Raw genomic sequence first — 505,629 nt, 5'->3', positions numbered from 1 at the left:
AGTTTGTACGTGGGCTGGACGCTTATCCTAAGCGTCCAGAATTCGAAAATTCAAATTCGGTTCCCGAATTTGAAAATTGCGATAACTTTTTTGGTAGATGATATTTCGAAAAACGGATTACGGCACGTGAAAGAGCGTAAAAAATCAAGGGGTCAGGGTACTGCAACGATTCGTTGGGGTACTGCAAGATCCATCCATATAGGTCAGTCATTGCGCAGATTTCCCCGCTCGGGGTAAGCCCATTTCCATTGGCTCGTGACGTCAGCATTACTGCCGCGAAAACCAGAAAAGTCGGAAACAATGCTTTTCTTATGGGAGAGAGCAAATTTTTCTTAATGAATCATTTAAATTTCTTACTTTTAAATCCTTTGAAGCTTTCTGTGTGTCGAAAAGAACGTTTAGACATTAGCATTCAGGGTTTCGATTTTGCCGAATTTGTGTTCTTTCATTTTTACAGTTTACTCTGCATCAGCCATTTTTACACGCGAATCTATACCACTAGATGGCTTGTTACATCGCTGACTTCAAAAATCATTTAAAAATATAAAAACGCAAATTCAGCTGAATTGAAACCCTTGGCGCTAATTTCTAAACGTTCCTTTCGACACTCAGAAAGCTTCAAAGAATTTAAAAGTAAGAAATTTAAATGATTCATTAAGAAAAATTTGTTCTCTCTCATAAGAAAAGCATTGTTTCCGACATTTCTGGTTTTCGCGGCAGTAATGCTGACGTCATGCGCAGAAGATTCTCATTTGGGTTTCGGGAATGACTGACCTATATGGATGGATCTTGGGGTACTGCACAAAATTTTCCAGAAACGCGTTATTTCGACACAAAACAAAGATTACTAAGGACTCCAGATACCGCACACCGTATACTTGCCGTAGGAAAGAAACGGCCCCCCAGTCGCCTGCAGCGCCAGGGTAAAAAAGGGGGGGACCTGTGTAGCGGTATGCCATACTTTAGCCCACTTGTAATGGAAGTGCATGGGAAATTGGGAAATTGCACTTCGAATGTGCAGATTATGAACGGCAAATTGCGAAAATTGTTCATTTTAGTCACTAGTGGACTTAAATGGACTCAGAAAATTGAGCAGAGTTATTTGCATTATTTTTTTTTTCTTTCTTTTTTTTTTTGGTTTTTTCGTCATTTTTTAACGATTTAAAACATAAGAAAATTTAATAAAGTGAATCTTCAACCAAACTTAGCACAGCACGGCGAAACCGGTCAACGGCAAGCAGTATTATTCGTTAGCTCGAAGTATGGCATACCGCTAAACAGGTTGCCTACCCTGGAGCTGCAGGGGACTGAGGGGACTGGGGAGCCGTTTTTTATTTCAATGCGGTATCTGGAGTCCTTAGTAATCTTTGACGCAAAAGAACTTTGAAAAATTTTAAGACTTTCGAAGCTCCTTGCTGTGTAGGCAATTTTTACTACAAGGATTGAAAAATTGCCTACAGAGCAAGGGGTTTCAAAAACCTCGAAGCTATTGAGACGGCTCTTGACCTACTCTTGACCTTTCCCTCACACTTTTTCCAGGCTTGGGACTGGCCCGAGCATCATCCTACGAAAATTGCGGTTAGGCGGCGATATTTTTGGTATCAAATATCCACCGAAAAATCATACTCAGAGGCTTATCGAAAACATGGTTTCAAAGTGTGGAAGTAATTCGGTTTTCACATCCGAAGTACTTCGGTTCTCACATCTGAAATACTTTAGATGTAAGAACTGAAGTTTCAGATGTGTGATCCAAACCTCAGCAGCTGGACCTTAAGTGTTCGGATGCTCAATCCGAAAACTTTTGAGATCCATATGACCTAAACTTTGGGTCCCACGCACGAAGTTTATTCCTCCGTGCAGTATCTCATGCAATCCATAGTGCGTGCTTTTCTCCATGAAAGGAAATAATTTGACAAAGACGAAATTCGATGAGGATATTCAAATAGTGAAACAATGATAAGACAGAAGATATTGATTGCAACTGCAAGATTATTGATGTGCTGAGGAAAAAACCATCAGAATTCAATTTTTAATCTGATCGAGAGCTCATAACGCTGCCACGTGCTATGGGAGGTTGTGAGAAACCATGATGCACATTTGTGGAGTGCAAATGAAGAATTTCTACCCACTGAAAAAATTATTTAAAAAATTCGGCTGATGCGACCTCTGAAAGTTGATCAATTGGCCTGAAATTTTGTACGAGGCAGTTATCTTTTACTAATGCAAAACACCCCCTCCCCCCCTCACTGGAGGTAATTTATCCGCATTTTTGGGGTTTGTTTTCTGTTCTTTGTTATTTCTTTTTTTTAATACGAAAAAATCCGCTTCTTACAATTAGCTATTCTCCCGCTACTGTGTAATCATTTCGAGCGACAGTAGGTACACACATATTGGCAAGCATCAACATATACGTAAATGAATTATATTTAATCTCCGAACCTTTCACTGCACACAAAGTACTTACAAGATCTGCCATTGAAAATGAAATAAGAAATTCGATGAATAAGTGCAGAGCAGATATCACGAATCTCGACTGCATTGAGAGGAGCGGCGCACTATGGTCCACAGACCCTATTTAACGGAACTTTAGTCAAATTTTGAGGGTGGAAAAAATTAAAGTTTGGCACTACAGTTTTATCATACATACTCTCATGGATCGTCACCTAAGTTTTCATCGACTAATAATGATTTATAAGATTGTGACGGACCCTAACAACAGAGCGCGCGGTAGGTCTTCATTAGCTGATTGTGAGCCGCATTCGGTGGTGCGTTACAGGGTGTTTATTTTACCGAGTTACGCCTCATCTATGTAAATTTTTGGGCAACATGGATCCACCTGATAGCAAGTGACTTCCTTTTCACCCCGTTTCATTAATTTTGAACCGAAATTTGTATGCTTTTGAACGCTCCAAACATACGCCAAAAAATGCTAGAAATCAGTGAAATTCGTAATTTTTAGGAAGCTCTAACTTTTTTTTAATTCTAGTTAATGCTTTGCGGATTGAAAAATCTTGTTCAACATATCCTTGACTTTAAAATGACGCCAATTTAAATTGCGCCTTTTTGCGCCTAACGGTCGAAATTAATTTTTTTCGGAGTGCACCTCCGTACATCAAAATGTGGAATATTCCATGCACTGAAAAAAATGTTTCCTAAATACAAGGCGGAGCCGTCTTAGACCAAGTAAACTGGATACTTAAAAAGTATCGACAAGAAACGGAGGTTTGAACTAAGACAACGGAGTTACCTTGGATCAAGAAATAGCGTTTTCTCAATCCAACGCTCCACGTCCCCTTAAAAGAAGAAAGCGTTTACTTAAAAAAAGGAAACATTCCATGCCGTGAAAATATTTCCTAAATTTAAGAAATTATCGTTGGTTTGAAGTGAGTATCCGTCGTATTGATCTAGGTAAACTGTTTACTTAGAAATAGGAAACAGTTGCGTAACTCCCACGTGCATTTACTGGCTTCAAGTTAATGGTTTGTTTAAAATTAGTAAACGGCGTGTTGGACCGGAATGCGCGTTTATTGTATTGAAACCAACTGTTGTCTTAGAATTAGTAAACGGGGACGCCCGGCATGAATAGATGTTGCCTAACTCTCAGGCGTGTTTACTTATTTCTAGCCAGTTGTTGTTTTAAATTTAGTAAATAGTCACTGCAGGTATGCACACTGCACCCATATCATATGTATTATTATTCATCAATAATAGCAAAAAATGGTTTAATTTATCGAATTTTTGATGAAAAAAAAATTCAATTGTATATCTGCAAGTATCGAAGACTCGACATGGCAAGTATCGACTTGCAAATTTTGGCCTACCTATCGGGATTTGAACATGGGACCTACAGTTTACGAACCTAACACCCTACCTACTTAGCCATCGGGGCTTATGTCTACGCCGGCCGAATTTACACTATATAAGTCATTGACTTAGGCTCTCACCATTATTGTGATAGTGAATATGCGTGAGACCTGATGGGTTAAGATTTTTTGAACCCGAAAAGATGAATTTGGAGCAAAAAAGAAATACGCGTGTTACTGTTGTCACTTTTTTTACGTTTATTTTTGTTTCTTTCCCATCTTATATTAATTTTTAATCTCTCTAAAAAGAATTTAAAGCAATGCGCCTTTTTTAAAATTTTCTCTCTTCATTTTTTCTTAAAGAATCGCTGACTTTAAAAAAATAAGAATAAAGAATGAAACTCTTCGAAAATGTTTGTAACACAATAACTTTTTGTTTTTGATGACTGAGGTTGTTACATTTTTTAAATATTACTAGTTCTATTCAATTCGATTATAATATTCAAGACTATTCTGGACCATTTATTAGACTTTTCTATTTCAATTAGAATATTAATAGTTCTATTCAATAGTTCTAATTAATTCACATCGGGCGGAAAAGGAAGAATGTGAGCACTATAAAAGAAACATTAATAGTTCTAATTCCTTACTTTAAAAAATGAGATTTGAAAAATAAGCTTTGAGATTTTCTGGATTAAGGCATCTTTTTCCGTGGACAGTCACAATTTATTCATAAAAAAAGTTCAATCTTCGATTACTCTTATATTTTACTCAGTTTACATAATCACACGCGTGACGTTGTAATATTTTATTGTATAGCTGCACTTCATTTTCGTTACACTCTCTAAAGTTGATAGGAAGGTGGTAAAGAAGTGCTGGATCCACCCTATTTTGCAGGGAAACAAGGTAAACAGGGTCAAATGCTTCAATTACGGTAAAAAATGTTGAGCTCTTATGAGTATCCGTACAAGACTGTGGAGGGAGGGGGGGCGGAAAGATCGGTCCCGACAGGCCCTTCGACCCAAAATTTCCCCCGACACAAATGAATCAAAGTTTTAAATATCAACAGTTTTGCACTCGCAAATTCCTTTCGAAAATACAGAAAAAACTGTATTTTGTTTTCGATCCACTCCATCGTTGCGTTCATAAATCAAAGGGACCCGGAAAATCGATATTGAACAGTGTAAACACTACGTAGCAGCAGAGTTATTCGATTATCTTCATCTGTCAACTTGGTGGGTGACATGCTGAAAAGTATGATTCTCTCCACATTTTTTAATTTCTTCCTCGGCCCTTAGCATGAGCATGCATTTTATTTGACCCTTTTTAACCCATTGACTTATGATTTAATTTGACCCTGCCGGGCCAGGAATTACGATTTAATTTGGCGAAAATCAGCAACTTTGAACCCTTCAAAATAATCCAAAAATTATTTCTCAAAGGGTGAAAATTGACAAAATAAGCATTCACAATACAACGTTTGAGAAAAATGGTGAAAACTTTGAACACAATGATTTTTTTATGAGGTTTATAGCTGTCAAAATCGCAAAAATCGCAAGATCAGCGAAAATCAGAAAATTTTGAGGTTATTTCATTTGCAAACGCACAGTAATATGAAAATACCGTATCAAAACAAGAAATTACCGTACTCAATAAGTCATAGGGTGGCCACACTACTCATTTAAACATTGATGAGAACGCAATCTACCGGAGAATTGCCGAAATAACGCAAACAATCAGCGGACGGCTCTGAGCCGTCATTTCAGAGCTGGCCCAGCGCTGCGATGACGGCTGGGAGCCGTCATTGTAAGTCAATGGGTTAATTCTATCTGCGAGGGATCTTTCATTCATCAGGACAGGAAAAGTAAGGAAGAAAATAAGTAAAAAAAATTGCGATTTTTTAGTGTGAGGAAATACATTGTCCGATGAAACTGAGCTGAGGCAATGCAAAAAACTCCCAGCTTCAATCTACTTAAGTATTTAAGTCCTCTTTATGATGCCCCCTTCATTTAAAAATAAAAATTAAAACTTCAAATGCACAGTGCCGATCTATTTAAAACAACGCAAATATTTCCTCTTCCTCTCCTTCTTTACTTCTTTATTTATTTAATTTTTTGTCGACGCCGAGCATATGAGTGATTTCTCAAAGGACACATTAAATGAATTTCTCCCTAAAGAACAATTATTTTGTAGACAAATATGATGGGCATCTTGATTTTTTAACTTCCGTCTCCTTTTATTCCGTCATAAATGGTGTTGGTTTAAGCAGATGCTAACGGCATCTGGCAGCAATTGCATGTATCATTCTCATAGGAGGCGTCACCATCCGGTTTACTAATTTTAAGGAAACTGGTTTCTTCTTCGAAGCAAAATGTTATATTGAAAGTAGGCAACCGCACATGCCCCATTAGGGTGGCCCTTATTTTGGACTTTTTGGAATTTAATGAGCAGCACCCCCTAGATTGGTTCTATTTGATGTAAAAACACTGTAAAAAAAATTTGAGGCCTTTACGTCAAGGGTAAATGGTGCCGAAAACAGGGGAAAGATGCAGCGCGTAAAACTGAAGAAGCGCATTTTTACGCTTTTCGCCGATTTGACTGCCGTTTTTAAGGGAGTTGTAGATGCTCAACACCCATTATTGATGCTGTTTCTAACACAACTTTTTGCGTAGATTTAGGATATTTTAACAGATTTGTCCTCAGATAATTACCTACCCCCCTTACGGTAGGCTAAAGTGGCCCCAAAACGTCATTTAAACTCCCGAAATCGTTTTTTTTCCGAAGTTCGGCGCTTGTTACAGGCAAATGCAAAGGCTTCAAGAACTATAATTTTCTTGTATGTGGTACAACTTATTCCGTAGATTAAGTATATTTTAACAGATTTGGCCTCATGTAATTACCTACCCCCCTTACGGTAGGCTAAAGTGGCCCCAAAACGTCATTTAAGCTCCCGAAATCGTTTTTTTCCGAAGTTCGGCGCTTGTTACAGGCAAATGCAAAGGCTTCAAGAACTATAATTTTCTTGTATGTGGTACAACTTATTCCGTAGATTAAGTATATTTTAACAGATTTGGCCTCATGTAATTACCTACCCCCCTTACGGTAGGCTAAAGTGGCCCCAAAACGTCATTTAAGCTCCCGAAATCGTTTTTTTTCCGAAGTTCGGCGCTTGTTACGGGCAAATGCAAAGGCTTCAAGAACTATAATTTTCTTGTATGTGGTACAACTTATTCCATAGATTAAGTATATTTTAACATGTTTGACCTCAGGCAATTACCCTCCCCCTCCCCCGCCCTGCGCACAGTAGGTTGAGGGGGCACTGAAACGCGATTCAAGCTTTTGGAATCAGATTATTTCAAAGTTAGGCGCTCGTTACTTGCAATTTAAAAGACTGGAAGAAGCATAATGTTCCTTCACGTATAAAATAACTTTCAAATGCACAAATTTTAAGAAAAATACTGAGGAAGGGTGTAAAAAAAACTTACAATGACTTTGGTTAGTCCGCTCTACAGTTTCTTCCGTAAAGTTGATTTTTTAACATTGGGAAAAGCTTTCCGATAATCGCTAACATCCTGAAGAATCTGTTGCGTCTCTTCGTCCGATTTCGTGTGTTTCTGGCTGTACTCTTCAAACAATTTAACGCCGCGTTCGGCTGTGTCGTTGACAACCTTGATTTTTTTCACAATTTCGCGATTTTTGAGGTACTGAGGATTTTCTAGCCATGTTGATGGATCTTCTATAAGAAAGTTTGACGAGAGATGGAATCGCTCAAACAATTTATAAGACGAACAAGAAATAAAATTGGAAACATCTTTTCCTGAAATGTCTTCTGCTGATTGTAGTTTTGTTTTCTTCTCGCCATCTTCGAGAGGGTTTTCTTTAGATAAAGCAGTTACCATTTTCCGTTTGCACTCAACAGAAATATCTCTGTCAAAGAAAGAAAACGCTGCTGCTTCAGGGATCAGGTACCACAAATGGCTCATGAGATTTCATACCGTAGCTACAGAGATTACCGAATCGATTTTTCTATAATTTGATAGAATTTGCAAGAACTCGATGTCATGTTGGGGAGCTTTCACTGAGCGCGTTGAGGTAAACCAAGCTTTGATGTAAACTTTCACAATAAAAAACACAGACATCAGAGATATACCCTTGAGCTCTGATTCGCTAAGCTCAAATTGTCCTCTAAAGAGGTAAATTTTGAGTGAATAAATCGCTTTCATCATCCAGCGCGCGTGGTGAAAAGCATCTGCTGCGTATATTACCGGATTGGAGCCAAATTCTCCTAGGAAATATTTTGCTGAAATTGATTGAATTTTGATAACGTATGTAGCTACAGAAGCTACGGTATCAAATCTCATGAGCCATCTGTGGTACCTGATCCCTGAAGCTGCAGCGCTTTCTTTCTTTGATAGAGATATTTCTGTTGAGTGCAAACGGAAAATGGTAACTTCTTTATCTAAAGAAAACCCTCTCGAAGATGGAGAGAAGAAAACAAAACTACAATCAGCAGAAGACATTTCAGGAAAAGATGTTTCCAATTTTATTTCTTGTTCGTCTTATAAATTGTTTGAGCGATTCCATCTCTCGTCAAACTTTCTTAAAGAAGATCCATCAACATGGCTAGAAAATTAGCGATTATCGGAAAGCTTTTCCCAATGTTAAAAAATCAACTTTACGGAAGAAACTGTAGAGCGGACTAACCAAAGTCATTGTAAGTTTTTTTTACACCCTTCCTCAGTATTTTTCTTAAAATTTGTGCATTTGAAAATTATTTTATACGTGAAGGAACATTATGCTTCTTCCAGTCTTTTAAATTGCAAGTAACGAGCGCCTAACTTTGAAATAATCTGATTCCAAAAGCTTGAATCGCGTTTCAGTGCCCCCTCAACCTACTGTGCGCAGGGCGGGGGAGGGGGAGGGTAATTGCCTGAGGTCAAACATGTTAAAATATACTTAATCTATGGAATAAGTTGTACCACATACAAGAAAATTATAGTTCTTGAAGCCTTTGCATTTGCCCGTAACAAGCGCCGAACTTCGGAAAAAAAACGATTTCGGGAGCTTAAATGACGTTTTGGGGCCACTTTAGCCTACCGTAAGGGGGGTAGGTAATTACATGAGGCCAAATCTGTTAAAATATACTTAATCTACGGAATAAGTTGTACCACATACAAGAAAATTATAGTTCTTGAAGCCTTTGCATTTGCCTGTAACAAGCGCCGAACTTCGGAAAAAAAACGATTTCGGGAGCTTAAATGACGTTTTGGGGCCACTTTAGCCTACCGTAAGGGGGGTAGGTAATTACATGAGGCCAAATCTGTTAAAATATACTTAATCTACGGAATAAGTTGTACCACATACAAGAAAATTATAGTTCTTGAAGCCTTTGCATTTGCCTGTAACAAGCGCCGAACTTCGGAAAAAAACGATTTCGGGAGTTTAAATGACGTTTTGGGGCCACTTTAGCCTACCGTAAGGGGGGTAGGTAATTATCTGAGGACAAATCTGTTAAAATATCCTAAATCTACGCAAAAAGTTGTGTTAGAAACAGCATCAATAATGGGTGTTGAGCATCTACAACTCCCTTAAAAACGGCAGTCAAATCGGCGAAAAGCGTAAAAATGCGCTTCTTCAGTTTTACGCGCTGCATCTTTCCCCTGTTTTCGGCACCATTTACCCTTGACGTAAAGGCCTCAAATTTTTTTTACAGTGTTTTTACATCAAATAGAACCAATCTAGGGGGTGCTGCTCATTAAATTCCAAAAAGTCCAAAATAAGGGCTACCCTAATGCCCCATGCCGCATCCGTTCCCCGCGGAAGGGACTCACTCCGTTTACTACTTTTAAGGTAACTGGTTTCTTCTTCTGACGTACCGTGTTTTCTTTCATCAAACAAGCTGTTGGGTTATTAAAAGGCAACAGCGTCCGGCTTATTGCATCCTCCCCCGCTGAGGGCGTTCGCCCCGTTTACTAATTCTAAGGAAACCGTTTTCTTCTTTCGACACAACGTGTTTTCTTCTACCAAGCAAGCTGTTGGGTTAAAAGAAGGCAACAGCGTCTGGCTTATTGCATCCTCCCCCGCTGAGGGCGTTCGCCCCGTCTACTAATTCTGAGGAAACCGTTTTCTTCTTTCGACACAACGTGTTTTCTTCTACCAAGCAAGCTGTTGGGTTAAAAGAAGGCAACAGCGTCTGGCTTATTGCATCCTCCCCCGCTGAGGGCGTTCGCCCCGTTTACTAATTTTGAGGAAACCGGTTTCTTCTTTAAACGCAACTTGTTTCACTGTACCAAGCAAACAGTTGAATTGTAAAAAATCAACGGGCGTATTGCTAATTGCATCCGGTCGCCTCGAAAGGAGTTAGCCCCGTTTACTAACTTTGAGGAAACCGGTTTCTTCTTTCGACACAACGTATTTTCTTCTACCAAGCATGCTGTTGACTTAAAAAGAGGCAACGGCCGGACTCAGAAGGCGTTCACCCCGTTTACTAATTTTAAAGAGACTGGTTTCTTCATTCAAGCAAAAGTTGGCTTATTTTAAAACAACGTTTATTTTATTTAAGAAAACACGATTCGCTTGTCTCAAGCGAATCATGTTGTCTTACATGAAGAAAACCGTTGGTTTCTTCCAAGTCAAACCCGCTTTGACATAAGTAAAAAATCCAAGTAGACGCGTTTACTTAAATTCAGGAAATCTTTTTTTTCCGTGTGCATTTTTGGCGTTTTTGCGACTGTTAAATTTTTTCTAGGTACAAAATAAAAGTATTCCGATGTATTTTGCTCTACTGAGTCCGAAAATGACCTTTGTTTTTTCTTATCACCTCTCACTTTTCCGAAAAAGCAACTTTTTCCCGGGAAAATGAGCAATTTTGACGTATTTTTGTCATAATTGCAATTCATGTTGATAAATTATACTGGACCCGTGATAAAGAGATTCTGTCATGTATATTAAGCTGCTAAATCCGAATATGACATAGGTTTTGGTTTATCACCCTCCAGTTCTCCGATAATGCCGATTTTTCCGCGCCTTTTGGGTAAAACCTTTCCCGGACTCTAAGTGTGTTAAAAATACGGTTTAAAATTGATTTCCATGTTTCATACATCGATTCTTATGTATTTTGACTTGCTAAACCCGAATATGACCTTAGATTTTTCCTATCACCCCTCATTATCCCGGAAAATTCAATTTTCCTCGGAGAACGAGCTTTTTTGGTATTTTTGGGACGATTTTCCGTATTTTGAGGAAAACGGGGGGTTGTAAGAGGCTATTTGAGGTCGAACTCCGGTTGAATGTTTCTTAAGACGTCAGAGAAGACCTAAAGAGGAACTTGGAAAATCGCTACAACTCCATAGAATAGGAAAATTGGCGCAAAAATACCGAAAAAGCTCGTTCTCCGAGGAAAATTGAATTTTCCGGGATAATGAGGGGTGATAGGAAAAATCTAAGGTCATATTTGGGTTTAGCAAGTCAAAATACATAAGAATCGATATATCAAACATCGAAATCAATTTAAACCGTATTTTTAACACAAGAGTCCGGGAAAGGTTTTACTCAAAAGGCGCGGAAAAATCGGCATTATCGGAGAACTGGAGGGTGATAAACCAAAACCTATGTCATATTCGGATTTAGCAGCTTAATATACATGACAGAATCGCTTTATCACGGGTCCAGTATAATTTATCAACATGAATTGCAATTATGACAAAAATACGTCAAAATTGCTCATTTTCCCGGGAAAAAGTCGCTTTTTCGGAAAAAAGAGAGGTGATAAGAAAAAACAAAGGTCATTTTCGGACTCAGTAGATCAAAATACATCGAACTAGTACTATTTAGTACCTGGAAAAAATTTTACCTACATGTTGCAGAGGTCAACAGTCGCAAAAACACCAAAAATGTCCATTTTTCCGGGTAAAATCGGCTTTTCCGGAAAATTTAAGGGCGATGGACCAAAACGGAGGTCATATTCGGATTTACCGCCTAAAAATAAATGAGAATTGTCTGATCTCGACAGAGAGACACTTTTGTTATTATTTTTATACATGTCAAAATAGGGTGGAAAAAATCTTCAGTCTTAAAAGCGCCAGAAATCACATATGAGGTTAAGTTTCTCGGTCAGGATGTTAATATTTTGTTAAACTAAGATGTAAAATGAAATCAGCGACCCAAAAAACATAAGATCCAACACCCTTAATAACGGTGCAGTGCATTTTCGAATAAAGTTCCGTTAAATCCAGTCTGTGGACCATAGTGCGGCGTTGAGGTTGAACAGCCCCGATCATTCACAAGTAATTATTAAGGCAGGACTTGTTAAACTTATGCTAAGAAACTACCACACTGTGAAACCATGTTTTCGATAAGGTTCGACGAAAAACTCGAGAAAAGCGACGACAACGTCTCTCTTGAAAAGATACAACGCATGCGTCGCTATAAACGGCTCCCATTTTGAACAAAACCTGTGATTGAACTGTTTCATTGAATTTTACTGTTGATATCGTCCATTTATTATGCAAAGAACAAAACAAAAAAACTCAATAATAAACCAAAAAAAAAAAAACCTTTTAAACCGCGCCCCGAGCATTCACAAGTAATTATTAAGCATGACTTATTCAACTTATGCTACGAAACTACCACACTTTGAAACCATGTTTTCGATAAGCCTCTGAGTATGATTTTTCGGTGGATATTTGATTCCAAAAATATCGCCGCCTAACCGCAATTTTCGTAGGATGATGCCATAGAGTACAATGCTCGGGCCAGTCCCAAGCCTGGAAAAAGTGTGAGGGAAAGGTCAAGAGTAGGTCAAGAGCCGTCTCAATAGCTTCGAGGTTTTTGAAACCCCTTGCTCTGTAGGCAATTTTTCAATCCTTGTAGTAAAAATTGCCTACACAGCAAGGAGCTTCGAAAATCTTAAAATTTTTCAAAGTTCTTTTGCGTCGAGATAACGCATTTCTGGAAAATTTTGTGCACTACCCTGACCCCTTGATTTTTTACGCTCTTTCACGTGCCGTAATCCGTTTTTCGAAATATCATCTACCAAAAAAGTTATCGCAATTTTCAAATTCGGGAACGCTTTCAAAGACGTACGTCTTTGAACACACAAAAAATGAATAGAGCGCTAAAAAATATCCCCCAAAACAAAGTTTCAGCCACCTATGAAAAAATGACGAGGAGCTATATTAATTTGAAAGAAAAAAAATGGCAACTTTGGAAGCGCATAGCTCACGTATGAAGCGTTTTCGGGCATATGTGTATGGGAAAAAAAGTCTTATTTTGAGCCGAAAAAGCGATCCTGAAAGTTAAGTACGTTAATTTCCGGACACCCTGTATAATAACAACTTTTATCTCGACTCGTCCCGTTTTAAAGGTATAACCATGTCTAATTACGTTCTGTACGTCAAAAGAGCAGAAATCGGAAAGTCATGGTAACTAATGTTCAATTTTTGACTTTCGTTGTTAGTTTGAGCGGTGATGTAGGTCTTTATACAGGTTCCATCCATCATGAAGTACTTTTTTTGAACAGCGCGCCAGTCCGTGTACTTCATTACGTCACAGCAAATCTTCAAAATGGCTGCCTTGCCACCACCCTTCACCCTTCTGTATTTCCCTCATGCTCTGTTTTTGTGTTCATTCAATATTTTCATTTCGTTTTCATGGTTCATTTCATTTGTAGATCGGAAACCCCCTGACTTTACCTTTCTACACTATTATTTCCGTCAGTCAGTTTTCTTTACAGAAATGACAACTGCCGCAAGACCAACTTTTGATCCTGCCAGAGGTGGACAAGGTCGAGGTGAAAAGGACCTCAGTGCCATATCAAAACAATATTCTAGTCGAGATTTACCGAGTCACACCAAACTCAAGTTCAGGTTAGTACCTGACCAAACGTATTTTATAAAACGCTTCCCTATATATAATAATCTGTATACCTGCGGACCTATTATTGAAACCATGTCAGCCCGACACGACAAGACAAAGCCCTATCTTAACCATGCAATATATCGCAATTCGATGTCTTATCGGGCTGGTTTAAATTTCAATAATCGGCCCGCTGATGTCACAGAATGACAAAGCAGCCAATAATAGCATTGATACTGGCAGTGTGTGCAGACCCTGTACAGGGGACACCGGGGATCACTGTTTAGAAGCCCTTATTACCTTCAGTAAGCCGCCTGCAGCCAGACCCCGGACTACTCACTTTCATTGACCGAAATAGAAAGGTGAGTGCAAGATAGACAACATGCCTCATCGGAAAGTACTTGCTGAGAGCGTCGCGAGTTTGATGATCGTTCTTGAACCTTTGTTGAAGCATTGCATTTTACCGGGTGACTGTAATGGCAGTTCAATGCTCGCTGCAACAGATTTTGCGGCTGGGAAATATAGCAGTGAGCCTTGAGGATCTAAATTATGTCACATGACAGTAGTTAGGCCTCAGTTTGACAATGGGTAATTCACCAAAATAAACTTTGCTTTCTAGCACGAACGCACCTGAACTAGGTTCATTGTAATGCATTACCTATCGAGGGTGATCACGGACCTCATTCTATAGAAATACCCTTTGGAAAGCTGTTTCATTGCTCAGCTTGACAACGGGTAACTCCGCGGGTAATTCACCATGGGTTGATGGAACTGCTTGATTCTGCTTTAAAAGCGGCCTCTCGCGCTCTGCGACGCGTAACCGCCATAGTGCCTTGTCCTTCCACATCCTCAGGGAGCAGTAGCTCCCCTGTTCCTTTTGAAGCCCCTGATCACCCTCTCTGGGGCGTCTTCTTCACTTAGGCATTGTTTACGCAGGTTTCTTTTATAGAATGTTTCACTCTCTGCTCTTTTTGACCGAAGTTAAATCTTAGTGTAAGCAATTTTACAGCAACCAAGTACTTCTGCCACAAACGGTTTTTCGATATGGACCACTGAAAGCTGAAGGCAGTTTCTGAAAGAAAGCTATGTTTTCACAGGCGCAAGACTACCAAAGGTGATAGAGGTGTACCAGTAGGTTTTTTTTTTTTCAATTTGGTTTTCCGTTTTTTTTTTTTTTTTTTGCCAAAAAAAGGAAAATCTTAACATCGCTTATGTTAAATACATAAATGATTAAAAAACAATAGGTGACAACGTAATAAACAAAACACCGGGATGTTTGCGGACAAGTGACAGAGACGACAGACAGATAAGTCTGGCTCAGAAGTTCAAGAAGATACGAAAGGCGGACTTGGACCTGAAAGATGGACGTAGGTACCACTTTTGTGGTTACTGCAGCAAGGTGACCTCCTGACAGAAGCAGAGAATATAGGGACCCTCCGTACTCTCTGGACGGAAGCAGAACTTATGAAAGATACTTGTGTCAGATTCATTAGTAATTACATAATCCATGAGGAATGCCAAATGATGCTCCGGCGACAGGGCATGATGCCTTTGTCAGTGTCGGACGCTGCGCAACCTGCCCGATTGGGGTTGAGGGTTGGGAAATTCGCGGTGTTGTCATTTGGGTGCCCTAAATATCCATTGGCAACCAGCCGTCGCTCTGCAAGTTTCTGCGTCGGGGAAACTTGCCCACAGCGTTTATTTCTAGCGGCAAGCGGTGGCCGAATTTTGCTCTCTTTCTGAGCAGCAACTTAGTCCCTCGGCCTTGCTTGCTCTTCAATTTGCATGCATCGAAGATGAGCACTTTTCGTTTCGCCTGTGGCTGGCCGTAAGGGGGGCGTCCTTAAATTAACTTGCTCTCGCACTGGACCTTAGCGTTGATTTGAGAAAGTTTCAATAAACTCAGGGTCCCTGGTCTGTGGTCGCTAAAATTTTGGCGATCTATCCACTATGGAACTAACTTGTGCTTCCATCGCCGGTATCCATGCAAGTCTGTGGGCGAGCTGCTGAGCTATCCTTAAGCAAGTCCTGATGGATGTCTCTGCCCTATGACATAAGGGACCTTTCGCACAACATCTTATAATAGACGGAATTGATAGAAATAAAGCTCCACACGTGACAGGAATTTTTAGGAATCATGTGAGTAGGGGAAAGAGCCAAAAAATCAGCCGTAAGAAAGTCCAAAATTTAAAATTTAGAAACGCTTGCTGTTGGAGAAGAGCAACTTCCGGGCACGTAACAGCGCTAGGCTTGTCCAACCTGGTTTCTTCACCCTGCGCATTTAACTCAAACATACTTGCTCCCTTGGCCGGATTTATACATAGGCCCTTGAGGCGGCAGCAAATTTTTAGGGAGTGGAAAAAAAAGAGAGAGAAAAATGAAGATTGGGCGCCGACGTTGAGGCACAGTCTTCGTGGCCATCAAATCCAAAAGAAATTGGAGCATTGTGGTGACTAATATGGACAGACACATGGATTATGAAGGAATTCGAAAATTTTCGTGAACAAGTGTGTTTGCTGCGTCATCTACAAACGGTATGACATTCCTGCCTCCCTTGCCCCCCGCTTTGGCAAGTCGTAGGGGCGGCCAAATCGTGACAGCCTGAAAAGCGGCAATGGAAATGCTGCAGGTGTGAGGAATTTGCGATTTGACTATTGAATCTTTCGTAAAAGTTGGCGAGAAACACGATGGTGCCACTGGTTTCCTCTGAAATCAACTCCCAAGCCCAAAAAAAGCTCTCAAGTTGAGGCTAAAATGGAGAGGTTATCCCACGCTATCCTGAGAGTCCACCTCTACATCAAGACAAACTCTCGATGCAAAGATAGGGAGCAAATACATTAGCAGAGTTGCCGTTTTTTCAGTTTTCGAGTCCCCGCAATTAAAGTGGCAACCCTGTCAAATGTATTTGCTCCCTATCTTTGCATGGAGAGTTTGTCTTGATGTAGAGGTGGACTCTCAGGATAGCGTGGGATAACCTCTCCATTTTAGCCTCAACTTGAGAGCTTTTTTTGGGCTTGAGAGTTGATTTCAGAGAAAACCAGTGGCATCATCGAGTTTCTCACGAACTTTTACAGAAGAAGCAACTGTCAAATCGCAAATTCCTCACACATGCAACATCTCCATTACGTAAATCTGGCTATGCCAACTCCAACTCCATTATGATTTCGTAGCTGATTTTCAGATAATAATATTGAGGCATCAAAAAGCCACCGATCTAAATAGATGGCGGACATGAAATCCTCAAGTTAGGTTAGGCGCATTCCTGCGAGTGGATTTAGTCAAATTTTTTAACCAGATCGGCATGCTCGCAAACGTAAGGAGTAATACTTAATATCCCCGCTGAAGTAAAAATTTAATCTTAGTTGCTTGACAAATTTTGGCCAATATGTGAATGCATCCACTTTTCGACCCACCTCTGGAGATGAAAGAATTTTTGGTGTGTTAGTAATTGCTGCCAACATAAAAACCCAATGTTGTAGGCAGAATGTCGCCCGAAGGTAATTCAGCTCTGTTGTACCGGAGATTGTCAGTAGTTGAAAATTCCTTCCTGATCCACTCTTTGAAACGGTATCACTCGACTCAAATGGTAATTTCACTTTAAAGTTAGTCGAAAATCAATGGAATAAACTCCATTTTTAAGTAAAGTGGCAGTTGATGAGTAATCGTATGCATCCTTCTCTTTGATATGACCAATTGAAGCGACATCTTGTTTGCCTTTTTCAGGTAGCCATTATTACTATGCAAAAAGAAGCTTATAATTTTTTTTTTTTTTCGATATTTCAAGGTAAGTCATTTTTGTGGATTAATTCTTCAGTACTGTCAATCTCAAGATATTGATTCATTCTTGTTCTTAAATTTCACTCTTTTGGCTATGTTCTATAGGGAACAGGGCCAAGGAACCAATGCAGAATTGAAAGCTCGCGATTTTCGGAAGGAATTAGAGGAAAAAGAAAAAGACAAAGATGCCAAAGGTCTGAAGAGGATTGTGGACGCCTCATCAAGTAATAGGTAAGTGTCTCCCTGTTCTCTCATTTTCTACAAATTGGTGACTAACCTGGAACAATTTTTTTACTTTACTGAGAATCAAACAGTATTATGACTATTGGCTTTATTCAGGAAGAAGACCAGGTTTATCAAAAGGTTTGTTTTTATTCTATAATTACAAATTTTAGGTATACAAATTTCAGTAGGTGACTTAACTAACTGTGATCATGAGTGTGCTAGTACTTGTTGCTGATAAAAGATAAATGACAGATGAGATTCGGCACACAGATTGCTCAATGATTGGTGGGAAATTACAGTTCAATATGCCTCCTTAATTTAGTAATGGAGAAAAATCGAAGCTACTACATTACAATACATGACAGTCACTTAAAAAAAATAATTCACACAACTTATTTTTTTTTTATTTAGCAAACGACCAAGAGTTGAACAGCTGCCTGCATCAAGCCTTGACGTTGATGATCCAATTGATGATGATGATTCAGATGACCCAGACAGTGAGGATGACACTGCAGTGCTTCTTGCAGAACTCTCCAGAATAAAAAAAGAACGATCTATAGAGCAAGCCAAGAAGGTATTTTTCTTGTGTGACAAGAATGTGTTTCGTATTCGTAGATCAAGTTTATTATTCCATTCTATTATTATTTAACTGAATTATTATACTAATTGTGTGTGTCCTAAGGTTCATTTCGAAAAGTTTAAGAAATGATCCTGATAGCTGAAATGAAACCAATCTCCTTTGAATATGATTCTGCAAAAGAGATAAAGGTTAAATATTTTCTATGCAGAAAAAGAACATGGAAAAAAAGAAGGAGATAAAAGAAATGGAACTTGATTTAAAGAAAAAAGAAATTTGAAAAATTAATTCAGTATAGGTAGGTTCAGTAGGTAGTAAACTAGTTCAGTGTAGTAACAATGCATACCGAACATAAGTGACAAAGACGAATTCTTCACCTTTCAGAAAAGCAGTAACTTTGTTGACTGTGGTTTGAAAGGGTCTAATGGTGAAAATGAGGCACTTTCTTGCAGAAATTAGCTGAAGCGACTTTTTGATTTGCTGTTAGGGTTGCATTTTAAGTTGAGAGATGTTACTAAAAGACAGGGTTTTTAATTCATTCTGAGCCCGGAGTCAAACCCAACTTTCTCCCCACTGCCAACCAGTTTTCAAAATTCCGCAATTTTTCAGAACTTTCCAGTTTTTCTGAGCCTGTTGACAATCTGTCCATGCAGTTTGGTAAGCCTTTGTTTGAAGGGGTGTATAATAAAAGGGCACATGCGCATTTTTTTTTTATTGCCAAACTGCATTTCTGCTGCATGGCCTGTTTTACTATAATTTTACATTTGTAATTTTTTTAAGAAAAAATGGTGCTATCAAGAAGGGTGGTTACAAGAATCGTCGACACAACTCGATGGAAAAATGAAAACACGATGTGCACACGATTGAACACATGTAAATGAACTCTATGGCTTGCACATGCCTCCTGCGAGATTAAAAGATGCAATTTGCGATTGAAAAAGAGTCGACGAAATGGTGGTTCTTTATCACTAAGCATTTTTCGAGCAAAAAAGTGTCGCTCTAAACATTGTCGATCGAAAATATGTCAATCAAACCACATCAATGAAAATTATGTCGATCGAATGAGTGCTGATCAAATCTATGTCGATTTAATTGCATTCCTATATTTTGATTGAATTGTGTCAAGTGAACTGGCGTCGAACATAACGATGTTGACGTGAAAATGTTTTTTTTTTCAAGGATTTTAAATTGATATTTTCGAGCGAAAAAGTACATCTCGTTATTCGTCGATAAAAACTGTGTCTATGAAAAATTTTTCAATGGAAAAAAAGTCGATCGAAAGAGTGTAGATTGGATTGCGTTTCTATTTTTCGATTGATCTGTGTCAAGTGAACCGATGTGGAACAAAGCAACGTCGCCGTAAAAATAGTTTTTTTTCGTTCAAGGTTTTTAAATTGAAATTTTTGAACGAATCGATGTCAATTGAATTGTGTTTTCGTTTTTCGATCCACTTGTGTCGACGATTCTTGTACCCACCATCAAGTAGCATCAAGGTCAATGATGGGACTTTCTAACTTCACATACATCCTTAAAGGACCCAACGGAATGGAAAAAAGGAGCAAGGGGATTTGGCAGTTGCTCAGTAATAAGCCACCTGAACAGCCATGATTCATTCGTACTCATAATGCTCTTCAATCACATTATGGGGCAGAGTCCATGGGCAACATTTACTTGGCTGTCACTCATAACATATCCTGATTTTCCGGTGGGCATCCCTGCCTCTGATTTCAAACCAGTTTTTTAAATTTGACAAACTATCTGTTTTCAACAGGCAGCAGAAAAAGCACAAGAAGAAGAAAATATTCGCATGGAGAATATCTTAAGTGGAAATCCATTATTGAATTATTCCGCCCAAGCGCAGAAAGTGGACTTGAAGGTAATTACAGTTAATTTTTCAGTGAGTGAAGACTATGAAAGTGTTCCAGAAACTACAGAATTTTTTTCAGAACTACCCCCCGAATTTTTAAGCGCAAAATCGGTTTTAATTTTGTAGCGCCGTCAATTTCGCTCGTATACAGATGAAAATTGGGTGTGGGGGGTAAAATTTTGCGTTCTTTCCATTTCCGCCGTCAAAATTGACACTGGGGCAAAATGAAGGGGGGTTTTGGGGGGTTTTTCGCGTTTTTTCGCGTTTTTTACCAATTTTCTGCGGTTTTCATGCTTTAAGTCAGAGATTTTGAGCCAAACGACCACAGATTTGATTTCTACGCAAAAAATTACATAGGAACATAATGACCAACTAACACTCAACAGCGGATTTCTCTAGGAAAAACTGACCCATAAGTATGTGTTCACTCAGAAATTTTGAAAATAGCCATGTTTCGGGTACAGCCCAAGCTTGTAGCACTACCATATTCGCATATGATACGCTCTAGGTCGACCCTGTTGATATTATCGGGAACTTGAAATGCTACCCGCTTGGGCGGAGGGTCGAATTCTCCTCAGAAACGAATAAAAAAGGCGATAAAATTACGTTTCACGTGAATTGTTGCGAGCGGAATGTTATTATATCGGCAACTTTCACCTCCAACTTATGTAATTTTTTGCGTGCTTTCCATTTCTGCCCTGAAAATTGGCATCAAAGCAATTTTAAACGGGTTTTTGGGGTTTTTAATCATTTTTTACCAGTTTTTTCCGGTCTTTTGCGGTTTTCATGTTTGAAACCTCACCAAATGAGCCAAACGACCACAAATTTTAATTTTCCTCAAAATACGTTTACTATCACATCCATAAAATACGTCACGGATGAATCGTATAGCAGAAGAAATGTTGTGTAAAATCCTTATCTCTCATTCTGAATCCTCGTCAGACCATAAGTAAGCAGCATCCTCTAGGCAGTCTCCATAAGAGGATGACAATCTTCGGGGCTCTCTTTCTTGATGTCGGTAAAAACCAAGAAACCACAGAACTGATATGCCACATGAGGTTTCAAACACGAAAACCGCAAAAGACCGGAAAAAACTGGTAAAAAATGATTAAAAAATGATAAAAAACCCCAAAAAACCCGTTTAAAATTGCTTTGATGCCAATTTTCATGGCAGAAATGGAAAGCACGCAAAAAATTACATAAGTTGGAGGTGAAAGTTGCCGATATAATAACATTCCGCTCGCAACAATTCACGTGAAACGTAATTTTATCGCCTTTTTTATTCGTTTCTGAGGTTGAATTCGACCCTCCGCCCAAGCGGGTAGCATTTCAAGTTCCCGATAATATCAACAGGGTCGACCTAGAGCGTATCATATGCGAATATGGTAGTGCTACAAGCTTGGGCTGTACCCGAAACATGGCTATTTTCAAAATTTCTGAGTGAACACATACTTATGGGTCAGTTTTTCCTAGAGAAATCCGCTGTTGAGTGTTAGTTGGTCATTATGTTCCTATGTAATTTTTTGCGTAGAAATCAAATCTGTGGTCGTTTGGCTCAAAATCTCTGACTTAAAGCATGAAAACCGCAGAAAATTGGTAAAAAACGCGAAAAAACGCGAAAAACCCCCCAAAACCCCCCTTCATTTTGCCCCAGTGTCAATTTTGACGGCGGAAATGGAAAGAACGCAAAATTTTACCCCCCACACCCAATTTTCATCTGTATACGAGCGAAATTGACGGCGCTACAAAATTAAAACCGATTTTGCGCTTAAAAATTCGGGGGGCCCCTGCCCCCCGAATATTGGGCCGATGGGCCTGAAACTTGGCATGCTTTCTCTTGACACTTATACGTAACGAATCACAGCAAAAAAAGTCCCGGATTAGGTGGGGCCGGAAATGGCCCAAATCGCCACCCCTCCTTTCTCGTCAAATTTTACCACTAAATCACGATATACAGATAGAAACTTTCGCTAAATAAACAAACCGGGCAGCATCCATATTGTTCAAACTAACTCGGAATAAACCAAGGGTCGTCATCTAAAGTGTGACATCACAAATCGGCGTTTGCGCCAACGGCCCGGATTCAAATAACGTTTTTGAGACCTTCAATTTTTGGTGTTTTTAAAGTAAAATTTCTCAGGCCAGGGAGCTCAAAAAAATCTGAAAAAAATTCTGTATTCCCATTTCACCAAGGACTTTCATATTATGTAATAAAAAAATTCAGCCGAACTGGCTCATTATGAAATTGATAGGATGGAAAGAAAAGACCATGAACAGAGTAGGATGGAGACGCGTCACCTTGGAGGCCACCACCCCGGGCTGTAGCGCCATTGGTAAGTAAGCTAGTAATATACAGGGTGACCCCAAAGTCTTAGGACACCCCTGTAACTTTTGAACGAATTGAGATAGAGACTTGAAATTTTGACAGTGCTCCTGTGTCGAAATAAACAACTTTTTTCACTCCCCAAAAATTTTTGGGCCCGCCTTTGAGAGGGGGCCACTGACTTTTTTTTTGTACCTAACTTTTTTTTTTCAAATGGGAACCCCTATCATGTGACACATCGTTGGATAGGCAATCAAAAAATAAAATGTTTGGCGCTAAGTTCAGGTGAATATCTCAATTTTGGACAAGATGGCGGCGAAAAATTGGCGGAAAACCAGTTATAAGGTTTTTCAGAGGTTCTCACCAAAGAAATTACGGAAAACCTGTTATTCGAGGGTTACTTGACACGGCAAAGACGAAGTTTACATCAGGTTGTCAAAATCCAAGAGCTTTTCCTAGATGGCGGCCTATCAAAATGGCGGTATCCCTGTCCGAAAGGGTTTCCAAGGGTTTTTGCTGTTAAAAATGTGCAGAAGTCTGCATTCGAGGGTTATTTGACACGGGATAAACGAATTTGACATCAGGTTGTCAAAATCCCGCAGCCTTTCCAAGATGGTGGTTCGTTAAAATGGCGGGAACTCAGTGATTAAGGGTGTTCAGGGGTTTTTGCTGTTAAATATGCGCGGAAGTCCGCATTCAAGGGTTATTTGACACGAGGAAGACAAATTTGACATCAGGTGCTTCAAAAGCTCAAAGCTCTTCCAGGATGGCGGCCGATCAAAGTGGCGGAGAATCTACATTTCGGGTTTTAACAGATAATTTTCCTATGAGCTGGATAAACAGGGGTTCTTTAACCTGTAATAAACTAGTTTGACATTAGGTGTCAAAAATGTTGGAGCCCTTACGAAATTGCGGCCAAACAGTCATAACGAGAAGCAAACAATGCGCTTAGTGATCGCTGAATCGTAGAATTCAGAGCGTAGCTCTCAGCCAGTTGAAAAACAAATTTTCTGCTTTGTAATTTCAACTGCCGAGGACACATCACCAGGAGGTGGCATATTGAGAAAATTCGTCCATAAGAAATTGAATTAATTCCACCTGTTGAAAACGTCTAATTCTTGTTTGTAACCGCGAGAAAAAATCGGGACATTCCTGCGAGAATATGGTTATTGACGTCCAGCAACATGGAATCGGCGAGTAGGATTGGCTCTCTTGCTTCATCCAGGACTCCAGCCAGAGCATATCATAGCAGAACTTAAACGATCATACATCGGGGAAAATCTTTAAACGAAAGGAGAACTTATCAGGAATTAATAAACAAAAATTGAAACTGTAATGAAATAATACACTTCCGCCAAAGTAACACAAATGCACTTCTTGGTAAGAATAGATAAAATGAAAACTGTGAGGAAATGAAACACTGCCATACCATAGTAACACATATCATCAATCAAGAATAAAAAATTCCACTTCAATGGCTGCATCAGCCTCGCTATCGAGCACTGCATCAGCCATCGTCACCTCTTCATTTTTTATTGTCGAAACGGAGACCGTTTACCTCAACTCTTGCTCAAACTTATGTCCATTTTTTTCTTGACAGTGGTACAGTCGATTCTCAAATTCCTTGCAAACGTTAGCCAACATTTCAGGGGTGATTTTCGCACATTCATCGACGATCCCTTGCTTCAAGTCCTCCAAATCGCGTGGCGGTGTTTCAAAGACCTCACTTTTAAGATGACCCCAAAGGAGAAAATCGAGAGGGGTGAGATCCGGGGATCTTGCTGGGCATTCAATAGTCCCTCGACGTCCAATCCAATGATTTGGAAAATTTTGATTTAGATAATTGCGAACTTGTAAGGCGAAATATGGAGGAGCGTCATCCTGTTAGAACCATGGGTCATAGTCCTCATCAGAATCTTCAATTGTCTCAATTATTTTTGGCACATTTACCTTTTCAAGCATAGTCAGATAGGTATCAGCAAATCACCGGGAATGAAAAACGAACCGATGAGACGGACGAAGAACGGACGATTCTTAATTAAACGTCAATAATCATATTCTCGCAGGAATTTCCCGATTTTTTCTCGCGGTTACAAACAAGAATTAGACATTTTCTACAGGTGGAATTAATTTAATTTTTTAAGGACGGTTTTTCTTAATATGCCTCTAATGGTTGGATGGCGGAGAGGCTCAGGAGGGACTCGAAGCGAACCCTCGAATTCCAGGTTTTCCGTAATTTCTTTGGTGAGAACCTCTGAAAAACCTCATAAACTGGTTTTCCGCCAATTTTTCGCCGCCATCTTGTCAAAAATTGAGATATCGACCTGAACTTTGCGCCAAACATTTTCTTTTTTGATTGCCTATCCAACGATGTGTCACATGATAGGGGTTCCTATTCGAACAAAAAAATTAGGGTCCTTAGCGCCCCCTCCTCAGAGGGGATCAAAAAAGTTGTTTATCTTGATACAGGAGCACTGTCAAAATTTCAAGTCTCCATCTCAATTCGTTCAAAAGTTATAGGGGTGTCCTAAGACTTTTGGGTCATCATGTATCTACAAAAAGCTTACATAAATGCTTGTCTAAATCATTGCCATTGATTAACTTACCAAGACCCCACTTACTTTATCGTTAATATCTCTAAAATTATTTAAAGTGCTTTGACAATTTGTCGAAAATCTTTTGAGCTTGTACTTATTCTAAAGTTGACAACATTTTTTCTTGAGTCCCACCCGTTGGCTGCATTAACTCATAATTTTCTGCAAAGGTAAATCTATCTCCTGCTGTGCTGAATTTTTTAGCCTCCACAAGCTGAAAGTGGTAGAATAGAGTAAATGGGGCACTTTTACAGAGCTGCCAAGTAGCCTCTCATTGCCAGTGTGATTTTACGGTGCTGTAGGCCAATTACTGAAAGCTGAAAGCAGTCCCATAAAACATCGGAATGTGATATGGACTGCATTTTGCAATTTGGAACTATAAATTTTGGCTCTCCTGGAGAACCACTTATGTGTATAGGGAAACTAATGGCACATACGTTGTTTTTAAACCGGGGTAGAATTTATAGTTCCAAATTGCAAAATGTAGTTTATATATGTATTATACAGGGTGGCCCATACCTGTGTCCTTTTTTCCGAAGAAAAGGTGGTTTTGAAGCTTTGAAAGGAGGTTAGTAGGATTGGGAGTCGACCCCATAGAATTCGAATTACATATCTGTGGAAACCCTGCCCCTTTTCAGGGGTTTTTTTTTGGGGGGGGGGGGGGTCGGTTCGAGAAACCCTTTTTTTAAAATCGCTTGACGGCTACATCAGAAAAGTTGCTTCTCATATTGTAAACGGACCCAGGTGTTTTCTTTTTCCGAAATTCGAACTCCCTGATTCGAACACCCCTGATTTAGATTTCTATATGTGTTTTTTCTTTCCTTTTTCTTTTTACAGGTAAAAAGACGTTGGGATGATGATGTAGTATTTAAAAACTGTGCTCGATCAGAACCTGAAAAAAAAACGAATCATTTTATCAATGACTCCCTACGTTCTGAGTTTCATAGGAAGTTCATGGAAAAATATGTGAAATAGAAATTAAATTGTTTACTTCTGTTACAGCATGTACATATTCATTTTGTACACTCTAATATTACCTATTATTTTTGGAGAGCTTGGAAACTTGACAGGCGGACTTTCTGTACAGAACTTAATTATTTTCAGAAATTATACCATTGAGAGAGCTCGCAATGGAGAAAAGTACATGGATTGATTCATGCCTCAAAAGGTCCAACTCGTTTGCCCCAGAGACACTTTTTTAATAAAATTATGTCATTTTTCCACCATATTACTTTCCTTCAATGGACCACTAGACAAGCTACGAATTCCAGCGTTCTGATAAATGTATCTTAACCAAAATTTCACGTAAAACATGGCACGTACAACGAAAATTACCGATATCAACTCCTTACGAAGATATTTAATGCTTCTTGATGCGTAAGTTCTAACCACCCGCTCACGAAAACTCAATGCTCTACGTAATTCACATCGCGCGCTAAACGTTATCATGGTAGTATCTACGATTTAAAAATCTTGCAACCTCAATTTTGACGCTTTGGCTCAGCTATAGCAAATTGCTTATAGTTTGAACAACACATGGTGGGAAATGAACATTGCTCGATTGAGAAGCTTGCTGAAACCGTTGTAGTGCACGATTTGACTCACGTAGAGCTTTGTGTTTCTTGTGAGCGGGCAGTTCAAATTCCTCGTAACCACTGTGAAATAAAAACGTTAATATCTTCGTTAGGAATTGGTTTCAGTAATTTTCGTTGTGTGAATCGTTTTCTACGTGAAATTCTGCTTAAGAAACATGTATCAGATTGCTTAAATTCGTACCTTGTCTAGTGGTCCATTCTTATCCAAAAGTTCTTCTTATTTCTCTGTATTATAATTAGTGTATTGTAATTATTTATCATGATTATAATTTGATTTGTTTTCTAATATTATCTCAAATAATTAACCATTGTGCTTTCTCACCATTTGCTCAGTATCTATTATTTTTTATTCAGTAAAGTTCCCCGTTTCTTGTCGGCACGGTAGTGTCAACCAGAGATGGAAAGTGAAATTTCATAAGGCTCGAATAAATTTCATAAAAGTTGAAATTTATTAATTTTTCTTAAAATTATTGATTAAACCTTTGGAGATCTGAAAGCGTTTCAGATGGTCTCTCTGTTGATGCTGTGGTATTATGCCACTCGTCTGAAGGTGCCAGACACAAAGAGGGGGCCAAAAGGGGAGTTTAGAGAGAAAAACCCCAACCCAACCTCTTAATTAAACGAAAACATTTGCAGAGCACGAATGTTTTAGGCTTGAGGTAAAACATTTCAAAATTTAGAATCACTGTTTCTAGGCGTTTCTTAGCCTCCTGAATGCATCCCCAAAAGTTTCAATAAATTTCATGAAATTTCACTCAAATAAATTTCATGAAATTTTCCATCTCTGGTGTCAACACTGACAAAATCACAGACCTTGCAAGTTTAGGACACAAGATGCAGGATGCATCACTGTGACCCTCATCCAGCCTCCTTTCATATGCGCTAGTCTCTTTATCTTTTCCCCTCTAGCCTCTCACCCAGCTATTTTTACGATCAAGACTGGTTTGGCTGTAGCTCTCTGCTGTGTGCACGTTTCTTTTTTGCTCAGCCCATTACGCATTTCCCCAATTTTGTCACCTCACATATTTAACTTTGCACGGTGCTCCTGAACTCACTTTAAATGCGACTTTGTTGTACATCAAAAATTGAGGTTGGAGGTTGTAGTGGGGTACTCCCTGATGGGTTTTTGGGCAATTTCGAAATAGGTTGTCGGAGCTCCTGGAAAAATAATCGCATTTTTGTGGTTTTTTAGGGGTAAAATAGGAAAATTGGCCTCGGGGCGACAAATTAAACCCCCTCTCCCTCATCCTTGCCCTGACCGATCTGAATTTTTAGTATGTTTTCACCTTGTATAAGATGTGACTTTTCTGAAATTTTCATGCCCATACACAATTTTCTGCCCCTGCGGAGCATGTTTTTATTTTTCATGTTTTTGGGGGAAAATTCGGGGGCAAAATTTCCGATAAGATGTTCAAAGGATTGACTGCAACAGGGATATGGTTTTGGGGGTGGGAGAAAGTTCTCAAATTCTACTTTCTGGTGATGGAGTAGATTTAAGAACTTTCTGTCAACCCGAACCGCTCGTTTTCCCCCGACTCATCGCTTTATCCGGCCTCTCTTTTTGAGTTAGCTGCACCCATCAAGTAAGTAATGGCATAATTTTCATGGTACCTAAATGCATAGAGTACAGAAGAACCGTAATAACCAATTCTGAACGAAATAAAAATCCAGCGCTTGAGGTTGCAACGCGATTTGGGTCATTTTGACGAATTTTAAATCGAAAGCTGGCAACACTGCAACTCTAAATTGATCAAATATGTCTTTTCTAATCGAAAGCTCTCAGCTTGCACATTCCTAGTGAAATTTTGAATGGAAATCACACTTCGAGACCTTCATTTTATCATGAAATTCGATATTTTGGCGTTCGCAACTTGGCAACGCTGCCGCGGGGGGCAAAAAATTTTGTATGAGCGTGAAAATTTCAGAGAAGTCACATCTTATACCAGGTTAATACATACTAAAAGTTCAGATCGGTCACGGCAAGGATGAGGGAGAAGAGGTTTAATTTGTCGCCCCATGCCCAGTGTGCTATTTTACCCTTAAAAAACCACAAAAATTCGATTATTTTCCAAACAACTCAAACACTCTACTTCGATATTGGCCAAAACCCCATCAGGCAGTACCCTGCTACAACTTACAATGTGAATTTTTGATTTTGAATGGAAATCACACTCCGAAACCTTCATTTTATCATTAAATTCGATATTTTGGAGTTCGCAACTTGGCAACGCTGCCGCGGGGGCAGAAAATTGTGTATGGGCATGAAAATTTCAGAAAAGTCACATCTTATACTAGGTGAAAACATACTAAAAATTCAGATCGGTCAGGGCAAGGATGAGGGAGAGGGAGTTTAATTTGTCGCCCCGAGGCCAATTTTCCTATTTTACCCCTAAAAAACCACAAAAATGCGATTATTTTTCCAGGAGCTCCGACAACCTATTTCGAAATTGCCCAAAAACCCATCAGGGAGTACCCCACTACAACCTCCAACCTCAATTTTTGATGTACAACAAAGTCGCATTTAAAGTGAGTTCAGGAGCACCGTGTTTGGGGATGCAAATGACTCGCATCTTGTGTCCATGAGATGTGGAAGCAGAAGTGTGAGAGACAACGGGAATCATCGTGAAAGTTTAGGAAATATCGCAGATTGGGATTTGAAAACTAAAATAACTGGTTTCTAATTCATGTGAGACTTAACTGTGTATCTTACTCCCTGGAACAGAAATATTTGTGAGTGCCGTATAATTTCAACTTATCTCCAAGCTTCCTTCTTACTTGGGTGCGTTTTAACTCCCCTCCCCTTTCTTCTGCCCTGTCTCTCCCATATGGAAGCAACTTTCTAAAGAAACTTCAACCCCAATCAATCATTTATTCGCTTCCCTGAATTCTATGAAGACTTCAGATTACGATTTTCGTGTCAAAGGAGTTATCTTTGATAGTGATTACTCTATCACTTCGTTCTCTAATGCTAGTTACACTGAATTATTTTTTTTTTTTGGAGCCCTCAATAAATAGACCAGTTTGTAATCCGTCGAGGCATGGATTATGAGTGGATAAAATATTCAGATGTGTAAGTACCTACTTGGGTTCTTGATTATGCTTGCATTGTACATCCTTACATTTTGGTGAGGATTTTTGTAAGTCATCTAATCTTTCATCTTCATTCAGAAGAATGGAGCTCCTGTATGGATCAAGCATAGAGTACATAGAGTCGTAATGTAAATGGGAGAGCTGGCGCCATGTTCTGCTCGACGAGTTCCGAGCCCGGTGTGCGCCGAGTTCGGGTCACTTTTTCGATACATTTTCGATCCAAAATGGCGGTGTGGAATACATGGTGATTCCTATTCTAATTCCTGATTTTCGTTGTTGTTGTTGTTGTCATCGGATTGCCGGGTACCCGTGTATCGCAAACAATCGATTATGTATCGAAAAAGTGACCCGGCGTCACACAGGAGTCTCGGAATTCGGGACATGGAAAATGCTTAAAAGTGGCGCCAGCTCTCCCAATTACATTACGACTCTATGTACTCTATGGGATCAAGGATGTGGAAAGCAAAAGGGAAGAGAACAAAGGAGAAAGAAAAAAGAGAAGAAAGTAAGAAAACATACGATCCGAGAGGCGACTGCCCAATACGATGGAAAATAAACAGACGGTCAATAAAAATGGAAGAAAGTTTCGAGGAAATCCTAAGGTGCAGGCAAGCCATAGGGAAGGGAGTATAGGGGTATGGAAAAGTTCGTGATGGAGCTATACAGAGGGATGGAAAATCAGGTGCTACCGAGGAGAGACACGGTGATGCTGCTGTGACCAGTGCGACACGATTCAACCTCTTCAGCGCAGTGATAGTGAAGAACCTCCTATCTACCATGCATTAGTACAGGGAGAAACAACGTTTCTCTTCTTTGGGCCTCAGAGACAGCTTTTATGAAATCTGATTTTTTGGACACGCTTGAATGGTTCTTAGCTTCATTCTTGCCACATTTGAAGGAAATCGCTTCTACAGTTTTTTGTAATGCGCGGGTAATGAATCGGTGCAGTAGCTTCACATTTTTAACTAGCTGTGATTAGCTCGCTTTGCGTGCTGTCACGCCTAGCCGGGGAGTGCCCCTAGATCCCTCCTTCGCTTCGCGATGAACTTCCGACTCGCTCCGTTCCGCGAGCTGCATCACATAGCTTTTAACTTCAATGAGAGGACAATATTTTCGTCCTCTTTTTCACCGAATTGCACAAAAATCGACAAATCAGGAGCAGAGAAAGAATTTTAGGCCAAATCCGCCATCTTAGATGTTGGAATTTTTAAAAAGCTGAATGAAAATTTGAGTTTCCTGTCAATAAATACCCCAAACACCAAATTCCACCAAAACTGACGGAGCATGAGCTGAGACAGCATTTTAGACCACGTCCGCCATCTTCCATTTTAGAGTGTTGAAAATCTGACCGAATATACGAGTTTCCCGTCGAAAACTACCTCCTGATACCGAGTCGCACAACAATCGATGGAACTGGAGGCGATATAGCACTTTAGGCCACGGTCGCCATCTTGGGTTTTGGAGTTTTGAAAATCTGACTCAAAATTAGAGTTTCCCATTGAGAAATACTCCCCCCCCCCCCCTATACCGACACCGATACAGATTAGAGTTTATCAAAAATAAAGGAGAAAGAAAAAGGAGAGGAAGTTAAAGAAAGATACGATTAGTGAGAGGAATGACCTATAGGATAGAACATGAACATACGGTTAAAAATATTCTTAGGCTCGGACTAAATAAGTATTCTGAAGGAAGCACCGACTAACCCTCTTCAAACACCAAAAATAAAATATAGGTACTAGATATCCTTATGGTTAGTTGAAAAACTAGTTGAATAAACTTTACGTACCAAATTCTTACTATTCACTTGAAAAATGAGGAAAAATCTCTAATTGGGAGCCAGGTATTTTGGAGGGGAGAATGTGAATTAAAAAAATTATCTACGCAAGGGCTTACAGCGCACATTCAATGTGAAATATTTGGGGATGACACTCTGAAGCTGTGTTTAATTTATCCAAAAATGAACCTATGAAGATCGGTTTTTAACCAAACTGAGAAAAATTGCTGTCAATATTTAATGATGGACACCCAATTTTTCTCCATCACTGGAAAGTCGGTGAACATGCTGAAAAATCCTTAAAAAAACCTGTAAAAGGTATGAAACCCATACATTTGCGGAAACTAGAGACTTTCCTGAATTGGAAAATACAGGACACAATTACTAAGGATAAATTAAAATTTAATATTGGACCTGACTTTCTCTTACTTTATGGGACGACCAAGCTCCCAATTTTGGCTACACCGTGAAATAAGCTTCCCTGTTTAGGGGTGTTCAAACGAATTCTTGCTGGAACGCTAGCTGTATTGTCTTTTACCGAAACTGGTGGCAGTACCAACACACAGTGAGAAAAACAGCCAATCTAGCGCCGGAAAAGTCTTATCGCTCGGTTCGTTCACTTACCCATTGGTTTTTCACACTTAATCACACTTAATTTTATTTTTATTCATACACTAAAAACAACATTTTACGCCGATTTTTCATAAATTCAAGAGTTATGGAGCCAAATCTAGTCAAGAGATCATCTGTAATTTACTACCCTTGAGACTGAGTTTCGGTTTGTGGTCTTTGATTGACCAGGAGAGTTAAAATAAAGTATTTCTCATCGTTTATGCTAACATCGGTTACTTTATTCAATTATACTATTCACGTCTGTTATTTGTCACTTTTTTTTGGAAAAATTTGTGTGGTTATGTATATGTGTTTCAAGGTAAGGTTATGAGTGAGAATGAGTGTAATTCGCAACGTATTACTAAAGATGTTAATGGATTAGATTGACATATTAATTGGCATGTATTCAATATTAAGAGCAAATGAGAAGGAAAAACACGCTTGAAATTTTAAATTTCCTAATAAACCGTTGCACAATGGAACAGCTTTTACTAATTAATAGATAATCTTATGTCCTAACTTTTTTTCCAATTCCTGTTAGGATAACAGTTAAGTTCCGAACATTTAATTTATCATTAAGTGTTCTCAAACAGGAACTTTAATAGTATCCATATTATCGTTTTACCAATACACTTTATTTTCATAAAGGTAAAATGAAGTATGTCATTCCTCGGAAAGAGGTTGTTCCCAAAACGCCGATTTTGGCCCCCCCCCTGGATTTGGCCCGAACTTTGCTCAGATGTTGTTCTAAAAGTCCCCGATGCTTGGGCAAAATTTCAGCCCCCTCGGATAATTAGGGGGAGGGGGCAGGGGGGCAAAGTTGCAATTTTTTCAAAACTTTGAAAATCGATATCTCGCGAACGGTTTGAGTGTAAGTGTTGCGGTTTGCGCTAAAAAACGTTAAAAAATATTCTCTACACAAATATTGATGCTGTTTGCATGGTTGCGTAATTTATCGTAGTTATAAATCAATTTTTCCGATTTTGAAGGTTCGACTTTTTTTCGTTCTTCGTCTCTCCTCTCCAGGCGATTGTTGCTATGTGAATAAAAACCAGTTGAGGTGATTCTCCATGAAATTCTGCATCTACTACACTTTGTTTGACCTTGGGGAAACGATTCATTCTTGAGTTATAGCGATTTTTCTGCGCGTTCCCGGTTACGCGCGGGCGGCATATCGGCGGCGCTCTATCCCCCCCGGGCGAGGCAGAGGTTGTTTCACTGCTAGGGCCTTATATTCATGCTGTAGGCTGTAATTATTGATATTTTCTCCTTCCCCCACCCTTCCCCACCTATAGATATGTTATTTATACTTCGTTATACAGGGTGTCCCGGACCACCCGTACCAGATCTTTTTCTCGGTTGGTTTAGGTAGTACGAAGTGGGGGACCGCGGGGTTAAACAGGGAATTGACCCCAAGGTATCCGAATTTCATGGTCCCGAAACTTTCCATGCCACCCTTGGGGAGTAAAGAGGGGGTCACGATCCCTAAAGTCGGGAGACATTGTGCCTCCCTCTTTTACCCCCCAAGGGAGGGTAGGGGGCTACGGGACCATGAAATTCGGATACCTTGGGGTCAATTCCCTGTTTAACCCCGCGGTCCCCCACTTCGTACTACCTAAACCAACCGAGAAAAAGATCTGGTACGGGTGGTCCGGGACACCCTGTATAACGAAGTATAAATAACATATCTATAGGTGGGGAAGGGTGGGGGAAGGAGAAAATATCAATAATTACAGCCTACAGCATGAATATAAGACCCTAGCAGTGAAACAACCTCTGCCTCGCCCGGGGGGGATGGAGCGCCGCCGATATGCCGCCCGCGCGTAACCGGGAACGCGCAGAAAAATCGCTATAACTTAAGAATGAATCGTTTCCCCAAGGTCAAACAAAGTGTGGTAGATGCAGAATTTCATGGAGAATCACCTCAACTGGTTTTTATTTACATAGCAACAATCGCCTGGAGAGGAGAGACGAAAAACGAAAAAAAGTCGAACCTTCAAAATCGGAAAAATCGATTTATAACTACGATAAATTACGCAACCATGCAAACAGCATCAATATTTGTGTAGAGAATATTTTTTAACGTTTTTTAGCGCAAACCGCAACACTTACACTCAAACCGTTCGCGAGATATCGATTTTCAAAGTTTTGAAAAAATTGCAACTTTGCCCCCCTGCCCCCTCCCCCTAATTATCCAAGGGGGCTGAAATTTTGCCCAAGCATCGGGGACTTTTAGAACAACATCTGAGCAAAGTTTGGGCCAAATCCAGGGGGGGGCCAAAATCGGCGTTTTTGGAACAACCTCTTTTAGCAATTAATTTCTTTCGCTCAATGCACCTGACGTTTTTCCTCTCAAGACTTAGTGTGAAATGAAACCATTTTTAAAGGGCAGCACTTTTGAAGTAAAACATGAAAATTCTCAAGGAATTATTTAAATTTTCATACCACCGGTCAGAACCGATCTCACATCCTCCGTTTTCGAAGCGAGAGACTCTACCAACTAGGCTACTGCTTCGAGTAGGTAGGCGCACTGAAACAGTTGCTCTTAAACACAAGTTACCTGAGTTGCGCGCGCAGCGCACTGCGCACGCACTCTCCCCATGCGACTCTGTAATCTGACGCCAAACCCAATGGTACACATTCATTCTCAGCACATTTCCACTTTCTTTTTGTCAAATATCTCCTAATGGCGCGAGGATGCGCACCCAAACTAGGAATTATCTTATTCTTAATAGTGTGACAAGTAACTGGATATAAAAATCTCGGTGAATCCGAGTGAATTTGGAAAGATACAGCCAATGGAAGTTTTGATTTGGCACTATTTTGGAGGCTAACTTCAAAAATTGCTGTAAGTTAAAAAAGAGGATTTTAGAAAAAAAAAATGGTATCCATACTTTTAGAAAGGTCAGCCATTGCCAAAACAAATTAAAAGTAACTACATGAAACGCTTTTTAATAAACACAGGAGGCCATTGAATGTAAACATTCAAAGGCAGTCTTTTGTCAGCGCCGCGTTACCCGGAGCGTTGCTGATGATTATCGTTGATAGGGTCGACCTAATGAAGTAAAACATGACTGATTTCTTGATCAGTAAATCCTCAGGAACACATACATACCAATTTTTGCCATTTTCATTGATGCCGGTTTCCCGACTTTTTTGGCTCTAGATCGGCTGTTTTCCCCACTGTGCGACAGTGGCGATTACATCGTTAACAGCCCGCCTCATCGGAGTTTTGAGAGCTCGCACTCAATGCATTGTTGCCCTGTGTGTCTGTTTGTCAGACTGCCTGGCGCGGCGGCGCGTATAATAGATGTACAAAATGGCAACAGCTTATTTTCGTCAGCTCCGAAAACTTAGATCGCTATCGGTAAGAGCGCTCTCATTGTAACTTTTTCTTGACGGAACTGTTTCGGTAGCTTACGAACAACCAATAAAACAGCCCGATCCCTGTTTATGTCAGCTTGATTCAGTTGACTTCATCCCAGTAGATTAAATGTAGAGATTTAAATGAAAACGACTCAAAAAGTGTTATCTCCTGAAAGAGCATGAAATACGTTTTTTGAATGATTACGTTATTCATTTCAGAGCGGAAGAGAGAAAAAACATGGTGCATCTAAAAGTGGTACAAAAGGTTCAATTCAGATTATACAGACTTCAGTTGCTGAACCACTGAAATTTGTGAGACTACCAAAAAATAAGAAAAATGGATGCAAGCTAAACTAGGTGGAAAAGAAAAAGGCCTGATTTGGGCATCTTTTTTTTAATTCCCTCAACAAATTTTTTTGGCTTTTTTAAAACTGTGAGTAGAAAAAGACAATAAGAGCGAATAGCAGGAATACAAAAGTAGAAACAAAAGAGTTGAATGAGCGTATCATAGTACTGAAAACCAGAAAGTCTTAACCTGATCCTGCTAAGCAGGCCCGCCACATCCCATCTCGGGCCCTAGTACCAATTTTAAGGCTCGGGCCCCCAGCACAGGGGGGGGGGGGGGGGGTCCGAGGGGCCTCCCTTGGGTAATTTTTTAAATTTTAAACCTATTTGAATGCACTTTGAAGCTCCCATGATGGAGATTTTCCATCAATTTCTGCAGAATAATTACGCCTTTTTTTTATTTACTTTCAGCCCAAAATACTTCCGAATTGTTGCATTCGAAACATCTGAAATTTTTTTTTTGGGGGGGGGGGGGCAGATGATACTATTTTCAATTCTAGGAGGAGAGGGGGCCAGGTCCCCCAGGACTCTCCTTTCGTACATCTATGGCAAGGGAGTGGAGCCATTGAAGTCTAGGATGCCCAGACTGGAGACTCTCAGCATCCGACGACGGAAGAAAATGATAGATAGATAGATAGAATACTTTATTTTTTATCCTGGGAAGGATTTAACAAAGGGGGTTAGGTTGGGAGATCATTTACAAACATGAGATTACTTTATAATGCTACACCTATCTCTAAGATTTGCTGGGTTTACGGTTATGTACATGAAATAGTAGCGTTCATGATAGGCAAACTTTGTTTCTTAGTTTAACTATTCATTTATTATGAACGATCTTATACCTACTCAGAATTGTCGCAAAATAATTATAAATATCTGTAAGCTGTTGCTCGTTTGAGTCTTTACTGAGAAGTAGGTTTATGTCTTTGTTGAAGTAGCAGTGTAAATAATAATTTCGAGTGTTATGGTAAATGGGGCAAATAAAGAATAAGTGGTGCGCATCTTCAGGCTGTTGAGTATTACAGATTGTGCAAATTTCGTTAGGGTTAATTCTATGGTTCATCTGATTGATAGTGAGGTTAAGGGAGTTAGCAGACGGAAGAAAATGAAACGCATTTATACTAAAAATATCATTCTATACTAAAAATCTTGAAAATAGATAGAAATCTTACTAAATTATAAATCTTAAAAGAAATGAGAAAAATTCGAAAGTATGTCCCAGCGTGTTTTTGAAAAGTTATTCACCTTTTACGAAATTTTTAGGGTAAATTCTTCACTTTCTCTTACGAGACAAGGGTAATACGTGAATTCGTAGTGGTTTGTCACCGGCGGCACGGGCCCCGGTACCAGAGACCCAGTATCCCCCCCCCCCTTGTGGCGGGCCTGCTGCTAAGTGTTCCATACCATCTGTTACCTTTCCATGAAAGCATGGGAATCCATCCATGACATCCTATGAAGATCCACCCATTCATGGGAATGGAGTTACGGATGACATGGAACCCTTTCATTGGAGGATGAGCTCCCCTCCAAATGGAGTAATGACTAAAAATAGGGTAAAATATAATTTAAATGAAAATGTTTCAAATGATTAAGATAAAACGAATAAAATATGGAAACATTAACTCAAAGAAAATAACAATAAAGTAAATTAACAAATATGATTGATTGAAGCTGGCTACTGCTGATTGAACTCTGGTTTTAATTTACTAACAGGCTGACAAAGTGGAGTAGGATAGGGCGTGGAGACAGGTGTCATTTGAGCTGGCATCCCTGAACTGGGGGACAAGGGCTGTTGCTGATTTAAATGCTGTGAGAGTGCATAGTTAAAATGTGGAGGTTGATATCCACCAATGTAATTTGGCAAGCTGAAAAACAAACAATGCAAAAAAGCAATATTAGATATAGATACTGCTCAAATCCACAAGTGAAAGAGTTCAGAGAGGTAGGATAATAACAATATAATATCTGAAAAATCGAAGAGAATGAACTTTAAATGCAGACTCTTCCTGTCAATTCTTAGTAGTTCCAAGCATTCCGTTGTCAGCCCTTGCTACTAATTTTTCATAAGCCTGAATCTTACTATCAAAATACTCCATCAAAATGTCAAGGTCAAGTGCTATGATTGGTCCAAATCATCGAATAAGCTTATCACAACACCTGACCTTGATATTTTGATGGCTAGCTTTGACAGTAAGACACAGGCTTTAGTATAGAACTATGCTGCCGTGATCGCGAAGAGAGCGGTGAATGCTAAAATAAAGGTTTCAGATAACGGGCTTAGAAGCTTCTGACCGGAAAATTTTATCAAAAGAACCCTCCGTTCTGTTTTAAATTGCCACAAATCGTCCAAAAGACTCCTAGAAGTAGTTTGGATGATTAAAAATAGACTGATTTTATTTCAATTACATAAAAAGGGTATTTTCCATTTTCATGCTAGGTTATTGTCAGGCAAGATAGCCGTAAGCGCCAAGCGTGGTTGTGTTTTGGACACACAACAAACACATTTTCAGGTTAGAGATTGGCAGAAGACAGCGGCACTTTACTTAAAAGTACTATTTTCATTGGCTCTCTGCAGGAATATTGTCACTTACTGCTGTCTTGCCTGAACCTACGTCATTTTTTGCGCACTTACGGCTTTCTCATATGTCTCGTTTGTAAACAATGGAGATGATTTTTGCTGTTTCAACTATTTCAGTGATTTCATCTAAAAGAGATCAGACGAATTTTGAAGGAAACTCGATTTCGAAAATTTGACATTAACTGCTCTCTTCGCTATCACGGCAGTTATGGGGTAAAAGTAATTTAAGTTTTCGTAGGAGGCAAAAAGTTCTCTAAAACCAAATTTTAGGCCAGTTATGTACACACATTGAGCCTCAAGGAACTTCAAAATGACGGTCAGAGGAGGCCCACCAAAAGCTCACCCTAACAGGAGATCTACTGTAATGATCCGCTAGGCTAAAAGTCTGAGTACTCAAGAAACATAACCTCGAAAAATTTTTCCTGGCACCTAAGAATTGAGTTAGAGACATAAAGATAATCCTTAAAAGCTGTACTGCATACATATTGTTTCTCCGAAAGTGGTGTTGTTCAACAAGAAAGAAATCAAAAATTCTGCAAAAAGTTACTTTTGCAGGCCAAAATCATCGAACTCACATATTTGCCTCGTGAGGCTAGTAAAACTGAAGTGCAAATACAGAAAAGGCTCCTGGTGGACAGTTTTGAAACTACAGCACAGTGTCCCTAAATCGACTTTTAATCAACTTTGAATGTACTTAAAAAATTCAAGTTGGAGGTAGTAATGGGGTACTCCTTGATGGGTTTTGGAGCAATTTCGAAATAGGTTATTGGTTTCCTGGAAAAATAATCGCATTTTTGTGGTTTCGTAGGGGTAAAATGGCCAACAGGGCTTAGGGGCTGCAAATTATACCCCCCTCTCTCATCCTATCCTTAACCAATCTAAATTTTTAGTATGTTGTTACCTGGTATAAGATGCAACTTTCCTAAATTTATTATACCCAAGTAAGTTTTTTTGCCCCCCCGTGGCAGCGTTGCCATGTTGCGGACTCCAAATTATCGAATTCGATGATAAAATGCAGGTTCCAGGGTGGGATTTCCTCCAAAACTTTTGTAGAAATGTGCAATCTGAGAGTTTCTGATTAGAAAGGACTTATTTATACAATTTCAAATTGCAATTTTGCCAGTTTTAGGATTTAAAAATCGTCAAAAAAAGCGAAGTGACGTTGCAACTTCAGATGCTGGGTTTTTATTTCATTCAGAATCGGTTATTATGATTCTTTTACCATACTCTTTACATTACAGTACCATGGATATACAGGGTGTAACAAAAGTCCGTCCCACCCCTGCTAACTTTTGAACAAATTGAGCTAGGAAAATGAAACTTTGGGAATGTTCCTATCTCAAACTCATCGTCTTTGGGGGGGGGGGGGAGGGATCAAAATTTTGGTCCTCTCCTCAGGGGGGGACGGGGGCCCCGAACTTTTTTTTTTGAAATGACAACCCCTATCTTGTGATACCTCATTCGAGAGAGCATAAAAAACTAAGAATTTTGGCGCAAACCGCAGATCAATATCTTAATTTTTGACCGAGTTATGATAAGTCAAAGGTCAAATCTGACCTATTTTCAAAAAATCTTAACTCCTGTTCAAATTATCGTAAAGAAAAAAATAAAACGGGAAAATTTACCAAATTGTGTCTGCTTTTCAATAAAATTGCAAAAATCACTTCGATTTAATTTTAAGGGGGGGGGGGGGCTCGGACCCCCAAATACGTCAATTCATAGGTCATTCAATTTTCCCGCGAAATAAGCCTATTTCCCCTAGATTTGCCTCCACATTATCTCAGTAAGGTCAAAATCAATTCAACAATACGTTGGCAAGTCTCCAAATTTTGTTTAAAAAAAAAACCCAAAAAGGTGATTAAATCTGACCGTTTACATTTCGTTTTTTTTAACTTTTTCCGAAATTTGGAGACTTGCCAACGTAATATTGAACTGTTTTTGACCTTACTGAGATAATGTGGAGTCAAATCTAGGGGAAATTTTCTTATTTCGCTGGAAAATTGAATGACCTTTGAATTGACGTATTTGGGGGTCCGGAACCCCCTTAAAATTCATTCAGAGTGATTTCTGCAATTTTTACTTAAAAGCGAACACAATTTGGAAAACTTTCCCGTCTTATTTTTTTCTTTACTATAATTTGAACCAAAGTTATCATTTGTTGAAAATAGGTCAAATTTGACCTTCGACCTATCATAACTCGGTCAAAAATTAAGATGTTGATCTACGGTTTGCGCCAAAATTCTTTGTTTTTTATGCTCTTTCGAATGAGGTATCACAAGATAGGAGTTGCCATTTGAAAAAAAAAGTTGGGGGCTCCCGACCCCCTGAGGGGGGGACGAAAATTTTGACCCCCCCTCCAGAAGATGGTCCCCTTGGAGATAGGAACATTCCCAAAGTATCATTTTCCTAGCTCAATTCGTTCAAAAGTTAGCAGGGGTGGGACGGACTTTTGTTACACCCTGTATAGTCGAGGCAAGAAAGCCAATAAAAGGGCCAAGGCCTAAAAAAAATCCCGCGTAGCAATGTTTTCATTGACATCGATGTAATTTTTGACGCTGAATCCGAATTTTAACTTTGCACCAAAAAATTCGGTCCGGAAAGTTGCCAAATGTGGCAAAAATTGCCTAAAATGGGCCTTTTTCCGGATTATGACCTGTGACTTGCCAAAAATTGATCCGACGATAAAATTAGTTATTTTCAAAAATAAAGCTTTATAAATTTACTATAAAAAAGTTCCTATACACTTTTTTGCTCGAGGAAAAATCAAGCGCGCTGGCAAGCTCCGAACTTTGAAAAATGAGCGAAAATTGCACACACTGTAATGTGTTGGGTTCCATATTACTTACATCAGTTCATTTTACTTGGTGTAAATTTTATCATCTTCACTTAATTTGTCCAGAAATTACTCGCCGGACGATTAAAAAAAGAGACATCGGACAAAAACCTCGAAAATCACAATTTTCTCTCATTTGTCAAAGCTCGGTGCCTGCCAGCGCGCTTGATTTTGTTCTGAGCAAAAAAGTGTAAAGGAATTTTTTACAGGAACTTTAACCAGCTTTATTATCAAAACAACTAAATTGTCGTCAGATCAATTTTGGACGAGTAACAGGCCATAATCCAGAAAGAAGGCCGATTTCAGGCCATTTTTGCCAAATTTGGCAACTTTCCGGTCTGACTTTTTTAGTGCAAAGTTGAATTTCGAATTCAGCGTCAAAAATTACATAGGAATCAATTAAAACATTGCTCCCCGGGATTTTTGCAGGCTCTTTACCTTATTTGCCTGGACTAATAATGTCATTACTCACTTGATGGGTGCAGCTGACTCGACAGAAAAGGCCAAATGAAGCTCAGAGTCAGGGAAAAATGAGCAGTTCAGGTTGACAGAAAGTTCTTAAATCTACTCCATCAACAGAAAGTAGAATTTGAGAACTTTCTTTCACCCCAAAAACCCTAATTCCGTTACAACCAATACCTTGAAACTCAAATCTAAAATTTTCCTCTCAAATTTTGCCCATAAACATTAAAAATTAAAACATCAATAAAATGAGTGTAAAACAACGATTCAATTAACGTTTGAAAGTCCCCTAATTCGTCCCCAAGAAGTTGATTTTCTATATTACTCAAAATCATTGCAATTTTTTATATTCTTTAAACTGTCGGATGTAACTGTCTTTACATTAAGATGTCCTCTGGATTTGACCTATCCAATTCGCTGTGAAAGGAGGACGACTTTGAGGCTTATTTTTCCAAAAGCTCCGATAACCTATTTCGAAATTGCCCAGAAACCCATCAAGGAGTACCCCACTACAACCTTCAACTTGAATTTTTGATGTGCATTATAAGTCCACCCGCGGCCACCGTGACAGTTTTTCACTTCCATTGATGCTCGCTAGGGAGCCCTCTAATCATATTGTGTTCTAAGTAAACTAGGTTTAAAGTGTGACTGCCTCCCCTATTTTTAGGTCGTACAATGATTATATGTATATTTCCTCCGGATTAGACTTTTTTGCTTCATATTTTTAAATTTAAGTTTATTAAACAAGAATAATTGAGAAATGAAATTATTCCAATAGATTCATAATGTGAGTTTGAGAATCATCTTGATATCACAGCTCTTGTTAAAACTAACGAAAGAAAACATCATTTTTGATCCCTCATCATAAGAATACACTTCAATCAAAGGGGAGGAATCAATAATAGCTCACCTCCGAGGTGGAAACGGGCCGTTATATTGTTGAGGAGGGCGGGATTGAGGGCCTTGCGGAGGGCCTGGCATTAGGGGGAAATGGGGTTGTAGGTGAGCATTAGGAGGATGCAAGTGGGGAGGCGGATGGGAATGAGGATGCGTGTGCAGATGTGGGAGAGAAAGACGATGCAGAGGCTGAGAATGCTGTTGCGGATGTTGATGTGAGAGGGACAAGAACTGTGCATTTGAAGGCATGTTAGGCATTCTATTGAAATAAGGTGGTGCAAGGCCCTCAACAGGTTTTGATACTGAAGGCATCATCGGATCACGCATCATCATGTGATACAGGTTCAAAGCATCAACCAACTGTTGACTCAGCTTTGTCAGTTCCGCATGCTTCCGATCAACTTTTTCAAGCTCAGCATCTATTAGTGGCCCCATTGCATTTACTTCCTCTACATGACAAAAATGAGATAAATTAGGAAAAAAATAAACCTAATGTTGTGTCAATTTATTTAAGCTGAAAAGTCCTGGTGACAACTTCTGTTGCGAAATCTAGCTGGTTTTGTCCATTACACAGTACAAAAAACAGCATAAATGAGTGCACACAACTCAAAAATTGATCAGAAATTCATATATACCGATGAAATTCCTAGTTTCTATAATTCAAATACACGAACCTCAAAGATTATGTCCGAATGTTTACGGAATGACTACAGGTACAAATTTTCTGGCCTGCAAACATGGGGCCAAATAGCATGCCTCTCAAAGCCGAAGGGGACAGAAGTAGCAAAAACATTTCTAATCTTCTTTGAATTTTGAGTCACCCATTTGGCAAAGAGCAAAACCAATTTCTGTATCACCCTTCATCATTAGAAGAGTACATGAAATTATTTGAAGTCGAGATGGGAGCCGTAACAGACAGCACAACGCCATCTTCCGTAGAAATATGAGAGGTTAGGAAACACACTCAGTCAGCATTATACCTGTTAAGTATCTATAGAAAGACAATTACGTCCAAACTGTGTAGGTGTCATGGTACATCTAGGACTACCACTGCGCACGCCTATGTTTGACTTTTCTCGTGAATATACATACGAGTTACTCTTCATGACCTTTTCATGGTACTCCAGCTGAACTAAATGGCTATCAATCATAACACAACTTCAATTGAGATGTTTGGAGTAGATGGCACACAAGAGCAATGTAATGTTTCAAAATTTCCAAAAAGTCATAAAGGACCCCACACACTCCTTATGGGAAAATGCACCACGATCGATTTCTAATATTTTTTATTGCATTCAATTCATTTCCAGATGCTGATCAAAAGTCATCATTGCGCCAACTTTCTACGATGCACTGTCTGCCCACAATATGCCCGGAACGTTTCAATTATTCGGCGATAAAGATTTAAAAAGAACAAGGCATTCGAGAATAGGTCTGATAGGAATAAAGAAAAACATAATGAGTGTCTGTCTTCTTATCTATTCCTGCTTACTCTGGGGCTATCTCCCTCCCGCTCTCGTCCGTTTGACTTTCCTGTTCTTCTCGGGAAGCAAGATTTGGATGGTCGAGCAAAACAGCGTGCAGAATCCGGAATAAGACTGCAGCTCGGTGCTGGAGTTCCCCTGATTTCCTTGTTGACACACAGCCGAACTTTCACTCGCGTGCTGAAATGAGGAATCTTTCCGACTCTTTATTGCCAAATAGTTGAAGCGTTCCGTACATATTGTGCAAAAACAGTGCATCGTAGAAAGTTGGCGTAATGATTTTTGATCAGCATTTGAGATGAATTGAATGCAATAAAAAAATTAAAAATCGATCGTGGTGCACTTTCGCATAAGGAGTGTGCGGGGTCCTTTATGAAGTCATATCTGTAATAGTGTCTGGTGTCGAAAACGGCTTTTTTAATAGACGACTCTTTTTTTTTCAATTCTTGAACCTTGAGGAATGTTCGTGCAAAGTTCCTCAGATAACACAACTATCTATGCTGTTTAGGAATCTGCTGGGCAGATAGTACAGTCTGGAAGAAAATAACAAACTTCCTGAATGCCAGCGCTTCACTCTCAAACATGGTGTGAGTAAATGTATCAGAATACATTGCATATTGAAAAAGTATGTGTATGCAAGAAAAGCTAGGAAAAATTCGTATTAACACAAAAATCCTTGTCAAAAATCTATGAAAAATATACTTTGGATCAAGAGGTTTCAAGAACAGAAAGCTCATAGTATGTTTATAATAGGCAGGAATTTCACTCAGAGAACGGATCTCCTCTTCACAATGAACAGAAATCTACAGAAAAAGCAACGTACCTTCTAAACAAAGGATTTCTTCCGAATCAGACGTCTCACTACAGGGATCAGCTTCATGTAAAATGTGAAGTAACCTAGAAAGGTGAGGTAAGGATATTTAGTAGAAGGTGTAATTGTAAAAAAAAAATCTTGGACAAATGTTCAAGAGTGAGATACAATCATTAAACAGTGTATGGTGTACATATTTCATGCACATTGTGGAAGCAAATTCCCTTTCTTAGATTTTTTAACATTTTGACTGAGCGCGTCAAACGTGCAAGAAAAGAACCAGGTGAAACGAATTATTTTACATGAGCGCAGCACAAGGGCTGATACATGTGAGCAAAGGAATATTCTTGTTTTTTTATGATGATGTAATAAAGCCGCACTATAATTAGTCCACAGACTGGACTTAACAGAACTTTAGTCGGAAATACAATGTACCATTTTAACAGTTGATGTATCTTAGGAATTTTGGGTCGCCGATTTCATTTTACATCTTAGTTGAACAAAATATTAACATTCTGACCGAGAAACTTGACTTTAAATGTGATTTTTGGCGCTTTTAAAACTGGAGGTTTTTTATTTCTATTCTGACAATTAAGAACCAGTATAAAAAAAATAGCTAAAATGTCTCCCGGACGAGATAACGTAATTCTTGTGTATTTTGAGGCGCTGAATCCAAATAGGACCTCTGTTTTGGTCCATCACCCTTCAATTTTCCGGAATAACCGATATTGACCAGAAAAATAGACTTTTCTAGTGTAGGTAAAATGTTTTTGGGTACAAAATAAAACAATTCTGATGAATTTTAAGCCGCTGAGTCCGAAAATGGCCTTTGTTTATCTGCATCACCACTCAGTTTTCCAGAAAAGCCACTTTATCTCGGGAAAATGAGCAAATTTGACATAATTTTGTCATGCATCCAATCTTTTGATTTTCTTTACCTTTAAACCATTTCTGACTTCTACAAAGCATCTGAAAATCAGTTTTATCGTATTTTACAATCTGGAGCTAGAGTCTATCGGCTCATTGTGATGTGTATTCAGAGTATTCTGAAACAGAAAGTCAGTTGTCATAAGTTCACACCCAGACATTCTTTTCTTGGATCATTCGCTTTTCATTTTCGCCTCAAATCAAGTGTTTTGTAGTTTCCTTATCTGAAGTATGTGGTTTTGAATTCATACAAGAGTTTGAAGTTCATCTGTTTTAGCATTAAAGCCTATTGAGCCCTCAAACTTTACCGATATGATTACAGTTCAAGGTTCCTCTGGTCCGTACCAAGTGATTAGGTACACATCAAAGATGTGTCCTATGGTTCTTCAAATTAACAGTTCAGAAGTAAATTAGAGACTACAGTAACTTAATCCACTCCTGCCCTTTCCTTCAGTGTTTGTTCGTGTCTGTTCTTTATGCGTTACCACTCTAGTGCATACACCGGTAATGTAGGTTAGATAGGTATTATCGCATATTTTCTACTAGCAGTACCTTCTCTTAAGCGTTCTAATTTAGCAAAGAAATTCCACCAGTTGCAGAAAATTGTGTGCGTAATGAATAAGTGAATATGAATACCTCCTTTTGGTGACTCAAAGTTTCTCAGATCCGTCTTAAGGAGGTTTCGCATGTAGGTGCATGATCAGTTTTGCCAGATGAAATTACTGCCCTAGCAGCTTCAAATTTATACTTTGATCTCTGATTCACTAATAAATGACACTTTATGGTGTCATTTATATTTAATCAGTTCAAAGCTAATGCGACAATAAATCATCAAAGGTCCGATTGAGGAAGAAATTTTCCGGTGAGTGCCACGGCTGAATCAACATTCCAACTAGACTTGCGAAGGTATCAACCAGGAAATGATCATCTGTCTGGAAGTGAAATTTTTTTCATTGCATCATACAGTTTAACAGGTAAGATAATTATAATTACTGAGGTACTATCAGGTTAAATACACAAGTTTAGTGTAACATTTAGATTTAAGTATGTTTAACTTTGTGGATAATGATTAATGAAAAAGCGTGGAAAAGTAGTGGCATGGCTAATCTGAGAAAGTACTTACCTAGATTCACTAAGTTTTAGTCTGATTGCTTCTCTTGATGTCCTAATGGAAAAATTATTCGACAAAATTTCTGAAATGTGTGCGATATTTATATCTTCTACATGCCGAAAATTTTGTGAATATGTAGAGCGTTAAGTCAACTTGTTTTCCATTTAAAATCTAAACTGAAAGTAGAAGTTTTGAACACCGTAGTCAATACGTAATTGAGGCACTGGATGCAAAAAGGCCCTTTCTCGGTTGCAGTGTTTGAGAGTCACCTCTAATATTTCATTCTTTGAAAGGAAAGTGAATGCATCAAGTGAACTAGTTGACTCTCAATCAGAAATACCATGAATAGTAGGATAATCATCTCATAATTGTCTCTTATATATGAAAATAAAAACTCTGAAAGTTATCTGAGAAAGCACTTGAGATCGATTTCCATATTCTTAGATGAAGCCTGCGTTTAAAATCACAATATTTCAAATTTTCCATAGTGCTTAAGGCCTGCAGCACAACCTTATCTTTCAAGGCAGGAAAAACACCATGGAACCTCCATCATTGCCAACTTCCAGCTTAAGGCTTTCAGATTACTTCATCCGTGTCTCAGTGGAGAGAAGCTGTAGGATTAACTCATTCCCACGATTTCGTTACTTCACCTACATTTCATGTTGTACTCCTCTTCAAGTATATGACTGCAGATGAGCAGATTTAGAAATTTTTAATGCACTCCGCATCTAAGAAATGAAAGAGCCTTAATAGAATTATCACTTACCATATAGGTATCACTTCCTCATGAGTCTGTTTGGGTTGATACCTTCGCAAGTCTAGTTGGAATGTTGATTCAGCCGTGGCACTCACCGGAAAATTTCTTCCTCAATCGGACCTTTGATGATTTATTGTCGCATTAGCTTTGAACTGATTAAATATAAATGACACCATAAAGTGTCATTTATTAGTGAATCAGAGATCAAAGTATAAATTTGAAGCTGCTAGGGCAGTAATTTCATCTGGCAAAACTGATCATGCACCTACATGCGAAACCTCCTTAAGACGGATCTGAGAAACTTTGAGTCACCAAAAGGAGGTATTCATATTCACTTATTCATTACGCACACAATTTTCTGCAACTGGTGGAATTTCTTTGCTAAATTAGAACGCTTAAGAGAAGGTACTGCTAGTAGAAAATATGCGATAATACCTATCTAACCTACATTACCGGTGTATGCACTAGAGTGGTAACGCATAAAGAACAGACACGAACAAACACTGAAGGAAAGGGCAGGAGTGGATTAAGTTACTGTAGTCTCTAATTTACTTCTGAACTGTTAATTTGAAGAACCATAGGACACATCTTTGATGTGTACCTAATCACTTGGTACGGACCAGAGGAACCTTGAACTGTAATCATATCGGTAAAGTTTGAGGGCTCAATAGGCTTTAATGCTAAAACAGATGAACTTCAAACTCTTGTATGAATTCAAAACCACATACTTCAGATAAGGAAACTACAAAACACTTGATTTGAGGCGAAAATGAAAAGCGAATGATCCAAGAAAAGAATGTCTGGGTGTGAACTTATGACAACTGACTTTCTGTTTCAGAATACTCTGAATACACATCACAATGAGCCGATAGACTCTAGCTCCAGATTGTAAAATACGATAAAACTGATTTTCAGATGCTTTGTAGAAGTCAGAAATGGTTTAAAGGTAAAGAAAATCAAAAGATTCCGAGTTGTTTGGATCCTTCCTGTTATCAATCTTCGTTTGTTTACGAGCCCGTCGTTTCCGATAGCCGATGCTCACTCGCGGACGCCCGGTGAATAAATTTCGCGAACTTTAACGCCTTTTTTCATCAAGAAAGAGTTAATTTCGGACGAAACCAAATGTTTCAACAAATTTCTCGTCAAATTTTACCACTAAATCACAATATACAGCTAGAAACTTTCGCTAAATAAACAAACCGGGCAGCAGCCATATTGTTCGGACTAACTCGGAATAAACCAAGGGTCGTCACCACCTGAGGTGTGACGTCAGTTCTCAGCCCGCGCGATTCAAACAGCGTTATTCATTTTGATAAATTTTCCTGGACCCTTAAAAAAGTGACTCTTGTGTATTTTAAGCTGCTAGATCGGAATTTGACCTCGGTTTTTTTTTATTATACCCTCCAGTTCTCCGGTAAAGCCAATTTTTCTGCGCCTTTTTTGTAAAGACTTTCCTGGAATCAAAGTGTTTTAATAATACATTTTAAGAATTTCCTTGATGTGTCATACATCAACTCCTGTGTATTGTGACTTGTTAAACCCGTATATGACCTTGTTTTTCTTCTATCACCCCTCATGTTCCCGGAAAAGTCGAGTTTCCCCCTAAAATAAGCTTTTTTGGTATATTTGCGACGATGTGCTGAGATGCACTCCGAAAAAAATTAATTTCAACCGCTGGGCGACAAAAGGCGACATTTAAATTGGCATCACTTTAAACTTGAGAACATACGGAACAAGATTTTTCAATTCCCAAAGCATGAACTAGAATTTAAAAAAATGTAGAGCTTCCTGTGGATGATAATTTTCACTGATTTCTATCATTTTTCGGCGTATACTTGTAGCGTTCAAAAGCATACAAATTTTCGCTCAAAATTAATGAAACTGGGGAAAAAGGACATCACATACCATCCGGAGGATCCATGTTGCCCGAAAATTCACATAGGTGAGGCGTAACTTTGTAAAATAAACACTTTGTGACATACTACTGAATACGGCCCTCCATCAGCTAAAGAAAACCTGTAGCCACTCTGTTACTAAGGCCTGTCCCAGCCTTATCAATCATCATTAGTCGATGAAAACTCAGGTGAAAATCCCTGAGAGTATGTATAAAACTGTGATGCCAAACTTTCATTTTTGGGACCTTCGAAATTTGAAGAAAGTTCCATTCCATGGTCTGTGGACCATAATGCGCTGTCATTCAAGTCCCTTGAAAAACTTAAAGAGAAAACATATTCTGGAGATTCATAAGTCGCTCCTTCGTTTGCCATTTTGTTGATTACTGAAAAGAGCCTTACCTGGTTCCTTCCCTATGGTCTTTGAATGACATTATTTAAATGACTCAAATTCTATTACAGTGCGATTGTAATGTACTTAGCTGATTCTGATTACTACATAACTAAATATTTGACACTATTTCATGTTTCAATTCATGTTGAAATTATAAATGAAGAGATTATGATTGTTATTATGATTAATATAATTATAATCATTATTCAGTTGACTACTGTGCACCCGCAAGTGCTGGGTTGCTTTAGGCTTTCACACAGGGGCCAACAATGCTCCTGGGTGTGAGGACTGTTTTTAGTTTGGATGACCGGTTAGTGGTAGTTTCACTCCCACTGGGGAAGTGGCTCGTCACAGCCTAGGATACCTATTTTGAGGAACCAGGGCAGGGAGGTTGTCTGAAAGACGCCTGCCTAGGAGGTTCCTATCCTTCGATGACCAGGGATGGGGGTGCTTATGGTGTGGGGGAGCATTATAGGTGTACTTGTGCTGTTCCACTTTGTCGAGGACCTTCCGGAGGATTCTGGCAGTGCCTAACACAGCAGACTTCTGGGCTAATACTAGCAAATGCTTCCCAGGAATTTCGTTCTTCAGTTTACTCCAGTCTTTGGAAACTGCTCCAGTGGCTCCGATCACAAACGGAATGACTCTGGTTTTGGTCTTCCACATTCTGTTGATTTCGATTTCTACATCTTTGTATTGTAGTTTCTTCTCAGCTTTCTTTTTTGCAATGTTCCTGTCTGCTGGAATAGAAACGTCAATCAGTAGACATGTTTGCCCCTTCCTACGTAGAATGATGTCCGGTCTGTTTGCATCAACAGCTCTATCGGTTCTAATAGGGAAGTTCCACAGGATCGTTGTCTCTCCATTTCTGGTTGTTGCAGTGTTTTTCGGTTTGTGTTCATACCAATTACCTGCGTCGACTTCGATTCCATATTCTTTGCAGAGGGAGTAGTGAAGTTGGGTGCATACTCTGCCGTGTCTCTCGATATAGTCCTTTTGAGCTAGAATTGGGCAACCTGATACAATGTGCTCAATAGTTTCTTTCGAACTGATGGCACATTCTACATTTACTGTTCACAAGTTTCTTGTGGCTTTTCCCCTCCCGGTACCTGGTGTGATCTTGATCGGCTTGATCTTGTGCCGTTACAATCAGGCTCTCTATTTCTGCTTTCAGTACACCTTTACTGAGCCACACGGTTGGGAGGTTACTCTCCATAGAGGCATTTTCTAGCATCAGCAAATACTGTCCATACATGATCTGCCCTTTCCAGTTGGTTCTGATGCATTCAGAGATTTGCTTTTTGATTTTTTGCCTCCTCCTGTTCTTAAAGGCTAATTCAAAGTTTCCCCCAAGCTTGGTTTCAAATTTGTTTGCTTCTTTCGCTATATGATGTTTCTGTAGGGTAAGATTGACGGCATACATGGCTTTAAGAAAAGGGTCTTCGTTTTTTTATTCTTGGAGGTAGTACTTTGCGTTGATGATCAAAGATTTGTACGTTGATGCTATTTGCCGAAGTCCTCGGCCTCCTAATTATCTGCTAACACATAGCATGTCGACATCTGCGGATGGATGAGGCATTTTATGCATTGTCAAGTACTTTCTCGTTTTTATGTCTAAAGCTTTTATTTCGTTTATAAAGAAGAATAATAAATAATTTCTGTTTTTTATCGTTTTTTTCTTTCAAATTTTTATAGTTTCCGACTGAAACAAGTTTGACTCAGTTTTGAGTCGAAACATCTCGGATTTTGTTAATTGTGTAATTTTAGCCTTGTTTCCCGTTTTTTCCTCCTTGTTTTTCCTCTTAGTTGGATGACTGTCGACCAATGCTCCATCATGTTCTTACAGGCGTTTACTATATTTAGGTGCACTCCCATGAGTTCCAGTGCACGGGTGATCTAGCTGTGGGGCATACTGTCGAAGGCTTTTTGGTAGTCAAGTCATGCAATCGATAGGTTCTTCTTGTTCTTCCTGCAATCATCGATGATGGTTTTCGATATTAAGAGTTGATCTAGGCAGCCTTTAGCTCTCTTGCAGCATCCTTTCTGCTCTAGTGGGATTAGTTTTGCACTTTCTAAACATCTGTAAGTTTTTCGGTTATAAGCGCTGTGTAGGTTTTGTACATTATGATGAGGCAAGTTATGGGCCTATAGTTTTTAGGATTTGCAGTATCTCTATTATTTGCTATCAAGTATGTAGTCCCTTTGGCTAACCAAGGTGGGAATTCTTTCCCGTTAAGTAGTTTCTTATACTCGACTGTTAGGTACTCATAGATGCTAGGAATTTTTTTGAATCAAAAGCTTTGTATCTTATCTGGACCAGGAGCTTTTCAGTTTGCAAGGTTTTTAATGGTAGTTGTTAGTTCACCTGCTTTGAGATCTGTCCATTCCATTGTGTTGTTCGTGACCTCTGAGTCTTTAATCCATCCAGCTTCCGAGTTGTGCCGAGTAGGTACTTGATCGTATATTCCTTTCCAGAACTCTTCCACCTCTTTTTTCTGCGGGGTTCCACCGATGTCAGAGAAGTCACCTTTGATGTTCCTGCAGAATCTTTTGCAGTTGCTTTCGAAGCTTCTGTTGTGAAAGAACTGATTTGATCTTTTCTGGTATCTTCTTACCCTTTGGTTAAAAACAGCTAGGTGTTGCCTTAAGTGCTCCATTACTCTGTCTATACTGTTTTCTTCTCCTTCCGTGGTGTATTTGTCCAAGGTTAATTGGACTTTGTTGACTTGAGTCGTCTGCTGTTCTTTTCCTTTGCTCGTTATTTTGAAATTAGCTAGCACTGAGGGGTTCCTCCTCAGATCTTGGATTCTGAACTCGATTATTTTTTGCCATAGGAGCTTATTTTCTTTCTTGTTCATTTTAGTTCCTTTAGGGCCGTTCGCCTCATCGCTGATTGTGAGTGCTGCAGCGTAAAGCAAGCAGTTGATTTTCCACAAGTCAAGATTTTCTTCGCTCTTGAGCATATTTTGTAGGTTTTTAAAGGTTGGTTCGCATGATGATTTCTTCCTCTTTTTTCGCCCGTTTATTTTCCTCATCGGCTCTCTGTCTTCCAGACTCATCTTAAGAACTCTTTGATACACACTCCTTAACCTTGATATCTCTCGCGTGCTCACCTTGTTCTGTTCTTGAAAAGTTATTACGTGTTCCGGTTCTGGGGTTGGTATTCTTGGCTGCATACTCCTTGGGGTTTCGTTGGGTCGAGATGTGGTTGGCGTTGGTTCCGCTTTTCTTAGATTTATTGAATCATTTCGCCTCGGCGGGTGATGCTCATCGTTTGTGGTATCACCTGATGTGCTTTCAGTAGTGTGTTAGTGAGTTAGTGCTCCTACAGTGGCACGAACATAGTCTTTAATTTTCTGGAGCTGTTGTTCGGTTAGTTTTTTCTTGTTCTTGATGTATCTCTGCTGCTTGGCTAACTTCTTAGCGTTGAGATGTAGGCGGGCATTAGGGTTTTGTTCCCTCCATAGCTTGTAGGTGGTTTTAATGTTGTGGATGCCTGTGCTTTCTTTAATAAACTAGTGGCACCATTTGACTTTTTTGTATTCCTCTTCGCTTCATTATACTCTCCGGATAAGGTTGGCTGCATTATTTCTAGTGGTACGGGAGTTTTCGTTGTTAATGTTGTTCTGGGTGTGTATCATCCTTTTGGTGTGGTTCAAAGTGTATTGCTAGGTCTGCAGCCACATCGGCTTTGATTTCTTCCATTTGTACCTCACTTAGTTTTTGATGTTTCTCGATAAATCGTCTTTGTGTGGCGATTTGTGTGTTATTTAATAGCTGCTAAGCTTTCTTCTCTGTTTTTTGAAGAATTTTTTGATTTTCAAAGTTCGTCTTCTATAACAAAGGTCCCAAATTATCTTTCCACCCATATACTGCCCGATCCCCCCTCTAAATCTTCCCCTCCTCTCTCTGGTCCCCTCTGATGTAGGTGTCATTATAAACGCATTTTTAATTCTTTTTTGAGAATTTGATGAAGTTAAATTGAAGGAACATGATCTCTAGAAGTATACTTGAATTTGTGAGGGAGGGGGGGGGCAACCTTACCCACCCCTCCTCCTTCTGGTAGCAAATTTTGGATATTGCAGTGAATTATAAGAAAAACGCGGAACAAAATTTCTTGTGCAGTTTCTGATGGTTATTCTGAGGTTTAGCTGTAATTGTTGTAGCTGAGAAGTGGTCATGGAGGTAATATACTGTCTCAGAACTGTCAAAGCACCTTGCAATGTTTACTTACAACTAAAAGGTAACGCTACCACTTCACAGCTATAACAATTACAGCAAAACCTCAGAATAACCACCAGAAACTTCACAAGAAATTTTATCCCGTGTTTTTCTTAGAATTCACTGCAATATCCAAAATTTACTCTAAATTGTCAAAAAATTTGAAGTAATGTAGAAGTCTTCGATAAATGACAAAAATAAATTTTAGACTTTTATTTGCCTTTCACAAAATTAAAAAAAATAAACCTTCAAAGTGCAAAACTTTAAGAGAAACAAATCGGGAAGTACTAATTTTTTCGGCTACCGGAAGGAGGAGGGGGAGGAGGGGTGGGTAAGGTTGCCCCCCCCCCCTCCCTCACAAATTCGGGTATACTTCTAGGGATCATGTTTCTTCAATTTAACTTCATCAAATTTTCAAAAAAGAATTAAAAATGTGTTTAAAGTGTGATTAAAATGTGTGAACACCCCCCAAAATGCCTCAAATTCAAAATGGCGCCTAAAATAAGGCCTCCCAAATATCGGTATTTTCACTTGTGCGTATCCTGTCATGTGAGGTATCATTTTCCATGTAAGAGGTTGTCCCATTTTCCATAAAAAATGGCCGCAAGAGCTTTTCCATCCATACTTTCAGGAATCATAACGCATCATCGAAGAGGCCTAAATCCGGTGTCATTTCTCGTCTAGCCCCCCCTCCCCCCGGGGGGCCTCTTTTAGGCGCAGATTTTATTTTTGAAGCCAAAACCACAAAAGCCACTTTGAATAAACCCTTAGACAACTATTTCAAAATAGCAGCAAATGCTCATCAGATGTGTATATCAAAACCTCAGGTTTAAAGACCCAAAAAATGAAGCACAAAAAAAAAAAAAATAACTGTATGCCCGGAATCTCAGTTAATTTTACCAGGCGCCTGAACTGTCAAGTGACTCCAGTAGAAAAAGGAGGGGCTAGGGGCTTTGGGGTGATAAAATTCAAATTTCTTGGGATCAATACTCAATTCAACTTCACAATTCCCAGGTTTTATCTGACCTAAAATGAACAAGAAAAAAGCTTCCTACAGTTCGTCTGAGACACCTAGTATTTGGGAACACCTGGTATTTGGGAACACCTGCAAGTGTTCCTTCCCAAGTTGAAAAGGGATAAAAAAAAAATTCATCCAAATAAATATATTATGAATTATCGGAGATGTTCTATCAATTTTTCATTCTGAATTTATATCTTCAGGATTTCACCAACACATTCATAAAAAGAGAAAATGAATAGTTTATTTAATAGTATTTAAATAGCTTAAAATATGCACAGAAAAAGGAGGAATAAGAGTATAGAGTGTATAGATAATACCTGTCAATTTTAGCTTCATTAATTTCGACAAGTGCTCGTAGTTTCACAACTCTTACAGTTTCATCAAATGAGACTTTTTGTTTTGATGACTCCATTTCTAGAAGAGAAATAAAATTTCAAAGTTCACTGATACAGCAGGAAACAACAGTTTAATGGATTCATACATTCATTTAAACACAGCAGTGCAGGGTAGTGTTGGGTTCTAACACAGTTACAACCAACTCTTAAGCCAACATTAAAACTCTTGGATTTAAATCCGTCGCAGTTGGGTACCTTTTCGTACCAACAGTGTTGCGAACGTTAACAACGGCGAAAAAAACGATATTTTCCTGTACTCAGTTCTTGGAAAATTCCTCCTGGTTGATGCGAAAGATAAACCCTGTCAAAATACACGAATTTTAAGAATGGATATGATTTCTTAGATATTCGATACCTCATGGTCATAGTTGACGTCGTCAAATTCAAGGCAAGAAACAACAAATAGGTTCCAGTCTTTGGTGTTCGTGAGAGAACAGTGTCCGACAAGAAAAAATATACAGTTTACCCCATTAAACTTGCTGTGGAGAGGGAGGAGCACACCGATCTATACATTTCCACAGCAACACCTTTTACATACCACCATTGTTACATCCTAAACTTGGAGAAACTGGTCTGGAAGCCATTGACAAATCATCGCGGTTGAATCTTATCTGCAATAAATGCTTTACGCATAGACAAACGATAGAAGATTTAAACAATCACAAGATACAACGCTTGGCGGTGACCAATGAAGCGTTCCTGAGTTCCTTCCCAGACAAACAATATCCATGTTTCAAGAATCACCACAAAGAAATCAGACACAACTGTGTAATTTCTGCCGACTGTTGTGGTTAACTGCTCCCAGCTAGAGTTAAAGTTTCTAAACAAGCTCTTAAAAACGTCCATAATAGGGAGATCAGCCTTTACCTTATTCCGTCAAAACTGTTTACCTAGAAAAACTAATCGAAATCTTATACATACTATACAAGTCCAAAAATATTGCAGCCTTTTTAGTTCTTTCCGGTGCAGAGACTGGTAGCGGCCATCTGGTTGCAAGTATCATGCCCAGATATGGGCAATGCAGATGATGCCCAGATATGCAAATGACTCAGAAGAGGCCAATGAAAGTTTTAAAAGTTTTCAAAGAAAATACTTGACATTATTACAAAGAAAAAAATCGGAGCATATTCAAAAAGCAATCAACAATAGTAAAAATCCGTCAAAAACTCTGTGGGATCAAGTGAAGAGAAACTCAAATTTTAAAGAAAAAAGTAAAAATAATTTTATTTTAAATAGGAATGAAATACCACCGCATGAAATAATGAATGAATACAATAAATTTTCAACGACGATAAAAGAAAGGGTTACTCTCATCAAAAGCAATCTAGATCCACTAGCAGTAGTACCTAGAATAGAAAATACATGTGTACTACATCCGACGGATATCTATGAAGTGGAGACCATTATAAATGAACTGAAAAATAAAAGTTCAGTGGGTGAAGATCAAATTCCCATCCAGATAATAAAAAAATCAGTCAAACATACACGTGAAATAATAGCGAGAGTTTTCAATCTCATGATAGAATGTGGGCAGTACCCATCTGCCTTAAAAATTGCAAAAATTATTCCAATCTACAAGAAAGGAGAACCCTCAGAGTACAGTAACTACAGGCCACTAGCACTGCTGCCTAATTTCTCCAAAATATTTGAAAAATTAATTTATAAAAGGGTATATAAGTTCCTAGAAAAACATAGGATCTTTTGCAGGAAGCAGTTTGGTTACAGGAAACACTGCTCGACGACGGAAGCTTTGTTTGAGATATTAGACGAAATTACACAGGATGATTTACAACACCCAAATCTAGCAGTGTTTTGTGATCTAACAAAAGCGTTTGACTTAGTTGATAGAGACTTGCTGTTAAAAATTTTGGAGAAAGTAGGCATAAGAGGAAGAGCGGGCAGTGTCTTACGGTCATATTTACATCAGTGGCTTCAATATGCTGAAGTTAAAGTAGAAGGAAAAACGTACATCTCAATGAAATTATTAAACGAATATGGAGTCCCCCAGGGTAGTATCTTAGGGCCGCTTTTATTTATAATCTATGTAATGTATGTAAATAATGTACTAATGAGTGGCTCGGCTGTGGATTATGTAGATGACAAAACAGTGGTTTTCAAACAACTAAAAAACGAGGAAGACTGGAAATCAGTAAAAAAGGATGTAATTAATCTAAGAGAACTATATTCAGCCATGTCGCAGTCATTCAGCACGGAAAAATCAGTATACATGCTATTCGGCAAAAACGGAAAGCACGAAGTGAACTTGATTCAATGGAAAGACAGCCAACCACTGGGTGAAATCGAAAGGGTGAATAAACACAAAGTACTAGGACTAATAATACAGGAAAATATTGAATGGAATGAGCATATAGACGCGATAGTAAAAAAACTAGGATCCTACAGCTATGCAATAAATAGACTAAGACATTTACTAAACAGAGCTGATTTGATTAAGCTTTATTATGCCTTCATCTACTCGACGATAAGATATGGGATAATGTTCTGGGGAAACTCGAAAGGAGTTGATAGAGTATTTAAACTTCAGAAAAGAGTACTTCGTAACATTTTTGGACTTAAAAAAAGAGAAACATGTAAAGTGATATTCAAAGAAAATGAATTAATGACTGTATACAATATTTATATAAGGGAGTCAGTTTTGTTTGTAAATAGAAATAAGCACTACTTCGAATTTAATAGAGAAAAAGAGAACTATAGAGGTAGAAATGAGGTAGACATAAGCATATCAGAGATACCAAAAGGAATGATTTCCAAAGGGCCCAAATACAATTGCTCAAAGATATACAACAAACTCCCTAGATATATTAAAGAAATTGAAGAGAGAAGCACCTTCAAAAGAAAAGTAGATACATTTTGTAAGGAGAATGTATTCTATAGTATTGATGAATATTTAGAGTAAATTATGTATATTAGATTTATAACAATTTTTACTTTGACTTTGTAATCTTTTGTTTTGTTTTAAATCAAAAGAAACAATAAATTATTATTATTATTATTATTATTATGGGATCACGGCTACTAAGCTATGCTCGAGGCTCCTGGATCTTGGGGCATGGGCATAGTATGCTATGCTGGTAGGTCAAAGGCTCCGATCCTCAGCATATCATTTTCAGCATACGGATCCCGAGATACTCAGGTAGCTGGATAAACGGAGACCCTACAGATCTTGGCATCTGCGAAGTAACTGGATCCTGAAGCAGCCCTCGACAGCTGGGTACATCGAATTTTGGCCCGACGTTCACCCTAGGAATCCCGTGCGACGGACAATAGAGACAATGCTATCAATGCAAGCGTTTCAATGAAAATGCTGCAAATAGTGGTGGCAAATCTTGCCCTCAGTAGCCGACTAGTATCTGATACCTGGTGGATATTAGCATCTCAGCATATCAATGTAGCAATCCACCATCATTTGCTCGGATTCTTCATATCGAGGGATACCAGCATACCTCTAGATCCAGCTATCAACGTATGCTGGCAGATCCGGCTACTTGGGCATCCGGCATCCTGGTGTATGCGGCATCTCGACATATGCCAAGGGTCAACCTATGCTACCATACCCTGTTCTAGTGCCACATACTGTTTGAGCATTTTAACACTCTCAAATTCTTAATGACTAAACTAAAATTACCAACATTCAATCTTCAAAGATCAGAAGTTATAAAATGATTCCATGTATGACTTGTCAAACTAGCTACGTCAACCAGACAGAACAACAGCTGAAAAAGGAGACTCAACGTCCATAGAAACAACTCAGAAGGCAATGGAACACGAAAAATTTTCAACACCTAATGGGTATTGTTTTTTATTTTGATACTGTTAATGTGCTGAGTCATAAAAGTAGGTATTTTCCTAGGTTGCTATTGGTAATGATGGAAATTTTGCGACATGAAGAGGAAATCCTAGTCTCTGTTTGTTTGTTTTCCCTCCGATCACTGCAAAAGGAAGGTGTATTCATTCTCCTGGCTCTTTTTTTCTTTCTTTTTTTTTGCGGTTTTGTTTTTTGCTTTATTGCAGCCTTGTGGATCTATTTCAATGTTTTATTTCATGTGACTTTTACCATTAAAATATAACTAAGTAATGAATGAAGCTTTCAATTTTGGGCACACTTACTGGATGGTTCAGATTCAGCAGCGGTTTCAGTAGAAACAAAATTAGATGGAAAAAGACCTTCTCCATTCTGGTTGTACCCTTTCCACCAATTCGGATCCGAATCATCAAGAACAAAAACTGAAAAAATAAGAGACAAAACTTTGAGAATACATAATCTACTCGAATTGATAATGAAAAATGTAACGTTGTTCTACCATTTTGAACAGAGCTAATTTTCCCTGATAATGGGCGTCAACCATAGAAACAGCATGACCTGACTGAAATTCGCAGAGGGGGAAAGAACAGGAATGAAATGAAAGCTGCATTTAGATATTTCACTACATCCGACTCCTAAAAAGGCTAAGAGTTTAGCTGTCATGTCTGACAGCATTACTTACTAGTATTGCCACTATGGTCGTGTGTATTTTTGCCAAGACCAATCCATACAGGTCAGTCATTCCCGAGGACGAGTTTTGGTACTTTACTGCGCAGTGACGTAGTATTGAGTGCCTGCAATGTATTTCTTATGGGAGCACTCAATGCTACGTCACAATGGGTGCTGCGAGTTAGGGCCGGGCGGGGAAGTGGATTTCAAAAAAGCTGCGCAATGACTGACCTGTGTGGATTGGTCTTGATTTTTGCCTCTGTGTTCTTAGAAACTGACAGACAACTGGACTTAACTTCAGATTTTATGAGTACAGGCCAGTGGCACCCATTTATTTGAATTCATCCTCTGAGAGTGTGGAGGGAACTGTTCAAAGGAATTTTGGCAGAGTTTTTTAAACCCAAAATGGCAGAGATACCCCGTTTTGATAATGCCAAAAATGAGACCTGTTTGAAAGAGTATTTTTTGCAGGCCCTGATGGCGTATCAAGCAAGGGAGACAGCATTTGCTGATTGGCTGAAGTTATATTCAGTAGGGTGTCCCGAATTCGAACCATCCAAAAAATTTACTCGGATCCTCGATGTTCGATGGTTCTATTGTGTTATTATGAAAGTCCCCAAATTTGAGCGAAATCGGATGAGCCGCAACACGTTTTTAGTCGCGGCAAAAATGTTTGAGACTTGCCTTTTTAGCGTTTTGGATGCAACTTTCGAGGGCAGTTAGCAGCAATTACAGGCATCAAATTGTTTTTTATTGTGACTTTGCATAGTATACTTACAAGTAATAATCTTTGTTTTGACGTTGCAAACCTAAAAATTTTACTTCGAACCCCTTTAAATCGAAAAAAAAATTCCATTTTTCCCTCTTAAGTAACTAGTCCAGGACTTGTATGAAAATTAATGGAAAAAATTAATAACAAGCTGATATTTGGCACAAAGAATCCTTACGACCCCCTGAGTCCCCCCAGAAAAGTCCTCAATGATAGTGTCGAGGATTTGGAATTTAGGGGGGGGGGGGGTGGAGTGCCAAAAAATCGGTTTTGCCGACCAAAACACAGGAACAGTTGCTCGTATCACTACGAACAGCACCATTTTCTGAATCTTTGTAAAATTTTGGAGCGATATGCCTCTTTACCAGTTTCCTGCAGCCCCTTGTGCCTCCCAAAATTACAAAATCACTATTTTGAGGCATATTTTTGAAAATAATGGAGAATTTGCACGCAAATTGTTTATTGCTGCATCTGAAAGTGCCTTTAGAGCTGACTTTGCAGTTTTTTTCATTATTTTTTTCTGATATGGGGAATAGTATAAAAATGGATTCAAAAGCGCGAAAATGCACCGCCTAGTGATGTCATCTGGCGGCATTTGCCATTTAAACGCATGTACTTTAGCAGATTAGATCATTTTGTCATATCTTCTCCAATAATTGTTCAACATATGAATTGAGGGTATCCTCGTGTTCAGCTCACTTAGTACCGTCCACTTAAACACGGGATTCATCAAATTTCAGACACCTGCAAATTCTACATTCTGCAGGGAAAGTTTGACCAGGGCCTGTTCAACGATATATCCTGCTTTATATTGCACTCTGAGCTGTTGGTAAGAATTAATGTCAGCTCATCAGAGCCGGCCTGGAGCCGTGAGGGGCGAGGAGAACCCCCGAACATCGGTAGAAAATTTAATCGTGTAGAAGGGGTGTTCAACCTTGTTTCTCAAATCTGATCTTGCAGACTTGAATCTCTAAGAAATTGATTTAGGATTTAAGGCATAGGCTAAGTGAAAAAATAAACCAAGGGCGGGGGGGGATTGCCACCTTCAAAGTGAAGAGCCCCCCCACCCCCCACCCGTCGAGAATGCCCAAGGCCTAAGCAATACGCAAGGCCAGGAAAACAGGGAGCGTAGATTATGATCGAAGGATATAATGGAGTATAATCTTGATCTTAAATATTTTGACTTGGGCTTGTTCCTACATCATTTGAAGGAGCTGTCCAAAGGGTTGATTGACTTACAAAAAATGATGCCTTAACTTAAGTCTTCATGTCCATGTCCAGGTCAAAATATTTAAGACCATGATTATTTTCCATTATATCCTTTGATCATAATCTCCACTCCCTGTTTTCCTGGCCTTACGTATTGCTAAGGCCTTGGGCATTCTCGATGTGTGGGGGGGGGGGGGGGGGGGCTCTTCACTTTGAAGGTGGCAATCCCCCCCCCGCCGCCCTTGGTTTATTTTTTCACTTAGCCTATGCTTTAAATCCTATATCAATTTCTTAGAGATTCAAGTCTGCATAATCAGTTTTGAGAAACAGGGTTGAACACCCTTGCTACACGATTAAATTTTACAACAATACAACCACGGATCATGAACTAATGGCACATTTTGTTCTTCCTAAAATGAGCCAGAAATAGCAGTTCTTCATTGAAAATTGTAGTCAACTTAGCGTCTTCAATTTCAAAATAGTGTTGTTTCAGTTTGTGATATTTATTTGTGATAAATGTAATTTTAAGTAAATGCCCTCAGCATTTTGCTGAAAACATAGAATGAGAGCTGTGTTTTTTTAATTTTATAGAGGAAAGCAAGGGCATGATAAAAAATCATTTCATATAATCCACTGCACTGCAATGTGCAGAAAAATTGAGGCACCGGGTGCAAGAATGGCACTTCTTGGTTGCGGTGGTTCAAAATATCTACTAATATTTCATCAGTGAAGGAAATTCATGGATTTTGTTGTTTCTACTGAGTTATTTTTCATGATTCTGCAAATTTCTGTGAAAAAAATCCTTGAAATTTACCATTAGAAACTACTCTTCTAAACAAATATGAGCGACATAGATTCTGGAACATCATTAAAAAGAGCTGCCCTTCTCGAGCGCAGCGACTTAATCACAGAGCCGCCTAAAAATGCAAAGGAATTAAGAGCAATTACTTACCCATACTTTTTGAAAATGAACAGTATCCACGATCGCCAGTCATAAACAAGTGACTGAAGTATTGATTTTGAAATTTTTGAGCAGATTAAATAACACTAAGTTGCGACTCGCAAATTAGTTTGATAATGATGCTTGAACATTATCTTTTTCAGTGGAATAATCTTACATCTCGGTACTTTGAAACTGCCGAAATCGTTGCCCCTCTTTTTTAGCTTTTCATCAAATCTTTCTCTTAGATCAAGATGGACAATCAGTCGCGTAATCGGCGTGATCCGTGACGGTCGTTCCTGCGCTCGTCTGCTCTCTCTAATCTCAACTCCTATCTAATCTAGTACTGAGTGTATCCTAAAATCATTGTGCCAAATCGTGCTCCAAGCAACTTTAGGACATGTGATAAGTGTATTGTGACCAACTCCCTGGTGCCCACGTCGGTGTGGCACCATGGACAAACACGTGATAAGGCTACAATCAGGTGAAATTCCTCAGCCTCACCTTGAAAACATCACAAGTGAACAAACTTTAAATCAAATTCCATCTACTAACTCTAATTGTATAAACTATAATGAGGTACTTTTAGAAGCAAACAAAGCTATTGCTACCCTTATACCTACAGATAACTTAGGAAATGACACTGTAAAAGCACTTCTTGATTATAAAAATCTCACAAACAAACTATCTAATGCTCTTCAGAAATCAATTGATGAGACAAATAATTTTAGACACGAACTTATATCAGTTAAAGCTGATCAAGCTAAAAAAGATGAAGAAACAGATGCTAAATTTAGAATTCTGGAAGAAAAAATTAACCTACTTCAAACTAATCTCAACTCAAATATTAATGCTAATAATTCCAATAATAGCAATCCTATGAACAGTGAATCAACCTTAAAACCTACGTTAAATGATGAGGAGAATATGGACACAACTACATTTGCATTACCCGATTCGGATGAGGAAGAACGCATAGTTGACATTGAAACTCTGGCCTGGAAAACCAAGGTGAAAAGGAACAAAGGCGCCTCCAACCAGTCCAGGAAGGACAAACGTAAGAGGGAAGATTCCGCATCCCCTAACTCTAAACCTATCACCAACAATAATTCTACCCCTGGTAAGAAAGTCAAAATTATTACCCAGCATGATTCAGAACCGAACAAGAAGAAACAGTCAACTTTAATTCCTGGCTCAACACCTAAGGACGCACAAGCAGCTTTAAAGGAAAACCCGCCTCCGCCCATTAAAATCTGTAATGTCGAGGATGTCAACAATTTACGTACTTTAATTCAAAATGTAATTAAGGATGACTCACAGTTTTCGCTGAAGGCGATTACAACTGTGGGTACTAAAGCTGTATGGAAAGTGAATGTTATGAAAGAAGAACATTATCGTGTATTAACTAAAGAATTAAATAATAACAAAGAAATTTATTGGTATACTCACGAAAATAAAAATACACGTGACTTTAGAGTTATGTGCAAAGGCATGTCTCCTCAGACTTCGGAGGAGGATATTTTAGATTCACTTAAGGGAAAAAATTTCAATGTTATCAGTGTAGTCAATATTTTTAAGAAAATCCAACCCGAAAATGGCAAGGGAGGTCCCGTAAAAAAAGAACCTTTATTTTTACATCAAATCACCTTTGCTCAAGGGGAAGACCCCGAAAGAGTATTTAACTTAAAAACTATATGTAATCAAGTGGTTAAAATTGAAGCTTGTAAATCCAAACCTAAGTTAATTATGCAGTGCTACAGATGTCAGGGATTTTCGCATTCGAAAAGCTACTGTCATAAGCCCTGGGCTTGCGTCAAATGCGCAGGTAATCATCCATCCTCTCAATGCACTATTCCTGGATATAACTCGAACCCAAAATGCGCTAACTGCAACGCTGGCCACGTAGCCAGTTTTAGGGATTGCCCTGCTAGGAAAGCTGCTCTTGAGGAGAGATTCCAGAAAAAAACTGAAATAACTTCACAAGAGAATGCTAAACCTATTAATAAACCCACTGGCGCCAATAACGCCAACAATTCTTATAAATCTCCAAAGAATTGTAACTTAAAATCCTATGCATCAGTTGCTTCCACCCCTCAAAATGACTTAACACAGGTCATGGACTTATTAAATCAAATTTTTAGTCGTATGACCACTCTTGAAACCAAATTAAATGCTCATGATATTGCTTTGGGCGGATCCTCAACTTCGCACACAAGATGACAAATCCGACTCAGATTTCCTGTAAAGCCAGTAAAAATTTCTTTTTAGATGTTTCAAATGTATCTTTATTAAATAATGCATCTACACTCCGAATAGTTGCGTGGAATGCTAATGGCATTATAAATCATAGAGCACAGATCATACAATTTCTTAATGATTATAATATTGACGTCATGCTTATCTCTGAAACAAGGCTCACAAAAGAATCGTATTTCTCTATTCCTAATTACATTTTTTATCATGCATTGCACCCTGACAACACAGCGCACGCTGGCGCAGGCGTGCTGATAAAACGTAGAATTAAGCATTTCTTAAACGACTCAATTGTAAAGGAAATGTTTCAGTCCGTATCAATCACCATTAGTTTACAACAACAGGATCTAACAATCGCAGTTATATATTCTCCACCTCATCATAATCCCCAAGAGATAGATTACGCTAATCTTATTGATCGACTAGGCACGCGTTTCCTGATAGCCGGAGACTGGAATGCGAAGCACTTTGCCTGGGGATCAAAATCTGTGTATACCAAAGGCAGACATTTATTGAAAGCAATTGACTCGCTTCACGCGAGCATTGCATCACAAGGACGCCCTACGCATTACCCTACAGACCCACTTAAGAACCCCGATGTATTAGATTTTGGAATTTATAAAGGCTTTTCCAAGCAAAATATACATACGTCATTAATAGAAGATGAACTTTCGTCTGACCACATCCCCGTCCACTTTCATTTAGCAGCCTCTCCAATTTTTACAACACCTCCTACTGGACTTATAAATAAAGCCACTGATTGGGAATGTTTTAAGGATTACATTAATGAAAGAATTAAACTTTATGCAGACCCTAAATTAGACACTCCGCAAAAAATCGACTCTGAACTAGAAAATCTTGTTAAAATCATACAGGATGCGGCGAAAAATGCCACCCCTCCCCCTATTCAACACATTAAAGCCGGATATAAAACCCCCCCCTACATCCTCAAAATCATAAAGGAAAAAAGAAAAGCTAGGAAAAGATGGCTGCGCTCCAGAGACCCCGAAGATAAAGCCTATTTTAACTCCATCTCAAGAGAACTAACAAATGAGCTTTGGACTATTAGAAATAATCAACTTGAAAAATTTATTAAAACATTAGATGCCTCACCTGCAACCGACTACTCCCTTTGGAGAGCGATCAGTTACATAAAACGTCCACCACTACATAATGCCCCTTTATTTAATGATAATACAAGGAAATGGGCCAAAACTGACCTCCATAAAGCAAATTTACACGCAACCCACCTCGAAAAAGTATTTAAACCCAATTCACTACCCAATGCTACGAAACGCGATATTCTCCTGCATCTAAATGAAACAGATCTGATAGAAACAGAGCACGAAATACCCCATTTCTCTTTTGGGGAAGTTACCAAATTAATAAGCAAATGCAAAACAAAAAAAGCCCCAGGAAAAGACCAACTTACTGGCCTCATCCTTAAAAAATTACCTGATAAAGCAATTCATAAATTAGTCCAAATTTTTAATGCAATAATCAATCTACAATATGTCCCTAGCAAATTTAAAGAAGCAATAATAATAGTTTTTCATAAAAAAGGCAAACCCGAAAGAAATCCCTCTTCTTATCGTCCAATATCTTTGCTCTCATCCATAGCAAAACTATGGGAAAGACTTTATCTTCCTAGACTATTAAAAGTAATCAATATTAAAAACATACTGCCAGATATTCAATTCGGTTTTAGAGCTAAACACTCTACCATTGAACAAATACATAGAGTAACCAATTTTATTGAAAAAGCCCTTGAAAAAGGAGAATATTGCGTCTCTGCATTCTTAGACGTTGCACAAGCATTTGATAAAGTCTCTCATAAACTCCTTATTAAAATGTTAGCAAATCTTCTCCCTGCTTGTCATGTTAGATTAATCCAATCGTATCTCTCTGACAGAACTTTCCGAGTTAGAGTAGGTGAGGCACTGTCGGACGAAAAACCAATTCTGGCAGGAGTCCCGCAAGGCTCAGTTCTAGGCCCATTGCTATATTTACTGTTTACCTCAGATATTCCCGCTCCAACCAGAAAATCCCTCTTAGGAAAGTATGCTGATGATACTACGTATTTGTCTAGCAATAAAAGTCAGGAATTAGCTACACTTGAACTTGAAGATAACCTTCAAAATTTCTATAACTGGACGAGTGAAAAAGACATCAAACTTAATTGTGCAAAAACTATTTATAAGATATTCTCTAACCGTAGTATCAAGGACATTAACATTATATTCAATAAAGTCCTATTAAAACCTTCAGAAGTGGCCAAGTATTTAGGTATACACCTAGATACTAAGTTAAAGTGGAAGGAACACATAAAAATCAAAAGAGAAGAATGCTTGTTCAAACTTAAAAAATTGTATTGGTTAATAGGTAAAAAATCTAAGTTAAGTATTAGTAATAAGCTTCTATTATATAAACAAATTGTACGACCCACATGGGCATATGGAGCTCAAATCTGGGGGTGTGCAGCACGGTCCAATATAGAAATTTTACAAAGAGTCCAAAATCGTGCTCTGAGACAGATAGTCGGAGCACGATGGTATGAACGTAACTCTGATATCCATAGAGACCTGGGGATGGAGACCGTCTCGCAATTTATAACTAAAGTTGCAACCAACTATGAGAGACGGCTCCATCACCATCCTAACACCGAGGCTTTACTATTACTTGACAACTCAAATGAGTTTAGACGCCTCAAACGGGTGAAACCGTGGGAACTGGCCAGCCCCTTGGTTTGAACCATTAATTTTAATAACCAATTATTTCTAACCATTTAGATAAGTTACAGACTACCCGGTCGTTTGTACTCACACATTTATTTTGAATTTAGAAACAAAGTGTATAATTTCATTGTGAAAGTTCGCTTAACACTAATAAATAAAAAAAAAAAAAAAAGATGGACAATAGCTTTAAGTAACTCTCTCGTAACTTTTATATGCCTTTTTGTGTACAATACATAACACTATTCCTCGTTTTTACCCTTGATTTATATGATTGACCTCATTTTAAATCCTTTTTGTACCTTTTACAAAATTACTTCTTATCCACGCCGTCATCTTTACAAGCTGCACGCATTATAAGAACATCCGTCTGATACGCAGGTCACTTTCCTCATATTTTCAATTATGAAGCGTTTTTTCCAGTCAGCAATGACTGTAGAGAAACGAAAATTGTTCAGAATGATAGTAAATTTCATGCTATTAACATGTGGTCCTTGTAAATTTTGCCAAAAAATGAAGTGGGAACGAGTAAATTGCGAAAATCCGAGCGCGCAACTGATTTTTCTATGTACGCGCAATGCCGGCTCACGCTGCGTGGGGCTCACTCGCGAGCCCTCACCCCGCCCGCCCATCACGGAGCTCCGCCGAAACGGGCCACGCTCAGCTGACACGGCGGAGATAGGGAGCGCACGGTCTACTCTATTCAATGTCTTTGGTTTTATTATGTATCAATCTATTTTTACAATTCATTTGTTGTACTTACGATTTTATTTTATGGTAAATTAGTTATCAATGATTTGTTTCTCTTTTACTAGGGGAGGGGGGGGGGGAGTGGTGTCATTTTCTCTTCCATTTTTAAGTAAGAATGTTTGTAATCTTCCTTGGCTGCCATTTGTAAAAAAGAATAGGAGGCATTGCAACGTTACTGAGATTTTGCAACTCTCCCTACTAAAAAGCTAAAACAAGACAAGAAAATGAGATTTTTAGGGCAATTTTGACATTTTACGAGGTCTGTTAGATTAGAAACCGGATTTTGGTCATAACTAGCCCACAATGCGTCCAAATAACGTTTTCTTGAGCTTACCTAGTAGCTGAAAATATATTTAAGAACGCTACGTTCACAAATTTGAAAAATCTTCATTAGCTTTGTTGGTATGGGGCTTGAAGTAAAGCAACCTCATGGGTGTTTTGCGATTTTTATGTTTGACCGAACTTGTCTCTCTTTTCTCGGTCTTGCACTACATTTTTCAACCCACAAGGATGATTGGAGTTTCGTCTCCAAACCGTACACTCAAGTATTGTCACCGAAAATTATCTTATCCAAAAATGCAGGATCATTGTTAGAACGTTCAAGCAGCTAAAGGGAAATTGACATTTGGTTGGATTTTTGTTCAGCAGACAACAATCAAGGGGCAAGTGTACCTGAAACTCGATGCATGTCTACATATTCTATCTAAATTGTATGTACAGAGCCCTCAGAAATATTACAGTGTTCAGCGAACTCGAAACGACCATTTTCGAGCACTTTTGCCCGCACTTCTTCCACGTGACAAATGTCAGTTGCCGTTGATAGTCGATTCCCATGCTCCTTATCTTCGACAGACTCCTGACCAGTTTTGAATCGTTTGACCCACTCAAAACAGTGGAAACAACTCATACAATGATCTTGGTAAACTTTAGTTAGCATACCAAAAGTTTCGGTACAAAGCATACTGAGTTTAAAACAAAATTTGATGTTGAATCTTTGCTCTATCAGTGATCGCATGATGAAAATCGCAAAACGCACCTGACTCACTCGTATTCAAGATGACACAGAATAGACACTGATCAAAATAAATAAAATCTGTAAACGTAGCGTTCTTAAGTATATTTCCAGCTATTAGGAAAACTCAAGAAAACCTAATTCGGACGCACACTGGGCTATTTATCACCAAAATCCGGTTTCTAATCTAACAGACCTCGTATAGCACCTTTCTGGGATGTGAAGGTGTCAGAATATCGTTTAAGGAAAAAAATGGTCAAGTTTTCTTGTTGGTCAAAAACTTCTTTTATCGTAGCAATGATTTTTGTACGCATTGTCAATGAGGATGTGGAATGATAAATACCAGGGACAAAAATTGAAAATTGAGGATGTGGAATGATGAATACCAGGGACAAAAATTGAAAATTGACTTCCAAATTTTCCAAATATTGCTAAAAATTGTCGGTATTGACTGCTATCGAAAATAATTAATTTTAAAAATTGCTTAAAATAAAATGAAACTTCGCATATTCAGTCGCAATATTGAGTTCTATTACTCCTAGTTACATACAGGGTGTCCCAAAAGTCCGTACCCCCCTAACAATGACGATCCGCGCGCACCGACAAAAATCCGGGCGCCGCACAGTGCGGCACTTCCATAAGCGGCGTGGACAAAAATCAAGGGCACCGTCAAAATGGACTTATGGAACCATAAACGGCATGAAATTATCAATTTAGCCCCCCTAGACCTTTGTGTAACGGATTTTGACTTTTCCAGCATCTGAGAGCTGGCCCTGGCACAATAGGTCAAACGTGGCTATACACTGTATATGCAGGGTGTCCCAAAAGTCCGTACCCCCCCCCCCTCCTCGTAACTTTTGAACGGTTAGAGATAGAAAAACGAAACTTTGGGAATGTTTCTATCTTAAAGGGGACCATCTTCTAGGGGGGTCAAAATTTTTGTCCCCCCCTCAGGGGGGGCGCGGGGGCCCCCAACTTTTTTTTTCAAATGGTAACCCCTATCTTGTGATACATCATTAGAAAGAGCATAAAAAACTAAGACTTTTGGCGCAAACCGCAAATCAATATCTTAATTTTTGACCGAGTTATGATAGGTCAAAGGTCAAATTTGACCTATTTTCAAAAAATCATATCTCCGGTTCAAATTATCGTAAAGACAAAAACAAAACGGGAAACTTTACCAAATTGTAAGCACTTTTAAGTAAAAATCACAGCAATTACTTCAAACTAATTTTATGGGGGGTTTCCGACCCCCAAATACGTCATTTTAAAGGTCACACGATATTCTCGCGAAATGAGCCAATTTCCCCTTACTTTTCCTCAACATTATCATAGTGAGTTAAAAATTAGTTCAACATTGCGTTTTCAAGTCCCCAAATTTCGGGCAAAGTTCAAAAAACAAAATTTAAGGTGATTCAATTCAACCATTGAAATTTCATTTTTTTTAAAACTTTGCCCGAAATTTGGGGACTTGAAAACGCAATGTTGAACTAATTTTTAACTCACTATGATAATGTTGAGGAAAAGTAAGGGAAAATTGGCTCATTTCGCGAGAATATCGTGTGACCTTTAAAATGACGTATTTGGGGGTCGGAAACCCCCCATAAAATTAGTTTGAAGTAATTGCTGTGATTTTTACTTAAAAGTGCTTACAATTTGGTAAAGTTTCCCGTTTTGTTTTTGTCTTTACGATAATTTGAACCGGAGATATGATTTTTTGAAAATAGGTCAAATTTGACCTTTGACCTATCATAACTCGGTCAAAAATTAAGATATTGATTTGCGGTTTGCGCCAAAAGTCTTTGTTTTTTATGCTCTTTCTAATGATATATCACAAGATAGGGGTTACCATTTGAAAAAAAAGTTGGGGGCTCCCACGCCCCCCCTGAGGGGGGGACAAAAATTTTGACCCCCCTAGAAGATGGTCCCCTTTAAGATAGAAACATTCCCAAAGTTTCGTTTTTCTATCTCTAACCGTTCAAAAGTTACGAGGAGGGGGGGGGGGTACGGACTTTTGGGACACCCTGCATATACAGTGTATAGCCACGTTTGACCTATTGTGCCAGGGCCAGCTCTCAGATGCTGGAAAAGTCAAAATCCGTTACACAAAGGTCTAGGGGGGCTAAATTGATAATTTCATGCCGTTTATGGTTCCATAAGTCCATTTTGACGGTGCCCTTGATTTTTGTCCACGCCGCTTATGGAAGTGCCGCACTGTGCGGCGCCCGGATTTTTGTCGGTGCGCGCGGATCGTCATTGTTAAATTGCTCGTAACTTCCTTCTCCGTCGTTTCCCTGAGAGGTATAATATATCAAAATGGAAAAGTACGAATAATACAATCAACAGTGTTTTGTTTGATTTGGAAAAGAGGCATTTGACATTGTACCCTAATTTAAAAAATATTGATCACGGAAAAAAATGAAACATGGAAACATTGTAAGTTTAAATTAATGAAATCTCCAATTTAATGACGCACTCGGAATGGACTTTAAGTTTTACACTTGCGACACTGCTGTCCGGAAACAAATTCGTTTTAGGCTTTGATTTTGCAGAAAGGCTTATCCAATGTAGTAGAATAACATACTAGAAATTGGTTCAAATCCAAGGGGGGGGGGGGGTGGTTCCGTTTTTGAATGAACCCCTTTCCCTGCATAATTACTCTCAGAAATATGCCTCGAAATGATGTTTTTGTAATTTTGGGGAGCACCAGGGGCTGCGGGAAACCGGTAAAGAGGCATATCGCTCCAAAATTTTACAAAGATTCAGAAAATGGTGCTGTTCGTATTGATACGAGCAACCATTCCTGTGTTTTGGCCGGCAAAACCGATTTTTTGGCACTCCCCCCGCCTCAAATTCCAAATCCTCGATACTATCAATGAGGACTTTTCTGGGGGGACTCAGGGGGTCGTAAAGATTCCCTGTGCCAAATATCAGCTTGTTAAAAATTTTTTCCATTAACTTTCATGCAAGTCCTGGACTAGTTACTTAAGAGGGAAAAATAGAATTTTTTGTAAAACTTTAAGGGGTTTGAAGTAAAATTTTTAGGTTTACAATGAGAAAACAAACATAATTACTTGCACGTCCTACTATGCAAAGTCACGATAAAAAACAATTTGATGCCTGTAATTGCTGCTAACTGCCCTCGAAAGTTGCATCCAAAACGCTAAAAAGGCAAGTCTCAAACATTTTTGCCGCGACTAAAAACGTGTTGCGGCATAACTACAAATCATTAGTTTTCACTCAAATTCGGAGATAAATGTTTAACATAAAGACACAACAGAACCATCTAACATCGATGATCTGAGAAAATGTTTTGGATGGTTCAAATATGGGACACCCTATGATTCAGGCTTCATATTGCTACATCAACTGGATTGCATGCAAAAAGGAACCACTAGCGTTGCAATGATGCTAAGATTGTGCAACTTCATCTTTTGCAATAAAATTGCGGAAATCGTGAAAAACTATACAATTTAGATGGTAATTTTTGTCTTAAATTTACAGTTTTTAGCGAGTAAAATAGAAACAATTAATGGATAATCGGGTTTTTCCTCCAAGACAAAAGAAGTTGCACAATCTTAGCAACATTGCAATGCTAGTGGTTCCTTTTTGCAAAATGCAATCCAACTCATCTGTTGGCTTTTGATTGGTCAGATTTTGATAAGCTTTTCCTCCTCTTAGAAATGACTTTTTTAACGTTTTGGAACATTTTGGTTTTTCTACATAAATTTACACATGACAATTTATTTTAAAAATTCCTGGGCACTGACCCATTGAAGATCTTTGTTTCAGGATGTACCTAAAGCTTCAGATTTTTTGGCAACACTGTAGAAACAGACCACAACGCCGTTTAAGAGACTCTAAATAGGCAAGTTCTCTGGGGCACCCCATCCTCCGATTATACAGGAAAATCTTTTTTTGGCCCATGTAAAGTACAGGTATAAAGATAACGACTTATAATTTCACAAACCGGCGACACTGCTTTTCAAATCAAAAGATCGCCAACAATATTCTTAGACATTTATTCTATTAATGATTTTAAAAGGAAAAACTTTAAGTAGTGATGAAGGGAGGCAAAAATCCATAGAATATATTTAAACATTATGGGGAAGTAAACAAAATATCCAGACAAAATCTCAAAATCTTCCCCTCATTTCTTCCTGATCATGACTCAAGGTCATTTCAAGCTTGGCCCCTATTGTCTCGCGGTTAGCACTTTGTCAAGTTGACAAAAAGAATGTCAAAAGACCGTGGCTACCCTGGTTTGAGGGCCATTTTTTAAACTCACTTTAGTGCATTAAAAGATAACTACTTCAATGATGAGAAACAATTGACTCTTTTTCAGTTGTAATTTTCGACAATTGTTTTATTGTATCCTATTTTACTTGTGAAAAACGTGTTTATACTACAGTGCACCAATTTCCTTTTAGCTTTCTGGTCAACTTTGTGCTTACAACACTGCTCAACGCGATTTTTTTGGAGAGCAAAAAAGAGTCTCCATAAAAGCCATGTATAAATAAACTTGCAGCTTTCTATACTGTAAAGTGCAAAGTATGTTTTAAATGTTTTCCTTTTGGCCGATCGATCAAGAAAAGTATTCCCTTCAATATTGCTTTGAAATTTTAGGAATTCATCAATTTTTGTCAAAACTTCATGCATTAGAATATTTCATTTGCTATACATAGCTATTGAAAACAATTTCTTAATTACAACTATAAAAATGAATGACATAAGAGAGTGAAAACTTACTAATTTCACCAGCCTTAAAAGTTAGTTCATTATCTTCTGCCGCCTCAAAGTCATACAGAGCTCTCACTTTCCGACAGTCTTGTGAAGTTGAGTGTAATTTTGTTGAAGGATACAAGGAATTGCTATTGGCACCAGTTGATTTTGACGGGCTGGTGCTCTCTAACAAACTCAATTCAATGGCTAAAAAAGAGGTAGGGAGCACTCATAAATGACAAAGATGTGCGTGAGTTTTGTTACATTAACTGTTAATTTTAATTGAAACTGTTACAATTTTTAAATGAAACATGTGAATTTGTTTTTAATTCTCTGAGGAGAGGTTGGAACTGATTCCAGCACTTTCTATTGCAGGAGTTTGAAACAGTGATAATACAGAGAAATAATAATTTTTGCTTTTTCAGGTAATGCAGAGGTAAAAATAAATACTCACTCACCAAAATTGGAATTTACTCCAAAATTAGGTAATTCAGACCCGTAGAGTACAATAGAGTCACAATATACTAGATAAAGTCACGTTTCGAGACTGTTTTGTCCAGTGCTCCTGAGACTAGTGTGCGGTGACTAGCAATGCCATATGTGCAGTCCCAGCTCCGGGCTTTGCTCAGAAAATCTTACTTTTCATTGTAAAGAGTCAATAGCCCTCCCGCCAGAATTTTGAAACTTGTGTTTTCGGTTTCCTCCGCCAACAGCGCGCAGGCCGGGGAACCCGAAAACACATGTCAGGCCTTCAGCCATTCCGTTCCTAGACCTGTGTGGATTGGTCTTGCGTGATGTAAGTTGTTTTTGAAATCAGCCCTTCGAGGCTGAATCCTCGTTTTCTCTTTAGTTTTAGTGTTCATGACTTGTGCGATCCATCGTGGAGGTTGGGCATAGGAGGGTTCCTCCTAACTCCGTGTTCTTTTCCTTTTTTTTTTTTTGATGTCCCATCCGTCATCCCTTCAGGACTCCGGTCCACCAAGGCGGCTTTTCCCCTAGCGGGAAAAGTCGACCTTTACATCATAAAAAGGTAAGCTCAGGTGGCTGTAACACAACAAACCTGACCGGAAAAACCAAGGAAAAACCTAACCCTGGGCATGTCCACTACCCCTTCCAAACCCTTCCTTCTTTTTCCCTTCTATTGCATCACCTCTACCTGCACTTTCTGCGCCCACTCAATCCCCTATCCCTTCTCTTACTCCGCCTCCATTTTCCCTTCCGGTTTTTGGCGATTTCCACTCCAGTTTTTGGCGATTTCCATTCCACCTTTATGCCTTTTCTCTTTCAACTATGCAGGTCATTTGTCTTTGTATTACATAAAATGCCTGAAAAGAGATATGAAGTGAGAAATTTTATCTCTGATGTTGATCCACCAGTTGGAGGACCATTTTAGAAAATTATTGACCAAAGGGCAACCAGAGTTTCAGGGAGGCACGTAGATAAACACCGATGAGGCATCTGCTTTATCAGTCCAGCGGTCTGATTATTGAAAATTATAGACAAAGCTATAGACAAAGCAGTTGAAAGATATATGGAGAGATCCTATTGGTGGAAGCGGATGGTTTTAATGGACAAAGGAGGAAGGTAATAGACTAGCTAACGGCAAGCCCTGTGAGACCCGACAGTTAGTCTATCATTCTCTCCGTTTGTCTATGGGAGCCACCCTTTTCAATCAATAGGATCGCTCCATATTCCCTATGTCTTTGTTGTCTATAGCTTTGCCCATCAATTTCAATAATCAGTCCGCAGCTCTCTGATGTGGTTGAAGCCGTCAGGGAGTTGAGGAATGCAAAAGCTTGGAGACCAACCGAAGGGTGCGCCAGAAAGAGCTATATAGCAAATTATGTATGCAACTTGTGTACCATGACATCCAAACTATTTCCAAAAAGTAGATTATAGTTCTGACAGTTTTGAAAATAAATTATGATCTTCAGGTTTGTCTCTCGCTCTGTAATGAATTTTTTGTAAACAGTTCCATTTTTTTATTTTTTTAAAATCAACTCTTTAGGAATAGCTGGTGGTTTCCAGTTAACTAAAATTGGAAAGGTAACAAAAGTTAAATGTACCTTTACTGAGATCATTGATTTCCTCTATCTCTTCTCGACTCTCTCCTTTGGACTGCTGAAACAGAATGAAAGACAGGGATACTAAGTAAAAAGGAGATATAAATGATAATTAATGAGAATTTAAAAGGTACCTAGCACTTCTCAGCCTGAGCACCATAAAATTGTAACCCTGTCCCAGTATTCAAAAGAATCAAGCAAATTTTCACCACAGATGGAAGACACAGGATTGTTCAATATTATGAGCAAAGCTGCAATAAGTTTGAGAAAAGTACATTGCACCAGTTATTAGGTTGAAACTGAATTTCTGTTTCAAGTAATAGCATCTCACGTTTTACATAATACAAGGTGATTTACAAAGTCCCTATAACTTTTTCGCTGATGCGGTCTTTGGGTCAACACTTCAGGAATTTCTCAGGTCAAAGTAAAGTACTCTTCGGCCCCCCAAGAATCTTAGGGAACAAAAGCAAACCCGAACGTCACCTTCCAAATGAAAAAGTCCTACTTTGTGATACATCTTTGAAAAGGACACAAGATAAGAAATTTTTGGGCGCCAAGTTAAGGTCTTCATCTATATCTCAGTTTTAAAATGACCGCCGGTTACAGTTCAAAATGGCAGAAAAAGTATCTCAGTAATCAATGAACGGATTTGCTCCACACTTTTTATCAAGGTATTTTTGGGAACACTGCACACAATTTAATGTTGGTTTTTCAAGGTACCCAGTCCTATGTAAAATTATGGCCTTGCGATCACGGGAAAGAGATATTTTCCCAGTATTCCAATGAAATTGTTTCACACTTAGTATTCAATACTGTGATGGGATGCTGAAACCGGTTATAACCGGAAATAAAGCCGGTTTATAAAATACTTCATCCTGGTCATAACGGCAGAGTTATCAAGAACTACCGATTTTCGGCTGGTCTAAGGATGCCATCTTGAAAAAACCTGTGAATTTAGAACTAACTTCACATTTTTGTTTTAAGTACTTAAAGAAACATCAAAATAAAAATTAACAACAAAAAAAAATACATTGGAGAACCAAAAAAATACAAGAATATTGCCATTCTAAGGCCGCCATCATGTAAATTGAATTTTTCGAAAAAAGAGTGTCAAATTCAGGTTTGGCACTCCAACGTTTGAAGAATTTTTACTCGTAGATCCAGCCCTGAACGTTTCCCCATAAGAGTATGGGAATTAACCTAATCTCTGCATCTTGATGTCTAGAAGCAGAATTTTGATGTTTCTATTCTCAATTTTCATGCCCATGATAGTTGAAAGCTCGGATCGGCTGTAAGGAAGTCTCTCTTTTGTGAGTGATCCGTGATAATAGTGAAAAACTAGAAATTCGAAACAATTATGTATCTTACAAACTATGAGCCCAAGGTTTGATTTCACCTATAATTGTCAAAAGTGAATCTGATAATTCTGATTGACATCCTCAAAGGAGTTATTGCTGCTTTAACACGTGCTAGATGTACCATCTAATTCCTGCTTGGCAGGAATTGCTACTTACAACGTTTGGCAGGAAAACCGCATTGGATGCTAAAAGACCCACGTTTTTTTCCAAAATCGTCCTTCAAACTAAGGCTTAGGCCACTTTAAAACCTGAATACAGCCTGAAAAGGACCAATATCCAATCCCTTCTGTTAAATAGATATAGAAAATTAGAAAAGAGTTATGAGAATTCGGGGTTGGCCCAGAAACGGCCCATATTGATTCCTTTCTTTTGATAAAACTCGACTAACTGGCTTCTGTTGGTTGAAAAAAAAAAAATCCATATTAGCGTCAACTGCACTGTATGTGCACATGTTGAGGATGGCCAGGTAAAGTGAGCATAGCCACAGCCACACTTGGTAAAGAAAAGCAGTTGCCCGTTCACTGCAGATTTGTAAGGTTACCTAGTGTTTAGTGTGGGTTATATTTGAATAAGCGAACACTTGGTTAAAACGATATTCATATTTATTATAGAATAAAAAGGGAATGAACACGACACGGTAACACTAGTATCACGACATGATGATCGGCTGACGCCATGACGAATGTGGTCACCTGACCCTCTGAGGGCAGTGTTGCCAACCTGTGCTGGGTAACCAACCCAGGCTATCCAACACCTCCCCGTTTTCAATTTCTATTTTTTTTTCTTACACTTTACTCCCTTTTGCAAACACAAACGAAGAAATTGAGGGAGTAGAGTCCAAGTCAAAAATATTTCAGAGGTGTATGATTTTTATCAGTAAAATTTAAAATTATACATGAAGAATAGTTTTTTAAACGATTTAACAGTTACAATTGAGGAATTAGAACTTGTACACTGACAGAAAACTGACACAGTATCTATTCGATTAATTTGCATTTATGAGACCAATCAATTTGAACTCAGAATTTAGTTGAAGTTATAATGCTTAGAGTTCACATCGATTTGAACGATTTGCAGTTTTGAAATCGACAAATATTACTGAAATTAACTGTATTTAGTCATAGGCTGTAGTTAACATGTATTAGCCAGGACATTAAACAACTTTCCAATTGATTTGCAATTCCGAAATCAAAAGAGATATGAGAGATCTGAAGCATTTTTGTTCAGAATCCCATTGAAGTACTTAAATCGCAGTTATGTAGTGAAATTGAAATTATACAACTTTTCAAATGATTTGCAATTTCGAAATCAAGAGAGAAATGAGAGATTTGAAGCATTTTTGTTCAGAATCCCATTGAAATACTTAAATCGCAGTTATGTAGAGAAATTGAAATTATACAACTTTTCAAATGATTTGCAATTCCGAAATCAAGAGACATACATATGAGAGATTTGAAGCACTTTGTTCAGACTCCATTGAAATTATTAAATCGCAATTATGTAGAGAAATTGAAATTTACAGCCATTGAGCTTAAATGGATTAACAATGGTTATTTAGAAATTAATTTGGTGACACGCTTTATGTAGAATTGAACAATATAACATGACTTAGATTGAGTAAAATAATTGTTGGAGTCACATATAAATATGACATTACTTAGAATGAATAAGAGCACTTAAAATTAACATGAAATTTCTTTGAAATTTATTGCAGAATGAATCAGAGAGATACTACAATTTACTTTGACAAGTGAGCAGCTTTTCTCGGTTGATCATAAACAAAATTTGGGTCTTTGCGAATTGGAACACCTCTTCCTAGGTGTCTTAATTTATTCACAGTTTGAGGAGACATTTTAATTGCAGTTTCTTTAGCTCCTCCAATATTTGTTTCAGTTTTGGAACAACTAGGTGATGATTCATTATTAGAACGTTTAGAGGCAGAGGCAATTGATTGAATTGGAGATGGTAATGTCTCTGTATTAAACCCAAGGAAGTCTGATGTGGTTGAGTCGTTTGGACTCTGTAATGGCTCAGTGTTGAACCCTAAAAATTCAGAGCTATCGGAGCTGGAGGATGACAATGTTATCTCTTTATCAGCATTTAATTTATCCAAATTATGTTCGATGACGGTAACATCCATCTCGCTTCCTTCAGAGGTATTGTCATCTTCCAACTCAGCGCTAGTTTCTGAATTGTTAGTGATGATATGACTATTCGGCAAAACAAGATCATGAGCTTCAATGTCCCCATCAAAGAACAACAACAAAGAGGGATCTACCCTCACCTCACTTGTCCTTTTCTTTAAGAATCTGGAGTTCCTTCTTAAAATATTGCCCTGACTATTCTTAACTAAGTATGATCGTGGGAATTTGTGAAATTTTTCAACGATAACTGCTGGGTGCCATTGCCCGTTTTGTTGCAGTAACCAAACTTTTTCGTCCGCATGGAATTCCTGTGCAAGTTTACAACTCTGATTGTAATGATTCTCAACTTTTTCTGAGTGAATTTTACGCTTTTCTTCAACACTAATTAATTTTGGTTGCAATTGTTCAGGACTGATAGGAATTTGTGTTCTAAGCACTCGACCCATTAGCATTTGAGAGGGTGAGGCTCCTAGATGTACAATGGGTGTTGAATTGTATTCTAGAACTGCGAGATCAATGTCACTTTTGGTTTCAAGAGTTTTCTTTAGTAAACTTTTTGCTCGTTTGACGGCTGATTCCGCCATTCCTTTGGACTGGGGATAATGCGGACTGGATGTAATGATGGTAAAATTGTAAGATTTTGCAAAAGTTTTAAATTCTAACGAATTGAAAGGCTGATTATCTGCGACCAACTGCGCAGGAATTTCATGCGTACGAAAAATGTTTTTGAGTTCCCTCACTACATCACCAGTTTTTTTGTTTTTAATTTCTCTGATTTCAAGCCATTTGGAGAAATAATCAGTGAGAATTAAGTAATTTTTATTTTGTAATTGTGCAATATCAGCTCCTAATTTGTGAAATGGAATTTCAGGGATTTGGTGAGGTAGTAAAGGTTCTTTTACATTTTTTCTTTGAAATTTGTTACAGACAGCACAAGACTTAACATAGTTTTCTATATCAGATACAAATTTAGGCCAATAACAGATTAATTTCGCTCGCTCAATTACCTTACTGATACCAAGGTGAGCTTCGCCGTGGAGTAGTTTAACATAAGTAGCTTGTAATTTAGAAGGTATAATCAATCGATTTTTATAAAATAATACACCATCGTTGATGGCTAGCTCGTCTCTAACATTGAAATATGGCAGTAAAAATTCATCATTACACTTGTCCCATCCTTCTGTGTGCATTTTGGTTACTTGGATTAAAATCGGATCACTAAGAGTTGCATTTTTCAATTCCTGATATCTTTCATTGGAAATTTGGAAATTTATATCAAGGCAGTGGACAATTTCCTCTAAGTTTATTTCATCTTCTGGGCGGGAAGTTTTGATGAAATTTCGAGACAGCATGTCTGCTACATACATTTTCTTACCCGGTAGATATTTGACCTTGAGGTCATATGCAATTATTTTTAACAGCATATTTTGCAGTCTGTTCGACATGACTCTAGAAATATTTTTGGTGAAAATGGCTTCTACTGGCTTATGGTCATTTTCTACTTTGATTTTGTAGCCATAAACTAAATTGTGAAATTTCTTTAGAGCGAAGACAATACTGAGCATTTCTTTCTCTATCTGTGCGTACCTGGTTTCGGTGTCAGTGAGACTACGAGAGGCGAAAGCAACTGGGCAGCCTTCCTGTAACAGACAGGCGCCTAACCCAAATTTTGACGCATCACTTTGCACTGTTATTTTTTTGGATGGATCAAAACTATGCAACCTTGTAACGTTGCAGATAGCTTCCTTGACTTTATCAAAATGCTCTGTATGTCCTGGCGTCCGAAGGAATTTTGTATTTTTCTTCAAGAGATTCCGAAATGGTTCGATTAGATCCGCAAGATTAGGAATAAAATCTCGAATGTAATTAATGGTACCTAAGACACTTTGCAATTGTTTTCGATTTTTAGGAATTTGTAATTCTTGTATCGCCCGAAGGTAATCATCATCGGGCTTGACACCGTCACCACTGATTAGGTGGCCCATATACCGAACTTCGGGTTGTTTGAACTGGAATTTGCTAGCATTAAATTTGATGTTGTATTTGCGTGCTCTACTAAGTACTCTAGCTAAAGCAATGTCATGCTCCTGTTCGGTTTCCCCGCAAATTAAAATATCATCAAAGTAGATGACTATGTTGGGAATGTCCCCAAAGTATTTTGTTAAATATTTTTGAAAAACTTCGGGTGCATTTATTAAACCGAAGGGCATTCGCAGGAATTTGAAACTCCCGAAGGGGGTATGAAAACCACACAAATCAGAGGCCTCAGGTGGCAACTGGCAGTGCCAGAAACCATCTTTAATGTCTAGAACAGAGACAATTTTTTTTCCTTTCAATTTCGGTTTTATCTCTTCAAAAGATGGAATCAGGAAAAAATCTCGTGTAACGACTTTATTTAGATTTTTGGGGTCCAGGCATAATCTAATTTTGCCATTCTTTTCTACAATGACCAGATTACTGAACCACTTGACGGACGTTGTATCCGGTGAGATAATATCAAACATAACCAGTTCAGCAATTTTACGTTTGAGCTTCTCTAATAATCTAACAGGCAGTCGCCTTGGTGGGTCTGAAATTGGCATAGCATTTGGATCAACTTTGATTTCGCATTTATCGGGAAATGTTCCTAGACCCTTAAAATCGGATTCATTATCATTTACAACCTGATCTTTGGTTTTGAATAGAGCATGCACATGATTCCTGGTGATAAAACCTAAATCTACGCAGGACTTTAGACCTAGAAGAGGAGTAGTGCCAGTATTGACAACGGTGAAGAACAGTTTATGAATTTGATTTTGATTAGGAATTTTGCAATCCAGCACCACATGCCCACATGAATCAATCTGGGCACCTCCGTAGCCTAGAACAACTGAACGATTGGGTAACAGCACATTTGCTGAATTTTTGATTGGGTCGAAAATTTGACGTGGTAAAACATTAACTTCTGCTCCCGAATCTAACTTAAAGCTGACCGTGTTATTGTTAATGATTAAATTTTCCATCCAGCACTTATCTGTGGATTTGGAAATATTTGACACATTATGAATTTTAACAGACTGCTTTACTGACTCATCAGAATTAGATTGATTAAGCTGATGATCGATGATTGAATGATCCTCAAGCTGACTGAATTTAGACTGATTAGTGAAATGCTCCAATTTAAATGTTGGTTGGACGGAGATTTCTAAAATGTAAACATAATCACTAGCATGAATATCTGAAATTTCAGTCGGATTAGAGATACTGTTTGGAGAACATGAGCACTGACAATGGACATTGACTAGATCAGCCGCTTTGGTATTAGCTGTAGAAGGTGCAATTTTATCATTGGAATTAGGTAACACAGAATTATGCCGAGATCTACACATAGAGGAAAAATGATTAAAACGCTTACAGTAATTAAATTGCTTCTTGTATGCTGGACATTGGTTGATAGGATGACTCGTCCCACAATTTCGGCAGTCGACCACTTTGCCTCGCCGTTGAAATGTTGGAGGGCTGTCCTTTGGCTGTTGAGTTGTAGTTCCAGTACCTGAGCTGCAGCTTGGCTGTTGACTTTTGCGTTGATTTCGGCTGTAATGCGGTTTGCTGACCCAGTTGACCTCAGTTGTGGATGATGTCCCTTGATCGTTGATTTCCTTCGCCCGCAATTTCCCAGACTCGACTGACCTGCATAGCTTGACTGTCCTCTCGAAATCATATTCTTCTCCCAGCATGCGTTGACGGAGTTCGTTAATTGGAGATTCCAATGATGATGCGATCACGGATGAGCGATGTTTTCAGCTCACCAAAGCCACAATTTTCAGCCAGCTTCTTGAGTGAGAGAAGGAACATTTCAAAATCCTCACCGTCCTTCTGCGATCTTGTGAAAAACTGGTATCTAGAAAATACCACGTTTGTCCTGGGCTTGACATACTCATCGATAGCTTTGACTGGAAGATCGACAGTTTTAGACTGGTTATTGGTGAGAGCAAGAGAGTTGATAAGTTCTTCTGCTTCGGATCCGATGAGGTTAAGGAAAATGGCCTTCTGAACCTCTTCGGATTTCTCGGTGATTTCGGCGCCAAGAGCGTAGTTTCTCCAACGTCTTTTGAACTTTTCCCAATTCTCTTTAATATTATCGTTGATTTCCAGTGGTTCTGGCTTCGTAAGAAATTCCATTGTACTGTCCGAACAATGATTACCTTGCAATTAGTGAAGGTTGATAACGACACAGATTATCATGAACTTAGAAGAAATTGACCCATGTGCAATTGAGAAATTAAAATTCGAACTTAATCGATATACTAAAAGTCATTTTCGAACTTAATCGATACACTAAAATTGAACATTCTTAGCGAAATTACATGTCTTGCACTTGAATTCACTTAAATACCGAGCGCGAGGCCATGGTTGAATTTAGGCCTTTTGTGCCGGTTCACGACATGTTCACGACGCGCACTTCCGTACTTCTTGCTGCGCTTCGTTGATTTCCCGTTTACATCCTCGTCGCCATGTTTAGTGTGGGTTATATTTGAATAAGCGAACACTCGGTTAAAACGATATTCATATTTATTATAGAATAAAAAGGGAATTAACACGACACGGTAACACTGGTATCACGACATGATGATCGGCTGACGCCATGACGAATGTGGTCACCTGACCCTCTGAGGGCAGTGTTGCCAACCTGTGCTGGGTAACCAACCCAGGCTATCCAGCAGTTAGACTAATCATCTATTAAACAATTGGATGTATTTCTGCCAAACGGAACCATGCGCATAAAAACATGAGACTTAAGACCCCTAAGAATGTATGTAAAACAGACCTCACATCATAATGCACATAGTTCTGTTAGGCAGAAATACGTCCAATTTTTTTTTTTTTTTTTTTTTTTTTTTTTTTTTTTTTTTTTTTTTTTTTTTTAACTACTTCAAATAGCCCACAAAGGCTAATCCTGCTCTTTATAGTCCCGTCCCCCTTCCGTCCCTAACAACCAGTCCCAGGAAACCATTGTTTGAGACCATCAAACTCGGGGTCGCCAGGTCTGGAATCGAACCCGGGACCTCCCGGACATAGAGCTAGCGCTACAACCACTACACCATGGGAGGCCGACACTAATGGCCGACAATTAATTGGATGCTGGGTAAAACAGAATTACCTAATAACTTACATTTAATTCTGGCTGCGGAAATACAACTCCTTCTTTCACAAGGTCTTTGTAGAGAGCTGGAATTAAAGCAAGTTGGTCATCTTTTTTGAAGTCTTCGTCCGCCCACTTTTTCAGCAGCATTTTCAACTTTTCGTTAACTTTTGGCTCTTGGACTTTGCTGAGTAATTTACGATAGTCTTGAGTGAAATCCCTTGATGCTACCACCAAACGAAAGTACTTTCCGCAGTTATTTACGCAAGCATCCAGAAGCTGAAAGAAATCATGGGAAACTTACTATAACGGATTTAAAGTATATAAAAAATGCACTTTAAAAGAACTACAAATTTAAAAAAAAAATTATAAAAGCATGGGTAAGATCTTTTTTAGAACTTCCAATTTTTAGCCAACGAACTTCCAATGTATAGCCTACGAGTGTAAGTCCATTGCCTATAATGAGCAAAAAAGAGATTCTATAAAAATTGAGTGCACTGTACATCGACTTACAACAACTTTTTGTTTTCCAGGATGGCGGAAGTGAAAGCAACGCCAGTAAGGAGCTCTGTAAATCCAAATCTTAAAAGTAATAACAATAGCAAAAATAGTGCATAATTAAAAGTCAGTGATACACATCCATGCCCAGAATGTGGAGAGGAAGTTGATAAGGGGGGTATCAAGTGCGGTAAATGTGGTATCTGGGTCCATCTCCGAGTAGGTCGGAGAACCTGTTCAGGTGTCAGTGCCCATGAGGGAACTGCAGAACTTGTCAAATCGTGGAGGTGTCGAAAGTGCGTTAAAACTCTGCGGTCATCTTTAACCCTCAGTGCCAAAGTTATTAAAACAACCTCTACCTAGAACTCTTCTCCCACAGCTGAAAACAATCCCAAAAGTGAGGTTAGGAATCAATCCAGCACTAGCTCGGATAAGGATTCACTCCAGCATTGTATCCACTGTAATTGCTGTGAACTCTTAAAAAGTAAGGTAGATTTCCTGTCAGCTAAAGTAACCAAGCTTGAACATACCCTTTACAGCTACTTGTCTAATACCTCTAAGAATTCTAGATTGTCACCACATTCACTTGTACCAGCATTCTCGAAAGCCGCCGACCAACCACATTAGCCTTTCATTACATCCAAAAATCAAGCTAAGAACTCGCCAACTCCACAATCTGATGAGTCAACTAAAATCAAACCTAAGGTCACAAAGTCAAATCACAGTGAAGTACAGAAACGGACCTCGTGCATAACACCACCAACTACATCTCCCTTAGCTGATCCTACAAATACTATAACAGCCACTCCTGCCGATGCCAGCCCATTGTCTACCCAAGGTCTACCTCTCTGGTCTTCCACAATAACGACTGGACCTGACCCTCCAAACTCACCAACTGGCGCAACAACTGGTTTAAGTATCTTCTCAGATAGCCATGGAAGAGGCCTCGATAGTATATTCAACTTCAAGTATGGCCTTAAGGCAACAAGAATACTGCCTGACGCAGACTTTAGCAGTGTAATTAATAATTTTAATAGTAATTGTAATAATTTTTATAGTAATTTTTCTCATAGTATGGTTATCTGAGCGGGAGCTTAGGATTTATACAGGAATGAGGCCACGTTTTTCCTAAAATCTTTGCTGACTTTCTTCAACATGTCAGCCACTTCAGATGTGCAAATAACCTTAATTAACATCCCTAAAAGATATGATGTACCATCTAATTCTCGCATGAATTTAGAAATAAACTAGGGGGCTTCGCCCCCTGGCCGCTACGAGGTCCAACCCTCCAGAGGCGCTTCGCGCCTCTAATAAGCAGATATCGTGAGATCGTTAAAAGATCATTACGAGTTAGGGAAAACCCGGTTTGGAGACGGCGGGAAGCATGTGAGCGTGCGCGGCGGGAGGGGAGCGGGGAGTGGAGGAGAAACCGGTTTGTGACATGATTAGCGTGACACCCTCAGCGTGACACGGCACCCTCATGATTTTATACTATAGAGTAAGATAACACTAACAAAATCATGTTTGAAATTAGCAAACTATACATAAATGTGACTGTGATTAGAACTGATAATCTAAAAGAGAAGTTCTATCATTACATTGGTACTTATCTGAATCAAACAGGTAAAGATATCGTGGCCAAAAGAATAGCGGCCAAATTGAATCTTAACCCTCTCCCAGTGCCGACGCCTCGCCCTACTAATTTAAACTAAAATCTTATGACAAATGAAAATCCAAGGTCTATTTTTTGCCCCTAGAACAGCACCAAATGAACAGGATAGCAGTTGTAAACTACAATGTCAGAAGTATCGACAACAAAAATAAACTTTTCTCTATCGAACTCGCAAAAGTAAAAATCATGCCAGACATTATCTGTTTAACAGAAACCTGAGTGAAGTGTCAGGTATCAGTGAGTGGATTTAGATGTGTCAACTCATTTTTCAGAGAACTGACAGCAGAGGGGGGAACTGCCATTTATATAAAACCAACTAAAGGCTTTTCGCTGTTTGAACAAATACTGGAGGCCGCTAAAAAAAGGGAAAACAAGTCTGGAACATTATCAACAAAGAAACCAAATCCGAGGCCCGTCCATTACTTGATACAATCATTGATGGAGATTCTGAAATCCATGAACCTCTAGAAATAGCCAACTTATTCAATAGCTATTTAGTAAACATCACGGCAAAGGAGGAGTTGCGTTTTGGGCCTTTTCCGGCCCCACCTGGATTTTGCTAAATGTTTCATATTTTCAAAGTACTAGTTTTAGGTAGACTCTGTGCCAAATATTAGACCGAACGGAGCCCATGCAAGGGCGCAGCAGCGCCTCAAACCCAAAATCCTGGAATCGAAAAACAATTATTTTCGTCGACTTTTTCGACTGTTATCACTCTTCCAGCACATGATTCTTATGTATTTTTTTGCGTACTTTTCGTTTCTGGCCTTTTTAAAGGCCTCCGATAAATTTTAAGGGGCCTTATGGCCCATTGTTGCCATTTTTGGCCCATTTTTAGGGGTTTTTTCCATTTAACACATTCAAAACTCAACTTAATCCAAAAACTGTGTACATTTTTGAAAAGTACGTAAAAAAATGAATAAAAAATGTTCAGTAAAATTTTTTCCTATGTTGCCAAATTTCCGAGAAAATTGGTCCCAAAGTGTCGAAAACTGCAAAAAATCGATAAATCGCCGCGTCTAAGGTTCAAGAAAGTGGAGTACATTTTTCATACTGTACCAGATAACAGCTCTTATCCATCCATACAACATACTAAAATATCATAGTTGTACCTGGATTCCCACGATGTGAAAATTGACCGAGATGCCGATTTTAGCGGCCTTTTTATACTTGAAGGCAGCTCTTTTGAATGTTTTTCGACCTTAGTCACCCTCTATGGGTGTGTACTATATATATTTTTCTACGTAGGTGAACTGGAGTGAAGGATAAAGTAAAAGCACCTTGAGGGCCCGTTTTGTCACGTTCATCTGCGCCATTACATGTTCCTTGAGATGCATTGCAATTTTCCATTTTCGATACGTTACTTGTAGTGAAAAAAAACTTGAAATTCACTTCCTGGAACCTCCGACGTGATGATTAATCCAATTTTTGGCATTTTTGACTCTTCAGGACGATTTTTCTCGAAAATTTGGCAACGTAGGGAAAAGGTACAAATCACATTTCTATGTATTTTTTTACGTTCTTTCCGAAATTGTACACGGTTTCTAGATTAAATTAAGTTTCACACACGTAAACTTGAAAAAAACCCCTAAAAATTGGTGAAAATTGGCAACAATGGACCGTTAGGCCTTTTAAAACTCACAGGAAGCCATTTTTATGGCCAGATATGAAAAGTACGTAGAAAAATACATATAGTACACACCCATAGAGGGTGACTAAGGTCGAAAAACATTCAAAAGAGCTGCCTTCAAGTATAAAAAGGCCGCTAAAATCGGCATCTCGGTCAATTTTCACATCGTGGGAATCCAGGTACAACTATGATATTTTAGTATGTTGTATGGATGGATAAGAGCTGTTATCTGGTACAGTATGAAAAATGTACTCCACTTTCTTGAACCTTAGACGCGGCGATTTATCGATTTTTTGCAGTTTTCGACACTTTGGGACCAATTTTCTCGGAAATTTGGCAACATAGGAAAAAATTTTACTGAACATTTTTTATTCATTTTTTTATGTACTTTTCAAAAATGTACACAGTTTTTGGATTAAGTTGAGTTTTGAATGTGTTAAATGGAAAAAAACCCCTAAAAATGGGCCAAAAATGGCAACAATGGGCCATAAGGCCCCTTAAAATTTATCGGAGGCCTTTAAAAAGGCCAGAAACGAAAAGTACGCAAAAAAATACATAAAAATCATGTGCTGGAAGAGTGATAACAGTCGAAAAAGTCGACGAAAATAATTGTTTTTCGATTCCAGGATTTTGGGTTTGAGGCGCTGCTGCGCCCTTGCATGGGCTCCGTTCGGTCTAATATTTGGCACAGAGTCTACCTAAAACTAGTACTTTGAAAATATGAAACATTTAGCAAAATCCAGGTGGGGCCGGAAAAGGCCCAAAACGCAACTCCTCCTTTATCCAATTCAATTAACAGAGAGATAGCCTTACAATACCTCTCTCGTCACCATGAACCCCTTCATGACACATTCACTTTTGTACCAACGACTTTGAAGGAACTTCATGCAATTGTACATAACCTTAAGCCATGTAAATCAGATACTCACAGGGACTTTCCAACCAATATCTTCAAAGACTTCTTCCACATTTTGGGACAAACATTACTGAAACTTCTAAACAATTGTATGCAGCAGGCTATATTTCCTGACTTCCTCAAAATCGCAAGTGTAACACCAATACACAAGAACGGCAGCAAAACAATGATCACACATTACAGGCCTAAGTCGATCCTATTAACACTATCAAAAGTCTTTAAAAATTATTGTGTAAACAGATTGTAGCTTATATTGAGAGAAATATGTTGTTAAACAATGATCAGTTTGGATTTAGAAAGGAACACTCGACAGTTAAAGAAGTGGCGAAGCTCATTGATTTTGTATAAGAAGCTATGGCAGAAAAATCACCAGTAATAAGCCTTCATTTTGACCTGTTCAAGGCTTTCGATCAGGTTGATCACAAATTGTTAATTGCCGAATTAAAGCACTAAGGCTTCAATAGTAATGTCCTAAAATTAATAACTTCTTACCTCAATAACAGGAAGCAGACCATTAAGGTAGAATCCCCTGATGGTTTAATATTTTCAGTATTTACCAACATTCTAATACGTCTACCACAAGGCTCAATCTTTTTCTCTTTGCTCTTTATAGTTTATATCAACAATTTACCTGGTTGTATCGACTTTCTTTGCCTATTTGCTGATGACACAACAGCAGCTCAGATTAGTTTTCCACAAACGGTCTAATCTTAAATCATTCTAGGACCAACGAACTGTTCTTTTCCTCAAAGCAAACCAACTCGCCCTGTAGTAAAATTATTTCTATCAATGATCATCTAGAAATACAAACCAACGAGACGGCCAAGTTCTTAGGCATAATACTGGATCAAATTCTTGACTGGAAGGATCATATCATATATAGCCTTTGTAAATAATGAAATACACAGCCATGCCTATGCAATCAGAAGTCTATCTAAAATAGTCCCTTCAAATTGCTTGGTAACATAATATTATGCCAACATTGTGTCCCATCTAAGATATGGCTTAGTGTTATGGGGGAGGAGCCAATCAGCTGCCAAGCTTTTCATTGAGCAGAAAAATTTCATCAGAATTATCTTCAATCTGCCTTATGACCATTCAGTTAGGGAAATCTTCAAGAGGCACTAAATTCTAACTCTGCCCGCATTGTATATCTACGAATGTCTAAAATTCGCTATTTTCAACAACATGATAAAGCCAGAGAACTTAACCCCTCCCCACACTTGCAACAGTAGGCATGTTTTTATTGAAGTCCCTAAACACCATCTAAAAAAGTCAAGAAATAATACCAAAATTGCTGCAACGCAACTTTTCAACACACTACCAAGCAATGTTAAGGAGTTGTTCAAACTAAAAAACATTACTGCATTCCTAAACTCACTTGGGAGCCTTTCAGCTGCAAAAGCCCCTTATACTGAAGAGGAATTCCTCAACCTGTAGGCATCACCTTAATTGCTTTCTATTTCTCATTGTTCTCATTGTATGTATGACCTGTATAACAGCCATGTGCTATTGGCTCATGTACCAATTTATATAAATAAATAAAATAAATAAACTTACCTGTTATATGGATCGATTTTGATAGTTCGGAGAGTTATGAATTTGCTAACCTTTTTCAAAAATTAGGCTAGTCAATTTTTGCTTTTGGACCAATATTTTGGACTAGGAATATTAAATGAGAGAGTTTGAACCAGCACTTAATTTTTTAAAACGATTCAAAAGAGACAGTTTCTATAAAACGACGTATGTAAGTCATCCTTTTTTTATTTTTATAAAAAAGGGTTATTTTTTTTTTCCATTACGTATTTTTCATTGTTACACTGATTATCGTTTAATATATTATGAAGATCTAATTAAAATCTTATGGGCGATTAAATATGTTTTCTATCATTTGATACTACTCAAAGAGTGACTTCTTAATTCGCTTTGTGATCTTCATTAGTATTTTCAGCATGACTCTCTCCATAATAGAATCATAGAGTACAATAGAGTCGCAGTGTACTGGAGCGCCAATGAAGTCAATCCATGCACGGGCCATTTCAAGCCCCTTGTTCGCCGGAAAGTGTGAACCAAGTGTGAACCCGACGGCATTTTGTAACACGGCGGCTTATGAGAGAATCGCGGACTGTAAGTGGTTTTTGGGATTTATTATTTTAAATCAATTATTATTTTTGCGAATTTTGGCAAATTATATTGACCAGTATCATAACAAATTAAAAAATGTACGGAACTCCCGATTTTAATGAGATAAATTTTATACCTGTATTTTCTGAGCGGACCCCGGAGCTCGGACCCCGCGGATACAGTACCGCTAATCGCCGCACACTAGTCTCTGAAGTCCTGGACAAAACAGTCTCAAAAAAAGACTTCATCTGCGCTCCAGTACATTGCGACTCTATTGTACTCTATGAATAGAATACAGGAAGTTTGGTTGGGTGTGGTTTCATTTCAATGTTTAAAGTTGCAAAACATGTGTTAGACATAGCAACCCTGGAGAAGGTCTGCTTATTTTATTACAGCTTTCCAGAAAAACTAAATAAGCAGTATCACTGAAGAAGATTCCTTGGGAACTTCAATTGCCTACTTTAAAAAATAAGAATGATTTGAACATTTTGAGCAATTTCATAGAACAGTTTACCAAAAAAACACCAAAATGTTAAAACACAGCAGTTCCAATGAAAGCTCTTGCACTCAAATTAAAACCTGCGAGTCATTAAAAATGTTCCTAGACTAAAAATGGAAATTGAAATAACTGATACATACAGTAATGGCCAGTAACTGAACGTGAGGATCTTCATGATTTAATCTCTTCAATATTGACCGGAGACTATCTCTTGCATTTTGCTCAGAATCACCTACTTTATCGCAAAAGTTCATGATAGCTGCCCAGTCTTCAGATGTTTGCTTTTCATCCGTCACTTTCTCTGTAACAAGAAACAAATTGAAAATTCAATGGATTTCTGCAACGATTACAAGAATGATTCACTATCTACAGTTTGAGTAATATGCTAAAATTCATAACGTCTACTAAGATCAAAAGAGAAGAAAAAAAAAAGGAGAAAAAAACATAATATGAGTGACTTCATGGTACTAAGAACAGAAGTGCTGTTAAAGAGAGAATTCCCCCTTTTCCCTCCTTTCTGAGTCTCCTGATTTTCGGCACTCACGCCCCGTTCAGTGCCCCCTTCCACTCCCCATGGCCCCTCGGATCTCGGGGCCAGGCCCGCTCCGTATTCATGATTCACTTGCCTCCCCTTACCCCACCGCACATTTGCCCTCCTCCATGCTCTCTCTCCCACAATTTGTATCCATGCTTCACCAATAGATATCGCTGTCTGGTCATTCGGTTCGCGTTCCTCTACAGTTTTTCGTGTTTTGTCTTTGATGGGGTCCGCGGCCGAAGCCAGCAGCCTCCGAGTCTCTGACACAGCTCCTCGTATAGTTCGACTTGGTTCTGCTCCTGCGACGTATGAGCGCGGACGGGCCAAGTCCCTGTAAGATTTTCACCTTGCTTCCTTCCATAGACCCTTCTCCTTGCCAAGTCCTCCGACACCGGTTTGTGCTTGCACACTCCGAGCTAGGAATGGCACGGAATATTGTCTATCCACCATCCTTGCAAGGTTAAATTTTTGGAAGGGAGTTCGGCTTCCGGCTCCCACCCCCCTTATTTGTCACCCTCCACTCAGCCCTTTAGTTAGCATTAGCCCCGCCAGCCATTTTTTGTATTCGTAGTTAAGTTCAGTTTGTCATCTTTGATTTTGTAAGTATCAATAAATGCACCCCTTTAGAGAGCTTCTGATGATGGATTTCACGCGCCATTAGATGCTCATCTCTCACACAGTCTGAGGAAGCTCCAAAAAGCCCATAACGCGTGTGGTGCATCCCCCATGTCAGCCCCCCTCTCTCATTTCCTTCATTTTTGTAGGTGGTCCCTCGGTTTCCCGCTTTTCCACCATTTTGACTGAGCTCCACCCCCCCCCCCCCCCCCTCTCAGTCTCGTTCAAGTGTCGCTAGTTCAGTTTTTTGCTTCTCCAAAGACACAGAAGGGAATACAATTATTGATAGAAATCAGTTACAACGGTAACCCTAGATTTGCTTAGGCCAAAATAATGTGCAAGCTGCCATTCCTGATACCTAGAGACGACGGAGAGGATGACATTAAACAAACTGAGTGTGCTTTTTTGAGATCTGTATTAAACTGAAGTTTCTACTTTCAGTTTTCTTTCAGCCTTAGATTTGGTTTGTCATAAAAAACTGATTTTGAAATTGAAGTATTCAGGTATTATGGGGACAGTCCTTGAACTTTTTAAAGGTCACCTAAAGGGTAAAACGCCAAGAGTAAGACATGAATACTTAAGTGAGAAATTAGCTATTGATCGGCATGTACTGCAAGGCCTTATCCTCGGTTCATTATTGTTCTTCATCTGTACGCTGGAGCTAGCTTTTTTCACTTTTCAAAAGGGGGTTATCCAAAAACAGCGATTTTGCCCCCCTCATGGATTTTGCCCCGAGTTGAACGTGTTGTTCCTTTATCCAGCGATGGCAATATTACAAACAAATTTCCTCTCAAGCTACAGCGTTGGCGAGTAGAAAACGTGACAATTCCGTAGGTGACATTAAAATTGAGATATACAGTCGCGGTTTGGACGAAAATTTTCTAAAAAGGTGTACAATTTAAGGATAAGTTCACGTTTTTATTATCCTATTAATTTTAACGAAGTGGTTATTCGGCGGTGCAGTACCGTCGAATAAAACGTTATTTGGCGGTACAGTGCCGTCGAATAAAACAGCATTAGCGGTAAAGTACCCTGACTACAAGATCTTCTGAGTTTCACTAAGGTGCCTTTACCGGATGACTTTTTAACCGCTAACCGGAAAACTTCCTACTGCTAAGGTGCCTTTACCGGATGACTTTTTAACCTCTAACCGGAAAACTAACTACCGCTTAGGTGCCTTATAGTCAGGGAGAAATACGATCAAAGGGAGTGCCCCAAATCCAAGATGGCGGCCAATTTTGAAAGGCAGGAGGCTGAATTTTTAAAATGCGCATATAGGTTCATGTGAGGTATCATTCCCTATGTAATTTTGGTCGTAGATTTCATTTATGGAGTCGTAAATGCCCTCCAGTCAAAGGGGGTGCTCCAAATTTCAAGGTGGCAACTAAATTTGAAAGGCAGGAGGGTGGATTCTAGAAATGTTTACGTGACATGGCAGGTGAGGTATCATTTAATATGTAATTTTGATCGTAGATTTCATTTATGAAGTCATGAGAGCCCCCCTGTCAAAGAGGGTGCCCCAAATCCACGATGGCGGCCAAATTTGAAAGCAGGAAGGTGAGCCAAAAAAACAACAATCACGTTAGAAGGCAGGTTGGCTATCAAATTCTACGTATTTTTAGTCAAGGAGTCTGAATGAAATTTGAGAAATTAATTTTTCACAAAAATGAGGCGTGACATGCATGATGGTGACCATTATAGTCGAGAAATCATTAATGGTAGGAAAGGTGTCTCGCTGATTAGTGCACAATAACTCAGACTCAAGTTCAGATGCCTTAGACACAGAGGATGAAAAATCTGAAATACCTGCAATGAATACTGGGATTATGCGGTAGAAGTTCAGTACGTTTTAGATGGTTGGTCTTCACTCCACCGAGGACCATGGAAAAGAGGTCAAACCGATATTATTTGGATTCATAAATTCAAATCATCGTACAGTTCTACGCCAAATTCTTTTTTCTTAGTAATCTGAAGCCACGGCAGTATTTGACGGGTGACAAGGAAATGGACCATTTATTAAAGACTCCACTCGGCTTAAAAGAAGCCAAAAATTCAGATACGCGCCTTCAGTCAATTTCTCACCAAATCTATCTTTTGTTGGTAAAAAAGAGGTAAATTTTGACAAATTCAGTCACTAAAAGTAAACTTATCCAAATCATCGGCACACGCCTCGAATCCACCGGTTGTAAGGTCGTGCATGTGAAATGAGATACAGCTTTTGATATCGTCAAAGAGGGTGGTGCACCTTGTACATAAGAAAACTGACACAATTATTGTGAACGGAAACGATTCGAACCTATCCGTTTTTTTTTAAAAAAAAATAGATCCGAGAACATCAATTTTTCTTTGCACTTAAGATGTGATATTAATTGCGGAAAGTCCAAGACGATTGCTCACAACATCCCTTGAATCCGTCACAGAATCGATCTAAGTTTATGTAAGCAGCTTCTGTTTCATCCGTTTTGGCTTTTGCTGCGATTTAACCTCTCACATGCACAGAATCGGAAAAGCATAACTATATTCGGTACGCTTATACCAGATCTTTACCTATGCAAAAATGCTGAAAGGTTCTTGAAACCTAAGCAAAGCTTTAAACGAACAGAGAAAGCTGGATAGAACGAGCCGATCTAAATCCTCGTCAATGGGAATGCTTTGATAAAAATGTCGACGAAATTCCTCCTATTACAAGCAACTTGCCTCCAGTCCGAAATCGCTGCGTGAGATTATTCGGTATAATGGTAAAAAAAAAAAGGTGTGGTACACCATGCGGTATGAAAGTGAAAATTTCAGAAAATTAACTTATGCTGCACAGACTTACGTATAAATGAAGAAGACTTCATAAACGCGGCGACACCCCAGGAAGAAGATCCTGACAATCCTGTCTCAGACTAAGAATTACTGCTGAATGACTGTGCTGATTCAGATTTTCGCCCATATTGACTAGAGTTTGTAGGTCACGTTTAATATCCTTATCTTCATTGGGAATGTATGTGCTTCAAGGTTAACAAAAATAACTCTTAGGTGCTCCTGTTCACATCTTTTCATACCCTGGACAGTCATGATGGTCACCATCATGCATGTCACGCCTCATTTTTGTGTAAAATTAATTTTTCAAATTTCATTCAGACTCCTTGACTAAAAATACGTAGAATTTGATAGCCAACCTGCCTTCTAATGTGATTGTTGTTTTTTTGGCTCACCTTCCTGCTTTCAAATTTGGCCGCCATCGTGGATTTGGGGCACCCTCTTTGACAGGGGGGCTCTCATGACTTCATAAATGAAATCTACGATCAAAATTACATAATAAATGATACCTCACCTGCCATGTCACGTAAACATTTCAAAAATCCACCCTCCTGCCTTTCAAATTTAGTTGCCACCTTGAAATTTGGAGCACCCCCTTTGACTGGAGGGCATTTACGACTCCATAAATGAAATCTACGACCAAAATTACATAGGAATGATACCTCACATGAACCTATATACGCATTTTAAAAATTCAACCTCCTGCCTTTCAAAATTGGCCGCCATCTTGGATTTGGGGCACCCCCTTTGACCGGGGGACTTTTTAGTGTATTTTCCGAAGGAAATACACTATTGCATTCTCCCATGATGTCGAATCCAGACCTGAGACATTGTGAAGAGCACCGATCACGGGTCGTAGATCACGAAAATATATGCCATTCAAATTCATGTGTATATATATATGTATGTATATATATGTATGTATATATATGTATGTATATATATATGTATGTATGTATGTATGTATTTCCGCCTTTTGAAGATTTTTCGATTTTTGAGTAGTTATATCTTTCTTACGTTGAAAGATATTTTGACCAATTTTTTTGCATTTTGTAGACTCATTAGAACTACTATTCTGCGAAAAAAATTGAAATTTGAGGCAAAACATTTTGAGGGGTGGGGCTCAAAAAAGGGGGGAGGTCAAATCTTGTCCATTCGATAACTCGAGCGAAAATGAATATTTTGAGCTGAAATTTTTACGGGTGGTAGTTCTCCCCTAGGACTGGTTTGGTATTGAATTTGAGCTAAATCGGCCGAGCCGTTTAAAAATGGCGAGCTTTGAAAGTTTTAGGCGAGGGGTGCGCGGCATGAGGGGAGCCGGCCGGAGCAGGGCCGCACAGTGGGTCGGGGGAGAAAGTTTTTGGACAAGCTGATCGTCGCACAGTGGGTCAGGGGAGAGAAGTTTTTGGACAAACTTTTCGTCGCACAGTGGGTCAGGGGAAGGAAGATTCTGGACAAATTTTTCGTCGCACAGTGGGTCAGGTTAAATGATCTGTTCTTGAACAAAATCTCACCATTTAACCGTCACAACCTTTCGCAGCGCGTTCGCTGGCAACGTACGCAACTACTATTTTGTGCTATTGCTTTCTGGTGACTGCCGGTGGGTATGTTGCTGCCGGACCGCCTCCACGTAGGCAATTTCTCGTACATCGTCCGTCCGCAACTCTCGCCTCTGGTCAATCAGCGCAGTAGTGGGATTCCCGCTCGCCGCGCACTCTCGCGACAAGGTACGCAACTTCTTGCTCACAACGTGCTCACCTGCTCACAACTCAACTTCTGTTTCAATTCTTAATTCATTCCCTTACAGATTGATCCCCCCCCCCCCCTTCGGAAAATACACTCTTCCCGCGGTGGACGCGCGGGTCGCTTAAGAAGACAGAACAACTGGAATGGACACTCAAACTAAAAAGCGCGCGCGAAGCGCGCGTCCCGGGGGGGCTTGGGGGGGCGAAGCCCCCCCAAAAAACCGGCGCGGAGCGAAGCGGAGCGCCGGTTTTTTGGACCTCATATCTGAATTTTACGACCAAAATTACATAGGGATTGATACCTCACATGACACTATATGCGCATTTTTAAAAACCGAAATCCTAGAGGCCTTATTATGGCCGCCATTTTGAAATTTAGGCATTTTGGGGGGGTGTTCCGGGGTCGGACCGGAGTAAACTTTTGGTATGATGTTCAGGAGGACCTACTGATGACGTTTACATAGGAAAAGTTTGTTAAGCAATTTGTTCCGGGTTAACCCCCTTTTTTTCGTATTTCTCCTTGACTATTAACCGAATGTACTGATAAGAGGAAAACACTGCAACGACCTCTCAGACCTAATGAGCGGAGCTCTCAGGATCGTGGAGGAGTGGTGCAGAGATAAGAACCTCAGGGTGAATCCTACGAAGACGACATTGGTCCCATTCACAAGGAAATACAACCTAGGTAACATCCAAGCTCCAAGCATTTTTGGAAGTGAAATTAAGGTGGCTGACACAGTCAAATATCTAGGTGTCTACCTAGATAAAAGAATGAACTGGAACCAGCACCTAGAGCACATCATAAACCGAGCAAAAAGGGCCATGAATTTGGCCAGAAGGTCGGTTGGCAAGAGGTGGGGGCTGAAACCGGCGATAACCAAATGGGTCTATACGTCGATAGTAAGACCCATCATAACATATGCAGCATGCATATGGTGGGAAAAAACGGAGCAAAAGGGAGCTCGGAATAAGCTGGACTCGCTGCAAAGACTGGCATGCTTGTACACGACAGGAGCAGTGAAAACAACTCCAACAGCGGCAATGGAGGTGATGCTAGGCCTGCCAATCCTGCACCTAGCAGTGAAGGGGGAGGCAGTAGCAGGAGCCTTTAGGCTGAAAACCAACAGCTTAGATGGCAAACTGCGGCCAAGACACCAGTCACTCTGTGAGAGTCTAAGCTTCCCTCCGGCTTTACACATGGTCTCTGATCAAATGAAAACAACGTACAACTTCGACATTCCATACAGGCTCCGCATCAGCGAAGGCGAGGGGAACCAGAAAATGGTAGACGATGCCCTGGCTGCCTCGGAAGTTAGCTACTTTACTGACGGATCTAAGTCAGGAGATAAGACAGGAACAGCGGTGTACGGAAACAAAAACTGCAAACTGAAGGCGAGTCTCGGCAGGAGCACCACGGTGAACCAGGCGGAGCTATACGCCATAATGATGGCAGCGAATAACGCTATAGACAAAGGCTGGAGAGACAAAAGGATCACCTTTTTCTCGGACAGCCAAGCAACTCTAAAAGCGGTATCAAACTTCAAGGTCAATTCAAAATTGACCATGGAGGGCATACAGAGGCTCACAAGACTGGCCAACGACAACCACGTCACATTGGTGTGGGTTCGTGGGCACACAGGTGTGAGGGGGAACGAAACTGCTGACCGCTTAGCTAAGGAGGCATCAGAGGAAAATTACATCGGACCAGAACCAGTGTTTGGACTGACCAAAAAAGGATTCAGAACAACAGTGAGGGACTGGGTGATGGAAGAGGCGAACAAAGAGTGGCAGAATGCCGAAGGCATGAGACATTCCAAGCAAATGCTGGAAGGCTACTCAAGGAAAATGACTGCAAACCTGCTGCATCGTAGCAGGGAGCAGCTAGGTATACTGTCGGGATTACTGACAGGACACAATTTCCTGCGGAAACACATGCACAGGATGGGTATCTTCAAGGATGAACCAAAGTGTAGGCTGTGTGAGGTAGAAGAGGAAACTGCAGAGCATATCATCTTCGACTGTGAAGCTCTGGAAAAGAAAAGACAGGACATCCGAGGAGATAACTCCTGGGATGACTGTCTAGCACCTGAGTTAGTTGCGGGCACTCTCCTGCAACTTGTTGAAGGGGAGGGCTTCTGGGACTAACCAGGAACCAACAACTGGGCACAATAGATCGAGAGGTCGCAGTGCATGGGGCAACCCACCAGAAAAAGGAAAAAAAAAAAATTAACCGAATGACTTTTCAACTACGAACCGGAAAATTTCCTACCGCTATGGTCCCGACAGTAGGTATGCATGCTGCAGGTAACATCATAACGCTAGGTACTTCAGGCCGAAGGTAAATGCACTGAGGTAATTCAGTGCTTTGATGTTCACGTAAACTTTAACTATTCTCCGCAAGCATTTCAAAATTTCTGCAGTTACCTTAATACACTTAAAAACTTGCGAATACAGGGTATCCCAGAGCACCCGTACCAGGCCTTTTTCTCGGTTGATTTAGGTCGAGCAAAGTCGAAAACTGCGGGGTGGAATAGGGAATCGACCCCAAGGATTCAGAATTACATGATCTCGAACCCCCCCTTCCCAGTGCCCCTTGGGAGGTAAAGGGGGGGGGGGGGTCCGGATCCTAAAAGTCGGGGTTTTCGATCGAATTTCGATTCGATTCCATTAGAATTGAAGAGAACAAAATAGAGCCGTATGCAAAAACATTTTTCGCCCCCCCCCCCCCCCACTAAAACTTATTCAAACTTCGTCTATCAGTTACTAAAACTGGAGCGCTTCTTTCCCCAAATTTTCCCCCTCCTTTAATGAAAGAAAACGATGGCTCCTCTAAAAAAGCTTAAAATGACCTCTCAAACTCAAAAAAACTATTTTTGGAACCGGCCCATTCGAAACGATCACTTTTGTAACAGATCCGGTACCCTTGTTACGTCACATCGCATGACAAACCCGGTATTTTCACTTACTATTACACTCATACTCATACTCATACTACACTCAATTCCTTACATCACTTACAATTTATTTTCCCACAAGGAATTGGCAGCCGCTTTTCAAATGCAAATATTGAGTCAGTCGATGATTTTTTTTAACAAAATGGAATTCAAAAATGGATTCCTTGGACGTTTAAATCTTTAAAACCTTTATTTAGGTAAGGATCATTTTTGGGCGTAAAGTGGTCCGATATTGGATTCTTCTCTTCACATGAAAGAGCCGTATGCAAAAACGACATTTTTCGCCCCCCCCCCCCCCCACTAAAATTTATTCAAACTTCGTTTATCAGTTACTAATACAGGAGCGCTTCTTTCCCCAAATTTTCAGACCCCCAAAAAATTTTGGGTGGGGGGCGCTAGGGGGGGGGGGGTGGAAGTCAAAACCTGTGAACCTCGATATCTTTCGAACGAAACAAGATATTGAAGCCCGGTTTGGACGAAAAATCGTCTAAAATTGCATACTTTAAGATTCTAAAGTTCAAAATCCCAAGATTAAATTTTTAACTTAACTTATGTGCTTTTTTTCAGTTTTTGAGAGAAACAATTTCTTTTAAACACACTAGACTGAAAAAGCACAATTTTGTATTTGAACCAAAACCAGTTTTTTAAATTGCTCGTCTTTTTCCGCATCCAACGAGTGGTCGTATAAGCTGGGGAACCGAACGGTTCCGGAGTTATGATCGATTGAAGTTTCCGCTCAACGCGCGCCGACCGATTTTCGCGCGCCAAAAAGTCGGATTTGACTGTTATTAAATCAGATTGAATGTTCATACTGAGCAAAATGCATTATTAGGGACTCTTGAGGGTCGGTGAGTTCAGAAATTACAGATACTTCCAAAAAATTCATGTTTTTAAATTACAGCTCCGTAGCGCTATTTTAGAGGCCCACTGAGCGCCGACCGGCCGCTCAGTGGTCCTGTACGGAGCTGTAATTTTAAAAACGTGAATTTTTTGGAAGTATCTGTAATTTCTGAACTCACCGACCCTCAAGAGTCCCTAATAATGCATTTTGCTCAGTTTGAACATTCAATCTGATTTAATAACAGTCAAATCCGACTTTTTTGCGCGCGAAAATCGGTCGGCGCGCGTTGAGCGGAAACTTCAATCGATCATAACTCCGGAACCGTTCGCACAGTGGGAAAAACAGCCGATCTAGCGCCGAAAAAGTCGGAAAATCGACATCAATGAAAATGGCCAAAATTGGTATGTATGTGTTCCTGGGGATCTACTGATCAAGAATCAGTCATGTTTTACTTCATACGGTCGATTTTATCAATGATAATCATTAGAAACGCACCGTATAGCGCAGTGCTGGTGGAGGACCGCCTCTGAGAGTTTATATTCAGTAGCCTCGTGTGTATGTTGAAGTGCGTCATGTAGTTACTTTTGATTTTTTTTTACAATAACTGACCTTTTCAAGAGTAAGGATACCATTTTTGTTTCTTATATACACTGTTGGGATCTACAGCAATTTTTTAAAGTTAGCCTCCGAAGGAGTCACAAATTCAAACTTCTAAAGACTGCATCTTCCAAGATTTACACAGATTCATGGAGATATTTACATCTACGAACTCGTCACACTATTAAGATTACAAAAATCCTTGGTTGAAACCAGCCTTCATGAGCCTTTCAGAGAAATTCGATGAAATCTAAGTCTGGACATGTGCTCAGAATGAATGTGAACCGTTGGGTTTGGCGTCAGATCACAGAATCGCATGGGGAGAATGCGTGCGCAGTGCGCTGCGCGCGCAACTCAGGCAACGAGTGCTTATAAACTATTATTATTCAAACTTCGTTTATCAGTTACTAATACAGGAGCGGTTCTTTCCCCAAATTTTCAGACCCCCAAAAAATTTTGGGTGGGGGGGCGCTAGGGGGGGGGGGGGGGTGGAAGTCAAAACCTGTGAACCTCGATATCTTTCGAACGGAACAAGATATTGAAGCCCGGTTTGGACGAAAAATCGTCTAAAATTGCATACTTTAAGATTCTAAAGTTCAAAATCCCAAGATTAAATTTTTAACTTAACTTATGTGCTTTTTTTCAGTTTTTGAGGAAAACAATTTCTTTTAAACACACTAGACTGAAAAAGCACAATTTTGTATTTGAACCAAAACCAGTTTTTTAAATTGCTCGTCTTTTTCCGCATCGAACGAGTGGTCGTATAAGCTGGGGAACCGAACCACAGTGGGAAAAACAGGCGATCTAGCGCCGAAAAAGTCTTGACGCGCGGGGCGTCTACTTTCCCATTGATGTTTCACACTTGATCGGTCTTATATATCTAATCATACACTAATAATAACATAATGCGCCGATTTTTTGTAAATTCAAGAGTTATTGAGCCAAATTTAGTCATGGGATCAGCTATAATTTACTTTCCTTGAGACTGTTTTGGTTTGTGGTATATTTGATCAGCCAGTAGAGTAAAATAAAATATTTCTCGTCGTTCATGCTATTGTCGGTTACTTTTTTCATTATCCTGTGCAAGTAACTTATTTCCCACCTTTTTTTGGAAAAGTTTGTGTGCCTATGTGTTAGTGTTTCAAGGTGAAGTTATGAGTAAGAATGAATTTAATCCGCATCGTAAAAGATGTGAATATAGATAAGATTGACATAGTAGGTAAATGGCATGTATTCAATATTAAGAGCAAATGAGGAGAAAAATCACACTTGAAATTTTAAATTTCCTAAAAAAAACCGTTGCATGGTGGAACAGCTATTACCAATCAACAGATAATCACGTTTCCTAATTTTTTTTCTCATTCCGGTCAAGATAACAATTAAGTTCCGAACCTTTAATTTATCATGAAGTGTTCTAAAATAGGAAATGTAATAGTAGAAATCCATATTGTCATTTTACCAATACACATTATTTTCATAAAGGTAAAGTGAAGTATTGTCATTATTCGGAAATGTTGGCAATTAATTCCTTTCGCTCAATGCATCTAATGTTTTTCTCCTCAAGACTTAATGTGAAGTAAAACCATTTTTTTTGGTGCAGCAAGTGTCAAGTAAAACTGAAAATATGCACGGAGTTAATTAATAAATTGTCTCCTCCGGGCAGGATCGAACTCACAACCTTCAAAATTGGAACCCGAGATTCTACCAACTAGGCTATCGTTTTAGCTCAGCTGACTGGGCTGAAACAGTTGTTTATAAGCACTCGTTGCCTGAGTTGCGCGCGCAGCGCACTGCGCACGCATTCTCCCCATGCGATTCTGTGATCTGACGCCAAACCCAACGGTTCACATTCATTCTGAGCACATGTCCAGACTTAGATTTCATCGAATTTCTCTGAAAGGCTCATGAAGGCTGGTTTCAACCAAGGATTTTTGTAATCTTAATAGTGTGACGAGTTCGTAGATGTAAATATCTCCATGAATCTGTGTAAATCTTGGAAGATGCAGTCTTTAGAAGTTTGAATTTGTGACTCCTTCGGAGGCTAACTTTAAAAAATTGCTGTAGATCCCAACAGTGTATATAAGAAACAAAAATGGTATCCTTACTCTTGAAAAGGTCAGTTATTGTAAAAAAAAATCAAAAGTAACTACATGACGCACTTCAACATACACACGAGGCTACTGAATATAAACTCTCAGAGGCGGTCCTCCACCAGCACTGCGCTATACGGTGCGTTTCTAATGATTATCATTGATAAAATCGACCGTATGAAGTAAAACATGACTGATTCTTGATCAGTAGATCCCCAGGAACACATACATACCAATTTTGGCCATTTTCATTGATGTCGATTTTCCGACTTTTTCGGCGCTAGATCGGCTGTTTTTCCCACTGTGCGAACGGTTCCGGAGTTATGATCGATTGAAGTTTCCGCTCAACGCGCGCCGACCGATTTTCGCGCGCAAAAAAGTCGGATTTGACTGTTATTAAATCAGATTGAATGTTCATACTGAGCAAAATGCATTATTAGGGACTCTTGAGGGTCGGTGAGTTCAGAAATTACAGATACTTCCAAAAAATTCACGTTTTTAAAATTACAGCTCCGTACAGGACCACTGAGCGGCCGGTCGGCGCTCAGTGGGCCTCTAAAATAGCGCTACGGAGCTGTAATTTTAAAAACGTGAATTTTTTGGAAGTATCTGTAATTTCTGAACTCAGCGACCCTCAAGAGTCCCTAATAATGCATTTTGCTCAGTTTGAACATTCAATCTGATTTAATAACAGTCAAATCCGACTTTTTGGCGCGCGAAAATCGGTCGGCGCGCGTTGAGCGGAAACTTCAATCGATCATAACTCCGGAACCGTTCGGTTCCCCAGCTTATACGACCACTCGTTGGATGCGGAAAAAGACGAGCAATTTAAAAAACTGGTTTTGGTTCAAATACAAAAATTGTGCATTTTCAGTTTAGTGTGTTTAAAAGAAATTGTTTTCTCTCAAAAACTGAAAAAAAGCACATAAGTTAAGTTAAAAATTTAATCTTGGGATTTTGACCTTTAGAATCTTAAAGTATGCAATTTTAGACGATTTTTCGTCCAAACCGGGCCTCAATATCTTGTTTCGTTCGAAAGATATCGAGGTTCACAGGTTTTGACTTCCACCCCCCCCCCCCTAGCGCCCCCACCCAAAATTTTTTGGGGGTCTGAAAATTTGGGGAAAGAAGCGCTCCTGTATTAGTAACTGATAAACGAAGTTTGAATAAATTTTAGTGGGGGGGGGGGCGAAAAATGTCGTTTTTGCATACGGCTCTTTCATGTGAAGAGAAGAATCCAATATCGGACCACTTTACGCCCAAAAATGATCCCTTAGAAAGGGGGACGAGGGCCCCCTCCATAGCTTCCCTTTAGTCAAAAATTGACGCAGATTCTCCGGGAAAAGATGATTTCCCAGGTAATCGACCCCACCTAAGAAACCATCTTTTTCCGGAGAATCTGCGTCAATTTTTGACCAATGGGAAATTATGGAGGGGACCGCTGTTCCCCTCTTTAATGGATCATCTGGATGGATGGATCTTTTGTTTACCTAATAAAGGTTTTAAACATTTAAACGTCCAAGGAATCCATTTTTGAATTCCATTTTGTTAAAAAAAATCATCGACTGACTCAATATTTGCATTTGAAAAGCGGCTGCCAATTCCTTGTGGGAAAATAAATTGTAAGTGATGTAAGGAATTGAGTGTAGCATGAGTATGAGTATGAGTGTAATAGTGAGTGAAAATACCGGGTTTGTCATGCGATGTGACGTAACAAGGGTACCGGATCTGTTACAAAAGTGATCGTTTCGAATGGGCCGGTTCCAAAAATAGTTTTTTTGAGTTTGAGAGGTCATTTTAAGCTTTTTTAGAGGAGCCATCGTTTTTTTTCAGTAAAGGAGGGGTAACGATAAGGGCCTTTTTTGGCCCCCTCCTAGAATCTGGAAATTTATGCGGGTTTTCCAAGGTGACTCAGTGCAGTTTACGGAAATAATCATGATTTAGCCCATAGGCCACTGGACACGTGTTAAACGGTTGCCTAAACATAGGACTGCAGGCGTATTTTAGCGAAAATTCGAGTTTTTCTTCCACTCCGAGGCTTTTTGGACACCGAGCGCATCGGCTAACTAAAACAAGCTTTTGATACGTTATTAAGGAGGCTTTAGGACACATTTTAAGCCTGGTTTGGTTTTAGTTAAATGATGCGCTCATAGTTAAAAAAACATTTTTTACAAAAATCGATGTTTAAGGGACATCCTCAAAAATCTTAGGGAAACACGTCTCTCAAACTGTATGCACGCTACGTATATTGTCGAGGGCAGTTATCAAGCCTTGTTGGACTCTTATAAGGAGATTTCCTTCAATTGTGTCCAAAATAAAATTGAATTTTCCATACAAACAGCTGTGAAGATAACGGATTTTGGAGTAGTGGAGGCATATTTTCACTAAACGCATAACATCAACTTTTTGGAAATTTAAACTAGTTTTCCAAGTTGACTCAATGTAGTTTACGGAAATAATCATGATTTAGCCCATAGGCTCCTGGATACGTGTTAAACGGTTGCCTAAACATGGGTCTGCAAGCGTATTTTAGCGAAAATTCGTGTTTTTCTATCAAACTGAGGCTTTTTTGACACCGAGCGCATCGTCTAACTAAAACGAGCTTTTGATATGTTATCAAGGAGGCTTTAGGACACATTTTAAGCCTAGTTTGGTTTTAGTTAGATGATGCGCTCATAGTTAAAACATTTTTTTTCAAAAGTCGACATTTAAGGGTCTTCCAAAAAAATCATAAGGGACACGTCTCTCCAACTGTATGCACGCTACATATATTATCGAGGGCAGTTATCAAGCCTTATTGTTAACCCCTTACAAGAAGATTTTCTTTAATTTTAGCCAAAAACAACCCTAACGACGTAATTCCCTTAGATTTTTGCGGATGTCCCTTAAACGTCAACTTTAGAAAAAGTTTTTTTTAACTATGAGCGCATCATTTAACTAAAACCAAACTAGGCTTAAAATGTGTCCTAAAGCCTCCTTGATAACATATCAAAAGCTCGTTTTAGTTAGACGATGCGCTCGATGTCAAAAAAGCCTCAGTGTGATAGAAAAACACGAATTTTCGCTAAAATACGCCTGCAGACCCATGTTTAGGCAACCGTTTAACACGTATCCAGGAGCCTATGGGCTAAATCATGATTATTTCCGTAAACTACATTGAGTCAACTTGGAAAACTAGTATAAATTTCCAAATTTAAGTTGATGATATGCATTTAGTGAAAATATGCCTCCACTACTCCAAAATCCGTTATCTTCACAGCTGTTTGTATGGAAAATTCAATTTTATTTTGGACACAATTGATGGAAATCTCCTTGTAAGAGTCTAACAAGGCTTGATAACTGCCCTCGATAATATACGTAGCGTGCATACAGTTTGAGTCATAATTAAAAAAAACTTTTTCAAAAGTCGACGTTTAAGGGTCATCCGAAAAAATCATAAGGGACACGTCTCTCCAACTGTATGCACGCTACATACATTATCGAGGGCAGTTATCAAGCCTTATTGTTAACCCCTTACAAGAAGATTTTCTTTAATTTTAGCCAAAAAAAATCCTAACGACGTAATTCCCTAAGATTTTTGAGGATGTCCCTTAAACGTCGATTTTTGTAAAAAATTGTTTAACTATGAGCGCATCATTTAACTAAAACCAAACCAGGCTTAAAATGTGTCCTAAAGCCTCCTTGATAACATATCAAAAGCTCGTTTGAGTTAGACGATGCGCTCGGTGTCAAAAAAAGCCTCAGTGTGATAGAAAAACACGAATTTTCGCTAAAATACGCCTGCAGACCTATATTAAGGCAACCGTTTAACACGTGTCCAGTGGCCTATAGGCTGAATCATGATTATTTCCGTAAACTGCATTGAGTCAACTTGGAAAACCCGCATGAATTTCCAGATTCTAGGAGGGGGCCAAAAAACAAGGCGGATAAAGAATGGTGGTCGCATTTCGATTTTGGCTGCCATCTTGAAGCATTGTGACGTCAGGAGGGTACGGGTTTTGCCGTGCAATCCGAGGTTGAGTCGGCCCCCCCGGCCTCGGCCAGCCCATGTACCCGATACCGTGTGACGTCCAGAGGGTACGAAATGCGACCACCATTCTTTATCCGCCTTGGCCAAAAAAGGCCCTTATCGATACCCCTCCTTTGCCATTAGAATCAGTTATCTCTTCGAAAATCCTCACACCTTGCGACAAGCCCATTGAGTAATACATTCTGCATACTTCTTTAAAGATGTTGGGGGAAAAAACTGTCATCAGCTACGTTCCTGGTGGCATGATAACACCTGTCTAGGGGGTAGATATGAAGGTAATTTAGATCCTCCTAATGCTTTCGCTTGATGAGACAAGCACATTCATCACCGCTATGAAATTCTATCCGTGATTTCACTTCTGCTCTCACAGAATTGCCCAAAAATCGTTAAGACATCTGCTGATTTTCCTTATTTGGAGAATAAAATAAAAGGAGGAACTAAAACACTGTATTCCATATAGGTATTGTTCTTCTTCACAGTAAAGAAGAATAGGGTTGCGCAGCAAGCAGAGTTGGGCACGAATAATTCAGCAATTGCAGAAATTGGTGCAGCAACTCTAATGAGACGCTCGGTCCTTAGAATTCCCTACCTAATAAGATAGATTAACCCCCAAAATATTCTTCCGCGCGACGATTCATCGGATGTTGCTGATTGACTAAATAATTCCCGAATAATTTTTTCCCAACTCAGGAAGAAAGTACTCTGCATGTGTTGTTAAAACCTCGAGCTTTGAAATTATCAATCAGGAAGTTGTTATGATGAACGTACAAGGAGTGATTGACACAGGAAAATATGCAAATGAAATGAGTTAATTTGGACATAAGAAATACCATTTTAGTACTAAAAATTAATACGAGCACTGGAGTTGAAAGAGGATGAGTATCAAGGAAGAAAAGTGACTTAGTGATGACCTTACCGACATCAGCATCAAATGGAGATGCGGCCCCAAATATCCCAAACATTATGAGCCAGATATCGTCGCACTAAATATTACCAACAAAGTAAAAATATTGGCTACAAAAGCAGGTCCCTTTAATACGTAGCTCGTATCCATAGAATAATAAAGCTAGTCGTAATCGTATCGTAGCTACAATTTGTTTGATGCAGATGCATAGAGTACAATAGATCCATAGATAGAGTACCTATATTGCATAGAGTACAGAGGGTATGGCCACTATGGAGCGCCGTTAGTGTCAAAAGTGTCAAACTCAAAACCCTTTTCTTGCGCGCGCGGAATTTTTTCTGGCGCGCGGTAGAGTCCCTTTATACCCAGAGTTAAGACAACTCGATTATCAGCTGACTGGCAGCCGGCCTTGGCTGGCCATGGAGGCCGAAACGAGTGCACCCAAACGAACGATATTGAGGGGTAAGGATCAGGAATCCTGCGATGTCTGTCACACAAAAACAACAACATCAACAAATTGATCAATTAAAAAGAAAATGAGATTGGTTTGTGAGTAATTTCTTTATCTCTTTTCATTTTGGACCGATGGAAATGACAATTTACTCTTGATAAACCACTAATAGGTGATATTTTCATTATTCTTGTTCACATTCGAGGTACCGCCATCTTGGTGCACTCGTTTCGGCCTCCATGAGCGAGAACCAATCAGAATTGGATTTTTTTTTAGGCCACTTTCAGCCGAACCATAAGTGAGTTGTCTTAACTCTGGGTATAAAGGGACTCTAGCGCGCGGAATATTTTTCCGGCGCGCGGAATTTTTTTTTGGCGCGCGGAAAGGAAAAACCCGTTTTCGATGAAAATCTCTGAATTTCCGGATTCCGCGCCGGTTTTCGATATATTTGCGCCGTTTGTGTCAAAACTATTTTTGTCGGCGCGCCGCTTCAAATAGGTTCCGCGCGCGGAATTTTCGATATATCGATTCCTGCTCGCCGTTTGTGCCGTTTTGACACAAACGGCGCAAATATATGTTGAGGGAATTAGGTGCAACTGCAGCTTTGAACTGATAATTATGAACGGGAGGTGAATATTTTGCATTATGTCGACCAGGTATAAAACAAAAAACAATAACATTACTCAGATATGGATAAAAAGAAAATATATTCGATAAAATTTTATTTTTCTGCTGTAGTGATATGCTACAAACGAAAATATAAAATTGATACTGAAATGTGTACAAATATTTCTAAATAATAACCGCTCCGAAATAAAACACCCGTAGTACACTCCCGCTTCACGTGTAACCAGCGTTTATCAATTCAAAACATCGAAGGTAAACTACTGTTGAGGTTCCAGATTTCTGACCTTGAAAGTTTCACTTATAAGTGAAACATTTTTGAGACACTTCCTTAAAAATATGTAAAGATGTCGCAATAGTGCATTTGAGTAAATTTCTCGTTACGATAAGCAAAGAAAACTACATTTTGAGTCATTTTGCATTACATATGGCGTCCGCCATTTTTGGGTCCTAAAGGCTCCATTCAGCCTAAGATGGCTGAGCCAATCAAAGGTGGTAACCCCAGTGGCCATACTCTCTCAATATAGGTACTCTACTCTAGCCCAAGGCCCAAGCCAAGATGCCAAGGCTGAAGCTTTATCGTTCATCATCTAGAATTTCCATCATCACTCGATCGAGTGATTAAGCCGTGAGAGTAGAGTCCCTTTAATTGAGAGCTGCCAAGGCGGATAAAGAATGGTGGTCACATTTCGTACCCTCTTGACGTCACACGGCATCGGGTACGTTTCGGGTAGAGTCCCTTTATACTGAGAGTCAAGACAATTTGAATCCATTTCTGATTGGTTCCCGTATTTTAGGCCTCCACAGTGTCACAAACGGGAATAAAGATTACATTTTCACCAATTGCAAAGATTATAATCTAGAATGGACCAGGGAATTACGGGTTCGGCAAGGAACAAACGGAATGAGAGGAGGAACGGAGAGAGGCATTTGAGAATGGGCCGATCAAAGTAGAGTACCTTTATAGACAGAGTATGGCCATTTCTGTTCCGGTTTTTCATTGGTCGCGTGAAAATAGGCTGACACGATGTTCTTAGGGCCGTAAATAAACAAACAAGATGGCTGTTATCAGCATGCAAGATTGAGGTTATGCACATCTTACATCCTCCTGTGATAAAGGTGAAAGGCGATGTAACGATGTTTTCATGTGTTTTTCGTGTGTTATTCGTAGACATGCTAGTTTAAATTGTTATTACCGCATAATTGAAATTTTTCTCAAATTTAGCTTCTTATCGATGTTACGGTGAGCCGCCATTTTGTTTGTTTATTTACGGCCCTAAGAGCATCATGAAGCCTAAAAACTCGTCGACCAATCAAAAAGCGGAACAGTTTTCCTGTAGTAAAAAGATACGAATGGCCATACTCTGTCTATAAAGGTACTCTAGATCAAAGATTACGAAAAACGTTCAATTTCTGTAATCTTTATTCCCGTTTGTGACATCCATGAGCCGAATTGTCTTGACTCTCAGTATAAAGGGACTCTAGTTTCGGGTACATCCTGCAAGGCTAGAGTCCCTTTATACCCAGAGTTAAGACAACTCGATTATCAGCTGACTGGCAGCAAGGCGGATAAAGAATGGTGGTCGCATTTCGTACCCTCTGGACGTCACACGGTATCGGGTACATCGGGTACATGGGCTGGCCGAGGCCGGGGGGGCCGACTCAACCTCGGATTGCACGGCATAACCCGTACCCTCCTGACGTCACAACGCTTCAAGATGGCAGCCAAAATCGAAATGTGACCACCATTCTTTATCCGCCTTGGACTGGCAGCCGGCCTTGGCTGGCCATGGAGGCCGAAACGAGTGCACCCAAACGAACGATATTGAGGGATAAGGATCAGAAATCCTGCGATGTCTGTCACACAAAAACAACAACATCAACAAATTGATCAATTAAAAAGAAAATGAGATTGGTTTGTGAATAATTTCTTAATCTATTTTCATTTTGGACCGATGGAAATGACAATTTACTCTTGATAAACCACAATTAGGTGATATTTTCATTATTCTTGTTCATATTCGAGGTACCGCCATCTTGGTGCACTCGTTTCGGCCTCCATGAGCGAGAACCAATCAGAATTGGATTTTTTTTAGGCCACTTTCAGCCCAACCAAAAGTGAGTTGTCTTAACTCTGGGTATAAAGGGACTCTATGCAAGGCAAAAAGGCAAAGCATGTACCCGTTTTGCATCACAGCCTTTAAAATGGCGGCTCAACTCGAAATGCGTCCACCTTTCTTTATCCGCTTTGGAGTGCTGTGTGCACTTTGCAGAAGCAGAGTAGAAGGCAACCATGTGCATTGCAACTACACATTACTCATCCGGCATGTATTTTGTAATTATGGTCATAACTATTTGAAACCCTGAAACGTAATTGCTTTGCGCGAGAGGTGTAGCTTGATGACAGCTCGACCTAGTAGTTCCGCCAACTCGGTCTAGGATAATCGTGCTCTGGTCCTTCTTAGTGGAATGAAAAGTGACAGTGACAACTTTTGATCATATTTTATTTCTACTCCCAAAAGAAGTAACTCTTTTCTCTAGAATGAACAATCCTGTCAAAGCCTGCCTGTCTTTTCTATCTTACTGGTACTTCAGATACACTCTTGTAACAGAACTGTACATGGTTGAGCCGTGGGAAAGGAGAACGTGCAGTATCCTTTTCCCATTCAAGATCCTAAATCTTCCTTTTTTCTCTCGAGTTATTCATGTTCAAAATCCTAGTGATTTTCCGAGGTAAAAGCACCCATAGATTTTAACCCTTGCAGAGGCAATCAGACCACTAGGAATTCCGATTTTTTCATTGCACCTCTTTTTTTTGAATTGTATTTAAAATCGGGACTCCACTTTAAGCAGCTCTTACACGTAAAGTGTGTCTGCACAATCAATGACATTTGTTGTGCACTGCCAACTTTGCAGCTGGGGACGTTAGTTGCGTTTGTTGCGCTTCGAGCAATCTGTGATGAGAGGTGAGAAACGTTAAGGGGGTCTGTGATCTAGGTTCTTTGACCGAACATTTTTTCCAGCTTGCCCTTTTATGTGCCATTTTTACAAGGTGCTTTTACAATGCGCTTTTATTATATAGGATAATCCAAAAGAGATTGCAGTTTGAACTGTTTCTAGTGGTATCCAAAGATCTAGGATCACTTCTTATAATTTGGCACCAATGCAGACTTTACTGTCACATCGGTGCCAAAGTGAGATATGGATCCAATTTTTTAATTGTGTCTTGAGCCCTGTGTCCACTCGTCAAAATGGTCGCTCAAAGTGAACCGATATAAACGACATATCCGAAACTGGTCTGTCAATTTTGAGCTGCCCCTATACAATACAATAGAGTTGCAATGTTCTGGAGTGCTGATGAAGTCACTTTATGAGGCTGTTTTGTCCAGTTCTCCCGAGACTAGTGTGAGGCAACTGGCGATGCCGTATGCGCTGGGTTTCAGCTCTGGTCTTTGCTCAGAAAATACGGGTGTAAAATTTATTTCATGGGTCATTCCATGTCAACTCAAAGAGGTTTTGAACTTTGACCTCTCGGATCATGTTCAAACTTGGTGTGCTGCAAGTTCCTATTGAAAAAGAAATATTCCCCAAATTTTTGGTCTTTTGGTCCCTCCGTTAATTTTATACGGAATTTCGAAGTTAGGAAAAAATTGAGTGTTTTTATGACCGATAAAACTTTGAACGGCTGTTACTTTTCAACGGTTCATTGGAAAAACTTGAACTAGGTCGTGTTTTGAAGCCTAGAGGTTCTTCTCTTACTTTAAAAGAAAAAAATTGAAAAAAAAAATTTTGAAAATTTTTGGAAAATTTTGAATTTTTCAAAAAGGGCATTTTTTAAAATTTTGATTTTCTTTGTAGGTGATCCTTACAAAATCTTAAGGCATTTCCCAAAGTTTCATTGTGGGCCGCCAAGCGGTTCCTGAGTTATAGCAATATACGTACCGTAATCCTACTTAAAATGCATCATATGTACCTACTATATATACAGGGTTATCCAAAAGTCACTGCCCACCCCTGTAACTTTTTTCCAAATTGAGATAGAAGTTTGAAACTTTGGGAATGTTCCTCGGTCCAAGATAGCAACTTTTTGGTCTCCCCAAAATTTTCTGGGGCGGCCCCCCTTAAAGGGGGCGGGGGCTAACTTTTTTTTTTCAAATGGCAACCCCCCCTTTGTGATACTTCATTCGAAAGATAATAGAAAAAGAAAATTTTAGGCGCAAACCGCAGGTCAAAATGTTCATTTTTGACAAAATGGCGGCCGGTCGAAGTTCGAAATGGCGGAAATTTGGCATCTCCGTTGTTTATTGACGGATTGGTGTGAAACTCGGATTCCTTGGGTTTTTTGAGATGAGAAAAACGATTCTGGCATTGGTTTTCCAGAAAAGTGAGTCCTTTCCAAAATGGTGGCGATCAAAACGGCGGCCTAGAGCGGGAAGTGGATATTTAGGCTGCATATCGTTGGATTTGCAGGAAACTTGGTTTCTGGGGGTGTTTCGGCACGAGAAGAACGACTCTTTCATTGGATATCTGAAATTTTGACAAATTCCAAAATGGCGGCGGAAAAATTGCGGGAAATCAGTTTTACGGCTCTTTACGGATGGATTCGCATGAAATTATTTGATATTTCAAGAATCTAATGAAAAATTCCTTTTAATCCAGCCAAAAACCGCCAGGATATCGAATTTCATGCAAATCCATCGGTAAACAGCCGTAAAACTGATTTCCCGCAATTTTTCCGCCGCCATTTTGGAATTTGTCAAAATTTCCGATATCCAATGAAAGAGTCGTTCTTCTCGTGCCGAAACACCCCCAAAAACCAAGTTTCCTGCAAATCCAACGATATGCAGCCTAAATATCCACTTCCCGCTCTAGGCCGCCATTTTGACCGCCGCCATTTTGAAAAGGACTGACTTTTCTGGAAAACCAATGCCAGAATCGTTTTTCTCATCTCAAAAAACCCTAGGATTCCGAGTTTCACACCAATCCGTCAATAATCAACGGAGATGCCAAATTTCCGCCATTTTGAACTTCGACCGGCCGCCATTTTGTCAAAAATGAACATTTTGACCTGGGGTTTGCGCCAAAAATTTTCTTTTCTTTTTTTTTTTTTATTCATGTAAATGTACATAGCAATTACACTTGAAATTTTCAGACCAGATAGGTCTTTATAAAATTTTACATTAACTTATACCTAATAAAGTATAATACACACCACTTTTTAGAGTTGATAACAGAATTCAAATATTGAGAGGGGATAAAATTACAAAAGAGATAAAGATTAGATAACTGAAACTAAAGTTAAGAAAATAGGGACATCAAGGTGAGAGCTAACTATTGAAGGAAAGAATTTTACGAAAGTTACGAAGAGATTGTAAGAAATGAAAATTAAAAATAATTAACTTGAATGTTAAAAGAAAAAGGGAGAAAAAGTGGGAAAAACTAACAATGAATAGCTATGTGAATTCTCATGTAAAACATGAGAGTTTTTTATTTAAGAGTGCGTGACCCCGTCAGTCGACAAAGACTAAATCGGGGGCCAGTGGCACGAGCCTAACACTGGCGAAAGCGAGCCGTTGCCAACTCGTGGGGTTTTCTTCTTTTAAGACGGCGTGGAGCCTCCATCCAGTCCAGGAGCGTTATCGCTTCCGGGTTAGGGTGTACTCCCAAACGCTCTTCATAGTTGTTATACAACCTGGATATATATGAATCCATTTCTTCTATCCCGAGCTCGCTACGAATATCTGCGTTACGCTCGTACCACCTGGCCCCCGCCATTTGTCTTAAAATTTTGTTTTGTGTGCGCTCAATGATCTTTAAATTGGAAGATGCAGCACAGGCCCACATCTGACTGCCGTAGGTCCAGATTGGCCTTATTATGGATTTATAGAGTAATATTTTATTATTTAAGGATAATTTTGAACGCTTCCCAAGGAGCCATAGCATTTGACGATGCTTTAATTCGATTTGCTTTTTTTTAGTCAGGATATGTTTTTTCCAGTTAAGTCTGCTATCTATGATAAGGCCAAGATAACGGGCCTCAAACGCGTGAGGGATGGCAGTGTTTTCGAGAATCAACGGTGTGTGAACGTAAGGGCGGAGGGTAAACACCACGTTCACCGACTTTGAAGCATTAAGCACGGTTCGATCATTATTCGTCCATTCTTGGATGTTATCCAGGCCCGACTGTAAGTATGTAACAGTCTCGTTGTATGTGGGGGCTGACGATACTACGGCAGTATCGTCAGCAAAGATACCCAATTTACAATTTTTTGTTTTTGGGATGTCTGCTGTGAAAAGACTGTAAAGGAGAGGGGAGAGTACAGATCCCTGGGGTACCCCTGCTCTAATTGATTTAAATACAGAGTAAGCGTCTTCAAATCGGACTCTGAAAAAACGACTATCTAAGTAAGACATTAGCAGTTTGACATGATTTCCAGGTAGCATTTTGGATAGTTTGAATGCCAGTTTTTGGTGCCACACTCGGTCGAATGCCTGGGCAACATCCAAGAACACGACATTACAAAATTTCTTCTCTTCTAAAGATTTCTCAATAAAAGCAGAGATGCGATGGAGTTGCTCTATTGTACTGTGTTGTGGTTGGAATCCAAATTGCTCGTTAGGGAGAAGTTTTTTCTTCTTAACAATAGGAAAAAGTCTTTTAATATAGAGCTTTTCGAACAGTTTACTTATAAGGGGCAACAAAGAAATAGGTCTATAGGAGCTGGGTGCTGAAGGAGGTTTACCCGATTTTAGTAGGACTATTACTTCAGCCTTTTTCCATTGTAGTGGTACATATTTTAAGGTTATTACAGCGTTAAAAATAGTTGTTAATTTTCTAATTGCTGCTTCTGGAAGTTGTTTCAGCACAACACCCGATATGAGGTCAAAGCCAGGGCACTTTTTGATTTTTGTTTTATATTTGATTTCATTAAAAATGTCCTCAAAGTTAATTTTTTTTTAATTTTTTCATCGGGGAGGAATTGAATATCATTTACCTCGTTCAAAATTTCTCTCTCTCGTTCTGGGTCAGTACAGGGGTTTGGTTGAAACACTGATTCCAAATGGGCAGCAATTGTGTTTGCTTTTTCTTGGCTGTTGTTAGCCCATTCCCCGTTTGATTGTAAAATAGGGAAGCTTGTGTGGAAAGGGCGTTTCAGATATTTAGTTGCTTTCCACAGTGAGTAATCATTAATTTCTTTTGCACTTAAATCCCGAATAAATTTTTCGAACTGAGCGTTCCTGAATTCGTTGATGCGTTTTGTTACTGCTTTGTTCAATTGGTTGTAACGAACTTTGTCTGCGGGAAACAAGGAAGATTTTTTGCGTCGTGCAGCCCACTTTTTCCTATCAATTAAACGAAGAATTTCCGCCGGAAGAGTACATTTTGGGTAAAAGTTCCCATTATTACGTGCAACTGGCGTGCTAATTTTTGCAGCCTTTTGTATAAGGGAAGTTAGACGTTCAGCTTCAAAATCGAGGGATTTTTGATCGTTAATGGTGGTAGAATTATCGATCCGGTTTGTTAAGGTTGTACGAAATTTTTCCCAGTCCGTTTGGGCGGAAAAGAGACACGGAGGTCTTTTAGTTAATACAGGTGTAGCATAGATAGACAAAACGACAGGGACATGATCTTTAGGGCGTACGCCTTTTTTACTATTCAGAACATCGCAGACGGTTTTGTTAGTTAGTGAGAGATTATTAAAGACAAAAAAGTCGGGCACATCGTCGGTAACATCGGGCTCTTTGATTCCATCCGCTGGGTAAAATGTGGGTTTGCCCACAAATGTGGGTGTGGGGTGATGAAATCACCTCCGATTAAATTTACTGCCGTTTCCAAGTGTCTACCTTTAGGGTTCGTGAGTCTAGATCCCCACCTGACAGATTTACAATTCCAGTCACCGCCTATAATAAAGCGGGGACCCATCCCTTCGAGCAATTCGGTATAATGTGCAACGTCGCAACGCTGTCCGGGCGGTGCGTAGATGGCACCAATTTCGAAAGGTCCTAGAGATGACTCAATCTGAATGACTACAGACTGAAATCTCTCTTCTTCTATAATTTTGATAACGGAGTGTTTTAATGACTCCCTGATTGCTATCGAGGCACCCCCCGCGGTTTGTTAGATGGGTGTCTTGCATTATAAAACCGAAATCCCTTCACATAACCCCTTGATTCTGTGGCAAAGTGGGTCTCAGAAAAAAGGGCAACGTCCGTTCTTAATTGAGCCATGGTTTCACTAAATGCGAGTAATTTAGCCGGGGTTAGACCGTTGGCGTTCCATGCAACAAAATTTAAAATATTTTCTTTAGAATTAGAGTGATTCATGCTCGAAAGGAAGTAGAGCCGACAACACGGCCAAGTAAAGCTTGCTCGTATGTTTCTTGGCGTTTACTCATTTCTTCGAGCTGTTTTCTAATAGAATCAATTGTGAGTAATAGTTGACTTATCAATTCCGTTTGATGGTTATCACCGGATGACGAGGGGCTCGTTGCTTCTGCAAATGTGACATTCGGTTTGATTTTATTATGATTAGATAGTTTGGAATTTTTATTATTTTGAGTATTTACGTTTTTCTGATTAGGTTTTTCGGGAAGGGCAGGGAAATTTCCCCTAATACTGGATTTTTGTAGATTTTTACCTTTAAGAGCTTTGAGCCTATCTTTTTGCATCTCTTTGGCAAAGGGGCAGCCTCGATAGCTAGCCGGGTGACCTGTTACCCCACAATTTGCACACTTAGGGTTGATAATGCGCTTCGCCCAAGGGCATTCTGAGGATAGATGTTTAGCTGCACACTTTACACAACGTGCTTGCTTACCACAATATGCTTGGGAATGTCCGAAATTTTGACATTTTCGACACTGTATTATCTTAGTAGTACTAACTTTAATGGGTTCTACTTTTACAACCATAGAACAAATACCAACAATCTTATAGATTTTTTCTATATCATCAGTATAGTCGAAGTCGACCTGATGGACCGGTATTTTTATCAGTTTAGTTTTACTTACATAAGCAGAGTCAGCAATAAAAAGAGGCTCGTTATCTTTATCTGAAATTGTTTCTGGGGGGTAGGTTTCGTCTGAGTTTGTCTCATTGACTGCGGAATTTGTTTCCATAGCCGAGACTGAGTTTTGCTCAGGCACTGACTTAGGATCAGCCGTCTGTGGAGCTGGAACCACAGGTGGTACTGATTTTTTCAAAGCTTTAAGTTCCGCGTCCGACAGTGGGACGCGTTTCATGAGGCAAGTCGCTTTTTTAGGTTTAAAACCTTTATTTTTTAAGTCGTCAAGAATATCTTGCTCTTCGATTGAAGGGTGAAGCCCTCTTACAATAACTTTAATATCACGCAGATTTTTATTGCAGTGAGTGTAGTATTGCACTTTATTATTAGTCTCCTGTGTTTCTCTGAGGGATTCTAAAATTATTTTCGCCGTAGCGTCGTCTTTCGGATTTAGTTGCCAGACTTCATTATTAATAATTTTAGTTCCGACATCTTCCTTTTTAACTGATTTTTTTGTGATTATTTCTACAAGATTGACATAATTGTCTACACCTATAACTTTAATGGGAGGGGGGGTAAAATTTTCTTAACACTAGATGCATTTGATACACTATGATTAGGTATATTTACTGGAGCGCTCTCACCCGGTTTGGTTTGTTGATTATCGGTATGGCCACTTGAAGCTGAAGTGCTCGCTCTCTTACGCTTCCTTCTTTGAGATTGGATCGCTTTCCGTTTGGAGTTAAATTCGGGATCCGAGTTGTAGTCGACCCAGGTGTCGGAAGATTAAGAGTCATCAGCATCGTGATTCGATTCCACGTCGTCTTCCAGAAAGGCAAATTGGTTAGAAACAGGTGTTGTAGATGTACCTGGTTTTGGTGTAACTGGTTTCCCAGTGGCGAACTGTGTTAATTTAGATTGCCCTGAGGGCTTACGAGAGTTATTTTTAACTAACACCTTCGCAGATTGTAGATGGGCATCTCTAGATCGAGAGCTTGCATTTGCAGAGCTAATCGCATTAATTTGTTCCTGTAATTTCTGTATTTTTTTCGCATTTTCTGCTTCAAGGGAATTGATTCTATTCACCAGTTCATTTTTGTCACTGGACAGCGTTTTGACCATGTTTTGCGCCTTGGTCATAAAACTTTTAATTGATTTATCAATGGTAGGGGCCTGAAGAACAGGATCAATGCTGGTGTTTAAAATTTCATTAATGATTGTTTCTTTATCTTCTACCGACGCCACCGCTGTCAAGCTTGACTCCGTAGCAATAAGAGAGAGGTTATCATCCGCCCTTGCCGACTGAGAGGGGGGCGGAGACCTCGGGAGAAGAGAACTTCTCCCGAACGGGTTTTGATTTTCCATTTGGCTATTTGGCAACGTGTCTAGTTTAGTTCGAGGTACGTAGGTTAGGCCGATGAGCAATCCCCGCTTTAGGCATTTTTCGCACCCGAGAAAAACGTTGTTTACGTAGCTACACTGAACACCATGTTTACACTCTACAGGCCGGTCTGCCATGCGATTGTTTATTGTTTATGATGACTGGCACTAATATCACTTGGGACCCGGCCGCCAGAACACCGCGACGCGAGCACTTTTCTCGATTCCAGCAGAATCACATGCTGGTGGATTTCTTTCCGAAAATTTGTTGAAAAATACTGATCCGGCGTGAGCTGAAGCGCGACCGTCTCGCTTCAGAGCACAACAACGAGTGTCTTTTTTTATTATCTTTCGAATGAGGTATCACAAAGGGGGGGTTGCCATTTGAAAAAAAAAAGTTAGCCCCGCCCCCCTTAAGGGGGCCGCCCCAGAAAATTTTGGGGAGACCAAAAAGTTGCTATCTTAGACCGAGGAACATTCCCAAAGTTTCAAATTTCTATCTCAATGTGGAAAAAAGTTACAGGGGTGGTCAGTGACTTTTGGATAACCCTGTATATAAGTCATGCATAAGCCATGCATAGTAGGGACAGATTCCCTTAACACGGCTGTTAATAGTTAATAGGCTCTAAATAGTGGGAATAGGATGTTTTCATGGATGCCCATTGTTTAGTATCACCTTTTGTAAAATAGATATTTAAAACAATCGAAGGGAGGGGGGGGGGAGGAGAGCGGGATGCCTGCTCGCTCTCCACATGGAACATTTTTGCCCTGCCTCAACAGCAAATTTTTGCAAGGTTTTTTTTTTTTTCTTTCCTCTTCTTCTCTCTTTTCCCCCAGTGAAATTCAGAAAAATGAAGGAAAAATAAGAATCAAGCAGTTAAATCAACCAAGATTAAAAGAAGTATGTATATTAAAGACAAAATTATCATTAGTGGTAACCTTGATATTACTTCTGCTGATCTTCTAAGTAGTACTCATAGCTAGATATAATTTCTTATTTTTCCCTCATTTTTCTGAATTTCACTGGGGGAAAAGAGAGAAGGAGAGGAAAGAAAAAAAACCTTGCAAAAATTTGCTGTTGTGGCAGGGCAAAAATGTTCCATGTGGAGAGCGAGCAGGCATCCCACTCTCCTCCCTTCCCCCCTCCCTTCGCATGTTTCAATATCTATTTCACAAGAGCACACAACTACTAAACAATGAGCATCCATGAAAACATCCTATTCCCACTATTTAGAGTCTATTAACTATGTTAACAGCCATGTCGAGGGAATCTGTCCCTACTATGCATGGCTTATGCATGACTTACATATGTATATACATAGTAGGTACATATGATGCATTTTAAATAGGATTACGGTACGTTTATTGCTATATCTCAGGAACTACTTGGCGGCCCACAATGAAACTTTGGGAAATGCCTTAAGATTATGTAAGGATCACCTACAAAGAAAATCAAAATTTTAAAAAATGCCCTTTTTGAAAAATTCAAAATTTTCCAAAAATTTTCAAAAAATTTTTTTTTTCAATTTTTTTCTTTTAAAATAAAAGAAGAACCTCTAGGCTTCAAAACAAGACCTAGTTCAAGTTTTTCAGGTGAACCGTTGAAAAGTAACAGCCGTTCAAAGTTTTATCGGTCATAAAAACACTCAATTTTTTCCAAATTTTGAAATTCCGTATAAAATTAACGGAGCGACCAAATGACCAAAAATTTGGGGAATATTTCCTTTTCAATAGGAACTTGCAGCACACCAAGTTTGAACATGATCCGAGAGGTCAAGGTTCAAAACCTCGTTGAGTTGACATGGAATGACCCTCATAGAAAAAGGAAGTGTTGTACATTTTTTAATTTGTTATGACTTCGGTGAACACAATTTGCGGAAATAATGATTGAATTAAATTAATAAATCCAGAAAACCACTCGCAGTATGCGATTCTCGCTCAGGTAAGCCACGGTGTTAAAAAATGCTGAATGGTTCACAGATGGTTCCCACTTTCCGGCGAACAAGGGGCTCGGAATGGTCCGTTCATGGATTGACGTCATCGGTGCTCCAGTACATTGCGACTCTAATGTACTCTATGGCTGCCCCATCCACTAAGTTACTGAAAACTCGCCGGAGCTAGCTCCTGATTGGTCCAGCAGCAATGTTGTACTGGGAGTGCACATATCCTCAAACCTGAGTAAATGAAGCATGTCTCATTTGTTTTGATGGTAATAATTGTAGCCGGTTAACAGTTTAACAATGCTAACAGTCACATCTCACCCAATACTTCACCTGACGCGTGAGACCTGAGGAATGCCAGCAGGCGTTTGCGATATCTGATGGCGATTGTTGATCACTAAAGAGTTGCGCCGCTCTAATCTGAAATGTTACCATCATCAATTGCATCAAATCCCAACTTAGAGCCATTTTGACAAGTGGAGACAGTGCCACACTTGCACATTTAGGAAGGTGCAGGGACTAAAAAAGGTGCTTGCATTTCAAGCAACTTGGAAAGAGGGAGAAATGGTGTAAAAGCGGTACAGACATTTTTTTTTGCCTTCGGGCCGTTCCATGAGAAATCATCCAGAAAGGTTGACGGACCCAAACACTTTTTATATTTTTTGTACATATTCTTGTTTACCAACTAACTGCAAAATAATTGATTCAGCTTTTTCTCATTTTTCTCTTCCTGCAGCGGAGGCCAAAAGTGCCGATCATGAGAAAAAACAGGGTTTTCGGGAATGGGCATTAATCCAAGGCAGATTGCCCCATTTTGGGTCCCGTAAAACTTGAATGAAAGGTGTTCATACAGGCTATCCACACACAGGCTGGGAAACATGGTGGTATGGGGACCAGTGTAGGAAAAATTTAGTATTTTGGGGGAAAGTATGGAACCAAGCAATAAGAAAGCAGACAGACACAGTGCATTAAAAGCATGAAAATGCAGAACAAAATTCCTACGAATTACAAGAAACGGACAAATCTCTGGTAAAGGGGGGGGGGGGCGAAGGCGTTGAAAAGACCAAAGAAGGTGGAAAAAAACCTCCCATTCGATTCAGCTGTCGATTTCTGTATCGAATGCGAGGTCTTTTTCCAATCACTATTTTGCTTTCAGTTCTCTAAATTCTGCCAATTTTTGGGTTTAGAATGAATTTTTAGGCTCATGCGTAGGGGCTATCGTCCTCTTCGCTAAAAATTCAAAATCTGCCGAGATTTTGGACCTAATCAATGCGATATATCGCATACCAGTTCGACCACGTCACTTGAGCTTGAAAAATCACCCGAAGAACTATGAATGTTGGCAAGGCCAGGTTTGTCACCCATGCCGTGTTGACCTACCTTATTTGCGACGTACGGTAATGTGGTATTTTTTTAGCAGAATGTGATTTTGCTACGTTTCGGCGAATTATCGCGTTGAATTATTGTTAGAACGACGTTAAAAATGTAAAATGAGATCAAAACTTGTGTAAACATCATCAGTAGGTTCCCTCGAACAGTGTTTTAGAATTCTTTCGGTGTCCGATCCCGGAACACCCCCAAAATGCCTAAAATTCAAAATGGCACCCATAATACGGCCTCTGAGATATCGGTATCTTCAGATGTGCATGTCGTGGCATGTGAGGTATCGTTTTCTACGTAATTTTGATCGTAGATTTCTTATTTTAAGTCGAAACAACCCCCCGGTCAAAATTGGTGCCCCAAATCGAAGATGGCGGCCAAATTTGAAAGGCAGGGGGGTGCATTTTTATGAGAAAAAATCCAGTGAGATGGCAAGTGAAGTATCAGTTTCTTCGTAATTTAAGTCAACGAAATGAATCTGAAGGAAATACGAAAAATGTATTTTACTCAAAAACGTGACGTCTTATTCAAGACGATGACCAACATGGCTGACAAGTGACAAGTCACAAATAGTGTGGTGTCTCACTGATTACTGCAAACAAACGAAGAACTCAAGTTCAGATGCCTTAGACTCAGAGGATGAACAATTTACAAATACCGAAAATAATATGGAAAGCGTTCAGTACGTTTTGGATGGTGGGTCTCTCTCTACTCCATCGAGTGCCATTGAAATATATGGTCATACTTACAAATCCATCGCTCAATTTGATGTTCGATCGGTTGTTTCCAAGGACAATGAAGCCTACGATTTGACCTCTCACATGCATGGAATAGGAACAACAACTTTATTCAATACGCTTTTATCTGATCCTTACCTGCAAGAATCTGCAAAAAGATTCTTGGAACTTAATCAAAGCCTTGAAGGAATGTAGAGAGCTGGGAAAGAGTAAATCGATGGTGAAACTGCTTGAATGCGTATTTCGGTTTGGGGCGTTGCAGACTTCCTGTCATACTTCAGTTTCTTCGTAAAAAATTACCTACTAAAAGTCTTTTTTTAAAAACTCTTGGTTATTGTTCCTCTCCACATGAGGAATATTCTGTAAAAATTTCAAGTTATGATGTTGGTTTGGTCCCTACTAAAAAAAAAAAACAAAAAAACAAAAAAAAAACAAAAAAAAAATAAAAAATAAAAAGTACGAGCAGATATTTTGAAACATTGCAACGGAGATAGGTACGCATTTTTGGCGAAACATTACTTCTGTATGGTAATCAAAAAATATATGACTTTCGAAAACCTCTGTCATCACATATCCTAGGAAAAAGTTGCAGTTTTCAAAGTCTTTATTCAACCAGAGAAATTACCCTCGACATTATCAGCCATGAAGTAGGTACCATTAATTTAGGAGCTACTTTCAAATTCAACTGTGGATGGGATGGAGCGATCTGGATGTTAGTCGGTGGGTATGGATGAATAACAACAAGAAGCTTCATCCTATTTTAAGCGACTTGCCTCCAGCTCCTGCGGAGTCCCTGCTTAAAATTATCCGGTGTAATTGTAAGAAAAGAGTGTTTCATGACCTCATCTTTATTGAAAAAATACATGGGCTTCTAAATGAATAAAATAACTCATGATACAGGGTGTTTCAAAAGTCCCGCTCCCCCCATCTAACTTTCAAATGGCTAGAGATAGAACGTGTGCAAAATTGAAAAAATCCCTATAAATGGGCAAAAAATGGCAACCGTGGACCGCAAGACCCCTTAAAATTCATCGGAGGACTTGTTAAAAAGCCAGAAACGAAAAGTACGCCAAAAAATCTATTTGAATCGTTTGCTGAAAGAGTGAAAACAGTCGAAAAAAGCAACGAAAATAACGATTTTTCGAAGCCAGGATTTTGGGTTTGAGGCGCTGCTGCACCCTTGCACGGGCTCCGTTCGGTAAAATATTTGGCATAGAGTCTACCTAGGACTAGTACTTTTAAAATATGAAACATTCAGCAAAATCCAGGTGGGGCCGGAAACGACACTCCTCCTTTGGGGGAAATTGGCTCATTTCACGGGAAAATCGAATGACCTTTAAACTGGCGTATTTGGGGGTCCGAACCCCCCCTTAAAATTCGCTCGAAGTGATTTCTGTGATTTTTACTTAAAAGTGATTATAATTCAGTAAATTATCCCGTTTTATTTTTTTCTTCACGAAAAGAACCAAAGTTATGATTTTTTGAAAATAGGTAAAATTTGACCTTTGACCTATCATAACTCGGCCCAAAATTAGATAATGATATGCGGTTTGTTGATATTGATCCTCCCTCTGCGGAAAAAAAATTCTCAGTTTTTAATGTTCTTTCCAATGATGTCTCACTAGATAGGGGTTACCATTTGAAAAAAAAAGTTGGGGGCCCCCTGCCCCCCCTCCCGAGGGGAGGACAAAATTTTTGACCCCCCCGAGAAGATTGTCCTCTTTGAGATAGAAACATTCCAAGAGTTTCGTTTTTCTATCTCTAGCCGTTTGAAAGTTAGATGGGGGAAGCGGTACTTTTGAAATCCCTGTAGATGCTCCTTCTAAATTCATTTTTACCCCGAACTGCCACACTGATCACCATCTTGAACATCACGTCTCTTTTTCATATAAAATAAAATATTTAAAATTCATTCACATTCGTTTCGTTGACTTAGAATACGAAGAATTGGAAACCTTACTTGCCATCTCAAGTGATTTTTATCTCTTCAAAATGCACCCCCCTGCCTTCCAAATTTGGCCGCCATTTTGAACTTACAATTAGGGTGCCAATTTTGACCGGGGAGCTCTTTTGACTTCATATGTGAAATATACGACCAAAATTACGTAGGAAATGACATATCACTTGCCTTATCACCGAATGAACCCATGATTTTGCCGAGGGGGGGGGGGGGGGGCTAACATTCGAACCGGACATCATCATGGAAGGGGGAAAGGACAACAATGGAATCATTAAATTACTATGACTATGCCAATTTTATCATGATTTATCTCAATTTATTTAGAACTATCAAATTTCATCAGCCTTAATACAACGTTACTAAGATATATCAAGTCAAATCCTCTCGTAAAAAGGTGAAAAGTGATAATATAAATATCATAAAGAATAGACAAAAACATGACGGGAGGGGGGGGGGGAGGGCATGAATATGAATATTGGGAATAATAAGAATCTGAAGTAACATAACAGTGATGTGTAAAAATGAGAATTTGAAATGCGTCTAACTAGAATTTCAAATGTTCATACAAATTTCTGTTTCAAGGGAGAAGTACGGCACCACCTCTGAACTGAGGGATATTCCATATCCGGAAAACATGGTGGTAGGGGAGACAGTCATCTTCTAGATAGAAAAATAAACTAAAAAATAGAATGGAACGAACGAGGGAGGGGGAGGAGGATCGAATAATGGAAACAAGAAAATGTAGCATAACCTATTACCCAACGATCAGAGCCGGATTTAGGTTTTTGCCCCCTCCTCCCTCTCTCGGGTATTTGGTGAAATATCTTAAAGGAACATGCGATACGCTAGAAATATAAGTTTTGAAAACACGGCAAAAGCGTAATCTGCGTACTTTGATTCTGCGATAGTTAAAAGGATGCACATTTATGCAGAAAAATGTTCTAAACAAATATTTTTGGAGGGGGGAATGATTCCTTCTTCGAGGAAGGAGGATTCATGACACGACAAAGGCAAAAATGAAAATCCCGGCAGATTTGGAGTTTAAATTTATTGCAAGCACTCTCTCCAACATTTTTTTAAATTTGTGTTTTGTTGATCAACAATTTGCTCTTTTATTTTCTGGAAAGCGTTTTGACAATGTGTAATTTTATCAATTTTCTTTAACATTTTTTATGTAGATGTTCTGATCATTCTTGTTTTGATTTTGCTGTCCATCTTAAACAACAAAGTTATTTTGCCAATTTGTGCATCTCTTTTCTTCCCAGAACTTGTGGAAAAACAAAGCTAGCTTCATTCTATCAGGTAAAATATTCGTTTCCAATAACTTTATTTTGATCTTATAATGGAAATAGGTAACATGTTCTTTGCTAAAACACCTCAAATAGAACACCTTATTGAAAGTGCATCTTTCAAGTTCGCTTTTCCAGATTCAGTTCACAATTGCAGGATCACAAGAATTTCCTTCCTGAAAGCTGTTGCTCTTTAGGTTTTTTACTCTTTTTCTTTTATTCTATGAAGATACTTTAGAAACACAACCGATTGCTTCGATTTGGTATCGGTCGTAACTTGTTAACTGCAATTTCAAAAGGAACAAAAGGTTTAAGTGAAATTCACCAAGGAAAAAAAAGTTGGAAGAAGAGAACCAGAGCTTTGAACTTTTTGAGCTGTTGTGTAAGGATTGGGAAAAGGTTTTGTCCCAAAACGATACATATGCAATTATACATGTATAAATATAGTCCATGCTAAATACGTTTATGCACTTCTAGACCGCGAAAGAAGATCCGCCATCTTGATTGCTGTATTTACTTTCATCGCTAAACTGAGGTCAACCGATCCCTTGGTGCAGTCTGAAAGAGTGTAAACTCATTTGACATGGACTCTACTTGCTTGGTTTCAATTAAATGTGCTCAGCTCCCAAAAGAGGAGACATGCTTAATTCACTTAAAACATCTTTATATTGAAGCTGTCGGGTGTATTGAAGACCAATTTTAAGGGCACTTGGAATAAAATATTCCAGCAGTGAAACTTCTGGCTCCTACCAAGGGAGGGTTTCTTGAAATTAAAGGCTGCAAATTATTAGGAACTACATATAGAGTATGCCAAAATACTCTCTCTGTTTCCTCATCTGACACAACTGTAAATCGTTGTTTTACAAAGTACAGGTGGTTGATTATTAATTTCTAATGAAAATAAATCGTGCAAGAACATTCTATAACATTGCAATGGATTTTTCAGTGTTCAATCTGTTCCAATCATACCTGTTTCTTCCATTTGCAAGCGGACCGTTCTTTTATTTTATTTGTAACTTGGTCAAATGCTTTTGTTTTTCAGCTCTAATTTGGGCTAAGTTGGACCATGAGCAAAGTCAACCCCTTGTCCTTACAACAGAAACAAAATTTTCTGGCCCTGCTTCAATTTTTAGTCAACGATCTGCACACTCCTTCTTCATCAGTCTCTGCTCAGATTTTTGCCGATGCATTTGCAGTATTCCTAATTTATCACACTATTTCTTTCAATCTTAAGTCAGTGTCTAACTTGATTTTTGAAAGTAGTTTTCTTCATTCAATTGAAATTCTTGAAGATTGCAATAGATTTGTGATTATGCACGAGGATTTATGTCGTCTGCTGCATATCAAAAATTTTGACTGGATTATATTCTCCTTCAAATCAAATTCTAATGTTGCAAGAGCAGCTTGTCTAAGAAGATCCTTTCAAGTCATTTCCCTGTCACATGGGAAACATCTAGAAATATCAGTGACAGATGATACTCTGTGTAGCATTCTGAATCAGCTGAATACAACTGTAGATCTGCTAAAGATAACTTTCTTCAGAAAATGGACAGGACTCACTCCAAAAATTGCCACAAAAGCCACTGTTCAGCTCCTGGAAACATTCCATCTTCCTAGTGTCAACATTATTGATGACATTTTTCACTCATATTTCAGCTGTCCGAGGTTTCTAAATCAATATGACATCTTCTCTATCAATGTCCTCAAGTATTTCCCGGAAAAGTTTTTTGCAGCCAAGCATTTTACTCCCAGTAGCATGCAATGTAAGGTAGTGAACATTCATGCAGAAAATGAAAGTGACAATAGTGGATTTCTTGTCTCGAATAATGACACCTCCCTCTCACAACTGCATAACTATCACGGTTTTTTAACAGATGCAAGTTGCCATAAGAGTCATCACAAGCAAGATTTTAAGCTAGTTGCAACTCCTCCTCTTCCTAAAGGATTCAAAAAATATTTTTGTCGTATCCTTTCTTGGTGCAACCTTTTCATGAGAAACAATCAAAATGGTAATAATCTTTTCTTTCTTAATTTTTCGTTCCTGTTTTTCATTGTTTTTGACATTGAATACAAGGTTCATCCTGAAAATAAGATCTCCTACAGATCTCGTTAACCATTAATACTTTAAATAAAGCAGTTACACTGCTTTATCCTACAGCTTTAATGTAAGCTCATTTTTTAAAAGTGGATCCCAGGAACTTTAAGGAAGGCAGATAGATTTTCCATGTTGCTGTCATTAATCTCACTGCAAGATTCGAGTACCTCAAAACAACTTCGAGAAGTATGGGAAGTCCTGGAGTTCATGCAAAAACGTGATAGTCATTGCAGGAAAAATAATCCAGTTTACTTTTAACTTTTCAATTTACTTTTCAACGTAAGTGCTGTTGAAATTGAAACAATTTCATGTCCTGGGGCAAGCTGGGGAATCCCTTCTTCAAGGAACTGATCAAGTTCATTATTGAATCAATTCACCACTGTTGCATCTTGCATCCTGAAGTGGGAAGGATAAAGACGAGATGAATAAATTAATTTCAAAACTTTGTTCAAATCCTCAGAAAAATAAAAAAGGGTGCATTATGGGTATCACCACTTTTTGAAGTGAGTTTTGCCTCAATGAATATAAAGCGGAAACTCTGGAAATTTCATGAATGTAAAAATCTGATTAAATTTTATATTAAAGTAGAGGGTTTTTGCTTCAACTGCTGATGATCTTTAAAATGATGATGATCTGTTTTCAATTTTCTTCTTTTCTTTCCTAGAAAAATTGGAAAGTTTGCATAATGGGTGTGACAAATCGTCTCTCTAATATACCATCAATTCTAAGAGAATTAAAGAGTTCAAATCTTCCTCTTCTTCTCCCACTCTCATTGTAGGCAATCTTGAGCAATAAATCAATCAGCAGTCGAGGCCATGGCCACCTGATCACCTATAGCTGAAAACATAGTTGTGAATACATAGCATTTGAAGTTCTGATTATTAGATGTGTCACTGAGTTTGCGTAGCAGGAAAACTGCAAAAGCATTTTTCTGTAATTGATGATACCTTCTGATCAATCCGCTGTGCGTTTTTGGAAAATATTTCAGTTTTCACCCTAAAATTGTTGACTTAAAAAATGATGTTATAGAAAGTCATTCTACCTACCATCAAGTCCCAAGGTAAATTGGCTGTTTTCTGTTCTGAAGAATAGGTACAATCGATGCTTTGCAACAGTCTTAGAATGTCATGTAACGGAGAATGACGGCCCTATGACGTAGATGAAACGCGCGATTACGTGAATAGGCAGAAAATCATCTATGTACGCATGGGTACGCGTATATAGGTGATCATTCTACCCAAATGGCTGTTAAATTGCTTTCAAACCCAAATTGATGCTTTGTAACTAAAATATAACTTGAAATGATACTAATAAGCTAAAAAACACCGGTACTTGTATAGCTGGTTATTCCATCCACCCGCCAGTTTATCTATCTGCACTGCGTTAAGTTAAATTGAATTCTTTAGCCCAGTAATCTGGGGAACGACTTGCCATCACTCCCAGCGGTACCCAAGGCCACTATAATTTAAACAGAGCAATGGGGGGGGGGGGGGGGGGGAATAACCACCTCAGAGGTATAGGTGGTTATTTGTGGCATGGCTTCAATGAGACTCATTTTAATATAGAACATGCCGAAACTACGTTTTGCTCCATGGGTCATTCCATGTCAAATCAATCGGATAAAGGCAAAAATTTTCTCGACCCCCTCCAATTTTGATGAAATTTGACTCAAGTACTTGTTATACTAACTGAGAAACTGACTGATGGACATTTTTAGTTGCCTTATGCGACGGGGGTCAAAATTGCCCCCAAAATCTCCAAGTTGTGACACTTTTTCACCTTCAAAATTCAATATCTCTGATCCTATTATGGCAACTTTTGGTTTCTTCTCTTCAATAAATACACACTCCGACGGCCAAATAATGAGAAGTGAGGTGACATCTGCATTATTGAAGCCTCTTCTCATTGGCCACACCCATAAGGTGTCATACCTGTAACACATCTTTACCCATTAATTCTTTTGATACAAATTTGGTGAAAATATGCTGAAGTTGCACTTGACTTGAAGGAAAAAAAGGGATGGGAAAAATTTTGTAGGGAATGGATGTAGGAAACAATTTGTTATCTTAAAATGACATAAATTAAAATACTGTGGACTGGTGTGAATAGAAACAGTGAATTTGAACTTTAACTGTTGGTAACTCTCAAAGGCAGTAACGAATGTTATTTTTTTTTTACACATAATTTGTAGTCTCTGATAGCACTGTCGATTACCAGAAGAATGTAGCTTTTCCAAAAAAAATTCCCTACCCCCCCCCCCTTTTTTATTTTTCCGGCCTATTCCTATTCGCCCCTGGGTGGGGTGAATAGGAATACATGTTGACTTTTAATGATTGTTCCCATTCTTTGGACAGTGGGGTGAATAGGAATGGTGGCGGGGTTTTAAAAAAAATTTAAGGAACAAAATTTGGGAAAGAACGTCCGAAACAGCAATTTTTAATGAAAGAACAAACGCATTACTTACATATTCAGAAACAAATGCAATAAATTAGAAAAATAAAGATAGGAACAAGACCTAAAGTTAATTGTCGCAGTTTTTTAGTATCTTTGAACTAGGTACAAGGTAACAAGTAACAAAGGAATCTTTTAAGAAATACCGACATGCTAAAAAAAAAGGAACTAGTTTTTGACACAAAGGAGCTTACTTAATCAGTCAAATCGGCTGTTATAGTGATGACGTCACATTTCGAGATGTTTCGCGATTTTAGGCCTGGTGCCCCACCTTGGATTCGGTTGGTTCGATTTACATAGGATTTTCCATACGTAGAGTCCTTTTACACATCTCAATTCTGGTTGGGCTGAAAGTGGCCTTAAAAAAAATTCAATTCTGATTGGTTCTCGTTCATGGAATCACAAAAGAGTGCACCAAGATGTCGGTGGCTCAAATGTAAACAAAAATAATGAAAAAATGACCTAATTATGATTTATCAAGAGTATTGTTATTTTCTTCGCACCAAAGAGGAAATGTTTCATTTTGGTGCAATGCATGTGTAATCGAATTGAATAACGGTCATAAAAAATTGTTTCCTTCTAGATAAATGCTTAAAACTTTCAGAATAACTACTTATCAAGAACTGTTATATTTCAGGACACTTTTTGGCCAGTTTCAGTATGATTGAGGATGATTAATTTTTAAAAAATTAGTAAAAAACTTTAAGCTGCAAGGCTGATTACGCTAGAGTAAATTGCCAAAAAGTTCCTGTTTAAGCAAAGTAACTTTAGGTGTTACTAAATTAATTATAGGATGTGGTTCAGGAATGATATTTTGACTGAATGGGATGAAATCAAAACTTTTAATAAAGATTTGAACAGGGCTGATGGCACCTGCCCAGTTACCCCACGAAGGAGAAGTTTTCAACGTAACTGGGCATCAACTCTTCGCAGCCAGTGTTTTCATCCAATAATGTTGTAATTGCTCACGCATTACACAAATACATGATACATTAAGAGGAAATGTCCAAGTTAAATAAATTATTTCCTTGGAGTGAGATATGAGGCTCTTTCCGGGATCACCTTCGACGTTGCTTTGAGAAAAAAGCTGTTCCTTTTTTGGCACTTCACCCTTCACCCAAAAAATTTTTTTCGGAGGTTATGTATACATGTTCTAGATGGCTTACGTCATAATGAAGGTATACCAAGTGTAAAAACAATTTTAGCACTAATAGGCTAGAAATACGGAGGTATCGCCCAGTTACTCGACCTCACCTCATAATAAACAGTGATTACTTTTGGAAATAGAAACTTTGCCGGAGCCCATGTTATCTGTCTCGGTAAATGTAAACATATTCTCAATTTTTTTCTCCAATTTATTTGTCTTCTACTTCTGTTTATTTAGTAACTTAGGAGTCTATCTATAGACACGAGTTTTTTAAACATGATTATTTTATTGTCAGTAGATATCAGGGGGATTTTTGCACATCCATGCTCCGGCTTTCAAATTTTCAGGGATTAGAGTCGAGTAGAATCCGTTTCTGCCGATCCACTCGTCAGTTCCGTGAAAATTTGTCGCTACAACCGCTAAACCTTGGACCTATTGGTCTAGAGTTAGACGCGCTGACCGCTAGGTCATCCTAGAGTCCCTTGATGGTGAGAGTAAAGACAATGCGAATCCATTTCTGATTGGTTCCCGTGTTTTAGGTCTTCACAGTGTCACAAACGGGAATAAAGATTACATTTTCACCACTCGTAAAAATTATAAACTGAAATGGACCGGAAAATGGGGGGTGTGGCAAGGTACAAATGGAATGAGAGAGGGAACGAAGATGGGAATTCGGGAATGGGTCGATCAAAGATTACAAAAAACGTCCGATTTGTGTAATCTTTATTCCCGTCTATGACATCCATAAGCCGCGTTTTCTCAACTCTCTCTACAAAGGAACTAAAGGTGATCCTGGCCGGCCAACCTCAAACCTTGTTTTGGCGGTCACATCAGAAAAAAGTGCTGCCAAACTGTCTCTCTTTATACAGTAAGATGAGACCAAGCGACGGAGTTACAAAACACGGAAAAATTGCGAGCATAAAAATAGTACGGAGGTAAGACGCATACATTTCCGAAAGCTAGTAATATAAAGGAGTCCATCAATAAATATTGTTGGGTCATTTGAAGGGGGAAAAAAATACTTCCTGGATTACCTATGTGTGGAATGACCCAAGTGCATCGCGCCTCCTTGAAAACATCCTGAATATACATTATCTTGATTTTGACGTGTGCTGTTTTCATTTTTATTTTGCTGGCCATGTTTCATGACACAATATCCTGACTAAGTATCCGAGTTACCATCTTTAGTTACATCACTTGACAACTCAAACAATGATTTTATGTTTAGCCTCAGATACGTACAATTTTTATTTATTGCTATATGGAACTCATGCTCGGTGGAAGTGCTAATAGAAAATTATTCTACTTAGATTTGAGGCATAAAACTTCACCCACTGATTTTAATTCACTTGTGTTTGTAGAGAAGTGTATGAAACTCACTACCCTAGTAGCAGTGGCTGTTGAGAAAAGTTGTTAAAAACTCGTCAATTTTAAGAGAACTTGAAATTTACTTCAAAACCACTTGAAAATTTCGTAAAAAAAAAAAACTCTTGAAATATTCATGAAGAATAATATGCTCAGGATTAGCGAGGGAGTCAATAATCATGTTACTTTACCATAAGAAAGAGAACAATTTTATGAGCAAATTTATGATGCACTGAAAAAATCATTGAAATCACCTGAATAAGTGGAAAAAGTAGGAATAAAAGAATGAAAAAAAACCAGCTAAATCACACGAAAGAACATTCGCAAAGTTGCAGTGGAAACTGGCCTGATCTGGTCTGAAAAAACTGGAAGGAAAAGTGGGAGTGGAGTAAGACCTCTATATGAGAAAGAGTAGCGGATTGAGTAGGCGCAGAATGAGCAGGAAGAGGTGATGCAGTAGAAAGGGTAGTGAAGACGTCCAGCGTTAGGTTGTTACACATTACGCTAATGATTTTATATTATAGAGTAAGTATGAAGTATGATAGAGTATGATATGATGTGATTTGTTTTTATACCCCTCTCTGCACACTCCAATTTTGAGGTTTCGAATTATTGATGTTCAGGATGTCAGGTCCGGATTCGCTTCCTTCTTACCATGTTTGATTTTTTTAATAGATTTCCTTCTTTCTTTTTTTAGATTTATGCCTTCTTCCATTCTTTCTTGTCAGTGGAGCCAATGGTTCAGGGAGATCAACCATACTTAAAAGTGTTGCGAAGTTTTTAGGGCTTCAGTATTTCAAAACTGATTGCTTATTCCTGCAGACCCCTACACCTGGCTATGCAGATGCTCAGCTGAAAAACCTGTTCTCAAAATTTAGCACTTGTGCTCCCTGTCTTGTTCATTTCGCCAATTTTGAGGCAAGCATAAACAAATTTTCAGCGCACGTTACTTACTTTTGCAAAGATCAAGAACTGTCAGATCCCAAGTAACTAAGGGTCTGTCATTTTGAAAAAAAATAGCGAAACTTACGTCTTGAGCTAAACTTTTAGAATTTTCTACAAATGCATCTTAATATCTATTTTAGTGGTCGAAATACCGACCTCCTCTTAGTTTTGTCAGGACAGCTTATTATAGGTACTCTGCATAAAGTGTTGATTCTTATAATCTTTTAGAAAGGAAGGCATTTATAAGTCTGCTCAACGCATGCAGATTGATAATAAGAAACCCGCAACTTTCTTCTCTCTATGGATGCTTTAATTAAGATTTTTTACAATGTAGAAAATCTCTCTCTCTTCTTCCTTTAATACCAGGCTTGTTGAGATCATTCTCAGCCTTCAAAAATTAAAAAATTCATGAGAGGTTGCCTTGAAACCTTACAATCCCTGAAAATATGTCTCCTCCTAGTGCTACTCTGGAAGGAGCAAAATCAAAGATCCATGAGGAGAGTAAAATTAATTTTATATTTCAGGCACTGTGCGTCAACTCCAATGGGATGAAGGATGATCGTTTAGCCTCAAACTTCATCAATCAATTTAATGACCTGAAGAGTGAATGGCCAATCGTAATTTTTGCAACAGCACAAAACTCTGCCAGAATTTCTGGAACCATTGCTCGTTTATTTTTGGAGTCATTAGAAATGGAGGCCCTCGATCAATTTGAAAGAATGTCTGTCCTGTTTTGGACTGCAGAGTTGCAACAGATTGCTATTAATCCAGGATGTCTTCAAAATTTAGCCGAACGAACAACTGGATTCCTGTTCACTGATCTCATCAATCTCCTGGACCAAACTATTTTGTGAGTATCAATTTTGCCCTGTTTTAACTCCGCCCGAGAGTATGAAGTATTATGAGGTGTCAAAGGTCAAAACTTGTAAGCTGTGAAAAGGGTCGGGAAAAGTTTGCAACCTTTTATGGCCTTGTTTCCATGGAACATTTTCATGAGCTTTGTGCCAGGGAAAAGTCTTTCTCGCGAAGTTGGGAAAAATGTTGACCAACTTAGTATTTTTGACAGCAAGTACCAAGTATCTACGTTCATTATATTCCTTGTAGAGAACCAAGACCAACTGAGAGAGGAAGAAGAAGTGAGAGCAAACTGTGTGATATGTGTTAGGGTTGTTGGTGGGAGAGCATATTGAATCGACTTGATATTGAACGAATGGATTCTTTATTCATAAACGACACAGAACAGTACAAGAGAAACGTAAAATCCTGAGAATTGGCGAATGACCTCGCGTAAAAGCACTCTCAAATGGAAAACCACATAACGAGGTGAAAAAAAATAAAATAAATGGCCGAGCGACGTGTATTCGGGGCTCCTCTTTCCTGCCAAAAAGCCTCGAATCCTTACTCCACTCTCTCACTTGACGTCGCCTCCCCTCCTCCCCCCCTTTGATAAGCCGAGAAACCGCTATGCAATCCTCTGATCGGCCAGGGGAATTTCCGCAGTGGTGCCTCAAGAGAAGTGCCTCGGTGCACACAAATGAACTACCGCTAAGACACTTGTTTCAATTGATTGATGGGATAACAACCAGTCCTCAGTTCTTTTCAGGGCCTATTGTCAAAGCGTTGATGGAGTGCAAGTCATTAGGTATCGTCAATTTTTCTCCCGTTAAGACAGATAAAGTGCCGTACTTATCAGATGTAGAAATTAAGCAACTCTCCCCGGACCAAACGTATCTTAATGAGATTGTATTTGCTGTCATTTCTGGAAACTGCTCAGAGGATCTGGCTAGAAGGGATCCTGGTTTAAAAGGTGAAAAGTTTAAATCCTGGTTTACTAAACCATGCAAGATGGTTGACCTTGGCCAATCGAATTTTACATTTGTACGCAGGAAGTTAAAGGCCGTTGAATGGTCTTAAAATTTTAGTTTCCTACATTGTAACCGTCTATGCGCCTGTTGGGTTGTGAATAAAACGGAATCCGAGGTGCGAAAATGGCGCTCAACATTTTTTTGAAGATTTTCAACTTTACAATAATGCACAGATTTTATGCTGCATTATTTGCTACATAAGAAACTGAAAGATATTCAACCCTGTAAGTCGTTGAAAATCCTACTATAATGGATGACATAGAAGGATGCATGTCATTGAAAATCTTATGACATGTCGTTAGGAATTCTAGGATGATGAATGACATTAAATAATGCATGTCCTCGGTCATCCCAGGGTAACGAATGACACTGAAAGACACTGAACGATGAATGTTGCTGGTAGTTCAAGGGGAGCATGTTTGCTACAGGAAACCCCACAACGATGAATTAAGTTTGACGTAGAAAATGTATAGCAAGGTATTGATTGACGCGCCTCATCTTCTCTGAATAACACTTACTCAGTAACTCTTCATTAATCACTGATGTAAAGTAGCTTGAGATTTTGACTGTGAGACCCTCAGTTTTGGGGGGATGGGGGCACACAATGTCTCTAATTTAAACTTAAGAAGTTATAATTATAAATCATGGCATTCAGATCTACTTTAATGATGCCGACAAATACAGCTAGATCACTAAAAAGTATGACAGAAAGTATTCAAGGATTTGAACCACATAAAATCAAAATTTTCAGGTAAGATAGGGCACAAGTATGTAACTCAGACTTGAGAGGGCATCAAACTTGCAGAGATGAAGTTTCATGATAACCATCAAAAGAAACTGTAAGAATAATTTATTGAGGTCTTTCTGTGTTGAAGGAGCATGCATTAAAGAATTATGGAAAAAGTGACTCACCAAATATAAAGTTCTTCTTTAAAAATTAAATCCTGAACAACTTGGTTTTACTGATTCAGATGTTTAGGTGTTTCTAACACTGCATTTACAATTTTCTTCTTTCTTTGAAAAAATTAAGATCTGGACAAATCAAACGTTGAAAATCACCTCTTATAATTATTTAAGTTATACTAAATCTTCCTTGATATCAATGTTGTCTTGAAGCACTACATGATGAATTTTGAGATGATTTGATTTTGCTGCTAACCCTCTACAAATACAGATTGCCCTGATTCCTCAGATATAGAATGGACAATCAGATCATAGAATAATAGCGGCTTGGAAATTCCAGAATACTTGGAAATAAATCTGGGTGCAGATGCTTGTCTGGAGTGAGGCCACTGAAAAATAGATGAAGAAAATGACATTACACATCAGCTATACACCTAAAGAGTCAAGCTATGTTTACGTCTTATATATCCACTCTGTCTTACAAATCAGGGGTTTTTATCATTTAAATACTGAACAGTTCAAAACTAACTCATAAAAATTCTGTGAAAATCACCATTTCCATTGATTTCTGAGAGACTCTGCAACCCCTTGAGGTATGTTATTGTGAACAAATCCTCCTTGCCCCATGAGGACCATCCAGCGGATGAAACCAAAATTAATTAGTGAATGAGTTAAGCTTATTTCACCCAAGATAGGTCTTAATGAACAAGGACAATTCCAACCCTGAGCAAAGATGAAAGGACCTAGTGGAGAAGAAGTGAGATGCAGCCTAAAACTCGCTGATTAAGTACATAAGTCTACAACTTATAAGCAAACTCACTGATTGAGTACATAAGTCTACAACTTATAAGCAAGTGGTACATAAGCCAAGTAAGATTTAAATAGACTACAATCACGGGAATTTTGGCTTAGGAAACTGAATGGTGTTCTTGCCGAAGTAGTAGTCTTAACTTCTGGAGGGCAACTGAGGATCAGCTATCCCCCACTTTCATGCAGAAATATTCAAGAGGATCAGCTATCCCCCACTTTCATGCAGAAATATTTTGAATTCAAACATAGTGCAAATTTGAACCGAATGGTAAACTTTCTTTCATCCCTCAATGAAATAACTAACTAAGAGATAAATACTTCGGTTTTATTTCTTGAACGAGTGGCCGAATTGAACACCTGTAAAGAAAATGAAAACGCAATAAGAAAATAGTGAAAACACTCACCCTAAAAAGTGGATTTCACACTCAATTCCATAGGCGGTCATGACTCACATCACAACACACAGCAACTCGGTCGAAAGACGCGCGCTGAGCGGAGTCTTAGGCTGCGGATCCGGATCCTGCTTGTCGAGAAGGCACATCCAGACTCCTGCATTTCTCTACAGCTCCAAACGCACCACACATGTGTCTAGGTGCGTTCGCCAACAACTCTCGTTCCCGACTCATTAACGTTCAACCACTAGAGATGGTGGACGAACACTGCGAGAAGCGCGCTTAACATCTCAACCTACAATCTGCCGCTAGAGACTGTGAGGAGTGCACTTAGCAACTCCATTTTCAATCGACTGATACATTTTGTGAATAACGAGAATATTGGAGCGAGCTCCCGTACGGCTAACAGATCCAAATGACGGAGTTTAATCTTGCTAACTGGGGCTATATGTGATACCGTTCCCGGAGAATCAAAATAAAATGCAAAAATGGCGCATCAGACATAAAATCTGTGCAGATAAATAAAATTCGCTCATGAATGGCTGCTCCTTGTCTCTGGGTTTTATCAGAGTGACTAACCGGAAAAGTATCATTTAATGCCTCTTCAGGATAATCATCTAGTCAAACGTTGGCCTCTGTTCCGTACGTTGAACGATTAACTCTAGCAGGATCGCTGTCGCTCATTCGGAAGCAAGATTAGAAGCAGACTCGGGAACATATTTTAATGCATTTAATCTTTACTAAGATCAAATAGAGCACCCAAACAGCAAGTGAGGAAGTTTGAATCTACAGGAAATAAGAGTATGAAGAAAAAGTAGACAAAGAAATGCGAATTAGGAAAACGGTTTTCAAAAGGACAGCCCAAGTATTTTTTTTATATTTCTATAATTACTGACAGAAACACTCTAAAGAACCAATGACAATTTTTCAAATAGGAATAACATCAAATGTAGAATGGAGTATTGAAATTGATGACAAAAAAAAATAAAGTAGGACTGTTAACAGTTTAGGTCAGGAAAACTAATATACTCAGGTAGCTGCATTAAAAGAAGAAATCCGGAGCAAACCGTACGAGTTTCCCTGGCTCCTAGTCTTATAGTATTGACTTTTCCCTTTAAGGGAGTCTCAAATCACTCCTAATCATGCATCATACCAGATTTCAAAGCATGAATCGAACCCATAAAATTTTTATGACTGTCTTGCCAAAGCTCTATTTTGTTGCATTTTTTTTTTTTTTGGTTGTTGTTTTCCTGGTGCATTTTCCTGCTTCTTTGAATAACCCAGTCTAGGGTCAGTAGGATAGATTTTTATTGGACTTGGGTGCAGCATACTCCAATTCGTGGGAGGCACTCCAGCTAGAGGAAAAGAACTCGCGGTTAGAGGTTGAAAAAGTGATAACCGGCTCCACCCAATATTCAAAGAGAAATTTTTGAAAACCTGATTGGCTCAATCCGACTCTAACTGTCAGATTGAGTCATATTCATTGCAGACTTGAAAATTTGCATGGCGGTCGTAATGTCATTCAAAGGTCTAGTTCGTGAAATTTTTCAAAACTCGAAAGTGGGTACTTTCTGAATTTCACCTATATGGTCTGCAAGACTGATAAATCCTCACATATTGACACCCAAAACAATTGAAACAAAACGCAAAAACAAAAACCGATCGCAACTAAATCTTGCTAGGAAGTTCCTGGAATGTCCTCTCAATTACCAATTTCCAGTTGTTAATTGCTAAAAATCATGCCAGAGTAAACCATACGAGTATCAATTGGATTGCATTTTGCAAAAGGGAACCACTAGCATTGCAATGATGCTAAGATTGTGCAACTTCATCCTTTGCAATAAAATTGCGGAAATTGTGAAAAACTATGAAATTTAGATGGTAATTTTTGTCTTAAATTTACAGTTTTTAGCGAGTAAAATAGAAACTATTAAGAGATAATCGGGTTTTTCCTCCAAGACAAAAGAAGTTGCACAATCTTAGCAACATTGCAATGCTAGTGGTTCCTTTTTACAAAATGCAATCCAATTGGACTTCACTTTACAATTACGAACTATAATTTCTAGCTCATCAGTTAAAACACTTATGTACATCGAGAAACTAATAGTTCATGCGTTGTTTCTTAACTGAGCCAGTAATTTTAGTTCCAAATTGCAAAATGCAGTCCATTTCTCAATATATTTGTACCTATGTTTCTTATTTCCTTTCCGTTTTTGTTTTGCCTTATTTTTTTTAAATAATTTTAATCTACTTTTTGTTCTTTTCTCCCTTTTTTTTTTTTTTTTTTTTTTTTTTTGGGGTTGCAGAAACTGGCACAAGACTAACTCCCTAATGAAACCACAAACTGGCTCTTTGGAATGGGAAAATTTTGAAGCAGTATTCAGTGAGTCATTGTAACTTGTATGATTCCTTACCAGTGACTTTTTTGACCCTTCTTCATTTGTTTATCCTCAACCTAACAATCCCTAGTAAAAAGAGTGGAACAGGGTGTCGTTTTTAAGCGAGTATCAGAACTCTTTGATCATCAGTATCTCCCCCTTTCCATTTGGTATTTTCAGGATATTTGTGAGGTTTAAACATTCTGTGCTGGCCTTAGGGCTTTTTACCAGTGCCAGCTCTTTTCCTCTTGTACCTCCTAGGAGAAGGGTGAAGTAGTGGGTGTGGTGTTGAACTTACCCAGCTCTGGTGAGCAGTGGTAGATCTAGAGACAGCTCGAGAGAAGGACATCTGGCGATTGCGAGTGGGGGGTCTGGGGTGTAACGGGGAAATTTTTCCCCCGTTTTAAGTTTAAGCCCATGTGTATTCAAAAATTGAGAAAAGAAGAAAATCGCGAGCGCGCATGCTTGGCACTGCTGCGGAGCGCACAAGCTTAGCGTCGCCGCGTCTCCACCGACGAGCTAAGGAGGAAAAAGAATATTTCGACGCCCGGAGTCCGCTCGAGTACCGTGACGCGCTAACAGGGAGCACTGCGGCGAATCTTATCGTTAAGTATTTTGCATTTTTTTTTTTGAAACTTCAAAACTTTTGTACCAAAATTCCAATCACATGAATCGCTAAACCAAATTAGGCCAAGGCCAAATGTGTAAATTTCATATTTTTATCGTAATAATAGTTCATCTTTACAATGATGAACGAAACTCGAGCCCTTTGTTTTTTTTTTAAATTTGTAATTTGCTGGCCTCCTAACCAGACCAAATCTTCAGGGGGAAGTTCCCATCCAGCAAACAGTCAAGCACAGAATCCAGTAATTTTTTTTCTGTCTATTTGATGTAATTGTGAAAATAATAAGGAGGTAACCAACTGGCCCGAAATACTTTCTTCCAAATCAGGATTTTCCCCAGTTTCTGCTGTTTTTGCTGGAATGCCTGCTTGGTAGATATCTATTAAAGCTAGATAATGAAGATAATTTTTCAACCTAGAATATTTTGCCCTTCCCTCAACGATGAAACATAATTTTTCCTGTCATATTTTTCATCAGAGAAAATTCAGTTGACTCATGCAAGCAGCATAGGAGCACCAAAAATCCCTGCTGTCTCATGGGATGATATCGGTGGACTTGGATGCCTGAAACAAGACATTTTGAAAATGTTATCTACTCTCCCAATCTCCAACAACCTTCGCCGTTCAGGTACTTAACTTCTTTCACTAAGACAGAAGTGGGAAAAAATTCAGAAATCTTCAATATTCAACCTTACACATCAATGGTGAAACTGCAGAAATACTCGTCTTGGTTGCAGTGTTTCAAAATATCAGCTTCTATTTAATCTTTTAATAGGAGACAGAACCATCATTGTGCCTTGACGTTTGCACAGCATATTCCTCTCGTAGAGAAGGAGGATTATCAAAGCCTCCATGAAATTATGTTTTATAGATTGCCATGTAGACAATGAAGTATGAAGGGAAGTATGCAATGCTGCAAACAAGATACGCATTTCTGCATCTGCAGTTTTACCATCGATTTGCATATTGTACAGGATGTCCTAGACATCCTGTGCCAGGTTTTTTTCTCCATTTTTTTAGGCTAGATTATGTCAGAGACTTCAGGGACATTAAGGGAATTGACTTCAAGGAATCCAAATTTCACGTTCTTGAAGCCCCCTGTCCTCTCTCAGGGGTATAAGGAGGGTCATGACTTTGAAAGTTGGGCTTCCTGTCAAAATTTTGAAATTCTCCTATTAAATGCAGAAAGGGCAGAAAATTTTACCTCAAATCAATAGCAAAAAATCTGAAAGCGGCCTCTTCCTGTTCGAAATATTCCTCTCCGAAATTCAGTATTGCTTAATTTACGTGGAGGCTCAGGAAAAAGACGTTCGTGAAAATAACCGACCTCCAGGAATCCGAATTTTTCAGTTGTGAAGCTCCTCAAACATTTGTTGATGCGTTTCAGGGCGGCCCTAATCTTAGAAATTTTACAAAATTACAGCCCTGTATCCCATCAGCAAATGTTTAGGGGGCTTCAGGGCTGTCAAATTCGGATCTCTGGTGGTCGATTTTTTTAAATTAACACTCAACAATTTCTATAAATATGAATGCATTATTTTTGTTTGCTTGTTGCGTCCGTATATACTAATTCATCGATGAGGAAGGTATTTTTTTAAGCGCAGCAATGGCACCCTAGTCCATTGGCTAACAGTCAGTAGTTGTAGGCAAAAAAACGATGTTATATCAACACTGTGCAGTCTGTCAGTTCCAAGATTCACCTTAGTTCAAAATCAATTTCGATAATCCAGAGTTGGGATAACACCATTAATTTGTTCAAATAATCTGGAATCTTTTGTACATTAATGCCTTGTAATTGGGATTATTCCCATTGAATTTCAATAAATTAATAAATTCTGTTGAATTTTTCTGATAAAATGGCAAACTAAAAAAATGTTCAACATACTTGAAGTTCTGCAGAAAATGGGGGGGGGGGGGAAGAGACATTTTATACTAATATCAAAATTCAGGGTTTTTTTTTTTAAAAAAAAAAATAATATCTCAAATTTTTTGGCAATCTTAAAAACATGAGCAATGTTGCAATTGTATTTTAAAGAGTCAGCCGTGGTTCTAGGAACTTGGTAAAACGGTGATAATATCAGAAACAGTTCAATTTTTGCACCTGGTTTTCTCAAAAACCAAGGGAATTAAATTGTTTGATGACTGACAATTTTTTTTGTAGGTCTACTCCTTCACGGCCCACCAGGAACTGGAAAGACACTAATTGCCAAAGCAATCGCTACTGAGTGTAATTCCAACTTCTTATCAGTGAAGGGCCCTGAACTGTTAAATATGTACGTGGGACAAAGTGAGCAAAATGTCAGAGAAAGTGAGTTTAACTATTCATTAATTTATGTCTTTCTTTGATATACAAAGTGCTTGGAGGACAAGGTACGTAAGTGCAGTTTTTGAAAGAAAAGAGATTTTAATTATTTTAAGTGAAACTACTTAGTCTTGAAATATAGTTTGTGAAAAATTCACTACGAAAATCCAATTTTTCAGAATCAAAAAGTGAGTTTCAACTTTTATCCGCCATGATGCTCCATGTAATTAGGAAATATTTTAAACACATATTTCTTGAAATTGCAAAAACTGTACTTACCTCTGTTGTTCTTCAATCCCTTCATTTCTGATATGTCAAAGAAAGTATAGGAAGTTTATTAGGAACAGCATTTTCAACAGACAAAAACGTTTGCATGTGTTTTATTGTCCTGAAAATCCCAAAAGTTTAAATTTCTCCATCAATATTGAAGGTACGACCAAGGTGTGTCGTCACATTACTTTCCACTAGTGTGTCCATTATGATGTCTTGATCATTGTGCTGTTCTATTTCTACTTATTCATAAACGTTATTTTTCGTCCTTTTTTGTGTACTCTGGCAACATCCATTTCACAACTCTTGCGGCTTGTGTTTTGTTTCCATCAGATAGTTTGATATTGAAGTAACAAACAACAATGGAAACAAGAAGAGGGGCATCCTGGATATCCTAATGACCAAAAAGACTGAAAAGATTTGAAAACAACTTAATAACACCTAAGTTGTAGACAAAATGGAGTGGATTTCCATTCCATCAAATAACATGCTTAATACTTCTACCATCTTAATTGAGATGGAGGTTTAGTAGCAAGAGTAATCCCTGTCCACAAAAGCGGCAAAAAAATTAAGCTACGAAATTAAGACCCTATCTCTATAATATTACCAAACATCTGAAAAATCTTTGTGAAAGTCATAATGAAGCAAATTTACAATTTAAATTATTTCCTGAGACTCCTCACGAATTCAGAAGAGTGAAGAACTTTAAGTGCACCTGGCAGTGTACAGAATGATAAAGGGCATTGTTGGAGTAAAGAAACTAAATAGGGAAACATTTAAGGTGCAAGATTGACTCCACATTGACCTGGCAAGCACCTTTCATGTTCAATCAAAAAAAAAAAAAAAAGAATTGGGCTCTGGTTGGTATCTGGGAAAAAAGCAATTATTCCAGTAAAATATTTCTTGAAGAAAATGGGACACATATCAGGAATAAAAAAGCTAAATAAACCATACAAATCCCAAAAATATGAATTAAAACATGTGTAGCTCGAGGTCCGATTCTTTGCCTGTCAGTGTTTCTTGTACATATTAATGATCTACAAGGAACTTTTGTCAAATTAGGCATCGAAGTATTGGTAATGTTTGCTGATGATGTCAATATTTTATTATTTGGTGAAAACATACTTAAATACCGGCGCTTCGCGCCGGCATGTGAGGGGGCTTCGCCGCCCCTTCATGGTGCGAGGATCGTACAAGACTTTCCCACTGAAGCCACTGCTCCGCGCCAGCACAGGCTCTTTTACTGTAATATTTAGAAAAATACTGCCACTTTCACAAAATCATAAAGTTCGATGGGAATTTTGATCCAACAATAAGAGTTGTGAAATTTTCATGCAAACCACTAAACTTTATCGTAAATCTCTTCACGATATGTGATGAATTCATATATTCAGAATCGACTTGTCGATATTATGAGGCATGTACAATTAAATAATTGATAAATGATGCCATCTAGTAAAGACGGTGATCCTAAAAACCTTAGCTTTTCTACGATTTATTAGGATCTATTTGATTCATTGACATCATACCCTAGATGTGATTATATTTATATTATAATCTTTCCCTAAGCACGGTAAAGAGCTATCAAAATCCTACCTCAATGGGTAGAATCACTATTCGATGTTTAAATAGTCTTAAAGTAAAACGGGTGAAGGCGAGCATTGATCCCAGGACTTCAAGCAGGCAGTCGATGGCCCTATCCACTCGGACATTGGGAAATGCTGGAAATGACGACGGAAATCAACAACATAGGAGGTTGTTGGTTGTCTGCTAGAGAGCTCTTTCACTCTCCCTGCTGGAAATAGTTCACCATCCGCCCGCTGAGAGCGCCACCGCCTTCGCTCGTATCATATTGTTGTATCCCCGTGTGAACAAACAATAACAAATGTGGACTATGATAAACAAATGCGCTTTCATGAAATGATTAATCATTAAATTTAAATCAATCATGTTCGTGCAGTATTATTATACTAGGGGACTATGCCCCCTGGCCGCTACGTGGCCCAACACCCAGAAGGCGCTTCGCGCTCCATTAGGCTCGCTTAACCAGAAGAACGATCAAAAAATGAAAAGATTTTCATACTTGACCATCTCGTTTGTCCCTCTGGCCGAGAGCGATTGAACCAATAAGAATCGAATAAAAAAAATTGGCATTTATTCCAAACTTCTAGCAAAGACTGAAACGAAACGGAACAAAGCGTTCCATCGCTTCTGAATAGTCTGCACCAAAGGAGCATACCTTCTATTCACCTACCTTACCCTACTAACAGACCAAGATTCTGCATTTCCCGCTTAGTTAAATTTTCCGCTAAAGGAATTCCCGCCATTTCTTATTAGCGGGAATTTCAACTGTTGCCCCCTTTTTTAAGCTTCCTGGTCTTATCTTATACAAAAAAAACTAGGTCCTATTTCCAAAATCTGATTAAAGCAGGCTCATTTTAGACCTATCACCTGTCGATAACCGCAAAAGTCATAGATATCGGCCTAGTAGAACGCTCAAACGAACTATGACAAAAAATATGAATTTACATTGTTTAAAAGGGAAAATTCGCAACTTTACCATGTAATATAAAAAAACCTTGGTCATATTTTAAAAATCTAAACGAAACGGGCTCATCTAGAGACGATTTTCCATCGATAACCGCAAAAATCATGAAAATCGGCCCGGTAGAACGCTGGAACTTAGCGTTACCAGCTATGCAAAAAAAGGAGGCCTTGGAGCTCATAGTTTAGATTTGTGTTCAGTACCTAGTACAGAGGCACCGCGAAAGATGGAATCTGCCGGGAATATTAAGTTCATCAACAACAAACATATTAGTTTCTAATAAAGATCTAAGTGTCAGTTCTTGTGTTAGCTTCGATGATTCATAGTATGTAAGTACCTAATTAGTCGTCTAATTTTGCTTGGTGTGTACCTATGGAGTAATTTTGGAGATAGTATATGATGCATCATATAATGCATTTGAAATCCTAGGTTTCACCTGACTCAAAGCACTTGCTGCTAATTCCGAGGAGTCTCCCGTTTCCTCGAGCATTCAGCCCTCAATGGTGATTTGCTATGGACCCCTCTTCAATCAGGTATTAGATTAGTCCAAAGATCTTTTAGGAACTTAAATTAATGACCCAGGTGGTGCTTTGTGCCAACTTGTATACCATTAAACGCCTTTTTACAAAATCTACTGCCCCTCTCAGTGAGCTCTTCGTGTGATCAAAGTGCCCTCGCTCTATGACGCGTTACCAGCTGATGGCCGTTGCCGTCCCGGTATTCGGTGGGCCCCTTTCATGAGGGGCGTTTTGGTGACCCTCATGATGGGGGCACTGTAGCGACTTTTTCCTCTCCTCATCAAGAAAAAAAAAAAAAATACCTAGTCTGAGCGCTTAAAGCATCTACACTGTAAGCTCCAAGGCCTCCTTTTTTTGCATAGGTAACTGGTAACGCTAAGTTCCAGCGTTCTATCGGGCCGATTTTCATGATTTTTGCGGCTATTGACGGACTGTAGTCTCAAGATGAGCCCGCTCTATTCAGATATTCAAAATATGATCCAGGTTTTTTTAATATTACGTGGTAAAGTTGCGAATTTTCCTATTTAAACATTGTAAAATGTTCTTTGTCATAGTTCGTTTGAGCGCTCTATCGGGCCGATTTCCATGATTTTTGCGGTAGTCGACAGGTGATAGGCCCTAGATGAGCCCGCTCTAATCAGATTTTGGAAATAGGACCCAGGTTTTTTTACAGTCAAGTTATTAAAGAATGCGAATTTACAGAATGCTCCGTGCCTGCTACTGCTATGCGCAGAAGGTTGCGCAGTGGCCAAGTAGCCTGCGCATCAGCTCTACTTATCAACACAAAATTTGCCCCCTGCACATTAAGATGAGCAGTGGCTGAGTCGTCTAAGATGTCGGAAGCGCCCACCCCATATATCCCTAGATGAGGGTTTGATTCCTGACTTCTCAGCTATTTTATTATGACTTGATTATTCGTTGTCTTACTGCTATATTTCATTAATCAGTCATTGCAAAACGTGTCCTTTTGACTTCAATTTTTTTTTCTTTATTCATCATAACAAAAATCATTTCATTCTAAAAGTAAAGTATACCTCATATCGTAATTTTTAGGGGAAAAATAAAACGAACATTGATAGGAGGCTAAAAATAGGGCTGCAAAGTGGCCTATTGATGGCGTGGAGCGCCTACGCCTCCTGGTACAAGATAACGGTGACATGTAGATGTTAAATAGAAGAAGCGATAGAGAGTTTCCTTGGTATATTCCCCTTTTTATTGCTATAAGCTCCGTTGATATTAATTCCCCATCTATGCTCACATAAAGTCGGGTGGCCCAAGTATGCATCATGCTTGCAAGGGCACTCCCCACTTTTTGGCTGGCCCCCATCATTCGTAAAGATTTTAAAATCCAGGAATGTGGTACACTGTCAAAAGCTTTTTTGTAATCAATCCATGCCATTTATAGGTTTCGTTTTTTTTTTAACTATCGACAACGACTCATCTTGATATTAGCAGCTGGTCGTGGCATCCTCTTGCTCCCTTTCGACAGCCCTTTTGCTCTATCGGTAATGCTCCTGTTCTATCTACAATTAGGTAGATCCTTTCAGCCAGCATACCTTTACACAGCTTGTACAATGTGCTCAGACAAGTGATGGGTCTATTATTATATTATTCTTTATTGTATTACGTATTATTATTAATTGACTTTTGGAATAACCCTCCCATGTGTTCTACAAGAATCGAAGTCACAATTTTTGCTCCTAATTTTTGCTTTCTCTTTCCGCAGTCTTTTCCAAAGCAAGATCAGCTTCACCTTGTGTTGTGTTTTTTGATGAGTTGGATTCTTTGGCTCCAAATCGTGGCAAGAATGGTGATTCAGGCGGTGTTGTGGACAGGTACTAGAATATTGGAGTTTTACATTTCATCAGGCAGACTAGTTCAGATAAATTGAATTTGTGGCATAAAATAAGGAAATTCAAAAGCATTATTGTCTCTTGTACTAGGAAACATTATGGTGGCCCAAATTTGGCAATGTCGGAATTTTTTTGGTCTTACCCCCTAGAATTGTTCCATTTGATCAAAAAACACTCTCTGCCAAGTTTCAACCCAATCGGATAATATTAACCCGTGCCAACGGAGCCATCTTTTTTATATGGGATTTTACATTGGAAAACACTTTTTTCCAAAAAAATCCAATTTTCGAAAAATGTGTAATTTCTAGAAAAAATCTGAGGTCATATTCGGCTTCAGCAGGAAAAATTGAGTGGGAAAACATGTATTGGAAACTTCAAAAAAAAATTTTTACCCCTCGTTATAGCGGCGAAACAACTGAAACATCTAGAAAACGCTAAAAAAGGATGAAATGACGGTGATAAATTCGAAATAATTACGAACGTCTGCATCCGAAAACAAAGCTCAACACATGGTAGATGAATCCTATGTACTTTTATTCGCTGCGTCCAAAAATGCTGTCCATTTTTCTCTATTGCATCAGGATTTTCCGGAAAATCGATTTTCTTGTATAAAAAGAGGGTTTTCCGGGGAAAACTCAATTTTCAGGAAATAAACCTCAACATGTGAGGGATGTTTTTTATGTGTTTTTCAACGCTGAGTCCGAAAATTATGTCAAAGTTGCTTCATTACATCGGGCTTTTCCGGAAAACCGATTTTCTTGTTTAAAAAGAGGGTTTTCCCGGGGAAAACTCAATTTTCAGGAAATAAACCTCAACATGTGACGGATGTTTTTTATGTGTTTTTCAACGCTGAGTCCGAAAATTATGTCAAAGTTGCTCATTCCATCGGGCTTTTCCGGAAAATCGATTTACCGGGTTTTCCCTGGAAAATTACCTTTTTTACAGGAAAAATTTAGTCCCTCAGATATAACGGTCGCTGCGGGTAGGGCCAAAAGGGCACTCTACTCCCAACTACCTCTCTCCTTTGGGGCGATCTTTTGCCTCCACCACCGTGGATTGATGGATGAGTTCCACGGGACTCGTTTTAGTAGATATGGGGGTCTTACCACCTACACAGGTCGACGACTCAGGATAGATGAAAGGACTAAGATACGATGGATGGACTACTAAATGGATGATTTTATTTGACAGACTCTACAACTCAAATGATCTGATAACTACTTATTACTCAACACTCTAATCTAAACTCTCAACTCTAAACTCGACAACAATCACTCAACGAAAGGGGGGAGGGGGGGTTCTCGACAAGGCGAGGGTCGCACTGAGTTTTGGGCTCGACGCAGTGAGGAGCAGCTTGGGTGACACCTCGGAGACTACTAAACTTTGAAGGTGGAATCGCGGTCGAGCTTACCATGGGACCCTCCTGAAAGTCCTTAGCTGTTGTTTCTCGTTTCCGGCACTGTATGTTTACGGATTTCCACGTTCAGCGGAAAACCATGCTATCGCGCCGGACCTCTAACAAAACGGTAGATTTGCCCGCTTGCAGGGTGTTGGAAATCGCTGTTTTGTCCGAAATCCGGCGCGGCAGCACGGCGCGCTGGCCTGATGTTTTGAGTTAGTGGCCGTTCACACTATGCTCAGGCGGAGTTTTCGTGGGAAATCCGGGGACTTCAGCAAGCCGGGGCAATGCCCCCGCTCCGCGGCTATCGCCCTCGCCGAAATCGCCATCGCCCCATGATCCGATCGTTATATCAGAACCTTTCAGTGGAATAGAGGGAAACGGTTATGATTTTCGAGTTCACCGTGAAACAACACATGAAAAACCTCTATTACAAGTCGATCGTTCATTTCCTAACAATTAAGTTTTCCCCGGAAAACCCTTTTCTACGTGAAAATCGATTTTCCGGATAATCTCGATGTAATGGAGCAACTTTGACTTCATTTTCGGACTCAGCGTTAAAAAAACTTAAATAACACCCGTCACATGTTGAGGTTTATTTCCTGAAACTTGAGTTTTCCCCGGGAAACCCTCTTTTTATACAAGAAAATCGGTTTTCCGGAAAAGCCCGATGTAATGGAGCAACTTTGACATAATTTTCGGACTCAGCGTTGAAAAACACATAAAAAACATCCCTCACATGTTGAGGTTTATTTCCTGAAAATTGAGTTTTCCCCGGAAAACCCTCTTTTTATACAAGAAAATCGATTTTCCGGAAAATCCTGATGCAATAGAGAAAAATGGATAGCATTTTTGGACGCAGCGAATAAAAGTACCTATGAATCATCTACCATATGTTGAGCTTTGTTTTCGGATGCAGACGTTCGTAATTATTTCGAATTTATCACCATCATTTTATCCTTTTTTAGCGCTTTCTAGATGTTTTAGTTGTTTCGCCGCTATAATGAGGGGTAAAAAATTTTTTTTGAAGTTTCCAATGCATGTTTTCCCAATCAATTTTTCCTGCTGAAGCCGAATATGACCTCAGATTTTTTCTAGAAATTGCACATTTTTCGAAAATTGGATTTTTCTGGAAAAAAGTATTTTCCAATGTAAAATCCCCTATAAAAAAGATGGCTCTGTCGGCACGGGTTAATATTATCCGATTGGGCTGAAACTTGGCAGAGAGTGTTTTTTGATCAAATGGAACAGTTCTAGGGGGTAGGACCAAAAAATTCGCAAAATAAATTTTGCTGTGTATAATTGGGCCACCCTAAGGAAACATTTAGAATCAAAATCTGTAATCAATGAGAGGTGAAGCACTTTCTTGAGGTAAAAGCAACAAAACATACAATAGACTGACTGAATGAAACATTCTCTGTCAGGATGAGATCAGGGACGAATGTAAACAAATCTGACGACAAAACTGAGGATCAGCATGGTACCAACCCATGAAAAAAGTGAATGTATCTGAAAGTATGCACCACACTGCGCTTTGTCCCGGCAACAAGTCCTCTTCAAACTTTCCCTCTTTCTTTGTCACCAGAGAATTGCATAATTTAACACTTTCAATGAAAGGAAGCTTGAACGTGTTGTGCTTTGAACTATGGAAAAATATTCCTCAAACTTACTCCAAGTATCTTGGGGGGGATAAAATATGGGAATATATGCAGGAAAAATAAAAATAAGATAAAAAACCTAGCTAGAAAAAATCATAGCAAATTGACAGTGTGCATCTCGCAAACGCAACTGCAAGCCAAGCAACCAAAAGAGTCAGGCAGAGATTCCTTTTTAGCTTGCCCAAGCGTATACTGCCCTGCTCATACTCAGACGTTTTCTCCCACGTTAAAGCAATCCTAGGGACCGTCTTTTAGCGCATGAAACTTTGGATGAAAGAAAATAACCTTGAGAGGGAGAAATAGAAAACGAATCAGCGCTATAGCCGCAACAGCATCTTTAGAGAGAACTAAAGAGAATTTTAGAGCACTTTAAAGAATCCAAAAAAAAAAACTGAAACAGAATCGACCTACATTTTACCTGCAGGAACAGAATCAGCAATTTTGGAACATGGTTAAGGAATCCCTTTGCTAGTGGTTAGCATTGTTTTCTGTTGTGGTCAGTGCTTTAAACTTGTCGCTGTCAATATCAAGGCACTCGAGATCTTGAGAGATGAGGTACCCAGCAGAGTTTCCAGGGGTCGAATTTTGTCGGTCCTCTCCACCAGCCTCGAATATTTTAGTGAATGTTTTGCCTAACTTGTAATCTATGGGGTTAACTGGGAATGCCCTCTTTAATCCCATTTGGTAGTGTTCAGTTAACCCCATTTGGTAGTGTTCAGTTAACCCCATTTCGGAATTTCAGAGAAAAAAAATCATAAATAGTACTCAATTGGAATAATTACCAAAGTAATCACTGGAAATAGTACATAAAACTATAGATGAAACAATAAAGCACTTACCAAAGCCTTCCTCAAAAGCTAGATATGTCATTTGAGCTTCAGTTCACAGCACCGGGAATTTACTTTTCGCCCCACGAAACACGTTTGTAAACATAACTTCAAAAAAAACAAAGATTATCAACTCAGCGCCAGGTACACTAGTAAGGGTCTATAAACTGATGGAATTGACGCGTAGTTGGTTTTGAGTTTGCCCACCAGGTGGCAGCTAGGTCGAGTGTTCAGTTAACCCGCCGTGCCCACTTAACCCCAGGCTACCCTACTTAGAAGGAGTTTCGACCGCACTTACGTCCGGCTTGGCGCTTCTGATTGGTCGGTGGTGCGGTTTGGACTTATTGATGAATGCTGCTTCTTTGAGTGAAAGAGCCGACAAAATTCGGTCCTAGAGTATCAGCCGCTTCATGAGATGTGATGACAGTTGGCGGCGTAGCCTAGTCTTTCTCCTCATCATCATCCTTTCCAGCCTCATTTGGCTTTAGATGACTTCAGCATTAGTGAGAGTGCCCCATATATCAACGCTGTCATCAACAATAACGACCGTCCCGATTTTACAGATAGGTAAACGAGTATGAAAGTGGTGTGTAAGTTCCATCAAAAACAACCGATGTGGGTTTTCGAATTACAGAGCATATCATCCAATCACTTCAAATTGAAAAGCGTTGGGTCCATTTCCTTCAAGTTATCATTTTTTTTTTAACTTGGAAGAGGGAATACTTCCGGTACAAGTATTACTGACGGGCCACAGGCCAACGTCGGTAGTATACACTATCTTGCTTGAATGAAAAGTACATTTTATTTTAAAGTAAAATTAAAAAATTAATCAATATCAAGAAACGACCTGACAATACTTGACGTGCTTATGACGACGGACTTCTGCACTGAATGAAGCAGGTAACTCTCTATTCCAAATTCTGGAAGATGTTAAACTAAACTTTTTGGAACCATCCCCGTTACTGACATTATAAGGGGCTTGATGCAAACAATTTTCAGGTTCCATAACCGCTTCATTTTCGCAGCTAAGGGCAGATATTTCGCCATCTTTTTTTGATACTTCAGCTCCAAGTTATGATTATTAGGGATGCTAATATCGATGATGTAAGCGGTGCGATCTCACTTGTCAACAAGCACTATGTCCGGCCTGTTAACCATGATGGCTTTATCAGTAAAGATCGGGGTGTCCCAATAAAGCCCGAAGTGCTGATTCTCCAGGGCTGTGGCAGGGCTATATTTGTAGTAGGGTTCAGCAGTTTCACAGAGTTCTCGATCCTTGGCCAGCGCTGGGTGTATAATTTTAGCCTTGTTATTATGCCGCTCAGTATATTCCTTTCCTGTAAGCAATGCGCAACCAGATGTAATGTGATCTATTGTCTCCAATGCAGCGTTACTTTTTCGACAATTATCACTCTCGACCTTCTCCTTCAGTATATACCTCTTGTAATTTCTGGTACTAATAACTTGGTCTTGCATTGCGAGAACAAACCCTTCCGTTTCTAGATACAGCTGGATTATTATTATTATTATGTATTTTCCTCACAAAAATAAATAATTTTTGGATTTAAACCGATTGAAAGACTTGGCCACGGCCCGTCTTTCAAACTTAGAGCCTTTTAAAATTGCTAAAATTTGAGAGTTCATAAACTTTTTAAAAAGAGTTGTCAAAATTTTAAAAAGATTGATAAAGTAAAAGAGTTGTTAAAAATTTAAAACGATTATGAAAGTAAAAGAGTCGTTTAAAAAAATGTAAGCTAAATAAACTACGATATTAGCAGTCGGTCACATAATTAAAAATAATAATACAGTCACTGCCCTGAGCTTAGGTTTGATCTAGTGGTATTATAGGTGTGCAGGATCACAGCTTCCTGGCTTTGGGTGTGAACGTTTTCACTTAGGTGAAGCTGCTTCAGATGTCTTAGGAAAGAATAAGGAGTGACCCCCGTGACGGATTTTATAAATGGTACTATAATTACTTCTTTAAGCTTCCACAGTCGCTGTATTTCAGTTGCTAAGGGCAGATACTTTCCGATCTTATCCCTATACTTAGCATATACGTTGGCATCAGCAGGGACTGAGATATCCAGGTGCACAATGCTCTGCTTCTCACCCAGAAGGACCATATCAGGAATGTACTCTTCTCATAAACAATAAGAGGAAGCTCTTTACGTTCAACCCAAGTAGCATTTCTTAACAGAAAAATCGCTATATATTGCAATTTTATTGGCGACAAAATCGCTAGGCTAGGATCATCAACATCTGAGCAGTTATTCTCGATCTTATCGGGATAAAATCGCGATTTAATCGCCCGTCAATTTATCGCGATATTTTCGAAATTAGAATTGCGATAAATGGCGATTTAATCTCGATTTAATCTCGATTTTATCGACGAAAATTGATCATGATTTTATCGAATCAAAAATTGCTTTGTGTAGCGATTTAATTGCCATCTATCGCAATTTTTAATGCGATACTATCTCGATATGTTGCCAACGATATAATTACAATAACCAACCGATAAAATCTCTAATTAAACATCTAAAAAAAAAAAAAAAAAAAAATCGATAAAATCTCTATTTATCGCAATCACTGCCACTTGGGAATAGGGATGTAGTGAACTCTGGACATAGAAACAAAAATAACATCAAATTGCCAATAACAGGAGATCCCCATGTGTTCGAGGAAGGACCAAAAGCAGAATGCATCGGAGCCTTCAATCATCTGCCTAAAGAACTAAAAGCAATAAAAGATCAAAACATTTTTAGAGACAGAGCTCAAGGCAAAGGTTTTTTTTAATAAAATAGAGGAATTTTTCGAGCAAAACGTTTAAATGTAGCCTTAAATTTTTTATATTTTAAATGTAATCATTGTTTCATTTGAAATAAATTGTACGCGTATACTTTGTAATAAGTGAGAGAAAAAAACACTAAAGAGTGGCCAGAACTGTATGAAACAAGGTGGAGAAATGGTGCTGGGTCCACACCATTTCGCGGGGAAATCAAAGCCAAGAAGTTCCAAAAATTATAATTAGAGTGAAAACTATTTTTTTTTTTTAACTCTAATGAGTACCAGTACAAAACTGAGGAGGGAGAATGTTCAGCTCAGGCAGTTTGCATTGGAATATCAAGTTGGAGCCACGCCGAGAGATCTATACCAGTTTGCACCTTTTTTAGACCTCATTAGCAGATCACACTTGTCAGTGGACCCAACTTGTCATGCCGCAAAATCCAAGACGGCGTTAAAACGCTGTCATGGATATAACCCGAGGTATGACACAAAAGTGTGATCCTCGCACCATCTACCGTCACTGCTGAACAACTCTCATAACAAAACAAGGAAAACCCGAAAAAAAGGTTAGACCCAAGACCCTAACCAGTATAGATCTCTCGGCGGGGCTCCAACTTAATTTTCCAATGCAAACTGCATGAGCTGAACACTCACCCTCCCCCCCCCCCCCTTCAGTCTTGTACTGGTACTCATTAGAGTGAAAACAAATTTATTTTTGACTCTAATTATAATTTCTGGAACTTCGTGGCTTTGATTTCCCTGCGAAATAGTGTGGACCCACTACCATTTCTCCACCTTTATAATAAGTAAAAGTAGTTTTTAAGTAGTTTTTTAAGGTGACAATAAACTCAATGGAAATGTGAATTGTTTTTCATTAAATATTATTATTATAAAAGGGGAACTGAGCACCTGGCGGTCGGTATTTGCGAACGACTCACAACCCGCAGATAGAACTTAACCTAGGCAGGAAGGCATAGTGCCAACCTATACACTAATTCACCATTGAGATTGGCGTTGCCAACCTTGGATGATTTTCTGAAACAACGCTAAGGACGCCCCTTACAGCGCAACGTAGTCGTAGTGGCGAATCTCGTCCCTAGATCACATAGAATTACCTAAACATCAAGTATTAGCCATTTTTACAACGTAAGCCTCTCCAAAAGAATTGATTTCTTATTTTTCTCTTGCTATGAACCCGTCTCTATTTTTTTGCAGAGTTGTGTCACAATTTCTGGCTGAAATGGATGAAGTGCAGAAATCAGATGGAATTTTTGTACTTGCAGCAACTAATCGACCAGATTTGATTGATCCTGCATTACTACGTCCCGGAAGGTATGCAACCTGATCTAACACATTTTCACTGAACCTGTAGTTTCGGTCTTAATTCGATATTTTAGAGGAGGAGGACTAATTGGAGTTTCCCAGCAAATGACAAGTTTTCATGTCTCAGTGACGAATAATAATGTCAGAAAGCTTTTCAACAGGAAGGAAAATATGAAAAATAGGTCTCACTTGTTTCAGTTTGAATCAGATCAGACACTGGATTTATGCTGATCTCTACAAATTGACATAAACTGTGTATTTAGTGTCATCAATGATCAAAAAGAGTCATTACGAAATGTGAACAGCATTCTGTGCAAATGCTGAGCTCAATGCTGTCTAATTGAATTACATTTTGCTATAAGAAGGTACTATATCTGACTCATTTTCAAAAATAACATATGTGCCATCGGTCTCCCTTTGTAGATATGTGATCCTAAAGATTAGCCAAAAATAGTCGTTCTATATGTACTTATTTCAAATTTTGGTCCATAGCTCCTTACGTACCTCGTTTACCATTTACCCATATTCCCCTCTACCAAACCCTAGGGTTTGGTAAATGGGAGTGCCAGGAACTAACAGGATGTGAGGTGGACCTAGGAATCACTGGGCATTCGAAGCCTGTATCAGGAATTTTTTACTAAATTGCGTATGAGAGTGGTTGCATTGAGCTGCTAGGCACGCAGATCCGTTGGTTAGGCAGGAGAGCAGTGATCTTGTGGTGATGTAGGAGGGGCTCAGGGGAAGTTTGTGCACTATTTCTGAAGTTCATGATTTCCGAAAATCATCGAAGCATCGATAATGTTAATCGCTGAATTATAAAAGTAATATGCAGTTCCTCAGGTTTGCAGAAAACACCTCCACACGCATAAGTGGTTTTCACAGGATGGTCCCCTATTCCTGCCCCTTTCCTCTAGTTTTCCTCTCATTTATAGTTAACTTGAACAAAAATCTCCATAAGTTGTACGGAAGGTCACACAATTTTATTTCGGTCAATTGGGATACAGCTTTGTGACTTGAACTTTAAAATCCTGAGGAGGGGAGGGTTCTTAAAGAATCTCCTTTTTCGAGCTTTTGGCTGCTTCTCCAAAATTTCTCTCCAGTGAGTGATGAGAATTATTCAGACTGGGGGTGTGTCTTCAATTATTGACGGCACATAACTAGCTTTGTAAGTCTATATTATTCTGTGGTTACCTATTGCCCATTCTCTTCTTCCAGATTGGATAAATTAATCTATGTTGGTCCATGCAAAGATGAGGAATCAAAACTACATGTTTTGAAGTCATTAACTAGAAAGTAAGTAGGCATTATATTTATTTTCAAATCTGTTTGTCTGTTTACTGAACAAGATTTATCAAAACTTTGAAAGCTCCGTATGAAAGATGAATCTTTTCTTGAATTTCTCGGTAAATTTTTATTATCAAAGTAAATAATCGATAATAAATATTAATATAATATTAATATTTAATAATTAATATTTGATAATAAATATTAGTTTTTTTCCTCGTCAAACAGTTGGGCCATGCATCTTTGGTAGTCATTTAGATGATACCAGTGGGATACTCTCCCTAAAAGTCTATGCTTTTAGAGTTGTAGCCTCGTTTACTGCATTCTTGATGTGACATTTCTTTTTGAAATTTGGGAAAAAGATAGAAATCTTGGGTTGTTAGAGCCATATACCAACCCGTCAAAAAACCCTGTGCCTGTGTGGAGGAAAAATAAGCTTTTGCTGTGTGTCTTTTAATTTTTACTTAATGAGTTTAGAGGAATTATATCATGCCAAAATTATAATAAAAATTGAAATATGAGCATAGGAAAAAAGAGGATTAAAACATAATCACTTGCTCATTAGGAATTTTCATGCATTTAATCATTTTCTCTTTCTGTCTCACAGACTTTTTTGATGGGGCACAGGGGTAACCTCCACACAGGTTAAATTTAAAAGTTCAGAGTCCCCCTGTGCCCCATTAGATTAGTCTCTGAGGACAACGGGACCCTCAAAGGAGGGGTATCGTTAAGGGCCTTTTTTGACCCCCCCCTAGAATCTGGTTTATGCGGGGTTTCCAAGTTGACTCAATATATTTTACGGAAATAATCATGATTTAGTCCATAGGCCACTGGATTGGTGTTAAACTGTTGCCTAAACATAGGTCTGCAGGCGTATTTTAGCGAAAAATCGTGTTTTTCTATCACTCCGCGGCTTTTTTGACACCGAGCGCATCGTCTAACTAAAACGAGCTTTTGATATGTTATTAAGGAAGCTTTAGGACACATTTTAACCCCAGTTTGGTTTTAGTTAGAGGGTGCGCTCATAGTTAAAAAAAACTTTTTCAAAAGTCGACGTTTAAGGGACATCCAAAAAAATCTTCGGGAATTCCGTCGTTAAGGGTTTTTTTTGGCTACAATTAACGAATGCTCCTTGTAAGGGTTTGACAAGGCTTGATAACTGCCCTCGATAAAATACGTAGCATGCATACAGTTGGAGAGACGTGTTCCCTAAGATTTTTGCTGATGTCCCTTCGTCGACTTTTGAAAAAGTTTTTTTTAACTGTGAGCGCATTATCTAACTTCAACCAAACCGGGGTTAAAATGTGTCCTAAAGCCTCCTTAATAACATATCAAAAGCTCGTTTTAGTTAGACGATGCGCTCGGTGCCAAAAAAGCCGCAAAGTGACAGAAAAACACGAATTTTCAAAATCCGTTATTTTCACTGCTGTTTGTATGGAAAATTCAATTTTTTTGGGACAAAATTGAAGGAAATCTCCTTGTAAGAGTCCAACAAGGCTTATAACTGCCCTCGATAATATATGTAGCGTGTATACACTTCGATAGACGTGTTCCCTAAGATTTTTGCTGATGTCCCTTAAACGTCGACTTTTGAAAAAGTTTTTTTTAACTATGAGCGCATCCTCTAACTAAAACCAAACCGGGGTTAAAATGTGTCCTAAAGCCTCCTTAATAACATATCAAAAGCTCGTTTTAGTTAGACGATGCGCTCGGTGTCAAAAAAGCCGCGGAGTGATAGAAAAACACGATTTTTCGCTAAAATACGCCTGCAGACCTATGTTTAGGCAACAGTTTAACACCAATCCAGTGGCCTATGGACTAAATCATGATTATTTCCGTAAAATATATTGAGTCAACTTGGAAACCCCGCATAAACCAGATTCTAGGGGGGGGCCAAAAAAGGCCCTTATGGATACCCCTCCTTTGGATTCCTTGCGGTCAATTCCCTAGCTATCCCCGCAATCCTGGATTTCGTACGACCCTTAACCGAAAAAAAAGGCCTGGTACGATAGGTCTGGGCCACCCTGTATATCATTTTGACGAATCCCTTGGACTTTCAATGTTCATGGGCTGTTTTTTATTAGTTAGCAAACTTTTTTAAATACCTGACCTTTACTTCTTCTGCTCGGCACCCTCAGATACAATTTAGATGAAGACGTGGACCTGGCAGTGATTGTGAAAGATTTAACCAAGAGAGTCACAGGAGCTGATATCAGTGCTATTTGCTCAGCAGCATGGTTGAATGCAGTAAGACGCCTTATCACCAATCATGAATCTGATGGTGAGAATACTTTTCCTACCTATTTGGTTTGTATGATCTCAAATTGTAGTCCGTTCTTACATACACCGCAGGCTGGAATAGGGAATTGACCCCAAGGAATCCGAATTTCATGGTCCCGAAACCCCCCCCCACTCCCCCCTTGGGAGGTAAAGGGGGGGTCACGATGCTAAAAGTCACGGTTCCCGACCGAATTGCGGATTAGTCGCATCAGAATTGAAAAGCACGGAGAATTTCACGTGAAACTGACCCCTAAAAATCCATAATCGGCCCATCCAAGGCCCAAAAATGATCCCCTAAAGAGGGGGGCAGTACCCCCCTCCATAATTTCTCTTTGGTCTCAAAATTGACGTAGATTCTCCAGAAAAAGATGGATTCCCAGGGAATCGACCCCGAGAAATCCAAATTCCATGGTCCCGAAGCTCCTCTAGCCTCCCTTGGGGGGTAAACGGGGGGCCCAATTTTAAAAATCGGGGCTCCTTTCCGAATCGCAAATTGATTGCATCCAAATTGAGGAGCAGAACACTTTTACATCTTAAGTGACCCCCAAGAGTTTTAATTGACCCCCCTAAACGGCAGAAAGTAACCCCTGAGGAGGGGGGCTTCGCCGCCTCCAAAAGTTTCTCAAGATTCCTTCTGGTCGCAAAGTTGACGTCGATTCTCCAGAAAAAGACGGTTATCCAGGTAATCGACCCTGAGGATTCTGAATTTCATGGTCCCTAAGCTCCGCTACCCGCCCTTTTGGGCAGAAACCGTCTTTTTCTGGAGAATCGACGTCAACTTTGCGACCAGAAGGAATCTTGAGAAACTTTTGGAGGCGGCGAAGCCCCCCTCCTCAGGGGTTACTTTCTGCCGTTTAGGGGGGTCAATTAAAACTCTTGGGGGTCACTTAAGATGTAAAAGTGTTCTGCTCCTCAATTTGGATGCAATCAATTAGCGATTCGGAAAGGAGCCCCGATTTTTAAAATTGGGCCCCCCGTTTACCCCCCAAGGGAGGCTAGAGGAGCTTCGGGACCATGGAATTTGGATTTCTCGGGGTCGATTCCCTGGGAATCCATCTTTTTCTGGAGAATCTACGTCAATTTTGAGACCAAAGAGAAATTATGGAGGGGGGTACTGCCCCCCTCTTTAGGGGATCATTTTTGGGCCTTGGATGGGCCGATTATGGATTTTTAGGGGTCAGTTTCACGTGAAATTCTCCGTGCTTTTCAATTCTGATGCGACTAATCCGCAATTCGGTCGGGAACCGTGACTTTTAGCATCGTGACCCCCCCTTTACCTCCCAAGGGGGGAGTGGGGGGGTTTTCGGGACCATGAAATTCGGATTCCTTGGGGTCAATTCCCTATTCCAGCCCGCGGTCTCCGACTTTGTACGACCTAAAACAACAGAGAAAAAGGCCTGGTACGGGTGGTCTGAAACACCCTGTATACATTAATGCACAGTGCTCCTGAAGGGGGTTTAAATCGATGTCTGTCGTGAACGAAAAATTTGAGCTGAAATGTCAAGAAAAGCATCCTCAGCTACTAAAAACCACAATTTCCAAATAGGTTGTTGGAGCTCCTGGAGAAATAATCACGATTTTATCGGTTTCTTAGGCTGTTTTTGGATGAATGGCTCATGTGAGGCAACTAAATTCCCCTCCTGCCACATTTTATATTGGATTGATCTCATTTTCTAGTATGTTATTCTCCTGTATGAGGTACGATTTTTCTGAAATTTTCATGGCGGAGAAAATTTCTTGTTTGTTTTTTATGTTTCCGTTACAACATTGCAAAGTTCCAAACTCTAAATTAAGGATTTTGCGAAAAAATTTGGGCATTTCTAAAATGGGAGTAATTTTAAAATGGTTTGGGGAAACTGTGTTAACTACATTCAAGTTAATAAAAAGTAGTGCTTATAAATTAGTTTTTACATTTGCAGCGGCACGCATTCATACCTCGCAAAATGCCTGGAGTCGACAGAGGACTCGACTTGTTAAAGTCATATTTGTGTATGTGGCAACATTGACGGAGACATTAACTTTTGATGCAAAAACCGTGCCAGTTACGTAAAAGTGCGTAATAAGTTGTGCTTGCAGAACATTTTTTGTTTAACCCTTGCGCGGCAGGTCAAATGGCTGGAAACTGCAAAATCCGTAAATCAGGCTCGCGCGCGGCTCAACTTTAATGCCTATGTGGCACGGCTTCGGGGTTATGATTTTTTTTTTTAATATGTTCATCACTAACCCAATGAGCCAGTTGGGCTGAATTTTTTTATTGCATACTATGAAAGTACTAGGTGGAGTGAGTATACTTAATTTTTTTCAGATTTTTTTGAGGACTCTGGTCTGTGAAATACCACTTTAAAAACACCTTAAATTGAAGGTCTCTGAAACGCTTTTTGAATCCGGGCTGTTGGCGCCACACGCTTGACGCCATTGTGTAACGTCACACGTTAGGTGACCCTTGGTTTATTCATAGAATAATAGCTACCAGAAAGTCAGCAGTCGGTCATCTTTGCTCTGATTCTTGAAATCCCCGCGAACCCCGTTTAGCCTACCTCGCGAGGAAAAAGAGCGAAGTCCGGCCGCTCTTACCCTACGTCTCCCTGCCGTCTCAAATTTCGCGGGGAAAAAAGAGCGAAGTCCGCTTCGAAAAAGTGACTATACGCAATCTTACGGGAGGATCTGCCAGTTACCTTTCTGTTAGCTATTATTCTATGGTTTATTTCGAATTAGTCCGAACGACATGGCCGCTGCCCGGTTTGTTTATTTAGCTAAAGTTTCTATTTTTGACAGTATATTGTGAATTAGGGGTAAAATTTTGACTGAAACACAAGTTCACTGAAGCTCTCGGTTTGGTCCGAAACTAACTCCTTCTTGATGACAAAGGCGTTAAAGTTCACGAATTTTATTCGACAGGCGACCGCAACGGATCGGACTGAAATGAAACTTTAGGAATGTTCCTATCTCATAGGGGACCATCTTTTGGGGGAGTCAAAATTTTGGGGCCCCCGCCCCCTCAGGGGGACGGGGGCCCAACTTTTTTTTCCAAATAGCAACCCCTATCTTGTGATACCTCATTCGGAAAAGCATAAAAAACTAAGAATTTTGGCGCAAACCGCAGATTAATTTTTGACCGATGTATGATAGGTCAAAGGTCAAATTTGACCTATTTTCAACAAATCATAACTCCGGTCCAAATTATCGTAAGGAAAAAAATAAAACGGGAAAATTTACCAAATTGTGTTCGCTTTTAAGTTAAAATTGCAGAAATCACTTCGAACTAATTTTAAGGGGGGGAGGGGGTTCAGACCCCCTATTAAGTCAATTCAAAGGTCATTCAATTTTCCCGCGAAATAAGCCAATTTCCCCTAGATTTACCTTCTTATTATCTCAGTATGGTCAAAATCAGTTCAATATTACGTTGGCAAGTCCCCAAATTTCGGGAAAAGTTAAAAAAAAACGAAATCTAAACGGTCAAATTTAATCACCTTAAATTTCGTTTTTTTTTTTTTTGTCATTAGAGGATGATTTATCTTTCAAGATCAAGTCTCTTAGTAGCTTGGTTTCGAAATGGGCGCATCAGTCTACTTACTTCTGAGACACCCCTTGTGGTTGCTTTGGCTCTTTCTGTACCGCAATGTTTAGTTACGATGTGAATGTTGTCGTTCTACATATAGCTACTGTCCTAAAGAACCTAAAATATATTATAATTACTTCCTTTTAGATGTCTTCTTTTTTCAATTTAATTAACATGAAAAGAAGGTTTTGTCTCCCTTGGATATTTGTGCACCTTAAAGTCATCAAGAGCTGTTCCTTCTTCTCAACCGTGAAAAAGTAGCTCATTTGGTATTTAAGAGTTTCGGCTCAAAATGTTTCATCTTATCTCTTATATCAATTTTGATATCCATACATTTTTTATATTTATACATCAGCAGATGTGGTATCAGCTCGTGTCTTTTGCCCTAGCAGAAAAAGTTATTGTACCCTCTTTTCTTTCCTTTTATTTACAGGAGGAACAATTTTTAGTGAGACAGTAGTCGTGAAAAAAGAGGATTTTCATACCTCTATCAAAGCTCTGTGATGTTGATTTAACTAACCAAGTCACCATTTCTTCAAGGGACCCAGGCAGAGAACCATGTCATGGATGATGCTGAAACAGGACATGATTGGCATTTCACAACGGTGATTCTGTATCTTCAAATGTTGCTTAATTAAACTCATTGAGAGAAATTGTAATCGATAATATTTTGTTGTATCGTTATTTGGTACGGCCTTGTTGCTACAGCCAATTTTCAAGACATTTGTTGCGGTCTCGAATCGCACTGAGAGTTTTTGCCATCACCATCTCCACGGAACAGGGCTGTTCTCAAATCCTGTCATGGTTACTTGGAATTAGTATTGAAACTTTCATTATTAACACAACTAATTCTCCAAAAGTTGAATTTTGTTTTTATTTTCCTTTTTCTTTGGAAAAAGGTTCTGAGTGGTGTATGTATATTTTTTATATTTTATTTTCTACTTTTTTCAACACTGTTGATCAGACATATTTTAACTGGAATGTCAGACTTGTGCTGTCGCTCTCGATGAGATAATTTTCAATCAATTGTGGAATCTGAGTTTATTTCTATATAAATTTTATTTAAATTATTTGGCAGAAAAATGTGTGCTCCTTCATTTTCAGTTCAGATCCCTTATTTCACGTGATATGTTCAAAAACTTATCTATAAATGATTCCTGTAAATGCAAATTTACTATCCAACCTGAAAAATGCTTTGCATAGAACTAGTTGAATGATTCTCTTGTTCAGGATTACCTGTGAATACTTTAGAGTAAATATTTTGTCCCAAAAATAATGTGACTGGTTCCCTAACGAGTGAGAAAATAAAACGAACAGAATGCAACCTTAACGAACTTAAAAAGTAGCTTATTTGCTGTAAAACAACCCTTGTAAAGCTCAATTGGACGTATTTCTGCTAAACAGAACCAAGCGCCATAGAGGGAAGAAGGGGAACGCAGGTTGGATTGGCGGGTGCAGTCGGACGATGAGTTCGTTCCGTCTCATGTTCTTACTGCTTTTTATGGTGCTTCGTTCCCTTTAGCAAAAATACATCCTATTAGTCACCACTTATGTGATATTAAAGATTGTTTGATAATGTTTTCTCTTGTAATGGTTTGTGGCTAGTGAGTCGATTCTTGCAAGGTATAAATGATGAATAGTCATTAAAATCAATTTAAAACATATTAATTTACTGAGGTTCCGAAAGGAACATTTTTACTTGTGTTATTTGAATGCTAGTGCCACCACAGTTAATATCAGGTAATGGAATGGCAAAAGTTTTACCGACTGGAACGGTTGGAGGTGCTCAGCATCTTATTTACTTTTTCTAACTAAGCTTTCTCTTGCTTTTTTAATCTTGATACAAGTAATCTTGGCATTGCAATTATAAGCGAGGGGGTATGTCTTGGTTTCCTCTGTACTACTTATTTCCTTTTCTGATGCTATCATCAAATGATAAAAATCCAGCATGAGCTAATGAGGATAAGACTGGCCAATGTATAATACTTTCGTTTTTAGCATGACATTTACTGAAATCTCTGGAGCCAATGATCTCAACTGGCCGTTAGTGCTTATGCTCATTAATGAAGAGCAAAACCCCCAGCCTCAGTCAGCATGGGCAGGCCAATGACAGACATGTGGACTGCGTAGCAGACAGGAACCAAGCCACGTTAGATATTGCCAAATTTAACTGGAAATTTTATTTTTTACAAGAGATATGAAACCTCGATGATTTTTTGTGAGTTGACAATTAAACATTCGACGCTAAATCATTTATTGTAAAAACTCCCGTAAGATCCCATGTATTTGAGGTTATGACAAAGATAGCAATTGGCCATTTTCACTCCCTGCCCATCTATCGAACGACCGCTCCATGTGTGTTACGTTTTTTTGTGGACCACCACCAATCTACAGTTTCTAGATTGTTGTACATTACATTCTCAAATACATAAGGTGTTACCAAGTAAGCACCAAATTACATTCAATGTATGGAAACGAGTGAATAGATAAGAAAATTAATGATAAAAAATGCAAGAATTTATTATTAAAATAATGAGTTGATTTTAATCATCCACTTAAAATTTGTTATAATGATTCTTTATTACAACAACTATTTACAAAAAAATGATTTATTTCGTTTGAAATAGTATCTGCCATTGTTCAGAACATTTTGTTAAAACTTTAAAAAGACACAATCAACCGGCAAAAAGACTTCTGATACAAAATAAAATATACAAAAATAATAGGAGTAAAAAATTTCAAGATTAAATTGATGGCTTGAGTTGGCAACCATCAACTCTGTAACATTCATCGGGAATCATTCGATTCACTGTTATCTGAATCAATAAATTCAACATGTGTGAATGGAAAATGGCCTGTTTTGCCATTCAATTCACCCTCCCATTGTCCATTGATGTTCATCTTTGTAACCTTGATTATATCACCAACTTCTAATTTAAGTGCTGTCTTATCATAAGCATTGGGCACTCGAACTTGCTTCACTCGTGCAAAAGCAGGTAGCTTGCGCTGAAACAAATCAAGTACAGCGATGAGAATTACAGTTCATTTCTCCTTTTAAAAAAAAAAGTAATAGTTAAGTACATCCATTTTCAACTGAGCAATTATAATTTTCTCGCTCCCTCATATTTTCAAAAATTCACTGCAGAGCGAGAAATGAACCTAGAGACCTCATTTTTTTGCTGAATATGTAGGTAATTGAGTCTACTTTTTAAAGGACTACGTGCAAAACGGGCCATTCGGGGCTCGGGGCGGATACCTTTGAGACTTGCCCTATTCATTAACCTAACAATGCCCCATCTTTTCCCAAAGTTTCAAGCCCCCCAAAAATTTTGGGGAAACGCGGCGGAGGGTCAAAGTTAAAAACTAGCAAAATTTTCGCGAATTTATTACTCGAAAACCAAGAAGTTTTGGAAAATGCGGTTTAAACGAGCGTATTCAGCGTGACGAGAGCTTTCAGAAAATGTATAACATCATAGGGTTTTGTCAACTTCAGCTCGAATTATCGCCTCCGAAGCGCCGGAACGCTCAAAAAAGACCCCTTATTTTTTCACGTTTGGGCCGATTTAAAAAAAAGCCATTTTTTTATTTTCGTGAAAAACTGATATATTGTTCCTGACTCTCTGTAGCCCCTCTAGCTCTTTACCGCATGCTGGGGAAATGTTTTGGTCGCGAGTTATGAGAGCGGAAAGGAGCGAAGGTCGGGAAAATCGGCTATTTTAAACTGCGCGCGGTGACGGATTAGGAGACATGTGGCAACAATGCGAGGTCGGCAGAGGAGTGTGATTCGCCGAACTGAGTGGGAGGGGACGTTTTCCCTCCGATCAACGCCGCGCTCGCAGTTTAAAATAGCCGATTTTCCCGACCTTCGCTCCTTTCCGCTCTCATAACTCGCGACCAAAACATTTCCCCAGCATGCGGTAAAGAGCTAAAGGGGCTACAGAGAGTCAGGAACAATATATCAGTTTTTCACGAAAATAAAAAAATGGCTTTTTTTTAAATCTGCCCAAACGTGAAAAAATAAGGGGTCTTTTTTGAGCGTTCCGGCGCTTCGGAGGCGATAATTCGAGCTGAAGTTGACAAAACCCTATGATGTTATACATTTTCTGAAAGCTCTCGTCACGCTGAATACGCTCGTTTAAACCGCATTTTCCAAAACTTCTTGGTTTTCGAGTAATAAATTCGCGAAAATTTTGCCGGTTTTTAACTTTGACCCTCCGCTGCGTCTCCCCAAAATTTTTGGGGGGCTTGAAACTTTGGGAAAAGGTGAGGCATTGTTAGGTGAATGAATAGGGCAAGTCTAAAAAGTATCCGCCTCGAGCCCCAAATGGCCCGTTTTGAACATAGTCCTTAGCTATGAGTTTGAATGTTATGGTAAGTTGAATCCAAGCAAAGTTGAAAATTGAGAATATTTGACCGGCATTTTCTGTATTTATGTCCATATAAAGGTCCCGATCGAAAAATACTATACATTGAACATGAAATTGCAGAATAAACAATTAACAACTAGCAACTACCTTGTTATCAAGGTATCAATCTGTAGAGAAAAAAAAATATTTGACATTAAAAATGAGAGTAACAATGGTTGTACAGTTTGCTGTACCTAACTTTTTATAAGAATATAGGAGGTGGGAAAAACTTGCAAAAAAAAACCCAGACTGCTAGAAATTAGCTCTAAAAACAAATAAAAGACAACGAAAATTTCAGGGATAAGAAAGGATCTACAGGGTATTCCATTTTTAGAATGGATGGCAAAATGCAGTGTAGGTAATTTTGAAGATGATGCGTTTGAAATCGTAGGGTTCATCTGACTCAAATATCTGGCTGAGTTTGTATTGCTGATACCCGGGAAGGTCCCGTCTTCAACCTCAGACCCAGTCAACAATTTGAACAATTTCTCGTTTTTGCCCCGTAGCCCCCCCTCCAAAAAAAAAATCCTCCCACCCTCCCATCCGCCCATCCTCCCACCTATAATAGTTACCAGACCTATGTCGTCAATTCTTTCGTTCACGATAACTATCGTTTGATTTACGTTAGCCTATTCAAATTTTGTAATTTTGTCCATTTTGGTCTTATAAAGAACTGTATAGATTTTTAGTTAAATCGCACTTACCGTTTACTGATAAACGGTAATTAAAGTAAGTGACCCACTTACGCTGTTTTCCACTAATCTGTTTATATGAAAGTTCCAACTTCCAATCCTTGGTTTCCTTGGTAACCTTTGTTTGCTATCAGCTGATGTTTTATTTCAGTTTCTTTTTTTTTCATATTTATCATTGCTAGGTTAGTTCTAATTTTTTTGCGGCATTTATTCTACATCCCCCCAGCTCATTTTTCTAGCTCCATCACCCTCCCCCCTCAACTCATTTTTCTATCGATTTTATCATTTTTTTTATGGCATGTCTTGCTCCCCTACCACCATTTTTTCGGGGTCATAAATATTTTAGCGGCCTCTAGACCCGTGACTCCAGTCACGGGCATTTCGCTAGTACTGATATAGGTACCTCAGAAATACTTGAAGGGTATCAGAACATCATATAGATGGCCGTCTCTGCCAATTTGAATGATTACTTTCCATTAAACGGTCACACGCACAGTACTTGAAGCAGGGTTGCCACAGTCAGGGAAAACCGGGAAATGTCGGGGAGTTTTAAAATGTCAGGGAAAATGATGAAAATGACGATAAAGTCAGGGGATAATGGTAAAATAGCCATTCTTTGCTTCTAAGATAAAGTCCGAAATTTCGAACAACTAATGTTGCGTGTTCGGGTTTGGAGGGGGCGATTTTGCGGACGAATTTACGCGTCGCCCTGCTCCTGCTCCCCTCACTCCTTCCCTTCAGTGGCGGATCCAAGGAGGGAGGGCATTGGTGGCATGACAACTCCCCCCCCCCCCCCCTAGGGCCAAAAAAAGGAGAAGGAAAATACCCTGCAGTTAAAATTGTAGATCGTTCTTTTAGCGTTTATTTGGTGTATTACATCATGGGTTCAACATTAAAATTAAGGGAACAAAAGGGCAAAAACAGAGCGGGTCGACACGCGGCCTCTTATGTTTCGAATCGTGAACTGGCGATTTCGGGTGGCACATATGACAAAGATGGTTAATTCAGCTCTGTTCGTCTACCGACGACCAAAATGAATTATCTCCATCATAACCCAAGTAGCATTTCTCAACGGAAAAATCACTATACCTTTATTGCGAATTCATCGGCGATAAAATCGCCAGGATCATCAACATCTCAGCGATTATCCTCGATCTTATCGCGCTCTTATCACCCGACAATTTATCGCGGTATTTTCGAAATAAAAACCGCAATAAATGGCGATTTAATCTCGATTTTATCGACGAAAATTGATCATGATTTTACCGAACCAAAAATTGCAATGTGTAGCGATTTGATCGCCATATATTGCAATTTTGAATGTGATGATACTCGATTTTTGAAGCTTTTCTTTCAACTATGAAAAGCCTCTGAAAATTGAAGGCCGAATTTTTGCTTACTTACAAAATTATTAAATACATTTAATGAAAAAATAGAAGTTTTAATAAAAATTCTAATGAACATTTTATCAAAATCATTATCATTGTTGTTATCAAATTTTCAGCGACTTTCTTTTGCCTTTTTATGATGCCTCTGAAGTGGTACAAAACAATTTTTACCATTTGAAACTACCATAAATAGAGTCTCCAAAAATTTGAAGCCCAATTTTTCAGTCACCCCCCAAAAAATATGCTAAATTAGCTAAAAAAAATCGATAAGAACTATATCTTTTGACCCTGCTTGGCTCTTCTAGGACCTACAGAAATATCCCGGGGTGAAATAATTCTTACACCCTCCTTATCTACCATGAAAAGAATCCCTAAAATTTTGAGTCCAAACTCTCATGAGCTAGCGAAGTCACTGCAAAAATTGGTAAAAAATGGAAACTAGTGTTATTGCCCACACTACTTGTCCCGTGGATGGACAAAAACACTTCCTTGTTTTTTATGGCCTGTACCATCGCACACTTTTTTGAGAAAGATTTTTATCATCGATAACGCAAGATAAATTCATGATCACCATCATAACGTTAGTCATTCGTGCAATTACTTAGCGATACAACCAAGACACTTTTACTGGAATATTTAGAAAAATACTGCCTCATTCACAAAATCATAAAGTTCGATTGGAATTTTGATCGAACGATAATGGTTGTGAAATTTTTATTCAAACCACTAAACTTTATCATAGGAAATCTCTTCACGATATCTGCTGAATTCATATATTTAGAATCGAATTGTCGATATTATGAGGCATCTTCAATTAAATAATTGATTAATGATGCCTCGTAGTAAAGACGGCGATCCTTAAAAATCTTAGCTTTTCTACGATTCATTAGGATCTATTGGATTCATAGACATACTTTCGATGTGATTGTATAGTAAAATCTTTCCCTAAGCACAATAGAAAGCTATCAAAAACCTACTTCAATGGGTAGAATCACTATTCGATATTTGAATAGTTTTAAAATATTATGAGAGAAGTTGAGCATTGATCCAATTTTTTAAATGGGCGGTCGAATGCCCTATCCACTCGGCCATTGGTGATGCACGGACGGATAAGGAAATTAGCAATATACGAGGTTGTCTGCCAGAGAACCCTTCCACTCTTCCCGCTGGAAATGATTGAACATCCGCCCGCCAGGAGCTCATTAATCATTAAATCAATCATGTTCATGCAGTATTATTATATTTGTGTTCAGTACTTCGTAAAAGGAACCGCGAAAGATGGAAACTGCCAGGATTCTCAAGTTGATGAACAACAAATATATAAGTTATCATTAAAGATCTAAGTGTCAGTTATAGTGTTAGCTTCGATGCGTCATAGTATGTAAGTACCTAATTAGTCGTTTAATTTTGCAGATGTATACGGAGTAATGTTAGAGATAGTATATGATGCATTATATCCCAAGTAGCAGTGATTGCGATAAATTGCGATTTAATCGGTGAATGTATCGCGATTTTATCGACGTCGCGATTTATTGCAATATTATCGAATAAAAAATCGCGATAAATTGCAATAAAATCGCGATTTTAACGAACGCGGTTTTATAGAGATGAAATTGCAATTTTTCATCAACGCCCACTAACGCATGAATGACGCATATAAAAGATGTTTCTATGCCGCCGCCGCCGTTTTTATTAAGGTCCGTTGGTAACTTAACCATCTCATTTTTTTTTGTCAATTAATGGTAATGTTACAAAGACAGATTGGTAAGCTTACCTAAAAACCGTATTTTTACTGATTTTTTCAGGTAAGAATACCACTTTTATTGGTAATCAATTCCCGGTAACTTTACCATTTTATCTCGGTAATGAGATTGTTAACCTGTTTCTAATTCTTGCATTTTCAGAAACTGCATTGTCTCCTGATCACACAGTAATTTTTTCAGCTTTTTTCGAGCCGTTTTTCCCTCCGAAATCGACTTTTGAAGTTCGAATTTTTAAAATGCCGCGTTTGCCCGCGCTTTAGCGGCAATTCAATATGGCGCGGCGCCGGAATTACCCCCTGGCTTTCTTGCCACACATTCGACCGGGCGCCGTCAGCGGGACCTCTACGCGTTCGAATATCGAGGCTAATCAAAACAACCAACTGGCTGTTATCAATTTCATCTTTTGACAAAGATTTCTCTAGTTTTTGGCATATTTTCTGAACTGTTATTCGTTCAACTAAAATATCTAACCCTGCTTTACGAATATCTCGACCTGCAATCTCCTTGGAACGTTGGAAAATCCGAAAATATTGACCAAATTTGAGCTAGTTTACTTAGTCATTTCCACTGGGATACTGAGTTTCTATGGTAGTGAAGTGAATTTGGGAATAATTCTTCTTGAAAATGTTGAGTGCATATGTTTTTGCAATAGTTTTTGTTTAAACTTCAGAAACAACAACAGATCGGCCGGTCAAATCCTGACACTGTTAGTGACCATGCCGAAGCTTCATGATGCGAAGCCTCGTGCTTTGTTTCGGGAAGTAAATATTTTGGAGAAAACTTCCTACATCTCATTTACAGCAATCTAAATAGAATCAGTGATCGAATGTCCTTCCCTTAATGGCTCTCTTTAAAGAAATATCCACAATATATTACATGTAGGTATCACTTGTTTACTCTTAGGAAGCCACCCAAGAATAAATAGCCTTCGACAATTTTCTATTCTGGGACCGTAAACTTATTAAACTGTTCAGTGTTCCATAACTATTAACAGGTATATTGTGAATTGCTAGTGTGTGCCATTCTTTGATAGTTTGTCTCAATGCGAGATATAACATCAGTGATTTAATCTCAATTTCTCATCCACTCATTTTCTACGTAATCACATCCTCCACATGACTTTGATTCACTTTGAACCTGATTTTTTTTAGTAAATAATGGCTCACTATGCTGAGCGTTTTACCAGAAAGTCAGTTTTAAGTTACATTCTTCGACATGGAACTACATACAAATTTTGTGAAGATGCATGCCCTGACTCTGAATAAATGGATGTTATTAAAAATCCTGAAGATGAAAGGTGAGTAGCCAACTACTTTGTAAGTTCCCTTCTCAATTTCAATTACCTAAGTATATGGTTTCTAATGGCGAATAGTAAGAGTCATCTAGAACAGTGGCGTGGCGTGAATAATCGATAATCGATATCTCGCCATTTGAAACTATAGTAAAGAATCGATTACTAAGGTGTTCGCTGCGAACACCCTATCTATCGATCCTTTTCCATAGGTTTAAATGGCATAGCAATCGATATATCGCAATTCACGCCACGCCACTGATCTAGAAAGTAAGTTTACCTGTTAAATACTTCCTAAACGAAGATAGGTAGAGACAATCTGTAATAAGCTTTGAAAAGTCACTACCCTGGTTCTCTAATACGCTGTAGATTTTTAAATTTGGCTTGATAGAACTCTAGAAGAGTGGGATTTTCTGAACCCACCTCCTCTCCGCACGGGTTCAAAATTAGCGATAGACACAGTGGCTCATTTGCGAATGAGGCTCTGTAAAATTTTGGACCTGTGCAGAGAGGAGGTGGATTCAGAAAAAGCCACTTTTCTAGAGTTCTATCAAGCCAAATTTAAAAATCTATGGCGCGTTAGAGAGCCCAGAGTATTGGCTTTTTAAAGTTTATTACAGATTTTCTCGAAGTACCTATCTCAGTTTAGGAGATATTGAACAGGTAAACTCATCTCTGGACGATCCTCGTGGTTGTTCTTCCCTCTTTCTTGCAAATTCTTTATTGAAATGAAATACATAAGGCTCTTTATCTTTGAAATATCATTATGAAAAAGCAACTGAGTTTAAAGATTGAGACAAAAAAAGATAATGGTGACAGTAAAATGAGGTGAGAAAATCTACCAACTGGAGGCATCCACTTTAAGATATTGCAATCACATGAATTTGTTGGCTAGCGCATCCATCTACATAATTGATTTTAAGAGTTTTCATGGGTGTACTGAAGGAAAATCTAGACAAATTTTCTTTGACTCATAATTTGATCAGTACCTAGACATTTCTGCTGTGAAATGGAGACCTCAGGTTTCCATGTCAATCCAGTGATAAGAGAATACCTTGGTGTGCCTTCGAATTAACACTTGCTACATTTTTTGTGATTTTCAATTACTGGATATTACATTCATTGCACACCGCAAACATTTTTTATGAGAAAACTACATATGTTCCAAAGAATTTAAAACAAGTCATGTGCACGTTGGAGCAAATTTACTTCTGTTCTAGTTTGAACATTATTGGTACGTACCTTTCAATTTCAGGATTTAACGGCTTTTGCCAAAGGGTCTGTTGGTGCCGGCACACACAGTTCCAGGGTAGAATGGAGATCCATGTCGAAGAAAATTGATTTGAACTGATTTTTTAGTAAATAAATGCTCAGATAACTGAAGCATAATTTACTACACTATCAGACTTCAAAGGGAGTTGGTCATGAGGAAGTATTCAAAACAGCAAAGGAAAGAATATGTGGATATACAAGTAGAGGTACTTAATGAGCAAATATACAGATTACTGACTTTAACACTCGCAAGAAAGGAGGAAAAATCTTAGAGTAAGTGCTTGGTATCAGATGTTCTAGCAGCATAAAGCCCGTCCAATGTGAAGATTGTTTGATTACCCAATGGTTGCAAGTGCAAGAATCTATGTATGACCGCAGAAAATGTATCATTAGAAGAACACTTATAAGTATATTTTGACTAACACAAACACTGTAAAAATCGTGTGCAATGTTAACCCCAACACCAAAAACACGGTGATTTCAACTGAAAAACCAAGCCTTTCGATACTTAAGTGATAGGGACACACACATATAACTAACACAGTTTTGGAAGCTATTTCCGGATTTCCCAACGTTTCAAGGAGATTGCAGGTCGAGATATTTGTAAAGCAGGGTTAGATATTTTAGTTGAACGAATAACAGTTCAGAAAATATGCCAAAAACTAGAGAAATCTTTGTCAAAAGATGAAATTGATAACAGCCAGTTGGTTGTTTTGATTAGCCTTGATATTCGAACGCGTAGAGGTCCCGCTGACGGCGCCCGGTCGAATGTGTGGCAAGAAAGCCAGGGGGTAATTCCGGCGCCATATTGAATTGCCGCTAAAGCGCGGGCAAACGCGGCATTTTAAAAATTCGAACTTCAAAAGTCGATTTCGGAGGGAAAAACGGCTCGAAAAAAGCTGAAAAAATTACTGTGTGATCAGGAGACAATGCAGTTTCTGAAAATGCAAGAATTAGAAACAGGTTAACAAGCTCATTCTACCACAGTCGATAAAAAATATTGGCGTTTTTACCAAGGTCCATCGGTAACTTTGCCATCTCACTATTATTGGTAATTTTACAGAGACAGAATGATGAGATTACCAATAGAACCTTATTTTACCAACCGTACTTCAAAGTATGAAACAAAATACAGAGGAGGGAAAATTGACTAAGAAAAAAAAAAAAAAAAAAAAATCCAATGAAACTCGGTGTCAGTCAACGCAAAGACATAAGCTGTAAGGTTGCGAAGCGCCGATCCATGTAGAAGAGGCTCCAATTCGCACCCGGGGATTTTACGCTCGTCTTCATCAAAGGACTAGGACCTGACGGCTGAACCTAACGGCAATCGGCTAACAACGTTAACCCCTTTTTTGGCAATTTTATCGGTGATAAAATCGCTAGAATCATCAACATCTGAGCGATTATCCTCGAACTCATCGCGATAAAATCGCAATAAAATCGCGAAAAGATAGAGGATAATCGCTCAGATGTTGATGATCCTAGCGATTTTATCGCCGATAAAATCGAGGATAAACGCGATTTTTCCGTTAAAAAATGCTACTTGGGATAATGCATTTGAAATCGTAGGTTTCAGCTGACTCAAAGCACTTGCTGCTAATACCGAGGAGTTTTCCGATTCCTTGAGCGTTCGGCCTGAATGGCGATTTGTTATGGGCACCTTTTCAATTTTGAGTCTAGTCCAAAGATCTTATAGGAACTTGGATGATTGACCCAGGTAGTGCTTTGTGCCACCTTTCACATGATTAAAGGCTTTCCACAGTATCTACAGTCCGTCAAAATGAGCGAGCCCTCTGTATGATCTCACGAAGCAAAGTGCCCTTCTTTTGTGCCTTGTATCCCTTGAATTTTGAGTTTGGTCCAAAGATCTTTGAAGAACTTAAATTAATGACCCAGGTAGTGTGCTTGATGCTTACTTTCAAAGAATTAAAGGCATTTTTTCAAAATTTACAGTACTCCAGAATGAGCTGTTTGTGCGATCTTGCGGAGCAAAGTGCCCTACTTTCCAGCCTCCTTACTGCCTTTTATCCCTTGAATTTTGAGTTTAGTCCAAAGATCATTTAGGCCTTGTCTCCACGAGCCGTTTCACGAGATTTGTCCCAGGGAAAAATCCCACTTATGAAGTTGGGAAAAATATTGAGTTAATCAATATTTTTCCCAGTACCAAGTATGGTACTTGTACCCCTAGGACCCACTGAGAGAAGAAGAAGAAGTGAAAACGAATTGTGCGATATTTTATTCATTACTACATTGTTAATGTTTGTTTAGTTAAAATAATGTGTCTGATTGTCAATTGAGTGCAATTATTATTTTAATCCCGGTTAAATACTCGACTTTAATCAATTTATCTTCCCGCGAAAACTAGTCGCAGGACTGTATGAGCCCCGTCCCGTGGAGACGGTAAGTGGGAAAAATCCCAGAAGTTTCATTCCTGCGATTCGAACTTGGGACAAATCCCATGTAAACGTCCCGTGGAGACAGGGCCATACCCGCGGCTCGGACTCCGACGCTCATGAGACTTCGCTCACCGTCGCCGAACTGGGTGGTCTTATCACCGTGAGCGTCGGAGTCCGAGCCTCAGGTATGGGATGCGGGGAAGCGGAGAGCGGCTGAAGTGGACTGGAAGGGAAGGGTACAAGAAGCACCGCACAATGGTCCGCCCAGCGAAACCTCAATTTACGCACAGAAGACCACTAATATCTCGAAAACTGCTCGTGGGATCTCTTTTGGCCCGTAAGAACTTTAGTTCAGAATGACTAGCTGAGCAACATATCCAAGTTAGAGTACCTTTACAGAAAGAGTATGGCCATTCGTACCTTTTTACTACAGGAAAACTGTGCCGCTTTTTGATTGGTCAACTAGTTTTTAAGCTTCATGATGCTCTACAGCCGTAAATAAACAAACAAGATGGCGACTCATCGTAACATTGATGAGAAGCTAAAATTTGACAAAAAATTTAATTATACGGCTGTAACAATTTAAACTAGCATATCTACGAATGACATATGAAAAACACATGAAGGCACTGTTAAATCGCCTTTCGCCTTTATCACAGGAAGATGTAAGATGTGCAAAACCTTAAACTTACTTGCTGATAACAGCCATCTTGTTTGTTTATTTACGGCCGTAAGAACATCGTGTCAGCCTATTTTCACGCGACCAATGAGAAACCGGCACAGAATTGGCCATACTCTGTCTATAAAGGTACTCTAGTTCTGATGCCCTTCAAGTATCTCTAAGGTACCTATATAAGTATTTTTTTTGGGGGGGGGGGGGCTATGGGGCACAAACAAGAAATTGTTCAAATTGTTGATTGGGTCTTAGGTTGAAGACGGAACCTTCTTAGGTATCAGCAATATAAACTCAGCCAAATATTTGAGTCAGGTGAACCTTACGATTTCAAACGCATCATCTTCAAAATTACCTACCTACACTGCATACATCAAGCGAAATTGGAAGGCTAAATATGTTCATGTTCATACCATGAATGGGTCTGTTATATGTAAAAGATACAGCCAAATAAATGTATGTGCTTTTTATAGGTGAAATTACACGAAAATCACGTTGGGCACATTAAACGCGACTGAAATTCATTTCTTACCTCTCAATCTGCACAGATTGTAACACACTCTTTAGTGTATTTTCCGAAGGAAAAATACACTATTTGCGTTCTCCCTCATGGTGGGACCAAGACCTGGGACCATGTAAAGAGCACCGATCTCCAGTCGTAGATCACGAATATATATATGTCATTCATTTTCAGTCATATATATATTATGTATGTACGTATGTATTTCAGCCAGCGTGAGGATTTTTCAGTTTTCAGAGCTTTGAGCGGCAGTTAATTTTTAAGTTTCTTGAAACGAAACTTCTGGGGTTTATAGTCCCCTAAGAGTACTTTTAAACTGTGAAGAAAATCAAAATATGTTAATTACTTTTCGCACAGCGAGCGGTCCAAGTGGGGGGAGGTTTAATTTTGTCCAAGCGATAACTCGAGTAAAAATGAATATTTTGAGCTGAAATTTTCATGGTAGTTAGAGATCTACTAAGACTGGTTTCATTTAAAAAAGCATGTTACACACATAAGATTTTGCCCTGAGGAGTGAATTTCAAACTTATTTTGTGTGCACGATGTGATTTTCGAGCAAATTCACCTAAAGAAAGTATATTCAGTTATCTGTACCTCTTGGGTGCGACAGACCCATGGATCAAATTGTGTTCAATTGAAAGATTGACACTTAGATCTTTGGAAGCTAATATTATGGTGTTCATGAACTTAAGCATCCCGACAGATAGTATCTTTTGCGGTCCTTTAATACAAGGTAATTAACTCAAACATAATAATTTCACACGCACATGAAGTCACGAACCGATTGTTTATTGAGGTTTTCATTCGTTCAACTGAGACTAACCCCAAAAGTAACATTCACAGGGGCCTGGCAAGTGACTCATCATCAGGCCGCACCGCACATCTACCTATCCTCTGGGTTGGGCATCCTCTACCTTTGCAAGAACGTTCTGTGTGCCTTTGAAAATTACCTTCCTTCCTTTTTTTGTCCAAAAGGATGTTTTCGGGTATTGTTCCGATTTTATTGAAAAAAAAAAAACAAAAAAAATGAAAAACCCATTGGTTTCTTAGGGCTGGGGAAAACAAGGCCAACCTTGATGTAGTTATTACAAAGAATGGCGTTACTCCGTTAATAATACAAGGTAAGGTAACAGCACCAGTACCCGGAATGGTACCAGTATCCGGAACGTCGCTCAGTTTTTCGTAAAAAATAAGCGGTAGGTACATCAGTGCAAAAAGGGCATCAGGTTTTCACAAATTACACTCAGAGGGCGCCACCTTGCAATAAGTGTGATGGTAGTGCGCTCCTTCTATTATCTGTACCATGCTTCCATAGTGACGTATTCACAGAACGAACCGCTCTGTGACCGGATACTGGTACCATTTCGGGTACTGGTGCTGTTACCTTAATGGCCATACTGCAGGAGTTAACAGCTGAAACTTAAAGAGTGTGTGCTGTAAGCCTTCCAAAAAGAGAGGTTTTCAATGTACTTTTTTTTTTCCTTACCTGTAATTTGTTTCTCTTAATAGTGGTATCTGGCACATTGTTTGCAACAGTGCCCACAGCTGGGGAATGACTATCCTTCACACTATCAGGCTGAAGTGAACCCTCATACTAAAATGAACAAAACATAAAATAGGAACTGAAAATTTTGTCGGAATAGAATAAGATGATCATGACTTACTTAAGCCGGTGGGGACAAGAATCATCAACACAAGTCGATCGAAAAATGAAAACACAATTTAATTGACATAGATCGAGTGAGATGCTGATGTTAAAATTATTTGTGATTATGTTTATGCCCCGGTTGCCACGATTTCTTTCATTAGTATTTTGATACCATTGGCGAACGTTGATAGCTAGTAGCCAATGATGACCAACGCTCAGAAACAACTCTGTAATTTCATATTTTGAAAAAAGCGCGGCGAATTTCGTCTTACACGCATACATACGTAAATTTCAAGAAAATGTACGGATTTCACCGATTTTGCGGAAAAATCTAATCTGTGGGAAAAATTTGGATGATTTCAAGGAATCCGCACGATTTCGGGATATAGTCCAGTCAACGAAGGGAAAAGAAGGGCTTTTGGTGGAACAAACTAGAAAAAAGCTGAATTTTTTACCATCGACTAGATCTTCAAAAGCAGTGTTTTCCAAAAAGTCTTCACTTTTACCCCCTCTGCTTACCCCCCAGCCCCCCTTAAATGCAAGAATTACCCCTTTTGTTCTCCCAGTGATCAACTGGAGATAACTTTCTTATCACTCTGCCGTTAGATCAATGTAAAAATCTCGAAAAATCTTCAAATATATCGAATTGTAGTGAGGTTTTGCCGTGTTTAAATGGGGATTTTTATGACTATCAAGCGATTTTTTGTATGTGTGTCTGCAATTCCATAAGATCCCTCATAACACGCTTTAGTATAAGTGTGTATTTTACACGGGTTTTTCGAGACTATCGATAGTCGCTATTATTATTAATTAGATTAATATTAATAGATTATATTATTAATTAGATAATTAATACAGTTTACTTAAAAACGGAGTTAAAGAAGGCAAAGATAAGGAAACTCGGAAAGAACAATGTATTTTGTAGGAAAGGGTTGGTAGGTCTAGAATTGAATGGACGTATCGACATATTGAACAGCGACTATCGATAGTCTCGAAAAACCCGTGTAAAATACACACTTATACTAGAGCGTGTTATGAGGGATCTTATGGAATTGCACACACACATACAAAAAATCGCTCGATAGCCAACAACGTGGGAATCCAGGTACAAATATGATTTTTTTAAATGTTTTATGGATGGATAAGAGCTGTTAGATGCTTCAATACAAAAGTTGTACTCCACTTTCTTGAACCTTACGCGCGGCGATTTATCGATTTTTGCCGTTTTTGACGCTTTGGAACGAATTTTCTTGGAAATTTGGCAACGTAGCAAAAGTTTTACTCAGCCTTTTTTAAGTGCTTTTCAAAAATGTACATAGTTTTTGGATTAAATTAAGTTTGGAATGAGTTAAATGGAAAAAACCCCTAAAAATTGACCAAAAATGGCAACAACAGACCATAGAGCCCCTTCAGAGTCATCGGAGGCCTCTTTTAAGGCCGGAAAAGGAAAGTACGCAAAAAAATACGTAGGAATTGCCTCATGCACGAGTGATAACAGTCAAAAAAGTTGAGGTAAATAATATTTTTCAATTCCAGGATTTTGGGTTTGAGGTGCTGCTGTGCCCTTGCACAGGCTCTGTTCGGTGAAATATTTGGCACAGAGTCTACCGAAGACTAGTACTTTGAAAATATGAGACATTTAGGAATATCCACATGGGGCCGGAAAAGGCTCATAACGATATTCCTCCTTTCACAAAGAGTGATTCATACGGAACACATAAGGTGGAAGTAGATAATCACAGATGAACAGATACGACCAGTTATTGGTGCTTACCCTATGTACGTATGGTACAGGAATGGAACCAGTTTGTCCCAGGCAATTTTTTGCTGTCCACCATTGTTCTTCATCTTTGGCAACTATAGTCAGAATATCTCCTTTCCTGAAAGGTAAGTCGTCTTCATCCTACAACAAAAAATATAAGGAATGAAAATAAAGGGAAAGTTAGATTAGGTTAAATAGTATGTTCGATTAGGTTTGAATAGGTTAAAATTCAATTAGGTTCGATTAGGTCAATTGGAGTTCAGTACGTTCCATTGTAATAACTTATCAGGTTCCTCTCAGAAGAGGGCGGCAAGGACATCTGGTAAAAATTTAGTGGCATGAGGTGGAGAAAGAAATACTCTAAATTCTGTTCAAGCAGGTTCTTACGACATCTTTGTCAATAGGACTGCTAAACTCAATTATAAATTACCACGAGCTTGGGTCATGTTACTTCAAGAGTAAGGGGAAAACTTCATTCTTGGGTCATGTTACTTCAAGAGTAAGGGGAAAACTATTTTTATTAAATTGGGAGCTAAAACTTAATGGCCAGTTTACATTCCGCTGATTCATTTAGGTATATTCATTGAATGGGCCTATCTGGTGAACAAGTTCTCAAAGCCCAGAAATCTCAAAATATGCATTGCATTTTTTATTTAATTTCGAATTTCGAGAGTCACGAAAGATCTTGAGATGATCACGTACAGTAAGTAAAACACCATACTTGAAAACGTTTTAACAGCTTAATATTACCACACCAGGAGCTTGAACACAAATCTGAAACTCAGTTTGAACCTGTTTTAATAACTCTCTTAAAATATAAGTTGGGTTGCAGATGATTGACTCACACAACTTTTGTAGAAAATTTTATATTCTCAAGAAATAGAGGGTATGGAGCAAAGTGAGTAATAGAGGGAGTCATGGATCGCAGGTTATCTAAACATCCATGCGTGAACTGGTGTAAAGAAAGAAAATATACTCAGGAAGTGAGCTGAACCCTCAAACATTCTTGTATCAAATTACAAGGGTCATCCAAAAAGTAAGGTTCCTTACCTTGTATCATCCGAACGAAAAGAGATAAGTCAAATCGATAAAAATGCATTATCAGGCATAATCCAAGCTTTAAAGAAAGCCCAAGTTTTTGAAAATCGGTTGAGGGGTTCGCGAGGAAACTCACTTTTACTGCGACAACCTCCTGTTGCCCCGTGCCCACCTCCGGAGTCCGGATTCGCGAAGAGTCGATTATTTCAAACTCGGATTTTTGCCGCTGAGCATCATATCAAAAAGAAAATTGAAAGTTTTTAGTGAGGAGACCTTGCCTCACTTTTTGACATAGTCGCCACCTCTGTTTTGACATTTCTGTTATCAATATTGCGGCTTCTTGGTGCCTTCCGCGTAAAGGGTCTTGTTTTGGCACCGAAACCAGTCATTGACATACAGCGCTCTGCATTTCTTAATCTGTCGGAGACCGCTTTCCACCGATAAATGTTTTCAGCTCAGGGAACAAATGAAAGTAACATGCAAAGGCGTAACGGACTTCCGCTGGGCCTTCCTGCAAAATTTTTTCTAGGGGCCTCCCAAGTCGATAAAATTCCAAAATTATCCCCCCCCCCTCTCCCTTCCTCACCCCTTCCCGTTTTTTCTCGTATGGTCTAGGCCCGCAGCCCGAAAATTTTTGAGAAAATCAGCCTTAATCACCAAAAAATCAAAGTGGCAGTAGCTTATATCTTTTTACCTTTAGGTATGGTATGTGCAGGATTTAGCCTACTTTTACGTTATGTTCTGAGGTGGAATTTGATTCACTTGCATGTTTGCGCAAATAAATATATTTAAAAAAAAATAAAAACGTAAAAGTACCCGATTAAATGGAGCCCCTAAAGGATCAATGATCTAAAGGAAGGCGGGGGCTCAGCCCAGGCCCATGAATCAAAGGGCCCCCAAGGCTTTTGGATTCTTGGGCCTCCCAAAACCCGAAATACGAAAAGTGGAATCATTGAGTGGACATGGGAAGGCAGGGGCCCTCCAGCAAACAAAAAGTTAGGAAAAGTCCAAGAAAAGTATGAAAAACCCCGAGCTAACAATAAAAATCAAAGGAAGAAGCCCCATCTCGATAAGTAAAGGCCCAAAGTTTGAAACCAAAGCTGAGGATCAAAGAGAGAGAGAGAGAGAAAAAAATTCCGGCGGCCGAGGGCCCCCTAGGCGCCAGGGCCCCCCTGCATAGCAGGGTCTGCGAGGGCGCCCGTTACGCCACTGGTAACATGAGGCTAAATCGAGAGAGTACGGAGAATGTGGAAAATTTTCTTATGCAAAGCAACTGATTCGGAAGTGCAGAGCGCTGTCAATGACTGGTTTTGGTGCCAAAACAAGAGCCTCTACGCGAAAGGCACCAAGGAGCTGCAATATTGATAACAGAAATCTCAAAACAGAGGTGGCGACTACGTCAAAGAGGGAGGCAAGGTCTCCTCACTAAAAACTTTTAATTTCCTTTTTTATATGATACTCAGCGGCGAAAACGCGGAACGAAGGGCAGGATTTCTGGTCCAAACGCAGCCTTAATTGGCTCGACGGGGAGAGAGCCTAAGCGATATTTCGGAAAACCGTCAAAGAGCCCCAGCCCCACCCTTCTCCCCGGACGGAAGGATCGCGGAATCCGACCTTGTCGAACATCGCCGAGCCGCAGGTGGAACAGGAAGCCAGCGGGCTGATTGTTGAAACTTATGGACAAAGCTATAGACAAAGAAGACAGAAAGGATTTGAAGGGATTCTTCTGGTGAAAACAGGTGGTTGCGATGGACAAAGAGGTGGTTGTGATGGATTAACCTACAGCAACGGACAAGAGACCCTTCAGTTAGTCCATCATATTTCCCCTTAGTTTAAAAGAACCACCCACTCCCACCAATAGGACAGCTCCATACTCCCTATGTCTTCTTCGTCTATCAATTTCAACAATCAGCCCATCGGGGTACGAACGGGAACGTACGAAATAGGAATCTTCATGCAGGGGTCGAAAAACCGGCCTTTCAGTGCGCGGCGCCCGTCCGGAGAGCTCGAGGTTGGAGACGGTTCGAACTTAAGCTCCGGCAGCCCGGGGGATCCCGCGTGCCTGTTGAAAATTTTTGTTGTGATTGTTGAAATTTGTTGTTTGTCGGGACGACATAGATGACATAGGTTAAAAGGCGAAGCGTGATTGGTCGGCTATGTCTTTTCGCTGCTTTGTCGTGCCTATGTCGGGTTGACCTCTCGACAAGCTAACGGCACCTCTTCAGTTTCCGACAGTATGTCGATCATTCCACCTGACAAAGGCACGATAACGCAGCGATAAGACATAGCCGACCAATCACGCTTCGCCTTTTAACCTATGTCATCTACGTCGTCCCGACACACTAAAAATTTCAACAATCAGGCTGCTCAGGACGGGAACGGCGCACAGTGGAGCGAGTCAATTAGAGAGGTCGGACATGAAATGTTTAACTAAGACTGCAACTTTCGATGTTCAATTCGTCAAATTTTAAAGTTTAAGGGGTGCCTAAACAAGACATTTTAACAAGGAAACCAATAGAACCACTTTAAAAACCTCCATGTTTAGTATTAACCGAGTTATAAGCTTTTCAAATTTTGTCCGACCTCTCCCACTGACTCGATCCACCGTGCGGCGGCGGTTTTCCCAAAAAAACCCTTGAGGGCTGCAGCAACCCTCCGGAGGTTCGCACCGGGAAACCCGGCGGGAGAACGAAAGACCCGGCCGCCGAAGTCCCGCAGATGGATTTTCAGGGGCTTGGAGCACGGGGGAGCCGCGGAATCGGGTCGAGAATCTCAAGGTCACGGCAAAGCGCCAAAAATGTTATTATTATATAAATTTATGTCTGTTGTTACTTTTATTCTATGAAATTTTGTAAGCTCATTTTCATTAATGCCTTTTTAGGCTCTATGTTCATTAATGCCTCTGTGGCTCATTATTTAATGTGCCTATGTGGCTTATCGAATTTCATTCATGCCCCAATGGCTTACTTGTTTTTACTGATGCCCTATTGGCTTACTTGTTTTCATTAATGCTCTAATGCCTTGTTTTCATTAATGCTCTAATGGCTTACTTGTTTGTATTAATGCCCCAGTGGCTTACTTGTTCTCATTAATGCCCCAATGGACCACTAGGCGAGGTACAAAAGTAAGCATTTTGATACATGTTTCTTAACCAAAATTTCACGTAGAACACAATTTTTGCAACGATAATTAATGAAATTAACCCCTAACCGAGATATTGAATGTTTCTTGACCCATGAATTCAAACCTCCCCCTCATGAAAACTCAATGGTTTGCACGAGTAAAATAGCACACTAGACATTACCGTGGCAGTCTCTGCAATATGAAAATACAGGGTTATCCAAAAGTCACTGACCACCCCTGTAACTTTTTTCCAAATTGAGATAGAAGTTTGAAACTTTGGGAATGTTCCTCGGTCTAAGGTAGCAACTTTTTGGTCCCCCAAAAATTTTGGGGGCGGCCCCCCTTAAGGGGGGCGGGGGCTAACTTTTTTTTTTCAAATGGCAACCCCCCCTTTGTGATATTTCATTCGAAAGATAATAAAAAAAGACAATTTTTGGCGCAAACCGCAGGTCAAAATGTTCATTTTTGACAAAATGGCGGCCGGTCAAAGTTCAAAATGGCGGAAATTTGGCATCTCCGTTGTTTATTGACGGATTGGTGTGAAACTCGGAATCCTAGGGTTTTTCGGGATGAGAAAAACGATTCTGGCATTGGTTTTCCAGAAAAGTCTGTCCTTTTCAAAATGGCGGCGGTGAAAATGGCGGCCTCGAGCGAGAAGTGGATATTTAGGCTGCATATCGTTGGATTTGCATGAAACTTGGTATCTGGGGGTATTTCGGCAGGAGAAGAACGAATCTTTCATTGGATATCTGAAATTTTGACAAATTCCAAAATGGCGGGAAATCAGTTTTACGGCTCCTAACCGATGGATTTGCATGAAATTCGATATCCTAGCGGTTTTTGGCTGGTTAAAATGGAATCTTTCATTAGATTCTTGAAATATCAAATAATTTCATGCTAATCCATCAGTAAACAGCCGTAACACTGATTTCCCGCCATTTTCCCGCCGCCATTTTGGAATTTGTCAAAATTTCAGATATCCAATGAAAGCTTCGTTCTTCTCGTGCCGAAATACCCCCAAATACAAAGTTTCATGCAAATCCAACGATACGCAGCCTAAATATCCACTTCCCGCTCGAGGCCGCCATTTTCACCGCCGCCATTTTGAAAAGGACAGACTTTTCTGGAAAACCAATGCCAGAATCGTTTTTCTCATCCCGAAAAACCCTAGGATTCCGAGTTTCACACCAATCCGTCAATAAACTACGGAGATGCCAAATTTCCGCCATTTTGAACTTTGACCAGCCGCCATTTTGTCAAAAATGAACATTTTGACCTGCGGTTTGCGCCAAAAATTGTCTTTTTTTATTATCTTTCGAATGAGGTATCACAAGGGGGGGTTGCCATTTGAAAAAAAAAGTTAGCCCCCGCCCCCCTTAAGGGGGACCGCCCCCCCAAAATTTTTGGGGGACCAAAAAGTTGCTACCTTAGACCGAGGAACATTCCCAAAGTTTCAAACTTCTATCTCAATTTGGAAAAAAGTTACAGGGGTGGTCAGTGACTTTTGGATAACCCTGTATAGTAGCCTCAATCAAGACGCTTGGGCTCAGCTATAGCAAATTATTTACACTTTAAACGATAAAGGTTGGGAATGGAACAGTACTCGATTGAGAAGCGTGCCGAAACCGTTGTAAGGCGCGATTTTACGATGGTATTTTCTTCCTTCAAGTAAGGGAGAAAAGTAAGAATTTTCTTTTACTTAGAAACAGGAAGTGCTGCCTTGGTGGCTCACCAGCCATAAATGACAATAACCCTCATTTTTGAAGCGGCCATTTTGGCGTCATGATTGCTGTACTGCTTGTTTTCTGTATAAGATTTTGCTATTGATGGTTGCAGGCTCTTTATAGATCAATATGCGTTTTTTAAAGTGAAACTTGTGTCATGGTGTTCTTTCTGAGCCCATCAGTCGACCACAATCAAACAGTAAAGGCTAAAATGGTAATTGGGTTTAATACGGATAGTACTCACCTTGCCATCGAAGTCATACTTGGCGATCACAGTTTCTATTCGTCTAGGTGCCGGTCTAATAAGAGGAGTTGTGTCTAAGTAATGAAGTTTATAAAAAGCTATTAGGTTAGGGAGGTCTGGAAATGTCTGATCTCCAATTCTGTAACTTATTTGATCATTCTGCTGCATTTTGTTTATGATGTAGTGACTAACTTTCTGATCTTCCCTGAGGAAAAGAAACAAAACAAGCAGAAAAACTGATGTATTTGATTGCAAGATTAAAAATATCTATCATCTGATTGAGAGACAATACCACCCATTTACCAACAACAAGGTTTGTTCTGAAGATCAAGTAATCTCCGAAGCCGCATACACTTTTGCAAGCTAAAGACCTTCAGTTCAGTTCAATTTATTAAAAATTTTAACAGATATAGGTTTCAGAACGCATTTGAAAGGAATAGAAGTGTATGCACTGAGGAGCAGCGCTATTTGCTTGAAAATCAAAGAACAAATATTGTTACTTTTTCCACGCTGCATTCATATTTGTAACAGGTCAATTCAGCGCTTTGAGTACAAGAGGGTGCATACATGCATTTACATTTTGCCTGCGATCGATAATGCTACTATTGCTGCACAGACGTTCTATACATTGCACCTTCAGAGTAACTTCCCTGAAATAGGAGACTGTTGTCTGAATGATAAATGAGAAAGCACTTGTTTCTTTTTTACAAAATATTATAAGTAGAAAAAAAGAATTGGGGGGGGGGGGGGCAGCAAAATTTCAAGCAGAGCTAAAGCATTTTTGGCATGAAAAATGACTTACCTAACGCAAAGAACGTAGTCTCCTTGTATCGTTACACTATCTCTCACTAAGAAAACGCCCCCTTCTTTTTCCGCCATTAAAAGATCAGTTGCATCTTGTCTTGACATTTGTCCAAAATACCAACTATGAGAAAAATTACAAAAAACAGGATGTAATTACTTAAATATAAAATTAATAATCATGAAAAACTGAACTCGAGAAACGCATAGTTTCTGGAATTATGGGTACGTAAATAAGATTTTATTTAAGGAATGATTGCTTGGGAGACTCGAAAATGGCTTAGATTATTATTTTTATACAGGGTTATCCAGAAGTCCGGGGCCCCCCTTATAACTTTTGAACAAAAAATGCTGGAGATTTGAAATTTGGGGAATGTTCCTAGGTCTAAGGGAACTACTTTTTGGCGTACCCAAAATTTTGGAGGGCGCCCCCCCTGAGGGGGGGGCGGACCCTAACTTTTTTTTTCAAATGGGAACCCCTATCTTGTGATACATCATTCGAAAGGGCTTAAAAAAAGAAAACTTTTGGCGCAAACCGATTGTCGATACCTCAATTTTTAACGAAATGGCGGCCAAAAAATGGCGGAAATGCGTTTTTTGGTTATTTGCGGTCGGATTCGCTTGAAACTTGGTTTCTACAGGTTTTCGAGCACGAAAAAAAACAAATACGATATTGGATTTGTAAAATACCCGAGCTTTTCCAAGATGGCGGCCAAGATGGTGAGTAATTTCAATTAACGCAACGCGTTAACGCGTTTTAGCGAACGCTATTAAAATGTGCCTCAGTGGTCGGGCGCAAGGGGAAGCACGGGTGGGACTCGACGCGTAGCCACCTCCCCGTGGTGAGTCCTGGGTAGTTGAAATGACAAATCAGGAAACACGATTTTCAACTGGCTGAGAGCAACGCACAGGAAATCTGACACGTTCCGATTCAAACTTATTTTCCCGCCATTTTTCGGCCGCCATCTTGGAAAAGCTCGGGTATTTTGCAAATCCAATATCGTATTTGTTTTTTTCGTGCTCGAAAACCTGTGGAAACCAAGTTTCAAGCGAATCCGACCGCAAATAACCAAAAAACGCATTTCCGCCATTTTTTGGCCGCCATTTTGTTAAAAATTGAGGTATCGACAATCGGTTTGCGCCAAAAGTTTTCTTTTCCAAGCCCTTTCGAATGATGTATCACAAGATAGGGGTTCCTATTTGAAAAAAAAGGGTTAGGATCCGCCCTCCCTCAGGGGGGCCGCCCCCCGAAATTTTGGGTACGCCAAAAAGTAGTTCCCTTTCACCTAGGAATATTCCCCAAATTTCGAATCCCTAGTATTTTTTGTTCATGAGTTATGAGCGGAGGCCCAGACTTTTGAATCAGCCGCCATTTTTTGGCCGCCATTTTGTTAAAAATTGAGGTATCGACAATCGGTTTGCGCCAAAAGTTTTCTTTTTTTAAGCCCTTTCGAATGATGTATCACAAGATAGGGGTTCCCATTTGAAAAAAAAAAGTTAGGGTCCGCCCCCCCCTCAGGGGGGGCGCCCCCCGAAATTTTGGGTACGCCAAAAAGTAGTTCCCTTTGACCTAGGAACATTCCCCAAATTTCAAATCTCTAGCATTTTTTGTTCAAAAGTTATAAGGGGGGTCCCGGACTTCTGGATAACCCTGTATATCCTCATGACATGTTCTCAGTAAGAAGTAGGAGCCTGGAACTTTCATGATACTGCAGTATGTGGTTTCAAAGTACTCTTTTTCCCAACTTCAGAGCACTTGACAGAAGTTGTTACATTTGAAGAAACAGCTTCTGAGAGCATTTGACATGAGTGGTTCTCCATTCAATCTGTTAAATTGAGGCGGCAGACTACACAAACCACATATCACTGGCTAATGGAGAAAACATTAAAAATCAGATGTCGACATTGCAAGTCACTGCTTGTGTTTCACTTTACTAAAAGATAATAAACCTACATTTTCTAATGAATTTTTTCGAAAATTGTCTCCATTCACACTAAAAAGTCACCCAAAATTACAAAGAAGCATTTTGATTCGTTTTTATTGAGGAAAATAAAATTTTGTTGAGTTTTTATGACATTACAATATTGAGATATGCTTCCTTCGCAGTTGACCATCGAATGTTAATGAATGAAACTTTCTCTTTTCTTTTTAATTTTGCAACAAAATGCAGGAAATAAAGATTTCTTTTCAAGGTGCCCTAGGTACTTAAAACTACTCAAACAATTTAAACTTTTTATATTTTGCTTCCTGACTAGTTGAACTTTGCCTCGACTCTTAGGATTAAGAAAGGACACAGTAGTTATAAACAGGGGTGCAGAAAGTTCCGAATTTGGCGATCCTAGGCTCGCAGCAAACATGAGGCAAATCTTCGGTTGGGAGGCAATTATTAAAAGTGATAACCTTTTTTTTTCTTTTCTTTTCTTTTGCTTCATACTTCAAAAATGTGGGACGAATCGCATATTTTCCCAGAAAATCGGCCATTTGACTAATGAATCGACGATGACCGTGAAGCAAATACGAAAGGTGCCATGAAGCAAGTACGAGGGCTGTCCCAAAAGAAACTGGACTTTGGTCATAGAAGGCAAACCGAGCGTCGTAATGAAGTTTTCTTGGGCTTGTTTGAAAGCTGATAAGCTACTGGAGATGCTTGTTTTTACAGAATGCAAAAATTCGTCTTGGTAAGGAAACTACACGCTTTGGAATAAAGGAAAGTCAAACTCGAGTTGCGATTTTTGTCTTTATTTCAAGAAAAATTTGGATACAACTTAAAAAAAAAACCCAGGTTTTATGTTAAAAACTTCGTTGCTCTCTTATTCAAATGCTTAAAAATAAGGAAATTAACATTTTAAGCAGCTTACCAAGTCATCACCTATCCCCTTCAAAATACTCGCCAGCTTTGTCGATGCATTTTTGCCACCGTTTGTTCAATTGGAAGAAACACTGTTGGAAATCCACAGGTTTGAATGATCGCAATTCCTTCAAGGTGTTCTCTTGAATTTCCGGAATGGTTTGAAAACGTCGACCTTTCAAGGTAGACTTAAGTCGTGGAAATAAAAAAAAATCACTCGGAGCCAGGTTAGGTGAATAAAGGGGATGAGGGAGGACACTCATGGCATTCTTGGCACAAAATTCGCGAATTTGGAGGGATGCATGGGCAGGTGCATTATCGTGATGCAGAAACCAGGAATTGGCTCCGTGTGATTTTTTCTTATTTCCACGACTTAAGTCTACCTTGAAAGGTCGACGTTTTCAAACCATTCCGGAAATTCAAGAGAACACCTTGAAGGAATTGCGATCATTCAAACCTGTGGATTTCCAACAGTGTTTCTTCCAATTGAACAAACGGTGGCAAAAATGCATCGACAAAGCTGGCGAGTATTTTGAAGGGGATAGGTGATGACTTGGTAAGCTGCTTAAAATGTTAATTTCCTTATTTTTAAGCATTTGAATAAGAGAGCAACGAAGTTTTTAACATAAAACCTGGGTTTTTTTTTTTAAGTTGTATCCAAATTTTTCTTGAAATAAAGACAAAAATCGCAACTCGAGTTTGACTTTCCTTTATTCCAAAGCGTGTAGTTTCCTTACCAAGACGAATTTTTGCATTCTGTAAAAACAAGCATCTCCAGTAGCTTATCAGCTTTCAAACAAGCCCAAGAAAACTTCATTACGACGCTCGGTTCGCCTTCTATGACCAAAGTCCAGTTTCTTTTGGGACAGCCCTCGTAAGTCAGTCCTATGGAACTATTTCCACTCCTTGGTTACGTAGAGTGAAGTTTTTTTAATGAGTAAAATTATTGCTGTACCTGCTTGCATTGAAGAGAGCCTAAATTTTTTAAGTTTAAATTTTGAGCTGGTCTGGCTGAGATTAAAAGCAAGAGGAGAGAGAGAAATAAAGAATGAAGCACCAACCGACCTGGATTTGTCGTGAGGATCAAAAGACGCAGTCATTCTTTAATAATGGTGTGGAAATTATGAGGCAATGAATCAACGGTTTGAGTAAATTTGAGCCATGAAGATGAGATTTACCAAGGATGATTTTAAATTTCAGCCTTGATTTTTCTGACTCTCGATCTCAAATCGTGTTGATCCTCCAAGCATCAGGCATAGAAAGTATTGATCCTAACACAAATACGCCTGTAAGGAAAGAAAAAATTTTGAGAGGGTTGCTTTTTACCTTCATAAATCTGATGAAAATGAGAAAAGTGTACCTAAGACGTAGGATGTTGAAGATGAACACAGCTAATATTACAGAGTAATATGAATGCTGCTGGTTTGAGAAGAGTATATGTTACAATGGACCACTAGACAAGGTTCGAATTTCAGCATTCTGATACATGTTTCTTAACCAAAATTTCACGTAAAACACGATACGCACAACGGAAATTATTGAAATCAACTCCTTACAAAGATATTTAATGATTCTTGATGCGTGAATTCAAACCACCCGCTCATGAAAACTCAATGCTCTACGTGAATCACATCGCGCGCTAAACGTGTATCATGACAATCTCTGCGATATAAAAATCTGGCAACCTCAATCTTGACGCTTTGGCTCAGCTATAGCAAATAGCTTATAGTTTGAACAACACATGATGGGAAATGAACATTGCTCGATAGAGAAGATTGCCGAAACTGTTGTAGTGCGCGATTTGACTCACTTGGTACATGCTTAGCAATTGTCCTGAGTTGATCAAAATTATTCCAATTCCAATCCGCTGCCTAGGACGCCCGCAAGAGCGAAAAGTTGTTTCGCCCCATAGTATTGCATTGGAGATACGCGGTTGTTTACGCGCACCGAGCCGAACAGGTTCAATCCTGTCGCGTGACGTCACAGCATTGAAGACTAAATTCCGGGTTTAAGGGGGTGTTTTTCGACGGATTTTTGTGAAAATTGGTCGCAAGCGGTATTTTTCGACGGGAAACTCGAATTTGGTCGGATTTTCAAAATTTCAAAATCCAAGATGGCGGCCGTGGCCTAAAATGTTAAGTCGGCTCCTGTTCGATCGATTTTCGTGAAACTCAGTGTTCAAGGGTACTTTTCAATGGGAAACTCGAATTATCGGTCAGATTTTCAAAATTTCGAAATCCAAGATGGCGGCCGTGGCTTAAATGCTAGGTCTGCTCCTGTTCAATCGATTTTCGTGAAACTCGGTGTTAAGCGGTATTTTTCAACGGGAAACTCATATTTATGGTTAGATTTTCAAAATTTCGAGATCCAAGATGGCGGCCGTGGCCTAAAATGCTAGGTCGGCTCATGATCCATCGAATTTAGTGAAATTCGATATTAGAGGTTACATTTCGACGGCAAACTCGAATGCTTGGTCAGATTTTCAAAATTCAAAAATCCAAGATGGCGGCCGTGGTCTAAAATGCTATATCGCTTCCTGATATCGATCAAGTTTTGTGAAATTCGGCATTAGGAGGTATATTTCGACGGGAAATTAGAATTTTAGGTCCGATTTTCAAAATTAAAAAATCCAAGATGGCGAACGTGGTCAAAATTGCTATCTCGGCTTCCAATCCATCGATTTTTGTGAAATTCGGTATTAGGAGGTGTATTTCGACGGGAACGTCACAGTCTTGTAGACGAAATTTCAGGTTTCAGGAGGTATTTTTTGGCGGCTTTTCGTGAAAATTGGTATCAGTGTGTATTTTTTGACGGGGAACTCGAATTTTCGGTCAGATTTTCAGAATCAAGGATGGCGGCTGTGGCCGAAGAAGCTAAGTCGCCTCCTGTTCGATCGATGTTTCGTGAAACTCGGAATCCAGGGGTATTTTCCGACGAGAAACTCGAATTTTTGCTTAGATTTTCAAAATTTCAAAATCCAAGATGGCAGCCGTGGTCTAAAATGCCATCTCGACTCCTCTTCGCCTTCAATTATCGTGAAACTCGGTAACAGAGGGTATTTTTCGACGGAGAACTCGAATCTTTGGTCAGATTCTCAACATTACAAAATCTAAGATGGCGGCAGCGCTCTATAATGCGTTCTTTGCTCCTGGACCATCGATTTCTGTGAAGATTGGTGAAAAATAGTATGAAGATGAAGATGTTGTCTTCTCATTAAAGTTAAAAACTATGTGGGGCGGGGGCGGTTCGCGGAATGAGTCGTAAGTTCATCGCGAAGCGAAGAACCGGGGGTCCAGGGGCACTCCTCGGATAGGCGTGTCAGCTCGCAAAGCGAGCTAATCACGGCTAGGTACTCTATAAAAAGCTGCTGTTACCACTTGAGAGTCCCTTTATACCCAGAGTTAAGACAACTCGATTATCAGCTGACTGGCAGCCGGCCTTGGCTGGCCATGGAAGCACAAACGAGTGCACCCAAACGAACGATATTGAAGGATAAGGATAAGGAATCCTGCGATGTCTGTCATCCAAAAACAACAACATCAACAAAATTGATCAATTAAAAAGAAAATGAGATTGGTTTGTGAATAATTTCTCAATCTATTTTCATTTTGGACCGATGGAAATAACAGTTTACTCTTGATAAACCACGATTAGGTAATATTTTCATTATTTTTGTTCACATTCGAGTCACCGCCATCTTGGTGCACTCGTTTGTGACTCCATGAGCGAGAACCAATCAGAATTGGATTTTTTTTTAGGCCACTTTCAGCCCAACCAAAAGTGAGTTGTCGTAACTCTGGGTATAGAGGGACTCTATTACCACTCACTCAGCCCCCCTAGGGAAAAATTGGCGGAAGCGATTTCCTTTGAAATTTGTACATGCTTAGCTATTGTAATGAGGAGTTGATCAAAATTGTTCCAATTCTAATCCGCTGCCTAGGACGCCCGCAAGAGCGAAAAGTTGTTTCTCCGTATAGTAATGCATCGGAGATACGAGATTGTTCACGCGCACCGCCCCAAACAGTTTCAATCCTGTCGCGTGACGTCACAGCATTGTAGACTGAATTCCAGGTTCTAGGGGGTATTTTTCGACGGATTTTTGTGAAAATGGGTGGCAAACGGTATTTTTCGACGGGAAACTCGAATTTTTGGTCAGATTTTCAAAATTGTAAAATCCAAGATGGCGGACGTGGTTTGAAATGCTATCTAGATTCCTGTTTCATCGCTTTTTGTGAAATTCAGTTTTAAGGAGCTTTTCGCAAGGGAAAACTTAAATTTTTGGTCAGATTATAAACATTTCAAAATCCAAGATTACTTTACAAAAAAACTGTGGAAGCGATTTCCTTCAAACTTTGCAAGAATAAAGCTAAGAAACACCTTTGCATGCCAGAAAACTCAAATATAGAAAAAAATGACGCTGGAGCCTAAAAAAAAAAATAATAAAAGTTGATTCTCCTTATACTTATGCGTTGGGGAAACGAGGTTGTCCAGGCGCACCGCGCCGAACGGGTTCGATCCTGTCGCAAGACGTCACAGCATTATAAACGAAATTTCAGGTTTAAGGTGGTATTTTTCGACAGATTTTTGTGAAAGTTGGAGGCAAGGGGTACTTTGTGGTGGAAAACTCGAATTTTTGGTTAGATTCCCAAAATTTCAAAATCCAAAATGGCGGCAGTGGTCTAAATTGCTAAGTCGGCTCCCGTTCGATCGATTTTCGTGAAACTCGGTTTCCGAGGATATTTTTCGACGGAAAACTTGAATTTTTGGTCAGATTTTCAAAATTCCAAAACTCAAGATGGCGGCCGTGGCAAGCGTGGCTAAGATGTTATCTTCTCATCATTATATTATTATCATTTTAATGGGTAATATTTATGAGGGGCGGCTCGCGGAGCGAGTCGCAAGTTCATCGCGAAGCATGGAATCGGGGTCCAGGGACACTCCCCGGCTAGGCGTGACAGCTCGCCCAGCGAGCTGATCACGGTGATTCCATATGCCATAGTGTGGTAATTTTCTTGAAGCTCTCGACTAGTAGAATACGATTTTTTTGTTTACGCGAATTCTATCGTGGTGGGGGAGTGAGCCACACCCCCCCTAAATCCCCCAAAATTGCTCAGAATTCCGACTTTTCGCAAATTTTCCCATTTTTCTCGAAGAAGCTTGATTATGGGGCAAAACTCCAAGTAACAAGTCTGATAGCTCGTGAAATTTCTTGCGGGAAAGTTATGTGTGACTTTGGCCATGACCTGCGACAACCTCAAAATGAGGAGGCTTAAAATGTCAAAATATCTCAAATTCCCGCGAGAATAACCCGTTTCGCCGCGATTTCTCGCCAATAACGCGGAGAAGGTTGGTGAAATCGTTAAATTGTTTATCCTTAAAATGATGGAGCATAACTTTTTCATTCCAGAGAGAAGCTAACCCCTCGAGGGGAGGTAGGCGGGCCCCTACTAGAACCCACCCTACAAAATCCGTCGAGATTGGTAGCTTCTCTGAAGTACCTCTCGTAGGAGGTCGCGGGGGGTTACATCCTCCCCCTTCCTCTACCCAAAAAATAATCACGAAAAAAGTTAAATAAACGTGAAAATTCCACTTTTTAAGGCGACTTTCGAGGGTTGCCATTAAAACGCTCACACTAATCTTATTTAACGAGGGAAAGGGTGGGGGGGGGGGGGGGGTTAAAAAGCCGTTGTTATCTTCCCTCCCCAAAAATGCCTATTTCACTTATGCTTCCTATGAGATCATTGAGAGTTTTTGGCATTGTTTCCGAAGAGATCCGGTCAAATTCGAGTGCTCCTGAGCAATTTCCAGCCGTGCTTCTCTGGTGGTCGTATTTCAAATGAGTTCATTGTTCCAAGTTTAGCACTAGTATAATTTGTCGTTTATATATATAGTTCACCAGTAAACTTTTACGAGGCTGTAGAAAGCTCAAATGCATGCTAGTGAGGCTTATTGTTTCTGCCATGAAAAATATTCTTGAGAGAAGCTCGAACCGTAGTAGTTGATTAGTAGTAATCAAATTTTTTTTTTTGAAGGAGAGTATATACAACATACGAATTCCTCTAGAGAAGCGACTATTTGACACTGTTGTAGATTGATCAAGCAACTTGAAACCTGGGACAAACCGTTGATTTTCATGAATTTAGGACAATGCAGATTTTACGTCACAACCTGAAAACGCATGTAAATTCAGTAAAGCATGGCACGCATCAGGTCCCAACTAACTTGCGACAGAGTGAACATTAATCACTCTTTGATAGTTGCCTCTTTCTGTATTAAAAAGCACAGTTTTTTTAATATTGTGGGCGTATCGAAGAAGGAGCATAAATACATCTGTGTCTGGCGAACGAACTCTAATTGAGGGATAGTTATCCAAATTGTTGGACTCAGAAAAAGGCAAAATTATTCGAGTGTCCGCTTCTTTTTGGTTTGCTTTTTATTGAGTTTGCGAGGTGAGGTAAACTTTCATGCCACCACCGGAAGTAAACAGGGTGCACTCTTCTCCATGCCTTATTTATACTTTTTTCTGTGAAAATATAGGGCTTATTTCTTTCAGTCCCTTCAGTTAAGAGGAGATTGTTAAGTTGGTTCTTATTTTTAACCTTGCCAAGAAAACTTTTCCATTTACGGGGAATTTTGGTTGGGGGGCCCTTCATAAAAACAGTATTCCCTAATCCCCATTCCTAATCGCTTAATGTTTTTTATAGATATATTATTGCTGTATGTGTTGGTTACGAAATGAATGATTGAATAATTTGGCAAACAATCCAATACGCTTGGGCCTATTCTCCAAACGTTTCTAAAATATTGACATAAGCTTAAGAATGTACCTACCCGTCAATTATGAAAATACTTACCTCTGTTTTGGTAATTCCCAAAAATAAATCTGTAGATCGATGTTTGTGGACTACGCCCTGATTAGGTATTATTCCTTCAATTCTTAAACTTCTCCTACTGCAGCTGGATTTCCTCATTCCTCCCATTACATTAGTAATGTATTTACATTACCCCCACCCCCGACCTTCTTTAAGGTTGGCTGGGGGGACTCTGATGCCTAATCCCCCTTCCCCCTTGTTGCAAATATACTATTTAATTTTCTTTGTGTGGGCGTGCCAACGACAAGCCTTGGCAATCGCTTTAAAAAGTGGAATTTTCGTGATGATTTGACTTTTTTCGTGTTTAATTATCAGGGAGAGAGGGAACAGGAGGGGAAGGGGGAGGATGTAACCCCCCCCCCCTTCCCAACCTCTAACGAAAGGTCACATGGATGTACTCCTAGAACAATCGCTACTTGCTTTCATTTTGCTGCCCATTTTTGTAAATAACGCTACTTCAGGGAAGCTGCCAATCTCAACGGTTTTTGTAGGGTGGGTTCTGCTAGGGGTCCCCTTCCCTCCCACGAGGGGTTAGGCTGCCCTTGGAATGAAAAAGTTATGCTCTATCATTTTAGGGATAAACAATGTAACGATATTACCGACCTTCTCCGCGTTATTGGGGAGAAAACGCGGCGAAACAGTCATTCTCACAGGAATTTGAGATAATTGGACATTTTAAGCCTCCCCGTTTTGGGATTGCTGCAGGTCATGGCCAAAGTCACACATAACTTTCCCGCAAGAAATTTCACAAGTTATCAGATCGGTTATGTGGAGTTTTGCCCTAAAATCAAGCCTCTTTGGGAAAGATGGGAGCAATTTTGGGGGGGCTTACTTCTCCTCACCACGATAGAATCCCCATAAAAAAAAAAAATCTTATTCTCCTAGTCGAGAGCTTCAAGAAAATCACCATCTTCAAAGTTCTCACAGGGTGGGGAGGGCTACCCCTAGCTGGCCTACGGTCTAAGTGTTCTTGAAAATAACAAAATTTTTACAAAAGGGCAAGAAAAGATTTTTGAGGGGAACAGGTTATGAAAACTTTCTGTATCGTGCGTTCCACGGTTGTTAATCGGGCTGTTCTATTGGTTGTCGATAAGCTACCGAAACAGTTCCGTTAAGAAAACGTTACGATAAGAGCGCTCTTGCCGATAGCTATCAGAGTTTTCAGAGCTGACGAAAATAAGCTGTTGCCATTTGTGCATCTATTTCACGCGCCGCCGCGCCAGGCAATCTGATAAACTGACGCACGGGGCAACAATGCATTGAGTGCGAGCTCTCAAAAATCCGATAAGGCCGGCTGTTGTCGATATAATAGCCACTGTCGGTACTGCTGCCAGTTTCAATAAGAGACGATATCGATAGTGTTCCAGTAAGAATTCCTTTGAACACCCCTAGTTGTTATGCACACAAAATCCATTATGACAAGAGACTAAGGTTAGGATTCCCATCAAGTAGGATTTATCTTGTCTCATTTTTGTCGTCTTGGCTGGGACACTATTGGTCCCTCTACAGTGGGGAGGAGAAAAACTTTGTTTACTCATATTTTTGTGCCAGAGGAATATTTCTGGAACCAACAGTTAGAAACTGTCTCAGGTCAGTTCATTTTCCCAGTGTCACCGAAGCTTTGCTCACTCATGAGTGGGTTGATAATACATCAGTAATACTGCGTTTAATACAGTTTTTCTTATAATGACAACCAATCTGAAATGATAAATACATTTCACTGAATTAGGTTTTGATTAAAGCATAGATAGCAGCATGATGAACACACCTTGTGTGTAGTATATCTACCGAGAGAAACACAGCATAGCAATCTTGGAGACAGAAATAACTTACATTAAAGCTGACTTAAATCTGCAGCAATCATAGAGGGAAGCCATGGAATAACATTTCAATGAAGCAGTATGCAAACACCATTTTACATTGTGTGATAAGTATATTTTGATACTCAATCCAGAGGTAGGTGACAGTAACGTTCTCAGATCCGAGTATCATAAATATTACGACTGTTACTCTGATTGATTACTTTCCAAAGTTTTAAGAGAGAGTGAGAGCTTCTTCCTAGTAGTAAGTGAGAACAACTGCTAGAGAATGAAAACTATCTTTACCGATAAGAACTCGAGGGGACGCACTATCACAATGCACTGAGTAGATAAACTATGACACGCCTGAGGCTGAAGCTGAAACTGACGGTCGGTTCGGGGCTTCAGAATGATGGTTAATGTAAGGAGAAAAAGAAATCAATATTCTTGCGATGAAAAGAGAAACTGCATTGAGGGCGACGTCTGATTCGGACAAAAAAGTAACTCATGGACCGAAATGCTGACGGAAATTATGGGGAGTAGAGCAATCGGACATTTCAATACCACATTTCAAAAACAACATTCAGATCAAAGTTGAGATCAAAGAGTATAGAAGTTTAGAGGCCCGACTGGATAGGGAAGAATTGAAACTGAAGTTGAGCCGTGAGCAAGCAGTTGCGTACGTTGGCGCGAGAGTGCGCGGGGAGCGGGATTCCCATACCACTGCACTGATTGGCCATGCGAGAGTTGCGGACGGACGATGTACATTTAAAAAATTGCCTACGTGTAGGTGTTCCGGCAGCAACATACCCGCCACTAATAATAACGGGAAAACAACAGAAAATACTAGTTGCGTACGTTGCCTGCGAGCGCTTCTGTTTCAATTACCTAGCATTGAGCCGGGCCTCTAACCTCTCTAACCTTCTATACTCTCTGATTCACATCGATATATAGGTAGAGTACCTATACAGGGTTATCCAAAAGTCACTGACCACCCCTGTAACTTTTTTCCAAATTGAGATAGAAGTTTGAAACTCCCAAGTAGCATGGATTGCAATTTCATTGCAATGGATTGTGAGTTGATTGCAATTTTTGCTTGTTGCCTATACGTTCATTTGAAGGCGCTTAAAAAGTTGCAATTTTATTGCAATAAGTTTGCAAGAAATGTAGATTATGCTTGTTTTTCAAGGCACTATAAAGACTGCAATTTCGGTGCAATCATGTTGTAACAAATTCACGCCATGTGCCTGGCATCCAATTCTCTAGTTGTTTTAAAGTTTTTTCGACTTAAATGTCTCACCTACCTAACCCATATAGCGCAACATATTTTGAAAATATTGTCACCTTTATCAAAATATTTTCATGGCAATATTGTAAGTAAAATATTTTCAAAATATTTTTAAAACATTTTAAAGGAATATTTTGAAAATGTTTACAAAAAATATTTTCAAAATAATTCAAAAATATTGCCTGTAAACATGCATGTTAAAAATATTCCTTAAGAAAGTTTTGAAAATATTTTAAAAATATTTTTTGAAAATATTTTTAAGTTCTCAAGTTAGTATGTGGTGTAATTTACACCGGTGTAAATTTAGTGTGAGTACCTATTACGTGATATCGAAAAAAAAAATCAGACAAAAAAAATATGAAAAAAATAAATAACACGAAAAAAAATAAATAATAGGCAAAAGAAAGAAGCCTGAGAAAAACGGCGTTAATCAAATCTATGATGAATGTTGAGCCACGCACTGACGCAATGCATGCGATAACAGCCTTAACAGGCGTGATTTCAACTCAGCTCATCATCAGCTCCCTGTAGCTCAGTGGAAGAGTGCTCCGCTATGACATTCGCGGGTCGGGTTCAAGCCCACTCAAGGGCGTCCGGTATTTTATGCTGCTAAACGTCGTAGGACATTAGGTAAGCATGGATTCGAATTATTATAATTTCCCCGGAAAATTTAGGGGTTGAAATTTAAAGGTCGTCAATATTGAAATTTCTTTGCAAAAAAAAAATTGCAACTTTTTTACAATGAGGGGGTCAGATGTTGTAAAATAATTGCAATTTTCTTGCAAGAAAGTTGAAATCATCTGGAAATTTTATTTCATTTAAATTGCAATTTTTTCGTTGCAAAATGCTACTTGGGCTTTGGCAATGATCCTCGGTCTAAAGTAGCAACTTTTTGGTCCACCCAAAATTTTGGGGGGCGGCCCCCCCTAAGGGGGGCAGGGGCTAACTTGTTTTATCAAATGGCAACCCCCCCCCCCCTTCGTGATACCTCATTCGAAAGATAATAAGAAAAGAAAAATTTTGGCGCAAACTGCGAGAAATCAGTTTTACGGCTGTTAACGAATGGATTTGCATGAAATGCGATATCGATAATTTAGTGTTTCAAGAATTAATGAAAGATTTCTTTATATCCACCCAAAAACCACCAGGATATCGAATTTCATGTAAATCCGTCGGTACACGGAAAAAAAAGATTTCCTGAATTTAAGTAAACGCGTCTACTTGGATTTTTTACTTATTTCAAAACGGGTTTGACTTGGAAGAAACTAACGGTTTTCTTAATGTAAGACAACATGATTCGCTTGAAACAAGCGAATCGTGTTTTCTTAGGTAAAATAAACGTTGTTTTAAAATAAGCCAACTTTTGCTTGAATGAAGAAACCAGTTTCTTTAAAATTAGTAAACGGGGTGAACGTCCTTCTGAGTCCGGCCGTTGCCTCTTTTTAAGTCAACAGCATGCTTGGTAGAAGAAAATACGTTGTGTCGAAAGAAGAAACCGGTTTCCTCAAAATTAGTAAACGGAGCTAACTCCTTTCGAGGCGACCGGATGCAATTAGCAATACGCCCGTTGATTTTTTACAATTCAACAGTTTGCTTGGTACAGTGAAACACGTTGCGTTTAAAGAAGAAACCGGTTTCCTCAAAATTAGTAAACGGGGCGAACGCCCTCAGCGGGGGAGGATGCAATAAGCCAGACGCTGTTGCCTTCTTTTAACACAACAGCTTGCTTGGTAGAAGAAAACACGTTGTGTCGAAAGAAGAAAACGGTTTCCTCAGAATTAGTAAACGGGGCGAACGCCCTCAGCGGGGGAGGATGCAATAAGCCAGACGCTGTTGCCTTCTTTTAACCCAACAGCTTGCTTGGTAGAAGAAAACACGTTGTGTCGAAAGAAGAAAACGGTTTCCTTAGAATTAGTAAACGGGGCGAACGCCCTCAGCGGGGGAGGATGCAATAAGCCAGACGCTGTTGCCTTCTTTTAACACAACAGCTTGCTTGGTAGAAGAAAACACGTTGTGTCGAAAGAAGAAAACGGTTTCCTCAGAATTAGTAAACGGGGCGAACGCCCTCAGCGGGGGAGGATGCAATAAGCCAGACGCTGTTGCCTTCTTTTAACCCAACAGCTTGCTTGGTAGAAGAAAACACGTTGTGTCGAAAGAAGAAAACGGTTTCCTCAGAATTAGTAAACGGGGCGAACGCCCTCAGCGGGGGAGGATGCAATAAGCCGGACGCTGTTGCCTTTTAATAACCCAACAGCTTGTTTGATGAAAGAAAACAAGGTACGTCAGAAGAAGAAACCAGTTACCTTAAAAGTAGTAAACGGAGTGAGTCCCTTCCGCGGGGAACGGATGCGGCATGGGACATGTGCGGTTGCCTACTTTCAATATAACATTTTGCTTCGAAGAAGAAACCAGTTTCCTTAAAATTAGTAAACCGGATGGTGACGCCTCCTATGAGAATGATACATGCAATTGCTACCAGATGCCGTTAGCATCTGCTTAAACCAACACCATTTATGACGGAATAAAAGGAGACGGAAGTTAAAAAATCAAGATGCCCATTATATTTGTCTACAAAATAATTGTTCTTTAGGGAGAAATTCATTTAATGTGTCCTTTGAGAAATCACTCATATGCTCGGCGTCGACAAAAAATTAAATAAATAAAGAAGTAAAGAAGGAGAGGAAGAGGAAATATTTGCGTTGTTTTAAATAGATCGGCACTGTGCATTTGAAGTTTTAATTTTTATTTTTAAATGAAGGGGGCCTCATAAAGAGGACTTAAATACTTAAGTAGATTGAAGCCGGGAGTTTTTTGCATTGCCTCAGTTCAGTTTCATCGGACAATGTATTTCCTCACACTAAAAAATCGCAATTTTTTTTACTTATTTTCTTCCTTACTTTTCCTGTCCTGATGAATGAAAGATCCCTCGCAGATAGAATTAAAAAGGGTCAAATAAAATGCATGCTTATGCTAAGGGCCGAGGAAGAAATTAAAAAATGTGGAGAGAATCATACTTTTCAGCATGTCACCCACCAAGTTGACAGATGAAGATAATCGAATAACTCTGCTGCTACGTAGTGTTTACACTGTTCAATATCGATTTTCCGGGTCCCTTTGATTTATGAACGCAACGATCATATCTTGAAGGAGGAATTCCCATAAGTATATCCCGATTCTTTATTTGTTTCACTACAATAATGGCAGACACACAATCTTTACGACAGCATGGAGTGAAAGTGCGGTGCTTTACTGGATTAGCACTCCTACACTTTCAATGCCTATATCTAAGTACCTATTGTAAGATCATTAGAAGCTCAATCAACAACATGATGAATTTCTGCGCCTGCCATAATTATTTTTAACATGACTAAAAATTACCTATGGCAACTTTTCTGAACTCAGAATATAAGCTCGAGCATGATTTGGAGGGTTGTTGAGATTAGGTATTCATTCAATTTTAAAGATGAACGTGAAATGATTAAACATCTACTGTCATTTTTCCTAGAGTCCCTTTATACCCAGAGTTAAGACAACTCGATTATCAGCTGACTCGCAGCCGGCCTTGGCTGGCCATGGAGGCCGAAACGAGTGCACCCAAACGAACGATATTGAGGGATAAGGATCAGGAATCCTGCGATGTCTGTCACACAAAAACAACAACATCAACAAATTGATCAATTAAAAAGAAATGAGATTGGTTTGTGAATAATTTCTTAATCTATTTTCATTTTGGACCGATGGAAATAACAATTTACTCTTGATAAACCACAATTAGGTAATGTTTTCATTATTCTTGTTCACATTCGAGGTACCGCCATCTTGGTGCACTCGTTTCGGCCTCCATGAGCGAGAACCAATCAGAATTGGATTTTTTTTTAGGCCACTTTCAGGCCAACCAAAAGTGAGTTGTCTTAACTCTGGGTATAAAGGGACTCTAATTTTTCCATTGACGTATTAGGCCTTGTCTCCACGGCGCAACTGTTGAAGGAAGTTAGCGCAACTGTTGCGTGTTTGTTCCGCGTTTGTTGCACCAACCGAGGTTCCCTGTCTCGACACACGGCTAAGTTGCTAAGTGTTCCCGGAACATTTAAGCGGGAATATTTGAACGACTCAATTACTTTTGAGGTTAATCAGTATCAACTTTTGTAAACAAAGCACTTGTAGAATTGATTGTCCATGTCGAGTTTTCTTATATTGTCATAATGAGTGATGCTCGGTTGAGTGCGGCATATTTTGCCTTTTTGACGAGTGCTGCAGCTGCATCCCTTTATTTTTTAAAGTGTAAAAGGGTGCCACCAAGGTGGTGGGTAAGACCATGGGCAGATTCCCGTCGAGGTACACTGGCCATGGCTCACAACGAGATGCGAAATGAGGATGTAGAAAGCTTCACCCGAGCTTCTAATGATCTTACAATAGGTAGATATAAGCATTGAAAGTGTAGGAGTGCTAATCCAGTAAAGCACCGCACCTTCACTCCATGGTGTCGTAAAGACTGTATGTCTGCCATTATTGCAGTGAAACAAATAACTAATCGGGAATACTTATGGGAATCGCTCCTTCAAAATATGATCAAAATAAGCGGATATTGATAGGTCAACAATGTATCGCTGAAGCAGAAGCGTCTAAATCCTCTTGAGGCAACGGACGATGACAATCTTAAAAAACTGATGACGCTTCACAAATTTTAAATTTCCACATTCCCAGAGATACGCGCTGAAATCCTGTTTCTCACCCCTCTTTCCGACTGCTCTCCGAGTCCATGAGCAAGACAGGAAGAAAATAGGCAAGCTACCTACTACTGTTTGCCTACCTATGTGTTTTTTTTTCTGAAACTTGATTTTCAAAGGTGACTCATGTAAAGAGCAACTGACAAACAAGATTTCAGAACCTGCCATTGCATTTCACTAACCTAAGACACAAACCCAACCTTACCATTGATATTCTTTCGCTTACACTGTATATAATTCTCCCATTGAGATTCGATATGAACTCAATTCAAAGATGCTTTTGAATTTAATTATTCGGGTAGATTGGAATAAAGAGCTTTCGGTCTACCTGTAAAGTGCATTTACTAACATTCACTGCTGTCACAAGATATTTTTGCACAGGCAGAGCCACTTTCCACAGTTGATGGATCTCTAACGCCAAGGCTCAATTATAACAAGTGATTAAACGACCAAAAATTGTTACACGCCTCAATAAAAACCGTATTCTTATCTCAAATTGCAAATCTTGGATAACAGAGCACTCACCAAAAAATCTCCTTCCTTCTACCTCAGTATGAGAAGAGTGACGATACTTTGGAGCAATAACTTTGAACTAGTTTCAATAAATGATGGCCTCAGAATTTGAGTCATCATTTACAAGAGATTGGATCAAAGAAATAAGTCAGCAGGTCACGGTTGTGGCTGGTCTCACACTTCCAGTAGGACAACCAGGAAATAGATACATGGATAACACACAAATTCAAGAGCTACACAGCTCTGATTGGATCAGATTCTAGATTTAATCGGTAGATTGAAATGAAAATATTCGGTGCACTACTTAAAGGGAAGCAGGGTGCCTTATCTTGAAATCTTAGGCAAATCGTGTGGATACAGTAAAAAAGTTCTCCGCAGATGATGAACTGGTAGGTAAGGCTATAACTCAATTGTAGCCTGTAAAGCTCTTTGCTTGCTTTGCTTCTGTAGTCATAAAATGTTGATTAGAGTTGCAAGAATTATCTGAAAAAGCAGTTAATAAGCCTGGATTCCATCTGACACTAAACACCTTCACTAGAAAATAACGTCCTACGTTTAGCTAAATAAGGATAAATAAGCCACATATAACTGAAGGAATCACGTAAAAGTGCTTAAGCAACAATTATAGTAAAATTATGATTTAAAATATGTTGAATAATGGCAAAATTAAAGCTAAATCGTGGGATAAGCACTCACTCAATCGTTTATTTGAGGTTAAATCAGACGAAAAAGGTAAACAACTGTTCCACGTTCGAGGCTTCTGACCTTGAAAGTTTCTGTTATAAGTGAAACATTTGTGAGACAGTTCCGTTCCTTCAACAGTTGCGCCAACTTCCTTCAACAGTTGCGCCGTGGAGACAAGGCCTTATACAATCTAGACCGCGCATTGGGCCCGACTTTAGGCGGGGAAGGTAAGACACCTAGGGGGGTAAAGACGCGCCTTCAGCCTAGTTGATACCGCCGGATATACGAGCTAAGGCCTTGTCTCCACGGCGCAACTGTTGAGGGAAGTTGGCGCAACTGTTGAAGGAAGGAAGTGTCTCAAAAATGTTTCACTTATAACAGAAACTTTCAAGGTCAGAAACCTGGAACCTCAACAGTTGTTTACCTTCGTGTTTTGAATTGATAACCGCTGGTTACACGCGAAGCGGGAGTTTATTACGGGTGTTTTATTTTGGAGCGGTTAATATTTAGAAATATTTATATACATTTCAGTATCAATTTTACATTAGAGTCCCTTTATACCCAGAGTTACGACAACTCACTTTTGGTTGGGCCAGGATTGGGCTGAAAGTGGCCTAAAAAAAAATCCAATTCTGATTGGTTCTCGCTCATGGAGGCCGAAACTAGTGCACCAAGATGGCGGTACCTCGAATGTGAACAAGAATAATGAAAATATTACCTAATTGTGGTTTATCAAGAGTAAATTGTTATTTCCATCGGTCTAAAATGAAAATAGATTAAGAAATTATTCACAAACCAATCTAATTTTCGTTTTAATTGATCAATTTGTTGATGTTGTTGTTTTTGTGTGACAGACATCGCAGGATTCCTGATCCTTATCCCTCAATATCGTTCGTTTGAGTGCACTAGTTTCGGCCTCCATGGCCAGCAATGGCCAGCCAAGGTCGGCTGCCAGTCAGCTGATAATCGAGTTGTCGTTACTCTGGGTATAAAGGGACTCTATTTTACATTTTCGTTTGTAGCATATCACTACAGCAGAAAAATAAAATTTTATCGAATATATTTTCTTTTAATCCATATCTGTGTTATGTTATTGTTTTTTGTTTTATACCTGGTCGAAATAACGCAAAATATTCACCTCCCGTTCTTAATTATCAGTTCAGTTACCTCAATTGACATCGTTTAACCTAAAAAAATTAACGTTGTTCAAATATTCCCGCCTAAAAGTTCCAGGAACACATGCTTGTGCGTCGAGACAGGGAACTTCGATTGGTGCAACAAACTCGTAACAGTTGCGCCAACTTCCCTCAACAGTTGCGCCGTGGAGACAAGGCCTAAGTGTACCCGTATCAGGCAACGGCACTGGCAAGACTGGCATTTCCACGAATTCCACTATGGGCCTGTTGCAAACTTTTGCTAGAGCAAAAATAAGAGTTGTTTCTTGTAGATAATGCCTCAAAAATCACGATGAGCGCATCGGCAAAGTCTGAAATGCACTCATAACTTCACAATCTGCGTAAGAAATTTGCGTTTTTTTAAGCTTCCCGCTTCAAAAACGATACTACGGCATAGGTGAACATTTTGTTAGAGGAGTCGCTCCATCGTCAGCGATATTCATCATGGCCGACGCTTGCACGCAGTTCCGCGCGTAATTCAAGGAGAGTTCAAGGTCAATCAATTCGGGCGTGGAAAATATGAACGTTAACACACCGATTGTTATCTGGTCTAATCCAGTTCAGGTGTTATCTCGTCCCATCAAACGTGTTTTGGCGGATTGGCGTCGGCTATGATGATTATTGCCGACGATGGAGCGACTCCTCTTACAAAATGTTCACCTGTGCCGTAGTATCGTTTTTGAAGCGGGAAGCTCAAAAAACCGCAAATTTCTTACGCAGATTGTGAAGTTATGAGTGCATTTCAGAGTTTGCCGATGCGCTCATCGTGATTTTTGAGGCATTATCTATAAGAAATAACTCTTAGTTTTGCTCTAGCAAAAGTTTGCAACAGGCCCATTGTCTCGCCGGTACACTTGCTGTGTGTTGCTAGGTTGCCTATCGTCTCGCTTGAATTTCGTAATGCGCGGTCTAGATTGTATTATACGTCAATGAATTTTTCCAACTGTTGCTCAGAAAGTCAGTAAAGGCTTTTCTAGTGAAGATGAAGCCTCCGCTTATATATTGTGGAAAAATTGAACATACACAGGTTAAAAGAGTAATACCTAATAATTTATTGAATCAATTCATGGTGGAAAAATGAAGTATAGCTTGTGAAAATGGCGCCAACATGAAATTCAAGTTCAATCGAAAATATGCGCATAAACAGCGCCAAAATCGGAAAGTTTGATTTCCCGCGAAAGTCGGGTTACAGCGCCCGCATAAACCCGACGGAGGAAACTTGCATTACAAACTCGGGTTTCATGAAACCCCGGTTTCGAGCCTCGCATAAACGTAGCTAGTTTTGACACAAACGGCGAGCAGGAATCGATTTATCGAAAATTCCGCGCGCGGAACAGATTTGAAGCGGCGCGCCGACATAAATAGTTTTGACACAAACGGCGCAAATATATCGAAAACCGGCGCGGAATCCAGAAATTCAGAGATTTTCATCGAAAATGGGTTTTTTCTTTCCGCGCGCCAGAAAAAATTCCGCGCGCGCAAGTAAAGGGTTTTGACACTAACGGCGTTCCATACCTCCCATCCTATGCCTCCCATCCACAAAAACCAAAACAAAGCACCGCCATTTTTGGGTCCTCACCCGTGAGGTGTCTTGGGCCTTGTCTCCACGGCGCAACTGTTGAAGGAAGTTAGCGCAACTGTTGCGTGTTTGTTCCGCGTTTGTTGCACCAACCGAGGTTCCCTGTCTCGACACACGGCTAAGTGTTCCCGGAACATTTAAGCGGGAATATTTGAACGACTCAATTACTTTTGAGGTTAATCAGTATCAACTTTTGTAAACAAAGCACTTGTAGAATTGATTGTCCATGTCGAGTTTTCTTATATTGTCATAATGAGTGATGCTCGGTTGAGTGCGGCATATTTTGCCTTTTTGACGAGTGCTGCAGCTGCATCCCTTTATTTTTTAAAGTGTAAAAGGGTGCCACCAAGGTGGTGGGTAAGACCATGGGCAGATTCCCGTCGAGGTACACTGGCCATGGCTCACAACGAGATGCGAAATGAGGATGTAGAAAGCTTCACCCGAGCTTCTAATGATCTTACAATAGGTAGATATAAGCATTGAAAGTGTAGGAGTGCTAATCCAGTAAAGCACCGCACCTTCACTCCATGGTGTCGTAAAGACTGTATGTCTGCCATTATTGCAGTGAAACAAATAACTAATCGGGAATACTTATGGGAATCGCTCCTTCAAAATATGATCAAAATAAGCGGATATTGATAGGTCAACAATGTATCGCTGAAGCAGAAGCGTCTAAATCCTCTTGAGGCAACGGACGATGACAATCTTAAAAAACTGATGACGCTTCACAAATTTTAAATTTCCACATTCCCAGAGATACGCGCTGAAATCCTGTTTCTCACCCCTCTTTCCGACTGCTCTCCGAGTCCATGAGCAAGACAGGAAGAAAATAGGCAAGCTACCTACTACTGTTTGCCTACCTATGTGTTTTTTTTTCTGAAACTTGATTTTCAAAGGTGACTCATGTAAAGAGCAACTGACAAACAAGATTTCAGAACCTGCCATTGCATTTCACTAACCTAAGACACAAACCCAACCTTACCATTGATATTCTTTCGCTTACACTGTATATAATTCTCCCATTGAGATTCGATATGAACTCAATTCAAAGATGCTTTTGAATTTAATTATTCGGGTAGATTGGAATAAAGAGCTTTCGGTCTACCTGTAAAGTGCATTTACTAACATTCACTGCTGTCACAAGATATTTTTGCACAGGCAGAGCCACTTTCCACAGTTGATGGATCTCTAACGCCAAGGCTCAATTATAACAAGTGATTAAACGACCAAAAATTGTTACACGCCTCAATAAAAACCGTATTCTTATCTCAAATTGCAAATCTTGGATAACAGAGCACTCACCAAAAAATCTCCTTCCTTCTACCTCAGTATGAGAAGAGTGACGATACTTTGGAGCAATAACTTTGAACTAGTTTCAATAAATGATGGCCTCAGAATTTGAGTCATCATTTACAAGAGATTGGATCAAAGAAATAAGTCAGCAGGTCACGGTTGTGGCTGGTCTCACACTTCCAGTAGGACAACCAGGAAATAGATACATGGATAACACACAAATTCAAGAGCTACACAGCTCTGATTGGATCAGATTCTAGATTTAATCGGTAGATTGAAATGAAAATATTCGGTGCACTACTTAAAGGGAAGCAGGGTGCCTTATCTTGAAATCTTAGGCAAATCGTGTGGATACAGTAAAAAAGTTCTCCGCAGATGATGAACTGGTAGGTAAGGCTATAACTCAATTGTAGCCTGTAAAGCTCTTTGCTTGCTTTGCTTCTGTAGTCATAAAATGTTGATTAGAGTTGCAAGAATTATCTGAAAAAGCAGTTAATAAGCCTGGATTCCATCTGACACTAAACACCTTCACTAGAAAATAACGTCCTACGTTTAGCTAAATAAGGATAAATAAGCCACATATAACTGAAGGAATCACGTAAAAGTGCTTAAGCAACAATTATAGTAAAATTATGATTTAAAATATGTTGAATAATGGCAAAATTAAAGCTAAATCGTGGGATAAGCACTCACTCAATCGTTTATTTGAGGTTAAATCAGACGAAAAAGGTAAACAACTGTTCCACGTTCGAGGCTTCTGACCTTGAAAGTTTCTGTTATAAGTGAAACATTTGTGAGACAGTTCCGTTCCTTCAACAGTTGCGCCAACTTCCTTCAACAGTTGCGCCGTGGAGACAAGGCCTTATAACTCAGGGTATAAAGGGACTCTAGGTACTCTCCCTATACAGGTACTCTAGGTCCTAAGCCCCCTATTAGCCTCTCCATGGGGCCCAGTGGCCATGCTCTCTCAATATAAGTACTCTACTCTATTGTACTCTATGGATGGATGATTGCGTAATTTTGAAAATAACTGACCGCGGCGTCCGGGCATGTCCGGGTCCAGAGGATTTGAACTTGGAAGCAGTAGTTCTTCGTTTACACCTTCATTTCATCTTCCTCATCCCATCATGTATCACTATCGACATCGTTCCGATCCTCGTTCTGTTAGCTTCTGAAGAGACGATTTCTTGAACTTCTAGGATATCTTTCTTCCCCCTCATTCATATCATGAGGTAAGATGGGCCATGTGCCTTCCTAACAATGATTAGAGTTTTCTTCGGAAAATTCTGCGTTCAGGTTTTCAGTTTTTTTCTATTCTGACAGGCTTAGTGGATAGTCTATTAATCCTAGCAAAGTACAATCAATTTTGTATAAGTACTTGAATTTTGTCCTCGTTACCGTTTAAGGTTATTCGATGGATGCCATATTTTGTGTCAGAACGGCATGCGATATATCGCATCAATTGGTTCCATTTTTTCAACTACTTATCATTTTTCTCCACTTTTGGGATCGCAAATCAGTTGTCAGGAGACTAAAACACTCACTTACCAATTTTAACAAAGAAATTCAAGGTAATAAAAACGTGGTTTTTAAACTTATTAAATATATTTAAACCTATCTCGTTAGCGATGTCTTAAAATCTTGGCTCCTATTTTATTATCTTTGAGGCGCACAAATAAGCATCATTCTTAGAAGATTTCAAATGAATTTCCCTTGAACAGAGAACAAAAACATGGCAGTTTTTCCACACTGCCATTCAGTAAGTAGTTTTCCACTTGAAAAATCAAGAGTGGCAGGAAGTCTGCAACGTCTCAGTCAGAAATATGTGGTCTGGGAGTGCCTCTATCAAGTCTTAACTCGGAGAGAGTCCGGACTGAAAAGTTTTGTCCAAATCTGGTTTACGTAATGAACTGTGAGCAATTTTTTCTGAATGTCTCTGAAAAAATACTCCCATAGCTGATCTCGCACTTTGCGACCACTAAGTTAACACAATTAAGTACCATTAATCATCTGTGTTCGAAGACAAATTAGGAGATTAAAATCATACCCCTGACCACTACTCAGTTGATTCCACGAGAAATAAGAGTCCCTACTGAGCATATCAATGAAAATTAGAAAAATCATATGAGAATCACACGGTATGAGAATGTATTAAAAATTCTTACCAATCTATTTTGCCCATAGGTAATTGGTTCAACTGATTGAATCATTCATTTTGCTGCACCTTTGACCATTAAAAATGCACACCTCACCTGCAGGTATCTGTGTCTAATATTTGAACACAAATTTGCCGTTCCTTTCATGATTCGTGCTGATTTTTGAGCTCGAGAAATATTTAGGTACTCTCCTGAAGAAAGCTTTTGTAATAGGTAGTACCTATAGAATGTCCTTTGCTCTTACATAAATTATTAAACTGCCCTCTTTATTTTTTATTTTTTAGCGGAGACGTCACAAAAGTTCTGCCTCCAAGATTCAATGGACAAACTACAGGATGTTTGCAGATGAATGTCAAGACAATCCGTTGGCTCTTTGATTCCCCTGGTCAAGTCGTCGTTGCAACATCCTGGTGGGGTGATGACTCCAAGTGTCTCTTTATGTAAGTTCTTCAACCTTTATTCATTTTTCAATATGAAAAAACATATGATACACAAGGTACTATGGCCCTACAAATGCTCGGTCAGGGAGCCCACAAATAGATACAACTGAATTCTGTGTTCATAAAAGTACTTTAGTGGCTGGCATTAAATAGACAGGCCCCGCAATGAGTGATACAGGCCAAGTTGTGTTAGTCAGTTTCAGGGGTCCAGGCAGTATAGTCTTTGTTTATACATGAATCAAGGTTACCTACTCCTATGAAAGTACTCTATCAGTGGAAAAGCTCAGTGCATACATCAGACCCTACTTTCACAAAGAAGTAGCATGCTCAACATTCTTCCTATCAAAAAAGCATCGCATTTGGTTAATTAACTCACCAAAACCAATTTGCTAGTAAGTCTCTTTCACCAAAATCAACGCTTCTTCCAGCTTTTAGAGCATTAAGAAATTAATTTAGAGAATAAATTTTAAAAAAAATTAAAACTCCTTGACTTCTTTCATCATAAATTTTTCGCCCTCAACTAGTTTCACGGAAAACTGGAAAGCACAGAATTGCGGTCCAACAATCAAACATTTTCTGGACCACAGGTCAGTGAGATAACCAGTCATTGGTTACAGAAGCATAAGGCAATGAAACCACCACAATTTCACAGCATAAGCTTACTATCCATGAAGCTAGTCTGAGGTGGTGAGGGATATGAGTTGCTGAATTTTTTTTCTATCTTTTGGAAATTAGTTCAAATTGGAATTATTAGATAATGTCCAGATAAGGAATATGCGGAATTCGTCTGGGAATGAAAAATTTCAGCGGAAATCAGGAAAAAATCAGTGAATTTGTTTGAGAAACAGGACACTTCTAGTATGGACTAATTTCTTTCTTGAACTTCTTTTGAATATTTTTCACGTTATCTTTTAACTAAATTCATTTGCCGAACGTTTATGAAAGTATAATATTGTCCCAGCTAGTGGTAGGATATTCATAATAATAATAATAATAATAATAATAATAATAATGATAATAATGATAATAATGATAATGATAATGATAATGACAATGATAATGATAATGATAATAATAATAATAATAATAATAATAATAATAATAATAATAATAATAATAATAATAATAGTAATAATAATAATAAATAAGCAGGGAGGACTGCCTATGGTCTGGGGTATTGACGCACCTCCTTTCCCGAGTTACTCTGGACGCACACTCTATGTGCCAAGGAGTACTTAATGAAAAGCCCAACCCGGGGTGTTATGCGAACCGTGCCCATCGGGTCCCTTGGCACCAGGGCGCTTATGTTGGTGTCGACCTACGGAGCCCTGGGATACCAGGCGCCCTCCCAGAGTTAATATAGCCTTACCCGGAAAGAGGTTACGGGTGGACCCTCTTAAAGCCTCATCTTACTCGTGGGAACAAATATGGAAACGCGCAACTCTAAAGCAAGAAAAACCCAAAACTACAAAGGAAAAACCGACCGAACCGATGATAATGCAGAAGAATTGACTCAGGTCTCTGGGACAACACGGAAAAGAACGCAGAAACAGCAGAATCAGCTGAATCAAACACCACAGGCCCAAAGCCCACCACCAACTAGCCCGGCCGGTAAGAACACAAACGCACAGCGTAGGCAAGCAACAGAGCGAGTGAAGTGGACCACAGAAGAGTATAAAGAAATAATATGGTGCTACTGGTACATCAAAGAGAGCACTCAAAGCTGCAATATAAACGCCAACTATGACCTCTGGAGAAAAAGGAATCCGAACACCCGCCCGCATATCGATGCAAACAAGCTCGCCACACAAAGACGATTCATTGCGAAAAACCAAAAACTAAGTGAGGCACAAATTGAAGAAATCAAAGCTGATGTAGCCGCAAACCTAGCAACACAATGTGAACCGGGTGTCACCAGAAAAACCCAAAATACCAATAACAACCAAAACTCCCCTACCACAATGAATAATGCAGCCAACCACACCCAGAGAGTACAATGGACCGTAGAGGAATACAAAGAAGTCATATGGTGCCATTGGTTTGTTAAGGAAAACACGGGCATCCACAACATAAAGGCCATCACGAGCTATGGAGGCAACGAAACCCTAATGCCCGCCTGCATCTCAACGCTAATAAGCTAGCCACGCAACGAAGATACATCGAGAACAAGAAAAAACTAACCGAACAACAGCTTCAAGAAATTAAAGACGACATTCACTCCACCATAGAAGCATCCACTGACCAACACACAACTGAAAGCTCACCAGGTGATGCCACAAACGACGAGAACCGCCCGTCGAGACGGAATGATCCAACTGACACCAGGGAATCAGAGTCAACGCCAAACATACCTCAAACCAACGAAACTCCCAGAAGAAGTAAGCAGCTAAGAATACCATCTCCAGAACCAGAACACGAAACAACTCCCCAAGAGCAGAGCACGGCAAGCACACTAGAAACAACGACCTCTACATCAAAGCTAAGAAGCGTGTATCAAGAAGTTCTCGAGATGAATCTGGAAGAAAGAGAGCCGATAAGGAAAATAAAGGGGGCGAAAAAAGACCAAGAAATCATCATGCGAACTAACAATGAAGTACAAAATATGCTTGAGAGCGAAGAAAATCTCGGCCTGTGGAAAATCAACTGCTTGCTCTACGCTGCAGCCCTCACAATCAGTGACGAGTCGAACGGCCCAAAAGGAACTAAAATGAACAAGAAAGAAAGTAAGCCCCTATGGCAAAAAAGAATTGAGTTCAGAATCCAAGATCTGAGGAGGAACCTTTCAGTACTAGCTAACTTCAAAATAACGAGCAAGGAAAAAGGACAACAGACAACCCACAAAGTCCAGTCAATCCTGGATAAATACACCGCGGAAGGAGAAGAAAGCAGTATAGACAATGTACTGGAGCAACTGAGGCAACGTATTGCTGTCTTTAGCCAAAGAATAAGATGATACCAGAAAAGATCAAATCAGTTCTCTCACAACAGAAGCTTCGAAACCAACTGCAAAAGCTTCTACAGGAACATCAAAGGTGACTCCTCCGACATCGGTGAAACCCCAGAGAAAGAAAAGGTGGAAGAGTTCTGGAAAGGAATCTACGAAGTCCCTACTCAGCACAACTCGGAGGCTGGGTGGATCAAAGACTCAGAGGTCACGAACAACAAAATGGAATGGACAGATCTCGGTGATGATGAACTGATAACTACCATAAAAAACCTTGCAAACTGGAAAGCACCCGGCCCAGATAAGATACAAAGCTTCTGGTTCAAAAAAATCCCTAGCATCCATAAGTACCTAACAGCCGAGTACAATAAATTACTGAACGGGAAAGAATTCCCACCATGGCTGGCCAAAGGGACTACATATCTGATAGCAAAGAATAGAGAAACGGCAAATCCCAAAAACTAAAGGCCCATAACCTGCCTCAACATAGCGTATAAGATCTTCACGGCACTCTTGGCCGGTAAAACGTACAAATACCTAGAAAGTGCCAAACTACTCCCTATAGAGCAGAAAGGGTGCCGCAAAGGAGCTAAAGGGTGCCTTGACCAACTCTTAATATCCAAAACCATCATTGAGGACTGCAGGAAGAACAAGAAGAACCTATCGATCGCATGGCTGGACTACCAAAAAGCCTTCGACAGCATGCCTCACAGCTGGATCATCCGTGCACTGGAACTCATGGGAGTGCACCCGAATATAGTAAACGCCTGTAAGAACATGATGGAGCACTGGTCAACATGCATCCAACTAAGAGGAAAAACAGATACAATTATCACCTCTGAAATTAAAATAAGACGAGGAATCTACCAAGGGGACGCGTTCTCCCCCCTTCTGTTCTGCGTTGGATTAATACCCCTCTCTACACGACTAAACAACATGAACAATGGATATAACATCAAGGCAGGCCATAAACAACTGACGCACCTCCTGTATATGGATGATCTGAAACTGTTCAGCAGCAGCGACGAGAAACTGCAAAATCAACTCGAGACGGTGAAAGAATTCAGTGACGACATAGGTATGAAATTTGGCCTAGATAAGTGTGCCAAGGTAACCTTCAAGAAAGGTAAATACATCCACGGAGAAAACATGGATATAGACGTCGACACCAGCATCCGACAGTTAGACCCAGGTGAAACATACAAATACCTCGGAATGGAAGAAAGTATAGGTATCCAACATAAGACAATAAAAGAAAAGGTAAAGAGAGAATACATACGTCGAGTAAGAGCAGTACTAAAGACAGAGCTAACGGCAAAAAACAAGATAACTGCAATCGGAGCGCTAGCCGTACCCGTTCTACAGTACGGATTTGCAATTCTGAATTGGAAAATAAAAGAAATAAAAGCGCTAGACATAAAAACAAGAAAATGTCTGACAATGCATAAAATGCACCACCCATCCGCAGACGTTGACAGGCTATACGTGAGCAGAAAACTAGGAGGACGAGGACTTAGGCAAATTGAATCAACATACAAATCTTCCATCATCAATGCGAAGTACTACCTCCAGGAAAAAAAAAACGAAGACCCTTTTCTCAAAGCCGTGTATGCCGTCAACCTTGCTCTAGACAAAGACCACATTGCGAAAGAAGCAAACAAGTTTGAAGCCGAGCTCGGAGAAAACTTTGAAGTGGCCCCCATAAACAGCAGGAAGCAAAAAATCAAAAAGAAAATCTCAGAAAGCATCAGAACCAAATGGAAAGGAAAGATCATGCACGGGCAGTATCCACTGATGCTAGAAAATGACTCTATCGAGAGTAATCTCTCTACCATCTGGCTCAGTAAAGGTGTACTAAAAGCAGAAACAGAGAGCCTAATTGTAGCGGCACAGGATCAAGCCTTAAACACAAGGTACCGAGAGAGGAAAATCCACAAGAAACATGTGAATAGCAAATGCAGAATCTGTCACCAGTTCGAAGAAACCATTGAGCACATAACATCAGGTTGCCCAATTCTAGCCCAAAAGGACTATATCGAGAGACACGACAGAGTATGCACCCAACTTCACTACAGCCTCTGCAAAGAATATGGAATCGAAGTCGACGCAGATAAATGGTATGAACACAAACCGAAAAACACTGCAACAACCAGAGATGGAGAGACAACGATCCTGTGGAACTTCCCTATCAGAACCGATAGAACTGTTGAGGCAAACAGACCGGACATCATCCTACGTAGGAAAGGCCAAACGTGTCTGCTGATTGACGTCTCTATCCCAGCAGACAGGAACATCACAAAAAAGGAAGCTGAGAAGAAACTAAAGTATAAAGACCTAGAGATCGAAATCAGCAGGATGTGGAAGACCAAAACCCGAGTCATACCCTTTGTGATAGGAGCTACCGGAGCAGTCTCTAAAGACTGGACTAAACTGAAGAACGAAATCCCTGGGAAACATTCGCTAGTATTGGCCCAGAAGTCTGCTGTGTTAGGCACTGCCAGAATCCTCCGGAAGGTCTTAAGCTAGGTGGAGCAGCGCGAATACACCTAGAACGTTCCCACACACCAAAAACACCCCTACCGCCTACCACCTCAGGAAAGAAACCTTTAGGCAGGCGTCCTCCAGACACCTACCCTGCCTCGGTTCCTAAAACAGGTATCCTAGTCCGTGACGAGCCACCCCCCAAGGGGGAGTGAAATAACCACCACCCGGCCACCCAAACCACAAACAGCCCTCATACCTAGGAGCATTGTTTGCCCCTGTGTGAGGGCTTAAAGCAACCCAGCAAAGCTGGTGACAGCAGTGAATATGAAAAATAATAATAATAATAATAATAATAAAACTGCAGGGAGGACTGTCTATGGTCTGGGGTATTCACGCACCTCCAGTCCCGAGTCACTTTCTGAGCACTCCCTTTGTGCTAGGAAGTACTTCAATAAAAAGCCCAACCCGGGGTGTAAGCAAACCGTGCCCATCTGTTCTCTTGGCATCGGGTGCTTCTGAAGGTGTCTACCCACGGTGCCCTGGGATACTGGGCGACCTCCCAGAGTACGTAGCCTTACCTGGCGAAGAGGCTGCCGGGAGGACCGTCCAAATCCTCCTCTACTCGTGGGAACAACATGGATTCCCGAAAAATTACTAAACAACGCAAGAACTCTCAAATCACCCTAACGAATAGGGATAGAGATGAAGAGACGAACAGACCAACAAACTCGAGAACAAACCGAGCGGACCTAAGAAATGTCCCTACAAACACGCTACAAACTCTCAGCCCGACTCAAGTACAACCTTTGAGTAGCCAGCCAGACTCTCAGCCCAACCATACAAGGGCGCGAACAAAATGGAGCGAGGCAGAATACGAAGAAGTCATGTGGTGCTACCTCTACATCAAAGGAAGCACAGGCAGCTGCAACATGAAGTCCATTTACAATCTCTGAAGAAAGAGAAACCCAGCTACCCGTCCTTATATTGAAGCAAATAAACTTGCAACCCAACGCAGGTACATAGAGAACCAAAAGAAACTGAATGAAATGCAACTCTCCGAAATCAAAGCAGACGTCCGTCTCCACCTCGGACAGACATCTCAGAGCCCAGAAATTGAGACAGAACGTTCGCAAAGCAGCTCAGCCAACCAAAAAGATCCAGAGGATGAGGGAATATCGTCTCAAGTAGCCCAATCCTCACAAAGAATTAAATGGACTCAAGAAGAGTACAAAGAAGTTATGTGGTGTGACTGGTATACTAAAGAAGGCACAGGCTTTTGCAACATAAAGGAGACGTACAATTTATGAAGAGCTAGGAACCCTGACACCCGATTACACATCAATGCGAATAAACTAGCCAAGCAGAGAAGATACATAGAAAACAAAAGGAAACTTAGTTATGAGTTGCTTGAAGAAATTAAAGCAGATGTTATTGCCACACTAGAAGCATCAACTGAGGAACATGCCGGAGAAGCCCCCGAAGTGGCACCTGATGCACTGGATGATATGCTATCCCAAGACATCCTAGCCGAGCTAAACATCTCAAACCAAGCGTCACAAACTCCTCCTGGAAACCAGCAACCTACGAGCGATGAGCTGACAGAGACCAACCCTGAGCCGTTAGCCCCAACGCCAGAACCCAAGTCGTCACAAAACGAAAAGCCAGAGTCACCAATTAGGAGACTCTACCAAGAAGTACTGGAGATGACCTTAGAGGAAAGAGAACCGATCAGAAAACTGAACGGCGCAAAAAAGGAGAAGGAAATCCTTGCACGGGCCAACAGTGAGATGAAGACTATACTAGAAACCGAACAAGAATTGGACTGCATTTTGCAATTTGGAACTATAAATTCTGGCCCGGTTTAAAAACAAGGTATGTGCTATTAGTTTTCCTTTGCACATAAGTGTTTTTTCAGATAAGCCAGAATTTATAGTTCCAAATTGCAAAATGCAGTCCAATTGGACCTCTGGAAAATAAATTGCTTACTCTACGCGGCAGCTCTAACAGTCAGTGATGAAGCAAACAACCCAAGACCAGTAAAAAAGAACAACGCGAAAGGAGCGAAACCCCTGTGGCAAAAAAGGATCGATAACAGAATAAAAGAGCTGAGATGCAACCTTTCAGTGTTAACTAATTTCAAGGAGACTAGCAAGTCTAACGAGAAGCCAATGACACAGCGAGTTAAATCAATACTAGAAAAATACACTGACGAAGGAGAAGAATGCAATATTGACAATGTAGCCGAGCAACTTAAACAACGCATATCAGTGTTCAGCCAAAGGATCAGGAGATACAAAAAACGATCTAACCAATATAGGGAAAATAGGATGTTTGTAACTAACTGTAAGAGCTTTTACAGAAAAATCAAAGAGGACGGAGCAGAAACCGGTGCAACCCCTAAGAAACAAGAAATAGAGGAGTTCTGGAAAGGAATTTACGAAACTCCCACAGAGCATAACACCGAAGCGGACTGGATTAAGGATCTAAACGTCGAACATCAGATGGAATGGACTCCCCTAAATGAGGCAGAAGTAGCGAATGTCTTGAAGAATCTTGCAAATTGGAAAGTACCCGGCCCAGACAAGATACAGAGCTTCTGGTACAAAAAAATGCACCCCATCCACAAGTATCTAACAGCAGAATACATAAAACTACTGGAGGGAGAAGAGTTCCCACCTTGGTTAGCTAAAGAGTGCATGTACCTGATACCGAAAAACAAAGAAACAGCGAACCCAAAGAACTTCCGCCCGATCACTTGTCTTAACATTATGTACAAGATATACACCGCTTTAATGGCTGGCAAAACTTACAAGTATTTAGAAAGTGCTGAACTTTTCCCAATAGAGCAGAAAGGGTGCCGAAAAGGAGCAAATGGATGCTTAGATCAACTCCTTATATCCAAGACTGCCATTGAAGACTGCAAAAGAAGGAAGAAAAATCTATCCGTTGCATGGCTAGACTACCAAAAAGCCTTCGACAGCATGCCACATAGCTGGATCATACGAGCACTGGAGATAATGAGAGTCCACCCAAATCTAGTCAACGCGTGTAAGAACATGATGAAACACTGGGCAACTGTCTTCCAACTGAACGGAAACGCGGGCCAAATCGTAACTTCGGAAATCAAAATCAGGCGTGGAATCTATCAAGGAGACGCATTCTCGCCCCTTCTGTTTTGCATAGGACTAATACCCCTATCGAAGAAGCTGAACGAACAACAGAACGGATGCGACCTCGAGGATGATTACAAACAACTGACACACCTTCTTTACATGGACGACTTAAAACTCTTCAGTAGCAATGAAACAAAGCTTCAACAACAGCTTAAAACAGTAAAAGAATTTAGTGACGATATCGGAATGAAATTCGGCCTAGATAAGTGCGCTAAAGTGACTTTCAAGAAAGGAAAGTTTTTTAAAGGTGAAAATGTAACCATCGACAATGAAACCAGCATCAGACAACTGGACCCTAGTGAGACTTACAAGTACCTAGGCATGGAAGAGAATTCAGGAGTGCAAAATACAACAGTCAAAGAGAAGGTCAAGAAAGAATACATCCGAAGAGTTAGGGCAGTATTAAAGACAGCTGTCAGCAAAAAATAAGATTTCGGCCATCGGAGCACTTGCAGTTCCCGTGCTTCAGTACGGATTTGCAATCCTAGACTGGAAGATGACAGAAATCCGAGCTCTGGACGTCAAAACAAGAAAATACCTGACAATGTACAAAATGCACCACCCATCCGCGGATGTTCACCGACTCTACGTCAGCAGAAAACTGGGAGGAAGAGGGTTGAGACAGATAGAAGCAGCGTACAAGTCCACCATTATCAGTACGAAATACTATCTGAGAAAGAAGAGGAATGAAGATCTGTTTCTTAAATCGGTACACGAGGCGGACACCCAGCTGAACACGCTGCACTCGATTACCAAAAAAGCTGACAAGTTTGAAACTGAGTTAGAACAAAACTTTGAACAAACACCAGTTTAAAGCAGGAACCAAACAATCAAGAAGAAAATAGCCGAAACCTTAAGATCAAAGTGGACCGAAAAGAACATGCACGGTCAGTACCCTCGCTTACTGGGAGAAGACAGAGTCGAAAGCACTCTTTCAACCATGTGGCTGAGCAAAGGAGCATTAAAAGGAGAAACCGAAAGCCTAATAGCAGCAGCCCAAGACCAGGCTCTTAACACTAGGTACCGAGATCGGAAAATACACGGCAGAGCCCGAGACAGTAAGTGCAGAATTTGCCATCAGCACGAGGAAACTATAGATCACATAATATCGGCGTGCCCGATCCTTGCCAAAAAGGACTACATAGAACGGCATGACAGAGGGTGCACCCATCTCCATCATAACTTGTGTAAAGAGTACAATATAGCAGTCGAAACAAACTGGTACGAGCACAAGCCAAAAGCTATCACAGCAACGGATGATGGACAAACAACTATCATATGGAATGTTCCTGTCAGAACTGATAGGACGGTGCCGAACAACAGGCCTGACATCATACCGCGAAAAAGGGGGCAAACTTGCTTGCTTATCGACGTGTCAATCCCAGCGGATAGGAACATATCATTGAAGGAAGCCGAAAAAAGACTCAAGTATAAAGACTTAGAAATCGAGATAAGTAGAATGTGGAAAACAGACACGAAAGTCATACCCTTCGTAATCGGCGCGACGGGAGCAGTCTCGAAAGAATGGAAGAAATTTAAGGAAGAAATCCCTGGGAAGCACTCTCTTGTCGCAGCTCAGAAAGCAGCAATCCTCGGAACTGCTAGGATACTGAGGAAAGTCTTAAGTTGAAAACCTTAACCAAAGAATCCATACTCATTTGTTCCCACACACCAAAAACACCCCTACCCCCTACCACCTCAGGAAAGAAACCTTTAGGCAGGCGTCCTCCAGACACCTACCCTGCCTCGGCTCCTAAAACAGGTATCCTTGTCCGGGACGAGCCATCCCCCAAGGGGGAGTAAAATAATCACCACCCGGTCACCCAAACCACAAACAGCCCTCATACCTAGGAGCATTGTTTGCCCCTGTGTGAGGGCTTAATGCAACCCAGCAAAGCTGGTGACAGTAGTGAACATAAAGATAATAATAATAATGATGATGATGATGGGCATCCAAAACACGTGCTCGAGAAGTTCAATTTCAAGCGGCGGCCGCTTGAAATTGAACTTTTCGAGCACGTGTTTTGGACCTTTTGCGCTCCAGAAAAACGGTGTCGCGGCGGCAGAAAAAAGGTGCCGCGGCGACAAAAATATGGATCGCGCTATTCAAAAAAACGTCGCGGCGACAACTGCCGCCGGCGACACGGCGACACGAATCGCGTGCATAAATGGGCTCTTAAACACATCGAAGTTTTTATATTTTATTTCTTTATGAGTGAAAGGCTGAAGGGGCAACTGTCGGGATATTTTTAAGTAAGAACATTTGTCCTGTATGGTCAGATATAGCTAAATCGCAGTTGTAAGATATGAATTCACTTATATTAATATTAGTGAAGACATTGTCAATAATGGTCGCTGAGTGATCTGAAACACGCGTAGAATCAAATATGGTTTGCCTTAAGTTCTTTTGTTGCAAAATTTGTAAGAAATTACTTGTTTGATTATTTTCAAGATCTGAGTCGATGTTAAAGTTGCCTGTGCACAATTTTTTGATTATTTGGAACCTCATCGAGGAGGTCTGCCATGGATTCTAAAAATGTATTTACGTCTCCGCTAGGAGATCTGTAAATACAAAGTATAAGATACCGAATTGCATTGGTCGGAGTGAAATAGCAGGCAGCAATTTCTTGTTGCATTTCAATCGCTGATTTTTCCCAATGCTACATGCAGTAACATAATTCATCAAGGAACTTTTGATCCATACGGCGCAGCCACCTGCTCTATGATCTGTCGGACAGAAATATGAAACTAATTTGTAGTTTTCAATCTTGATACTAGTCAATTCTTCTTCTTCTAAACCTACTTCAGTTACACACATTATGTCAATATCTTCTAAAAAAAGGAAATCCTTCATAACAAAGATTTTTTCTCGTAAGTACTCCATATTCTGATGAAAAATTCCAAGATCCACAGCTTGAGCGACATTTTCTAAAAACTGATCGACTGTTGTTGACAGCTGCTCAATCTATAACTATGCCCGCTCGTGCTTGCCTTGTCCAGATTTAACAGTTTAAATGACTCAAAATAGTTTTAACCATTTTGGAAAGTTCGATTTTACCATTCTTATTAAGGTGTTGACCGTGATCGGTGAATAGCTTACGATCAAAATTATGGACATCTAACATGTAAACATTGTCAAACATGCCAACTAGGTTACATAATTTGCTATTTGTTTTCCTGATTTCTCTATTTATATGGGAGTCATTGCTTGGATCACGGCGTGGCGGAATTGTTGCCAATAAAATATTTTGGTCTTCATCAATATTAAAAAGCATTTCGTAAAGATCGTTGTAAAAGTTTTAGAACTTTTAGATTTTGAAATTTGAATAATGTAGCCGCTTACAGTATCGAATTGAAAATTGCCCCAAAAAATGCCCCATAACTTCAAAAACTGGGGGTTTAGGGGAAAAGTGCAAAGAGTATAATGTTCTTATTCTTTGCTGTAGATTCCGAATCCACAGTCAAAATGTACCCTTCCTATTCGAAAATCGCGAGATACAGGGGAGCACCTCCCCCCCCAAAAAACACCCCCAAGGGGCCATTTTGGGGGCTGAAAATATTTTGATTCGAATCTTTGGGGTGGGTTTACCCATTGAAAGTTTTTGTCCCGAAGCTCATTTTCCGCCGTTCTCGAGAAAAAGATAGTGGACGGCTGGTCTGTATCATCCTGTATAGCAATGTAAGAGTGTATTGCTAAAATATGAAGAGAGATGAATAGTGCACAGGTGGGTGACCGGCGCACAGTGGATCGAGTCAATAGGGGAGCTCGGACAAAATTCGGAAACTTTAAAAGCGCATAACTCCGTTTATACAAGACTTAGAGATTTTAAAAGTGGTTCCATTGGTTTCCTCATACAAATTTCTCTTAGAGGCACCCCTTAGAATTTAAAATGTGACAAATTAAATATCAAAATATGCAGTTCTAGCAAAAAAAATTCATGTCCGACCTTTCTAATTGACTCGATCCACTGTGCGGCATGGCCCAGGCGCAAACGGATAATGGTCAGCTGCGCAAACGCATAATGGTCAGCTGTGCAGACGGATAATGGTCAGCTGTGCAAACGGATATTGGTCAGCTGCGCAAACAGATAATGGTCAGCTGCGCAAACGGATAATGGTCAGCTGCGCTGACAGCCAATTAGAGAGGTGGCTGGCGCCATGACTTGTGACAAGGGCTGCCAACCACACAACTGAAACTATGGTGACTATGGACAGGAATTACCGAAACGTTTATAAACTATCTTAAGGAAGTGAAACTCTTTTCAAACCCACCTGGTGAAAACACCTCTATTTGTGCTAGATGCATTTGAGTGCTGTTGGTGCTCTTAAACGCGTCTAGTACGGGCAAGATGTGTTTTCACAAGGGGAGTCAATGAATTAAAGTGATCTATACTGCTTCCATTGTATCATAACCGCAGGAGCTGTTTTTCAGTAGTATGCTCATCCATAGTGTAACAGATAATAAAGTATCCAAATTTCCTTTGAAGATGACGCTAATTTTAATTTAAATTAAATAATGCTCATACTTTTACCTATTCATGTTTTGGTCCTTTTTCTCTAGGCCTAAAGAAGACAACCAACCCATCAGGAATACAGTACAAAATCGGTCGTATATTTTTAACATCTGTTCCAGTCGGGAGAAATTTCTCACTTACCTGCAGTACCATAAACGATTAAAGTTTCTAGTCCTGAAAGAGAAAAATGTCCTAGGAGTTGGAACTCTTGAAAATCTTTCTCAAATTTTTCACAACCGTCATTACGATAATTTTGTTGATGTATATGACAAAGACTCACAATTGATCGCAGATGTGCATGTCTGTTTCAATCTAACAATTTTCCCTGAAAATTCCCCTCGAAGTTTCATCCAGAGAATTGATTCTCATGAAAATGATCTGAATCCGCGACGAACAGTTCCATTTTATTCTCAAGCTGAGAAGCTTAGAGTAGGGTTTGGTGAGAGGGCAGACGAAGAACCAAGATGCCCAGTGTTTAGTCATTTGGATGACACTAGGAAATTGCTTGAGTATCTTCAAGCCGATGAAGAAAAGAAAAAGATGTCTCTTGAACGAAGGTGCCCTGTTTATAGTCATTTAGATGACGAACGGAAATTGCTTGATTACCTGAAATCAGAAGAACGAAAGAAAAATGTCTCACTTCTGGATATCACAAATCTTTGTTTGACGGACGAAAGTGATGAAACCAATTTTGCATTATCATCTCCTTCCAGTAAACTATCATCTACCAGTGTAAAAAGCTGCGACTCAAGATCTACAACTGAGTGCTTGCAAGATTATTTGAATGGTAATTATTTTTCCAAAAAATTTTCCTGTCTTTTTAGAAGGTTTTTGAAGAAGGTGAGTACATTTGAATGGAAATTCGGACAAAGGAATGCATTTTTGTTCATTGATGAAGATTTTAAAGCGCGGTAAGCATATCGACGGTGTAAGTCGGCAATCACATAACTCGTTTGCGGTGGCTGAAAATTTCCGCCTCTTTGTTATTTTTTTAAAATAGAACAAATTGACATTCCTTGAAGTTTATGCAGAATTTTCTTCGTACAGAGAAGACAAAGCACAGAAGTTTTAAAGAATTACCGTTGAGTAGTTTTCCGTTTAAAAAATAACGTATGACAGGAAGTCTGCAACGTCGCAAACCGAGTTATGTGATTGCCGACTTACACCGTCGATATACCATGCAGACCGTGCTTCATGACTGGTTGCGAAAATCCGCGGCTGATACATGAAGCATCACCCATTGCATCCTGGGTTATTTTCAAAGCCTCTCCGTGGCGGAAGGGAAGTTGTATTTTCTCATCGTGATAATTAAACGTGGAGACCGTTTAGTGTGCTGGTAACAATTTTCTAATTAATGCCGTGAACAAAGGAATCTACTATGACTCTTAATGTCCTGCTAAAGCTGTCTAATATTTACGTAGCTACCAATTTGCTTAGAGCAGATCGCTGTTTGAAATTTCCTTATCAGTTACACGTGCAAGCTGCGACGCCATGTAACAGGGTTTCCGATTGGCTATCATTTCGGCAGGCAGTGAAGGCCAAGATACACCGGCAAGTTACCAAGTGTCCAGCGACTCACCAATCATTGCTATGACGTCACGAGACCGTAATCGTTGACCTCTCCGTCTCCTCCTCCTTCACGGGGACACGTCATTCCTGTACCCTGTATCTCGGCTCTTATAGCAAAGATTTTTGTAAAACTTGGCGTGTGGGGGTATTTTTTGATGAAGAACTCGAATTTTCAGTCGCTTTTTCAAAATTCACAAATCCAAGATGGCGGATATGGACTAAAATGCTATCTCGGCTCCTATTGCATCGATTTTCGTAAAACTCGGGATCAGGGGATATTTTTGGACGAGAAAGTCGAATTTTCAGTCCAATTCTCAAACTCAAGATTGTGGATGAGGCCCAAAGTGCTGTCTTAGCTTCTGAAATGGATAAATTCATTCTTGTTAAACATGGTTTCGTTGTCTCAAGTAGCATATGAGTTGTGTTTAAACTCTCTCATGGTGTCAGATTAACGTTCACTTTATTTACGGCTGACCGTAAATCAATCAAACGCAAGCTGTGATGACAGAAGTTGCATTGAACTACGAAAAATATTGATAAGTTTGAATCGATTTTTTTAAAATTTGTTTGTCCAAATCTTGCGTTTTCCCGATAGTAGTGTTTAAGACAGCCGAAACTTTACATTAATGTCAATAAATTTTACTTGACATCTATTATTTGGGATATCATTTTATTTCATGCGACGAATGTTTATATTTTAATCTTCGCAGCTCATATTTACATGGAAATGTTTTCGTTTTCCTTTTGGCACCATCTACTTCATAGCTTCCCTCTATCAAAAAGTTCAAGTTGTCACTCATCGATTAAACTTCCTTTTCCTCCCATAAATTGTCGGTTAAATTAGGATTATTCATGATCATGCCGTGCTTATCAAACACCTTGTGTTGGACTTTCCTGCTTGTTTTCTTTTATGGCTAGAATTATAATTTCGAGAAAATCGCATTTAAAGGTTCGATTCTCAGCGTTGCTGGGTTTTCGCGGTAGGATAACTGCATGAGCATTTTTTCGTAATTGATAGTATCCCTTAAACGACCCACCCTGCTGTTTTTGGAAATATTTTAGTTTTCACCATAAAATTGACAGTTTAAAAAGGTTGTTACAGGTGTTTATCCCGTAGAACACGTAATCTCAAGGTAAAATGGCCGAATGGTTTACTAAAAAACACGATTAATGCTCTATGACTCGTCATATATTGCAATGGAAGTAGACTACAAAGAAAAACTTTTAATTTTGGCCGTGAACAACGATGACAAAAGTAACTTTTAATCAAAGACGAAATTAGGTAAGAAAAATAGGAACCTAAAAATCAGTCTTCTAAAAACTTGGAGTAATCAGTTTGGAAAACCATTGCCGAGTGTACCTGGTGCAGTCACAGTCTTGACACACTGATGCAGGGCGTTAACGCGTTGATAAATGGATGACCCACCTATTCGTGTATCGGTTTATTATATATCAGCTATTCCAGAGGCCCGCCAGCTGGTCTGACTTCACTTCACTAAATTTGGATTCTTGAGCTGGTAATCAAGGGATCGACTTGCTATCATTACCAGTGGTACCCAAGGATACAATCGAACAGACCGATCTCCGGAAAAACCACCTATAAGCATATAGGTGGTTATTCCACCATATATCTCAATTACTTATATGATGCTCTCTCCAGTTTCTTGAGCATGAAATGGTTTAAATTCAAAATCATCTATGTACTAATGTCAAGAAAATTAGGGCGGATTTTCTCTAGAAGTAATGTTGCAGCTTCATCAGATCATTACAAAGGAAATCTCTACCTTTCTTTTCAAGAAGATAAATGCGTGAATTTTTGCTCTGGTATTTTCTAAAAGGATGCTGAGACTAGAGTAGGTATCAGGCTTGAATGTACATACGGGTGTCCTCTCAGTTTTTGGTATCGTACTTGAACGGCACCGTCAAGGAAAGTAACAACAAGGAGAACCTTTCTAAAATACACTAAAATGTGCACCTTGTCATTGACTGAACGCTTCTCGTGCAGAAGCGACCTGGTTTTAATGCAGGTACCATTTTTACCGAAGTTGACCTATCATTAATACATACGTTTTTCCCCTTCAATTCAGACCAAGATTTCTGATGAAGCACGAATTGAAGAAGAAAAGGAATCAAGAACTTTGCTTATATTTCTAAAATAGTTCCTGCCTCCAAAATCCAACTTTTTCTGAATCCAAGCGATATATACTGTGACTACTTTCTGTTTTTGCAGGCTTCGACATGTGCAAAGAAAGTAGAATGAAAGCGCTCCAACTAACAAAGAAATCAACTTCAAGTTTAATTAATTTTGCAGAAGTGTCGGACACAGAGGAGGTAATGAGGGTAAAGAATCGCGTTTCAGCATGAAAAGTAATTTTTATACTTATTTTAGAATAGTTGGTCTAGAATGAAAAAATCGAGTAACCCAGGCATTCAGGAGTGCCCGATCACGGGCCTGACCGGGCCGGGAGTGCGAATATGTGGAAAGGCCTCGATTTTGTGATCAAAAAAAATATGGATATGAGGTAAAACTTAGGAAAGTAAAAAATGTTGCACGTTTCAGCATAAGTCTACATATAGATTCGTGATACTTGCCCTTTCCTGTGGAGCGGACAACCTAATTAATACAATTTGTAGGAACTTTCAAATTATTCCTAAATAGAGGAAGACAGGTCGACTAATTCTGATTGATCAAGTCTCGTGTTTTGCTTCTACCTTCGATAAATTTATCGTTTCAAAATCAGGAGGAACCCTGAAGATATCTCTGTTTTCCAAGTGAATCAATGTATGGAAGACTTTACACATTTTCGGGACCTCTCCACATTTCCTTCAACTGGATGAAAGTTATTTAAATGTTATGAAAAGATGATGCAGACAGTTCCAGAAGTCAGAAAAGTGCACTTTTTATCATCCTCCCTTATCTTATGCTTTTTTACGTCTCTTCCATGTTTTTACAGATGTCATCCTGAAATTGTGGTAACCTCTCCATATTTTTCCCAGTAACTGAAAGATATTGGAAAGTTGAGAGAAGAGGCTGCTGACGTTGTAGTCGGATCTTTCATGTACATTCATGGCATGGGCCATCCTTCTGGAAAAAGTTTATGTGTGGTATCAGTCTCTTCGTCACGATGTCTTTAACCAGAATTTGGATGGTGGTAACCTTGGAAATTGTGCAGAAAGCGCCTAAAGTAAACGGCGGCCGCTCGGCAGCCACTTTTTTCGAAAGTTCTGTATAATGCATTATAAAGTATCCATTCCTATGTTTTTGGGGTCGTAGAATCCGAGTATGATGTTTAAGATTTCCCTGGTTGAAAGAAATGTTGTAAATCCATCAAGGCAACCTAAAATACCCACGTGGCAAGAAAATCGCTTTGTAATCATTTGACCGTCAAGTGAGGCTGCTACTGATTGTTTTATCTGAGTATAGAGTTACAACTCACTGTACAGCACATACAAACCCCCCAAAGCCAATATGGCGGCCATCATGGCAAACCCTTTTAATTGGTATCGGCGAATAGCGTCAAGTAAAGTATCGCCTCGAATGTATTTTTGGTCATTCATTACGAGTATGAAATCAAAAATTACTCTTGACCAATCTGGAAGCCTGTAAATCCAATTTGGCGACTAAAGTGCAGCCACAGGAAGAAAACAGCCATTGTATTTAGCAAAAGGTGTTATTCAATGCATTTCTGGGGCTCTTTGTTCCATCAGAGTGGTTCTTCTTTGGACTTTTGAGAACTAGAAACTCAGCACCTCTGCGAGGCAAGTAATTTGATTAAAAATGAACGTATGACAGAAAAAAAATTATTATCACCCGTGCTGCACAGACACTGAAGTTGAACTCGATTTGCGGAGTTTGCAGTTGCTGGCCAGTTGGTCCGTTGCGCAAGGGATAAAAATGCGCCAAGCATTTAAAGGATGGTGTTTATGTTTAGAGGTGGTGGGTGAAAAGTAACGGACACTGTGTTGTGGATTAATCCATATTATATTCTAAAAATGAAAAGACACAATCACATTAAAAGCAATTGGTTGGCCGACGCCATGATGAGTCCTCCCCCTCTCGGGGCCGTGTTGCCAATCTTTGCTGGTTGACACCAACCTAGGCTATACAACAGTTTAAGCACATTTTTTACACACTTGTACGTAAGTGCCATGGTTTATATCTCAAAATTTTATTATCATCCTTTTTTCTCCATCAGTGTCGCCATATTCCCAAAAATGACTAACAGATCAAGTCCTCTGCCGACTCAGCGCGTCTCGCGGAGTATGAAAACGTGCCTGTCTAAATCTGAAAACTAGTCTTTAAGCACAACTTTTTATTTACTTGTATGCCATTAACACAGTTTTCCCCCAAACATTCTCTAAATATCCCTCTTCCCACTCAGTGTAGCCATATTCGCATTTTTGACGCTAACGAACTGCACTCGGCAAGGTATGAACGCATGAATAATGTGTTTTTTTTCATAATTTAGCGACTTTTCCGGAGGATTTTTTAAAATAAAGTTTACAATGTATTTTGGCATCAAAAATTATCATAACTTCCCTTTTTCAACAACAATCTACAACGTGTAGGACCAAAATAGAAGATATGTCTACTTTGTCTTAATTATTCCAGGCATACGAACTGTAAGCTACGGTTTGCGATTATTGTAGAACAGTGATTTTAACATGATTCCGATGTAGTTTTTTATGTAGAATCCGAGTTTGAGGTTTCTTTTAAAAATTTCCCTACAAAAAATTGCCAAATCGTGCTAATACTGCTAAAAACCGGCTGTTTTGCACGATTCAGCATTTGTTAGGGAAAATTTTTCAAGATAAAGTTCAAATTCGAATTCAGTGTAAAAAAACTCATTAGAAACTCTCTTCACACAGAATTCTGTAACTATTGCAAACCCAAGTTTTTCTTTGCCTAAATTGGCTGCCGACCTGTCGCGCGCAGAAAAATCGCTGTAATTCGGGAACATATCATTTCCCCAAGATCAAACATAATCTGGCAGATTCAGAATTTTACAGAGAATCACTTCAATGGTTTTTATTTCACGTAGCAAAGATCGCCTTGAGAGGAGATACGAAAAAAGAAAAGAAGTCGAACCATCGAAATCGAAAAAATCGAATTATGACTATGATAAATTATGCAACCATCAAAATAGCATCAATGTACGTGCACAGAATATTTGTTGACGTTTTTTAGCACCAACCGTTCGCGAGATATCAATTTATAAAGTTTTGCCAAAGTGGCAAATTTACCCGCCTGCCCCCTCCCATTTAATTATCCGAGGGGGCTAAAATTTTGCCCAGGCATCGGGAGCACTTAGTACAACATCTGAGCAAAGTTTGGGCCAAATCCAGGAGGGGGGGGGGTTAGAAATATCAGCGGTTTTTAAACAACCTCTTTCCGAACAAACGCGTCGGTCACTTCCTGGAAATACGTGTACAATTTTGCATGAAGACCGGTTATTATATTTTAAGCGGCACACGTTCATACCTTGCCGAGTGCAGTTCGTTGGCGTCAAAAATGCGAATATGGCTACACTGAGGTAGTAAAAGGGATATTTAGAAAATGTTTGGGGGAAAACTGTGTTAATGGCATACAAGTTTTTAAGAATTCAGTAAATGAGGGGGGGGGGTGGAAATATCCGCGTTTTTTGTACAACCTCTTTAATGGGTACCTTTTTTTAGGTAGATTTCGAAGGAATCTCTACCTATTGCAGATAGTACGACCACGAAGTCTTCCCTTGAAAAATTCGAGAAACGAGGAGTAGCATCCCTTAAAACTCTTCCAAAATGGGTTGTCAGGGGAAAATATCTTCATTCGTATACAGGGGGGCCCAGACCTACCGTACCAGGCCTTTTTTCGATATCTGGATCGTACAAGGTCCAGGATCACCAGGATGAATAGGGAATCCGAATTTCATGGTCCCAGAGACCTAAGGCTAAAATTCAAGTTCGTTAAATTGACGTAGAGACTCGAAAAAAAATGTGTTTTCATGGGTAATCGACCCCAAGGGATCCAAATACGTGGGTTTCATTGTCTGCAGAGACTTTTCTGATGGGGCACAGGGGGACTCTAAATTTTTAAATACAGGGTGTCCGGAAGTTAACGTATTTAACTTTCAGGATCGCTATTTCGGCTCAAAATAAGACTTTTTTTTCCTGTACACATATGCCCGAAAACGCTTCATACGTGAGCTATGCGCTTACAAAGTTGCCATTATTTTTCGTTCAAATTAATATAGCTCCTCGTCATTTTTTCATAGGTGGCTGAAACTTTGCGTTGGGGGGTATTTTTTAGCGCTCTATTCATTTTTTGTGTTTTCAAGGACGTACGTCTTCGAAAAATGACGTCACAAGCTTTCCCGAATTTGAAAATTGCGATAACTTTTTTGGTAGATGATATTTCGAAAAACGGATTACGGCACTTGAAAGAGCGTAAAAAATCAAGGGGTCCAAGTACTGCACAAAATTTTCCAGAAACGCGTTATTTCGACGCAAAAGAACTTTGAAAAATTTTAAGATTTTCGAAGCTCCTTGCTGTGTAGGCAATTTTTACTGCAAGGATTGAAAAATTGCCTACAGAGCAAGGGGCTTCGAAAACCTCGAAGCTATTGAGACGGCTCTTGACCTTTCCCTCACACTTTTTCAAGGCTTGGGACTGGCCCGAGCATCATCTTACTAAAATCGCGGTTAGGCGGCGATATTTTTGGTATCAAATATCCACCGAAAAATCATACTTGGTGGCTTATCGAAAACATGGTTTCAAAATGGAGCTTCGAAAATCTTAAAATTTTTCAAAGTTCTTTTGCGTCGAAATAACGCGTTTCTGGAAAATTTTCTGCAGTACTTGGACCCCTTGATTTTTTACGCTCTTTTACGTGCCGTAATCCGTTTTTCGAAATATCATCTACCAAAAAAGATATCGCAATTTTCAAATTCGGGAAAGCTTGTGACGTCATTTTTCAAAGACGTACGTCCTTGAAAACACAAAAAAAGAATAGAGCGCTAAAAAATACCCCCCAACGCAAAGTTTCAGCCACCTATGAAAAAATGACGAGGAGCTATATTAATTTGAACGAAAAATAATGGCAACTTTGTAAGCGCATAGCTCACGTATGAAGCGTTTTCGGGCATATGTGTACAGGAAAAAAAAGTCTTATTTTGAGCCGAAATAGCGATCCTGAAAGTTAAATACGTTAACTTCCGGACACCCTTTATAACCAGTGTGGGGGTTACCCCAGTGCCTCATCAGAATAGTCTCCGAGGACAACATGACCTTCAAATTTGGATTCCTTGGGGTCGATTACCCATGACCACACATTTTTCCGAGTCTCCACTTTTTAACGAACTTGAATTTTTTGAAAGGGGGCTCTGTCCCCCACCTTTAGGGGTCGGCATTTTGGACACGGATGGGCCGTAAAAATTTCCGAACTTCCTGATTTCGATGAAATAGTTTCAAATTTTGACGGAAACCCTTCCTTTTGATGTATGGGTCCCGCTTTTGACCCCCAAGGGGCGCCGGGAGGGAGGGGTTCTGAGACCATGAAATTCGGATTCCCTACTCATCCTGGTGATCCTGGACCTTGTACGATCCAAATATCGAAAACAAGGCCTGGTACGGTTGGTCTTGGCCACCCTGTATACGAATAAGCGGGAGCTAATGAACCTTTGCAACCATTTTTTTCTGGAACTATCCATACGATGAAAACGAAACTAAGCATGGTTCTTCACTTAAATGTTGTCTAGATTAAGTTTCATATTGTTGAAAATCGGTTCATCCTGTACTTCTACATATAATGCTATTAGGGGATGATTTTTTAATTCGTCCCATCTCAGCCGCTGATACCTCTAAATACTCGTTTCTTTTGACCTTCAAAATATCCTATATTTACCTACTCTCTGAAACCACCCCTTACCCTGAAAACTTCAAGTCCAAGAGGGTGATGCTTTTTCGAATATTGTCCAACCTTAGCCGCCGATACCTCAAAACACTCATCTGTTCCTAGCGTTTAAAACAGCTTATTTTCACCTATTCTCTAAACCATCCCTTATCCTGGAAAGTTCATGCCTGAAAAGGGGATGATTTTTCGACTCATTAGATTTATTATGGTTACCCATTTTCACTGAGTTGTATGGTCGAAATCTACCTTATCCTTTCTAAGTTGGGTGGAAAACGTTTTTTACCCCTTAGAAGTGCCACATTTTGTTGTTTCCCAAACGAAAATGTAACTTGCACACAACCATACTGTATTTTTACTTACAAAATTGTTGGACGTTTTGAATTGAAACTCCCATTAATTTTTCTTCCAATCACAAGCTAAAATTAGTTAAAGCTTCCTGCAGAAATTGCGAAATTTTATTCCAATTAAAGATTTAATCGTTATTTGATTTGCACTATTGTAATCTAACCCTGAAGTTGCATTCCCTTATTTGGGTAACAGTAATTTGCGGGCCTGTATTTAAGACCAATTTAACTCTTAATGATACGTGATTCTCGCTACCACCATCATAAATTGTTGTCCCCCAGATAAAGACGTGCAACCTCAAGCGTGATATCAAGGTTACGAAAATGCGAGGCAACAATTAGATTTTTTATAGGAAAATAAGTTGCAAGTGTTGGAAATGCTACATTTATTTTATACAGGCCTAGCCATGTTTGATTTACAACATTTCTTTCAACTGGGGTGATCTTATACATCATCGGTTTTACTACCCAAAAAACATAAAAATTGATACCTCACATGCCACTGTACAGAATTCTCAAACATAGGTGCTTCTGGAGGCTTTTGGCGCTCTCTGTATGATTTTCATATCACCATCTAAATTCTGATTCTAGACATCATAACAAAGAGATTGATACCACTCACCAAGTTTTTTCAGAGATTAGTCCATGAGACAGGATTTTTATACATATTAGATCCAAAAATTATGATAATTTCAACATGTTTTCACAATGTCGGCTTTTTCAGGTATTTTCTGTTTTTAGTGCTCTCAGCTTCCAAGCAGTGTCGCATTTTTCGGACATTTCCACATTTTTGGGTCTTTCCACTTTTTCAAATGCTAATCAACTTCAAGTTTTTTTAATGCTTTCGAGGAATTTCCACATCTTCTTGCCTTTTCCACGTGTTCAAAGCATTCTCAGATTTTTTAAACCTTTCTCAATTATCTAAACCTCTCTACATTTTCGAAACCTTTCCACGTTTTTGAAACCGTTTATTTGGGACCTTTCACTTCTCTTCCCTTCACTGAACTATAAAATCATTTAAAAGTTATGAAAAGTCGATAAACATTTGGATGAATCAAGGACTTTTTTCTTTTTCCTTTATCCATTTTTGTTTATTTCCATTCTCTACTTCCGCCTCTGCCATGTAATTTTCATTTTTTTGCCTCCTTCGTGAATAAGAGATTTTACTGTAATCTATCAGTTCGATCATTTTGAAGTGATATCCTGTAAACAATCGCATTGAATGTAGCTAACAAGATAAAATTATCTTAAGGAAGTATTCTAATTATATGAAGCAAGCACTGCAACAGTTGTTTATGCTTGATGCTTATTTTCCAATAAACACGTTCAATGCATATTATTCACTTCTAAATCGAATGCGTTGAATTTAGATACAGTAAATTTTTTGATGAACCAAAAAGAAAAGAAAAAAAGCCAGCGGCCAGCCATGTAAAAATGTGGAGGCTTGAACGATACTGCACCCCTGTTTAAACGGTGCAATTAATGGACCACTAGACAAAGTTTGAATCTCACCATCAAGATGTATGTCTTCACTTTATTTGACGTTAAATTTGATTTGTACCACGAAAAGTAGGAAGGTAACTGACAAACATATTAATGTTTTTCAATGTAGTCCAGTCATTCTAGCCAAAAAAAGGGCCTAACCTCGGACAAATTAGCACAAACTTCTCTTGTGTTTTAAAGCGCTCCAAAACATGTCTTGTGCCCCCCAAAAAAAGTTTACCATTAGCCCCCCTCGGGAACACAGTCAAAATTGCTTATAACAAAATGGCGGCCGTCTGAAATTACGTATAAATTGATTCTTGACTTCGTCAGCGTTTTCCCGATTTTGCGTAATTCTAGTGCATCCAGTGAAAAAAATCATTCTTGTCGTTTTTTTAGAGGATAAAATTTTGCTTACAAATATATATTAATTTTTTAAATTTTGACTTGTTGGTGCCGAGCTACGAGGTCCGACACCGAAAAAAAAAAGGCTAGAATTTTCTTGAAATTTCAAGTTTGGTTTGTAACTTTTAAAATACAGCTTCGGCAGAATTTTTTCTCTCAAAACTGTTGGCACCAATGGAAAGAGCATGAAATTTTCTTTTCAAAACACATATTACATCAAAATTTAACTGAAGGTATAAGACCTTTATAGGGCTTTTTTGGAATGGTGTCAAATTTGACATTTTTTACTTTGTGTAAATTTTGGCTTGAATTTCGATTAGTGTGACCCTTTTTCACGAATATTCGACTATTTTTGAAATAAATTTTGTTATTAATTTAGTCATGGTAACATAGTAAGGGGAGAATCACCTTAGAGGGATGGTCGACCGGAGGGGGGGGGGGGGGGCGGCATACCTGATCCGTTTACTGTTTGGCCTATCGCAGCTAAAGATTCTAAGAAAAAAAACTGTAAAACACCTAGTTGTCGGCAGATTTTTATGAAATTTGGTGTACCCCGGTATATCGATCTAGGAAATTCGAATTTGACGTTACTTTCAGTCTGAATCAAAATTCAAGATGGCGGAAAAAAAGATGGCGGCAATAATTTGTTAGATACCTGCTTATCGACTGATTTGCATGAAACTTGGTATAACCCTGTATTTAGCCCTAGAGAATTTGAATTTGATGTCGAATTTAACCGGAATTGAAATCAAAGGTGGTGGGAAGAAGGTGGTGGCCATAATTTTTTAAAATTAAAGATGGCGGGTACAATTTGAAAAATACCTATTTATCGGCAGATTTTCATGAAACTCGGTGTATCCTGGTATTTTGATCTGGTAAATTCGAATTTGACGTTACTTTCAGTCTGAATCAAAATTCAAGATAGTGGAAAAAAGATGGCGGCCTTAATTTTTAAAATATCTGTTTATCGGCTGATTTTCATGACATTGAATATTACCCAGTATTTTTACCAAAGTTTGTCGGTTTTGGTTTGAAAACTTATAATATAAGGTAATAAGACAGGGTAAAAAAGTAATTGAGGGGCTCGGAGGACAAGGCACATAAGTGCAGATTTCGAAAAAAATGACACATTAGTGGTTCCAACTAATTCTAGGTTTAAAATAAAGTCTGTGAAATATTCACCGGAAGCATCCAATGCTTAAGCATCAAAATGTGAGTTTGAACTCTCTTTCTGCCATAAGGCAAACAACATACATAAATACTATAATAGTTAGCAACTTTAAACATGTTTTTCTCGAAATAGCTCAACGAGGTGCACTTACGCACCTCGTCCTCCAAGCTGTTTAATTGAGAGTATAAGTGTTAAAACGTAATTTTTTCAGTATCGTCGAATATTTAATTGACACAGATTAAGAAATACAAAGCCGAGTAATGAAATAAAATATGTACTAATTTTCTACTCGGTCTATTGAAAGCTAAATAATATTAAATAATGTGCGAAATGATGTCGCATATTCGGCTGACAAGATGCCGAAGTCAGTAAAATTTTAATGTTTTTATTATTTTCCTTCTTATTTACTTAGATTTCACCATTTCATACGTGCCTGCGGTACGTCACGTAAAGCATAGGTGCATACCCCTCTCCCCTGTTGATAACCCCGCCCCCCCGCTGACATCTGTACTTTCGTTATAATCCTTGTTCGCGCTTACGCTAGAGTTGGCCGCCCAAAAGTTCCAAACCTTCAACGGTGTGTTGAATTTATCATAATAATTATTAGTTTTACTATTGATTCCTCCGACGCAAAAAGACCCGCTCCCCGAGCTGCCGCCATTACACAGCCCAATCCCTCACGTAAAGCGCTTCGCGGCGGCGGCTGTGCTCGCATTGTAACTTCCCTCATATGTGAGATGTCCCATTCCGCAATATTTTTAAAGACCCTTAAATGTACAGATTTCGCCAAGCTCTGTCCTATTCGTTTATTTTTACGTGATTGTATATCTTATTGTAAATTTTATGTACTTTCACGTGGTTATAGTGGTTTTTTGATCAAACACTTTTAAAATGCTTAAAAATTAGGAAAATGGAGCTAAAAACGGACTTTTTTCAGAAAAGTGTCATTTTTGATCCCGGAAGAACATATCCTACCGGCAAATATAATTACTTAAAAGGATGTTGAACATACTTTTCTAGACCAAAATTTTACGTACTTTTCAGTTACATCATTCACTTTAACTTTAAAGCTCATTTTAAAGCAATAAAATCTCAAAAATAACAAAAAAGTTAAATTTCATCATTTTTTTCTTAACTTTTTTTAACCCTAAATTCAGTGCTCAGACCCCTCAAAAAGGTTTTACGGCCAGTTTTAATAGCCCCAGGTTATGGGAAATTTCATGAACTTTTCATTTCGCACCTTGTTTTTTTTCTTAAACGCCTTTTAACACGTAAAAAATAAGAAAAACCGCGGGAAAATTTTTTTCGGACAAATTGCAATTTTTTTCAACATTGCCTTCGCATTTTTACGAGAGACGCCAAAAATACAAATAAAGGTAAATTTCTTACACAAAATTTGACTAGCTTTTCGATGATTACCATGGTTTGATTGAAAAAATTGTTTGCAGCCATGAAAAACCACAAAAACATGAGACAAAGCCGTGTTATTGAACAATTTGTACATTTTTAACGTCTCAAAAATTGGCTTCTAAGTACACTTAAATACCTTCAAAAATGTATTCATTAACATTTTTTTAACTTTTATGTGCTATTACATTGGTACCATAAAATTTACTTCAAACAAAAATGACTAAACTTGAAAATTTTGGGTATATGTTAAGAAAAAGGTTCTAAACAGAGCAGCCGGGTTTTTCCAATAGACAACTTTAACGCCTTATCTAATTCTCTTTATAAAATTCGAAACAGTAATTTCAGGTATGCAATTTTTTGGAAATTTTATGCTCTAAACAATTATAACCATTGTTGAATCGTATCGTTAGTTTCCAGCTGTCAAAAAGCCGAAAATCGTTGAAATTCTGCAATTTCTAGAGAAATCATTTTTTAGCGTAAATCCCTTAAATACGCTTTTCAGGTACATGTTGTAAAATTTAAAGGAAAACCAGTGTGTTATTTGTCTTGCAAATTTTATAACCTTTCAAAAAAGTATATATAAGTTGTACTTTTGTTGAAAAATAATTGATCGAAAGCGCTGGAAACGGAAAAAAAACAGCTGAATTTGTTGTTAAATATTGACTTCATGCTTTTGAATGATTCGTCTCACAATGAGGTCATAAAAGATGAAAAGGTAAAATGAATGGGTACACTTATGTAAAATTTAGCGTACTTTTCAGTGGTGTCGTTGTTTTTAACCTTTAATTAATTATTTTGACCTAAAAATGGTCAAGAACGCGAAAAATCGTGAATTATCAGCAGATTTTGCCAGTTGTTGTTTTTAAATAGTAAAATTCGGGAAGAAAAAAAATAATAAAAGCCTAAGTTTTGTATATGATTCTTAATCAAAATTTTATGATCTTTAAATCTGATCTCTTGCAATTTTTTTGTTCAACGCATTATTTTTGAGTTATAAAGGCAAATCCGTATGCACGTCCTCTTTGAAAATCACCGCAAGTCGCCATTTTGAAAAACTGCGATTTGACCACTTTCCCGGTGGAATTTTTTGGTAAACTTTTTTTTCTGTCTTATTGGATACCTAGAGACCCTATATACCAAAGGAAAAGTTTGTGCTAATTTGTCCGAGGTAAAAAGCTAGAATGACTGGACTAATGCATAAATTCAATCTTCCTGCTTATAAAAAAAAAAAAAAAAAAAAAAAAAAAAAAAAAAAAAAAAAAAAACATAATTTACTATAGTTAAATAATTGCACATTAAGCGTTATTGTGACGGTCTTTGCGGTGTGAAAATAAGACAACTTCATTATCAGTGCTTTGGCTCAACTGGTGCATGTTTTTTACACTTTGAACAACACACAGTGAGCAAAAAATATTGCTTAGCCTGCCAACGCTGCTGTTGTGCATGATTTGATTCATGGAGACTCCGGTTTTTCATGTGAGCAGGAAATTCCAATTTGTCTTAATCAATGCTAAGTAAAAATGTTCTCACCTTTGTTGGGAGTTAGTTTTAGTCATTTTTGGTGCATTAATCATGTTCTGCATGAAAGTCTGATGAGAGACATTCATCAGAATGCTCAAATTTGCTCCTTGTCTACCGGTCCATTGTACTAATTTACTAACAGAAGCCACAGAGGGTGAATTTTGATTGGCTCCGATTGATTCTCCTCCCTCTTTGATGACTAAAAAAATGATCCATCTTTTTTCCAGGTTTTTAATGATCGATCACTATCAAAAGGCGAACTTACAGCATCTACAATTCACTCAAAATATTCTCGTGATTTAATTTATTTGGCATCTAAAGAATCAAGTCCGGACAAAGTGCACCCAGTTGCAAAATTTCCTGCCTTGTCAAATTCAGATGTAAATTTTAGATTCCACAGTAGCCCACCAACAAAGCAAAAATCCTTCAAAGCAGTTGGTCCATCCAAGTCAGCAGGTAGTAATTTTATTTTCTTCTGAGTCTGTAATAGGAAAATAATTTCGGTAAGTAATTGTAGTAATGAAGTATTGCATCTACTTTTTTCAATAATAATAATAAGAGAATCCTCTGAACGAAATAGACGGAGAACAACAACAACAACGACGACGACGACGACGACGACGACGACGACGACGACGACGACGACGCGACGACGACGACGACGACGACGACGACGACGACGACGACGACGACGACGACGACGACGACGACAACGACAACTCTGCAGGGAGGACTGCCTATGGTCTGGGGTATTGACGCACCTCCTTTCCCGAGTTACTCTGGACGCACACTCTATGTGCCAAGGAGTACTTAATGAAAAGCCCAACCCGGGGTGTTATGCGAACCGTGCCCATCGGGTCCCTTGGCACCAGGGCGCTTATGTTGGTGTCGACCTACGGAGCCCTGGGATACCAGGCGCCCTCCCAGAGTTAATATAGCCTTACTCGGAAAGAGGTTACGGGTGGACCCTCTTAAATCCTCATCTTACTCGTGGGAACAAATATGGAAACGCGCAACTCTAAAGCAAGAAAAACCCAAAACTACAAAGGAAAAACCGACCGAACCGATGATAATGCAGAAGATTGACTCAGGTCTCTGGGACAACACGGAAAAGGACGCAGAAACAGCAGAATCAGCTGAATCAAACACCACAGGCCCAAAGCCCACCACCAACTAGCCCTGCCGATAAGAACACAAACGCACAGCGTAGGCAAGCAACAGAGCGAGTGAAGTGGACCACAGAAGAGTATGAAGAAATAATATGGTGCTACTGGTACATCAAAGAGAGCACTCAAAGCTGCAATATAAACGCCAACTATGACCTCAGGAGAAAAAGGAATCCGAACACCCGCCCGCATATCGATGCAAACAAGCTCGCCACACAAAGACGATTCATTGCGAAAAACCAAAAACTAAGTGAGGCACAAATTGAAGAAATCAAAGCTGATGTAGCCGCAAACCTAGCAACACAATGTGAACGGGGTGTCACCAAAAAAACCCAAAATACCAATAACAACCAAAACTCCCCTACCACAATGAATAATGCAGCCAACCACACCCAGAGAGTACAATGGAACGAAGAGGAATACAAAGAAGTCATATGGTGCCATTGGTTTGTTAAGGGAAACACGGGCATCCACAACATAAAGGCCATCACGAGCTATGGAGGCAACGAAACCCTAATGCCCGCCTGCATCTCAACGCTAATAAGCTAGCCACGCAACGAAGATACATCGAGAACAAGAAAAAACTAACCGAACAACAGCTTCAAGAAATTAAAGACGATGTTCACTCCACCATAGAAGCATCCACTGACCAACACACAACTGAAAGCTCACCAGGTGATGCCACAAACGACGAGAACCGCCCGCCGAGACGGAATGATCCAACTGACCCCAGGGAATCAGAGTCAACGCCAGACATACCTCAAACCAACGAAACTCCCAGAAGAAGTAAGCAGCTAAGAATACCATCTCCAGAACCAGAACACGAAACAACTCCCCAAGAGCAGAACATGGCGAATACACTAGAAACAACGACCTCTACATCAAAGCTAAGAAGCGTGTATCAAGAAGTTCTCGAGATGAATCTGGAAGAAAGAGAGCCGATAAGGAAAATAAAGGGGGCGAAAAAAGACAAAGAAATCATCATGCGAACTAACAATGAAGTACAAAATATGCTTGAGAGCGAAGAAAATCTTGACCTGTGGAAAATCAACTGCTTGCTCTACGCTGCAGCCCTCACAATCAGTGACGAGTCGAACGGCCCAAAAGGAACTAAAATGAACAAGAAAGAAAGTAAGCCCTTATGGCAAAAAAGAATTGAGTTCAGAATCCAAGATCTGAGGAGGAACCTTTCAGTACTAGCTAACTTCAAAATAACGAGCAAGGAAAAAGGACAACAGACAACCCACAAAGTCCAGTCAATCCTGGATAAATACACCGCGGAAGGAGAAGAAAGCAGTATAGACAATGTAATGGAGCAACTGAGACAACGTATTGCTGTCTTTAGCCAAAGAATAAGAAGATACCAGAAAAGATCAAATCAATTCTCTCACAACAGAAGCTTCGAAACCAACTGCAAAAGCTTCTACAGGAACATCAAAGGTGACTCCTCCGACATCGGTGAAACCCCAGAGAAAGAAAAGGTGGAAGAGTTCTGGAAAGGAATCTACGAAGTCCCTACTCAGCACAACTCGGAGGCTGGGTGGATCAAAGACTCAGAGGTCACGAACAACAAAATGGAATGGACAGATCTCGGTGATGATGAACTGATAACTACCATAAAAAACCTTGCAAACTGGAAAGCACCCGGCCCAGATAAGATACAAAGCTTCTGGTTCAAAAAAATCCCCAGCATCCATAAGTACCTAACAGCCGAGTACAATAAATTACTGAACGGGAAAGAATTCCCACCATGGCTGGCCAAAGGGACTACATATCTGATAGCAAAGAATAGAGAAACGGCCAATCCCAAAAACTATAGGCCCATAACCTGCCTCAACATAGCGTATAAGATCTTCACGGCACTTATGGCCCGAAAAACGTACAAATACCTAGAAAGTGCCAAACTACTCCCTATAGAGCAGAAAGGGTGCCGCAAAGGAGCTAAAGGGTGCCTTGACCAACTCTTAATATCCAAAACCATCATTGAGGACTGCAGGAAGAACAAGAAGAACCTATCGATCGCATGGCTGGACTACCAAAAAGCCTTCGACAGCATGCCTCACAGCTGGATCATCCGTACACTGGAACTCATGGGAGTGCACCCGAATATAGTAAACGCCTGTAAGAACATGATGGAGCACTGGTCAACATGCATCCAACTAAGAGGAAAAACAGATACAATTATCACCTCTGAAATTAAAATAAGACGAGGAATCTACCAAGGGGACGCGTTCTCCCCCCTTCTGTTCTGCGTTGGATTAATACCCCTCTCTACACGACTAAACAACATGAACAATGGATATAACATCAAGGCAGGCCATAAACAACTGACGCACCTCCTGTATATGGATGATCTGAAACTGTTCAGCAGCAGCGACGAGAAACTGCAAAATCAACTCGAGACGGTGAAAGAATTCAGTGACGACATAGGTATGAAATTTGGCCTAGATAAGTGTGCCAAGGTAACCTTCAAGAAAGGTAAATACATCCACGGAGAAAACATGGATATAGACGTCGACACCAGCATCCGACAGTTAGACCCAGGTGAAACATACAAATACCTCGGAATGGAAGAAAGTATAGGTATCCAACATAAGACAATAAAAGAAAAGGTAAAGAGAGAATACATACGACGAGTAAGAGCAGTACTAAAGACAGAGCTAACGGCAAAAAACAAGATAACTGCAATCGGAGCGCTAGCCGTACCCGTTCTACAGTACGGATTTGCAATTCTGAATTGGAAAATAAAAGAAATAAAAGCGCTTGACATAAAAACAAGAAAATGTCTGACAATGCATAAAATGCACCACCCATCCGCAGACGTTGACAGGCTATACGTGAGCAGAAAACTAGGAGGACGAGGACTTAGGCAAATAGAATCAACATACAAATCTTCCATCATCAATGCGAAGTACTACCTCCAGGAAAAAAAAAACGAAGACCCTTTTCTCAAAGCCGTATATGCCGTCAACCTTGCTCTAGACAAAGACCACATTGCGAAAGAAGCAAACAAATTTGAAACCGAGCTCGGAGAAAACTTTGAAGTGGCCCCCATAAACAGCAGGAAGCAAAAAATCAAAAAGAAAATCTCAGAAAGCATCAGAACCAAATGGAAAGGAAAGATCATGCACGGACAGTATCCACTGATGCTAGAAAATGACTCTATCGAGAGTAATCTCTCTACCATCTGGCTCAGTAAAGGTGTAGTAAAAGCAGAAACAGAGAGCCTAATTGTAGCGGCACAGGATCAAGCCTTACACACAAGGTACCGAGAGAGGAAAATCCACAAGAAACATGTGAATAGCAAATGCAGAATCTGCCACCAGTTCGAAGAAACCATTGAGCACATAACATCAGGTTGCCCAATTCTAGCCCAAAAGGACTATATCGAGAGACACGACAGAGTATGCACCCAACTTCACTACAGCCTCTGCAAAGAATATGGAATCGAAGTCGACGCAGATAAATGGTATGAACACAAACCGAAAAACACTGCAACAACCAGAGATGGAGAGACAACGATCCTGTGGAACTTCCCTATCAGAACCGATAGAACTGTTGAGGCAAACAGACCGGACATCATCCTACGTAGGAAAGGCCAAACGTGTCTGCTGATTGACGTCTCTATCCCAGCAGACAGGAACATCACAAAAAAGGAAGCTGAGAAGAAACTAAAGTATAAAGACCTAGAGATCGAAATCAGCAGGATGTGGAAGACCAAAACCCGAGTCATACCCTTTGTGATAGGAGCTACCGGAGCAGTCTCTAAAGACTGGACTAAACTGAAGAACGAAATCCCTGGGAAACATTCGCTAGTATTGGCCCAGAAGTCTGCTGTGTTAGGCACTGCCGGAATCCTCCGGAAGGTCTTAAGCTAGGTGGAGCAGCGCGAATACACCTAGAACGTTCCCACACACCAAAAAACACCCCTACCGCCTACCACCTCAGGAAAGAAACCTTTAGGCAGGCGTCCTCCAGACACCTACCCTGCCTCGGTTCCTAAAACAGGTATCCTAGTCCGTGACGAGCCACCCCCCAAGGGGGAGTGAAATAACCACCACCCGGCCACCCAAACCACAAACAGCCCTCATACCTAGGAGCATTGTTTGCCCCTGTGTGAGGGCTTAAAGCAACCCAGCAAAGCTGGTGACAGCAGTGAATATGAAAAATAGTAATAATAATAACAAGCAGGAAAGTCCAACACGAGGTGTTAGATAAGCGCGGTATGATCATGAATAATCCTAATTTAACCGACGATTTATGAGGGGAAAAGGAAGTTTAATCGATGAGTGACAACTTGAACTTCTTAATTGAGGGAAGCTATGAAGTATATGGTGTCAAAAGGAAAACGAAAACATTTCCATGTAAATATGAGCTGCGAAGCTGAAAATATAAACATTCGTCGCATAAAATAAAATCAAATCCCAAGTAATAGGTGTTAAGAAAAATTTATTGACATTAATTTAAAGTTCTCCTGTCTTCAACATTACTATCGGGAAAACGCAAGATATAGACAAAAAAATTTACAAAAATCGATTCAAAATAATCGATATTTTTCGTAGTTCAATGCAACTTCTGTCATCACAGCTTGCGTTTGGTTGATTTATGGTCAGCCGCAAATAAAGTGAACGTTAATTTGACCCCATGAGAGAGTTTAAACACAACTCATATGCTACTTGAGACAACGAGACCATGTTTAACAAGAATGAATTTATCCATTTCAGAAGCTAAGACAGCACTTTGGGCCTCATCCACAATCTTGAGTTTGAGAATTTCGAAAATTGAACTTAAAATTCGAGTTGCTGGTCGAAAAATACCTCCTGGTACCAAGTTTTACGAAAATCGATGCAATAAGATCCACTCGTGAACGTATGGCGGTCGGACTGTACTGCTTGTTTGAGTTGACTGTGTGACTGATGATATGTACGTCCGTGCACTAGCAATGGGTGCCGCGGGTGCATTTAGCTCAGGCATATGGAGTATCGAGCGTGCGGTATACTCAAACTGTTCCTTACTCTATTAGTGGCACACACTACACACTATGCTACTGGTTTTCGCGTGTGTGACGACGATAGAGTAGGCAAGATCAGCTGGGGTGAGATGGGACCAGGCATTAATAATAATAATAATTACCTCTTCCTCCCTATCAACATTTGAAAAGTAAAGAGTATATTTCACAACAGCTCTTGCTAGATTCTTTTTTTCATTTTTCTAATTTTCTAGTCTCAACTTTTTTTCTTTTTTTTTCGCAATTGCGGAATGTAAAGAATTTCTGGTAACTTGAATGAGTCTAATTGGAACTTGTAATGTTTATAACCATTTTTCGTAATTTTTGTGACCTCATAGGCAATCAAATTGTCCTAAGTAAAGAAAGTTTCTAAAAATTAATTTCATCATTATATTTTGTCCCACTTTTGAAAATAGGAAGGAAATCAAGGTACTCTAAGTTCTAAAATGCCAACTATTTCTCACCGGGCAGTCGCTCTGCCTCATGGCAAAATAGGTGATTTTACTTACCTCATTTTTACTCTCAAGAACCATCTAATTTTTAAGACCTTTCTTTAGAGGTTTTTTTCCCCTTCACTTCCCAAGATCCGCCTTTTGTTTACTGCGATTTGTGGACTGTGAGATCTGGCATTTTTTGCATCTCCGAAGCAAATTTTGACCTTCTTTAATTGTGGTCTGAGGTTCACTTATCAGTTATTGATGGATCATCACCTTTTATCCAAATATCATCTACAAAATAAAGTGTGGTTTTGTCTGTGAATTAATAAGTATAGTATGTGTGTGTAGTGGAGTAGTAAATCTTAGTGTATCAACTGAATCCATAATTTTATCTGCAGGTGTTTCAACCAAGATTAACTTTTACCGCATCTCTTTGGACAGAATAATTTTTAATTCTGATGGCTTACGCAAGCTTAATGGATTTCACAGTGTGAAACATCAACAGCAAAATTGTAAGTGCTCATTAATGAATTTATTCTTTCTTGCCTTGTAAAAAACTGAGGAGGTCAAATCTGGGAGATTGATATTTTTTTTATTTGCCAATTTAGACATGGATCTCAACCTATGGATGTCACATTGATTATATAATTTATTTTTACACCTAAGTGCAATATTTTTTGGCATTATTTTAAACCTTGGCAATCATGAGCAGAAGAAAAGGGGGCCACAAATTTACAGGGTGTTTCAGACCACCCGTACCAGGCCTTTTTTTCGGTTGTTTTAGGTCGTACGAAGTCGGGGACCGCGGGGTTGAATAGGGAATCGACCCCAAGGAATCCAAATTTCGTGGTCCCGAAACCCCCTCATTCCCCCTTGGGGGATAAAGGGGGGGTCACGATGCTAAAAGTCACGGTTCCCGACCGAATTGCGGATTAATCGCATCAGAATTGAAAAGCACGGAAAATTTCACGTGAAATTGACCCCTAAAAATCCGTAATTGGCCCATCCAAGGCCTATAAATGACCCCCTAAAGAGGGGGACTGTACACCCTCCATAATTTCTCTTTGGTCTCAAAATTGACGTAGATTCTCCAGAAAAAGATGGTTTTCCAGGTAATCGACCCCGAGAAATCCAAATTTCATTGTCCCGAATCTCCTCTAGCCCCCCTTGGGGGGTAAACGGGGGGCTCAATTTTAAAAATCGGGGCTCCTTTCCGAATCGCAAATTGATTGCATCCAAATTGAGGAGCAGAACACTTTTACATCTTTAGTGACCCCCAAGAGTTTTAATTGACCCCCCTGAACGGCAGAAAGTAACCCCTGAGGAGGGGGGCTTCGCCCCCTCCAGAAGTTTCTCAAGATTCCTCTTTGGTCGCAAAATTGACGTCGATTCTCCAGAAAAAGACGGTTTCTGCCCACAAGGGCGGGTAGCGGAGCTTAGGGACCATGAAATTCAGAGTCCTCAGGGTCGATTACCTGGAAAACCGTCTTTTTCTCGAGAATCGACGTCAATTTTGTAACCAAAGAGGAATCTTGAGAAACAATTGGAGGGGGCGAAGCCCCCCTCCTCAGGGGTTACTTTCTGCCGTTCAGGGGGGTCAATTAAAACTCTTGGGGGTCACTAAAGATGTAAAAGTGTTCTGCTCCTCAATTTGGATGCAATCAATTTGCGATTCGGAAAGGAGCCCCGATTTTTAAAATTGAGCCCCCCGTTTACCCCCCAAGGGGGGCTAGAGGAGATTCGGGACAATGAAATTTGGATTTCTCGGGGTCGATTACCTGGGAAACCATCTTTTTCTGGAGAATCTACGTCAATTATGAGACCAAATAGAAATTATGGAGGGGGTACTGTCCCCCTCTTTAGGGGGTCATTTATAGGCCTTGGATGGGCCAATTACGGATTTTTAGGGGTCAATTTCACGTGAAATTTTCCGTGCTTTTCAATTCTGATGCGATTAATCCGCAATTCGGTCGGGAACCGTGACTTTTAGCATCGTGACCCCCCCTCTACCCCCCAAGGGGGGGTGAGGGGGTTTCGGGACCACGAAATTTGGATTCCTTGGGGTCGATTCCCTATTCAACCCCGCGGTCCCCGACTTCGTACGACCTAGAACAACCGAGAAAAAGGCCTGGTATGGGTGGTCTGAAACACCCTGTATTGGGTCCCTCCCAAGAAATGTGAGGGATTGTGCTGAATGAGTGTGGTACGTAACATTAATTTTCTGGTGAAAATAGCTCAAAATTATTACTTCTGAGCAGACACAATTTTTAAATTTTTCCGAGGAGGTCATGCGAACTTGTTTTTGGAGCTAAAGAAATCCCCGGAGGACTCCAACAGAGCTGGGAGAGTCCCATAAATCTCTCTTGATCGGGTGTATTTTAATGCCGCACAGATTCCCCCTGCTTAGGTGCCCCCATAGAAAGTTCCTAGGTCCACCCATGTTGGCAACGTTACTCTCTCACCTGGACAATGCCACATAGTCCTTTCAAGTGTTTTCACAAATCTCATTTAAAAATTTCATTTCACTCAAAATATGCTTCACAGTGTGAGGTGCAACAAGAACATGAACCTCTAGCAAAGAAAAATTTACCTGCAGGGTGTCTACAAGACCTGAATTTCCGGAAAGTCCGGGAAAAGAACTGATTTTTTAAGGACGGTCTGGAAGTACTGAAGAAGTGCGGAAATTCCACAAAAGGGTCAGGAATTTTTTCATTTTTTCGTCATTTTTGTCGAAATTTGAGCGAGAAATTCTAATTTTTGAAATTTGTCGAATTTTGTCGAATGGAAGTACTGAAGAAGTACTGAATTTATCTGTTGAAGAAGTACTGAATTTCTTGGAATTGTACTGAAATAGTACTGTAAATGTACTGATTTTCGGCTAGCCTGTTTTAGTAGACACCCTGGTTCCTGATTTCTACTGACATCTCTCTTTATCATATAACTGATTAATTGTACTTTTTGTATATGTTTTATTAGGTCCTCATGGCACGTACATCATTCAGTATCAATTGTCCAAAGTTGATCCTAAATTTAGGCTTGAGAAAACATGGCCTGTTCGGCATATATCTAGAAGGACATTAGCTAATGGTAATTTTCATATTTAGAATCCTTAGTATTTGTTTCTTAAGCTGCATCTTCATGTAGCTGCATTCTGCATTTCAGCTTCATTCTTTGGTTAAAATCTACTTTAATTTCATTTTATTCTTACATTATATCTATACTATAAGCTCTCAGGTCTCCTAATTTTTTTTTTTCCTGGTATCAGTTCGTTTTTTAGGACCTCTAGGGTTCTGCTGGATCGATTTTCATGATTTGTACAGCTGTCAACAGGGGATTGTCTCTAGATGAGCCCGCTTTATCCTGATTTTGGGAACATGGCCGAGGTTTTTTGTGTATAACGTGGTAAAGTTGCAAAGGACTATGTTCAAAACGGGCCATTTGGGGCTCGAGGCGGATACTTTTTAGACTTGCCCTATTCATTCACCTAACAATGCCTCACCTTTTCCCAAAGTTTCAAGCCCCCCAAAAATTTTGGGGAGATGCAGCGGAGGGTCAAAGTTAAAAACCGGCAAAATTTTCGCGAATTTATTACTCGAAAACCAAGAAGTTTTGGAAAATGCGGTTTAAACGAGCGTATTCAGCGTGACGAGAGCTTTCAGAAAATGTATAACATCATAGGGTTTTGTCAACTTCAGCTCGAATTATCGCCTCCGAAGCGCCGGAACGCTCAAAAAAGACCCCTTATTTTTTCACGTTTGGGCCGATTTAAAAAAAAGCCATTTTTTTATTTTCGTGAAAAACTGATATATTGTTCCTGACTCTCTGTAGCCCCTTTAGCTCTTTACCGCATGCTGGGGAAATGTTTTGGTCGCGAGTTATGAGAGCGGAAAGGAGCGAAGGTCGGGAAAATCGGCTATTTTAAACTGCGCGCGCGGCGTTGATCGGAGGGAAAACGTCCCCTCCCACTCAGTTCGGCGAATCACACTCCTCTGCCGACCTCGCATTGTTGCCACATGTCTCCTAATCCGTCACCGCGCGCAGTTTAAAATAGCCGATTTTCCCGACCTTCGCTCCTTTCCGCTCTCATAACTCGCGACCAAAACATTTCCCCAGCATGCGGTAAAGAGCTAGAGGGGCTACAGAGAGTCAGGAACAATATATCAGTTTTTCACGAAAATAAAAAAATGGCTTTTTTTTAAATCGGCCCAAACGTGAAAAAATAAGGGGTCTTTTTTGAGCGTTCCGGCGCTTCGGAGGCGATAATTCGAGCTGAAGTTGACAAAACCCTATGATGTTATACATTTTCTGAAAGCTCTCGTCACGCTGAATACGCTCGTTTAAACCGCATTTTCCAAAACTTCTTGGTTTTCGAGTAATAAATTCGCGAAAATTTTGCTAGTTTTTAACTTTGACCCTCCGCCGCGTCTCCCCAAAATTTTTGGGGGGCTTGAAACTTTGGGAAAAGATGGGGCATTGTTAGGTTAATGAATAGGGCAAGTCTCAAAGGTATCCGCCCCGAGCCCCAAATGGCCCGTTTTGCACGTAGTCCTTTTCCCCTTAAAACAATGCAAATTTTTATTACATGTCACAGTTCATTTTAGCGGTGTGCCGACAAAATCCCGCCGCAAATATCCCGCGCGACGAAATCCCTCCGTATGATGATTCCGCGTAAATCCCGCGTTTTTAAAGAAATGCGTGTTCCTTCCAAATAAAGCGAAGATGCTTACAAAGAAGTGTTCGAAGAAATTTTAAATTTAAAGCCTACTCTTAAACCAACATCGATCATGAAAGATTTTGAGAAAGCAGCCGAAAATGCCGCGCGCGAGGTTTTTGGTAAAGAATGTCGGGTGCATGGATGTTTTTTTCACTTCTCCGAATACGTGTGGCGGCTCGCACAATCATGCGTTCTACAAGAGGAGTACTCAAGTGATCCAGAATTCGCTCTGAACAAAAAACATCTGTCCTTTTTGGCTTTTGTTCCAGAAGAGGCGGTGGACAATGCATTTCAAATTTTACTGGACTCTGAATTTTATAAAAAAAAAAAAACGAAGATCTCCTGACCGTTTTAATCAACTACTTCGAAGATACGTGGATTGGGCGCTTCGACAGGCGCGGGCGTAAGCGAAAACCTCTTTTTCCAATTGAAATGTGGAACTGTTTTTTATCAGTCGCGGGTGGACTGCCTCGCACCAATAACCCAGTCGAAGGTGCAATGAGCTAGCCGCCATAACGCCAAGCACCCATCTATGTGGAAGGTAATAAATGTATTTAAAAAAGAGGAATGAGTGTGCAGAAAAAAAATTGAAGATGTTGCTGGGAAACCCCTTCCTCCGCAACAAAAAAAGTACCGCGATCTTTCGCAACGGCTTGAAACTATCTGCGCTGACTTCCAAAACCGCCCAGTAGATGAGTTCTTGCGCGATACTGCACAGAACTTAAGCTAAGTTCTAAACTAAATTCTGTTAATTTTAATGTTTTCATCATTTTGACAAGGGCTCCATACACCCGCTCTATTCTTTTATCACTCTCGGTCGCGCAACCAATTTTCTAATACTCTCGTCATAACACTCACAAGGATCAGCTTATGGAACATGGAACAATGGAAGGTAAAATCTCCAACTTTTAATGGTGTGTATTACTTTTTCATTTATGGCGGAATTATGTCCGCAGGATTTTTTTCAGTCGGGATTTCGTCGCGGAGATTTTGACCGCGGGATTATGTCGGTAAATCCGTTCTAGCATTCTACTGGGCCGATTTTCATGATTTTTGCGGCAGGGTGATAGTCTGTTGGTGAGCCTACTTTATTCAGATACCGGTAACAGATACCGGTAAGTATGACTCAGGTTTTTTATAACCATTTTATAAAAGTGAACGAATCGACAGAATGATTCGGGCGACTCCCTCCCTAGTCACTGCTGCCAGAAGATTGCGCATCGGCCAATTGGCGTATACATTACCGCTACTCTTTGAACACAAGATTCACAGCATCTTCAACATCACAGGTAGTCTAACGGGTAAAAGCATCACAACGCATGTTTTAATTCCCGAGTCGGGATTTCAAATACGATCAGGGCAAGACTTCTGTAACCCTATGTAAAATACTTGTTATTGTTTCAATGAAATTGCGGATTGATTGATCTTTGTGATCGATTTTTGGATCGATCATTTCTTCAAAAACGCATTTGACTGGGACGTCAGTCCCATCGGGTGGAGGAAAGTGACAATCTGTGGCTCTTCTTCCGCGATTTGACTCGCTGAAGTAGCAAAAGTTCATCCTTACTTTCTAAGAAAATTATCGGTGGCGCTGGGGTCTAAAAACTGCTCAACGATAGTGTAGTTCGGGTTCCGAATCGCTATGAGCCCACTTGTGTTTTTTCTTATATTTTCATTGCATATATTTTCTCTGATGTTTTTGTTTTATTCTCTTTGATTGCAGAAGCAATTATATCCTTATTTTATTTCCTTTCCCTTCAATTTTTTCCTTTTTTTTTAACATCTGTGTCCATTCACAATTATTATTTAAAAATAGCTTCCCCTAGAATACATTTGATGCTTCAAACGGAACCAATTTGTTTTATTAATGACATTTCCGGCTAAATCATGGGTTTTCCCAGGAACGCCTCTTGTCCCTCCCAGACTCTACTGTTGGCAGATAACTTGCTTTTTCAGCACTTTTCCCAGTTCAAACCCATGTTAAGTATTCAAATTTATCGCACAATCTGGCAACCCCTTGAAGGAAATAGAAAAAGGTGGAATCGTCTGAAAAAATGAATCCTTCAAAGTTTATATTATTGATACACACACACACACACACTAACATATATAAAATAAAGAAATGACTGTTACCTAGTACATATTCACATATGCACGGTGCGGGAGCCATCCAGTCAATACAAACTCTTCAAAAAACAAGTTTATTACAATTTGAAAGTTACATGTACCGCAGACGTTTCGGTGCCATCATGCAGACACCATCATCAGTGCATGAAAAATATAAACAAATTACAAATTCGAATATGATACAAGCGCTGCTCGTAAAATGCTGTTCATTTTGTTATATTTTTCCGCTTCTAGATGCGCTTGTATCATATTTGAGTTTGTAATCGTTTATATTTCTCTTGCACTGATGATGGTGTCTGCATGATGGCACCGAAACGTCTGCGATACATGTAACTTTCAAATTGTAATAAACTTGTTTAAATTTGAAGAGTTTGTATTGACTGGATATATATATATATATATATATATATATATATATATATATATATATATATATATATATATATATATATATATATAAGTCTAATTTCATGGTTATTTTATGTTTAATAAAGCGAACTTCATGAGTTGTATAACCGTAACTTTTTATTTATTTTAAACAAAAAATTTTTTTACAATGCGACGTTTCGGTGGCTTATTATTCCCACCATCATCAGGCAGAGACTGAGGCGACAAAACAAGGAAAAACGAGAAATAAACACCTAGTCCTCCGATCCAACACGGTCAGGGAAGAGAGGAAAAGATAGTTACAATCTAACGAACATTACAAACATTGTTGCCTGAGTTACAGCTATTAATAAATGGTCGACAAAACAATGGGTAACAATTAAAAGGTATCGGTACCTACCAAATAATCCTCAAAATGGGAAAATTCTGTCCTTGAATTCAGAGCGTTGCTATTTTTAAGGATGCTTAACCCTTCTAAATTTAAACGGACCTGCTCATTTTTCTCTTGTTTTAGCACTCTGGTGTTATCATAATCAAATTGATGGTTTGTTTCTTTTACGAGCTGCTTAAGTGCCGTTTTTTCATGCTTATTAAACTTGTGTCCGTCAAGGCGCTTATGTACATACTGTGAAGTCTGCCCAATGTAGACCCCTGGGCACCTTTGCATGGGATTTCATAAACCACGTCGGACATTTTCTCGTTTGGGATTTTGGTTTTTAGAGCTGATTTAAACCCTTTCAAATTACACTTATTTGTTGTTACTAGCGATAATCCAAATGGTTTTATTGCGGCACTTAATTTTTCAGAACATGAGGACAAATATGGTCCAACCACCGTCTCTTCTTTTTCCCTATTTTTGCGAGGGGGGAAACCGTTGTAGCAAGAATTTATTACCTCTGCAAAAATTGACTCGATAAGTGACCACGGGTAACAATTCTCAATCAACAATTGCTTTGCCTCTTTTATTTTGTCTTTTCTGAGCAAAGGATGTGTCAACAAACATACACGCGTTGCAAGATTTTTTACCACATTGATTTTTTGTGGAAGTGGTTGCACAGACAAAAAATTGAGATATCTACCAGAAAATATTGGTTTTTTAAACCATGACGTGATCAATTTCCCTCTGTTTTTTATGACAGTGACATCCAAGAAATTTAAAGAGTTGTTGACTTCACGCTCGAGTGTAAATTTGATATTGCTCGAAAAATTATTGAAAAAATGGAAAACATTGTCAAGATCATCTTTGTGACAGCATAAGATAATATCGTCTGCAAAACGTTTATAGAATAGCAATTTATAAGGGAACACGTGAAATAATTTTTCTTCAAAGTATTCCATTACCAGGTTGGTAACATTGGCGCTTACTGGTGACCCCATTGCCAAGCCGTTTATCTGCTTGAAGCATTCTTCGCCGAAAGTGAATACTGTTGACTCTAAACATGCTTTAATGCCGGCTAAAAATTGATCCTCTGGCAACGTTGTATGGGGAGCAATTGTCATCCATTTTTCTTTAATAACATCAAGGGCTAGTTTTATCGGAATATTTGTGTACATAGACACAACGTCTAATGAAGCTAAAACAAAGTCATCAGGTACTGATTGGGTTTTGAGAAAATCTACAAATTCATAAGTATTCTTGACAGTGTTCCCACTTTTCCCTACAACTTTCTCTAGAATATTTCCAAAATACTTAGACATATTATAAAACGGACTTTTTAAGGCACTTACAATTGGACGAAGTGGCATCCCCTCTTTATGAGTTTTGACCAACCCATAAATTCGGCATGGAATTGCGTTCACAATTGTTAAATTTTGCAACGTGGCTTTGCCTATCAATTTGGTGATTATTCCTAGGTGTTTATTTCTCGTTTTTCCTTGTTTTGTCGCCTCAGTCTCTGCCTGATGATGGTGGGAATAATAAGCCACCGAAACGTCGCATTGTAAAAAAATTTTTTGTTTATAATAAATAAAAAGTTACGGTTATACAACTCATGAAGTTCGCTTTATTATATATATATACACATACTTCCTTTGCGACCTGCTATGTGGTCTACATCAAGTTTCAAATGAAGAAAAAAAACACTAAAAAGGGGCCCGAAACTGTATGTAACCGGAGACTGCATATGATATGCTTCGATAGCTCATAAAGGCACGTATCACGTCAAGTGTCGAGAGGCCGGATCGATTCATCGCGGACACTGGCTTCAAATCTGAATGGGATTCCCCCTTTTTTTGTTCTGCGATCAGAACTCAGGTAGACGGATGCGATGGGCCAGCAATGCGGTTGAAATCTTGACATTTGAGGGATCGATCCGGGCGTGATCATTAGATCCTGAGTTAAATACCATTGCCCGGCAATGATATACAAATCCATGTGGTCGATAGCATTCTCCGATGTTCGCTAGTGAAATCCAGTCTTTGGAGTTAACTAACCGGCCCCGGCAAGTTCGCTCAACTTATCCGATATTTGAATTTGCCGCGTAAATCAGACTACCGCTACCTCGTTGCGCGGCGCTTCCATTCCTACTGCGTTATCTATTCTAACTATTATTACAATCCTACTATTTTTCTCCTTCTTCTTCTTCTTCCTCCTCCTTCTCCTCTTCTTTTCAAATGATCTTCGCATCAAGAAACTCGTAAATTTTAAACAGACAATCTCAAGAAAAATTGTTTAAAAGTAGTTCTAATAAAGCCCTTTTTAGTGTGCAATTTTGAAACATTATATCAATAATTAAAATTACATCAGTAAAGAAATTGAAACATTTGACTTTACTGTAACTTTTTACTTAATCTGGTTTTCACCAGAATTGAAAGAGTTGAAAGAAAAAAATCATAATAATGCTTCAAACACAAGGCTTCTTTTTCAGAGATCTATTATGTAAAAGTCCTGAAGCATTTTTCCTTTAAAAATATACCAAAAGTGTTATTCTAATTAATATTTCTTGACAAATTTTTTAAGAGTTTGTGTAAAGTGCTTCACGTATTCGCTTTTACTAGGTCAAATCATCTTCATACTGTTGTTTATACTTTTGATGGTAGAAGTGTAGAACCCTCCTATCTACCCTGACCGCATTTCGGAATTATTGGTTTTAATTTATTGGGAAGAAAAGTCTCATCGATATTTCCTGCGAAAAATTTGACAGAGACTAGGAAAAAAAAATTCTTGTTATAGATACCGGTAGGTTTGCGTTTTTTCTTTCTCCCGAAATGTAGATTCACATACATGTGAAACAAAACTTTCATTGCAAACACAGAGATTGAAAGTTTTCTTTTACAATGAATTGCGCGGAGGAATAAAACCTTACACCTCCATCACTTAATCAGTCGTTTTCGGGTTATTTCCCCGGCCTAATTATACCCACAATAATAGTACTACTCTCTTTAATATATTAAGTACCATCCCTGAGATTTCAGCCACTTCCGAAAATGATGATTCATTGGAGCCTTTGAGTTAATAGATCACGATATTGCTTTTCAGTACCCACAGATGCGGTGATTAATGTGTGTCAACGTGATGGGCCGTTGATAGCAAAGAGGGCAGTAAGTGCCAAAATGAAGTTTTGGTAAAACGGGCTCAGAGGCATGTGACCGGAAAATTTTATTACAGAAGCCTCCGTTCTTTCTCAAATTATCACGAATCGTCCGAAAGATTCCTAGAGATCGTTTGGATGATTAAAAATCGACTGATTTAATTTCCATTACATAAAAAGGGTATTTTTCATTTTCATGCTCATTGTTAGGCAAGACAGCCGTAAGTGCTATCTTCTGCATGCTTTCGTGGTTGCGTTTTGGACGCACAACAAACACATTTTCAGGTTAGAAATTGGCAGAAGAGGGCGGCACTTTACCGGAAAGCACTGTTCTCATTGGCTCTCATGCATCTACAGCTGTCTTGAAAAAAAACTGTGTCATTTTTTGTGCACTTAAGGCTTTTACATACGTCTCGTTTTCATTAAATTAGGATAAATTTTGCTGTTTTAGCTGTCTCAGTAATTTCATCTAAAAGAGTTTAGACGAATTTTGAAGAAAACTCGACTTCGAAAATTTTGCACTTACGGCTCTCTTCGCTATCACGGCAGAACTGCTACCTTGCCTGAAACTACGTCATTTTTTGCGCACTTGCGGCTTTCTCATATGTCTCGTTTCCATAAAAATAAGATGAATTTTGCTATTTTAGCTATTTCTGTGATTTCATCTAAAATGGATTAGACGAATTTTGAAGGAGCCTTGATTTCGAAAATTTGACCCTTACTGCTCTCTACGCTATGACAGCAGTGAGGAGAGCGTTAGACAATTTTGTTTTTACATCTTAAAGGATTGGGGCCCACGTCACTAAAGCTAGATAAGCGGGGAGGGGGAGGTTCGGAAACTCCGAGTTCAGTGTTACGTATTTTCTGAACAATCCCTAATCGCACAGTGATCAAATACACACAATTTTGGCGTTAATAGTACCACTGAGACTATTTCACGGCCCAAAAAATGTGCAAGAGGAACTGTAGACGCACTTCCCTCTCGACGGCGATACCATATTAAATAAATTAGCAAAAGCGTATTAAATCGTAGATTATGACATTTTCTCTATATTTTCTTATGGTGTATAGTATTTTGATCGAATTTTTTGCTTCACAAAAAATCTATCAGATGGGTCCTTTATCAGATCAGCCCTCCGCCCCCATTACCGGACGTGATGCACTAATCTCTGAAATATCGAGGCATATCATATCGACGGCTAAAGTGTGACAGCACGTATCTCCATTGCGGTGTCTCAAAATAATTTATTTTTCCAAGGAGGAACAAGTCAGCTTCATAGCTTGATATCTATACAGAATATCCAAACAACAGAGAAAACAATTAAAGAAGTTTTGTTAAAATTACGTTGACTATAAGTTTACAAGAAAAAAATAATGTATGACTGAGAGTCTAGAATCTCGCAAACAGATATATGCGGTCTCGCACTTTAGGCATCGATATGTAATCTCTGAGCAGGTGAACACAGAACAATAACAAATCTTAACTTAATTTATGTCTGGCAAACGACTAAAATATACAAAATTTGTGGTTGATCGCACAGCCAGTCCTTGCTTGATTTTTCTTAAACCATCGAGTTCAACGTGAGCTGCCTATTAGAAATTAGAATACACATCAGCACATGACGCAAGTTCGTGGATTTTCCTCTTTTTTGACAGTTTTTTAAACAATAATTTGAGGCAACTCTTTTTTTCGAGAGCTTTTTCTGTTCATATTTTCTTCTTATGCTTAATTTAAACTTTTTGCCTGTACTGGATCGCACAATTATTCAAATATTTTTTCCTTGCTATTTTACTCTATATTATAGCTCAAGAGCTTGAGGAGGCAGCATATTTTCTGCGGCAGAAAGATTTTTAGGTATATTCCCCGACAGCTAAAATGGCAGTTCAAATTTGGATTAAAATGAACGATTTGGCTATGCATAGACGATGCATCGCTTGGCTAACATAGGGGCGTAACTGCACATTGAAATGAGCCCGAAAAAGCTTTGAAATGTATGGAAGATAGGGTTCATTGTAGAGTGTAATTACGCCCTTATGTCAGGTAGGTGACGATATGCATCCCTTCAACAAATGACAGTGGCCGGCTGCTCATGTGTCAGTTCGTGCATTTAATTCCGCATTCAACCGGCCAGTTTGGCCTTTTAATTCCAGGCGAACAGCCACCAGCCCTCGATTGCTGAACGAGAGCTAGACACGGCCGAAATCTGGTCAGACGCCACCCTGGAAAACCCGTACGCGCGGTGGGCAATTGAGTCAAATGATCTTTGTCGCGACCCTTTCTCCGTGGCCCGTGGCACCGATCCCGCATACATTCCTCTTTCACTTTTAACTTTTCCTTTCCGTGTTTCCGTCGATCTTGATGAAATGACGGCCGCGAAGCAGTATGAAGTCCTGCCTCTCCTCTAATTGACGACGCGCTCGTGGACCATCCTCGATTTTATAGTATGTTCAATCTTTGGGCTCAATTTGGCGACTTGGTTGGTTAAGTCAAGGGGCCTACGACAGAGCGACGGATTTTGCATCGCATGATCGAGAGATCAGAAATTCAGTTATCTAAGTTTAAAGAAATGTTTTACTGATAATCATTTGCGACAGATCTTGGTTATTATAAAGACAGTTTATTTCATTTTAAAAATTTTGTCAACTTCTCAGGGAGTGGAGGGGGCGCGGTGCGTGACTCATTTTATTAAATTACATCACGTGGAAGTATAGTGACTCTCATTCACATGTTGTGTAAAATCTCATGGTATTACCCGCTGAATCGATGACTGATGATAAGTAATTTTCGGGAAGATGGTTTCGTGGAGAAAAATGATTATTAGCGGTGTCTGAGGAGTATCTTACAAGCAATTTTTGTATTTTTCGTTTCCGCAAAGTATGTTTCTTGAGAATTTGCCATAGTCTGTTATATGAATCGAAGATTTGTTTTGGCTGTCGATTAATATGCAGATATGTTTTGGCTATTGTTGATATGATCATTAATGCCTAAGGACAGGGATACGTAAGTTTCGGTACAGGTTTTGTGGACCCTAGCGCGATAACAGAAGGCAAATTCACAGATTATTAAGAAGCCCAATTTATGGCTCTTAAGCTGGCCAAGTGATGAAGTATAACAAAACTCAAATCGATATGGAATATGGATCCCTCGGCGAGACCTTTGCTTTGTATTCCAATGTATCAGCCAGAGCTGAATATTCACCGTCTCAGTCGTACACTGATACTCATATTAAAGGTTCTCTTTAATGAAAATGTTGTCGAATAGGTATTTGACTTTGATATATATATATGCAGAATAGTATGGGCCCAGTGCTAATCTACAATGCACTATTCTAGATTCCCGATACTAACAGATCGGGGCACTTTTTTAAGTGCTTCCTTTCCCATTTGAAAAAACCCAATGACGTTGCAGAACGAGGTGTTAAGGTCATTGAAGATTAAAAGTGAATTTCAAGTGAGGATGGTGGGTATTTTCAATGCAACCTGTTAAAGATTATGGAGAGAAGTTCCCCATTACAAAAGTCCAAGTTGCTCTTGGTTCTCGAAAAAAAGGGATTTTCAAAAATCATGAAGATATTTTGTAGCTTCCGTGTGCGTCAATGTACGTGAGAAAATGCTGAAAAATTTCCTCTCTTTAGGTGATGTTTATCATTACTGAAAGTAGGCACCGAATGGCGGAAAATCATGAATGCTACGTAGCTTGTTGGGCTTACCTATTTTGTTGTGAGCCCAATTGAGAGATTATACACTAGGCTCGTTAAAAATCTGAGAAATTTTTCCTTGCCGTCACGTAAAAGTTCGTAAAGAAGTGCACCGGAACACAATTCTCTGTTTTCGTGGGAATTTTGAATCATCACTCAGAGTGAGCACCAAAAGCGAAAAATTGCTTAATTTTGCGAATCAGGTTGAACGCATAGAATTTTCAGCCTACTTCATTGGTCGAGGTTTTGTCAACAATTTGAAAAGTTTTTGGTCGCCTTCCCGTAAGATTAATCAAAAAAAGTTTTGCCCGAACACGCAATTGTGTCTGTCTAATCAGCGTCGTAGGCACATAACAGACGATAGCAAATCGTAAAGAAATCATAATTTGCGGAATCGCAATGAACCAACATCTCCCCCCCCCCCCAAAAAAACCCTGAGGCTCTCAAAAATGATGTTAAAACCATTCTTTTCCTGTGAGGTCCTCCGAAAAAGACATCAATTCAAGGGGAAAATTAGAAAATTTGAGTAAGTGGAAGATATTGCCGCTCCTCGGGCGGAAGGGCGTAACCCAATTTCCTCGTGAGCTGCGGTTCACATATAAGTTCATGCTTTCTAGGGCTCATGTAGAAACCGAGGTACACCTTAACGTCAAAGAAGCGACGCTATAAGCAACCCAAAAGTTGGTCAATACAACAGCGGTGAGACATTGTAAATGGAGGTCATGCCTCTAAAGGACTTATCAATTGTCACTAGCCCAATATCAAAAAACAGTAACGGCAACGGTCTAGCCAGAGATTTGGAATTTGATGAAGATGGAGTTTCCAATCGACATCCTCTCATCAGTCATTAGGGGATGAAAGTAATGTGTGAACAATGTGAATGGCAACACGGCAGGCTCCTCGCCGATACCCTTCGCAGTTCGCACCGCGGCAAGGCTCCATTCAGCCTGCCTCGCTTCCCGTTCCCGGAACTGCTCCTTGCACCGGGGTAACTAAAGTATAAGCTCAAGGAAAATTTTTTGTTTCTCATTTTCTGGGATTAACTTTTCTCAATGTATTCGGATTCTGCATAAAATTTCAATCAATGTGATATAAAAAAATCCAAAAAGTCAATTATTCACCCAGGAGAAAAATGTTTGGTATTCTGAATATTTATAAGGAGAGCAAATCAATTAATTATCAGAACTAAAGCTGCCATTTTTTTTGTCCTGCCACCACAACGCCTAAATTGGATCCAAGTCTGGGAGACGATATGGCTTGAGGAAGTGAGTGTATTGTTGGGTTGGGAAAGGTACCAGCAAGGAGCTATTTTGGATTACCGGAGAGAGCAGTTAGTCCAAATGTTGAATGTTATCAATGAAATGGGCCTAGTGCTGTTTAAACGGAACATTTCATTTAATGAGCCCACCATTTTCGTAAAATTCGCAATGATGATCGGAAAGTCTATTATGTCTATGTATAGAAAAAATGAACCACGGTGAATAGAAATGGTTTACCAAAGGGTTTGTCATGTCGCAGTTTAACAAGTTTTCTCAGTTTTAAATGCAACTTTGACAGCTGGTCGAGTGTATTTCGTGATTATACTACGGTTTTAGGGGTGCACGTGTACCAGGAAATTGTTGAGCTATTTAATGTTTTTACCTCAGTTTTCCGCGGTTATCAACATCCATAATGTAGGGAGGAACCCAGTAGATGTTCAACGCTCCCATGCGTGGGAAAAGCACGGTTATTAATTCCGCATAGCACTTAAGGCTTTCTTGCCTAAAACTAGCCGAATATGAAAATAAATAATACCCTATTATTATGAATTTGAAATAAAATCGGTCAATTTTTAATCATCCAAACAATTTCTTGGAGTCTTTCGGACGATTAATGATATTTGAGAAAGAACGGAGGCCTCTTTCAGTACAGTTTTCTGGTCAGACGCTTCTGAGCCCGTTCTATCAAAATTTCATGTTTGCAGTCACTATCTCTTCGCCATTAGGTACAGTAGAATACCAGAGGGTCCGCCTTTCGCCTGCTCTGCGGTCAAACGTACGGAGATTAGTGTCTAATGTGAAGTATCGAGAAATCATGAAGAAACGTAATGCAACAAACAAATCGAAAGCACAGTGGTATGCGGTTATGCGAAGAAGATTGAACAATTGGACTATATTATCCGATTTTTTTTTTTCTTTTTTCTCTTTTGGAACTAACATTTCAGGCTCTCGTTATATCCAAGTGAAGTGGTATAAGTATAATTCCAATCCCTCTCCACATCAAAAAATTAATTAAAGTAACTCGATTTTCAGTTTTTTTTTTTTCAAATTAATTTCCTTTACTCTCTTTCGATTGGAAATATCCGAGAATATCCCGTGTCCTAACTTCCTGAGGGCTTTTCAGTGAATAAAGAAAACTCATCACAAATAAAATGACGGTACATAAACTAACTGAGATCCGTTTCCGAAATATACCCTCGTTATTTGAATATTGCGGGGAGCATATCATAATCGATGAATATACTTATGTACGAAGTTGGGTTCAGACCAAACATGCAACTACTTTAACTCTGCGGAGTGCCGGGTTGCATACGCTTGATTTTGCGGGCGAAAACTAAGATCTGCCCAGGCTTTCGCGATAAAGTTGCGAATGGGGGAAGTTGCATTTATTCTTTACACCCTCCTCTTTTAACTAAATTAGGGAAAATTTAAATTTTTAGTTATTTTACGTGTAAAAAAATCAGCTTATCTGGTATGGTCATATTTAACGAATGGCGGATGAAAGACTGCCTGAGGAGGTACTGAAATGGTTTCCTCTTGGAAGGAAACGTATAGGAGACGCCCAGCAAAATCTTGGATTGGTGGCATTCAAAATGAAATTACGAGGATCTATTTACCAGATGACCTCTGTTCCGATAGACAAGGATGGCGATTAGGTGTGGCAAAGCGCCCGCCGGGAGCACTGTAAAAGCGACGGGTAAATAACATAAAAAAATACGTCATGATCATTGATCATTGATATTATGGTCGAATCAATTGAAAGCAATTTTTTGTAGATTGACTAACTAGGAATCAAAACATTTGTTTAAAATAAAACAATGTAATGTTGTCTAATAATATTTAAGCAATTTTTTTTTTTAAAATTGAATAAGCCTCAAGATATTCAATATCCGTTCCCTGCGGTAAACCCGTTTCACGATCGTGAATTTTTATGACTTATAATAATTGTAAGGAGCCTGTTGTGTAAAATATATGAAAGAAATGAGCGATCATAAACAGTTAAGGTTTGAGAGGGAATAGCGAAGTATAGAAAAAGTAGATGTTATTGCTCTCGTGCATCATTTCAGTCGGACGGACGAAAATTAAACACGAGAGGACGCGGCCAAACCAGAGCCACCATCCCGTGCCTGGACAAGGCTTTGAAATCGCGGAGGTTGAGCAAATTGTCGCCGACCGTTGAATCAACTCGAAATCACTGATTCTGAGCGAACTATCCGGCCGTGGATAGTTAACTCAAGATTTCACTTTCATCGGAGAAGAGACCGATCCGAGGTCCTGATTTTAACCGCATGCGTTTCACATCCCCTCGCGCCTCCGAAGGGGTTGACAGCGCGGTACGCGTTCCGATCCCGGTACAGTTGCCTCTTGATACCTGAGGCCGAGGCAACTCGGTTATGAGCTATTGCGGTCTCTGACATCAAGTTTCATTTATGGTGAAAATCGGCCCATCCCTTAATTCAGTAACGTCAAGGTCACTGGGGGATGATTTTTAGAACTTGTCTGATCTTAGTTGGTGATACCTCAAAACGCTTGTCTCGGCGTAGCCCTTAAAACAAGCCATATTCTTCCACCCTCTAAAAGCACCCCTAATCCTGAAAATTTCGAGTCCAAGGAGAGATGATTTTTCGACCTGTCAGGCTCATTAGGCACAACTGTTTTCATAGGAACGATTAGTCGAAATCTACCTTTTTGTTGCCAAAAAGCTTGAAAGCTTGAAAGCGTTGCTTGAAAGCTTGAAAGCATTGCTTGAAAGCGTTTTTTTATCCTTTGATCTTCTAATTTCGTTCAGATTTGTTCCAGTAAATAAATCGTCATCAGTTGAAAATTGGTTTATTTTGCCAACTCTGGCATCATAATCTCCTGAGACAGTGATGTTAGCATTTTTAAATTTTTCTGTTACTTCTCTCAGTGCTATCTCAAATACTCCTTGTGTAGCAACGGAAGGGTTAGTATGAGCCTGTAACAACTACCAATGAATCTGTTTTAAAATAACCTCCTTGACGAATTAATATAATCCTTCTTCAAACGTTTTTTTTTTCCTATCAGGTGTAATTTATGGGGAGAATGATGTTTACAAGGTTCGAGATCTGCGCTCTGAGGATGTTGTGACCAGTTTTAAGATAAGTTGCCAGTTTTTGAATCAGAGGCTGCCTATGTTTCTTGGTGACACTGAATCCCTTGTGATCAAAGAAGACACAAAATGTAGTCTTTTCATCAAAGCTGTTAATGGTATTACGATTGGGAAGCTGGACATCCAAATAAATGTTGGAAGCAGCATTGAATCTCTACCCCCGCCTGAGACTTGTAAGTCCTCTCATTTCAGGTTGCGTATCTGTGGTAGTTTCTTTAGTCGTAGAGTTTTCCTAACAAGGACTTGAGATATTAATTGCTCATTTAAGTGATGGCAAGGCAATAATAAGAACCTTCAAAAATTGTACGCTTGGTTTTAAAAATTGACATGAAGCTACTTAGCTGTGAAGAGTTGTGGCTAGGTAGTTAGGGAGCGAACCTTACAACAGGCTTAAATTTTTCAGGCTGCCCCTTTTGACAGACATCATTTGTGCAGAACTGCCATTCACCTGCTGGCGTTATTTGCGAGACGACCATTTGCAATCAACGAGTTTTTAAAGTTCTGCCTTGGTAATCTAGCCAACATTGCTACTATGTTGGTATATTTTTTACAGCCTCAGCAGAGCTGTCCACACTGATAATTCTTACATTACATCAATGTGTTGTTTACTTATTATTCTATTTTTTTACAATAAAATTTCAGTAAATATACTATGAATTAGTGGCATGAATCTCTAGCTCATCTGCAATTTTCACCCTTAACAATTTTTAGTGAAGTTCTCAGCTTCTTATCAATTGAATGATTCACTAGTATCTTGTTACTGCACTTGATATTTTTCATCGAAATAAACTCAAAAGACGGAAAACAAAAACAAAAAAATTTAGACTAATTTTAATGGAATTAAAAACTGATATGGACCTCCATAAATATCTTCTATTAATACTGTCGCAACATACAATTCTCTGATGTGAATAATTTTTGAAGATTAGAATATCTCAGTCAAAAACGAAAGTATTTTCGTTTACTCAGAGGTAAATTTTCCTTACATTTAGAAAAATCAAAGTTACTTCTTACGTCCGGATGAAGCTCAGACAGTATCGGACGTTCCCTAAATAATATGACTCTGAGAATTGTGTCTGTCTTGATATTAGACGTGGAGGACGGTTACTTTTCTCAGCAGTAAAGATCTGTAACGGTTTTTTTATTTTTTTTGTGGAATGTGTAATAAATATATTTAGTACATGACAACAGTTCTTAATGAGAGTGTAAGTTTCACAGTGTATCCCTCTATTAAAAGAGATTTCCATCAATTTCGACCTGCAGTTGACGTTTTTCGTCCTAAATAATCCAGTGGTTTTGACCTAGCGACTCATCATAACTTTTCCTTAAATGGTATGCTGGATTACGTCCTTTTTCTCGACATCGAATTGATGTATTCGTATCAACACTGAAAATAACATGAAGGTAACTTGATGCTTTTCTCATTTAGTTTCAGAAGTGTGCAGGGAAGAAATTGATGAGCTGATTCCTAGCTCAAATTTTGAGTCTTTCAGAGCCAAATCAAATGCTTCAAAATACTTAATTCTGAAAGCTCAGTTGAGAAATGCTAGTGATGAAAAATTGAAAAATGTTCCTTCGGCCCAGTATAATTCTTATGTAGACAACTTTAACTCTCCCTGCATAACTCCCCTGGAAACTTGTAATGTCGCAAGTCTCCAACATCCTCCATCTCAGCCAACTAGTTACATGTTATCAGATTTACACAGCAGTAGTGGTGATTTCACTGATGAGCACTCAACAACCCCGCAACTTGATGCTCTGAACTCCAAGACTAATGCTAGATCACATGTTGGTGCGCAACAATATTTCAATCAAAATTCTAGCAGGACAAATGACTCCGCTGATTTTCACAATGCTGCTCCTAAGAAATATGCGATTGTCACTCATGAGTTTAATGTCATCATCAGAAATTTTGATCATCACCAAGACTATGTGGTCAGTTACGTTTTTCCTGAAAGCACCTCTCATGAAAATGGGAAAGGTAAGTTAATCCCATCTTTGGTAGTATTCCCCCATCTCTCTTTTAAATTAAGGTTGAAGTGCTAGCTGACTACATTTTTAATGTTAGCTGATGAATGTATAATTTTGCTTATGAAGAAGGTTAAAAAAATTCATATTGAGACAACTGCTTATAACTGCTGGTTGATATTATTTAATGGTATAATTTGAATAATTTATTATCCTAAAACTGTGAAGTAAAGAAAACATGGTAACCCGGGCGTGATTTAAATTGGCGCAAGATTCAAGACAACTGTAAAAGAATGAAGATTTTCCAATGAGTGGAACTATGAAGTGGACTTGTGTTATTCATGACGGAGACATTCAGTGATCGTTTGAGCTTCTTTCAAAGACAAATACGCAGTGATCAATCTCTTCTTATTTCAAGCATAGATTTGCGCAAGACATTTATTATTGCCATTCGAACTCTGCGTCAATGTCAAGCATGTGCAGTGATCCCTCAATATCATACTTTAAGAAATACATTCATGCAGTAACCCATTGAGTTCCACAACTATTAAGATTACAATCGTACAATGGTCTTTGATCTCCGTGGCAACGTCTCGATAAAGGTGTGTAACATTTTATGGACGGAAGGCCCACCGTAAGCTTCCACATTTTTTAGTAGTAGACTCTTATTTCTTTCAATGCTTTTATCTGAATAAACATTCTCTCGGTATGTTAATCAAGAAAACGGTATCACATAATTTACGGCCTCCGGGGCCATATTTAAATTGAGTCGCCAATTTGCGAGACGTTTTGACCCCTCCCTCCCCCTTTGTCACCTACAATACATGTCACTCACCTTTAGACCCCCCTTCCCCTAAAAATTATGTCATATTAAGCATACCCTCCCTCTTTTGCGTAGATGTGGGGATGTTAGAAGCCTTTGCCATGGATGTATCACACATTGATTCATAGGCTTAAATGGCTCGAAAATAACGTTAAGCCCCTAGTAAAATTCTAAATTCACTCCTCTTCTCAGTATGCATGTTTTTAGTTTCACTGTTTTGCAAATGAGGTATACTACACTAGTTAGCTTCTTTCTTCAGACACGCTGCACTTTTGAACTACAAGATTACACCACGTCTGCGGGCTGATTGTTGAAATTGATAGACAAAGGAGACATAGGGAGTATGGAGAGACCAATTGGTTGAAATGGGTGGTTCCAATAGACTAAGGGAAAATGATGGTCTAACTTTAAATTCTCTTGTGGGTTGCAGTTAGTCAGTCTATTACCTACTTCCTTTGCCATTGCAACCACCTGCCCCTACCAATAGGATCCCTCCATATCCCTTTTGTCTTCTTTGTCTATAGCTTTGTCTATCGATTCCAACAATCACCCCGCAGGATATGGTGATGTCACTTTTGCTTCAGCTTCCCTCCCCCTTTGTCACCTAAATGTCACTCACCTCCAGACCCCTGCACTCCCCTGGGTGGCCGATGTTTTTAATGGATAGCCCCGAAGCCCAGCCTCTATTATGGATAAAATCATGCAGGAACATTTTTTCAGATTTTTAGCCTTCTGATTGCGTATTTTAGTTGAAATTGTTAAACCCCAATTTTTAATTCAATTTTTTCATAGTTTTTTCCAGTTGGTCTGAAGTCTCTATTTCAACGAACCTTAGTCGTCCTTTCTTCATATCACTACCCTATGGAGTATCACTGAAAAATTTCCTTAAAAAAACTGGGAAAAAGTCGATCATATTTTATTTCAAACAACCATCACAAAACAAGACATCTGCCAAGGTAATCATGCATCAATTCTTGCCAACATCTTCAGTAAACCAGGGCAAATTTATTTAGAAATAGATTGAGAGAGTATGCCAGAAAATACAGTATTGAAGGTTTTAATTAAGCCAAATACATTCTCATCCGAAGGATTATCCTCATTAGCGTGGAAGATATTTAGTAGTTAAGCAATTGCTACGAAATATAAGCAAAGAAAGAGTAAGACATGCTGAGATGCTCAGATGGTGCGTCGTTGCCTAAGTTACGCATGTTGCTTCAAATCATGTGTCTAATGGAGGTAATTGTGTGTTTGCTTCGCTCAAGTTTCTATAAAACCAACCTTCCATGGGTGACAGAAATTGCCTACTTAGATTGGGTGGAGCAATCTAATCTGACAATTTGTCTCTGAGAATTGACAACTACCTCTTGATTCTATCAATTGCTCAACCGTGTGGCATGCCACTTCTGATGAACATGTGAATTCAGCTGGCATTAGTGGCATTGTTACTAAAATTCCATAACAATTTATAAACCAGGTCGCTAGTAGCTCTTGTTTGCATCTTTACATCAAGTTTGTAGCAGTCACTATTCCAAACTGTTGCCCAACTAATTTATTTTAGGGATTGTTATTTCAGACTATCTTCGGAGATGGTCTCCTCTTCTTCCTCTTCCTGTCTTTGGGGCGGCCCTGTACTAAAATGAAGGAGAACAGCTCCAACTAAATCTCTGTTAAATATCTTATTTTTTGTTACATTCATTTTAAGTATTCATTGTTCCCCTCAGGCTGTGTTGGATCTTGCTGAGTTGTATCTGATTGAGAAACTGTACAGGTCATCAGCCTGTTCATCTTTCTGTGCCAAAACACTCAAGGTTCCTCTTTTCAAAGGAAATAATGAAAACCCATGTGGGGTTGTGGAAATTTGTATTGAATACCGTAATTGGATCAGAAAATTTGACAATTTCAAGAGTGAATCCTTACCCTCTGATCAAATAGTTCACAAAAGTCTGAGTGCAAGATCCAGAAATAATTTGAAACCAAATTTGCGCCAAAAAAATGCAACTTCATCAAGAATCTCTGTTGATGACGGTGCTCAACATCTTGAGCAAGAGCAATCAAATAAAGATTCTACTAATTCCAGACTGCTAAACGTAACTTTCTGTGTGAATGAAAATAAAAATGTCTTGCAGGAGTCTCATCAACATACATTCAGTGATGAGTCGAAAGTAGGATCATTGGATAGTATTCAGATAACAGAGGATAGTGGAGACTCTCCATTAACTATTCATTATGAAAGAGGGAATCCTTCAACTGTCTCAAAATCTGATAGATTTAGCCACCCTATATTTACTTTACCTGATTGTAAAACAAAAACTCAAGAGGTGAGTGGCTTAAATGAAAAGGCTGAGACAGATGCAGTACAGTATTTAAGCCAGCTAAAAATAAATGATGCCAGTCCTTGTTCTGGTGAAAGGCAACAGACTAAAAAGAGTGATGAAGCAAATCTAAGCGCCCTCTCAATTTTTAAAACGTCTCGTTTGATTTCACCAAATGCTGTCTCCTCATATTTCCAAACCTCTGCATCAAGTGGTATGTTTGCTGCTCCCTATTCTCATTTGGTTTTGGGTGGCGAATCAATCAACAATGCTTATAAAAATGGTTACGAAAACATAGTTGCAGATCAAACTCAACCATTACTCGCTGGTAGCTTACCTACTACAAGTCCCAATCAGATCAATGGGAGCAAAAGGATGGCAGAAGAATCATTCATTGGGCCTAACAGCACTCCAACCTTCAGTGATGAACAGATTTTCAATTTCGATACCGACAGAACTAATGTGGCTAAATCACATCTGCATGAATCGAGCAGAAAAAATGTAACCTTAGCAAGCTTTGACCCAAGGATCAAAGTTGAAGAAACGCTGTTTGATAAATATGACAGCTTCCCAAAATGTTCCGTTTTCAAAATGGATCTCGTTTTACCTGACTGTGAAAATGATGCAGTTCCTAAAACCTGTCTCTCTCCTGAAATCAGGACTGTTTCATCAGATGTGAGCAGTAAACATGAAGAGAACTCAAGTAGCACTTGTTTGGCTGAAAACGCAAGAAACTTCTCTGAATTTACCACTGTTTCTTTTGAAAGAAGAAGAAATTCTGATTCTGGTTTCTTTGGCACATCAGTGATAGATGCTGAAGAATTTTGCCCAAGAAAGTCAATCAAGAATCAGTTCTCAAGTGAGCCAAATATTTGCAAGCCATTGAAAAGTCGCCCACCTCTTGATGACTTCGGCATATCTTTGAGGAACACATCGCAAGATAAATGCTTTTTGGCTCGAATTGGTATCGTCCGATCTTTCAATATTCCCATGATAAAACTAAAGGGCACCAAAAATTTGACACAACCTACCACATATGTAACTTTCCATGATTGCTTCAAACGGTTACACACCTCTTGCACAGTCGTTGAAACACTTATACCTGAGTATAACTCTCGACACAAAGCCTGGCTGTCAGCTGAACTGCTGAAGGATGTGAGTATAACTCTTTCATCAGTCAATTACTGTTTTTACGAGCTTTTATAATTTTCAGTAAATTATTGCTAATTCTATTCTTAGAGCTCATGGCACTTGCATAGGAATATAAGGAGCCTGTTCAAAAAGTGCCCCTTTTTGGGGGAACTCAGTGGCCTGAAAGAAACCGTATGTCAGGGCAATCCGCCACTGAAAGTTTTTGCGTGTATTCAAAACTTGTTTTGGCACAACAGCGTTGCAAAGTTTACCCTTTTTATCATAAAACAATGCTAATATTTTGAAGTTCCTCTTTTGAAAAAGCAACTTAGGTTACTCCTGTTTTATTATCTGAAGCAATGTTTCATGAGTTGATGTAAATGTGCCTCAGAAAATGAAAAGGGCTGCACTTGAGTAGTTTATTTAACTGAGGAACTAACTCAAGCAGAGAACTTATCCTGAGTTGACAGTCATCAAATTCACACGCAATTTTGAAGGTTGTGTAAGCACTTACAATCTTTTACCCGAAATATTGCAAGACACTCTGAAAGTGGGATATTTTTTGAGAGAGACTGCAAACCGGTGTAGGTCTTTGGGCCTGAACTCTTTTGAAGTTTTATGAAACTCTCCAAGTAGTGAAATCAAATTTAAGAAACTACAAGTATTTGGCGCTCTGTATCCTATATCTTTCTGCCAAATTCTTATTTAATAATAAAATATTACATTTTTCCAGAATTTTTGCATACTTTTCAAGCAATTTTGTTTTTAATAGGCAGATTCAGGCTAACAGATGCAAAATTAATTCAGCGGTTTTTCTCAATTTTTCATCAGCTGTGAGTGACATTAGGTCCATTTCTCCAGACCCCCCACCTCCCCAAAATTAAAATTCAAGATCGACAAAGTTTTGTACTAGTTTTGTACCCAAATGTACCGCACAGAAAAAGTTTTATACCCATCATGTAAAGTACGCACAATTCAAACGCAGGAGGGTGGGGGGCTGGAGAAATTAAGCCCCTCCACCTCCAAAATTCTACTTCTTTTTATCGCCAAAGTTTTGTACTAGTTTTGTACCGAAATGTACCGTTCGAAAAAAGTTTTGTACCCTTACGATAGGGGAGCTACGAAGGGGTCAAAAGTGGGGGGGCTGGAGAAATATTACCGAATTTTACCGTCGGTCCTATTACACTATTATACTATTATTATTCTAAAAGCCGACCGTCCTAAACCTTCTGGCCCACCCTGTATACGAATCGGGAGGAATGTTGGCACCTAGAATAAAATTTCTCCTTCGAAAAAATGAAATTTGCTTTTGTTAAGGAGATTTTCTCAACTTCATGTAATGAATAGGTGAAATCCCGGAAGAAAATCCATTTCATGCGCGGCCGGAACTCTAATCTTCCGCAGTCGCAGATCGCCGCTATCGAAGATCCGGAATTTTTGCGCGGGATATTCAAACCGGGGCGGATCAGCGCTCGGGGCCGGAATTTTCGTTCTGGCAAAGGAACGGATCGACGGACTTCAAAAATCTATTCAAATACCGAAAGAACAACTGACGCAACGCAATGCACAATTGTTTCCAACAATTTTAAAGATTAGTTCTTTCTATAAGCCGCTTTACCTTTTCAAGACTCTGTTTTTTGGCTGTGGCAAGAGAACGGTTCAACGGATTTGAAAAATCTCTTCGGATATTGAATGAACTATTAATCCATAAAATATCAGCTGCAAAGCACTCTTGTTTTCATCAACAGCTCTCCGGAAAAGCAAAGAAAACAGTTTTTGGACGTGAAGTTCGCTTATCAGAACTGGTTTATTGACTGTAATAGGAAAACAATTTTTAATTTAAAAATTTCCATTTTTATTTTCATAATGAAGTAACATTATCGATTCTGATGAGGCGTTTTATTTTTTTCGGTTAAGAATTTTTCTCTTGGATTTTGTTTCCTTTCAACTTGCACATTCAAAAATGAATCATCTAAAATATAAATTTTGCACATTTTGGTCAAGAAGTGCCAATGTTTCATACGTGTCCGAAGTTCCACGATTTTCACGTGTTCTCTCGCTGTGTTGAAAGTGTTTTCCCGGAATTTTGCAAGCATCACTCGTCTCTTCTTCGGATCGGGCGGGTTGAAAAGCAGGAAAAATCATGAAAAGTGCAGGTAATACAGGAAAGGGCCCTATGAACGAGAAAATTTTCGCCTCTTCTAGTGTTCCCACTTTTTCCTTATACGTGAAATTGAAAAATTAGGTCTACAGGAGAGGTTTGGGCCACATAAGCTTAGATTAGGTTATTTTAGGGCAGGACATGTACGGTTGGACAAGGCAAGTAAGGTTAAAGTTAGGTACGATAAGGTCGAGGGGAGTTATGTTCTGTGAAAGGTCTTTTTCAAGCTTACAATGTAAAGTTGCGTAAAGTTGGCCTACCAGAACTGCTTTCTTGACTATAATCGGAGAACAGTTAAAGAATACGTAGCATAGTGTCAACAAACAGCTTTTCAAAGTTCTTTTTGACACCATGATCATCCAAATTTTATAAATTCTGACTCCTATGAAAGATGATCACGGTGTCAATTATCTCGATGTCAACGAAGCTTTAAAGTTCCCTCTATCCTGCCCAACGAACCTAACCCACTTTCACAGAACATAACTCCCCTCGACCTTACCGTACCTAACTTTAACCTTACTTGCCTTGTCCAACCGTACATGTCCTGCCCTAAAATAACCTAATCTAAGCTTATGTGGCCCAAACCTCTCCTGTAGACCTAATTTTTCAATTTCACGTATAAGGAAAAAGTGGGAACACTAGAAGAGGCGAAAATTTTCTCGTTCATATGGCCCTTTCCTGTATTACCTGCACTTTTCATGATTTTTCCTGCTTTTCAACCCGCCCGATCCGAAGAAGAGACGAGTGATGCTTGCAAAATTCCGGGAAAACACTTTCAACACAGCGAGAGAACACGTGAAAATCGTGGAACTTCGGACACGTATGAAACATTGGCACTTCTTGACCAAAATGTGCAAAATTTATATTTTAGATGATTCATTTTTGAATGTGCAAGTTGAAAGGAAACAAAATCCAAGAGAAAAATTCTTAACCGAAAAAAATAAAACGCCTCATCAGAATCGATAATGTTACTTCATTATGAAAATAAAAATGGAAATTTTTAAATTAAAAATTGTTTTCCTATTACAGTCAATAAACCAGTTCTGATAAGCGAACTTCACGTCCAAAAACTGTTTTCTTTGCTTTTCCGGAGAGCTGTTGATGAAAGCAAGAGTGCTTTGCAGCTGATATTTTATGGATTAATGGTTCATTCAATATCCGAAGAGATTTTTCAAATCCGTTGAACCGTTCTCTTGCCACAGCCAAAAAACAGAGTCTTGAAAAGGTAAAGCGGCTTATAGAAAGTACTAATCTTTAAAATTGTTGGAAACAATTGTGCATTGCGTTGCGTCAGTTGTTCTTTCGATACTTGAATGGATTTTTGAAGTCCGTCGATCCGTTCCACAGTGTGTCAAACCCCCAACCTAGCTGCTCAAAACCCCCCTTATATCAAGTCAACAAATGATGTTATTTATGGTCAGAGTGGTTCCACAGGCACTCACTGGTTACGTATGTATAATGGTTATCACAAAAATAAATATTGTGGTCGCTAAAATGAAAGGGATTGCAGCCGGTAAACGTCCTGCCTCAATCTCGCCATCAGGAGTGGTGCCACTGTATTGCTTTTTTTAGAGTACTTCGTGGCGAAAAAGTGTCATTTCTGGATGGAACGAGATGTCAAAGGCCAGAGAAAGGAAATATGACCGTTGATTTCTCCAAAATCATTATTCAAGTATTATAATTGCTCATTGAAAACAGAACCCGAGACCGTTTACTTTTCCTGGCTTTAGTAGAGCCGCAAAAGCGCGGAACTACACGGAACACCATGAAACTTATATGAGAGTGTTCAGAAAACTATGTAGATGTGATATATCTTTAGTTTTACTGCAACCTTCCGCAACCTTGAGAATAAGAGCACATTTCGTTCGGCGATTCCTTGTGTAAAAGCGTGCGGGCGGCGTTATGTGCTCTCCCCCTACAGGCTGTCACAGGTGAATTGAGACGGAGGCAGCATCTCATCGTTCGGTCCCCTGATTCGAGTGAACCTTATAATGAGGCTTTTCACCGGCTTAGATAAGACAGAATTGTGGCTCAGTTGATAGCTTCCTCCATTATTACCTGCGAGACCGGGGTTCAAATCCCGAACCGTCCAATTTTTTAAAATATTATTTTCTTTCATTACGATTTTGCCCAAATTTTCCTTTACAGGCAAACATTTTGAAAATATTACCTTTGACTGATCATTTAGAGTTGCCGCAACGTATCATTTTAATAATATGGAATTCATATTTCTTTGGACGGCCAAATGAGAAATTCGCCATTTTGAAGTGGAATGCATAAGCCCGAGACATCCTCCAGGACTTATTTTGGATCTAAAAACACAATTTAACTGATTTTTGGGGCGCACATATGGCGCCTAGAAATTAGTTGAAATTATAGGATTTTTACATGAGTTAAACAGGATTTTTAGATGGCTGCCATTTTGAAACTTTTGATGACTAAGTTTTGAAATTTTAGGTGAACCCTCTTCAAGCTTACACTAATGTCTGTGCAAAATTTGGTGGTTATCCGACCAAATTTAGAGACGTTAAGAGGTTTTGAGCAGCTAGATTGGGGTTTTGACACACTGTGCGTTCCTTGAACGAAGAACGAAAATTCCGGCCCCCGAGCGCGCTGATCCGGCCCCGGTTTGAATATCCCGCGCAATAATTCCGGATCTTCGGTAGCGGCGATCTGCGACTGCGGAAGATTAGAGTTCCGGCCTCGCATGAAATGGATTTTCTTCCGGGATTTCACCTATTCATTACATGAAGTTGAGAAAATCTCCTTAATAAAAGCAAATTTCATTTTTTCGAAGGAGAAATTTTATTCTAGGTGCCAACATTCCTCCCAATTCGTATACAAAATCTTGGAAGCGCTATTTCTGACGAACTGCCGGACCGATAAGGATGATCTTTACATGTATGTCATCTGTAGTAGATGTAGATGTGCAAAAAATTATGAAACCCCGAACTTTTAAAGTTGTAGCGCTTTTAAAGCTCATGTCAATTAAGTCCAATGTTAATAGCGTGAGAGATATGTCGTTTCTGCCAGAAACGTCAAGGTGTGGGATTCTACCTGAGCGACTCGAATAAACAATAAAACAATGGAAAAGCTCGTGAAGGGCTCCTCATTCGAAGAGTTGAGGAACGTTGCATCGCTCAGGGTTCAAGGTTCTAGGTCCAAAGTATAAGGTTTAACTCAATTTTTCCTGCATTCTTCCGACTTAGATTTGTGGCATTGGTCAATTTACTTGATTGCTGAATTTCTATTAATATTTACAGCAGATAAACAGCAGATACAAAGTGAGAAGGCAGGCGCTGCGTCGGGACGGGACGGACCAAATATTATTAACTCTTAACGGTCGAAATGCGTTTTTTTTTTTTTTAAATTAAGTATTTAAAAATATCATAATAAACGGAAATTGCTCCAATAAGTGGACTGTGAAATTATGTGTACATCCAGCTATTCATCATCATTTACAAATCTGAGTGTTACGTCAAAAAGAGGGTTATACAAAATCGACGATTTTACCCCCCTCTTGGATTTTGCCCGGAGTTGGATATGTTGCTCCCTATCACAAGACACGCCTTTTTCCGGCGTTGACAAGTTTTTTCCCGCGCGCTACAGCGTTGCCAAGTTGGAAACAGGCAAATTCCGTAAGTGGCGTTAAAATTGAGCTATGAAGTTGCGGTTTTAACGAAAATTCTCTAAAAATTGCGTACTTTTAGGAAATGGCCATCAATTTAATGTCACATTAATTTTAACATGCATCTTTGCCAATTTTTCGATTTTTTAATTCGACTAATTTTACAAATCCGCAAATACCCAAAAAAACTATCTTCAAATTTGAGTAAAAAGTTGTTCAATCGATAGTTCGTTCGATTACGCATCCATCGATATATTATAGCTCGCTGGAAAACTTTTGATTCGCGAGGTATCATCATTTTTGTAAACAGCTTTATGGAGCGACGACGCTTTTTGAGTCCGGGCGGATAGAAATTTTAGCCTCCAAAAACACAGGTCAGCATTAATTCCATGGTTTCCTATGTAATTTTTGGCGCTAAATCTGAATTTGACCATTTCATAACAAAATTGTCACCAAGAAGTTGCCAAATTTGGCAAAAATGGCTTAAAATCGGCCTTTTTGGCGGATTATGGCCAGTGACTTGCCAGGAGTTGATCAGACGACAAAATTGGTTGTTTCCACAGTTAAAACTCGTTGAACTTTCTACAAAGCCTTTGTTCCTTTTTAAGCCTCTTATTGCCCTTTCCTGGGCGGCTTCTTCACTTTGGTATTGTTACTTTTTTCTATTAAACTCCATTTTCTCAGAATTATAAAATAAAATTGTATACTGAATATAGGGCGATGAATAATAACGGTCAAATACCGCCAAAATTCAACGATTCTACGTAATTTTGGCAATATTGCACTGCGTCTTGTCTTTTTTTAATGAAGTCAGTCTGAGGAGTACATTTTATTCGTTAATTTTTAGCAGAAAGTTTTCTATTACTGTTTCAAAATGTGATTTATTGACACGATTCGACAAAACTCGCTTTTTTATGAATTTTTCCTCTCTGGAATAAATACCCTAGTAATTAGTTTATATCTAAGTTGAAAATTAAATTATTCTTCAAAAGTGTATTATTTTGCACGAGAGATACATTTAAATAATTTAAAAATAAGAAGTGAACAAAGAATATAGGACAAATATTGAAAAAACCAGCGAAAATGCAAGTATTTTGTTTAAGCTTGGCAACATCGGATTATGTTCGATTTTATTTTACTGTTCATTTTTATTAAATTCTGCTCATGTTGTTCATTACTTTAGTCAAGAAACATTCTCTTAATCGGGAAACAAGGACCTTAGGACAAAAACCGCAAAAAGCGCCGATTTTGGTGTCTTTTTTTCAGTTTGCTGCTTGTCGCGCGTTTAATTTTGCCGTGAGCAGAAAGAATTTGACTCAGCTTGTAGAAAGTTCAACGAGTTTTAACTGTGGAAACAACCAATTTTGTCGTCTGATCAACTCCTGGCAAGTCACTGGCCATAATCCGCCAAAAAGGCCGATTTTAAGCCATTTTTGCCAAATTTGGCAACTTCTTGGTGACAATTTTGTTATGAAATGGTCAAATTCAGATTCAGCGCCAAAAATTACATAGGAAACCATGGAATTAATGCTGACCTGTGTTTTTGGAGGCTAAAATTTCTATCCGCCCGGACTCAAAAAGCGTCGTCGCTCTATAAAGCTGTTTACAAAAATGATGATACCTCGCGAATCAAAAGTTTTCCAGCGAGCTATAATATATCGATGGATGCGTAATCGAACGAACTATCGATTAGACAACTTTTTACTCAAATTTGAAGATAGCTTTTTTGGGTATTGCGATTTGTAAAATTAGTCGAATTAAAAAATCGAAAAATTGGCAAAGATGCATGTTAAAATTAATGTGACATTAAATTGATGGCCATTTCCTAAAAGTACGCAATTTTTAGAGAATTTTCGTTAAAAACCGCAACTTCATAGCTCAATTTTAACGCCACTTACGGAATTTGCCTGTTTCCAACTTGGCAACGCTGTAGCGCGCGGGAAAAATTTCGGTGAACTTGTCAACGCCGGAAAAAGGCGTGTCTTGTGATAGGGAGCAACATATCCAACTCCGGGCCAAATCCAAGAGGGGGGTAAAATCGCCGATCTTGTATAACCCTCTTTGTAATCGATGCAGCTCGAACGCAAAATGGTGTATTAAAATGGAAGAACATTTTTGCCCATACATATGCGTATAGGGCCCGTGAAGCGGGCCTGAGGGCGCGAGGCGCCCTCCCGGGGGTTGGGCCGCGTAGTGGTCAGGGGGCAGGGCCCCCTAGTAATAGTATAATAGTGTAATAGGACCGACGGTTAAATTCGGTAATATTTCTCCAGCCCCCCCACTTTTGACCCCCCCCCCCCCCCGGTAGCTCCCCTATCGTAAGGGTACAAAACTTTTTTCGAACGGTACATTTCGGCACTAAACTAGTACTATATAAAGGAGTAAAGAAACATTCTGATGTGATCACCCGGGGCACAGAAACGGCCCGTTCAATACTGCCACGGGCAGGGGGCCATGGCGGGGGTGTTCCCCCTGGGGGAGGCTTTACGGTAAAAAAAGTGCGGTTTTTTCGACGGTACATTTCGGTACAAAACTCCCAGTATACATCCTGAGGGTTTTCGAGTACGAAAGTCCGTTTTTTCGAAAATATTTCTCCAGTCCCCCCCACTTTTGACCCCCCCCCCCCCCCCCGTACCTCCCCTATCGTAAGGGTACAAAACTTTTTTCGAACGGTACATTTCGGTACAAAACTAGTACAAAACTTTGGCGATAAAAAGGAGTAGAATTTTGGAGGTGGAGGGGCTTTATTTCTCCAGCCCCCCCCCCCCTCCTGCGCTTTAATTGTGCGTACTTTACATGATGGGTACTAAACTTTTTCTTTGTGGTACATTTGGATACAAAACTAGTACAAAACTTTGTCGATCTTGAATTTTAATTTTGGGGAGGTGGGGGGTCTAGAGAAATGGACATAGTGACATTTGCACTCACAAGGTGCCATATTTGCATAAATTTGAAACCTGAGAATGGTTGTTTTACAATTATTAAGTAGAATTTTCTTTCAATAGTTGACTGCCGCAATGCAGCCGTAGGCCACCAGTTATTTATATTCTAGAAGAGAGTGTCCGTAAAGATAACTAGAGTTGGAACGGAAGGTAAAAGATCCAAGTTCAAATGAGACCTCTGCACATGATCCTACAACAGTTTATAATGTGTGTACCTGTACATTTCACCCCTTAGAAATGTAATTTTCAACTCGAAAAAGATCAGTAAAAGAGTATGCAGTTCTCTTAAGTTTGTCCTTGTGTGTGTGTGTGAGGGTGTATGAGGGTGCGTATGTATGTGTGTGTATATTCTGACAACATCCCCTGATAAAGTACCATGTCCAATTCTATCAGATTGAGGATCTGAGAGACTGTACTGCTCTTTTTGTCGCTTGCCCCAAGAATACTCATCAACGAAGCCCACCCCAGTAGCCAAAATACGATTTATAATACCTATCAATTTGAATATTATATAGCTGAAAATTGTTATGAAAAAATGTTTTAAAATATCTTCTTTTTAAGGTATAAACTCCCGTTTAGAATAGGTTGAATAAAAAAGCCTTAGCAAGAAGGGATATAGTGCAAGTTGTTGATAGGTACTTAAAAAGTGAAGAACCAAAAATTTAGTGTTGAAGGGCGATAAAAATTGATGAATGAGCTTTCACATGGTTAATCACAGTCACAGTTGGATACACTGCGATAACGTAGCAAAAGAGCAGCATAACCAAAAAATAGCAGGTAGCAGGATAGGAGTAGAGAGCGGATAGCCAATCACGTGAAATCTCCGATTATTACAATGCATTGTGGGTGCTACGGAGGCTGTAAAATTAACCGCCATCTTTTTTTCAAGGTAAAAGTAGCAGTGAACCCACGGAGTGATTTATCACTGGTTAACCTAAAAAAGAGAATTTAACTTTAAAAAACATGGCCTAATGATGAAAATTGAAAGCTATAAAAATATTCACCTGGCTAATCACTGCGAGAATTTTTTAAAGTTAAATTCTCTTTTTTAGGTCAACCAGTGATAAATCACTCTGAGACTTCACTGCTACTTTTACCTATGACTTACAGATCGCTCAGGAAATGATGTTCTTGTGGATTAAACAGTGATAATAAAATATTACAGTATCACTGTATCCACTAAAAGTGATTTGAGAAGAACAAGTGGTTTTTAGGAGTTCTGTAGAAAATCAGTGGTACTTTTAATTTTGATGTAGAAAGCATTTCAGAAAAATCGTCTGCTCAGGTTAAGCTGTGATAAATCACAGCATAACTGCCACCTGCTACTTTTAACCTGTGATCCAATCAGAGACAACGAACGGTTGGAAAAGGCGGCATTTCTAGGTTATTCCGTGAAAAATCACTGCTACTTCTCACTATGATTTTTGAGTAGCAGTAACAGTGATCCTGTTACCAAAAAGTAGCCGTGAAGCACAAGCCTGCTTGTGTAAAAAATAATCACGCAGTTGAAAGATATTAGGTACCTCCTCCCCCCCCCCCCCCCCCCGTGAACGATTTTCCTTCTCATGCTGTCCAAGGATCATAATGATCAGACCACTGTATTGTATGTTCTCATCAGTGGGTCATCTTGGTAAGCTAAATAATCAATAGATTGTAATAGAATGAGGCCATATCACTTACGTTTCTAGGGCCGCATTCTATTATGCTTTCTAGTTCCTTCAGCCATCGCTTTCGGAGCGCAAGCTCGCGCGTGCATTTTGGCGACCTTACGGACCCTAACTTTTTTTCAAATGGGAAGACCCCCTTTGTGATACCTCGTCCGAAAGAGCATAAAAAAGAAAAATTTTCGCGCAAACCCGAAGTCATTATCTCAAACCGTTTCAAAATGGCGGCCGGTCAAAGTTCAAAATGGCCGAAAATTGGCACCTCTGCTATTTGCGCATGGATTTGCTTGAAACTCGGTATCTGGGGGTATTTTGGCACAAGAAAAACGAATTTGACGTTAGATTTTTAAAAAAAAACCAATGTTTCAAAATGGCCGCCGGTTTAGGCTCGAAATTTTGACAAACTCGATTTTTTGCCGATGGATTCACCTGAAATTCGGTATTAGGGGGTATTTTCACCCGAGAAGAACGGATTCGACGTTAGATTTTTAAACAAACCCTCATTTTTCAAAATGGCCGCCGGTTTAGGCTCGAAATTTTGACAAACTCGATTTTTTGCCGATGGATTCCTGTTAAATTTCAAGCTTCAGCTTCAGGATTCTCAGCTTATCGTTTTTCTCCCACCCAGATACCCCTAAACATCGAGTTTCAGGCGAATCCATCGGCAAAAAGTCGAGGTTGCCAATTGTTGACAATTTTGAACTTTAATCGGTGGCCATTTTGAAAAATGAGGGTTTGTTTACAGATCTAACGTCGAATTCGTTCTTCTAGGGTCAAAATACCCCCAGATACCGAATTTCAGGTGAATCCATCGGCAAAAAATCGAGTTCGTCAAAATTTCGAGCCAAAACCGGCGGCCATTTTGAAAAATTAGGGTTTTTTTAAACATCTAACGTCAAATTCGTTTTTCTCGTGCCAAAATACCCTGAGATACCGAGTTTCAAGCAAATCCATGCGCAAATAGCAGAGGTGCCAATTTTCGGCCATTTTGAACTTTGACCGGCCGCCATTTTGAAACGGTTTGAGATAATGACTTCGGGTTTGCGCGAAAATTTTTCTTTTTTTATGCTCTTTCGGACGAGGTATCACAAAGGGGGTCTTCCCATTTGAAAAAAAAGTTAGGGTCCGTAACCCCCCCCCCCCAAGTGGGGGCCCCCTAAAATTTTGAGGGGGTCAAAAAGTAGCTCCCTTTGATCTAGGAACACCCTCCAAGTTTCAAATCTCTACCTCAATTAGGTCAAAAGTTAGAGGGGGGGAGGGGACTTTTCGAACACCCTGTATAAGTAGGAGTACAAATCATCAACTTGTAATTTCTGAAAAAGAAAGACAACAGCGTAACCTAGAGATGAACCCACCTCTAGCAAGTATTAGATTTGTACAAAACTTTTTAGATGCATAGCATCTTTAGATACAAGCCTTTAATACTGAATGAAACTTCAATTAAGTTTAGTGTCCATATACTAAGTATCTAATTTATTAAGTATCTGATACTACTATACTAGGGCACTGCTTCTGTAATGTATGTTTCAACTTTTGGTTCAGCTCACAATTCAATAGCCTTCAGTAATAAATTTCATTTTTCAGCCCGAAGAACGGTTAGTTCTACAAGTTTGGTGCAAAAGATACCAGAATGAGTTTGCTGGACCTGATCGTGTTAGAGATCGCTGTCTAGGTTTTGTTTTTTGCAACTTAACCGTTTTGATGCGCAATTTTCGTTATGCTGGTGGATGGCATCAGATCATATCACCATCTGGGAAGAATAATGGACAGATACAGGTTTGTAAAATATCAAATCACGCTTATGCAAACAGGTTGCTTTCCTTTTCCCTCATAATAGGGCTGGTGCAAGCTCCATGAATTGCCTTGAAAATAGGTGCCTCTAAAGTTTATTTGAGTCAGAGATGGACTTATTTATGCCAAGAGGAACTTTGTTGCATGCAAACCCTATGCACGTAGCTCCTTTTTAGCATACATGTTCACTTCAAACAGCAATAATATTACGAGCATGATCGATGTACATTAACTCTTGTAAACAAACGCGAGTGAAAGGATACACGGCACCCATTTGAATGAACCCGATCTGAGGGGGACAATCGGTAGCCTCCCCTTGTTAGTATTATCACTATTTAGTGTACATCACGAACAGCCGACTTTATCTCATCAAAGTCGTTTTTCAAAAATCCTAATTTAAATAGCTTTCTCATGAGTAATCTTGTCAATAATGACCCTGAACGTCCCTGGCCTTCCCCTTTTCAAGTTGTCTTTCCATTCTTGAAAACCCCTCATTTTTTAGAATTTTGCAAAGTTGATGGACTTGATAAATTTATTTTTCATTGGTTGCTCTTTTGAATTGTCCACAATTTTTGCACTCCAATAAGCTAACCTTCCCATTTTCAGAACTTTTTTCATCACCTTTTCATTTTAGTGTGTAATCTCGCACAGCCTGTCGGCTGCAAGGTAGGGCTGTGTCCGAACCAATATTTCGCTCGTTAGTTCGTACGAAACGATCGAGCGATCATTTCGTAATCGTTCACTTCGAAAAAATCGTTTCGAAAGCCTGTTTCGATCGAGCCTGCTCGATCGAAATCCGTTTTGATTTTTTTTTTTTTTTTTTTTTTTTTTTCCTCAAGCAAAAGTGTACTACTGCCCCTTACGGGGCATTAATTACATAGGAGTTAATGTTCGAATAAAGCTAATCTTAAAACTAATGTATAAAAATTTTTTTTTATTTTGAACCTATTACATTTTTTCGATTGGAGCAATCTCATTAGGATTCCCGTGGGCGTTTCACGCACCGCTGATGAAAGCTCTAAAACGTCTTCCGAAGAAAGTTCACGGGATGAGGGATCCCTGGCTAAAGTCTTCCCAGTAAAATGTTTTTGGAAGGAACAAGACCAGGCTCCACATATTTTTACGCGGTGATTACCTACTTACTTGTATATTACAAGAGCCAAAACGGGTAATGCTCGAAAAAAACCGGAACCTTTCTACCCGTTTTGTAACTTTCTCGGGAATCTTTGATCCCTTATCGGGTGAAAGTACTTTCGATGGGTGTAAGATGCTTTGGATTGCATATCAATGCCATACTCCGTTGCGTATCGCGCTGCGCTGCATCGCGCCGGCGCGGCCGTCGACCGCGTTTTTTATCTCCCTCTGGCTTCCCTTCCCTGAGGCTGCCTCACATTCAGCCCGCGCACATTTTAGACCTTTTTGACCGTTTGCTTTGAATCGGTCGTGTTATGACTTATGAGTAACAGCAGCCTTCTCGCGTCAACTGTGACGCCTCATTCACATCTTATCTTTCGGGCAAGGCATTTTGTGACCCACTCTCTCCGTTCTCGCTCGCTCCCTCGCACCTGATCCTCCGCTCTGCTCCCGGTCCACACCTCCACGTTCGCCGGCATCTCTTTACTCACTTTTCCCCCTCATATTGCTCTTGTTTTTCCTCGATTTCGGATACCTTTTCGATCGAATGTCACCTGTTTCTTAGCCGTCGCCTTTGCCTGTCGATCGTCACCACTGCGTTACGTGCAACGTGCTCATCTGCTTCGCTTGGCGTGGCGCTGCGCTACCGGCCGTCGGCCGAGTTTCTTCTCTCTTATCTCTCTCTGACTTCCCTCCTCGGGGTTCACCTCACATTCGGTCCAGCGTACATTTTGACTATTTTTTGCTTGAAACTGGTTATCGCGTCAACCAAAACCTAATTGGCAAACATCACACATCTTTTTCGGGCAAGGAATTCTACGGTGCGCTCAGCCCCCATCCGCCCCCCTCCCCCGCTCATCGGTCTTTCTTCATTTACCTAGTTTTCCTTGTTGTCGATTGTCTATTTAGGTCTTCACTGTCGCCTTTGTCTTTGTCCGTCGATCGCCAATTTGCCATCGCCACACTATTCACCGGTCTCCACTCAGATTTTTATTCACTATCACTTTTTTCCATTCCTTCCGTCAAACAAATGAACTCGCCGCGTTGGCTGCTCCAGCATGTTTTGATTACCTTACCCGCTTTTGCTATCTCGTCCAATGATGCCGAAGCTTTGCTAATAATATTTTTCAGCACTTTAGTTTTCATTTTAAATTTAATATTACATTCTCTACAGCAAGAGGGGTATCCTTCATTGGCGTATCGTGTCTGGAACCCCGTAGCCCCCTCTCCCCCTCCGTATGGTATCATTGATAAGTCGTCTTGCAGAGAGGACTCCAACAATCAGATCAGGGATGCTCCAACGCACCTTATGGACGGGTTTTCAATACACGCAGCAATGCACTTTCTTCAAGCTAAAATTTATTTTTGGTAAAGAAATATGGACTCAAAAAATGCATTTATATCAGAATTGAGACAAAATAATGCTAGAGAACTAAAAATCTATAAATATTGAGTTCAAAAAACAAACAAACGAAAAACCTCATTTCGTTCTGCCGCGACTACACCTCTCCACTCTAAACTTATTGTTTTAGAGATTAGCCCCCCTCCCCCCGAAAAAAATTATGAATCTACGTGCATTAAACGTGTCTGCCAAGAATTCATGCGAAGTCACAAACAAGAGTTTTCAGATATTTATATATTTTCATTTTTAAATTTTCAAGGATTTTAAAGTTTCAACATTGGAACTTTTTCTGCATATCAGCATTTAAAATGAAAAAGGTTTTCAACAGCGAGCCAATATACTGAATTAGGAAACGCCTACATTTGCTGTTGTCCTGGATCTGAAGGAAGCACGCTTAGGGGTTCGACTTGCACTCTAGGTTGTACATATGAAGGCTGATAAGGTTCAGCCCTCCCATAAATTGGAACTAACGTGAAATCAAAGGCATGGTACAAACAAATACAAATAATTAATTAATTGAGGGGATTAATCGAAGGAAAGGAAGAAATTAGTAAATAAGTAAATATAAAAAATCCAAAATTGTAGTTTTTGACTTTGTCCGTTAAATAACATATGCGTCTCTTGCAGTCATCGTCCCGTCATGAAAATTGACCAGCTACGGATTCACTCTTGAGAACTCACGCTTTTCGATCCCTAGTAGCTTAAAATCTGTTCTTTGTCGCCCCACCCCCAAGAGTTGTATCTTCTGCAAAAAGAAGGAGGGAATCACTTGCAGAAGATACGCAATTTGCTGACTACCTGACTTTTCTACTTACACTGTTAAAAATTCTGGAGCGAAATTCTATGCCGGAGTCTATATATATGGCACCGAGAACTCCCGAATGATTTGAACGCGGAGCGGAATTTACTTTTTTTTGCGGAGTGTCATACGGTTTTATGGTGCAACTGTCACTTCGCATTCATTTCATTCGGGGTTTTTGGGCGCTATGTAGATGCCAGCACCGAATTTCACTCCTCAATTTTTAACAGTGTGTACCGGCCTTTTCCCCGAAACACGTAATTTGATCACGTGTTTGATTTCGTAGAAATATTTTTTATTTTCCTCAATCTGGCGGTCTGGCACTCACATCCACATCGTGAATGAAGCTGTAAGTCGATGAAGGAGAGGGAGGGATGATGGGATTCTCATATGGGACTCCGTCTGGCGCAATGGACGGAGGACGCGCAGCGCGGCGACGGCCGACGCGGACACGCGTTTAATCGCCGTCCCTAGCCTGCCTGAAACCCCTGAAACCTAGCTATATACGATTTTCGCATTTTTTCCCCCCTAATTTCCTTATCATTCCCCTCTCTTTCTAACCCAGCTGAAATGCGGCATCTACATAGGCTGTCCCAAAACAACTGAGAGTAAGTCTGTATTTCAGAAACAATAAGAGATATTGAAACGCGGTTTGTGGGAGGTTGTAGCTCATATCCTTAGCTATCCAACGAGCTCAAGATTGGCTATTTTGGTCAAAATTTCGCTGAGTTACAGCAATTTTTTGGAGCCGTGTAAAATATAACCCTACAGGATTTTTGAGTATTTTTTTCCTTGTCTGAGGTGTTGTTCCGAGATCGCAACTTTGCGAATCACGTTGGCACTGGTCTAGATGCAAGTTCTAACATGTTTGCATGTGCTTTCATTGCATATCAGAGATTTTCTTCAACTTCCCAGCTCAGGGAAGCCAACATTGTCTAGCGTTAATGACACGTGTTCTCGTTTGGTGCTATGAGTTCGCCCGCGGAGCTGAAACAAGAGCAACGCTATGCCATCCGTTACTGTGTTTACCAAGGTTTAACTGTCTCTGATACCGTGAAAGAGATGTTAGTTGTTTATGGAGAAAATCGCCTTGGGGAGAGCACCATTTATCGGTGGTATGCAACTTTTTCCGAGGGTCGCGAGTTGGCGGCTTTGATTCCGCATGGCGGCCGGCCGTCAACTTCTGCGGCGGAGGAAGAAAGTGTCATTAACGCTGGACAATAATGGCTTCCCTGAGATGGGAAGTTGAAGAAAATCTCTGATATGCAATGAAAGCACATGCAAACATGTTAGAACTTGCATCTAGACCAGTGCCAACGTGATCCGCAAAGTTGCGATCTCGGAACAACACCTCAGACAAGGAAAAAAATACTCAAAAATCCTGTAGGGTTATATTTTACACGGCTCCAAAAAATTGCTGTAACTCAGCGAAATTTTGACCAAAATAGCGAATCTTGGGCTCGTTGGATAGCTAAGGATATGAGCTACAACCTCCCACAAACCGCGTTTCAATATCTCTTATTGTTTCTGAAATACAGACTTACTCTCAGTTGTTTTGGGACAGCCTATGTATTTCAGCCTATGCTCCCTTGTTCAACACCTAACCTATTTCGACACGTGACACGTTAGGGTGGCCCTTATTTTGGACTTTTTGGAATTTAATGAGCAGCACCCCCTAGATTGGTTCTATTTGATGTAAAAACACTGTAAAAAAAATTTGAGGCCTTTACGTCAAGGGTAAATGGTGCCGAAAACAGGGGAAAGATGCAGCGCGTAAAACTGAAGAAGCGCATTTTTACGCTTTTCGCCGATTTGACTGCCGTTTTTAAGGGAGTTGTAGATGCTCAACACCCATTATTGATGCTGTTTCTAACACAACTTTTTGCGTAGATTTAGGATATTTTAACAGATTTGTCCTCAGATAATTACCTACCCCCCTTACGGTAGGCTAAAGTGGCCCAAAACGTCATTTAAACTCCCGAAATCGTTTTTTTCCGAAGTTCGGCGCTTGTTACAGGCAAATGCAAAGGCTTCAAGAACTATAATTTTCTTGTATGTGGTACAACTTATTCCGTAGATTAAGTATATTTTAACAGATTTGGCCTCATGTAATTACCTACCCCCCTTACGGTAGGCTAAAGTCGTTAATCGTTTTTTTCCGAAGTTCGGCGCTTGTTACAGGCAAATGCAAAGGCTTCAAGAACTATAATTTTCTTGTATGTGGTACAACTTATTCCGTAGATTAAGTATATTTTAACAGATTTGGCCTCATGTAATTACCTACCCCCCTTACGGTAGGCTAAAGTGGCCCCAAAACGTCATTTAAGCTCCCGAAATCGTTTTTTTTCCGAAGTTCGGCGCTTGTTACAGGCAAATGCAAAGGCTTCAAGAACTATAATTTTCTTGTATGTGGTACAACTTATTCCGTAGATTAAGTATATTTTAACATGGTTTACCTCAGGCAATTATCCCTCCCCCTCCCCCGCCCTGCGCACAGTAGGTTGAGGGGCACTGAAACGCGATTCAAGCTTTTGGAATCAGATTATTTCAAAGTTAGGCGCTCGTTACTTGCAATTTAAAAGACTGGAAGAAGCATAATGTTCCTTCACGTATAAAATAACTTTCAAATGCACAAATTTTAAGAAAAATACTGAGGAAGGGTGTAAAAAAAACTTACAATGACTTTGGTTAGTCCGCTCTACAGTTTCTTCCGTAAAGTTGATTTTTTAACATTGGGAAAAGCTTTCCGATAATCGCTAATTTTCTAGCCATGTTGATGGATCTTCTTTAAGAAAGTTTGACGAGAGATGGAATCGCTCAAACAATTTATAAGACGAACAAGAAATAAAATTGGAAACATCTTTTCCTGAAATGTCTTCTGCTGATTGTAGTTTTGTTTTCTTCTCTCCATCTTCGAGAGGGTTTTCTTTAGATAAAGAAGTTACCATTTTCCGTTTGCACTCAACAGAAATATCTCTATCAAAGAAAGAAAGCGCTGCAGCTTCAGGGATCAGGTACCACAGATGGCTCATGAGATTTGATACCGTAGCTTCTGTAGCTACATACGTTATCAAAATTCAATCAATTTCAGCAAAATATTTCCTAGGAGAATTTGGCTCCAATCCGGTAATATACGCACCAGATGCTTTTCACCACGCGCGCTGGATGATGAAAGCGATTTATTCACTCAAAATTTACCTCTTTAGAGGACAATTTGAGCTTAGCGAATCAGAGCTCAAGGGTATATCTCTGATGTCTGTGTTTTTTATTGTGAAAGTTTACATCAAAGCTTGGTTTACCTCAACGCGCTCAGTGAAAGCTCCCCAACATGACATCGAGTTCTTGCAAATTCTATCAAATTATAGAAAAATCGATTCGGTAATCTCTGTAGCTACGGTATGAAATCTCATGAGCCATTTGTGGTACCTGATCCCTGAAGCAGCAGCGTTTTCTTTCTTTGACAGAGATATTTCTGTTGAGTGCAAACGGAAAATGGTAACTGCTTTATCTAAAGAAAACCCTCTCGAAGATGGCGAGAAGAAAACAAAACTACAATCAGCAGAAGACATTTCAGGAAAAGATGTTTCCAATTTTATTTCTTGTTCGTCTTATAAATTGTTTGAGCGATTCCATCTCTCGTCAAACTTTCTTATAGAAGATCCATCAACATGGCTAGAAAATCCTCAGTACCTCAAAAATCGCGAAATTGTGAAAAAAATCAAGGTTGTCAACGACACAGCCGAACGCGGCGTTAAATTGTTTGAAGAGTACAGCCAGAAACACACGAAATCGGACGAAGAGACGCAACAGATTCTTCAGGATGTTAGCGATTATCGGAAAGCTTTTCCCAATGTTAAAAAATCAACTTTACGGAAGAAACTGTAGAGCGGACTAACCAAAGTCATTGTAAGTTTTTTTTACACCCTTCCTCAGTATTTTTCTTAAAATTTGTGCATTTGAAAGTTATTTTATACGTGAAGGAACATTATGCTTCTTCCAGTCTTTTAAATTGCAAGTAACGAGCGCCTAACTTTGAAATAATCTGATTCCAAAAGCTTGAATCGCGTTTCAGTGCCCCCTCAACCTACTGTGCGCAGGGCGGGGGAGGGGGAGGGTAATTGCCTGAGGTCAAACATGTTAAAATATACTTAATCTATGGAATAAGTTGTACCACATACAAGAAAATTATAGTTCTTGAAGCCTTTGCATTTGCCCGTAACAAGCGCCGAACTTCGGAAAAAAACGATTTCGGGAGCTTAAATGACGTTTTGGGGCCACTTTAGCCTACCGTAAGGGGGGTAGGTAATTACATGAGGCCAAATCTGTTAAAATATACTTAATCTACGGAATAAGTTGTACCACATACAAGAAAATTATAGTTCTTGAAGCCTTTGCATTTGCCTGTAACAAGCGCCGAACTTCGGAAAAAAACGATTTCGGGAGCTTAAATGACGTTTTGGGGCCACTTTAGCCTACCGTAAGGGGGGTAGGTAATTACATGAGGCCAAATCTGTTAAAATATACTTAATCTACGGAATAAGTTGTACCACATACAAGAAAATTATAGTTCTTGAAGCCTTTGCATTTGCCTGTAACAAGCGCCGAACTTCGGAAAAAAACGATTTCGGGAGTTTAAATGACGTTTTGGGGCCACTTTAGCCTACCGTAAGGGGGGTAGGTAATTATCTGAGGACAAATCTGTTAAAATATCCTAAATCTACGCAAAAAGTTGTGTTAGAAACAGCATCAATAATGGGTGTTGAGCATCTACAACTCCCTTAAAAACGGCAGTCAAATCGGCGAAAAGCGTAAAAATGCGCTTCTTCAGTTTTACGCGCTGCATCTTTCCCCTGTTTTCGGCACCATTTACCCTTGACGTAAAGGCCTCAAATTTTTTTTACAGTGTTTTTACATCAAATAGAACCAATCTAGGGGGTGCTGCTCATTAAATTCCAAAAAGTCCAAAATAAGGGCCACCCTAGTGACACGTACGTGGTTCAGCTATCGTCTGAAGCGCTGATTTTGTGCACTTTCTTGTACTTAAGAAACGTCTTCCCTAATTTATTTAAAAAAAAAAATTAAAAAATTAAAATTGGTAAATTTTACGAGTACGCAAGATGCACGTAGAAGATCCCGTAAAAAATCCGAGTCGGAGAGCTCAACGTAAAAGAATTTTGATTAAAGATGTAAAAAGAACTTGATGGATTGAATTGAAATCTTGACGTCAAAAATTTGCGAGTTTTTGCGCAAAAAAATCCGGAAAAAATTTGGAAGAACGTGAAAAACGTGAACGAGATTTTTTACGTGAAAAATCTTACTTTCCGTACATTAAAAAGGAGGTCAGAAAGTAATGCAAAGAAGACAGATTGAACTACGGTTTTTTACGTAAAAAATTGACGTCTCTGATTTTTTTTTCTGACTTTTTCACGTAAAAAATCACGATTTTTCTTTTTTACCTCTTCGAACATCTATTTTTCATGTAAAATTTTTGATTGCGAAAACCAAAAAATTGAGGAAGAATATTTGTACTAAAAATTCGCTAAATTAGCTAAATAGGAAATACCTTTGGAGTATTTGTTACTAGAATGATACGCCGAAAATTCGAATGTCCCCTAAATTTTTTTTTTTGTAAAAAGAGTAAGCCCGAAAACTAGATACAAAATTGTTTCGAAACCAGAGTTTTTAAGAATCTGTGAAGATTTTAAGAACTTATCTTTATTATATTGGTTTTAAACATTCAATAAAAAATTGGTGCATTTTATAATAAAATTTAAGAAAAGGAAAATGTCATTTCACTTTTGGTTTATTTTACATCTTGTTTTACGATTTTTCTTTCTTTTTTTGTAGATTTTAAGTCTTTGTGCTAGTATGGGAAGAATGATTATATTTTCTCTTTGGTGTCCAAAGGATTAAGGTCAACCAACATCCGTGGAAAGTTCTGAAATAACTAATTCCTTAGGAACAATTTAGTATACTTTCTTTTCATTTGAAATTATGGACTTGCATAATTTTCCAAGTACTAAGTGAATTAACGTACAGCCGATATGCATGTGCCAGCCTCTGATTACAATTTACACCTGCTGGGGATCAAAAATCGCGCATAAGCTCCTTCTAGTGATGTGTAAATAAATTGTAAAAGAGGGTGTACTAGTTTTGTGTACTAGTTACTTCCTAAAAGTTCGATCCATTCGATTTTATGAAGAGAATTTGATGAAGAGCTTCAGCTGAACGGTGGCGTATATGTATAAAGATAGTGAAAGAGGAAGGAGACGCGGATCACGCGGACGACAAAGGTGAGGAAGGGAAGAGAGTGGGCAGTAGCGGCACTGATAAGAGCTTCAGTCAAACGGGAGCTAGGTGCTAGGATCGAGATCTTGAAAGAGGAAGGAGTCACAGTCGTGGGCGGCAAGGGGAAACGGAGATAGTCTGCGGTGCCGTCACCGAAAGGAGAGGTGCATGAATCAAAAGCTATGCGAGGTATGAGGAGCACTGGAGCAGGCCAGACGCCATGGGTCAAACCAAATACCGAACCGAAGAAGAGTGTAATTGAATCAGCTATTACAGAAAGGGCACAATCGACATTTTTTTCGAAATTGAGTTTTTTGCGGTTTTCGCATTAGTGTATGTAGACACATCCTGTAGTGCAGACAGGGCACTTTATTCGCATTTTTTATGTGTTTTTGACAGGGGTTAAGTTCCTCACGTAGAGCAGAAAGGGCACTGTTGCAGCAATATAGTGCCGTTTCTGCAGTACATGCCCACTGGGTGCGCGCGCATCAGCAGCGGCAACTCGTCCTTTGTTTTGTTTTGATACGATTGAGAGGTTAGTTTTGCGTTTCGAAACGACAGTGATCACGCTACACGCTTCACTCACGCTGAAAATGAAAGGAGTGAGAATTGAACCTTGAGTGTAGGAAGTGAGAGGAGCCCTTAACAGGTTGGATGAGGAAGTAGGTAGAAGATTACTACGGTATTGAACTTCAAAGGATACATTTTTTTTTTTTTTTTTTTTTTTTTTTTTTTTTTTTTTAAATTTCTTGACTTGAAATCAGCCAGAAATATTTTTAAAATTTACATAGCTATGGGCAAACCACATGGTAAAAGTTCGAAATTGCATACCATCAATTGCGACATTGCCAGTTTTATTTCGTCTTCTTTTTTTGTTCTTAAGTATTCTCTATTGAAATTTTGTGTAAATTTTCTTCACACCATCAAGATTGTTTTCTGAAAATTTCATGGGAAAATCTCTATTTGTTCTCTTTAAAAAAATAGTGTAAAAAGGGAGCAGAAATTTTGAAACGTTGCAATGGAGATATACAATTTCCAACTTTCGCTATAGACATGCATCATTGCCATACATTTGAGATGAAAAACAAGGGCTAAAATAATTTTCTGGCTTAATTCTATCACTCTTTATGGCTCCTTCCCCCATGTATTACAGAAAGGGCACTAATGCTCTTCCTTCAAGTGTCATTATTTACAACCCAGAAAGAGTATCATGTAAAAATTTTTTATGGAAATTGTCAGTCTACTTGGGGGACAAAAGAAAACCTCGAAAAAAATTTTTCCAAAAGCTTATTGTTTACTCAAATCGGTTTTTTGCATTTTCTGAACAGTTAACATTTCTGCAATAGTGTCCTTTCTGCAATATGTGATTCAATTGTGTGATATGAGGAAAACGAACGGGGACGAGGTAAGGACGATTCGACGTAGGATGGTGAGGCGTGCGTGCGTGCGTGTGTGTGTGTGTGAGGGTGTGTGTGTGTGTGTGTGCAGTGCGGGCCGACATATGTATACTGAGCAGATGCAAAATTCGAACGAAATGGTCAAAACTGTCTAAATGCAGCGAGTATCATCATCATTGTCGCGGCACACGCAGCGCTGGCGAGCGCCGAGCCATACTACCAGGGTCCATTGGATCATTATTGTTATTGGTGATGGGCATTTGGGCTAGGAGCTAAAGGAGCATTGAGATCGGGAGGTAGGGTAGCGCAGCGGACCTCTGATACTTTACAAATAAATGGTTGGTAAAAAATGGAGTGAATGCGATAAGCGCATATATTTTTAATAATAATTGATCTGATAAAATAACTTAAGTAAATAGACGAGAATCGAGACCTGGTATTTTCATGATTTGTGTGGTTAAATTAATTTGTTTTGTTGTGGGAGGGGGAGGGGGGAAGATTAAGCACATGGAATGATTTTCGGTAATTCTATGTATACAGAACACATGGTAATAATATAATTTGCGGACAGAACTGCTACGGTACATAATGCTGATGCTGTTATTTCAATCGAATTTGAAAGGAAGAAAAAAATTAGAGGAAGAGGAATTCTTGACAACAATATGAAAATTCTACAATTATTTGCTAAACATGGTAAATCTTATTTCAACATTACAAAATAACATTTTGATCGAAACGGCTTTCGAAACAAACGTTTCGATCGGGCATTTCGATCGAGCAGTTTCGATCGAAACAGGTCTTCGAACGAGCATCGAAATAATCGATCGGTTCGGGGACAGGCCTACTGCAAGGTAGAGAAGCTTCTGTGCAATTGATTGTCAAAATATCCCTTGATCTTAAAAAGTAATGAATAAAATTTGTTGTCAATTTCCAGATTCTGGTGAAACCACTTCAAAGTATCGATTTTGTGAAAGATCTAGAGTGCGAGGTTCTTGTCCATAGTGAGAGTAATTTGATCAACGACCTCCAGCCGTACAACTTCTACTTGAATGCTGCTGTTACCAAACAGAAAAATGATGTTTCGTCCAAAGAGTTATTGAGGTGAACATCTGTTTGTTTTTTTGTTTAAATTAGTGCGTTATAGGAAGCTTTATGAAGCAGAACTGTTACAGGTCAAAATTTGAGAGCTTCAAGTTAAAATGATTCAAAGCAAGGATTCAATTACCTCATATACTGTTTTTTTTATAATTTTTACTTTCTCGCTCCCCTTGCGGGGAGAAGAAGTATTGTCATCGTCCAAAAAGAAAAGAAAAAAAAAGTTGAAATTTCATCATTTCTAAGCGTTTTAAGGTACCTGGAGTCAAAATGAACATACTTGAAAATATGTATGTCCGTCCGTCAGGCGTACCCTTTTTCTGTGCACAGCCATATCTGAGAATCTATCTGTTCAATTTGATTCAAAATGTTCATGGAAAACCATATCCATGGTCTGCTTATGCACGTCAGGTGGTTTTGGAGTGCGCCAAAATTGGGAGGGGGGGGCTCGGGTCAAAACATGATTTTCATGAAATTCACACAGAGAGCTCACTTTGACGGACTGTAGATTTTGAAGAAATGCCTTTAAGTTTTTGAAAGTTGGCACAAAGTATCACCTGAGTCATTAATTTAAGTTCCTCAAAGATCTTTGGGCTAAACTCGAAATTGAAGGGGTACGGATCCCCTTGCAAAGGCACTTCGTTCCACGAGATCACATGAAGAGCTCACTGAGAAGGGCTGTAGATTTTGTAAAAAGGCGTTTAACCGTGTGAAAGTTGGCACAAAGCACCACCTGAATAATTCATTTAAGTTCCTTAAAGATCTTTGGATTGATCTCAAAATTGGAGAGGCCCAAAAGCAAATTTTCCGCTAAATGAGACGGAACACTCTTGAGTATTAGCAGCAAGTGTTTTGAGTCAGGTGAAACCTAAGATTTCAAATGTATTATCTCCAAAATAACTGCATATATATCAAGCAAAATTAGACGCCTAATTAGGTACTTACATACTATGAATCATCTAAGCTGGCAGTAGAGCTAACACTTAGATCTTTATTGGAAGCTAACATGTATTTTGTTCATGAACTCAAGCATCCCGGCAGATTCCATCTTTCGCGATTCCTTTTTACGAGGTACTGAACAAAAATATAATAATACTGCACATACATAATTGATTCATTGGTTACAGTGATTACATGAAGCATGAAGCGACTATTTTGTTTACTAAATTACCACACACGGGAAATGTGAAAAGTGAGGTTGGTGACAAGTTAGTGAGGCTGTGAGACTCAGGTGCGGCGCCGCGCTCCCGGCGGACGGGTGGTGAATCATTTCAGGCGGGTAGAGGTCCCAGGCGGAGAACCTCGTATATTGCTAATTTTGTCGGTCTTGACATATCTACCCTGTGGCCCAACAACTAACACAGAACTCAATTGAACTCCTAGTTATTGGGAGTTCTTGTCCCGATATTTCTCCTAAATTTTTAACGGCTCTTCAGATCCTGCATCATGATGCTTGGTCCAAATAAGTCTCAAAACTCATTTTTTTATTTAATTAATTTCATTTTGAAAATAGTTGTGGCAATGAAAAATACCTAGATCAGTACCTACTTCAATTAAAGATTTCATGTTAAAGCTGCGCCTTCTAGTTAACTTTCCGACTTTTCACAAAGCCGTTGAGCGAGAAAGTTCATGGTGGTCTCTGCACCACACTACAAAGCGGAGGAAGGCCAACGCTCCTCAATATGCCGGCCATATGTAAGAATAGGAATCGAAGTTTCTCGGGAATGTCAATTATCATGAATGAGAGAGTTCCAGTAACGGATCAAGGAAGTTCTCGGAAACATTCCTCTGGATGTGATCGATTGCTCCTCCAGCTGTGAGTCATAAACTAGAACCAGTTGCAGGCTACTGGCTCCTGGAAAGCTGAAGTACCTCACATCAAACTTCAGTTATAATAATTGATAGCTATCAAACTCCAATTCATTTTGTTCGCTCATATTTCATGTTTCTTTATATTTTTGCTTTCTTTCCTTTCCCAAAACAAGAGAAGTATCATGATCCATGTGAGAAATATACGAGGGGTGTTCAGTAAAGACCATCTAAGATGCAAAAAAGATTGTCCAAACACTAATTTTATCAGTCGCTTAACTAAAATCTGTCAAATTCGACCTTATGACTCTTAGTAAAATCACCTTTCAGTGTATTCAAAGTTTTTCAACATTTTTTTGACTCCCTGAAAACGTGATCAAAAACACCCTTCGCCAGATATTTGAAACTCGTCTCTGGTGCTTTTACTACTGAAATGGTAGCTTCATAATGTCAATCTTTAAGGTAATTTTTGTTCTGAGAACAGTATAAAAAACTCACGAGGGATCAAATTTGGACGATTAAGTAAACGAAGTACCATTTCACAATTTTTCTTGGCCAAGAACTTTATGACACTTCCCGAGACATAAGGCCAACACTGAGAGGTACCGCAGAATCCACCGAGTGCAAACATCAGCAGGGTTCAGATAATCATGCGACTGTGTTAAAGCCATCCCATTCCATATGCCCTATCAGTATGCTCTAAGTATTGTGATAACATCTCTGACTGTTTGTAAAGCATCGATCTGCATCAACATACTACCCCTGTTGATAATATTCTTGATGAAAGCTATATCATAGGGTACTGTAAAATAGGGTGTTTTTCGAATTTCGAACTGGGAGTTTGGCAAAAGGATCATTTCACCATTGTAAACAACTGTGCAAAATTTGGTTTCGATCCGATGCCATTTTCAGTCTCTGCAAAGGCCTTAAAGCGCCTAAATTTAATTTCCATGTATTAGGGGATAATAATAGTCATATCCAACAGATGTTGTCAAGTTGCGGCTCTTTAGGGCAAAAATTTCGGCCGTTTTGAAGATTTTGTGAGTCTACAACAAGAATAATGAAAATCGTCGTCACACACCACGCGCCATAGGGAAAGCAGCTCAAGACTCCGTGCGGGCGCACCGCACCGCCTCCAGCCTTTGTGCGGTATTTGTACACAGCCACAGTGGCTCTGCTTAGGGAGTTTTGCGTTTAAAATAGCCTAAGCTACGTAAACGAAACATGGCGCAGTGAATTTTCCTTTCTATGGCTCAAAGAAATGAGTACTTCGTGTTAAGTACAGCTCTTCGCTCCACCACGTCATCATTGTAACAACGAAGTTTCCCCAGAATCCACCACAAAGAGGTGACTGTACGGTGGGTCCCACCACCACACCCTACCCAACCACCCGACTTTGTAAGAGTGTATGGAAAATTATGATAATTAATTTATATGATTCTAATTACCAAACAAGGAAAAGCAAGGATTCTGGGGAAACTTCGTTGTTACGTGTATTTTCGCGGAGCCTCAGGATGCGTGCCAATGCCTCTTCCTTGATAATTTGATCTTCATCTACCAACATTGCCAATTAATCATTTTCTGGATATCCGAAATAACCATTATTTTGAATAACGGGCTGAATTAAAGCCTTAAAAATTGAAAATAATTGACCAATTATTCTCAATTTTCAATTTCTTTCAATTTTACTCACATTTAAATTATATTGACATTCAAAACTGTAGTCTATTCGTAGAGTAGACTCAATTACCTACAGTTTCAAAAAAAATTGAGCTCTCCAAGTTCATTTCTTATGCAGAGAACTTCTGAAAATATGTCCAATTTTCAACTTCATCGGACCACTGTGCAGAATCCCCTAATGGGATTTATGGGGACTTTAGGTTAAAAACACCTTTTCATATGAAAAATCGATTGGGCCTAAATCCAGCCGTATGTTAATTTTTGGCCATCAATATGCTTCGTTTACTGGACTATATGTATTCTCCTGACTTCTAGTTTGTGTTAAAGGCAACGATTTTCAAAGAAAAGGACAAGATATGATCTCCAATCTTATCAAAAGAAAAAGCGAATGACAGTCTGAATCGTTTAACTTTCCCTCATAAAGGCCTTTATCTGTGAGTAAACATTTGGTAAAATACAAAACCTTTGTATATTTAAGCTTTTACCTAGTGTCAGTTAAGTCTCTTGTCAAGACTGCCTTCTTTTTAAAAAAAAACCTGTCTTCTTGCTCCCCTAAAAAATTATTTCTGTTCCTCTAGTGCGGTTGTTCAACTACACGGGCATTAATAATTAACGAACTCACAGTCTTTACAATTGATGATACGATTCATTATAATAAATTTGATAAGTTTCAACAGAATTCACAACCCTGATATAAATTGCATCAACATAACCACTTAACGACAAACAACAATCATCGATAGTTTGCGTCCATGATGCTTTGATGGCGCAAAAGGGCTATTCATTCGAATATGTATATTTTGACATGCTCCTTCAATTTTTACAATATTTTGCGAAAAAAATGAATAATATTTACTTACACTGGATATCGACGCTATTTCAGTCACTATGTTTTTCTGATTGATGAGAGAATTGATAAAACATAAAATTTAATTGACGCATTTTGATTTGGCATAGAAAATGATAAATTACTTTAAGTTCAAGAAATTTCCTAATTTAAAGAATCGGGAAGAGCTAAGACTTCTAGTTAAAATATCGGCTTGCTGATATGCTGTATGAATCTTTTTGACTAAAATTTGACCTTTATTCATGTAGTCCTGAACTAAGTGATAGGAAATATCGATATGTTTCAAATTTTTTGTGAACTTGCCATTATTGGCTAAATCTAAGGCTCCAGAATTATTTTCGTAGACTATAGTTGGTGTAGTTTTGATGTTGAGCTCGAACAAAAGTCCTTGTACAGGGAGAACTTTAGTGACTTATTCTGCGAGAGCATAATATTCAGCATGAGTGCTGGCTTGTGACACAATTTTTTATTTTTGAACGTTCCACAGAATCGGGTTTCCAAATAATTTGAGAAGAATACCTGTCGTTGATTTCCTATAGGTTAAATCAGATGGAAGTCAGCCTCAGTGGTGTAGTGGTCAAGGCAGTTCGCTGCCAACACTGAGGTCCCGGGTTCAATCCCCGGAGATGACTGATATTTGAGGACACTCAAATATCAGTCATCGTGACTGTGGATGACTATGCCTCTCCAATACCCTGACCCTTCGAGGTTACAGGGTGCGGGAGGGACATAGTCACCCAGTAAGTAATCCGTCTGCACTGTTCGACTGGGTTGTGAAAAATCGGTAATCACTCGTAGTGTGCGCGACTGCCAGCGCTACCTATCAGTGTAGATTGCATCAACACAGTCCAACTCGGTGGAGGCATGGCCGTGCTCCGAAAGTCCGTGCTCTGCAGCGTCTGCCACAGTCTTTGATAAGACCTTCCGTTGGCTATCAGACGGCCGCTGAGCCTTGCGGAAATATAGATGATACTCGATGTGTCAATAGTACGAAGATATGTTAAGGAGTACAGTCCAACTTCGGGGTGCACGACGGCAGTTGCCAGTTGCCTTGGCCCCTTGAGGGCGCCTCGCCGGCCAGCCCGGCCTTACTTACTTACTTACTTACTTACTTAGGTTAAATCAGATGGAAAATCGGAATCTACAAATGCCTTTAAGGTTTCAATACTATTTATACAATAATTAAGTTTAATGATTTAGTGGAGCACAAATACTGTAAGATTCTAAGTGCATACTTATAATGAGTTTTGGATTAAGTGTTCTGAAATCTACTGACATAATTCACAGCAAATGCAACGTCTGGTCTTGAGCCGCTAGCGATGTAAAGTATAGAGCCGATCAAATTGCGAAAAGGTTAATTTTCTGCTAGATTATCAGATTCTTCAGGTAGTAACCTTAAATTAGTTTCCATTAGCGTTTGAAAAGATTTAGCTTAAGATTTAGCTTAGAAATAATAAATTCATTGAAACATTCATACCATTTTCTACTGCTACCTCTAAGACCGTATAGTGCTTTTGAAACTTTTTAGCGAGACTTTCCATAAAGTGCTCTTGACTAATATTAATTTTGCTATTTTGTTGACAATAATCAATTTCTAAACCTAAGGAATTTTTTAACTGGCCGATGTCTATCATTCTACATCTACTTGACAGTTGAGTTTTTACCTTTTGAATCAGCAATTGATTTCTTCTTAAGATAAGTAAATCATCTACATACAGGGTGCGGCAAAAGTCCCGGGACGGCTGTTTATTTGTTAAACGGCTACACGTAGAAAAACGAATTTTGGGGGATGTTCTTGGGTCAAAGTAAGCTACTTTTTGGCACTCCCCAAAATTTTTTTTGGGGCCCCCCTAGGGGAGGGCGGGGGGCAACTTTTTTTTTTCAAATGGCAACCCCCCCCTTTGTGATACCTCATTCGAAAGATAATAAAAAAAGAAAATTTTTGGCGCAAACCGCAGGTCAAAATGTTCATTTTTGACAAAATGGCGGCCGGTCAAAGTTCAAAATGGCGGAAATTTGGCATCTCCGTTGTTTATTGACGGATTGGTGTGAAACTCGGAATCCTAGGGTTTTTCGAGATGAGAAAAACGATTCTGGCATTGGTTTTCCAGAAAAGTCAGTCCTTTTCAAAATGGCGGCGGTCAAAATGGCGGCCTCGAGCGGGAAGTGGATATTTAGGTTGCATATCGTTGGATTTGCATGAAACTTGGTATCTGGAGGTATTTTGGCACGAGAAGAACGAATCTTTCATTTGATATCTGAAATTTTGACAAATTCCAAATAGGGCGGCGGAAAAATTGCGGGAAATCAGTTTTACGGCTCTTTACCGATGGATTTGCATGAAATTCAATATCCTGGCGGTTTTTGGCTCGTTATAAAGGAATCTTTCATTAGATTCTTGAAGTATCAAATAGTTTCATGCAAATCCATCGGTAAAGAGCCGTAAAACTGATTTCCCGCAATTTTTCCGCCGCCATTTTGGAATTTGTCAAAATTTCAGATATCCAATGAAAGATTCGTTCTTTTCGTGCCGAAATACCCCCAGATATCAAGTTTCATGCAAATCCAACGATATGCAACCTAAATATCAACTTCCCGCTCGAGGCCGCCATTTTGACCGCCGCCATTTTGAAAAGGACTGACTTTTCTGGAAAACCAATGCCAGAATCGTTTTTCTCATCTCGAAAAACCCTAGGATTCCGAGTTTCACACCAATCCGTCAATAAACAACGGAGATGCCAAATTTCCGCCATTTTGAACTTTGACCGGCCGCCATTTTGTCAAAAATGAACATTTTGACCTGCGGTTTGCGCCAAAAATTTTCTTTTTTTATTATCTTTCGAATGAGGTATCACAAAGGGGGGGTTGCCATTTGAAAAAAAAAGTTGCCCCCCGCCCTCCCCTAGGGGGCCCCAAAAAAAATTTTGGGGAGTGCCAAAAAGTAGCTTACTTTGACCCAAGAACATCGCTCAAAATTCGTTTTTCTACGTGTAGCCGTTTAAAAAATAAGCAGTCGTCCCGGGACTTTTGCCGCACCCTGTATAATAATACCTACACATCATCATTATCGACTTGTGTATAATACAAGCAATAGTCATATTTTGACCGTGTAAATCCGATAGAAATAATAAATTCATTGAAACATTCATACCATTTTCTACTGCTACCTCTAAGACCGTATAGTGCTTTTTTAAGTTCAAGAACTTTATTGATTCCAATTTTGAATCCTTGCGGTGGTCTAACATAGACAGATTTTCTTAATTTTCTGAGTAGGAAGGCTGTTTTCACGTCCATTTGAAAATTAGACCAATTAAAGAAACATGCTAGAACTAGTAAAATTCACAAAGTGAACATTCTAATGACAGGAGAATAAATATCTTCATTTTCGACATATTCTTGTTGGAGCCTTCAGCTACAATTCGAGCTTTCAGTTGATTGTTTGGCTTGACTTTATACATCCATTTAAGATCAATTACCTCACAGTTTTTTGGGCGATCAACTATTGTCCAAGCTTGATTTTCCTCCAAGCTACTGATTTCTTCTTTCAATGCTAATTTTCTTTAATTAGAATTTACTGATGAGATCGCTTCATAATAAGAAATTGGCGCATTTGCATCGCAATAATTCACAAACACATTAACTTCAATGAGTCTTCTAGGCGGTTTCATCGTGTTTCTGTCCCTAAGTTCTCTTACCGTTTGCGTTTGGTGATTCAAAGCAGGACTAAATGAGGGTGAGCTTGATGAACTTGGAGTATTAATGCCGTGAGTATCTGAATTTGGTGTTACAAACTGTTGAGGGAAACTATCAAGCTAAATGTTATTTTCACAATCTGAATTTTCATCATCCGAAAAGGTGACAAATTTTTCTAGATTATTTTTGTCTTTCGGAAATTTATCACTGACTGTTTCATTTTTACATAATGCTTCAATAACCTTACAATTATTCTCGATAAACTGCACATTACGACTAATAATCACCTTGTTATTTACCAAGATTCGATATCCATGTTCGGTATAACCGACTAGAATTCCTCTTTGAGCTTTTGGGGCAAATGTAGAGGACCTTTTTGTATCGGGTGTTTTTACATAAGCTATACCACCACAGAGATGGAGATTTGATACGTTTGGTCTCTTATCGAAAAAGACCTTGTAGGAAGTCTCAACGATTTTTGTGTGTGTAATATATCTGTTACTAAGATAGTTAGCTGTTTTGACATACTCAGGCCAAAAAACTATGGGGAGTTCTGCCTCTTTACGGAGACATCTCGCTTTGTCCATTATGCTTCTGTTAAAGCGTTCAGCGATACCATTAAGTTGATTAAGTTGTTTAATTTTGTTATCTTGAACATTTTTACATAGTTATTAAACTCCATTATGATTTGCGGAGCTCCTTTTTTGCTTTTGATACAATAAATACCTGAAAATTTACTAAAATCGTCGATAAAACTTACAAAACATTTTTCACCGTTATATCCAGCTTGTGTTATTGGACCGTGTACATCGGTGTGAATAATTTCTAAAACTTTTGATGCTCTTGACGTATTATTTTTTAATTTAAGATTTGACATTTTGCTTTCTAAACATATTTCACATTTTAAAAGATCTTTTTCTAAAGTTTTCAGGAGTCCATCTACTAAATTGAAACTGCGAAGATCTCTTAAGTCTTTGGAGTTAATATGACTAAGGGTGCGGTGCCATTCTTCCAAATTTGACATTTCTACATTATTAGCAAAAACATTTTTCTGGGCAGAGTTTTTATTTTCAGAATTGAATCTACTTCATACAAATTAGTCCTTTGTTAAGCAACCGAGACCAATTCATTACTTTCTTTAAAAATTGTAGCACATTTTGTATTAAAAACAACTCTGTTTCCTAATTTTGTCGTACTTGACACACTTAACAAGTTTTTGGTCATCTTGGGTGAATAATAAACATTGGTTAATTTAACTTTTACGTCCTTTCTATTGACATTGAAAAAAGCTTGAATAATGCCTATTATTTCTGATTTTAGAGAGTAGCCATCGCCTACTTTAATTTTCATTCATTCTTTTAGATAAACAAAATCTGAAAAGAAATTCTGATCGTTAATAATGTGAGCACTCGTACGGGAGTCTAAAAGCCATGATACGTGTTTATGATTAATTGTAGTAGTGTTTAAATCGAAATTGTTTACAACAATCGATGTAGGTTCTACAATATCTATAAAAAAGGAATACTCATCGTGTGAATTTTCATGGAGATTCGCTGATTTAGGGGCTTGTCCGCCTCGAGTCTGGAAGTTTCTTCTCCAATTGCGCTGTGAGTGATACCCGTTTCTTGATTGATAACGATCTCTAGATTGACCTTTGTATTGATTTTGGGAGTAAGATTGGTTGCGCTGGTCCTGATAATTAGAGTGATTAGCATTGAGATTGTTCTAACCTCGGAACTTGTAGTGTCTTCTTCTGGGATAACGTGGTCCATGGAATGATGGCTTTGATTTGACGGACAAACTCAATTTGATGCTTGATTGTTTGGAGTACTGATACGAAAGGCTTGCATACTTTGGTTGAGTCCACTGGTCGAGTTATCTTCTTTGCTGACCTTCTTCTCATAGGTAACTTTAATTTTTTATTTTAAGTAGGTTACAGTTTTGTCTGGTGCAGGAAAGCGTCAATGACATCGGCAAGATGAGACATTGAATCTGGCAACGTTAGGAGTAGATAGTCGACTTTATCTTCTTCATCGATAACTTTACCGGTTTGTCGCAACTCATTAATTGCTTGCTCAAAACTTGGAAAAAGGAGTTGGGATCAATGGATTCTGAGAGTCTTAGGTTAAGTACCTTTCTTTTAGCATGAGTTTCGTTGCGCAACTGGATACCTCATTAGTTTCTATCTAGTTTCTGGATGATTTGCTTAGGTGTATCATCTGCAGAGATGAGATCAAGTTGAGCGTTGGACAATGAACTAATAATATAATTGTGGACTTTGGCTTGCTTTTTCCGCCAGTTGGCTTCGGTGATATTTTTGGGTCTTTCATCCAGGTCTGTAACTTGTTTGCAACCTTGGCTGTGAGCAGGGCTTTCAGTTGGAGCTTCCATTTGTGGTAATCGACTCCGTCAAAAACGAAACTTTTTTCGCTAAGAATTTTTTCGTCGTCTGACATTCTGTTTCAATTCGTTTTAGCGTGACCGGGCGATTCGCGACGGCATGGCACAGGGACTTCGAAAAAAATTGGAATTCCTTTTTTCATGCAACCACGAACTGCTACCATGTTGAACTACACGGGAATTAATAATTAAGGAACTCACGATCTATACAATTGATGATACGATTTATTTTATTAAATTTGATAAGTTTTAACATAATTCACAGCCTTGATATAAATTGTATCGACATAACCATAAGATGACTTAATGACTAACAACAGTCATCAATAGTTTGCGTCTGTGATGCTTTGATGGTGCGAAATGGCTATTCGTTCGAATATGTATAATTCAACAGCGGTCTATAATGCTTCATAAATTATGTTGATATTTTTTAACCATTTGACAAGCACAAGGTCCTCTGCATTGCTCCAGTAAATGATATTGTGCGCTTAACTTTTGAATTTTACGAAGGACTGCCTATCATCATTCCCTTGTGTGCAAAATCCATTCTCATGTTGTGTACAGATGACAGAAGGAGTAGCGTTGAGGGCCTTTTTTGGCCCCAGCTGGATTTTGCCAAATGTTTCATATCCTCAAAATTTTAGTCCCAGGTAGACTATGTGCCAAATATTTTACTGAACGGAGCCTGTACAAAGGCGCAGCAGTGCCTCAAGCCCAGAATTCTGGATTGAGAAATAATTATTTTCGTCGACTTTATCGAGTGTTATCACGTCCCTTTGTATTTTTTTGTGTACTTTCCATTTCTGACGTTTAAGAAGGTCCCCAATGAATTATATGGGTCTCAGAGTCAATTGTTGCTATTTTTTGCGAATTTTTTGGAGTTTTTTCAATATCATACTTGTAAATCACAATTTAATCTAAAAACTGTGTATATTTTCTAAAAGAACGTAAAAAATGAACGTACAGACTTCGATGTGTCTTTTTCCTACATTGCAAAATTATCGAGTAATTGACGATCATCATTGTAATCTGTTTTTGGATTCCTTTTTTTTTTTCGCAGTCAAGAGATATTGGAACTCGAAAACCAGATCAAGGAGTTGCAACTGTCTCATAAAAAACGGTCGATGAAGGCAGAGTCATCAAAGATAATAGCTGGAAAGAATGCCGAAAAGAATTCTCCCATCAGTAGTGGTAAAGGCACAGCAAAGAAGATTGCTAGATTTCTATCGTTCAGACGGAAATCAAGAAAACATAAAAGTCTACCAATTTCTGAAGATGTTAGCGGTTCTGTTTCATCTGGAAGTGTAATAGAGTCAGAAAATATCAGAATCGCCAAAAATAATTCTGATAAGTATGACAGTGCTCCAGTGTCCAGTAATGAGAGTGAGTCACCCTGCTCCGAATCTGCCTGTGATGGTAAGGAAGAGGTTAAAAAATCCTCTTCTATTTTTGTTCGCAGCTTTTCATTCAAATTGAGAAAATCTGGAAGAAAAAGTAAAGTTCATCAAAATGCTTTGCTTCAAAATTTACCTCTGTATCAAAAAAATTCTCCACAAAATCTTGATGAATTTGATAAGTGTATGAATATAAATTCCATTTAAGCAAAGCAATAAATCCTTATCCATGAAAAAGAAGTAGGCCTTTTTGTCTCAGTTTATAGTGTCATCAATTTTTTTTGTACATTTTTACAATTTTTCGCAAGTTCCTTTACTTTTTTGCAAGTTCCTTTAATTACGGCACACTGTTTTGGAACAGTTGTTTTTAAAATTTTTTAATTTTCTCAATATCATCATATGAACTAATTTCAATTTTACACTTTTAGATTTATGATTAATGTTTTCTTTTTTTATTAATTGAAAGAGAAGTAACTTTACAAGCAGTGCCTATCTGTATGCATTTAGCCAGAAATCTTCTCAGTGCCTGTTTATGCTCCTGTGCTTCTCCACGATGCTTCTCTCTTTGGCTCAGGAAATTTTTGAATTAAGTTAGTAGATTGTTCACATTTTTGTTGAGTTCGGTTCTGAGATAAGTTCTGTTTGGTTTTACTTATTCTCTCCAAGGAACTTTTTGCATTCGGGTGTTTTATCCTTAAGCGTACACCACACCTGGAGTGGTAGGAAGTCATTAAGTGTAAATTTAATATGAAAACAAAGTTCAAATCACAAGATTTTTGGCATTTTACTTTTTCCTCTCCTTTTTTTTTTGTGTTTGCCGTAGGAAGTTAAATAGGTTGTAATTAGTGCTTTCCTGTGCAAATCAGTTCAATATGTAGGAGTCTTTTCTTTTTTTATGCTAAATGCGTCATCTACATTATCTGGTCATTGATTCGCTTCTATCATGATTATAGTACGGTGGCTAGTTGCAACTTAGTGGCAAATCGTGATACAGTTTAGCGGTTTTCAGGGGTCAAAGTAGATGACATTTTAAGAGTTTTGAGTCGAAGAGGCATTTCGAATTTAGTGGCAGATCCAAGATGGCGGCCATTCAAAATGGCGCCCGGGCGCGTACTTTGAGCCGCTATAGATCGAGATCCAATGAACCGATTTAATTTTTCTTTTTTTTGTTTAAAAGATAATTTAAAGGTAAATATAAAAAAATTACAAAATTTTTGATTTTGACTATATACAGGGTGTTTTTCCCACAAAAACCGGTTTTTCAGAAACCCAAAAATCGTTTACATTTAAATAACTGTTCAGGATGGGCGTACCAGCAATTTAAGATGTGTTTATTCTGAAAGTGCTTGTTTTTAGCTTTCCAACGGTATATTACACTATGGGTCTGTAATTAACAGTTTGCGTAATATCTTAATCCGCGCGGCGGCGGCACGCGATGGACCTCCGAAATAGCAGTGTAGCGCATACGCCATATCGCTCTAGTTCCGCTTCTACTGAACTGATTTCAGATTTTTTTGTTTTGTTCGGAAGGAGTATCAACGGAGAAATTTGAAGATAGCTAAGGAGGGTCTGAACCCCCGACTCCTTTTTTATTCAATATAGAAAATGTCTATTTTTGTGCTATTCAGTGTTTTTTCCTTCTAGTACGTTGGCTTAGTGCCAAAAAAAGGGCAAAATGCTGCAAATCGTGTTATACCACTTTAGGAGGTCAAACAAGATGACATTTGAAGAGTTTTGAGTCGAAGAGGCATTTTCAAAATGGTGGCAGATCCAAGATGGCGGCCATTCAAAATGGCGGCCGGCGCGTACTTTGAGCCGCTATAGATCGAGATCCACTGAACCGATTTTATTTCTCTTTTTTTTGTTTGATAGATAATTGAAAGGTGAATAGAACAAAATCACAAACTTTTTGATTTTGACAATATACAGGGTGTTCTTTCCACAAAACCCGGTTTTTGTGCATTGATAAAAAAGCTTTTAACCCATATATCTTTTAAAATTGCATTTTCAAGGCCCCTTTAAATACTCGCCATGTAAAAGAGCGTCTTTTGAGCTTTCCAACGATATATTACATGATGGGTCTATAATTTAAGGTTTTCGCACCACTGCGATCCGCGCGACGGCGGCACAGCGCGGGCCTGCATAAATTAATCCAGGGGCATATGTTGAAAAGAAGCCTCCCGTGGAATAGTGAATGGAGCAAGTGTGAAAAGTGGCCTAATCTCTTCTTTTCGATGTGCAGAAAAATAATTTAGATGTTGTCTAGCTCAATTTTGCGTCCAACCCCTCCAATTCAAGATGGCGGCCAAAATGGGGGCTCGGGGGTTGAAGATGTTGGAATTTGTTTTTGATGCCGTGTAAGGGGTCTATCACTATGTAACTTTGGTCGTAGAGTCCGAATTTGAGGTCCAAAATTGTCTCCGGCTCAAAGGGATGCCCAAAATCCAATATGGCCGCCAAAATTTCCACGATAGGGTCAAATCTCCGAAAGTTGTGTAAAACTGCCAAGTAGTATATCTTTCATAGGGTTTTCTGGGTCGTAAATTTCACCGATGAGGTCAGAATTTCACTACAGGTTTATTGAAGCCCAGAAATTTCAAAATGGCGGCCAATATGGCTGCCGTTGCGGAGTGAAATATTTTGTTGAGGCTCGTATCCTCGAGTGAGGTGCCCCTGCATTGGATTTTTGGGTCGCAAATTCCACAAATGAGGTCCAAATACCGAAACAGGAGGATAAATGTTCTCTAAGAACCAAGATGGAGGCCAACATGGCTGCCGCTCAGATAATGAGAACGGTAGAGAAGTTACCTTTCTGTCATTGCGGGATTGGCTGATGGTGGAATTTTTGGTATCGATTTATCTTAAATCTCAGCTTACTATCTGATTTTATTTAAAAAAAAAAAAAAAAAAAAAAAAAAAAAAAAAAAAAAAAAAAAAAAATTAAAATCGTGGTGAGAATCCCGCTCTCCAAAGTTGGAATCCCCCTTTGTCCGCTGAACTCCCAAGGGTGACCTTTGTATTCAGAATTGTGTATTTTGTCCTTCAAGCGAGAAAAGTATCTTCTTAGGAAAAATCAGGAAATACGTTCTTGAACATGTCCTAGATGTACTACCGACAACTATCACTACCACTCCGATGTACTTGATGACTACATACAGAATCAGAGGGGTACATAACATGCACGAAAATTCATCATTGTATGCATGGTAACTTCTCTACCGTTCTCACTATCTGAGCGGCAGCCATGTTGGCCACCATTTTGAAATTTCTGGGCTTCAATAAACCTGTAGTGAAATTCTGACCTCATCGGTGAAATTTACGACCCAGAAAACCCTATGAAAGATATACTACTTGGCAGTTTTACACAACTTTCGGAGATTTGACCCTATCGTGGAAATTTTGGCGGCCATATTGGATTTTGGGCATCCCTTTGAGCCGGAGACAATTTTGGACCTCAAATTCGGACTCTACGACCAAAGTTACATAGTGATAGACCCCTTACACGGCATCAAAAACAAATTCCAACATCTTCAACCCCCGAGCCCCCATTTTGGCCGCCATCTTGAATTGGAGGGGTTGGACGCAAAATTGAGCTAGACAACATCTAAATTATTTTTCTGCACATCGAAAAGAAGAGATTAGGCCACTTTTCACACTTGCTCCATTCACTATTCCACGGGAGGCTTCTTTTCAACATATGCCCCTGGATTAATTTATGCAGGCCCGCGCTGTGCCGCCGTCGCGCGGATCGCAGTGGTGCGAAAACCTTAAATTATAGACCCATCATGTAATATATCGTTGGAAAGCTCAAAAGACGCTCTTTTACATGGCGAGTATTTAAAGGGGCCTTAATAATGCAATTTTAAAAGATATATGGGTTAAAAGCTTTTTTATCAATGCACAAAAACGGGTTTTGTGGAAAGAACACCCTGTATATTGTCAAAATCAAAAAGTTTGTGATTTTGTTCTATTTACCTTTCAATTATCTATCAAACAAAAAAAAGAGAAATAAAATCGGTTCAGTGGATCTCGATCTATAGCGGCTCAAAGTACGCGCCGGCCGCCATTTTGAATGGCCGCCATCTTGGATCTGCCACCATTTTGAAAATGCCTCTTCGACTCAAAACTCTTCAAATGTCATCTAGTTTGATCCCTGAAAGCCGCTAAACTGTATCACGATTTGCCACTATTTGCCCTTTTTTGGTAATTACCCACCGTACTATTAGTCTAATCGTAAAGATGATGAGTATTTGTTATATTTATTAGTGCAAATTCTATAGAGAGGCAAAGGAGACTCTTGGTGAATCAAAAGTCTATTAGGTCTATAAAAACCTTTTTTTCGAAATGTTGACCAACTTACAAAATAAGCTCTTTCCTTAGAAAGGCTTTTCTCACTTATTTCAGTATTCAAAACTTTGTACCCGAAATGTTCCAAAACATAACCAGCTTTCCTAGGTTTTTTACCGCTCAGTGTATATTATTTTATTTTAAGTCTGCAAGGTTTTTTCTTTCTGTTGTTTTTATTTTTCAGAATCTCATGTGTATTATTAAAGATAGATGGTTTTTGTTTGAATGTATTAACCTCAAACATTTATAATTGTTATCACTGACGTCAGCACTTAAACCTAAGTAACTTACTTTAAGGTTTGCGGCATACTTTAGTTGTGGATTGTCAAAATAAGATCTGTTTAGAGCAACGATTTCATAGGGGCATCTAGTTTTTGTGGCATCTACCTGTTTGAAGACTGCAGAAGATGGTAATTTTTTTCGTTTTAGATAATATTTACCCTTTAGAATCTCAATGTATTTTCTCCTTTTTAATTTTTCCGACTTTTTTTTTTAAAATGTATTGCTCAGGAATTTACTATTGTAATTTTTCATTGTAGGTTCTCGTAAGTGTCTTGTACAATCATAAAGCAGGAGTGAAGGAACCTATTTGTTTGAATTAATCTCATATTTAAACATTTTTTGTGAAATGCCCAATTTTCTTGCCAGCAGTTGTTAATCAATGCTCCAAAAAACATGTCCCCTCATCAGAATCGAACACTAGACCAGACTAAGATGAGAAAGAAATTCCTGTAGAGTCTTGATTATCTGTGATTTGAATTATTTGCAGCTTTTTCCCCTTGCAGATTGCAGTCCAAAAATGTTGCAAATTATTTTTAAAAAAATTTCTCCAGAAATCATGTTTGCCCAAATAAGTGCTTTTACTGTAAAATTAATTCATATAGACTGATAATTGCATTTCTGCCTAATATTTGACGAGTTTTTTAATAGAATCTCCTAAAATACAGTCTTTTCGATTGCTTTTTCCCGCCAAATTACCATGGCTTATTTTTCGACTATTTACATTTTTTACTATCTGCGGTAGCTGTAACCACTGCAGATAATCAAGACTCGAATGTACGTATATCTATGTCTGGAATAGATGGATCCAAAAGGACCAAATTTTTTCTGAAATTAAAAGTATAGGTGTCAACATTAATATACCAGGAGGCAAAATTGGAAACATCAGTGCACAATGGGCCTGTTGCAAACTTTTGCTAGAGCAAAACTAAGAGTTGTTTCTTGCAGATAATGCCTCAAAAATCACGATGAGCGCATCGGCTAAGTCTGAAATGCACTCATAATTTCACAATCTGCGTAAGAAATTTGCGGTTTTTTGAGCTTCCTGCTTCGAAAACGATACTACGGTACAGGTGAAAATTTTGTTAGAGGAGTCGTTCCATTGGCGGCAATACTCATCATGGCCGACGCCAGTCCGCCAAAACACGTGTGATGGGACGAGATAACACCTGAACAGGATTAAACCAGATAACAATCGGCGTGTTTACGTTCATATTTTCCTCGCCCGCCTTAATTGACCTTGAACTCTCCTCGAATTACGCGAGGAACTGCGCAAGCGTCGGCCATGATGAATATTGCCGACGATGGAGCGACTCCTCTAACAAAATGTTCACCTGTGCAGTAGTATCGTTTTTGAAGCGGGAAGCTCAAAATAACACAAATTTCTTACGCAGATTGTGAATTTATAAGTGCATTTCAGACTTTGCCGATGCGCTCATCGTGATTTTTGAGGCATTATCTATAGGAAACAACTCCTCATTCTGCTCTAGCAAAATTTTGCAACAGGCCCATTTGGACCCACGATATGCACTGAAAAATTGACAGAGATGCAATGTTAATAATTCTTAGAGCTGGAGAACTACGTACGAAAAGAACACATTAAAGACTAAGAGATTTCCCTCTCTAAAGCCTTATTCAGACAGTCAAATTTTTAACGTGACAAAAGTAGACAACAAGTAAATGGAGAGTTGGATGCAAAAAAGTTCTACTCAATTACTGTTGCCATGAGATACTGTCCTTACTTTGAAAATTAGCATGCCAAGATCCTTATCAGCCTCTGGTTTCAATCGACCTTCCCGAACTTTTGAGCAGCTTCGGTGATGTCGATCGGAAGATTTTGTTTCACCTTTCGGTCCTACTTTCCATCCAATATGAAAAGTTGAGAGTGATGTCAGATTCAGGTTTCTGTTCAACCTACCATCTGATTGATGCGTTCTTGTGTCAGTATCACAAGTTTCAACTTTTCATCTGACAAAAGCGAGAGAAAAGTCCAACAGAAAGTTTGACTTGTCTAGGCTTAAAGATTTTTGCTTTCAAATGTAAGTTTGTTGTAATCGAGATGAATAAAGTAAAAGTTCACTCATCTAGATTGTTGAGGAGCCTCTCTGTCCATAATTAATTTTTTCGTAATTTTAACCATATTTTCTTAAACATTTTTTATGAAAAAGTTTGCATGAGACAAAAGAGATAAGGTTCCTCTCCATTAATCCAGCCACATCCACTTAATTTTATAATTTTTGTCAAAATGTATTTTTTATAGTAAAAGAGGACGTAACAAAATTTTATTTCACCGATGACGTGTAACACTTCGAAGTTTTCATTTTGCATTACGTTCATTATTTTTCCAAGTAAGTATAGGTTCAGTTAGTTCATACATAGACGAGCATTCTTGCAATCTTGACAATTGAATTCATTGATAGCTCTGTTCTTGTCTAATACCTTACTTTCTACTATCTCTCAACCTCTCTCCAGGCTATGCTAATTATTTTTCCATCCATAGTTGTTAATATTTGATGTAACCCTAAAAGAAATATCAGTAAACTTGATTTGATACAAAGTACAATCATTGATTTTCTTGCCTTCATTTTTTAATTTTTTTTTTCTTTCCATTTGGCATGTGAGCCATGTTAACTTGGGTGGATCGAAATTTTCGACTTCGAGAGGGGAAACGCGATCATCAAAAAAAAAAAATTGTCAATGGGTCCCATATGAAGTACCAAAAATGTCACCGCATAAAATTGACTCCCTCCCCCTAGTACCGCATATAGACCTAGAAGGCCTACATTTTTAATACATCGTATAAAAGGTTCAAACACACGTTTACTTAGAGATTTGTCTAATTTTTGCCTCAAAGTTCAAAAATTTCGTCCGTTTTGACGTATCGTGCACGAGTAATGCACATTTGACCTGTTTTCACCCGATAAATATTCGGAAGCGCCCTCTAGAATGGCCCATCTACAGTAATGTCGTAAAAGTGACTGTGGATAGTCAATCCAAATGGATTTTGCCGAAATTACGACCCCAGATAAAAATTTCGTCCGTCTTGGCGTATTTCCAACCGTTCACCCACCAACATGCGGAGAGGGCGTTTGAGCGATGCATGCATTGCACGGATCGTCGCGTTGCGTCCACCCGGTGCCCGCTTCGACCGTTCGGTGCCGGTCGGTCGGTCTAGGGAAACCCGCCGGCGGCAAGGTGCCGGCACTGGTCGGTGTCTGTGGAGCCGTAAACAGTAAAACTCACTGGCAAATCCCGTGTTCAGGAAAAAGCTATGTGGAATCTAAGTTAGATAAGACGAGTGAAAATCCGCGACCTTTGGCGTTGTAGTGCTGACCCTATGTGATCAGTTTTCTCTGATAATTGCCTCCTCGGATAATTAGGGGGGGGGAGGGGGCAGGGGGGCAAAGTTGCAATTTTTTTAAAACTTTAAAAATCGATATCTCGCGAACGCTTTGAGTGTGAGTGTTGCGGTTTAGGCTAAAAAACGTTAAAAAACATTCTCTACAAGAATATTAATGCTGTTTGCAAGGTTGCGTAATTTATCGCGGTCATAAATCGATTTTTTCGATTTTGAAGGTTCGACTTTTTTTTCGTTTTTCGTCTCTCCTCTCCAGGCAATCGTTGCTACGTGAATGAAAACCTGTTGAGGTGATTCTCCATGATATTCTGCATATACCACACTGTGTTTGACGTTCGGGAAACGATGCGCTCGTGAGATACAGCGATTTTTCTGCGCGTTACCGATTACCCGCGGGCGGTATATCGGCGGCGCTCCATCCCGCGCGGGCAAGGCAGAGGTTGTTTCACCGCTAGGGCCTTATATTCATGCTGTAGGCTGTAATTATCGATATTTTCTCCTCCCCCCACCCTTCCTCTCCAATAAATATTTTTTTAATACTACGTTATACAGGGTATGCCAGACCACCCGTAACAGGTCTTTTTCTCGGTTGGTTTAGGTAGTACGAAGTGGGGGACCGCGGGGTTGAATAGGGAATTGACCCCAAGGAATCCGAATTTCACGATCCCGAAACCCCCCATGCCCCCCTTTGGAGGTAAAGAGGTAAAGAGGGGGTCACGATCCCAAAAGTTGGGAGACGTTGTGTCTCCCCCTTTTACCCCCCGAGGGTGGCTAGGGGGGCATCGGGACCATGAAAATCGGATTCCTTGGGGTCGATTGATTACCTGGGAAATCATCTTTTTCCGGAGAGTCTATGTCAATTTTTGACCAAAGGTAAATTATGGAGGGGGCCGATGTCCCCGTCTTGAAGAGATCATTTTTGGGCGCAAATTGACGTAGATTCTCCGGAAAAAGATGATTTCCCTGGTAATCGACCCCAAGGAATCCGATTTTCATGGTCCCGAGGCCACCCTCGGCGGGGGCAATGTGCACAACGTCTCCCGACTTTTGGGATCGTGACCCCCTCTTTACCTCTTTACCTCCCAAGGGGGGCATGGGGAGTTTCGGGACCGTGAAATTCGGATTCCTTGGGGCCAATTCCCTATTCAACCCCGCGGTCCCCCACTTCGTACTACCTAAACCAACCGAGAAAAAGACCTGTTACGGGTGGTCTGGCATACCCTGTGTAACGAAAGAATCAAAAAAATATTTATTGGAGAGGAAGGGTGGGGGGAGGAGAAAATATCGATAATTACAGCCTACAGCATGAATATAAGGCCCTAGCGGTGAAACAACCTCTGCCTTGCCCGCGCGGGATGGAGCGCCGCCAATATACCGCGCGCGCGTAACCGGTAGCGCAGAACAACCGGATGAGTTATACATGGTGTTATATGGGCAAATAGGAGCACTGGTCCGCAAAAACCTCGATATTAGTATTAGGAAAGAAACTTTAATAGGCATGGAATACTAAATTCCCTATGAGATCTTGGCTGCTGAATCCGAACACGGATTTAGCATTTTTCCATCATGCACAGATTTTCCGGAACACTGATACTTCTCTGGAAAAGCTAGATTTGTAGGGAAAATTCCTATTTTTGCGGAAAACATTGACGTAATACCTAACCCAAAAAAACGGACGTGATGTTCGATATCAGCGTTCATCAATCTATCCGAGGTGGGGTGAACAATTTCAAACAAATCTAAAAAAATTAAAAGTGGACCATCGCTCCCAGTAAGTATGTATCTCGTTAATAACTCGATCATCTGCGCTATTTTTGTGCTAAGTACATTGAAGAACATTGAAAAGATATATGGGTTAAAAGCTTTTTTATCAATGCACAAAAACCGGGTTTTGTGGAAAGAACACCCTGTATATTGTCAAAATCAAAAAGTTTGTGATTTTGTTCTATTTACCTTTCAATTATCTATCAAACACAAAAAAAGAGAAATAAAATCGGTTCAGTGGATCTCGATCTATAGCGGCTCAAAGTACGCGCCGGCCGCCATTTTGAATGGCCGCCATCTTGGATCTGCCACCATTTTGAAAATGCCTCTTCGACTCAAAACTCTTCAAATGTCATCTAGTTTGATCCCTGAAAGCCGCTAAACTGTATCACGATTTGCCACTATTTGCCCTTTTTTGGTAATTACCCACCGTACTACAGATGCGCACGCATGCTAATATGAAGTGCAAGGTTGACAAGTTTACAGCATTAACATTAGATTGAAAATATTATTAGGGGTGGAACACCAACACTTCCCCTCAATCTAATTGTTAAAAAAAAGATTAACAATTCAATTGACGACTAAAGTGACAATTTTAACTTGAATGTTTCGACAAAACAATTGCATGTTATGCTTTAACAAGAAGGTTGAACTTGTGTAATGCATGTTTCAAATGTAATACATGTGCAGTACTATGAAAATGACGGTCATCGTCTGAACTTTCATATCTACTTGACAGAGAAAAAATAATAAATTGAAAATAAATAAAATATTTTGAAAATATTTTAAAAATATTTTACCGAAAATATTTTAAAAATATTTTATCGAAATGTTTACCTATTAATACCATGCGCCCTATCAACGATTAACGGCACTACTTGCTTCTGTATGCACGTCTGTACACTCAGCGCACTCTGTCAAGTAGATATGAAAGTTCCGACGATGACCGTCATTTTCATAGTACTGCACATGTATTACATTTGAAACATGAATTACACAAGTATACAAGTATTGAATATTATAAACCACTTACTTGATGTCCTGCGACGTTTAGTAGCGTAAAATACCCGGACGCCCTCGGGTGGATTTGAACCCGGACCGCGCGCGCCGTAGCCCAGCACTTAGCCGCTGCGCCAAAGGGAACAGATGGAGAGCAGGGTCAAAGCACGCCTGTTAAGGCTGTTATAGCATGCATAGCATCAGTGCGCGGCTCGACTTTCATCATAACTTTGATTAACACCGTGTTTTCTTAGGCTTCTTTTTCTTCCTATATTTTTTTTTCATTTTTTCGTGTTAATTTCTTCTCGTGTTATTTTTTTTTTTTTACCTCGTCAGCATTGACTCAATACTGTTGTTTGATATATTGAAGGTATCAGTGTTATATTCATGCTGACGCGGTATACCTTTTAACCGACAATCTTAATATCATACTGCATTAGTGTTGGTGATATCATGTCAACATCCAACAATATGTATCAGTATTGACATAAGATTCTGTGCTATGTGGGATATGTATTTGGTGAAATTCTGGTGCATTATCACTGAAAAGTGCGGGAGATATGAAATAAAACGTGAAATGGGAAAAATTCCCCGAAAAATGGGGTTTTAGGGTCTGGAGGGGGGGGGGGGGGGGGGTTGGAGTCAGGAGGTCAAAACTGCCCGAAACCATGTTTTTAGGACCTCCTGAAAGGGTTTAGACCATTAAATTCAAAATCCGCGAGGAGGGGCAGTTTGGTGCCCTTACCCAGGGATACTCTTTCAGCCTAGAATCACAAGTCAAAAGAAAAGCAAAAAGCTTTGAACCAGTTTGGAAACTTAAAAATCTGTCATTTTTAATCTGAATTGTGGCCTAACAAAGAAACAAAAATTGAGTAGCCTGCAACAGTTTTTAATGAGATAGGTATGTAAAGCATATGAATTCTTTCATCCCACAACTTCATCCCCTCACTCTCTCAAGGATACCCCCATAATGCGATCGGTTGATCAGTAACTGACAAATCTTTGTGAGACTCATGCCTCAACTATACCACCAATAAAATCAAGGTGAAAGTGAAAGTTTGTCGGTCATTTCTAATAATAGCCACAGGACTAATGAGAAAACCAATTAGTGACGATGAACCCTTCACACTGCAGAAAGAGGAGAATCTGTCTCCTGTGAGTGATTTTCTCATGATGGAATTTGTGAGATATTACCTTGTCAGGCTTACACTGGATTCCAATTGAATTACCTACTAATATCATTGTACTCTTACTCTAAACCCCACATAGTTGTGCTTTCTGTTGTCTACATCATCAGTTTATTTCTCAGCTGAACAGCTAAAACCATTTTCCCCTCCTTTTTTTCTGCCATGCTATTGTGTATTTTTTCCTAATCCTTAACAATAATGTGGGGTTTCAACAATTTTTATTGGATTATTTTGAAATTTATTTTATCCAACAGTTTTCTAAGAATTTTAGAGATTCAATTCCTATGATAATGTCAGAAATGTGTCTCATTGTTAAAATTAAGTAAAATTAATAGGTTATTGTGAGTGAAGTACTGAATTGTAGGGGTGTTTTTTTCTTCAAACAAATTTTTGGGTGGATCCGTGGCCAAGATTTTATGAACAGCTTTGTAATGAAGTCATTTCCTTCTCAGAGAATCTTCTTGGAAATGCTGAACCAACAGTAGTTCCTCCAAATACGAAACTAAATAGCAGCGTTAAGAGGTAATTTTCATAATTATTTCTTTTTTACTTCTCAAACCCTGTAAGTATTTAAGATTTCAGTCAAACTATTTTAGTGTAAATCAGCCTAATATCAACTGCTTTGTCCCATGGATAAAACATAAAATGTTGTTGCTTCTGAACTTTCAGCTAATAATGAATAGGTGAAGAAGTCAATTTACCCATGGGTACCCCAGTGCACTGTGGTCTCTGAATAGAGGTTTGTTTAGCAGGGAAGTTTCGATTTTCCCTAAGAATCAATCTTCGTATCAGTTTTCTCTCTCTCTCTCTCACACAGACACACACACACCCTCACGCGCGCACGCACGCGCGCACACACAGTTATGTTTCACAACAGAAGTGGGGCACCTTGCGACAAAAAGGCTTATTTAACCCATTCTAACCTAACCAAACCTTACTTGACTCATCTTAGGGCCTTCCTAACCTAACTGACCTAACCTACCTAACCTGACCTAACCTAACCTGACCTAACCTAACCTAACCTGACCTAACCTAACTGACCTAACTAACTAACCTAACCTAACTAACATAACCTAACCTACCTAACCTAACCTACCTAACCTGGCCGCCCCGGGGCTCTCAAGGGTTTTCGGGGTTTTTTGGGGGGGTTTTGGGGGATATTTTCCAGAAGTGGGGCCACGGACCATAGTGAGGCAGCCAGTTCTGTTGGTATTTTCATGTCTGCCCCAGTTCTGAGGCACACTCCACAGTCTCGGCCCCACTTCTGATGTAAGACATGCACACACACACACACACACACACACACACACACACACACACACACACACACACACCCTCACCCAAACACACACGCGCGCGCGCGCGCGCGCACACCCTTCCTTACATACATAGTGGGCCTAAGTAACTGAAAAGTGTCTATTTTGGAACTAAAAGAGATAAAAGATTCCGGTTTGGACCTTAATTCATTGTGGCAAAGGGCTGACATTTGTAGGGAGGCTCATTTATGAGGCCCCCAAGGGAGTCCTTCTCAGGGGGGACGTATAGACCGTGGGCCAGCAAGGGGTAACCCTCCCCCCCCCCCCCCCGTGGGAATTTTGAAGATGGTGATTTTCTTGAAGCTCTCAACTAGTAGAATAAGATTTTCCTTGTCTACGCGAATTTTATCGTGGTGGGGGGGGGAGTAGGCCCCCCCTAAACCCCCCAAAATTGCTCAGAATTCCGACTTTTCCGCGAATTTTCCCACTTTTACCCGAAAAGGCTTGATTTTAGGGCAAAACTCCAAATAACCATTCTGAAAGCTCGTGAAATTCTGGTCTAGACAAGTGTTAAGTGACTTTGACCAGGACCCGCGGTCCCCCAAAATGGGGGGGCTTAAAATGTCAAAATATCTCAAATTTCCGCGAAAATGACCGTTTCGCCGCGATTTCTCGCCAATAACGCGAAGAAGGTTGGTATTATCGTAAAATTGTTTACCCCTATAATAACAGAGCATTAGTTTTTCATTCTAAGGGCGGCCTAACCCCTCGTGGGGGGGAGGGGGGCCCCCCAGCAGTACCCACCCTATAAAAACCGTCAAGATTGGCCGCTTCCTTGAAGTAGCGTTATGCGCAAAAATGGGCGGCAAAATGAAAACAAGTAGCGTTTGTTCTGAGAGAACATCAATGTGGATTCTTGTGGAGGGTGACAGGGGGGAGGGAGGTACATCCTCCTCCCTCCCCTCCCCCTCTCCCCTCCCCTCCCCCCAAAAATAATCACGATAAACGTTAATTAAACGCGAAAATTCCACTTTATAAGACGATTTCAGAGCTTGTCATTGACACGCTTACACTAACATAATCTAACGAGGGGGGGGGGGTGAGGGGAGAGGGTTTTACCCTCCCTCCTCCTCTTCCACCCCTTTCCCCTCCCTCAAATAAATAATCACGAAAGAATTTAAATAAACGCGAAAATTCCATACTCTAAAAGGCGACTTTCAGGGCGAGTCATTGTCACGCTCACACTAATATAATTTAATGAGGGGAGGGGGGATGTTAGACATCTTAGCCTCCCCAGCCAACATTAAAAAAGGGTGGGGGAGGGGTAATTTATAAACGTTACTTACTTAATAATAGGAGGGACGAGGAAACCTAGCTGCAGTAGGAGAATTTCAAGATCTGAAGGGATACGGAATTAAATCAGGGAACGTAGAGATACTATTTTATTTTTTGGAAATGACTGAAACTGAGGGGAGTTTATTCATAATTGACGGAAATGTACATACTTAAGCTTATGTCAACATTTTTGAAACGTTTGGAGAATAAGCTCAAAGTGTTTTGGATCGTTTGCCAAAGTATTCAATCATTAATTTGGTCACAGACAGAAACTGCAGTGAACTCTGATTTACGAATAGTTATCAAGACAGTTCGACTCGGAAAGAAGCAAAATTATTTGAATGTTTCCTTCTTATTGGTTTGATTTTTATTGAGTTTGTAAGATGAAGTCAACTTTCACACCGTCAGCGGAGGTTAACTGGCTAGACCCATCTCCATGCCTTTAATATACTTTTCCCAGTGAGTATATTGGGTGTATGTCTTTCGGTTCCATTCAGTTAAGAATAGATCGATAAGTTGGTTCTTGTTTTTACACTTGCCTAAATTACTTTTCAAACGACGGGGTATTTTGGTTGGGGGTCCATTCGTGAAAAAGTATCCCTTAATCCCCCCCATTATCCCTGAATGTTTTTGATAAATTTATCACTGCAGTTTCTGTCTGTGACCAAATTAATGATTGAATACTTTGGCAAACGATCCAAAACACTTTGAGCTTATTCTCCAAACGTTTCAAAAATGTTGACATAAGCTTAAGTATGTACATTTCCGTCAATTATGAATAAACTCCCCTCAGTTTCAGTCATTTCCAAAAAATAAAATAGTATCTCTACGTTCCCTGATTTAATTCCGTATCCCTTCAGATCTTGAAATTCTCCTACTGCAGCTAGGTTTCCTCGTCCCTCCTATTATTAAGTAAGTAACGTTTATAAATTACCCCTCCCCCACCCTTTTTTAATGTTGGCTGGGGAGGCTAAGATGTCTAACATCCCCCCCTCCCCTCATTAAATTATATTAGTGTGAGCGTGACAATGACTCGCCCTGAAAGTCGCCTTTTAGAGTATGGAATTTTCGCGTTTATTTAAATTCTTTCGTGATTATTTATTTGAGGGGAGGGGGAAGGGGTGGAAGAGGAGGAGGGAGGGTAAAACCCTCTCCCCTCACCCCCCCCCCCTCGTTAGATTATGTTAGTGTAAGCGTGTCAATGACAAGCTCTGAAATCGTCTTATAAAGTGGAATTTTCGCGTTTAATTAACGTTTATCGTGATTATTTTTTGGGGGGAGGGGGAGGGAGAGGGGGAGGGGGAGGGAGGAGGATGTACCTCCCTCCCCCCTGTCACCCTCCACAAGAATCCACATTGATGTTCTCTCAGAACAAACGCTACTTGTTTTCATTTTGCCGCCCATTTTTGCGCATAACGCTACTTCAAGGAAGCGGCCAATCTTGACGGTTTTTATAGGGTGGGTACTGCTGGGGGGCCCCCCTCCCCCCCACGAGGGGTTAGGCCGCCCTTAGAATGAAAAACTAATGCTCTGTTATTATAGGGGTAAACAATTTTACGATAATACCAACCTTCTTCGCGTTATTGGCGAGAAATCGCGGCGAAACGGTCATTTTCGCGGAAATTTGAGATATTTTGACATTTTAAGCCCCCCCATTTTGGGGGACCGCGGGTCCTGGTCAAAGTCACTTAACACTTGTCTAGACCAGAATTTCACGAGCTTTCAGAATGGTTATTTGGAGTTTTGCCCTAAAATCAAGCCTTTTCGGGTAAAAGTGGGAAAATTCGCGAAAAAGTCGGAATTCTGAGCAATTTTGGGGGGTTTAGGGGGGGCCTACTCCCCCCCACCACGATAAAATTCGCGTAGACAAGGAAAATCTTATTCTACTAGTTGAGAGCTTCAAGAAAATCACCATCTTCAAAATTCCCACGGGGGGGGGAGGGGGGGAGGGTTACCCCTTGCCGGCCCACGGTCTAGTAGGGAGCTTACTGGAGATCAATCCAACTTTTCTTTCTCGAGATGTTAACATTCATGTATGTGTGTCTCAAAGTTTTGTGACCGCAGCAACAGCCAGTGTCATGACTTAGAGCGCGCTTAGAGACGAAGGATAACGACACCGTGATGTCACATTTTCAAACGGCGCAGCGAGCCCTACCCCCCCCCCTTCCCTCCGTTTAAGCCCATAAGTGCAAATGGGACTATTACCGCTTTTTGGGCTGTCAATTCGAGGGGCATCGGCCTGATCGATACATCGATATAATCGAAGGAAAGCTCGTGTTGAATGTGTGGCAACCGCGCGCCATTCTCTGAGCCGAGCGCCGTAGGTACTTGACGCTTTTTGCGAAATTATGAGCTGCACCCCCCCCCCCCCCCCCCCCCTGACTCTAGATGTATCGCTTTTCGTGATTACGTTCAATATAATTTTATTTTACTTTGCGCATTCCCACCAGAAATGTGGGCTGAGATTCCCAATGCCCTTTCTCCAAGAACCACGAATGGGGCAGAAATATTTCATCATCATTTCAAAGGTAACTTTTATGGGCCACACCTTCACGTTTACTACTTCCTTGAAACTTTAAAAGATGTACAAGCAGAAACTTATGTTAAAATTCGAAGTGTCCGAAACCCACCTCTTAAATGCAAGAAACAAACTCAAAAATTAATGTTCTTACCGAAAATATACGATGAGCTTGTCAGCAATGAATTATCTACAATTCAGTTTTTGAAAAAAGTTGGCATGAAATTCCAAGGTAGGCGCTTGTAAATGGTTTCCTTCTATATATTCGACGCAAACTTTCTCTAAAGTGTAAGGCTCACCTCAACAAACTCAGACCGATTTAGAAAAAAAATGTAAATAAGCATGGGCGTAGCTAGGGGGGTCCTGGGGGGCCTGCCCCCCCAGAAATCTCGTGCCCCCCCCCCCCCCCCCAGGAAAACGGGATCCTCCATCCCTGCCCCACCCCCCGCTCTCTTCACCACGAGAGGTGGTCCCATGCCCCCCCCCCCAGAGAAATTTCCTAGCTACGCCCCTGTAAATAAGGCACGGGGGGGGGGGGGGGGAAGAGTTCCCAGGTTTCGCTTTTTGCATGCACAAATCAAAAGCAGAGCCTGGAAACTTTTTGTCAACCGAACCTTGTCAATCATCGATTTTTCACTGATTTGCGTTCTTCTGGACTCAACTACCAAGGAAAAAAAGGTAAATAACGTTGCGCCATTTTCACGCTTCTGCTTTTATTCCTCCCTTTAATTACGCTCCATTCGATATATCGAAATTCTGGTCGATTATTTCATTTGCGCTTATGGGCTATGAATATTTCCGCATATATTTGGGCTGTCGATTTCGGAAATTTGCGCTTATGGGCTGTCACCCCTTCCCTCACCCATCCACCCCCCATCCCACGCGAACCGACGGGAAATGCATCCTCGGACAGTTCGGCTATGAAAGCAACAGCAGTTCTAAGAATTTTAAGCCGTAGACGGCCTTTTTGGAATTTTTCAAACAGGACTAATCAAATTTTGAAAATTGGGTGAAATGGAACTATCATCGTGAATATCTCGAGACCGAAAAGTTGGATTGATCTCCGGTTGACGCGAGCATTCTTTGTTTTTTATTATTTACTTCCTTCTTTGTGACAAAGGGGTGGGGGGGGGGGGGTTGCCATTTGAAAATTTCGAGTTGCCCTCCCGGGGGGGGGGGGGGCGTCCTTGGGGGCTCCATGAATGAGCTCCACTCAACAAATCCGTCCCTTGCCACAAAGAACAATGGTCCAAACCGGAACCTTTTATCTCTTTTTGTTCAAAAGTTATAGACACTTTTCAGTTAAGTACTTTTGGCCCACCTTGTATATTTATTCACATGAATTTGGATGGCATATATTTTTGTGATCTCCGATCCGCAATCGGTACTCCTCATTACACGGTTTCAGGCCTGGGTCCGACATCATGGGAGAATGCAAGGCCTTGTCTCCACGGGCCGTTTCACGGGATTTGTCCCAGGGAAAAATCCCTCTTACGAAGTTTGGAAAAATATTGAGTTAATCAATATTTTTCCCAGTACCAAGTTCGGTCCTTGTACCCCTAGGACTCACTGAGAGAGGAAGAAGAAGTGAAAACGAACTGTGCGATATTTTGTTGATTACCTACTCAATTTTTCAGTTTCTATTCGTTAAAATAATGTGTCCATTGTCAATTGAGTGCAATTATTATTTTAATCCCGGTTAAATACTCGACTTTATCTAATTTATCTTCCCGCGCAAACTAGTCGCAGGACCGTATGAACCCCGTCCCGTGGAGACGGTAACTGGGAAAAATCCCAGAAGTTTCATTCCTGCGATTCGAACTTGGGAACTTTCGAAGAAAATACACTAAAAATATAAATGAAAAAGCGGGCCGTTTGTTTTCTCATACAGCAAAAACGTATTTGTCCCCTTTTTATTCGTAGAGGTGCACCTTACCTTTAGGGTGGAGGGAGAAAAACTTTTTTTCGAAATCGCTTGAAGCTATATCAGAAAAGTCGCCTATCATAATATAAACGGACCCATTTTATTTCTTTTTCCAAAATTCCAACTGCCTCCGTCGGTTATTGGCACGGTCTACCCAAATAAAGTTTCGAATCTTTTTAAAAAATCATGTTTTTTCACATAAAAAACGGAATAGCGCCGTATGGTTTCAACTTTACGTTTTGAAACTGACCCACCCTTATGATTTTGATACGCCGAGATCATGTATGACTATTGCGGCGTCGCCAGATGCACGTAATATGTCGTAAATTCGATATTTTTGCAAAACTTCGAGAGAAAACGAAATTAATTTCGTTTTATCTCGGAGAAAGAACAAAAAACGACAGGAACGGAAGAAACGACAAAATGTTGTCGTTTCTTTCTCAAACAACACATCTATAGTAGGGCCCACGAACGATGATCCTGAAAAATTGGGCGAATAAACGCATGGACCATGTAAATGACAACGCTGCAATGTCGAGCACGCACATCGACGAGACCGGGTATTGTGAACGCGAAAAGCTATTGTATGCGAACGGCTGCTATTCTACCCCTATCTTCAGGTCAAAATTCTTCATAGGAAGCCTTTTCGTAAAAAATCAATTTCTTGTAATTTTGCCCCAATCTCTTCGTCCATTACATGGTTGGATTGCTCGTAAAATTCTGAGCTAAATCATTTATAATTGTAATATAAAATTTTTATTTTTTCCTTCTTTTTCCTTTTTGAAGCTAAGTGCAATTTTTATTTATGACATCGTATCTCGAACTGTATAACTGTGCTGCTATTTGACCGATTTTTATAAACGAGGCCTCTTTTTACTCGTGTTTTAAAGGAGAGTAAGGAAACACTTGCTAAAAAAATGTTACACAACTTTCAGCAAATTTTGGTTTTTTCTAGCGGGAGGGTGAAATTTGAAATTACGCGTAAGTAATTAGGGTTCGATTGTGGTTCGGCTCGGCATTGTCCGCGAACTCGAGACTCGGTCCGGGGCGGGGTGTCGCTGTTGCCAGTGTTTGCAAGAAATACCCGCGGCTCAGGGATCATCGTTCGTGGGCCCTACTATAATGATCTTAAAGTGAGCTGTGTACCACTTTTGAAGCATTAACATACTTGGAATGGTACTCACATCATTCAATTCACAATGACTATTGTTCAAAACAGCAGAACAGACGGAAACGACCAAAAAATGGGGTTTATTCCGCTAAAACAAGCGGGAAATCTTCATTTAATCTCCCAGTTCCACCCAACTACGCTACCTTGGGGCAGGACATGAAAAATGCCTGAAAAGATTTCTGCCGAGACATTGATCGCGATTTTTAATTCAATTTGAACTATAGGACTGTTGTATTAAATGATGCGAACTTACGGTGGAAGAGGGAAGACTTTATAGACCGTGGGCCAGCAAGGGGTAACCCCCCCCCCCCCCATTGAAATTTTGAAGGTGGTGATTTTCTTGAAGCTCTCGACTAGTAGCTAGAATAAGATTCTTCTTGTTTACGCGAATTCTATCGTGGTGGGGGGGGGGGGAGTAAGCCCCCCCTAAACCCCCCAAAATTGCTCAGAATTCCGACTTTTCCGCGAATTTTCCCACTTTTACCCGAAAAGGCTTGATTTTAGGGCAAAACTCCAAATAACCATTCTGAAAGCTCGTGAAATTCTGGTCTAGAAAAGTTTTAAGTGACCTTCGCCATTACCCGCTGTTCCCCAAAATGGGGGGGCTTAAATTGTATATCTCAAATTTCCGCGAAAATGACCGTTTCGCCGCGATTTCTCGCCAATAACGCGGAGAAGGTTGGTAATATCGTAAAATTGTTTATCCCTAAAATGATAGAGCATTAATTTTTCGTACGGGGGGCGGCCTAACCCCTCGTGGGGGGAGGGGGGCCCCCCAGCAGTACCCACCCTATAAAAACCGTCAAGATCGGCCGCTTCCTTGATGTAGCGTTATGCGCAAAAATGGGCGGCGAAATGAAAACAAGTGCGTTTGTTCTGAGAGAACATCAGTGTGACTTCTTGTGGGAGGTGACAGGGAGGAGGAAGGTACATCCCCCTCCCCCTCCCCTCCTCCCAAAAAATAATCACGAAAAACGTTAATTAAACGCGCAAAATTCCACTTTGTAAGACGACTTTCAGGGCTTTGTCATTAACACGCTTTACACTAACTTAATTTAACGAAGGGGGGGGGGAGAAGGGTTTATCCTCACCCCTTCTTTTCCACCCCCTCCCCCTCCCCCCAAAAAATAATCACGAAAAAATTTAAATAAACGCGAAAATTCCATACTCTAAAAGACGACTTTCAGGGCGTATATCATTGTCACGCTCACCATAATATAATTTAATGAGGGGAGGGGGGAGGGCGTTAGACATCTTAGCCTCCCCAGCCGACATTAATAAAGGGTGGGGGAGGGGTAATTTAAGAACGTCACTTGCTTAATAATAGGAGGGACGGGGCAACCTAGCTGCAGTAGGAGAATTTTAAGATGTGAAGGGATACGTAATTAAATCAGGGAACGTAGAGATACTATTTTATTTTTTGGAAATTACTGAAACTGAGGGGAGCTTATTCGTAATTGACGGAAATGTACATTCTTAAGCGTATGTCAACATTTTTGAAACGTTTGGAGAATAGGCTCAAAGTGTATTGGATCGTTTGCCGAAGTATTCAATACACGCTGATCCAACGATCCAATACACTTTGAGCCTATTCTCCAGACGTTTCAAAAATGTTGACATACGCTTAAGAATGTACATTTCCGTCAATTACGAATAAGCTCCCCTCAGTTTCAGTAATTTCCAAAAAATAAATAACCCTTCTCCCCTCCCCCCCCCCCTTCGTTAAATTATGTTAGTGTAAAGCGTGTTAATGACAAGCCCTGAAAGTCGTCTTACAAAGTGGAATTTTGCGCGTTTAATTAACGTTTTTCGTGATTATTTTTTGGGAGGAGGGGAGGGGGAGGGGATGTACCTTCCTCCTCCCTGTCACCTCCCACAAGAAGTCACACTGATGTTCTCTCAGAACAAACGCACTTGTTTTCATTTCGCCGCCCATTTTTGCGCATAACGCTACATCAAGGAAGCGGCCGATCTTGACGGTTTTTATAGGGTGGGTACTGCTGGGGGGCCCCCCTCCCCCCACGAGGGGTTAGGCCGCCCCCCGTACGAAAAATTAATGCTCTATCATTTTAGGGATAAACAATTTTACGATATTACCAACCTTCTCCGCGTTATTGGCGAGAAATCGCGGCGAAACGGTCATTTTCGCGGAAATTTGAGATATACAATTTAAGCCCCCCCATTTTGGGGAACAGCGGGTAATGGCGAAGGTCACTTAAAACTTTTCTAGACCAGAATTTCACGAGCTTTCAGAATGGTTATTTGGAGTTTTGCCCTAAAATCAAGCCTTTTCGGGTAAAAGTGGGAAAATTCGCGGAAAAGTCGGAATTCTGAGCAATTTTGGGGGGTTTAGGGGGGGCTTACTCCCCCCCCCCCCACCACGATAGAATTCGCGTAAACAAGAAGAATCTTATTCTAGCTACTAGTCGAGAGCTTCAAGAAAATCACCACCTTCAAAATTTCAATGGGGGGGGGGGGGGGGTTACCCCTTGCTGGCCCACGGTCTATTACTATTTGGAGACTTCATATTGGCTTTTACGTGTGGAAAGCTGGCATAAGTTGTCTGGATATGTAAAGTTGACCTCTGATGAATCTCTCTCTTTCCTTTGGTGCGCAACTTCGACACTCCTTCGACCCCGACTGCACGGCTCTTTCTACACTCTGAGTGAGGCATGGAATGTCTTGAGAGGTCGGTCCCTTTCGTTCACAAAATCCCTCAGGTTTTCAGTAGACGTGAATTGAAGCAGCAGCAGTTGAGTATAACTTTAGTTTTCTTCCAATCTATCAAATCGCCGTAACTCTCAGGATTCAAGTTAATTTCTGGAACTTTGAATTTTCTGATTACCTACTGTTGTATTTTTGCAGTTCTGGTTTCCGGTAGAGTCCCTTTATACCCAGAGTTAAGACATCTCGATTATCAGCTGGCCTGCGGGGCGATTATTGAAATGATATCGACTCTATGTCGCGCCACTTTGTCGTGTCGCGCAATCGACTGAGAGGCACTTAGTCGATTGCGCGGCACGACAAAGCGGCGACATTTAGTCGATAGAGTCGATGTCATTTCAAAAATCGCCCCGCTGCGGCCGATTATTGAAATTTAAACCAGCCCGATAAGACATCGAATTGCGATATATTGCACGGTTAAGATAGGGCTATGTCTTGTCGTAAGCGGCGACATAGAGTCGATGACATTTCAATAATCGCCCCGCAGCTGGGCTGGCCATGGTGTGTCACAAAAGTGTGCACCCGAACGAACGGTATTGAGGGATAAGGATAGGTAAGGAGTATTGCGATGTCTTTCATCCAAAAACAACAACATCAACAAAACTGATCAAAACCTAACCAAAGAAATTGCAATAAAATAAAATTAGATTGATTAGTGGCATAGAGAAAAAAAAGGAGGTGTTTTCATTTCGGGCATCTTGGAATTTTTTGATGACTTGATGACGTAGGTGGGTACAGGCGACGTTTTTATCCTGTCGATTTTCTTGGAAATGGTGTAATTTAAGGAAAAAAGTCGCACTCTATAAAAAGTGCTTGAAATTATATAATGAGTTGATTTAAGTAAAGAAAGCGGACTTTATGGTCCGTTTTTCATATTTAGCTAAACGTCGCTGTACCTACCCACCTACGTCATCAAGTCATTAAAAAATTCCAAGATGCCCGAAATGCAAACACCTCCTTTTTTTCTCTATGGATTAGTGGATAATTTATTAATCTATTTTCATTTTGGTGCGATGAAAATAATAATTCACTCTTGATAAACCACAAAGGAGATGTTGCATGTGTGAGGAATTTGCGATTTGACTGTTGATTCTCATGTAAAAGTTCGCGAGAAACATGATGGTGCCACTGGTTTTCTCTGAAATCAATTCCCAAGCTCAAAAAAAGCTCTCGAGTTGAGGCCAAAATGGAGGGGAAATGGGGAATATCCCACCCTACCCTGAGAGTCCACGTCTACATCAAGGCCTTGTCTCCACGGGACGTTTTCATGGGATTTGTCCCAAGTTCGAATCGCAGGAATGAAACTTCTGGGATTTTTCCCAGTTACCGTCTCCACGGGACGGGGCTTATACGGTCCTGCGACTAGTTTGCGCGGGAAGATAAATTAGTTAAAGTCGATTATTTAACCAGGATTAAAATAATAATTGCACACAATTGACAATTAGACACATTAGGTATTTTAACTAAACAAACCTGAATAATGGAGTATTCAACAAAATATCGCACAGTTCGTTTTCACTTCTTCTTCCTCTCTCCGTGGGTCCTAGGAGTACGAGGACCATACTTGGTACCTACTGGGAAAAATATTGGTTAACTCAATATTTTTCCCAACTTCGTAAGAGGGATTTTTCCCAGGGACAAATCCCGTGAAACGGCCCGTGGAGACAAGGCCCAAGACAAACTATCTCTATGCAAAGATAGAGAGCAAATACATTGACAGGGCTGCCGTTTTATTTGGGGACTCCAAAACTGAAAACACGGCAACCCTGCGAATGTATTTGATCCCTATTTGCATGGAGAGTTTGTCTTGATGTAGACGCGGACTCTCAGGGTAGAGTGGGATGTCCCCTCCATTTTGGTCTCAACTGGAGAGCTTTTTTTGAGCTTGGGAGTTGATTTCAGAGAAAACCAGTAGCACCATCGTGTTTCTCGCGAACTTTTACATAAGAATCAACAGTCAAATCGCAAATTCCTCACACATGCAACATCTCCATTCGGTATTATTTTCATTATGGTTCACATTCAAGGTACCGCCATCTTGGTGCACTCATTTGTGACTCCATGAGCGAGAACAATCAGAATTGGATTTTTTTAAGGCCACTCCCGGCTCTCGGCTTTAAGGCTTTTTAAAAGTGAGATGTCGTATAACTCTGGGTCAAAAACATTGAATCACGTAGACCGTGCATCCGGGGTTACGGAATAGGCGAGACAACTTTTAAAAATTCGCATGCCGATGAGTGGTGGCATCGACCCGCATCGATGAGTTCGTGTCCAGTTGCGCACATCTGCGCACGCGCAGCAGCGGCTCCAGTGAATTTTTATCGGATTGTGAGGCTTTTTTCCTCGGTTAATAATTTGTTCAGACAACTGAAGCAATGCTAATTGGGTGTAAAATAATGTGTTCTAAAACTTTTCTTCTTAGAAATTTTGTCTGAAAATGGACTCGAAACGAGATATTCGTGAAAAACCGAGCGCAGGCATGAATTCTCCATTGCCTCTCTGCAGTCTCTTCGAGTGCTTGGGACATACGCTCTCTCTTCCCATTCTCCGCCCGCCCATCATGGGGCTCCGGAGACTTGATTCGCTCCGCCAGCACTAAACCGAGCCGGACGCACGGTCTACGTGATTCAATGTCTTTGCTCTGGGTATAAAGGGACTGTAGTTTTCGGTAAAAGCGCCATGCTTTCTTCCGCCGATTTTTATCGAAAATCATCGACAGCAAAATGTTTTCACAGTGGGCAATTTATCCATTCCTTTGAATGACAGTTTTTACTATTTCTTGCAAGTCGGCACTAAGGCTCCCAATCAAGATGACGTATTCGAATAAATGGTGAGCACCATTAATTTCGAAAAAAAAAATGTTTTTCGCTCCACCCTATTGTACTTTCTTCTTCCGACCCTAATATACAGGGTGTCCCAGAGCACCCGTACGAGGCCTTTTTCTCGGTTGATTTATGTCTTACGAAGTCGGGGACCCCGAGGTTAATTAGGGAGTTGACCCCTAGGAATCCGAATTTCATGGTCTCAACCCCCCCCCCCTTCCCTTGGGAGATAAAGCAGGGGGGGGGGGGGGTCACGATCTTAAAAGTCGGAGTTCTCGATCGAATTTCTATTCGATTTCATTAGAATTGAAAAGTACGGAATATTTCACGTGAAATCAACCCCTAAAAACCCAATATTGGACCACTTTACGCCCAACAATGAATCCTTAAAGAGGGGGACAGCAGCCCCCTCCATAATTTGCCTTTGGTTAAATATTGCCGCAGCTTCTCCGTGCAAAGGTGGTGTACCAGGTAATCGACTCCAAGGAATCCGATTTTCATGGTTCCGAAGCCCCCCTAGCCTCCATTGGGGGGGGGGGGGGTTAACATTTCAAAAGTTGGGGGAATTTGTGCCCCCATTGTACCCCCAATGGGCGGCTAGGGGGGCTTCGGGACGATGAAAATCGGATTCCTTGGGGTCGATTACCTAGCAAACCACCTTTACCCGGAGAAGTACCCATAGCCTCCGTTTAGGGGCAAAAGGGGGAAGCACAATTTCCCCCGACTTTCGAAATTGTGCCTCCTCCGTTTACTCCCAAGAGAGGCTAGGGGAGCTTCGGGCCCATGAAAAACCGATTCCTTGGGGTCGATTACCTGGTAAACCACCTTTATCCGGAGAGGCTGCGTCAATTATTGATCAAAGGGAAATTATGGAGGGAGTCGCTGTCCCCCTCTTAAAGGGATCATTTTTGGGCATAAAGTGGTCCAATTTTGAATTTTTAGGGGTCGATTTCACGTAGAATTTTCCGTACTTTTCAATTCTAATGAAATCGAATCGAAATTCGATCGAGAACTCCGACTTTTAAGATCGTGACCCCCCTTTATCCCCCAAGGGAGGCTAGGGGGTTTTGAGACCATGAAATTCGGATTCCTTAGGGTCAATTCCCTATTCAACCCCGCGGTCCCCGACTTCGTCCGACCTAAATCAACCGAGAAAAAGGCCTGGTACGGGTGCTCTGGGACACCCTGTATGTCTAACAAATAGCTGATACGGCATTCTCAGTCAGTGTCAATTAATATGTAACAATGCCTTGTCTTATCAGAAACTCATCTTTTTAATATTGATTTTTGGTTTATAAAATTCTTTTGTCGGTATATGAACCCCCTAGTTTGAGCAGTGAGTGATATGGCTTTATCAAAAAGAGAATATAGCCTTGGCGCTAAAACTCAGGTTTTGGAGGGACGGGGTTTGTCCCAATACTTTTCTCCTTTCCTCTTGCTTCCATGTGAGTGAGGTGTGCATTAAAGTTTATTTTCATTCTTTAACAAAGTACATTTTTAAAGTCCCAATAATTTCAGCCATGAACTTTTGAGTTTTAAAATGCCAATGGTAGATTTTAACTTTGTTTTTAATCATGAAAAGCTTTTGCTCAGTTCTTCTCCTAATGTCTAATAAACTCCCTCGTAACCTTCTGACGTTTATTACGGATCATCATATGAATTGGAATTGCATTAGGTATGCAAAAAGGAACTAAAAAGCATTCTGATGATTCTAGAATTGTGCAACTTCATCCTTTGCAATTAAATTACTGAAATTATGAACAGAATAGGTATTAGATTTACAAGGTAATTTTTGTCTTAAATATACAGTTTTTAGCGAGTAAAATAGAAACTGTTAATGGATGATCAGGTTGTTCTTATCCAAAACAAAAAAGATTCCACAATCTTAGCAACTGCAATGCTCCTGGTTCCTTTTTGCAAAATGAATCCATATATTCTTTATTTTGTTGAAAATCCTTTTAGCGGAAATTCATTAACATACGTTCATAAGGGTGGTCCTAATTTTGAACTTTTCTGAATTTCATTGGGACAAACGTGTCCGATAATTTTTAATTTACACAATGTAGAAAATAGTCTTGAGGAACATGGAGAAAGCCCCTTTAAACCGCTATAAAATACCTACTCTATAATGTGCGTTTTCAAATTTTAATTTAATCAAAAGCCAAACGTAATGTCTATTCATAGATACCAAATTGTGAAAAAATCGAAAATCAACCGCAAATCGCTCTCTTTCCTGACTTTGAGGAGCCAGAATGTACTTTCCTGAACCTGAACACCAGAAAGAAAATTGCCAACATCAATAGGACATAAACCTTACTTGTGTGTCAAATCTCGAATGTTTCAGTAACTTACTTTAAGCCCAAGTTTCAACTTCATAAGTGTCAAGATGGGCTAAAAATAATTCCTTTCTCCACCTCAATGCAGTGATCAGTGGTAGTTTTCAACAGTATCGATACTCAACGTGAATATTCTGACAATGCATATTGCAAATCAGCAACTTTTGCGGACGGCGCTTCTTGGATTGGGATTTTTCTTTCTTTTTGCTGGGTATAACTCCCTCACTAATATGGAGGTAAGATCCACACTGCCCTATTTTTCCTGAAATCTTCTTGTTAAGTCTATCATACAAACGAGTATTTCAAAAGTACCCTGTGCTTTTTAAGAGGAGAGCAGGAGCATAGGTTGGTATGTTAAGACGTTATTTTGTGCGATCAAAATCCTAGTAACTATCGGTATACAAGACTGACATGAGCTGTTTGAGCTGCAATTTGACTAAGAGTTCTAAAAATGATTTCTCGAGTTGACCTTTCGAGGATTTTCCGAACAATTTTGAAGGAAAGATAGATAGGCCGGTGCAAAGAATTGGTGGTTTCAAAAAAAAAAAAAAAAAACCCGGAAAAAACTGTAAACTATATGGTAACAGCCAACTCTCTTCAGGATTGAAATAGATATCCGTCATTAAAGTCAATCTTAATAATTTCATAAGTGAGCTAAAATTAAATTGGACAATAAAATCTGCTGCCTGGAAGTTCATTACATTTACCAGAATGAAGAATTACTCTATGATCAAGCTTTTAATAATGCTTTGGAAAACTTCCATGTACCTACATGGCCTAGTAGGGCTACAACTAGGGCTCAATGATACGTATCATTGACCCCTGCCATCAATGATAATCGAGGAGAAAGAATTGATAAAAAATAAAGAATGCAGTAAAAGGAAGTGGAACCTTGAACGTTCTTATATAGAGAAAGTAGGTAGGTACAGTCGAACCTTAGCTATCCAGAAATTCGTGGCACCGACCCATGTTGGGTATAGGCACTGAAAACGCCGGATCAATGAAAATCCACAGAATACTTTTAAGTGGTGAAAAAACTTTAAAAATCGAACTTTAGATCGAAAATGTGTCCTGAGAAATTCTCAAAATGACCTTAGGCTGTCCACTGGATAACTGAGGCGCTGAATGATCGAAGTTTAACTGTATGGCCATTTTTGTATCGATTTTTGATTGCTCCCTCCACAAACATCTACATAGCGCTTTTACAGCAGTCAGTAGATAAACAAAGAGGAAATTCACATTACTGTTGGATTTCCTCCGGGAAGAATTCTTCTCATGAAATGTACCTACTGCCTAGGTATTTAAAGATGAGAATACAAAAAAAAAAAAAAAAAAAAAAAAACCATTGCAAATTTTGGGGCATAATACCAAGTGTTATTTGAAGGATGCGGGTCACATCTGGAGTAGTTTTTTGAGAGAGGGTTGGCTTACACTTGCTGAAGCCAATCGACAAACAAAAGTGCTTGATTACTTACAGCTGTGAGGACTCAATGAAAGCCTTTAACCAGTAGAGTAATCACTTTTCATATGCAGATTTTGCTATGAATAATCTATTCTATGCCCAAGAAGTTCAAATACCCATACACTTCTTTCGAGTACTCAGGCCTCAAATTAAGTAACCCTCACCCCACGAAGGCCCCGCCTAGTGGCCTCCAGGAAAGATTTTTGTGCCAAAGAAATTTTGGAAATAATTTCACTTTAGCATGCATGCAGACCTAAAAGTAAATCGTAAAGCTGAAAGGATCCTGCTTTAACGTCTTCATACTAACAATAAGTCATAATCTGGTGTTTTGTAGACTTTTTTCATAGGTATTTCAAAATTTCATTCACTTTAACTTTTTGCAGCTAGATGTTCAGTTTTTAGTGGAAATATTTAAATTAAATTTTCTTTCCTACAAAGGCCGATAAAATAATCAATATATACTAAGTTTCGCCTGATACTATGCAACAGTCTTCTTGGCTGGAATAATCTTGGGAGAACCATCAAGCTGATTTTTAGTGGCTTGCACCATGTCAACTCGAGAAATGAAATGACTAATAATATTTCATTTGCTTCGCAGAAAACTTTCCTACTGAGCCTACAAAAGGACGTTCCATCTTTTCATGGGGATGGCTACATTGCTCAAAGTATCGTTTATGCTGTATTTGCCATAACATTGTGGTTGGCTCCTTCAGTTATAAGTATCACCGGACCAAGATTAGCCATGTTCTTCAGTGCAATTGGTTATGAGTGAGTTGTTTTCTCTGTCTTTCTGAAACAGAAAAGGAAGTCTGCACTGTCTTTTTCCTTTTAATTTGTTTTTTTCATTTATACATTTTTACCTGAGAACTACTTACCACTGCTCGCCATCAAAGAGACTCTAGAAAACTTTGGATTGTCAATAAGAGGGACATAGGTAACAAAATAGGATACATAGGTTTATGTCAGTAATACCAACGATAATCAAAATAAAGTAAACCAAAAGATGGCAAAAGATCAGTGGCAAGGAATTTTTGCGGGGTTGTATTATAGTTATTCTGACCTGAAAGAAGGTTATTCTAAATACACGATCTTGCCCCCCTAGTGGATTTTTTTCGGAATTGGATATGTTGCTCCCTATCCCAGGACACGCCTTTTTCCGGCAATGGCAAGTTCACCAAAAATTCTCCCCGTGCGCTCCAGCATTGCCGTAAGTTGGAACCGTGAATAAAATTCTGTAGGTGGCTTTAAAATTGAACTATGAAGTCGCGGTTTGGACGAAAATTTTCTAAAATATTCGCATTTCGAAGATATCTTAATGATTTTAATGTCCCATTAATTTTAGCATGCGATGTCGCCAATTTTTCGATTTTTACATTCATCCATTTTTACAAATCCGCAAATATAAAAAAGGGCTCTATGTTGATTTGAATGAAAAGTTGTCTATTCGATAGTTCGTATGATTTCGCATCCATCGATATATTATATCTACCTCGCATGAAAATGCTTTGCTCGCGAGATATGACCATTTTTGTAAACAGCTTTATGGAGCGACGACGCTTGTGATTTCCATAGTTGAAACTTATGTTAAATTTTCTACAAGCTGGATCCTATGCTTTCTGTTCACGGCAAAATTAAACGCGCGACATGCGGCGAACTGAAAAAAGGCGCTTTTTGCGGTTTTTGTCCTGTGTCTCTTGTTTTCCGACTGAACGAACATTTCTTAGGACAATCTTAATTATACAGAGTGTAACGAAAAACTATTGCATTATTACATACGTACACAAGAGCCGGCTAAATAGCGGTCTCTTGCGCTCTGCGACACCTAACCGCCATAGTGCCTTCCTGGTCTCCATGGTCCTCAGGCAGTTGGAGCTCTCTTATTCCTTTTAAAGCCCCTTATCAGCCTTTCCTGGGCTTCCTCTTCACTTAGGCATTCTTAATATTCTTGTTTTATCTCCATTTTCTCAAAATTATAAAATAAAAATGTATAAGTACTGAATATAGGGCGATGAATGATAATGATCAAATAACGCAAAAATCCAAGAAATGTAGGTACGGAATTTTGGCAATACCTATTTCAATGCGTCCTGTCTTTTATCGATGAAATTAGTCTAGAGAGTCCATTTTATTCATTAGGTAATATCAGAAAGTTTTCCATTAATGTCTCAAAATGTGATTTCTTGACACTACCCAACAAAATTCACTATATTAAGAATTTTGACTTTCTGGGCTAAATATAATAATTATCAGTACTTATAAACCCAAATTGAAAATGAATTTATTCTACCGAAGTGTATTTTTTTTTTTTTCTGCATGAGAGTTACATCCATAAAATTTAAAAATTAGAAGTGAACATGAATATAGGGCCAATATCGTCAAAAACCAGCATAGTAGGTATTATATTTAAGCTTGGCAACATTGGAATATGTTTTATTTTATTGTTCGTTATTACCCTGCTAAAAATTTCTCATGGGAATTTCACTCAGGCTGTTTTGGGCAGGGGAATAATTCCCCTGAGAGGTGGCTCTCATGAGAAGTGGCTCCCATGAGAAGTGGCTCCCATGGGAAGCTCCCTAGTCCGTGCCCAAAATGCCGTCTCCACTAGCAGAGCCATAGAAGAAAAAGATTAAGGATTAAACGCGAAAATTAATTCGTAATATTGCCGTGGCATGTTTCAGACATGAAAGAAATTCTTTGCTATTATATGCAAACCTCCGCAGTGCGGTCAATCCCAGGCGGTCTCCCATCTAAGTACTAACTACGCCCGACGTTACTTAACCCTCGTGATCGCCCGAGTGCCGCTGCCGTGGAGCTCCGGAGGCTCACGTGTATTCGAGGGAGATTTAGCAAGCATCAACATCCCCAGCGCCGCGCCGCGTTGATTCCATGATGGAAAGCAACGATATTCTTGAAAATTTCTACATTAAGCAGTTGCAAAGAAACAAAAATAATAAAAAATTAGATCAATTTTAGGAAAGAAAGAAGTGAATAACACATGAATCAAAATAAAAAAAAAAGTATATATAGTTTTTAAAAACGAAGAAAAATAAATGAATGAAATTAAATTAAATTGAATTAAATAAAATAAACAAGAAAATGAAATAAATTAACCTAAATAAATAAATACATTGAATAGATTGTAATAAATAAATGAATAAAATAAAATAAAAAAGATTAACATAAATAAATAAATAAAATAAAATAATGTATATGAAAATAAACAATTTATAAGTAGAATAAAATGTATTTTCATAAAGAAATAAAATATGTTAAATTATTTATATAAAATAGTACTACCTAGTGTATCGAATTTATTTGGCTCCATACTATCTCTTTGGCTTTAACGCACCTGAAAAATATTATGAAAATAAATCAATAAATAAAAAAATCAATAAATAAAAAACAATAAATTAAAAAAATCAATAAATAAAAAAATCAACAAATAAATAAAATGGATTGAAAAATAAATAAACTAAAAAAAAAACAACCGATAAGCCGGAAGTCAACCAACCGAACCTTAAAGCTACGGGACGCGCGGGGACGGAGGGACAGGACTGAAGATCCCCAGACTCCCATGGGTGCACAGGTGACCCCTATTCATTTCCTTGGGAGCACAGGGGATCCCCTGTCATTCCTTGAGGAGCACAGGGGCTTTCCTTGCTATTCCTCAGGGAAGCAGATGTGATCTCGTGTGCAGCCCCAGGGGAAATATTTTTATCAGGGTATAACTTGCAAAGCATCTAAAGTAGATAAAGACGCAGTGTTTTGTCGCACCGTATCCGTTCTTAAGTTCGGTGACGTCTTTGTAGGACGCTGTAAGGTCCTGTATGCATTTCCCGTGAATATAGTTCTGTGATGCTTCACTTTGGTGGACTGCAGTCACATTTGGGCCCGTGTTATTTTCCCGGAAGTTCAATGATGATCCACGGGACACCGTGAGAGGTCCCGCGAGAGCACATATACGGGTCACATACTCACATGTACACTCTCATAGGAGCGCACGGGTCACATGTTAGCTCCCATGGGAGCTCACGGACTCCCTTGTCCATTCCCCAGGGGAGCACATGTGATGTCGTGTCATTCCCCTGAGAGCACATGTGATCACATGTCATTCCCCTGGGAGCGCATGTGATCACATGCCGTTCTCGTGAGGGCACATGTGATCACATGCCATTCCCGTGAGAGCGCATGTGATCGCATGTCATTCTCATGAGAAATTTTTAGCAGGGTATCAACTTCTGCTCATCTTGTTCATTCGTTTATTAAAGAAACACTCCCTTAGTAGGAAAACAAGACACGCAGGACAAAAACCGCAAAAAGCGCCAATTTCACCTTGCCTCATCTTGCCTTTTTTCACTTTTCTCAATTTTGCCGGGAGCAGAAAGCAGGATCCAGCTTGTAGAAAATTCAACAAGATTCAACTATGGAAATAGCCAATTTTGTCGTCAGATCTACTCCTGGCAAGTACAGGCCAAAATTCGCAAAAAAAGGGGGCTGATTTTAAGCCATTATTGCCCAAGAGGCTGTTCCAAAAACGCCGATTTTGGCCCCCCCTGGATTTGGCCCAAACTCTGTTCAGATGTTGTACTAGGTGTCCCCGAACCTTGGGCGAAATTTTAGCCCCCCCCCCCCCCGGATAATTCGGGGGGAGGGGGCGGGGGGGGCAAAGTTGCAATTTTTTCAAAGATTTAAAAATCGATGTACCTAATCGCGAACGGTTTTGAGCGTAAGTGTTGCGGTTTGCGTTAAAACACGTTAAAAAATATTATCTACTAGAATATTGATGATGTTTGCACGGTTGTGTAATTTATCGTAGTCATAAATCGATTTTTTCGATTTTGAAGGTTCGACTTTTTTCATTTATCGTCTCTTCTCTCCAAGCAATCGTTGCTGCGTGAATAAAACCTGTTGAGGTGATTTTCCATTAAATTCTGCATCTATCACACTTTGTTCGACCTTGGAGAAACGATTCGTTCTTGAGTTAAAGCGATTTTTCTGTGCGTTCCCGGTTACGCGCGGGCGGCATATCGGCGGCGCTCCATCCCGCGCGGGCGAGGCAGAGATTGTGTCACCACCTGGGCCTTTTAAAAGTTTTGAAAAAATTGCAACTTTGCCCCCCCTGCCCCCCCTAATTATCCGAGGGGGCTGAAATTTTGCCCAAGCATCGGGGACACCTAGTACAACATCTGAACAAAGTTTGGGCAAAATCCAGGGGGGAGGGGAATCGGCGTTTTCGGAACAACTTCTTTGGCAACTTTCGGGCAACAATTTTTGATGAAATGTTAAATTCAGATTCGGCGTCAAAAATTACACAGGAAATCATGGAATTATTAATGCTACCCGGTGTTTTTGAAAGCTAAAATTTCTATCTGCCTGGACTTAACAAGGCGTCGTCGCTCCATAAAGCTGTTTACAAAAATGGCCATATCTCGCGAGCAAAGCATTTTCATGCGAGGTAGGTATAATATATCAATGGATGCAAAATCAAACGAACTATCGAATAGACAACTTTTTATTCAAATCAACATAGAGCCCTTTTTTATACTTGCGGATTTGTAAAAATGGATGAATGTAAAAATCTAAAAATTGGCAACAACGCATGCTAAAATTAATGGGACATTAAAATCAGTAAGATATCTTTGAATTGCGAATATTTTAGAGAAATCGTCCAAACCGCGACTTCATAGCTCAATTTTAAAGCCACCTGCGGAATTTTCACGGTTCCCTGCTTTTTCCTGGTTCTTATCACTCCTTCCCGGAACCCTACATGAGTAAGGCCAAGAATGCGCCTTACTAAGTTCACCGCAACATTCTTCTCGTAGGTATATGGCTGAACTGACAAAAAATTCAGGTAACTGCCGGATGACGATGGCTTTTGGTACCATTTGCATGTCACGACATGACCCATACTAATTAAGGTCATGTCCAAAAAATTAATTCGTCGATTATTCTCAACTTCCAAAGTGAACTGGATGTGAGGATCCAAGCTGTTAAAAAACTGTAAAACCAGATGAATATCATCCCGATGGACACAGAGTAAAATATCATCCATAAATCGTTTGTAAAAGAACACCAAATACTGTATTGTGCTCAACGCTGTAAGTTCAAAATCCTCCATCACGATATTACCCAACGCTGCCGAGACACATCCACCCATAGCAAGGCCCATAATCTGCTTGTAAAACAAACCATTAAATTCAAAAACTGTTGACGTAATGCAGATTTTTAGCATGTACATAAATTGATCCTTTGGGATGGTGCAGAACTGCTCTGTCTCATCCCACCTGTCACTCACACACCTCAGAGCCAGCTCTGCAGGTATGTTTGTGTACATGGAAACGACATCGAGAGAAATAAGGTGAAAACCATAGGGCAATTCTAAATCATTGACTAAATCAAAAAATTCAAATGAGTTTCTTACATGATATTCAGATGGATATATTCAGATGATATTCGCGCTGATGTTGATAAACTGAGTACGACGTACCATCAATTTTTCCTGCCCCCTTGAGACACCCTGTATCGGTGTCTGATTGGTTTTTCTGGAGCACCCTGTACTTAGATGTTTGTTGATGTTTTTCGGTTCGGTCATTGCTGCCATTCGGTAGCCGCGGTGACTTATTGTTTTGATTGTGATTTATAGGTTAAGCATTGGCGAGATGGGGAGGCGGTAGTTTTTTTAGATTTTTAGCTTTATTTTTTTGTTTCAGCCGCTGAAGAAGGGGTTGGTTGTTTCGCCCCGAAACGACCGGTATTTTATATGTGTTAAAAAATCAGCTTTTATCCCAAATTTTATTGTGATATATATATATATAAATCGAAGAAAAATAAATGAATTAAATTGAATAAAATAAAATTTAAAAAATGAATAAATATATACTTACCTAACATAAATTAATATAACATAAATAGGTAAAATAAAAAAAAATAAAATAGAGTAACCTTAATAGATAAATAAATAAATAGATAAATAAAAAAATACATAAATAAAATTGATTGAATAAAAAAATAAAATAAAAAAAACAAGCGAGAAGCCGGAAGTCCGCCAACCGAACCCAAGATCCATTCATATAGGTCATGTCATTCCCGAAACCGAAATGAGAATCTTCTGCGCATGACGTCAGCATTACTGCCGCGAAAACCAGAACAAGTCGGTCATTTTGAGTTCACGAATGACGTTTCCAATGCTCATGCTGGGCATTGGATGTTCTCCCAGTAAAGTGTAAAGTCTCCAAATACGTACTTCACTTCAAATTAATTTTTTTAAATTATAAGGGTTCGAAAAAATGAATGATCATTTAGGTATTCCTTTGTAACCACCACAGTCCTTTTCTTTGATTATTGTCCCAGTTTGATTTTTGTTGCCATCTTGAAGTTTTGTGACGTCAGGCGGGTACCACTTTTGCCAGGCGACTACCGAATCTGTAGCGCGCATTTCAAATCTTCGCCTGCTCTCAACAAGATTAGAACAAGATGAGGACGAGAAGCATTGTTTGATAAATGAGATGACGATGAGATATAAATTAGATATAAATGATCCGTCACATTCCTTTCCTAGAAATGTGCCTGTTCCAGCTGAATTTAGTTTTTTATTTCTGAATGATGAAAGAATCTCAAAGGATCGAAATATGACTAATTACTAGCTCTGTAGCTTGCAAGATAACGCCCTTACCTGAGTTATGAATTTTTCCAGTATCGTTGAAATATAAGTAGAGTACCTAGTAGCGGCACCCAGTGTCACAGTATGTCATACCTATTTGATGTACCTAGGTAATTCTCATCCAAATAAGAGAAGAATAAATATTTACCTTCATTAACACCAAGTAGACGAAAGTTCCACTGTGAACTTAGTTGGCCAATAAAAATGCAAACAATGAAGCAATTATTTTTATTTCCTGACTCCAAATGGTAAGAATTATGGTAAGAACTCTAAGGCATAGTAAAAACTGTATTTATCATTCCTCAATAAATACAAGGTTGACTGTTTGCATGGAAATGATAGTACATTAGTTGGCGGCTTATCTATTATTCTAAACTTCAGATTAAGTTGATGAAGGTAGCAGGTTGTTGTCAGCAAGAGCTGTTGATATGAGTATGTAGTTTAGAATGGTCAATTTTTAATTCTGCCAGAGGAGCATCATTAGTATTTAATACAAAACTCTCAGGGGTCTCTGGATACTATGCCACCTCTTATCAAGAATGTTTATGCTAATTTTGTTGCTATGTGGTGATGGGAGAGATAATTTCAAGATTATTTTGGTAAAAGTCGGACAAATATGAGGATGCCAAGTTTATAAGAAAATCTCACAAACCAAAGTGAACATTGTTTCATGCCTCTGCAATTTTCAGCTTCGGGCTAGGTTCTCGCAAGAAGGTCAGCACAACGCGCTGATCAAACTTTTGTGGAATTTCTTGTTAATTTTAGAATGTGTGCCAAAGTCACAGTAAGTATTCCACAAAAATTGCAAATCTGAAAAATCTAGAAAAATAACAAGTACCTCTCAGCCTCCGCGCAATTCGCACCCCTGCTAATAAATGTTGGAGAATAGAGAACACTTTACCCTCAAAACATTACTCGCACTGAGTTTAAACTAATATGTAATTATATGTGTACGATGGTGGATCTGAGCTGTACTTACTTACCAAACTTTGTTGAGCGAAGTTGTTACTTAGGGGAAATTCATTAACTGCTGCCAAGGATTCACAAACTCTGACCTTGATAAATATTTCCGACATATACTTGAGATACAGTCAGATGTTTGGAATTCTGGACATTCAGTTATTGTTCACATACAAAAGAAATTGACTAACAAATACAACCGTTTTATATTTACATAACTGCTCAACAGAACATACCGACAGTTGTGATTAGTTTCTCGACAGCACTCTGATAGCGGTAGGATAGCTAAAGGATCCCTACCCTACGGCAAAAATGGAGTTGATTGAAATTTTGATTCACATGGTGCTAATGCTGTCAAGACACAAGACAAAATTACACTCCACGCACAGTCAAAGAGTATTTTGATAAGTAAGATTATCCATTAAGGAAGTTGCACAAATCACAAATCAAACCGAAGGACACGGACAAACCAAGGAGCCAGCCATAGCCAGCTCAGAAACTCGGCAATTCAGTTTCTCTCACTGCAAAAGGTGGAACCATCCAAAGTACCATCAATGTTAAGTTGAAGGGGTGAATTACTTATTTAAAGAGTGCTAAGTCATTTTGGGACTTTTTCGAAGAGATTTAAAGGAAAAAATTGGAAAATGCTCAACTATAAAATGAACGTAAACAATCCGCCATTGTATCAAAGCTGACGCACAAATGAAACAAGCGCTAAACACAAGGGTAAAAAGTACATACGTAAATTGATTTTGTTTTATAAGGAAAATGGTGAAAAAGTTAGGAAATTCATATTGGAAATTGAAGCTTTAAGATATAAAGAACTTCAGATAATTAATACAGTTTATTTAGAAACGGAGTTAAAGAAGGCAAAGTTAAGGAACTCAGAAGGAACAGGGTATTTTGTAGGAAAGGGTTGGTAGGTTTAGAATTGAATCGACGTATCGACGTATCGAACAGCGACTATCGGTAGTCTCGAAAAACCCCTGTAAAATACACACTAATACAATAAGCGGTTACATCAGATCTTATGGGAGCGCACTCACACATACAAAAAATCGCTTTTTCAAGCGATTTTTTACAAGAGAACAGAGGAGAATCTCACTAGCGATCGAGATTTTTCGAGATTTTACATTGATTAAATAGCCCAGAGTGAAAGGAAAGTTCTCTCCAGTTGATCACTGGGAGAACAAAAGTCGGAAACAATGCTTTTCTCATGGGAGAGAGCAAATTTGTCTTAATGAATCATTTAAACTTACTTTTAAATCGTTGGAAACTTTCCGAGTGTCGAAAGAAACGTTTCGACAATAGCGTCCAGAATTTCAAATAAGCTGAATTTGCGTTTTTATATTTTTAAATGATTTTTGTAGTCAGCGATGTAACAAGCCATCTAGTGGTATAGATTCGCGTGTAAAAATGGCTGATGCAGAGTAAACTGTAAAAAATGAAAGAACACAAATTCGGCAAAATCGAAAGCCTGAATGCTAATGTCTAAACGTTCCTTTCGACACTCAGAAAGTTTCAAAGGATTTAAAAGTAAGAAATTTAAATGATTCATTAAGAAAAATTTGCTCTCTCCCATAAGAAAAGCATTGTATCCGTGCTTTTTCGCTTTCGCGGCAGTAATGCTGACGTCACGAGCCAACTGAGCCAATGGATGGGGCTTACCCCGAGCGGGGGGAAATCTGCGCAATGACTGACTTATATGGATGGATCTTGACCGAACCTTAAAGCTACGGGGCACGCGGGGACAGGGACAGAGGGACGGGATATTGAAGATTCCCAGACTCCCCCCCACCCCCACAGGGACCCCCTGTTCACTCCCATGGGTGCACAGGTGGCCGACCCCCTGTTCATTCCCTTGGAAGCACAGGGGATCCCCTGCCATTCCCTTGGGAGCACGGAGGCTTTCCTGTCCATTCCCCAAGGGAGCACATGTGATCTCGTGTCCATTCCCAGGGGAAATTTTTTATCAGGGTATAACTGGTAAGACATCTAAAGTAGATAAAGGCGCAGTGTCTTGTCGCGCTATATCCGTTCCCAAGTTCTGTGAAGTCTTTGCAGGACACTGTAGGGTCTTGAATGCATATCCCATGGATATAGCTCTATGATGCTCCACTGTACATGGTGGGCTGAAGTCATATATGGGCCCGTAAGTTTTCCCTAAAGTTCTATGATGATCCATGAGACACCGTGAGAGGTCCCGCACGAGAGCATATACGGGTCACACATACTTTCTCATGGGAGCACACGGGTCACATATCGACTCCCAGAGGAGCGCATGGGTCACATGTTAGCTCCCACGGGAGGACACGGGCTCCCTGTCCATTCCCCAGGGAAGCATCTATATTATACAGCTACAAGCAAAATCTTGGAAGCACTATTTCTGATGTATGTAGTACGTATGTTATGTAGTGTCATTCCCCTGGGAGCACATGTGATCACATGTCATTCCCGTGGAAGCGCATGTGATCACATGTCATTCCCAAGGGAAATTTTTAGCAGGGGAGCTCCGGCTCTTCCCAGGGCCTCTTAGTGAGATTGTAGAAAGCATAAATTATTCTTGTGTGTACAGATAATACAGGGTGTCCCAAAAGTCCGTACCCCCCCTCGTAACTTTTGAACGGTTAGAGGTAGAAAAACGAAACTTTAGGAATATTTCTATCTTAAAGTGGTCCATCTTCTAGGGGGGTCAAAATTTTTGTTCCCCTCTCAGGGGGGGCGCGGGGGCCCCCAACTTTTTTTTTCAAATTGTAACCCCTATCTTGTGATACATCATTAGAGAGAACATAAAAAACTAAGAATTTTGGCGTAAACCGCAAATCAATATCTTAATTTTTGACCGAGTTATGATTAGTTTGAAGTAATTTCTGTGATTTTTACTTGAAAGTGCTTACAATTTGGTAAATTTTCCCGTTTTATTTTTTTCTTAACAATAAATTGAACCGGAGATATGATTTATTGAAAATAGGTCAAATTTGACCTTTGACCTATCATAACTCGGTCAAAAATTAAGATATTGATTTGCGGTTTGCGCCAAAATTCTTAGTTTTTTATGCTCTTTCTAATGATGTATCACAAGATAGGGTTTACCATTTGAAAAAAAAAGTTGGGGGCCCCCGCGCCCCCCCTGAGGGGGGAACAAAAATTTTGACCCCCCTAGATGATGGACCACTTTAAGATAGAAATATTCCCAAAGTTTCGTTTTTCTATCTTTAACCGTTCAAAAGTTACGAGGGGGGGGGGGGTACGGACTTTTGGGACACCCTGTATAAGGAAATATAAGGAATAAAATTAATACTTACTTTACTTCAGGAGAGGAAAAATTTAGGAAAATTTTGCATAGGATTTCAGAACATTTGGAGCGGAAAGGATTTCTCTTCTATCCACCCTCCCTCTATCGTTTTGTCAGAATTTGAATGAGATGGCCAATGATTTTGGTTAAAGGCTACATCAGGAAAAAAATTGGTGGATAAAAGGAAAGACATGGATAACATTTGCGTTAGACCTTTAGATGTATAGCTCTTACAGGAAACTCTGCTTCTAGACTCAACATCTCTAGTGTCTGGCTGCGGTGGTTTCTGGGAGTTTCAGCTTGGTGAATTTGAGCGTCAAACAACATTTGCGCTCGACTGAACATGAAAAATGCAAAATCATGATTGGAGAGCTTTTCTGTACTTTTTCTGCATTCTTTCTTTGCTTTGCCTTACGGGGAGTCGGACTTTGAAAAATCGAAAAATGTATTATTTTCAGTTTTTTGTGTAACTATTTTTTACATACTCTCAGGATTAAGATGAGACAAAGATGAACTCTTTCTGATCATTAGTTGAGGCAGAAAGAATATTTGAATGCGTCGAGGTCGTGCGTTGTCCCAACCTTACTATACCTACCCCAAAAGTCTTACTGAATCTTTAACCCTTGATTCCCGCGGATAATCACAATTTTTTACACATATTTTTCTGTTTCTCAGGATCTACTGGGTTTTTTTCACTTTTTTTTTTTGTTTTTGTTTTTTTTTTATTCCTTGTACTCTTTTGCACAGTTTAACACAGGCTTTTCTTGATAAATTGATTTTTATAATTTTGAGGACACTTTAAAGTCAATATTTTTGGGAAAAAAATATTACGAAATTGAAAAAATTCATAAAAAGTCGAATTTTCAAAATTTTGGAAAACCCCCGTGTTAAATTCATCCTGAAGGTGTCAGAAATCTAACAAAACAAACCGGATGAAAAAAGACCTAGTAGACTCTGAGAAAAAGAAAGTTGAAGTTCGATAAATTAACATGGGCTAGCATAGGAAGTCCGACTCCCCTTAAAGCAACTTCCTGATGCATTAACTCTATACATTATTTCTTTCTTCAGTTTTTTGGGAGGATTATGCGGAAATTAACGTAAACTTGTGAACTTTATGGATGATATAAAACTTTTGTTCTTTCGCGTGATGAAGAGTTTGGATGCAACAACATTGTTTCACCAGCAGTTTTTACACCCTGCTGAGATGAAGAAAGGGTTTGGTAAAAATAATAACTATTTAAAACAGGTATCGCAAATTATTTTAAGATCGGCCTGTTTGGTCGACTTTTGCTGGATTCCTCTCTATTGAAATGTTGGAAGCAAACAGGGTTATTCAAAATCGGCGATTATGCCCCCCTCTTCGATTTTGCCTGGAGTTAGATATGTTGTTCCATATCACAAGACACGCCTTTTTCCGGCATTGGCAAGTTCACCCGAAATTTTTCTCGCGCGCAAGTTGAAAACAGGCAAATTCTGTAAATGGCATTAAAATTGAGCTATGAAGTTGCGGTTTTAACAGAAATTCTCTAAAAATTGCGCACTTTTAGGAAATAACCATGTTTTTAATGCCGCATTAATTTTAACATGCATTGTTGCCAATTTTTCGATTTTTAAATTCGACAAAGGGTATCCCTGGGTAAGGGCACCAAAATGCCCCTCCTCACGGATTTTTAATTTAATGGTCTAAACCCTTTCAGGAGGTCCTGAAAACATGGTTTTGGGAAATTTTACCCTCCTGACCCCAACCACCCCCCGTCCAGCCCCGAAACACCCATTTTTCGGGGAATTTTGGGGTATTTTCACGTTTTATTTCATATCTCCCGCAATTTTCGATAAAAATGCACCAAAATTTCACCAGTTTTACATCAGACCAGTCAGATTCTTGGGTAAAAAATCAAATTTATCGTACCTTATTTAGACCCCTAAAAAAATTCGTAAAAATCGTCAATTTCCATTTTTTCAGATTTTAGCGGTTTTAAAAAAAAACGAGGACACATACATTTTTGTTCTTGCCTTAAAATGTAGGTAATATACCCAGTTGTTACCAAAAAAAATTCCCAGCCTTCACGCGTGGTGCGTCCCACCGAAAAAATGGGTTTTTTGGCGCCAAAACGGTTAAAATGGCTCTTTTGAAGTGGCTCTTCTCAAGATAGTAACACTAAAATCTCTAATTTTTGGTTTCAATGTTTCAAGAAGCATGCCCTAGTATCGTCAGAAAAGGTTTCAAGTCGATCGAGTCCTTGCGCCCCACGTAAAGTATCGATTTTTGGCGCCAAAATGGTCAACATCGCTACCTCAGAAGAGGTTACTCGCATTTTTGAATTTACGGAGTTTAAAGTGCGGAGCCTTGCAAATGGTTTCATTTGATGAGAAAATAGCGGGGAAAAAATAAAAATTGAGAAAAAAATGTTTTAAAACGCGCCTCAAAGAGCCTGAAGTTCCGAGCGTGGCGTGCGAAGACGCGTTTTTTTGTCATTTCGCGAATTTTTATCATCCCTTTGAAATGTTCCTACAGCTTTGAAATTTTTAGAGGTTATACACTGTTTAGAGTACTTTACGAGAAAAATAATAAAATTTACATAGCTCAGTTTAAAATGCTCTTTTATCCCCATCAAAGAGGCCACGTCGTGCGATTTTGCCGATTTTCCCTTAAAATCTCCCCGCAAATCGGCAAATCGTAACCCAGGAGACTAGGTACATTGCCAAAACTCTTAATCATAAATCCCGTTACTGATTTCTTGTCAGTGTCACCACCCCAGTCAGAATCCAAAAAACACTGTAAAAGTTTATCTTGATTTCCTCTGATAAACGCCAAACGTAAATCAGCAGTAACTTCCGATGTGTACGACTGTACGTATAGCGTTTATTCCAACTCTTACATTTTTCATCATCCGCTTTTACAATGAGAATTTGACCTTGTGTGATTATAAAAACAACCTGATAAAGATTGTCTTGATGTCCTTCGCAAATCATTTCTGCATCTCGATAAAGCTCTACCATGCTGTCCTTGAAAATCGTACTTATGTTAGCATTGTCTAATTTTCTAACCGACAACCGATTCTTTCGTAAATCAGGAACATATATAGGTAAGACGTCTCAAATATTGCTCGCTATTCTTCCAATAGAAATATTCCCTGCTAAAAATTTCTCATGGGAATTTCACTCAGGCTGTTTTGGGCAGGAGAATAATTCCCCTGAGAAGTGGTTCCCATGAGAAGTGGCTCTCATGAGAAGTGGCTCCCATGGGAAGCTCCCTAATCCGTGCCCAAATTGCCGTCTCTATACTAGCAGAGCCATAGAAAAAAAAGATTAAGGATTAAACACGCAATGTAATTCGTACTATTGCCGTGGCATGTTTCAGACATGAGAGAAATTCTGAGCAACTTTGCTAATCTTTGGCACCGCGGTCATTCCCTAGCGGTTTCCTTTCTAAGTATTGACTACGCCCAACGTTACTCAACCCCCGTGATCGCCCGAGCACCGCTGCCGTGGAGCTCCGGAGGCTCGCGTGCTAATTGAGGATAATTTAGCAAGCATGAACGTCCCCTACACCGCGCCGATTCCATGATGGAAAGCAACGATATTCTTGGAAATTTCTACATTACGCTGTTTCAAAGAAACAAAAATAACAAAAAAAAGATCAATTTTTGGAAAGAAAGAAGTGAATAACACAGTGATAACACTTGAATCTAATAAAAAAAAGTATAGTTATTAAGACGAAGAAATATAAATGAATTAAATTGAATAAAATAAAATGAAAAATGGATAAATATATCATATAAATTAACATAAATAAAATAAAATAAAGTCAATTAAAAATAAAAAAATATATAGATTAACCTAAATAGATAAATAAAATACAGGGTTATCCAAAAGTCACTGACCACCCCTGTAACTTTTTTCCAAATTAAGATAGAAGTTTGAAACTTTGGCAATGTTCCTCGGTCTAAAGTAGCATTATTTGGTCCCCCCAAAATTTTGAGGGACGGGGGCTAACTTTGTTTTTTTCAAACGGCAACCCCCCCCCCCTTTGTGATACCTCATTCGAAAGATAATAAAAAAAGAAAATCTTTGGCGCAAACCGCAGGTCAAAATGTTGATTTTTGACAAAATGGCGGCCGGTCAAAGTTCAGAATGGCGGAAATCTGACATCTCCGTTGTTTATTGACGGATTGGCGTGAAACTCAGTATCTTGGGGTTTTTCGAGACAAGAAAAACGATTCTGGCATTGGTTTTCCAGAAAAGTCAGTCCTTTTCAAAATGGCGGCCTAGAGCGGAAAGTGGATATTTAGGCTGCTTATCGTTGGATTTGCATGTAACTTGGTATCCGGGGGTATCTCGGCACGAGAAGACCGAATCTTTCATTGAATATCTGAAATTCCGACAAATTTCAAAATGGCGGCAGAAAAATGGCAGGAAATCAGTTTTACGACTGTTTACCGATGGATTTGAATGAAATTCGATATCCTCGTGGTTTTTAGCTCGATAAAAAGGAATCTTTCATTAGATTCTTGAAATGCTAAATAATCGTTATCGAATTTCATGCAAATCCATCGGTAAACAGCCGTAAAACTGATTTCCTGCCATTTTTCTGCCGCCATTTTGAAATTTGTCGGAATTTCAGATATCCAATGAAAGATTCGGTCTTCTCGTGCCGAGATACCCCCGGATACCAAGTTACATGCAAATCCAACGATAAGCAGCCTAAATATCCACTTTCCGCTCTAGGCCGCCATTTTGAAAAGGACTGACTTTTCTGGAAAACCAATGCCAGAATCGTTTCTCTTGTCTCGAAAAACCCTAAGATACTGAGTTTCACGCCAATCCGTCAATAAACAACGGAGATGTCAGATTTCCGCCATTCTGAACTTTGACCGGCCGCCATTTTGTCAAAAATCAACATTTTGACCTGCAGTTTGCGCCAAAGATTTTCTTTTTTTATTATCTTTCGAATGAGGTATCACAAAGGGGGGGTTGCCGTTTGAAAAAAACAAAGTTAGCCCCCGCCTCTCAAAATTTTGGGGGGACCAAAAAGATGCTACTTTAGACCGAGGAACATTGCCAAAGTTTCAAACTTCTATCTCAATTTGGAAAAAAGTTACAGGGGTGGTCAGTGACTTTTGGATAACCCTGTAGATTAAAATAAATAAATAAATGAATAAAATAAAATAAAAATAGATTAAAATAAAGGAGTAAATCACATCAAATAAAGTAGATTAAAAAAACAATTAATAAGTAGAATATAATGTATTTTAATAAATAAAAAAAAATATGTTAAATTATTTGAATAAAATAGTAGTAGTGTATCGAATTTATTCGGCTCCATAGCATCTTTTGGGTATAACGCACCTGAAAAATATTATGAAAATCAATCAATAAATAAAAAAATTAATAGCTAAAAGAAAACGATAAATTAAAAAGATCAACAAATAAAAAAATCCTACATAAAAAAATCAATAAACAACAAAATTAACAAATAACTATGAAATAGATTGAAAAATGAATAAAATAAAAAAACAACCGAAAAGCCGGAAGTCCAACAACCAAACCTTAAAGCTACGGGACGCGCGGGGACGGAGGGACAGGACTGAAGATCCCCAGACTCCCATGGGTGCACAGGTGACCTCCTGTTCACTTCTTTAGGAGCACAGGAGCTTTCCTGGCTATTCCTTAGGTGAGCACATGTGATCTCTTGTCCATTCCCATGAGAAATGTTTATCAGGGCATAATTTGCAAACCATCTAAAGTAGATAAAAACGCAATGTTTTTTAGCACTGTACCTGGGTGAATTCAAATAAGGGTCAAATTCCAGGTTCTATTTCCTCCCAAAATTTTTTTCTGAATTTTTGGGCAAACCAAACTTTATTTTGACTATCATTAGGTGTAGACTTAGGAAATATAGCTCGTCGAGCTTAATAGTTGGGCTTAAACCCGAATTTTCACCGTCAAGTGTATCACTTCCCAAAATTTGCCGTAATTTTGCCTGATTTCCTAAATTTTCATCTCAGAGGTGACATATAATACTTTTAATTAAAAATTGAACACAATTGTCATAAAAGCATCGTCGAGCACTAAATTAAAACATAATTAAAAACATGTAACCCTTTCATATCTTGCAGAACCAAAAAAATTAAGAAAAAATTCATCCGTCATGAAAGATATCTGGAGCTTATTCTGCTTGTCTTTTAGACAGTTCCGTCTGTTTATCAAAATGCGCACTGTTTTCGTTTCACACAAGAAGAAGCTTTTATTTCTTGGAATATTGCAATACAAAATGGATTATAAACACCGAATTTTAAAACTTCGAGTGGGCGTGTACCCGCTAAAGTGGTGATAAGGCCAGGAAAAGTTTGAGGACTTACATTAACATAACAATTACACCGGTCAACTTTTTTTTTTTTTTTTTTTTTTTTTTTTGAGTTTTGATTTTCCGAAGATTTGCCAATGGTTTCGGAGTAGATTTTTGGCGCTGATTCTAAAGAACACCTCCATTTACCTGTATCAATGCGATTTATCCTGGGAAAGTTCGGAATTTTTCCGGAGAAGTCGGAATTTTCCTTAAAAATCTAGCTTTTCCAGAAGAGTCAATTTTCCGGGAGAATCTGTGCAAGATGGAAAAAACACAGGAATTTTTCGATTTCGTATCCTATGATACATAAGAAACCCTATTGCACCCCTATTATAATTTCCTTTCTTTTCCTTATACCAAGGTTTTCCGGTCCAGTTCCATTAAAATCAATTAATTAGTCACCGAGATAGTGTTTTAAGCCACGGCCACCATCTTAGATTTTTGAACTTCGGAAATTTGACTAAAATTCGAGTTCCCCATTCAAAAATACCCGCGGGTACCAAGTTCCGCGTAAATCGATTGATTAGGCTCTGAGATAGCATTTTAGGTCATGTCCGCCATCTTGGATTTTCGAATTTTAAAAATTTGACTAAAAATTCAAGTTCCCCATTGAAAAGTACCCCCGGGTACCAAGTTTCACTTTAATCGACTGATTAGGTGCTGAGATAGCATTTTAGGCCACGTCCGCCATCTTGGATTTTCGAATTTTGAAAATTCGACTAAAAATTCGAGTTTCCCATTCAAAAATACCCCCGGGTACCAAGTTTAGCGTAAATCGATTGATTAGGCGCTGAGATAGCATTTTAGACCATGTCCGCCATCTTGGATTTTCGAATTTTCAAAATTCGACTAAAAATTCGAGTTTCTCATTGAAAAATACCTCCGTGTACCAAGTTTCACTTAAATCGGTCGAAAAGAGCGCCTACAGGGCTTAAACAAACAAGTCCCAGTTGATTAGGCGCTGCGATAGCATTTTAGGTCATGTCCGCCATCTTGGATTTTCGAATTTTCAAAATTCGACTAAAAATTTGAGTTCCCCATTGAAAAATACCCCCGGGTACCAAATTTCACTTAAATCGGTAGAAAAGAGCGCCTACAGGGCTTAAACAAGCAAGTCTCAGTTGTAACAGTTTTCCACTCTGTCCCACTTAACTGGGACATGGGACAGGATGGAAACCAAGGCGGATAAAGAATGGTGGTCGCATTTCGTACCCTCTGGACGTCACACGGTATCGGGTACATGGGCTGGCCGAGGCCGGGGGGGCCGACTCAACCCAACTCAACCTCGGATTGCACGGCAAAACCCGTACCCTCCTGACGTCACAACGCTTCAAGATGGCAGCCAAAATCCAAATGCGACCACCATTCTTTATCCACCTTGGATGGAAACATATGGGACAGGATGGAACGGGACAGGATGGAATAAGCTGTTTTTTAAGCTTATCTCTAACAGTAAAGACAATTTAGGTGTTTTTTTTCACGGAATATTTAGTAGCACGTCCTAGAGGATCGGAATAAGAGAAAATTTTCCCTAACGCACACTTCGAAAGTATTTTACGAGCTGATATTAGTGTGTGTGTGTATGCTTGACGCCCTGTTAGTTATCATGTATAGCATTCTGTTTGGCATCATTAATGGCGTTAATCTTGCTCAAAAATTTGTGAATTTCAGAATTTTTGCCATCTACGACGTGTGAACTAGTCAATCAAAACAAAAAAAGTCGTTTTTGGAAAAACCTCAACGTTACGGCAATCATTTAGAGCTTATTACATCGTTGCCATGTCTCTCCTGACTGTTGCTGACTGTTGCTCGGGACAATGATTCTAGCGCGTGAAAAAGTTATTGATGGAGCAAAAAATAAATTGACATATTTTTTTTCTCAAATTCAAAAGCATTACCTATCATCTCCGATAAAGTTTTCTTAAATAATCACTCTAGTTATGCTGCAACATCGATTTAAAGTCAAGAACCAGGCACGGGGGACACGCAAATTTGGGACAAATGTAGGCAATTTGCACATTCAAAGTTCTCCTAAATTTTTATTTCAGTCCAAATAAAGTGGGAAATAGCATGTAATAGTCAACAATAGTGTGGAAAATGAGAAAAAAATTTGATCTGCCCATGTTTCTCAGATTATGACGATTAAAACAGCTCGGGAAACCAAATTAGACGCTTATTTGAACTCACCCACCTGTTCCCAAGTTTGGTGACGTCTTTGTAGGATGCTGTAAGGTCTTGTATGCAGTTCCAATGAATATAGTTCTGGGATGCTCCACTATGGTGGACTGCAGTCACATATAGGCCCGTGGCATTTTCCCTGAAGTTCTATGATGATCCACGAGACACCGTGGGAGGTCCCACGAGAGCACATACGGGTCACATATACACTCTCATGGGAGCACAAGGGTCACATGTTGGCTCCCAGGGGAGCGCATGGGTCACATGTTAGCTCCCAGGGGAGCTCACGGGCTCCCCTGACAATTCCCCAGGGGTGCACATGTGATGTCGTGTCATTCCCCTAGGAGCACATGTGATCACATGCCATTCCCCTGGGAGCGCATGTGATCACATGCCATTCTCCGCATTCTCGTGAGAGCGCATGTGATCACATGGATTGCATTATGCAAAAAGGAACCACTAGCATTGCAATGTTGCTAAGATTGTGCAACTTCTTTTGTCTTGGAGGAAAAACCCGATTATCCATTTATAGTTTCTATTTTCGCTAAAAACTGTAAATTTAAGACAAAAATTACCATCTAAATTTCATAGTTTTTCACGATTTCCGCAATTTTATTGCAAAAGATGAAGTTGCACAATCTCAGCATCATTGCAATGCTAGTGGTTCCTTTTTGCAAAATGCAATCCACATGTCATTCCCATAAGAATTTTTTAGCAGGGTTAGTAATGACGTTTGTACTTCCCACTCCAAATGCTTCCATAAAATTATGATTTTGTGCGAGAGCAATTTTAATCGGATCTTTCAAAAGAATAAGTTTACGGTAAAACCTTTTCTAGAAAACGATATGATTAGAATCATTATTTCAACTCACATTACTGTCGGTGAGAAAACAGGCACTGCGTAACTGCTGCTGCTGCTGCCAGCAGCGTACAATTGACCCCTTTCTGCTTTCTTCCTTTGGATGTCGAATGCTGCACTTTCCAACTTCGTTGGTCGCCATTAGATCGAGAGCTCACCCGAAAAATTTAAACCGAAAATATCTAAAAATGGCACCATTTTTTTTTCGATGTCTTTTTTGTTGATGTCCAAAAATCTGTCGGTCTGACAGATCATATCGGTGACGCTTAACGGCCATGTAACCTCAAATTTAAAAAGAAATTGTCAAAATTTAACTGGAGAGAGCTATGCATGAAATTTTCATCATCATGTAGATTTTATGCCCATAATGCAGATGAATCGGTCTGGCAGTCGAAATCGGTGACCGAATGGTCGCCAGACCAATTTAAAATTTGAAAAATTTCCGAAATTTTAACTGGGGAGATCTACAGATGAAACTAGTCTCATTGTATTAGAAACATTGCCACGAATCGATATCACAGGCGGTCGCGGCAGTCGATATCGGTTACTAAAAGGCTTGCCGGACCGCCCTAAAGTTGGAAAATTGCATTGTAATTTATATCTAATGAGGCACTAAAGCTCGCGTGAGTAATTGAAACGCTGTGTGAACTTGGTTTCAGTCATCCTTTTGAATTTAATCCCTGAAATGAAAATGGCTTGGCCTGGTGTCTGAAGCAAGTGACGTTATGGTCACCTTTCAAAAAAATTTAAAAAAAAAAATCGAAATTTTAACAGGAAAGATTTACTGATGAAACCGGTCTCATTTCATTGGAAAAATAGTCACGAAACGACATTTATCGGTCCAGCAGTCGATATCGGTGACCATATGCTCGCCAGACCGTCCTAAAAGTAGAAAAATTGAATTTTAATTTATTTTGGGGTACCAATGGATTGTGAGTTTTAAAAGGGCTGCATGAGTACGGTTTTAGCCACATTTTAATCATTCGTCAGAATTTAATCCCTAAAGTACCTTTGTATTAAAGTACCGAAGACCCAGTGTTTCGGTAGCTTACCGACAACCGATAGAATAGCTCTATTGGGTGGTGGTCGCCAATAAACGATCCTCACGGACCACGCAGCGGCGCGAAAAACCGCAGAGGTACACTCAGAGTTAAGAAATTTCATGAAAGATTATAAAAAGAAATTTCATTTAATACGCAGAATTCAGGATTAAACCCTTGAAACTTATGAATCTCCTTAAGTTCATTTATAGGCACGTGGTAAACTGTGAACAGGAACTTTAGAAATGCCCAGAAAGTTGAGTGAAACAGCAAAAACATAATTTTGAATTTTTTATCTTAAATTTTGGTTGAACACACAGCCGTACCGGTTGAACACCAAAATAAATTTTACGGATAAAGTAAGACGTTAGCTTTCATATTTGGAGCAAAACAAATTTCTTGACTATAAAGAATCCTAGTACCCCCTAATAGTATATCGTTCTTTTTTGGTACAAAAGAGAGGGATCTTGAACTATCTTTGAAACAATTTAAATGATTTTTTCATTTGTCTCTGATTTTTTCAGAAATTAACAGTTTGAAATTTGAGGTTAGGGTCCCCGGTCCCCCTCCCCATGATGAGCCAGAACTGCCAGAAGAGAAAGAGTAGTAAGAGAAGACCAGAAGAGAAGAGCTGAGAGAAGACCGCGCTCCAACTGGTCTAATTGACGAATATTATTCTCTTTGAAAATAAAAACAAATTCTGTTAGAAAAAATAAGCATTTTTGACATTTTGTCGGTCGAAAGAAATTTCATTGGGAAAAAAGAAATTTCTTTTAGCAACTCTGGGTACACTGCGATTCCGCGCTAATATCAGTCATAAACCTTGAGACGGAAGCAAAAATCCCCGTGGAAATCGGAGCAACCGAGAAGAATTTATTTACGAACATAGATTTCATTTCCGGATTTATATATTAAGTATTACGACGATTAAACTGATGTACCTAAATATGAAGATATTAAGATTCAAATTAAGATTTTGCTATTTTTGTTAACCTCCCATATTGGAAATAGTGATAAAAGAAAGATGGTCTCCGCCAACAATGGACCATTAGACAAGGTACGAATTTAAGCAATCTGATATATGTTTCTTAACCAGAATTTCACGTAGAACACGATTCAAACTACGAAAATTACCGAAATCAACTTCTAGCGAAGATATTAACGTTTTTATTTCACATTGGGTACGAGGAATTTGAACTGCCCGCTCACAAGAAACTCAAAGCTCTACGTGAGTCAAATCGCGCACTACAACGGTTTCAGCAAGCTTCTCAATCGAGCAATGTTCATTTTCCACCATAAGTTGTTCAAACTATTGGTAATCTGCTATAGCTGAGCCAAAGTGTCAAGATTGAAGTTGAAGATTTTTACATCGCAGAGACTGTCATGATAAACATTTAGCGCGCGATGTGAATCACGTAGAGCATTGAGTTTTCATGAGCGGGTGGTTTGAATTCACGCATCAAGAATCATTAAATATCTTCGTCGGGAGTTGATTTGGGTAATTTTCGTTGTGCGTATCGTGTTCTACGTGAAATTTTGGTTGAGAAACATGTATCAGAATGCTGAGGTTCGTACCTTGTCTAGTGGTCCATTGGTTCATTTTTCTGTTGAAATTCCTATCAGAATTCAACACTTTGTAGGCCCCTTATACAAAAATTTAAATACATACTGTGTAGGTCGAATTCCGTATTGGTTCAATTTTCTGTTGGTCAGAATGTGTGAAGGTCAAATGTGGGTAAAATATGTATGTTCATAGATTGTGTTATATGCTAAGCTTTTAAGGTCAAGGGACAGGTAACCTAGTTTATACCCAAGTAGCAGAGGTTGCAACAACTTGCAACAAAATCGTTTGATTCTTGCAACTAATAGATTGATGTGCAGATTGCTTACTCTTTCCCCCGAAGGAGCTATCATTGTCGGAACTAGTTGCAATTAAGTTGAAACATGTTTCAACTTCAAAGTATTGCTGGTTGCCTATCTTTAGATTTTAAACAACTTTGGTGCAGCAATTTTGGAATCTCAGCAGGTGCACCTTTGTCTTCCGATCAGATCGCCGGAAATCGGCAATTATCGACCAAAAGTTGACCGAAAGTTGCAATTTTGTTGCAACTAATACCAACATTGTTTCAATCTGTTGCAACTTTTACATTGAAAAATGCTATTTGGGTAACTTTGTAATGTCACTAACTTTTAAATCAATTTCCATTTAACAGGGTATTTATTCTGTCTCTGTTCATACCATTGACATGGGTTACATATCTTAGTTCCATTATGGCCGGTTGCATGGCTGCAATTTTGTGGACTGGTCATGTCAATTACTTAGTGTTGAATTCAGAACCATACATGATTGCCAAGTGTGCAGGCCTATTCTCTGCAATTTTTCAACTAAGGTATGTTCCTTGTATATTTAGAATGCTGCATGAAATGCATGATTTTTTCTTCTTACTTTCAGGAATAAAATCATTCGTGTATTTATCGAAAAAAATGAATGGACTGAATGCTTAAAACAAAAATTACAAAGAACGATGTAAAAATCAAGCATAAAGGCCAAAAATAATGCTTTTAGGTCGTTTGGTTTACTAAAAGCTGGTCTACAACGACGTCTAATAAATTACGTCTAATGAGAAAAAGTCTAATTTATTAGGTCCACAGATAGTAAGTCTGAGAAGTCGATCGTGTAACCCAAGTAGCAGTGATCGCGATAAATAGCGATTTTATCGGTTGGTTATCGCGATTATTTCGATGGCAATATATATCGAGATATTATCGCATAAAAAATTGCGATAGATGGCGATGAAATTGCTACACATCGCAATTTTTGGTTCGATAAAATCGCGATAAATTTTCGCCAGTAAAATCGAGATTAAATCGCCACTTATCGCGATTTTTATTTTGGAATATCGCGATAAATCGTCCGGCGATAAAATCGCGATTTTATCCGGCCGATAAGATCGAGTATAATAGCTCATCAGATTTTAATGATCCTAGCGATTTTATCGCCGATAAAATTGGAATACATCCCGATTTTTCCGTTGAAAAATGCTACTTGAGAAGAATTAAGAGCTCACCCTGGTAAAAATAGCCATAAAGGCGATAGAGAAATCTTGTGGCCGGCTGTAGGATTTTCTATAGGTAGCTTTTACAGCTGGCGATAGGATTTTCTTATCGCCCTTATGGCCGGCGATAAAAAGCTCTATCGCCACGAATGGCCGGCGATAAAAAGCTCTTTCACCACGAATGGCCGCCGATGGAACGCTCAATCGCCGGCTATAGCCACGAATGGCCGGCGATAGAACGTTCAATCGCCGGCTATAGCCACGAATGGCCGGCGATAGAACGTTCAGTCGCCGGCTATAGCTACGAATGGCCGGCGATAGAACGTTCTACAGCCGGCGATAGCCACGAATAGCCGGCGATAGAACGTTTTACAGCCGGTGATAGCCACGAATGACCGACGATGGAGCGTTCCACAGCCGGCGGTAGCTATGAATAGCCTGCGATAGGACATTCAATAGCTGGCCATTTGTGGCTGTCACTAGATAGGTAGTGGTGGTAGGATAACGGCAATAACCATCCGCTGCCAAGACAGCCATCTGTAGCCGGCAACAGAATGTTCAGTATCTGGCGATTAGAAATACGCGTGAGCACGAGGGGCAATTAAAAAAGTAACTTTTTTCGAAAATCATCATAAGCGCCAGTGAATCTATCCTGAAAATTTCTTTTCTATAAATATTTTTCTTCAATTTTTTCTCAATATACTTTTCGATAATTTGATTTGATTTGATTTTGATTTTTTTTTATTTGAATCGACCATATACACTGTTAAAAATCGTTGATTCCGTCCGACGGAAAATCCGGAGTGAGAATGAATAGGGGAGTGAGATTCAGAGCATAGGTACTGAGATGTGTCGCATGAGTGCGCAAAGCACTCCGCACCGGAGATTCAGTTGGGCCCTATAAGCAGAGTTAAGAAATTTCGTGAAAGATTATAAGAAGAAACTTCATGAGGAAATTTCAAGAAATTTCATGGGGAAAAAAGAAATTTCGTGAAATTTAAGAAATTTCACGGGGAAAAAATTCTTTCCGCTGGAAAGTGAAATTTCATAAGGCTCGAATAAATTTTACAAAAGTTGAAATTTATCAATTTTTTTTAGAATTATTGATTGAACCTTTGAAGGTCTGAAAGCGTCACAGATGGTCTTTCTGTTGACGCTGCGGTGTTATGCTTCTCTACTGAAGGTGCCAGACACAAAGAGGGGGTAAAAAGGGGAGTTTAGAGAGGAAAACCCCAACCTAACTTCTGAACTAAACGGAACGTTTGCAACGCGCGAATGTTGGCTTGGGCTGAGTTAAGAAATTTAGTGAAGGATTATAAAAAGAAATTTCATGAGGAAATTTCAAGAAACATACAACAATAAGAATGCAGGATTAAACCCTAGAAACTTATGAATCTCCTTAAGTCCCTATATACACACGTGGTAAACTGTGAAAGGGAACTTTAGAAATGCCCAGAAAGTTGAGTAAAACAGCAAAAACATAATTTTGAATTTTTTTTCTCAAATTTTGGTTGAACACACAGCCGTACCGGTTGAACACCAAAATAAATTTTACGGATAAAGTAATAGACGTTAGCTTTCATATTTGGAACAAAACAAATTTCTTAACTATAAAGAATCCCAGTACCCCTTAAGTAATAGTCTATCCTTCTTTTTTGGTACAAAAGGGAGGGAGGGATCTTAAACTATCCTTGAAACAATTTAAATGATTTTTCAGAAATTAACAGTTTCCTTCGCCAACATATTTCTTTTTTTAAATAGGAAATATTTGATAAATAAGTAGCTCCAATTGGTCTAATTGACGATTATTATCCCCTTTAAAAATAAAAACACATTCTGTTTGAAAAAACAAGCATTTTTGACATTTTTTCAGTCGAAAGAAATTTCATGGGGAAAAAAGAAAATTCATGAAATTTCTTGTGAAATTTCACGAAATTTCATTCGATGAAATTTCACGAAATTTCATTCGATGAAATTTCTTTTAGCAACTTTGGGCTTGGGGTAAAAATTTAGAATCACTGTTTCTAGACGTTTCTTAGCCACCTGAATGTATCCCCAGAAGTTTCAATATATTTCATGATATTTCGTGAAAGAACCCCGCACAGAGCATGGGCTCAGCGGCTCTCGATGAAAGTTGATGAAACTTTAATAGATTGTTATAAAGTTCATAATTAAGGGAAAGCCAAAAAATTAGCTCACTTTTACGAGTAGAAGCTGAGATATTCGCGATTGAACCCGGACTATTTTCTGTGCGGCGGAGGTAAATGGGCGCTCCGCGTCGCCGTCGCCTTATAGCACTTCGGCCAGGAAACCCCCTCTCCCCACCAGGTAGCTACGATGTCGCATTGTTTACACTCACAAGGGGAACTTACGGACCTGCTGCCTCCGATTGGGCTGAATTTTTTTTTACAGACTCTATGGACCAATTCTAGAGGTTAAGTTGAGCCGTTTTCCCGAATGCGCAATAGGAAGGGCGTAAAAAATTCCCAAAAGTTGCGTTTTCGGCGTGTGATTTGGTCGTGCGGCGCTTGGCAACACTGAAGCAGCCTCTTGTACCGCTTTATCGGCCTGAAGGTTTCAGCGAAGTCCGGAGCCCTACTGCACACGTACTGGTTCCATGATAGTGATGTCCCGGGTTCGATCCTCGACTTTTTATTTTCCGCATGACCACGTAACATTTTATTTTTATTTCTTCATCCGCATTTATAAATCAAGCAGTTCCGATCACTATCCCCCCCCCCCCTCATTTTACGTACATTTTCCCCCGATATTTATTCACATTGGCCACATATAATCGTATGAAACTTCATTGATATAAATTAATGAATTAAAAAGCAAAGGGCTATAAAATAATGTGTTTCTTGGTGACCCTTGCGTGCACATGGGTTTGGGGTTGCTCTTCGATTTATTTACACATTACATATTTTTCCAGGAAAACATTGGGAGAAAATGTAGGAACTCTTATGTTTTCTTTTGCTTTTTAATTCATTAATTTATATCAATGAAGTTTCATACGATTATATGTGGCCAATGTGAATAAATATCGGGGGGAAATGTACGTAAAATGAGGGGGGGGGGGATAGTGATCGGAACTGCTTGATTTATAAATGCGGATGAAGAAATAAAAATAAAATGTTACGTGGTCATGCGGAAAATAAAAAGTCGAGGATCGAACCCGGGACATCACTATCATGGAACCAGTACGTGTGCAGTAGGGCTCCGGACTTCGCTGAGACCTTCAGGCCGATAAAGCGGTACAAGAGGCTGCTTCAGTGTTGCCAAGCGCCGCACGACCAAATCACACGCCGAAAACGCAACTTTTGGGAATTTTTTACGCCCTTCCTATTGCGCATTCGGGAAAACGGCTCAACTTAACCTCTAGAATTGGTCCATAGAGTCTGTAAAAAAAAATTAGCCCAATCGGAGGCAGCAGGTCCGTAAGTTCCCCTTGTGAGTGTAAACAATGCGACATCGTAGCTACCTGGTGGGGAGAGGGGGTTTCCTGGCCGAAGTGCTCGAGCAAGGTAAGGCTAGAGTACCTGTATAGGGAGAGTAGCGACAGATCTGAAACTCCGAAAGTCCATCAGGCCTTCACCGATGCCTCCGCGAATAAAATTAGGGCCCAAAAGGGCAGCCAACCTATGAATTTCGAATGTCCAGAGCGATTTACAAATACAATTGTTACGAACCGTCGTTTAGAAAGCATGTATTTGGTTTACTTTTTGCATAAATTTACTTATTTTTGCGAAAGAACGCTCATTTATATACATTCTTAGCCATCTTGGTTAGAATTGAAAGCTGTAGGCTGGCAGTGAAATTTTGTGTGTTAGAAGTTGCTCAGAAGGGTGGCTGCACTTTTGGGCCCTAAGCCCTCCATGAACCGATCTGTCGCTATACTCTCCCTATACAGGTACTCTAGGTAAGGCGACGGCGACGCGGAGCGCCCATTTACCTCCGCCGCACAGAAAATAGTCCGGGTTCAATCGCGAATATCTCAGCTTCTACTCGTAAAAGTGAGCTAATTTTTTGGCTTTCCCTTAATTATGAACTTTATAACAATCTATTAAAGTTTCATCAACTTTCATCGAGAGCCGCTGAGCCCATGCTCTGTGCGGGGTTCTTTCATTCGAATAAACTTCATGAAATTTTCCATCTCTGTTCTCTTCAATTATTGTCCCAGTCGGATTTCTGTTGCCATCTTAAAGTTTTGTGACGTCAGGCGCGTGCCGGTTTTCCCGGCGACAACCGACCGAATCTAAGTAGCGCGTATTATTGCGCGTTTCAAATCTTCACCTGTTCTCATGAAAATGAGGATACGATTCGAGGCATTGTGTGAAAATTGAGAGATAATTTATCCGTCACATTCCTCCCTAGAAATGTGCCTGTTCAAGCTGCATTTAGTTTTTTATTTCTGAATGATGAAACAATCTCAAAGGATCGTAATATGACCTATTTTTAAAGCATGATCTATTTCAAAGACTCGCATAGCATCATTAGTTTGAAATTGCCCAAAATCGTCAGAGCATGAGAACTAAAGTTTTGGAAAACTGGATCTAAAATTTTTCTCCTAAAAATCTGAGGGTTTGCTTTCTTTCTTTTGTTTTCCTGCTTTGAATAATTCAAATGGGTCAGCCTAGGGATCTAGAAGCAAAGTGGGTGCTCGCACAATATAGCCGTAGACTATAGTCTTAATTACGTAGGGGGAATTCAAGTCGCTACGTAGTCTTGTGGGGAAATCCCGTTTTTCTACGGGAATAAGTTCTCCTCGTGAGAGGAAAAAGTTTTTATGGATGCAATGTATTAACAGCGTGATGAAGTTTGTGGTCTAAAACTCTCAACAAAATATCAATTTTCCTCGATGAAATAATCAAGCTTATTGAAGTGAAGGCCTCAAATGACGAGAAAACTTACTGTTCTTTTGACTGCGCGAGATTCATATTTTCCCATCATGCTCTGCGCGACGGGACTAGTCTCTCATTGGCTGACTGGGAGATTCTGTGCCGTGCGAAGGGCAAAGACATTTAATCACGTAGACCATGCATCCTGTGTTACGGAAGGCGAGAAAACTTTTAAAAATTCGCACGCCAATGATGAGTGTTGGCACCGACCCGCATCAATGAGTTCGAGTGTCCCAATTGCGCACATTTGCGCATGCGCAGTAGCGGCTCCAAAGAATTTTTGTCGGATCGTGAGTCTTTTTTTCTCGGTTAATAATTGGTCCGGAAATATGAAACATTGCTATTCGGGTGTTAAATTATATGTTCTAATACTTTTCTTTTTAGGAATTTTGTCTGAAAATGGACTCTAAACGAGATATTCGTGAAAAACCGAGCGCAGGCATGAATTCTCCATTGCCTCTCTGCAGTCTCTTCGACTGCTTGGGACACCTCTTCCCTTCCCCGCCCGCCCATCATGGGGCTCCGAGAGACTAGTCTCGCTCCGCCTGTAATAAACCGAGCCGGGCGCACCGTACGTCACGCGCCGTCACGCACGGTCTACGTGATTCAATGTCTTTTGGAGACAGGCCCGCCACATCTCATCTCGGGCCCTGGTACCAGTTTTAAGGCCCGGGCCCCCAACACAGCGGGGGTCCAGGAGCCTCCCCCGGAATATTTTAAAAATGTTAAATCTGTATACTTAGACGCATCTTGAGGCTCCCATGACGGAGATTTTTCATCAGTTTCTGCAGAATAATAATCACGCCTTTTTTTTTACTTTTAGCACAAAATACTTTCGGATTGTTGCATTCAAAACATCTTAATTTTTTTTTAGGGTGGGGGAGCAGAGGATTATTTTCAATTCTAGGGGGTCCAAGCCCCCGTGGACTCCTCTTTCGTACGTATAAGGCAAGGAAGTTGAGCCATTGAAGTCGAGAATACCCAGACTGGAAACTCTTAGCATCCAACGACGGAAGAAAATGAAACGCAGTTACTAAAAATATCAATCTATACTAAAAATCTTGAAAACAGATAGAAATCTTTAAATTAGTAAGAAAAATTCTACAGGGCCCAACGTGTTTCTGAAAATGTATTCACCTTCTGCGAAATTTATAGGGTACATTTTTCACTTTTCCTTACGAGACAAAGGTTACATGTGAATTCGTAGTGGTTTTTTACCAGAGGCACGGGCCCCGGAACCAGGAACCCAGTATCCCCCCCCCCCCTTGTGACGGGCCTGTTTGGAGAAGGGGTGCGCGAGTACCCAATTTGCTTCTAGATCCCTATATAGATCAGTCAAGTCATTTTTCTTTTTTATTGTGTCATTCGAAAGTACAAAGGCTGTCCAAAAAGTGCCGGGACTGGTTCCATGACTCAAAAATTAAGATGGCTAGAGAATTGATCTTGGTCTCATTTGAAAGATCAACTCAATAGGTATCTATCGATTGAGACCAAAATCAAAACTTTCGGTCAAGTATTTCAAGAGTTACACAGTGGGTTTTAACTAAATCTAATTAAGAAAATGAAAGTCCCCATGTCTGAAAGCGGAAAAGTACAGCGAAACACCTCAGGAAAACATCCCCGCTGAAAAGAAAATCATTCGTTGGGCCGTTTTTTTTGTTTTTTTTTTGCCCCCCCAAGCCAAAATGGCGGCCGATATGCGCCGCCGCGGGGTGCAAATGTTACAACTCCCTCACAATGTCAAGTGACGTTTTTATCAACTATTTAAATAAAAACTCAGAATTTCACTGTTAGAACGGCGCCAACCACACCAAGAATGCTCTATTCTTACAAATAATGTTTGACCTTTTTGCCTAGCAGGGGCTATAGTCCCCTGCTTCACAAAAAAACTAGCGCAAGAGAAATAGGAACAAAACAAAAATAATCTTCTTTGAACAGTGAAACAGTGAAAACAGTGAAATTCTGAGTTTTTATTTAAATAGTTGATAAAAACGTTACAATCAAGGTGCTAAGGGACAAATCTTACCTTCCGGCCGACAGGGACACAGTTTGGATCCCAGTTTCTGATTATGTGGTCCAAAAAACATGTAAAAAGACACCTCACTCGACTATACGCGTCTTTCGGAAATAATATGTCGGCCCCAAAATGGAAGCCATTTTGGATTTGAGGGATCCATGTCGGCCAGAAGGGAATTTTTGACCTCAAATTTGGATCCTATGACCCAAAAAACATAAAAAAAGACATCTCACTCGTCACCAAAAGCTGGAATTGAGAATTTTTACTCCGGGGCCTATGTTTGGCCGCCATCTTGAATTTGCGCGATCCCTTTTGGTCGTGAGGGATTTCTGACCTCATATTCGGATTCTGCGACCAAAATTTCATAGGAATCGATGTGTCACTTGACATTGTGAGGGAGTTGTAACATTTGCACCCCGCGGCGGCGCATATCGGCCGCCATTTTGGCTTGGGGGGGCAAAAAAAAAAAACGGCCCAACGAATGATTTTCTTTTCAGCGGGGATGTTTTCCTGAGGTGTTTCGCTGTACTTTTCCGCTTTCAGACATGGGGACTTTCATTTTCTTAATTAAGATTTAGTTAAAACCCACTGTGGTTACGACCTGTTTGTAAAAAAAATATCTGGACCCCCTCCCGTTTTTATCGACCGTTTATTCTTACCTTTTTAACCTTATCGTCTTCACTTGCGCTTGAATGGTGTACCTAGGTCCTCCTTTTCTTTTTCAAAATATTTTCCATTAAACTGGATGAACTTTTCAATTCTCTCTTTCCACTTGTCTAAGATAGTTTTCTTGAATTCCTTTGCAGGTATTGTGGTAATATAAACAATTTCTGCATTTCCGTCTTGATTTCCGATCTTGTTTCAAATTTCCGACAGCAAAACGCTGTTTTAAGTTCCGGAAACAGCCAAAATTACACGGTGCTCAATTAGAACTATACGGGGGGTGACGAATAGTTTTTATTCCGTTCTTATTCATGAAATCGCTGGTAAAATTGGATGTATGGGGTCTGGCATTATCTTGGTGAAACATCCACGTGCATGACGGCCTTTAGATGTGGCCGTTATTGCGCGCGATATGCTTTCTGAAATCCCTCAGAACATCACAATAATACACACTGTCGACAGTTGTTTTTTCGGGCACAAAATGTTACACGCCTGAGTCAACAAACATAATAATAATAAGCATTACTTTACACGCGCGCAGATTTCTCGTGCACCGTGCACTGATCGTTAATTTAGAGAAAGCTCTCGGCAAAGAGAAAATACTCACCAAAAACGATAGGGTCCAGGTATTTTTTTTTTTTTACAGTGTCGTAATTTTTGAAATACTTGACCGAAAGTTTTGATTTTGGTCTCAATCGATAGATATTGAGCTGATCTTTCAAATAAAATCAAGATCAAGCCTCTAGCTATATTAATTTTTGAGTTATGGAACCAGTCCCGGTACTTTTTGGACAGCCCTTGTAGTATGCGACTAATGTCATGCATTTTTTTATTTTATTTTATTTTATTTTGGATCCATAACTTTTGAGTCATAAATGAAAAACTGTTGGAACGACGTTCTTTTTGAAAACCGCCCCCAACCGCCAATATGACTATAGGTAACTGCGATTTAACCACTTTCCAAGTGGAACAAACGTTTTTTTTTTTGCTGAAATCTTTCCCGAGCCAAACTGATTTATTATGTTTTATCATTTGTTTTCAGTATGTTTCCCGGTAATTTATTTGTGTACTTTAAATTTCACAACATAAAGTACATTGATGTTGAAACCAGGAAGTCAATTCTGATTGTTTTAGCTGGGATTATCTCAATAGGTGTCATTATAATTGGCCTTGCTCGACCTCCTCACCGCACAAGCACCTTCGATGCAAACTTAGACGAGCATTTGTCGCACAAAAAGAGAGGTCCGATCCAGGCATTAAAAAAACTATGGACCACATTCTTTCTCAAAGAAGTAGTTGCATTATATTTCATTTATGGTGCTACAGGTAATTTTCATCTGACAATGTCTGTCCTCCGAATTTTATTTTTAGCATTGGCTGGTGTACAGTACATCATAGTGATCGATTCATTCACTTTGAAAGTCATGCCAAAAGAGGGTTATTCATGCAGGCGAGAAATGTTCCTCGCCCGGAATGTACGAAACTTTGTGGGCTATAGCACTAGTTGAGAGAGGCATACTTATCCCTAGTCGGGATTTTGCAGGAACCCCAGTAAAACAGCGTTGAAATTTTTTAAAGTTGTATAACCTTCAAACATTCATAACTTTCGCAAAAATTCAGTAACAGAGCTTGTATTTACACCAAAAAATGCAGAAGATTACGCTTTACGACTTATATACCACAGAAATTATAATCTGAGTCCATTGTTGCCACGTTATGGCCATTCTTTTTTAAAGTTTCAAAATTATATTAAGAAAATCTCGTTACCTCCTAAAATGGTATTTGCAGTTGGTGGGAGTTGAATAAAAACATCAGAATTATTTTTCGTTCGATTCCGCATCTATTAATTGATATCTTATACTTTTCTGAGAGTCTTAGGGAATACGAGTTACCTGTAGCGATTTAAAAATTCGGCAACACGCCCGACACCCGATTTTGACGCTCATTCCCGGACGTTTCGCGACTCCGGGGTCGAAGCAGAACGCCTAAACGAAACAAAACTCTAACAGTCAGTTCATGTCTTAAGCTTTTTTGAAACTTTGACATGAGTTTTAGGAATTCACTTGGCGCGAGAGTAGCCGGGTTTCAATGCGATCACAATTTAAAGTATTACCTACTCATTTGACCACCTCCAACTACAGATTTCAACCTGAACTTACCATTTTCGACATGGTGTACACAACATTTCCTAATATCCGTAGGAATTCACTATAGATGTGGGGTTCCCAGTTTTCAAGAAAACCACCACCGCAATCACAAAAAAAATGTATTAGGTACTCATTTAATCACATCCAGCCACATACGTTCAGCCTTTAATGGGCATCTTTTATCGAAAGCTTTTCCGAAAATGCAGCAAGAGTTGCTTCAAAGTACGCTTAAGACGTAATTCTTCTTAACTCGAAATTTTCTTTGTATCCTAGGTGCTTCTATAAAGATCAGTGTAAAGCTCATCGCCTTCCTTAAATTCCGTTTAGTATTCCTCAAGCTGACTTCAATACCACTTTTGCACACCATAGTGTTTCGATCTGTACAAAAGCTATCTTACTAGAGGTGCAGGGACTTTTTTTATGCGGCGCACGCTCACTTCCTTTTTAGGTTCCTTCTAAACATTTCAATAACAGCTCAGAAATGATGATTTTGGGTTTTTAAAGGACAATACTTACCTGTTTTCAAAATCGTAGTAAATTTCTGTGACCCAAATGTCTTCTATATTTCTCAATATTGCAAGAATTAAGTAAATTATGCAACAATGCTTATTGCAGGTTTGCTACTGGCTTTCAACCATGTTGTCAGTGCTAGTATTGGCTTCACACAACATTTTGGAGACACAAGGAAACGCTATGTCCCTCTGGCTGGGTTTTTCTGTGGACTTGGTGGCGTAGTAGGTAAGGAAAGTCTAACTGTATGATTTTATCCCCAATTGGCTCCCATTTATCCTGATTCACAGAATTTGATCCTCTTCAGGCCTTTTTAGAGTGAGCTTGGCCCGTTTTATCTCAGATCATCCCAATTTACTATGAAATACCCCTCTTTATCCTTTTATGCCTCAAATTTTCCCTATTAGCCCATACGCATCTCAATTTCTCTCAAAATGTAAGTATCCCTATTCGTCTGAACTATTCTCATTTAAAACGATCTATCTTTGATGTCCCTGATTCATCCAAAGAAACGATTCATCACCCTTAACCTTCTTAATGTATACGGATTCCTCCAGTTCTTTTCCATTTAAGAAGATGCCAGTGATGTTCTCTTAAACACTAAAAACTCGAGGTGATTCTGAAATATGCGTCAGATACGTCCGTTGTACAACGAAAAAAAAAATACAATATTGGTTTTCTATTTTTCAAATATCCATAGAAAGTTCTTGAATTTCACTTTATATTCAGGAAAAAATGATTTACTTAGGTAAATGAGCACTTAATTTTTTTTTTTTTTTTTTTTGGGGGGGGGGGAGGGGGGAGCGATTGCAGTAGACGTTCTAGAAACAAGGATGGATTCAGCATTTGGTTGTGGAGCCTCGGATACATACCCATAAAATACCCTGGCACACCCTCTAATGTGAATCACTTTTCAATAGATCTTAATTTCATGCCAGCCCAAGTAGCAGAACCATAGAAGGAAAAGATAGGTAAAGATTATTGCGAAAGTTAATTTTTTTTATATAACGCATGCATACGAAAGTGTTAAAAGTGAACATTATTATGTAACCATTATGTAAAAAAAAGTCATAGTTTTCGTGAGCTTTTCGCAAACATACTAAAAAATCTTCTAATTCACGAAAAGCTCACGATAATGATGACCTGTTTTACATAATAGTTACATAAAAATGTTCACTTTTAACAGTTTCGTATGCATGCGTTAAACATATATATAAAAAAAATTGTCTATAAAAAAAATTACCTTAGGCATCTAGATTTTATCATTTTTCATATATTATGGTCAGGTCTGAACTTTGATTTTTTATAAAAGCGTTATATGTTTTTTATATGAAACTACCATTTAGATAACAGATATGTTTTTTTATACTTTTTTTAGAAAAACAATAATTTGTTTTGCTACTAGGGAGTTATCATAGCCTCTTTATGGCAAGTCTCAGATACTTCCTTGATAGTAAAAGGTGCAAAATGCAACTATTCCCCTGTGGAAATCGAGATTTCCCAGAGTAATATTTTGTCTGGAAATAATGCATCTTGATACGTATCTTAGGGGACATTCAATTACGCAAGGCATTTTTGCCAAATTTTTGGCCCACCTTCCCCCTATATGGCACCCGTAGCATAAGAAACCTCTTTCAATCGAGGTCAAATCTTACGTAAGATTGACCGGGACCCTCCCCCCCCCCCCATTTTTTAGAAAAAAACCCGGTGAAAGCCAGGTAAAATAGCTGGAATAAAGAGCGACGCCAAAACCGACCGTTTTTTGCACAATTTGGGTCAGCGGGGATTTTTCTGAAACCGGGCCCAAACGATACCTTATGATACCCTAAAACTCTGGTTAAAATTTTAGCTTGAGTATACGCACGGTTTTTGAGAAATGAGGGGGCAAAGTTGCCAAATCGCCATCATTCTGGACAGCATTTCTACAGCAAAAAGACGGGAAAATGAACGAAAAAGGTACACCTTTGATGGGTTTCGGCTGTAAATGTTCTTATTGGGCCCCCAAGCATTTAACTGTGTTCAGTTTCAAAAACTTTGGTCGCACAGTGAGCCAAAATGGGGAGAAATCGTCGACAAATCAGGATTCTTTGTCAAATATTTAAGAATGGAAATAAAATTTTCGGTCTGCTGCAGTTTTCATGGCTATAACAATGTTCTTATCGGTCCTCAATGCATGAAATTGTGTTCAGCTTCACAAATTTACATCGCACAGTGGTCAAAAATGGGGGAATTAGTGGACAAATTAAGATCCTCTGTGAAACTTTTTAAAATTGAAATGAAACTGTTGGTCCTCTGTAGAGTTTAGATCCCGGAAAAATTCATGTATTTAATTTTTTTAATCATTACTGCATGTCAGACCGTATTGTTTATAGAACGTTGCTATAAAATAGACTTTGTAGCATTATCTCAATAAAATATGCAAACTTTCAGAACTTAAAAAAAAGAAGGAAAAATGGAGAGAAAAAATTAAAAAAAGATTTAAACAGTCCAAAAAAGAATTTAAAGAATTTTTCCGGGATCTAAACTCTACTAAACTCTACTAAACTCTACTCACTTCAATTTTAAAAAGTTTCACAGAGGATCTTAATTTGTCCACTAATTCCCCCATTTTTGACCACTGTGCGATGTAAATTTGTGAAGCTGAACACAATTTCATGCATTGAGGACCGATAAGAACATTGTTATAGCCATGAAAACTGCAGCAGACCGAAAATTTTATTTCCATTCTTAAATATTTGACAAAGAATCCTGATTTGTCGACGATTTCTCCCCATTTTGGATCACTGTGCGACCAAAGTTTTTGAAACTGAACACAGTTAAATGCTTGGGGGCCCAATAAGAACATTTACAGCTGAAACCCATCAAAGGTGTACCTTTTTCGTTCATTTTCCCGTCTTTTTGCTGTAGAAATGCTGTCCAGAATGATGGCGATTTGGCAACTTTGCCCCCTCATTTCTCAAAAACCGTGCGTATACTCAAGCTAAAATTTTAACCAGAGTTTTAGGGTATCATAAGGTATCGTTTGGGCCCGGTTTCAGAAAAATCCCCGCTGACCCAAATTGTGCCATTCTTGGCGTCGCTCTTTAAGGCTTTTGTAAAGGTATTTTAATGAAAATCTATACAAAAACGCAAATAATTGAAATTTCATTGTCAGGGTGTTTACCAGCTATAAAAACCCAAAAGTGGGGACTTTCGGGAGCTTTTAGTGGTGTTTTTTCAAGAAAATCGGGGACTTTTTTCCTGATATAGTAAGAGGAGGGGAGCTATTTAGAGCGTTCAAATGCGCATTTTATACGACACTAATATTACAAGTCATGTTGAACCGATGAAAACACACGAAAAACCAAGCAATACGTTTTTGGAGCGGAAAGCTTACGTGAGACTCGGCTTGACACCCCCCCCCCCCCCCTTCGTAGGGCCCCGTAAGACAACGGACCCCCCCCCCCCCCCAAGTGTCTTACGTAATACTTGAACGGCCCCTTAGTGAAACTTGACACATTTTTTTCCTTCATAACTTTTATTCTCATGATTTCATTTTTTGGCTAATTCATATTCAATATGATTAGGTGGTTTTACTGTATTGTTAAACTTAATTTAATAATAACTTTGCAAAGTTACCCAATGAATGAATTCATTATGTTTTTGTCTACTCAGGTGCAATTTTACCATTCTTTGTAACAACGAAGAAGAACTTTCTGTTTTTGAGACCATTAACATTCATCGCCATGGTCACTATCATTTTAGGCTTATTACTTTCCTACCTTGTGTTACCAGAGGACGCTTTATTCGGAGATACCACGACCCGTCCGTTTGTCGAATCAAAGTAAGTTGGTCTTGTAATATTTGAGATGGAGTGAGGCAAACAGGCCCTTAAGGTGGAAAATATAACATGCCCATATCAAAACTTAGAGACGTCAGTTCTTTATCATTTAGCTCACCCAAGAAGGACCCCGCACACTCCTGAAGTATGGGAAAGTGCACCACGGTCGATTTTTAATTTTTTAACTGCATTCAAGTCACCCAAGTAGCATGGATTGCAATTTCATTGCAATGGATTGTGAGTGGATTGCAATTTTTGCTTGTTGCCTATACGTTCATTTGAAGGCGCTTAAAAAGTTGCAATTTTATTGCAATAAGTTTGCAAGAAATGTAGATTATGCTTGTTGCCTAACCTTCTTTTTCAAGGTACTATAAAGACTGCAATTTCGGTGCAATCATGTTGTAACAAATTCACGCCATGTGCCTGGCATCCAATTCTCTAGTTGTTTCAAAGTTTTTTCGACTTAAATGTCTCACCTAACCCATATAGCCCAACATATTTTGAAAATATTGTCACCTTTATCAAAATATTTTCATGGCAATATTGTAATTGAGATATTTTCAAAATATTTTTAAAACATTTTAAAGGAATATTTTGAAAATGTTTACAAAAAATATTTTTAAAATAATTCAAAAATATTGCCTGTAAAACATGCATGTTAAAAATATTCCTTAAGAAAGTTTTGAAAATATTTTAAAAATATTTTTTGAAAATATTTTTAAGTTCTCAAGTTAGTATGTGGTGTAATTTACACCGGTGTAAATTTAGTGTGAGTACCTATTACGTGATATCGAAAAAAAAATCAGACAAAAAAAATATGAAAAAAAATAAATAACACGAAAAAAAATAAATAATAGGCAAAAGAAAGAAGCCTGAGAAAAACGGCGTTAATCAAATCTATGATGAATGTTGAGCCACGCACTGACGCAATGCATGCGATAACAGCCTTAACAGGCGTGATTTCAACCCAGCTCATCATCAGCTCCCTGTAGCTCAGTGGAAGAGTGCTCCGCTATGACATTCGCGGGTCGGGTTCAAGCCCACTCAAGGGCGTCCGTATTTTATGCTGCTAAACGTCGTAGGACATTAGGTAAGCATGGGTTCGAATTATTATAATTTCCCTGGAAAATTTAGGGGTTGAAATTTAAAGGTCGTCAATATTTAAATTTCTTTGCAAAAAAAAAAAAATTGCAACTTTTTTACAATGAGGGGGTCAGATGTTGTAAAATAATTGCAATTTTCTTGCAAGAAAGTTGAAATCATCTGGAAATTTTATTTCATTTAAATTGCAATTTTTTCGTTGCAAAATGCTACTTGGGCATCTCAAGACGCTGATCAAAAGTGATCCTTTGCGCCAACTTTCTACAATGCACTGTTTTTGCACAATACGCGCAGAACGCTTCAATTATTCGGCGATAGAGAGTGAAAAAGAACAAGGCATTCGACAACAGGTGTAATGTGAATAGGGAAAAACGTATCGTGTCTGTCTTCTTATCTATTCCTACCTACTCTGGGGCTATCTCCCTTCTGCTCTCGTCCGTTTGACGTTCACAGTTTCTCTCCGACTTTCCTGTTCTTATGCTCTTCACGAATCTGATTTGGATGGTCGAGCAGAAAAGATGGTCGCGTAGAATCCGAGATAAAACTGCCGCTCTCTGCTGGAGTTCCCCTGATTTCCTTGTTGACACACAGCCGATCTTTCGTTCGAGTGCTGAAATGAGGAATCTTTCTGACTCTTCGCAGAATAATTGAATTGTTCCAGGCGCATTGTGCGAAAACGGTGCATCGTAGAATGTTGGCGCGATGATGACTTTTTTCATCAGCATCCTGAGATGAGATGAATGCAATAGAAAAATTAAAAATCGATCGTGGTACACTTTGCCTTAAGGAGTGTCCGCACTATATACGCCCTTTCAGATTTGGACCCTTTTCAAGTGATTTTTGAAGACGAAAAATGAAGAGTTCGCAACGAACGCTAAAAATTTGCTTCTGTTGTCAGCTTTAGCGATGATACTGTTTTAATGCTCATAACATCATTAGTTTAAAATTGCCCAAAATCGCAAGAGCATTAGAAAGCATTTTTAAACCCTGATCTAAATTTTTTCTACTAAAAATTTGTTTTTTTCTTCCTTTTTCCCTTCCTTTCTTGCTTTCTTTCTTCTTTCTTTCTTTCTTCCTTCCTTCCTTCCTTCCTTCCTTCCTTCTTCCTTCCTTCCTTCCTTCCTTCCTTTCTTTCTTTGCCTAAATTTTTTTATGTTTTGTGGCGTACCTCGTCGGAGACCCATTGTGTAAAATTCACAAATTCCGATTGTTCTATTTTCATTAAAAATGATCTACAAAAGCATAAAAACACAAAAACTTGCGACCTGCGGGTAATCCGAGGGGCGTAGGTGACCTTGAGACTCGGAAACATACACGGTTCCCGCCCGCCGCGTCAACTTTGAAGACTCATTTTAACTCCGCTTCTAATCGTTTCGTCAAGATGAACTCGGGCTTGTTTTAAACCTTAAACCCTCTAATTTCATTTAGGATGGTTTTTGTTTTGCTGCGTGCGAACCGAACTACCGAAAATCTCGAAAAACGAAAATTTGCAAAAGGGGGATCTTGTATAATTCCCCCCAAAAGTGGGTCAAACTTTAAAATTGTATTAATTTCATACATAAATTCTGAAAGCTCTTATTTCTTTGGAAATTTTGACACCAAGATCATCTTTCTACGACAAACCGTTGAGAAGTTATGGTGCTTTAAAGTTTTTTACTTTGACCCCCCTCCCCCCGTTTTCCTGGGGGTATGCAAAAAGTATGACCAGTTTTGAATGTTTGGGAAGACCCTCTTTCATCCCTGCGAAAATCGTAGGATTGCATGTTTGGGCCGATTTGGCCGTTTTGTTGTAGTTAGGGTTCTTTTTGCCTCTCCCTCAGGGGGGCGCACACTGTGGTAGGTATTTGACCGAAAAACCTGGCCAAAATCTCAATTTTAATTTTTTTTTTTTTGGAAAGCCAATGTGATATTCGAAATCTACACTGTTTTTTACCCCAGTAGACATGTATGTGCCATTTTTCGAGTGGCTCAATTTCCCACGAAGAGACCACAAAGTTACCTCTATTTCTCAACAGTTATTTTGATATGTTTCGGCGCGCTACTCGTCGACCAGTTTACTCTAACTGTGCGACCATAGCAGGGAAGTTCGGCGATATGCAACACATTTTTAGGGGTGCATTCTACACAAGTAACCACAGTATTTTCGAAACTTCTTTTTTTAGTGATTTACACAGGAGGTTGAAAAGTGATATAAAAGTAAACGTTTTTTTCGAAATTTAGAGGCCGATTTCTTTTTTCTCCCAACTGTTCTCAAGCGGTTTAAGGCGGAATGTTATAGTCCGAAATAGGTATTTTCAGGTTTCAGGGGTGACAGACTGAGGAAAACTGAGGAAATTGAAATTTTTGACTTTAAAGATGGACTTTTGAGCGATTTTCACAAACATGAATAGGAAAAATTATATGTCGATACTAACGACTGAAATTGTTCTTTTCCAGCAGCTCTGACCATTTAGTACCAAATTGGGTGATATTTGGTCACGCAACCTGTTTCTCTGGCCCCTGTGCCTCCGAAAGAGGGATGAAAAAAATAATCTGAAAGCGGATGGGAGGGTCATTATAAAGTCTTGCAAAAGTGTTTAAGTCCGTTATTTAACAATCTCTTCGTGCATTATCCTTGAGTATAGACATATGTATGCCATGTTTTACTTTGACAGACAAATTTGATTCCATACGGCCGTGGGGTGGGGTTTCAAATGTGACCCTCTGGCACCATGAAATTACGCTGAGAGGCACATTTGAAGCCTCATAAAAGTAATTTTACGATTTTTACTCAACCAGCAGATTGTAAAGGGACATCATTAAAATTAAATCTTCCGAACATGTAGCAATCGCGATCACGCGAACTTGTTGAGAAAAATATAAAATAAAATAAAAATGAATACGTTACTACGTTATCAGCGCGCGCAGTAACGTTTTTATTTTCATTTTATTTTTCTCGACAAGTTCGCGTGATCGCGATTGCTACATGTTCGACCTGAAGATGGACCGGAAAGGCCCGAAATGATCATAGTTGTGTTGTAACAGAAAAATCAGGACCGAAGACTAAAAAGTAAGGAGAACACACAAGTCAAAAACACCTGATAAAGTAATGAACTCAGCCAACTTATTACAGTTATGTTTGAGTTTTTATTTCTTTCTGCATTAGAATTTATTGTGCGTATTTTATTTAAGTGTAGAGGGGTTTCGATGCCAAATTTCTGGGCATTTTTTTTCATTTATCTGGGCCCATAACCTAATGAGTTTTTCATAAATAAGAAATTAATTAAAATACATACGATGGAGGATTAACCTTTTATTACACAGTTGGAATTACTTAGGTTACAGAACAAAGGCATGTATCTAACATCTGATATCAAAACATAGTTGTCAAGTTACCTCATACCTGTAATTTCGATTACCTCAATAATTTCGGTAGTTACTTGTAAACGGTAAATTACTTTCTTCCTCAGTGCTCGCAACTGTATTAGATCGTTAAAAGTATAGTTTTCATTTTGAACTTTTGTCGACTTATTTTCTTCACTATAACACTCAAGTTTCAGTTTTCGATTTCGTATTCAAATTAAGAAAATACGTTCTGCATGATATTCACGTATTATTACAATTTGGATCAAGACCGTCAACACTTAAATAGGTGTATCATACACCTATTTCATTTACCATGATACACTCATTTTCATTTCATTTCAATCAGTTCAAATCATTTCACTTTTATTTCATCATACACCTATTCAATCATTCTATACAGAATGATTCAAAACCTAAATTTTGAGAAGGAATACAATTGCACCTAGATAAGTGAGGTATGGTCTTTGTCACGAATTCCGCAATGACTTGTTTTATATTAATAAAGGAAATTTCAAAGGTAATGGAGTGCCCTCACTTCTAGATGTGGACCATGGGTTAGAAAGGAACCTATCAAAATGAATCATTTTCGCAGGTGCTTTCTGTCCTTACAATGGTTCTTATTATGATAAAACTCATTTTCATCTTATAGGTTATCCTCAAATCATCATATGGAGGTCCCGGCACTTTCATACTAGCACTAATTTTAATTCAAAACTGTCAAAAATCTAATTTTTTTAATTACTCCTCAATGTGAGAGATCGGCTGTTTCGTTAAAAATTTTGAAGTGACTTACGCTGTTTCATAAAAAAAACCATTGATGAGGTCATAGAGAGTCCTTATTTCGAAAAGTAGACCATAGGTGAAGGAGAAACTCGTCTAAATGCACCGCTTTACCCAAGTAGCAAGGATACCTATAGATGGACATAAAATCGTAGGAATGTTGCTATATTATATTTGCCATGCGTATTGCCTACTCCCTCATTTGAAGGCGCGGAAATTATTGCTATATTGTTGCTATGATGTAGCAATAAATTCTGATTATTGGTTGTGTCACCTGTTGCCAATCTGCTAATTGCAAGGCGCAAAAATTATCGCAATAATCTTGCTATTAAGTATGATGAAAAACTCCCGCGTGTTCCTTTCCGTAACTTGTTTTCAAATCTCTAGCATGAATGCAGGAATGTATCGCAACAATTTGATGAAACAACCATTTTTCCTCAATTTAGTCTTCTCGAAATAGCTCAAACTCGATAAATCTGAAACTTTAAAAATTTCAATGCTTTTTTAAAAGGTTTGAATTTCCAGTCAATCAAAATAAATATCGTCTATGCTTTTAACCAAGTTCTGGGAAATTTAATTTTACTTCTTTCATGCCTTTCTTTCCTCCCTTTTATTTCGTTTCTGTTTTTGTTACTTTTAATTCTTTGAATTTTTTATTTCATGCAAATGCGCCGGCAAGGGTTTCGTTTCATGTCGGAGCTATATAATGTGTGAAAAGTGAGGCACCCGACAGGTAGCCTGGCTAGCTCAAACGGTAAAGGCGGCGCACGGCAGTAATCCGAAGGTTGCGCGTTCTAATCCCGCCTCGGACAGAAGAATTTAAAGGGTGCTGGATGATCGAATCATGAAATTCCTGTCAATTCCGGCAAGATCGGATTTTCGAATGGATTCTGCAACGTTGTAAAAATTAGGGTAGACTGATAAATTCCTCAATTTTCCTAAAACCATTTGGCACCGCCACAAATAGCAATGACATTGCTATTAAGTATAGATTTTTTTTATCGATCTGACCTGACGAAATCGGGAAAAATCGTCCAAATGTTGACTGAGAATTGCTACTTTATAGCTATATTATTGCAATATTTTTTACAACTTTAAACCTATAAATTGACACATTATATCAATTTTTACGTTGAAAAATGCTACTTGGGTAGTCAGATACTTTGCGTCCTTTTAAAGGCTTTTTGGAGGGCTTCTTCCATCCTCTTTAAACTCTCCGCAAATGGTCATATGATGTGTTAGGTGGGTAAATTGTGCATATTATCACTTAAGAAGAAGTACTGATTGTAACATATTTTTAAAACTCGGCGATATCTAGTGATGTATAGTTTTGGCCAGCTTTTCAGGTCCAATACCACAGTGTGGGGCGGGGGGCCCCAACTTTTTTTTTCAAATTATAATGATAACCCCTATCTTGTGATACATGATTGGAAAGAAAATTAAAAACGAAGAATTTTAACGCAAACCGCAGATCAATATCTTAATTTTTGACCGAGTTATTATGTTAGGTCAAATGTCAAATTTGACCATTTTCAAAAGATCATAACTCTGGTTCAAATTATCGTGGCGAAATAAATTAAACGGGGAAATTTACGAACTTGTAAGCACTTTTAAATGAAAATCACAGAATCACTTCAAACTAATTTTTAGGGCGATTCTAGGGTGGAGCGAAAAACACTTTTTTTCGAGATCGCTTGACGGCTATATCAGAAAAGTTGCCTTTCTTAATGAAAACGGACCCGTGTTTTTTCATTTTCCGAAATTCTAACTCCTCCCGTTGGCACGGTCCACGTAAAGTCTCGAATTTTACGAAAAAATCACGTTTTTTCACCTTAAAAACGGGCTAGCGCCTTTTGATTTCAACTTCATGTCTTGAAACTGACGTATTCCCATGTTTTGGACACTCCAGGTTCATTTATGACCATTGCAATGTTGACAAAAATACATAATTGTCGTAAATTCGATACCTATTTTTGCAAAACTTTGAGAAAATATACGAAATTTTATCCTTTCTTCAACAAACGAACACATCCTGTAATCACATCCTATAATCTGAAAGTGAGTTCCGCACCACTTTTAAAGTATTAACACACGTAGAATTGTATTTTCATCATTCAATGAACAATTACTGTTTTTCAAAACTGCAAAACAACCGGAAACGACCAAAAAATGCGACCATGAAATTTCCTTACTTTTTTGTGTTATGACAATATGCTGAGCTTTTTCGACACCATTAAAATACGAGTATCATGAGTTTGAACTTTGGACCTGAGACTGCTGCCTGCATGTCTTGATACCTATGAATTGAATGCTGGCTGACACCGCACCGGATGAGACCAACTGCATTCCGGAAAATTCTGGCTGCAGAGGAACCGAACGCTGCACATGCAGGAGATAGGTATCCCCCAAATAAAGTTGACCCTCGAAAAGTTACGTTTTCCGGTTGAAAAAGTGTTTCGATTGGTTAGAAAAAGTTTTTGACAAAGTTTCATATTTATAGGTAAAGTTTAAGTGCTGCCGCATCACACATTTGTAATATTTGCGATTCCGACAATTGAGATTTTCGACGATTAGATTATTTATTTTCAGGGACGAAGCAGTCACGCTAGAGCCCCAAAAATTTGAGATAATAGCCTCCTAACACACTAATTTTGATATGAAGTAAACATTTTGCCGTGTAAGACGCGCATACCTACGTATTTTTTCAAAATTCGAAAACTGGACCGAAAACGCTGTTTAGGCCCAAATGGGATACATTACAGCGAGTTGATTGATTATTTAAAGTTTGAAGGAATATTTCTATCGTCGGAAAAAGTCAAGATAGGAAGTGAGACTTCTATTACACTACTTTTGATATAAATTACACATTTGAGCGCACAGGACGCGGAAGTATTTTTTTAAAAATTCGGAAACTTGAGCTAAAACGCTGTCTGTACGCAAAGATATCTACCTATATTTTGGAGAAAATAGATGATTTTTTTTTTACATTTCGGAGACATTGCCAGTTTCATATGTGCCGGAGGTAGTTGACGTCTGACAACATAGTTTTGACAAAAAATAATAGTTTTGGTTCCAGAGGCAGATGTTTTAGATCCGCTATTTGCTTGAAGTGGGCGTAACGCATTCATTCTGATCGTAAGTAAGGTGATAGGTATCGCTTAAGAACACTTGAGTTTTCTCTGGTTTTCGATCAATATGCGGAGGTTAACGCGGGTTTAACTCCATTAACTATACCTATCAAATACAGGGTGGCCCAGACCTACCGTACCAGGCCTTTTTTTCGGTTAATTTTGGTCGCACGAAGTCCAGGATCGCGGGGATGAATAGGAAATCCCCCAAGGAATCCGAATTTCATGGTCCCAGAGCCCCCCTGGCGTCCCTTGGGGGATGACGGGGGGGTACGTACTTCAAAAGTCAGGGTTTATGTCAAAATTTTGAAATTATTTCATCGGAATCAGAACGTACGGAAATTTTTAACTTGAACCGACACCAAGAAATCCAAAATCGGCCCATCCGGGTCCAAAATACTGACCCCTAAAGGTGGGGGACAGCGCCCCCTTTCAAAAAAATTCAAGTTCGTGAAATTGAGGGTCCCATTGTCCTCAGACACTTTTCTCATGGGGCACAGGGGGTCTCTGAACTTTCAAATTTAACCGGTGTGGAGGTTACCCATGTGCCCCATGAGAAAAGTGTCTGAGGACAATGGGACCCTCAAATTTGGACTCCTTGGGGTCGATTACCCAGGATTACCTATTTTTTCCGAGTCTCTACGTCAATTTCACGAACTTGAATTTTTTTGAAAGGGGGCGCTGTCCCCCACCTTTAGGGGTCGGTATTTTGGACCCGGATGGGCCGATTTTGGATTTCTTGGTGTCGGTTCAAGTTAAAAATTTCCGTACGTTCTGATTCCGATGAAATAATTTCAAAATTTTGACATAAACCCTGACTTTTGAAGTACGGACCCCCCCGTCACCCCCCAAGGGGCGCCAGGGGGGCTCTATGGGACCATGAAATTCGGATTCCTTGGGGTCGATTCTCTATTCATCCCCGCGATCCTGGACTTCGTGCGACCCAAATTAACCGAAAAAAAGGCCTGGTACGGTAGGTCTGGGCCACCCTGTATAGTGATAAGGATTTTTGTGTTTGCTATATCTTCACTTTTCCACTCCTTAATGCATTTTGTCTGCAATTATTTAAGTTTACCACCTAGGTAACTGAAAACACCATCGACGAATCTGAGACAATATAACGCTGACAACTGAACTGTCTTCTGTGTTATTCGATTATTCACTATCCTGGTCTAAAGGTTCATTATGAAATAAACATCATGAAAGATTCTTTTGAAATATCAAGTTTAATTTATTTTTCTAATTTTTCCGTCTTAGCGTTGCGGTTGCCTTGATGATTAGCACACTCCTTGGGATTGGAGAAAATTCTTTCACCAATGAAATGACTGACTTGGTTGGTACCTTGTTCCCCAATGATAGTGCTCAGGCTTTTGCAGCTCTACTGTTTTTGAAGGTAAGTTTTGGCAACGATTCTTACTGAAATTCTTATCCTCTGAAGTGTCCACTCCTGGGGCAGCATGAAAACAACCATGATGTCTCCAGTGAATGAACATCACTGAAGCTTTGACTTACCTCCTGCTCAAAAATCGGTCTCTGATACCACTGGAATCACTCAGAAGAACTGATTGATACACTCCTCCTTGAAACTCTCCCCTGCTTGATGTAGGTATCCTCAAAAATGGTAGCACATGGACGGAAAAAAAAAAAATAATTCACAATACAGAGGAGTGAGATAAAAAACTGAGAACCCTAAAAAGTAAAAAAGTAACACTATACATGGGTATAGGTGAACCCACCCATGAGGAGCATTTTATAGGAAGGTTTTGAAATAATTGTTAGCTTAAAGTCCAGGCAAATAAGCCAGAAGAGGGACCATAGCCTTCAAAAATCCCGGGTAGCAATGTTTTCAAAGATTGCTATGTGATTTTTGACGCTGAATCCGAATTTCAACTTTGCACCAAAAAATTCGGACTGAAAAGTTGAAAGGCGGAAATACATACATACATACATACAGGGTGTTCGAAAAGTCCCCTCCCCCCCTCTAACTTTTGACCTAATTGAGGTAGAGATTTGAAACTTGGAGGGTGTTCCTAGATCAAAGGGAGCTACTTTTTGACCCCCCCCCCCAAAAAAATTTTTGGGGGGCCCCATTTTGGGGGGGTTACGGACCCTAACTTTTAATTTTCAAATAGGAAGACCCCCTTTGTGATACCTCGTTCGAAAGAGCATAAAAAAAGAAAATTTTTCGCGCAAACCGGAAGTCATTATCTCAAACCGTTTCAAAATGGCGGCCGGTCAAAGTTCCAAATGGCCGAAAATTGGCACCTCTGCTATTTGCACATGGATTTGCTTGAAACTCGGTATCTGGGGGTATTTTGGCACGAGATAAACGAATTTAACGTTAGATTTTCAAAAAAACCCTAATTTTTCAAAATGGGGACCGGTTTAGGCTCAAAAAGGCCGAAAATTTGACAAACTCGATTTTTTTGCCAAATGGATTCATCTGAAATTCGGTATCTGGGGGTATTTTGACCCGAGAATAACGAATTCAACGTTAGATTTTTAAACAAACCCTAATTTTTCAAAATGGCCGCCGATTAAAGTTCAAAATGGTCAACAATTGGCAACCTCGACTTTTTGCCGATAGATTCGCCTCAAACTCGGTGTTTGAGGGTATCTGGGTGGGAGACAAACGAATTCGACGTTATTTCACCGAGTTTCAGGCGAATCTATCGGCAAAAAGTCGAGGTTGCCAATTGTTGACCATTTTGAACTTTAATCGGCGGCCATTTTGAAAAATTAGGGTTTGTTTAAAAATCTAACGTTGAATTCGTTATTCTCGGGTCAAAATACCCCCAGATACCGAGTTTCAAGCAAATCCATGTGCAAATAGCAGAGGTGCCAATTTTCGGCCATTTGGAACTTTGACCGGCCGCCATTTTGAAACGGTTTGAGATAATGACTTCCGGTTTGCGCGAAAAATTTTCTTTTTTTATGCTCTTTCGAACGAGGTATCACAAAGGGGGTCTTCCTATTTGAAAATTAAAAGTTAGGGTCCGTAACCCCCCCAGAATGGGGCCCCCCCAAAATTTTGGGGGGGTCAAAAAGTAGCTCCCTTTGATCTAGGAACACCCTCCAAGTTTCAAATCTCTACCTCAATTAGGTCAAAAGTTAGAGGGGGGGAGGGGACTTTTCGAACACCCTGTATATACATAAATACAGGGTGTCCCAAAAGTCCCTTCCACCCCCTCTAAAATTTTACCTAATTGATATTTTGCAGCGAAACTTTGGGGATGTTCATCGGTCAATGTTAGCTACTTTTGGGGCCCCCCAAAATTTTCGGGCCCCCCGTGGGGAGGGGCTGCGGACCCCAACTATTTTTTTTCAAATAGCAACCCCTATCTTGTGCTACCTCATTCGAAAGAGCATAAAAAACTAAGAGTTTTGGCGCAAACCGCAGATCAATATCTTAATTTTTGACCGAGTTATGATAGGTCAAAGGTCAAATTTGACCTATTTTCAAAAAATCATAACTCCGGTTCAAATTATCGTAATGAAAAAAATAAAACGGGAAAATTTACCAAATTGTAAGCACTTTTAAGCAAAAATCACAGAAATTACTTCAAACTAATTTTAAGGGGGGTTTCGGACCCCCAAATACGTCAATTCAAAGGTCATTCAAGTTTCCCGCGAAATAAGCCAATTTCCCCCAGATTTGCCTCCACATTAGTTCAGTAAGGTCAAAATCAGTTCAACATTACGTTGGCAAGTCCCCAAATTTCGAACAAAGTTTTAAAAAAAATGTAATTTCAATGGTAGAATTGAATCACCTTAAATTTCGTTTTTTAAAACTTTGCCCGAAATTAGGGGACTTGAAAACGCAATGTTGAACTAATTTTGACCTAACTGAACTAATGTGGAGGCAAATCTGGGGGAAATTGGCTCATTTCGCGAGAATATCGTATGACCTTTAAAATGACGTATTTGGGGGTCCGAAACCCCCCTTAAAATTAGTTTGAAGTAATTTCTGTGATTTTTACTTGAGAGTGCTTACAATTTGGTAAATTTTCCCGTTTTTTTTTTTCTTAACAATAAATTGAACCGGAGATATGATTTATTGAAAATAGGTCAAATTTGACCTTTGACCTATCATAACTCGGTCAAAAATTAAGATATTGGTTTGCGGTTTGCGCCAAAATTCTTAGTTTTTTATGCTCTTTCTAATGATGTATCACAAGATAGGGGTTACCATTTGAAAAAAAAAGTTGGGGGCCCCGCGCCCCCCCCCCCCTGAGGGGAGAACAAAAATTTTGACCCCCCTAGAAGATGGACCACTTTAAGATAGAAACATTCCCAAAGTTTCGTTTTTCTATCTCTAACCGTTCAAAAGTTACGAGGGGGGGGGTACGGACTTTTGGGACACCCTGTATATACACATGAATTTGAATGGCATATATTTTCGTGATCTACGACCCGTGATCAGTGCTCTTCACAAGGTCTCGGGTCTGGGTCCGACATCATGGGAGAATGCAATAGTGTATTTTCTCGGAAAATACAATAAAAACACACAAGTCAGCTCACAGCTAGGTATTCAGAACTTGAACTATACAGGGTGTTTCAGATCACCCGTACCAGGCCTTTTTCTCCGTTGGTTTAGGTTGTACGAAGTCGGAGACCGCGGGGTTGAATAGGGAATTGACCCCAAGGAATCCGAATTTCGTGGTACCCCCCACCCCCCTTGCGGATTAATCGCATCAGAATTGGAAAGCACGGAAAATTTCACGTGAAATTGACCCCTAAAAATCCAAAATCGGACCATCCAAGGCCCAAAAATGACCCCCTAAAGAGGGGGCCAGTACCTCCCTCCATAATTTCTCTTTGGTCCCAAAATTGACGTAAATTCTCCAGAAAAAGACGGTTTCCCAGGTAATCGACCTCGAGAAATCCAAATTTTATGGTCCCGAAGCTCCTCTAGCGCCCTTTGGGGGGTAAACGGGAGGGCCCAATTTTAAAAATCGGGGCTCCTTTCCGAATCGCAAATTGCTTGCATCCAAATTGAGGAGCAGAACACATTTACATCTTAAGTGACTCCTAAGAGTTATAATAGACCCCCTGTACGGCAGAAAGTAACCCCCTGGGGAGAGGGGCCTCGCCCTCGCCAAAAAGTTCTCAGGATTCCTCTTTGCTCGCAAAATTGACGTCGATTCTCCAGAAAAAGACGGTTTCCCATATAATCGACCCCGAGGAGCTCAGGGAACATGAAATTTAGAGTCCTCGGGGTCGATTACATGGGAAACCGTCTTTTTCTGGAGAATCGACGTCAATTTTGCGACCAAAGAGGAATCCTGAGAAATTTTTGGCGGGGGCGAGGCCCCCCTCCTCAGTGGGTTACTTTCTGCCGTTCGGGGGTCTATTAGAACTCTTAGGAGTCACTTAAGATGTAAATGTGTTCTGCTCCTCAATTTGGATGCAATCAATTTGCGATTCGGAAAGGAGCCCCGATTTTTAAAATTGGGCCCTCCCGTTTACCCCCCAAGGGGCGCTAGAGGAGCTTCGGGACCATGAAATTTGGATTTCTCGAGGTCGATTACCTGGGAATCCGTCTTTTTCTGGAGAATTTACGTCAATTTTGAGACCAAAGAGAAATTATGGAGGGGGGTACTGGCCCCCTCTTTAGGGGGTCATTTTTGGGCCTTGGATGGTCCGATTTTGGATTTTTAGGGGTCAATTTCACGTGAAATTTTCCGTGCTTTCCAATTCTGATGCGATTAATCCGCAATTCGGTCGGGAACCGTGACTTTTAGCATCGTGACCCCCCTTTACCCCCCAAGGGGGGGTGGGGGGTACCACGAAATTCGGATTCCTTGGGGTCAATTCCCTATTCAACCCCGCGGTCCCCCACTTCGTACGACCTAAACCAACCGAGGAAAAGGCCTGGTACGGGTGGTCTGAAACACCCTGTACTATCGTTGAGCAGTTTTTAGATCCCTACGCCACCGATAATCTTCTTAGAAGGAAAGATAAACTTTTGCTACTTCAGCAAGTCAAATCGCGGAGGGGCATCCACGGTCGTCACTTTCCTCCACTCGATGGGACTTACACTGCACGCGGAATTTGCATCCGATGAGCTCCGGACGACACCGTACGGGCCCGTCCGTCATCGGAGCGCGAACAAATTCCCGCGCGCACCCGAAACTACCTATCTCCTCCAGGACGCATCAGCTGATCGGCGCCGTCGACCGCCGATTGTCGCCCGATCGACGCGCCCGAAAAAAATTGGACTGCATTTTGCAATTCGGAACTATAAATCCTGGCCCATCTGAAAAAACACCTGTGTGCATAGGGAAACTAATGGCACATACGTTGTTTTTAAACCGGGCCAGAATTTATAGTTCTGAATTGCAAAATGTAGTCCAATTGATTTGTTTTTCATCCGAAAACGGACGACAGATACGGCTCCCGCCTCATAGAGTCACCATTTTTTTGCATGTACCTCCTCTAATTATCAAGATGGAATGTAATAAAGACATTTTAATCGAGTTGGTCCGTGAGTAGAGAAATTTATGGGACCAGAGGTGTGAAGATTATCACAACCGAGATCTCAAAACGCCGGCTTGGAACGATATAGGAGCTGCCTTAAAAACAGAAGGTAGGTAATTACTCTTATGCCAGTGCGGTCTTAATTTAAATCACCGCTCCGCAAGCTACTGCACTATGCACTGATCTATAAAAAACAAAAACTTGCGCGAAACCCCAAAAGATTTTAACCCGCGCGCTCCGAGCTTACGACGCCGTCCGAAACCGGGGTCCACAGTAGGCAGCTCCCACCGCCGTTAACCGCCGTCAATCGGACATCCGATGACGGCCGTCAACTTTACGCGTGCAGTGTAGGTCCAGCCTAACGTCTCAGTCAAATGCATTTTTGAAGAAATGATCGATCCCCGTCATTGCCTCATCTCCACATATTTATTAATGTGCAAGTGATGGCACGCTCCGGTAACAAGGTTCTGTGACAAAATAATTTTTGTCTTGAGAGCCTCCAAAATGTATACATCATAGTGATCTAATGTCCAACTAATCAGAAAAATGGCTTGCGAAGCGAGCCGAATTTCACTCGCGTAGCGAGTGACCGGGGGTCCAGAGGGCGCAGCCCCTTGGTCAGGCGTGACGGACGCGCGAGGCGCGTCCAGAACGGCTAGTAAATACTAAAATGCCAATGGAACAGCAGCTTATCCATGATGCTTTTCATTTCAGAATATCTGTGTGGCAATTGGATTTTATATTAGCAATTACATTGGACTCTACACACAAATTTATGTCATGAGCATCTTCACCTTTGTTGGCACAATTGGACTCACATGGGCAGGCTATCTGCTAGCGTTAAGGCAAGGGCAGCACCCATCTCTCAAAGGTCCACAACTTCATGCTGAGATATCACCAGGAACAATCAATTCTGCGGATTCTTTGAAGTAAAAACAATTGTCTCGAGGAGGTTGTTTATAATCTTATTCGGTCTGCTTTATTCCAGTGGCTGTTGCCAAATTTCTTTCTTTTTTAGGTTTTAGGAACCGAGCATTCACAATTTTTCCTGATTTTTAAATGGGTCATCTTTATAGTTCCAATTTTTTAGACTGTTTATCTACTTTTGAATATACTTATTGTCAGTTGTGGAAATTGATGGTACCTAATCATCCTTTCACGAGAAAAGGTTGTGGAAGTCATTAAAGAGGGGGGAAAATACCTGATTCAAATTTCAAATATGAAATCTTGAAGACAAAAATTATTTTCTAGCAATCAATTACCTGTTCTGTGTAACAGGACACTTTAGTTTGAAATCAAGTGTCGTATCTCGGCCCAATTTCTTGAAATTTTTTCTGGAGCAGTGGTATTAGGTACCTCAAATTTTAAGCCAGTCAGTAGCATGACTTTCCTCTTCAATCATAATGCATAGTACATTTTTTATCAAAGCAGAAAAAGAAAACCTAGTTGTCATTTGTTTTAACCCTTAGATGACTAGCCGTTTTTACCCATACGAATGCCTAACCCCCCAGGCCTGCCTAGAGTACCTGTATAGGGAGAGTAGCGACAGATCTGAAACTCCGAAAGTCCATCAGGCCTTCACCGATGCCTCCGCGAATAAAGTTAGGGCCCAAAAGGGCAGCCAACCTATGAATTTCGAATGTCCGGAGCGATTTACAAATACAATTGTTACGAACCGTCGTTTAGAAAGCATGTATTTGGTTTACTTTTTGCATAAATTTACTTATTTTTGCGAAAGAACGCTCATTTATGTACATTCTTAGCCATCTTGGTTAGAATTGAAATCTGTAGGCTGGCAGTGAAATTTTGTGTGTTAGAAGTTGCTCAGAAGGGTGGCTGCACTTTTGGGCCCTAAGCCCTCAATGAACCGATCTGTCGCTACTCTCCCTATACAGGTACTCTAGGCCTGCCGAGGCCCGTATTGGGAACATATGGTTATTTGATAGTTGCGATGCTTTTTTACACTTTTTCTTGAAAAATTTTATGATTTTCATACTTCGTCTTCTATAAGCAAGGTCCTAAATTCTCTTTCCACCCATAAATTTCCCCCTCCCCCTCTAGATCTCCCCCTCCTCTCTCCAGTCCCCTAAGATCTAGGAGCCTCTCATTATAAACACTTTCTTATAGGTATCTTTTTTGAGATTTTGAGAAAGTTACATTGAAGAAATAGTATTACCCCTAAAAGTATAAGTACCTACTTGAATTTGAGAGGGAGGGGGCAACCTTACCCACTCCTACCCCCTCCCCTCCTTCTGGTACCAAAAACATTTAGTACTTTCCGCTTTGTTTCTTTCAAAGTTTTGCACCTAGAGGTTTATTTTTTTTTATTTCGTGAAAAGAAAAGAAAAGTCTAAAATTAATTGTTGTTATGTATTGAATACTTCTACATTAGGTATTTCAAACTTTTTGAGAAGTTAGAGCAGATTTTGGATATTACAGTGAATTATAAGATAAACGCGGAATTTCTGCGCACTTGCGGCTTTCTCATATGTCGTTATTACACAGTCAAGATGCATTTTGCTGTTTTAGCTATTTTAGTAATTTCATCTAAAAGAGATTAAACGAATTATGAAGGAAACTCGATTTCGGAACTTTGACACTTACTGATCTTTTCGCTATCACGGCAAAGCTGCTGCTCCGGTATAACTGTCCGTAAGGAAATGTTAAATCCCCGAAAGTAAAACTTTCCATCTGTCGCCGAGAGACCAGTCTTTTGTCTATGTTTGCAAACGGAGGAAATGAAACGAGCATGATTAATGATGTAGTTCTTCCAAATAATTTGCCAACATTTTGTGAAACCTGTATTCGTGAAAGTATTTTGGACACTTCAAGCATTAATTTATTCCTACATTTTAAGCACGACTTCTTGGGGCTTTCCATGCCTTTGATCCTTTCAAAGAGTAGGTATACAGGGTGTCCGGAAGTTAACGTGCTTAACTTTCAGGATCGATTTTTCGGCTCAAAATATGACCTTTTCCTATATTACACAGCTATAGGTACAAGCAAAATCTTGGAAGCACTATTTTTGACGAACTACCGAACCGATAAGGATGATCCTTACATGTATGTCATCTGTAGTAGCTGTAGATGTCCAAAACATTATAAAACCCCAAACTTTTAATGTTGTAGAGCTTTTAAAGCACATGGGACTTATGTCCCATGTTAATAGCGTGAGAGATATGTCGTTTCCGCTAGAAACGTCTAGGTGTGGGATTCTACCTGAGTGACTCGAATAAACAATGGAACAGTGCTAACCCTCGCGTAGGGCTCCTCATTCAGAAAGTTGAGGAACGGCCGCGGCCTAGCGCTGGAAGGGTGATTCACGACCTGTGTTTTTTACTCAATTTTTCCTCATTCTTCCGGCTGCAATTGTGGCATTGGTCAATACTTAATTGCCGAATTTCTATTAATATTAACTGTAGATACAACGTGAGAAGGCAGGTGCTGCGTCGCGAAGAAATATTATTAACTCTCAACGGTCGTAATCAGATTTGTTTTTAAATTTTTTTAATAATAATCTAAAAATAACATAATAAATTAAAATTTCTCCAGTAAGTATGGACTGGGTTTACAAAAACGCACCAAGTCGCATTTTCCAAAAAATTCAGTAAGGAGTAGTTTTCAGCACAACTAACTCTTCACTTTTCCCTTTTCTCGAGTTCATCCACATGCGACTTGATGCGTTTCTATTGAACGTAGCCCAATTATCCCCCCCCCCCCCGCCCCTGGAAATCAGTTCTGAAACAATGGACTGTTCAACTGCAGGGGACGCCCGTGAAACAGTGACATTGTATGCATATAGCAACAATTGCATGATGAGCATATAAAAGGATACCTATCTACAAATATATCAATAAATTATAATTGTCATATATGATTGTAATCACTTTCGCCCTCTCGGGAGAATGTTCATATGACCACAATGCCAGTATCAGCTGATAAAATGTATTTTTCCTCATAAGAGATTAAAATAAGTTTTCAGTCAGTCTTTGACATCTACCGAGATTTGTTTGGTATTTATTTACAATGACTACGTAATTATATATTTTTTCTCATTTAAGACTGTAAGAAAAACACGCCTTTTCCTAAAGTTTCAAGGCCTGAAATGAATTTATTACCTCGCAGCAGCGTTGCCAAGTTGAAAATCGTTGAGTTCCATCTTTCGAGCGAAAAAAGATATTGAGATGCAGTTTGCGCTACAATTCTTTAAAATTGATCGTAAATGTGATCGTTTAGGTAGGCAATTTAAGATTGCAATGATGCCACTTTTCACACTTTCTTAAGGGCCAATTTTTTTCAACCCTAGTATATCGTCAAATGCCGGATTATCTCAATTCGAAAAAAAACCTGTTCATTTTATTTATCGTACTTTTTCGTACATTTTGATACATTATACCTATCAGGGAAACGATTGGTACCATAGATAAGAACTATCTCCTTTAAAAAGGTCTCCAATGAATTCTTCAGGGCCGTGCGGTCCATTATTGCCATTTTTGACCCATTTTTAGGCGCGGGGTTTTTCAATTTTACTTAAGTAAAACTCAATTTAAACTAAAAACTGGGTAATTTTATGGAAGGAACGTAAGGAAATGAATAAACGCATGGGTGTAACTTTTTCCTGCGTTGCCAAATTTTCGAGGAAATCGTTTCAAAGTGCCAACATTTGGATTAATTTTCAGGTCGAGGGTTTTAGGACGTGAATGATGACTCTCATGAGGAAAATCTTGAATTTTAAGCTTTTTTTACTACAAATAACATATCTATCATGGAAAAATATGACACGTCGCACTTCCGTGATAATTAATCTAATTTTTGACACTTCAAGAGGATTTTTCTGGAAAATTTGGCACCGCAATGAGGCGTTACTGTTTGTAGGTGGGAAAGAGGTGGGCTTGAAAGGAAGACTAGAAAGCCATTTTCACTTTGAAACACTTTTATTCATCGAAAGTGACACACAACCATCAGATATATAAAAAGACAAAAGAGGACACGCAATGCAACGTTCATGCCGCCATGATGACCGGCTCGCGAATGAGGGTTGTTGTCATCGATGACTGGTGAGCCACCGACAATCCCAACAGTTACAAAGAACACTATTGATGTAGTTTTTACGTTATCTCCAAAAATGTACCCGGTTTTTAGGTTAAATTAAGTTTAACACGTGTAAAATTGAAAACTCCGTGAAATTAGCCAAAAATGGTAACAATGGTCCCTCGGACCACTTGAAGTTAATCGGAAGCCATTTTCATGCCCAAAAATGAAACGTACTTACGGAAGAAAATACATGTGACGCAGGAGTGTGACTGAAGGTCGAATAAAATTCAAAGAGGGGCCTTAAATATATATATTTATTTATAAATATAAAGCTGCAAAATCGGACACCTCGGTCAATTTTCACATCGTGGGAATCCAGGTGCAACTATGCTTTTTTATCTGTTGTATGGATGTGTAAGAGGTATCACGTACGTCAATGTGAAAGTTGTGCCAAACTTTCTTGAACCTTAGGCGAGGAGATACATACAATTTCTGCCGTTTTTGGCTCTTTGCATAGATTTTCTCGAAAATTTGGTAACTTAGGAGAAAGTTACCTACATATAAACTTTTTTTCATTTTTATACGTTCCTTCCAAAAAAGAATCAGTTTAATTTAAAATTACTTCAGTAAAATTGATAAAACCCTAAAAATGGATAAAAAATGGCAACAATGGACCGCACGGCCCCTAAACATTCATTTGAGACGTTTTTAAAGGTCATAAATGGATAGTACGCAAAAAAATACATAAGAATGACATTGTAAAGCTTGTCAGTGGCAAGGGAGGGGGCGTGCAGACGACTTCGGGCGCCCGGATTCCAGCCGGCGCGCAAAACGTAAACATAACGTTGTTAGTTGGCTCATATCTTGCGAGCCAATCGTTTCCCGGGGAGGTATAATATATAAAAATTTACGGAAAAGTACGATAAATAAAATGAACAGGTTTTTGTTCAAATCGAGAATCCGGCATTTGACTATGCACTAGGGTTGAAAAAAAAATTGGCCCTTAAGAAAGTGTGAAAAAAGGCATCATTGCAATTTTAAATTGCGTGAACGATTAAATTGATTGCATATTTAGAAAGAACGCAATTTTTAAAGAATTTTAGCGCAAACAGCATCTCAATATCTTTTCTCGTTCGAAAGATATGAAACTCAACGATTTTCAACGTGGCAACGATGCGCTGCTACGCCAGGGTGTCTACTGGTACTTAGAAAAAGAAATATGTATTTTTTATGTTTGCCCTAGTAGGAGACATTCCAATTTTGTTTAAATTTTCTTTAGATGAAATTGAACTTTATAGATGCACCAAAAATGGGAGGAAAATTTCAATTTAATCGTGATTTTATTTCAATTTAATCCAGATTTTTAGTTTTAGAAAGAAATTCAATTTTTTAGCAATTTTTTTAGCAATTTTAAACTATCAATCTTGAATTTTTATTCCAATTTATTATATTATTATTTTTTATAGCGATAAAATTGAAACATGTCTTTTTAATTGGAATTGAACACGTATTTTACTTATTCAAAAATAACTCTACTAACGAAAATAAAAATCAGAAAATTACAGAATAGGTGACATTCCTACTTTATCGTTAAAAAATTGTGAACAACTTCATCTCCAGTTTTAACAATGTGATTTATTGGTTCCTTTCCATTAAAGTCGGTCCATATTGGACAATTGCAGACTTTCTTTGTGTTAAATTATAAGTATGCTTAGCACACCAGCACACACACCCCCTATGTTTTTTAAGGTGTATCTACAGCTGCGTGAAGTAAGAAATTTCTCCGCGCAGGGGGCGCCACCGCTGTGTTTTAGAGTCCGTACAGCACCACGTGAGTCCTTGAGCTTTTATAAAAGTTGAAGGAATTTCTGTTTAAATCGAAGATAAATAAGTTCTAGCTATAACATTCTTCTTCCTATTGACCCTAAAAACAACGTGAAAAGTCATTTCTGAAGCTCTGCAATTTGATCCCAGAAAAAAGTAGGGTTAAGCATGATGACCTTGATGCAACCAATCGCGCTTGATCGCTCTCAGCAGTTGGCAGATATCTCTCTCCCACCGTGAGCTGTCTCTCTCGCACTTACAGATATCCCGTAAGAGAAACTGGGATCAATTTACAGCTTTTATTATTAGACTTTCAAAGCTCGCGTTTGTTTCTAAGGATTCCAGACGTATGCTGCTAGAACTTATGAGTCTTAGAATTTAAGATACCTATTGTGATATTTAAATAATCACTGATTTTGGAGTCGGATTTTAGCAGCGCGACGTGGTGGATTTTTTCGGAACTACAGCTGAAAATTAACCTTAACTATATGTTACGGGTAATCTAGTCAAACCGGGTAATGTCGACATTACCCGGGTAATGGCGGAAATAATTGACATTACCCAGGCCGTTTTGGTTAGGTTAGGTTAGGTTATAATACCCGCCATCCCACCCCTCAGTCGTCAGGGAGGGCCGCAGACGGGACCGGCTGGACCTGACCTAACCTAACCTAACCGAAACGGCCTGGGTAATGTCAATTATTGCCGAGATTACCCGGGTAATGTCGACATTACCCGGTTTGACTAGATTACCCGTAACATATACATGTGTACAAAGAGGGTTATTCAAAATCGGTGATTTTGCCCTAAGTTTTGATTTCGCCCGGAGTTGGATATGTTGTTTCCTATTACAAGACACGCCTTTTTCCGGCATTGGCAAGTTCACCCGAAATTTTTGTCGCGCGCTACAGCGTTGCCAAGTTGAAAACAGGCAAATTCTGTAAGTGGCATTAAAATTGAGCTATGAAGTTGCAGTTTTGACGGAAATTCTCTAAAAGTTGCGCACTTTTAGGAAATGACCATGTTTTTAATGTCGCATTAATTTTAACATGCATTGTTGCCAATTTTTCGATTTTTAAATTTGACAAATTTTACAAATCCGCAAATACCCAAAAAAGCTATCTTCAAATTTGAATGAAAAGTTGTCGAATCGATAGTTCGTTTGATTCCGCATCCATCGAAATACAGGGTGAGCCAGACTATCTCACCCCCCACAACAACCCAACTTCTACAAGCTGAGTCAAATTCTTTCTGCTCACGGCAAAATCAAGATTATGGTGTCTTTTTTTCAGTTTGCTGCTTGTCGCAACAGTTTTAACTGTGGAAATAACCAATTTTGTCGTCTGATCAACTCCTGGCAAGTCACTGGCCATAATCTGCCACAAAGGCCGATTTTAAGCCATTTTTGCCAAATTTGGCAACTTCTCGGTGATAATTTTTTTAAGCAATAGTCAAATTCGGATTCAGCGCCAAAAATTACATAGTTAGCCATGGAATTGATGCTACCCGGTATTTTTGGAGGCTAAAATTTCTATCTGCCTGGACTCAGAAAGCGTCGTCGCTCCAAAAAGCTGTTAACAAAAATGATGATATCTCGCGAACCAAAAGTTTCCCTGCCAGCCATAATATATCGATGGATGCGGAATCAAACGAACTATCGATTCGACAACTTTTCATTCAAATTTGAAGATAGCTTTTTTAGGTATTTGCGGATTTGTAAAATTTGTCGAATTTAAAAATCGAAAAATTGGCAACAATGCATGTTAAAATTAATGCGACATTAAAAACATGGTCATTTCCTAAAAGTGCGCAACTTTTAGAGAATTTTCGTCAAAACTCACAACGGGTTTTAACTAAATCTAATTAAGAAAATGAAAGTCCCCATATCTGAAAGCGGAAAAGTACAGCGAAACACCTTAGGAAAACATCCCCGCTGAAAAGAAAATCATTTGTTGGGCCGTTTTTTTTTGCCCCCCCCCCCCAAGCCAAAATGGCGGCCGATATGCGCCGCCGCGGGGTGCAAATGCTACAACTCCCTCACAATGTCAAGTGACACATCAATTCCTATGTAATTTTGGTCGTAGAATCCGAATATGAGGTCAGAAATCCCTCACGACCAAAAGAGATCGCGCAAATTCAAGATGGCGGCCAAAAATAGGCCCCGGAGTAAAACTTCTCAATTCCAGCTTTTGGTGACGAGTGAGATGTCTTTTTTTATGTTTTTTGGGTCATAGGATCCAAATTTGAGGTCAAAAATTCCCTTCTGGCCGACAGGGATCCCTCAAATCCAAAATGGCTTCCATTTTGGGGCCGACATATTATTTCCGAAAGACGCGTATAGTCGAGTGAGGTGTCTTTTTACATGTTTTTTGGACCACATAATCAGAAACTGGGATCCAAACTGTGTCCCTGTGGGCTGGAAGGTAAGATTTGTCCCTTAGCACCTTGATTGTAACGTTTTTATCAACTATTTAAATGAAAACTCAGAATTTTTACTCCAGGGCCTATTTTTGGCCGCCATCTTGAATTTGCGCGATCCCTTTTAGTCGTGAGGGATTTCTGACCTCATATTCGGATTCTACGACCAAAATTCCATAGGAGTCGATGTGTCATTTGACATTGTGAGGGGAGTTGTAACATTTGCACCCCGCGGCGGCGCATATCGGCCGCCATTTTGGCTTGGGGGGGGGGCAAAAAATAACGGCCCAGCGAATGATTTTCTTTTCAGCAGGGATGTTTTCCTGAGGTGTTTCGCTGTACTTTTCCGCTTTCAGATATGGGGACTTTTATTTCCTTAATTAGATTTAGTTAAAACCCAGTGAGAACTGCAACTTCATAGCTCAATTTTAATGTCACTTACAGAATTTGCCTGTTTTCAACTTGGCAACGCTGTAGCGCGCGGGAAAAATTTCGGGTGAACTTGCCAATGCCGGAAAAAGGCGTGTCTTGTGATATGGAACAACATATCCAACTCCGGGCAAAATCCAAGCGTAAGGCAAAATCACCGATTTTGAATAACCCTCTTTGTTGAATTACGTTGTGCACTTCAAGACCGCAGCCTTCGGTATCTACTATCGTTTGTCAGAGATTTTCTGGCAGTCTGCACACCCAAGCTTGCTACCTCTTGCACAGTTGATGCACCATCATGCCAGTGGTGCAAATCGTTAATTAACATGCAACAATGAGCTGTGGATTTCATTTTGCTATAAGGCACTTGGGTAACAGCGCTTCTCTGAAGCTGCTTCTGTGCAATTTGAACGTTTTTCCTTCAACTCCTAATCTGAGATGACCAAATAGCAAATTATTTTTATTTAATTTTGATAAAATCCAGATACCATCTCCATACAAGTGAAATTTAACAATTATTCAATCGCTATTAAATTCAAATTAAAAGGTGACTTCAAGAAGATTTAATTGGAATGAAATCGAAATCTCATCTCAATAAAATCGTAATTGAATTCCCTCCAAATTTCCAGAAGATTTTAGAAAAAATACCCACATGCAAATGCTACTAGGGTGACCCCGACCAAATTAGCACATTTTCTCCACTTTCTTTCTTATTGACTGTTAGTGGGATTCCAAATTGCTCAACGCTTACTCAGGGTGTCTACTAGAACAGGCTGGCCGAAAATCAGTACTTTTACAGTACTTTTCCACTCCATTCCCAAGAAATTCAGTACCTCCTCATAGAGCAATTCAGTACTTTTTCAGTACCTCCACGTGACGAAATTCGAAAATTTTTAAGAATTTGAATTTCTCGCTTGAATTGCGACAATAATGACAAAAATTCCGGACCTTCTCGCAAAATTCCGCACTTTTTCAGTACCTCCGGACCGCCCTTAAAAAATCAGGACTATATCCAGACTTGTAGACACCCTGTTACTGCTATAACATGTCGCACTATCAAGACGATCAATTTTTTCAAATTGATCATTGGCTCATTATGAGGGCTAGAAACAGGCTTCCATAAAAACTGATTACGTTGTAGATAAAATGCAGTTATTTTTGTAAAAAGAAGGGGGGGGGAGGAGGATTCAAATGTCTTAACTTTCAAGATTATACTTTAAAAAATTTACAAAAGCCAAACAAACTCATCTTTTGGTAAAAGAAAAAAAGATAGTTGGGAAAGAATATATATAATCCCTGATTTTCATGAAGGAAGCATAAAAAAGGATAAGCAGGTTGCGTTTTGTGACACGGGGTTTGCTGGACGCGGGTAAAAAATAAACATGATACACTTCACAGTTCACCGAGCATCGAGCCCTAATCGAGCCTAGAGTACCTATATTAAGAGAGTATGGCCACTGGGTCCCATGGAGAGGCTTAGGACCCAAAAATGGCGGTGCTTTGTTTTGGTTTTTGAGGATGGGAGGGGGGTCATTGCAAACTTTTGACGGTTATCACCAACCGCACTTGCTGCCAACCTTACTACATCTAAGATCATTTTTCTCAAAAATTGCACACGATTAGCCTTAAAAATATGTAAAAAAGTCGCAATAGTGCATTTGGGTAAAGTTTTCGTTACGATAAGCAAAGACAACTACATTTTGAATCATTTTGCATTACATTAACTTTATGGCGTCCGCCATTTTGGGGTCCTAAGGGCTCCATTCAGCCTAAGATGGCTGAGCCAATCAGAGGTGGTAACTCCAGTGGCCATACTCTCTCATTATAGGTACTCTAATCGAGCCCACCCAACGCGGCACACCGTGCATCGTCGCGGACCAATCACAGCTCATCACTCACTATATCACGCAACACACTCTGGCGGCGTAAAGCGGAACTAAATCTACACAATTCAAACGAGCACGCTCCGTTCGCCACGCGCCATAGAGAAAAGAAAGGAGGTGTTTGCATCTTGAGGTTTGTTTACCCTGTGACGTAGGTCATGGTACAACCTGGCCAGCGAAATCCGGAATATGAAAAACGGACCATAACATAAAGTCCGATTTCTTTTTACTTAAATCAACTCATACAGTGGACTCTCGATAATTCGAAAACCTCGTTAATTCGAAGGAAAGTCTGTTTCCCTTGAAAATCTCTCGATAGTTCGAAGAAAATCAATGTATTTTTCTCCCCTCGTTAATTCGAAATTTTTAAAGTGGCGTGGCCCTCTATAATTCGAAATTGCGACGAAAATTCTCTCTGTAATTCAAAATTTGGGAGGTAAGTATGGCCCTCCCTCTATAATTCGAAATAAGACGGTAGGTACATTCCCTCTACAATTCGAAGTCAACTGTTTATGTACCTGGGTGTCTGAAAGAGCTTGACCTTTGACCTAAAGACCTTTTGGCGTAAATCCGTCCATTTGCCCCTCTATAATTCGAATTCAGATGGCGCCTTCCTTCTATGATTCGAACCTCTCTAATTCGAAATTTTTCTATATGGAATCTCTTTAATTCGAACTCTCTTTATTTCGAAGAAAAAGCCGATTCCCTTCAATTTCGAATTATCGAGAGTCCACTGTAATATAATTTCAAGCGCTTTGAATAGAATGAATTTTTTCCATAAATCACACCATTTCCAAGAAAATCGATGATAAAAGTCGCTGTACCGACCTACGTCATCCAAAAAATTCCAAGATGCCCGAAATGCAAACACAACCTTTTTTTTCTCTACGGCCGCGCGCAGACTTGCTTATGCGAACCATATGCAAATTACGTACTTTCGGAAAAAATACGTATTTTTTACGCATTTTAAATCGACCCGTTAATTTATGGACATTTTACGTATATTTACATATCAGAAGACACCCTGCTACGCGGAAATAAATTCATTTCAGGTCTTGAAACTTTGGGAAAAGGCGTATCCTACGTATCCTAAATGAGGAGTGACATATTGAATATTGGTCAAAATCCATGAGAGGGGAATTTTTGCCGACTTTGCCTACACCCCTTCTTCGTCCCGAAACTCAATTCTCGGCCGTCTCCGAGGAAAAGATATTGGACGGGTGCTGTGGAACACTCGGTAAACAGAGGCAGACCTTTCAGTGTCAAGCTCTTTGTCAAATCCTATAAATAAATATCGGATCTGTAACTGGACAACAACCTCTTTGCATGGAACACTTTTGAGAAGGAATAATCCCAAATCAGGGAGTCCCTGCAATATTAGAATGAACAGGATTACCAGGATGATAAAAGGAAATTTATTCGAGACAGAAGTAAGCAACAAATTTTATTCATTGATTCATACAAAGTTTTTTTTTAAATTTTTAGTCTTTTTAAGTTATTTTTTTTATTTTTTCCAATATTTTGTTTTATTACTATATAATTCTTTATGCTTACATGTATCCATACATCTTTCATTTTTATTTCTTACCACTTATGATATTAACTTCCAAACCTTTTTTTTTTTTTTTTTTTTTGTACAATTCAGTGTTCTTGATGAATCATTTTTATCCCTGAATATGAAAGCCATGTGGTAGGATGCAATAAAAAAGGCTGAGAATCTGAGAATGACTAATTGAAATAAACAATTGATAGTCTTGGCAGGAGGTGTAATAAAATATTTAAGAGCAGGTGAGGAAAAGTTTCAAGGAATTGGAGGCAATGAAAGTGCCTTATTACTAAAGATAAACGTGTAAGAAAAAACTGGCAAATTTTCACTGGCTCTCCAATTCTAAAAGTCTTACGGATAAAATTGAAACATAAGATCACCTTGTTTTCAATGCACTATCCAATCATCACAGCTGCAGATGTTGAGCTCTCCACATTGACAGGTGGTAGAGAGGAGAAACAACACTCATGGGCGATAGGCCAATGATGAATAAGAACTGTGGTTATTACAGTATTCAGTTGTTTCAAACTGTTAAATTAGTCACACTCAAGAATCTCACCTCTGCATTTACCGTATGATAGAAAGACTTGTATGCATACATTAACAAGCAGTCACTTACATTCATGGTAAACACACATGTCAATATAATCCTTGTTAAATCCTAGGGAGGAAATAATTGTTTGAAACAATTAATGCAAATAATAAGTCAAGTGTACATACATACATGCATACTGCATAAAACACTCAGCAGAGAATGACATTAAAATTAATGCAAAAATTCTACTTATCTCAAAAGACGAAGAGAAGATAAAGAGTGTATCCATTAGCCTACAATAATTCTTTAACAAAATTCTTCAACTAAAAAAAATTAAATCAATTTAATCTACAATAAGGCAAAAACATTTTAAAACTCCGGGCTGGTAGGGTTAGAAAAATTTTAAAGAAATAAATGAAAATTAAATAAAAAAAAAGAGATTTACAATACACAAGTGCAAATTTCGAAAGTAATGCAGAACAAGTTCCTGTTACTAAATCAGCATCAATCATTTCGCTATCTTCACTTCAATCCAATATTTTTTTTTTGTTAGCACAGTTCTTCTCGTTCAGTATTGAAGCACTTCACAATCCTCCCGGCAAAACGCTCTTCTGAGTGTCACAGACCGTGCGTAAATAGCATAGCCAGAAAAATATTATAGGAGGAGGCCAAGAGCCCATTGACCCTCCAAGGGGGTCTAATTGTATTGAGCGGCTACGTATGATTACAATTTTCTTGCTGTAGGGAAGGGGAGGAGTTAAGCCATGAACTTATGATTATATGGTCAGGCGCTTTGATAAGGATACTTCCGTGAATCAGCTACGATGAAAGTCTATTGCCAGAAAATAACATGTTAGTCGCAATGCCCATTTCCAGTAAGCCACAATATGGTTGTAAGAAAAACATTTGAGTATCAACTGTAGTAAGTTTTACCTCGAGTTAGGTTAGGTCACGTGCAGTGATTGTAGTGATCATTTGTACCTCCATAGGTTTGATCAATTGAAAATAAAGAAAGGAGATAAAATTGCAAATTTTACAAGCAAGATGAGCTCGGTGTGAGACTACTTCTCACATTGAATTATCCCAAATATTAATTTCTACTCAAGATAGTGAAAATGGAAGTGTGAGAAACAAACATTTGGAAGAAAAAAATGAACATCCAGCAAGATTTTGATGAAGTAGACACAAGGGTAGTTTAAAATGATATCAGGGTGGCTTAAATTCTTTATACACATCATTATATCACTATTTCGGAAGTACAACGTCAAGCGAACGGATGATTTGCATCAGCTGAAAGACAAAAGCCTCAAGCAGGGTTGTACCAGAAGTTCCCATCTTAAAATGAAGTCATAATTAGGCCTTCGATCAAAGAGGGTAAATTTAAAATCTTTACACTAGGAAAAAGGAGGAGGAGGAAAGAAAAGTAGATAATGAAATGAAGCAGTTATCAGTGAGCGGGATGAGGATGAAAATTAATGATAAGGATTCTATGTTTAGGAAAGGAAATTACGATCGAGGTTATCTATTGTGATAGGCACATCTATAGTGATTTAACTGATACCCTGATTTATCGGTACACTTTAATTTTCAGAGGATTTCTCATAAATTGAGAAAACGCAGTTTTTAGCGGCAAAATTTGAATGACCTTTTTTTCTGGGAAATAAAATTCTGCGACAAGAGCAAGATGAAAATTCTATAATATTTCAGTAAAGAGTGACCTTGATAAATTTATAAAAGGAGGGGGAGGGGCGAAAAAAAAATAAAAACTTCATAGGCATGAGAGCTCTACCCAAGTTTGGAGTTAAATGGAGTAGTAAGGTGTCTCCTACTAGAATATTAAACTGCTTAATAATCCAAAACCCTTTGAAACCATGCAGGTTATAAAAATGGTATGCTACGCGTACCTATTGCACAGAGAAAATTCAGCTTTGTGTCTGGCAGACAGAATTTTTATTAGAGTGGAATTCAACCCACTTGAGAGATTTTACCTACCAACCAACTATTCCTAAACTCAAAACTATGGACACTTATCTGGACATCACAAAAATTTGACACTTAGACTTAATGGTAAAATCTCCTCTATAATATGGAAGTAATACTTGTAGCATACAAGAAAAAATAAGAAAGGGAAGTAAAGGAATTTCTGCTTTGATGACTGAAGAAAGGGAACCTTGCTAGAGCAGGAGCTACAGTGCCTAACCGATGTCATGAAGACCTCAAATGTTATCATGTTACATGCTTTGCCGCCCAATATTATAAAAAGAATTGTATCCTTATCCATGCTTGGCACTATATGCTGAGATCACCTGTCTCCATTTCAGAGGAGTTACTTAAATCTCAACTTTCAATTCCGAAACTGACATTCACAGAAAACTCTTAATATACACTGCTACTGGCATGAGACTACAGAAGAAAATGTAGTCTTGAGATTTATAGTGTCTGCAAAACTAAACAAATTGTTTTGATCCTCTTAAAAAGTGCGGGAGAGTTTACGTTTTTAAAGAAAAGTTGAAAATCTTTAGTAAGATTCTATAACCATCGACCTGTGCATTTAAAAGTCATTGAAGAGCACTTAAAGATGACAATAAAATGATGCTGATTTATTCAAGAGCTATATTCCTGGTTTTAAAAAAATTACATTTCACACTAGAAATAACAAAAAATGAATGGCAGATCATCCATCGAAATAATACAAGAATTACTGAACTGTTCTTGCAGTGAATTGTTACAGTGTTTTTTTTTTTTTTTTTTTTTTTTTTTTTTTTTTTTTTTTTAACTTAGGAAAACATGGAGAAGTTGTGTAATTCATTTAACAGAAGGAAAAAAGTTACCTGAGGAATCTGGTAAAAATGTGGTGATGGAAAAATATCAAGCCCATAAATGATGACGGAATTTTACAGTAAAAAAAAATATTTGACAAAGCTGAACCTCTGGTGCCCATGCATCAACGTTCTTCGAAAGAAACGAACTTCACTTCAATGAAATAAAAAAGGATAGTAAGTAAACCAAGTACTAAGAAACTTCATTTCCACTTCGTTTATTTCATCTCCAACATCTGAAATATTTTGAGAGGATTTGGGTAACTGTTCAGCTTAAAAAGGACAAACTAATGAGAAAGAAGCAAAGAGGCCTGCTTTGTCTTTTCTCATAAATAGAAAGAAGGTAAAAAAGTAATCCCTTTTGCTTCCTATTACCTATAGAAGTGGACATTTAATAATGGAGGAACTAAACGCAAGTTAGAAAAAAATTTGGGCATTACTAGTAAGCTTGATGGGGCAGAAAATTTGGGGATGAAGATATAGGTACAGCTGATGCCACCAAAACAGGAAAAAATGTACCTGATAAACGAGATTAATTGATTAACATGAATATTGCAAGAATTCTCACCAAATTAACAGGCTAGACCAGACGAACAAACCCCTGTTCTTTGAAACTTGTTGCCCAGTCGAAATTGATGTTAAGAGAGAAAATAAGTCTCCATTAACCAGACAGTTTTGAAACAAAACACGAACACTCTACATAAATGTGAAAACCTAAGATAAACTCATAATCAGCTTTGGATTGAGAGGTATACAATATAATTACAAACTAAAAGCTTGAAAGTATTGGTCATGAAATTTTGCGGTAACAATTGCTTCAAAGTGATGATTACTAGGATAACACTTGCAAAAAAACACATTAAATCAATTTTTAAAAATTCACACATACATTTAAACTTGAAATGAAGAGCTAACCCTTGTTGGTCTCACAACTGAAAAATACCTGTTACGGTCAATATCTTAAATTCTCAACTTATAAATTAATCAGGAAAAAAACCTTGGTTAAGATTAAGAAGAAGTCGTCTTCCATGTTGTGATTGCCAAAATCTTGGGTTGTTCCCTCCCGAAGTGGGGCATGCCTAACTGTTATGATTTCAAACGTGATTTAAAAGATGAAAAAAATGAGTTAAAGTTAATCCATCATTACATGCCTCAAATAGACAGCAGACATGGGCAAATAAGATCCGTGCCTTGCTCAATAAACACATACTGCATGATGCACTCAGCAAAAAAACTAAATTCAACATTGCGTCTTAGATACTGTCATATCAATATTGCCCAAGACCCCACATAAATCTAACTTTCCTTCAGTAGTTACAGGACTTCAAGCATTAGACAGTTGGTGATCTGTTAGAAAAAGAAAGAGAAAGAAAAGGGGGAAAATTACGATAGGAGAATAGTACAAATTCAAAATCTATTAGCCTGGGGTAAAAATAATTGAAAAACAAAAATTATATTCTGGATCAGGAAACAATAACTCCCTATGCTTTAATATCTTTTCTACCTTACGGAAACTTAACTCTGCCTAACATTAGTTCATTAACATGTCATTTCCAACTAAAAATACACTCGTTCATAAATATTCTCACCAACAAATACAGAATGTCTTCAGTAGAAAAATACAATCATGTACAATCTTTAAGAAAATATAACCTCTCTGTACGTATGATACTTTCCTAATCTTTATTCTGATTAATTTTAACCTACAAAAGTACCCTAGCATTGAATCATTATTCCGTTAAATCGGCCAAAGGCAGAGAAAAGGACAACACTATAATTTAATTACTGAACAGACACGACATGTAACATCCATTCTCATGACCCACTCAATCCTCTACTTCCATGAAGGACTTTGGCACTCAAAATGGGTGAAACCACATGGTCAGAGGTAAAAGAAAGTGGTTGAACTCGTACTTGATGGATACAAAATTGCAAACAAAGTTGACCTTCCCAGAAGATATTTTTCTGAGAATTGGACCTCTTATTTTACACCTGGTACGGCTTGAATAACGGTAAGGAACATTACCATGGCTTTGAAAATCATCAAAATTCAACAACCTTACGTGGAGAAAGCCGTAAGGAGAATTTCCTATAAATGAGAGAAAATTCAAACCTTTGACCAATACCGTCAAGCAAAATTACAATAAATTTTCTAGAGAGAGAATGAAACCGGACTTTTAAATTGTTGCAAAGAAAAAGGTTCTCCAGGAATCAGGGGGACCTAAACTAAGCTGCAAAGAAAGAAATAATTTGGAGGCGATCAAAGAGCTTATTGAACATTCTTTGTTGATGGTTCACGTAAAACAATGTTATGTCATTGCTGTGAGCCCTTCCTTACACTAACAGCATTTATCAAAAGAAAAAGAGCTCCAGGTTAACAATTTCTGATGCTGATTTTAAATGGGGTTTTGAAAGCCTTTAGCTGACAACACCCCCTTAAACTTGTCTCGAAGGACAAAACAAAGAATGAAAGGAGAGGATGCTACTTTTGTTTCATTTAAACCTAGTTGCATTTTTTTCCAGATTGATAAGACTATAGATGAGTAGAAGTTAAATGATTGATACTTCATGATGCACTTGTTAAGGGGTTGTTCGACAACTTGTTATTTACATTAAAATATAAACAAAGAACAATGAAAACTGCGACTAATATGTAAGATAAATGGATTGAAAAATTTAACATGATTCATGTATCAACGATTGGCTAATAGTGTGACTACTTGTGTTTTTTCTTAATCCTCATTTCTTCAAAATTTTTAATTAGTTACAAATATAACGACTTCAATGCATCTAAAAATTAAAAATAACAATATCGGTGAGGTAGAAAAAGGTTTAAACAGCAGAAACAAATAATACAATAAATTATTTCGATTATTTTGATCAAATTTGAGCAACTTAATTATAATGAAGAGATAAAAAAATGTAAAATGGGATAGAAGGATAAATAACTATTTACTAATTTTATTTATCAATATCTCTTAGGTATCTTATAATAACAGCACAACAAGACCTGTTCAATGAAATTTATACAATATATGTACACTTGCGTTGACTGAACAGGCTGCAAAAAGTATTTTCTCTCTTCTGATATTATAACATTGCAAGAAACACTTGGCTATAACATAATGGACATCAAATCATAAAATTACAACCATGCAATATTTCTATTTGAATTTTTGTCATGCACGAACTATCAGTTGCAAGCCTGAAGACTGATTCATGGAGAATTCGCACCTATTGATTGCAAACAATGTAAGGATGTTCTGCAACTTGATTTTTTCTAAAAAGAAGTAGAACATCAACTATTTACAAAAACTTAAAAAATGAGTTTTACAGATACGAGAATGAGACAGGTGAACCAATTGAATATTACTTTGGAAGTGAAATAAACTCGCCTCAGTTGTGGAAATAATGGATAATAAATGTGATAGAAAACTTATATGACAAGAGGTCCATTTCCTTCACCTGCTTTCACGTTGAAACATTAAAAAAATAAAATGAACCACGTATGAAGATAACAAAACTTTTCTCTTTAGAACAAATAACTATGGTTACGAATTTGTGAGGCGTTTGTTTCATCTAAGCAACATTCAGAAGTGATCACATTTCACTAGTACCTGCAAATGATTACTGTTGTTTAAGTATTGATATTAATTGAGGCTCCTCCTTCAGATGGCAATGTACAAATTGGTACATCTGACTGAGTCTGACAAATTTTAGTTCAGTAACTTACATTTGATGGATCATGAAGGACATTTACAAAAGTGAAATTTAATTGCTATCCATCCAACAATGGTTAAGAGTGTGCAATAACGGGCGAGAAGGAGAGGCAATCTCAAATACTACCCGAGTCGACAACGTAGGTTAGAAGACAGATCATGATACATGAAACTTTCTAATTGAGAAATCCTACAGATTTTAGAGCATACCGTTTTTCAGACGAATTTATGGACAGAAAAAAGGAAGGTACAGCTTTTGTTGCTTGAAGATCAATGACCTTTACATTTTTGCTATCGCAGGCCATGAAGAACCAGTCCTCCAGTTTTCCTATGATCTTACAATCTTTCGGTCCTGAGCTCACGTGCAAGCATTGGACATTCAGAAACCTTGTCTAAGCTTAATTGAAAATTGCGATGGTTTCAATTGAACAAACATTCAATGATACACAAATGAAATAGAATAGAAATAGAAGATAACAATGTAAGCATTGACTGCACATACTGACTTATAATTAGATCTTGAAACTTTAGAAGTCCGATGATCTTGTAATAATAGAAAACATACATTAAAATTATAATTTTATGAAGGGTAGCACATGATTCTATACAATTCTTTCGCCTAATCCTCATATTAAGATTAAACATGACAATTTGTGCACTAGAAATATTTTTAAAAAAAAAACAAAAAAACTACAAAAAATTAAAAATATGCTCATGGAATCATTTTCAATTTTGTGTATCGTGAAGACGAAAGATTACTGCTGATGTAAATCAGTATTTAAATTGGCTGAAGTATGTTCTTTGAAATTTGAAAAATGACACTATATGTGAAGATAAAGAATGATGAATATCTTTACAGGATAAAGGAGAAGTTCTGTAAAACAACATTTTGAATATTTGTTGAAGAAAAAATAGCATTAATGAATGCTCTACTGAGGTTAAAGATGGTTAACACGAATACAACTATTAAAAACATTATATCTAGCATGCGAACAATTTAGTTGACAAATTTTAAGGAAGCAAATGGTGAAAAGAGTACATCCTACATGCTATGTAGGAAACTTAAATTGTTAACGATTCCATTAGTACTCTATGCACATTTGGCCAATGTCATCCACAGCTGGTTGAAAGCCTTTTTCGTTGGTATGAATTTTTTAAGTGCAACAGGTAAACTAGGTTGTTTGAAACAAGTTCTACCAAAACTAAACAGAAAGTGGTTACTAAACTAACAGTAGTTCATTACTCCATTCACTTTTTTATGCTTCTTCGCTCATTATGCAACAACAATAACGAATATTTTCTGTCCGCAAAAGATGAAGAAGTTAAGTGGATGTTTTTGAATTGAAAATCAAAGGTGGAAATCATATAACTTCCTAACCATTCTACTAAAACCACTGTTACTAGATTCCCTTCCACGCAGAGGTAGTAAAGTATCAGACGAAACTTTGTATTTTCTTGGTAGCTCATTCGTCAAAAGAGGAAAACTTGAGACTGAAATAGGCGTGGTAGTTTGTCGCATCGCACGTCGGGAAACCAGAAGGGTTACGGGACCATGTCGCATCATGAGTCTGAAATGACCCAAGATGGCTCTGAAAAAGGATGAAAAACGTGGGAAAGCCGAGAATGATGAAAGAACAAATTCAACGGCCGAAAGATTGAAAATTCAGAAACTTAACAAGATTTACGTAAGATTACACTGAAGGTGTCAGAAGATGCTTGGCTGGCTGCAATCAGTGTGGCTATCAGTTGCAAGTCCAATCATTAAAAGGAATGCCATTGCTGGACAGTAAGATGGAAGAAGTTGAGATTTGAGACAATAATGCGCAAATCCAGCAATCGCAAGTGATTAAAGGAAAAATATGTGAACTTGGAAAGTTGAATGAAAAACTAAGTTACCGGTTCTTAGAGCACACGCGACAAAGTTTAAAGCAAAACGATCTAACTTTAAAGCAATGTGAAAAACCTTGTGAATGGAAGATTTTGAAAACTCAGGGCAAGATCTGTCACTTGGAGCACGGGAAAAGTCTTTGAATTATACGAGAGGGTACTGATGATGAGATGTTCCTCTAACTGTTTTTCGGAGGACTGAGCTTCTAGATGCTGTATCAGAATCAATAACGGAATCATTAAAGTTTTTTTCGGATGAAGGTCTCTTTCAAATCTTGTAGAAATCTTTCGTCAGAAAAATAAGCAGGAATAATTGAAAAAGCGGATTTAAGAAAGAGCTGAAGTAAGAGTATGGTCCAACTAATCGTACATTTATGCCCATTTTCGTTTAAAGCACTCTACCACTCCTGCATGGCTAGCCCCAGGTTGACTGAGGCAACTGTTTTTGGAGAGAGGCCACTTTGAAAATGGTATTTTCCCGGAAAAACTCAGAAATAGTCTTTATTTGATGGATAGAGTTCAGCAGAGAGGGATCAAGAATTTTGGAAAACAAGAGGACTGCTTATGTGTACCACGTATGAACTCCACAAGCAAAAGTATGAAGTTGGTTCCTTCCCTGACGTCGGTATCATCAACGGAGAAACTAGGAGGAAATCAATTGTGCGTTAGGCTATTTTCTCTGAGTCCATTAAGCTAGTTTTGTATAGGGAAAAAGGACGACCAAAAAAGTAACAATTCGAAAGAAATTGTGATATTTCCAAGAAATATGAGTTGCAAGGTCAGAAATAAACAACGAGAGTTCCTGCAGTTCTTTAACATTGGACGCCTGTTTAATATGAATACGCCAAAGGTTCAACTGCAAACAGACTCCTTGTTTTCCAGAACAAAACTTGCTAAAAATCCAGCTTAATAATCTCAGAAGCGAAGGACACAATTAATTAAATTGTTTTGAGAACAAGGTCTCTCAACTTCGGTAAATTTTTAGGATTGCAAAAAAAAAAACTTCTAAGAAAGTGAAAACTTGAGAAAACTTGAGAAAACTTTCAAGAAAACTTGATTTGTTATACCAACTTCCAAACAGGCGGTTTCAGAGGCTGTATTTGATGGTAATGTGTAAATCTGGACACGATTAGTTTTAACAACGGCCAGCTGAAAATTTTACAATCCGAAGTCTAGAAGGGAGAAACTACAGTGAAATATTTTCTAGATGATAGATTTGCAACCTCTAAATTTGAAAGCAAGAAACCACTGAGAAATGCCAAAAAAAAAAGAAAAAAAAATACGAGACAAAAAATTGATTCAACGGTAGAATGGTGGATTCTTTTTATTTTGGTAGAAAATGTTCTGAGAGACAGTGAGAATGATTGAGAATCATGTAACAGAATTCTTGAGCGTCCAGAATTCAGTTCCCGAGCTCAGCAGATTGGATGACCCGAATCTAGGACGCTCCATTGAGGGAAAAAAGAGTGCGTATTACTTTTTCCATTTTATTTAAAAAAATAATTATTACCTTTCAATTAGCACGTCGGCAGGTTTGTCTTATTACTTTACAAATAATTGATCAAAATAAATAAATACAAAGAGAAAAACCCTTTGCTGATTCAGAAGCGTCCTGCATTTGGTTCCCCTAATTCCCAGAAGAGGGAACTTGAATTCTGCATTTTCAGCTCTGTTGAAAGATTTTGAATTATTTTAGTTTAATTCCAAAAAGTATTATACATTCATCACTTCGAAATATATTTTTTTCCTTGTTCTCTAGAACTCCTCTCTGGTTCATACCGAACAAACTAAAATATGCGTTGGTTTTTTAAAAATCGGTTATCGAAAGCATTCATTTATAATTGTCGAGAGGGACATACACAAAGTGAATCTTGTTTTGCGGTAAATATTAAGAATTTAATGCCAACCAGATATGTGTTTACGGTGTTCTATTCTTCTTTCAAGTTGCCTACCCTGATGAAGATTAAGGAAAGTCAATTTACCTAGTGTATAGTCACAAGTTTTTCAGAGGTAGGAAAGAATGAAAAACATTCTCTGGGAACAGGCCTGGATGGGACCCCTTTTTCTACCTCCATGGCATTGATTCTGCAGGGTCGTCCAAGAAACTTGCACCATCTAATAAAAATGCAACTACTAAATTATGACAAGAACGGCAACAGGGCTTGATAAGATACTTTGACCACTGACAAAGGGGGTCAAATTGTGTCCCATCTAGATTTTGATCATAGTATGGCAAACAGTTTCTTCATACTAAACAATCGGACCCATATTTCGCCGAATGGACTCCAGTCGACCCAGATTTGTTTTATAAAAATTGGCATGGAGGGCCACTTGCTGCACACGGCGAGTAACACTGCTTGCATCTGAGCTCTGAGATGGTATAGCGGCTTGGAACAATTGGCAGTAAACAGAGGGTGTGCAATTCAATTCCCAACATTCTAACATAATTTTTAGTGGTATCCTTGATTATTTTGCTTAAGCTTCTTTCTTTCAACAGCATACATAATTCTTCTTGTTCCTCAATATTTATTTGAAACTTGGACCTCTGGGTTCCAAAGCAGTCTAAGCTGCTACACGACCTTACAACGTTGGTACACGTGCAGGTTGTTCTGGCACTTCAGCAAGTGACCCTCATATCAGTTTTCCGGAAAAAAATTGAGGTCTTCCGGGGCCATTGCACGAAAACAGCAAAATACGGGTGCAATAGTATTACATGAGGAGGCATTTGGCCATACTCAAATCAGAAACTAAGCGGGACTTCAAATGACTTTCTCTAGAGGGAGCCATTTTTGTATCAAACAAATGAGTTCTTTCAATGACTTTTAGGCTGTAAGCGTCATCTTGAAAGCTCTATTCTTTTAAATACAATTCATTATAAAAATTCCAACTTGACAACCCTGTGACAGTGAGAGTTTTTTGGGAGTCAAAGGAATTTCAAGAATGTCATTCCTAATATCAGTGGCAGCAAGGTGTTAGGGGAGGTGTTCAGGCAACTTGAAGCAGCACTCTGATTGGAGTTGACATCTGCTGAGCACTCATTTCATTTCTCTGGGAAATGTAATATATTAGGGTTTGTAAAGAGGTAAAATAAATAACATGAGGAAAGAAACAGAAATTCGTTAAGGCCTTCAAATTTTGCAGAAAATGGTATCGACTACTAACAACATACTAGAAATCGATTCAGCGGGAAGATGAGCAGGGCTTTTTGAATTGATTATTTCCAGACACCAATTTTTGGTCTGAACATTTTAAAAAATCTCACAACTTTATGAGGACGATTTTAATCCGGAATCAAGATTTTGAGAACCTGAAAAATTAAAACTGGTAAAGTATTAAAGTCAAATGATCGGTGTCAACTTTAAATCCAAGTTTTGAAAGTATTGATGACGATGATGTGATCATTGAGATTTTCATCCTTCAAGCCTCAGACACATAGGGAATTGATGACTGAGGATGTCTGATTTGAACCACTAATTGTTAAATTGCATCTTTTCTTTTGGAAAAAATTAAACTGTGTTTTCCTGAATAATAACCATCCCGCACTTATGATCAACACATGGGCGCAGAAAAAGCAGACATAAGACTGATCCAGCAACTTCTGGCAACAAAAAGCTAACAAAGAATCTTTAAAATATTAGGAGCGGCCTTCAAGGGTGCAGTACCAGGGTGTTTAATGCAAATAGTTTCCACAAAAATTGTTGCTCCCTGGAGCCTACAAATAGCATTAACCCTCTATTGCGTATGTACACATACATGTAATTTAACATAATTTCTTTTTTTAAAATTTAGCAAGAGCACAACAATGTTTCTGAAAGCATCTATGCAAGCCCAAGGTTGAATTCTAATGGATAAAAATGACGGCACCCATTCCAATGTTGCTAAATTAGGTTGAAAAACGTGTTTTTTTGGCAACCTTTGGCTGCGTGGGTCGGCTCTGGCAACGCAATTTCGGCGCGGGATTTAGGTTGGTAAGAGTGGTCGTATGACAATGAAAAAATATGTGTTTTTGCAGCACACGTCATACTTTTTTTCGGTGACGACAGGAAATATTAGATGCAAAATCGGTTTTTATTTAATCAAATGTTTCAAACCGAATAACATATACATGATCTCATGCAACTAACTCAGGTGGCGAAAATGACAAGTTACATATATGTATGCAACGTATTGTATATACGTATACGTATATATTACATATATGTATGCAACCGATTATGGCCAATAAAAATAAACATACGGCTAATATTCACCTGTATTTTGCTTTATGCTGGCAAAAACAATGTTCTTCTCATATCTAATCCCTACAAAGACTAATGTTTTCTTTTTTTTCAATGAAATGTACTTATGCATGTTTTTCATGTAACATCTCTTTTTTAGGGTTCTTACCAAAGTTGCATAGAATCACATATAAGAAACTTCTCTTTTTATTTTTTTTTTTTATCAAAGTTGCATGGACCTACATATATGTAACTACCACTTGGGGGGGCCATTGGGGGGGGGGGGGGAGAGCCCCCTCCCGCCCGCCCCCCCAAAAAAAATTAGGGACTCTATTTCCTTCAAACATTTTCCGGAGAAAATTTTTTATTTCTAAATCTGTGATCCAAAATTAATTCATGCAATAGAGGGCTAAGCAAAATTTTAGGCTACGGATCTGAGGTCGCAGATTGCTCTCAAGATTTGTCTCAGTTTTCCCACAGGAAATCCCTAAGGGATTATTCAGACTTTTTTCAACCATGGATTCACTATCCCTTAGAAAGTTATATGAAATTATGATCTTGAAGGAACAAGGTGTGAGATCCATTTCATACTTGTTTCTCCAGGGTCCTGAAGAGAGCTCTAAAATAATTGCAAAAATTAGCAGGAAAAGTTCATGAGATATGCTGTCTTTTTGGCAAGACTTCCATTCCATTTATCATTAACTTGTAGCTACTTGAATTTTAGAGGGAGCACAGGAAAATTATATGAGCCTATCAGAGCCTGGTCCTTTTTAATACACCTCTATGCACCTGACAAGTTAGCAGAAGCTACTTTCCACAATTGGCGAAAATTGAGATATGATACATTTTGCCAAGTGGTAACTGCATATCTAACTGTCCGCAGCCATGCAATTACACTCGAGTTTGCCTCAGGGCTGCAATAAGGCTGCATTCCTGGTTAAACGTTGTTCGTTTTCTCATCATTGCGCCTGCATGTTTTGATACTTTGTGTTTAAAAAAAGTTCAGTATAAGAGCCTATTGGGGCTTGCAATGTGGCTAAAATTGTGCAGTTTCACGCACAATTAGCCGAAAAATGAATAATTTTGCTGTCAAATTATTTTCGTAACTAAGTTTTCCAAAGTGAAACAAAAGGCCAGTTCGTGACCTCTCAAAATTCGATTCAAGAAGCTCCTCTACATGTATATCTTAGGAGAGGTTGAACCCTACAAAGCGACTCTTTCAGAGAAACGATTTGTTTGAAACACCTTGGTGCTGCACATCTTATTACCACGTTACATGCGAGCTTATTTGGCTCATTTGGGCAAAGTTCATTGTCAAAAGGTCAACACTTAAACAAGACCGGTAAAGTGATCCTGTCCAGTGGGAGTTGACACTCAAGCGCAAAGAGTCGATACTGCATTAAGGAGATAGAGCCATAGCATAATGAGCTTTAGAGCAAAAAAACCGGGATGAATTTATTAACTTTCTGAGTTAGTGATCGATAAAAAGTTTTCCATTCAAGAGATTGGAGAGGTCGAGTATGTAATAAGTTACTTTCCAAATGAGGAAAGAAGACATAATGGATGGAATTCTGTTCAGAGTACATTGAGAAAGGATTAAAAATTAAGACAAAAACATGAATGTAATGTTACACCACTGAATTGAACAGTACCAAGAATATCTATAAAGTAAATTACAGAAACCCTGAGATGTTCTTACTCAATTAGAATTTGGTGTATGATTGTTAGAATAACATTTTCAACGCGCAAAGGAGTAATACGGATGCAGTCCTATCTATACACAGAGATTTTTAAATCTTAAATAATGTAAAGTCCAGACCCTGAGAGCAGTTCAGAATAAAAAAAAGGGAACTGCAACAGTACTGATAAGCAACATGAGAAATTCCCTGAGATGGATTGCTGTAGTGGTTGCTTTGAGCAAAGGTGGGTACTTAATGCCATTACTCAATTAACAACTGAATGCTCCCTTCAAACTTCAACGGAAAACCCTACAGGGTATGTTTATCTTGCTTTAAATTATTATGCCTCAGTCCAACTGACATTCTAAAGCTCAATTTTTCATTTTTTATTGATTTTCTGTAGTTCTAGTTGCACGGAAATCAATGGGCTACGAAAGTTCTGGTGTCTAATGATGCGCTTAGCAAATTGCCATAAGTTATCTGTTGAGCCTTACTGGAAACTGAGGAAATAATTCCATTAAACGTCTGAAGGGACATCAGGGTACATCAGAATGCCCTACGACTGAATATTGAGCTAAAATTGCAGATAAATCCTGCATTAGGATTACAATGATCCACACTCAACGTTGAGAGAATCTGAAAAAGACTGATCAAAATATTACAGCCATTCATACCTGTAGAGTAACGTTCAGTAAACAATGGGCTCATCGTTTTTCGTTTGGAGGCTTGTCGGACAGGTTTATTTCCTGCTATCACTGATGGATGAGTTTCTTCAAATTTAATGGCAAAAGATAGATTAGAGACTGGAAGTTTTGATATAATTACATCATGATTCAGAAGCTATACAACTAAGGTGCGATTTTTTTTCTGTTTCTTTTTTAAATTACTTTTCTGTATTTTTTTTATAATTTTTTTTTTTAATTTTGTTATTTTATTTTATGTTTTTTAAACACAGTAACCATTAGATGTATAAGAAAAAAATGAAGATAAAATATAATACACCGGTAGACACTCAACAATACTAAATGAAGTGTAAGTATTACATTATAGTTAACAATTATAGACCCATTGGGACTAAATAAAATTTAACAGGGGAAAGTCAAACAAAATTAGAAATAAAGGAAAAAATAATAATTAAAAAATAATATAGAACATGAAAGCTATGAAATAATAAGATTTGCATACAGGAATTGTACTAATATACCCGTGTTCATTAATTCCTCTTTCTGTTTTGTTCTTGGAACAAGAAAAAAAACATTAATTAACTCAAACAAATACAAAATTTTAGAGGCAAATACAATCGTTTGCAAATGAAAAAAGACCAGGAGAGGAATAATAATGAAAAAATGAAAGAAATTATAAAAATGATAATGCATACGGATTACTAATAGTAAGAAGGATATAGTAAATAAGAGGTAGAGGGACAAAATAGCAGAAAAATATCATTAAAAACTAGAAGTCAGAAAACCTTGAAAATCAGCACGATTAAGCATTCGTTGGACAAAATTTAAAAGAGGAGCAAGACAAGAACAGAAATGACACAAGGAATTTGCAATTACTTTTGTGGATTATACAAAACTACTTCATAGCGTTTTGAATCTAGATGATGACTGATTTCCAAAAAGTAAGATGAAAAAAAAAACATCAATGATTCCAGAGAAGATGGGGCTTGGGTTGTTACGAGAGACAAGAAGTTTCAGTGAGCAGAGACAAAGTCAAGAGAAAACTGAATGAAAATTCTATGTCAACAGTGATAAAGAAGTTATGAAGAACAAGGAACGCGACAAATCAATTCATTACTGTAAACTTTAAGTATTACAGAATGAATTCATTTTTCATGACAGAGATTAAATACCCATATGTTTTCAACCATGTATTCATCACCTGCAAATAGAGAAGTTTTGCCAGATCATCTTTTCTCCATGCTTGCTTTTAGTTATTTTGCAGCGATGGATTCTGAGATTGAATTTTCTGCCAGCAGAGGGATAAAGTGCCAATTGTAGCTCATGAGAACTGGGTTCCAAATTCCGTTGCACACTTTTCCTTAAAAGTGGATCACATTGAACATAATGATTTCATGAAGTCTTAAGATTAAAAGTGTTATGATCCCTCTTACTCTTGGCTAAAACATCATTTACTGCAATTTAATAGTCAAATGTTGATTACAGTAAAAGGGTACAGAGATATTTACTATTCATGCAATTGATTTTGAAGACAATTGCTAAAATACAGCAGTCGGATGGAAGATAAAGGTGGCATTGTCCACTTCAGAAGGACTCGTGGATGTCCAGACCATGCAACACAAGATCTTCAAAAGTAAAATAAATGTAACAAAAGCAAACTGACTCGCTCCAAAAATAATATTCATCGGCCGATATATACAGGGTGTCTCAAAAGTCCGTGCCTTCCCTGGTAACTTCTAAACTGATAGATATGGAAAAACGAAACTTTGGGTATGTTTCTATCTCAAAGGGGACCATCTTCTAGGAGGGAGGGGGGTCAAAATGTTTGCCCATCCCTCAGGGGGGGGGGGGAGGCGACGGGGCCCCCAACTATTTTTACAAATAGTAGCCCCTATCTTGAGGTAAATTGTTGAAAAGAGCATTAAAAATTAAGAATTTTAGCGTAAACCGCACATGAATATCTTATTTGTTGGCAGAGTTATGATTAGCCTATTTTCAAAAAATCATAACTCCGGTTCAAATTATTGTAGAGAAAAAATAAAACGGGAAAATTCAGCAAACTGTAAACAGTTATAAGTAAAAATCACAGAAATCACCTCAAAGTAATTTTAAGGGGGAGTTTGAACCCCCAAATACGTCGGCTCGAAGGTCATACGATTTTCCCGCTAAATGAGCCAATTTTCCCTAACTGTGCCTAACTTATCTCGGTAAGTTCAAAATTAGTTCAACATTGCGTTTTAATGTCCCTAAATTTTGAGCAGAAGTTTTTAAAAAAAATAAATTTAGACGGTCAAATATCACCTTAATTATCGGGTTTTTTTTTTTAACTTCTGCTCGAAATTTGGGGACTTGAAACGCAATGTTGAACTAATTTTGAACTTACCAAGATAAGTTAGGCACAGTTAGGGAAAATTGGCTCATTTAGCGGGAAAATCGTATGACCTTCGAGCCGACGTATTTGGGGGTTCAAACTCCCCCTTAAAATTAGTTTGAGGTGATTTCTGTGATTTTTACTTATAATTGCTTACAGTTTGCTGAATTTTCCCATTTTATTTTTTCCCTACAATAATTTGAACCGGAGTTGTGATTTTTTGAAAATAGGCTAATCATAACTCTGTCAACAAATAAGATATTCATGTGCGGTTTGTGCTAAAATTCTTAATTTTAAATGCTCTTTTCAACAATTTATCACAAGATAGGGGCTACTATTTGAAAAATAAAGTTGGGGGCCCCTTCGCCCCCCCCCCCCCCCGAGGGATGGGCAAACATTTTGACCCCCCTCCCTCCTAGAAGATGGTCCCCTTTGAGATAGAAACTTCCCCAAAGTTTCTTTTTTCTACCTCTAACCGTTCAAAAGTTACCAAGGGGGTACGGACTTTTGGGACACCCTGTACATATAGGCTGTTAATTATACTATCTCAAAATTCGTACATTGCTAAGCTTTCTGCCTTGTTTTATTGTTCATTTACAACGTTTTGGCTACTCTTTGGATTCATCTTCAAGCGACTTCACTGATAAACAACAAACAAACTACTAAAACAAACTAGGAAAAACAATTCTTTACAGATTCTCTACACAAAATTTTCGGCTGATTTTGATAACATAGCCCGCATAGGCAGCATAGCCCGGTCATGTGCGAGCTCACAGTGTTACAGTTTTATGCAGTTCGCAGCCAATTCGAAAATGCTGTGACATCGAACAATTCCGTTTCAACAATTCGCGTAGACAATCGTTAAAGAAACGTTTTTCCTTTATCATAGTTTATTACTGAAGTAGTTAAAAGATGGCTCGTACAAGTAGCCAAAGTGTTGCAGATGAACAATCAGGCATGTACCTATCTAGATACACACGCACACAACACACACACACACGCGCGCGCGCAGAGGTGGTGAAATGGTCCTCGGTCCACACCATTTTGCAGGGAAAACAAAGCCAGAAAATTAAAAAATTTCAATTGGAGTCAAACATTTTTGAGCTCTAATGAGTACCATTACAAGACTGAGGGGAGAGAGTGTTTAGCTCAGGCAGCTTGCATTGGCATATTAAGTTGAGGTCACGCTGAGAGATCTAAAACATTTCGGGTCTTTATAAACCTCATCAGTAAAATCACACTCGTCAGTGAACCCCTTCAGTCTCCCCCCTCAGTCTTGTAATGGTACTCATTAAAGATTACAAATTTTTGAACTATCTGGCTTTGTTTTCCCCGTGAAATGGTGTAGACCCAGCACCATTTCACCACTTCACTACATTCAGTTCCGGGCATTTCTTAGTGTTTTTTCTCATATAGATCATCATTAAATCATTTTGTGGAACAAGAATGTTTTTGAATTTGCTACATTTACTTTACCTGCTAAAGTTCTTCTTCAGTTTTAAATTGCGACAGGATATTTTGATTGAAAATGCTCAGGAATTGACACTTCTATGCCAGATTGAATTATGATGTGACAGGTCCTTAAGTAGATCTGATTTTCACTGGTTCCCACAAATTAAATTTTTCATCATAAAATTTTCTTAAAAATTGGCTCAAAGTAAACATTTTGCTTCTTGGAACAACCAACGATTTGCATTTGATGATGACTAATTTGTCACTTTAAGTAGAGAAGGATTGAATGAAAAAGAGCTATTGTTTCTCAGCAACAAGATGCTTCTGAAGACTGACAGACCAGATGGGGGGGGGAGGGGTGGAATTTTATAAATATTAACAATAAATCAACTAGTTTGTACTATTGTTCTAATTAAATATTACCTGAGTATAGTAATAGTAACTGTTTGATTACTTCATCAATTTACATCATCACTATGCAACGTAGTATTGAATACATTCTAATACACTCTATTGAATCAAAACATTCCATCTACTTCATTCGTCAGCTATAGATCTACTCTAAAAGTAAACAGAAAGAGGCAAATTGATTCTACAGTGATAGCCAACAATTAACGCTTAAAATTAAACATTCCCTGAGATTTCTATTCAAGGTCCCTGAGAAGTGACTTATGGATTTTATGTTCCCTGAGATGATCGAAATCTGTAACAATCAGGTAATCAGTTTTCATTTCATACTGGTAAATATGTTGCAGTGCGAGTTTTCTGCACTTATTTGATGGTTTTTTTAGAGTTTTTAATTACATTCGGTTAAACAGCAACACCGAAAATGTATTACATCTTACTTAGATGTTAAATTTGATTAAAATATGCACTTAGTAAGAATGGTCATTTACTTGATGGGATGACCCTCATAGAGTAATATACTCCTGGAGCGATCTTGACCTGTAGGTACTGTTTGCTTTTGACCGGAACTAACAGCAACAAACTCTTAAAAGGATACCTGTCATTAATCTTGCCTCATTCTTACACGGCTCAGGGTCGACTTTGGTTATTTCCCGATTCCCTTCCCATTAACACCGGATTTTCAGATCATTCAGAAATCGAAGAGAATAAGCATGCTCTCTTCCTAAATATTGTGCTATACGTAATCACTCTCTTATTTAAAATGGAGAATAGCACTGAAAATATAGGTTCTTTACTCCCTTTCTTTCTTACTCCCTCTTTGATTACAGCGTGAACCCTGTGATTTTTTTTTTTTTTTTTTTTTTTTTTTTTGAATATGCTTTCTGCAATAGCTATAGAGCCATAGACGTTACTCAGGAATATCGAAGGAACTTCTGCTAGGATTACTGCCAAGTGCCTTTCCTGGAGAGCTCCTAGTCCTGAAGCAAACATTACAAAAACAAGATCAAGAGAATGGAGGTAAATCGGCCAAGTATTTCTTTTTCTCAGTAGCGTGTGCACTCTAAATTCTGCAAAACCTGTTTCTTTCTTGATTAGAGTTCCAGAAAATTCAACAAGTACCACTTTCGTAAATATTTAACAACAGATTTGAGGTAGTTAGATTTAAGCATACTTAGCTACAACCAAAATATAGTTGGTAAAAAACATTAATAAGAACTGAAAAACCTGAGAATCGCTTACACTAACTACGGTAAAAAATACTTCTTCCACCCGCAAGGGGAGCCAGAAAATAAAAAACAAAATTTTGCATGAGTCTTGTGACCTGCCTCTCCCCCTCACCTCTGATATAATTAGAATAATGAGTCTGAGGCTGAGTGTACCTTTGGTGCCCTTAGCCACGATCCAAATCATCTGCCACCTAGGCATGAAAAATCGTAGAAAATGATAGTGACAAAGACAGTAATAATTATAATAAATTTAAAAGTTGATACAATAAGAGAAATAATAAAAATAACTAAATGGTTAGAATAAATTAAGTAAAAAGTATTAATATGAATAAGAACAACAATACTAAAAAATAATAATCATTGAAATACTCATAATCAAAGACCAGCTGTATCAACAACTTCAAAAAGCTGCTCTCGTAAGAAGCTGCTGAATTGTCTGCCGGGTCCTTGGAACAAACAATAAGCACCGAAGCCCTAACTAGTACTTCAATTTTAAATTTAAGACAAGACTCTGCTTAGCATTAAGTTGCCGGTAGGGAACTGGAGCACCCTGACCTTTGCCCTAAGAATCATAAACCCAAAAAGTATAATAATAAAAACTAAAAAAGTGATAATGATCATAATAATGATACTGATGTATATGAAAAATAAAATAGAAAGAGCTAAGTTTCTGAAAACATAATGATGGGTGATAATAAAAAAAAAGCAATAAAAAAAAAAGAGACTGAAAAATTTAATCAATATTGAGGGGGGAGTGGGGACAACGAGAAAAAAAAACAAAAAAAAAAAAAACAAAAAACAAAAAAAAAAACTCTGGGGATGAGGAACAGAAAAAAAGGATAGATAGTTTAAAAAATACTCACAGCTTAGAATTGCTTAATTTTCATAAAATCTGAAATTCAGCCAGGAAAAGTCTTACTCCTCCTTGTTTTAAGTCGAGAACGACAATTTAGAGTTGCAAAACAACTTAAAAACTTAATTAACAAAAAATAACATGAAAAAGAAGGCAGAAAAAAATTTAAAAATAACCAAATAGGTAGCAAGGCATACGAAAAAGGGGGGAAGGGGGATCTCAGTGACTAGCGACATCACAAATAAAATGCAGTTATTTCTGAAGATATTAAACGGAAAAAACTGATTGAAGGAGAGGGTGGAGAAAAACGATTTTAAGAGGCAATTGGTTATTATTAACATTAAAATAGATTTGAATGAGTTTCAAATAAATTATGATGTATCACTTTGAATATGTGCTAATTACGGAGATTTAACTGCTTCCCCCATCATTAAGGAAAATCTTGAGTTGATGGTATGTTGAGGTATAAGATTTTTGCTAAATGTAAATATGAAAAAAACTGCTCAATGTGAGCAAAAGGTCAATATGTTGGCTCCACTGTAGAATTAAATTAGTTTAAGATAAAGAAAAAACCAAAAAATACAAATATTATTATAAAGAACAACCTGAGATACGTTACAACTAGGAAGGAGATGAAAAACAATTAAAATTAAAAATAAACAAGTAATGAATGTTGAAAAAAAAAAGGAAAAATAATTGTAAAGACTTCGAATCACTACATTCTAACTAACAATAGGATGAACAGATCTAAATGAATGAAATTAAGGTATAAATACGAAGTTAAATTCTGTCGGATACTTCTATAAAAAGTGATGGACATTTGCGGAGGAGAGAGAAAGGAGAAACAAAGGAAAGAGGGGCGGAGAACAGAGAGGGAAAATTAAAGCTTAATACTTAATGAGAAAACTCATTATTATATGCTGTAGCATTTCGTATGTACATAATGTTAGATATCTCATACGCATGTAAGGTTTGAATGCTTGTACATTGGCATGTCCCTACAAAATCGGATTAAGTATAAATAGCATTTACAGTTATTTATAAATATAAATATTTTTAAATATATTTTAATGAGTTGACTAGAGCAATTAGTAAATATTGAGTATAGTATTAATGCCTTACCCCTTTTAGGCCCTCGATAATTTACTAATGCTTTGAAAAATTAGAACGGGGATTGGGTCACATTTGGCACTGCATCATAATGAAGAGAGTAAAAAGTAGGAGCTGAGAGTCATACTTCATTAATTAACGAGAATAAACACAACAATGAATTAATAATCAATAAAAAGCTACAAGTTGCACTTGAACACTGACTAGCTATTATCGGTTTTAGATAAAAATGACTCAGTCCGCTATCAACAGGCTTTTATTACACCACATGAGACGTATAACTTCAAATTGCACTCGGTGCTTCCTTTGCCTTCATATTAATTTTGTACTATTCATCTCACTAGCATTATCACAATAATTCACGCATTTCATTTGCTGATGAGAGTAGATGACAGTTAAAGAATTACAGACGAAGATAGAGGTTTGGACTATTTCATACGAACAACAGGAGATCACAGTGGGTGCATCAATCATTATCAGGCTTATTAGGGTGATCGAAAGCACATGTAGAAATGGAGGATATGTGTCCAAGCATTTTCGGCACTAGGCCTATTGGAAACTCACCGGAGTTTCTCAAAAAGACCAAAACCACTTTGAGACGAGGGACATCTGTAATAATTCACCAGTGGATGTTAAACTTGTAACCTGTCGGGGGCATAATGGCTTATGTACTTTGCTGATGTTTCCTACTTCCACCATTATAAGATAGGTGAGGCTTGAAATGCTGCGTTTTGAAAGCTTATGTCCCTCGCCCTCTTACCGCAGAGCTCGTGATTATATGAAAACTGATAGGTGATATCATTTTTGTAATTCCGATTCATATCCTATGCCGCGACATAATTTGAATAAATGCATGTAAAGGAAATGAGAATATTACACAAATTAGAATGAATAAGAAGATGGAAATTTTGGAACTCGTTTCAAAACGTCCAAAGGAAAAAAGAGCAGGAATGAAGAGGGATAAAAGTGAAAATCCATGGTGAAACTCCCAAATCACGAATCTCGATTTGCGACTTTGAAGACTTCTTGTCAAACTTTACATTTCAAATTTAAAACCACGCAATGTCAATTCTTAAAGACCTCTGTGAATTCTCTTTTCGGGGCGAAGCTAATTCTGAGAAAATTTCAAGAAATGATGTCATTTTATTCCACTTAAAACAAATAAAAGAAAAACCAAGATTTTAAAACACTGCAGACGAAATATGCGGTTTGGTAGTTCATTATATTTATTACCATTATATTATTATAATGGTCGAGAGGAGAGTCTAAACGACGACCATTTAAACACCTGAGCAGCACAGTAGTCATTACATCACTGCATGACTGAATGATGACGCAGTGAATACCAGGTGTTAAGCCATTCAACATGTACGACGTATCACAAAGTGGATTTGGTCTGAATACAAGATTTAAGGGGAGCCTGTCGAGGCTCACCACAGGCTAATGGAAAACGCTAAAATGAATGTCATACTCAGCTTTTGTTCACGTTCAAATTCATTGAAATCAGAGGCAGATACTATCTTGACTTCTCCCTTGTATGGAATTTTTAGGGTGCGCCTGGACACATTTTTATAGGACAGCAACAAATAAGAACGAACACGAATGAGCAAATGGGGCATGTTCAATGAGGCTATGGCTCTCTAGAAACCAGTAGAAACTTCTGTGACTCGGAACTAACAGGGCCATTTTTTTGATTCAGCAGGCAAAAATACACTAGGGTAGAATAATTCTCGCATAAACGACTAAGTTAAACTTTCATGATTGATTGCCGTCTGAAAAGAAAGGAAATAATCTCTTCTCACATGTCTAACAGAGCAACTTTCACCCATTTAGTGCTGCTGAAGCAAAAATAACTTCATTTTTTTCCAGCTTCGACCACTTCTCACAAAATGCGTTTTGTACAAGCTTAAAGAGAAAACGCAACTCTATTATTAATAAAAGAAAAAAAAAACCGAGATCTATTCCACCTAAGCATAGCAAGAAAAGGAGGAAGAGGACCCATCAGACATCTGAGAAAAATTGACTAGCTGTTTTTTTCAGACGAAAAACAATCTGAAGAGTTTCATACGGTGGTAGATTATGCCATTTGATTAAAAGTCTAATTATGAGAAACAGCAGGGGAAATTTTCGGACATTCTGAGCAATGGGTCAGTTGCGCTGGTCACACAATCGTGTTTTGATGCTTGATTCTTGTAGATCAGCTTATAATAATAAGATCTGTCTAAACAGCAACTTTCTACGTTCAATATTAACCGAGATATCGCCCTTGGAAAAATCGAGTTTTTGACGTCAACCACCGCGGCAGTGACACCCTTGGTTTCTTCCACCTTGCTTTCATCAGAGTTTCACATTAAACGACCAGTGCAAATGTGCGTCACGCCGACTGATGAAAGCAAGGTGGAAGAAACCAAGGATGTCATTACCGTGGTAGATGACGTCAAAAACCCGACTTTTCGAAGGGCGATACCTTGGCTAATATTAGGTGCGTTGTTAAACTCCGGGTTCTCCGGAGTTACCCGGAGGTGTAAACAACCGTTGTTGAACTTCGGAGGAATTACCCGGAGACCTGCTACGTCACGCTACGTCAGTCTGCGAACAGCTCTCCAACTCTCCGATCTCTCGAGGTCAAAGCCTACCGGAGAGTGACGTAGCAGTGAGGTTAGCCTAGTTTCTCTTCCTGCTGTTATATTATCCTTATGCAAGTTTTGAAAATTGAGAAGTATGGAAGATTTCGTCGACTCATTGGATTTGACATAAAATGTAAACAAATCCGGCCGACGACGACGACCACGCGGTTAGCTGACGTTAAGTCTCTGGGGAATCCTCCAAGCTCTCCGCAGACGATCCTCCAGAAAGCAGACCAGAGAGTTTAACAACGCAGTTATTGAACATAGATAGTTGCTTTTTAGACAGATCTCATTATTTTTTGCCAATCTACCAGACTCAAGCGTCAAAACACGATTCTGTGACCAGCGCAACTGATCCATTAGCATATACTGGAGGCTGCTAAATATAGAAGTTACTTAAATTTTCTAAATTATGTACCAATTTTAAATTGGATTGATTATTAGAAAAAGCTTGATTTTAGGAGAAAATTCCGAGTTTATTATAATTTATCGTTTAAAGGAAAACTGAACCATTTAAGAAAGAAGGCGAAAGAGGACTATGCAAAAACACCAACCACCCTCATACATGGATCCCAATAAAATTTTAAGACGTGTCACAATTTAGAGGGAGAAGACTTGGAGTGAAGGGGTTTTAGACCTAACAACAATTAGCAGCTTACAGAAACTGATTCTGCATTTTTTTATGGAAGTAACACAAAAATTTAGAGGGACACTCGACGTTTATCGAAATTTTCGAATTTTCTCACCAGCAAAGAATGTTGAAGACCAATTTCCACAAGAAGTGAAACTTTCAGTCTTTTAAACTTAAACTCTTCCATAAATGTTGCTCTCTAGAGAAAGACAATCTAATGTCCGCAAATGGCAAGGCAAGGGAACAAATTATTTTTCTTCATACCAACATTGGCATGTCAAAAACTTGGAAACTCCTCGACCAGCTGAAAAAGTAGAGGTCAAAATCAGCTATTTAGAGTAAAATTGATTAATAAAATGGTTGTTGATTCCAGCCAAAAAACTTTAAGAAAGTTGTTCACGTACATGAAAAATGGAGATATTTTGAAATTTTTCATATCGTAAACAGTTAAATCAGTATTTTATAATAAAATAAATGTGTATTTTATAGAGGTATGTATTTTTCAATAAATTTAAGTTGAATTGCAATTATAAATCTTACTTCGCCAGCCGAATGAATAATTTTGAGGTTGTTGGTTTTTCAATCTTCACGTCTAGGAGAAAGTTTTCATCACTTCGTAATTTTCAGAGAAAAACTTACCTGGCACCATGAACCAACTTGTCAAAATTTGATTGGAATCCACCATGGGGGGGGGGGGGATTAGTGTTATGGCATAGGCCTCCATGTGCTGTAAACCACTATGATAAGCTACCATAAATGATTTTTTCTGCTCCACAATAATGAGATGAATAGCCTCTTAAAGTCGACTGAGATTGGTGTAATAAAATACCTGTGAAGCTGAAACTTTTCCACAGCTATGATAAGAAAGGTTTGAAAACTTCAACTTGTGACCGTGAGAGGCATAAGAAGAGAGAAACTTCTTTTTTCTTTTTTTTTTTTTAAAAAAAAATTAAAAAATTGAAATGAATGGATAAATGAATAAATAAATAAATAAATAAAATACCTACAAAGATAAATGAAACCACTGGGGGAAAATGATGGAATTCAGTGAAAGAAAAAGATGACAGAAGCTGAAATGATGGGTGCATTTTGAATGCTAGAACCATTTCAGGAAAGAATAAACCTACCTCAAACAAGAACAACTTTTGAAACTTGACTACATGTAAAAAGTTTATACGAAAACTTATTTCGTAATAATACTGTTAGTTGTGCTCTTCTCATAATACTCTCGGGATATAAATCCACATTTTAAATATCTACTAGGTAGAATTGCCATAAAAAACAGGGTAACGCATTACCATGACAGAAATTAAATACCATTTAGTAGACATCATTTCGTATTTTTCAATTTATGGCACTGAAATAGTAAATTTTTTCTAGTTATTGAACATTAATATATGACAATAAAGGAAAAGAGGTTGGGGAAGAAAATTTCAGTAATTTGAGATACTGAGCGAATTTTGATAACTTTGAATTTTACAGCAGAATTCGAGTTTTAGAAAAACACTGCTGTCCTTAAATCAGTGGCAAAGCTGATGAAACACGATTGTTTTCAGATCAGAAGCATAACTGACGGAGAAAAGTAAAACCATCGACTGCCTTTCACTTTCGACACTTGGTAAAATGATCACCAAGCAGTATACAGGATGAACATCAAAAGAAAATGAATTAATAGTTCTTGGAAAGATGCATTAACTCACTTCCTCATGATGACTTTCAAGGAGACACCTATCAATGAGAAAGCTTGCTAACAAATGAAATCAAATTTAGGTGCAGAGTAGGATGCTTTCAGCTTACAAGCTAGAGGGTTAACAGAACAATAGCTCATTTTTTTTGGAAAATACACTGAAGAGTGTACTGAGCCAAATGCAGAGGCAACAATGCACCGTTGCAGTAACAGTAGCTGAGCTGTCAGAGTTGAAGCACAGGTAAGAAATGGCAAAAAATTCAAAAGTTGTTCTTGAGAGAGTGGGATAAATTTATAAACCACATTTGTACTATTACATAGGTGCATACAACAGAAAGGATTAGAAGTCTATAGGCAACAGCAAGAACAAAAACTAGACGAGTAAAACTGGATCAAGTATCGAGTGCTTCAGGTACTATATCTATAAAACATATGTCTCACTGGTTGTGATTCTGATTTTGCGTTTGTTGAAAAGCTTTCAGACTGAGTTCCGTTTTGTGCTCACGCGCAATGTGACGCCGTACTGTGTTATTCCGAGTGAACGTTCGCGTACAGAATGGACATGGCACGCGAATACCTTGATGTCGTTGTCGTATATGCGCTCTTAAATTTGTTTCATACCCATAAAGACGCTCACAGTAGGGGCATTGCAATTTCTTCCCTGTGAACACCAATCATCAAATCAAAAAGGTCATAGAGCCAAAAGATGTTTCAAACAGTTCTGAAGGGTTCTCATCAGAACTAGTTACTTAAGAAGAGATTTTGTTAAGGCCTTGTTTACACTAGCACGGTTCCCGGTAAGGGAGAACTTTCTTCTAAAACTCGTTATATCTTGGCCGTAACTTAATCTGCGAAACCGAAATTCGAAGAACTAATTTCAACTAAACTACGCTCGTGTGGACAAGGACTAATAGCTAAACAATTGTTCAAACGTGTATCGTTCCAAAGTATTTCACTTCCTAATCGGAATTACAAAGGAGCCCTTTCCTGAAGGTGACAATCCTAACGAGAGGTTGTTATCGAAATGAACCGAATTGCTAGTTTACTTAGCCCAATTGCTGGAAGCCTTACAGAAAAGAGTGCGAGTGGGAGTAGTGACAACAGCCATTCTCATCGATAAGACAACCATGCCAAGTTCTTTATCAGCCACACCAGTCACCTTAACTGAAATATTGTCCATCTGGACACCTGTGACACAAAACTCAACTTTGGCACAAAAGGTTAAACACCTTCCCTCCAACTGCCTCTCGTTCGAGCTCCTTAACATTTCCTTTGGCCTCTTCGTTCTTCTCACTATCAAATATTGCGAACACTGGCACTTCATGCCGAGACCCTTCTACGACTCAGCGTACCTCTTCCTCCATCCCACTATCTGCAGCCAGCACTTCTCAGGAAAATTCCTCTCATCCTGTTAGTAGATCAGGTGCACTCGATGGTGGCACTTGCTATCCAACTGTCAATCCTTAAACAGAATTTGCCCTGTTATAACCTTACTAGCCCATTATTTTTTCACTTTGTAACTCAAATATTGAATGCTGGTGGAGATTTTGATGTTTTTCATCAAGCTACTTTGAGTTTGCTGCTAACCTTGCTGGGCCGTAGGTCGAAATACACTAAAATTGACCGTTTCAAGGAGGGAGGAGAGTCTTTTGCTGACTTTGTAAGATATCAATTTCATGGCTGTGGTAATGAATGATCGAGGGTCAGAGGCAGAATTGGTCGACATTGTCATCTCGAATATACATGCCGGTTCAGGGATGTACTTCATTTATCCGAGTCATAATCAGAATGTCATGAATCCTCTTGGTTATTCTCAGATCATAAAAGATCATCCGTTAGCTGGGAGTTCGCAAGGACTTCTCTATCCCTTTCAGACTACTTTTTATCTATATTATACAGCTACAAGCAAAATCTTGGAAGCACTATTTCTGACGAACTGCCGGACCAATAAGAATGATCTTTGTATGTCATCTATAGTAAATGTACAGGTGCAAAAAATTATGAAACCCCAAACTTTTAATGTTGTAGAGCTTTTACATTTACAATTATCCTAGGATCATTGTTAGAACATTCAAGCAGCTAAAGGGAAATTGACATTCGGTCGGATTTTCGTTCAACGGACAACAATCGAGGGGCAAGTGTATCTGAAACTCGATGCATGTCTACGTATTTTATCAAAATTGTATGTACAGAGCCTTCAGAAATATTTCACTGTTCAGCAAGCTCGAAACGACCATTTTCGAGCACTTTTAGCCGCACTTCTTCCACATGACAAATGTCAGCTGCCGTTGATGGTCGATTCCCGTGCTCCTCATTTTCGACGATCCCCTGACCAGTTTTGAATCGTTTAACCCACTCAAAATAGTGAGAACAACTCATACAATGATCTTGGTGAACTATACTTAGCTTACCAAAAGTCTCAGTACAAGTTAAAAATGAAAAACGGAGTTTAAAACGAAATTTAATGTTAAATCTTTACTCTGTCACTGATTGCATTATGAAAATCGCAGAACGCACCTGACTTACTCGCACTTACGATGACGCAGAATAAACACTGATCAAAACAAGCAAAATCTGTGAATTTAGCGTTCTTCAATATGTTATCAGCTATCAGGAAACACCAAGGAAACCTAATGCGGATGCACACTGGGCTAGCTATCACCAAAATCCGGTTTCTAATCTAACAGACCTCGTAAAATTATCATAATTACAAAATCTAAAAATCTCCTGGGAGAAGAGGTAAGAGATCCTGGGAGAACCTTTGTATTAATATGCCACATGACCCCTGTTGACAAAAAATTTAGGGGGCCAGGACCCCCAAAAAAAAATTTGGGGATTTGGAGGGCTGTAAGTCGATAATTTCAAGTGGGGAGGGTATGTTATAATTAAAGATGGATTATACGTGAATAATTACGCAGATTTGATATGGTGTGCGGCCTGTTTGCCCAAAACATTTTTGCCCCTCTTTTCCTCAAAAAATACACGACTTCTTTTAAGTAAATGGGGTTCTAAAGTAATTTGGAGCAAATAAGCCATACGGGTCATTCCATACAGAACCTACCAGCCCTGGAGGCCCTGACCTCCCGAAAATGTTGGGGCTTTGGAGGGCCGTAAGTCGAAAATTGCAAATGGCGAGGTATCTTTTGATTTCAGATTTGAATTCTACGCGAAAAGCTACGAAAAATTGATATGGCGTCCGTATCAATTTTTCGCAGCTTTTCGCGTAAAATTAAAAAATTACACCAGAATATATGGAATTAAGGCTTCCCGGGGTTTATGTGGGCTAAAATGTCTATCTGCCTGGACTCAACAAGCGTCGTCGCTCCATAGAGCTGTTTGCAAAAGTGGCCATATCTCATGAACAAAACATTTCCGTGCGAGGTATAATATATCGATGGATGTGGAATCAAACGAACTATCAATTAGACATATTTTTATTCAAATTAAATTAGAGCCCTTTTATGTTATTTGCGGATTTTTAAAAATTGATGACTTCAAAAATCCAAAAATTGGCAACAATGAATGTTAAAAATGATAGGACATAGAAAGCATGAAAAAATCTTAAAATTGTGCATTTTTTAGCGCGACTTCATAGCTCAGTTTTAATGCCACATTGCCACCTACAGAATTGTCACGTTTCGAACTTAGCAACGCTGTAGCACGCGGGGAGAATTTTTGGTGAACATGCCACTCCAGGAGAAAGGCATGTTCTGTGAGAGGGAACAATATACCTAACTCTGGGCACAATCTATGAAGGGGGCAAAAATCGCGGATTTTAAATAACCCTCTTTTTTCGGAGCAATGAACCACTAGACAAGGTACGAATTTCAGCATTCTGATACATGTTTCTCAATCAAAATTTCACGTAGAACACGATACGCACAACGAAAATTACCAAAATCAACTCCTAACGAAGATATTTAATGATTCTTGATGCGTGAATTCAAACCACCCGCTCATGAAAACTCAATGCTCTACGTGATTCACATCGCGCGCTAAATGTTTATCATGACAGTCTCTGCGATGTAAAAATCTTCAACTTCAATCTTGACACTTTGGCTCAGCTATGGCAAATTACCAATAGTTTGAACAACACATGGTGGAAAATGAACATTGCTCGATTGAGAAGCTTGCTGAAACCGTTGTAGTGCGCGATTTGACTCACGTAGAGCTTTGAGTTTCTTGTGAGCGGGCAGTTCAAATTCCTCGTAATCAGTGCGAAATAAAAACGTTAATATCTTCGCTAGAGGTTGATTTCGGTAATTTTCGTAGTTTGAATCGTGTTCTACGTGAAATTCTGGTTAAGAAACATGTATCAGATTGCTTAAATTCGTACCTTGTCTAGTGTTCCATTACTTATATCTTAAGGAGAGAACCTACCAAATGTCAAGGAAAAATGTGCATTTTTCTACGAGTTACAAATAATCGTTCACCCGATAACCCATTTTTTTTCACTGTGCACCTAACTTCATAATGCTTTCTTCTGAGGAAAATGACTTATCGCTTTTGCGGGCATCCTGGAAAAGTTTTTTGAGCCTTCATAATTTTATTCTACTCCTCTAGACTTTTTTGGGGAGGGAGCACAGCCAGTCGGTACACGGCCTTACAGAGAGTAATAAAATAATACCTGCTGAGTGGTATGGCGTCAGAACCGTAAAGCAAATATAAAATATTTTCTCCTCAGATATATTTTTTTTCTCTGATAAATGATTTTTTCTCAGACATATATGTTTTTCTTCGAGATAGAATTATTTCCTTCCTTGTATAGACTTTTTCTCTGCTATATATTTTTTCTCGTATGAAACAATGAAACATGTTGTTTTCAATAAGAAAATATATTTCTTGAGGAGCTAAAATGATGTGGTACCATTGGGGACGAGCGCTGTTGCCATTGCATTTTGTAAATTATCTATTTACTTACTTTTCATCCGTGTCATGACCAGATAAGATTGAGGTTAGAATCATCTTGAATATTTACATTTTTCTCGTTGAAACTCATGATGATGTACAGGGTGTTTCAGACCACCCGTACCAGGCCTTTTTCTCGGTTGTTTTAGGTCGCACGAAGTCGGGGACCGCGGGGTTGAATAGGGAATTGACCCCGAGGAATCCGAATTTCGTGGTCCCGAAACCCCCCCACCTCCCCTTGGAGGGTAAAGGGGGGGGGTCACGATGCTAAAAGTCACGGTTCCCGACCGAATTTCGGATTAATCGCATCAGAATTGAAAGGCACGGAAAATTTCACGTGAAATTGACCCCTAAAAATCCACAATCGGCCCATCCAAGGCCCAAAAATGATCTCCTGAAGAGGGGGACAGTTCTTTGGTCTCAAAATTGACGTAGATTCTCCAGAAAAAGATGGTTTCCCAGGTAATCGACCCCGAGAAATCCAAATTTCATGGTCCCGAAGCTCCTCTAGCTGCCCTTGGGGGGTAAACGGGGGGCCCAATTTTAAAAATCGGGGCTCCTTTCCGAATCGCAAATTGATTGCATCCAAATTGAGGAGCAGAACACTTTCACATCTAAAGTGACCCCCGAGAGTTTCAATTGACCCCCCCGAACGGCAGAAAGTAACCCATGAGAAGGGGGGCTCCGCCCCCGCCAAAAATTTCTCAAGATTCCTCTTTGGTCGCAGAATTGACGTCCATTCTCCAAAAAAAGGCGATTTCTGCCCAAAAGGGCGGGTAGCGGAGCTTAGGGACCATGAAATTCAGAGTCCTCGGGGTCGATTACCTGGAAAACCGTCTTTTTCTAGAAAATCGACGTCAATTTGAGACCAAAGAGAAATTATGGAGGGGTGTACTGTCCCCCTCTTCAGGGGATCATTTTTGGGCCTTGGATGGGCCGATTGTGGATTTTTAGGGGTCAATTTCACGTGAAATTTTCCGTGCTTTTCAATTCTGATGCGATTAATCCGAAATTCGGTCGGGAACCGTGACTTTTCGCATCGTGACCCCCCCCCCTTTACCCTCCAAGGGGAGGTGGGGGGGTTTCGGGACCACGAAATTCGGATTCCTTGGGGTCAATTCCCTATTCAACCCCGCGGTCCCCGACTTCGTGCGACCTAAAACAACCGAGAAAAAGGCCTGGTACGGGTGGTCTGAAACACCCTGTATTAGGAAAAGTTAATTTTCAGGATCACTTAACTATTTCTACGTGCTCATGGATCAGAGGAGTCATAATTAATGATGTATAAAGCTTTGTGGTGAAGTGTCACCATGTTACATACAGCATAATTACAATCAGCAATTGGTCTACAGTTGGGTTAATAAGATGATTTTTGTCAACTTTTTCCCTCTTCTGCACGACCTTACCCTCATGAACGGAAACAGGAAAATATAAGTGATTACTTAAGTTTTTGGTTCCTCTGAATCCCATGATTTTGCATCCTTATCTCTGAAGTTTTCCAGCTATGGAGATGTCTTCGGATTGCTCGTTTAGTCTGGCCTCTGTGTGAAGTCTAATCATGCTTCAGTTATGGCTGGTTAGTTATGGCTTTGCTTCAGCATACTCAAAAGTGTATTTTGCAGTTGGAAAACACAGTATTTTTCTGGCAGTGTCAAAACAATACACTTTTTTCCTGGCTGAAGTTGACGTCCAATTATTATGAGCAAGTTTTATTTCCTTTCCAATTTTTGCTGGGAAAAGGACTAGGCACGGTTGTTTTGAAAAATTGCCCCTAGTCAAATGCGTTGAAACTTCAGTATGTTGTGCAGCATGTCATCATGAACAAAAGTTTTTCTTCTTCATTTTTCTCATGTGGAAGCAGTGAAAGTAACTTCTGTTGGAGGATGATGTTGAGGGTTTTTTTTTTTTTTTTTTTTTTTTTTTTCAAATTACGTGGAGGAGGTTAAGGGTAATTGGGCAGCTGATGATGCCCAATTTAAGGACAAGTGTGCCTTGGCTTCGACTTTCTTGGCTTGCCTGGTGATCATTTTCTGTAAGTTTCTACGTCAGTTAGTAGTTTGTGAAGCTAAATCGTCAGGAATCCCCCAGCCAAGATTTTCCAGCCCCAGAAGGAGCATATACGCAGGCGCCCTCAGGGATAGCTCACTGGCGTCTCCCAAGACTTGGACGCGAGCAAACTCCCGAAGACAAAGGACAAAAGGCAAGGAGAATCCTAGTAGTTCACAACAAACGTAAAGTCAGTAGGTTTGTTACTTTTCCGTGTTTAAAAGAGTTACCTAAGTATACTTCCGCACTTTTCTGTGGCTTTCGATTTTGAGCTCCCGCAAACTATATCAGCGGACTATTTGTAGTTTTTATTTCACCGAATCGGGCGGCCCGAACAGTCGCTGCTGGGAGGTTCAGGCTTCTCCGCGGTGCAACGATGCTTTCGTGGTTCTTAAGGGAGAGGAGGACTGGACATCAAGCTGCCTACCATTGCCCATGCTACTGATTGCTAGGTGTCAAAGTCTCAGTAATTTGTTAGGCTGCTTCTTTAAAATAAGGAAAAGGGGCTCGAGGGGAACTCGCCATGCAAAGCACAGACACACTGGAAAAAAAAACACATTGGATCTAGAGTCCAGACTCTTAAAAACATCGATAAGAAAAAGTACTCTTGATTCGATCAGAATCTAGCTTAAATCAAGAACCAAGCCTTTTAATTTGAGCGGATTTTTGTTTGAATTTTTGATTCAAACAAAAATCCGATTGAATCAAGAGTTTTTTTTCTTGTCAATGTTTTCAAGAGTCTGGGCTCTAGATCCAATGTGCTTTTTTTTCCAGTGACACTAACCCGGGTTAAACACTCCTTCTCCACGGCTAGGGAGGGGAACACGCGAAAAGCCAGCATTGCGAGAAAGCATACCATCGGCTGGGGTTGATAGAAAACTTGGGGTTGTCTCTGAGTTGTTGTTTCCGGGCAAAATGCGACTTCGCCGAACTGCAGTACGGCCGACCCCGGGGGCAATTACTTTTGAGTTACTTTCGAAAGTTAGTTAGGGATTTTCTTACAATGGTCTGCCAGCCGCATCTTTAATGGACTCAAGTAGAGCCGTTCATGGATACCGTGCTGTAAGTTGATTGACAGCAAATCCAAAGAACCATATGACAGAAATGCAACATGGCTACAAGTGCCTAATGTTCGTGCGTCGGATTTGCAAGTGCAGTAGTATCCGAGAATACTTTATGTTTCATCCAGGTCTTCTTGACCATTCGAGGATTTATACGCAATGAATATTTGATGTCTTGTGGCGTTTTGGAACCTGGAGAAAACTCGTACTCGCAAAAAGCCAGGCTCATGAATGTTACGATCGACTTGCAACTCTTCTTTGTCATAACTCTATGGAGTTTGTCTTGGATGCACAATCTAATTATACGATCAGCAGATAATAAGATGGCTGATAAGGTAGTGCTGCAAGTTGGAGCGACTCAAAATGTGACCATTTACGCCTAAATGGACATCTTTCTTCCTTGAATGGGCCTGTTGCAAACTTTTGCTAGAGCAAAAATAAGAGTTGTTTCTTATAGATAATGCCTCAAGAATCACGATGAGCGCATCGGCAAAGTCTGAAATGCACTCATAACTTCACAGTCTGCGTAAGAAATTTGCGGTTTTTTGAGCTTCTCGCTTCAAAAACGATACTACGGCACAGGCGAACATTTTGTAAGAGGAGTCGTTCCATCGTCGGCATAATCATCATGGCCGACGCCAATCCGCCAAAACACGTTTGATGGGACGAGATAACACCTGAACTGGATTAGACCAGATAACAATCGGTGTGTTAACGTTCATATTTTCCACGCCCGAATTGATTGACCTTGAACTCTCCTCGAATTACGCGCGGAACTGCGCGCAAGCGTCGGCCATGATGAATATCGCCGACGATGGAGCGACTCCTCTAACAAAATGTTCACCTGTGCCGTAGTATCGTTTTTGAAGCGGGAAGCTTAAAAAAACGCAAATTTCTTACGCAGATTGTGAAGTTATGAGTGCATTTCAAACTTTGCCGATGCGCTCATCGTGATTTTTGAGGCATTATCTACAAGAAACAACTTTTATTTTTGCTCTAGGAAAAGTTTGCAACAGGCCCATTCAGTTAGTAAAGATCCCTCTCTCATCCTCCTCCATTGGTACGGTTCGACTAAGTCAAGACTAGGTCAAACTGAGTTCCTACTTGGACATCGTCAGCCGACAAATTACCCTTAACCTCCTCCACGTGATTTGAAAAAAAAAAAAAAAAAACCCTCAACATCATCCTCCAACAGAAGTTACTTTCACTGTTTCCACATTACATGAGAAAAATGAAGAAGAAAAAAAAGAAAGGAAGAGGGAAGAAAATAAAAAAAAAGTCTGTCTTATTTAGCGTTCTCTTAGGCATTCCAACTCTCCTACATACTTTCGCATGGATTATCATTTGTTTTTCCTCTCCTTCTATTTCTCTCTTTTCGTATTACTTGTGATTTTAGCATTATCATGTTTAGTAAAAATGGACTTCTTAAACGTTTTTAAAGACTTAGAGCAAGGATCGATGAGAAGAAGAGGCGACATGGCCAAAAGTGAGGCCGCGTAAGAAGACGGCATGCGGGCGCCATCCGGTAATTATGGGCGCAGCCTCGTGAGCGTCGGAGTTCGAGCGGTAGAGGAGCCCAGGTATGGGTGGCGGGGCAGCAGAGAGGGGTCGGAGAGGACTGGAAGGGAAGGGCACGAGCGGCGCCGCACAATGGTATGGCTTTCGGCGGGAGCGCGCGAAACCTCCGTTTACGCACATAAAACGGCGAATATCTCGAAAACCGCACATGGGATCTTGTTTGGCCCCTTGGAACTTTAGTTCATGATGACATGCTGCACAACATACGGAAGTTTCAACACATTAGACCGGGGGCAACATTCCGTAAGAGCCGTGCATAGTCCTCTTTCAGCACCAAGTCTGGAGGTGCTCTTGATTGTCTGTATGGCTGAGTAAGCCTCATACATAAGTCATTAATTTTCCTTTGTTTCGAGGAGTTCACCCTTCCCCAAATAACTTTCCGAATTCTCTGCAGATTAGAAACCAGTTGTCAATAATACGGATAGGTATCTGAATATACAGGGTTATCCAAAAGTCACCTACCACCCCTGTAACTTTTTTCCTAATTGAGAGAGAAGTTTGAAACTTTGGGAATGGTCCTCGGTTTAAGGTAGCAACTTTTTGGTCCCCTCAAAATTTTGGGGGGCGGCCCCTCCCTAAGGGGGGCGGGGGCTAACTTTTTTTTTAAATGGCAACCCCCCTTTTCTGATACCTCATTCGAAAGATAATAACAAAAGAACATTTTTGGCGCAAACCGCAGGTTAAAATGTTGATTTTTGACAAAATGGCGGCCGGTTAAAGATCAAAATGGCGGAAATTCGGCACCTCCGTTTTTTATCGGCGGATTGGTCTGAAACTCAGATCTCTAAGGGATTTCAGGACGAGAAAAACGATTCTGGCATCAGTTTTCCAGAAATGTCAGTCCTTTTCAAAATGGCGGCGGTTAAAATGGTGGCTTAGAGCGGGGAAAGAATATTTAGGCTACTTATCGTCGGATTTGTATGAGACTTGGTATCCGGGGGTCTTTCGGCACGAGAAGAACGAATTTTTCATTGGATTCTGGAAATTTATAAAAACTTTAAAATGGCGGCAAAAATGCGAATGGCGATGGTGGATGCGGATTTTTCGTTATTTTTCCACCAGCATATTGACAAAATTCAGTGTTTCAAAAATCTAATGAAACATTCATTTTTTTCGAGCCAAAGACCACCAGAGTATTGACTTTTGCGCAAATCCATCGGTAAATAGCCGTGATATGGATTTTCCGTCATTTTTTCGCCGCCATTTTACAGTTTTCAAAAATTTCCAGAATCCAATGAAAGATTCGTTCTCCTCGTGCCAAAATACCCTCGGATACCAAGTCTCATACAAATCCGACGATAAGTAGCCTAAATGTCCTTTTCCCGCTCTAAGCCACCATTTTAACCGCCGCCATTTTGAAAAGGACTGACATTTCTGAAAAACTAATGCCAGAATCGTTTTTCTCGTCCTGAAAACCCTAAGAAATCTGAGTCTCAGACCGATCCGCCGATAAAAAACGGAGGTGCCGAATTTCCGCCATTTTGATCTTTGACCGGCCGCCATTTTGTCAAAAATCAACATTTTAACCTGCGGTTTGCGCCAAAAATGTTCTTTTTTTATTACCTTTCGAATGAGGTATCACAAAAGGGGGGTTGCCATTTGAAAAAAAAAGTTAGCCCCCGCCCCCCAAAATTTTGAGGGGACCAAAAAGTTACTACCTTCAACCGAGGAACATTCCCAAAGTTTCAAACTTCTATCTCAATTAGGAAAAAAGTTACAGGGGTGGTAGGTGACTTTTGGATAACCCTGTATGAAGTCACTAGCAATGATTTTCTTAAGTTCTTTCTAAAGGAACAAAAAACTCAAGTAATCACTTATATTTTCCTGTTTCCGTTCATGAGGGTAAGGTCGTGCAAAAGAGGGAAAAAATTGACAACAATTATCTTATTAACCCAACTGTAGACAAATTGCTGATTGAAATTATGCTGTATGTAACACGGTGACACTTTACCACAAAGCTTCATACACCATTAATTATGACTCTTCTGATCCATGAGCACGTAGAAATAGTTAAGTGATCCTGAAAATTAATTTTTCCTAATACATCATCATGAGTTTCAACGAGAAAAATGTAAATATTCAAGATGATTCTAACCTCAATCGTCCTCGATGGTACCACATCATTTTAGCTCTGTAAGAAATATATTTTCTTATTGAAAACAATATGTTTCATACAAGAAAAAATATAAATCAGAGAAAAAATCTACATAAAAAAGGAAAGAATTCTATCTCAAAGAAAAAAATATATCTCTGAGAAAAAATCATACACCAGAGAGAAAAAAAATAAATCTGAGGAGAAAATATTTATTTTTGCTTTATGGTTCGAACCCCACAGAGTATTTACCAGAATATAAACGTTAACAGTCAGGAAGCAAATTGATACATGCTCAACTTCAAATTCTGCGAGTCAGCAAGCAAGTAAAGGCAAGTGACTCACTGGCTAGACATTGAATGGAATAATTGGGGCCTTGGTGAACACTGGCTCACTACGAAAGTCCCTTAGTTTCAGAAACTTATTCTATGCCTATCTTTCACTGGCAGAGATTTGGGACATCAAAATAACAACACAGAATAGTTCTAACCTGTCTCAGACCAAGCATGTTAGGGGTCACATCTGACTGTCCGCCATAACTTCATGATCTAAAGTCAGGTTTGAAAATAGCCATCTGTAAAAATACAGTTTGTAGAAAAGAAGTATGCCACCATGCTCGCACATGGCATGAGCCATGCTTAGAAATGAAATTGCGCTAACCTAACTTACCGTCCGGAGTCGACGTGGATGTTGTACTTTTTTGTAACACAGGCTGTTTATAGAGGACCAACTCTTTTGTTGTTTGCACAGAATTCCATAGAACCATTTGTGATCCAGCGGCAGGAGAGCTTTCCTTTTCTTTCTCTCTTCCTCGACTCCCATTCTCGCTACTTTCTCCACCACTAGGTACCTCACTTTTTACCCGTAAATCTGCAACACACATAAAAATAAATTACAAAACATGATGTCACTGATTTAAAAGTAGTGTACTTACTTTTTCTGTGAAGAGATTTGGGGTAATATAAATATTCATTTTTGAGCAAGAACAAAATAAAAAAGCCTTTTCTTGTAAGCCCTTGTGATGGTAATTTCAAGAGCAAATCGGACCCCAAGACGTAAAGAAATGGGTTACAGCATATTTCACATAACTTGGTTTGTGCCTGAACAGAAATGAAACTGAATATATGTTTTCCACCAAGGACTTAAATATTAGCAGAGGGTTGCTGAGCATTGCAGGGATAAAACCTGTGAAACTAGTCAAGTTCCTGGGAATTTACAATGATAAGAAATTGAAATGGGATGTTAAAATTTATAAATTGATTAACAGACTGGCCTCCATGAGTTACGAGATGAGTTGAGCAGGTGATTTCGGAGGTAGGAATGGAATCATTCTATTACGGGCATGCTTTCTTTAATTTGAAGTATAGTATATTTGATTAGGGTGGTGGTAAAACAATGCAAGATGTAATGAAAAAACAAAAGCATATCCAGCAATCGATGCTAGGTTTGAAAACAGCTGCCTCTTGCAGAGAATATTTCATGAAGCATCGATTTTGAACAGTAAGGTCTATCTACATTTCATAACTTTTAAAAGTAGTTCAAGAGAATGATGAAATTGTCACATTCTAAAATGCCCTCTCTTATGGAACCAGATGTAGTAGCAATGTGCAACTGTCCTATTTTAAATCCGCAAGATTTTACGGTATAGTCCAGTCAATCTAGCTTCATACCTCGGAAAAATTAGCACAAACTTTTCCTTTGGTATATAGTCTTCAGGTATCCAATAAGACAGAAAAAGAAGTTTACCAAAAAATTCCATCGGGAAAGTGATCAAATTGCAGTTTTTCGAAATGGCAGCTTACAGTGCTTTTCAAAGAGGACGGACATATGGATCTTCCTTTATAACTCAAAAATCATGCGTCCAACAAAAAAATTACTACATATCAATTTGAAATATCATCAAATTTTGGTGAAGAATCATAATCAAAAATTAGGCTTTAATTATTTTCTTCCCTACGAATTTTGCTATTTTAAAAACACCGACCGGCAAAATCTGCTAAAACTTCACGATTTTTTTCGTTCTTGACCAATTTAAGGTCAAAATAATTAATTTAAGGTTAAAAACAACGGCACCACTGATAAAGACATTAAATTTAATGAAGGAATACCCATCCATTTAGCCTTTTCATCTTTAATGGCCTCATTGTGAGACAAATCATTCAAAGGCATGAAGTCAATATTTAACAACAAGTTCAGCTGCAACATCATCAACTCAAAACGCATTTCAAAGACTAATATGTTGTTTCAGACGCTCTGTAGCCCTTCTTGGTCTTCACCATATGCTGGGGAAATTTTTTGGTCGTGAGTTAAAAGAGCGGAGAAGAGCATAAGGTGGGAAAATCGGCTACTTTAAACAGCGCGCATGGCATTGATTAGCTCCGCCGGATTGGCACAGTTGCCATGGGTCCTTTCATTCTGATAAAAGTACGTGTGAAGGTGCTCTATAGGCCACAACTGGACCTCACACAATGCAGTTATGTTTCAGCACAATTTCTAGATTTTCTCTGCATTTTCATTCTTTGACACTAAGTTATATCGTTTTAATTTATCCATTTTCGCGATGAAATCATGAGCTCTGGCATAAGCCGGGGTAGATGTGACAACCCTGTGTAGCTAACTGTGATTAGCGTAGGAGAGGAGACCTCTTGAGGAGTCGCGGGCACAATTTAAAACGGCTGATTTTTCTGACTCACGCTCCTCTCCGCTCTTGTAACTCGCAACCCAAAAATTTCCAAGGCATACAGTAAGGCCATAGAGGAGCTACTGGGAGTCAGGAAAATCTGATCGTTTCTCGTCAAAATTAGAAAATGGCTTTTACGGGAATCAGCCCTGACGTGAAAAAAAGAGGTTTTTTTGGCGTTCCACCTCTTCGGAGGTCATAACTCAAGTATAAGTTGACAAAACCCTATGTTTTACATTTTCTGAAGGTTCTTGTCACACTGTAAACACTCGTCTGAACCGCGTACTATAGTCCAGGAGCTCCAAATCTTGGCCAAAAATCCGATTCTGGAGAGTGCGAAAATCTGGCCATCGAGCATGCAGCCTTGATTTACATCCTTTAGCAGGTGTGAAATGACCTATCAAATATTATGTAAGTATTTTCAAGGTCAGATATGTGGTGACAAACTTCACAGGCTCTGAGGTAAATAAACAAATGTGAGAATGAGTCAGTTAAGTCATTTTTTTTATTGTGTTATTCAAAAGTAGTAAGTGACCAAAGCTTACAGTTTTTTTCCTATTTTTTTTTTGATGACTGCAAACGGGAGAAAAGTTTATTTGAAAGTGCAAAAAATTAGGGTGGCCTAAAACGGCGTTTGAACCGAGCGCTCGTAGGTTTCGAATGTACACATCACGATCAATATGGCGGCGGAATGCGTAGTGAAAGAATAGATCGTATTTGATACATCAAACAGGTGAGATAGTATCGATATTGATTGGTTCAAAACATAAAATTAGCCTCATAAGTCAATCTAGAAATCGGAGGGAACGGGTTTTTTTGTAACAGATGTTTTTTTTTTTTTGAGTACCAAATGCCAATGCAAAGAGAAATTGTTAAGAATTTTCTCATTTTCAGATTTTCCAACTTAAATCCTAACAGATTGGTTTGAGGTTATGCTCTATTGTTTTGAACCAAACGATACATCGAACCACTATCGAATACGGTCTATACACGGCGGCGTCGCGCTGGCGGTGTGATTTTAATGGTCAATTGGAGGTTATGTAGGTTACTTTGTTTGAGATTAATATCCATTGTTCTCAATCCTCTAAGCTTTTCAATCAGAATGCGATACAGATGAATGTAGGATATGAAACTTTCACACAGAACTTTCTTAACCTCAAACGAGAAATCGTGATGTCAACAACGGCGGCGTGGCGGTACTAAGCAGGTCAGCTTCGGCGCTGCCATCTTCCCGTTCTTTGACGCGTATACTCGACGATTCACGGCGGTCGGTTCAAACATGTTTTCGAGGACCCCTAAAAAGGAAGCGTTATATCTCCGCGGAGACAATTTTTCGTGAAATTTTAACGAGCGCATCGTTCTCCTCGTACCAAAAACTGTAGGATTCAACTATTTGCAGGCAAATCCCTCCCAAACTTAACTGACTCATTCGAGGTAAATAAACAAATGTGAGAATTCGAGGTGCACGTTATTACATAGTACCTTGCGTTGTATTGTTGAAAGTCGGCATGGATCCCAATCAATTAAGGAACAAAAAGCTCAGAGTAAGCACTTTGTGATAGTTTAATTGTTTCTTGCATTAGGATTATATGTATTACGATTAATTTTGTGGCCATTACGAGACTTTAAAGTTTTGCCTGAAAATGAGCAAAAAATGACCTTGACCTCAACTTTGCATTATTACCGTTTCTTGCGGATTCATTCTTATTGGTGCAAAAATGTAGGTCATGTGTTCCTCTAAAAGGATATAATTGATTTCTTTGCATCTGCGGATTTCTGTAGTCATTTTAGTGCAGCAGTTAGGTGATCTGAGTGATCTCATTTCGCTGTGCAAATTTAAATCTGGTGAAAATAGTGGTCAAAATTTCTTAAGAGTATTTCGTGTTCAATTTCTTGTAAAAAGATCAAAATTTGTTGAACCAAATGATATTACAGCATTAGAAAACTTACTTCTAAATTCACTTCGGACATGTTTGAATTCTTACTTGTCTGGTGTCCATTAAAAAATTAGGTAAGAACATATAATACTAGCCGTGATTGGGGAGTGCCCCTGGACCCCTGGTTCCTAGCTTCCCAGCCGTCCCTCATAGCTATTTACTTTCAAAATAATAATAATAATGAGAAGACAACAGCTTCGCCACTTTGTCCACGGCCGCCATCTTGGATTTTGGAATTTTGAAAATCCGACAAAAAATTCGAGTTTCCAGTCGAAAAAAACCTCCAAAATCGAGTTTGTCAACAATCGATCGAACAAGAGCCAACACAGCATTTTAGGCCACGGCCGCTATCTTGGATTTTGGAGTTCTCAAAATCTGACCAAAAATTCGAGGTTCCCTTCAAACAATACCCCCTAGAAACGATTTTCGCAAAAATCTGTCGAAAAATACCTCCTAATACCTGAAATTTCGTCTATAATTTTGGTGCCGCTGCCGACTGCTGTGACGTCACGCGCGACACGATTGAACCTGTTCGGCGCGGTGCGCGTTAACAACCCCGTATCCCCTATGCAGTACTATTGGAAGAGAAGAAACAACCTTTCTCTTTTTTGGACTTCAGCAGCATTTTTTCCTAAATTTGAGTTTTTGTTTATTTTTAGACATGTTTCGGTGGTCCTTACCTTCATTCTTGTCAACTTTGAAGGAAATCGCTTTGACAGTTTTATGGTAAAAGTGTTGTTGAAATCTTGGTATGGTAGCTTTATATGTTTAATTACCTTCAGCACAATTTGGATTCATTGGAGGAGGCCAATGAGGATTTCCAGGTGATGGAGTAGGCCGGTTAGTATCCACAGCAGCAGGCCTGTCGAATGACCCGACCGAGTCCGAGGCTTCATAAAAATAGTGGGGTGATCCTGGCTGGCCAGGGAACTGCGACACCGATATTGGTGACTCTCTCTCCGGTTTAGTAGCATCTCGCAGCACTGACGGTCTGATAGAGGAGTCGCGCATTGGATCACTGGGACTTCGCCCATAGTAGCGTTTCCTTGGTAAATTGTCATAGCCAGTTGCCATTGAGGTTGGTGTGGTTTGTTGGGAAGATGGAGGAACTCGCTGCTCGAAAGCGGGAGTGCGGTAGTGATGAATGTAAGGTGTAAAAACAGGCGAATATGACGAAGTAGGTGGTGGTTGCATCGTTGAATCATTTGAGGTAGATTCATCTGGTTTTGAGGTAGATACATTACTTTGTTTCCGATCGGACAATTTCCCTGATCGACCGCTGGGAGACTCCAGCTCTTCTCTGCGAGTTTCTTCCACAACATTATCATGATGCTCTTGTTGAGCAGCAGCAAGTTTCTCATGCTCAATAGACAGCCCCTTAACCTGGAACAGAGCAGCCATTTCTTTATATCACCGCGTTGAAAAAATACATTGCAAAGGTGTAATTTAAGCATTGAATCAATATAATTATGATAAAAACAAAAGTGTGTTGATTTAGATGTGGATCAATCGGCTGGTGCGAAATTATTCGTGGGACTATTTTAGGTACATGAACACAATGAATTAAGAAATTATAACAGAGGTGGAAGAGGCTTCACGAGGAAATGAAATTCCTCTATGCCAGGTTTCCCAGGCATCCGCACACTACCTATTCCTCGGAAACGGCCGAAAATTGAGCTTCCGGACGAAAAAGAAATCAACCCCAAAGAATTCAATGAAAATATTTTCAGCCCCTCAAAACACCATGGGGAGGGGGGTTAAGGGGGGTGCTCCCCGTTTCTCACATATTTCAAATAGGAAGAGTATGCTTTAACTACAGTTTAAATTCTATTGCCAAATATAAGAGCTTTTTGTTCTATGCTTTTTTCCCTACACCCGCTTCTTTTGAGTTACGGGGCATTTTTGGAGCAGACTTCAATAAGACACTATAGGCGTTAAAACTTTTCGATTTTCAAAATCTGGGAGTCTCCTGAGAGAAGAAATTAATACCTACATATAGTTATGCCCGCCCCATGATGCCTCTTGATCCAGAAGTATGGGGGCAAAGACCCCCCGAGAAGAGGTTGTTCCAAAAACGCCGATTTTGCCCCCCCCCCCTTGGATTTGGCCCAAACTTTGTTCAGATGTTGTTCTAGATGTCCCTGATGCTTGGGTAAAATTTTAGCCCCCTCGGATAATTGGGGGGAGGGGGCAGGGGGGCAAAGTTACAATTTTTTCAAAACTTTAAAAATCGATATCTCGCGAACGGATTGAGTGTTAGTGTTGCGGTTTGCGCTAAAAAACGTTAAAAAATATTCTCTACAAGAATATTACTGCTGTTTGCACGGTTGCGTAATTTATCGTAGTCATAAATCGATTTTTTCGATTTTGAAGGTTCGACTTTTTTTCGTTTTTCGTCTCTCCTCTCCAGGCGATCGTTGTTAGGTAGACGAAAAAAACCTGTTGAGGTGTTTGTCCATGAAATTCTGCATCTACCACATTTTGTTTGACCTTGGGGAAACGATTCGTTCGTGAGTTAAAGCGATCTTTCTGCGCGTTACCGGTTACGTGCGGGCGGCATATCGGCGGTGCTCCGTCCCGCGCGGGCACGGCAGAGGTTGTTTCACCGCTAGGGCCTTATATTCATGCTGTAGGCTGTAATTATCGAATTTTTCTCCTCCCCCCACCTTTCCCCACCAATAAAATTTTTTTATTACTTCGTTATACAGGGTATCCCAGACCACCCGTAACAGGTCTTTTTCTTAGTTGGTTTAGGTGGTACGAAGTGGGGGACCGCGGGGTTAAATAGGGAATTGACCCCAAGGAATCCGAATTTCACAGTCCTGAAACCCCCCATGCCCACCTTGGGAGGCAAAGAGGGGGTCACGATCTGGAAAGTTGGGAGACATTGTGCCTCCCCCTTTTACCCCCAGGGGAGGTTAGGGGGGCTTCAGGACCATGAAAATCGGATTCCTTGGGGTCGATTACCCCAAGGGGAGCATGGGGGGTTTCGGGACCATGACATTCGGATACCTTGGGGTCAACTACCTATTGAACCCCGCAGTTCCCCACTTCGTACGTTACCTTTACCAACCGAGAAAAAGACCTGGTACGGATGGTCTGGGACACCCTGTATAACGAAGTATAAAAAAATATTTATTGGTGGGGAAGGGTGGGGGGAAGAGAAAATATCGATAATTACAGCCTACAGCATGAATATAAGGCCCTAGCGGTGAAACAACCTCTGTCTCGCCCGCGCGTAACCGGGAACGCGCAGAAAGCCGCTATAACTCAAGAACGAATCGTTTCCCCAAGGTCAAATAAAGTGTGGTCGATGCAGAATTTCATGAAAAATCACCTCAACAGGTTTGTTTCGCCTAGCAACGATCGCCTGAAGAGGAGAGACGAAAAACGAAAAAAAGTCGAACCATCAAAATCGAAAAAATCGATTTATGACTACGATAAATTGCGCAACCGAGCTAACAGCGGAGTATTCTTGTAGAGAATATTTTTTTACGTTTTTTAGCACCAACCGCAACACTAACACTCAATCCGTTCGCGAGATATCGATTTTTAAAGTTTTGAAAAACTTGCAACTTTGCCCCCCTGCCCCCTCCACCCCCCAATTATCCGAGGGGGCTGAAATTTTACCCAAGCATTGGGGACACCTAGTACAACATCTGAGGAAAGTTTTAGCCAAACCCGGGGGGGGGGGGGGGCAATATCGGCGTTTTTGGACCAACCTCTTTTAGGGCTTGAGAGGCCCGCAAGTCGAAAATTTCAAATGGCAAGTGTATATCTATACTATAAGCTCCAAGACCTCCTAATTTTGCGAAACTGGTGACGCTTAGTTCCAGCGTTCTACCGGGCCGATTTTCATGATTTTTGCGGCTATCGACGGGCAATTGTCTCTAGATAAGCCAACTCCTTTCAGATTTTCAAAATATGGCCCAGGTTTTTTTATATTACGTGGTAAAGTTGCGAATTCTCCCATTAAAACAATGTAAATTTATACTTCTTGTCATAGTTCGTTTGAGCGTTCTACCGGGCCGATTTCCATGATTTTTGCGTAAATCGACAGGTAATAGGCCCTAGATGAGCCCGCTGTAATCAGATTTTGGAAAAAGGACCCAGGTTTCTTTAAAATCACGTTATAAAAGTGAGTGAGTTTACAGAATGCTCCGATACTGCTACCGCTATGCGCGGGAGGATGCGCAGTGGTTGAGGAGGTTGCGCAGTAGCTGTGTAGCTTGCGCATCAGCTCTACACTTATTTACACAAGATTTGCGCCGACGATTACATGTCGAGCGGTGGCCGGGTCGTCCAAGACGTCGTATGCGTCCACTATGAAGTAGGTGTAGGTTCGATCCCCGACTCATGATGTCCTAATTATTACCTCACTATCATTATTCATTGTTTTACTGCAACATTTCATCAAGCAGTTATTCCAAAACGCGTCCTTTTAATTTTAAAGTAATTTTAAGTAAAGTTTAAAATTAAAGTATACCTCATATCGTAATTTTTTAGGGGAAAAATAAAACTAACACTGCTAGGAGGGTAAAAATAGGGCCGCGAAGCGGCCCATTGATGGCGCGGAGCGCCTTTAGGGGGTTGGGCCGCGTAGCGGCCAGGGGGCGTAGCCCCCTAGTTTTGACTAAAGACTATGATTCTACACGAAAAGTTATGAAGAATGGCCTATTTCGCTTAATTTCTTAGCCCCTTTCTCCCGGGAAACTTCAATCGCTCATAAATCCGGAACCGTTTATTTCCCCGGTCTAATGAACCACTGGTTGGATGCGGAAAAAGACGAACCATTTAAATTTGGTTAAAATAAAAGCTTGAGATCTTTGTGTAATCCATATTTAGAAGAAAATTTTTTGACTCAAAAACTGAAAAAAAGCACATAAGTTAACTTGAAAATGTGATATCAGTATTTTGCGCTTAAGAATCTTAAATTATGCAATTTTAGACGATTTTTCGTCCAAACTGGACCTTGATATCTTCCTTCATTTGAGAGATATCGAAGTTCACAGGTTTTAACAAAGTTTGAAGAAATTCCAGGGGCGGGGGGGGGGGGGGGGGGCGAAAAAAGCCGTTTTCGCATTAAGCTCTTTTCTTGCGCACTAACTTTTTCATTTCAATAGGAATTGACACTTACTAATCTTCCAAATTCAATTTTTCAAATTTAAACCCTTTAGGCCACGGCACAAGGGTCTAGGGGTGGTTTAAGGATCCCAAATTTTTTGTAGCTTATTTTTAGCTTTTTAGGCCACTGAAAATCATGGTGAGCCTGGGCGCTGCCCTAATCTACGTTTACCCAGCTGTAGGCAAATAATCTCAATGTAAAAGCGGGATCGTTGTTCCTGCAAAAAATAGTTTCCCGTAACCCGCCATACATCACTGGAACGACCACAGTAGATAGTTCAAGCATGAACTCTTCGGAAAGAAAGCCTTTCCCCTCAATGGTATCGCACCTATCTTCGGCGCTCGTGTTGTCCTTATCCTCTCCTTAATTCAGGATGGGTCAACTTGCGATTACCAAGAGACCAGGACCGCACATCTTGTCTGATAAAATTAGTCGGTCTCATTACCGATTATGGGAACGTGAGTTAGATTTGTTTGGGTGAGTTAACTGTCGTCGTTACGTTGGGTCTAATTTCATCGCGCAGGGCCAGAAGAGAGGATGATACCGCTCCTTGCCCTGCTAATGGGATCTGCTGCTCCTTTGTAGCAGTAAAATTCTTTGAAATCAAACTCAGTTGATCTAATAGTTAGCGCAAATGACTCCTATACCAGAGGTTTCGAGTTCAAATCCTGACCAGGGGGTGCAGATTTGCCGGGCTCAGATCTTATCATTTTGGAGGAAAATGGATTTTCATTTCCCCTAATTCACCTATCCTTACAATCTTTCTTCAATTCCTGTCTGTTGGGTCTAGTTGGCAAAAAAAGACGCTTGCTTAAATTAACTTTAAAAAAAAAATAAATAATTAAAAACAAATGATGATAATAATAATAATAATCCTTTGTGGATGTCTAATTGCTGAGAAAACACAACGATCAGATACATTTCATCAGACGGCACTTATCGTCCGATTTAAATGAATGTGAGGATTTTGAGTTCCTTTTAATTATCTACACTTCAAAAATTTTTTAGCCAAAGGCAAAAGTCAGCCTTTCTTGCCTTCCAGAACTTTGACTCTCCTCAGCATTGTTGGTTGAGTGTCCAAGGCCTTGCAATTCTTCGAATCAGTTATTTTGCATCACCGTAAATCTCTCCAATTTGATAGCTTTCTTCATAATATAGAAATACTAAGAAGATGAGAGTGAAAGGAACTTACTTGCATTGCAACGATTCATAGTTTTAACTGAAAACTTATTTCTTCATTGAATAATGTTCGCGAATGTTTCACTTCGAAAGTTACTGGGAATTTCAATTAAATCACGAGAAAAATTTAAAAAATATCAAGATTAATTTGTACCCATTCAGGGGTAAATAGGTGACTAAATTGTCCATTAAAAAGGAGGGGTTACTGTTTGGGCCCGAATCGGAAGTTTTTTCATATTTGGCAGTTGACGATGCATACTTTACAGAAATAGTCGGGTATTGCCGATACTCACATTTTTGGGCTTCAAAACAAGGGCTTAAACATGGCCCTGGATCCCAAAATAGTTGAAAATTCGCGTTTATCGAGGTTGTACCTCAGATTTCGACCTCAGCCCAAATGTAACGGGTCATGAGCTTCGAATATGTTGTGAGGGACACCTAGAGCAGTAACATAGGACAATATGGTCAACCGTCATCTTTCGGCCCAAGTTCAATGTTGAACTTTCCTTCCATGTTGAATAGCTGAATATTCGCGTTTTTCGCGGTTCTACCTCAGATTCCAACTTGGGCCCAAATATGACAGGTCCTGCATTTCTAATATGTTGTGAGGGACACCAAGAAAAGTAACATAGGTACGACAATACAGTCAACCGTCACCTTTGGACCCAAGTTCAAAATCAAATTTTTCTAACATGTTAACTCAAAATAGCGGAAAATCCTTTTTTTCTGCGGTTCTACCTCAGATTTTGGCCTGGGCCCATGGATGACGGGTCATAAGCTCTGAATATGTTGTGAGGAAAACTTAGAGAAGTAGCATGCGAGAATATGTTCAACCATCGTCTTTGGGCTCAGGTCCAAATCTGAGGTAAAACCGCAGAAAATGCGAATCTTTAGCCATTTTGGGCTCAAGGGCCATGTTTAGGTCCCTATTTCGGAGCTAAAAAATGTGAGTATCGGCAAGACCAGACTATTTCTGTAAAATATGCATCGTTAACTGCGAAGTATAAAAAAAATGCCCCAATTCCGTGGCAGGGCGACTTTAGCCCAAATCGCAACTCCTTCTTTGCAACATTGCAATGCAATCAAATTGCTCCAGCTCTATTTTCTCTTGGAACAATCCGCCAATTTTAAGTGACCAACGGAGAAAATCTTCCAAATTTTTAGTGACAATTTGGTATTAGAGTAGCATGAAAATACCTAAGTAGGGTAAATGCTACCAAATCTTAAAAGAGAAGCCCTTGGCCGAGGTGAAGCTGAGAGAGGGGCCTGGGTCAAGCCCCCCTAAAAATGCTACTACGCTTATGCCTGTGATACAAACCCTCCTTTCTTCTACCTTGACGAAATCAGACGAATACGGCCTAGTCTGTTGGTTTATGTTGAAAAGGAAAAAAAATGTGCAAAAACGAAGTCTATTCATTCAAAGACCCTCCTTCATTTATGATCGACTCATCTCTCATTCATAATCCATCCACATTGCGGCTTACACCTTCTGATACTACTGATACGATGATGAATGAGCAACGGATTGAAGGATTGAAGGAGCACCGCTCCCCTCCTGCCGTGCATGCATACATACTCCATACAGGGTTTTCCCTAACTCTTAATGATCTTAATGCTATTTATATCTGCACATTAGATGCGCGAAGCGCCTCTGGGGGGTTGGGCCTTGGAGCGGTCGCCCCCTAGTTGACTTGAAAAAGCGCATTTTTGCTGATTTAGAGAGAAACTGGTTTAAAACTCTGACCTAGATTATCTGAGAAAAAAAACTGTTACACTCATTGAAACGAGCGTAAAATTTACTTTCAGAGACCATATGTCAAAAGTTCCAAAGCTTGATTGAGTCCTAGGAAATAGCAGTTTATTAGCTCCGCCCTTAAAATGTGATTTTGTCGGTAATTTTCCTTACAATCAAGGAAAAAAACCCTGGAAACATGGCCCGAACTGTGTAACAAGGTGGTAAAATGGTGCAGGGTCCACACTGTTTAGGGGGAAAATAAAGTCAAAAAGTTCAAAATTGTTCAATTTGAGTCAAACCTTTTAAGCTTTAATGTGTATCAGTACAAAACTGAGGGGGGAGAGTGTTCAGCTCAGGCAGTTTGCATTAGAATATTGTGTTGAGGTCACATCAAGAAATCCATAATTTTGGGTCTTTTTGTACCTCACTAGTAGATCACACTTGTCAGGGAGCACTACTGACTGGACATCTCGCAAAATCTAAGACTGCATCGAACTGTTAGTTTTGTACTGGAAGACGGCAAGTTTTCTACTGGTACTCATTAGAGCTCAAAGTTACTCTAATTGAACATTTTTGAACTTTTTGGCTTTTCAGCTCTTTGACAAGAGTGATCTACTGGTGAGGTACAAAAAGACCCAAAATTATGGATTTCTCGATATGACCTCAACATAATATTCCAATGCAAACTGCCTCAGCTGAACACTTACTCCCTCAGTTTTGTACTGGTACTCATTAGAGCTTAAAAGGTTTGACTCTAATTGAACATTTTGGAACTTTTTGGCCTCATTTTCCCCCAAAATAAGGTGGACCCAGCACTATTTTACCACCTCGTTAAACAGTTCGGGCCATGTTTCCCGGGTTTTTTCCATGATTGTAAGGAAAATTGTCGACAAAATCACATTTTGAGGGCGGAGCTAATAACCTGCTGGTTCATAAGACTTAATCAAGCTTTGGAACTTTTGACATGCGATCTCTGAAAGTAAATTTTACGCTCGTTTCAACGAATTTAACAATTTTTTTTTTCAGATAATCGTGGTTGGAGATATAAACCAGTTTCTCTCTAAATCAACAAAAATGCGTCTTTTTAAGCTAATTTTTTAAAAACAACTTTAATTTAACAACAAAAAAATGAAGCTAGTAAAAACAAAGGAGGGTGATTTTGGTAGGAAATTTTATGCTCTTTCTGCTGGTTTGTTTTTTTTTTTTTTTTTTTTTTTTTTGTCTAATTAATCGTTGAGGGGATATTTGCGAAAATCTGACTGTGAGTTTACTCAATTCTGAAAAATTCAAAATGGCGGCGCTCTGAGTACCAGACAATTATCCTGAAGTTAACATGAGCATTTTCGGACTTCTTTAGCACCTAGGAATCGAAAGAAATTGGTTCGAATCGAAGGACAGAACCCATATTTGTAATTTTACTATTAAAAATATTTATTATTTCCTTTCCGAAAAATCTTTGAACTCAACCTTAGGATACATTCTAGAATAAGGAAGTAAGGGAAAAAGGAATAAAGAATTCTTAATACCTGTAAAGCCTCTGCTGCCTTCAAAAAACTTGACAACTTTTCTTGGGAGACATGTACTTCTCCTTTGTACATGAACTCCAACAGAGCAGACATGTTACTTGAAGACGTCCCATCTAGGATGACAACAACATTGACTCCCTGTGTTAGTGTTGCTGATTCAAATATATCTTGAAAGTGCTTGCTACATGCTGCTAAAATTAGCCGGTGAGCTTTGAACGTGACACCTGATGACAAGAGACAGAAATAGATCATGTTGGTGTTAAGTTGCACACAAATTGTTAAAAGGTGTTAAAAACAAGAAAAGGGGCCAACTACGACTGTAATTTCGAACAAAAATTTGAACTGGAGATGTTTAGATACAACCTACCATGTTACTTCGTAGGATACGGATATAATGGACATGAATCAATCGAAAAATAAATCATGAATTGATTGACATGAACCAATGGACAATTGAAGAACCAGTGTCTACTCGATCAACATGAATTGATCAAGAAACAAAAACGTACTGACTTTTGTAGGATGACGTGATAGACTGATGGACGTGATTCAATGGACACTTGATTGAAAAAACCCGATGATGTTTTGTCCCATTGACACAATTCAATCGACAACTGTGAATTGATCAACAAAACCGTGAATTGATTGACAAACCCATGAGCTGATCGACAAACCCATGAATCGATGGATAGGCCCTTTGAATCATTTGAATTTTATCGATCAAATTGTGTCAATTCGTTCACATTTACATTTGACGATCGATTCACGTTTATGTTTTTCGATCCACTCATGACCATCAAATCCATACCCTCCTGTTTCTTTAATACGAATGTAATCATTATTAAAGTATGATACAATTTCATTCCCTTAAAATGCAACTAGTTAATTACAAAAATAAAAATTGAATTTCATTATCAACTGCCGAGCTAAAAGCAAGAAGAAATGACGCAATGATATATTTCCCTACGGAAAACAATCTAAAAAGTAGGAGTTGCTGAAATAATTGCAAAATCTAAACTAATTATTAAGCGAACAACCTAAAAGGCATGTTGTTTGTCTCATCAACAAGTAGCTCTTGACAGACAGATTGAGATGGGGAAAAAGTAACAAATGGAGAACTGCTACTCTTGCGATCTCATTGATTGTAACTTAATTTCAGTGATGAGAGAAAGGTACAAATGAAAGCATCACACCGAAGAGTGGTCAGCTCAGATTTGATGCCTTTACTTCTTAAGTGAAGGTTCCATTTTTATCAGAAAGTTTTCCACATACGTAACCAAAGTAAAGGTTTGCAGTTGCACTTAATGAGCAAAATCTGAATTTTCCTACGTCTCAATATCAGTCGAAAAGAATACAGGGGTGCAGAAAGTGCTGGATCGGCCAATCGTAGACCGATGGTGGAGCAAAAGTGATGATACCTAAAAAGGGGTTAAAATGTGTAAAGGCATCTGGAAAGGGGAAAAAATGGGAAGGCAGAGGGCATAAACTAGCTAAGTGCATATTTTTAGGCAATGGAAACTGTAACTCACTCTTATGCGAACAAAATAGTTGAGCGCGCTCTTTTAAGCAAAGAAAATAGTTGAATGTCCGCTTTAATGCACAGAAAGGGTGGCACACACAAATCTTATGGGGACAGCAATATGAAGGTAGCCTCAAAAAATGTGAAGGCGAAAAACTTTCTACACCCCTGGGATGGCATGGTGCATCATGCACAATCCTATATATTAAAATGCAAAGTTCCGAATCTTAAGGCATTAACTTTGAGAGAACCACCGGACCGATTTTCCTGATCTTTTATTTAAATGAAAGCCCCTGAGCTGTAGATTTGCAGGCTGTAATTTGTTTTCCGATTTTTTCAAATTTTCTCCTATAATTTTCTCAAATTTTCTCCAATGTATTAAAACGGAGGTCCGAATCTTTGGACGTTAACTTTGAGAGAACCACTGGACCGATTTGCATGATTTTTGTTTTAAATGAAAGCCTCTGATCTGTAGATTTGCAGGTTGTGATCGTTTTTTCGATTTTCTCAAATTTTCTTACTTCTATCGACGAATGAAGTTTAGCTGGGCTCAAATTTTCTTCCATTTATTCAGACTAAAGACCGCATTTTGGGACATTAACTTTGAGAGAACCACCGGGCCGATTTGCATGGGGTTTTTTTAAATGAAAGCTTCTGATCTGTAGATTTGCAGGCTGTAATTGTTTTTTCGATTTTCTCAAATTTTCTTACTTTTATCGACGAGTAAAGTTCAGCTGTTTCGAGCGGTCGTCCGGCCGCTACCTCCTTGCCCGTCCCTAGCTACCCCCCCCCCCCCTCTACGGTCTCAGCCACCCCTTCCGCCACGTTCTTTCGGCTATCTCCGTTTTCTTTCGTATTTCGCTCTCTTCCCACCAACCTCAAAGAAGGAGGTTTGGGTCGCATCGTCGTTTGTCACTCGCCACCCACATTCCCTCGCATCCCTCGGCTGCTCCGCTTCACAGCTTCTTGATATCCTGGCATCTTATTCTCTCTGGCTTGACTGACCCTGACTTATTAACTGCCGTATTGCGTATTGCTATCAACACGTATTGTTACAGACATTTTATTCATCACAATTAAATAGATTCAACTAATTGCTCCGATTCCAATTAAGCTACTGCACCACCATTGCTAGCTGTGGAGGGCGCCCGTAGGGCGCCCGGAGCAGCTAGTACTACTATATGTATACTTAATCACCACCCTACAGTATCCTCATACTTTCAATTTTTTTCAAACACATCTGTTACCAGTGATGCAGCAGTAAAAAAATACTGGTCAAAATGTATCCGAACCTTAGATATATACAGGGTGGCCCAGACCTACCGTACCAGGCCTTTTTTCGGTTAATTTGGGTCGCACGAAGTCCAGGATCGCAGGGATAAATAGGGAATCGACCCCAAGGAATCCGAATTTCATGGTCCCAGAGCCCCCCTGGCGTCCCTTGGGAGGTAAAAAGGGGGTCCGTACTTCAAAAGTCAGGGTAAATGTCAAAATTTTGAAATTATTTCATCGGAATCAGAACGTACGGAAATTTTTAACCTAAACCGACACCAAGAAATCCAAAATCGGAGCATCCGGGTCCTAAATACCGACCCTTAAAGGTGGGGGACAGAGCCCCCTTACAGGGGTAACCTCCACACCGGTTAAATTAAAAAGTTCAGAGACCCCCTGTGCCCCATCAGAAAAGTGTCAGAGGACAATGGGACCCTCAAATTTGGATTCCTTGGGGTCGATTACCTATGAATGCACATTTTTTCCGACTCTCCACGTCAATTTAACGAACTTGATTTTTTTGGAAAGGGGGCTCTATCCCCCACCTTTAGGGGTCGGTATTTAGGACCCGGATGGTCCGATTTTGGATTTCTTGGTGTCGGTTCAGGTTAAAAATTTCCGTACGTTCTGATTCCGATGAAATAATTTTAAAATTTTGACATTTACCCTGACTTTTGAAGTACGGACCCCCCTTTTACCCCCCAAGGACTGCCAGGGGGGCTCTGGGACCATGAAATTCGGATTCCTTGGGGTCGATTCCCTGTTTATCCCCGCGATCCTGGACTTCGTGCGACCCAAATTAACCGAAAAAAGGTCCTGGTACGGTAGGTCTGGGCCACCCTGTATTATCAAAATTTCCTCCCAATGTCAGGCCTACATATTTTAACACTAATGTACACAAATCCTATAACCCTTAAAAATCAATTAGTGTCTTAACATATTGTGATGTGTCTTTACAAATTGCAATTTGCCCAAACCAATTCTGACGAACAGGGGAAAAAAAGATATTGCATTCCAGACATCTTGGAAAGAAGTCAATGATTTCAATGAGTGCAGACATTTTCCTCATTCATTTTCTGAAATTCTTGTGAATTACAAGAGAGGCAATGAGGCAAACTTTAAAAAGTGTTGTGAATTAAAGTCTGTATTGAATTACACCAAAACAATGGGTGTTGAAAGTTCATTTCCCACACTTAAAGTAAACTTCGGATTATGCTGAAGTTATTTTCTATCCACTTATAACACAGTATAAAAAACACGCAACTGCCACCACCTCATTCTTTTCCTCTAAGGTTCTGGCAAATCTTGAAAAGAAAGGAAAATTCTAGATTAGTCTTGACACTTTGCCGGCTGGTTGATAAAAAAAATGATGTTTTGCCAAGACCTTTTCAGAATATTCTCACAATATTTCCGATGAAGGAATACACTGTGTCTTCACTAAGAGAATATCGAGGTGACACGTCAGCACTTCAGAGAACAATTCGATAGTTGATTGATCAATTGATAATTTCATACTTTCATGACATGTCTAAAAAAAATTCTTGCATCATATCATGTTACAATGCGCTAGCTATTTGCACACAAAATTTGACCGAGAAACACATCGAAATAACTCCAAAAGCACAGTTCAAAAGAGTACCCCAAGTCAAGAGGCTGAATGATTTACGATATTCACTGGGACCATACTTTTGTAGTTATTTCAACGTCTTTCTACGACAAATCCTGTGTGCACATACCTGACGTGCTACAGCGTAGTGTGATGCTTAGAAATTTTGAAGAAATCTCCCACTCCAGATATGATACATAGAGCAATCGGCTATCTATAAAATTGATCTTCTAAGTGCTGAAGAGCTACCTTGAACCCGAACAATCAAATTAAAATAATATTACCAGTTCCGATCATTTTTGAGGAGCATGACCAGAGGGTGCAGCTAATAAATTATGTTCTTGGGTCAATTTTTAAAATTATTAAAATATGAAAAAAAATACCTTCACAAAATAATGTGACATCTGTGAGACTTTCAGATTTGAAGAGGCTGTCAAATGCTGTTACTAGATTACTCCCAAAACTATTCCATTTCAAACAAAACTGCTGCTGTGGGTCCATTCCAGTTAATGAGGAATGATCTCAGCCTGCATAAAAATAAAAATAAAGTTATTAAAATAACAACAATAAATTGCATAACTTGAGCTATATTGCTGAATGAAACAAGCATGAAGTTGTTGGCAGGTGGAGGATTCATCAACAATATGTGTATAGGTGCACTTCAAACAACTCGAACCAATTAGGATGGGGCAAATCCAGGTGCTTAAAAAGTAGGATGATCAAAAGGAAATGATATTAATGAACCACAGTGGATACTTAACACACAAGAAAACCTGAGAAAAAATAATTTTTTTTGGAGCTTCCTCCAAAGAACATGGACATTTAATGGTAATTAGGAGAACTGAGTCGTTTTCCTCTTTTGCTATAGACGTTGCATCCCCCCAGATCTTGTTAAGAACCTAGCCTAACACAAGGTAATAGGAACAAGTAGAGACGGAGCACTCCTTGACATCCTGTTGAAGGAAAACATAATCTAGCGTATTCAACAGGGCAACAGTCGACAAATTCCTTGACTTTACCTATAAGGACTGGTGAAGGTTAAGTATTTTACAACGGCCAGTTGGGATTTTTGCCTCTTAGATAGTTGGCAAGTTTCTTTTGGTTGGGCGAATTACTGTTTTATCCTCAAGGAACAGCGATATAATATAGAAAAATTTTTGTGTATTTACTAAATAGGATTATCAACATGTTGAGAAGTAATGGATTGATGACTCGGAAAGGAGCATGCCATTTAGTGTTTTTTAAATGGGAGCCGGGCTTTTGCAGAAACATTCATCCAAATCCGGCTAAAGAAACAAATGGCCATCTCTGTTGTCAGTATATCTTCTTAAAACTCCTTTGTTATTTTTTTGACAGCTATCCTAGGTAATGCATAAACTTTCATCTTTCACCAAGATAAAGTATTGCAGAAACTCATGTATTATCTAAGTTCTAGAATGCTATGCATTTAGTTTTCATGAAGAAATCTAGGAAGAATACGTGTCCTCTGTGCAAAAGAGCGATGATCTACATTGAAATTCGTTCCTTTGCTTAAACTGTAACTCTAAGCATTCAACTGTCAACCACTTCGAGACTCACTTTGACTGAGCAGGCAGCACTGATGTTTTTTTCAGTTCTAAAGATTTTTAATGCTGCCACTCTTTTTCATGAAACTTCTTGGCAGTTCCTTGTTTTCCACACCTTAGGACACGCTGCGGAATCAAGAGGCGACCTCGAGCAAGCAAAATCGAGCAAGAAGTAGGAGGACCAGGGTTTCCACAGTTTCTTCCATTTCCAATTTGCTGACTATTTTGTCTTTTCCTTGGCATCCCCTGACTTTCAAAAATTTCCTCTCAGATTATTTCCTTTGAAAAATGCTAACTTATGCGTTTCTGATTATCACATTTTTATAAATCCTCATTATGAAAAAGACTCAAGGAGGTTGTTCACTCTCTCTCAAATAGCACTAGCCAAATTTGCTGAGCCATTTAACTGCTCGCTCACTTCCCTGGCTTTTAGGATGAATTCTCTCTTATTCTGATTTTCCAGCTTTACCAGACCACCAATAACCCTCGAAACATACTGCCTAATGGATATGATGTTTTTAGAGTGATCGTTGGCAACTGGTCGTTTTGATTTGTCTCAACCTACTTCTGAATGCGATCTTAGGGGCTCCAGAGAATAAAATCCGTATTCAGCTTCTATTCAGTTGGGGAAGAAAGTTCTTCCTAAGTACCTACACTTTCCAACTCAAAAACTGTAGGAAATACCAGTTCTTCTTGTTTTGACGTTAGGTAATCAACTCAGGGACTCAAGTTGAACTGTTTAGCCTCACTTAGGGAAGTGACAAAACTCAAAAATCAGTAGGGATGCCCCTGAGCAGAAAAATTTCTCTCCAACTAAACACCGATCAATTGTTACAGGTGATACATCTCAGCAATTACTAGGAAAACATTTCTTAGTGCAAGAAGCGTGAACCCTGTATTTTTGTTCTGGTTCTGGCCCGGGTATGAGGGAACTCATGAGAAAACAGAAAATACAAGGAGACCTCCGTGAAAATGATACAAAAGCCTCTTTCAAAATATGACTGTACGTATGACTCTACGTATGACTGGTTGAATGAAGAAGATCAAAGTTAGATCAACCTGCGCGTTATGCAGCAGTGCGGCACTGGCTTCTACTTCGAATTTATTTTACATCCGGGTGAGTCATCTCAATTCTCTCTGAAAATCATGGGCAACTTCAAGGCGGCAAATTTGCCCTCTACATGAGAAATTACTTTTTAAATTTTTACGCAAAATTTAACAGCATTTGCTCATGCTTGCTCATGCTAGACTCTGTGTTACAACGCTCGCGCAGTAGATCCTGGAGTCTCCATGACTTTTCAGAGATCGCGATCGCTGCCAGACAGCGTCAGTGGTCCCTGGGCAGACAGCTTACTTAATCCCAGCTAACCTCAAGCGAAAGGGTAATTTCACGATAATAGGAATAGTCATGTCACCATGAATATAAACAACTTAGGGCAAAACGATTGAAAACCAAGGTGATAAAACAAAAGAAATGATGTCCCTGAACTTATCCATGCTAATAAATTTGATAGATTATGATTACATTTGATGATATGAAACTTTAAAGGTCGCAGAAGTCCGGTAGGTAACGAGTCGCCCACTCCGATTTAGAAGCAAAAGAGCAATTTGCAGCGATAAATCAGTGCTGATCATGGATTCATTGGCAATATTTGTCGAAAGGAAACCCTGATGTTAAAGAAAATTGCCATTTTGAACTGAAATGTTTATTTATAAGGGAGAAAAGTCATTAGAAAGAAGTGCTGCCACACTTGGCAACATATTTTAGCAGTAGTAGTAAATGCAGTGTTTACTTCGCCAGATGGAGCCAGGAGTTTCAAAACTGTCATCAAATTGTTTGCTGAAGTTTTCTCGACCAGACCAATACTGATAAGTCGGCTTGGGCCACTATATAAACTATAATTTTGATGAAAACCAGTGATTTTTAGGTGTGTAGCACTAATTTCTCACTACATAAAATCCTCAATTTAACATCATTAGACAAAAAGTAAGTCCCCAATGTTTAGAAAACTTATGAGGTAGCATTAATTCCACCTCATATCTCAAGAATTGCCAAGTGTCATCCTTTTAATCGTCTTTTATTTCACATTTTTAAATGTTGGTTACACTGTATCCGTTATGTAACCGACGCGATTTGGCAGTGCTGCTTTTTTGCAAGGACCTCCAGTATTCCTACAGGAGGAGCTTCTGATACTTACCTGATTCAATGGCTTGTTCGTCAATCACAATAACTTAGTACAGAATCAAAATTGATCGTGCCAAAGCTGAAAAAAGGACGTTTAATGCCTTTCAAATGAAGAAGAATGGTTAAGATTGGTGCACTTTTATTTTTAGGGTGCTGCACATTTTAGCTATTCCTGTTATCGTGAAATCGCCCTGTAAAGTTGGCTTGTTTCTCCTTGAAAAATAAAATAGACGCGGCAATTCTGAGGCACCGCAACGTAGAAACGTCGTTTCTTATTTCAACATCGACACATCATTTGATTTTTGACCATTTTCAGTTAGAGTTTCTCTTTTCACGTTTCATTTCTGCTTTTTTCGCGTCACGAACCCTCTAACCTTGAAGAATCGTTTCCCCCTCCTAAGATATTTTTTTACAACACTTCACTGCACAAATGTGCATCCTTCAAACTGTGGCAGGATCAGATTACACTTTTGTCGCGTTTCCGAAACTTACACTTTGTGTATTACGTGTTTCTAAATGATATTGCACCGTATACCTAAGAGGGGTAGGAGGCGGCAAAAACCTAAATCTGGCTCTAAGTGAAACCAAATGAATTTGGGGAAAGGCTTTGAACCTTCCTGTATACCTCGAGTCATGGGTTGTAGATCAAACTTTTCTTCTCTTGCTTTTACCAAAAATAATGGATTAATGATATATCAGCGGTGAAAGCCAACCTTGTATCTCGTATGATGCACATTTCCTATCATACTCAATTTTTGAAATTAAAAACTACTCATCAGCAATTCTTCAAAACTGCTGTCATTTTGGTCATTAAAGCCATGAAATGAACACAAATCCTTCGCACCTTAAAGAAATTAATAAAAAAAAACAAGATCTAGCATCATGGGAAAATATCTTCATCTTCAAACACCCCAACAACTTCAACCAGGATTTGAGCGATATCAACAACCCTCTGTTCAGGACTCTTAGTGAGCGAGGTGAGAAGGAGAGGTACAGCGACCACTGGGGGCCAGAGAATCAGTCGTGCTGAGGATGCTGGAGAGATCCAGCTATACGCGTACGCTAGTAAAAATTTTAGGTGCAACTGAGTTTTAAGTATTTCTTAATGTACTGTAATTTTACTTCTCTATGCAATAACATTACACAAAAGCTTTGCAAAAGTATGTTGATATGTTATGCTGTAAAAAAATATAACAGGAGTGGAGATTTTCAAACACCGCAAAAGAGATGTAAGATTGAGGACATTCACCATCGATATTCAACAAGCACAACAATTTGATTACAAAAAAAGTAGGAATAAGTAAGTGGAGAAACCTCCAGAAATATGGACCGCGTGAAACAGAAAGGAACCAAGCCACATCAGCTATTGCCAAATTTAATCGGGCAATTTAATTTTTTACATAAAAACAGTTGTGCGGATATTGGTGCAAATTTCTATGAATTTTCTCCATACTAAAAAGCAAATTCCTTAAAATTTTCAAAGGAATCCGCCGAAACATTCTCTCTTAAAAAATTAAAAGTCCCCTGATAAATTTGGCATTAGCTGATGTGGCTTGGTTCCTTTCTGTTTAACGCGGTCCATAAGAGGTACGTTGTCGAAGTAAACTTGTCCGATTCCATTTGGTTCTTCTGTTTGCAAACGCAACTCAATAGTCCCATCCACCTATGGAGGCCGTAGAGCATTTGGTAGAAACGTTCGGCTTTCACATGTAAATTCACAAGTCCTTGGGTAATTCTAATGAATTCCAACAATGCTGACCATTTGGAATGGGGTAATTTCATTTGCAAACAGTTAACTTCGACAGCGCAGCTACAGAAGGTCGCTCTCAGTAGCTACGTGCACCTCTTTCAACAATGCCGCTATCTTGAACACATTCATGGTCCTGTGTTCTGTTGATAAGCCTAGGTTCTGATCAATTCATAGCCTATGCAGCTCCTGAAGCTCCTTCATGAGTACATGCATTCTGAAGATTAAGGATATGCTTTAACAATGTGAGGCTCTGATTTGCTAATATATGTCATGATTTTGAAATGATCGGTGGAGTGGGTATCTGAAGGAGTTTAATTCAGCAGTACTAAGTGGTGGATTTAGTCAGAACAACTGCTAAAAATTCACCTTGACATCCGCTTTGGCAAAAGGAAGCTGTGAGTAGAATATGAAAGCCTACAATTCATCAACTCTCACACACAGTAAGAATAGATAAATTCAACAGTTGCATGTCTTGGCTAAATGCATGTACAGCAGTATGAAAAATGCAGTAAGAAGAAATTAAACCAGATTCAGATGCCTTTGGTTCTACCGAAACTGAGATGGGGCCACAATTCAATTGACTTGAGCCACCAAGAGAAGTTGATACCCTTCCATGTAAACAATACAAGCAGTATAAAATCTGCCCTGAATTGATGAATAATAAAAAAAAAAGGAAAACAAAAGATAACTCAAAGATCAAGAGGACCTACAGCAATTGAAACGGTATCTATACCAGAGAATAAGCTGAAGAAGCAATGCCATGTTACTGGAGCAATTATTGGCCTCATCATGGTAATAATCAATACTAACAATAATCAAACTTGGACAGTACTGAAAACAACTCGAATAAGATGATAAGGGTGAAAATATTCATCAAAACCTCTAGGAATAGAGAAAATAGTTTCAGGTTTCCATCGTCAGCGAAGGGACGCTAAATTTGAGTTCATTTTCAGGGCAAGCTGCACAAGCGTGAGGCCTTAAACAGGGAAGGCTGAGGTAGGACAAGGCCTCCAGAATTCAATTGTTGGATTCCGAAATATTTCTAGCATTATTGATTTTTGGACAAATTTGACGATTCTATGCAAGCGGACATGAGTGCTCGATGATTCTGTGATGGAAGAGTTGTAAAATAGCTGCGAAATTTAAGAATGGGAATGTTTGGCTTCAAGGTTGTCACGAGTAGGTTGAGAGCCTACGCGAAAATATTCGCATGCAACCATTTTGTCACGATTCATGCAACATAGACCTGACAATGGATTTTTGCAACGCAGGATAATTAAACACAAATTGCACGAGACAGAACTGATCACATCACATTCACAAGATTACCGAAAGACAGTTAAATAAAGAGGCGCTCTTAATTACCTAAAGAGGAGTCCCTCTTAGAAATACGAAATATTTAAGATCTCTGAGCCAATGCATAAAAGAAATGTGTTGAACTTAACTTACTACCACCGGAAACAAAGAAAAATATGCACTCTTACCTATGGTGGAAGTCAAAAGTTATACGCACAATTTTTTTTGCACCAATTCATAGACTTTTATGACCAATAATGATCATTTATCCACAACTTTCAAAAATGTGACCTTTGACAAAAATGATAATTGATTGTTTAACTTGTAACAAATTTTAAAGATAAATTTAAGAAATTGTTGTTGTAGATACTAGCTTGAAATATTGCGATACCCAAGCGGCCTAGCGGTAGAATATTGCACTACACAGGATGCGTTGCCCCTCCACTTTTCCGAGTTACTCTACCGTCGTCCGTCAGCGACCACTCGAATCACAGCCCGGGGGCTGGTGTTATCAATTTGTGAATTAGTGATCCCTTTAGAAATGATTAAGGCCATTTCAAGAGGTGGCCAATTTGGTGCTTTTTCCAAAGCCACCGCTCAAGCTATTCCTCCTCCTTCAGCATCCGTGCTTGTACCTGCTACTTTACCTCCTTCATCCAAACCCCTTGTGGAAATTGATCGTGCTTTGCTCACATCGGACTCATTGGGCAAAGCTGTATCTTCAATCAACAACTTCGGAGTTATCTCCGGTCCTGGAGGTAATGCTCATGATTCCTATTTTCTCTTTTCCAAGTCCGTAAATTTATATACTTTATTGTCACTTGGGAATCATTCTTTCGACCATCTGCCATTGGTGCATCAAAGGTCAGATTGTAGGTTAAATTATTTTGACAACATATTATTTTCTTATCATTACTCAGGTGTTACTATTATCATTGGCAACCTTAAATTTGCAAGTTATTCCAACCGGTTACTCCCTGGATGATTGTAGTCTTAACGGTGACCAGTCGTTTAGCCCTCTTCCTTCACAATTGGGTCTAGCGACCACAAACCTCTATGGCTCCCATCGGTGTAAGCGAGAGTTGGTTCCATAGCAGTTCCATCGCTAGAATTTTTGCGACCATTTTCGATGGAACAGGGATGGAAAGGCGTGCGATGTTAAACGATTAACTGATAAAAAGGAAATTGTTTTCAAGCAGTCACTGTCTGTGATGCATTTATCGAAGAAAACTAAGTGGTTTGGAAAACACTGATGGCGGGAGATACACTAACCTCAAAATTTCGGTTTGAACCAACAACTTGAACCAAATCAACTTCGACGACCGACAAGTGAGAAGCACGTAAACATAATAAGAACCCTAACCTCAATTTTGATGGAATCAAGCAGTGCCATCGGCCCATTAGCGACGGAACAGCTTTCCAAAGGCCGTTTTCAGAGACCGAGGTAGGTCACCCTCGCTGGATACTCCATTGAAGTGGAGCCTAGTTCGATCTATATCAATGGAAGTGAGAAGTCCGTGGTTGGGTTGCTGGAGCCTCCTGTGATCTTTGGTCTCTCGTATTTTACACCATTTACAGTTGGTCAAATCCTCTTTCTTTTATCAGCTCCAGCCCATCTACAAACTAGAGGCTTCAAAGAGGTTCATCGATGCCTTTCCTGGCCCTCTCATTGGCCAGTGGTCTAAGTCGGCGCAATCCAGAGAGTGCGCAATCAATGAGTCTCTTTGAAGCCTCTACTTTGTATGTGGGCTGAACGCTTAGGGCCCACTCTGCACAGAAGAATGAGCAATTAGTCATCCATGAATCTCTAGTATCCAATAGATCTCTTTATTGGACATAGCTCAGTGCCATGAGAGCCTTCCCTTGGGATGTTTTAACCATAGAGTACATAGAGTTATAATGCAAATGGTAGAGCTAATGCAAATGGTGGTGATGCAATGGTGCCATGTTCTGGTCGACAAGTTCCGAGTCCGGTGTGTGTCGTGCTCGTGCTTCAGTCACTTTTTTCATACATTTTCGATCCAAAATAGCGGCAAGGAATATGTAGTATTTCCTATATTTTTTGTTTACATTGGATGGCCGCATCCCCATGTATCGAAAGCACTCAATTATGTATAAAAAGAGTGGCCCAACGTCACACAGGTGTCTCAGAATTCAGAACCTGGTAAATGTTCAAAAGTGGTGCCAGCTCTCCCACTTACATTACGAGTCTATGTTCTCTATGAATTTAACCCAACGCTTTGTCTCCACGGGACGTCTCAAAGGATTTTTCCTAAGTTCGAATCACAGGAATGAAACTTCCGGCCCTTTTTCACGTTAAACAACACAACAAAATTTCTTCCTCTTTTCAAGTCGTTCTTGGGACTTCACAAGGACTCTTAGTTGCTACTGTAATTAGTACTGACTAACTCAATATTTTCCCTAACTTCGCAAGTGAGATTGTTCTCTGGGACAAATTCCATGAAACGTCCTGTGGAGACAAGGCCTAAGTTAGCCTCATTTAGGAAAATGATCTTTCTAGTGATCTTAAACTTATAAAGTGGCTGTCTGTCTGAAACACAGGACCCCTGAGGCTGAAAATAACTAAACAGGAATAATAGCAGGAATGAGTTCTGACGTATACATCATTTGACTTTAGTCTCAACATCAATAAGGGAGCTTAATTATGCAGCAACAAGAAAGAAAGCAATACTTGACTCCGATAATAAATTTTGAGGAATTGGATCTAAATACAAGGCTTGCCCATTGTATGTTGAGACCCTGGAGTGCAAGTCTAAATGTATCAGCGTGGCAATCAAGGCGTGGGATCATCCTGTAAATGGTAGCTACCCAGCCCTGTGTAAGATCAACTAAAGAAAGGAACATTCATGAGGACTTACAGCAGTAGGTCTGGGCTGTGCATTTTTCGAGTTGAACCATCAATATTTATCATCATCCACCCTGTTGCCTAGATTTTTTAGATTTCTGTTTGAATTCATGTAACGTTTTAAAATTGTATTACAATAGAACAAGCTGCAAGCCGATAATTTTACTTAATGGGGCAGTGGCAGGGAACATCACAGGGTTAGTGCAATCTTTCCTAAATTCAAGAGCCTGATGCAAAAACAATGTTTTTCGCCCTCCCCCCCTCCCCCTCTGGAATGTTTTCAAACTTCGTCTAACAACTACTCATACAAGATCGCTTCTTTTCCCAAATTTTCAGATCCCCAAAAAATGTGGGGGGGGGGGGGATTCTAAACCTGTGAATATCGATACCTATCTTTTGAACGAGAAAAGATATTGAGGTCCGGTTTGGATGAAAAATCGTTTAAAATTGCGTACTGTTGTAAGATTCGATAGGTCCAAATCCCAAAATCACATTTTCAAGTTAACTCATGTGCTTTTTTTCAGTTTAGTCTTTTTTTGCATCCAACGAGAGGTCCATGGTGGTGGTGGGGAGAACCAAACGGTTCGAGAGTTATGAACGATTGCAATTTCCGCTCTACTCGCGCCGACCGATTTATTTTTAATATTGATTAATATTGATAGATTACGGGAGTAGAACACGGTGAAATATTTCGGAGACGATTATTACGGCTAATCGGTGGGACTCGTATGTAGCGCTGCGCAGCAGTAAAATATTGAATAACAATCCTGGGAGGGCACATTGAAGCCCTGTAAAATTCTATTCTTAAAATTTCAGTATTGACACATTTGAGCTCAGGTTTAGCTTGGCAGACGGATACACCCTTCTGCGGACGATCAGAAGAACTGGAATGTACCGTTTCCGAGCTAATTATTTGTTCTGGGTGGCCACATTGAAGCCACATTATATTTGTTTTTCAATGTGCCACTGTGTTTTACTCCCAAAATCCATAGATGAAGATACATTTGAGCTTAAATTAAGCCTGGCAGATAAACACAAGTTCATACCGCCGATCGGTGGGCCTGTAAAAAAGTTTTCCGGAGCTGTAGTGCCATAAGAAATAATGCAACTGGCTTACAGAAACACGTGTAGTTTAATGATAGAAACTGAAATGACGAATACCAAACATAACAGACCAGAGATATCTTGACTCAAAAGGGATGACAAGGTAGAAAATTTACGCATGATCCCAATGTCACTTAAGCCTTCACTTGGTGCATACTGGAGAAATGCTCAAAAACTGCATTTTGATGGTAACGATGACGCAACAGCGCGCGTAGAGCGGAAACTTCAATCGTTCATAACTCTCGAACCGTTTGGTTCCCCAGCTTAATGGACCACTCCTTCGATGCATATAAAGACTAACAATTTAAAAAAAAACTGGTTTTGGTTTAAATAAAAAATTGAGATCTTCGTGTATTCCATGTTTAGAAGAAATTTTTTTGACTCAAAAACTGAAAATAAGCACAGAAGTTAACTTGAAAATGTGATTTTGGGATTTGGATCTTTCGAATACGACAGTATGCAATTTTGACGATTTTTCGTCCAAACCGGACCTCGGTATCTTTCCTCGTTTGAGAGAATTGAGGTTTACAGGTTTTGACTTCCACACCCCCTCCCCCCCTAGCGCCTCTCCAAAAGTTTTTGGGGGTCAAAGAAGCGCTCAAATACGAGTAATTGATAGAAAAAGTCTGATCCAATTTCCGAGGGGGGTGGGCGAAAAACGTTGTTTTTGCAACAAGCTCTATCGTGAAAATACTGAAAAATTCATAAAAGTATTTCTAAGAGATAAAGAAGCTAATCAAAATCCGACCAATCAAAAGCCGAAAGTGAAGTTGATGTAGCTAGGCGAAGCCTGGAGCTGCATTCAGCCAATCAGTAAATGCAGTTTCTTCTGCCTGGCTACATCATCAGAGTCCGCCAAAAATATTGTTTCAAACTCGTCTCATTTTTAGCATTTTCGAACGGGGTCTCTTCGCCATTTAGAAATGAGAAAAGTCGTAAAAAATTACCAGAAGTTCAGCCCACTGCATACTTACAAAAAATCAATTAAAGAAAATAGGTGCCACTGACCCATGCGAATTAAATCTATGTTTGGAACACTTCAAAAACCGTTCAGAATTAATCGTTCTTTCGGATATCAACACTCTTCAAGCTAACATAAGTAGAACATCGCAGAGGTGCAAAACTTCTGTGACCAAACAGCGGATTCGGTAGCGCCAATAATTTGAAGGCAGCCGAAGAAGGGTTTTCGAGATGAGAAGGCACCTGAAAAGTGGGAAAAATATGAAGGCAGCACTTATTTTTGTAACTGAAACATCAAATATGTATGTTATGCTTTCAAAAGGAAACTGCTAAGTGCGTTACTTTCAGCGAAGCAAACTTCGAACCGTGTCCCTTATACAAAGAAAATAGTGAAGCCTAAAAATATCTGCCGCGATAGCCGAGAGAGCCATAAGTGCAAAATTTTCAAAATCGAGTTTTCTTCAAAATTCGTCTAAACTTTTTTAGATGAAATTACTGAGACTGCTAACTCAGCAAAATTCATCTTAATTTAATGAAAACGAAATGTATGAAAAAGCCGTAAGTGCACAAAAAATTATATAGTTTTTTCAAGACAGCCGTAGGTGTATGAGAGCCAATGAAAAGAGTGCTTTCAAGAGGAATGCCGCCCTCATCTGCCGATTTCTAACCTGAAAATGTGTTTGTTGTGTGTTCAACACGCTACCACAAAAGCACGCAGAAGATAGCCCTTACCAAACACTAACCTAACATGAAACTGAATTTTACCTTTTTCATGTACTTAAAAATAAAATCGGTAGAGTTTTAATCCCCCAAATGATTTTTAAGAGTCTATCGAATGATGGGTTGCGATTTGACTAAGAACGGAGGCTTCTTTCAATAAAATGTTCCACTCAAAAGCTTCTAGGCCCATTTTCTCAAAACTTCATTTTTGCACTTACGACTCTCTTCGCTATCACGGCAGATATGTGAAGGCAGTAAACTTTCCGCATCCCTGGGACACAGAATGTCTCAACTTGAGTAATTCTCTGAAGCCAAATAAAACATTCTGGTTCACATTAGCTTCAGCAAAGAATAGTAACTAGAAAACCGGATTACCAGGCAAGGTATTCATTAGATGCACTTTGTTGCCCAAAATTGAGCACTTGAGTACAGTTTTTGAAAAAATTGAGGCACCCTATTAATAGTTTCAATTAAAACTAGCCTAAAAATGTATTCGGTAAACGATTCACCACACAAATCCCACTAAATGCATCCAAAAATGAGTATGAACTCTCTCTCAGCCATAAGGCTCAGAGTAATTTTGAAACTTTAAACATGTAAGTATGTCTTGAAATAGCAAAATCTGTACCTATGGGCCTTGTCAGCTTAGCCCCTGAAGTAGATAATTTTACTTTTTTTTATTCTGTTTCTAAATCTTGAATTTATGTTTTAAGTTGAATTGTAACAGCTCGAGCTGTCGGCATCAAATTATATTTGAATCAAGCATTCGGAAATCACTGTCGTCCATTCTTCCTGTCTTGAGTTTTTTGGATTGATTACTTTGCCGAGTTGGATGCAACTATGAAAGTGGTGATAATATTCGTTTTAAGGTTGTTTTAATCCTAAAGCGAGATCTTGCATCACTGTCATGATTGTATCGACTCTTGAAAAGTATTATTAGCACGGAAAAACCTCAATCTGGAAAAATGGACGTCAGCGGTTTTTGCACGACTCAATCCAACTGTTAGCTACTCATTTTTCAGCACTGAAAATTCGCATAAAAAGTATATGTATCGAAAAGAAAAAGTTTCATATCCTATTCATTCAGCACAACTTCAATCTACTGAGCGAATCTTTTTTTTTTTTGGGGGGGGGGGGAGTGTGGGAAGTGGTATCAGAATGAGCTGGCTCGAACAGTATCTCTTCCAATCCCGAATCCCGATCACCCAGAGGATGTGAGGGAGTATCAATACTAATGAAAAATAAGAAATAAAGAAGGCAAACTACTTTACTAGACACCTCTCTCACGAAATTTGAGAAGCCTAGCAGGATCCTCTGATTTAGAGTTATCTGGACTGGTTCTAAATGTAGACTAGGGGTTCGCTATTAACCGACTGGCTAGCACTAAACTGAACAAATCTGGATTCTCTTACAAGATCATTTACGAACTCTTTACAGGAACCATAACAATGAGCAAGAGAGGTTTTGATACAAATATACCAAGTTGAAATTTTCCATTGGTCAGTGTGCTGATCCAGATTTATGTACTCAGATATCATTCATTAACTGATGGAGGTCCAAAAGTAATTTATTTACCTACATTTTCTGCACGCCACACCTCCAGCATCACTGAATGTTGTCACTTTTGAATCTCTTCTTTTCAGTGACTACTCAAGTGAGATTTGCTCACACAGATGTCAAAGTTCCAGACTTTACAGCTTATAGGCGAGACTCCACCAAGAGCCCGACCTCTGATAATGACAAGTCTCTTGGTTCCCGAGCTGCATTCTCTTATCTTTTCACTGCAGGTAAAGCAATGTTAAGTTTAAACAATCATCCGAGAAGTTTCATTTATAGCTTTTCATCTGTGCCTAAGACTTTATCACTGAAAATAGTTATGTCCAAAGTATTTGTAAATTATTCTCTTATCATTTCATGGTATATATTTTTATAATTTCTTGTATTTATTTTATATAATATTGTGAATGCCCCGTGTTTGCAAAGGAGGAGGCTCCTATCCGAAGTCTCTAATTTTGATGTTTTAGGAAAATTTAGTCCTTAGGGAACTAAAACTTGCAGTGTAACCTCTCCTATTCTGGGCACTAGTAAAACCACTTGACCTTGTGAAATTTGTGAATTTTGAGCAATTGAATCGCTCACACTTGAAGAGGTTATACCTCCCAAGAACTGAAAACCTAAGCTATATGTGATGGGGTAGCATATTAACAGACAACTCGAATATCATATATATAAGCTCCAAGACCTCCTAATTTTGCGTCACTGGTGACGCTTAGTTCCAGCGTTCTACCGGGCCGATTTTAATGATTTTTGCGGCTATCGACGCGCAATTGTCGCTAGATAAGCCAACTCTTTTCAGATTTTCAAAATATGGCCCAGGTTTTGTTATATTACGTGGTAAAGTTGCGAATTCTCCAATTTAAACAATGTAAATTTATACTTTTTGTCATAGTTCGTTTGAGCGTTCTACCGGGCCGATTTCTATGATTTTTGCGTAAATCGACAGGTAATAGGCCCTAGATGAGCCCGCTCTAATCAGATTTTGGAAATAGGACCCAGGTTTCTTTAAAATCACGTTATAAAATTGAGTGAATTTACGGAATGCTCCGGGACTGCTACCGCTGTGCGCGGGAGGATGCGCAGTGGTCGAGAAGGTTGCGCAGTAGCTGGGTAACCTGCGCATCAGCTCTATACTTATCTACGCAAGATTCACACCCAATATCTCCATAAGAGCGGTGGCCGAGTCGTCTAAGACGTTGGATGCGTCCGCTTGAATCACGGTGTGGGTTCGATCCCCATCTCCTGACTATTCTAAGTATTACCTGATCATCATTATTCGTTGTTTTACTGCAATATTTCATCAAGCAGTCATTTCAAAACGCCTCCTTTTGACTTCAAAAAAAAAAAAAAAAAAAAAAAAAAATTCTTCATTCATCAAAACCAAATATTATTTCATTCTGAAAGTAAAGTATACCTCATATCGTAATTTTTTAGGGGAAAAATAAAATCAACATTGATAAGGGGTAAAAGGGTAAAAATAGGGCCGCGTTGCGGCCAGGGGGCGTAGCCCTCTAGTATAACAATACTAGCCGTGATTAGCTGGCTTTGCGAGCTGACACGTCTAGCTGGGGAGTGCCCCTGAACCCAGTCCTTCTCTTCGCGATGAACTTGCTACTCGCTGCGCGAGCTGCCACCGCCCTGCATAGTTTTTAACATTGATGAGAAGACAACATCTATGTCTTAATCTTCTTTTTCACCAAGTTTTACAGAAATTGATGTTCTAGGAGTCGAGACCGCATTTTTGTGCGGGGCCGCCATCTTGGATTTTGAAATGTTGAAAATCTGACTAAAAATTCGAGTTTCCCGTCAAAAATACTCCCTCTACTTCCAAAGGACTACGTGCAAAACGGGTCATTTGGGGCTCGGGGCGGATACCTTTGAGACTTGCCCTATTCATTCACCTAACAATGCCCCATCTTTTCCCAAAGTTTCAAGCCCCCCCAAAAATTTTGGGGAGACGCGGCGGGGGGTCAAAGTTCAAAACCGGCATAATTTTCGCGAATTTATTACTCGAAAACCAAGAAGTTTTCGTAAACGCGGTTTAAACGAGCGTATTCAGCGTGACGAGAGCTTTCAGAAAATGTATAACATCATAGGGTTTCGTCAACTTCAGCTCGAGTTATCGCCTCCGAAGCGCCGGAACGCTCAAAAGAGACCCCTTATTTTTTCACGTTTGGGCCGATTTAAAAAAAAGCCATTTTTTTAATTTCATGAAAAACTGATATGTTGTTCCTGACTCTCTGTAGCCCCTCTAGCTCTTTACCGCATGCTGGGGAAATGTTTTGGTCGCGAGTTATAAGAGCAGAAAGGAGGGAAGGTCGGGAAAATTGGCTATTTTAAACTGCGCGCGCGGCGTTGATCGGAGGGAAAACGTCCCCTCCCACTCATTTCGGTGAATCACATTCCTCTGCCGACCTCGCATAGTTGCCACATGGCTCCTGATCCGTCGCCGCGCGCAGTTTAAAATAGCCGATTTTCCCGACCTTCGCTCCTTTCCGCTCTTATAACTCGCGACCAAAACATTTCCTCAGCATGCGGTAAAGAGCTAGAGGGGCTACAGAGAGTCAGGAACAACATATCAGTTTTTCATGAAATTAAAAAAATGGCTTTTTTTTAAATCGGCCCAAACGTGAAAAAATAAGGGGTCTCTTTTGAGCGTTCCGGCGCTTCGGAAGCGATAACACGAGCTGAAGTTGACAAAACCCTATGATGTTATACATTTTCTGAAAGCTCTCGTCACGCTAAATACGCTCGTTTAAACCGCGTTTACGAAAACTTCTTGGTTTTCGAGTAATAAATTCGCGAAAATTTTGCCGGTTTTGAACTTTGACCCCCCGCCGCGTCTCCCCAAAATTTTTTGGGGGGCTTGAAACTTTGGGAAAAGATGGGGCATTGTTAGGTGAATGAATAGGGCAAGTCTCAAAGGTATCCGCCCCGAGCCCCAAATGGCCCGTTTTGCACGCAGTCCTTTCACGAAAATTGATCGAACAGGAGCAGACTTACAATTAGCATTTGAAGCCACGGCCGCCATCTTGGATTTTGAAATGTTTAAAATCTGACCAAAAATTCGAGTTTCCCGTCAAAAATACACCTCCTCATACCGAATTTCACGAAAATCGATCGAACAGGAGCAGACTTAGCATTTTAAGCCACGGCCGCCATCTTGGATTTTGAAATGTTGTAAATCTGACCAAAAATGCGAGTTTCCTGTCACAAAGTACCCCTGCATACGGAGTTTCACGAAAATCGATCGAACAGAAGCCGACTTAACATTTTAGGCAAAGGCCGCCCCCTTGGATTTTGAAATGTTGAAAACCTGACCAATAATTCGAGTTTCCCGTCGAAAAATACCTTAGGATACCGAGTTTCACAAAAATCGAGGAAACAGGAGGCGACTCAGCATTTCAGGCCACGGCCGCCATCTTGGATTTTGAAATTTGGAAAATCTGACCAAAAATTCGAATTTCCCGTCGAAATGTCCCCCCGAACACCGAGTTTTACTGAAATCGATGGATCAGGAGCCGAGAAAGCATTTTAGGCCACGGCCGCCATCTTGGATTTTGAAATGTTTAAAATCTGACCATAAATTAGAGTTTCTCGTCAAAAATACACCTCCTCATACCGAATTGCACGAAAATCGATCGAACAGGAGCAGACTTAGAATTTTAAGCCACGGCCGCCATCTTGAATTTGAAATGTTTAAAATCTGACCAAAAATTCGAGTTTCCCGTCAAAAAGTACACCCTGTCACCAATTTTCACCAAAATACGTCGAAAAATTCCTCCTAAAACCTGCAATTTCGTCTATAAGGCCGTGACGTCACGTGACAGGATTGAACCTGTTCGGCGCGGTGCGCGTAAACAACCGCGTATCTCCAATGCAATACTATAGGGAGAAACAACTTTTCCATGTTGCGGGCGTCCTAGGCAGCGGATTGGAATCTGAATAATTTTGATCAACTCCTCACGACAATAGCTAAGCGTGTACCAAGTTTCAAGGAAGTCGCTGCGGCCAATTTTTCTCTAGGGGGGCAGAGTAAGTGGGAACAGCAGCTTTACAAAGAGTAATAAGAATCTATTCCTGAAATGTAAAAAGGTGATGAACAGAGCACAAGTGAGCAACCGGCATGGCATGGCGCAGGCCCAGACGGACAATACTCAGCTGTGCTGACAACCAATCAGAGAGGAAGGTGGCTGGCGCAATGATAGGTGGCAAGTGCTGCTAACCACACACCTTCCCCCTTTAAATAAAAAAGAATCGCCCTGTTAAAGATACTAAGTTGGCGTCAATGGCTTTCACAAACAATCATATGGCGTTAATCTCCTTTGTAAAAATGTGTCTTTGGCGTTACTCGCCTTTGTAAAAATATCCGTAGACGTTAGTTGCCTTAATACAAATAATCCTTTGCCATTAGTCGCCTTTGTAAAAATAATCATTTGGCGTTAGTCGCCCCTCGATACTGTAAGCCCGGAGACCTCCTAATTTTGGATAACTGGTAACGCTTAGTTCCAGCGTTCCATCGGGCCGATTTTCATGATTTTTGCGGCGATCGACGGGCGTTTGTCTCTAGATGAGCTCGCTCTATTCAAATTTTCAAAATATGACCCAGGTTTTTTTATATTGCGTGTTAAAGCTGCGAATCCTCCCATTTAAACAATGTAAATTTATATTTTTTTGTCATAGTTCGCTTGAGCGTTCTACTTGGCCGATTTCCATGATTTTAGCGGGTATTGACAGAAGATAGGTCCTAGATGAGCCCGCTCTAATCAGATTTTGGAAATACCTAGGACTCAGGTTTTTTTATAATCACTTTATAAAAGTGAGCGAATTTTCAGAATGTCCTCACGTGCTGCCGCTATGCGCAGAAGGTTGCGCAGCGGCCGAGGAGGTTGCACAGTGGCTGACCAGCCTGCACATTCCCTCTACTGTATGATCGCAAGATTCACCCGATACAGTTCAAGCAGGTCAGTGGTTGAGTCGTCTAAGGCATTACGTGCACACCTGTGCCGATCTGCGATGTAGATTCGAATTCCGACATTAAATTTCTTATTACGACCTGTAAATCATCTTTCTTTGTTTTACTGCAATGATTCATTAATCAATCATTGCGAAACGCATCCTGTTGACTTCAAATTTTTTCTTCTTTTTTATCAAAAACAAAAACAATTTTGTTTTTAAAAGGAAAATATATCTCATATCGTACTTTTTTAGGGGAAAAATAAAACCAACATTGATAAGAAGCTACAGGAGAAAGACGCGAAGATAAAAATCGGAAACTAAAGGAAATTTTAAAAAAAATATAAACGGATAAATAAATAAAATGAAAATAAAGAAAAGTTAGACAGCATCGATGGTCTATTAGGCTCTTACTACTTTCGTCATGAAAGTTTTGCTGAGATTTTTTAAACAAATGTTATCATGAAAATGTGAATTTTTTTAATAATGCTGCGGTGACAATATAGAGGCGTTAAGCGGCCCCTTGATGGCGCGGAGCGTCTTCAGGGGGTTGGGCCGCTTAGCCTCCTAGTATACAAATATTTTACTGATGGTAGTCGCCCTTGTATAAAATAATCATACAGGGTGAGCGAAAAGTCCCCGACCCCCCCTCTAACTTTTGAACGAATTGAGCTAAAGAAATGAAACTTTGGGAATGTTCCTATCTCAAAGGGGACCATCTTTTGAGGGGGTCAAAATTTTGGTCCCCCCTCAGGGGGGGACAGGGGCCCCCCAACTTTTTTTTTTCAAATAGCAACCCCTATCTTGTGATACCTCATTCGAAAGAGCATAAAAAACTAAGAATTTTGGCGCAAACCGCAGATCAATATCTCAATTTTTGACCGAGTTATGATAGGTCAAAGGTCAAATTTGACCTATTTTCAAAAAATCATAACTCCGGTTCAAATTATCGTAAAGAAAAAAATTAAACGGGAAAATTTACCAAATTGTGTTCGCTTTTACGTAAAAATTGCAGAAATCACTTCGATTTAATTTTAAGGGGGGGCTCGGACCCCCAAATACGTCAATTCAAAGGTCATTCAATTTTCCTGCGAAATAAGCCAATTTCCTCTGGATTTGCCTCCACATTATCTCAGTAAGGTCAAAATCAGTTCAACATTACGTTGGCAAGTCCCCAAATTTCGGGAAAAGTTAAAAAAACGAAATTTAAACGGTCAAATTTAATCACCTTAAATTTCGTTTTTTCAACTTTTCCCGAAATTTGGGGACTTGCCAACGTAATGTTGAACTGATTTTGACCTTACTGAGATAATGTGGAGGCAAATCCAGAGGAAATTGGCTTATTTCGCAGGAAAATTGAATGACCTTTGAATTGACGTATTTGGGGGTCCGAGCCCCCCCTTAAAATTAAATCGAAGTGATTTCTGCAATTTTTACGTAAAAGCGAACACAATTTGGTAAATTTTCCCGTTTAATTTTTTTCTTTACGATAATTTGAACCGGAGTTATGATTTTTTGAAAATAGGTCAAATTTGACCTTTGACCTATCATAACTCGGTCAAAAATTGAGATATTGATCTGCGGTTTGCGCCAAAATTCTTAGTTTTTTATGCTCTTTCGAATGAGGTATCACAAGATAGGAGTTGCCATTTGAAAAAAAAAAGTTGGGGGGGACCAAAATTTTGACCCCCTCAAAAGATGGTCCCCTTTGAGATAGGAACATTCCCAAAGTTTCATTTCCTTAGCTCAATTCGTTCGAAAGTTAGAGGGGGGGTCAGGGACTTTTCGCTCACCCTGTATGGCGATACTCGCTTTATACATGGTTGGCGGTACAAGCTCATTTACATGAGCAATACTTGCCCTCATGAAAACACAAATCTGGTGCTTTTTGCCTGAATAGAAACACATATCTCGCGTTAATCGCCTGAATAAAAACACGAATCTAGTGGTATTTGCCGTAATGAAAACACGTATTTGGCGTTAATCGCCTTGATAAAAACACGAATTTGGCTTTAGTCGCCTTTCACACCCACAACATCCTTCATTACATACTTATTTCTATATTTTGAATACATATTAGTGACAATCAAGCATATTTCTCAAGGCAATGATAATAACAGCATTACTTTAGCCCCACAGAAGAAGCTTAATATAATTACATTCTTAAAATGCCTAAACTGTGTTGATTAATTATTTCATCACAGGGTATTCCAACTAACTTATCAGCTTAAAAAAAAAAAAAAAAAAAAAAAAAAAAAAAAAAAAAAAAAAAAATAATAATTCACTTTGGGCCAGGAAAATATTACTTCAATTTCCTGTGCACAAAATCATCCTTTAATTTCTTTTCAACTCCTCTACCTGCATTTCTAAGATTTAGTACCCGATTAATTACGTAAGGTCTTTGGCTTCTTTTTTGATTTATACTTAGGAGCGTCTCATAAGGATTTGTGTTAAACCCAAGAAAGTCACAGTCAGTGGTAGATGGTACTGTGATATTACTGTCACTATCGCTGCAATTGTAAGGCACTGTAAAATAGCGCAAGAGATTCAATTTCCCCACTTATACTAGCCTTTGTGTGCTGGTTTGTTTCATCTATGTGTACCAGAGCTTCATTATATTCCAGCGAGTCTGGCAATCGATTGGAGCCCATGAGCTTGTTCAGTAATTCGTAATTCTTGCATTTTTGGAAACTAGAGAGTGCACATAGTTCACAGGAATTTTCCCCGATTTTTTTCAACAATATTAACCCACAAAATACGAGTTCAAAACTCCGTATTTTGAGCTCCCATCTAAACGCGCGCTGCTTGGGCCATGTCAAAATGGCGCCCATTCTATCCGTCCGGCGATGGCCACACTTTTGACCTAGCGTGCCGGCGACACAGAATATATAGGCCTTATTCTGTGCCGGCGAGGTATCTCTGCATGCCTCTGCCGCGTGTGGGTCGTGAAGATATTGATTACACGAAGGATCCAAACAACTCGAAATCCCTGGAGAAACAGTGAAAGGCAACAGGGAAGGGCATTTGAAACGATCGATAGAAGGATTTTAGTGAAGAAACTGGAAAAGATAGGAATTGGGGGCAGGGCATTATCATGGCTGAAGGAATATCTGCAGGAAAGAAAGCAGGCAGTTAATTGGGGGGAAGACTCTCCGATGAATTATGTGTTGAACTGGGGGTGCCTCAGGGTAGTAGACTTGGACCAGTCCTATTCTTAATTTATGTAAACGATCTAAAGGGTGTATTGATGGATTGCAAATTGAGAATATTTGCGGATGATACATTGATACACATGGAGGGGGAGACAGGCGGGGGGGGTATTACAGGAAAAATCCCTGCTGACCCAAATTGTGCCAAAAAACGGTCGTTTTTGGCGTCGCTCTTTATTTGAGGATGCCTGTTAGTATGTTGTGTTTCCTGCAGCAATACTGCTATAAGGCTCACCATATTTCATGGAATGAAGTGATCAAAACTACTTACGTACCTACAGCCTGGTCGGTTTCATGTCTTTCTAGAGTGAAGGAAATATTTTTTTTGCTCTCTTTTTAAGAATTCAGGGTGAGTCAAACCTGTCTAACTAAAATTTTAATAAAATCCCTTTGTTCAAAACCACCTAAGAAAGAATCATTTCAATGGTAAAGTTGCCGACGATTCTTGTTGAAAGTCCCAAAGTCAGCTGGTTCACTGAATTTCTCAGGTACAGACGGATGGAAGGATTTTGAAAAGACATGGAATTACATCCTTCATAAGAATAAGTCAGGAACACGGTTAAGGTTATCTGGGGATGACATTTGTAACATTTCGTTGCATGATTTTATAATCGAAGAGAAACAGAAAGTCTGAAACTCTGTAAATCTACGTAAGTGGTTTTCTAGTTAGGCCATGACATTGATATGCTCGTTTTGTTATCAATTATTCTCCACAAAGGTAAGCATACTTACAAAAACTGTTCCAAAACAATTGCGAATGTAACCTTGTGATATCTAAGTAACTTTACATAACTTACCTGTTAAACTACCAGCTGCCCGATTATTGAAACTGTGTCAGCCCGACATGAAAAGACCCTATCGCATCCATGCAATATATTCGAATTTGATGTCTTGTCAGGTTGCTCTAAGCCTTCAATAATCGGCCTGCTGATTAGTTGCAAAACATTTCCACTTCCAGACGAATGATCATGTCTTGGTTGATGCTTTCGATAGTAGAGTTGCGATGTCGGTTCAGCCGCAGCACTCACCAGAAAATTCCTTCTTCGATCGGACCTTTGATGATTCATTGTCGAAATAGCTTTGAACTGATTAAAGATAAATGACACCGCATGAGTGTCATTTAGTGATGAATCAGAGATCAAAGTATAAATTTGAAGCTGCTAGAGCAGTAATTTTATCAGACAAGAGTGACCGTCTAAACGCAAAATCCACTTGTGACAGATCTCAGAAACTTTGCATCACCGCAAGGAGACATTAACAGAATATCTATACACCAAATTATTTACGCAACTAGGTGAATTTCTTTGGTAAATTACTTCGCTTAAGAGAAAGTGCTGACTGTAGAAAAAAAGAAATAATACCTGTACCGATAGCATAACTGTGTATATGCACTAGAGTGGTCACTTACAAAGAACAGACTCGAACAAACACTTATGAAAAACATTGAACAAGAGAGCAGAACTGGATTAAGTAAATGTAGTCTCTAATTTAGTTCTAAACTGCGAATTTGAAAAACCATAAGACACACCTCAGGTGTGTAATCACTTGGTTCAGGCCTGAGAAACCTCGAACTACATGAGATCATATCGGTGAGGTTTGAGAGGTCAAAAGGCTGTAATACTAAATAAATAGTGAACTTCTAACTCCTGAACGAATTCAGGACCACATACTTAAGACAAAGAAACTGCAAAACATTTGATTTAAGGCGAAAATGAAAAGAGAATGGTCAAAAAAAAGAATGTCTGGGTTTGGACATTGGACTTATAAAACTGATTTTCCGAATGCACTTTAAAATGAGCCGATAGGCCGTGGCTGCAGGTTGTAAAATACGATGAATATTATTGCCAAATGCTTGGTTGAAGTCGAAAATAGATTTAAATGAATTAAAATTAAGAGATTTCGAGTTGTTTGGATCCTTCGTGTTATCAATCTTCGTTTGTTTATTGTTTACGACCCGCACGCGGCAGAGGTACCTCGCCGGCACGCTAGGTCAAAAGTGTGCCCATCGCCGGACGGATAGAATGGGCGCCATTTTGACATGGCCCAAGCGGCGCGCGTTTAGATGGGAGTTCAAAATACGGAGTTTTGAACTCGTATTTCGTGGGTTAATATGGTTAAAAAAAATCGGGGAAAATTCCTGTGAACTATGTGCACTCTCTAGTTTCCAAAAATGCAAGAATTACGAATTGCTGAACGAGCTCATTGGAGTACTCACATTCTCCGTATGATGTAAATGAGACGCTGAACCTACTTCTGATGTACCGTCAGCATGTTCTTGATTAGAATCTGTTCATAAATTCATAGTTGAATTAATTTGCTCAATCTCAAACTCCTCTTCAATAATTTCCTGTGGTTCTGCCTTATCAGCAGACTTATCATTCAAGTAATTTAGTTCATCTGTTTGATCATTCTCCAAGGGTCTGTAATTCGTTCGTAGAAATGAGGAATTTCTTCTTAAGGTTTGCCCCAATTCAATGTAAACTCTATAAAATCTAGGAGGATATTCAAGCTTTTTAATAATTTGACTGAGATCCATTCATTATTGTTTAAAACGAACACAGATTCATTAGCGGCAAAGGGCTGGCAACCACACACTATATCTGTTCACTGCAGTATTTCTCAGTGAAAGTGCCCTTGCTTCTCCTTCTGAGAAAAGTGGCCTAGTCTTAATCAACCTATTTTTTGGTATGTTGTAGGTCTGGAGGCACTGATAAAAAGTGTCCATAGGTGCCTCTCCTATTTCGCCATTGTGCCTCCTTTTCTGAGAGTGAGAATTGAGCATTTAGTTTTTAATTGATTCTGATGATACTGCAAGTTGAATTTTTGCCCTTTCAAGGTGTCTAAACTTTTTTTTAGTACATTTGTCTTCGTCTGAATGCAGTGTAAAACATAGAGACCTACAAACTAAACAATTCTGTTGAGAAAAGTGGTGGTGCCATTGAACTCCGATATTTGAGCGAGCCCATGTGAGTCTTATTAAAAGGATGCATTTATCACCTTTTCAGGCCTTTTTTGGTGTATGAGGTTGATCGCAATTTGAAATTTTGACCATGATGGCTCTCAGAATTTGTCAAAAATTGAATAGATTTTTAAGTACCTGTTTATTTTTCATCAATTAATGTGATTTTATTTATTTTAAGCAATTTCAGCGGACGTGAATACTTATGCAGGTAATTCCTAATTCAAAACTAATTTGAACTTCAGAGAAGACTAAGTTTACTCACCAATAAAACATTCTTTAGTAATGTGTGAGGTGGAAAAGATTAGGAGGAAACTAGTGATAAATAAATTACATATTTTTTAATTGTTTTTCTTCCAGGTAGTTTGGCTGGTGCAATTTATGGAGGAAAGGGTATTGTTCACGCATTTGTGACATCTATGAGTGCTTCTGCTGATGTATTAGCTGTTTCAACCATTGAAGTAAAGTTGAGTGCAATTCCAGAAGGGCAATGTGTTACTTTCAAGTGGAGAGGAAAACCGCTGTTCATTCGCCACAGGTAAATGTCACCTACTGGGCTGATTTTTTTGACCAATTCATAAACCCGAGATTTGTTTTTCTGCATATACCATGAAGTAGGTGTAGTGAAGTCCTATTAGTTGCATTGTGAGAGGCTGATTTCACGTATCAGCAGGTGGCTTTTGCCAGGTGGTCTTTTTCTTTGCTAAGTGTTTGCCATTTTACGGCAAATTTTGAAAACCTTTGCTGTCTGGTATTTCTGCCGTGCCATTAAGTAAATCCTTGAACGATTCATGTGAAGTTTAAGTCCTTTGTTGATCCTAGGGCTTCTTGCTATCGCCATCCATTTTTTTAGCGAAAATTATATTGATCTAAATGGGGAAAAAACAGATCGGAATAGGAATTCATTTTTCCTGCATTAGATCTACTCGAAATGCCTGAGTCTTACGCTTCACATCATAAATCAGAATCTGCAGAATATTTAAGAGGGCTAAAATCGGACTGAGGACCTAGAGCGTAGAGTAGAGGTCAGGGGTGTAGGAACTTCCTGATAACAATTCTAAATCAAATTCTAACTAATCGGGCAGACGACGACGCGGATAGCTTCCGTTAGTCACTGGTTAATCCTCCGAGCTCTCTGGTCGACAATCCTCCGGAGAGCAGACTGGAGAGTTTAGCAATGCATGTATTATATCTCATCTCATAGTCATGGCAGGTCTTTCATACAACACACCAGATTCATGTTTAGTGGAAGTTTTGTCTTTCAAATTGCCTATTTTTTTCAGTTTTAGGGTGGACAGAGGGGTTCCATAGTTTTTTGGATTATCTTTGAAGATCCTCTGTATGTACGAAGTACTATCATAAAAAAATCGCTAAAGGCCCCATAGCATCAAGTGACGAGACTAAGTGGTCATGCCAAAGAGTTAATCGATTCCTGACTTCCACACAGTTCTAATGTGATTCATGTATATTCTGCTGTATCGACCAAAACTTGATTTTTTACAAAAGTTCCTTTATTTTCTCCTTCTAGAAAAAAACAGGATGGTTTACTTCAGAAAAACCAGGGAATTTAGAATATTGACAGTACTAAAAACTCTTCTCCTATTTTAGTTTTTCCCCTGAGTGTTGTTTTTTTGGTTCTTTGTTTTAGAACCCAAGAGGAAATTTCTCGGGAGCGAGCAGTTCCACTCAGTGACTTACGTGATCCTCAGGAGGATGAAGTTAGAGTCCAGAAACCTGAGTGGCTTGTAGTTCTCGGTGTATGCACCCATTTGGGTTGTGTACCTATTGCCAATGCTGGTATGTGTTTTTTACTGTTTCTTTCACTTGTAGATGGCTAAGAAACAATACCGCCTACCTGTCAACTAACATTTTTACAGGAAAAAGAAGGAACCTCGTCATTTTTGTAATTATCTGGAAAAACTAGAAACATCAGCTTGCACTACTCTGTATGAAGTTGCTGTTCCCACTCACTCACCTCCCCTCCCCCCCCCCCCAAGAAAAATTGACTGAAGCAATTATCTTTAAACTTGGTAAACGCTTCGCTATTGTCTTTCTTGAGGACTTGATCAAAACTATTCTGCTTTGAAAATGTTGTCCAGGATGCCCACAAGAGTGAAAAGTTGCTCCTCCCTACATTTATGCATTGGAGATACAAGGTTATTTACGCGCACCGTACTGAACAGGTTGAATCGTTTCGCGTGACGTTACAGCAGCCAGTAACAGCACCAAAATTATAGACGAAATTACAGACTAATTAATTATGACGACAACATGAACAAAGTTACAGACATAGCGATGGACAAAGCCATAGATAAAGCGATGGACAAAGTCATAAATAAACCGACAGACAAAGTTGTACACATAGCTATAGACAGGTAAGCAGGATGATAGACATATTATCGACAAAGGAATCGCTGAAGTGATGGACAAAGTTTAAGACAAAGCTACAGGCAAAGTCACCCACTCCGCCAATCAGCGCAGCTCATTGGCTATAGCTCGCTACAGTCGCGGCTATATAAGCTGCGAGCTCACCACATCGCACTGCACTGAACAGGTTGAATCGTGTCCGGTGACGTTACAGCAGCCGCAGCGGCACCGAAATTACAAACGAAACGATCGACAAAATTATGAACAAAGCTACTGACATAGTGACGAATAAAGTTATACTCAGCAATGGAAGTCAAAGATAAAGCGATGGACAAAGTCATAAATAAATATAATAGCTTCCCTCGATCACTGCCCTCGATAATATACTTACAGTTCGAGAGACGTGTTTCCCTAAGATTTTTGCGGATGTCCCGTAAACGACAATTTTTGTAAAAAGTTTTTTTTAACTATGAGCGCATCATCTAACTAAAACCAAACCAGGGTTAAAATGTGTCCTAAAGCATCCTTAATAACATATCAAAAGCTCGTTTTAGTTAGACGATGCGCTCGGTGTCAAAAAAGCCTCGGAGTGATAGAAAAACACGAATTTTCGCTAAAATACGCCTGCAGACCTATGTTTAGGCAACCGTTTAACACGTATCCAGTGGCCTATGGGCTAACAAGGGGAGCTTCCCAAGTGTAACCGGAATTTCGAGTTGAAATTTCGCATGAAGATACTAGAGATGATTTTAGGGATGCCGTATTTTTTCGTTTTTTCGAATGGGGTCGGGAAAGCCCTCAAAAAAAGGGCTAAAGATGCGGAAAAAACGCGTGCGCTAGCGGCACAAGGTAAACGTAGGTGATAGAGGCACTGAATCTTTATCAGTACCGCATGGCCGAACGGTAGCGCGCTCGCCTCGCAGGCGGGAGGTCGTAGGATCGGATCCTGCTTACAGCTTGTTATTTTATTTTACTTTATGCTTGTTTATTTTTCACTTACTTTATTTTGCACCATTCGCTCCGCAAACCGACTTACGAGGTAGAACACGTAGTGACTGGAGATTTTTTACATATGCTGATAAAAACTCGAAGTTTCTCTTGAATTGAAACGTTATATATAATTGAATAAACAAAACACTCTAAAACTCACCAAATTTCGTTGCCAAGCTGAATTTCCGGAGTATCAGTCGAATCTGTATCTGTATCTGACTGATACTCCGGAACTTCAGCTTGGCAACGAAATTTGGTGAGTGTTAGAGTGTTTTGTTTATTCAATTATATATAACGTTTCAATCCAAGAGAAACTTCGAGTTTTTATCAGCATATCGACGGTGAAACTACCAAACCACGTATCTCGGTTTGCGACGTCGCAGACTTCCTGTCATACTTTATTTTTTAAATGAAAAACTACTTAAAATCTAGTCTTGAAAATTTCTGTGATTTTTCCTCTTTATGCGGAGAAAATTCCGTGAAAATTTCAAGGAATGATATTGATTTGGTCTACTTCAAAAAAATAAAATGTGAGCGTAGATTTTTAAACACCGCAAACGAGATACGTGGTTTGGTAGTTTCACCGTCGATATGTAAAAAAATCTCCAGTCACTACGTGTTCTACCTCGTAAGTCGGTTTGCGGAGCGAATGGTGCAAAATAAAGTAAGTGAAAAATAAACAAGCATAAAGTAAAATAAAATAACAAGCTGTAAGCAGGATCCGATCCTACGACCTCCCGCCTGCGAGGCGAGCGCGCTACCGTTCGGCCATGCGGTACTGATAAAGATTCAGTGCCTCTATCACCTACGTTTACCTTGTGCCGCTAGCGCACGCGTTTTTTCCGCATCTTTAGCCCTTTTTTTGAGGGCTTTCCCGACCCCATTCGAAAAAACGAAAAAATACGGCATCCCTAAAATCATCTCTAGTATCTTCATGCGAAATTTCAACTCGAAATTCCGGTTACACTTGGGAAGCTCCCCTTGTAAGTCATGATTATTTCCGTAAACTACATTGAGTCAACCGGGAAAACTCGCATAAAGTTCCAGATTCTAGGAGGGGGTCAAAAAGGCCCTTATCGATACCCCTCCTTTGGGGTGGGAATACCCCTAAATACCCCTAATTTTAAAATTTTTATAATTGAGCTAAGCTACAGCGCTTGACGGATCTCGCTAAATAGTTTCTCGTAGAGGCAGACGAGCTTTGAGCTTCAAAGCAAGCCACAGTTTCTATCGCAATTGAATGATTTACATTAAAAACGACCCACAGAAGCATAAAAACTTGCGACCTGCGGGTGACCTTGAGACTCGGAACATACAAGGTTCCCGCGCGCCGCATCAACTTTGAAGACTCATAACTCTGCTTCTAATAGTTTCCCCACAATGAACTTGGGTTTTTTTTAAAACCTTAAACCCTCTACTTTTATTTAGGATGGTTTTTGTTTTGCTCCGTGTGAACAGAACGAACGAAAATCTCGAAAAACGAAAATTTACAAAAGGGGGACCTTGTATCATTCCCCCAAAAGTGGGTTAAATTTCAACATTTTATTAATTTCATACTCATATTCTGAAAGTTCTCATTTTTTTGGAAACTTTGGCACTAAGATCATCTTTTTACGACAAACCGTTGAGATGTTATGGTACATTTAAGTTTTTGACTTTGAACCCCTTCTCCCTTTTCCCTGGGGGTTAGGCAAAATAATATGACCAGTTTTGAGTGTCTGGGCAGGCCCCCTTTAATCCCTGAGAAAATCGTAGGATTCCGTGTTTAGGCTGATTTGGCCGTTTTGTTGTAAAGGTCCTTTGCATTTTTCAAGATTTCAAGTATTAAGTTCCTGCCAAAAGTGCAAAGAACTGTCTTGAAAGTATATTTTGCTTTAAAATGAGTGTTCGTTTAACACTCTGCGATGACTCGTTCATTAGTTACAGCAGAAAGAAAAGAGATTAAAATCCCGACAACTTTATGAGAAATCGTGTTTTTTGGCAGCTATCATCATTTTTTTACCAACAGTATTGAGTTTTACCAGGGACAGCTATGAATCTTGTTGAAAGTAAATGAAATGTATGTTAAAATGAGTGCTCCCACAATATTGTGCGATGCTCCGTTACTGAGTAACATGAGGTTGAAATGACCCCATGATTTCAGTTATATGCTGTGAATAACCCCTCGTTGGCCGTTCTGTGCATTCCGCTATTCAACAATTGGACGTATTTCTATCAAACAGAACTAAGTGCAGAGGGAAAAATGGGGTGCGCACGTTGGTGCTTGGGCCATAAGTGTTCGGTTTCACATACAAAATAATAATCATAGAGAAAAAAAAGGAGGTGTTTGCATTTCGGGCATCTTGGAATTTTTTTGATGACGTAGGTCGGTACAGCAACTTTTTTCACCGATTTTCTTGAAAATGGTGTAATTTATGGGAAAAAGTCATTCTATAAATAGTGCTTGAAATTATATCATGAGTTAATTTAAGCAAAAAAATGGGACATTATGGTCCGTTTTTCATACTTTGAATTCCGGATTTCGCTGGCCAGGTTGTACCGACCTACGTCACAGGGTAAACAAACCTCAAGATGCAAACACCTTCTTTTTTTCCTCTATGATCATAAAGAAGCCAATCACAGTGATGAACCCGGGAGCAATGAGCTCCGCATACTCAAGCTCCACCAATGGGACACTGAGAACTCCATTGTCCCCAGCCTCAGAATGACCGCGAAGCAGCGCACCAATCACGAACCTCGCGCGGGCGCGCATTTCAAACTTAGTCTCCACGGCGCCCGCCAAGTTCAAACACGCATTGCGGTGCTCCCGCCAATTTCTCACAAAGCGCCCGCATTGACCAATCACAGCCAAGCTCGCGGCAACGCTCTCTACGCGACCGGTATAAATACTGGGACGCTTCGCTCTTAGAACTCACTTCTGAGTGATGCGTCGTCCGATCAACATCCTGAATCCAGATCCAGCCATGCAGCGAAGCAAGTTAACCAAGACCAAGGAAATGAAGATTCAACCGAGGTCATGTAGCAGCTAACAAGGAATCTCGAACCCAAGTCAAGAATGAAGTTCCCCAAGCAACGTCAAGGAGCAAATTAGCGAGCAAGCTGTATCGCTTATAGCTATTATCATAAAAAATCCCAATTTTTTAGTGTATTTCAGAGTTTTAGGGCCATCCCTCCCCCCCCCTTATGGTGTCCGTATCGTGTCGACCTTTTAGTATGATGTTAAGGTAGTATAACTATAGAGATTCCCACCAAAAAAGCTTTTGTTGTAATTTATCTCGGGTTGACCCCCCTTTTTTCGCAATTTTGACCTGACTAGAAAATGAAATCCTACAGTTTTGATCTGAAAAGTGATAATTCGATTTTCTTCATAGTATGACTTTTCTTCTTGGGATATAATTGCATTACCTGCTCAAAAATGAAGACATCGACTTAAAGACTCAATTAACATAAGATATTGGACTGGAGCCACTTTTTTATGAGACTAGGTGTCATTTACGAATTGTTCTTTTCCTATTCTCTATCCCGTCATGGTGCTGAATTGTTCTTGCCTTTTTACTGAGTGTTCACTCGCTTGTATGGGTTGGTAGCCCGTTTGTGTGTGAATAAATAAACGAATATCATCTTAGAAAACTTTATAGGGAGACAGTAATATTGGGAGTGTAAAAAATCTGTTCCCAGGTCAGCTCATTCAAGATGTTCTTTCATCCACGTCCACCTACGTAATAACATATTTACCTTTACTCTGTTTAGGTGATTTTGGAGGTTACTACTGTCCATGCCATGGTTCTCATTATGACGCATCCGGCAGAATCCGCAAAGGCCCAGCTCCATTGAACTTAGAGGTTCCAAAGTACGCTTTCACTGACCCAGACACGGTTCTTGTTGGGTAAAAGATTCACTCCCCAGCTTTCTTCTATTTAAGCAAAGCTCATGTAAATAGGTTCTTTAATGCCCTTGTTATAGTCGTGATCAGTAAGTTCAAAAGTTAAAAATAAACTATGTTGTTCAGAAACTACACTCACTTCTCATTTCTGAGTGTTCCTCTGTTTTGGCTAACTCCACTTCCATGTGGTCTGACTTGAGGTTTCCCAAGTATTGTCCCATGAAGTGATTATTCATTGGTGACATGCACATGACTAGGTCATCATTTGACAGTACTCGCATCCAAATCGTTATTTGTAACCACTGTGCTGACGGCTTTATCGTTACGTGTCAAAAATTTAAAGTAACTTCGTTCTGAGAAAGCTGTTTTCACACTTAGAAATTTTTATGTTCACGGTGGATTCCAGATCCAGATAGACACGCTAATGTGTCTATGGTAATTTTTATTATAATACAGAGGAATTCAAACAAATCAGGCAAGCACGGATTGCGTGGCATAGAAGGCTGCACAGACACTGTTCAACTGCTTGGAAATCCTTTTTGAGTCTACAGTTTTCTAGAGAAGATCGTGCTGAGAATTGCCCTAGCTGATTTGAGAACATAAAATTTAAATATAAGGACTAAACACTGAGAGAGACTAAACCTTCAGCTCCAGATCTGTTCCTTCAATAGACTGAAAGAATAGAGAGAAAAGGCCGATGTAAAAAAAAAAAAAAAAAAAAAAAAAAAATTCTACCAAAAGTGAAAGTCTATTTCTTCAATTCAACCCCGTAGATTCTAGGTTCATCAGCGAGACAGCAGACAATAAAGCCAAAATGAAAGTTGCCTCCCCATGAATAACAAACTGACACCAATGATTAACAACTTAGCAAATGGTATGAGGCAGTTCAGCAAAAAAAAAAACTTGCGCTCCAGCTGCCCGTGCATTTTCAACCAATTTTGATTTAGTTGTCAGCATTGGCAAATAACAATTGTACCGCATTAAACAGAAAGGAACCAAGCCACATCAGCTATTGCCAAATTTAATTGGGCAATTTAATTTTTTACATGAAAACGGTTTTGCGGATTTTCGTGAAAATTCTCCATGGTATGAAGCAAATTCCTTAAAATTTTCTAAAAAATCCGAACAATCGTTCTCTGGTAAAAAATTGAATTGCCCAGTTAAACTTGGCTACAGCTGATGTGGCTTGGTCCCTTTCTGTTAAACTCGGTTCAATTATTACGTGACGCACTTTTACCGATTTTGTCACACTCCCCCCTCCCCCTCCCCTTGTAATGCAGCCCTACCCTACACCCCCCTCCCCCTGGTCAAAGTACGTAATGCTGCACAGTGTGTTAAAATCCCCCTAATATCAAGACAACGAATGGTATTACTTATGGTCAGAACGGGTTCACAGGTGCCCACACTGGTTACGTATCTATCATGGTTATCACCAAAACCATATTTTGGTCGCTAAAATGATGAGAATTGCAGCCGGTGAACGTCCCACTTAAATCTCGCCATCAGGAGAGGTGCCAGTGTATTGCTTTTTTTAGAGTATTTCGTGGTGAAAAAGTGTCATTTCTGGATGGAACGAGATTTCAAAGGCCAGAGAAAGTAAGCATGACAGTTGATGTGACCAAAAAAATTATTTAAGTATTATAATTACTCATTGAAAACAAGTGCAGAAGACTGTTTTATTTTCCTGACTGTAGTAAAGCCGCAATAGTGTGGAACAGTATGAAACTTATATGAGTGTGTTCAGAAAACTATCAAGATGCGATATATCTCTAGTTTTGCCGCGTTTGTTCGTAACCTTGAGAATGAGAGCACATTTTGTGCTCATCCTCGAGATGTGTCAAGGTCAAGACATGTCGTTAAATCACTCCCGAACTATCATAATTTTAGCGATGTTAAATACGAGCTGAAAATGTTTGAATAAGATACATGTGTGAAATCCTATTTCCAGTCCTTTCTGTGCAATAATGTCAATGTGTGCCTAGAAATTTGGACATTTCTCGCTAAACATAGCTTGCACTTGTGGAAAAGAATGTCAAGAATTTCACAGCCACACTGATAGGAAGATCACACGCGTGCTTTGATATGGCGGTTTATCATTAATCGCGCGAGGCCATGACGCGAAATTTACGTCTTTCCAGTGTCGATTGGCGCGCCCAGTCCCGCGACGAGCTCATTACCTGGACAGCGACCATTACGGTCAGCGTTAAGGAAACAAGCCGTAGGAGGCAGCTCGTCGGTTGCGCGGAAGCCTCGAGACGGCAACACCGAAAATCGGAAAAACACCGCCACTCCCGCCAGCAAAAACAGCTACCAGATCTAAACTGGCTATTCCTGAGGCTAGGAAAAAGAATAGCAACAAGAAGGCAACAACGTCACAGGGAACTAAAGCAATGACCTCTGGTGACCGAACACGAAACGAAACCATGAGTAGGATTGAGCACTGTGACGACTCGCAACATGAAGCTCCTGAAAAAGATGAGACACCTCAAGCAACTCAGACATAGGACGAGCGAAAATCACGACTCGAAATCGATGGCAGTCCTTGTTCGGAGCCAAAATATGGCCTAATACAACAACTCAATGCTTTGGTTGATAAATAATTGCCGATTTGAATAGTACTGTTTGTAGTCTTTCTGAAATTAATAAAACCCTTGAATACAGGGTCAAAGTACTTAGCGAGGAGCTAGAAAACTCAAAACGGCAGCTCTATTTGAATTTAAATGATAATTCTGATAAACGTAGTAATAATTGTCAAAATGAATGACAGAAAAATTTAGTTGTAGAAAACAGCAAACTCAATGCGGAAACCAACAGATTAAACGGAGAGAACTATGGTATGAGGGAAACGCTTAAAAGAGAAAAAATGCAGTGTGAAGGAGAAAATAGAAGAGATTTTGATTACAGCATAAGAAATACCTGCGTGTTTAGGAAAGGGTTACGTGCAAAACGGGTCATTTGGGGCTCGGGGTGGATACCTGTGAGACTTGCCCAATTCATTCACCAAACAATGCCCCATCTTTTCCCAAAATTTCAAGCTCCCCAAAAATTTTGGGGAGACGCAGCGGGGGGTCAAAGTTAAAAATCAGCAGCATTTTCGCGAATTTGTTACCTACTCGAAAACCGAGAAGTTTTGAAAAACGCGGTTTAAACGAGCGTTTCCAGTGTGACAAGAGCTTTCAGAAAATGTATAAGTAACATTATAGGGTTTAGTCGACCTCAGCTCGAGTTGTCGCCTCCGAAGCGGCGGAACGACGCAGGTAGAAAAAGCGGCGCTGCCAACGTGTGCTTAATTGATCATTTGTAGCGAGCGCAGTGAGCATAATTCAGCGGGCTCGAATTACGCTCAGATTTGAGCCCAAATCGTCGGCCGCTAGGTACCTGCTTGCGCCCGTGACTTGAGCGTTATTCCCAGCGGTAACTGCTCTTGCTCAAATCCCAATGCTTCTGCGTGGCTCTGTATGCTTCTCGCTCTTGGGACGGCTCGAGCTCGACGTCACCACTCACTTATTGCTCTGCTTAACAGCGAGCACTGATTTTGAGCAGTGCTCACCTATTATGCTCAGGGGTCCTGCCTTCAGGACTATGCTTTGCTGCGCACCCCCAACTGATATCTTCTTTTTCGTCTAACGGACACTAACCTCAAGTCCCCACTTGCGATACTTCTCAAACAACTTCCATGTCATATACTCTGTGTCATCGTGAACTTGACTTATGACTACCTGGTCATCGGCAAAGCATAGCGTGAACAGAGTTTCTTGGTCATTCAGAGAAACGCCCATTCCGGCACACTTTCTTTTCCATTCCTTCTAGTCCAGGCAATAAAGGATTTTGCCTTGTAAAACTTAGGTGAAATCAGGTTAGGATTGTTTCCTATGTAATTTTTCACGCTAAATCCGAATTTTTGGTTTCCCGACATATTTCGAAATTTTGCGAAAGAACAAATTTATTTCACAAGAATGGCGAAAAACCATGGAAAATCGCGATTTAACGAGTTTTCAGAGCTCGCAACGATTCCAGCACTCTCCCTAATGAACCTATGGAAAAAACATTTGGATCATATTAATATGAAATTTTATCAGCTTTAATTTTGGAAATAACTATTTCCTCGATATATCGCACTAGAAAAGATATACATATCTGGGGAAAACCGTGGAAAAACGTGATTTTTCCCGGTTAGAACAAGGTAAATATGTTGGGAAACCAAAAATTCGGATTCAGCGTAAAAAATTACTGCGGCAATAATCATAACCTGATTCCACCTAAGTTTTGCAAGGTAAGCCCCTGTTCTATCCTTTATTGCCTGGACTATTCAGAGCGTGCTCTAGATTTATCTTAAATAGAGTTGGTGACAGACAATAGGGTGTCCCACTTTGAGGGTCACCTCCGAATTTTGATGATGGTACCCTCCAAATCGTTGACCCCACTCATAAAAATAAGATTGCACTAAAGAAAAAAATTCTAAAAAATTTTTAAGGGTTGCGCACGGCCAAAAACTACCCCCCGGAATAGGGCAAAATGCAGAATTTTGCCCATTTTGACGATTTTTTTAAACAACATTGTAATTGAGCTAGGGTTCTGAAAATTTCACAGTACGAGCATATGTTAGGGTACTTTTAAGAAAAAATTTTGTTCATGTCATCATGCGTTCCCAATTTTTGCTAAAAATCCTCAAAATCGGCTAAAAACGCGATAATTTCAAGATTTTGTATTTTTGTCTCATGACGATTTTTTCAGCTGACAAAGTTAAATTAATCATGAAACGTACCATTGATTGCATCTTTATACTCATTTTGACCAAAATTCATACTTTACTTTATTAACCCCTCCCCCTCTCCCTTCTTTATAACCGTAAATTCAGCGTTTCCTAAGTTGCGATAGGTGCATGTGATTTTTTTCTTTTTTCCATTAAAGATAATACTTTTATTCATATTCTTCCATTTTAAATATCGACGTAATGTTTCATTAAAATGGTACTAACTTAAATACAATGAGAGAGCATGATGTGAACTTGTTTTTAAAAAAAAAAAATGATAACTTGTATTTTCGAAAAAAAAAAAAAATAATTTTACTAAAATAAATGGGAATGGACTAAAGCGCCAAACAATTAGAAACAGCATCATTCCTTTCTTCTAAAATACTTTCACAGAAGCTCCGTAGAAAAAGAAGAAACACCGACTCAATATTACTTCAAAACACGAGGTGAATCTTCCAAAAAAAAGTGGCAAGGTGCCTAAACAGTAGAGGAAATGCATGATTCCTTCCTCTTTGAATACTTAACAACTGACGCTTCAGCGATAATAACAGGACAGTTCATCCCTCTGTTTTCGAAACTGGGGCTATTTTTCGGCGTCAATTTGATCCAACAGAAAGTGATTTGAAAGGACTTCAAAAAGTTTGCTTATTCAG

General features: G+C 39.2%; 8 protein-coding genes across 38 annotated transcripts; 5 read left to right on the top strand and 3 right to left on the bottom strand.

Annotated features, from left to right (window-relative positions):
• The first annotated feature begins 13,380 nt into the window (after positions 1 to 13,380).
• Positions 13,381 to 26,940, top strand: c12.1 (spliceosome-associated protein CWC15). Its single transcript, XM_019051534.2, has 5 exons — positions 13,381 to 13,669; positions 17,541 to 17,666; positions 18,072 to 18,234; positions 20,009 to 20,113; positions 25,859 to 26,940. The coding sequence occupies exons 1-5, from the start codon at positions 13,539 to 13,541 to the stop codon at positions 25,994 to 25,996; spliced, it is 663 nt and encodes a 220-aa protein (XP_018907079.1). The 5' UTR covers positions 13,381 to 13,538; the 3' UTR covers positions 25,997 to 26,940.
• An 8,896-nt stretch (positions 26,941 to 35,836) lies between these two features.
• Positions 35,837 to 109,851, bottom strand: Stam (signal transducing adaptor molecule). 3 transcript variants are annotated; one of them, XM_072306391.1, is made up of 10 exons: positions 109,623 to 109,828; positions 92,632 to 92,792; positions 85,183 to 85,431; positions 76,532 to 76,583; positions 74,493 to 74,672; positions 59,715 to 59,831; positions 55,509 to 55,605; positions 44,881 to 44,954; positions 42,587 to 43,022; positions 35,837 to 37,668 (listed from the first exon to the last, which is right to left on the bottom strand). In XM_072306391.1, exons 1-10 carry the CDS (start codon positions 109,666 to 109,668, stop codon positions 37,479 to 37,481), a joined length of 1,602 nt encoding a protein of 533 aa, XP_072162492.1. In that variant the 5' UTR covers positions 109,669 to 109,828; the 3' UTR covers positions 35,837 to 37,478. The 3 variants fall into 3 exon arrangements, with proteins under 3 accessions (XP_072162492.1, XP_018907077.2, XP_072162493.1); XM_019051532.2 differs by having other exon boundaries at positions 76,532 to 76,586; positions 109,623 to 109,827; XM_072306392.1 differs by lacking the exons at positions 35,837 to 37,668; positions 42,587 to 43,022; positions 44,881 to 44,954; ... (2 more) ...; positions 74,493 to 74,672; positions 76,532 to 76,583 and adding an exon at positions 79,610 to 80,626 and having other exon boundaries at positions 109,623 to 109,851.
• A 3,096-nt stretch (positions 109,852 to 112,947) lies between these two features.
• Positions 112,948 to 167,033, top strand: Pex6 (peroxisomal biogenesis factor 6). Of its 6 annotated transcripts, XM_072306385.1 has the most exons (14): positions 112,949 to 113,336; positions 128,262 to 128,385; positions 129,415 to 129,605; positions 130,029 to 130,381; positions 136,128 to 136,348; positions 136,900 to 137,225; positions 142,652 to 142,728; positions 143,824 to 143,973; positions 145,507 to 145,653; positions 150,707 to 150,815; positions 158,720 to 158,836; positions 160,043 to 160,120; positions 162,250 to 162,392; positions 166,384 to 167,033. In XM_072306385.1, exons 3-14 carry the CDS (start codon positions 129,439 to 129,441, stop codon positions 166,452 to 166,454), a joined length of 1,959 nt encoding a protein of 652 aa, XP_072162486.1. In that variant the 5' UTR covers positions 112,949 to 113,336; positions 128,262 to 128,385; positions 129,415 to 129,438; the 3' UTR covers positions 166,455 to 167,033. The 6 variants fall into 6 exon arrangements, with proteins under 6 accessions (XP_072162485.1, XP_072162486.1, XP_072162488.1 ...); XM_072306384.1 differs by having other exon boundaries at positions 112,948 to 113,336; positions 129,415 to 130,381; XM_072306387.1 differs by lacking the exons at positions 112,949 to 113,336; positions 128,262 to 128,385 and having other exon boundaries at positions 129,411 to 129,605; positions 130,247 to 130,381.
• A 1,412-nt stretch (positions 167,034 to 168,445) lies between these two features.
• Crk (Crk proto-oncogene, adaptor protein) lies at positions 168,446 to 202,837 on the bottom strand. 2 transcript variants are annotated; one of them, XM_072306389.1, is made up of 7 exons: positions 202,246 to 202,837; positions 194,606 to 194,826; positions 190,693 to 190,815; positions 189,891 to 190,095; positions 183,774 to 183,902; positions 181,838 to 181,945; positions 168,446 to 168,956 (listed from the first exon to the last, which is right to left on the bottom strand). In XM_072306389.1, exons 2-7 carry the CDS (start codon positions 194,638 to 194,640, stop codon positions 168,738 to 168,740), a joined length of 819 nt encoding a protein of 272 aa, XP_072162490.1. In that variant the 5' UTR covers positions 194,641 to 194,826; positions 202,246 to 202,837; the 3' UTR covers positions 168,446 to 168,737. The 2 variants fall into 2 exon arrangements, with proteins under 2 accessions (XP_072162490.1, XP_072162491.1); XM_072306390.1 differs by having other exon boundaries at positions 202,518 to 202,837.
• An 11,626-nt stretch (positions 202,838 to 214,463) lies between these two features.
• Positions 214,464 to 319,978, top strand: LOC109032900 (uncharacterized). 7 transcript variants are annotated; one of them, XM_072306377.1, is made up of 14 exons: positions 214,464 to 214,702; positions 215,911 to 216,066; positions 229,229 to 229,968; positions 232,981 to 233,090; positions 245,203 to 245,431; positions 251,985 to 252,098; positions 254,563 to 254,673; positions 270,347 to 270,604; positions 271,861 to 272,412; positions 274,015 to 274,178; positions 274,944 to 276,689; positions 288,645 to 288,836; positions 300,806 to 300,972; positions 312,456 to 319,978. In XM_072306377.1, the coding sequence occupies exons 1-14, from the start codon at positions 214,698 to 214,700 to the stop codon at positions 312,994 to 312,996; spliced, it is 5,085 nt and encodes a 1,694-aa protein (XP_072162478.1). In that variant the 5' UTR covers positions 214,464 to 214,697; the 3' UTR covers positions 312,997 to 319,978. The 7 variants fall into 7 exon arrangements, with proteins under 7 accessions (XP_072162478.1, XP_072162480.1, XP_072162479.1 ...); XM_072306378.1 differs by having other exon boundaries at positions 214,465 to 214,702; positions 232,981 to 233,081; XM_072306383.1 differs by lacking the exon at positions 274,944 to 276,689 and having other exon boundaries at positions 214,465 to 214,702.
• Positions 319,979 to 339,802: 19,824 nt separating this feature from the next.
• On the top strand, positions 339,803 to 397,539 carry LOC109032902 (UNC93-like protein MFSD11). 9 transcript variants are annotated; one of them, XM_019045247.2, is made up of 9 exons: positions 339,803 to 339,927; positions 340,818 to 341,045; positions 342,870 to 343,039; positions 366,826 to 367,002; positions 376,289 to 376,572; positions 378,009 to 378,131; positions 381,558 to 381,726; positions 391,335 to 391,470; positions 397,272 to 397,539. In XM_019045247.2, exons 2-9 carry the CDS (start codon positions 340,950 to 340,952, stop codon positions 397,488 to 397,490), a joined length of 1,374 nt encoding a protein of 457 aa, XP_018900792.2. In that variant the 5' UTR covers positions 339,803 to 339,927; positions 340,818 to 340,949; the 3' UTR covers positions 397,491 to 397,539. The 9 variants fall into 9 exon arrangements, with proteins under 9 accessions (XP_018900792.2, XP_018900793.2, XP_018900789.2 ...); XM_019045248.2 differs by having other exon boundaries at positions 339,805 to 339,918; XM_019045244.2 differs by having other exon boundaries at positions 339,870 to 340,022.
• Positions 342,922 to 474,979, bottom strand: chinmo (Chronologically inappropriate morphogenesis). 9 transcript variants are annotated; one of them, XR_011900853.1, is made up of 7 exons: positions 474,722 to 474,841; positions 468,240 to 468,383; positions 463,460 to 463,683; positions 454,671 to 455,277; positions 449,938 to 450,147; positions 432,660 to 438,253; positions 409,574 to 414,389 (listed from the first exon to the last, which is right to left on the bottom strand). XR_011900853.1 is itself a non-coding variant. In XM_072306372.1 (6 exons), exons 2-6 carry the CDS (start codon positions 468,355 to 468,357, stop codon positions 343,021 to 343,023), a joined length of 1,191 nt encoding a protein of 396 aa, XP_072162473.1. In that variant the 5' UTR covers positions 468,358 to 468,383; positions 474,722 to 474,841; the 3' UTR covers positions 342,922 to 343,020. The 9 variants fall into 9 exon arrangements, 8 of the variants coding, with proteins under 8 accessions (XP_072162473.1, XP_072162472.1, XP_072162474.1 ...); XM_072306372.1 differs by lacking the exons at positions 409,574 to 414,389; positions 432,660 to 438,253 and adding an exon at positions 342,922 to 343,061 and having other exon boundaries at positions 449,947 to 450,147; XM_072306371.1 differs by lacking the exons at positions 409,574 to 414,389; positions 432,660 to 438,253 and adding an exon at positions 342,925 to 343,061.
• A 113-nt stretch (positions 474,980 to 475,092) lies between these two features.
• On the top strand, positions 475,093 to 500,355 carry RFeSP (Rieske iron-sulfur protein). The gene is made up of 5 exons (XM_019045249.2): positions 475,093 to 475,410; positions 481,946 to 482,089; positions 493,344 to 493,521; positions 494,632 to 494,780; positions 500,091 to 500,355. The coding sequence occupies exons 1-5, from the start codon at positions 475,194 to 475,196 to the stop codon at positions 500,228 to 500,230; spliced, it is 828 nt and encodes a 275-aa protein (XP_018900794.2). The 5' UTR covers positions 475,093 to 475,193; the 3' UTR covers positions 500,231 to 500,355.
• Positions 500,356 to 505,629: the final 5,274 nt, after the last annotated feature.

The sequence above is a fragment of the Bemisia tabaci genome, chromosome 1 (assembly GCF_918797505.1).
Source record: "Bemisia tabaci chromosome 1, PGI_BMITA_v3".
NCBI classification, from domain to species: Eukaryota; Metazoa; Arthropoda; class Insecta; order Hemiptera; family Aleyrodidae; genus Bemisia; species Bemisia tabaci.
The sequence above is the reverse complement of the archived record's forward strand: the minus strand, read 5'-3'. Positions and strand labels throughout refer to the sequence as shown.

Bases quoted from the DNA above. Each gene is read 5' to 3' on its own strand.
- c12.1 (XM_019051534.2), top strand. From the start codon at position 13,539: ATGACAACTGCCGCAAGACCAACTTTTGATCCTGCCAGAGGTGGACAA. The intron at 13,670-17,540 runs GTTAGTACCTGA...TATGTTCTATAG, and splicing joins CACACCAAACTCAAGTTCAG to GGAACAGGGCCAAGGAACCA. The intron at 17,667-18,071 runs GTAAGTGTCTCC...TTTTTTATTTAG, and splicing joins GACGCCTCATCAAGTAATAG to CAAACGACCAAGAGTTGAAC.
- Stam (XM_019051532.2), bottom strand. From the start codon at position 109,668: ATGTTTGGGATATTTGGGGCCGCATCTCCATTTGATGCTGATGTCG. The intron at 76,587-85,182 runs GTAAGTTATTAG...ATTCTGTTTCAG, and splicing joins TTCCGCAGCCAGAATTAAAT to CAGTCCAAAGGAGAGAGTCG. The intron at 74,673-76,531 runs GTACATTTAACT...CCTCTTTTTTAG, and splicing joins AATCAATGATCTCAGTAAAG to CCATTGAATTGAGTTTGTTA.
- Pex6 (XM_072306384.1), top strand. From the start codon at position 129,439: ATGAGCAAAGTCAACCCCTTGTCCTTACAACAGAAACAAAATTTTCTG. The intron at 136,349-136,899 runs GCAAGCATAAAC...TTTATATTTCAG, and splicing joins TTCATTTCGCCAATTTTGAG to GCACTGTGCGTCAACTCCAA. The intron at 150,816-158,719 runs GTACTAGAATAT...ATTTTTTTGCAG, and splicing joins TCAGGCGGTGTTGTGGACAG to AGTTGTGTCACAATTTCTGG.
- Crk (XM_072306389.1), bottom strand. From the start codon at position 194,640: ATGACTGCGTCTTTTGATCCTCACGACAAATCCAG. The intron at 190,096-190,692 runs GTAAGTCATTTT...TCTTTTCCTCAG, and splicing joins GACTACGTTCTTTGCGTTAG to GGAAGATCAGAAAGTTAGTC. The intron at 181,946-183,773 runs GTAAGCACCAAT...TGTTCATTTTAG, and splicing joins CTGTACCATACGTACATAGG to TATGAGGGTTCACTTCAGCC.
- LOC109032900 (XM_072306377.1), top strand. The intron at 245,432-251,984 runs GTAGTAATTTTA...TTTTATCTGCAG, and splicing joins TGGTCCATCCAAGTCAGCAG to GTGTTTCAACCAAGATTAAC. The intron at 270,605-271,860 runs GTAAGTCCTCTC...TTTCTCATTTAG, and splicing joins TCTACCCCCGCCTGAGACTT to TTTCAGAAGTGTGCAGGGAA.
- LOC109032902 (XM_019045247.2), top strand. From the start codon at position 340,950: ATGCATATTGCAAATCAGCAACTTTTGCGGACGGCGCTTCTTGGATTG. The intron at 343,040-366,825 runs GTGAGTTGTTTT...TCCATTTAACAG, and splicing joins TTCAGTGCAATTGGTTATGA to GGTATTTATTCTGTCTCTGT. The intron at 391,471-397,271 runs GTAAGTTTTGGC...TTTTCATTTCAG, and splicing joins CAGCTCTACTGTTTTTGAAG to AATATCTGTGTGGCAATTGG.
- chinmo (XM_072306370.1), bottom strand. From the start codon at position 468,357: ATGGACCCACAGCAGCAGTTTTGTTTGAAATGGAATAGTTTTGGGAGT. The intron at 463,684-468,239 runs GTATTTTTTTTC...TCTTGTCATCAG, and splicing joins TGTCACATTATTTTGTGAAG to GTGTCACGTTCAAAGCTCAC. The intron at 450,148-454,670 runs GTAATTAAACAT...TGTGTGTTGCAG, and splicing joins GAATCCAAATTGTGCTGAAG to ATTTACGGGTAAAAAGTGAG.
- RFeSP (XM_019045249.2), top strand. From the start codon at position 475,194: ATGATTAAGGCCATTTCAAGAGGTGGCCAATTTGGTGCTTTTTCCAAA. The intron at 475,411-481,945 runs GTAATGCTCATG...TCTTCTTTTCAG, and splicing joins AGTTATCTCCGGTCCTGGAG to TGACTACTCAAGTGAGATTT. The intron at 482,090-493,343 runs GTAAAGCAATGT...TTTTTCTTCCAG, and splicing joins CTCTTATCTTTTCACTGCAG to GTAGTTTGGCTGGTGCAATT.